At 41.9% G+C, this 487587-nt stretch overlaps 1 protein-coding gene across 1 annotated transcript; it reads right to left on the reverse strand.

Annotated features, from left to right (window-relative positions):
* Nucleotides 1-166542: 166542 nt before the first annotated feature.
* On the reverse strand, nucleotides 166543-483608 carry SPON1 (spondin 1). Its single transcript, XM_074955096.1, has 16 exons — nucleotides 483102-483608; nucleotides 472750-472856; nucleotides 434067-434200; nucleotides 404825-404898; nucleotides 401355-401477; nucleotides 365684-365832; nucleotides 232822-232886; nucleotides 183844-184045; nucleotides 178334-178474; nucleotides 177025-177100; nucleotides 176388-176570; nucleotides 175745-175915; nucleotides 175468-175635; nucleotides 173875-174039; nucleotides 170867-171130; nucleotides 166543-169965 (listed from the first exon to the last, which is right to left on the reverse strand). The coding sequence occupies exons 1-16, from the start codon at nucleotides 483325-483327 to the stop codon at nucleotides 169802-169804; spliced, it is 2412 nt and encodes an 803-aa protein (XP_074811197.1). The 5' UTR covers nucleotides 483328-483608; the 3' UTR covers nucleotides 166543-169801.
* Between the last annotated feature and the right edge of the window lie 3979 nt (nucleotides 483609-487587).

Genomic DNA, 487587 nt, shown 5'->3' on the forward strand with positions numbered 1-487587 from the left:
CTTTTGTGCCTTAAAAAAGAAAAATTATTTAAACTATTTTTTTCTTCAGGGGGCAGGACTTATCCTTCTACCAACTCCTTGAGATTCCAGAACTTTTTTTTTTTAGTAACTTTCACTAAGCCTACATTTCTGGGTGTAAATTTCTTATTGTAAATCTGGTGATAACACTGCTTTTACCATTGTGGCTTGTGTACTACTTTTAATGTAGCTTTCTGCAAGATGAGGCAGCCTATTAAGGCTAATGATACTTTACCCTCCTTTTGTAAAGTGCTTTCAGATTCTCTTATCAAAGGTGCCGTAAGTACAGAATATTATTAGTAATAATAGTATTAATAATATTACTAGTAATTATTATTTACAGTAGTTTTGCCAGCTTGTTGCAATCCCTAATGGCAAACTTCTTTTGTCTCTGTCTCCTGTGGATAATGTCCTGCTTCACCTGATATACTTTCTAATTCTGGAATGTTTTCTTTTCCTCAAATCCTTTGAACATATTTTTAAATGTTGATGCTGCTTTACCAGTTTGTTCTTCCACAGCCCCCACTAGACACTTCATCATTCATTCATTCTTCATTCTGTTTATTGCCATTAGTAGGAATATGTGAGACTTCACCATGGGCATTTAAGCACCAATCCTGAAAAGGTACTAAACCAGCGGTGGGCAATCTGTGGCCCACGAGACAGTTTGTTTGTTTACATTGACCTCCAGCAGCCCCCAGTGTCCGCAGTTCGCCATTCCTGGCCAATGGGAGCTGCTGGCAGCCGTGCCTGCGGACGGTCAATGTAAACAAACTGTCTTGTGGCCCACCAGCAAATTACCCTGATGGGCCGCAGATTGCCCACCACTGGTTTAGAGTATATACTATGTACCTTCAGAACATGGAAAAACCACCCACAATCCAGTTGTGCTGCTGATGCTCTTTATAGTTTGACATACTGGTAATATTTCTAATTCTGTAACATCACTCTGCTTTGAGAAGCTGTTAGCGCCGAGAGCAGCATGTTGCTTGCTTGCCCTGGCAGGAGAGGAGAGTCCTTTGTGAGGACAGCATGACCGCTTTCAGTTCTGCACATAGCAAAACCTTTTATGACTTATCAGACCAAGAGGGGTAGCACCTTCTCCTCAGGTCGTATGACTCATCTTCATAAAATTACTTTTTGCCCTGGGCCTTCCACTGTCTCAGCTGACCCTGCTTCAGTAAGAGCGGTCACTCAGCTGAAGCTGCAGCAGGTACTGACACGTTCTATCTAAACATGTCAGCATCTACCAGTGTAGAAGTTTGCATGATAGTAGTATTGAATACCTACCACCCCGGGTACATTGTAAAATGTCCTGTCACCACAGAGTTTGTCCACCTGCCCTGTTTCCTGTCTTGGTTCTGTGAGGCTGCCACACACCCTTTTTGAGAGGCTATGCTATATAGACATGACTGTGCTTGAGAAAGTAAGAAATAGTTCACTACCTTGGAAAGGAAAGGCCCTGCTTTAAGAAAAGATGTGGTCTCAGCATGTGACTGTGAGTCAGGAGCACTGATCCTTACCTTCCTCCCTGCAGAAATATTGCTGATCACAGGAAGACAAATTACTTAACATCTTAGGTTCAGGTTCCCCATCTGTGGAAGGAGAGTGTTATTTGCTTCTGTGATACTGTGCATAAGAAAGGTGACCATTTATATCACTGGTACACACTTTCCGTAAATCTTATACAGAGTATCATGTAAGGTGTCAATGGAAAAGTTATGATTTGCTAAGAATGATTTTGTGTTTATGTGCATGTATCATCTTTGTATTTGAAGTTATGAATAGTGGCTATGTACTTGTATCTTAAACCTGTGTTGTAGTCCTGGATGACACCCTCTATATCAGGGATCAGCAACCTTTGGCATAAAGAACAGGAGTACTTGTGGCACCTTAGAGACTAACAAATTTATTTGAGCATAAGCTTTCGTGAGCTACAGCTCACTTCATCGGATGTATTCAGTGGAAAATACAGTGGGGAGATTTTATATACACAGAGAACATGAAACAATGGGTGTTACCATACACACTGTAACAAGAGTGATCAAGTAAGGTGAGCTATTACCAGCAGGAGTGGAAAACCAGCTTATGCTCAAATAAATTTGTTCATCTCTAAGGTGCCACAAGTTCTCTTTTTCTTTTTGCAGATACAGACTAACACGGCTGCTACTCTGAAACCTTTGGCATGCGGCCCATCAGGCTAGGAATGCTAAACTGCAGTTTGAGTAGCTCTATAGGTTCTTATGAAAGCCAGTTTCATTCAATAAAAATGGAATCCTTGCCTGTTACTCACCAGCATAACATGCTGGGGTCAGACTGGGAGGGAAATAGGGTGATACTCTTCTAAGTTCCTCCTGCAAAATAAACTATAACAACATGCCTTGCCAAAATGACACACTGCTTTCTGTGAAGATTTCAAAATAGGATGTATTCTTTAAGATTCACTAGGCTCTTGAGCTTGGATCTCTGGAGTTGAATAAGGCCACAGGCTATGCTAGGCTACTTGGGCTTGGCTTCTTGACTGGTGGGGGAAGAGCAATAAGTTGGATCTCCCAAATGCCAAAATGAGATGTCTTCCCAGTTCCTCGCCTTTCTTACATGAAGACTGAAATAGCTCACAATAGTGACATCTAAATAATCACTGGGCACCTGAGAACAACTCAGAAGAGCATCCATATGAGGAGAGATTCAAAAGACTGAGACTGTTCAGCTTGGAAAAGAGATGACTAAGGAGGGGATAGAAGTATATTAAATCATGAATGGTGTGGAGATAGTGAATAGGCAAGTATTATTTATCCCTTTACATAACACAAGAAGTAGAGGTCACCCAATGAAATTAATAGGCAGCATCTTTAAAACAAACAAAAGGAAGTATTTCTTCACACAACACTCAGTCAATGTGTGGAACTCATTGCCAGGGAATGTGGTAAAGACCAAAAATATAACTGGGTTCAAAAAAGAATTAAACAAGTTTGTGGAGGTCCATCAATTGTATTAGCCAAAATAGAGACACAACTCCATGCCCTGAGTGTCCCTAGCCTCTGACTGCCAGAAGCTAGAGCTGGACACTGGGGATGGAGCTCTCATTAGTGGCCCTGTTCTGTTCATTCTCTCTGAAGTATCTGGCATCAGCCACTGCCAAAGACAACATACTGGGCTATATGGACCATTGGTCTGACTGAATATGGCAGTTCTTATGAGATAACACCACACTGGGACAAATGGGGCAGTTCACACTCTCAGAGTTATTGTTGCAGACTCTAGACACCTTTGCATTGGTTAAACTGTGTTCACAATTTCGAGGTTTTCTTTGCACCCATATCAGCTACAGACTTAAAAAAAAAGCTGAGATTTTGGAGAACAAGATCGTATGAACTTCAGAAAATTGCTAATATATCATAAAGGTGCATGCTGGCCATTAAGGAGCCCTAACCATGAGGAGAGAGAGACTCTCTCTCACACACATCACTCCTCTTCCACAACTCACAATCTGGGCCTTTATCTTTACATCAACTCTGTATGTGTGTGTAATTTCCTTTCTTGAAAGTGAAGAGTTACAGAGTAAATAGCTCAAGCTTACTGCAATGAAAGATTTCTTAGAAGAAAGGCAGTGAATTCACTATCAACACTGTAGCTATAAGGATAAAATCCTTGAACTGTATGCTAACTCTCAGGATAAATTTTGTTACAAAGAGTTGACCATCAGTAAATGTACCTAAGTATCTCCACTCACAGTTGGCAGAACGACCTCACTATAACATAGCATGGTGCTGTCTTGTTGTGGTTTTCATAGCTTTACTCAATGTGATTTGACTTTGAAACACTTGTTAGGGGAAGCATATGCAGGGCACAGGTCTCCATGGAAACTAAAAGATAAAAATGACTCTGGCTATATCTGTTGCCTGTATTCTGATATAAACAATTTTATATTTCCCAAGAGACTGCTACCCAGAGACTGACTGAAGCATTAACCATTGGTAACGATTTTCTGTCCTCTGAAGCAAGGAAACTTACAGTAGGAGAGCAACAATGCCCTTCCCAATTGAGCAGCTCGAATGTGCTATCTGACCTAAGCCTTTCACATTCTGATTAGAAATCAAAACTCCCTGCAAGGCGCTTCACTTTGCCTAATAGGGTGATAAGCTAAAGCTCCTAAGAGTCTGGGAGTTCTCTTCTTCTTGCGCAGCTTCTGTGTTCCATGTAGCTCTATTTCTGCACAGGACTTTTAGGCAAAAGCCTTGCAGAATGGCCCCCTCAATTTTTATAGGCTGCATATGATAAAGTAACCAACTTGAAATGTATCATGTAGGAAGCTGCTGGTCCTGTGGTAGGACAGAAGGTGAAGGAGTTACAAAGGTCTCCTTGTAAAAAGAATGAACCAGAAAGGTAAAAGTCTTGATTACTTCATTAGATCTTAGAAATCAGAGACCGTTCTTTCATAGGCTAGATATACCACAAGTCAGTTGACTCTCAGTTGGATGTGTTACTAACTGATGGCAGTGGAGTAGTGTCCATCTGAGGCTTTGTCTACACTGGCACTTTTGTCATTAAAATGTTTGTCCCTCAGGGGTGTGAAAAAACCACACCCCTAAATTACAAACGTTTTAATAATGAAAAGCGCCAGATTGCTTCGTCGGTGGGAGCCGCGCTATTGCCCCTTATTGGAGGTGGTTTTATTTTGTCACCAGGAGAGCCCTCTCCCAGTGATAAAGAGCGGCCACACAGCGTAACTTACAACAGCATGGCTGCAGCAGCATTGCTGCGCCGTTGTAAGGTGTGCAGTGTAGACATAGGCTAAATCAGGGGTTCTCAACCTTTTTCTTTCTGAGCTCCCTTCCCCCGCCCCCCCGCAACATGCTATAAGAACTCCATGGCCCAATTGTGCCCAAGAACTGGTTTTCTGCCTATAAAAGCCAGGGCCAGCGTGAAGGGGTAGCAAGCAGGGCAAATGCCTGGGGCCCTAGTGAAGCTACATTGCTCATGCTTCAGCTGCAATCCCAGGGGTTTCAGTCCCATGCGGTGGGGCTTTGGCTTTCTGCCCTGGGCCCAGCGAGTCTAACACTGGCCCTGCTTGGCAGACCACCTGAAATCTGCTCACGGCCCCCCAGGGGGCCCTGGACCCCTGGTTGACAACCACTGGGCTAAATGACAGCAGAATATACCTGTCTTTGGGAGTTGTTCTACTCTGTTCACTCTGTATCCTTTACAGAATACTTGTCACTTTCAGTATCTAACGCAGAAAAAATAGACACCTCCAATGACCATAACTATCAGTGTCTGAATTATTTGATCCATTGTTATTCCTCTACTTTTTCACACGCTGTAGAAATAGAATACTTGCAGCTCTCCATTTAAATGTAGGACAAAGGCCCCAAATGACAGATATTATAAAAGAACAGAGGAAGGCTGGAATGAAGTGGGATTTGCTGGATTTCAAGGTGGGGAAAAGGAATCATTCCTCTCATCCCTAAGCTGTGGAGTGGCAGCAGACCCGCTATGCAGCTGCTCCTACAGCCTTCAAGTTGAGTCTGTTTGTTCTAAGTCTAGGATGGAGCATCAGTGTTCATTCTAACTTCGTCAGCTTCTCTGTAAATCGTTTTTTTTTAAGCGTTTTGTCTCTTAGTTAGTTAGTTCTTAGTATAGTTATTTAGGAATTAGGGTAATAAGGGGCTGGTTCCTTATCTTGGAACTCCCCTCTGGGGCAGACAACCATTGCCATACACCACCCCAGTCTTCTGACCCTCCTGGGTTGCGGGGATGCCAAGAATCCCTGACGTTTTTAAAGCTTCAATATCTGCCACAAGTTGTTACTGGTCACAGACTGCCATGTCACCTGTCGGTACTGCCAGGGGAGGCATACATCCCTTCCTGGTGCAGTATCTGCAGGTTGTTCCCAAGTAGAACTGAGCAGTCCAGGGAGTTTTGGTTCTAAGTTACTCATGGAGAAAGCCAGGAAGGCGGGAACAAGTTCTGACTGGGGAGACCCCCTGTATGCCAGCCTAAAGGTAGGAGTGGCCCCTTTTCTTCAGTCCGTGGTGGCTACAAGACCTCCATTTTCCCCACTCTGGCTCCAACAGATTCTGGACAACAGACCCAGAACAAACAGAGAGGGAAGGGACACATAAGCATTCCTATAAAAGTAATGGGGTTCCACTGGCAGTCCCTCTAAAAAGATGCATAAATCCCTGTCCCACACAAGGCAATCAGGAGCCCAGTGCACTAAAGCAGGGCCACTGGGTACTGGTAAGGACCAGAATGAGACTTTGAAGGGAAAAACCACAGCATCATCTGGCATTGGGACTGCTTCTTTGGCACCGAAACCATTGTGGAGGTTCAGGGTGCTGGATCCCACCATATCAATGACCAGAGTTGTGAAAATGACGAGTGACTCTGGCTTACTACTTGACTCTAGAAAACCTTCTATTGCTTCCAGAACCAGGGTCATTTCTCTTTTCCAGACCTCAATGCGCAGCACCAGGACTTCATCCAGTACCAATATCATTATGGTAACTGTCTCCATCCCCGCCCATAAGAAGGTGTAAAGCCAGCTTGTCACTGGTACCATCGACACATAAAGGCAGGTTACTGTTACCTTCCTTGGTACTGAGGGATGCCCTCTCTGGATGTGGGATCAGTATCCTCCAAGTCAAAGAGGCCTATGACAGAAACCCAGTCCCAGATTATGCCCTGAGGGGGACAGCCCTCTGAGGGGATGGAGCACAGACAGAGCATCGAGATTTTCCAGGATTTATTATCACTCCTGTATGAAAGACTATAATCCCTGTACTCATTGGTGTCATCTGTGGCTTCTGAGCATAGCCCACTAAGATACTGTGTAAGAGATTTGTGGCCAGTCAACACTATCAATACACAGTTCTTCCCTTTGCACTCTCAACAGCACCAAGAGTGTTTACCAAACTACTGTCAGTGGTAGCAACACACTTTCATTGACAAGGGGTGACAGTTTATCCTTACTTATATGACTGGCTCCTGAAGAGATTATCTTACCAGGAAACATGGGAAGCAACCACTATGCTTCTACATCTGTTTGAAAGTCTGGGCCTCAAGGTGAACCTGGAGAAGTCCACCCTAGAACCATCACAATCTATAGAAATAATTGGGCAAAGTTGGCAGCTGTTACAGTCAGCAGTTACTTACCTCTTCATCACCAGGCTCATCCAGTGAATCTGTTTGAGCCTCAGAATGTCCATATGATCCTGCCTGGCACTGTTGAGCCGTACAGTCATGAGTACATACATAACCCTGTTCATGAGGGTTCACTTCAGATCCTACAAGCTTTGTTATGGGCCATCTACACTCTGTAGCAAAGACAGTTTTGACCTGCTTGTTACAGTTCCCCGAAGAATCTCAGCCTCCCTTACTGGTAGGAAGACAGAAGGAAGTGTGTGTGTGGGGGGGGGAGTGGGAGGGAGCGGGGGGGAGGGTACCATTCAACCCCTCACTTCCAACAAAGACTGTGCTCACAGATGTGCCCCTCTTAGATTGCCCACATAGAGGGACAGGTTGCCCCAGGGATATGGTCCCCTCTCAAGTCTACACTTCACACCAACATGTTGGAGCTGTCAGCAATCAGATTAGCCTGCAAACATTTCCTTCCTCACATCTGCAGCCAGTCAAACCAGGTATTATTGGACAACATGACAGCAGACAAACAAGGAGTAGCACCCTTTGACTCATAGCTCCGCATGGAAGCAATTGCTCTTTGGAAATGGATCATTCCCATACAGATTACCTTAATCACCATTCACCTGCCAGGGATCCACAACACTCTGGCAGATTCTCTGAGCAGACACTTCACTACAGAACACAAATGGGAGTTGTATGACCTGATTCTGTCTGGGAGGTCTCCCATCCTCCTCTCCTATGTGAACAATAACTACACAGAGTTCTTCTTCAGAGTGGGTCACAGCCAGGCTGTCTGGGTGACACGTTTCTCATTTAGTGGCCAGGAGCCCTGTGATATGTATTCTCTGCTCCTCCCCCACCCACCCCAATTCCCCCTTTTAAACCTCATATCATGAAAAAACTGATAGGACAAGGTACAACTCATCCTTATAGCACTGTGTTGGTATCTGATGCTTCTGCAACTATCTGCCTGACTTCCTCTCTGCCTTCCCCTAATACTTCAACCTTTAAGTCAGGGCAGATGGATTTGCCACCCCAACCGAGCCACCTCCTTATAAAGACACTGCTTGTGACTGCACATAGGGGCAATCACTTGTAATTACCTTGTAGGTTACCTGCCAGGAACTAGAGGTGTTAGGGGGCTTATTCCTTCACCCACTTACTTCCCTGGTCCTTCTCGCATGAACAGAGAGCAACAATACCCAAAGTCCAAAGGTGCAAACAATTCAATGTTTATTGGGGTGAACTTCCAGCAAGCATGATTCCAGTTTCCTTCCTTAGTATCCTCCTTCCCAGCTCTGACACCACAGAGCCTTACACCTGTGTCCCTGTTCCCATTCCTGCCCTTAGCAAAACATGATTCCAATTTCCTTACTCCCATTCCCTGTTCCCATTTCCCCCTTTAGCAAAACATGGTTCCAATTTCCTTACCCCCATTCCCTGTTCCCATCTCCCCCACCCATCCCCTCCCACCCACGCCCACAGAGTTTTCATGCACACCCACCAAAGCAACAATCTGATCCCCCAGAGCCACCCCAAGGCTCAGTGCTCCCATCATTCCTCCCCTTTTCCTTTTCTTTTACCTGTCTGCACACACAAAATTCTCTTTTGCCTAACATCCCTTGCACTGTGATTACTCTTTTTTACACAATTGTACCCCAATTACACTTCCATCTTGTACAACTAGACACAACCAGGGGCAGCCAAGTTAAGTTCCAATAGAAACCCCTTACATCCTTTATGGATTTTGATTACATTACCCAAAAGTCAAATAATTTTGATCAGATTCTCTTTCTGCCTGTTGCCTGCAGCAGTCCCCTATAGACCATTTCTGTGGGAAAAGGGCCCATTTCCCCTCAGAATAGCTGTAAAGGGTTCTGGGGACAGAAGCATAGTGGTGGTAGTAGCCACTCTACCTGACCCCCTTGGAAAATTTAATTACCAAGCTTCCATCCAATGTGACTGCACAGAGTTGCACATACAGTTACATTTATATAACTGGGTTTTATCATTAAACAAAAACTTCCTTCGTGACATCTCACATAAGTATCCAAAGTACCCTCCATTAAAACTTCAGAAAAACAAAAGAGTGTGGAAAGGCAGGTTGCACTTTGAAACTTTTTTTTTCCCACTCCCCCAGGACCAAGTCCCAGATCCAGTCTCTAAAGGTGGACTGTTAACTCTGCTTTTGACTATAAACCCTTTTGTGCCAAATCATCTTTCACTACCCCTAACTAATTTACAACCCTTCAGCAGCCCTTGCTGAAGCAGCACCAAACTTGAAAGATTCCTGGCAGCTTCCCATAATGCTGCCCTTACTTCAAACCTCTCACAAGCAGACTGAAGTGCCTCCTTTCCCTGGAAGGCATTCAGTCCCCATGGGCAGGGACCTTCTTCCACTACCCATATACCAAGGAGGGTGGACTCCTCAGCCACCCCCCATACCTCTGGGTCCCCTAAACTTCCTCCATTTCCTTTTTAATCTCATCCCAGGTTGACCCCTGCACCTGGTATGGGCCCTGGTTCTTCCTTATCCATTTATCCAAAAAATCCTTTACCCTGGCTTGCCAGAACCCGCAACTACCATCACGAGAGTTCGCAATACCCCCTCCAAGCAGCTGCGCGGACTGTTGGGGAGGGGGACTTACAGGCTGCCACTCACCTATCCAATGCGATGTATCCGAGTCACGGCATCAAGATGTTAGGGGGCTTATTCCTTCACCCACTTACTTCCCTGGTCCTTCTCGCATGAACAGAGAGCAACAATACCCGAAGTCCAAAGGTGCAAACAATTCAATGTTTATTGGGGTGAACTTCCAGCAAGCATGATTCCAGTTTCCTTCCTTAGTATCCTCCTTCCTAGCTCTGACACCACAGAGCCTTATACCTGTGTCCCTGTTCCCATTCCTGCCCTTAGCAAAACATGATTCCAATTTCCTTACTCCCATTCCCTGTTCCCATTTCCCCCTTTAGCAAAACATGGTTCCAATTTCCTTACCCCCATTCCCTGTTCCCATCTCCCCCACCCATACCCTCCCATCCACGCCCACAGAGTTTTCATGCACACCCACCAAAGCAACAATCTGATCCCCCAGAGCCACCCCAAGGCTCTTAGAGGTAGAGAAGGAACTAAGATGGTGGTGGTCTGGAAGCCCCATTTATTTTCTCAGTGGGGGTCACAAGGAGAGCATGGGTGCATACAAGGATCCCGGTCCTGGGTGCATGGAGTGCATGTACATTCGGAAGTGCACTACACATAGGGACAACACGTCTTTATCTCCTGTTAATACAAGGTGAGCAGTAGCGCTGGAACTGGGGGTGCTAGGAGTGCTGCCGCAACCCCTGGCTTGAAGTAGGAATAACAAACATCAATAGGTGGTTTCTATCAGCATCCACTGAAGGTGAGTTACTGCTCTGTTTGTTTCTTCACCTCTGGAGGAGGCTGCAAGATTTGCCTTCTAGAGGTGGATGTTTGAGAGGGATAGAATGAGCAGATCATGTATTTAATATCTGCCACTGTCCGTGCTCCTGCGTTGGTCTAAACTTCAGCCTATTCTGTTTCCCAATTTAAAGAGTTTTGATTAGGATGCCCCTTTTTTCTGGAAAGCAGAAATGCTGGTGTCACAATTGCAACATAAACCTGTGGAGTTGAGTTGTATAATATCTAAGGGTATGTCTATACTACGAAATTAGGTTGAATTTATAGAAGTCAATTTTTAGGAAGCGATTTTGTACAGTTGATTGTGTGTCCCCCCACTAAACGCATTAAGTCGGCGGAGTGCGCCCACAGTACTGTGGCTAGCGTCGACTTTCGGAGCGTTACACTGTGGGTAGCTATCCCACAGTTCCCGCAGTCTCCGCTGCCCATTGGAATTCTGGGTTGAGCTCCCAATGCCTGATGGGGCAAAAATATTGTCGCGGGTGGTTTTGGGTACATGTCATCAGTCGTCCCTCCCTCCATGAAAGCAATGGCAGACAATCGTTTTGTGCCTTTTTTCCGTGCAGACGCCATACTGCTGTGAGCAGACGGTGCAGTAAGACTACTAACCATTGTCATCCACTGCTTCCGCTGCAACTCTGCTCTCCTAGTGCCATGAATCCACCTCGCAGGTCCTCTAGTTGTTCTGTATAAATATCTATTCTTGTGGCATCCGTCGTCATCCACCGCTTCCTCTGCAGCTCTGCTCTCCTGCTGGAGAGCCCGCTCAGCTCTGGAGCCCGCTCAGCTCACTGCTGCTATTGTGAGCATTGTAAACACTTTGCGCATTATCCTGCAGTATGTGCAGAACTTGCAAAAGCTGGCGAGGAGGCGACGACAGCACGATCACGATAGTGATGAAGACATGGACACAGACTTCTCTCAAAGCATAGGCCCTGGCAGTTTGGACACCATGGTGGTAATGGGGCAGGTTCATGCCGTGGAACGCCGATTCTGGGCCCGGGAAACAAGCACAGACTGGTGGGACCGCATAGTGTTGCAGGTCTGGGATGATTCCCAGTGGCTGCGAAACTTTTGCATGCATAAGGGCACTTTCATGGAACTTTGTGACTTGCTTTCCCCTGCCCTGAAGCGCAAGAATACCAAGATGAGAGCAGCCCTCACAGTTGAGAAGTGAATGGCGATAGCCCTCTGGAAGCTTGCAATGCCAGACAGCTACCGGTCAGTCGGGAATCAATTTGGAGTGGGCAAATCTACTGTGGGGGCTGCTGTGATCCAAGTAGCCAATGCAATCTCTGAGCTGCTGCTATCAAGGGTAGTGACTCTGGGAAATGTGCAGGTCATAGTGGATGGCTTTGCTGCAATGGGGTTTCCTAACTGTGGTGAGACAATAGACGCAACGCATATCCCCATCTTGGGACCGGACCACCTTGGCAGCCAGTACGTAAACCACAAGGGGTACTTTTCAATAGTGCTGCAAGCAGTGGTGGATCACAAGGGACGTTTCACCGACAACAGAGTGGGATGGCTGGGAAAGGTGCATGACATTTGCATCTTCAGGAACTCTGGTCTGTTTGAACAGCTGCAGGAAGGGACTTACCTCCCAGACCAGAAAACTACCGTTGGGGATGTTGAAATGCCAATAGTTATCCTTGGGGACCCAGCCTACCCCTTAATGCCATGGCTAATGAAGCCATACACAGGCACCCTGGACAGTAGTAAGGAGCAGTTCAACTATAGGCTGAGCAAGTGGAGAATGGTGGTAGAATGTGCATTTGGACATTTAAAAGCTCGCTGGTGCAGTTTACTGACTCGGTTAGACCTCAGCAAAACCAATATTCCCATTGTTATTGCTGCTTGGTGTGTGCTCCACAGTATCTGTGAGAGTAAGCGGGAGACGTTTATGGTGGGATGGGAGGTTGAGGCAAATCGCCTGGCGGCCGATTACGCACAACCAGACACCAGGGTGATTAGAAGAGCATGGCTGGGTGCCCTGTGCATCAGAGAAGCTTTGAAAACGAGTTTCATGACTGGCCAGGCTACGGTATGACAGTTCTGTTTGTTTCTACTTGATGAAAACCCACCCCCTTGGTTGACTCTACTTCCCTGTAAGCCAACCGACCTCCCAGTTTCGATCACCACTTTCAGAGGCAATAAAGTCATTATTGTTTCAAAATCATGCATTCTTTATTAATTCATCACACAAATAGGGGGAAAACTCACAAGGTAGCCCGGGATGGGTGGGTGAGGAGGGAAGCACCGGGTGGGATGGTGGATGAGGGAAGGACAAGGCCACACTACAGTTCAAAACTTATTGAATGCCAGCTTTCTGTTGCTTGGGCAATCCTCTGGGGTGGAGTGGCTGGGTGCCTGTAGCCTCCCCCCGCGTTCTCGGGCATCTAGGTGAGGAGGATATGGAACTTGGGGAGGAGGACAGGCAGTTATACAGGAGCTCCAGTGGTGGTCTGTCCTCCTGCTTCCTTTCCTGCAGCTCCACCAGACGCCTGAGCATGTCAGTTTGCTCCCCCATTAACCTCAGCATTGCATGCTGCCTCCTCTCAGCATGCTCCTCCCTCCTCTCATCGCGTTCATTTAATGCTTTCCTGGACTCTGCCATTGTTTGCCTTCATGCATTCTGCTGAGCTCTTTCAGTGTGGGAGGACTGCATGAGCTCTGAGAACATGTCATCGCGAGTGCATTTTTTTCACCTTCTAATCTGTGCTAGCCTCTGGGACGGAGATGTTAGGGGGAGCGTAGAAACATTTGCAGCTGCGGGAGGAAAAACAAGGGAGAGTAGTATTTAAAAAGATACATTTTAGAGAACAAAGGGAAGACTATTTCACACTGAATCAAGTGATTCACATTACATAGCACATGTGCTTTTGGTACAAGGTCGCATTTTGCTTCTTATGTTGCATGCCTGCCAGTTTGGTATGAGACATCACACACGCTCGGCTGGGCAACAGAATTCGGCTTGCAGGCAGCCATGGTAAGGCAAAGGGTTTCAGCTTCTTCAGCCTTCATAACATGTGGGAACGGTTTCAAACAGCAGTGCCCTCCTTTACCATACCAAGCAAAGCCTGTTGGGTTGGCCATTTAAAAGGAGGGGCTGCAGTTTTAGGGTGAATGTGCAGCACAATCCAACCCCTCCCCCCACCCAATTCTCTGGGATGATTGCTTCACACACCTCCACCACTGCGTGGCTAGTATCAGGGAAGATCCCTGTCAGCCAAATGCGAACAGCTCAGCATGAACGGGCCTCCCCCCACCGCGTGGCTAACAGCGGGGATGATTTCTTTTCAGCCAAAGGCAAACAGCCTAGCAGGAACGGCCACCTCTGAATGTCCCCTTAAACAAATTTCCCGTATTTCAACCAGGTGACAATGAATGATATCACTCTCCTGAGGCTAACACAGAGAGATATAGAACCAATGTTGCTTGAATGCCACCAAAGCCCAGGCCCATTCACTGCAATGCTTTGTTCTGCAATGATTGCAGACTACTTGCTACTGGCTTGGCATGGTAAAGTGTCCTACCATGGAGGATGAAATAAGGCAGCCCTCCCCAGAAACCTTCTGCAAAGGCTTTTAGAGTACCTCCAGGAGAGCTTCATGGAAATGTCCCTGGAGGATTTCTGCTCCATCCCCAGACATGTTAACAGACTTTTCCAGTAGCTATACTGGCCGTGAATGCATCCCAAGTCTTCAGGGCAAATTAATCATTAAACACACTTGCTTTTAAACCCTGTATTATATTTACAAAGGTACACTCACCAGAGGTGCCTTCTCTGGCTTCATGGTCTGGGAGCCTGCCTTGGGAGGTTGGGAGGGTATTGGCTCCAGGGTGGTGAACAGTTCCTGGCTGCCAGGGAGAAGGGATTCTCCGCTTGTGTGCTGTGCTCTATCCTCAACCTCCTCCTCCTCCTCCTCATCTTCCTCATCAACAAAATCCTCATCCCTGTTACGTGAGACTCCCCCCTTGCAGGTGTCCACAGACAGTGGTGGGGTAATGGTGGGGGTCCCCCCGCCAGAGTTGCATGCAGCTCATCATAGAAGTGGCTTGTATGGGGCTCTGACCTGGAGTGACTGTTTGCATCCTTTGTTTTTGGTAGGCTTGCCTCAGCTCCTTAACTTTCACGCGGCACCGCTGTGTGTCCCTGTTGTAGCCTCTGTCCATCATGCCCTTTGAGATTTTGGCAAATATATTGGCATTTCGTCTTTTGGAATGGAGTTCTGCCTGCACGGATTCTTCTCAGCGATCAGATCCAGTACCTCCCATTCTGTCCATGCTGGAGCTCTTTTGTGATTCTGGGACTCCATGGTCACCAGCGCTGATCAGCTCGCCACGCTGGCTAAACAGGAAATGAAATTCAAAAGTTCCCGGGGCTTTTCCTGTCTACCTGTCCAGTGCATCTGAGTTGAAGGTGCTGTCCAGAGGGGTCACAATGGAACACTTTGGGATAGCTCCTGGAGGCCAATACCATCAAATTGTGTCCACATTAACCCAAATTCGACCCAGCGAGGTCGATTTTAGCACTAAACTCCTTTCCAGGGAGGAGTACAGAAATCGATTTTAAGAGTCCTTTAAGTAGACAAAACAGGCTTGGTCTTGTGGACGGGTGCAGGGTTAAATCGACCTAACACTGCTAAATTTGACCTAGACTCGTAGTGTAGACCAGGGCTTAGATGCTGCACACTCCTTCTTTGGAACTGATACGCTTATAAGCAGGTGCAGAGGTGTGAATAGGTGACTGAACTATCCCCCACCCTACCTACCACCTTCCAGAGAGAATTTTATTTGGTGGTTTATTTGGAACAACTAAACACACTTTTGGATGAAAAGAGCCAGAGTTTATTTCCCAAGAATGCTCCCTGCTCTGTTAGAATCCTGATTTCCCTATTAACTCTTAATTTTCCTTAGTATAATTTTATGAATAGATCAGCAATGACAGATTTGTACCACAGCAGCATTTAATCAGTGCAGGGAATCTAAACAAAGACTAAGTTATGCATGTTAGTGTAGGTTGGCACCTAGAGTTAAAATGTTACTACTTCTAAGATTGCTGTAAATTTCCTGATTGACAGTCTGCATAAGGTATAAATTTGGGTAGTACTTCATGCCAAAAAATGGTATAAAGCTAATTAACTTTGAAATGTTTGTTTTTTCTCTTTTTTCTAAAAAGTCAGATGAGCTTTGAGTACGTGTGTTTGAATCAAAACCTGCCATTTCATCTCATATAATACCATGGATATTCAAGAGTTTTATAGTGGATACTGATTTTAAAGGCATAGACAACTTGCATTTACTTTAAACTTTATTATTATAAAATGTAATCCATTCCCAGACTCCAGATTACTGTAAAGGACATGCTGTACAAACTGGTATGAGATCTGATAGACACTGAGGTTAAAGTGCAATTTTACTGTGGAAAGTGACTACATAAAAAAAGGGATCATAGGGTTCCAAGCTTGTTTCTTAAAGACTCCATATCAAATATACTCAGTTCACAAGTGTAAAGATGTTCTAAGAGCCAGCCCTGAAAACTCAATCTGGGCTATGATATTCAAGCTGAGTTATTTCCTTTATTAGTGTAACTAATTGGAAAATTGAAATGTAAGTGATTTTTGTTTATCCACAAGCAGGTGCAGAATACAGCTCATTCCTTTCTAACTGAGTTGTCTCTACACGGGTAAAAAGCAGTAACAACTCATTTTTTGTCACTAAATAAACAATTATAACTCCACATACACACAGGGAGTAGATTAGTTGCATGATTAGATCATGTCATTTTTACAAAGTCACGCTTCAGACTAGAACTGCACTTCCATGCAAGATTCTGCTGCTGTTCATGCATCTTGGGATTGATCCTTCTTCAGTCCTTTTGGCCATATTCTGCTTGTCTTACTCATGTGAACAGTCAATTTCTGGCCTAACTTCTGCAAGTAAGATTTGGTCTTCTATCCTTAATCAGGAAAAAATACCACTGAAATCAACTGGAGTTCTATCTGGTTACAGACTGCAGTGTTGGACCGATAGTGAGTTCACATTCCACTTTTAAGGACAGAAATGCAGTTCATTAGGGTAACATTGATTAACCACAGTTTTAGCAAGCTCCAAATTTCACTTTGATCTAGTTCTTCTCCAAGAGGTTCAGTGCATGACTAGGGGCCCTGCATACTCAAATACAACTTTAGTTTCAGTAAACTTCTACTTTATCTTAACTGTTAATATAAAACAAACTGAAATTCACTATTAAATCTCACTATTCTTGGTGGCTAGTTTTCATAGGCCCTGAATTATATTGTTTGCCTTGCACTGATGTATTTTTTGAGACGGCTGAGTGAGTACTGATCCTCTTTAGACCATCCTGAAAAAGTGTCTGCTGCAGTTATCATTCAGTGACATTTTAAATGAGTACAATGAGTCATAAATACAGATGACTTGCATGATGCAGGGTGAAGGAGGATTTACAGAAGCTGCCAGGGGACTGTCAAAAGAGGCACTGTCCTCCTCCCCACCCCCAGCATATGGGGAAAAATAGATTGGTGGCAATGATGTATATGTAGATAGATGTGTCATAGCCCAGAAGGGCAACAGCATGCAACATCAACAGGAGCAGTGAATTGGAAGGTGGGAAGAGCCAATACATCTGTTACTCAGGACTTTCACTGTGCTTTATGCATTCTTCCACCTTATACACCAGTTTCCAACCAAAGGTTTATGCTCACAATATCCCTGTAAAGTAGGGAAGTATCATCCCACTTCTCAGATGGGCAGCTGACACCTCTGGAGACCAGGGGTGGGAAATTCAAAAGTGATTCTTAATTAGGCCAATGACTCCAATGTGAGCAGAGTTAGTCCAACACTGAGTACTTTTGACATCCCACCTGTAACTGATTTGCTCAAGGTCACATAGGCCAGAAATTGAACCCATGTCACAGTCTAATACTCTAAACACAAGTCCAAATTTCCTTGTTTCCATAACTACACATCTCCTGCAATGTCTTAAGCTGGAGGGCATCATATGTCCCACTCCATCTCAGGGCCCTAGCACACAAGCCTAACATACAGAATTTGCAACAGAGAAATTCAAAACCAAAGACAAGGTTGAAGAAGCTGTGCTGAACTGGGACTATGTCTGTACAACTTATGAATTCTGGTTGATATTGTGCAGCTGTATTATGAAACACTGCTGCATCATGAGTGTCTGTGTATGTGGATCCACCATTGCTGACCATTCCTATAGCAGGTACACACCAGCCAAATACAATGTGGGGAGGGGTGCTAAGGACTCAACTACCCTATTGAGGTGCAAACATCTGAACAGTAAAAGAGGTGCATGCTTAGAAAACCAGTTTAGCTGACTCCTCTGAAGGGAGAGGGAATGAAGAATCAATGGAAAGTTACCCAAAAGATAGAACAAAGGAAGCCAGAAGGGTTTTAAAAGCAAGCCAGATGGGAAGAGACAGCATGGGGCAGGAGAGAGCAAGGTCACAATGTGTGTAAGGGGCTCCTGAGGGAGAGACCATCCACTATATAAGAGGCTGGGGACACTCTGCCTGTCTGGCTTCCTGGACACTGATGGAAACCTAGGTACTCCCAAGGGAAGGGCGAGATAGGAAAGGGACTGTGTAATATTTCATTGTTTGTATCATCTGTACAGTCCTGTGCTTTACATGATTAAATATAAAAGAACATAAAGGTGTTGGACTTTTTGCTCTGTGTGTGTATGTAACTGCTTCAAAACTGCTGCATGCCTTTGAGACAGTTAAACTGTAAACCAGAAGTTTAACACCTTTTGGAAAGCATTCTGGGACTGGGTGTGTGTAGGTACTGTGGAGTCTTCAAGGGTCAGTGCTGCACCCTCAGGGGACTAGGCAGCTGGTCAGTGGGTTCCAGCTCTCAGATGGAGGTGCCATATGGAAAGTCTGTGACCTAAGAGTGCTAGGGACCCCAGACTGGGGCAGTGGCTGGACTCTGTTCAGACCCAGGGGATCTAGAGCACAGAGGCTTGGATTCCCTGCACAGTAGTCCTATTGGGTGGCCAGTGGGATTTGTGACAGAACCTATTTCAATATTGAAGAAAACTGATAAATATAAATGTTCCCATCTAAGTAGCATCATACTGTTACTGAGATTTTCCTAAGGTGACATTAAATCAGCAAAATAGGTTTAAGAACTTTTGAAATCATAGAATTGCTCCTTAGCTGTAATAAACCAAATTTAAAACACAAGTTTCAATATCTTTCTTGTCAGGTTTATGGATTTTTAAGTGTCACTAGCCATTGTTCCATCTGTAACATAGGGTCTCTGAACACCATTTAATCAAAGATCAATACTGTTTAAATATCAGGAGTATAATATGAAAAAGACTGTTAATGAAGAAACATTTCACTGCTCTAGTTTGGCTTGCCTTGCAGTAAAAACTGAATTGTTTCTGTCACTAGCAGGAAGACTAAAGATTTCTCATCTGAATCAAACCATATGCTTTTATAACAGTACTGTAGCTGTTTTTGAACAAAATGTGAGTGTGCACTGGGGCTCAACTTTTCCTAGGCAGCAGAAACCAATTTATATCCTTCCCATTAGGAAAAACTCCCAAGCATCATCATCATCATCATCATTATTAATATTTTTAGGTCTTTGAACCAATGCACCATGGAATTTGCAGTGTTCAGGGGGGTTGATGCAATATGACTCACTTCTATGAGCATAATTGATGTAGATACTTTGGAGATCTAAGGAAACAGTCACTTCCCCCATCCTTAAGCAGTGAAACTTTCTGCAAGCATGTCAACTTACATCTATACTCAATCATGCTGGCTTTTAACAGAAATAAATGTATTGATATTCTCTGGAAAAAACAAACATCAAGTAACTTTATTTCTTTCAATGGTTGTTCCTATTTTGTTCTGTTACCACATGGTTTTTATCGTTCTCTATTTTGTATTTGTTTCATATGGCCGCACCCATTTCTCTTATGCTGGACATCCAGTTTTATCCAGAAGAGCTGGCAGTTATATTTAGAAGTGAGAGCATTGACCTGGGGGTTGGCATTCAGGACTTCTGGAGTTTCTATGAATTTGTCATGCACTTGATTCCTATTGGAGATGCAAGTTAATCACCTAGTACCTCATTTCCCCACCTGTAAAATGAGAACAGTAATACCTACCTCTCTGCAAACCCAAATGAACTCCATGGGAGTCTTTCCATGGACTTTAGTGATGTCTGGATCAGGCATTGAGACTTAATTAGTGTTTACAACACCAAGGTCTTTGGGTGAGAAGAGTACTAACTGCAAACTATTTACATGAGAATTTTCCTACATGCACCCCCACACACACATTCCCCCCAAAAAGACAGGGAGGGAACTCTGAAGCATCCTTCTTAGAAATGGTAGAATTAGGATGTTTAGCAGATTAAAAGAAGGTGCAATTATCCTTGTGTACACTTTTTCAATCCCTCTGAGGGTGCTTGGGTGCAAGGATGCAAAATTTGGCCCTCAGGCTTTTGCAAACATCCTATTTGTTATGTATATATTAGGAAGGCACCCAAACAAAAAGCCTGAAGGTGAATACCCTGTATTTGTGCGAGAGAATCTGGATCTAAATTTCAAATATTGCAACTGTCTTTTACACTCCCTTATGGAAAAGTCCTGTTGAATGCAATAGAAAATAATTACCAATCCATATGTCTTGAAACATAACAGAGAATGTGATTGGGAATTATTCCGTGCTATAGAATTCTACAGGGCGATGTAAAAATCCCTCTTGGAAGAATTTCCTTTTCCACTACATTCTATACATTTCAGTCAGTTCTATAAAATCTGTGTTTTCACCTGGGCTTTTCTATAAGGGATGGGCATAGGTTGTTCAAAATCTGCATCCAGGACTGAATTTTTGGCTTAGCCTCTTTTTATTTATACTGAAGAGGTTTGGCTCAGATCCTCATTTAGGCTAGTGTTTGGGTTCAGATTTTGAAGGTGCTGAACTCTTGTGAGTTGTTCGTTCTAAGATCTCTTGTCATATTGCAGCTAAGAATTCATGAGACTGTTTGTTAGTTCTCATGGGACTTCAGTAGCATCCAAACCAGAACTGGAAAATAGCTCCTTTTCAGTTTTAGATCTAACCACAAAACAAAACAAAGTTTATATGTGGAGATCCAAGTGTGACCCCTTCATTATTGTAGAGGTTCAGATTAGATGTTCTGGTTTTGGCTCAAGTGTCACTATACACATACTAATGCTTTGTGCAGTGATGTAAGCCCTTGAGGAATAATTATGCACTTGAGTTTCAGATCCTCTTTTTCCAAGCACACATGGTGCTGCATGATTTAGAATGTGTTTTCTTTGTTTTGCAGTGATAGGAAAGGAATGACAGGTCATACATCACATACTGCAAAGCTATATGTGCTGTATGTTTAGGGTTGTACGAGAGCGTGCGATTTTAGTTGCTTGGGAAGCTGGACAGAAACCTGGGATTTCATTATTAGAACAAGATTACTGCAAATACAACCAGAGGTCAAAACACAATCAGGATGGAGTTATAATAATGCAGTAGTGTTGTTGCAGTTACAGTGTGTTCAGCTCTTTTAAAAAAGACATTAAATTAATAAAAACCTTAAGGGAACTAACAGTAACTTGATACTGGAGCTGTGGAAGTACTTTGACTGATTTCAGTTTAGTTTTAACTCACGAGAGACACTCCCCTCTTATGTCATGGATGACTGCAGTAGGAGTCTACAAACATTACTCATTGTCTCTGATATGCTTATGAATTTAAAGCATTCACTGTCCCATATCACATTGTCTTCTTTAAAATAAACATAAATCTTAGAGAACAGGCTTCATTTTTAGATATTGAGAAAGGGAAGAGCAGTTAATAATCCCTGCCCTGCATTAGGATTGGCACCCATCTGATTATTTTATAATGTTATTTATTGCCAGACTACATTGCAAGATTCCACTAGTAAGATATGAAAGCAAAACATATAACTACACTCTCTTAAAAAGAATCAGTGGTTTTAGTAAACTTATTCTTGATGCAGGCCCTAAGAAGACTACATATACATCGATTATTTTGTCTTGCAACATGTATTTAGGGCCTGATTCAATATTCATTAAAGTATGTGAGTGACAAATATCCCAGCACATTAGACTTGAGCAAAAAAAGAAATAATGGTGAACTTCTAAATCTAAACTCTTCCCGCAGCTCCCATTGGCCGGGAATGGTGAAGCGCGGCCACTGAGAGCTGCAGGCGACCATGCCCGTGGATGGTCAATGTAAACAAACTGTCTTGCGGCCCGCCAGCAGATTACCCTGATGGGCCATAGGTTGCCCACCACTGATTTAAACAGAACTGAAGGCACTAAGGCTGTGTCTATACTGCAGAGTTTTGTCGCTAAAAGTTATGCTATTTTAATTAAAGCACTTTAGTTAAACCACTGTTGCATGTCCACACTATGCTCCTTGAAAGTGGCAAAGAGTCCTGTGGCATCTTATAGACTAACAGACGTATTGGAGCATACGCTTTTGTGGGTGAATACCTACTGCGTCAGATGCATGTAATGGAAATTTCCAGAGGCAGGTATAAATATGCAAGCAAGAATCGGGCTAGGGATAACGAGGTTAGTTCAGTCAGGGACGATGAGGCCCTCTTCTAGCAGTTGAGGTGTGAACACCAAGGGAGGAGAAACTGCTTTTGTAGTTGGCTAGCCAGTCACAGTCTTTGTTTAATCCTGAGCTGATGGTGTCAAATTTGCAAATGAACAGAAGCTCAGCAGTTTCTCTTTGAAGTCTGGTCCTGAAATTTTTTTGCTGCAGGATGGCTACCTTTAAATCTGTTATTGTGTGTCCAGGAAGATTGAAGTGTTCTCCTACAGCTTTTTGTATATTGCCATTCCTAATATCTGATTTGTGTCCATTTATCCTTATAGGGACTGTCCAGTTTGGCCGATGTACATAGCCGAGAGGCATTGCTGGCGCACGATGTCGTATATTATATTGGTGGACATGCAGGTCAATGAACCGGTGATGGTGTGGCTGATCTGGTTAGGTCCTGTGATGGTGTTGCTGGTGTAGACATGTGGGCAGAGTTGGCATCGAGGTTTGTTGCATGGATTGGTTCCTGAGTTACTATGGTGCAGTGTGTCACTGCTGGTGAGAATATGCTTCAGGTAGGCAGGTTGTCTGTGGGTGAGGCCTGGCCTGCCTCCCAAGGCCTGTGAAAGTGAGGGATCGTTGTCCAGGATGGGTTGTAGATCACCGATGATGCATTGGAGAGGTTTTAGCTGAGGACTGTATGTGATGGCCAGTGGAGTTCTGTTGGTTTCTTTCTTGGGCTTGTCTTGCAGCAGGAGGCTTCTGGGTACATGTCTGGCTCTGTTGATCTGTTTCCTTATTTCCTCGTGCAGGTATCGTAGTTTTGAGAATGCTTTGTGAAGATCTTGTCGGTGTTGGTCTCTGTCTGAGGGGTTGGAGCAAATGCGGTTGTACCTCAGCACTTGGCTGTAGACAATGGATTGTGTGGTGTGTCCGGGATGGAAGCTGGAGGCATGAAGGTAGGCATAGCGGTCGGTGGGTTTTCGATATAGGGTGGCGTTGACGTGACCGTCACTTATTTGCACCGGGGTGTCTAGGAAGTGGACCTCCCGTGTAGATTGGTCCAGGCTGAGGTTGATGGTGGGGTGGAAGCTGTTGAAATCATGGTGGAATTCTTCCAGGGTTCCCTTCCCATGGTCCAGATGATGAAGATGTCATCAATGTAGCGTAGGTAGAGAAGGAGCGTGAGTGGACGAGAGCTGAGGAAGCGTTGTTCCAGGTCAGCCATAAAAATGTTGGCATATTGTGGGGCCATGCGGGTGCCCATAGCGGTGCCACTGGTCTGGAGGAATATATTGTCACCAAATTTGAAATTATTGTCCGTGAGGATAAAGTCACAGAGTTCAGCAACCAATTGTGCTGTGGCATCATCAGGGATACTGTTCCTGACAGCTTGTATTCCATCTTGGGATGTTTGTGTAGAGAGCCTCTACATCCATGGTGGCTAGGATGGTGTTTTCTGGAAGATCACCAATGCATTGTAGTTTTCTCAGGAAATCAGTGGTGTCACGGAGATAGCTGGGAGTGATGGTGGCATAGGGTCTGAGTAGAGAGTCCACATATCCGGACAGTCCTTCAGTGAGAACTATGCTCCTTGTGTCAGCAGAGCACATCCACATTAGCAGCTCTTGCATCGACACAGAGAATATTGCACGGTGGGTAGCTATCCCACTCTACAACTGGCTGCAGGGTGCTTTGGGAAGGATTTGCAATGCCTCATGGAGCAGGTACAGTGTCACATGATGCAAGTTTCTCAGTCCCATTGTTCCATGGGCATCCTACTAGATTGCCATCTGCTTTTCAACTGAATTGTGGGGAGGAGGTGAGGGAAGTGTGTGACAGGGAGCCAGAGAGTGTGTGTGGGGAGAGACAGGGTGTGGGTTAGGGGAATGTGTGTGCTGGGGGGAGAGTGAATGTGTCAGCATGGTGTCTCTTTTAAGTTCAGACAAAAGCCACCAGAAGCAATCAGTCCTGTGGCAGGGGGAGAGGGACACCCTCGACATCAGCCCCCGCTTCCCTGCCTGGCTCTGCACAGCACAGCAGTCTCTCTCTCTCTCTCTCACCCCCCTGCCCCTGCCTGCCTCCCTCTGTGTTCCTAGTGCAGAGAGAGCGGAAGCGTTCCATTAATGGTTTGCTCTTTGTTGCCCGGAGCAGAGCAACACACGGCGCTGTCAGAACTTCAGGGAGCTTTGAAAGGAGAGAGACGCATGTCTGCAGGGCAGCCAAGTTCAAAACAGTGAGCAGAACGGTCAGGGCAGGCATAGTGGGATACTGGGAGAGGCCAGTTATGGCGACATAACAAACGGCAGTGTCTACACTGACACTTTGTTGCTTTAAGTTTGCTGCAAAAAGCTTTATGCCTCTCACCGAGGTGCTTTTCTTTTGTCACTGAAACTGAAAAGTTTTGTCACGAAAAGTGGCATTGCAGTGTGTACTCCTCCACTGTCTTGTCTCCAAAAGCTGCCTTTTGGCGACAAACTCTGCAGTGTAGACAAGGCCTTAGGAGAACAGATCCAAGGGAGAAGAATGAGGGGAGTTCCTTCTTTGGGAGGGGTTTGGGGCAGTCAGGCTAGAAGACCCACAGGGAGCAAGCTAAGCTCCTGTGGGGGAACCCTGAGACAGGGATTTCCCTGCTCTTTGCAAGCCCGAAGGGAAGCTGACACAGTCTCTGTGGATGAGAGACCATGGAAGGAAAATTTGCTTGGAGGAAGCAGCATAAGACAAGCTCTGCAGGGCTCAGGGAAATAGAAAGCCATGTGAAATGAAAAGATCAACAGGCTAATGTATGCTAAGCCTCAGAAAGGAGTTTTCACTCATTAAGTATTGGCATTCAGAAATGCAAAAGCTGGACCAGATTCTGCTCAGTCATAACATAGCCCCATTGACTTCAGTGTGCAAAGTCTGCAAGGTCTGGTATGTGCTGTCACTCTTTTCAAGTTGTCCAGAAAAGAGGAGCAAGAGCCTTAAAGTATTTGTGTCTACTTTATGAAACAAGAGAACCTCTCTTCAGCTCATCCATAGTAAATCCACTAGAGCTACTATACCAATTAAATTTTCTCCAGGGATGTTGGTGAGGATGCAAACTGAGATTTTTCAAAGGCACTTGTTCACCTGACTCTGCTTTTGTTATGGTCAAAGATAAAATTCCCATTGACATCAGTGGGAGCAGACCTAAGCCAACAAGTGCCTTTGAAAAATTTCAGTTTGCATTTTCTGTGAAAGTTATCCACCATTGATCTTATCCTTATTCCTTAGAGTAACTAATATGGGAAGAGCTCTGGTAAGGACCATAATTTAATTCTATCGAAGAATAATATCAGGTTTTTAATCTCACTAGGAGTAGCCCTCTCAATGGTCATAGCTCAGCCAATGTAACCACTGATTGAGACTGCGTAATAAAACATCTTTGTCTGTAGGGGAATGAGTGTTTTCTCAACTTCCATATACAACATCTTGTGCATGGTTAATCAGTGTGGATTTTTGTCTACTGTAATTGAACTTCAAAGGGAGTGACAAGAGTATTCATCACTGTTTGTACAGAAACCAGAGGTATTGTATAATGGAATGATAAAATTGTACTATAATGGAATAATTCTGAGAGAATTTATGCTTGGTATGAATTTAGGTATGCGTGGCAAAAAGTTTTGATCATTTTAGTTATACTTTACAGTAGCAATGTCCGCATGAAGATGGATATGTTGGGCATCTTACTGCTCATGTCTATATCCTCAATGTCATGGAGAATCTGCTTTGCAGCTAAATGTAGTTCATGGAATGAATTTATTTTGATCTTTATGTGCATATGGCTGACTATAAAAATAGATTGGTAACTAGATGTAGGCAGGCTGAAAAGATCTTATGCCAGATTATTACTGTGATCAGAGCTAGGCAAATAATTAATAATGAATTTTTTATTCAACTAATTGTGCTTATTTTTCTGTTCATGAATTGTCCAGACTTATTCTCTATCTTGCAGATAACTTCTGCAAATAATTCTCTCTCTCTCTCTTGTTTGCAAGCACTTAGCTGCAGGATTTAGATATCTGAAATATGAAACGTGATCTGCTTTTACTGGGATGCTACTTGTATTTGAAAATATTCTCCAATATTCACTTCAAATTTTGCTTTTTCAGCAAACTTTCTTGCCAGTAAACTCATTTGTCAGAATATTTGAGGAGAATGAAAGCAGTCAAAATAAAACCAAAACTTGAATATTTATGCAAAACTTTATTTACCATATTTATGCTCTAACTAGTCTATGATATCCTTACTCTCTGGGAGTGGTACCTTACTCTGTATATAATTCCACTGCCTTCAGAGGAACTACTTGTGTAATAAAGGACTACTCCAGGTGAGTACGGAGGCTTGAATCTGGCCATAACTGCCTTATACAGAGCTTCTCACATACTGGACATGAGTCACTTCACCTGCCACCTGAACATATCATTTGGTGCTGTAACATCTGCTAACTTGCATATAGTGTTGTCTACTGAAAAGTAGTGGGAGGAGAAGTCTTCTGCTGGCATTTGCAGCAGCTTTGGAACTCATGAACAAACCACAGACTTGCTTCACGATCCCTGCTACTTTTCAATAAAATAAATACAGTGTTAGATCCTCTACATACTGGATGAATTTGTGACAAGATTCTGTAACTTGATGAAAGAGCTGGGAGAATCTATTATTCTAAGATATCACCCATTAAAAAAGGGGAAGTTGTTATTCATTTAAAAGAAATGTAAAGTAATCTCAGTGCCAAGCGGACATGGCTACTATCAGTCCTGCTGGGAAATGGCATCACAGAACTGTGAGTTTGAGTCAGGAAAGCCATTGCAAAAGCTCCACTTACTTTACTGTTCTAGGACTGGTAATGACCTGGTCTGTTGGCAGCAGCTCTGTGGAATGCAAGTGGCAAAACAACCACAAGTTGATAAGTGCTCAGATGTTCAGAATTAGCCAAACTTGTCTGAACTAATTCAACTAATCTATTTTACTCTGACACCATCACCTGCATGCACTAACATGACACATCTGGAGTCACAGAAATAAAGAAAGGAAAAAAGGATATTCTGCTGGTCTGAAATAGTTATTTAAAAATATCATTATTTCAGAATGTTAGTTTATTTTTAGCTCTTTGTGGTTTCTTGTTCACGTGCATTTTTATTCTATATAGAATAATAACAAATAATAGCAGTACCCAACTCTGCAACACTCCATTTTACACTACATGTATTCTTAAGGCTATTTACTGAGGGCTAGGTGGAGCCTTTGGGGTACACCCTGAGTTTGGGACAGTGCAGAGGTGTACCACTCAGAGAGGAGTCCTGGGAAGGAACTTGTGCCTCAATACACCATTCCTCCATAGGCTGACCTCTTATTTTGGAGGTGAGTGGGGTATTGAGGGGAATAAATCACTACACCCCTTCCAAGGTGCAGCATAACTTTTCACCATCCTGTCCCCCTTCTCCCCTCCCCCTGCCTGCCCAGCCATGGTTTCTCCCATGCCTTGCCCCTCCCTCCCTACTTATTTCCCACTGCAGACACTAGGTGTGCAGCCCCTACTCTCCCCCTCTGTGCTCAGAATTAGGCAAGTCCTCCATGATCACAGTGGGAAGCAAGCTGAAGCCTTACTCCCATGCAAAGCTGGATAAAATCAAAGCACAACCTAGCCTTGGGTTAGAAGAAATGCTATATGCATTTTTGGCTTCTTCTTTTTTTTTTTGGCAATCCTCATGATCTCTGATTATTTATTGGGTCTGCTTTTTTTCATGATCAGTAAAGTATGTTGAGCCAACTTAAAATACAGTAAGGTTTAAACCTTCAAGGTTTATAATTTCTCCTGGATGTGACCTAACATGAGTACATAGTAGAGTCAATCCAGAATTTACTAATTTCACGGGTTTCTGAAGTGTGTGATGGAATCAATGGATTGTTTCTTTGATTCATCCTGTCCCAATGAGAAGCAAACTGAGATTAGTCTTGAATGATGAATGCAACCATTTTGTAAAGTGATCTTGGGAAGAGCTCAGCAGTAATGAAATGTAGTTTAAGAAATGATTCCTATACATATTCACCATTTCCCTGGAGAATAATGGGAAAGCATGTTATTCTTGAAAGGGCTATGCTAAACTGAAAACCTTCCTATGATTAAGGAATCCAAAGTGTTTTTTAAGTTTTCTAATGGTTTGTATTACATTTTAATAAACCGGAACGTATAGCAAAATTTAAGTGATATATATGCAATTTAAGTTACAGTGGTCTTAAATCATATTTCCCACTATTGAAATATGAATTAACAATAAAATAGGTTTTCCTCTTCTGATCTGTCATAGAAAGCTTCAAGTTAGCAAGAATTGTTCAACCTAGCACTTAATGAAATAGTCTGAAATCAATGAATGCTAATGGAAACAAAGCATCACTTACAGCTTGTGATGGGCAAACAATTTGTAATACAACTTACTCAAAGCCATGTTCAGAGATCAATGAGATTACTCATGGAGAAAAGTACTAGTCAGCCTGACTAGGGCACAAACCTCAAACCAGTTGTGTTCTAGAATTTGATTGCACCAACCAAGTATCAAGTGTGAACTCCTGAAGCATTTTAATAGCCTTAACATGGAGTTGCAGACAGTCCCCTGGGGCACTCTGGTCTATCTTGCCACCTAGGCAAGCTTGCCTTATGGTCAGGGATTTTTATTCCCTTCTCCCAGAGTTCAAATTGATGGAACAAGTGTCAGTTCCTGTCTCCTCTGAATGGTTGGGAGTAGGAGTGGGGGGCAATCAACAGTCTTTCTCCTTTGTTTCACAAAGGCTTATTTGGTTTCAGTGCGCGTTCCTGTGTTCAGGACCAGCACTTTACATTAATTAATGCTGCTTTTCTGTTTAGTGAGTTATACAATTACAATGCAAACGCTCAATATAACTTTATACCATGGAATACAGATGTTATAAGTGAGCTCAATACATGTAGTATCATACAAACATCTCATCAAGTCTAAACATATTTTTATAAACTTAACATTCATTTTAGCAGTGCTAAAACATAAGTGAGCCAGAGGGCTTCTAACTATACATTTGTGAGTGTTCAGTGAGGCCTAGGGGCCTTGGCATGAGCTGGCACCTGGTCTCCCATGGTCGCACTGGCCATTGGTGACTTTCTCATTTGTGGATTGTCAATGAACAGATTATACCCCTCATACGTGGGGCATTACAACTGTCCATACATCAGCCCTACCACATATCCGAGCTTACATGTCCAGCATTTGGCAAGCAAGTGGCAGAGGATGACTTCCCTCACAGCTTAGCCCAGTGGTTAGGGTACTCATGGGAGACCTAGCTCAAGTCTTCCCTCCAGCTGAGGGGGAGAAATAATTTGAACAGGGATCGGCCACCTGGCAGGAGAGTACACGACCCACAGGTGCTGTAGGATGTTCTGATGTGGGGCTCCCTCACTTTCCCCTGTTGAAGCTGTTCCACTGTGGATAAATAACGAAAGAGGCACTGTATCAGAGAGAGAGAGAGAGTGACACTGTAGCCTGGTGGTTAGAGCACTCACCTTGGAGATGGAAGACCCAGGAGCAAATTCTTGCTCCAATGGATTTTTTTAATCTATCAACAATGTAACAGCTTCATCAGGAGAGATTGAGGGAGCTCCCCCCGATCAGAATATCTGATAGGCCAGTAACTAGGGCACTCACCTGAGAGGTGACAGATCCCTGTTCAGATCCCTTCTGCCAGAGGGGGAACTTGAACCAGGGTATCCAAACCACTGGGCTGAAAGCTATGAGGGAGCTCCTCCTCTGTTTTGTGTAAGCTCATCCGTAAGGGCCTGATCTGGTAGGTGAGGTCTGAGTATGCTAGCCAGATCAGGCCCTGCAGGTGAGCTAGCCGGAGGCACACCCTTCTTCCCCTAGTTTGTGCATTGCTCTAGGTCTTGGGCGTCCAGACAGCTGGCATGGGGCTTCAGTTTGCATGCCCACAGGCAGAAACATAGGCACCTTGGGAACTTTTACTGCAAACATTTAGGTGCTGAGCAAGTTTAGGCACCTGTAGGGTTTGGCAATGGCTCAGCAGGGGCCTTGTGAATCCCAGGGGGGCCTGATTCTGAGGTCTAGGCACCTAAAGTGCCAGCTAAGCACCTCAGTCCTTTTGAGACTCTAGCCTTCAGTTTTTAAATCCAAATAAAACTGGAAATAACCTCATTCCAAATGACAGAGCAATTTATTTATGCCCAGATTTCACTGGCACATGATTTCATCCATTCTCAGTGGACGGTTTCACCAAGTGCAGATGCCGTGAGAGAAAAAGTAGTTGCCTGGGCTTTGAAAAATACTTTCAGACTGTCCAAGTGGCACCATGTGGCCCACGCCCCAGTTCACTCCAGTAGCTCTCTTCGGAATGTGTCCTCCTGTTATTGTGAAATGGGCAAGAATTTGTTTTGCGGAAGCACTGACATAGATCCGAAAACACTTTTTTCAGGATGTATGGCCTTTGTGTGTTTTTTATTTAGCCAGTGCAATAAATATTTTATTTTTATCATATTCTCTACATATTGCTTAACTAAACGCAATTAAAAGTGTTCACTGTCGCAGAACATTAGAGCTAAAATTAACTAACGGCCAGTCTGCTGTCTGAAAAAAGGCAATGCTGCTCCAGCATCTACTCCACGGAAGTGCATCATCAGCTTCTCAGACAGCTGGAGCTAAATCCCACTCTGCTGTACTGGTATGCCGAAGGGGATAGGGAACTTCTACCCTGGGTCAGCACTGACATAGAATCCCTCAGTCTCTCTCCCGAGAGAGCTGGTTAGCTGATGTGCTAGCCAACAGTATCTCTGGAAGAGCATAGTGTGGGGGGTTGGTTAGGGAGAATTCCATCCATACCTCTCCTTGACTACTGAACATGTTGCTGCCAGAAGCAGAGCTGATTGAAAAACAAACTAATTGTCACTAAATCCTTTCCCCTAAAATAAATAATTGCAATCCACTCTAGTGGTCAGCAAGCACTAGCTGGCAGGAGCATGGTGTACTCCCTTCTGTAAAGACTGCAAGATGCCCTCTGAGGCATGTCCTCCTAGCTAGACTGGCTGAATATTATAAAACATGTTCCGGTGATTCAAACCACTTAGAACTCATGCTCTTGGTGAGGACAGTGGATATTGTTGCCCTTTTTCCATCCAAGTGGCTAGCCAAAATTTGGAAACTGGTGATTTGGCAGTGGAAATTGGAGATAGGTATTTCTTTGATTTGATGCCATTTTCTTTATTTACAAAGAATGTCCAAAGTCCTGGGTCTCTGAATTCAGAAGGAATCAAACAGCAGGAAACAGCACCACAATCACTCTTTTTTTCAGCCTATGCCCCAACCCGGAAACCTCTCTCCAGGTTTCTTCCAGGGACGGATACGAGGTTTTCAGCTGCTCCTTCCGTCTGCCTGTCTGTGTTCTCACCCCGCCCCTTCCCTGAACACTCTGGCCCAAAACAATACTCAGCAAAAAGCTGCTCCACCAACCCAGTCTATAATTCCTGGGCAGGTTCACAACCCCTTTAGGTGGGGGGCTCTGACTAACTCTTCCTGACAGTTATATTAACTGAACAGTGTGTTCACACCCAGTTTCAAAGAGGTTTGTGTACCATGCACTTATCAGTACCTCTCAGCATAACAGTATTGTAATTGGCATTAAGTTAGGTGGGGGACCTCTGCAGGGGAGCTGGGAGAACAGTGTCCCTGGTTCTTATCCTTGCAGAGCGCTCAAGGAAGCAGTTCTGTTGGGTACCAGCTAGGGGAATTGATGCTGTGGAAACACCAAATCCCCTTTGCTCAATCCTGATTCTTTCTCGGGCTCCCTTTGCTGCTCTGTTTAGTGCAAAGTTGCCTGGCAGCTGGCAGATCGTTCCAGCTGAGGATTGCCCTTTCTTTGGGAAATCACTGAGTGCCTGCTACATAGCTATAGGAAGCACGCCAAGAGAAGGGCATGGACAGAGTGCACTATTTAGGGTAATCCCCCGATGGCACACCAGCCACCTGGGACCATAGCTAGCCAGGCTGAAGTGTCAGCTGCACCCAGTGAACTAAGACCACTTTCTGGAATTCCTTTTTAGGCAGATTTATCTCAGTGATTGAATTAGTAATAGATAGGAGCCTTGTCCATTACTATGATTCATAGGTTTAATTTACAGTGGTAAGCTGCTGCTTAGAGACAAGTTTATGGATCAGCTATTTCTCTTTTTGAAGTTTGAAGTTTGCTTTTTTAATGCCGGAAAATATTAGCTGAAAAGGGGGCATGCAATGTAGATTTTTGTGTTTATTGTATTTGTAAAACTGACCGACTGAAACCTGGATGGATCTTCCAGTGCAGTCTTGTGTGACTGTGCTGTTATATAAACTATGTGGTTTTTCAAAAAGAAAATTATCTAAATGCACATAATACAGCATTGGGTCTGTCAGAGAAAGGAGTTTCCAAGGACATAGGCAATACTGTTCCTGGGCAGCTATAGAAAAGGTTCTGGAGCTTCAAACTAGGAAGTCTAAATTCAGACCCTTTAAAGGTTATTTAGAATGAGACTGATCTTAGATTGCTGGGAATGCTGCTGGAAGAAAATCTTCAAGATTTTTCAGATCAATTAATCCTGGTACCCTGGATGGGTGTGATTTTTCAAATGTATGTAGCAGTGAGACTATGCTATGCACTTTGCAAACCATACACAAGGATGTCATGGAGATTTTATAATTAATTGCTCCAGTTCTGCAAAACCCTCACTCCCATGAATATCAACTTCATCAGGGCCACTCAAATGAAGAGAAGTTTATAGGCCCTAATAAGTTGGGTTTTCTTCTTCAATTTATCTTCCTATAAATAGTGCATATTTACTACAACAGCATAGTAAGTTTACAAATAAATGTCCGCAGATATTCGGCAGGCCAAGTTATACAGCATATAAACATTATTAATAGCTCAGACCCTTGAATTATGGTCCTGGAGAAATTGGAGGTAATTAGCAGAAGAATCTTGTTTGTGTTTGAGAAGTAGAACTTGGATTGATTTGAGGATGGTGGAGAGGCTCAGCCATAGTATGTGGAGTGACAGTGCTCCTTAAATAGTCACTAAGAAGAGCAACAAGCTACAAGCAAGACAAGATAGCTTCCCCAAGAACATGCCTCTTCTGGTACTCAGTACAGAATGGATAGCTAGCAACCAACCAGCACAACTACAAGTGGTACTTATGGAAAAAGATGTAAAGAGTGTAGCTATTAAAGAGTGCACCTGGCTTTTAGCGTATCTTTCTCATTGTTCCATTCCTGATGAGAATGGAGCTTTGATGTATAACTGACTCAGCTAGTCTTCATACTAGAGAGGAGGCTCTGATTTCTACCTCCTGTAGATGACTGCTTTGGCCACCTAAATGGAACTCTGAATCCCTTTTCAATCACTACCAGATAACGTTAGTGTTGATAGCAAGGGTCTGGTGGTCTTGAAATCTCCAAAGTATACCTTTTTCCAACAGATGGGACAGTCTGCAAAATGCACTTATCAAAATAAGGGTTTTGAGGAAAAGGTTTAAAGTAACAAGCAAATAATTTCAGTTATATAAATATTTATTTCTTTAATAGCTTCCCCCACACCCCAACATATCTTTTCACTGTCTAATAAGTGAACTATGTATGTCATTGTGGGTTCCAGGTAAAGATTAAAGGCTGCAGAAAAAGATACAGTTGACAGAGGCTACTGATACAAAAGATAAGTGAGCATCTAGCCCTAGAAGAGAAGTAATATGGTTTGGAGGTGGCCTGTTCTTGATTGAAAGGTAACCAGACTGGAAGTGCATTTCTATTAAATGGAATCAGTGTAAAGATTTTTAAGTTCCAATTTTCCTTGTGTTATCCAGTATCATGAGACTTACAGTAGGTAAATATCCTTCTCATCCTGATAGCCAACAATGCTACATTAGCCAGAGGACATGACCAGAGCTGAGCAAATGGCCTTTTTTGGTTTGAGGACTAAGCTGGAAAATTTAGTTCAATTCAAACCTAAACAATTTTTTTCATCAACTCAAAACATTTCATTTTCGTTGTCTCAGTCATTTTTTTCCTGAGTTTTTCATTTCATTTCATTTGTGTGTGCTTAGTAAAAAACAACTTCAAAACTTAAAAATTGAAATGCTGTTTTGAATGGAAAAGTCAAAATGTTTTGACTCTTCTGAAGTTTTCTCCCACAACCAGATCTATTCATCATATTCAACCCACATTTGGCAAATGGTTTTGGCCCTTGCAAAACAAATTAAAAAAATTGCCCATCTCTAGTCATGACTGTTGGCATGGTGTGTTACTATTCCATTATGATGTTTTTACAAGATGAAGTATATTTTTAACTGGATATGTTGTTTCTGTCAGGGTGGTTAAGCACTCGAATAAACTGCCTAGGGAGGTTATGGAATCTCCATCATTGGAGATTTTTAAGAGCAGATTAGACAAACATCTGCCAGGAATTGTCTAGATAATACTTAGTCCTGCCATGAGTGCAGGGGACTGGACTAAATGACCTCTCGAGGTCCCTTCCAGTCCTATGATTCTATGATTCGCTACATAGAACAGATTTTGTTTCAAATTCCCATACAATAGGAAGAGCGTTACCTTAAAAACATCAGCATTATCCAAGAGAGTGTACATTTTTCCTGCTACATCCTAGTGGTTTTCATATTTTTACATTATTTATATTCTATGAATATTCTAATGCAAGGAGATCAAACATATTAGCATATACATGAGCAGTATGTCTGAAAGAAAGAAAAGCAAGGAATCTATACACTGCTTCCTGCTGTATATAACTGAGAATGGTATTTTGTGGAGGGATGTCTTAAAATAGTTGTAAAAAACTGCAAAACCATGCAAAAGCAAATGGGTGGGTAGTTTCAGCTGAAAAGTAAAATATACGATTTTAAAATTAATATTCATTATGATTAATGAGGAGTAGGAACTGATTTTACTATTTCTTAGGTTCAAGCTGAACAAGCTAATAGTAGCCATTTGTATGTCTGATGTTGCTTCATTTAGGATCTGGGCAAGACAGACACAGGAGAAGGAACTGAGACAGACTGACAATATCCAGAACAAACTTTATGGAATTAAGTTAAACCTTATTGAATTAGGGTTAATACCTTTTGGAGGCATATTAAAAATGCAATTTTATTCGGGTTGTGGCATTGTGTGTACCTTTTCTAATACAGAGGGGGGAGGCTAATGTACTTCTTCCATTATCTCCAGAGAGTGGCCTCAAAGGGTTGTTAGCTGCATATACTAGTTCAAACTAGATTCTCCAGGGATCAACTGACAAATAAATGCGTTTTGGATAAATAGCCTGGTTTTAAACTGTCTCAGGGCCTTCTTCGTGTTCCAGCAAATGGACAGGACATCTGGTCCATGGAGGGCTCCAATCCTGAGGTCTCAGAAGGCTGTGTACTTGATCTGAGCTGAAGCTGTGATGAACTGGTAACCACAAGAAATCCCCTTGGGTGCGGGGATTGAAGGACGGCTCCTGCCAGCATTCATGTTAGGGTGATGTCTGGTAAGCTTATTAATGTGCATAAGTTCTTTTGTTGTTTTTAATATGCCTTCTCTGTAGTGCTTTTTACCTTAAGGATAAAGTAGGCTTGCAAAGAAGTGCTGCCATGGTACCTTATAAATGTAGCAATTACCCTGTTAACTGTCTCTGAAGAGAAAGCAAGCAGGTGTCTTAGGGCAACCTGAAGGCAGGGAATATGCAGCCTTGAAATACCCTTGTCAAGAGAGGGAGAGATACATGTCTCCACCTTAGAGAGACAATAGTTGGGGAGCTGGAAGCCTGAGAATGCATGGCCCTGCTGGACCACTGAGGGGAAATACCGGGGGAATATATCACTAAACTCAGTTGTGCATCATCTCATAGATGATAACCGAAGAAGTCTCTGTACTTATTGTTAAGCTTGATGTGTTTTTTTAAAAATATTTTTGTGAATAGTTTTTGTTAGAAATATGCACTTTTCAGTAGAGTATAACAATTCAGGTCAAATTCAGCAAAAGCAGTTTTGGTTGAATAAGAACTGGAGAGAAAAAAACCGGAAAAAGCTTTATATCATGGAGTCAAGTGAATACTTGAGGTGCTCAGCTTTCATTTTTCAAAAAAAAAAAAAAAAAAAAAAGAATGAATTTCTAGCCTCCATGACTGAAGAGGAGAGTAAAAACGTGAAGATGAGGGCTGACTGAAAATTTTACATCAAAACTGTTTTTGACCAAAAACTGAGTTTTCAACTAAACAGATTTTTTTGGTGAAAATCATCTGCTTTCTGTGAAACTTCTGATTTCTCAAAAAAACTGAACACCAAAATGTTCTGGTTTTGGCCAAAACCCCAACATTTCATTCTGGATATGCCATCAATATGTCTCATGGGAGCTGTAGTTTGGTTGCATCCTGGCCTCTTCTCCTTTGAGGGTCAGGCTCCCCACCTGAATTTCTTCTCTCATGATGTACGATGGCCACATGACTTCCATGGTACTCGATGTCCCCTCACCAAGAAGAAAGATGGTGGATGGTACATGGGAGATGCAGTCTGACAAGTGAGCCTGGTCTGTGGAGAATAAAGGGAGCATGAGGCACTCAAACTACAACTCCTATGAGGCACTATGTTAGTCTGTATTCGCAAAAAGAAAAGGAGGACTTGTGGCACCTTAGAGACTAACCACTTTATTTGAGCATAAGCTTTCGTGAGCTACAGCTCACTTCATCGGAGCATTTTGGAATGTAGGTAATTCGGTTTACTGAATCTAAATATTTTGCCCCAAAATTTGAAGTTTTCCATGGATCCTTCCCTTATCTTCTGCCCAGTTCTAGTGAACATTAAAGGCTCCAAAGCCAGAAGTAAAATAAAGTGAGTCCCGAATCTATTTTAAAAATCTTATGCCACTTCTGAGGCCTGACTCCTGACTTTTCCAATAATTGGGTTTGCCAACGTTGCCTTCTGGCCCTTAAGCCCTGATCTGAAAAGCTACAGCCTGTCAGTGTACCTCTGTATGGGTGCAGGATTCTGCATGTGCAGAGCAGCTTGCAGCACTGGGGCATAAGTATGCAAAATGCCTTCTTGCTAGGCAGGGAGCACAGAACGGGGAAAAATATACTAGTAAAACTACCTGCTGCAAACTGTCTCACTGAAAATGTCAGCACTGAAGGACATGCCTAGTTCATGATATAACTGGTTACACTGATTTGTGCCACCACATACAGATTTTAAATATTTCATGACTGGTTTTGGATATACATCATTTTGATATCCATACTAGACAGTCAATAATTTCTTCCCCCAAAATCTTTCAAATGTAGACAGCATTTACAACTTCCTTGTTGTCTCTGCCCTGCACTCCTGTTATTGTCTGTTCCCTTCACTCTCACACAGGTAACTCCTCAACACTGTCACATGGCTTTCATGATACTAAGCTTGGCTAGTACAGTTGGTCCTGGGAGTTAACCCCTTTAGCTGCTCTGCAACACAAAGGAACTACTCAAAAGCTCAACTGTAACAAACATCACTGAAACCAGCTTCCCAGTCATGTAGTGAAGGATAACATGGGTAAATGGAGCTTACTCACATCTCCTTTTAGAAATAAGGTATTTACTCACTTCTGCTCTCCTGTGATAAGCAAATCCTGGATGCAGAACTGCCACAAATGACATGCATATCTAGTGGTTGGTTATGCTCTAACACATCAGTTGCAGAACTGGGATGTCACCCTAGCCTAAGCCCAACTCAAAATAAGGGCATCTCTACTCATGCATCTTGCAACTTCCTTTTCACTCCATGCAGATGAGTGCTTACTGCCAAACAATTCCTGAATGGACGTCTGGGTGTGGTTGCTTTAACCAATCCTTATGGAATCCTTTGGACAAGATTCTCTGGCCTTGATTTTCAGATGCTAGGGCTGCTTTGTGACAATGTGGCAGCACAAAGCAGACAGCAATGTTCAGCAAATGCTATGGGCACTTCCATAGTCTAAAAATATCATCACCTCGTGTAAGAGTGAGAAATATGAAAACAGAAGGGGTAAAGAAAAAGGTACCCATCAACTGATCTGTCATTTGGTAACTGAAAGCAACAGTATATTAAAAACAAACAAAATAGCCTAATTAAATCAGTGCTATAAAAAGTGTTTTGGGAGTATGGACAGATGAAGCAAAAGCAAAAATAACTCAATGAATTTTGTAACATCTTGGGATGTCCAGAAGGCAGCAAGAGCCTTTTTTCTCTCAGTTATTACAGCATGGTAGAAAACATGCTTCAATGGCCACTATTTAAGAGGCTTATTGAGCAGATCTCAATGTATCCATCCCACCTAGGGTTTGCTAAAGGAGGGAAGGATACGCAAAGCGATACAGAAGATGAAGAAGGTCCCATCCTCTGTATGTTATGGAATAAGTGAGAAGGACTTCAAGACATATCACGGACCTAGAAGAGAGGCAATGGAGTAAGAAAGGGCAGTGAGCCACATATGCATTAGATTGTGGCTTACCACCCCAGACTACACTGGATGTGAGAATGCAGTGGGGATGTGCTACCCTGGGGCACCCAGGAAGGAGTTCTGGTTGACTGAACCAGTAGTCCTCTGAAGACTCTAGCTTGCTTTGCAGTGACAGCTACACCATCCTGTGAGAAGGTGCAGTTTGTCCTTTGCACTGTGGGTCACCTTCCCTGTGAAGCCAGTCTGTTTGGATTAGTGCTGACACTAACCATGTTATACTCATCTGTGCAGATGGGTAAAGGCCATAACCTGGCCCAAAATGCAGGGGCAGCTGGTCATCAGAAGCTGATTGGCTAAGCCCCAGCTGTCTGCCACACTGTTGACATTAGGCTTCATTTTTCTATTGACCTGCATCTTGTGGAGTCATTTACACCTGTGCCAGCTGAGTGTAAGTCTCTGCCAAATCAGAATGGTAACATTTTACTGTCACTTGGCACAGGTGAACAAGATTCAACAAGGTAAAAGGAAGTAGAGAATAGGGCCCATAATGTGGTATGCTGTACTGTAACAGTATGCAGTACCACCTATTACCGCCAGGGGACTCTCTGGAGGATGCAGTATTGGTTTCAGAATTTGGCTATGATGTTATCTACCTCTCAACACCTGGCTAATGTATGTGTCACTGAAATGAGTGGCAGCTTTGCTCCCTAGATAAAAAATGTTTATTCCCAAAAGTTCTTCACTTTTGTAATTGAATAGAAAAAGTGCTGATACAAAGCAATTTCTACCCCTTCAACATATCAACCTTGAAAGTGGAACTTAAGAGCCTTATCTTCTCCGGATCATTCTCCTTGGACCTTGTACATCTTTAGAGCATTTTATAGTCTTTGTAGTCCGGTATATTGATGAAAACCCATGTAGGAAATATCAGTCAAACTCTGATGGTAACTTGTTTTTTTACTGCTGCTATATAACTTAAAACACTTGACCCAAAATGCTAATGATAGGACACTGACAACTAATGTGTGTGAGATTACCACTCTGATTTCCAGTGCACACAATCGCCAAGCAGCCCACATATTAAAAGGGTGCTGGTGTGCAATACATCTTGTTCTAATTTTGTTTTGGATTCAGTAGTTCAACTTACTTTCATCAATACATTTATCTCTCTTTGAGACTGATATGCACAAATAGGAAAGATAATGCTAGTAAAGTCACTTAAACTTTAAAAACTGGATGAAATGCCAGTGCAGGTTTCACTATTGAGATTATTACATAGGAAGTGGGTTGGGTGCTGTCGGCAAGCAGAAATCAAATCAAATAACTTACATAACTCCATGGCTGGTGATTCCCCATATTAAAACCATTTTTGTCAGGATGCAAAGGCAGTTGGGTAAGCCCCGCAGGCAACAGTCTTGAAGAAGCAATCCCTGTCATTTTCCACAGTCTCCAAAAAGGAATTTATCGTGAATTTTTAACAGTGTTACAAAAGGAAGAACAGTGGGATAAATCTGGCAAAACATTGATCAATTTATGTACCCTTATTACAGGAGATGATTTTTAATTAGGGCAGCGAAGCACAACTGAATTAAAAATTGTGCCATTTCTTGAGCTTCTAAACAGTTAGAAAAGGATACAGTAGATTCAAAAAGAAAAAACGGGGGAGGCATTTGTGAAAGACATTTTGCAGTATATAACATCTCTAGATCCTAAACTACCATTAGATTTATGACCTTCTGTTTGAACTATTGGTCTTTTCCCTTCTGATAAAAATGTTTTGATCATATGCCCATTAAAGTAACTGCATAGAATAACATTTGGCAATGTCCTAAATAACTAATTTAGCTATGGGCCTGGTATCACTTTTATTATTTCATTTTGACAAGGCAATACAACTTCACTGATTTGCTCTAGTTCATAAACTGGGTTTTTAAGGATTATACTGCTGAACTGATATTCTCATTATATTTTTCTAATACTCTGGTTTAACAATATGTTCAATTACTTCATGCTCTTTTAAGTTACTAGAAATTTCATTTAGTTAAGAGGTTAATATGGCAGAATAGGAACAAGGGGAGCACTTAAACATTTTGTCACTTTATTTTACACCTTGAGAAAATCCATGAATAAGTTTTATCAGATGTGCTATGGGTTTCTCTGGTTTAATTAATGTTATAAATAATGTTAATGAAGTTCTGATTCAGTAGGAAGTGAGCTCATAAACTGAACAAGAAATAAATTCAGCAGGAATTAGTAAATTCAGCAGTTAAACTGAATTGGTTAATAATTATATTCTGCACTTCTAACACCCTCTCATGTGAGGATCATAAAACAATTTACTAGCATTAATTAATGTCTATCAAACATATTTATAGGGCACCAGATCTTCACAACTCTCCACAAAGTAGGCAAGTATTGTTAGAGTAAATGCTGAAAACTGCTAATGTTTTAAAACTGCTTCAGCCACACTCGTACTCCTGTTGTGAGATTTTTCTGTGAACATTTGAGCAATCAAATTTGAATGAAACAATGTTAGTAGAAAGTAAAGCTGGTCATTTTTTTTTATTTCCCATGGAAAATTTCAAGGAAAATAAGAAAAAATGATTTTCAACATCTTTTACAGAAAACTTTTATTTTTCAAAATAAAATAAAACCCCAAAACATTTTAAGCTAAAATCCAAAATGTTTTGCTTTGGAAATGTGACTGTGATACCTCATAGGTGGTATAATTTGGGTGCCTTGTACTCCCATTTTCCTCAATAAATGAAACTCGGTCGTTGGACTACATCTCCCATGATGCACCACAGTATCCCTTCTTGGTGGGGGAGGCAGTGTGTCACATAAGTCCCATCGGAGTGTATCAGAGGAGACAAAGTCTGTCTGGAGGACCTGGTCCATAAAGGAGAATCAAACTAAAATTCCCATGCAGTACTATAGCGGCATATCCAAATCAAAATGTTTTGGTTTTGGCAAAATGTTTTCAGTTTGGCCAAAACCAAAGACTTGGGTTTTGGGGCTGTTGGTTTTTGATGAAAAATTGAAATTTTCCACAGAAAGTCATTCTCACTCAATGAATTTTTTGTCAAAAACTCAACTTTGCATCAAAATGAGTTTCAGTGGAAACTTTTCAACCAGCCCTTGTAGAAAGCAAATTTCAAAGTCGCATATGTGAATAGTTCTGAAATCACATTTTAAATTCACATTTCTGAGAAGTCACATCAGAAATTACTTGCTGAGGTCACTGAGAGACTAAGTGCCAGAGCTGGAAACAGAATCCAAGACTCCTAGGCCCCTAGTTCCCTTCTCTAACCACAAAGTAGGCTCTTTAAGAAAGACATGGTAATTATAGAACTACTTAAAAAAAATAAAATAAAGTACCATGGCTATAATCATTTGAAACTATATCAATATGCTCTTCCTATACTTTTGTAAGGTCTGAACACCTCAAATATCAGAAAGAAGTATTACAACATACACTGTATGTAATAGAAATGATTAAGGATGAAAGCAGAATAAAGGCAAAAGTATTCCTGCAAGCTGCAAAGTTCACACTCTAGATTTCAGGTAGTTGGGCACAATCATAAATGTTTTTATATTTGACATGCTGATTTATGGAGAGAAAGAGAAAACCAGATAAATTAAAATCAATAGACTTGGATATGTAGAGTAGCACTAGACAGTTTTAGATGTGCACTGTGACTTGCAATAGAAGAATATTGATTTGGTAACTTAGAAAGCAAAACCTTGTAAAAATCAGTTGAGGCAGAAACTTGAAAATCTGTACATCTTCAGAGAGTGCTACCTCAACCAGTATAAAAACTAGGCCACTACCACGACTTTGATGGATGGAATTTCAGATTATTTTAAATGTCATCCAATTTGTGCTAAGATTGCTAAATAGCATTCTTAGTGCTGGTTATACTGTACTAATGGAGAATGCAGGTATCATGAATTTGTCTCTGGCATATCTTAATTGGCAATATTTTTCTGTTAGCCTTCCTATCTTTTTTCTTAGATATTTTCTTCAGCAAAGAAAACACTTTACTAAAATAATTATACCAAAAAAGTAACAAACGTCAAAATAAAGGCAACTATTAGGCAACAGAAAATACATGTAACTTGTAATTTATAGGTTTTGAAGTGCAGAAGAAACTGGTTTTTGAGAAACTGACAAAATACTGCCAATCTCCAATGAACAAGCCCAATTTTATTATTATAATTTTTAAAAAATGTGGTATTTTCCAAAGAATGTACTTAACTCTAGGCAAACTCTTTGTGTAGGGCCACCTTATTTAACATGCTTTTCAATATGATCCCTTTAAAGACATTAACAGTGACTGGAGCCTCGGGCATACAGAGTGAAAAAGCTCTCGGTGGGAAAGCTACCAATCAGCTAGTTGGTATTCACTGTTCAGAAGATCAACTGGAAGTCACCTGCTGAATGGAATAACCAACCCCTAAATAGCTGAATCTAATCCATTTTGCTGACAAATATATTATTAAACAATCTACAAAAATCTCTACCTAGTATGAACAGATAAACTGCCAGTGGCCATTCATAATTGGTGCGAAATAGCGTCTCAATTTGCCAGTTGTGTATTTGCACTTAAACAGAAAACAAATTAACAGGACATGATTTTTTTTAAATACTGCACTCCAAATATGAGCGTATGTTTCTTGTATCTTATTACCTGCACATAATATTCTAATTGTCCTTAGTTTTACACAGTGGTGCAAGTAGAAATCATTTCTTGCCGGTACGCTGTACTCGTGGGAGGGACACAAATGAGGGGCACATGACCCCCCCATGTGACTTTTCCCCACCCTGCCCCCAGCTCAGGACACCCATGCCCTCCGTGTCCTCTCCCCATGATCTATATCCATCCCACATTACCTGTGGATGGGGGGGGCTCTGTCCTCTTCCCACTGTGCCAGAGACGTCTGCTGTACAGACCCCAGGCAGGAGAACTCAGGAGACGCAGCTGCATGGAAGGGCTGGGTGCTGGGCTGCGTGCAGTCTCCTCCTGTGTCTTTCCAGTATGCTGTACCAGCAACAAATATCTTACCGGAATGGTGTACCGGATTGTACCACCATACTTTCACCACTGGTTTTACATCTGGGCTCTCTACTTAAAGTTGTTGTTTTTTTTTAATCAATGACTCACACATTCAAAACAGTGCAAAGATATTTCACTTTAAATACATTTTTACATGTATTATTTGTTGGACTTTTAGGGCCTCTCCATTTCTGCTCTCTATCTTTTGATTATTACTAACTGCCTTAATGCTGGACAGATTGAAAAGTGGGAGGATTTGTCCTTGGGTGCTATGAGCTGTGGTTTGTCTGTTACATGCTGAGGGTATGTCTACACTGCAATTGAACACCCACAGTCAGCCCGTGCCAGCTGACTCAGACTTGCAGGATTCAGGCTAAAGGGCTGTTTAACTGCAATGTAGACATTTGGGCTTGGGCTGCAGCCTGACCTCTGGGACCCTCCCCCCTCACAGGGTCCTAAAGTCCAGGCTCCAGCCTGAGCCCAACCATCTACACCACAGTTAAACTGCCCTTAGCCTGAGCCCCACAAGCCCAAGTCAGCTGGCATGGGCCAGTCATGGATTTTTAATTTCAGCATGGACATTCCTTTAGCAGGAGTGGCATGTGTCTTCACTGAGGGAAAAGAATGGATGTCAGTGCTTGTTGAAGAACTGACAGCGCTACTGGTAGAGGGAGAAGTTATGTCCCACTCTTCACACTGGCAGAAAGGAGGACGGGGACTTAAGGTGCTCCTTACACCAGTGTGCCATACTGTAATTTCATGTGCACAATGGAGAGCAGGCTCCACATAGCCACTATGCCCAATACCTTATGAAGGTCAGGGGGAGCTTCACCTGGGGGTGAAGCTACATGAGCCTGTTGGGAGCACATGCTGAGCTGGGTATAGACCTTCACAGTTTACTGTCACCCCAGAGTCTGAGTCACAGTCTCCCTCCGTGGCTGCTGCAGGGGCAGTGCACGGGGGGCATGGATCAGTGATCATGTTGCACTCTTTCAGTATCTGGCCTGGGCTGGAGAAGCTAATTATCCAAATTCGGACCAAATTCGGTGATGAATTCTGGTCACATGGCGCCTGAGACACGTTGTGCATACACTAAGAAGTGTAGCAACACACTGTCCCTTGCCTGGGGCTAGACTATAGTGCATGGTCTAGCCATTAGTGATTGGATTACGCTACTCCTAGTCATATCACTGTTACCTTGTGCTTCTCCATCAGTTGTGCTCACCTGTTGTCTCTCATCTTATACTTAGATCGTGAGCTCTTTGGGGCAGAGGTCAACTTTTCCTTATATGTGTGGACAGTGCCTAGCACCAGTGGAGGTGTCTTGATCCCGACTGGGGTCTTTAGTTCCTACTGCAGTGCAGATAACAATGAAGAATGTGTCGAATGAAGGGATGGTAGGGAGGAGGGACTAAAAGGAAAAGAACCAGAAACATGATTCGTGACCTTTAAACAGCCACATTGGAGTGGATTGTTGACAGTGAAATAATTGGATATCCTAGGCCTCCACTGAGCCGAGGCTACCAGTTACTGTTAAACCTGCTGTGCTAGGGGATTGCATTATTTTCACATTAAAATACCAGTCACTTTAGTTGGATACTTAATTTCTTATCCTGCCCTCAAAAAATGTCTGTTGTTGATGGTTGCCATGTAAAACATCTAGGGCTATACATCTTTACTGTTGTCACTTTACTGCACTCCGAGCTATCTGAACCTTACATTGGAGCCTTTCTCCACCTTGACACCTGCACTTTTGGACCCCTCTGTCTGATAATTGGCTACAGTCTTACAAAGGGCATCAACTGAACTTTTCTGTCTGGCTACTTCAAAGGGTATTTATTACATTAAAACATCTCTCTTCCTAATTGACAGCCTGCGTAAATGAACTGTCAGCCACGCAAAGGAGACAACTAGGGATCAGAGTGGATTCTGACAGAGGGGGTGCTCCTGGCTGAAGTAAAACCCTGCCCTAATCCTTGGTAAGAGGTTAACCCCATATTCAATGTTATCCATGTCTAGATTAGCTGTGTGTTAAGATTAATTAGCTCCAAATTTGGGTTTTTGCCTGGAGATTTGTGTTCAAAATGTATTTAAGTTCATTATTCAATGTTTATGACTAAATCCATGGTATTTTCTAACTTGATGGCCATTGTTTTGTATACCTACCTTGCATTCCTTTTTATTTCATTATGATACAATGTTGCAAGATCTGCCTAATCTCTCAGGCTTTGAGAAGAAAGAAGGCTAAAGATGATGTAAATAGGCTAAGAATGATCGTGGCAATTTGTTGTCTTGATAAGTTGATGGGAAAGGAAATGCTTGTTTGTTTAGTACTATATTTTGTGTATTTATTGTGTCCATGCATAGAGAGAGAGAGAGGAAAAGGTATATTCTGTGTGTCTGTTTGAACAGATGAAACCTGTGCTCTCCAATCTGCACTGGCTGCATATTGGTTTCTGGGTTGATTTTAAAATGTTGGGTTTTGACATATAAATGGCCTTGAGAGTTCTAAGACTTCCTCTCTTCCTGTGACTTACTACTACAGCTGGGGTCAGCAGAGGTGCCTGAGCTGAAACCCAGTTGGGATAAGAGAAGGCAACTAGTTGAGTGTTCTCCATTAGGAATCTATATTTTGGAACTTGTCTGTCAGAAACAGCCCTTGTTTGCTAACCTTGAGGGTGCAGTGCGGGACCTGCCTTTTTTCCCTGGCCCATGAGATGGCTGTCTAGTAGTGGTGGAGTGAGGATTCTTTGGAGAGTTGGATTTTCTTTTTTATGTATGTTGTTGCTAGGTTATTTGATGTGATTGGGGGTAACTGATGGGTCTGTTTTAGTGATTGTCAAAGGCTCCCAGAGCATGAGATGGGTGCATTTTGGTTGCAGAGCTTTAAAAAAACAAAATAAATGTTTAAACACTGTACCATGGAATGTCTTCATCCCAGCATTTAAAAGACGGATGCCACATGGGCTGTGCAATGGCCAGATGGAAGAATGCAATGATTTCTGTCTAAATATCAAGTGTCATGAAAGGCAAAAAATACAGGGAATAAAAACTGGTCTGTTTTTTCCTCCTTTTGACAGTGTTTGTCTTGCTGTATGGTTAAGGCTGAGCTGAGTTTTGTCCTTATCACAGGAATTCAACCTTTTTGTTTGCTGGAAAAATACATGGTATCCTCCCCAAATTTCAGCACGTATTTTCTGAGTTAAAATGCACTGAAATCTCATGTACTGGCTATATTTAAAGAAGCTTTTAAGGATTAATATTTTTGTATTTATTCCTTCCTAACTGAAAGTTTATGCTTTAGCAATGGCTGAAGAATAATGATCTAAAGAGAATTCCACAAAGAATGTCCTCTCTCAAAATGGCCACAATTTCCTGTTGCTGTCAATGTGACCAGGGCAATAGCCTACCCTCAACTGAAGGTAATCTGTAGCCTCAGTCACTTAGAAACTTTCAGATTAGAAGACAAGACCAGGAAGTGAGAGGCTTTACATCCTATTGCCAGTTCAAAAAGCCTTCACAAGCAATGGACAGTCAGGCCTTCCTGTCCACATATCTTGATTTTTAAGGACTCCGTTAGGGTCACTCGTTTTATATTTTTGTTTTAGCTTTTCAAGACAGATGTTCATTCTCTTTCCCTCCCATCACCATGATTCTCTTTTGTGTCATGGTGCGTCTGAAAAAAGCCATCCTTCATCATCTAATGCTTCAGAGATAGTGGAGTCACACACATGATTTTTAAATCACCAAGATGTCAAAAGGAAAATTGCAAGGCAGCTACAACAGTTTCCTGTATTAACTTGTCTAAGATTCTTCAGTGCCTGGAGGAAAGAATTATACTGATGGTCTTCAGGGGATCTCCACTTCAGCTCTCTCTAGTTTGTGGTTTCAGGTTAAAGGGGCTGGCAAATCTCCGTAGAGTTGTTATTTAGAGAGAGAAGCAAGAAAGAGAAATGTGCTGGGGTAGCTGATAAAAAGGTTGCATCATACAGGGAAAGCAAAAAAGGAATTAGAGTGTAAAAAAAGAAAATTAATAGCTCTAAGGGTAAATAGCTAAATTCTGAAATAAAGGAGATAATGTAGGTAGCTGGGGAGAGGCTAAAAATAGAAATGTGATAATAGTGTGAATAGGGAAATATAAAACAGGGCAGAAATAAAAAATAAGGAAGTTAAAAATGAAAAGTGAAAATGTGATAAAAGAATCTAGAGGAGGGCAGGTTCAGTATATGCATTTTAAATGACCAGGTGGGAAGCCAGGTACATAACACCTTTGACACTAACAACAAAGCAGAGGAAGCTTAACCCCCCCCCCTCTCTCTCTCGTTCTCTCTCCCCCCCCCCCCAAGTATGACAGTATAACACTGTAGAGGAAAAGATTTAAATAGCCATTTTGGATTTGTCTGTATACTCTTCTGAGCCAACGGCCTCATTGCTTATACTTTCCTGTAAGCTCTTCCCGTTTAATGCAATGTTACTTACAATTCACTGAAAGAAAGAGGCCACATTTTGTTACACATTGTATACGTTCTATAGTTTCCTTGTAATTGCAAGGTTTTTTTCTTTGTGGATTGCTTTTGTATTTACTAAATATAGCTTTGCTTTCCCTAAACTTATTTTGCTAGGCTGACACGCTATCAATAGTAACAAATATATTGGTACAAAGAGAAACCATCAAGACTCATAAAACCACTAATGAGCCTGTTTCCTGGCTTAAATGTAATGCAATGAAGGTACTGAAAGAACAAATGCTTCAGTTTTTAAAAAATATTTTGCTTTTAGTAACCCATTTTGCATTTGTGTTTCTAAAAACATTTAGTGTATGCTTAATTTGGTTTCAAAGGACTTATTTCACTATATAAATTGCTATGATTCATCACTTCAGGTGAAATATTTCCCCTCTGTACAAAACAGGGGATTTCATTTAATGAGTCCAAATTAAAAGTTAGCAACAGAATTAATATATTTTAAATTTACATCTCATTTATATTCTTAGTGTAGAGAAGATCCATACAATTTTTATAAACTAAAGGTTGGCTAGTTATAAAAGTGGCAATGTACATATAATGTCCTGTTACGAATTGCGCTTGGAGTGAAGGGTTCTTGGTTTGATCTGATTTTTATATCAGAGATCAAATTTCATTGAAATCAAACAGTCTTTGGTGGAACATCTTAATTTGGATAACTCCATTTTAAACTCAGTTGAAGAATTTTTGATCAGATCTGAGAAGGAATAAAACACTGTCTCCAATGTGATGTCACCTTGGAAGGGAAGTCCTGGACATGTCTTGAACTGAACTCTTATAAAGGCAACACATGAATATATTCTGATCTCTTGCAATGTGAAATTCCATATCAGCACACACTTCCCTAAAAACCCCTGCTTGTCCTCCATTCTCATGAAACTCATCGTGGATACCTCTAGCTGCCTCATTTCCATTAATCTTGGTGTTTTTTTGGTATCCTGAAGAAGGAGAGGTAAAGTTCACAGAAAAGCCACAAGTATAATTAAAGAATTAGAAAACATGTCTTATAGCATTAGATGCAAGGAGCTCAATCTGTTTAACTGAACAAAGAGAAGGTTAAGGGGTGACTTGATGACAGTCTAAAAAGTACCTAATGGGGAACAAATATTTAATAGCAGGCTCTTCAATCTAGCAGAGGAAGGTATAACACGACCCAGTGGCTGGAAGTGGAAGCTAGACAAATTCAGACTGGAAATAAAGACATATATTTTTAAGACTGAAAGTGGACCAACTTCTCCATCAGTGATAATTTTTGAATCAAGACTAGATGTTTTTCTAAAAGATATACTCTAGGAATTGTTTCTGGTGAAGTTCCATGGACTGCGTTACAGAGGAGGTCAGACTAGATAATCACAATGATCCCTTCTGGTCTTGGAATCTCTGAATCTCTGATATTTATTACTAATGTCAGCAATTTTCTCCACAATTTCTCCATATACATGAAAACTGATGAAAAATATTTCCATCAATAATAATCTAAATTTACGGATAGTCAAAATAAGAAAAATGCTGCTTGAGAATTTATTAGAGTTTAACTTCAGGATGTTTATTCTGTATATTCTGACATGTGAGGTTGACAATTTGTGTTTGAACAGTTATAAAGCTTTAACTTTTAGAATCTGAACATCTGTCATTAAATACTGTCCCAGTATTTGGTTTGCCCTGCCATAATTGCCTGCAACTGTGAAATTTAAATAGATTTGAAAAAAAAGCTTAAATATAAACATCAATAGAATCTGTCAAAATTATACATATAAAAAATTGAATTCTGCCAAGCTTACTCATAGTGATGAATGCAAGAGTGGTGGTGAGATGTGCTGTAAATAAAGAAAAGACGATCATAGCTCATGGTGTGAATCCAGGCCCTTGCTCAAGCCAGCTGGGAATTGCTTTAGCTGTCTCCCTGGCCTGGTTTTACTAGTGTTCAGGCACTGGTGGTCAATTCCCAAATTGGGCTACTGAATGTCTGGCAGCATGTAGCAATATTCAGAGCAGTGGTAGGCTCTCAAATCTGAAGGCTTACATTAAATGGGGCTTCTGAGTCTGAAATGATTCCTTCCCCTCTAGTTTTGGTTTTGTAAAATTAAAATGTGACTGAGATCTTGCAAACCTAAAGCCACCTTCAGTTTTGCCTATAATCCAAACCTACCTTCAGCACCAGGAGATTTTAAGTCTGCTTGTCTACCACTCTTGCCTTCTTGTTGACTTCAGCAGGCTTTGGATCAAGCCCTGAAAGCATTTTCTTTGTTTGAGGACTAAAACCTCTGCCTCTTGCCAAGATTGCTAATTAAAACTCTTAATCAGATACATGTATTTTCTTAGGAAAATATCATCATGAAGCAGGCCAACGACAACAGCATTCTTGCTATTGGCAAGGATGCACTTCAACAGGGTAAATAACTCAGATGCACTTTAAATTTAATTATGAAGTTTTCTTACAAACTTCCTGCTGTAGCTTAATTTTTACTGACAGCTAATAACTGTAATCTAAGAACACTGCCTGCTTTGATTTTTATTAACTTGCAGCAGATAAGAAGAATGGGCATATTATTACAACATCGCAAATATCTGAAAGTAAAGCAGTCTTCATAAAAATACTACAGCACCCTACAAGAATGGTCCAAACCACTGCTACTTATAGTAGTGAGTCCGCGTTATGGCTCAACATGTTTTTAATGAAAATGCACATACTTTGCTCAGCAATCTGAATGTCTGAAAATCGAAAGAGCATATCTGTGCTAACCTGTGAAAAATTTGACATGCAATTTAGATTGAGACCTTAAAGTCTATGCATCTGAGTCAATGAGCTCAAGCTGGAATGATTGGAACTAGATTCAGATCACCCCAAAGTCTGAAGGTGTTCTTATTCGTGGATTTGGTTTGGCTCATTAGAGATGGATTAGCTGTGATATTTGGACCTGGCTCCAAATGTCCTCAAAACATAGGTATTTGGCTCCCTGTATTTGGTTTGAGCCCATTCCTACAGTTAGTGTTTCTGAGCCTTGTCCTAATGTCAGCCATCTTGCTGCACAGAGTGCGGTCATCTATGACCCTGACAGTAAGGAAGGCCAAAGAACAGCAAGAGCCTAATTTTTTGGAAGTGCTAACTACACAAATCCAGTTAACAACATCAGTGGAATCTGAGAATACTCAGCACCTCTGAAAATCTGGCCCCATGAGACTGAAATAAATTTCTCTTCTACTTCATATTGGTTTAGCAAACACTTCTTGTGTACTCTAATCTAGAAACACTTTCTGCTGGAGCAGAAACAAAGAAACAGGGCAGTCACAGTCTGCAGCTATACAGAGAAGAAGAAAGTTTATCTCATTTCTGTACATAGTTCTGTTAATAATAATAGGTTATCTTGACACCAGTCTGCTCAACAGTAAGATACCATGTGGCACCAGAAGTGGAAAGCATAATGTGCTAGAAGACCAAGTAAGGGAGGTAACTTTGATATGGCTGCTACAGAGCTTGTGTAATTGGAAGTAACTCCCCCATCAGCCCTGAAAATAAGGGGAAATGCCTGGAAAAGGTTCAAACAGCAATTTGAGCTGTATATGAAAGCTACAGGGACAAATAAATTGGAGGATGAACAAAAGATTGCTCTGCTGTTAGCAGTGGCAGATGCAGAAGCCCTACATATACACAAAACACTCCATACAGATGGTAGTGGAGAGAGAGAGAAAGAGAGAGAGAGAAAAACTTTGAAGACATAATGAAAATGTTTGAGGATCACTGTGTCCTTGGGAGGGTGCGGGGGAGAGTTACGAGAGAGAGAGAGAGAGAGAGGCTCAGGATGAGAATGCAGAATGAAGAGGAAATAATAGAAGAGTTTGTCACAGACTTAAAACTAAAAAGTCAGTCCTGTGAATATGCAATATTAAAACACATTCCCAGAACAATCTGGTTTTTAGAGGAGTAACAATAAAAAAAGTCAGGGAATGGCTACTAAGGTTATTAAGGAAGATGGATCTGACACGAAAGGGCAATTTGTATATGCCAAGCAGCAGAACAAACACACACAAATAAAAAGTCTAGTGCATGACTGGGCTTATGATAGCTAAACCAACAAGGGAAAAGTTCAAAGAAATTAAACTGGCCAAGGACAGAAACATGGAAACATGGAAAGCAGGAAACAATGCCAACAATGTGGCAACCAACATGAGTATAGGAAATGCCCTGCATTCTGGCAAATCTGTAGAAACTTTAATAAGCCCAGCAATTATGCTAAAATGTGCAGAAAAAGCAGGAAAGTGCTTGTATTAACTAGAGAAGGGGATTCTTCAAGTGAAGAAAAAGAGGTGTTCTTATGCACAATAATGGAGGAGGCTGAAAAGTGAAAAGATTGGCTAATTAAAATATACACAAATAGCACATGAGATATACAATATAGACACTGGGGCACAAGTAAATATAATTAAAACTGACCTAGACTGGTGTAAAGAGCACATAATTAGGGAAGAATAAAAGGTGCCTGTGCAAAACTATAATGGAGGAACAATCCCAGTGTTGGGAGCGTGCACACTGATGCTTAAATACAAAGGGAAAATGATAAACAAGAGTTTGTGCTACTATTCAGAGGCAAGCAATCAGTCATGGGTGTACCTATGTATGAGGTGCTTGGTCTCATTAAGAGGATGTCTATAACAAAGAGACAGAAAGCCAACATAGAACTAGAGATGAAAATATTATTAGTGTCATATGAAGATGTACCACAGGAAATGATGCCTTCCAGTGACATACAAGATATACTTAAGAGAAGATGCCAAACCTGTGGAACATGCTACAGTAAAAGTTCCACAAACCTTAAGAAAGAGGCTAGAAGAAGAGCTGCAAAACCTGACAGCAAATGGTTTCATCTGGAGAACAGAAAAATCACAACCGAGTATACTCCTTAGTAATTGTAGAGAAAAAAGAAAAGAGGGGGAGGGGAAACTACTCTTGCATATGGACCTAAGGAGCTGAACAAACACAAACACTTCCACTTGCCCACACAAAGTGAACTATTGTCTGCGATGGCAGGATCCAAATTCTTCAGCAAATTAGATGCATTGGCAGGATTTTGGCAGGTACCCTTAGACACTGAGAGCCCCAAGATGTGCACTTTCACCACACCATTTGGCAGATACTGTTTCCTAAGACTGCATTTCAGAATGTTCAGCTCCAGAAGTCTTTCTTTGTACAATGAGCCAGATGCTTGAGGGGCTAGCAGGTGTGAAAGTGTGCATTTATGACATAGTAATCTGAGTCACCACTGGTACTGACCGTCAGGAATGACTGGAGAGAGTACTGGAAATCGTGAGAGCTAATAATCTTAAACTGAATAAGCAATGTCAATTTCAAACAATGGAAATAACATACTTGGGAGAGAGACTGACCTCCAAGGGGGATCTTGCCCAGTGAATGAAAGGTTCAAGCAATACTGAACATGTCAAGACTTGAAGACAAAAAGGGAACTCGAAGGCTGCTAGATGTTTGGAATTATGTCTGCAAATTCCATTTTTCCATAAATCTTTCCATAAATTTCCGTTTTTTATGATGAAAAGTGCTTCTTAATGTTTGGTCTTTCCAAATGCTGAGCTGAGTGAAACTGGCATCATTTTGTTAAAAGAAAATAAACTTTAATTTTTCTCTGACTTTTTCATACCATGAGCTTTTATTGGATATCCTATTTTTTAAAAAAATTAAATTGAATTCTGAATAACTTCCTATCAAAACATTGAGCAACAAAATTAAAGGTTTTAGAGTTTGATAATTTTATAAAAGGTTTTGTGAAACCTAGAAATGTTAACTTTTTCCCCCACAGACATGGTAAATACTAACAGCTTTTCTTCCAGTTGTCAAGGTATTGGATCATCCAAAATGGCATTATGATAGAAACATTTATTTCCAGTTTAAACTCCACTGAGGGATCAAAAATTATTAAGGCTTAAAGTGCAGTCCTGCTTTGAAAAGTGACTCTATCAATGGCATTGCATGGGTGCTATGTTTGTGTCTCAATGATTGCCAATACTTTATAACTAAAGTATGACTTTAGTATCTGCCAGCCCTGCAAAACTCAGCCTGAGATCTGAAAGTGAAGCTGGGATCTTTCCAGTGCATCATTGCTATTAATAAATGTCAAATTGGGGTGTTAGTTATGCCTTTGCTAAACCAGTGACCTTTCCTTGATTTGGCCTATGTGTAACAGATTCCATTCCTTCTTGTGCAGCATCAATGGAATTGTTTACTAAGACCATGTCTACACTCTGCGGCTAAATCAGCGCCACTGCAAGCAATGCAGTGGCATCGATTTAGTGGGTCTGGTGAAGACACGCTAGCTAAGTTGATGGGAGAGTGCTCTCCCATCGACGTCTGTAATCCACCTCAATGAAAGGCAGAAGCTATGTCACCGGGAGAATGTCTCCTGTTGACACAGCATAGCGTGGACACTGCTGTAAGTCTGTCTAAGGTACATTGACTTATGTTACTTACATAACTTAACTAATGTAACTTAGATCAAATACAGCAGGGGTTGGCAACCTTCGGCATGTGGCCCATCAGGGTAAGCCCCTGGCGGGCCACGAGACATTTTGTTTTCATTGACCGTCCGCAGGCATGGCCCCCCACAGCTCCCAGTGCAAAATTAATGCAAAAATACTGTATATATTGTCATGTATCTATGCTTTGTTTCTGTGTGTCTTGTTATTGCTAATTAAATAATTACACAGATTTCCTTTCTTGCAACTGGAATTAAATAGAACTTAAAGCAAAATATCAGACAATGTCTGCAAATAGAAATGGGTACTCAAACTGGCATAAGTTTTTCCTCCAATAAAGAATAAAGCTCTTGTCTTCCCTAAGTGCACTGCAAAGCTGTTAAGAACATAATAAAGTATTTAAAATTTCTACAGCATTTTATGAGCTGCATCCATTATTCAGAGTGCTAAAATGAATAAATAATAACTTATGCCAACAGATTGTACTTTTTTGCTGGCAAAGAGACTACGCTAATGGGGATTGCTGTTAGCATATGTTATGAAAACAAGTATGGCAACTTGAGTTGTGAATTAAAACTCAAGCACAAGATGCTCTGAAGTAAAGCAGTCTGAAAATTCTTTGAAATGACTTATTTAGGGCTGAGAGACAAAGTGGGCGAGGTAGTATTTTTTATTGGACCAACTTCTGTTGGTGAGAGAGACGAGCTTTTGAGCTTAAACAGTTCTTCTTCAAGTCTGGTTATTCAGGTCAGCTTGTTCAGGTTATTTAGGCTGCATGCTTTTTTCCCCTTTGAATACTTGTTACTATAGTAGTTCTATTTTAGAAGATCGGTGATTATTGTTTTGATCTAAATCAGTGTTTGACACTCAGTTTCTTTGTTGTTGTTATTATTAATATTATTTATTTCCCACTCCTTTGTGTATTCTACAGTACATTGTGGAACACAGAATTTTCATTCTTGTAACATTTTACAGTTTCTATGGGGCTTTTGAAATAATTCAGAGCAATACTCTGGAGAAGTGTACAGGAATCTGCTCATTTAAAGGTCATATATATGGTTTTACCTTTATAATTTTCTAACTACCAATGAGATATGCCAAAGCAAATTGAAAGAGTGTTAGTTGCTTTAAACCCTTGAGCAATCCTAGACTCCTCAAGCATGAATGTCTTTTACACACAAAGATGCCAGTTGCTGAAAAAGCCTATTATATATAATAATGCAGACAAGATAGGCGCAGACCATGGTGATAAAAGGTTTAGAAAAGCTGATCTATGAGGAAAGGTTAAAAAAACTGGGCATGTTTAGTCTTCAGAATAGAAGACTGAGTGGGGACCTGTTGGCAGTCTTCAAATATGTAAAGGGCTGATATAAAGAGGCTAGTGATCAATTGTTCTCCATGTCCACTGAAGGTAGGACATGAAGTAATTGGCTTAATTTGCAGCAAGGGAGATTTGGGTTCGATATTAGGAAAAACTTTCTAACTATATGGGCAGTTAAGCTCTGGAAGAGCCTTCTGAGGGAGGTTGTGGAATCCCCATCATTGGAGGTTTTTAAGAACAGGGATGGTCAGGGGTGGTCTAGGTTTGCTTGGGTCTGTCTCAGTGCAGTGGGGCTGGACTAGATGACCTCTCAAGGTCCATTGCAGCTGGACATATCTATGATTCTAGTTTGTTTTTCACTGTCCAGTGGGAGTGAAATGCACACAGCAAACTGTTATAAATGCTAGAAAATACAACAGATGTTAAACATTAATTCAATTTTAATATTCTAAGCAGTGGCGGATTACTGTAGAGGTCTGTGGGGTCCATGCCCAGGGCCCCCGACCAATTGGGGGGCCTCCGCAGGCTGGAACTCTGGCCTGCCCCCTGCTCCTCCTCTCCCTCCCCCCGGGACCCTGCCACCCTACTCCTCCTCTTCCTCCTTGAGGCCCTGCCCCCTTGCCAGGCTGGATGCAGGAGCTGTGTAGGGTGAGCACTGAGCATATTTCCCCTGTGTGGAGCTGGCTCCCCGCTCCTCCCTCTCCCTCCCGTGCGGAGCTGCCTCCTTCAGCCCCTCTTCTTCCCCCCATTTTACACATGGGTATAGTGACACACAGAGGTTAAGTGAATTGTCTACAGTCAAGTACAAAGTGAATCAAGGATCACTGCTAGTTAGAGAACTCAAGAGTCCTGACTCCCAGTCTCCAACGCTTACCAATAGATATTGTTATAATAATAAAACCCCCTCATGTCTCAGCTATTACAATGTTTGGCATTTAGGCAGAGTTCTCTGGCACAATGCTGTATTATGTGTACAGACAGCCTGAGCTGTCCACACTCACTCACCTGAAACGACAGGCTCCAAAACTACTGTCGCAAGTATCAGCAGGAAGAAAAGGAGTACTTGTGGCACCTTAGAGACTAACAAATTTATCAGCAGGGTTATTAATTCAAACCCAAAATTCAAAGCCAAATAATTTATTGACAAGATGATACTTTAAGATAACTATTTTTAGTGCATTGAACCATTTATTTTCATTCATATTTATTTCTATGCTGCCTATTATATATTAGTGTTTGATTCTTTGACATGTAAAGAGACAAGGCTCCTGCCCTGAGCAGCTTACACTCTAGTATTTTTCCAATAAATATGTAGCTTATATTTAGTGTTTATAAACTTCAAGCTGCTTTATAAAAGCTAAATAATTAATCCTCACTCCTGCTGGGAGGTTAGTAAGTAAAAATCATTTTATGATGTGGAAACTCAGACAGTGCAAAGTTATGCAATTAGCAAAGATCATCTAGCGAGGAAGAGGACTCATTCTTCTGGCTCCACAGCCTATGCTCAGATGCTCTGACTACATCAGCTTCTCAAACCACTTAAAAAGGAAAATGTACATATCGTATCTAAGGTAAACAGGAATAACTGAAGTATTTTAAATCATAACATGTTTTTTTTTATTAAACCAGTTTCAATAAGATAGGCAGTTCTAACTCATTTAAAACAGTAAAGGCAGTAAAATAAAGTGCAGCAACTGTACACGGTTCCTTTGTTGTCTTCAATAAATAGCTGTTTTTTCCCCATAGCTGTTTTTTTAAAAAGACTTTTTCAGTCAGCCCAGTACATTATACGTAAGCTGTCTAGGCTTTTCTCTGCTCCCCTCTCACCCTCACTCAGATTCATTCCTTCCCTATTTGAATGGGCCTTTTAGACAGCCAAAATTTCCCCTCTCTTTAAACATATACACCAGGGGTGGCCAACCTGAGCCTGAGAAGGAGCCAGAATTTACCAATGTACATTGCCAAAGAGCCACAGAAATATGTCAGCAGCCCCCGCATCAGTTCCCCGCTCCCAGCGCCTCCCGCCCACTTGCAGCCCCACCGATCAGTGCCTCCCCCTCCATCCCTGCACCTCTCAATCAGCTGTTTCGTGGCATGCAGGAGGCTTGGGGGTGGGGGGAGAGGAGTGAGGGCATGGCAGGCTCAGGTGGAGTGGGGGCAGGGCCTGTGGCAGAGCCAGGGGTGGAGCTGTGAGCACCCCCCGGCACATTGGAAAGTTGGCACCTGTAGCTCCAGCCCCGGAGTCGGTGCCTATACAAGGAGCCACATATTAACTTCTGAAGAGTCGTATCTGGCTCCGGAGCCACAGGTTGGCCACCCCTGATATACGCACTGCTCCTTTGGTCCCTGTATTTGTAAACAGACTTTCCCTTCTAGGGCCCCCTCAGAGCTCTCCCCACACATGGAGCTGCAGCCGCCCGAGTCCCTTTTTGGCAAAACTGGGCATTTGTCCCATTTGCTCTTGTCAACTGATGATGGACAAATGTCCAGTTTTGCCAAAAAAGTCACGATGTCTGGAGCAGGGCTTAAAAAGGGGACTGTCCTGACCAAAATAGGATGTATGGTCACTCTAGACTGTAGTAAGAGCCTCCCAGGCAGCTGTGAGGAGCCCCGGACCCACCACCTGTCCTGGGCGAGGAGCCCCTGGCCTGTGTCCCTGGCCCCCCAGAGCATGCTGTCCAGGACAGGTGCAGAGTCCAGAGCTCCCCACAGCAGCCCAGGCTCCCTGGGCAGCTCTTACCATGGCCTAATGTCTGGGAAGGCCAGGAGACAGGGCCATGGGAGGATGGTTGGGGAGAGCAGGGGGCAAGGGCCCATGGTGTGTGTGTGTGTGTTGGGGGGGGGGGAGCAATGTTCTTTGTGCCCAGGGCCCCAGTAAAACTTAATCTATCTCTGATTCTAAGTATTATTGCGAACACAGGGCAAAATCCCTATGTTTAATTTCAATTATTCTGCTCTCAGTGACAATCCTAACAACCAATAGCTTCCCTAAGTGAGGACTGAATAAGAATTTGAGATAATCTGTATGTATTGAATGAATGTAATGCTATATGGAAAGAATGTAACATAGAAAAGAATGAATTTCCTTTTCAACCTTACCCTCACAATAATAATATTACAGTGGTGTGTTCACCCTCATGGATAACACCCAATTCATAAGCCAGCATACCAGGGTTTTAGTTTTAGAAATGCTGTTTTATAGAGACATGAGCTTTCATTTAGGCCCTAATTCCACATCATTAAAGTTAATGGGAGCTAATGAGTGTAGGATAAAGCCTGAAATCATGTTAAGTGTGCTCGTAAAAGATGTCACTAGTTGTAGGGTATAAGTCATTATTTGTTTATTTTTTACTCAAACCTGTGAATATAGATCCTCAGAGTTTTCTCCTGGTATGGTACACTATGAAGCTGATCTAGCTATAAATGGATAATGCATTTTTGTCCAGGGTAACTAAAGTAAAATAAAATGATATTCCACAAACAATATACAATAAATAAGAGAGTGGAATGCAAGACACTACCATGCTCAGCATAATTTAATAGTGCTGTAAATGTCTGAACAGCTAAATATAATGAATAAGTGAGGAACATGTGTTGATTTGACAGCATTAAGACTGTTATTGATGCAATATTGCTGGTAATATTTCTTAAGTTTGGCATTTAAAAGCTCTGGATTTTAAATCACAGCAAGATAAATAAAACATGTGATGCAATTAGGTATCAGTAACAAAGTCTAATACCATCCAGTCAGCCCAGCCACTCGGTGCCTTAATGAAACCTTTGGGGAAGAGAACAACATTTCTTTAATTATTTTCTATCAAGTTTATATATCTATATCTTGTAATGCAGTTTTGCCCTTTCTTGTAAGAGAGAAATAAACTTGTTCTCTTCAGTTAAGTGTTGCGTATTCACAATAGTACTTAGGTACTATAGTGATGAGTGCTGTAGTAAGCCATAAAATACATAGATAGACTGATATTCCAGTTCTAGTCCAACCACTGACTTTGTTCTGAAAAACTCATGTTACTTTGTATTCACTTGATCAAAATAGTTTTTGCTATTCCCTTTTCTGGATTTTAAGAAACAAATGTTTGTATTTTTTGAAAGAAATTGTAACATTTATTTACAGAAAACTGATTTTTTAAAATTTAATGTGAAGAATAGTACCTGCTCAGAACAGCCTTACCAGCTGGAACAGCAAGATGGGTCTGGGGTAGGTTATTATTCAGGATTAGTTGTTCCCAGATACAGTGATGGTGGGCATGTTAGAAATGCATAGATAGAACAGACAGATTAGAGAGGAAGGAGATTGTGCTTCATTTGCTGTTCACTGCAGTAGCATTTAGCCACACAGTTTTCAAGAATAGGGGATATAACAATTATTTGGTTCCATATGAGGTCAGAAGTAGAAAAAAAAGCCAGTTACTGAAACTAGGGAAAAATCACATTTGTATGAGTTCAGAACACACTATGGGACAAATTGTGTCCTTATTTACCATGCATAAGCCCCTCATATTCTCCCATGTGTAGTTAGTATATTGGTAAGTATTGTTTTCGCACAATCATTAGCAATCCTTCTGAACAAATCTTGAGGTGCAGGATGACTGGAAGAGGGAAAATCTGGCTTCAAATAATTTTTAAAAAGAGACAAGAAACTTGGTGCAAATACCCAGAGGATCAATTTGTAAGTATTTAGGAGTCTATTCAATATGAATACGTTTTGATAGCCACTGGTTCAACTTCCCTTGGCTTCGCAGCAACAGACAATATTTTATATTTCAAATTAAAAATGTCCCATTCTGGCTGTCATGGAGTTCTGCATGTTACCTGCTGGAGCTGCCACCTCTCAAGACAGTGTTTGACTCTGCCTACCCATAATCACAATCATGGCAATCATGTTCATGAGAATGATGCCAATAAGTCAATGAGTATATGTGGATGCCCTAACACAAGGATGATTTCTTCCCTTACTGACTATTAAGAACAAGTGAAGCTATATCAATAACGTGCAGTTCAGCCTAACACAATTCTTGTCTCTGTCTAGCAAGATGCTGTGATCTATTTATCAAAAGCCACACTCAGATAAAACAGAATGTCAGACAGTATCAATAAATTAACAACCCTGGCTAAATCTCTGTAAGTGTTGTGAAAATGTCTGATGTCATCCTGACAGTCTTCAGAAACTTATTTCCAGCCATTACTATTAAGCCAAGATAATAGCAACTTTCAGTGCTGCTGCACATCACCTGCTGTCCGACTGTTACAGAGCTGAAATAACACGACTGCGTTTCATCCAAGACTCTCAAAGTGCCTTAAAAATATAAATTAAACCTCACAATTCTCCAAAGGGTACCACAGAAAATGTTATGCCAGTTTTGCTGATGGGTAAACCAAGCACAGAGAAATGACATTAGCAACTTGGCCATGGTCACAGGGCAAGTCAGTAAAAGAGCTAAGACTATCAGTTCTGACTCATGTTCCTCTGTTCTTTCCACAGGATCTGAGTGAAGTATCAGAAAGACACTACTATGTCTGCTAGTAAACTGCAGATAAATTCACACACAGCAGTTCTGCTAGGGAAGATTGCATATCGTCTGTTTGATTGCTATTACTCGTCTGCCTAGGACATTTTCAATCAAAGTTCAATCATCTAAGAGAGCTTATAAAGGCTAAATAATATATTTTAGATTTTGGTAAGACTAATATCAACTTTATTTTCAAAGGAAAGTTGTGCTTCTGAGTAAGTAAGTTTATTACACCTAGAAATCATGCATCCCACTAGACTATACCAAAACATCCTATTATCACTGCTACCTTGTCCCACCCCATCTCCCTGACCATTTGTTTGTTTCACCCACCTGTTACATCTTGTCTTTTAAATTGTAGCTCTTTGAGTCAGGCACTGCGTGACTATATACTATTCAAAGCATGGGAACCTGGTCTGGTTGATGCTACTAGTCCCGGCTGAAACAAAAAGAATAATAAAGTTAGTCTCTATTTCAACTTTGACCTGTGGCATATATGAGTTAAATATACTGCTGTAAAAACAAAATAAAAGTAGTGGTGGGCTGGAACCATAACTTGATTTCAAACATCCCCAATTTGGAGATGTTTGAAATCCATATTCCAGCTAAACTCTGCAGCTCTGCACTGTCTGTAGCAGTTCATTGAAGGCCCAAATTGCTACGTACAAATGCATATTACGAGACAGTTCCTGTCCTGCAGAGATTAAAATCTAAATAGATGTGACTCTTGATGATTAGGAGAAAGGAAGTACTATTAGCCCCATTTTACACATGGGGAGCTGAAGCACAGGGAGTCTATGGCAGAGCTGGGAACTGAATAGAGATCGCCAAAGTCCCAGTCCAGTCCCTTAACTACAAGACCATAATTCTTTTCCACTGCACTTTCTGTATAATTAATCTGAAAATGTTTTTAGTGGAAAAAAATTGATAGTTCATTTTTGTTGAAATTTTCAGCAAAAGAAATAGTCTTCTCTTGGAGAAAAACAAAAACAAAATCATTTGACAACTGAAAACAGGTAATAGAATTTGCTTTTATCTTTTTCCATTAAAAATGGAGGCAATAATATTTTTATGTAGTTTTTTGAAAATGTAATTTAGGTTGCAATGCCAGACTTATGGTTGCCAATGCAACTTTAATTCTGCACCTTTGTATGTACGCTTTATGTATATTACATGATCATTTACATTTTATTACATGATCACATACATTTTTTTCCACCGGGCCTCTGTTCATTCATTGCAAAATTGTGAAGTGAGATCATTGGTCCAGAGATTGAAGCTGAAGTAGGTGAGTAACAGGTGCTGAGAGGGCAGTAATGGCAGATTGATTGTTGATGTAGGGATTCAAGTATCCAAGGATGAAAGTGGGAGACCGTGAGGAGATCCACGTGTCAAAGGTGAATGTGGAGGGAAAAGCAGGGGGCAGACGATGATCACCTTGAAGGAGAAGAAACAAACAACGTATAAAGTACTATTATTGGTTTCCCAGACACCCCTCCTCCTTACAGGCTGTCAGGGAGTAGATTTTGGCTCTCTGATATGCTGTCCTACCCTGGCCCAAGATGCAGGTTTGAGCATAAGCTGTGGGGTGCAATAATATGTATCATTGGGCAACAGTCCCCAAAAGTCCATCTGCCAGCTGAGGATAGCAAGAGGCATGCTTTCTCCCCACCTCCAACATTCCCTTGCACTAGGGCTTGTGGGGAAGGTGGCATGGGACCTGACTCTGCCAGCTCTGTGGCTGCTGGGGTCTCTTCAACACTTTGGGTACAGGTGCTGCCAGTCTCCTCTTCCTTTACAGGGCCCACGTGGCACATAGGTACTTGAAGGAGGGGTGGAGAAATTGCACAAGTTATCTTTAATAAAATGCACCTCATGTTCCTTTGTACAGGGGAAGAGGGGGACGGGAAGAAGATTCAAATGAGGCAAGTGGGTAAAGAAATTTCAAAAACCAGGACTATTAAAGCATTCTCCTCCTCCTCCTGATGAAGTTAATAGCAAAACTTCCATGACTTCAATGGAGCAGAAGCAGGCATAGGAAACAGTATCCTTTTAAAATGTTTTACGTGGTTTGAACAAACTTTTTTTTTTAAATTGCTAGAATTGTTCAAGCCCTGACCTTGCAGATTCAATAGTGGCTTCCCATATTCTGTCTAGACATTTACAATCCTGACATTTAAAAGAAAAAAGACACAGAAAGGAATGACTTTGAAAGTATACCAGAAATATAAAGACATGAGTCCAGACTCTGACTAGGTATCCCACAGAGTACAGAAATTCTGAAGCCATTTCTATGGTATTTCTTTGTTCCAAGATTTGTTTAATTCACAAGTGCAGAGGCAGATTCACACTCTGAAGAATAACTGTTTGATTTCCACACTGTGCTGGTGTAAAACATCAAATTTCAAGGACACTTATGTAGATCCGTATGAGCCCTTGAAATAGAATCCGAAGATACAGTGGGTGTAGAGTGTGGGAACCCGGATTGTTACAGATCTGATTCCTGAGAATTTCATTTTGTTCTTGTTATAGCTTTAATACATTTCATATATGCAAAATACAGTTTTCTCACCAATTAATTTTGCCATATTCAGTTTTCCCATTTGTATCCAAGTAATGCACATTACTGGAGTGCGGCAGTCTGTGGAATCTCTTGATGTCATCCGCTGCTCTTGATTATGGACTGGTGAGAAACTTCCTAATCTGCTTTTGTGCTCTTCTGAGTTAGTTTCTGTTGCTGTTCATTCTGATTTGAATGTTGTGGGTCATAAATGACTCCTGAAAAGAATAAGTTGTCAGAACCTCTCCAGTAGAAGCCATGGATAGCCTCTCTTAACTTCAAACGTGAGGTATAGTCCTGTGGTTCTCAAACTGTGGTCAGTGGACCACTAATGGGTCTATCTGGTCACATAGAGAGCTATATTTCTAGCTGCTAGTTTGCCATAAAAGATCACTAAAACAGAGAAACACTTTTCCATTTAAGCAATTACAGGGGTGTTATTCAATAGCAAATGGAAAATAAGGCGAGGCACGATTGTAAATTGGAGGGATGATGCTTTATATAACAACAATGTGTCTAAGTTGTGGTCCATGCTATAAAAATGTTTATGTACTCCTGATATAGGAGGTACTTGAGAGAGAGCAAGTCAAAAATTACATTTTACCTGCTTGTCACTTTCCTGTTATCAGCCATACTGATAAGATATAAGATCCCGATTTAGGGAAAGGGGTTTTGGCTGAGATTATCAAAGGCCAAACCTTTTGGGTTTTGGTTTGCAAGAGAGATCTGAAGATCTGGATTTTACTAATAACAGTCAAGCTCTTTTAGGAACTATTCCAGGAACAAAATTCAACCTACCATTATTGGTGAAGAAAATCTGTCTTCACTTGGGCCCAGCTACACGGTCATTTCCATGATCATGATCCTTTACAGTTAATTACATGATCACATGCCCTTGTTTCCACAGGACTCCTGTCTCGTTCAGTGCAGGTTATTGTTGTTGTTGGTGGGGCGGTCATTAGTCCAGAGTTCCAGGTGCTCTTGCTGAGCCAGAATTGTCCTTTGTAGTGTGTGACCCAGCAACCTCTTGGTGCCAAGCTGGAGAGGCAGAGCTGTACCTAGGCATTTTAACACCTGGGGTGAGCAAGCATGTTTGTGCCCCCTACTGTTTTTTTCATTATTTTTCTGCCCTTGTGGCTTTGTGCCCTGGGTGGCTGCCCCACTCACCTCACACTGGTTATGGCCCTGGACAGAGGGCACTAGAAGTGCATAGAGTTTTTAAAGGATTTCCTAGGTCAGATATATGCATAATAATTCACTAAAGGATGGCATGTGACTTCTCTACTGAGAGCCAGTAGCCTACTGGTCATCATAATCATTGTGATGTGTGTACGGATAATTTTTAAGGAATTGTGTCTATACTAAAAATACATTTTTAAGGCAGGTAACCTTTAGGAGATGATGGATCTTGGACAAGTTCCCTTCAGGCAGGGAGTAATGGGGATCTCCCTGTGTAGTCATATGTAAAGTGGATATTGTCTGCTTCAAAATGTATGCCTATTTGCATACTTAGCCTGAGGAAAATCAGGAGATTGCAAAATCAACAGGAGAGGAAAGCCACAGGAAAAAACAACCAGAAAGGGAGATCCTGTTTATGAATAAGGACATTGTTTGCACCCCCAGATATATCAGAACAGTCCAGACACTCTGACTCTTCCACAGAAGAGGCAAGCTGACAATATGAATTGTCTCATGCATGGAATATCACCGCCAAGCTTGGCTGTAAAACACTGGAAGGACTTTGGGTGAGCATAGCTTTATGAAACATGCAAATAACTAGTTAAGTAAGTTTAGGTTCTAGAAATGTTATGATTTTATTTTATATGTAACCATTTGATTCCAATACTTCTATTTGCTATCACTTGAATCTCTATACTTTGTTAAATAAACCTTTACTTTAAACATGTCTGTGTGCTATGTGCTAAGTGGCAGTGATCTGAGGTGCAATTGGTAAGCTGAGCTGTACTGCTTCTTTGGGAGCAGCGAATCTGTGAATACTGCATGTGTCCAGTGGAACAGAGTCTGGACACTTCAGGGAGATGCTCGGAGGCCTCTGGGATTGGAGTGTGCCCACTGCTAACCTGTAGAGAGAGAATGGGACCTGTGAGGTCTAGAGGGGAGCGCTTCTGTTGTCCATGGTGGGTGGAGTTGGGGAGCTGACCCCTGGCGGGCACACACAAGGCTTCCTCATGCTAAGGACAGGTGGTAGTGATGTGCCTCATAACCCAGGGTACCTCTGGGAAGCATCACATTATATTTTACACTTATTTATTTGATCTCTATCATTGATAGAGATGTGTAATGACTCAAAAGAAAACTAAGAAAAAGGTCACTTATAAAGGGAAACACATACATGTGTTTCCAACAAGCTCTTGCATAGCTCAGTTCTAATACATACAAAATTGATTTTTCTGTTGTTTTGACTGAAGTAACTCTTCTGCCCATCAGAGTTGGCAGCAACAAGGGCCGGGTTCAGTATCTAGGGGTTTCATTCTCGAGCAAAGCGGCTCGAGCCCCCACCCAGTGACCTGGGAGAAATATGTACCACCCCCGCTGGGTGCCTCCAAGAGGCAATACTTCTCCTCTCGCAAGCACAGAGTCTGAATATAGCAAAAAGCCTTTTAATAACAGAGAGAAACAATGTGGCATTATGTTGGGGAAACACCACCAACAGAATTCATAACACAACCCATGAGCAAATTGGGGCTTGTCCTTTCCCTTTGGTTCTTGAGTCCAGCAACCCAAAATCATCCGAAGTTCCAAAAGTCCAACAACCCAAAAGTCTCTGTCCCTGGTCAGGGCAGCCCCAGAGTTCGAAAGTTTATCTGTAGAGTTTTACCTCCCAACCTGGGTGGAGATTTGAGGGGCGGGGTTTAAGGGGCACCTTACGTGGTCCAAAGCTGGTTGCCCCACCTCTCCATGCGGCTCCGCTCTGCCAGCCATCCCAATGAGCTGCTCCAGGCATCCAACAAACTGCTCTGCTCCAGCAGCCATCCCGCAAACTGCTCCACCATATATCTTCAGGCTCCCCCACTACTTAACACAACACTCAGTGATTTCAGCTCTTAGTAAGTTTAGCTCTTTTGTGATTTCAGCTTGTAGGGGAGCCTTAGTGCTGGTACACCATTAGCCCAAAGTCAGTTCAGCTCAGCAGCCTGTAACTAGACTCCTAATAGAATCAAAATTAGCTCTGATATTCTACAGGGGAGAGAGGAGGAAATGCAGTTAGCATATAAGGCTCTCACCAAGGGGCCCATATCACCAAGTATTAATACCTATCCCCAGGCTCTCTCCCCCCACTAGATTTTGGAACCCATGACCCTTGCCTAGTGAGTGCTGCTTAGTTGATGGTGAGTCCCTCCATCATAACAAAAGGCCAAGTACAGTTCCACTGTCCTTGATTCACATAATCAGGATAATAACAGTTTATTCCTGCCCCAATAACAGAGAAACTGGGGCTCCTACAGCAGCCAAAGTGACCATTTGGCAGGGTGGGTGTGCCTATGCAAATGAGATCAGCCCCTGAAGTTCTTTTCCACAACCCACCATGACTCACCATCAGATGTCAGGGTAGAGCTCATCCTGACTCTGCTTACATCAACAATTGATCTATTTTCTTTGACTATAATGAAGCCAAGATATTTGTGGATCTGAACATTTTAGCCTCCTAGGAACGAGAAGTTGATGAGAAATCTGGGGCCAACTCTTCAGATTTTATCCTAAGAAATGTATGTTTCTGGAGTTCTGGTGTGTAATGCCTGGTATTTTTTTAATATAACTTTCTCTCTTGGTAACCTTTTCACATTCAGGTTCTGATTCATCACTCACCTACTCCAGTTTTATGGCAGTGTAACTTAATTGACTTCATTGGAAACTGAGTTACACCAGTTTTATACCATAGTAAGAGAGTGGGAAATATAAAATATATTGTTAGGACATGTGCTGAATTGTTTTTTACAGTAATTGAGAATGTTTGAAATGTTACTGAAATTATTTGAAAATTCTCCAGTTTTTGTTGTTTTTTTGAAGATTATAATATTTTCCTGCACCTACAGTAGAAAACTGAAGGCCAAAAATTGGTGAGGGATTGAGACTATTAATTTTGTTCAGTGCAGGATATATTTCTGTGCACAGAATTATTACTCTTATAATTTTATTTATTTATTTATTTGCAACCCAAAATAAGAAAACCATCAGCGAGAACAAAAATAAGAGGCAAGATGATGTAATGGGTTTTGGTTCATTTCCCAGGCACTTTCTGCAAGCCTGCAGCTGCCCTCTAGTATATTATTAATGAGCTTCACAAACAGTAGGCAATGGTTACAATCAAATTGCTGAGAGTTGCACTCTGGTTAAGAATTTATGAATAGTCCAGACCAAAATGGTTAAGTGTTTAATCGTTATTCAATCTGTTCTAAAGGCCTGATCCTATAATTTGCTCAGTTATCATAATCATCATTGTCATCATGGCAAATCATAGAATCATAGAATCATAGAATATCAGGGTTGGAAGGGACCCCAGAAGGTCATCTAGTCCAACCCCCTGCTCGAAGCAGGACCAATTCCCAGTTAAATCATCCCAGCCAGGGCTTTGTCAAGCCTGACCTTAAAAACCTCTAAGGAAGGAGATTCTACCACCTCCCTAGGTAACGCATTCCAGTGTTTCACCACCCTCTTAGTGAAAAAGTTTTTCCTAATATCCAATCTAAACCTCCCCCATTGCAACTTGAGACCATTACTCCTCGTTCTGTCATCTGCTACCATTGAGAACAGTCTAGAGCCATCCTCTTTGGAACCCCCTTTCAGGTAGTTGAAAGCAGCTATCAAATCCCCCCTCATTCTTCTCTTCTGCAGACTAAACAATCCCAGCTCCCTCAGCCTCTCCTCATAAGTCATGTGCTCTAGACCCCTAATCATTTTTGTTGCCCTTCGCTGGACTCTCTCCAATTTATCCACATCCTTCTTGTAGTGTGGGGCCCAAAACTGGACACAGTACTCCAGATGAGGCCTCACCAGTGTCGAATAGAGGGGAACGATCACGTCCCTCGATCTGCTCGCTATGCCCCTACTTATACATCCCAAAATGCCATTGGCCTTCTTGGCAACAAGGGCACACTGCTGACTCATATCCAGCTTCTCGTCCACTGTCACCCCTAGGTCCTTTTCCGCAGAACTGCTGCCTAGCCATTCGGTCCCTAGTCTGTAGCGGTGCATTGGATTCTTCCATCCTAAGTGCAGGACCCTGCACTTATCCTTATTGAACCTCATCAGATTTCTTTTGGCCCAATCCTCCAATTTGTCTAGGTCCTTCTGTATCTTATCCCTCCCCTCCAGCGTATCTACCACTCCTCCCAGTTTAGTATCATCCGCAAATTTGCTGAGAGTGCAATCCACACCATCCTCCAGATCATTTATGAAGATATTGAACAAAACCGGCCCCAGGACCGACCCCTGGGGCACTCCACTTGACACCGGCTGCCAACTAGACATGGAGCCATTGATCACTACCCGTTGAGCCCGACAATCTAGCCAGCTTTCTACCCACCTTATAGTGCATTCATCCAGCCCATACTTCCTTAACTTGCTGACAAGAATACTGTGGGAGACCGTGTCAAAAGCTTTGCTAAAGTCAAGAAACAATACATCCACTGCTTTCCCTTCATCCACAGAACCAGTAATCTCATCATAAAAGGCGATTAGATTAGTCAGGCATGACCTTCCCTTGGTGAATCCATGCTGACTGTTCCTGATCACTTTCCTCTCATGTAAGTGCTTCAGGATTGATTCTTTGAGGACCTGCTCCATGATTTTTCCAGGGACTGAGGTGAGGCTGACTGGCCTGTAGTTCCCAGGATCCTCCTTCTTCCCTTTTTTAAAGATTGGCACTACATTAGCCTTTTTCCAGTCATCCGGGACTTCCCCCGTTCGCCACGAGTTTTCAAAGATAATGGCCAAGGGCTCTGCAATCACATCCGCCAATTCCTTCAGCACTCTCGGATGCAACTCGTCCGGCCCCATGGACTTGTGCACGTCCAGCTTTTCTAAATAGTCCCTAACCACCTCTATCTCCACAGAGGGCTGGCCATCTCTTCCCCATTCTGTGATGCCCAGCGCAGCAGTCTGGGAGCTGACCTTGTTAGTGAAAACAGAGGCAAAAAAAGCATTGAGTACATTAGCTTTTTCCACATCCTCTGTCACTAGGTTGCCTCCCTCATTCAGTAAGGGGCCCACACTTTCCTTGGCTTTCTTCTTTTTGCCAACATACCTGAAGAAACCCTTCTTGTTACTCTTGACATCTCTTGCTAGCTGCAGCTCCAGGTGCGATTTGGCCCTCCTGATATCTTTCCTACATGCCCGAGCAATATTCTTATACTCTTCCCTGGTCATATGTCCAACCTTCCACTTCTTGTAAGCTTCTTTTTTATGTTTAAGATCCGCTAGGATTTCACCATTAAGCCAAGCTGGTCGCCTGCCATATTTACTATTCTTTCGACTCATCGGGATGGTTTGTCCCTGTAACCTCAACAGGGATTCCTTGAAATACAGCCAGCTCTCCTGGACTCCTTTCCCCTTCATGTTAGTCCCCCAGGAGATCCCCCAGGGGATCCTGGCCATCTGTTCCCTGAGGGAGTCGAAGTCTGCTTTCCTGAAGTCCAGGGTCCCCCCACCCCACCCCCCACACACAAACTCACTCTCCTGCTGGTAATAGCTCATCCAAAGTGACCACTCTCTCCTTACAATGATGAGCTATTGCCAGCAGGAGAGTGAGTTTGTGTGTGGGGGGTGGGGTGGGGGGGCGAGAAAACCTGTATTTGTGCTGGAAATGGCCCACCTTGATTTTCATGCACGTTGTAAGGAGAGTGGTCACTTTGGATAGGCGATTACCAGCAGGAGCGTGAGTTTGTGTGTGTGGCTTTTGGAGGGGGGTGAGGGGGTGAGAGAACCTGGATTTCTGCAGGAAATGGCCCACCTTGATTATCATACACATTGTGAAGAGAGTGGTCACTTTGGATGGGCTATTACCAGCAAGAGAGTGAGTTTGTTTGTGGGGGGGGCGGAGGGTGAGAAAACCTGGATTTGTGCTGGAAATGGCCCATCTTGATGATCACTTTAGATAAGCTATTACCAGCAGGAGAGTGGGGTGGGAGGAGGTATTGTTTCATGGTGTCTGTGTATATAATAATGTCTTCTGCAATTTCCACAGTATGCATCTGATGAAGTGAGCTGTAGCTCACGAAAGCTCATGCTCAAATAAATTGGTTAGTCTCTAAGGTGCCACAAGTACTCCTTTTCTCCCTGAAACAGAGGCACAATCACCACACCTTGCTTTAAATTGGCAGTCTGCTAACTGACTGCAATTGCATGCTTTATTACAGAGCCACCTAGTCTGCAAGCAGGACCAGGGAACACCCCAGCCTTCTTATAAAGTGATAGCTTGCAATTCCATGCCGTCCTCAATACACCACATAATGTTTGAGCAAAACCTCTCATCTGAGCATTTGATAACACCCCTGTGAGGCACAATTATTCCCATTTTACAGATGGGAACGGAGCCACAGAGAGGATAAAGGACTTGCCAAAGTCTGTGGCAGTGAAGGAAATTGAAACCAGATTTCCAGAAGCCCAGGCTTGTGCTCTATCTAGCAGACCTTCTTCCCTAATATAATATAAACATAAGCCTTCCTTGGCTGAGCCAGAATGAACTATGGTAAGCTTGTTCAGCTGGAAGTTGTTTGTGACATAAATTGTTCACTTGTGTTAAACTTAAACATTAATTATACTTTTCCATATTAATGTTTAATAAATGTCACTACTTTAAAAGCGAGGATGAAAGTTGTAGTTAGGAAAATAACAATCCCGTTGTCTTCAAGCACATTTAGAGAAGTATGGTTGTACATGTTTGCTGTTCAGTGAAATTGTATATTACAGCAGTTCTGTGGCAATATGGATTTACGTCTTTCATTCAGATGAATGAAGCAAGACTTAGCCGTGAAGGAGGAGTCATCCTATGCAAAATAACACACTCAGCCATAATTCCGAAATTCAGTGCTGGGAAGGGAGAAGATGTGGTACTCTGACTGTACCACATGCTACTTCAGTCTGCTGGAATACTAAGAGCAGCAAACAGAAAGTTTACAACTGCAGTGTTCTGAACTCCTGCAGTTTTATGGAGTTTCTTAATTCCCTAGCTTCTGGAGTCATGTGATTAAAGACTCATTTTTCATTTAAAATAAACAGTTAGTTTCTAGAGCTTCTGATTATGGAGAAAAGTTCAAACTCTAAAGGCCCAGAAAGAAGGCAAATAAAACAATTTTTTTTAAAAAAAGAACTTTATGATTTTTTTAATGTTTGGGGATGGCAATACTGTCCTTGGGAGTCCAATTTACTCATCATTTATGAAAGTAACTTTATTTTAACTATATATTCTATGTGATTTAGTACAGTTATTTAAAGTCATTATACTACCCTTTATGTTCTTGAAATCTTTGGCAAAATTTACAGTAAAGATGCAATGCAAAAGCAAATGTTGGTTATGTTATCCAAGAAAATAACCTACAGCGGAGAATGTGGATTCTGAGCCAACACTGTTCCTGGAAAGTCTATATACTAAAAGCAGAAAATTTTTTACCTCATGCTAGGTGAATATAATGGGATATGCAGTCATCAGCAGCAACACCCTCTAAAATTGTTCACCAGTTTCTGATCTAAGTTTGGCTAAAAATGTACTCATTATTAATTATTATTATTACCTGATCACTATTTTTTTTAATTCTGACAATGTGTTTCACACTGCAGAAACATACACACACACACCCCTGCCACAAAATACAGACATTTAGACTGAAGAGCTTACAATCTAAATAAGATAGAATAGACAGGAATGAAAAGTCCAAAGGAGAAAGCAGTTGTTTAAAATATGTGCAGAGAGTTGATCACTAGATTATATAGCTTTTTCCAAAAATGGGCAAGTTTCATCACTATGAAGTGTATATGTGTGTGTGTATATATAATATGTGTGTATGTATATACACTTAATCAAAACCAACCAACCAAAACCCCTGACTCCTACAAGGTTTTACTGAGGGTAGGGGTCCTGTGGGGAAAAATAGTACATAACAGTGTTATTAAAAACTGTATCATAATTAGGGTTGGCAGAATTTCATTTTTATTTTTTACAATTTTGATGGATAATAGCAATGTATATTTTAAGCATTTTATTTTTATCGGTTTTAGTTTTCACAGTTGGGGGAAATTATGGTGGGTGGGTAGCATATCAGCAAATAAGGCTGAGGTTCAAAAAGTTAAAGCTTAACTGTGAAAACACACATCAGCATCACATGTCCAAACATATACAATAAATATCCTTAAATCAAACTCTACTAAGTTGGTGAGAGAGAAAGAAGCTTTTGAGCTACACAGACCTCTTCTTCAGGTCTGGGGCAGGTACTCCAAATGGCACCACTAAATTAGGGCCTGCAGCAGAGCTGGTCCCCAGATAGCCTCAGCAGTACAGCTGGCCTGCAGCAGGGGGCCTGATTGGCCATGCCACCTGAGTAGGGTGACTAGATAGCAAGGGTGAAAAATCAGGATGGGGGTGAGGGGTAATTGGCACCTATATAAGACAAAGCCCCAAATATCGGGACTGTCCCTATAAAATCGGGACGTCTGGTCACCCTACACCTGAGTGGCTGCAGAGGCCAGTAGGCTGGCTCTTAAGCCAGCAGCTGCGGCTTGCTTGCTTCTTAATGCTCATACTCACCACTGTGCCTGCTCCTATGTTACCTTGTTCTTGCCTTGCATCCAGCCTTGCCTCTGTCCTACCCCTGCTTTGAAGACTTCCTTATCTGATATCCTGCTTGCTCCAAGTCCTACCCTCTGGTTTGACCATTGGCTCTGGCTTCTGACTATGGACTCCGGCTCAACCTTAGGCTCTGATATCCAGTGTGACCCTTGGTTTTGGCTCCTGACTATTGACTGTGGTTCTGTCCCTAGCCCTGGGGGGCTTGATGACTGCTCCAACCACTGGACTAGTCTGCTCTCATCTCAGTCAGCTGATGTTTGCTCTCAGTTTTGGTGTCCAGAACCAAAGTGGCCTGCAACTGCAGCATGCTCAGTGCAAATAGAAACTCTGGAGAATTTAGCTGCCAAACTCTAACAAGTCTCTAATGAGCATATGCAAACTGAGATTTTGGAAAGTTTTATAACTTTGCTAAACTTGGGCAGTTTTTCACAAGAGCAGAAAAAGGTACCCATTGACATTAGCATCACCTTCCTGCCAAACTTCAATTCCTGCTCCAAAGCACGGAGGAGCTAGAGCTTCTCAACAAAATGGTTATAAAAATTTTATTAACATGGGTGAAACAATGCATTTCCCCCAACCTCTTTTTCAGAAATAGCTGAACTATTTTTGCTGAAAATTTCCAAAAATATTCTGCCTGAGGCAGGCACTTAGCATGGAAAATTACAGCCAGACAATTAAAATGTAGCAAAGTTGTAAGACCCTGTTTTCAGTGGCTTATTAAACAGGAAGTGTCAGGCAATCTTTACTATTAGCAGTGCTACCAGCTCTGCCTATAATATATGGTGAATTTGTTTACCCTATTGAAGTCAATAGCAAAATTCCTGAAAACATAAATGGGGCCAGAATTTCACTCACCATATTTAAAACAGAACAAGATCTAACTGGTACAAAACCCAATGCTGTATCTTAGGTATTTATAAGGCCCTCCATTATTGTAGTATTTGAGCTCCTCAAAATCTTTATATCCCTATGAAGTAGGGATGTATTGACATCCCTATTTTACGGATAGGAAACTGAGGCACAAAGACTAATTTGATTTGCCCAAGGTGTCACAGGAACTATATATGGCAGAGCAGGAATTCAGGTTCACTGAATCCTGGGCTGGCTCCCTAACTAATGGACCCTTCTTCCTGTCCCGTAGCCTGTGAACATCCCTTCGGAAATGGCATCTGTCACTCCAGTTAGCCAGACCCCAAACATGATAGTTTTGCTCCTGATGATGATTCAGGGTACTTACTGAGTATGCAGTTCTTCTGACCGAAGTTGACAGCAGCGACTGAAGCTCTTATTCTTTTGCTTTTTGTAGCAGGCGGAACTTCCCCTTGAAGCTATCTGACTGCCACAGAGACAGCATTCATGGCCCTCTCTAGTGTGTTCTATGTTATGGTGCCACAGAGCTGTTCTGTTGGATCAGGCCTGTATCAAAAGAACGGCATGACCTGAATTTTATTCCAAGTGTTGTTGGCTTTGTGGAGGAAGGGTTACGCATGTGGCAGATGTTGTGCTGCTTTTGATCAGCGGCAAGGTTTCTCTTCCTGAAAGCATTTCTGGAGGTTCCAAAGGGATCAGACCAGAGACAAAGAATCCAACTGGCAAATGAAAGAGGATGTAAATGACAGAAACACAATTTTTGTTTTCAACCTCTCATTTTCCAAAATAAACCACAAACATATGGGAATAAGGCAAATAAATACAATTATATAAAAGTATCAAGATGTGGCTTACTAATGAGGTTCCAGAGAGATGTCTTGTCTTCCTGAAGTGTATTCTGTAATTTCTAAATCTGTTATACATTTGACTTCTGTGCTCCAGAAGGAATTTGACAGATGGCTGCATTCATGTCAGGGGAATAAGTTGGAATTAAATGTGTCTAAAAATAGTGCAATGGTTTGGGATTCCTCTAAAGTTTAGACCTGAACTGTAATTCATTTAAAATGAAGAATCGCTTAGGACAGTGCTTGGCTAGTACAGATGCATATAAATACTGAAGTTTATGGACTGTCTTAAATTTGAGAAATATCAGCTGCTTGTTATGCAGGGATCACCAGATGACACTGTTACGCATTGTCTTGCAAGTTCTGTTTCTTATTGTGCAAGTGAGTTTTTAGTCTTGGAAGAGATGCTGTGATCCTGATTATACTGTTGCAGTCTCTTTGTGGGAGATGTGCCTAGCCACAAGGGAGTTTGCTGTCTACCTATCTAACTAGAGCCAATTCTTGAGGCAGAGTTGCTGCCTGGGAGTCACACATGAGCGTTTGGCTTAGATCCCTGAAAGAGGGATGGCCTGCATACTGTTTGACCATCTTTATTCCAGGAATGGTGTGTTTGGGTATATTCTTAGTGCAACTTTTTATTGGCAGACTGCTTATCGCTGATGTGTCCTTCAACAAAAACCTGACCTGCGAACTCCCAACATTTGCTATCATTTGACTGAGAAGTGACAGTATGTATCTATGGGAATGTCTACACTGGAATAAAAGTCCCATGGCATTTCTGCGGCTGGCTCAGGTCAGCTGACTCAGACTTGCAGGGCTTGGGCTGCAGGGCTAAAAATTGCTGTGTAGACATTTGGGCTGGAGCCCGGGCTCTGGGACCCTCCCACCTTGTGGGAGCCTTGAGCTCACGCTCCAGCCTAAACCTGAATGTCTACACAGCAATTTTGCAGCACCACAGTGTGAGCCCTGCGAGCCTGAGTCAACTGACTTGGACCAGCTGCAGATGTTTAATTCTGTGTAGGTGTAACCTATAAGGTGTAACCTGGAGTAAGCAGGGCTGATACTCACCAGTACACACTCATTCTTTAGGCCCCCAATTCAGAAAGGTACTACAGCATGCACCAACCTTTTAAGCATGTGAAAAGTCCTACTGACTTACATGGTACAAGTCCTGTGCTTAAAGTCTCATGCTTCAGTACTTTGCTACAGCAGGGTCTAGGATTGCAGAGGCAGGAAAATCACACACATAAGACAGGGTGAGAACAATAGACTGAGTCACATTGAAAAGGTTCAGAAGCATGGGACCCAGTCCTGCAAAGTCTTACACAAAGAAAGATAAGCTCGTGACTAGTCTTGTTGACTTTAGTGAAACTACTTGTATGCATACTGTTTACTGGTCTTTGCAGGATCAGGATCCTTTTTTAATGAAAGCTTAAGTTTGGAAGAATCTGGGAGTACCAGAAGGCTTAGAAGAAACAACCAATTTTACCCTTGCAAAAATGTTAAATTATATTGATTTCCTTTGTTCTTTTTTCCCTTCATGAAGAAAATCATGGATTAGAACAAATACAGGGAACCAATTTTCTAGTGCTAACCTTTATTATTGAGCTACATGGACTATCCATCAGGTGTATTCCAGACCCATTACACTAAGTCTTTCACACTAATTGACAATATTCCATTAATTTCTGCTGCTGAAAGGGATTGCAGTATTCCTTAATGGTGATATTTTCCTTTGCAGCTCATCCACCACTGCATCCCTCTCAGGTTGTTTTTGTTTCATTCTCTTCCAATTTTAGGAAACATACATCACAGGATAGTAATTTATCATTTATTTAGCTACCTGCCTGCATCAGGACATCTAGTTTTACTCTGATCAGAGCAATATCTTGGTTATTTCTTCCATTAGCACTATGCCCCAAAACCAATGTGTCATCTTTTCATATTTCTGAAGATGAAGGTTATGACATTATCAGTTTTATAATATCTGCTTGGTTGATAACACCTGCCAACTTTGTGTGTGTGCAGAACACCCTCCATGCATGAATCTTCACTTCCGGTGTGGAAGGGTGTCAACTACCTCTATTTTCATTACTGTGATCCTGAAATGCTGTTCTGCCTAAGAATGGCTACTCCTGGGAAAACTGTGTTGTAGAAAGTAAAGGCTAAAGGGAAACTGCCTGGATGTTTGGAGTAGAGAGGTGCTAGGCTGGACAGAGGGAGGATGATCTGCCAAAAAGGGATGCGTATTCACAGAAATCATCTTTTTGAGTTTTCCGGTAACACTTCTTTCTTATGTAAAAGCATGGGCAGGAAGCCTCTTTTTCTGAAACACTGCTCTTTGTAAACAAAAATAGAAAAGTGTTAAACAAGGCTGAAGAAAGACATTTGAGTCCTGAGGTTTGGTATGAAAGAGAGATACAAGTGCAGTCTAATAGCTGTCACATGATTTATGAATTCTCAACTATGCCTCCTAAAACTTGAACATTAATTTAGCTTCTTGAACAGTTTGGAAAGCTCCGAGATTTCAATTTGCTGTTGAGCTCTAAGGAAAGTTACAAGAAAAACTATAACAGCTTCATTTGGAGTCTGCCAGGGATTCGACTGATGCCTTAAGAATACAGCATAAACATTTATAAAATGTCTCCCTGCCTTCACACACTTCATAGCCAGCCACCCAAAGGCATAGGGTGTCAGTTAGCAGTATCCACCAACCTAGTAAAACACAATGGCAGCTTGATGTACTGTAAATAGAATATTTGGTTATCAACAGTGAAAATACTTGTAATCTGGGGTTGGGGGAGAAGAAACCTCCACTCATATATGGAAATTGAGCTTTGTTAGACTCCAAAGTAATTTGGCTATCAAAATTAATTTGTAATCAATTGTTAGTGTTATTTAAAACTCATCACTAGAGAAGCCTGCCAGGGGCCATAATCACAGTTGAGCAGATAATTCCTAATTTGTATTTTATGTGGCGTATTTTCTTCCTCCCTGTTTGCAAATGTCTGTGGGCAGATGGCAATTTTATTTAGTCATTAAACTTTATTTTTCTTAGAGTAAATAAAATTCAAGTCTGGCTATTTGATACTTAACATTAGAGCTGTGTATCTTGTCATGGAACCATAGGGTTAGAAGGGATAGCAAGGATCATCTAGTCTAACCCCCCTGCCAAGATACAGGATTTACTGGGTGTAACCAGTGGTTCTCAAACTGTGGGTCGGGACCCCAAAGTGGGTCGGGACCCCATTTTAACCCCCTACCAAGATACAGGATTTGTTGTGTCAAACCATCCAAGACAGGTGGCTAGCCAGCCTCCTTTTAAAAACCTCCAGTGAAGGAGCTTCCACAACCTCCCTAGGCCGTCTGTTCCATTGTCCTACTGTTCTTACAGTTAGGAAGTTTTTCCTGAGATTCAATCTAAATCTGTTATGCCTTGCCTCTTGTCCTGCCTTCTGTGGCAAGAGAACAACTTTTCTCCATCTTTTTTACGGCCGCCTTTCGAGTATTTAAAGACCACTATCATGTCCTTCCTTCATCTCCTCTTTTCCAAACTAAACATACCCAGTTCTTTCAGCCTTTGCTCATATGGCTTGTATTCCATCTCTTTGATCATCTTTGTTGCTTGCCTCTGGATCCTTTCCAGTTTCTCCACATCCTTTCTATACATTGGTGAACAAAATTGGACACAGTACTTCAGCTGAGGCCTAACCAGTGCCAGGTAGAGTGGTACTATCACTTCCCATGACTTGCATGCTATGTCTCTGTTAATGCAGCTTAAAATTGCATTTGTTTGTTTTTGGGTTTTTTTTGCAATAGCATCACATTGCTGACTTATGTTGAGGCTGTGATCCACCACAACTCCTATATCCTTCTCAGCAGTGCTGCTGCCAAGCCACTTATCTCGCATTCTGTATTTGTGCATTTGGTTTTTCTTCCCTAAGTGTAGCACCTTATATTTGTCTTTGTTGAATTTCATTCTGTTGTCTATAGCCCAGTTCTCCAATCTATCAAGATCCCTCTGAATTTTAGCTCTATCTTCACTTAGCTTTGTTTCTGTTCCCTTTATTTGGTTAATGTAACTCTTTAATTATGTTTCTGACGTGAATGGCTATAGAAAGGAAAACTTAAAATTCCCTTTGTGTATTTGAGACCGAAAGCTTAAACTTTTTTTTTTTAGTATTGATTGCAAAAAAAAAAAAAAAAAAAAAAAAAGCCAACACCTAGGGGTGTGAACATGGCAAATGAAAACTTGCATTTAAACTTACACTAATCAGTGGATTATGTGTTGCACTATTTCTCACCTCTGCCAATTCAGACACCAGAGCTGTTTTTAAGAATCAGAAATTAAGTCGGTGATGTATGGTGACAAGGGTAAAATATCACAGTCTCTTAACACTGAGCAAGGAACCTTGTTTCATTGTAGATTCTGCCTAGAACCTTCCCCAGCTGCCTGGCTTCAGACTGCAGATTTTAAGAAACACACACATTCCTCTCATTTCACTAGCCCCCAGTTCATACACCTGTCTTCTATAGAAAAAGCCTTTAACAAGACTTAATATTTAACCACAAACTGTAGATTCAGATGAGTTACTGGCTTTAGTACATTTTAAAGAAAGAGATTGGAAATTTGATCCTTATTTCTGTCTATTTTAATCTCTATTTAGATGCTCCTACTGTGATCACCTCTGAGCACTGGTCTGATATATATTTGGTAAGGTTAATAATGGGAATATGTTACTTATGGGGTTTTAAAAAGATTTTGAGGGGTATATTTCCATTTTAATTCTATCCTTTTTTTCTTTAAAATGTGAATGGAAACAACCCCCCCCAAAAAGCTGCTTTTTAGAAAAGCAAAACCCTTTCCTTCAAAAAATGATTAAACCCCTGCCCCTAAACAAACAACCTTTACCCAAAAAGAAAAGGAGTACTTGTGGCACCTTAGAGACTAACAAATTTATTTGAGCATAAGCTTTCGTGAGCTACAGCTCACTTCATCGGATGCATTCAGTGGTGCATCCGATGAAGTGAGCTGTAGCTCACGAAAGCTTATGCTCAAATAAATTTATTAGTCTCTAAGGTGCCACAAGTACTCCTTTTCTTTTTGCGAATACAGACTAACACGGCTGCTACTCTGAAACCAACCTTTACACAGTTTGTGAAAGAATGAGGCAGAGGGGATCCTATCTCCTAGTGCTGAAACACTAAGCCATTAGTGCCATGTTGCTGTTGTCAATCCTATCCATCTAGTACAGGCAGAAACACACCCCATGATAGCTTGCTCAGCGCTAATATTAGAAGGAAAGAGAAGTATGTCATAATAAAACTGGAAGAATGAATGCTGCCAAAACCACCATAGTGCTATATATGAGGCTAACAGAGTTTCAGCTAGCTGATGGGTTTAATATGAGGCAGCTGCTATGGCTGAACTGTTTTAGTGAGTTGCCGGTGCCCTACAAAACAAAATGAATCTTTTCCCCCCTTAGTGATATAGTGGTAGGTATTTTGTCAAAGGGCATGCTAGGTAGTGTTGTTTTTTAATGAGGGGCCACAGGCAGACACGCTATGTAGTTTGTCCCATATGATCTCTCCTAATTATCATAGTCTGAAAAGCTGTCTCAAAATACTCACAGATTTCCAGGTATGGTGCTACCTCAAATTAACTAAACATGGTGAGAGACATTGAATAAGACTGGATCACTAAGGGACTCTTCAATATAATTGATAGACCTAAATCATAACAGACATGACCCTATTTCAGATGGAAGGGAATTTGGGTTAATAGAGGGTTGGATAACTGGGGTTATAGTTATATTACAGCAGTGCAGCAGACTGCAATTAAGTTGAAGATTTGGGCATATTACAAAACAGTGTTATAATGTTTAATCCTAGAATAGCTTGTTCTCAGTCTATCACCTGTGACGCCCGTATTTGATCTGAAAAACAGCACAAGATAAGCTACAACAGTTCTGATTCTCTTATACTTATCCATCTTGAGTAGTACTACAGTAGTCCCATAGCTGCCAGATGAGACTACTTGCAGAGTAAGGCAATACTCCACATGTGTAAACACAGCAGACTTGGAGCCAGAAGGTATATCTCAAAGCTTTAGTTTATAATGAGTGGAACATGAATTTCTGAAATAATACTGAGTGTTGCAAGATGTATGAGCCAAAGCCTGAACTCCCCCATTGAAGACTGACTAAGGACTCCAGGATTTAACCCTATATATGGCTAATCTTTCTGTCATTTTACTTAAAATTATTTCTACAAAGCACAGTAACTCTGTTTTTGTGTGAGAATTGGCAGGAAAATTTAAACTTTTTAAATTTAGGGCTGCATTCTAACCTTTATGTTGACTAGTTCCTTACTCCACAAGTGGACCCATTGACATCAGAGTAAGGGTATATGAATAAAGATGTTGGAATCTGCTTTTTAAACTATTCAGCATGCAAGTAATCACATCTCTTAGTGTAAATTAGCTTTTAGAGAATGGGATTCTTCAGACTACTGATATCTTTTATGAGAGTGGATTTCAGTCTTTTTTTTTCCGTGTTATAAATAAATCTTCATAATAAGCTTAAACTTTCAAAAATGATTTAGGGATAGATTTAAGGGACTCCAGACAAGTAGATTAACATCTTTGCATTAAAGAGGCGAGGGAGTGAAATGAGGTAACTGATTATCTGAGCATTTGTCTTGTGTTTTTTGTTTTGTTTTCCCCCCAGGAAAACTTAAAAAAAGCTGAGAGACCCAAAGCCAGAGTCGATGGTACAAAACCAAAATTTATTCTTGTTTGTGCTAAGGTACACAGATCCATTCCAGAGGTGCCTCAGCCTGCTTACAGCTTGGAGTCCAGAATTAGACCTGTCAGTAACCAGCAACTGAAGTTCCCTCCAGTTTTTTTCTGCCTCCCCAGCAGCTGGTGGCTCAACCAGCCCTCCCTCCTGCAAAGCTTCTTTGATGAAAATTCCAAACTTTAGTTCCTATTTTTATGTAATCCTTCTGCCCCATGTTGTGGACACCAACAACGGCTGGGTTCATATGTCTAGGGCTTCCTCTTAAAATTAACCAACACCACCAGCTCAAGTCCCCACCCAGAAACCTGAGGAAATGAAATACCTTCCCCGGGTGTCTTTATGTTCCCTGTTCTCAAGCACTGCATCTGCATATAAAACAAAGGAAAGACCTTATTAGGGGACACAGTGCCACCTTGGGAAAACACAACAACTATATATATAATATACAATGAATAATAAGTAAAACGTGGTAGGTTTGGCAACAGTCCTTTAACTGGGATTATCCCACCCTTACAATTGACCCTCTGAAGGAGGTGTCATTATACGTCCTATTCATTAGAGTAGGCTTCCCAATGGCTACTATCTGCAATAGAATGAATGTTATTTGAAGTTAGGAGTTTTCTCTAATGAGACCCAGTATTACACATTTAAGACAGACAGGTTGTCCTCACAACTGCCACAGCATTCATTCCCTAAGTAAATTCAAAAAATGTTCCTCATTTGGTTAATGATCAAAGTTCAATCCTTAGGCGCACTGACAACTTCAGGGCAAAGTAGTCATATGTCCTGTATTGAGATCTGCTAGAAAGTCATTAGTTCTCCAAATTCTGCATATTGGTTATCCAGGCTTAAATCTTTTGGCAGAAGACTTTACCACCCCTTAGAGTATGTCTACACAGCGAAGCAAAACCCAGGGCTGGCCCGTGCTAGCTGACTCGGGCTCGTGGGGCTCAGGTTGTGGGGCTGTTTAATTGCTGAGTAGACTTCTGTGCTTGGGCTGGAGTCTGGGCTCTAGGACCCTCCCACCTTGCAAGCCACCTGTGAGTGTCTAGTTGCTATGTAGACATACCCTTCGTGCCCAAGTGAAGATGGAAGAGATATGTATACATAGTCTACTTCATTTTGGATGTCTGTCCTTAAAAGATGATCCTGCTTCCTACACTGGAGGCACATTATTGTGAAAATCTCATTGTAACAGATCTGTGGCCCTTAGCCTAAAGAAAAGGAAAATTTGCCTGTATTTTATCTGAAAAATTCCTTTCTTTCAGATTGAAGTCCACAGATCAGGCCCACTCTGGAGACAAATGGATCATCCAGAATAGAGATGGAAACTGACTTCAAAGGATTTGGGTTTGTTGTAATTAGGTATAATCTATCATGTTCTGCAGTAGGAAAAATGTGCTTTTTCTCTAAGTATATTTAACATGATCTGTAATTTAAGAAAGCAAATTTGAATTATGCTGGTGATAGATGTTATCTCAACTGGAAGGAATTTTGGGAGGCAGTGCATTCTCATGCTGCCAGTGACATGACAGGTCTGGTTCTGTCTCCAAACTCAAGCAGGCTGATGCATCATTGTGATGGATCTGGGGACCTTATTTCTTAAAGAAAGGAAATTTTCAGATAAGCGTGGATACCTTTTCCTATTCTTTATGAGGGCTTTTGTAAGCAGGGTATTTATGGAAATTTATAGGATTGCAGAAGGAAGAAATCTCCAAGTGAAATAGAGTGCTCTCAGAGAAGGTCATTGATGGCCTGTGAAGGTCCCATTCTTGTCATCGATGCTTTCCTAGTTAGATAACACAGAAAGTTACATTTTTATATTACACACTTTACCTTGGTGTCTTTATTTTCTTGTATGTACATATGGTACTGCTTTGAAACATATCAAATTATCGGGAATTATTGTGTCAGAGTAACTTAATGTGATGTTTCATTGAGTAGCAATCAAAATTGGGGCGTCTGGCATTGGCCATTGTCGGAAGACAGGATACTGGGCTAAATGGACCTTTGGTCAGATCCAGTATGGCTGTTCTTATGTTCTTATGTTCAATATGGCATTGGAATGCTGAAACATTATGAAGTAAAGTTGTCTTTCACAGAAGTATATAGCTGTAATAAAATCTGAGCATTAAAAGAGTGAACGCATTTGGATGGTGGTAAAATCAAGGTGTATATATATTCAGTAGGCCACTTTTTGAGGATCCAAATGCTTTGAGATCCATGGAAAAACTTACATTGACCTCATTGGTTTTTGGATCAGACCTAACATTTCTATATACACTTCTAGAGCTTTAAAATTGCACCTGGCTTGTGGAAAGGGATTTTTTTTTTAAAGGAACTCAGTGGAATTCATGCTGCAGAGCAGAAAATAAGGAATGATAGGAATTTAAGACTCCAGGACAGTACACACATTTCTGCTTTGAGTGCATTACTTTTCCAGTAAAAAGGAGTGTATAATCTGCCACTTGTTTTTACTGTCATCTGCTAAGTTACTCCTACATATGCAGGCATCCCTTTAAAAATGTGGCAGACTCTGGGCTCTGTGATGCAAGTTCCTGCAGCTGTTCCTTGCAGTTGCCATTTAGTGCATGTACCCCAAAGTGTAAGTTCTAAGGCTCATTTCAGTGGTTTATTATAAAACAGAGGTCGGCAACCTGTGGCACGTGTACCAAAGGCGGCACGCGAGCCGATTTTTACTGGCACGCTGCTGCCAGCCGGGATCCTGGCCGCTGGCCCCACTCAGCCTGCTGCCTGCCTGGATAAACGGAACTGAGGGGGCTGAGCAGGGCTGGCGGCCGGGACCCTGGCTGGCAGGAGCCAGTGGACGGAACCCCAGACCGGTGGCGGGCTGAGCTGCTCAGCCCGCTGCCAGCCCCGCTCAGCCTGCTGCCGGCCCCACTCAGCCCGCCACTGGTCTGGGGTTCTGTCCGCCAGCCCTGCTCATCCCGCTGCCAGTCTGGAGTTTTGGCCACTGGCCCCTTGCCAGCTGGGGTCCCAGCCATTGGCCCCGCTCATCCCACTGCCGGCCTGGGTGAACGGAACCCCCGGCCGGCAGTGGGCTGAGTGGGGCCAGCGGCCAGGACCCCGGCTGGCAGGAGCTGGCGGAACCCCAGACCAGCGGTGGGTGAGCCGCTGCCGGTCTGGGGTTCTGTCCGCCAGCCCGCTCAGCCCGCTGATGGTCTGGAGTTCCGGCCACCGGCCCCTGGCCAGCCGGGGTCCCGGCCATCAGCCCCACTCAGTCTGCTGCCGGCCTGGGATACCAGCTGCTGGCCCAGATCACCTCGCTGCTGGTCTGAGGTTCCAGCCGCCCGGCCCCCTGCCAGCCGGGGCCCTGGCCACCAGCCCCGCTTAGCCCACTGCCATTCTGGGGTTCTGTCAGGGGCTCCTGTAAATGTAAAATTTATTACTGACATGCAAAACCTTAAGTTAATGAAGACTTAGCATGCCACTTCTCAAAGGTTGCCAACCCCTGTTATAAAAAGATTTTTAGGGCAGTGTCTATGTGCAGAAAGCATCTGAAAACAACACAGAGCTTTAAAGACTACAACTGCAGATTCCCTCGCAGAAGATGGTCCAAGCTAGCATAATCCCACGGGACACTGTAAAATCCAGCAGTTTGCTTTGCAGATTTTTAAAATGAGCTCACACTGTTTAACACAGACTAAGAAGAAATAAGCTCAGGATCAGGTTGTGCAATGTATGATTATGTGGTACTTTTCATGATATTATATATGGAGAAGGCACACATACCTTTACACATTCCAAACAACTCCTTATTCTAATTCATAGATACATGCTTCAGATGCTGAAGAAAGATTGGAACATGGAAGTATATTAATTCCAAGAGAATGCTATTCTTGGCATCAGGCTTATGTCAATACTCTAATCTTTATATGATGACTATTTTACCTCTCCATTATCTCGTTTCTGTATACTTATGCACAGACACATGGCACCACCACCGTATCAGCTTCAGTGTTCTCCCTTCCTTTGCAACCCTTGTCTATTGATTGGGATTCTTTGTGCCTTGACTACCATGCCATACAACTGTCTGTCCTCCTGATTCTTACCTCATCCTGGACCAGTCCATCCAGAATACAGCCGCTAAAACAATTTCTCTCTCCAATTACCCAGGCTAAATTGCTCTCCTTTTCAAAATCCTTCATTAGCTGTGCAGTGCCTTCTGCCTCAAATTCAGGTTTGTGGTCTGTGATGGGTGTATAAACTCTATCCTGCCTCAGTCGCTGGGGGGTTAAGATACAGATTAGATACCTCCTTAGCTATGGTTAACTGGGCAGACCATGTACAGCCGGGTTAAGAGCCTGCAGAGCAAGCAGATGGGCTGTTCTGACAGGCGACTCTGTATCAGCTACAAACTGGTAGAAAGTGGGTCAAAGGAGCTGGAACCTCCAGGGACAAAGCACTGGAATAGGTTGCTCTGTTAAAGGAGCCTGGAAGCAGATGGAGGTAGGACGTGGCACAGAGAAGCAGCAGCAGCAGCATGTCTGACAAAGCAGGCTGTAGCTGCTGAGTTCCTACTGTGGTAGCTGGGGAAATGGTGGGCCTAGGCTGGAACCGAGCATAGGGGGTGGGCCTGGATTTTCCTACTGGCCTACCAAGAAAAGAGGTGGAAAAGCCCCTATGAAAGCAGGCAAGGACTCTTGAGCCCAGGGAAGGGCTGGAGACTTTAGGTGATTTTTGACTCTTTATTACCCTGGGAGGGGTGGGAACTATAAATGAACCATGAGAAGGGGCAAACCCCGTCAGGGTCTGAGTGGCTGTTGAAAGGGGGTGCTAGAGCTGATGAAGCTGCCACGCATGGCCACAAGGACAGTGCCTGTGGCCAGTGAATGACCCCCACCCCCTTCTTTCCATCCTTACCTCCAAGGCACTGTGCAAACCTGCTTATGCCTAAATCTTTAATCGCTAGTATTCCTTTTTTACATGTAAGGCTGAGTGTCTAACTCGGGGTGGCCAACCTGAGCCTGAGAAGGAGCCAGAATTTACCGATGTACGTTGCCAAAGAGCCACGGTAATACGTCAGCAGCCCCCCATCATCTCCCAGCACCTCCCGCCCACCGGCAGCTCTGCCAATCAGCGCCTCTCCCTCCCTCCCTGCACCTTCCAATCAGCTGTTTCGTGGAGTGCAGGAGGCTCTTGGAGGAAGGGGGGAGGAGTGAGGGCATGGCAGGCTCAGGTGAGGGAGTGGGAAGGGGTGGAATGGGGGCAGGGCCTGTGGCAGAGACAGGGATGAGCAGTGAGCACCCCCTGGTACACTGTAAAGTTGGCACCTGTAGCTCCAGCTCTGGAATCAGTGCCTGTACAAGGAGCTGCATATTAACTTCTGAAGAGCCACATGTGACTCCGGAGCCACAGGTTGGCCACCCCTGGCCTAACTTGTCCTATCCTCCCTTAGTCCCCCGCTTGTTACCTGTATTGCATATAAGAGCATGGAGGGAAGAGTGGGAGGGCACTTGCGCCAAGTGATACTCGGACTACAGTCAGGCTATGTCCGAGCCTTAAATAACAATACAAACAAATATGCGAACAAAGGAGAATTCCAGAAGTAAGTATTTGCAGTCTGTTACCTTATATTAGTGCCTCACTGTTGTATAAAATCGAGAGATTATAACCAAGCTACACATTCCAAAAATAAAGAACAGAGCTGCAGCATAATCAATGTTACTTTTTGTAACATGCTTTGCTTCACATTCTTCTCTCTGTGCAGCTGCATTTCTTTATCTCACTCAAATCCTGTAATCGCAAGGCTCACAAGCGTCAGACCAAGCCATTATTCAGCAAGAGTTAATGTCAAGAGTGAGGTGGGTGTGTTTCACATAAATAATTTCTGTCTATCATCAAATGATCCCAATACATTACCCACTAACACTTTATTATGGACACATATTGTCACATTGCCCAGCTGTTACACGGGTATAATCAAACTTAGTTGCCTTACAGGAGTGTTCTGAAGATGTTTTTCTTGCTTGTTTGTAAATGTTTTGAGAGCTTCACATAAAATGCTATATGTAAGTGAGGAGTATTGTAAATAAAATCATCGTTCTAAAGACTGTCTTATACTGTAGAGGTAGCTTGTTACATGGAACATTATTAACTAGTGCCTTTTTAAGGGTAGTATTTAACAGGATGAAATTAATCCTTCTTCTATTGAAGTCAGTGTCCAAATTCTTTAATTGGGAGCTGGACTGAGCCCTTCCATAAGAAAAATTCTCAAGGAATAGAAATACATTCTGCTCATGGGCATATCTAATAATTGTGTATGCTCTAATCAGATCATGTCTCTGAGGTATTTATCCCCAAGTGAGGGCTAATATTTATATAATTGTAATTTATTGCTTAAAGATTCTCTAAAGGCACAGAAAAATATCAAAGAACTTCATATCCTCAGGTCCCTGAATTATCTCTGGCTTCACATACCAATGCATGGTGGAAGCATTTTTTGTCACCAATTAGAAAGGGGAAAACTGAGCAAACAATATTTAAAATGTTATAAGCAGTGTTAGTGACTTTTAATGAATGCAATTAACATTTTATGCTGAGGACTTATTAATGCTATTGCTGGGCACAATATGCAAGTTTTCTGGAGTTTCTGGTTCAATGAACTTGATCTGATTAAAGTAATTGGTTACATGTTTGAGCAGGTTGTTTCTTCTAGTCTTTTATTCAAAAAGTTACTCTTATGCAGTGGTGTTTTCCTCAATGTTTTACTTCAGTGAATGAGCTACTGTGCCGTAATATCAATAGCCAAACCACAGGAGCAGCTAGATTGTTTGTATCCTTAAGCTATTTAACTTGTAGCAAGACATTTTTCTTCATATTTTAGAATTATTTCTCTTGTGAGTACACATACTGCATCCACTGTAAATTAATCTACTTTTTTCAGTTTGACTCATGCGATGGTTTAATTTGAATACATATGCTTTGTAAGTACAATTATACTTCGCATTTATATAGTGTCTGTTATCTAAGGGTCTCAGAGTAATTTAAGGCTTAAATGAATTAACTTCTCTATAGCACTGTGGTGAGGTAGAGAACTATTATCTTCACTTGAGTTATGGAAAGACTAAGGGAATTGCCTAAGATCATAAAATGAATCAATGGAAGAGCCCGAAAGAGAACCCGGGAGTTCTGATTCTCAGAACTCAGGAGTTACTACTCAGGCAGGCTGCTACATTTCTGCCTCAGAGAATGAAATCAATTAACTAGCAGGCAGGTAGCTACATTTCTGCCTGAGGGACAGAGCCTTTCTCATTCGTAATAAAAAGACTTCCCCCTCTATGAGTCTCTCTCGTTTGTTGACAGGCACACCCAGCCCCTCTCCCACTGCAGTGATTTGCATCTCAGAGACTTCTCTGGGAACGCTGGAACAGACATGCTACCTGGACTGCCAGGGAAGAGGCATGTCCTCCCGCCCCGCAGATTTCTTTTGCATTTTTCTGTACGGAGGACACACAGATATGCAGGCCACATGGATTCTGCACCCCCGCAGGGGCACACAATTCTGTCAGGAGTAAAGTTTGTTTATAGATCTACTAGAATCTATAGTATGCATCTGTATGCAGAATCTATATGCAACTGTTCAAATTCTGCATTAGAAAACAGGAGTTATGTATAACAACTTACAAAGTATCCCAGAACTTACCCAAGTATCCTTTGCAGAAAGGAGCCAACAATTGTCAGGCATCAAAAACCTGAGAACAATATCTAGCTTTTATGGCCAAATCTTGGGGAAAGAGGGCCCAACCAAGGTAAATAGCCTGATCACTCAGAAGTAATGGGACTGAGGGGCAGAGTAGGACGTGAGGTTTGGGTCCAGGGTAGCTAGTGTGTTCCACAGGCAAAGCTGTTGCTATATGGTGCTGAGAGAATAGCAGATGCAGCATGGTATGTTTCCTACTTCCCTCCCCCAGTGCAGAGGTGTGAATCAATGGAGCTGTGCTGTTCATTCACTCACTACTCACACAGGCTAACACTCTCCTGGCCTTCTCACAATCCCCTACCCGGGCTCAGAGTTTGGCTGTGCATTGCATAGGTGGGCTGAAACTCATTCCTTTACAGAGGGCCAGCACAGGGCCTATGTACCACTTAGTTACTGCTAGTTGAAACTTTATCATTTTTCCCCCTGTCAATTTCAAAAGCTTTACCAGGAAACAGAGTTTTTAAAAAATGGAAAAGAAAATTTTAGCCAAGCTTTTGTTCCTACTTTCTGACTAACTCTACGCTTCAGTGCTAGTATGATGATATGAGTGGTGCCTTGATCTTGTACAGGGGGTGAATTTCACCCAGTCAGAGTCCCCATCCATAGCTGTCCTCTAACTGACCACCCCCACACAACATGCAAACATGTCCACTGCATTTTAGCCCTTATGTTTCCCTACATATTGGAGGGCAGATGGGATGTGGGTACCTGTGGGGGCATTTCCCCTTCTATTCGCAAATATCGCAAATGGTTATTTCAGTCTCTCTTTTTTGCTTTAACATCTATTTTTGCTGATTCACTATCTATCTGTCACTTATATCTTTGTCTCCTGACCCTTTCCATTTACCGTAAGCTCTACTGAATATGCTTTTTATTTTCAAATTAGAACTAAGGCAGTGCAATCCTGTTGGTTTTAGAAACCATGTTACTGTTGTGTTTTTCCCACCTGCTGTACTTCCTTGCTTTGTGTCAACACTTCAAGGGTGTTTTTCAGTAAGCCCACTATGTGAGATGTGGCTGCCATGGATACGAGGAACAGAAGCTGGGAAGAAAATTGAATGATTCTGGATTTAAGCAACAGAAATAATAGGTGAATGTCCTATTTAGCTGGAGCATGAACTGTAACGGTGAAGCTTATGTAGACCAGGCAGACATCAGCAATTAATTTTCATGGTCCTCCAGCTGTAGTTTTATGTACATGCCATTGAATAACCTGGTTTGTTATTCATGGGAAGTAGAAATGTTTCAAGTAATGATTCTCTTTGACACTAATTTGCTTAACTACAGAACTGGTAAGTCATTGAGAATAAAGACTTTGAATCAACAGTGGCGCCGGTTAGTTTATATATAATGTAATTAATTGATGAACTGTGGAACATATAATATTCAGTTTCTAGGAAAGGAACAAGTAAACAGGCAAACACATTTTTAAGGGGAATAAAAAACTCAGTATTTTGGGGAACATTTTTAAAAGTACAAGTTGCACAATATACCAGTGCTGTGCTAGGTGATGAAGGAGTCAACACAATTAATTGCTGAGTCCATGGCTGAGAACAGCAACAAGATTACTGAGGCAATATGCCACACGCCCACAGCAGCACGCCTGATTTCCTTGGCAAACATACATCAATAAGAGAGTAACTAGACTATATCCTAAGGTGATGGGAGGGAAAAGGAAAATATCTGTGAACAATATGTCAGGATAGTCCATTCTGTAAGATAAATCAGAGTGCGATAAAAATAATTTGATTTACCTCAATCCATTCTCACAGTAGAAGTAATATTGCAAGATCCAAATTCTGCCAACTTTTCTCACTCGGAGTAGTCTCTTGCTCCAAATTGTCTATTGGTTTCAGTGCAGTTCTAAGGCATTACTCAGAATGCATAAAGTTTCTGGCTCTAAATGCTTCCCATGTTCTTCTATTTTTTTAAATAATAGTAGTTTATGTAGTAAAATAGACTTGACCTTCTCAGGCAATAGGTTCGTTAGCACTTAGGCATTTTGTTTTATATTTGTTCCCTTTAGACATGCTCTCATTACTATTTATTTTTAATGGTTTATGGCTTGCCTGACAAATTTGTACTGAATGGATCTGCAGCACTCTGCCAAGCATATCAGTATGACAGTGTGAAACTACTCATTTTGGCTTTGCAATTATTTGTAATCCAAAAACCCCTGAAGTTTCAGTGGCGAATTCACATGAATTTGAACATTTGATCCAAGGAGAAATTTAATTATTTCTGCCAGCACACAGAGCTCTTGAAAATTGCTAATTTTCCCAAGAGAGAAATTACACTATTTTTTACAAAGAAATTCTGACATTTCACAGCAAAACAGGGTCTTTGCTTGGCAGGCTGAAGCTTTTCTTTTGTCAAAACTGTCTCTTACTTTTTCAGAAACCAAGACAAATTCCAGGCAAGACCATAAGTGTTCTGTGATTTTTGTCAGTGATGAAAGATTATTTTTGGACATAGCTCTTATGTTTGGGATCAACTAAAGTTCCTGCTCCATCTTCAATGAATCTCACAGAAACTGTCATATGAGTGATTTTCAGTAGCAGTGATTTTTTGCTCCATGAACATTTGGTTGTACTAAATCAGAGGGTCTTTAGTTGCACCAATTGTTGCGATACCTCTGAAATGTAAGATTAGATATTGGCATATTGTAAATGGATCCCTCGATTACACAACAATGCAAATATGGCCATTTGTGGAAATTTTAAACTAATTAGCTTACTCCTCATCCCATAGGAAGTCTGTGGCCTTGATTAAAACCTAGTCTTTCCTGGAGATAATTCCAGTGTGTTAGATTCAAGTCCAAGCCTTATTCACTATACACTTTCCAACTTCTGCACTAAGGCCCTGATTCAGGAAACCATCTCTATTCAAGACACTTAAAGTGAAGTATGTGTTTAAGTGTTTTCCTGAATTGCGGTCTCTTTGAGGCAGGGGTCCTATGGAGGAAAAATATGTGATGGTAGAACCAGAAAAAAATACCGAGTTCTATTAGACTGTGGAGTGCCCTGCCCAGGGGAGTGATGGAAGCCTCCTCATTTCTCATTTTATAAACAAATTAGCCAAAGACCTACAGCAATATTTAGTAAACATTGCAGAAGTGACAGTGAGCTGGATAAGATGGATCTAATACTGCCTCTTCCATTCTGGCTTCTGCCAGGGGCTTTGCTAATGTTTGAATAATGTTATCCTGATCTATGAAGAAAATATTTAATGTAAATATCTGAAGGAATTCAAACATTTCAGTATTCAGATAAAATCTGTTACTTGATATAGTTTCTATGAATGGTAATGCCTTTTTTTGGCACTCTTTGGCAATCTAGGTCCACAGAGATTAATGGGCATGTTTTTAATCTTCCTTGCCTTTGCTTATATTTGAATTTGAAATCACTTCTGAAGCACGATTCCCAGCAGCATGAGCAGGGAGAGTTTGGAGGTTCAGATTCTGCGGTCTGGCCAAGAGATTTCGGGGGGGAGAGGTCTGCATTCCCTTGATCCTGGGTTCAGTCCCTCAGGCGACCTGATACAATTTAGCTGCATATGGCGCCATGGGGCCATTTTGTCAGCTGGAGATTGCATGGCATAGAGATGCCCTAATCACCCTCCCTTTCACCCAAGAATGCCCCTTACACTGCAAAGAATGCCCCTATGTGGGGGTGGGAATTCTGAGGATGCTATTTAAGCTACCTTCACAGTCCCTCTGCATTGTTAGTTTTACAGTGCTACATGGCCGTAGCAGAGCCAAGAATCTGACTCCGTAATGACTTTGGGTTGTTATCCTGTAAGAATAATTTCCTTTTTACTTGTGCCAACACTTTGAAAACCTGGGTGCCTTAAATTTGGCATCTAAATCTAAATTCAGATACCTAAATAAGTAGATTTCCCATTAATCACTTATTTAAGTGCCCCAATGTGGATTTAGCTGCCTAACATAAGATGCTCAAGTAGATGATCTTAAAGATCAGGATTTATTTAAATTGTTCCTGGATGCATAAGCTTTGTCCTTATAAAGCCAAAAATGGGTGTAACCCCCCATTGCCTCAAATGTGAAGCCATGGCTTTTGCATAATGTTCCTTATGCAAGACCATTTTTACAGTTCATATAACTCCCCCTGAATTGTGAGGTGGATATTGACCACTCCAGCACTGAACCGGGACTCAGGAAACCTGAGTTCTACTCCTGTCTTTTCCACTGACCTGCTATTATGACCTGGGCAAGTCCATTTCAGTTCTCCGTGCCTCAGTTTCCCCTCTGACCTTTCATCTGTGTTGTCAATTTATACTATAAACTCTCTGGGACAGAGGCTGCCTCTTATGTGTTCATACAATATTTAGCACAACTTGAGCCCAGTCTCAGTGGGGACCTGTAGGCTCAACTGTAATACCAATAATAATATGTTGGAGAAGCACTAGACGTTTCACACGGTTAGGTCCTAAGTGTGTATTGAAGAGACATGCAGCAACATCTGTTGGATTGTAAGTAATGGGTCAGTGGGAAATTTTTAAACCTTATTGAATTGCTGCAAGAATGCTTTCAGAAACCCTAAGTCTCAGTGCATCCTGAAATATCCGAAAAACACACTCATATGCTTTAATTTGACATGAGGCCCAACAGAAATCCAATGACATTTTTTTCCTATACCTTCATGTAAAAGACCTATGACTGGCTGAGCAGACAGAGTCTTTCCCAGATATATTGCTGGTTCCATTCCAGTCTAGGATGTTAGTGACAAAGGCCCATATTTTCACAATTACACATCCACAATAACAACGAGGAGTCCAATGCGTCTGCATAACTTGTACATTAGGTTGCTGTGATTGCACGTGCAATTACATTAATTACACATGCAAGTGACCAGTTTGTCTAATTTGTCATTTGCATGCACAACTGCAATAAGTGGGTGCAGTAAGCGTGATCTCAAAGACCAGGATTAAAATGGCCTGGAAGATGAAGCAGCTTCTCACTTTGTTGTGTCCTTTCAAGTCTGGACTGAGGTGAACTGTGGGAAAGCTTGCTCTGCTGCCTATGCTATTCAGGATATTATGACCACAATCGTTACGTTTTCAGAGTGACCGATGGCGTTTCAGAACGTGCCTCCCCTTAAAGGACTCCACTGTAATGTTACAGTCTGCCCCAAGTAAAGAGCAGCATGTAGCTGTACTGCCCCAGGAGGACACTAGAGACTGTGTTGTGACTCAGAGCCACAGTTCAGTCCCTTGTTTCCCTTTGCTCCAGAGGGCAAGTAATCTGTGCCAGCACTTCTCCAAGGTGTAGATTATTTTCAACCACTGTAACCGCTAATCTGTGCTAGCTAGTGCACTCCTGGGTGAGGGGAATTGGCACAGTAGAATCAAAGCGACCCAATCCCCACCACTCACTTCCCACCCATTTGCACAGAAAGTCACTACTCTGCTACTATGACAAGTGAGCCTGTACAGGAGAGTAAGGGGGCATTTGACAAATGATAATCTTGCCACGTGTGAATCGAAACAGTGTGGCTAACATCCAAACTGCTGCTTTGAGAAATAGTGGAAATGTTTTCCTGGTAGATCAAAGTAAATATATCAAAGCCATAGTCTGTTTTCTTAAGCATTGTACTCAACAGTTTTAATGTTACTGGGTAAAACCCACAGTAGCCTGTATCTTGTGTAACTCTGTCCTTTACATAGCAGCCTCAGCATTTAGAGCAACACAAATAGCAATAAACAAGTTATTTTATTACATGTGTCCTTAGTCTGTATAAAATGTATTGACCGTATTATTTTAATACTATTTCCATACTTCTAAGTTTTATGTAGAATAAAAGATTATCCAAGAATACACATGAAGTTTTAATGGGAAAGAAGCATACAGGGAAGCTGCTGCAGAAATGGATCAGTAATATAGATATGATTTTGACCATAGTAGTTTTCATTTTCTGGCTCACTTTCCTATTTGGAAGAACTGTGCTGTCTAAACATCAGTGCTTTAAAATACAAAGCCAGTACTTTGCTAATATGACACTGATAACAAGTGGTCTTTGTCATTGAAATGAAAGCCTCCTGTCAACTAGGATCTTTGGAACTTTAGTATGCAGAGAATTCATTTCATAAACTTGAAACATACTAGCTCACTGTGCTGTAGCCATGATATTAAACAGTATGTTGTGGACCTTGCTTCATTTCCATACAGTTGAACATACTCCCCAGTTGTTAGTGTTCTCTCTCTCTTCCATTGCTCACAGTTCCTCCAGTAGATCTGAAAGATGAATACAGAGAAGTGGCTCACAATTTACTGATGAAACAAGATGCACAATAATCTGCTAGAGAACTGAATAGGGCCAAAGCCACTAACTGTGAGAAACTCTTGCTGTTCAGAATGGTGGCTGCAAGAAAGCGGCCAAAAAATACTTAGTATCACGAATCAGTCAAGCTCATTATGCATTTCCATGTGTATTGTTAAATGGCCAGGTAGAGATGCTGCAGGTGGGTTTTGTGCAAGAACCTTGGACGTGTGTGTGTGGTAAGTATGACACCATGAAATTGCTGAGAAGATGGAGCAGCAAATAGTGTATTTTAAACAAACAGGGCCTGATCCTCAGCTGTTGTGATGTTCAATGGAGCTATGCCAGTTTACACCAGTTGAGGGCGGAGACTGTTACATAAAACTCTTTGATATGCAGACTAAATCAGCTGATGCACTGGTGGGCAAATTTATCCAGAAGTGTGCTTGCCACAATTAGCACATTTTCTTGGTTTGCATATAAATACTTTGCGTTCTATCAAGTGTGACATTAAAATAACTCTGAATTTTCTTATGCAAAAATCATGTTGCATAAAGCTAAAATTGGAGAAGGAATGTGTGATGGGTTGGACCCGTTGGGAAGCAACCTGGAGTGCTGAGATACCACTGAGTCTACCTGTTCTGCTAGCATGGGCCCCCTTTAACCTGTCTTGCTGAGCCAGGCTCTGAAATCCTCCTCTAACACACATACAGGCAGGGCCACACCCAGCTGCAGATCAGCTCTGGGAAGACTCAGTTTAAGGGATTTGTTCCAGCACTTAGATGTTTACCTCCCTTGGAGTGCAGACCCAAAGATATATTATGAAATTTGCCCTCTCCCTCAATGTGGAGAGAGGTGTGTGTACACTTCTTGCCCCTCCCCCTCATTAGAAATTACAGAAACTGGGTTTAATAATAAATAAAACAAATTTTATTAACTATAAAAGGCAGATTTTAAGTGGTAAAAGGGGTAACAAACAGAACAAAGCAGATTACTAAGCAAATGACATGAAACATGCAAACTAAGCTAGTTTCACTAAAGAAATTGGTTACAAATAGTATTGCTCACCCTAGATATTGTTGCAGGCAGTTTGCAAAGCTTTTGTGATCCAGAGTTCCAGTTATATTCTCTTTCAGACTGGGCCCCTGTCTTAATCTGGACTCCCCCTTTGCCTTCCCTTTTTCAGTCTTTCCTCTTGGGAAGACAGGCCAAGGAGAGGAGGACTCCTGTGTGCCTTCCTCCCCACCCTTAAATAGGATTTACATAAGGCAGGAATCCTTTGTTTCCCAAACTTGACCCCCCTTCCCTTACCGTGGAAAGTTACAAGAAGTCCCAGGTAATGTTTTAGTATCAGGTGACAAGACCACCTGACTGTAGTCCATGAGTCAGTGGCAGTATGGAGCGTCCACAGGAAGGCCAAGCTCTTCACAGTCTCTTGTCCTTGCTGATGGGCCATCTGTCCTGTCTGGCTTTTCCATTGTTGTACCTGAAGTATTAGCAGTGGGTGTCACCCAAAGTAGCATAGTTGAAATACCGATACATAGTCAATCTTCCTAACTTCAGATACAGAAATGATACAGGCACACAAATTGGATAATTGCGTTCAGTAAATCATAGCCTTTCCAATGATATCTCACATAAGCCACTTGCATAAAGTATATCTCAGTTATGTCATATTCATATCATAAGCATATTTTCATAAAGAATATGGAATGTCACAGAACGAAGCATAGGAGGGAAGTCGTGTGTGTCAGTGGGCATTATTGTGCTCAGACCCCATGGCGATGAGCTCAGCACAAGAACCGATATAGCATAAACCAAGTAACTATATAGCAGGCAATTAAAAAAGCGTGGAACAGATCCTTAACTGCTGTAAATCAGCATAACTCCAATGAAGTCAAGCAAGTGATGGTGATTTGTGCTAGTGGAGGATCCAGCCCTGTGAAAATATCTTGTTTTGTTGCTTGTTTTGGCAGGCAAAGGTCAGCAAAGACACAGTGGGGGTCAGCGAGCTTAGAGCTGCAATTTGTTGTAGTGTTTCTCATTACCACCTGTGCGTAGGTCGCAATGACAGATGGCTTATATTTACTTTGCTGAACATGCACTCTGCTTCTTAATGTACAAGAAGGGATCAGATAAACGCATCTGCTCATCTCTGCCCCCTCCCAGCTCAGATTCCCCTGATTCTGATGATCCTTTGTTTTTTGTGCAGTGTCCTAATAATCTCTTGAGCAATCAGTTGTGGTGTTTTGGAGGCAGAAGATTGTAATCTAAAGTGAGCAAAAAACAGTTGGAGGCGAGGGATTCACAGGAATGATATTTAGCACTTGAAGAGCCCCTTTCATAACAGGTTGGTAAGCAGTTGTACCAGTGGGGAAACTGAGGCATAGAGAAATTAGATTTGCACAGTGGTGTAGCAGCAAATAGAATCTGTCTCCTGAAACCCAGTTTGCTGCACTAAATGCTAGACCATACGGTCTCCTAAATGTAACAAGGGGCCTGTCTTCCATTTCATACAAATGCCTTTAATAGTTGGTTAAAGTAAGAAATAAAGTATACATGATACATTAGCAGAATTATGCCAGGTAGAGTTATGAGTTAGGCTAGTTTTTTAAGGCTTTCCTGGGTCTTTTCTGGGATGTCTATACTGCAATTAAACATCTGTGGCTGGCTTGTGTCAACTGACATGGGTTCCAGGGCTGTTTAATTGCCGTGTAGACATTCGCACCTGGGCTCTGGAACCCCAGCAGTGGGGAGGTTCCCAGATCCCGAACATCTGCACTGCACTTACACAGCCTCCTAGCCTGAGCCCCGCGAGCCTGTGCCAGCTGACATGGGCTAGCTGCAGGTTTTTTAATTGCAGTATAGACCTACCCTGTGTTAAATGAATATATTCCAAATAAATATTCCACTGTAATTGCAGTGAGAGAAGACCCTGTCCCACTAAACACCAAAACAGAGAAAATACTTCAGAAGTCTCTTTGCAAAGAAAAGAGAACCCTGGATATAGCTGAGTGGCCACAAGGATAGAGCAGCTTCAGTGACACCTTTTAATACAATACAGTTAATTGCCGGTGTTTATTCTGGTGGGGAAACATTTTCTGTACTGATGACGGGCTAGGTTAGTAACTTTGGGTTCATTACAAGTGCCCTAAACTTCTTTGTCATCATGCAGCAATATTTTCTGTTCTACAGAAAGATTTTGTTTCTAGAAAACCTGAAGCACCTTATGAGTGTGAGGTGCACAAGGGTCGGACAACGAGACAGAAGCAGTTGGGCAGATGGTCCCTAATCCATTTTTACTATGGAGGCCATGATGCCTCAATGCTCATGATGCCCATTACTCGGCCTCGTACGGCTGGTCCAAAAAGAATGTCGTGTGTTTCCCAATATGGCTGCTGCTAAAGCACAAGGGGCTGGGAGCGTGGCCGTTCTCAACCCCACTGACCAATCTAATCAGCAACCACAGGCCAGTCCACAGGGGCATGTTAATTAGTCATGTAACTATCCCTGCCTTCCACTGGAAGGAGTACTAGGTTCATGTCCTGTCCTGCGCTTGGTATGGGGAAGGGGCAGGAAGAGGCTACCTTCATTCTCTCTTCTCCCCCTGTCAACCTGTGTAAGGTAGGCCAAGATTTTACCACCAACATATATATCAAGATTTGAAATGTGAAAATACCTAAAAGAGAAACAGAAAGCTGCTATAGCTGCTTTTAAAACTGTCAGTTGTATTCACTATGAAATCCTAGAGCGAAGTATTGTTCCATCACATTGGGTGATGCCGATAGGAAATTACATTTCAGTGTAACTTCTGCTGCTGTTCTCTGTCCTAAGACCGTGGCTTCAGGAAGTGCTGCATAAACTGAATGCCGCCTCTTGGGGCTGCTCCTTGGTGCTGTGTGAGCCCTGGTGCAAAACTTGTGCTCTTCTGTTCACTCCTACACACTTTTTTATTGGGTTGTCACAAGCAGGTGAGCGCTGTTTCAACCAGGGGGAAGCTTCATTTCCATTCTTTATTTGCTCCCTATTTCCAAAAATAGGAAGCACCTCAAAGGCAAGTAAATATCTGTCTAAATTATGTTTGATTAAGCCTAAAACTGTTCACAATTTAAATGAAACCCTTAAGTTTATTTCCTTCATAACAAAAACAGACAGGTAACATTCAAGGAAGACTGTTATGCATCCTCCTGAAATATATATTTGTGATTTTTTTTTATTAGAACTGACTAATAGGAAAGCGAGTGGTAGTGATTTTTCTTTTTTATGCTTTACAATACTTGTCTAGTTTCGGGGGGAAATATAGTACTGCTCTTACAGTTGCCATTCAGAAATAAATCCAACTAAGACACTGAAACATTTTTTTCCAGTGGGGAAAAGGATGGCTTTTTTGACTAAACAGAAACTTCCATTTCTGTTGACAGTGGTGGGGTTTTCAGTTTTTCAACAACTTCCCCCCCCCCATTTATTTTTATTATTATTATTATTTTGAATTTTCAATTAATAAAAAACTCAGGAAAAAATTTCTGATGAGCTCTACTGTCTTAGAGTTGGCTAGGAAGTATTATATAGTTCTGCAGATAACAAACTGTGGACCCAGACAAAAGGTTTCAATTTTCCATATGAGATTGCTTTGTGAATGTATCAGTCCTCTCACAGCCTAGCTAGGAGCTGAGCCCAAGGCAGGACACATCTTTGTTTGAAGGGATGCCAAAAACGGATTGACAAAAGGCAGGACTAACCAACTCAGGAGTTTAAAACATAAAGATAAACAAAAATAAAAACTCAATTAGATTATTTTCCAACCTAAAATATGTATGACTTATTTCCATTCCAAATGTATGTTCCTGCCTCTACCATAGCTCCAGGATAAGTAGCACTGTGGTCTAAAAAGAGTGAAAACTTGGTGGAAATGCAAAACCCTGTCAAAACTAAACCCATTTGATTCATTGGTGAATAAATTGTTGTGTGAAATGATGGATTCCAAGGCCAGAAGGGACTATTATGATCACCTGTGTAACATAGTCCATAGGCCTTCCCTAAAATAATTCCTAGAGCAGATCTTTTAGACAAACATCCAGTCTTGATTTTAAAACTGTTAGTGATGGAGAATCCACCACAACACTTGGTAAATTGTTCCAATGGCTAATTACTCTCACTATTTAAAATGTATGCCTTATTTCCAATCTGTATTTGTCTAGCTTCAACTTCCAGCCATTGAATTGTGTTATACCTTTCTCTGCTGGATTAAGAGCCCATTAAGTATCTGTTCCCCGGTAGATAATTATAGAATGTAATCAAGTCACCCCTTAACCATCTCTTTGTTAAGCTTAATCAAAATGTCATGTGGTAGCAAGTCAAAGTATATTATGTCAATACTATTACCTTTATCAACCAAACTTGTAATCTTAAAAAAAAAAAAAAAAAAAGATAACAAGTTAGTCTGACAGATCTATTTTCCATAAACCCCTTGTTTATTTGCAGTAGTTACATTGCACTCATTTAATTCTTTATTAATTGAGTCCTGTAACAGCTGCTCCATTATATTGCTTGGGATTGATGTCAGTCTGACAGGCCTATAATGATCCAGGTCATCCCGTTTACCCTTTTAAAAACTGGCACAACCTGAGTGCTTTCTTCCAGTCTTCTGAAACTTTCCCAGTGCTCCAAGATATATTGAAAAACAGCATTAATAGTTCAGTGACTCCTTGGCCAGCTCTTTTAAAGCTCTTGGATGCAAGTTGTCTGAACCTGCTTATTTAAAAATGTCTACCTTTTTAGTAGCTTCTGTTTAACATCTTCCAAAGACTGTAACAAGTTGCTAATCATATCTTCACTATGGAGCCCATGTGCTCCTCTGCTGTGTGGCACAGAGGTGAACAAAAGCATGTTCTTCCCTTGAAAATAGGCCCAGTATACAGAGTGGAAATGAAAGGTTGGTAAACACCATGCTTGCCTCTCCATGTGTACAATCCACACCTGGGTCTCTGTGGGGAAATGCACTGGTCTTGGCTGGTGGGTTGGGCAGTAGCCATGATCCCTAGAACACTGCTACTCAAAGTGGTGGTCCGCGGTCCGGTGCCAGTCTGCAAGCCATCGGCTGCCGGTCTGCGCGCACATTGGAAAAAATATTGCTGGTCCCCCACATCAGATAGCTTGAGAAGCACTGCCCTAAAGTACCATTTAGGGAACAATCTTTACCCTTGAATTGGGCCAGACTCTCACAGGCATGAAAAGGGGCACAAAGGAAAGGAAGGGTGAAGGAGTGACACTTTACACTCGGTCCCAGGGCATGTAAACTCTGGCTGAGGCTTTGATGCTTCTCTAGCAAATCCACATAGGTTTCAGTATATTTCACCTATGATTGACCGTTGTTCTTTACAGCACTAATTTCCAGTCTGCTGCCTTTTGAGAGAAGGCAAAGGGTGAGTGTGTAGCTGTGGACCAGTGATTAATTGTGCAGTATTGGTAGTCAGAAATTTGTAGCTGAATAGCCATAGCCCAACTTTCTTCTGTACTGCCTCTAATCCTTCTCTCAGGAGGGAATAATCTGTCAGTTTCTCCATTAGCTGAAATTTATGCTGCTTTGCTATTAGTTTTTCTCCTTCCTTGCATTTGCTGCTGAAAGGGATGATAGGGCCCTATATTACGGAATCTCTCTATTATTTATGAAATCAACCACATCCTGGCCTTAAGTGATTCTTACTGAGCCAAAGCCTAGCAGAAATATCCTGTGGTCAGGGTGAGGGCTACAAAGACTTTACATCATTGTATTGCAGGAGTTAGAGTGTATGCTAAAATTTACACACACATTGATTCAAACCCATAAGCAGGCTGAACGCTGTGCATTCAATGGCTAGGAATGTTCCTTATTTGAAAATTGTCAGGAACTGTGAGATGTACAACATATGGCCACTGATCAAAGCACATGCCATTTAGATGGCCTTACACTGAACATCCATAGGTCAATGAAGAGGTTTCATAATGTTAAGAGCCTGATGAACCCCTACAAAAGCTATTGTTAAGTCTGGAATTCCAGACAGGCCATTTACATTTTAAATCTCAGTACTTTGGCTTCTTGGTACTCTGGATGGTTGCTAAATAAATATCAAACACTATTAATACACATTATTGACTAATTACCTGGAGTATCTTTCTTTTAAAATTTGCTAGAGGAAAATTTGCTGAACCACAGAACTATAAAAACCATGTTCAGCTAAAAATCTGAGCCAGTTGAACATGGTTTTTATAGTTCTGTGGTTCAGAAATTGCCAAAACATTGACATATTATAACCAAGTTGTGGCCCCAACAGCTAAATTTTAAACCTCTGTATGTGAGCAGATTGTAGTAGAAATGTTGTGCAGAACTTTAACTATAGCAGTGCCAGTGGGTATTGCATATGATTAATTTCTGCTGTCTGATTATACAAAAATTACCTAGACTTTATTGATTGTATTTCTTTTGTGTCGTTTTCATTACGAGCTCAGAGTCATGGCCTTTTCCCATACAGGAACTATGAAAGAGTGACATGAACATCTCCAGTTAGCTTTAAAAAGCTTTATAAAGATTCTCTTTGTGAGAAATATGAAGGCGATCAGAAATGGTAAAGTACTTTAACTACTACAGAGCTATTCTATATAAAGCTCAATATCCATATGCCAAGTCAAGTAAGAAGTACAAATATATCCTTTACTTCAGTCAGAATTATGTCATTCATCCTTGCCAGGAAATGGAAGAAATATCCTGTTTAATATCCTGTTTAATACCCTTAGGCACTTTGACTTTCAGTGAGACTTAGGAACCTGTGTATCTCAGTCAAGGAAAATGTTACCTGGAATGTTTGGATGGTTGGTTTGGTTTATGTGAAACTTTTTGGGGGTCTTAGTCCAAATCCCAGCAGATGTATGTTCTTGTCACAACAACCATCTGAATTGCCCCGATTGGCAAGACTATTGGTAATTGCCAGCTTCCGCAGGGTGGCCAAAGACTGAACAGGCTTTAGAGACTTACCTCTCAGTTATAGAGGTGGACCCCCAGGACAGGATTGAGACAGATTGGTAGAACAGTAAAGGGCAGCTTGAGCTGTCATTGCTTATGTTGTCCGTGTCTTGTAGATAAATGCAGGATTTCAGTCTCCAGGGCTGTTGCTTTGGAATCATTCCGCAAGCACTGGTTTCACACACAATGTTTCAGAAGTTTTCTTAATTTTGTTTTTTAGACACAAACTTTTCCAAGTTCATTTGGGAAATCTATAAAACTCCAAACAATATAATAATACCTCTTATAAAGAGATTTTCATCTGTACGTCTCAAAGCACTTTACAAAGGAGGGTAAGTTTCATTATTGCCTGATCACCCTAGGTATAAACCACACAGCTCTGTGTACAAAGATGTAAATAGAGACCAGTTTGAGACAGATTAGAAACAGACTGGATTTTCAATTTGTTCTTTGGATTGTACCTACATAGAAGAATCAAACTCACTAATCAGAAAAAGCATTCAAGTCTGTGTTCTTTAATTCACTTAGTTAGAGTTGTGTCCATGAAAGGAGTCAGTTCGGGTTTGTGGTTTAATGAAACTCAGTGCAGGTTCCTGAAAGTCTATTGAACCTGCATGGAGTATCAGGGTCAATATAGCTCTAGGTCCACCTTCCCTCCTTCTGTTCCCAAAGCTGCCCACCCTACCTCTGAAATGTTCTTGGTGGTATCCCCAAAGGATACCGCATGACCACTCCCCTATCTGGAATATTCCACCACCATGTATAGCTGCCACCCTCAAAAGATTCATCAGGCAGTATGTGAGAGAAAATTAAACTACGTGAGTAAAGATGCCATTACTCCTTGCTCATTATCTGTGTAGTCTGCAGCTAGACAAACTTTGCAGTGAGTCCTATGATTTTCTGCAGTACACTGTGATAAATTCTACATCACATGCACATTCCTGTGGAAGCTTCCAGTAAAATCCACACCAGAAGTTTTAATTGAATTCAAAATGAATATAATCTAGCCAGCACATTATCCCTCATAGTGTTCCCACCCCCATGTACTTAATACAAATCTCAAACTCTGAATGCCCCTCAGTTTACAAAGTGCTGAAGAATTTTGTATTGACCAAATATCATTGCATTATAGAAGCTTGTTGAGGGAAGGCAAGAGCCCTTGGTATTTGTATAGAGGGGTAGTTGTAGGGGACATGGATTCTTGTTACTTGAAGAGAGGAGGGTTTCTTGCCACCTGAGGAAATGGTTGACTGGGGAGGGGAAAGGCGGAAAACTCCCCTCTTTCCCTTCCCCTCACAATCATGCAGCTAAATATTGTGACATGAGGTCGGTTCTGGAAAAGGAATTTCCTGATTTGAGGCCGGCTTCTGCTCCTATTGCACTCAATGGGAGCTTTCAACAGAACCAGTGGGCCCATAGTCTAAATAAGTTTGGACTTCTCTGTTATGAGGGAGTAGTTACACTTCCATGAGATAAGATGCTCCTAGTTCATCCCTTTCTGATCCTATGGTCTAAGCATTCAGAAAAATAATTAGTATATTGCCTTGAGAGAGGAAACTACTGTACACTGCTCTTGTGCTGATGGCTCATATTTGCTAGTCCATTCCATCAGGGGTAGGAATCAGAAGCCATCTACCCTATGATTACAACTAAGTATAGGGACCCAGTTTACCCTGTTTACAGCTCAGTTACATTTTGTAGTGTAGATGGGACCTTAGCTAGGACCTTTCAAGGCTTTAGCATGGTGTCAGAATACATTAGGGTTCTGTTTTCCCTACAAAATTCAGCTGTGTTGTAGCCAAGACCTGTGATCACATGGGTGTGCCATTTAGTATTCTTGATTTTGTTGCACTAAGTCAATACAGTAGGTGACAATGACAGAATTCACCCAGAACATTCCCAGAAATGTAAGCAATATCCCATAGACCAGGGGTCAGCAACCTTTCAGAAGTGGTGTGCCGAGTCTTCATTTATTCACTTTAAGGTTTCTCGTGCCAGTAATACATTTTAACATTTTTTAGAAGGTCTCGCTCTATAAGTCTATATATTATATAACTAAACTATTGTCATATGTAAAGTAAACAAGGTTTTCAAAATGTTTAAGAAGCTTCATTTAAAATTAAATTAAAATGCTGATCTTACACTGCCGGCCCACTCAGCCTGCTGCCAGCCTGGGTTTCCGTTCACCTAGGCCGGCAGCAGGCTGAGCGGGGCCTGTGGCCGGGACCCTGGCTGGCAAGGGACCGGCAGCCAGAACCCCAGACCGGCAGTGGGCTGAGTGGGGTCGGCAGCTGGGACCCCAGACTGGCAGTGGGCTGAGCGGTTCAGCCTGCCGCCCCTCAACCCGCTGCTGGTCTGGGGTTCAGTCTGCCAGCTCCTGCCAGTCAGGGTCCTGGCTGCCAGCCCCGCTCAGCCTGCTGCCAGTCTGGGGTCCCGGCCCTGCCCACATAGAGTGGGTACCTACCTTCTCCCTGGTTCTAGCCCATTCTCTTTCTCTCTCTCTGCACTGAGATGAGGGTGGGAGTGCACTGAGCACAGGGCTGGGGGTGAAGGAGCAGGCTGGGGGTTGGGGTGCAGGGTCTGGCCAGAAGCTAGAATGAGGAAGGGGGCTCAGGGTTGGGGCAAGAGGTTTAGGTGTGGAGTGCTTACCTGGGCAGCTCCCATTTGGTGCGAGGGGTGCAGGTGGGAATGTGGAGGGGTGTGGGGAGGTGCAGGAGCTCCTGTTTGGTGCTCAGGGTGGGGGTGCGAATGTGGGGGGTGCAGGAGTCAGGGCATGGGGTGTGGGGGGGCTGCGTATGTGTGGGGGAGTACTGGAGTCAGGGCTGAGGTTGTGGGGGAGTGCAGGGGTCAGGGCAGAGGGCTGGGGTGTGTGGGGGGTGCAGGGATCAGGGCAGAGTGCTGGGTGTGTGTGTGGGGGGTGTAAGGGTCAGGGCAGAGGGCTGGAGTGTGTGTGTGGGGGGTGTAAGGGTCAGGGCAGAGGGCTGGGAGTGTGTGTGGGGGGGTGTAGGGGTCAGGGCAGAGGGCTGGGGGTGTGGGCTGGGGTCGTGGGGGTGCTCCCAGCCCCCTGCCCCGAGCGGCTCACGGCAGGGGGCTGGAGGGGATATGCCCTGATTCCACCCCCTTCCCCAAGGCCCCGTCCCCACCTCTTCTCCGCCTCCTCCCCGGAGCAGCGAGCGCGCTGTGGCTCCGCTTCTCCCCCTCCCTCTCAAGGGCCATCAGCTGATTGGCGGCAGGGAGAGGAGGAGGGGCAGGAACGCAGCACACTGGGGGAAGAGGCGGGGGTGGGGGGAGCTTGCCTGCTCTGCAGCAGTAGCCGGCAGGACCAAGCTTCTTCATCCTGCGGGGGGTTGGGGGGGCGGAGAAGAGCGGGCCGGGGCAGGCAGGACTTTTAATGGCACGCTACGGCCTGCTGGGGTCCCGGCCTGGGTTCGGCAGCGGGCTGAGCGGGGCCAGCGGCTGGGACCCGGCAGGCAGCAGCGTGCCATTAAAAATCGGCTCGCGTGTCGTCTTTGGCACGCGTGCCATAGGTTGCCGACCCCCGCCATAGACTGTTTGACAGTGGAACTTGCTATATAAGGTGGATATTTATTAAACAAATGATTTTGTCAAAAGATATTGTTATATGGTTTGGAGCACAAGAAAATCTCGGGACGAAGTGTCTGTATCTCTAACTGGAATTGAGGTCTCATTATCTGTACTTCTGTGTAGGATTATTTTCCTATAAGGAGGACAGTATGTGTTGTTTTTGTTATGGCTCTAAACTGGTAGACAGTAAATTAGGTTGGCTGAGACCAGCCTGCTTCTGATCTCTGCCCTGCCTTCTGATGCTGTATCTTACTCATTAAAATAAAAATCTGTAAATGAATTTATATTTATAGCCTTTAGTTTAAATGGTGCTGAAGGAGGACAATTTCCTGAAAAAACAAGATTTACAATGTAATGTAACGAAAAACTGACTGCTTAAATTTCTAAGCAAAACTCAGACAGGGTCTCATACTCTACTGTCCCTCTCTTTTCTGGAGGAATATTTGTAGCTCTCTTCTGATCTTGGCAAGCCCAGCTTGCAGCCAAGTCAAGATTTAGAACAACCCTGACCACTGAGATGCTCATAAATTAGCCTGATTAGGTAGTTTCTACCAGCACAGACCAGAAATGGACCAAAAAATATTGCTGGACCCTTTACTAAGGGCTTGGCTGTGACCATGAAAGCCACAACTATATGGGAGGGAGGTTTGAAGTTGAACTCGACCAGTGGTTGCAGCTACTAGCCAGGATCATTTAGACAGACATACGTAAAAGCAGCTATTACACTTAAAAAATCATAGTGAATCATAGTCTTCAGCCTCCCTTTGCCAGCTAGTGAACAGAGGACTGGGGGGTTGGGCCCTCTGATCCAGCCATGCCTTGTTGGGGTATGGCCATGCTTGCTGTCTGCCCTTTGCTGGGGATTTTTCCACTAGCCCTCTTTGGTGGTGGTGAATTTTCTTTCCTTCAATCTGCTTGATTTGTTACATGTGGTAACGTACCCCAGTGTTGGAAGTGGTTAGCAAATAAACCAAAATAGCCTCTGCGCATCAGCTGTTTCCTTCCACTCTTCTTACCAGACTGCCTGACAAGGAATTTAAATAAAGCAATCTGGCAGCTTGCATGATTTGTGAAACTTCAAACTCTGTGTAACTTTTACTAATTATTTGAAATAAAAGATAAAAATGAATTTAGTGGAAGAAAGGGTCTGATCTCTGCGCACACTTGTACTGGTTTAACTAACTGTATGATGTTGTACTGTTTTAGTTAAACCAGTGCAGCTTTGTGTGTGGACACTGTTCTGTTGGTTTAACCCTGGTTTACCTTGATCTTGTTCATTTACTAAACTCTGTGTGTAGGTAAGTGCTGAGGCTGTTGCACACCTGGCTCTTTAAGCTAATCAGCTTGACGTTTTAGCACAAGTGCTATGGTGTTGTCTCCAGTTGTTTTAAGAATCCGACTATGAATCTTTGAGTCTTTTGACTATGAGCAGGGACAGTGGAATTAGGCCAATAGGGCCGAGGTTCTGGAAAAAGGGAATAAGCTTCCTCTATTCTCTCTGTCTCCTTGCCTTTGGTGTGAGCAGCATTTCAGGTAAAGGGAGATTGATTGTGACTCTCCCCTATTTCTGAGAATGCCAGGATCTGTTAGAGGAGAGGGAGGCCAGTGGGGACCCATGCAATCTCACCGCCTGGGAATCCACAAATCTATGCCATAGGTGCAACCTGAAGCTGACATATATATGGGCCTGGAGGTAGTGTAGCTCCATTGACCATTATGAATGTGGTTAGAATGAGCTTCATTTTTACCCATTCGTTCAGAGCTTTTGCATACAGAGATGTCTACCCAGACAAACACCTGATTCCCTACTGGCTGAGTGCTAATGTTCCTGACCCTTGGGCTTGTGAGTGTGCCCAAGTTTCCTACAGTGATGTATAATCTCTCCACTTCTTCCTACTCCTATATAATGATCCAGACAAAAAAGCATTATTTTTGATCTAACCATCCAATTGCAGTTCACTTACTCCAATACAGCCAAGCAAATAGATTGTCAGCAGACAGGGCCCTAATCATACATATCATATCTGGTTCAGGAATTAATTATTGTCTGTGTTTTAACTTGTAGATCAGATTTAGTGCCATCTTAATTGGCAGAATGGTATCTTGAATATTAATCGGGGAAAACAAGTTAGGTCCTGATATTTTATTCCTTACATAGGCAAAACTTGTATTTTTCCTGAAGAGTTGTTACAGGATTAAATATATCTCAAAATATAATCGCAGACTTGCATATGGCCTTCTGCTCCTTAAAGTCTAGTGTAATTTTAAGATCCAACATATTCTGGCTTCGTAGTCAGTTTTGTCTGATAAGTAGATGTCTGCTGGACTAACAAAAGTATTATGAATCTCCACACAAAGTTACAAACATCAGAGTGAACTACAATCTCCGTTTTCAACTACACTACTATGAATTTCACCATCTTCACTATAGTTCATGGTGTGATGTGATATGTACAGCAGAACACATATGAGCCAGTATCTCTGTATTCTTATTTCCTTCATATTTCCCCTTTTAAATAAGTAACACTTCTTTTAGGATGGAAAATAGATTTTAATTTTTAAATAGCATCTTTTTTCAGATCAGTTTTAGCCACATGGCTGAGAGCCAACCCCAGTTGTGCTAGTTGCATTATAATTATTTTGTAAAGGAGGTCTTTTTTTGCTGAATGTCTGGAAGCAGGTTTCATCACCATCTTCTCACAATTTGTTTTGCATCAACTCTGGGATGTCTTGTTGGATTGGTAATGGTTTTGTGTCTGAGTACCTTCCATATAAATTAGACTGGCAGTAGCCAAGTCTTTTGTGGACTTCATGGAATCTCTATCTCTCCTCCCGTTTGGGGTTCTAGAAACTCTGCTTGGGAGAGGGTTGTGGTTTTGTTTGTTTTCAGGGTTATTTATTTTACTTATTTTGAGAAAATAGGGCTCTTGTGTAGGAGCCTTTGGTTCTGTGAATGTCATTTGTGTTGCGATGGGAAGACTGCTGAGGGCCTTGAGCTTTTATATCCATAAATGTTTTCTGTACCATGTGCCCAGAGACCTTTAGAGATAAATATACACTGGACAAGGGCAATACTAAAGGTGTCCTTTCCTCCTTGAGGCAATTGCATTGAAAGTACTGTGGTCTAATGAAGGTCCTCATATCTTCGTATACATTACAATATTTTGGCTGTTCTCTTCCCTCTGTGCATTTGTGGTATGCTCATAATGCAGCACTAATTAAACTGCCCCTTGGAGACCTTAAACAATCACCTCCACAATCCTCCTTGTTTTTTGTTTCTGTCTGGAGTTAAATCTTTGCATTGAGTAAATCTCTAAAGCAGAATAACTGCAGGATCCCTTCCAGGCAATCAGCTTTTAAAATAATTGAGTCTTAATGTATATTTTTTAATATAAACATTTAAATTGACTTTTAGCAGTCAGTCTGTCTGCAGTACGATTTTCTCCTTATATTAAGGCTCCTGTTGCTAAACAGTCAGACAAACCTGTGTAGAGCACTAGGACAACATTCTTCTGCCTGCAGAAATAATCTGGCTTTATATCTACCGAAATGGTGCTTGAAGAAGACTGAGGAATCTTACTCAAATCTGGGTCAGACTTGCGTCTCACGAAATTTAACTTCAACCATAAAGCATTGCATAAAGCATGCATGGGCAAGAGTTTTAAGCGTGCAAAAGGGAATGGAACTCTGATTTAAAATTGAAAATCTGAGCTAAGGCTGTGTTCTTAAATCCCCTGGTTCCTTCAGAGTTTGCAATCGACAGGGTAAGATAAGGGGACAATCTCAGCCCAGACTGTCAGTCTGAACTGTGAACTTCCTTGCCGTGGTGAGTTTATCAGATCCTTAATCATATTAAAATATAGCTGCTTATTTTTATTGAATTTATTGTGGTGTTTACAGTAGAATGTAAATTTAAACAATATGCATCACTAGTGCAATTTTTAAATGCCTTTAGTTAAGTTCAGTAAGCTACTTACTTGGCTGGGACCTGCATGTTTACCATGCTTTTTAAATGGCAGTACCGCAGTTGGCTGAGAAGGGTCAAACTTTGTCGATCTTTGTAAGTTAACTTTTCATTTGAAGCAATTGTTGACATTGGCAGGCAAGTTACAAGAGCTGTGCTATTTAATCTTCTCCTCACTCTACTATGAGAAGACCATACTTTTTCTATTTCCATTGGGGGCTAGTTTTCTCTTCACTCTGGCTTCCAGGGAAACTTCCATAACTATCTTTTTTTTTTTCTGAAAAATGCTGGATGTTCCAAGCTAAAGATTTAAAATTTGTAGAGTAATTAATTAAAAATGATGAATTAATAAATATTTTCAGACAAACTGAAACTTTTCTCAAGCTGTGACTGAGAAACACTTCAACAACTCATGTTCACACCTCCCCCTCCTTAAAAAAGCAGCTATTACTTTGAGGAAGACTGTGGTTTGCTTATATTTGCTACTGAGAAACTGGAGGAGACTAAAAATATCTTGGCTGAATTTAGGGTTCCTGCACTATGTTTGCTAAGTAGCAATTAATTTTCCTTTTGCCTTTGCTGGAAAAATTTCCTTTATCTTTTCTTGTGCTACACAGTAGAGATCAGGCTTTGTTTGCATATGTTGCTTTAACAGTCTATCCCTTGGCTTAGTTCTCTCTCCTCACCTCTAGTTTTCATGAATATATTCCTATTGAGCCAGATCCTCTGCTGGTGTGAACTGGCATAGTTCTGCTGAGGCCCATATAAACCTGCCAGCTTGCGTAGCTGAGGATCTGGCCCATTGTTTGAACAGAAGGTGGCCTTGCAGAGTCTTTGTGCTATAGGTCATACTCTTCTGTATAAATGTTTTGAATGAAATTAACACCTTCTGTGGTGTGGTTGGTTGAGAGACATTCATGGAAGCATTGTCCCTGAGAGATCATTGCAGCTGGGGAGTCGAACCCTCAAAACAGTGTAGAAGGACTGCACCTCGAAGCTAATGTTGTATGTATATTTCTCTGAAGGGTTTGTCACAGGAGGATGAAGGACCTCCTTTAGTTCAACTGATTATCATCTGTGTTTTGGGAACCACTGGGCCAGTGTTCTAGACTTGGCTCCACAGCGATCTGTGTAGTTCATCGAGCATGGCTGTCTCTGCTGCACATTCATTTGTGACACAAGGATCCAAAGGGCTGGGAACAGTGTTTTCCCTGAGTGCCCTGTTCCTTTTGTGTCCTCCCCTGACAAATGCTGCTTCATAGGAGACCATTATGAAGTGAATCTAGCAGAAATTACTGGGCCTGGTTTCTCCTTCCCATGCAAGGGAATGATGTAGCTCTGTACTGATGTGAAAGTAAAAGATTTAAGGGTGGCAATTTTGCAACAGAAAAGCTTCAAAAACAGACTCCAAGAAGAAACTGCTGAGCTTGAATTAATATGCAAACTAGATACCATTAACCTGGGTTTGAATAGAGACTGGGAGTGGCTGGGTCATTACACATATTGAATCCATTTCCTTAAGTTAAGTATCCTCACACCTTCTTGTCAACTGTCTAAATGGGCCATCTCGATTATCACTACAAAAGTTTTTTTCTCCTGCTGATAATAGCTCATGTTAACTAATTAGCCTCTCACAGTTTGTATGGTAACTTCCAACTTATCTGTATGTGTATATATATATATGTTCCATTCTATGCATCTGATGAAGTGGGCTGTAGCCCACAAAAGCTTATGCTCTAATAAATTTGTTAGTCTCAAAGGTGCCACAAGTACTCCTGTTCTTTTTGCAGATACAGACTAACACGGCTGCTACTCTGTAGTGATGTGAGTTATCGCTAGTAATCACAGCAATTCCAGAAAGTGAGTTAAATAAGTGCCTCCATTCTTAAAATCAAGTTGACTGCTCCTAATCAAGCTACATGTCGAATCCATTAATTTTCCAATTAATTTATCAGAGAAATTGTCTAATAGACCTTTATTAAAATAATGAAATTCCACCATACATCAAAGATGCAGCCTTAACATCAATGATTCTCTTTAAATATATGCTAAAAGGACCATAATCCCCCTTTTAGTGATGGAATAGATCTCCCAACTTTGCGAAATTCAACTTGCTAACTACTTCCATGAAATTACATTTTTTGTTCATGAGTGAGTAAAATAGCATTCATTTTTTCATTATCTTCAAGAGGGAGAAGGGAGAGTAGATTTTGTTCTCTGGCTGGTAACTCTCATGACAGTATTCCAAGGCTGAGATAAGTCACTCTGAACCACACTAGGGCAGGGGTGGGCAAACTATGGCCTATGGGCCAGATCCAGCCCCTCAGGGCTTTGGATCCAGCTCGCGGGATTGCCCACCGTGGTGTCGCAGGCCCCGCGCTGCTCTCAGAAGCGGCTGGCACCATGTCTCTGGGGCCCCGGCGGGGGTGGGGCAGGTGGGGGCAGAGGGCTCCATGCATTGCCCTTGCCTCCGTGCATTGCCCCCTGCAGCTCCCACTGGCCGGGAATGGTGAACCGTGGCCAATGGGAGCTTTGTGGGAGGTACCTGGAGGTGTGGCAAGGGCAGTGCGCAGAGCCCTGTGCCTCCCCTCCCCCAGGGGCTGTGCAGGGATGTGGTTCCGGCCGCTTCCCTGAGTGGCGCGGCGTGGGGCCAGGGCAGGTATGCAGGGAGCCTGCCCTGGTCCTGGTGCGCGCTGCTGCCACCCCAGAGCCGCTTTAGGTAAGCGGCGCTGGGCCGGAGCCCGAACCCCTCCTGTACCCCACCCCCCAACTCCCTGCCTGCACCTTGCACCCCTCCTGCACCCAACCCCCTTCCCTCAGCCCCCTCATGCACCCCGCACCCCTCCTCTGCCCCAATCCCTTCTCCTGAGCCCGTTCCTGCGCACCGCACCTCCTCCCACACCCCGCACTCCCTCCCGCACCCCAACCCTCTGCCCCAGCCCTGCATACAATTTCCACACCCAGATGTGGCCCTCGGCCCCAAAAGTTTGCCCACCCCTGCACTAGGGAGACTCCTACTTCACTTGGGAACCATTGCAAGATATCTTGAACCAATGTCAGTGGACACTCCTTGATTCCTCCTACATAATGAACAGTCTCTCTCTTTGAAACTGACATCCAAGTGAGTCTCCCACACTCAGACGTCCCTCTTCAGTTCCACACCACTCCCTGTCCTCACCAAAATTCTGCCCCTTGGTTCGCTTTATGCATCTATTCTCCTCTCTCTTTTTCTCTGTTTCCCATCATTCCTCTTCAAAAAGTCCTGAGTCATATCCACTTTTCAGACCATGAAAGAAAGAAAGCAGTACAATGAAGGTTAAGTGTGCATAACTGGTTTTTATTGTAAATGCCATTACTAGTACAATGCAGTAAGTCCACATGTATATAATCCGTTGTCAATATTGCTGACTGTATCTGAAAGCAACAAGTGAGTCCCTCCTCCTTATGCTTGAAAGTCATTGCAATATTTTCCTTTTGGTGGTGATAAAAATGCAACTATTGCGCCATTCTGCGGCTACTTTCATCCAACGATCCTGAAGCACGTTACACATGTTAATGGCTGAAGTCTGCCCTCACCTATGCAGGCAAATCACACTGAAGTCTATGGGAGTTGCATGCGTCCATCAGAGGACAGAATTTGGTCCTCACTGAAACACTTCAGTGAGGTAGTGAAGTATTGTTATCTCCATTTTTGCAGATGGGCTAGCTGAGGAACAGACCTGCACAAGGTTGAGCAGCAAAACCGAGAAGAGAATCCACATCTCCTTCCTTTCCCTGGCATCCACTTTAACCACTAGCCTCTTATCTTTCTCCTTGTTGAAAAAAAGAGAAGTTTTTTTAAAAGGGGAAAAAAATCTCAAGCTATTTTCTCCATATGCCAGTATTTTCCCACTGATGTCTTAGTAGAATTTCTAAATCTCACTCCGGAACTGAAGTCAAATTGACTGGCCTAAAATGTCAATGCTCATTATGTCTGTAGATTTAAATAGTGAAATTATGCAAACATTTCTCAGTATTTAGGGCACTTATTTAAATTAGTAAACATTGTGAAAATGCCAGCTAATAAGTCCAGTTCTTGACGTGTTTACTTTATTGGTATTTAAGAGCTGATATAACCTTTGCCAAAACCTTATGGAGAATTGCAGACGTCTTTTTGCTTCAGTTTCCTCAGTGGTAGTCTAGGGTTTATTCCAATATGAGGAAATTGGACTGTTTACCAGTCTGAAATCTCTGGAGGTCCAAATTTTTAGAGCTCCTTCCTTTTCTGAGTGCAAATGTCAGAGTGCTAATCCATCCAATTGACATGCACTTATGGCTGGTTTTGTGCATGTACAAAAATTAATTCCTTTGAAAAAGAGGCCTTTATTTTACATCAAAGTTGGTAGAAAACTTGCTCAGGAAGACCTCTGCTTTTATACCATATGTGCATAGTTTGATTACAAACAAAGAACTCCTGAGTTCTAATCCTGGTTTCTTTGTGGCTTTGAGCAAGTCACTAGCCATCTCTGCCTCAAATTCTCCATCTGTAAAATGGAGTTAATATTTACATACCTCACAAGAATATTGCAAACATTTTTAAGTCATATTCCAAATTACTTTTGTATGTGAAAAGTGCTATGTGAGGTTTGACATGCGGTATTCTTCAAAATGGAAAATCAAGTGATTTTTTTTTTTAAATAGCAGATCCTATTTAAGTTTACAGCTTTAGTCTAATAATATTCAACCAGAGTGTCTTTTGCTTCTTCACAACCCTAGACTTAGACTCAGACACATGGCATAATCCGTATTGTCCTAGGAGGTATCCCCGGAAAGTGAGCCCTAATTATTAACATAGATGTAACTGGGTTTGTAGCCTTTATCTAACTATAATAATAAACATACTTAATTTTGTTGCACACATTTGTATTCTAAATCTAAGGCTTTAATCATCATCATAATGTAATTCACAGCTAGGTTATTTTTAACAAGGACAATTGTTGTCTGATCTGATGATGTCTCAGCTGGAAAATATTTTTGTATCACTTTAAATTTCCACTAGGAAGCTCCTATTTCTCATTAAGCCCTGTCCTGTTGTTGCCTGGTAATGATGAAGCAGAACAACATGTTGCATTTAACTAATCATTTGCTGGCCTCACTGCCAAAAATGTAATGCTGCGTCCAACTGAGAAAGTTTCTTACAGTTCATGTGGCTACTTCTCTGCCTGAAATGATAATGAGGAGTCAGTCCAAATGGAATGTCCCTGTTAGGGTGAGCGCTCTCTCTCTCTCTCCCTCTTTATGAATCATACATGACCAAGAACAGTATTGTATCTTGCCTGCAGTCTCTGCACATTAAGTTCCCTGATTAATCCCCCTCCAACATCCTTTATCTTGTAAAGGAAAATTTCTTGCCATACGTCTGTTGTTCTGGAGGCACCCATGTCAAAAACCATGTCAAAAAAAAAAAAGCCCTGGGTCAATAAACAAGGGGTTGAAATTAGTAGCACTAGAAGTATATTTTCTACAACTTCAGCACCCCCTCAAAGCTGCAGTTTATGGCAGGAAAAAAGGGGATCTGTAACGAGGGGGAAAAATCACAATTCTCTTTTCAGAGTAGCAGCCGTGTTAGTCTGTAGCCTCAAAAAGAAAAGGAGTACTTGTGGCACCTTAGAGACGAACAAATTTATTTGAGCATGAGCTTTCGTGAGCTAAAGCTCACTTCACTTTGAAACCAACAGTTTACAAGATGTTTTGGGTACTTCCAATGAGTTAGCTATCCTTTCAGATCTTATCCATCTAGGCTTTGCTGTCACATTGATCTCTCTGGTATCTGAGCATCCGCATATCTCTACTGCCTTTAACTTGCACTTCAGACTATTCTGATACCCAGGGATTTAAAACATGCAACTTTTAACTTTCCATAATCAAGATAAGAATACTTCATTAACTTAATTAATTCTCCTATGATGAAAGGGGATGGTTGGAGTGATCCAGTAGAGTTCCCTTCTAGTCCAAATGACTCTGTGATGCTAATTCTGTAAATACTTTCTGCTCCCAATATAGCTTTTTAAAAAAATTATAATTAATTTTGCATAGCTGTGGAAAAGATAACAAAACATTCATCCATATTAAATGCAGGATGTGTACAGACTTTCTAGGCACAGAAGCTCTAGAAGCTACCTCAGCCTATAAAAAGCACTAAAGCTGAGCTGGAACTCCAGGCTTTGTGTTAGGAAGAAGAAACCCACCTTCCAACAGTCATGAAGTAGTCTGTGGAAAGCACCTTTGCTTGGGCTTTATAAAGGGGAGAGGGTTTGTGCCAAAATGTGAATGAGTGCATGCCACTGTGATGGTAGCATTGAGTGTTGTATCGTGGTGGTTTTTGGATTGTGGATCTCCCTCTTTCATTTGCATCAGTGTTGTGGTTTAATATTTATATTCCAGTAGTGTCTAGAGGTTCCCATCAGGGATGTGGCCCCATTACATTAGGCACTGTATGCACACATAATCAAAAGACCGTTTCTACCTGCAAAATGTTTCATTTGAGACTGATCCTCGTAAAACACCTGCACAATCTTCACTGTAACCACTTCGAATAATCTCTCTGAAGCCAATGGGATGACTCCTAGTGCTTAAAGTTAAATGCATGTACATATTTTTTCGGTAGGACTGGAGTCCATGTAGATGAGCATGTATGAGTCCTTTGTATGTGTCTTCTCTTCTGGAAGGATAAGCTTACCAGAGATAACTTTAATGACAAAGATAGTGCAGTTCTAGTTTAACTTGGAAGCATGGTTTCCATGATGATATTTTTTTTCTTTTTAAAGTAATATATATTATTGCTGAGTCATACTCTAATATCCCCCCTTTCTTTTTCTTATAGATGGTAGTAATGACAATGTTAAAACAATAATACAGTGAATGTAGATATAAAGGGGAAAAGGTCATAAGGATTTGGCTCTAGTGACATATTAAGCCTGTAGAAAAGTTTAACATTTACAAAATAATTAAACCAAGAGTACAAAAGTCATACTCTGTCTCTCTAGTGTTGGGTTATCTGCCACCCCTACTCTACTGTAGTTGCATGGTGATGGTGCTTATTACACTACAGTCACATAATCGCTGAATTTTAGTGACATGGCTGTGACTCACCATTAAGCAGTCAGATTGCTAAATTTATAATCTCATTTTATAAAATTATGATAATGAATGTTTGCTGTTTACTTGAAATACAAGAGAACATAATCTGGCCTCAACTTTTGTCCTCTCTCAGTCATGATTAAAAATGTACTCTGACATATTTTTTTCCCATAAGGGGGGGGAGGGAGAATGATCTTGTGGTGAAGGCACAGGACCGGGAGTCAAGAAACCTGGGATAAAATCCTGGCCCCATTGAAGATAGTGGGAGTTTTGGTGTTGACTTAATGGAACCAGGATTTCACCCCTGGTTTTCTTTCCCAGACTTCCTGTGTGACCTTAGGCAAGTCCCTTAGGCCTTGCTCCTCCAAGAACAGACCTACATGCTTACCTTTATGTACTGAATTGTCCCATTTGAAGTCAGTAGGACCACTCACAGTACACATCTAAGGCCATTATTTTTCTGCTCTTCAAATTCCACATCTGTAAAATGTGGCGAATAGAACTACTTATCTACCTCATGTGAGATGTGACGTTTGTTCAGCTAATGTTCATAAAGCACGCTGAGATCCTCAGATGGACATCGCTTTGTGCAAAGTATTTTTGTTCATTATATATCATTTCACTTTGTTATCTTAAGCCTTGATTCAACAATGAGCTTTAATTTTGGCTAACTATGTAAGTAATCTTTGTGAAGCTGAAGGGACTACTCGGGTGCTTGAAGTTAATCAGGTGCCTTTGTGCTTTGCTGAATCAGGGCCATAAAGAAAAAAAATCTGATTAGAATATTATTACATTCTATTTTAAAAATACATTGAATAACTTCGATTAAATCAAAAATTCTCCCCTACTTGGATGTTCTTCCATGAAATATTTTATGCCAGTCTGTTAACGTTCACATTTTTCCTACGGAAAATTTTATATTTTCAAAATTGTACTAAAATTGGCAGTGTATTAATCACAAACCTTTGTATTAAAAGCTTAAAAATCTGAATAAACTACTTTATGCCTTACATTTGCATTAACCAGTACATTTTGCTTTTTTTCTTCTGACAAATACAGGCAAAATATCTTGATACAAATATTTGTTGTTAATATACTTCTGCAGCTTTAAAAAAATCTTCAAAATATTTTGACTTTTCAGTGGAAGAATTTTAAATTTGAATGGACTGACCCAAATAGTTCATGGGGGAACATCTAGACTGGAAAGAACCAACCTTTTAAAAAACGGAATTCAATAAAATTCCAGTAGGATTCTTTTTCCTTTTGTCAGTAAAACTAAATATATAATCTAAACAAAAATAATACAGGACTTGTCACAGTGCATCTGAGGATCTCAAAGCACTTTATGAACATTCAGCTAAGTAAGCTCCAGTGCTAAGGGGATGGAACAGGGGATGAGACTTGGCTCTCTGTTCATAAATCAATGGCTAAACCATGGGGAAACATCTGCATGCTGTCCTGGCAAAGTACATCATAAGCATGAGCTGGAGCAAATGTGAGATGTATCCTCAGCTTCTTACATACAAATACTATGGGTCCTTAGCGGGAAGGAATCCTGTGGTTTTAGCACCAAAAGAATTCGTTTCTGTCATTTAGATATAAAGGAGTGACTTGCTGTCCATAACAGACTCTTCTACTTGCTGGGGACAGACACTAGAGGGAGACATGATTGCGGGTACTAAGGGTTGGATTCAGCAAAGCATTTAAGATCAGGCGTATAACCCGCTGTTTAATTGGACCAATGCACATGTTTAAAGTTAAGCATGTTGTTACGTGCTTTGCCTAAGCCGGTGTTTGACACATGAAGAAAGAAAACGTGCGTAAGAAAATAGGTTATGTATCCACGTGGCCATTGGCGTGTGCAAATGCCTGATTCAAGCAGGTGCATAAATTAGGTGTGCACAAATATTTGCAAGTGCCTTATTTAGGGAATCAAGCACTGACTATACAAATATAAACTACATTTTAAAAGTTCTCTTAAATATGTTGCAAAATAATGATAATCTCAGAAACGATTTTACTCAGTTTTACTTATAGATGGTTTGAAGCTGTGGAATTTAGATCCAGTTCTGAATTTCACTAAAGTTAAAGGAGATTCATGTCTGGGATTCTTGATGGGGCCCTTCTAATGTATTCCACTGTTGTTAATATTTATAAAGGTACCAATTTGAATTGCAGAATCATGCCTACATGACTCTCATGCAATTTTTCTTTACATAAATTAATTTAAAAAAAAATTCCAAGTTTTCATCAGTACTTATAACCAAGGCATTAGAACTTCATAATTTAAATATTAGAAACTCAAAAGCAATTTATAGTAGGAAAAATACCCCAGGCCTGCAGTCCTTGAATATCTTGTATTGCACTCAGTGGGAATTTTGGGTGCTCAAGAAATGTAAGAGCTGATCTATAATTAGCAATTCATAGACCAGTAGAACCATACTATGTTTTTAACAAAATGTTGGTGACCTTATTCTACCTACCTTTCAGTGAGATAATCTGGGAAGTTGCTAAAAAGAAACAGACAGCAATGCTGGCATTTATTCTCATGGTTCTAAAAATAGGGGGGAATATAATTTTAAGAACTTAATTGAATTAACTTTGTTTTGGGGCACAGTACAGACATTATGGCTGGTTATTTTTTTTTATTGCTTTCATGGTACATCTCAATATTTTAGATTAATGAACTCCTTTCATTTTTAATATAAAAATCCTAAACAGTCTTTTAAATTCTTCTCGGATGCTGCTCGATTCACCAAAAATTGACTAAATGTTTCCAATCAGCTATGTATATAGGCCTCAGTTCAGCAAGGTACGAAAGCGTGTGCCTATCTCTGAGCATGTGAATAGTCCAATTAAATTCAGATTTAGGCGCATACTCAAGCACTTGCTGAATCAGGGCCACAGCGTGGGAAAAACAGGCAATCTGAGCTTTTGCAGCCTGGGTATGGCAAAGATCTAGAGACCAGACATTTTTTTAGAATCATCAGACAAGTCAGAAAAACTATGAAATTTGTCAAATAATTCAAAAATATTGTTTGACCAGTTCTAATCATGAAGCTGGGTTCTGGAACTTCCCCGCTACTATTGTATGTTAGAAATACACAAAAGGGGCGGGTGGGGGTGGGAGAGAAAGAATGGATGGTCATATAATTAAGGCACTCGAGTGGTGCTAGGAAGATCTGAGTTCACTTACTGGCTGTGTCATAGACTTCCATTGCAACCTTGAGCATGTAATCTAATCTCTCTGTGCCTCAGTTTCCTCTCCTCACCATCCATTCTTTATCTATCTTCTGATTTAGATGTCAAGCTGTTTTGGGTCAGAGCTGTCTCCTACTGTTTGTGTTTGTAAAGTCCTGCCCCAACAGACCCTACTCTTGCCTGGGGCCTTTAGGCACCAGTGTGATGATAATAATACTACCAATAAAATGAATGGGAACTGGGAAGCATCCTGAGGATTTAACACAGGGGTGGGCAAACTACGGCCCGCAGGCCACATCCGGCCTGCCAGACCATTTAATCTGGCCCTCAGCTCCCACCGAGGAGCGGGGTCTGGGGCATGCCCTGCTTCTGCGCTTCAGCCGGGAGTGGGGTCAGGGGTTTCCCCACTCCGCGCTCCTCCCAGGAAGCAGCTGGCATGACCCCCCTCCGGCTCCTATGTAGTATACGGAGGCATGGCCAGGCGGCTCTGCACGCTGCCCCGTCTGCAGGCGCTGCCCCTGCAGCTCCCATTGGCAGCAGTTCCCAGCCAATGGGAGCTGCAGTGGTGGCACCTGCGGATGGGACAGCGTGCAGCGCCACCTGGCTGCACCTCGCAGCGGGAGGGGGGATATGCTTCCGGGAAGCACCACCCAGAGCCTGCACCCCTGAGCCCCTCCCTGTGCCCCAATTCCCTGCCACAGCCCTGATCCCCCTCCTGCCCTCCAAACCCCTCGGTCTCAGCCTGAAGCCCCCCTCCTGCATTCCAAACCCCTCATCCCCAGCTCCACCCCAGAGCCCTCACCCCCCCTGCACCCCAACCCAGAGCCCCCTCCCGCACCGTGAACTCCTAATTTCTGGCCCCACCCCAGAACCTGCACCCCAGCCGGACCTCTCACCCCCTCCCGCACTCCTACCCCCAATTTTGTGAGCATTCATGGCCTGCCATACAATTTCTATACCCAGATGTGGCCCTCAGGCCAAAAAGTTTGCCCATACCTGTTTTAACACATAGGCACAACTTTGAGTTAGGGATCAGCAGCCTGGAGTGCGCCTCACAGAAGTCTGCAGTTCTCATTTTAAGCAGTTGGAATCTACTGCATTCATTTTTTTTACCCTGAAGGGGTTAATTTGTGAATGGACATCATCTAAAATCAGCAGGGTATTTACTTTGGGATCCTCCTCCTTAGCACTGCACACAAATGGAGCTTCTGATTTTTAAGATGGAATTCACCCGTATAATCTCCAGTAAATTCTTGGAGAAAATTTGCAGTCGGGTGCATAATTATTAGATGCATTTCCCCAAAGCAATCTGCACATTGACTCCAGAAAGCTTTCTACCAGCTTGGAAACCTGCAATTTAGTTTTAGAGTCAAAGGTAAATATTGATATTGGTATTTGAAGAGTGCTCAGAAGGCATAATTAAGTGCAGTGTTTTAATGCCTCTGTGTTTCCTTTATGTGGGTTCAACAATTGCTGTTGAATCCTTATTATGAATGTGAAAGCAGCCTTTTTTCATTGAGAACTAGTTTATAATTTGAAAGTCTGAAATGTCATGATCATATTACGTTATTCTTGATAAAGATTGATATCACAGGTTTCCATTTATATTGACATTCTACAAAAAAAAATTGAATCACAATGAAGCTTTAATTGGGCTAATTTAATCTCTCTCGAATATCTGTCAAGACATGGCAGGTAATATTAGATATGCACTTGGTAATATATCTCCCAAAGCAAATTATCCACAGATAATATAATTTCCCTTCTTCCAGCAAGTAATAGTGTATTAATGTGTTGCATAAAAGGTCTTAGGCCTGTGAAACATGTAATGCAGGAGCAAAGGAGAGGAAAAGAGCATTGGGGGTAGGGTTGCCAACGGGAATTAAAGATTAATCTTTAATCAAAGATTATGTCACGTGATGAAACTTCCAGGAATACATCCAACCAAAATTGGCAAGCCGAGATGGAGGGAACATTAGTATGGGGGGAGAGACTGTTGTTTTTGTTGTTGTTAATTATTGCATACTACTTATGTTCTTATGAGGCATCTTACAAAACAAAAGGAAAGTCACAGGTGACTGCCCCAAAGAGTTTACAGTCTAAGGCTCAATCCATTCTGGCAGGCACTTATGCCTGTGGAAAATCCGGTTAAAGTCAGAACTGCCCAATGGATAATGGAACAAGATGAAGAAGAGACAAATGGGAAGAGCAAATGGACTATAAGGCAAGAGAAGGGGAAGGGACAACAGGGAACTGGGTGGAGAAGGGCAGGGAGGGAATTGAAAAGAGGAACTCTGAAACGGAGGGAACATTTACACTGCAATAAAAAACTTGCATGACTAAGTCTTGAAACCTGGGTCAATTGACTTGGGCTTGCGGGACTTCAGTTTTAGAGGTAAAAAATCTCAGTGTAGATGTTTGGGCTTTGGGCTGGATCCTGGACTCTGAGACTTACCCCACAAGAGCTTAATGATGGGGGGTAGGTCTCAGATCCTGGGCTCTAGCCCAAGCCTGGACATCTACACTGCAATCTCAAACCCCACAGAGTCTGCTGACCCAAGCCAGACACAGCAGTGCCATGGATCTCTTGTTGCAGTGTAGACATACTCTTAGTCATCTGTCACCGTGAGCGGGTCACTTCTCCCATTTTGTGCTTTCTCCATCTGTAGAATGGGGATAATAATACATTACTTAACTGAAGTGGTGTTAGGCTAAGGGCTAGTCTACACTGGCAACGCTAAAGCGCTGCCACGGCAGTGTTTTCACATGGCTTGCATGGTCGCAGCTCCCCAAGGGGAGTAGCTACCAGCCCTGGGAGTGCGGCTGCCAGCGTAGACAAGTGCCAGCGTAGACAAGTGCCAGCATAGACAAATGCCAGCGTAGACAAGCCCTTAAGTGTTTTGTAAAGTGCTTTGAGGGCTAAAGGTGCTTTGGAAGTATTAAGTGTTAGTAGTAGTAGAGGCGTGTGTTGCTTCTTATGGCACCTCTGACACAGGGCCGTTTCCGAGTACAAGAGAACTGAAGATAGTAGCCAGGAGAGCAGAGACTTCCAGGCCTGCTGAGACCATAATATATGCTTGGCAATATATCAGCAAAGGAGGGGGTGTCTAAAGATGAAAAAGCCCATTTAGCTTTGTGATAAGATACTGTCCCAGATGGAGGATCTGGTCCTTCCATCATGTACCTCCATGTCTTAGCTCAACCCCTGTGCTCTCAGGTACTGTCTTTTTTTCCCCCCGTGAGCTCTGTACTAATTTTGTTAATTTTTTTTTGCTTCCCTTTCCTTTATAAACCCCCTATAAACTCCCTTTCCTTTATAAATCCCCCGTTCTACCTGCCTCCGAGAAAATTTCTGCTCACATAGAGTATGTACATGCAAGTCCCACAAAAAGAATGGGATTTATATACAAATAGTTGAGGGCAGAACTTTGTTCTTATACCCATTGTGGTAGGACCTGTACAAACACATAGTGAGAAACAGTCTCTAAAGCTATAATAAATCCAAGACATGTAGCAAATTACACTTAAAAATAGTGTTTAGAAAAATTACACTTAAAAATAGGATTAGAAAAATGCCTGATACATTACTGCTAAATGCTATGTACAAAAAGCAACCATCATTTCCCTTTAAAATGCAGGAGGTGTAGCTCTTGGGGCTGGGGCCTTGAAAGCCAAGGCATCTCAGGTAGTCCTCACCCTAGCTAGTCGGCTTAGTGATCAGCTAGGAGGTATGGTATATGTTGCCCTTTTTGACCCAAGCAGCTAGTCAAAGTTTGGAGCCCTGTGGGTATTCCAGTTGGGAGTAGAATCATAGAATCATAGAATATCAGGGTTGGAAGGGACCTCAGGAGGTCATCTAGTCCAACCCCCTGCTCAAAGCAGGACCAATCCCCAATTAAATCATCCCAGCCAGGGCTTTGTCAAGCCTGACCTTAAAAACTTCTAAGGAAGGAGATTCTACCACCTCCCTAGGTAACGCATTCCAGTGTTTCACCACCCTCCTAGTGAAAAAGTTTTTCGTAATATCCAACCGAAATCTCCCCAACTGCAACTTGAGACCATTACTCCTTGTCCTGTCATCTTCTACGACTGAGAATAGTCTAGAACCATCCTCTTTGGAACCACCTCTCAGGTAGTTGAAAGCAGCTATCAAATCCCCCCTCATTCTTCTCTTCTGCAGACTAAACAATCCCAGTTCCCTCAGCCTCTCCTCATAAGTCATGTGTTCCACACCCCTAATCATTTTTGTTGCCCTTCGCTGGACTCTCTCCAATTTATCCACATCCTTCTTGTAGTGTGGGGCCCAAAACTGGACACAGTACTCCGGATGTGGCCTCACCAATGTCGAATAGAGGGGAACGATCACGTCCCTCGATCTGCTCGCTATGCCCCTACTTATACATCCCAAAATGCCATTGGCCTTCTTGGCAACAAGAGCACACTGCTGACTCATATCCAGCTTCTCGTCCACTGTAACCCCTAGGTCCTTTTCCGCAGAACTGCTGCCTAGCCATTCGGTCCCTAGTCTGTAGCTGTGCATTGGGTTCTTCTGTCCTAAGTGCAGGACCCTGCATTTATCCTTATTGAACCTCACCAGGTTTCTTTTGGCCCAATCCTCCAATTTGTCCAGGTCCCTCTGTATCCTATCTCTGCCCTCCAACGTATCTACCACTCCTCCCAGTTTAGTATCATCCGCAAATTTGCTAAGAGTGCAATCCACACCATCCTCCAGATCATTTATGAAGATATTGAACAAAACCGGCCCCAGGACCGACCCCTGGGGCACTCCACTTGACACCGGCTGCCAACTAGACATGGAGCCATTGATCACTACCCGTTGAGCCCGACAATCTAGCCAACTTTCTACCCACCTTATAGTACATTCATCCAGCCCATACTTCTTTAACTTGCTGACAAGAATACTGTGGGAGACCGTGTCAAAAGCTTTGCTAAAGTCAAGAAACAATACATCCACTGCTTTCCCTTCATCCACAGAATCAGTAATCTCATCATAGAAGGCGATTAGATTAGTCAGGCATGACCTTCCCTTGGTGAATCCATGCTGACTGTTCCTGATCACTTTACTCTCGTCTAAGTGCTTCAGGATTGATTCCTTGAGGACCTGCTCCATGATTTTTCCGGGGACTGAGGTGAGGCTGACCGGCCTGTAGTTCCCAGGATCCTCCTTCTTCCCTTTTTTAAAGATGGGCACTACATTAGCCTTTTTCCAGTCATCTGGGACTTCCCCCGTTCGCCACAAGTTTTCAAAGATAATGGCCAATGGCTCTGCAATCACATCCGCCAATTCCTTTAGCACTCTCGGATGCAACTCGTCCGGCCCCATGGACTTGTGCACGTCCAGCTTTTCTAAATAGTCCCTAACCACCTCTTTCTCCACAGAGGGCTGGCCATCTACTCCCCATGTTGCGATGCCCAGCAGACATTGGCAGTAGGGGTTTCTTAACACTTTTTTTTTTATTCACAAAGAACGTACAAAATCCTGTGTCACTCAACACAGAGGGAATCAGAAAGCAGGAAACAACCTCTTTTGGGCATAGCACCATGAGCAGTCTGTAGCGCTGACTCCCAAACCCCCTCTCTGCAGGATTCTTCCAGGATCAGCCACATGCTTTCAGCAGCTCCTTCAACCTCTCTTTCACTATTCTCACTCGGTCTGTTCTCAGTTTGTGTGTGTTCTCTCCCACACACCTGGTCACAATATCCAGTCAAACCCTCCATCCACGTGGTGCTAGTTTCTGGGCAGGCTCTCTAAGGCTTTGTTTTAGGTGTGGCCCTTAAATGTCTCTTACAATTGACTTAAATGGGGACTCATTCACACATCAGTTTAAAGAGATGCTAACTCAACCCATAACAACATTTCACCCAGCTCACAAGGTGAAGCATAATTTCCAAGCATAATTCTTCTGACTCCAATTAAAGGTTCCATTAAAAACAGGATAGTGTGCAAGTGAATAGCATCTTCTCCTCTGTTCTTGGTGAATTTCTTTCCTCAAATCCAGTGGTTTTAAATCTTCTTCCATCTCTTTCTCTGCAGATGAGTAGCTCTTCTGGAACCTTCTCTTGTCCTATTGTTGCAGGATAAAACAGACTTTTTTGGAGGAGATATAACTCAGTAGTTTGAGCATTGGCCTCCTAAACCCAGGGTTGTGAGTTCAATCCTTGAGGGGGCCATTTAGGGATGTGGGGCAAAAATTGTGGGTTGGTCCTGCTTTGAGCAGGGGTTGGACTAGATGACCTCCTGAGGTCCCTTCCAACCTTGATATTCTATGATTCTATGGCAGCTCCTCTCGCCCACCTTGATATGTCACAAGCCACCATTGCTAAGCTTTGTCAAACACATATCTTCATGTAGTCCTGTCAGAGGCACCTCAGTTGTCATTATTACTCTTCTGTACTTCCAGTGAGTTGACAGTCAAAGTGAATTTTTGTCCTAATGATGTCTAGAAATGGTTTAGCTTGATTGGAGAGCAGATAAGGTCATGCATGCCTTATGTGAGACCAGCTGATCAGTAGTAGAGTATGGCAAATACTGCAAAAAAAGGTATGCATGAGCATTCATTGATATAAAACCACACACTTGCTCTGCTGCTGGTACTCGCAACTCTTCATAAAAATTCACTAAAAATTTGCAAGGTCCCAGAAAAGACATTGTGACTCCTCCTGTGAATATATTTTTATGCTAATACTCACATTAATATAGCTTTGCATAAGTGTTCTCAATGGAAGCGTTCACATCTGAGAGCAGAGAAAATACTATGTGATTTGATTTAGGTGACAAATCACTCTGAAGCAATGATCTCAGGGCTGGATTATCACAGCCCTTCTTCAACTATGTATAAGGGGGAGTACTGTCTTTTTTACTCCTCTGATTGGTCCCACTCAGATTGTAACTCCATCCACACAATAGGGAGAGCAGGAGGCTGCTTGCACGATAATCCTCATTACAAACAAGTGTCAGGAGATGAAAGGAGCCCGGCCTCTTCACTCCCTGCTTTGCCAGCCAGACTAATTTACTGGTGTGCATTGGGGGAATAAGCTGCTCCACCAACAGATGAAGTTATTTACTCCACTCCCAGAGCAAGGGGGCAGCAGAGGAGGAGTTCTAAGGGTCCCTTAGCTATGTTGCTCTGAGCTGTGGGAAAATTTCATGCCTGTGCAATGTAGTTAGGTTGACCTAAGTCCCTCCATAGACACAGCTAAGTTAGCCTGAAGCACTGCAGCTCTGCAATGCAATTATCTAGTCCTTGGTGAACAACCTATAGGCTGGAATATATTTAAATAACCCATTCATCAAAACAGGGTAGGGAGGACTTTTGGCAAATATTTTGTCCAGCCCCAATCAGCACACACTATTTTCTGCTGTTTCATGTGTTAAAAGATGCAATACGTCAACCATGATATGTGTTATTTCTAACAAACAAACCAACCCAGCATAGCATTATTTTAAATGCTGGGAAGCAGAATAATTTATTTTGTTCAGTGCTCCCCAAGTACTGCAGAAACAGCAATATTTAGCACTTTTTCTCTTCAAAACTATCAACTCACAAATTTATTTATTTATTTTTATTTGCATTATCATGGCACCTAGGAGTCCCCATTATGCACCTAGAACTCATTTTGACAGGTGATGCACAGACACATAGTAGTGGACAGTCTCTGCCCCAAAGAGCTTACAATCTAATTTAGCCTTCTATTAATAGAAAGGATGACCTGCCCTTTCTTTGCAGAAAATATAATCATGCTACCTACAAAATTTACCCCAATAAGTCTGCAAAGTCAAGCCCTCAAAAGTTAGGAACTTCCAGAATTAAGATTGTGCCAAAAGCATAGGAAATGTCTGCGCTCCGCATCTTCTCTCTGCCTGAGGGAGCTGCTTGCTTCTCCTTGGCTGAAAGCTCCTTCTGTTTTCAATCTACTTGAGCCACTATGCAGAGCTTTTTCTCAGAGCAAAGCATGTGCTCCAGTATCTGGAACTCAGCTGTGTAAACCATATGGACCTGATTCTTAAACATCACTTTGCAAATGTAACTTTTCTTTTAACCTGGTGGCTCCTTTGTCTTTGGCTGAGGACCAAAATGGCAACCAGCAACCCCAGAGACTGGGAAATGCAATGGTGTCATAAAGTCAGCCATGGTTGTCCCCTGCCTGTGTTGTGCCCTGCTGCCCCATGCACAGCTAGTCTAGACCGTTGGGAGATTTTTCACATGTGGATTATCATGTGTGTTAAACACTGATTTACAGCATCTCAGAATTACTAAAAACAGCCAGGCCCTGGGACTGCCAGCATTAAAGAATCTAGTTTGAAAATGAACCTCATTTTCTTCAGGGACATAGGTCCTAGAGTTTAATGTAACTGGTTAGCACTAGGGATATACCTTTAAATAAAATGAATAACTCTAACTAATGCTGTACTTCCGAAATAGAAGGTGACAAATATATTCAAAGGCAACATATTTAATCCCATCGTTTCTACGTATTAAAGGCTTTCATGATTTAGTAAGGGAATCTGTTTGAACCGGAAATGTATGCAATAACAGATGGGTTTTTAGCCGAGTGTGCTAGTTAGTTCTTAGAGGGCACCATTGCATATGACCCTGACCAGCATGACTGAGGCATGCAAACGAATTAAGCTGCAACTATTAGAACATGAACCGGGTTCACTTACAAAACAAACAATCAAACAAAAATACCTCAGCGGAGGCCGCTGAAATAAATATTATTGTATGCATGAACATATGAAAACTAATCTTCTTATCAGCTTGCTATTCTAGGACATTAAAAAGGCCACAATTTTCTGTTAGGGGAGAAAATGCAATTTTCCTTTTAAGATTGAATGCAGCAATTTTTAAAAATAATTATGATAAATACTTCAAACAGGTGGAAAAACTCATCAGGCCACTCCAGCACTTGTCCAAAGCCAATTAAAGAGGGAAAAATCCATATGGACTAGAAAATACAAAAATCAAAATACTACAATTATTTCTGCATCAGCTCTGACCTGTCACAGTGTCTGCCATGCATTATTCTAGTCAGTACTGTCAGGAGCTGCATTTCCTGTGGCTCAGGAGCAGGAAACGATCCATTCAGAAGAGCCAAGGGGCAGCTGAGATGTCTGTAATGTGATGGATGTGGCACTAGAGTGAGTTACACATAGTGGAAGCCCAAAGTTTGGGTCATTTAATACTGGACTGAACAAAACACAAGGCATTATATGTAAAAATACCTGCTTTGGCAGGGGCTTGGTCTATATAGATGCAATAAGTCTTGTCCATCTCCGATTTGTGAGTACATCAAAGTTGGCTGTGGAGTATGGTGTTGAGGAAACCCGGAGGACAGTCTCAAGTAGGAGAGCTGAAGGGTAGGGCCTGCAAAGGAGGTAAGGAATCTGGGATTCATTTACTTCTTATTACACTGGTCTTTGTTGTGCATTTTAAATTGATATAGCAATAACATTGAAAATTATGAGTTAGTTACTCCTTGCAACAATAGTTTTCTCCTCTGCAGCATCTGCCCTCTTTGCAATGGCACATGCTCTTGAATGAGTGGTAGCTAGAGAGCAGTATGGATGGATGGGTGAAGGCATCTCTCTGCATGAATAGGCTAGGATTCATGCGTCTGCAACCACGTTTCCCCTGGAATGTCAGGGCATCTGTGCAATAATAGGGTGGTACTTCTTACCGTCCTATCCCCCCTATAGCCATTTCCTCCTGCTGGAGGGGAAGGTCTGTCTGGTTTTCCTAAGTATTCAAAATCACTGTATTTTTAGACTACATTGTACCCCCTCCCAGAAACTCTTCTGTAGGAAAGTAAATACAGACCTAGCATCCCTTCTCCATTATGGAAGTATCAGCTGCATTTCCAAAGTTAAGGCTAAGTTGAGTTTTGCACTTCTAAAACAGGGTTACCACCACTTTGTTACATATGAGGAATACAGCGCATCCACTGCAAAATTACAGCACTTTGTCCTGCAGTCACATCACAGAGCAGGGAGGCAGTGGAGGAAAAAGTCTTTTTAGAAATAAGTTTAATTTCATTGGTGACTACAAACATTTATGTACTAATCATAATTGTATGGTGGTGCCAGGCTATAACCATAGGGCAGGGTGCCTCAACTGTGCATTTCCACACCTTAACATGTTTGCATTTCTCTTGAATTTAACTTCAAGTTTGAATGTCTTGGATATGTAATGCTTGTTTTGGGGACAAGTACAGCATACCTGGGATGTTTTATCCTTAATGACATGTACTCAAAGATTATATATAATGGGCAGAAAATAGATTTGACAGAGCCCTGGAAGCTGACAATAGACAGAGCCTGAAAGCAGAGAAAAACAGGAGTGGAAGCCAAGAATGATCAAGCCTGAGAATCAGAGAGTTGGTAAGGTCCTGGAAGCACATAAAAAAACATTTCTCAAAGCAGATAGACCCTGGAAAATGAAGCAAAAGTCTAAATGAAATTCTAGGAATCCAATCCAGGGAGATCTTTTAGTGCCAGCTAATGTAAATGACAGCACCATCTCCTATTATGTAATAGTTCTTTCTGGGGACAAAAAATGGAATATGGCTATGGAAATTTCCTGTGCATTCTTAATGGAGAACATGCAGGTTCCCACTTGCACTTAGCAAGGTAGCTGCTATAGTTCTACTCTGGGTGAAAAAAATGTTTTTATAACCTCAAAGTAATCCCATCGAAAATATGTTCTCTGAAAGCATAGGCAGTAAAGCCTTATAGCTCACATTTAGAATCCATACCCAGGTTCATTAGGCTTAAAATGATTCCTTCTTGTACATTTGTTTCCATGTTTCCTTTCACGAGCAACAACACAGGCTCCCAACCAGGTCAAAAAATTACACTTATAATTTCTTTGGAAAACACAAAGGGGACGATTCATCTCTGGTATGTTTTCTACTCAACCTGGTTATATCAGGCATGAATTCTGTCCAATAAGAGCTTGTTGGGGTATTGAGAGTCTCGGGGCCGTGAAACACAAAGAAAGAAAGATAAAATATAAATTAGGACAGATTATAGCAATGGAAAGAGAAGAGATTTTTAAAACACCAAACAAAAGCAATCTGCAAAGTTTGCAACTCTCATATCCTGAATGATGCCCCATTTTCTCATATTACTATCTTTCCCTTGTGTTATCTGTTAATACAATAGGCGGCCCTTTTCCTCTAATTGGATACATGTTGATGGACCTTCACACCTGCACAGCATCCCATTGAAGTCAATGGAACTCCACATGGATACAGGGCCTCCTTCACACAGAGCTTATTGCAGGTACAGGGCCATATATGGTAAACTCCTTGGAATAAGGATCTTGTTTTAGTTTGTGCCTGTAAATCATCATGCATGTTTATGGTGCCATGTAGTAAATAATAATATTACACTCAGTGCAGATTCCTTATTTAAAGTACTGTTACAATTTGTATTTAATTCTATAACAGAGAATCCTATCAGTCACTTCTGGAAAGGACGTGGGGGACTTGAAAAGGGGATAGTAGAATATGGAGGAGAAATGTTCACAGAATAGTAATGAGAGAGAAGAGAATCACAAAATCCTAAACAAGAGAGAGAGAAAAAAGAGGTAAAAGAAATAAAAAAAGCAGAGATAGCACCTAGTTTTTTGATAAAAGATCACATAAGATTTTCTGACAGATACTGAATTAATTAAATTAATTGAATTATTATCCAAAAGTCACTTGAAAATGAAAACATTTTAATATAAACTTCACTCTGCTTTCCTATTCCCTTTTTGCCTCCTCTTCCTCTCTAGATTCAGAGGAGTTTAATTCCGGAAGATTTTATCTTCCGTACAAAGGAAAGTGAGGGGCTTAATATTAATGACTGAACAACGCTTTCTAGTCTGACAAGATACCACCAATACCATGACTTCAGAGTATATTCTGAGTGTGAACTGAGATGGTCATCTTGAGGTTAAGAAAAGGAATTTTCAGAAATGCCTGCCACAGGAGGATTCCAACTTCCTTGCAGAGTAAATGGTCTATATTGGTGATTGTCATCCTGGATGTATTCATCTGCCAAGATGGACAGCATTGACCTCTGTTCAGCAGTGCTGGCCTTTTCAGACTCTGATAGAAGCCCTGGCTGTCTCTGTGCTCCATCAGATTCTTGGTTCCTGGTTGTAAGGCTGTACTGGAAATTGTGCTGCTTTGTGTTCCATATCCTCCAAAGTTTGTAGTCTTCCTATAGAAACCTCTATGAAGGAGAATACAGGGGATGGAAAAGAACAACATATTGTAACAGAGTTGTAAATTTTCCACTATTTTAGGAAATAGTGAGCTCTCTTCTCTTGAAATATGCATCAGGCAGCGTTGGAAACCTGTTTTTTCACAGCTGAACGTTCTTTGGTACAGAAATATGGAAAAAGCTTACAAGAGAGACAGACAACGCGCCTCTTCCTCCGCATGCATGTACAGTGAAAGCACTAAGCAATGGCAACGTTTAACCCATAGTGGTAACTAGAAGTACGGAAGAGTTTGGGACTAGGAAATCCCACACAGTAAAGGCAATGACATATCAAGGCAAATGCTAATGTGTTGATATTTATAGTGGAAACCACCATGCATATGTGTGGTGTATTGTATATGTATCTAGAAAGAGGGAAATATACAATAGTATGTTTAGCATAAAGATTTTATCAGTGTGTGTTTAGGATGGCTGCATTAGTCATGAGTGAGTTATGTACATGATCTAGAACAAGTATATGTCATCCAAAACAAGGGCAAATAGGATGCAGTTGTGACGGGATGGATCACAGACACTCCCTGGGAGATGCCACCTGATGTGCCAAGACTACTTCTGCTCCTGCTTTCCTGCCCAGCCAGCTTAGGACTTCAGTGCCCTGCCTGGTTTGAGCCAGACCTGCTAGCCTGCTGCAAACCCAGACCCAGGTCTGAACCATGTCCCCTAACAGCTGTACGCTTAACTGAAAGCAGCTTACAGAAGTGTTCCTGTCTTTATCACTCAGATGCCCAACTCCCAATGGGGTCCAAACCCTAAATAAATCCGTTTTACCCTGTATAAAGCTTATACAGGGTAAACTCATAAATTATTCGCCCTCATAGAGAGATATGTACAGCTGTTTGCCCCCTCGCCCCCCGAGATGTTTCAATAAGTTTCTTTCACAGACCAGACACCTTTCTAGTCCTGGAACAATCCTTTCCCCTGGTACAGCCCTTGTTCCAACTCAGGTGGTAACTAGGGGATTTCTCATGATGGCTGCCTCCCTTGTTCTGTTCCACTCCCTTATATGGTTTTGGCGCAAGGCAGGAATCTTTTGTCTCTCTGGGTGTCCTCCCTGCCCCAAATGGCAAAGCACCAGGTTTAAGATGGGTTTCCAGGTGACATGGTCACATTTCCTGTGAGACCCCAAGCCTTCATTCCTCCCAGCCTGACTCACAGGAAGGCCTGCCTGCAAACAGAGCCATCCACAGTCAATTATCCTGGTTGATGGAAGCCTCAAGATTCCAAACCACCATTAATGGCCCACACTTTGCATAACTACAATAGGCCCTCAGGGTTATATTTCATCTTTCTAGTTTCAGATACAAGAGTGATACATTTATACAAATAGGATGACCACACTCAGTAGATTATAAGCTTTGTAACAATACCTTACAAGAAGACCTTTTGCATGAAGCATATTTTGGTTACATTATACATTTAGTTACATCATCAGCATACTTTCATAAAATCATATAGAGTGCAATGTCACAGCAGTGCATTAGAAAAGTTCTGTGTTCTAGGTGTGTGTATGTTATATAAGCAGATGCATACCTGGCTGACCTACATGGAATACAAGAGCCTCCTTCTCCCTTCAACTAAAAAAGCTCAAATGTGGGATGTCTGTGCTTTTAGTGGTGACAGTTCTGTGTTCTCTCCCAGGGAAGAGGGAAGTTCACTCGAGCGAAGTCAGGGATTACACAGACACATTTTTTTTTTCAAATGTGTTTGTATAATGCTTAGCAACGGGGTTCCAGTTATATTTAGGGCATTTGGACTCTACTACAATATAAGTATGAAATAATAATAGTGATTAAACTTCTTCACTGTGTGAAGTGCAGCATGTGTATATTTATTAGACACTGTCCTCCCATGCTGGATGGCACCCGTATCAAAAATGAAAGGAGAAAAAGCCCTCGGCGGTTAGAGCTCTTGGTAAGATGTCTCCTTGGCATGTCAGTTCAAGATGCTGCATGCCATGTTTCCTTGTTTTGAACTGAAAGCTGCATGTGAATAAACTGCCTGTGGTTTAGTCAACATACAGTTGCAAAAATACTATGTTCAGAAATAATGATAAATATGTTACCTTTGTATACCACCTTTCATTCCAAAGGATCCCAAAGCACACTATCAACTACATACATACTAAAGGAATCACTCTATTAACCCTCCGTTAAAATATAGCCTCTTCTGAGGTGGGAGGGCAGATAATCCTGGAACTGCATGGTGTAGATTTTTGGCAAAGGACATGAGTAAATCCTTATTCTTATGTAAAATGCCACTGAGTCTTTAATGTTCATCCAGAGTAGATCGCATATAGGGCTTAATTCTGCAAACACTTACTACAGGGTATAGTGCTTACTACTATGAGTAGGTCCATTAACTTAAATTAGATTACTTACAGTAACGGGGCAGTGCACCTGGTAGTTAGTGTTTGCAGGATAACGTGGTTAGTTTTTGAGATCTCGGCACAGAGTAAACCACATAATATGGGAGGGTTTCAACATTTGAACCTGATAGATAATATCTCCCACAGAAGGAAGATGGTCTGAGTTGACCCTGCTCTAGCATTTGAAGCTGAGATTCTAGGGAATCTAGGCATTTCAGAGCTGAAGCTTACCCCACTTAGCAATTCCTTCAAGAAGTGATGTCTAAGCCCTGGTCTACACTAGGAGATGAGGTCGAATTTAGCAGCGTTAAATTGATTTAACCCTGCACCCATCCGCACAACGAAGCCCTTTTTTCCGACTTAAAGGGCTCTTAAAACTGATTTCCTTACTCGACCCCCGACAAGGGGATTAGCGCTGAAATGGGCCTTGCCAGGTCGAATTTGGGATACTGTGGATGCAATTAGATGGTATTGGCCTCAATGAGCTATCCCAGAGTGCTCCATTGTGACCGCTCTGGACAGCACTCTCAACTCAGATACACTGGCCAGGTAGACAGGAAAAGGCCTGCGAACTTTTAAATTTCAATTTCCTGTTTGGCCAGCATGGCAAACTGCAGGTGAGTACAGAGCTCATCAGCAGAGGTGACCATGCAGAGTTCATCAGCAGAGGTGACCATGATGGAGTCCCAGAATCGCAAAAGAGCTCCAGCATGGACCGAACGGGAGGTACGGGATCTGATCTCGATATGAGGAGAGGAATCCGTGCTATCAGAACTACGTTCCAGTTTTCAAAATGCCAAAACATTTGTCAAAATTTCCCAGGGCATGAAGGACAGAGGCCATAACAGGGACCCGAAGCAGTGCCGCATGAAACTTAAGGAGCTGAGGCAAGCCTACCAGAAAACCAGAGAGGCAAATGGCCACTCCAGGTCAGAGCCTAAAACATGCCACTTCTATAATGAGCTGCATGCCATTTTAGGGGGTTCAGCCACCACTATCCCAGCCGAGTTGTATTACTCCTTCAATGGAGATAGAGGCAACACAGAAGCAGGTTTTGGGGACGAGGAAGATGATGATGATTAGGTTGTAGATAGCTCACAGCAAGCAAGCGGAGAAACTGGTTTTCCCAAGAGCCAGGAACTCTTTCTCACCCTGGACCTGGAGCCAGTACCCCTCAAACCCACCCAAGGCTGCCTCCCAGACCCGCCAGGCGGAGAAGGGACCTCTGGTGAGTGTACCTTTTAAAATAATATACATGGTTTAAAAGCAAACATGTTTAACAATTAATTTGCCCTGGCATTCACAGCTCTCCTGGATGTACTCCCAAATTTATTAAATTAATTTGCCTTATTCCATCCACCATGGTAGGGCACTGTACCACTCCAGGCCAGTAGCATGTAGTCGGGAATCATTGTAGAACAAAGCATTGCAGTATATGTTTGCTGGCATTCAAACAACATCCGTTCTTTATCTCTCTGTGTTATCCTCAGGAGAGTGATAGCATTCATGGTCACCTGGTTGAAATAGGGAGCTTTTCTTAAGGGGACATTCAGAGGTGCCCGTTTCTGCTGTTTGCCTGTGGCTGAACAGAAATTTTCCCTGCTGTTAGCTACGGGGAGGGGGGAGGGGGAAGGGCCAGCCACGTGGTGGGGGGAGGCAAAATGTGACCTTGGAACAAAAGCACATGTGCTATGTATGTAATGTTAACAGCAAGGTTTACCGTGAAAGAGTGTACCCATTGTTCTAGAAAATGTGTCTTTTTAAATACCACTGTCTCTTCTTTTTTTCTCCACCAGCTGCATGTGTTTCAAGGATCACAGGATCTTCTCCTTCCCAGAGGCTAATGAAGTTTAGAAGGCGAAAAAAACGCTCTCGCGATGAAATGTTCCGTAAGCTCAAGCTGTCCTCCCACACTGACAGAGCACAGACGAATGCGTGGAGGCAGACAATGTCAGAGTGCAGAAAAGCACAAAATGGAGGGGGGTTTCATCAAGGAGAAACAAACAGAACTTTCACACCGTAGCCCGTCCAGTCATGAAACTGGTTTTCAAAGCTTCTCTGATGCGCACCGCGCCCTCCTGTGTTCTTCTAACTGCCCTGGTGTCTGGCTGCGCATAACCAGCAGCCAGGCGATTTGCCTCAACCTCCCACCCCACCATAAATGTCTCCCCGTTACTCTCACAGATATTGTGGAGCGCAGTGGGAATATTGGTTTAGCCGAGGTCTAACCGAATCAGTAAACTGCGCCAGCGTGCTTTTAAACATCCAAATGCACATTCCACTACCATTCTGCACTTGCTCAGCCTGTAGTTGAACAGCTCCTGACTACTGTCCAGACTGTCTGTGTATGGCTTCATGAGCTATGGCATTAAGGGGTAGGCTGGGTCTCCAAGGATAACTATAGGCATTTCAACGTCCCCAATGGTTATTTTCTGGTCTGGGAATAAAGCCCCTTCCTGCAGCTTTTGAAACAGACCAGAGTTCCTGAAGATGCGAGCGTCATGTACCTTTCCCAGCCATCCCACGTTGATGTTGGTGAAACGTCCCTTGTGGTCCACCTGTGCTTGCATCACTATTGAAAAGTACCCTTTTCAAAGGGTAAAGTGCGCTTTATGTACTCACCGGCTTGGTGCTCCAGTGCCAAGATAGGGATATGGGTTCCGACTATGGCCCCACCACAGTTAGGGAATCCCATTGCAGCAAAGCCATCCACTATGACCTGCACATTTCCCAGGGTCACTACCCTTGATATCAGCAGATCTTTGGTTGCATTGGCTACTTGCATCACAGCAGCCCCCACAGTAGATTTACCCACTCCAAATTGATTCCCAACTGACCAGTAGCTGTCTGGCATTGCAAGCTTCCAGAGGGCTATTGCCACTCACTTCTCAACTGTGAGGGCTGCTCTCATCTTGCTATTCTTGCGCCTCAGGGCAGGGGAAAGCAAGTCACAAAGTCCATAAAAGTGCCCTTATGCATATGAAATTTCGCAGCCACTGGGAATTGTCCCAGACCCGCAACACTATGCGGTCCCACCAGTCTGTGCTTGTTTCCCGGGCCCAGAATTGGCATTCCACCGCATGAACCTGCCCCATTAGCACCATGATGCCCACATTGCCAGGGCCTGTGCTTTGAGAGAAGTCTGTGTCCATGTCCTCATCACTCTCGTCACCATGCTGACGTTGCCTACTCGCCCAGTTTTGCTTTGCCAGGTTCTGGTGCTGCACATACTGCTGGATAGTGTGCGTGGTGTTTAGTGTGCTCCTAATTGCCAAAGTGATCTGAGCAGGCTCCATGCTTGCCGTGGTATGGCGTCTGCACAGAAAAAAGGCGCGGAACGATTGTCTGCCGTTGCTCTGACAGAGGGAAGGGCAATGGGTTGCTGCTGCTGTGTAGCAATGCAGTACCACATCTGCCAGCACCCAGGAGACATACAGTGACAGTGAGCTGAGCGGGCTCCATGCTTGCCCTGGTATGGTGTCTGCACAGGTAACTCAGGAAAAAAGGCGTGAAACGATTGTCTGCCGTTGCTTTCACGGAGGGAGGGCCTGACGACATGTACCCAGAACCACCCGCGACAATGTTTTTTGCCCCATCTGGCATTGGGATCTCAACCCAGAATTCCAATGGGTGGCGGAAACTGCGGGAACTGTGGGATAGCTACCCACAGTGCAACACTCCAGAAGTCGACTCTAGCCTCGGTACTGTGGAAGCACTCCACCGAGTTAATGCACTTAATGCCCTTAGAGTATTTTGTGTTTGGGATACGCACAATCGACTATATAAAAACGATTTCTAAAAAACCGACTTCTATAAATTTGACCTAATTTTGTAGTGTAGACATACTCTAAGTGCCTTTCATGCTACTTTACAGCATCCAATACCAGGAAGAAGTAACTATTTAACAACTAGATTTTTTTTCTTTAGATCTGTGAATACTGCAGGTCATTTGGTTCAAGGTGGTTATATTTAAATCCCCACCAATCATGAAGACTTAAAGGTACTTTATCATAAACCCAGAGCAGGGTGCTTAAAAGAAAAAAACGATTCAGCCACCTTGACTGGTAGTTTAGTTTATGAATACCTCCCCTTCTCAGTTTGCTACGAGCCAATCCACTACACTGAGCAGCTTGAGGGAAGTTCCTTTGTTTTCTTTGCTGTTTTTCACCCTCCATAGGGCAGCAGGTCGTGGTGACTTTGCTCTTCTCTTTGTGAGTTGTGAATGATCAGAATAAACCATCATTTTGTGTGTCAGCGCACAGTCTTCTAAAAATATCAAGAAACAATGTATCTGTAGAAAAAAGAATCATCTATAATTTATGAATAGTAGCTTTGTCTTTTTTAAAAAAAAGTAAATCTTTTCTTTGTATGTCAAGCCACTGACACATGGGAATACTAGGAACCCCATTTATTACGCATTTGTTTTTATATTCTTCAACTGCTTACATTTTAAAAGATGCTTTTGTCACGTGTTTGTCTTCAGTTTTTTAGTCACAGACATGAATATCTGGCATGTTAAGGTGGAGTAGGCATTCACACACCATGTTGCTGAATGCATATGTGGTAAGGGCCAAGCATCTCATTCAAAGATGATGAGCTATACAGAGATTTCGGCACAAGACAGTTCTGCTTTAGTGTTTTACCTTGTGGCATTTGGACAGAGAAATCATGATCCTTTAATGGAAACTCTTAGAATTCAGACTGGATTTGCTACTTGGAGTTTTCTTTCTTTTGTGAATTATCCACCATAATAGCTGACCTTCCTTCCTCTTGGTATTGTGAAGAGGGATAGGCGTTACCTAGAGACATGGTGGAATCTCCTTCCTTAGAAGTTTTTAAAGTCAGGCTTGACAAAGCCCTGGCTGGGATGCTTTAGTTGGGGATTGGTCCTGCTTTGAGCAGGGGGTTGGACTAGATGACCTCCTGAGGTCCCTTCCAACCCTGATATTCTATGATTCTATGATATGTGGTGTTTTTTTTCCCCACTTCCACTCTTGCTTAATTTCTCACATTTGTAGATGCACTAACTCTATTTACTTCTAAAATATGTTGGCTGCAAAAGCATTTTTTAAAGGCATTTGAAAAATTGTGAATTTCCTTAGAAACTAAAAGTCATTTTTGGTGGATAATGGTAATGTTTGTTCTCTTAAAACTTCCTTTTCCTGATAGGCTACTGAAATGTCCTTTTGACTTCTTTGCAGCCAGGAGTCAGCCCACTCAATTCTACTTCCCTGACCTGGCCCACTCCGCCCTCCATGCCTGGCTGGGCCCCGGGTCAAACTCTCCTCTCCTGGTTTCAGAATAGCAGCCATGTTAGTCTGTATCCACAAAAAGAAAAGGAGGACTTGTGGCACCGTAGAGACTAACAAATTTGTTAGTCTCCAAGGTGCCAGAAGTACTCCTTTTCTTTCTCCTCTCCTGGTAACTGCTGCTGCATCTTCCCGAGGCAACACATGGGCGGGGGAGTGTAGGGGGAGGAATGCAGGGTCACATGCCCACCACCCCCAGATTTCTGCCAGGGTTCATGCCAGAATGTGGCCAGCAACAGCCTTTTGGAACTGTGCAGGAGGGAAGGGATGGGAGCTGTTTCCAGCTGAGGGGGAAGGGATGACCTGGTCTGTGTCTTTGCAGAGCTCATCTCTTCCCTCACCCTCCCCTGTGGCTGGAAGCTGCTTGTCCCTTGCTGCCCACACACTGTCGAAAGGCAGCTAACATCTCCAAACTGCTGCTGGCCATTGACATAACCCAGCTGCCTCCTGTCCCCCGGCTACAGTGTGGTCAGGAAGGGGTTAAGCCCTAAGGATGTATTGTGCACCAGGGCCCAGGGAACCTGACTGCAGGGGCTTCAGCGAACCCAGCCAGAGGTGGCTCAGCAGAGGAGGGTGCCTAGGAGATGGAGCAGCTCTGCATTCCCTGGGGGCAGGACTCAGGGTGGGTGAAGAGGGTGCTAAGCCTCTGCCCGGGGGGCTGCTGTGGAGCCTGCACGGTCAGGGCGTGAACAGGCTGGAAATCGCTTCCCCTGCACCACCCCACTCCAGAGTTTAGCTGAGGGGCAGAGAGGCTTCCCCGTGCCAGCACAGTGTGGGGCTTTGGCACACGCAAGGCTTGGCTTCTCCTGGTCAGTGCCCAGGGCCGGAGGATCTTGGGCTTTCCTGGGGTGCCAGCCCAGCCAGAGGCAGTGGGGGAAGGAAGGAAGGAAACAGCGCGGGGAGCAGGACGCGCCCCGCTAGGGGGGATATGGAGGAGCAGAGGGGCTGGGAGGAGTGAAGGGGCAAAGCAGGGAGAGGACAGCGAGAGCGGGAACATGTAAAGGGCCAATAGGTGGGCAGCAGAGATGACACGTCACTGGCTGCCGTCTGGCGCCTGCTCAGACTCACCAGCCACCACAGCACACAACCAGTGCCAGCAGGACACAGGATGGGGGGTGGGCCCTGCTGGCTGGGAGCCAGCACACACCAGGGGCTGCGCTGATTGACCAGCAGGGGGAACGGCCGGCCCCGCGCACTGCAGCTTTGCCCGGCCACCAGCCTTGCACACCCACCCCCATCGTTGGCCACTGGACTCCCCACCCACAACTCACCACTGGTGGGTGGGCAGCTGGCGAGCTGGGTTCAAGCCAGCAGCAGGATCTGCCAGTACTGATGCAGGAGAAAACAAAAAACATGTCCATTTTTAAGAAAAAGTTGGGACACCTGCAGAAAGGCTTAAATATGGGACTGTCCCTTTAAAAATGGGACGTCTGGTCACCCTAGAGTTGAGGAACCTCCAAAAGTGCAAAGATTTTTTTTTCCTTTTGGGGCAAAACTTTAGCCCTATTGACATCAGTAGAAATGTCGTCCTTGATTTACAAATGAGCCAGCATTTCACCCATCATACCCATAATACAGGACTTGTGTACTGCTGCTTTTGGGTAGGGCAGGGAATTATGAGTGTAAAACCAGGTTTTGTCTAAGAGAACTGCCTGTATCCATTATGAAAAATTGCATCAAAAGCACCAGCTATTTCTTTGTAATACTGGTGGAAACAAACATATTTCTGTCAGTTTCTTAGCAGTACAGTTTTTGGTTTTGGTTTCCCCCACCTAGCTAAGCTAATGGCAGGTTTTTAAAAGCTAATACATAGCACCATTCATTTGTCAGGAAGTGTTTGGAGACATAATCATGAGAGCAATTAGCAACAGCTCGTGTTCTCAGGCAAGATGTAAGGCATAACACATCCTTCCGGTTGTGGCTGTGTATATCCATAGTGGCTCAGGATTTCAAAAAAGCAAATTGAATGCTTCTGGATAGCCACTGTTCAGGACGTTACAGGAAGTTGTTATATAGATTCTAGAGTTAATATGCGCCATGTGGATGCGCCATATCGGTTGTCTGAGATGTATATTCACATAATTTCTCTTCTGTATGTTAAGTGCTCTCCATCCTCCAACCAGAAGGAGATAACCGTATTTCTCTGTGATGAAATTCACCCTGCACAGGGTCACGCTCCATTTAAAATCCTATTTTGAGGGCTCTAATGGGATGGAGCGGTACATGGGGCTTGTGCCAGCCCTTTGCACAGGGGAAAGTTTCACGGATTGATTGGAGCAGGGGTCTGAAAAAAGTTTCATGTGGAACAGTGACCAATTCAGTCAAGGGTCTACAGGAAAAAATACTCGGTGCCAAATCCCGGACTCAGTTTAAACCTATGGGATTGGACCAGTGAGAGTAAACCTGATCCGTTGACCACAAGCTTGACAGAAAATTTATCAAGCAATAGTTCAAGAACACCAACCTGGCTTAATTTGACTCAGGTCTAAGGACCCCTGTGATTCTGGTGGGACGGACTCTTATTCTAAATGGGAAAAATCTACTGGAATGTGAAGTAATACACTTGGAAATACTATCTATGGACAAATCCCATTAAACCTTGAGCACTTCCCCCCTCCGACCCCCCGGCCCCTTTGGTGACATTTAATGCTTGTGCATTTCCACTGCTGAAATCGACAGAAAGGAATAGTCAAATGCAGCTTGGCGGGGGACAAATGGTCCATTAATCACAGAGCTGGAGCCCTGAGTTTGGAGTCTGAGCCCATCATCTGCCAATCAGATTGGCACAAGATGGGCACAGATTGCTTGATAATGATATTAAGACTGATCATACAGTACTGATCTTCTAGCTGACATGACCTGATCTTTTAGAGAGGGTTAATTGGTAATTTAGCAGTGCCATATAGAGATGTTGATTTGCGTCATACAGTCTAATAGTGGGATTCACAACATGCATGTCTTACCTAAGGAGGTGTGTCTTAGAGCTTGTCCACACAGTGCATTAGTCTGCACTAGTAGGGTGTAAATTCTACTGTGCACCAGCAAGATGTGCACTAATTGTTCTGAGTGGATCCTGCTAGCATTCACTAAAAGTTCCTTAGTGCATGTTACTGTCCTCCTGTTTCAAACAGTTCTACCCCATCACAGCCAGTTCATAGCACAGGTACAAAAATGTTCCTAAGTAGTTCCTTCAGACAGAGGGGTTGGACTGCTAGGCATCGGGTGATAACTTAATGGACAACTAGGCCTTGATAAAGGGCAGAGAGCTCAGTCTAGAAGGTGGAACCACAGGGAGCAGAGCAATTCCTGTGAACGGGCCTGAGCTAGAGTCTGTAAAAAACCCAGAGACCTCAGAGAGACTCAATCCGAGGGGCCAGTGCTCAGTGCTGGAGCTGGGGGAGAAGACTCTGGAGTAGCTGAAGACTCATAGACTTTGAGGCCAGAGGGGACCATTATGATCATCTGGTCTGGCCTCCTGCACATTGCAGGTCACAGAACCTTGCCCACCCACTCCTGTAATAGACCCCTAACCTCTGGCTGAGTCACTGAAATCTTCAAATCATGATTTAAAGACTTAAAGCGAGATGGAAGGCAGAGCCCAGGAAAGGGTCGATTTGTTGAGAGATTCTGATTACTAGTTTGAACATTTTGTTGCCCTGAAAGGGGTTGAACTGAGATGCTTCCTCAGATGGAGGGCGGAATTGTACACAGAGAGATGGCTTGTGTGTGGTGCTAGACTTGCAGGTTCCTGCAACATTGCGGCTGGACGCAAGGAGGTGCTTTAATGGTGACAGTGCATCATAGCAACACGACAAGCAAATGGTGGGAGAAAGGAAGTATAATCTCCATTTTACAAATGAGGAACCGAGGCACAGGGAGATTAAGTGACATGCCCAAAATCACACAGGAAGTCTTCGGCAGAGCTGGGATAGGAACATACAACTCCTCACTGCTTTGACCACAAGAAGCTCATTCCTTCTTAACAGAATACTTGAATTGCCTTTGATTCTGCAAATAAGTATGCAAGTAACTTTACAGACAGATGAGTAATCTCAGTGGATGTATGCTTGCAGGACAAGGTTTCTCTGTCACTTAATGCCTTTATAGATACTTGAGTACTCATCTGAGCATCTAACTCAGGTTTTAAATGCTCTGCCATAGTAGCAGTAGTAGTAATGCTCTTTTCATCAGACGAATGGATGTTGGAAAACTGATCTTGCCATCTCGTTATTAAGCTGATTTGCTGAGTATATAGCTGCATACTCTGGATTAATTTGAATGTTTCTGACAGAGCACCGTACTAAGTTTTATTTGAGTGTGCTCGACTTATGTGAAATTTATCTACATTATATGTAAACTCTTTTAAAAAGCCTTGACATTTTTACAAAATTAGTATTTTCGTTATCCTGTTACAAAATAGTCACAATACAGTAGGAGCGCAGTGTTATCAAGTACTTGTATTTAAGAGATGAAATCTGTGGTTTATTTTTAACCTAGCTTGTTCAGGTTTAACTGGATCTATATCTTTTTTGTCCATACTCCTGAGGTTTTACTTATCAACTGTATTTGATGCTTGCTTTTCCGAACATAAAACATGAATTGGATATCTAAACTGGGCAGATGGTATTTGGACCACAATTTCCTTTGAGAGGAAGGATGGTGTGTTGGGTAAGATGCTGGTCTGGGACTCAGGAGTCCTGAGGTCAATTCATGGCTCATCACACATTTCCTGTCTGACCGTGGGCAAGTCACTTCATCTTCCCTTGTCTCTGTTCCCCATCTGTAAAATGGGAATAATTTCCAAATCCAGCTGTAGGCCAAGAGTGGTGGGGCTGGGAGAAGGGACAGGGGTATGGATGCCTACAGTCCCTTCCCTCCCCCACATCCTTCTCCCACAGAAATAGACAAGGAATCTACTCAAGTGGTGATGCAATCTCAAGCCTTTTGCAAGCAGCATGCCTACACTGTGAAATCCCCTGCCACGGGGACTCTGAGTAGGGTGACCAGACGTCCCTGTTTTAAAGGGAAAGTCCCGTATTTAAGCCCTCCTGCAGGTGTCCTGACTTTTTCTTAAAAATGGGCAAATTTTCCCGTATTTTCTGTCTCTCCCTCTGTACTGGAGGGTCCTGCTGCTGGCCGGATCCCTGCTCGCCAGCCACCCTCCCACCAGCGGGGATCCAGTGGCCAGCGTTGGGGGTGGGTTTGCAAAGCTGGTGGCAGGGCAAAGATGCAGCGCATGGGGCCGGCTGCTTCTCTGCTGGTCCGTCAGCACAGCCCCTGCTGAGTGCCGGCCGGTGCTGGCTGTGCGCCGTGCGCTGCAGTGGCTGGTGAGTGCGGGCAGGCATCAGACAGCGGCCGGTTACGTGTCGCCTCTGCTGCCCCCCCCCCATCCGCCCTTTCTCTGTTCCCCTTCTCACTGTCCTCTTCCTGCTTTGCCCCTTTGCCCTCTCAGCCCCCCTGCTCCTCCATATCCCCACCAGCGGGGCACATCCCACTCCCAGCGCTAGGCAGAGAGCCAGCCCCTGGTCAGAGCGCTCAGCTCACCAACAGCCTGGCCGGCAGGCTCCTTCCCTCCCCCACTGCCTCTGGCTGGGCTGGTGCCCCAGGAAAGCCCATGACCCTCTGGCCTGGGACACTGGTCAGAGGAGCCAAGCCCCACATGTTCCAGAGCCCCACACAGTGCTGGCATGGGGCAGCCTCTCTGCCCCTCAGCTAAGCTCTGGAGTGGCGGGGGGGAGGAGCGGCGAAGCGTTTTCCAGCCTGTTCACACCCTGACCCTGCAGGCGCCACGGCAGCCCCATGGGCAGGGGCTTAGTACCCTCTTCACCCCTCCCCCCCCCCGACACTGGGTCCTGTCCCCAGGGAGCGCGGGGCTGCTCCGTCCCCTAGGCACTCTCCCCTGCTGAGCCACCTCTCTGGCCGAGCCCCTGCAGTCAGGTTCCCTGGGCCGTGGTGCACAGTGTCAACTTCATGTTAATTTGAACGTTTGTACTTCATAGTTCTGCTTGCCTTTGAGCTCGCTTGAATATGAGTAATTTTACCAGTTGTCCCGCATTCAGCATAGGGAAATATGGTCACCCGAACTCTCAGGCATTGGTTAGTAGAAGCAGCAAAACTTCCTCACAGACAAATGCAAGTAGTGGGGAGGAACCAGAGGGGGCTCCAGCAGATCCCCTGTGATCCCTGGGTTCTGAGGGCTGAACTCCCTTCCCATGCTGCAAGGAAGCAAACCTGACCTTCCTCCACCCCAGTGGCATGATCTGTTGGCACAGAATTTTGCAGTTTTCCTTGACTCTGGCCCCTTCTTGTGGGCTGTCCAAGGAAGATGACAATGTAATTCTTATATACAGTGTTGTAGCTGTGTCAGTCCCAAGATATCAGAGAGCTGGTGAGTGAGGTAATATCTTTTAATGGATCAATTTCTGTTGGTGAGAGAGAAGTTTTCGACTTGAGCTTGTCTCTCTCCCCAGCAGAAGAAGGTCCAATAAACGATATTACCTCACCCAGCTTCTCTCTCTAATGTAATTCATAGGCTCCCAAGCCCTAGATATGCTCCCAGATAAGCACCATCAGGTGCTCAGTGTAGGATCCCTGTTTGTGGAATCTGGTGTTTGTTTTGAAAAGTTTGTGAAGGAAGGCTGTCAGGAAGACCCTGTGGACATTGAGAGATTGGTTTCTTAAGTCATTAGGAGACTGACTTAACTCTCTTTAATAGCAGAGTTTAATGAAGCTGGATAAAGCAACACCCAAAAAGGAAATCTGAGTTTGTTGGTGTTGAGTTTCACTTTATTTTAAACACATCTTGTTTGCTTTCACACAAATCTTCTTTGCTGTCCTCTTTTCAACAGCGAAGTGGTAGCCTTGATTAGGACAATAGTTATGGAGGGCTTTTGTTTTTCTCCCCTCCTAATTTTCTTGATTTTAGGAAATTTACAAGCGGAGGATCCAATTAGCAATCTGATTGATTTATACAAATACATCAGACAAACTTATTGTACAGGATGCTCTTAGTTCTGCTTTCATATGACTGCTTTGTAACAACAGACACAGGCATGTGACCCAGAAATAAAAACTAGAACTCAGTTGTGAACAACTGCCCCCTAGCGGACCCAGCATATATCTCTACCTTGCAGGCACAGGCCAGTCTGGAGCCCTATTCTCCAACCCTAGATATAAGTAGCTTTTCTTGATGAATTTGTCTTTGTCATTTTCTCTGGAAAATGAACACTGCACCACAACAACATTTAATGACATTAAAAAGCATTAGGGTTGCAAAGTCGAGCTCCTTATGTCCATGCATTATGACAGCTTTGAACTACGTGGCCCCATGCAACGTTTTCCATCCAGTGAATGTACAGCTGTTCAGTACTGCTTTTTCTCCACCTCTGGCCCCAGGCCTTATTGAAAGCACACCATCCGCACCCGGCATTGAATACAAAATTGTTAATTTCCTCTTGGACCGTTCTGTGGTGCTCTCACCACACCACCTGGCATACATTGATTTATTTTCACACTGCCTGTATGAGATGAGATTATTATCCCTATTTTACAACTGGAGAACTGAAACAGAAATTAAGGTCAAAAGTGCCCACTAATTTTGGATGCCCAACTTGAGATGACCAGGACCTGATATTTTTTTTCCAGCGTAAGTTGCAGTAGACTGCACTTTATATGTTCAAAGCACAGCTCCAGTTGACTTCAGCTGCAGCTGTAAGTGCTCAGCACTTATGCAAATCAGGCCCCAAGTGTGTCCTGTTGAGCACCCAGTAAATGAGGAACAGCCAGTTAATAGCCACCTATGAGAAGTTTGATTTAAGTGACTTGCCCAGCGTCACACAGGAAGTCTGTGGCAGAGGCAGGGATATAATCCAGTTCTCCTGAACTATGAGATCATCCTTTCTTTCTGCAAATCCCTGCCTCATTCACCACACACCTTCCAACTGCTGCAACAAACAAAGCAGGCATATTACAGACAACAGCCTCCTTCACAACCATAATTCCTTCCCAGAGCGCCATCCATCCTGTGGGGTGGGGGGGGAGGGGGAGTCTTCAGTAATATGACCTCCTGCTACCATCGTGCAGTCAAGGGAGCCCGATTAAGGTTACAAAGGCAACCTTGACTCTGGCATTTCCTAATGCTGAGTGCTTAACTGTGCAACTTCAATGTTTTTAACATAGTTTTTAAATGTAATGTCTAGAGCCGTGCAAATAACGGACTCTTTTCCGTTCACTGGCTGAATCAAAAAATAAATATTAATAAAAAATCATTTGGGTCAAACAAAACAGTTTGACCTGAAATGAAATGTTTTGTTTCTACTCTTTTATGCTTTTTTAATTTTAACGAAATTGAAGTAAATTTTGAAACAAAAAGGAATTTCAAATAAAAAAGTTGTTTTGTTTAGAAAATGTGAAAATAAAACTTTTCAATTCTTTCAGAATTTTTTCCCCTGATTGAAAGAATTTGGCAAAGTTGATATGAACTAACAAAATGCTTTGGTTGACCTGAATCAGCATTTCTCAGTGAAAAAACCTCCTTGGGGGGCGGGGTGGTGGTGGAGAGTGCCCAGCTCTAGTAATTTCCTAATAATAAAAAATCCTGTATTTTCAGTTTGCTTTTTATCACGTGGACCCTTATTGAGCCCTAATTTAAATAATCTGAAGCATTCAGACCTTTTCATCCACAGCACAGGTCTCTACTACCTGACCTAACAGAGTAACTGGCAGCAACAGCAGGCTGTTATCTGGTATTTGCATGAGCCACTAGAAAGGGAGGAAAGAGACACTTTGCCAGTGGGTTTCACAACTTCTGCCTTTGTCACTCCAACCTCTGTGCCTGTTGACTCCACTTCCCTGACCTCAAGCTGTTTCCTCTTCCCTTCCCCACCAAGCCATCTTCCCCGATCCTCGTTCCTGCCTCAATTGTCCTCTCGACTCTTATACACTCCTCCAGCTCCTCCCCCCATCCCAGCTCCTAATCATTCCATACTCCACAGCACCTATCCCTCTTCCCTTGGCTCTTACCTTTCACCCCTTCCATCCACAGCTCCTGCCTCCCTTCCCTTCTGCTCCTATCTAACCTCTCCTGTCCCTCCCACTGTATTCCCCCATGAGCTCCCCCCTCTGTCCCTATAATCCTGTTGCTCCTCCCTGCCAGTTCTTCACCCATCTGCTTTTAGTCAGGGTGACTTCTCCTCCTTCTCCAGGCTGCCCAGGCCCAGTGTGGGGCAAATCCTGAGCTGGTTAAATGGATGTAGCTCTCTTAAAGACAATAGAGCAATGCTTATTGACATGAGATGAGGATCTGGGTCTCTCTGCTCTTGTCTAATGCGTCTGGCCATCGCTTCCTGGTCAGTGCATCTCTTCCCCCAGCGTACCTCTTTTCGCACTGTGATGCAGCTCTGGCTCCATGATCCTGAACTGGACTTTTACTGTTGAAGAAAAAGCTCCATGGTTAGAAAACCAATAGTTTTAGAACTAATCTTATACTGCCACATGCAGGCAAAAAGGGAGAATTTCAAAATTGGACTAAAACTCTTCTGCTTTCAGGATTCCGATGCTATGGAAGAATTTCTTCAAGGCTTCTTACTAAGCAGGCTCTGCGTCAGTCTCTGTTTCTCTGAGTCTCATTTCCTTATCTATAGAATAGGGATGAAAAATAAGTCTGGACCATGCAGGATTCATTGATCAATGTGTGTAAAACTTTGGGTGAAATTAACCTGTTGGCTGGGGGCCCTCTGCACTGTGGAATTACTGGAGAACTCCAACCTGGGTGTGGGGGCAAGCAGAGGTGGAGTGGCTATTACCCTCTACTGTGTAGGACTCTACTCCCCCTGTATACTTACAGAAGAGCAGCTATACTGAGTCAGACCAATGGGCTATCTAGCTCAGTAAGCTTTCTCTGACAGTGGCCAGTGCCAGATGCTTCAGAGGGCATGAACAGAACAGGGCAACTCTGAGTGGTCCAGTCCTAGCTTCTGGCAGTCAAAAATTAGGGACATCCAGAGTATGGGATTGAGTCTTGGCTAATAGCCATTGCTTGACCTATCCTCCATTAACGTATCTAATTCTTTGTAAAACTCAGTTATACTTTTGGCCTTCACTACATCTCCTGGCAACAAGTTCCGTGTGTGTGTGTGTGTGTGTGTGTGTGTGTGTGTGTGTGTGTGTGTGTGTGTGTGTGTGTGTGTGTGTGTGTGTGTGTGTGTGTGTGTGTGTGAAGTTTTCCTTTTGTTTGTTGTTAAACCTGCTGCCTATTAATTTCATCAGGTGACCCCAAGTTCTTGTGTTATGTGAAGGAGTAAATGACACTTCCCTATTCACTTTATGAAACCATGAATGGTGTGGTAACACCTCGAGCATATCTCCAACCCCCCCTTAGTCATCTCTTTTTGAAATTAAACAGCCCCAGTCTTTTTAATGTCTCCTCCCATGTGAGTTGTACTTTACCCTAATCATTTTTGTTGCCTTTCTCTGTACCTTTTCCAATTCTACTATATATGTACACATACACATGTGAGATGATCAGAACTGAATACAGTATTCAAGGTATGGGCATACTATGGATTTATATAGCGGTATTATGATATTTTCTGTCCTATTACCTATCACTTTCCTAATTGTTTCTAATGCTCTGTTAGCTTTTTTGACTGCCACTGCACATTGAGCAGAAGTTTTCAGGGAACTATCCATGATGGATCCCAGAGCTATTTTTTTGGAGTGGTGACAGCTAATTTAGTCCCCATCATTTTGTATGTGTAGTTGGGATTATGCTTTCCTACGTGCATTACTTTGCACTTACCAGCATTGAGTTTCGTTGGCCAGTTATCCAATTTCATGAGATCCCTTTGGTCCTACTTGTGGGCCTCTTACTTCTCTTTTGGTCAGAATGGAGTGAACATGAGATCCAGAAGCATGGATCCAATCAAAGAAATGTTTTTACCACCAATCTTGCTGAAGCAATCTGGGTCTGAAAAGCACCCAGATTTACCTCTAGAATTACAGATTGTCATCACCAGTAACCACGCTCGATCTCATTGCTGGCATTTGTGGCCTGCAGTGGGAAGGATACAAAGGTCAACCACAATCCCTGTGCGGATTGCCCCAAAGGGGGATAAATGGTAGAAGTGTGGCCATATAAGCTTTTTGGGTCAAGGGCTGTATTTTACTATCTGTTTGTACAATGCCTTGCACAAAGGGGCCCTGTTCTGGCTGGCCTCTAGAAACGTTAAATTTCATACCAAAAAAAGGATGTTGAAAGAACATTGTTGTTGCAAAGTTAGGCACTCAAAAATTAGGAAATGCCAGAATTAAGGTTGCTTGTGGATCTTTAATTTGTTCCTTTTGTGCACGTGTATTATGATAGTCTTCAATTACCTGATCACTTACTGATTTTTTCCCAGGGCCCCTGCCTCATTCAGTGCACAGGGTGGATGGTGCTCACTGACTAGATTGTTGTTCAATATTTCTTTTTATCCTCATCATCTGGTGTGTGGCCCTGTGCATTATCTACCACACGCCATCCAAATACTGCACTTAATGCAGTTTTTTCTAAGGTGCTCTCGCTATAGTAACTCGTACTTTGCAAACATTAATGAACTGAGGTGAAGGGTTACTGGTATTCCCATTTTACTGATGGGAAACTGAAATAGACAGAATTGTCAAAACTGTCAGCTAATTTTGAGCGTCCAAACTGAGATGAGTAAGATCTGGTGTTTTTCTTTGTTTTTTGAGTACTTAGCATTGTAGTGCACTTCCTGTGTTCAAAACACAGTTCTGACTGACTTTAATTGCAGCTATAAGTACTACAATTTTCTGTAAATCAGACTCCATGGGCTAGATTCACAAAAGGACTTAAGTGCCTAAATCCCAGCATCAAGCCCCACTGGATTTGCAAAAACCCCGCTCAGCAAACTGTTGCTGAACACTGTGGGTGCCCAAACTCACTCGGTGCCTACATTTTTGCAGTAAAAGTTTCCTCGGTGCCTATGTTTTTGCCTGTGGGTATGTGAAGTGCAGCTTATTCCCAGGCATCCAGATGCCTAAGCCCCAGTGCAATGCATGAACCAGAAGAAGATAAGCAATTTAAGCAGAACAGCACCTGCAGGGTCTGATCCCGTATGTGTGTTCAGGTCTCTCCTACTGGATTGGGCCCCCATAGGTGAGTTCACACAAAATGGCTGGGAGAGAGGAGGCCAAGCACCTTCCTCAAACATTTAGACCTGTGGTTAGGACATTCGGGTTGTGAGAGACAACTCGTAAAAGTCCCTGTCCTCGTGCTCACGCCCCCAGCCTGAGTGGGAGAAGGGATTTGAACAGGGATCTGTCCCCTCTCAGGTGAGTGCTCTAACCACTCGGCTATAGGACATTCTGACGTGGAGTGCTCTGATCTCTCCTGTTGAAACTCTTCCACTGAGGATATAAGATGGCCAGGTGTCTGATTTTTGACTGGAAAGTCCAGTTGAAAAGGGGACCTGACAGCATCCAGTCAGATCTACTGACCGGACACCCAAAGTCTGGTTACTGCAGGCAGGGAGGCACCAAGTCATCACCCGCGCCAGCCCCTACTCAGTCAGGGCCATCTCCTGTCTGCATCGGGCAGCTGCAGCTCCCAGCCCCTGCTCTGCAGGCAAGTCCCCCCAACCCATGAAGGGATGGGGAGAGAGAGGAAAGAGGAGTGAATGGAGGGCAGGGCCTCGGAGGAAGGGGGCAGAAGCAGGGCCTTGGGGAAGAGGCAGGCCAGGGGTGAGGCCTGGGAGAAGGGGCAGGGAAGGGGAGGTGCCGGCACTCCTGCTGGTGTGTCTGGTTTTTAAATATTACACAGTTGGCAACCCTATAAGGATAACTAAATTAAGTTATTGGAGAAGAAAGAGAGAGAGTACGAGCATGAGTGACTCTTTAGCCTAGTGGTTAGAGCACTCACCTGAGAGACTCAGGATCTAACATTCCCCCTGACAAAAATCAGTTGCTAAAACTATTCACTGAATTTGACCTGAATTCAAGAATTGTTTTGGATTATCTGAAACTTTATTTTTCAGCAAATAAACTATTGGATAAATTTCATCCTTCTCTAAGTAGGACACTGGTTACCCTAGAAGCAGGGAATTCTAAAAGTGCATGTGAAAGCAAACTGAATCGCAAGGATGGTAAACCAAATGTTTACTTACTTTCTTAAGATTTATGAAATGGACAAAAATAAAGCAGCCATTCTAAGCCTCAGGCACCCTTGACTATAATTTATCAGGACACCTAAGACTGAGGATACAACCAACTATTTACTGCAGTTAAACCTTACAGCAAAAGAAAAAATGCAGTCAATACTCCACCTCCACACTATATTAGGCCACCCCCCTGCCCCCCCCCCCGGCACGAGGAAAACATTTCCTTCCCTGTGAAAAGATGTGGTTTTCAGTGTGCCCCAAAAGTCAGCACATCGGAGAGATTGCAGACTCAGTGGATGAGAGAATTTTAAAACCCAAGAAGATCTCATGGAGCTTGCTGTGCCATCTTCTCCTAGAAGGCTCTAGAGGGAAAACTTTCAATGATCTTCAGCTACTCAATGGCAGTATAGTAAAGGGAGAGATGTAACCTCTCAGGTCTTAAGTCACTGAGGCCCTGATTGAAATTAATAGACTTTCACTGCTTGCCATGCAATTTGAATTAGGCCCATAGAGCTCAATACGATAAATCAACCTCTTAACTTCAATGGGAAACCTATAAGCAGCTAGTGCAGATCATGGAGCACTGACGTAAAATGCTCCTGGCTTGATCCTCTATCAACAAGAGGGCTGTCACTGTCCATATCAATGTTGGTTTCCAAATGGGTTTAAGATGTGTTACCCTTCAGGCTCCATTGCAGCAATCTAGTCTGAGCTGACAAAGGCATCAATCATAGTGGAGTGGTCCATAAGCAAGGAAAAGTGGCCACATTCTAGCCAGACAGAAGTGAAAGCAGCTGTCTTGTCTACCCTAACAGATGATCATGCACCAATAATTGGGAATCTAACCAGGCTCCAAGCTACAACATATGTAACATGCAGCCGCAAAGCACCTTAAACCATGGGGAAAATATAATCTTTGCGATGTCATCCAGGTGTTTTCTCCAAACTACCACTATCCGCTGATCAAAACTCCAGAATTTCCATTCCACAGGAAATTCTGACATTTTTAGGGAGGAAAATAGTTTTAAATTGAAATAAAAAGTAAAAATGTTGATACTTCCCACAAAACTTCTGAAAAGAAAGTTTTGGGTCAATCAAACATTTTCTTTCAATATATCTAATTATTTTGTTTTGATTTTTTTAAAATCGCAGGGCTCATTGTTTTTAAAGTATAATATAAAATTGGTGATTGGTATGCTAATAGTAATTACTTTAGTAACTGGTATTCTAAATAGTACTTGGGATTTTTTTTTTAATTCGTAATTGTCCTTGGTAATTGTAGCTGGAAATGAATAGGAAGCTGGTTTGTTTTCTTGAGCATTGGTAGTGTTATCTGAGCCCTAGTCTATACTATGAGGTTAGGTCGAATTTAGCCACGTTAGGTCGATTTTTATAAGCAATGCATCTCCACAACCAATCCCATTCCGTCGACTTAAAGGGCACTTAAAATCAACTGCTGTACTCCTCCCTGGCAAGGGGAGTAGCACTAAAATCGACCTTGCTGGGTTGAATTTGGGGTCGTGCAGATGCAATTCAACGGTATTGGCCTCCAGGAGCGATCCCAGAGTTCTTCAGTGTAACTGCTGTGCACAGCACTTTCAACTCCGATGCACTAGCCAGGTACACAGGAAAAGCCCCGGGAACTTCTGAATTTCATTGCCTGTTTGGTCAGCGTGGCGAGCTCAGCAGCACAGGTGACCATGCAGTCCCCCCAGAATCACAAACGAGCTCCAGCATGGACCGAAAGGGAGACACAGGATCTGATTGCTGTATGGGGAGAAGAATCTGTGCAGGCAGAACTCCAATCAAAAAGAAGAAATGCAAATATATATGCCAAAATCACACAGGGCATGGTGGAGAGAGGCTACAACAGGGACACACAGCAGTGCCACGTGAAAGTTAAGGAGCTCAGGCAAGGCTACCAAAAGACAAAGGAGGCAAATGGTCGCTTTGGGTCAGAGCCCCATAAGTGCTGTTTCTATGATCAGCTTCATGGCATTCTAGGGGGGGACCCTACCACTACCCCACCACTGTCTGTGGACAGCAATGGGGGCAAAAGACCGATCTGGCTTCAAGGTTAAACTCAATAAGTTTATGGAGGAGATGGTATGATGGGATAACATGATTTTGGCAATTAATTGGCCTGTGTTGGAATGTTAGATGGGGTGGGAGCTGAGTTACTACAGAGAATTCTTTCCTGGGTGTCTGGCTGGTGAATCTTGCCCATATGCTCAGGGTTCAGCCAGTCAAACAGTGGAGTGCTGCTACCCCTGGAGGCCCTGGCCACTGTTTATAACTGGACTCAAACTAGGGAGTGGGAGTTTTAGGGGGAAGGAGCTGTGGTGGTCAGGGACGAACTACCTGCTAAAGGTGACCTGGGAAAGTTAGTTATTTTTTCAAGAGCTGAAATTAAGACTCTGGATGGGGGCCCAAGCTTTTTTTTTTTTTTTTTAAAGTTTATTATTCAAGAAGGCCCCATTTTGAACCCTTGTTGCTGCCATCAATACCTGGCAGAAGAGTCACATAAAGCATATTGCAATAATTTGTTCTAGACGTCATAAAGCATGGGTTACTGTGGCAGGGTCTGGAACTAAAAGAAAAGACTCCTTGATGCCATCATGTGTCTGTCCCTCAATTCTGGCCTCCTGTACGGCTGTCCATCTGGCTGATTCTGCTTAAACAACATGGAGTCTTTTCTGTCTAATTTCCTAGTAGTGCTATTAATGCTGTGTTTGTGGACAAGCTGAAATGTACTATGGTACTTCCAGTCCATGCTGCATGCTTCTCATTATTCTGGCATGCATTTCTCCATGTCTCACACAGTGAGAGCAGGCTGATATTGTTAAGGGAGGAGGGCTTCATAACTAATAACAGAAAACACATTAGGAAGCAATCTGTTCAGACTGCGCTATTAAGCACACAAAGATCATGAATCACAAGTTGCCAAAGAGAGATGCCTTCTCAGTGTCCTAACAGGTGGGACTCTGTACAAATAATTTGCATCCTGGACTGCTTTTTAGTGATTTCTGCATCTTATGGCAGCCACATCTAGGGGTCATTTAAATTATCTTAAGAGGGAACATAAGTTGCGATTTGTCAACAACACGTGTCAGAAATGTAGAACACTGCCTGGTGCCAGCTGGAAAGCATCGGTTGAGCTTGCCATTTGGTGTGCAAGCCTGATTCTGTTTGTGATGATAACAGAGAATAGATTGTGATAAGAGAAAAAGACATGCTGTTGCTGATGTGGCTCTTATTAGTCTGAAGCTGGACATTGGCTGTCAAATGGAGAACAGCTAATCTGTTTGGATTCAGGAATTTTGACTTTGATAACTAAAATATTGTATATTAGGCATGAACCACTGATATTAATTCTTTGATTCACCCACTGGATAGATGAGGCATGTTTGTGTTAGTTTGTCTGTTGAGCATTTTTGTTTGCCTCTTAATGATGTACAACAAATCCTATGTCACAATTTATATTTCACAAAAATTTAAGGAAGATAAATTCCTTAAAATTATCCTAGAGATCATCAGCCACATCCCAGCCATAAAAGAAAACTCTAAGCAAGAGTCAGGAATTGGTGAAAAGAAGCAAATTGTATCACCACTACTATAAAATCCAGCAATATCCTTTTATTGCAATGAACTTGTACAGTATCTAGACAATGTATATTTCTGCTGTGGGAATGCTACAGAGCAGAAAGGAACTAGTACAGAGCCCACCTGTTTTTAAAACAAAATTTCAAAAATAAATGTAATAATTGCTCTCATCACTATTGCCCAAACCAGCAGAAAAGATGGTGTAAAATTGGACTCTTCCTATTTTGCTTTAAAAATGTTACATTCCTGAAATGCATCACATTGATATCAGACACAAGGCATTCAAGAGTTGAGTTTCCTCTGTAAGTGCACCAAGCTTCAAAAGGAATGATGGCTGCATTTCAAGTTTTTGTCTATGTGATTTTGTGTTGGGGCAGGGAGCCTGGGTCTTTCAGGGGATTCTGCGTCCCTGTAGGCCAAGCTCTGGGATAGTTCTGTATAGGAGTACAAAGGATAATAGTGTGGGTGGGCTAGGAGAGTGGCATAGGTATAGCTGGCCCCCAGCCCAACTCAGGTGCACTAGAAACCTGGGGCTGCAACATTTATCCACGGGCTATAGTAGCTGCCATGGTCCCAGATTCCCTGGAGTCCTATGATCTCCCTCCAGCCTGGTGAAGGATTCAGTTCCTGAGCTCCTGCATAGGTTAGAATAGGAACTAAGGTTTACTCATGGCGGGAGGATTTTTTCCCATTTGTACTACAACCAGTATTGTATTATCTCTCACTCCACAAAAGTTCCCTCTTGTATTTTCGATGGGTTTGTTATATACCCAGCCCCCAAAAAAGGAACAACTTTGTTAAGCTGGAGGTAATGTTGTGAGCAGGTATCTTAAAGTTCAAGGGAAAGAGCTTCCAAGAACTAGTACTTAACGTGCCCCGCCCCCTCAAAAAAAGTGGAAAAAAAACAACAACCCACCGTTAGCGACCCAGGAGATTCCAAGTTAAGATTAAATTTAAAATAAACCCATGCATGTGAAAGTATGGAAATAGTTAGAGTATGCAAACAACCTTAGAAATGATACACCATACTATACTAATGATACAGACTAATCCTACAGTGATTATCCAGTCATATAATAGGAATCGTTTAAGACTTCGTATCTACAGCACATACATTACTCGGGTTTCTTAGGGATGTTGTGCTTATTATTAATGTGTATTTTTATAGCACTGTGTATGGTAGGTGCTTTGCTGAAACTTCAACGCAAGAGCAAGCTTGGCTGTTTTAATTGGTTGGACACAAAGGGCCAGATTGGTAAAGGTATTTAGACACCTGCTGATGCAGATAGTAGGGCTTTGAAAATCCCACTCTGCAGCTAAGTGCCTAAGTACCCGTCCACAACTGGCCCAAAGCAGCTGAAGTACTTGTAATAGTTATACTATTTCCCTCACTGTCTGAATATTTTCTGTGGAGTTTAATATGGGACTCAGGAAGAACAACACAAACTCTGGCCCCTCTTGTTCCATATCTGTAGCACGGATGGCTCAAATTGACGTGCCATGGGAACACGGGAGCACAAGTGCTACTGTACTCCTTTCAGGGGCTGATCTCTCGTGAAACCCCTCAAGTTTCACCTCACTTAAAAACTACTTGCTTACCAAATCAGACATAAAAATACAGAAGTGTCACAGCACATTATTCCTGGAAAATTACTTACTGTTTCATTTTTACCATATAATTATAAAATAAATCAATTGGAATATAAATACTGTACTGACATTTCAGTGTATAGAATACAGAGCAGTATAAACAAGTCATTGTCTGTATGAAATTTTAATTTGGACTGACTTTGCTCATGCTTCTTAGGTAGCCTGTTTTAAAACTAGGCAAATATCTGGATGAGTTGATGTACCCCCTGGAATACCTCTGCGTACCCCTGGTTGAGACCCACTGCTCTAGGGGGAAGTGGGGAGTCTTGGTGGGGAAGGATAGGCCGGTATGTGTGCAAACTGCGTGGCTCTCTTACCCAATAAAGCAGTGTGTGAGGCAAGCAAGAGTCTGTGGCCACAGCTTCTGCTGCAAGGCAGCCTACAGTTCCAGTTGCATAACTAACTACGGGAGATTGGGACCAGTGAGTTTGGTTCCTGCGAGCTACCAGGCACATGTGAAGCACCTGGCGGTGTGCCTGTTACCATGATTTCAGTGTCGGTCTGCATGCATTTACTTACATATACAGTGAGTGCAAAATTCAGGGCTGCTCTATACCCCATGCAAACCTAGTGATTTCAATGAGATCGCACACTATAAGGCTGCATTGAATTCAGGCCATTGTCTGTAGTTTTTACACAAACAGCCTCATACACTTGCTTTCAGTGCCATCTAGTGGATTAAGCTCATGATTGTGATTCCTTTATTGGACCAACTTATATTTTGATGCACTGGCTTTTAATATCATTGTAGCTTCCTTGTTGCCTCTTTGGGGACAAACCCATCCACAGACAGTTTCTGCTTAATTCTTGAGGGCTAAAATTTGCAGTGCAGATGAAGATTAGAGTCTGCCATGCTCAGAGGGTAAAATACAATTAACCAGATTTACAGCAGTATGCAAAACATTTGGTTCCCCAAACACTTTCTTGGCTCCTAATGCATAAAGGCTTTATCGTCCAATAAATATCAGTTAACATTACTTGTTCATATTTGGAGATAAGTGGTCCCATACCGTCATTAGTTATGTGCCATATGCTAGATTTTGTTCTATCTAGATTTTGCTGTTTAATTTACAGAAAAACAGCTTCCTGCCCATCTTAAAACCTTGCGTATCTTGGATATTTCCTTCAGGGCCGGCTCTAGGTTTTTTGCTGCTCCAAGCTCCGAGAGCGCAACTGCCCAAGGAAAAGAAAAAAGGATGGCTGGAATGTGGCCCCTGGAATGGTGCCATCCCCAAGCATGGGCTTGCTTTGCTGGTTCCTAGAGCCGGTCCTGATTTCCTTTACATGATGCTTCACATTTTTAGACTATAATCTAGACTCTTATGATTAGAATGGTCACCTGCACCAGACCAAGAATACAAACTGGATTATGTTCTCAGTACAAATGCATGCTGATATCAAGTTTAAAGCATGTATAAAGAAATAGTCTGAAGTACTTTCAGGTCTTGTAGCTGCCTCAAAGGCCCACTGCCAGTTTTTTTGGCTGGGTGTTTTCCAACAACACTTTATTTGTTTTTAAAAACATATTTGTTTCTCCCCATTGCAGTGTGAAAGATTCTTAAACAGATCAAACTGACTGTAGAGGTGAAACAGAGGATGCAAGTGTCTATGAAATGCTGTCAAAGGCACAGAGTAAATCAAGTGGAAAAAATAGACTGTGCTCGTCTCGCTTTGGTACAACAGTGTCAGCGAGCTGTAACTCACGAAAAGCTTATGCTGAAATCAATGTGTTAGTCTCTAAGGTGCCACAAGGCCTCCTGTTCGTTTTGCGGATACAGACTAACACGGCTGCTAGTCTGAAACCAGTGTTAGAATAGATAACTCTTTCTCATGGGCCCATGTGTTATATTTAAAATATAACATTTTATAAGATCAATGCACGCTACATAGTGTGCTGCTCTAAAGCGATATACTGGCAAAGCTGCAGTGTGAAAACTGGAGATTTGACTCCTTGGAGCTCTAGTCAAGGCACAAGGTCCACGCAACAGTGTGAACAGGGGACTGCACAAGGGGGCAAACAGGGGCATAGTCCCCTCCCTCCAGTCAGTGGGGGCACAGAAAACTCCTCCAGTCCCAGGGCTGTGGAGGGAGGAAGGGAGAGCCAGCTCCACTGGCACTGGGGCCGTGGCGGAGTGAGGCAGCTCCTCTGGCCTCCAGGGGAAAGCCAGCTCAGCCACCCGTGAGGCTGCTGTGGCAGGGGGTGAGAGCCAGCTTCTCCAGGGCTGCAGCAGGAAGAGCCAGCTCCTCCTGCAGCTATGGGAGGGGGGCACAGAAAGTGCCCCTCCAAAAGCAGCAAAATTTTTATTCCTGAGCATACCACTGAGTGTGAATGAGTGGTGGGAATGGGCTGAGAGGTGAACGCTAGAATCCATGAGAGAGGAGCTTTGAGCAGGACAGAGTACTGCTGTCAGCAATCAGTTTGGGGTGGATCAGAGAGAGGTTCAGAGAGGTGGACCAGGGACAACCAGCAGTGTTGGTATAGTTTGAATCTTTTAATCTGTTCATCTAACCTACAAAAACCAGTGTCCACATACCAGCTGAGGCTGAACTGCCAGCCGGACAGTGGCTATCATAAGGAAGGAGCAAACTTCTTTGCCTTGCAAAGACAATGGGCAATTTTGCCAAATGCACGTGTGTAACTACAGTAGGTTCCATGTGAGTCAACATTAGCATGGCTACAGATGCCACTCTCTCTCTCTGGTGCCTCTGTTTGTGTTGGAGGAGTGAGACGTGCTTCCATGGGGAGCATAAAAATGAAAAATATTGGTATCTGGCAACCAGAGTCCTTGGTTGAAACTTGGTAAATGAATTTTTACAGTCGTCTTTCAAAATGATCTTGTGGTATTTGCTACTGAAACTGCAGGAAACAAATTGAAAGCCAAGAGCATATCCATTTGTCTACTTGTGCAGCTGCTTTAAGTAAGCGTAACAGAAGGCTCTTTCCCTCTTGATGTTTGCTAGTTTGATGCTGATGGTGGAGTAAACAATATTCTTCTGGACTTTTATGAAGCACCTGAGGAGACTGCAAAGCCCATAGTGCTAGCATTTTAGATGCACTGAACCATCTAGGGCTGAGGATGAGAAATGTCATTGCCTGCCAAGCAGTTAATGTGCCCATCAATTAGGGTACAAACTTCTCTGGCTTTTGGAAACTGGAGGAAAGGAAGCGGAATATCATTCAGGTGGACTGTAATTGCATTGTTTTGCACACCGCCACGACACGCTGCATAAAGTTACTGAGTTTTGATGTTAAAAACATAGTAATAAAGGCCTTTAAATGAGTTTGCATGCAGAGCAAAGAATGATAAGTGACTGAAATATTGTACCATAAAGTTCTTAAGCACATTTGATTTTGCTGGTAAAATCTGTTCCTGGTAGTTAAGATGCTGATTCTTAAGTTGAAAACTATAAAAAAGTGGGGTGGGTTTTTTTTGTTTTTTTTCTGTTTTGCAGTTAGAGTTGAAATGTGACAGACTGTGGTATCCTGGTATTCATCAAAGAGCAAAGGAATGGAATCAGCATGAAGCTAACAATTCGTGAATGTTACAGCACTGTGTGTGACGGTAATGGTTCCTCCTGAAATGGCAACGCAACACTGCTGTAATGACAGGCACCAGGGTGCGTTAACCAAGAACAGAGATTAACTTTACTGGTTTCATAGCCAGTCCACCCAAGGAGCCAGTAGGGAAGCTAGGCCGGAGGGAGCCAGGGATCATTACACTTATGCCCTAAGCCAGAGGTGGGCAAACTACGGCCCATGGGACCGTCCTGCCCGGCCCTTGAGCTCCCAGCCGGGTAGGCTAACCTCTGGGCCCTCCCCCCCGCCGCCTCGCCGCACCGCCAGCGCTCTGTCAAGGTGCCTATTCATGCGCATATGCGGGGCAGGGGGCAGGATTAGCCCATAGCCTTTTTACGGTTGGATTATTTAAAACATTAACCAGATGGGCCGGAGGTGGCCATGGATGGCATTGTCTGATCTACTCTCCTTCTCCAGTGCCTGGCCACATCAAAGGTAGCCATGACACTGGTTCTCCACCTCAGTCTGTCACTTCAGGAAGGAAAACCCCTGAGAACAGCATTGTAGGAACATGTCTGAGCTGCAGTCCAAGGGGTCAGCTTCTGGGCTGCGCACGCTGAAGCAGAGCCAAATGTACCTTTAAGGCTCCTTTATGCAATAGTGGACTGCTCCAGGGGCCAAACTGATTTCCTCCCCTCCCTCGGTCCTCGAGATGTTACTCAGCCTTCAAAGTGAATCACATCAGGCTGTGTGAGCCCTGCTACTTACAGGGCTGTTATGGGGGCAGAGCAGCATTTGGGGGGAGGGGAGCATTCAAAACCCCCCTCATGGTGTCTTTCCAAAGGGTCAGCACTAGCAGAGACACCCGACCTCCTTTAGGGATCGGTTAGGCAGTGGCAGCAGCTCCTGCCTCTGCTCAGAATGAGCTAATGCAAGCGGAGTGTTAAATTAGGATGCACTTACAAACTATTATATCTTTAGGCTGCGTCTTTCAGCACTCATGTTAAAATTGAGCCAGAGTTTGCATTCAGTTATGTGTGCCCAACCCGTGACATGGAGCTGTGTGTTATGTCAAATGATCATGTTTGTTGCCATTCCCCATCCCCATTATTCTTTCCACATTCGAGCTGTACACTGCAGTACCTATGGTTTTATACCTTCCTTTCCCCCCCATAAATGAACAATTTGCATTAGGCTGGTGAACAGAGTCTGCTTTGTCATGCTCCTACATCTGTTTACCTCAAGTGGGCTGTGTTGGTGTGTCAGGATATGTTGTCCCCCTGAGCTAATACTGTATACTCCAGTAGTTACTAGGATGACCAGACAGCAAATGTGAAAAATTGGGATGGGGATGAGGTAATAGGAGCCTATATAAGAAAAAGACCCAAAAATCGGGACTGTCCCCATAAAATTGGGACATCTGGTCACCCTAAGTAATTACTTAAAAAGCACTCAAGCTCATGCCATGCCTAAAAGGCCTTTAAAACAACAGCATTGACGTTAAAAATATTGCCAACTTCTTGAAAACTGGCTTTCAAGTATTCTTGCTTGCTTCATAATAATCTCCTTTAAACAGTTAATCTGTATGTAAAACTAGGTAACTCAGCAAGTAACGTAGAGTAAGTTCATCGTGGTACAAAGCTAGCCTTTGCTATCTAAACAGCGACTGAATGAAAACCTTAATTGAGTGGAATGTGGTGACTATCATTAGCCAAATCCCACTCACCTGAGTCCTGCTAGTAGTTCCCCTCATTTCAACAAGCCTACTTGTGTGACTAACGAGGGCCAGATGTGGCATCTTTTGTTGATTAGTCTATGACATTGGTTCTCAATGAGGGTGGGGAGGTACACAGTGGTCTTCCAGGGAATATGTCAACTCATTTGCCGAGTTTTACAACAGGCTACATTAAAACGCACAAGCAAGGTCAGTATAAACTAACATTTCATACAGATGACTTGTTTATACTGCTTTATATATTATACACTGAAATGTAAGTACAGTATTTATGTTCCAATCATTTTATTTTATATTTATATGATAAACATGAGAAAGTAAGCAATTTTTCAGTAATGTGCTGTGACATGTTTATATATTTGTCTGATTTTGTAAGCAAGCAGGTTTTCAGGTGAGGTGAAACTTTGGGGTACACAAGACAAATCAGACTCCTGAAAGGGGTCCAGTAATCTGAAAGCCAATGGTGTATGACATATGGCAATGTACATATAAAAAACTGATCAGTCGAATAGAAGCTCATACAAGCAATGGAATTTTCATAATAAAGATGTCTTTATTCCAAAATAATAATGTGTTAGCCAGACAACTACAAAACATCTACACAAGACTTTGGTAAGAAATAGATTCATGACTGCTTTCTCAGAAATTCCACAGGAAACAACAACTAAAAACAAATGAACAAATTTTTTTTAAAAAAATTGTGTGTTAAAACCTATTGTACATTTAAGCCCCTAACTTTTCTTCCATTACATGTAAAGCTACTATAGCTCATGTTAGAAAATATAACATACACAATCTGATACGTGGGGTGTACAAAACTCTGGCGTGAGACCTGTGCTTTCAGTTGAAAACTGTATAATTCATGAGTTACAAGCAAGAACCATTTAAATGTTTTATTGATTTGATATGCAGTGAATATTATGCTACTGGAAAGTTTACATTAACAATGCAATCATTCTACATACTATATATCAGAACTTTTTGTTTTCCTTAGAAAATCAACCTATTTTTTTGTTTGTGTATATATATAGATTTTTTATTTATTTTTTTTTTTTACAAAAAGTAACAAGCTTAAATATTTTTTTGTATCAAGGTAGAAGAAAGTCAGCAAAGTGAACTGGGAAAAATGGATCAACAGAAAAATAATACGGTAAGCTGGATCTAGACAGAAACCACCACATCTCTAACTGCAAGCTATTTTGTGATTGCTAGTATTAAGAATGTGAAAACTCAAACATCCATAGCCTTGGTGAGCCAAAGAGGAATGACTGGAAATAACAGTGAGCTGTCCTGGGTAAGGGAAAATAAAGGAAGTTGGTTATTGAAATTGAACTAGAAACACAGTGTAAGGATTGCCAGAAGTTTTTCCTTATAGGCATGTTCAAATAATATCACATTTCATACATACTCGAGTATATATTTGGATTCAACTATTATCAGAACATCGCCAAAGGGAATAAACCTAACATTTAAAACCATCTGATGACATGGAACATACAGGAAGAATGCTAGTGACTGGGAACAGAGCATCGACAACTGATGACATTTTGTTACAGAAACTGGAGTGGCCTTTTACGTAGGTTTTGCAGAAGAATGAACAAGCCAGAAGGGCTTGCGAAGTAGCAGCACCCGATCCAGGAGAAAACAAAGAACTCTCACAGCCGACAGGACCACTGTGGGCTTGTCAGGTTAAAGAGGCACAAATCTGAGCTTCTAGTGACTACCATCGACTGCTTGGCACCTGTTGGTGTAGAAGCTGTTACCAAGAGCAAGGGCTTGTAAAGAACATGTGGCATGGTTCTCATTTCCATCTGTGTTTCTACCCAGGGACAGCTCCTGGGAACCTCAGGGTTTAGTCTGGTACCCACCCTTTCTCCTGAAGAGGCTGTCTGGTCACTCCTGCAGTATTTATGATATTCCATGGGGGTCTTTTAGCTCAGATGGCTGCTTTGGATAGAATAGGCCAGGCAGGTAGGGACCATACATTTATTTGTGCAAACTTAGTGATCATGATAAAATGACCTGAGCTCTGTAAAATGCAAAGTGTTTGGTTTTCAGAGGTTAGTGAAAAACCTTTTTCTGGTTTGGCTCCGCAAGGTTTGCACCCACTGCTGCATTGGTCTTAACTTCATTCTGGGGTCAAGAGATGCAGCAAAATGTACTAAGGTATTAGGGAAGGCCCAGCAGGAGTTTTACAGAAAGAGGATGAAGGGGGCAGAGCCTCAGCCAGACACTCCGAGGGGCAGGGAAGGCTTCCTGCTGCTGTTGGAGAGAGAATGACACAAAAGTGGCAACAGTCCACATGAATTATGAAATTCAAAACCAGGTGCTCGATTCTGGGGCTTGTGACCAAGTATAAATGATCTGAATAAATTATCTACAGCTGGTTTAAAAGGAAATATAAAGTTTCATTTTTTCCCTTCATTTCTCTCAAACTTGTTTTTAAAAAGAGTTATCAACCAACAGTCTTTATTCTCAGTGCATCATTATTGATAAATAGGTTTATAATCCCTTTCTTGCACAAAAGTTACAAATGTACCTTTATTTCCCAATTTTAAATGTTGAAACCTTAAGAAATGAAGACTGACCAGTGCATTAGCAGGCCTGGGATCCAGCAGCTGGTCTCTGTCCGGGGATAGTACTGGATGCTTCAGAGGAAAGGTGTGAAAAATCTCAAGGCAGTAACATACATTAGGTATGAGAAGTTACTTTCTGACCTTTGGCAGCTAGTGGGTGGCTTAGGCTGTCAGGCATGATTTTTATCTTAGCTAGTGAAACTTCAGGCCATAGTCCTATAATTCACAAATGTCTACACATCTTAAAAATCCGCATAAACTGTTTGTTGCAAGAATATATCCTATGGCTGTGAATGTCACAGACTGATTATGCATCAAGTAACACACAAAAATCCTTCTATTAGTTTTCAGTTGGCTGCTCCCCCCATCTGTGCATAAGGTATATCTCAGCACCTTTTCAACACCATTCATTGTTTTATATACCTCTTCACTAAACTATTCCTAATTTTTCAGTCTCTCACATGGAAGTCCTTCCATGCCATAATCATTGCCTTTGTCTTTCTTTAGACCTCCTTGTCTTTCTAGACCTCCTTTTAGAGATGGTGGTGGGCAGAACCGAACATGGTGTTCAAGATTAGGGTTCACACTGTCCGTATTTTTCCTGTGTGTGATTTTTTTATCACCACTGCTCATTGAGCAGACACTGTTACTGAGCTATCCAGACTGATGCCTTTGTATCTGAGTTGTTTAAAGAAGTATGGGGATCCTCATGAAGAAAAATATATAGGATAGTAACTATTCAATACTAGTTTAACCCTCATGGTGGGAAGAGATAAATATGTACCTTTAATATTATTGAACCAGCATTATTGAAATTATTCCTTGGCACAGTTGTGTAATCACATAGGCACTGCTTTGGATATTTTGAAATCAAATCAAATGAGACAATTCCTTCCACGCGTGAAACATGTCACTTTAACTTAGTTACGTTAATATGCATGCACCCCATGTCTGTACAGGGAATATTTCTATATGGCTATTGCATATCCACAGAGATGTTTTTATTTCAGAGTTAAATGACTCACAATGACTTACTAGTTTTATGCATTAAGGGCTAGCTGGAGTATCAAGGAACCACTCTCAGCATACATTTGTGAGGAAATATTTATAAAATATATTTCTTGCACCAGCAAGACTAAGAAGCAACCCACACTGCAAAAATGAAGACTAATATACACCATTTGTATATATTTTTTAAAAAAATCAAACCATGGTTGACTTTCCATTTAGCTCAGACTCTATCACTTTGCAGCCTAGGGTTTTGCTAACAAGGGTGAACATTACATGCTCTTATCTCCTTCTTGTCTTTGCAGCTGGTAAACTGAGTGCTTTTGAACCTCTTCTTTACTGTCATGAAGCGTTCCTGAATTCCACCGCCACAAAGTTTGGTACATTCTGACCAAGCAGTCCATGGTCTCATCTTACAACCTAAAAATAAAAACATTTATCAATGCTATTTTAGCTAGCTTTTCATCTCTATCTCCCCGGTGTATGTACGCATACACACTCTCAATATTTTATTATTGTAGCACTAAAAGGCTCCAATCAGGTCCAGTCTAGGCCCCATTGTGGTAGGCGCTGTACAAAAGACAATTCCTTCCCCCAAAAGTTTTCATCTACCTGTTATAACCTAGACTGTAATTACCAGAATGTGCGGAACAAGGTATCATTCAAACAAGCATATAATAATCCGGCAAGCGTTAGCATCGCACATGATATAGCTAATTTTAGGGAGCCATGTTTGAAAATATTGCGCCAGTCGAGAGCAGCCCGAGCATTAGCAATTTGATCCAGATTTGGATTAGAACGTCCCCGTAGACCAGGGATGTTGGTATTGGAGTTTTGCTAAAGCCTAGCATAGAAAAAGATGCTAGCTAAGACATTTATAGCTGGATTTAGGACAAATTTTGCCACAGTTCAACGTAATTGGAGCTGGAGTTTTTAGTCAGTGTTAGCTTTTTTGGTGGTCTAGCAATAAAAGGAACTCTCTGCCAGATGAGTCTAATAGCTGAATGTTCCACAACTCATTGTTTGTACGGAAGGACCTTACTGAGAAAGAACAAGATATTCTTAGAGATGCACAAACATAACCCGTTTTCTTTCGGGAACGGGTTAAAAGCTCTCTAGTTGCAACTTGCTACTGAAGTTCAGATCTGACCTTCAGTGCTGAAAGATGAAAGCCAAGAACACAAGCCCACTGTAACTTGGTTGAAGCTTTTTCTAGAATGTAATGCTATTGCAGTGGCGTGCTGCTACTCACAGACTTGTGCCTGTTATGAACAAAGGTCAAGCTGCCATGAGTAGCCTAAGGAATGTGGATAACACACACCTGGATACAGCTCACCATCTACATCTTCCTTGGCATGTTCACTTCTCCTTTTCTCACGGGCTTCTTTCCACCGCCTTTTCTCTAGACCTGGACCTCTCAAGCATTTTCTTATTCGGCATTTTTTACGTTGGACAGTTTCTGGGCATGGCGCTCCTCCAAACTGTGGTTCCATTTTAATCATTCTTGTCCTGATCATATGACCTTTTCCACAGGATTTATTGCATTCAGACCACTTGGACCACTCGGTTAATTCACAGTCAATGGCTGTAAAGAAAGAAATACTGGCAGTTGTAACAACTCTTTGGGACCTAACCAGATGATGTAGAAGCAACATATGGCTTTGCCTAATGAGCTTTCGTATCCAAAATACGTGAACATGACGATTCACCCAGTCTTCAGAGTAAGTTTTGAGAGAAAACACATTAAAAATCTCTGCGCAATCAGGAGGAAATACTTTGCATTAGCTGCCACTCCCCCAACCATCCCGGGAAAGAATAGTGCTGAGAGGTCACCAACTTTAAAAAAAAGAATAGTCCTGTTCCTCCTTAAATGCTCTGCTCTGGTGGCAGGAAAGAAGGTTTTGACCATCTATTAGTCCATTTTCAATAGTTTCCTCTGGAGTAATACACACCACCCCAAACATCATATGAGTAAAGATGTTAAATAATGAATACGGTGCACCCATATAGGACCTGCTCTCCAAGAATCTCAAAGCATTTTACTAATAGTAATGAATATTAAGAATAGTCACATGATTTAAGCAAGTATTGTTATCCCCATTTTACAGCTGGGGAAACTGAGGCACAGAGCTTTTTAACTTTAGTTTTTTTACAGTCCCAGAACAAATCAGTGAAAGAGACAGGACTTGAACTTAGATTTCCTGAATCATAGTTCCACACTGTAGGCACAGGGCCATTGATACCCCAAAAGTCTGTATTCAGGACTTTCCAGCATTGCTTTAAAAATCAAACTCTCACTGACTGACTAACACTCAAAAAGCAGAAATAATCATATTTATTCCAAAAAAATAATTTGTAAATTATTTAAGAAGCATTCAGTTACAAAATTGCATCATAAGAATTTGTGCCAGGGGTTATAACCAATGCTGTCTCTGGCTAAAAATGCAGGCAGTTTTATGCAGGGCATTATAACACTTGGCTGGCAAAGAGTACAATAAGAATATTTTATCACATCCATCAGTAAGGGCTTCCCCTCTGCCTTGCTTTTCTTAAGAAGTGCAAAGCAGCAATAAGAGGGCAGCTGGGGATTCTGTCATATGTGGGGAAATCCCAGGTGGTGTATGAGGCTCTGCAGCACTTGGTCAGAAGCTGCTCTGATTACACACACAGAGATCAGAGAAACAGGAGCATAGTTTTAAGCCACACTGCCCCTGGGTGCTAAACTTGAACCAAACCCAAGGCCCAGCCTTTTACTTGCTTGCTATTGGAGACTGGAAGAAATTATTCATTTGGAAAAAATCATGGTTTCACTAACTAACTCTTTACTGGCCTGGCATGGAGTTGGGTAGGTTGAACTAATTTCCAAATCCACTATCATCTGAACTATTCGTAGACTAAACTGTGTTTTGCCAAAGTCCCCCCACCCACATCTTGTTATTGTCTCTCATGGCCTATGTCATGGTGTCAGTCAAGTTCCTAGTGCTCAGGAGACACCATCACATCAACAAAAGGCAAGAAGTGACACCCTTAGTGGTAGACTCAGCAGAGGCCAAGAATGCCTGGTCCTTCCACCCCTCTAGGTTTAAGATGGAAGCTGGGGTTGCTGCTTCCCATACTGTCCTTGTTCCAATAAGGAGAAGATTGTGAATGGCTGAATTTTCATTCATACAAAGAGGTCCATGGACATGCTGTTATATTTCATAACTACAACAATAAGCAGAAAGAATCCAGTTATATTTCCTTAAAGGGAACAGTTAGTAAGGAGCTAAGATGTGGCATGAAAGGACGGCAAGGTGCTCATTTTTTAATAAATGTGGTGCTGTGGGAAATATGTATACTTTGAGTGAAAGGCACTGCACATGCTAAGTGCCCTCTCTATCTCACATATTAGGTGAGGGTAACTTTGCCTGGACTGGATTACCTGCAGAGATGAAGCACACTGGATACTTTAATAATGGGTTATTGCTCATTTAAGTAGTATATTCTCAAATATGCACATTGTATGCAGGTCACACAATATGTATTTGAGTACCAGGATAGTCTAATGTAGCTCATGGAGTATGAAACAAGAAATCTATAAAGCACACAGAACAGCCCCTTAAATATTCATAGCGCCATTTGGGGAGGCCCTGGGGTTTTTTCCTCTGCCACAGTGGATTACCCTGTGGGGCAGTTTATCTTCACCATGATGGGCCTGCTGTCTCTCCCAGCTGATAGTACCCTTTATAGGTCCTCTTAATCAGCTGTGCAGACCTCTCAAAGTCCTTCACGCTGCACATATTCAGCATCTTCCAGATTTCATTTCCGAAGGAGTCAAAGTTACAGACTCTCTCCCCATTGACCAGATGGGGTTGGGCAGCCAGCTGTACAAGCACCCCGAGGAGGCAGGCACACCGTCAGGTTCCAAGCAGCACGCAGTGGGTCTGGAGCACAACCACCCCAGCTCTGTCCAGGCTCCACAGCACAGACGAACCATAGCACCACGTGTTGATGCTTAGGCTACGTCTACACTAGGGGCTAGGCATGTGATTCCCAGCTTGTGCAGACATCCTAAAAATAGTAGTGTCATCATGGTAGCCTGGGCAGCCAAGCCATGGACTAGCCAGGCCGAAAGCAAACCTGCCTGAACCGCACGGGTGCGTACTCAATACGGCTAGCCACCGCTTGCTGCTGTCCACACTATTTTTACTGTTCTAGCTCAATGAGTGGGAGCATGAGTATATTTACACAAGCTGGGAATCACACCCTCGGCTTGTAGTGTAGATATAGCCTTAGTTTGCGGAACATGTGAAATTAGCCTTCCTCTTTCAGAGCGGTTCCTACACTTACGGCACTCTGGAAGCATGCACTTCTCCACTTGCTCCAGCTCCTCATTACAGTCTCCAAGCTCAGCTGCAGATTTCAGCATCCTTTGCCGGGTCCTCATTCCCTTCCCACAAGTGACACTGCAGTCACTCCATTCAGACCAAGGGGAGAGCATACAGGGAATGGTATCTAGTGCATGAAAAGAATGATTAGCAAAAATAACGAATCCCCATTATGCTGACAAGTTATTTAAACACAAAGCTTTGAAAGAATTAAATCTGAGCATTTGAAGAAGGGAAGCAACCCCTATTTCTTGTATTTTGCTGTTAGCTTGCTTTTTGTTTTATTCGAGTGAACTTGATGTTCCTACAAAAGCTCAGATGAAACCAAAAAGTTTTTCAGGTTAACTATTAAAAATGTTTCTCTGCAAACTTTTTTCCACTTTGTTTCTGCAGAGACTCAATGCATGAGAATGAAAATACTCAAGAAAGGTACTTGTGGGCCCATTTGAAACTAGGAACTTCCTGTGAGAGAGCCTGATCTTGTGACATTTATAACAGTCTGATTCCAAAACAAAGAACTCATCAGGGGCTGGAAACAGTATTTCATTCTAGACTTTTTTATTCCTTTATAGTAGGGGTGGGCAAACTTTTTGACCTGATGGCCACATCTGGGTATGGAAATTGTATGGCGGGCTATAAATGCTCACAAAATTGGGGGTTGTGGTGGGGGTAGGGTTCCGGCTGGGGGTGCAGGCTCTGGGGTGGGATTGGGGATGAGGGTTTGGGGGTGCAGGAGATTGCTCCAGGCTGGGACAGAAGGGTTTGGAGGGTGGGAGGGGGATCAGGGCTGGGGAAGGGGGTTCGGGTACAGGCTCCAGGCAGCATTTACCTCAAGCAGCTCCCGGAAGCAGCAGCATGTCCCTCCTCTGGCTCCTATGCAGAGGTGCAGCCAGGCGACTCTGCACGCTGCCCTGTCCGCAGGTGCCACCCCTGCAGCTCACATTGGCTGCAGTTCCCGGCCAATGGGAGCTGCGGGGGCAGAGTGCGGAGCCTTCTGGCTGCCCCTACATGTAGGAGACGGAGGGGGGACATCCTGCTGCTTCTGGGAGCTGCGCGGAGCGGGGTCCAACCCCGCTCCCCAGCTGGACCGCCAGAGTGGGGCAAGCCCTGGACCCCGCTGTCCGGTGGGAGCTCGAGGGCTGGATTAAAACATCTGGAGGGCCAGATGCAGCCCCTGAGCCATAGTTTGCCCACCCCTGCTTTACAGCAACAGTAATTACTTAAGGCAGTGGGTATTCCACTATGGAATACTTATGGGTGCCAACAGGTACTTTGCTAATATACATGTGTATAGCACCTGGCAATGATACTGTGATATTCTGAAAGCATTGCTCTGAAAAAGTAATACGGCCATAGCAGTGAATAATTTTTCTGGAACTGATATGTCATCCTTTGGATGGAAGTGGTACCAATGCATGTTCTCTTGAGGCAGGGAATCTGGTGCAGGGAAAAGTTGGGAATGTTTCCTGTTAGACACATTATTTGATGTGCTCAAACAATGTGTCATAAGAGTTGTCATACTTCTGTGTGTGACAGGTGGCTCGTAGACACTTACGGCACTCTGGCATCATGCATTTCTCCACCTCGGTAGTTTCTGTATTGCACATGGATCCATCAGCTGGAGTCATCTTAATCATTCTATGTCGCTTTTTCATTCCTATTCCACAGCTAGCACTGCATTCATTCCACTCTGCCCATTCCGTCACAAGGCAACTACTAGGAGCTATTTATAATGTAAAGAGAAAAAATCACTAATAGTACTCATCTAAGAAATGGTTCGTTTAGTGCTTTTGTTACGGATTGGATTTTGCAAGGCTAAATGAAATACTTACAACACTCCTCATTTACAGTACATTTCTCAGTTTCTTCAGTAGGTACTTTGCACATCGAGCCGTCATCAGGAAATTGTTTCACGTATCTCTCTCTAGATCGCATTCCCATTCCACAGGAAACAGTACAGGGGGACCATGTAATCCATTCAGACATCATGCAAGTGGAACCATCTAAAATACAGAGGAGAATTTCAATTACCTACACTGAGATTGCCACACCTTTGCCTGATAAATCTCAGCTACCCTCCCCCCAACCCTTCTTTTCAGATTTCCATATTTCTGTTTATCCACTGTATCTCATTTCTGTCTCCTGTCTTATTCTGCCATTTCCTCCATTCCTCACTTCACTCCTTTCTTCTTGCTACTCCTCCTTAACCTTCAAACATACACTCAAACAGCCTACTGAATTGCAATAGTGAACACAGAGGACCGCATTTTCTAAGGGCACTCCATAATTTTCCACATGGGTGTTTGCAGTTTTGAACACACAAACACGTATGCATGTACTTTTCGTCAACCATCATCACTTACACCCAGAGATGGGACCATGCAGTTACAATAGACGATTGGACCTCCAAGTTAAAATGCCCTCCCCCGCAAAAATATTACATTTTATCCCCTCCACTCTTTCCTGTTTTGTTACCTTCATCACTACAGCCTGGGCCCATACATGGCTGAAAATCCTGGGTATCTGGACAAGGCACACTGAGGTCCAGCTGGGCTTTAAGCATTCTCTGCCTCATCCTCTTGCCCTTATCACAAGTGGAGGAGCTGCAGGCTGACCATGGGGACCAGTTTGAGTAAATGCAAGTCTCAGGGGTGTCATCTAAAATCAATCAAAAGCAGAACATGTCAACAATGGGTTAGTCTCCATTTATGCGTCTTCACTTGGTTGGTGACTTCACGAGATGTTTAACATGATTCGTTCCTTGCTGGCTAATGAAGCATTTCACTGTTTTAAATTTCACTCAGCTGGCATCTTTGTGTGATGCAGCTTGGAATTCTTCCTTGTGTTAGGATATTAAGAAGTTTGTTTTAATTCCTCCCAGATAGTCACCTGTACTGTACATTTCTAACAGATGGGACATCTGTTGCCAAACTTCTGTGGGCACCACAGTGGTTCTGTGCAGGATGCCAGGCCAAAAAGCCGCAACAGAAAGAATGGAAAACTGCATCACTGTGACTTTCAGTGGAACTTGTGCTCTTAAGTCACTTAAGTGCTTTTGAAAACCCCACCATTGTCAAAAAAATCCACATAGCAGAACGTAATTAAAAAGTACCTTCTTCTTTCTCTTCTGGAACAAGATCTGCTACAATGTCATCTACATTATCAGGGATGATATTGCATTGCTCTCCCTGCAAGGAAAGAGTGGTAAAGATTTAAATTAGGAAAGTAATGGGAATAAACAAGTAGGTGTTGGCAGGATGTAACACCAGTTGCTAGAAGCTACACAGTAACACAAGCAGGGTTCTGTGCTCCAGGACCTTAACAGTTGTAAAACTACAGGAGTTATTTACGCTTGTATGCAGGGGGCTAGCACAAATCCTATAACTCACTCAATTCCAGTAAGGCTTAAATGCTGCATACACATTGTGCTGGCCTGTTTCATAGTGGGGAATTTCATCTCTAGAGAATTTAAAATATATGCAAGAAATAGCAACTGGCTATATAGGTTGGGATTTCCAAAAGCGTATGTATACATCTAAGGAAAACAAGCTGAAAGGCTGATATGCGAAGAGAATGGGAAAGCTGGCTAGAAAAAATGCACAGAGAAACCTAAGTTTGAGAGTAGAGAGCAAACTAAAATGCCTGCAGTTTCATACAGTGGCAGAAACAATGTAGTTTGGGACTGCATATGCAGGGGCCTTACATCACAAAGAAGGATACGAATGGCACCTCTGAGTACACTGGGGGTGGGGTTACATATAGAATGCAGTGTACAGTGAGCTTAATAAATTGGGAGGAATTTGGAGAAGAGCAACACCAGTGATTAAAGGTCTGCATATATTCTTTTGAGGGAAGATAAAAAGAGTCTATGCCCAAACCATAACTAAGGACCTGCAGGTTTGAATCAGTGCTGATGTGGTTCTAAATTACAACGAAGACAAGAATATATTCAAGTGGTCTAAAAAGCAGAAAGAGCAGTGACTTCTTTAGGAGGATCCCCTATGAAATAACAGAGACAAATAGGATGAAACTAAGCCAAAGGAAAAGTATCTTGAGTGTCAGGAAGCATTTCTTAACACAGGGATCCACAAGACCATGGAATAAGCTCCCAAGGGAAGTATTGGAAAGTCCATCACTTGAATCATTTAACAGTTGGATGGGCAAAGAACTGGAGAACATACTGTAAGGTTCCATTCTGCATTGGCAGGGGGACTAGATTATGTGACTAATCACATTAGGTTTTTCATTTCTAATCTCCATGCTTCTATGAAAAAGAAGTACTAAAATATGCAGCGCTGGACGTTTCTATCAGAATAAGGAACAGTAGATTAAAAGGGTTTCAACCGTTTAAAAAAATCCATAAAATATATTTAAATTTTATTTCGTCTTTACTGCTGCCTTTTAGAATTTTATATTGCTACCTTTCGTGCAATTCTCTCAATGACAACTCTGGCCACCACTGCTATAGACCCTCCTTCTGGATCATAAAAGGGACTTTGAGGGTGATCAAGGCTCGTTAGTGGTCTTATCTTCTCTTGAGGAATTGTAGGCTTGTTGGGTGACTGCAATCAGAAAGAAACAGATACAAATATAGATTAAAAAGGAATAAAAACACATGTATTTTGAATAATAGAATTCAACACAATGTAATTCATACACAGAAGTTAGAGCTGCTTCTGAAATGTTCAATAGGAAAATATCCCTTTCCAATGGAATGCATTCTCCCATAGCAACGACCGTCCATTATGCAGTATTTCTGTAAATCTGTGGAACTAGAACTTAACTAATAATTCTGTTCATGATATGTGAGGTACAGTAGCACCCAGGTCACCCTACAGAACTGTGTTGGCTCTGCTGCTGTAACAGGAGAAAAATCAGTAAACACTTATTTTTGTCCTTGAAGTAAGACAGTTATTGCTCTGAATACATACAGGGAGCAGATCTCAAATGAGACCATAATGTTTTTATTTGTAGTCACTTTTCCATATGGAACTTCCCTTTAGTGTCACAAAGAAAGAGAGAGAAAAGAGGAGAGAATGCATCTGTGGATGGAGAGAGACGAAACCAAAGACATCCATAGTGAAACCTCCCTCACGTCAGTGACTTTACAACAGAGATGAATTTGTCACAGCATGTTTAAAATTACAGGTAAGAAACAAACAACTCAATATTATTTCTTCAGCATATTTCAAAGCTTCGACTTGTTTTTAAGTTTTGTGATCCATAAATGACCCTTAGTAATTATTTCTTTAAAATAGTAGTGGCCAGACTGAGAACCAGAATTTGACTGGAAATCCCTGGGGGGAAAAGGGCACATTGTGGGAGAGGATTTTTTTTTAATTTAATTATTTGTTTCCTCTTTGTGTAGAAAGCTGGACAAACACTAGGACCCAAGCTAGACAACACATTGTTTAATTGTTTATCTTAGAGACATATTTAAGCTATTGAACTTAAGACAAGTTCAGGACAAATGGTATGCTATGCTATTCAGTATGCTATTTCTTCTCTTGCAGATTAAGAACAAAATCCTATTCTTACTATTTGGAGCCATAGTGGGGAGGGGAAGCGAAAACAATCTTATGAACCCAATAAATTTAGAACATTTCCCCATCCCCTAAATATTTAGGTTGCAGCTGAGAGAGACCAGGTAGGGTGAGAATATAGATCTTGAAAGCAAATCCATCCTAATTCCTTGCCCCTGACATTTTAAATGCATAATTGTAATCACTGAAGTCCTATTTTATATTACAATACATTGTAACCGACAACAGTTGAGGAGAGCAAAAGCTTTCTGAGCTTAAGTTACATTTTGAACAGCACATTAGGAGACAGATCCTCAGCTGGGTAAACAATAGCTTCACTGATGTCACTAGGGCTTTGACAATTTAAACCCCCGGTTCTGCATTCTAGGTACTTTATCTTTGTCTTCCTAACAAATGTCTTTGTTTTTATTATGTCATATACCAGGAGAGGGGGGAGAGGCTTCGTGAGCCTAAAACTGCACTCAAAAAAGTTATGAGACCAAAAACTAGGCAAAAAGTTTCTCTTTTGGAAAGCATGCTATATAAATGTGTGAGGGGCTGGGCAAAAGTATTCGGTGCCCAAACAGGCCTGCCCCATTAAAACCTATTCTGAGTCTCTGCATGCACATTCTCATTAATTGAGCTCATATATATATTGAACGCAAACTCACAGTTAATATAAAAATCAAACCACCATTGAATTCTTCTGTTGATCCCTAGCTAGTGTCTGATACACTTTGAAGTTTACCTGACCATGCTCAGAATGCTCTTCCAGGTCATAACTATTTCAGAACAGTGGTGGTGTCTGATCTCAGAAAACAAACCAAATGGTTTGCTTTGCACATAATTGCATTGCATATTTGTCCTGCAGTCTGCTTCAAGACATGAAAAACATGGAATGGCTAAAATGGAATGGAGAACACTTTTTTTTCCCTTCTTGGACGTTTGTTTTGTTTTACATCTGAGATCAGTCAAGAGGTCAGCAATAAAAACTTTGTATGTCTGCATATTGCCATAAAAACGTGTCACTGAAATGGGTAGAGAACTAGAGCAATAGCTAGAGAAGTGGTGGAAAATTTAGTATTGACAACTGCCTTTTACATCAACTTTGTTTTCTGACAAAACCAGAAAAAGTTTGTTAAAAATGTCCACTGTACATAAAAAATGTGTTTTGGGACAGTCACAAGTCCAAAATAATTTTTATTAGCAAACACAATTCTGTTTGGAGCTGGAGAGTAAAATAAGGCATTATTTTAACTGTGTGAATTCTCAGGGAACATTCATCAACCTAATCACTTTCGGAGAATTTACAACATAAATATGAGCATCGTTAGTTACTTGTATTATGGTAATGCCTAGAAGTCCCAACTGGGATTAGGGACCCATTGTGCTAGGAACCATACAAACATATAGTGAGAGACATAACTAATAAAAGGCAAGATGAAAAGAACAAGATCTTTAGATCTTCACCTGTATGCACTACTTTAATTACAAATTGCTTTAATTCTTTATATTAAATAGCACTAGCTTTTATAAATTATTAATCTATTTTTTGTCCTGATGCCTTTTTATACCAGAAGCCCAGGGTTTTGGAGTTAGTGGATTTCATGAATGGTGTCATATTTTACTGTTGGAGGATGAGTATAGTTAGCAGCCAGGTGGCAGGAGAGGCACATTTCATGTCAGCAACTGATGAGTGAACGTAATCTCCTGATTGCTTTGCTTTACCACAGAAGACAGGAATCTTCCACTCGATGCATACATTATTTTTGCTTGTTTGTTTTTTTCAGAACAGATTTACTGTATTGCAAACATAACCATGCAGGGGACAGTGTAAGAACAGAAGAGCTGAAGCTGAAAAATAATTCTGGTGATAAGTGGAAAGGCAGGTCTGTGGAGGCACAAACATATAGGAATCAACCAAAAATCTCAACTGCATTTTCTCTCTGTGCAGTTACTCATGATCATTTAGGTAGCTGTAGTGTGATCACTCCACAACAGGATATCTGAGTCAGCCAAAACTTTAATTCTTTTGGTCCCCTGCAATTCTGTTCACATATTTCTCAAGAATCTTATCTCGTCCACGCACTGAGGTGCACAAGTTCTTGTCCCCAATCATAATTTCTTTGCAAACCTTTGGGATGGTTCTCTATTCTGACTATGTGCCTTCCCCCATGCTGTTGTTTTCTTTTTCATTTCCTCCTTTTCCAAGAATTTTATCTGTTTTCGTAGCTACCTGTCTTTGCTACTGGAGCATAAAACTTTCTGGGAGTTGTGGTTGGCTTTTGCTCAGCTTTTGTTGGCTGAGTCTATATGTTTAGCTCCATACACCATCCCAAGGATCACACAGATGCTGCAGACTGTTCTCTTATATATCCATAGCTTGATATAGAGTAATTATTTCCTTGCTGGTACAGATTTTGTAACAGATAAGAAAATAAGAACGGCCATACTAGACCATACAGGCTAGACTAGGCCATACAGACCAATGGTCCATCTAGCCCAATATCCTGTCTTCCAACAGTGGCCCATGCCACATGCTTCAGGGAGAATGAACAGAACAGGACAATTATCATGTGATCCATCCTCTGTTGTCCAGTCCCAGGTTCTGGCAGTCAAAGGTTTAAGAATACCCACAGCATAGGGTCGCATCCCTGACCATCTTGGCTAATAGCCATTGACAAGCCTATTCCCCAGGAACTGATATAATTCTTTTTTGAACCAAAAAATTTATACTTTTGGCCTTCACAACATACCCTGGCAACAAGTTCCACAGATTGGCTATGCGTTATATGAAGAAGTACTTCCTTATATTTGTTTATACTTGCTGCCTAGTTCTTGTGTTATGTAAAGAGGTAAATAAACCTTCCGTAGTCACTTTCTCCACACCATTCATGATTTTATAGTTGTCTATCATATCCTCCCTCAGTCTCTTTTCTAAACTGAACAGTCCCAGTCTTTTAAATCTCTCCTTATATGTAAGCTGTCCCATACCCATAATCATTTTTGTTGCCCTTCTTTGTACTTTTTCCAATTCTCATTGTTTTTTGTTTTGTTTTGTTTTGTTTTTGAGATGGGATGACCAGAACTGCAAGCAGTATTCCAGGTGTGGGCTTACTATGGATTTATATAGTGGTATTGTGATATTTTCTGTCTTATTATCTATCCCTTTCCTAATGGCTCCTAATATTGTGTTAGCTTCTTGACTACCGCTGCACATGGAGCAAATGTTTTCAGAAACCTATCGATGATGACTCCAAGATCTCTTGTTTGAATGGTAGCAGCTAATTCAGACCCCGTCATTTTGTATTTATAGTTGGAATTGTTTTCTAATGTGCATGACTTTGCATTTATCAACGCTGAGTTTCATCTGCCATTTTATTGCCCAGTCACCCAGTTTTGTGAGATCCCTTTGTAACTATTCAGTCAGCTTTAGACTTAAGTATATTGAGTAATTTTGTATTGTCTGTGAACTTTGCCACCTCACTGTTTAACCCCCTTTTCCAGATCGTTCCCAACATATCGTGTTCATCTGTGTGTCTGATAATACTGTAATTTACTATAGTTTCAACCAATTTTCCTGGTACTGAAGTTAGATTTACCAATCTGTAATTGCCAGGATCACCTCTGGAGCCTTTTTTACAGTTAGGCATTACATTAGCTATTCTCCAGTCATCTGGTACAGAGGCTGATTTAAACAGTAAGTTACATAACACAGTTAACAGTTCTGCAGTTTCACATTTGAGTTCCTTCAGAACTTTTGGGTGAATACCACCTGGTCCTGGTGACTTATTACTGCTTATTATTTATCATTTTGTTCCAAAATCTTTTGGTTCAGGTGTGTGGCTCTCCCTCGTGTCCTCTGCAGTGAAGATTGATGCAAATAATTCATTTAGGTTCTCCACAACAACCTTGTCTTCCTTGAGTGCTCCTTTAGTGCCTCAATCATCTCAATCAGCCACATTGATTGTTTGGCGGGCTTCCTCTAGCCAGGTAATTGCTTTGGTCACCCAATGTTATTCTGTGTCCCAATATAATTGAGTTAAACTAGCACCCTGGGATTTTTGATGGCACATGGGTTAGTGTTAACACTTGTTGGGAAACTGAGTACTTATCTGTACTTAATTTTTAGTAATCTAAGTTCATTTTTCTTCAGAGAGCGGGGTCATCAGTGCACAACAATGTCACAAGAAGTATCTAAGAGCTCAGACTGGGGAAATCAGACACAATAAAAGATAACTATGCTACCAATGTCTGTTCCAATTGCCTTTCATTTTCCTATGAAAGGACTGATTTGCTGAATATTAAGAGGTTTTCACGTAGTTGTGGATTATGAGCTTTCACTCTTAACAGCTATGTTAATTAAGGTAGAGTTTATGTTTTAAAGCCATTACAAGTATTACAACTACCTCATAGGTAACCCCACTGTCGGTACCAGCATCCCAGGGTATCAGATCCTGAACGACTTTCTGAACCCAGCCACAATCCTTGGTACAGAGGTCTTCGGCTGACAGGCCTACATTCCAATCAGGACTGGGGCCTAGCATGGTAAGGAAAGACATCAGGTGACGAGTCCTGTCCACAGAAAATTCAGCAGAGGGAGCAGCTCTCCTGCAAATAAGAAACAGGAAGATAAAGTTAACCGCTCAAGTAAAGTTTGCTATTTGAGCAGCAATGAGATTTGTGCTTTAAATGGAGAAAAAATTAGTCAGCTCAGACACAACATGTATCTGAAATCTAGAGATAAACAGAGAGATGTGATAGGGTGAAGGCACAACACAACTCTCATACACTGTATCCTCTTCAGCAGTGAGACAGCCTTTGTGTATTATATAATGAAATGGCTTTTACTTCATTCAAGCATGTTTACGGTTTATTGTGTCTCAATGGCTTGGAATTAAGAGTTGTGGCAAGTGTCCTTACTTCATAGTCATGTAACAAAAAAGCCTTGTCAATATGTTCTCATATACCATAACAAATGAAAAACTTCAAGCAACATAGTAGGAAGTACCATGAAGTAATATTCATTTTTGACTGTCAGGATATTTTTAATCAGCAATGCATTGTGGCTTCAATTTAAAAAGTGCCTAGAAGTGCAACTTAAAAAAACAATCATTAGTTAGATTTTTGTGCTCATGTGAGTGATTAACAGCACTGGCTAGACCAAGAGAATAATGCAGGCAGGCATTGTGCAAGCTTCTGCTAATATACATCAATGATGATGTGCAAGCACCCCTACTTGTCCAATACTTGCCAAAGATTCTCTCAAGGAGAGACTGTTAATCATGTGGTGCTTTGTGCTGTAGACCAATAACTATCAAATTCCTATTCAACTGGAAACTAAAACCAAATCTGAGCCAAAATCTCCATTCACATGTAAAACACTAGAATATTAACTCGTTTTGTCATCTTTCCTATGAACAGCAACTGCTAGGTTACTTTACATATAATTAGGGCTGTCAATTAATCACAGTTAACTCACGCAATTAACTCAAAAAAATTAATCACGATTAATTGCACTGTTAAACAATAGAATACCAGTTGAAATGTATTAAATATTTTTGGATGTTTTTCTACATTTTCAAATATATTGATTTTTATTACAAATATTTGCACTGTAAACATCAGAAAAATAAATAGCATCTGTCAATGCACCTCATACAAGTACTGTAGTGCAATCTCTTTATTGTGAAAGTGTAACTTACAAATGTAGATTTTTTTGTAACATAACTGAAATCAGAAACAAAACAGTGTAAAACTTTAAAGCCTACAAGTCCACTCAGTTCTACTTCTTGTTCAACCAATTGCTAAGCCCTGGTCTACACTAGGAGTTTAGGTCGAATTTAGCAGCATTAAATCGATGTAAACCTGCACCCGTCCACACGATGAAGCCCTTTTTTTTGACTTAAAGGGCTCTTAAAATTGATTTCCTTAATCCACCTCTGACAAGTGGATCAGCGCTCAAATCGGCCTTGCCAGGTCGAATTTGGGGTACTGTGGATGCAATTAGACGGTATTGGCCTCCGGGAGCTATCCCAGAGTGCTCTATTGTGACCGCTCTGGACAGCACTCTCAACTCAGATGCACTGGCCAGGTAGACAGGAAAAGGCTCATGAACTTTTGAATTTGAATTTCCTGTTTGCATGGTCACCTGCAGCTTGCCACGCTGGCCAGAGCTCATCAGCAGAGGTGACCATGATGGAGTCCCAGAATCGCAAAAGAGCTCCAGCATGGACCGAATCGGAGGTATGGGATCTGATCGCTGTATGGGGAGAGGAATCCGTGCTATCAGAACTCCGTTCCAGTTTTCGAAATGCCAAAACATTTGTCAAAATCTCACAGGGCATGAAGGACAGAGGCCATAACAGGGACCCGAAGCAGTGCCGTGTGAAACTTAAGGAGCTGAGGCAAGCCTACCAGAAAACCAGAGAGGTGAACGGCCGCTCCGGGTCAGAGCCCCAAACATGCCGCTTCTATGATGAGCTGCATGCCATTTTAGGGGGTTCAGCCACCACTATCCCAGCCATGTTGTTTCACTCCTTCAATGGAGATGGAGGCAACACAGAGGCAGGTTTTGGGGACGAGGAAGATGATGATGATGAAGTTGTAGATAGCTCACAGCAAGCAAGCGGAGAAACTGGTTTTCCTGACAGCCAGGAACTGTTTCGCACCCTGGACCTGGAGGCAGTCCCCCCCCGGACCCACCCAAGGCTGCCTCCCAGACCCGCCATGGGAAAAAAGGGACCTCTGGTGAGTGTACCTTTTAAAATAGTATACATGGTTTAAAAGCAAGCATGTTTAATGATTAATTTGCCCTGGCATTTGCGGCTCTCCTGGATGTACTCCCAAAGTCTTTGCAAAGGGTTTCTGGGGAGGGCAGCCTTATTCCACCCACCATGGTAGGACACTTTACCACACCAGGCCAGTAGCACGTACTTGGGAATCATTGTAGGACAAAGCATTGCAGAGTATGTTTGCTGGCATTCAAACAACATCCGTTCTTTATCTCTCTGTGTTATCCTCAGGAGAGTGATAGCATTCATGGTCACCTGGTTGAAATAGGGTGCTTTTCTTAAGGGGACATGCAGAGGTGCCTGTTCCTGCTGGGCTGTTTGCCTATGGCTGAACAGAAATGTTCCCCGCTGTTAGCCGGGGGGGGGATGAGGGGCGGCAAAATGCGACCTTGGAACGAAAGCACATGTGCTGTGTATGTAATGTTAACAGCAAGGTTTACCGTGAAAGAGTGTACCCATTGTTCTAGAAAATGTGTCTTTTTAAGTACCACTGCCTCTTTTTTTTTCCTCCACCAGCTGCATTTGTTTCAATGATCACAGGATCTTCTCCTTCCCAGAGGCTAGTGAAGATTAGAAGGTGAAAAAAACGCACTCGTGATGAAATGTTCTCTGAGCTCATGGTGTCCTCCCACACTGACATAGCACAGATGACTGCGTGGAGGCAGACAATGTCAGAGTGCAGGAAAGCACAATATGATCGGGAGGAGAGGTGGCGGGCTGAAGAGAGTAAGTGGCGGGCTGAAGAGGGGGCTGAAGCTCAAATGTGGCGGCAGCGTGATGAGAGGAGGCAGGATTCTATGCTGAGGCTGCTGGAGGATCAAACCAATATGCTCCAGCGTATGGTTGAGCTGCAGGAAAGGCAGCAGGAGCACAGACCGCCGCTACAGCCCCTGTGTAACCAACCGCCCTCCTCCCCAAGTTCCATAGCCTCCTCACCCAGACGCCCAAGAATGCAGTGGGGGGGCCTCCGGCCACCCAGCCACTCCACCCCAGAGGACTCCCCAAGCAACAGAAGGCTGGCATTTAATAAGTTTTAAAGTTTTAAACTTTTAAAGTGCTGTGTGGCCTTGTCCTTCCCTCCTCTACCACCCCTCCTGGTGTTTCTCTCCTCCACCACCCCTCCTGGGCTACCTTGGTAGTTATCCCCCTGTTTGTGTGATGAATGAATAAAGAATGCATGAATATGAAGCAACAATGACTTTATTGCCTCTAACAGCGGTGATCGAAGGGAGGAGGGGAGGGTGGTTAGCTTATGGGGAAGTAGAGTGAACCAAGGGGCGGTGGGTTTCATCATGGAGAAACAAACAGAACTTTCACACCGTAGCCTGTCCAGTCATGAAACTGGTTTTCAAAGCTTCTCTGATGCGCACCGCGCCCTCCTGTGCTCTTCTAACCGCCCTGGTGTCTGGCTGTGCGAAACCAGCAGCCAGGCAATTTGCCTCTACCTCCCACCCCGCCATAAACGTCTCCCCCTTACTCTCACAGATATTGTGGAGTGCACAGCAAGCAGTAATAACAGCGGGAATATTGGTTTTGCTGAGGTCTAACCGAGTCAGTAAACTGCACCAGCGTGCTTTTAAATGTCCAAATGCACATTCTACCACCATTCTGCACTTGCTCAGCCGGTACTTGAACAGCTCCTGACTACTGTCCAGGCTGCCTGGGTATGGCTTCATGAGCCATGGCATTAAGGGATAGGCTTTGTCCCCAAGGATACATATAGGCATGGTTATTTTCTGGTCTGGGAATAAAGTCCCTTCTTGCAGCTTTTGAAACAGACCAGAGTTCCTGAAGATGCGAGTGTCATGTACCTTTCCCGGCCATCCCACATTGATGTTGGTGAAACGTCCCTTGTGATCCACCAGTGCTTGCAGCACTATTGAAAAGTACCCCTTGCGGTTTATGTACTCGCCGGCTTGGTGCTCCAGTGCCAAGATAGGGATATGGGTTCCGTCTATGGCCACACCACAGTTAAGGAATCTCATTGCAGCAAAGCCATCCACTATGACCTGCACATTTCCCAGGGTCACTACCCTTGATATCAGCAGATCTTTGATTGCGTTAGCTACTTGCATCACAGCAGCCCCCACAGTAGATTTGCCCACTCCAAATTGATTCCCAACTGACCGGTAGCTGTCTGACGTTGCAAGTTTCCACAGGGCTATTGCCACTCGCTTCTCAACTGTGAGGGCTGCTCTCATCTTGCTATTCTTGCGCCTCAGGGCAGGGGAAAGCAAGTCACAAAGTTCCATGAAAGTGCCCTTACGCATGCGAAAGTTTTGCAACCACTGGGAATCGTCCCAGACCCGCAATACTATGCGGTCTCACCAGTCTGTGCTTGTTTCCCGAGCCCAGAATCGGCGTTCCACCGCATGAACCTGGCCCATTAGCACCATGATGCCCACATTGCCAGGGCTTCTGCTTTAAGAGAAGTCTGTGTCCATGTCCTCATCACTCACATTACCGCACTGACGTCGCCTACTCGCCCGGTATCGCTTTGCCAGGTTCTGGTGCTGCATATACTGCTGGATAATGCACGTGGTGTTTAATGTGCTCCTAATTGCCAAAGTGATCTGAGCGGGCTCCATGCTTGCCGTGGTATGGCTTCTGCACAGAAAAAAGGCGCAGAACGATTATCTGATGTTGCCCTGACGGAGGGAGGGGCGACTGACGACATGGCTTACAGGGAATTAAAATCAACAAAGGGGGTGGCTCTGCGAGAAACTGAATGGCCCTCTGAAGGATAGAACTCAAAACCTCAAGGATAGAACTCAAAACTGGGTTTGGCAGGCTGCTGATTTCACAGAGGGAAGGAGGGAGGGAGGAGAAAATGAATACAAAACATTGGTCTATTTCTTGTTTTGAGCCACTTCATCTATCTTTATACATCTTGCTGGCAGCAGACCGTGCAGTACGACCGCTAGCCATCATCGTCTCCTGGGTGCTCGGCAGAAGACGGTGCAGTATGACGACTAGCCATCATCTTCTGCTAGCTGCAGGTTAAAGGACAGTGCACTGCCGGTACGACTCAATCGCCACAAGACAAAACAAGGGAAATGACCTGGCTGAGTCACTCCCATGTTTGCCCAGGCGCCTGGTTAAAAGAGCACCCAGGACTACGTCGATGACAGCTACCAGTCATACTGCACTGTCTGCTGCCAAAAGGCAATAAACTGCTGCTGTGTAGCAATGCAGTACCACATGTGCTAGCACCCAGGAGACATACGGTGATGGTTAGCTGAGCAGGCTCCATGCTTGCCATGGTATGGCATCTGCAGAGGTAACTCAAGAAAAAAAGGCACAAAACGATTGTCTGCCCTTGCTTTCACGGAGGGAGGGAACGGGGGCCTGACGATATGTACCCAGAACCACCCGCGACAATGTTTTAGCCCCATCAGGAACTGGGATTTCTACCCAGAATTCAGATGGGCGGCGGAGACTGCGGGAACTGTGAGATAGCCACCCAAAGTGCAATGCTCCAGAAGTCGACGGTTGCCTCAGTACTGTGGACACACTCTGCCGACTACATGCACTTAGAGCACTTGTGTGGGGACACACACAATCAACTGTCTAAAACTGCTTTCTACAAAACTGACTTCTACAAATTTGACCTAATTTCGTAGTGTAGACATACCCTAAGACAAACAAGTTTGTTTACATTTACAGGAGATACTGCTGACTGCTTCTTATTTACAATGTCACCTGAAAGTGAGAAAAGATGTTCGCATGGCACTTTTGTAGCTGGCATTGCAAGGTATTTATGTGCCAGATATGCAAAACATTCATATGTCCCTTCATGCTTCAGCCACCATTCCAGAGGACATGCTTTCATCCTGATGATGCTCGTTAAAAAAATAATGCGTTAATTAAATTTGTGACTGAACTTCTGAGGGGGAGAACTGTATGGCTCCTGTTCTGTTTTACCTGCATTCTGCCATATATTTCATGTTATAGCAGTCTCGGATGATGACCCAGCACATGTTCATTTTAAGAACACTTTCACAGCAGATTTGACAAAACACAAAGGGTAACAATGTGAGATTTATAAGGATAGGTACAGCACTCGACCCATGGTTTAAGAATCTGAAGTGCCTTCCAAAATCTGAGAGGGAGGAGGTATGGAGAATGCTTTCAGATGTCTTAAAAGAGCAACACTCCGATGTGGAAACTACAGAACCCGAACCACCAAAAAAGAAAATCAACCTGCTGCTGCTGGCATCTGACTCAGACGATGAAAAGGAACATGCGTCGGTCTGCTCTGCTTTGGAACGTTATCGAGCAGAACCCATCATGAGCATGAACGCATGTCTTCTGGAATGGTGGTTGAAGCATGAAGAGACATATGAATCTTTGGTGCATCTGGCACGTAAATATGTTGTGATGCCAGCTACAACAGTGCCATGCGAATGCCTGTTCTCACTTTCAGGTAACATTGTAAACAAGACATGGGCAGCATTATCTCCTGAAAATTGTAACCAGACTTGTTTGTCTGAGCGATTGGCTGAAGTAGGACTGAGTGGACTTGTAGGTTCTAAAGTTTTACATTTTTATTTTTGAATGTAGTTATTTTTTATACATATTTCTACATTTGTATTCAACTTTCATTATAAAGTGATTGCACTACAGTACTTGTATTAGTACTTGTAATTGAAATGTACTATTTCTTTTGTTTTTTATAGTGCAAATATTTGTAATAAAAATAAATATAAAGTGAGCACTGTACACTTTGTATTGTGTTGTAATTGAAATTAATATATTTGAAAATGTAGAAAACATCCCAAAATATTTAAATAAATGGTATTATATTATTGTTTAACAGTGCGATTAATAGTGCAATTAATCACGTGATTAATTTTTTTCTTGCTAGTTACTATGACTCAAATCTGGCAATTCTAGTCAGTGAAAACTTTCTGACATCAGCGGAGGGGATTCCTTTTGTTACATGCTTGAGACCAAGGCAGACTCTTCATTTTCTTTCACTCCTATACCAAAGCAATCTCTGTTTGATGGGCATTTGAAGATTACAAGATATTTTTGCTCTAATTCTTGCTACTCTTCTTCAGCCTGCCTTTTCTGGGTCATTGCATTTCTTCCCCAGTCAGTGGAAGTTTACTTTTTCCATTGGTGCTCTTATCACGGAAAAAATGTAGTGACTAATTTGTATATTTCTCCTAAATTTTACCGTGGCTCCTAGAACTCCTAGTACATTAAGAATCGTAACAGACCAAATACATTTTTCTCTATTACTTTTCCTTAAGTTCCTTATGGTTCAGAATTCAAGTTTCAAACTTGATTGCCCACGTTAGGGTGCCCAGTTCCCCATTTGAGAACCCAATAACAGACAGGGGTGGCCTAACATAAGAAGAGGGCTCCAAAGTTTCTTTACCTCAAGAAAATTAACAGTAATGTGTTTGGTTTTGGTTGTTCTTAGCCCTGAGCCCATAGAGCTGTTCCTATGCTGTTCCTATGTTTTATGGTATAAAGTGTTTATTGGATTTTCTTATAGACCCCAAATAGAAAACTTTCCAACTGTTTGGTGAAAATTCTGAGTGCTTTATTAAGGGGTGGATTCATATGACCTGACTCCTGTTAGGTACCACTCCAGGTTGAATAGTACCTTAAAAGACAAGTCAATGTGAGGAAATGTATCACAATCTGGTCTGAATGAAATATTTCTGATAAAACATACCTGTAAGTCGTACAGGAGCGATCACTCTTAAACAACCTGCCAATTGCCATGGATAACTAATGACTGTTACCTGCGTATCAGAAACACCTCAATTTTCCCTATCAGAGTTATGGTGAATACTGAGATAATTGAGGTAACCTTATCTACTGCGTTTATCTAGGGCAAAATTAATCAGTTTTAAAGGCAAGCACTATACAGAATAAATAATGAATATATGGCCATTTTGTGCACAGTCACAATATGAAACTTGTCATCTTGTCTTTGGCTTTCTTTCATTTCAGGTCCTGATGGAGGCATTCACACACATGCCCTTCAGACTCAGACAACAATGAGAAGTAGACTCTGTCCTACTGGTTGAAGACAGATGATTGAAATCCACAACAAAGGATATTTCAGACACATTTTGATGGAAACCTTTTGTAAATTGCTATTCCCTGTTATAAGTTCATGGCAGTAGAGTTGGATCTTTGTTTGAATCCAGTGTTAGAAAAGTAAATATTAATCATGTTCTCAAAATAATATAAAGTCAATCAACTGCACATTTGAGACTAACTAAATCAATATTGAACGTGTTTATAAGTCTTTGTGAACACTTTGCTAGTAAGATATTTGCTCTTTTCGTACAGATTTCTGTTATTTCACACATACTGTATAATATTGTTTAATAATAATATTTGGCACTTCATCTTCAAAGCCCTTTGCAAACATTAATTATGCCTCAGCTCCCTGGGCGATGGTGTATACCTTGGAGGATTAGTATCAAAGAACAGGAATTGTGAAGATGACATAAAATGAAGAATCTAGCTAGCTGCTACTGTGTGTGGAAAACTGCAAGATCTGGAAGGCTAATGACACTGAGATAAAAAGAAAAAAAATCAATTTAGATGAGACAACTGTCATGCCTACACTTCTGAACAGGCTGGAATGCTGGAATATGAGGAAACACAATGAACAAAAGATTTCAACTGCAGACATGAACTGGCTGAGGGGCATACTGATTGTTTCAAGAGTGCAGAAAATAAAAAAAGAAGTGATAATGTAACCCACACACCACTGGTGTGGTGGTCTGTCCCATCTAGTGGCACAGAGACCACTTAGAGATTAATGGCTTTTAGCTCATGCAGTAGAGGCTTATGCACTAAACTCCAGAGGCCCCAGGTTCGATTCTGCCCACTGACGACTGGGGTTTGTGGTGTTACAATAAGAAAATGGCTAGGGCACGAAATAATGCTAATACAGAAGATTCAAGAAAGATGACTATGATGGTTTGGATATGCCAAGAATGGACTTGGGAAGGATGCCATACCTGGCGATACATACTAGACCATAAGGATCTAGTAATAGAGGAAAACTGAAGAGTTGTTGGATAGACACAGTGAAGAATGACACAGAACAAAAAGGTTTCAAGTTTAAAAAGCCAGAAAGCTGGTACAAGACGGAAAGTGGTGGACAGACTTCATTTGTCCCTTTATCACTGTTGAGAGAATGGCCACGAATCAAAGTAGTAGTAGGTAAGTAGCTATTATGCCCATTTTACAGGCAAAGAGGTTGGTGCCTTTTACCACCACACTTTTCAGAAAACAGCTGATAAATTCCATTGTACAATATCATGTAAGGTTGATCATTTATTATTTGCTTTTATACGCAGAGTGTGGTGCTAAATCCTTCCCTGACATTCTTGTCCTTAATTGCACAGGATGTAAGTTCTCCATATTAGAGCTAGGCAAATTTTTTTTTTGGACAAATAGCTTATTCACAAAAAAATGCAATTTTGGGTTGCCTGAAACTGTTAGTGAATTCAGGTCAAATTCAGCAAATTTTGTTTTCCATTTTTTTCTGGCAAAAACAATTTCCAAAAAAGTTAAAAAGTTCTGACTTTTTGTTTTGAAACCAATCCTTTTGAAATGTAGCTAAATTCAACTAAACAAACAAACAAAGGGTAAAAAACACTTCTCAAACCAAAACAAACTTGTCTGGGGTCAAACAAAATGTTTCGTTAAGCCCCAAATAATATTTTCCCCCGTTTGGCTACCAAACTGAAAAATCACTTATTCGTCCAGCTCTACTGCATAGTCCAATGTCAGTTACCACAACGTATCTGCCCAGAACGTAAACCAGAGCAGAATCTGGCCCACACTGTGTACGAGAATATAAGACATGACTAAGCAAGCTACCATGATAGGTCATGTTATAGCTGATAGTTATTTTCTGAACAGTCTGATGGTGAGGGAAGTCCTAGGTTTTAATCCTGGCTGTGCCACTGATTTGTTGCATTGCATCGGGTAAATCACAGTAAATTACTGTTATCCATAGAACAATTTAGCCCTATAACAAAGAAATACTTTCTCTGTCCACTCTTGCTGTCAGATTAGTTTGGCTGTCCTTTTGATTTAATTCTAGGAATTATCATGTAATTAGCACATTGATATATTGCATTAATGTGAATGTTGTACACAAAACCACACCCACAAATTATTGCAGTGACTACTCTGTCCCAAGTGTACAGAACATACCTCCCTGCAGAGACTACGGGACATGTCTGAGCATTTGGCTGGAGGAACTTACTCAAGGAGATTCATACACTTTAAAGCCAGTGTCGCAATGAAAGACAATGCACCTAGTCTGAGATCCCGTAGCATAAGGGTATGCACTGGTAGAAGTACAGAAAATGCCCTTGAATATATATGGCACATGAGAACTAGAAATGATCCCAAACCAAAACACTTGCACTTTTGGAAAGTTTTGATCCAGATACAAATTTCATGACAAGCCCCATTATCAATGGCTCAAGCCAAACCCCTAGATATGAACACTAGACACTGGGACACTACATATCCTGATCTGAACTTTCTGGCTAAAGGCGTCCCTTTGATAACACATTAGCTTGGACATTTTAAAAGTTTATCATCTGAGGTGCAGAATTAAAAGATTATTTTAAGTACATTATCAGACAAATTATTTGTGGAGCTTGTTCCTCTCTACTGCTAATTTTGTTATAACTGGTAGTAGAATATTCATTGCAAATTTGGACCACATTTCAATAATGTTGCCAAAGCATTCAACGTTTGTACACTATTTCTAGGGCACTTGTCATTCAGAAGGGGAGGTGGGTTACTCTAAGACATGGATAATGATCACTGCCTATGTGTAAGTGGGGGTAATGTCTCATGTTTTTAAAGTGGAAAGTTTTAAAACTTTCTAGTGACCACAGAAATAAAGATTTTGTAATACTGACTAGAAACCAAATCCTTCCCCTCCACAGCATTGCCAAAACATCTGAATCCCGGCCTGAAGCATTTTCTTATTATAGTGCTAATTATTTAGTGCATTAAAGCACACAAGTTGGAAAAACCAAATGTTAGCTGGAACAGATCTACAAGGTAACTCAGTTGTTCATATGGGAGCAAGGGTAGGACTGCTGTCTGCTTTCTAGTGGTTTGGTCCTTCTAGTTTTAATTTTTTATGCAATGAGGATTCCATTACTTCTCTTAGATGGTTGTTCCACCTTTCAAAAGATCTCATCATTTAGAAGATTTTCCCGATGGCCACCCTAAATTTACTTTATTTCACTTCACTTATGAATGTAGTCAGATGTGCCTCCATGTCTCCAGAAGTGAAAAGACAATTATTCACTTCACACATTTCTAAACTTTCATCCTTGCACTTGTTGGGTCTGGTAGTGTTATTCTTCAATGGATGATGACATCATTGAAAGAAGATCTTATCACATACAGCAATATAATGTAAATGGATCATTTCACAGTAAGAATCTACCATAGTTTTAACATTAAACAATCTCTGTTAATTATGTGTTCTAAATTTAGACAGTTGACAAGAAGGTGTGAGGATACTTTGTACTTTGTATCCTCACACCTTCTTGTCAACTGTCTAAATGGGCCATCTTGATTATCACTACAAAAGTTTTTTTCTCCTGCTGATAATAGCTCACCTTAACTAATTAGCCTCTCACAGTTTGTATGGCAACTTCCAATTTATCTGTATGTGTATATATATATATATCTTCTTACTATATGTTCCACTGTATGCATTCGATGAAGTGGGCTGTAGCCCACGAAAGCTTACGCTCTAATAAATTTGTTAGTCTCGAAGGTGCCACAAGTACTCTTGTTCCTAAATGAAAATTTACTTGCTAAGCCAGGGGTAGTAATGCAACATCCAAGTGAAAGTCAGAGGGGGCGTGGGGACAGGTGTTCTTACCATGGATGCTGTTGAAAGAGTTCTATATACAATTGGACCCTCCTGTGCTGGTCAGACCCAGTTCAGTGTCCTTGGTTCTGCTCAGTGATTAGAGCTGAAACCACTGATGAACACATGGAGGGGGGAGGAAACACATGGGGACAGTGTCACAATGCAGAGAATGCAGCCAAAGTGAGGTTCCCCATTACTCGATGAAATCACTAAGAGGTGAAAACACTAAGAATTGGGCTAAGTAGTGGAACCTCAGAACATGGCATCACAGTTAGAGGCAGAGGCAGCAGAGAAGTTGATGAACAACAGTGAAGGTGACAGCAGCAAAGGCAGTAGCAAGTTACAAGTGATGGCAGAGAACCCCTGACAGCAGGAGCAGCAGAGTAATTGCTTGAGTTCCCCTTCGGGGTCATCTGTTGCTGTTTCACCATGCAAGGTGGGAAAGTGAGACAAAGGATAACTGTCCAAGATACTGTGGGGCAAGTGTTTACTTATGGTTTGCCGCCTTTTGAATCATTGTTGTGGTGTTTCCCCAAGTTAATGCGAATTCCCACTCCCTTTTATTAAAAGTTTTCTTTTGTTATACACAGACTCAGTGCTTTTGAGTGGGGAAGTATTGCCTCTTACAGGTGCATGGGGTAATGTTTAGTTTTTCTGGATTTCTGGGTTGGGGCTCATGTCTTGGTGGGGGGCTCAGTTCTTTTTTGTAATGATAAGAGGAATCCTTAGAATGGATACCTAATCCAGTCCTTGTTGCTTCCAACACCATCTGGCAGAAGGGTTACAAGGGGAACAGAATTTTCTTTCCACACTGATGTTAACCTTTCTCTCAGTAAAAAGCAAATATTACTCTTCCATTACCCCACCTTAAAAAAAAAAAAAGTAATTTCAAAAAAGTTTCCTCCAGTGAAACTTGGATCCTGTTTTGTAGTGCCCACGAAGTCAAAGGTTCAAAACTGAGTCTCGCTTTCTGTGAGACACACATACAGAGAGAACAAGTTGCAAAGCAAGTCCAACCTCCCCCCTCCCTGATAAAGTGCTAGGTGACAACTTTGATTCTAAAGCTACGTCTGGGATTTCCCCCACCTGTAGTTTTCAGCAGACACAGGATTTTTCCACAGTGGGGTTGAATCTCACTGCTACTGCTGTCAATTCCTGTCACATAATGGTGCATGAAGGAAAGAAACAGATATTGCCCTGCATTCTAATTCTCTTATTCACCCTCTCCAGTCTGTTTTTTCAGCTCTCACTGTGATTTGGCCCACCGCTGGCTATTGGAGTTGTGCAGTAGGTTTCCCATGCAGGGCAAGACCAGTGAACACTGTTTTTCTTCAGTTTCCAAAAACGGTTAAAAGCAACACAAAAGTGTTTTTACGTTATTAGGTTTGCAATAGATGATAAAATTACTGTTACTTACATCACTGAAGTAGGGAAATGGGGCAGGCACTGACACTCCAATGGAAAATCGCACTTACTCCTATGTGTACTAGCATTTACAGGGATACTACTGAGAGCTTGGTGAGGAGAAATGATTTTGAGTGTGGAGGAATCCTGAATACTGGGCAGAAATATTGAAAACAATATTATACAGGACAAAACCTGCTACACCAAAAGTATATTTTTGATGGTGGTTCTTGTTTTATTACTTTATTAGAATCTGAAGGAAACAGGAGGATGACTAGGGAACTGAAGTCTTTGGGACTGAGGGGGTATGAATTTGCTGACCGCAAACACAATAAAAAGGTGAAGCTAATAACGTTAATAGTTTTCGCATACAGTCTTGTTATTTATTGAATGCGGACAGTGCGCTCAAAGATGTACCAAACACAGATGGTGATACACCCCCCGCCTCAGGGACTTGAGAATCTAAAATAATATTACCTTTCATCTAAGCATTATGAGCAAAGTCAAAAGTGTGGCAGGTGCTTTTGCTGCAACAATGGAGAGAAACTTGAGTCTTAAAGAACTTTAGTGATGTTGAGGTGACTATGAGTCCTTGATAATTGTCACAGCCTCCATTTTGGTTGTGGCTAAAGAATGATGCCAATGTGAGTACGTGGGAGAGTAGAATGGGAAGGGGAGAACGAGACGTGTAAGTTTGTTATAATAGTTGTTATTAAATTGGAAAGGACTTCCAGCTCAGGTGGCAGAGTCAAATACTATTGGTTTATCTGGGGAAAACCAATGTAATGGAGTCTATGGAATGTAATCAGCCAAAAGGGGTATTTGGCAGTTTTGTAATAGCTGGCGCTGCTCCCTGTCTAGGGTTATTGACAGGGCTGGATTAAGGCATCAGCATTATAGACCTGTTCCTAGGGCCCAGCTCCTAGAATCACACGATTACATCAGAATCTGAGATTTAATTTAAACAAACGGTAAATTCTGAGCCCTCACGGATATGAAGAAAAACTTAAAAGCATGATTTGGGTGTGACTGATGCAGAGATATCCACCTGAGTGTGCAGACAGCCTGAAATAATAGCTCTGAGATATGAACTACACCATGCATTTCTATGGGTCATTAACTCCAAGACCCACTATTTTGGGATGCTTAATCAACACCACCTCAGCAGCGGCCTGTGGGGGTGTCAGGAGCAGAAGAGTACAGTGAGCCAAGCCTTTTCTCTTCACAGCTTGGATATGCCAGCAGTCAGGCTGTGAGTACTGGGAGCCAGCCCTGCTGCCCCCCCCCCCCACCCCCCGCTGATCCGGAGGCAAAGGGGCCTCTGCTGCCACTCCTGAATGGGCAGTAAGGGGCCCCATACCCCTGCCCCTAACCCTCTGTGTGGGAGTCCCTGTCACTTGCACTCCAAGTGATGAGGTGAAATCCTCATGGTGTGCGTCGTGCCCTGGCTTGCCTTCATTGGCAGAGGGAATTTTTTACTCAGAAAAATTTCCCCACGTCCCCAGGGTGGATATTTGAATGTGTTCCTGTGGGTTTGGTGTGTTTTCTCCCTTCTCTGACACATTTTTGAAAATTTTTTTACAGCGTTTACAATATAACTTTTTAACATGGTAGTTACAGGATGTAATGACAGTATTATCAAACTCATTCTAAGCATGAAGGGCTCATGGACTGTTCTGGTTTTACACAACTAGGAAACTATGTGCATCATGTCAGACAATTCACCAAAAAGAACTACCTCAGCAACACAGATAAGATACTTTAATGTGAGCTCCCAATGGCAACTTACAAGTCCCTATTACAGCACAGACTGAAACACAATACTGAAGTAACTGCTTAGATAGCCTCTAGTAAAAGAACTTGAGTAGAGCTAAATAAATCAAAGTGTCAACTCTAGTAATGCAGGTTTCAGAGTAGCAGCCGTGTTAGTCTGTATTCGCAAAAAGAAAAGGAGTACTTGTGGCACCTTAGAGACTAACCAATTTATTTGAGCATAAGCTTTCGTGAGCCACAGCTCACTTCATTGGATGCATCCACTGAATGCATCTGATGAAGTGAGCTGTAGCTCAAAAAAGCTTATGCTCAAATAAATTTGTTAGTCTCTAAGGTGCCCCACGTACCCCTTTTCTTTCTAGTAATGCAGTTACTAGGAGACTGCACATCTAGAAGTCCTAGGCTGACTGTGCCTCTTCACACAATACCTAACAGCTTCTTGGGAGTCAGTTAGCACTACATTAGCAGTCCTCAGTAAATACCTTCTTCTGTGTCTCTTGGCAGCACACCAGCAAGCTAAAGGTGAAAGGGTTCTCCTTACCCCATGATGTATCCCTGGAGCTATCCAGTACCTGGAATAAACTATTTGTAAGAAGTTTGCCTCCAGTATCCCTTGGAATGGAATTTAGAGTGAGATTAAATCTGATGAATCACGGTATCCAGTATAAAAGCATGGCAGTAGCTACAGAAACATCACTTTGTGCTAATACAACAATATAGACACTCTTCCATTCTTCTGTAGGTGGTATGTGGGGGAATTAGCTGATCACGAGACAAGGAAAACTGCATGTCCACTGGACACTATAAAAGAATTAACCATTATACTAGAGGCATAGTCAACAAAACAGGCATCTTTGTATTCAAATACTCTCGCTTCTTCAAGAGGACAGCTCCCAAGAGACTGGTTGAAAGAGGTGTTTATTCAGAGGGGTGGTTGATTTTTCACTAACACAAATGCCACTGTGTGAATGGAAGCACATCTCACATATTGCTGTTCTTGAACTGCTAGCTCTATAGTTCCCAGCAGCACCTACACTAAATCAATTTTTATTGATTAAAATTTAAAGAACATGACATCCTGGAATTACGTACCAGGAAAAAACCAACCTCTTCATGAGAAGAAAGGAAATGAACAAGGTCTGGAATTGAGTGTAAAACACTGATCCTAAAACCCAGCAGCTGACAGAACAAATAAGACAGCATACTAGGAAAAGCGTTCAGAAAGCCATGTAGAAGAAAAGAAACATCAAAAGGAAAAACACAGAATTTTATCAGCAGACATTGACACCTGAACATCAAGATAGCATTTCATAGTCACAGAAAGAAGGAGAAGCCTGCTTGGAGAATGCATTTAAGCAGAACTTCAGACGTTTCCAAATCAGGTGAGCGTTTAACCTGCTGAATAATTTAAACAGGGATGTGCCCCCAGAAGACTCAGCAAAAGTAAACAATTAGAAAAAGATGAACCTGGAGTCAATAAAATATGACTTGACACTCATATAAAAAGGAAGAAAAGTATTTAATGCTAAACTGTTATCAACATTGTCTCTCACAGGCCCAACTTAAAGGAGGCAACAGTAAGGCTTTGGAAATTTTGTTTCATAGTAAAGGTAATAAAAGAAGGCTGAACAAACTCTTGGTCACTTACCTTTCAGGCTTCCAAAAGAGCTTGATAAAAACACTGACACTCAAAAACATTGGACTTCAACTAGCTGAGAGAATTGGCTATACAATTGAGTGAGTGACCATCTCATTAACACTAGCAAAAAAGGTTCTGAGACAAAAATCTGTTCTGAAATGAAGGCTTTGAATGTTTTTAACAACCTTACAAACTGAGGGACAGATTCTGCTACTACTACACTGAATAACACCTCAGTCTGCAAGTAGCCCCAAAGAAGTCAACTCAGCAAAAGGAAGCACTGAATCGCGCCCAAACTTTTGTTTTCACATCATTGAATGGGTTCTCTCCCTTTTTCTTTCTGAGGCCCCTCCAATATGCTATAAAACTCTATGGCCCAGCTGTGCCACAACTGCTTTTCTGCATATAAAAGCCAGTGCTGGCATTAGGGGGTAGCAAGCCGGGCAATTGTCTTGGGCCCCATGCCACAATGGGCACCACAAAACTAAGTTGCTTAAGCTTCAGCTGCAGGTGGTGGGGCTCAGGACCCCAGGTTGCAGTCCCGCCCAGCGGAGCTGTGACTTTCTGCCCCGGGCCGTAGTGAGCCTAATGCCGGCCAGGCTCGGCGGACTCCCTGAAACCTGCTCATGGCCCCCGGACCCCTGGTTGAGAACCACTGTGCTAGAGTACCTACTATGTCAATATAGCGTAGTATGTAATATGCAATATAATATACATATGTAGATTGGAGACAGAATGTACTGCAGCTTCATTATGTATTAACAAATGAGGAATTTTCCTTTATGTAGAAACTTCTCAAATGCTCCCACATATTTAGTAGTAAAAGGGGCCAGTTTCATAACATGGTGGGTGTTAATTTCATGTCCTCTGCAGTTTGGTCAAAAACCTTGGCAGCATGGTATTCCCTACTGATTTCTGTTGACCTTGGTTCTGTTTAGAGTCAGTGCTTATTGTTAACTACAGCCAAAGCACATTTTAAATGTCTTTTTGTGATATCTGGCATTATAATAGAGTACCCAGGCCAGGAAGAATAGAAAGCCAAAATAATATCCCCGTAAGAATTCTGTAGATTTTGGATAACAGACCCATGATGACCTCACCTCTTCACTCCCCAAACAGAGTTGTAGCAGTAAAGAATCCCATTACAAAAGAAGGGTTTGTTGGCCTGTGTTTGGGGAAGAGGGCATAGATATTCTGTGGTCTGGAGGGAAACCCTGTGGATCTCTGGTCATCCAAGTCTTGCTCCCACCTTAGGAGCTGTGTTTCCATTAACTCCCTGCCTACATCTGCACCGTCTTGCTTCTGAGGAACGAAAAGCTAAGAGAGACACTTCGGGGTACTTCGAAAGGAATTCCTGCAGGATCTCAGAGGAGTGTTATTACTCTCCTCCCCATGGCAACTGACTATGCCCCCAAAATCTGCAAAGCCCTGAGCATGTGGTGTTTGCAAGCAGGAGGTTTGGAGATCTCCCTTTTGTCAGTTTTGAAGGCACCGCAGCGGAATTTCGGATCCTTTCCTCTCTGCACATCCTACAGCAGGGCAAATAGCACAGTAGGCAGAAACCGCACGTTGCCTCTCTCTGTGAAAGTCATTTCTTTGCCGAGGGCCAGAACAAGGTCTACGCATCACTTAAATCCTCATGATGAGGGGTGAATTTCGTCCTCTGTGATGAGCTTCATGACATGCAGCCCTCTAAAGTTTTTTTCAGCTGGCATATTTACACACAAACTACACTGGGCCATATGCTGCCACCCTTCCTCACATGGGGTAGTCCGTTCTCTGCAAGCCGTCACATTGATTTCAGTGGAATTCACAGAGTCAGATTCTGATATCCTTGCTCATACTGCACAGCACTCTGTTCACTTCCTGGGACCATTCATGGAGTAAGGTACTACACGATGTAAGGGGGGGGGGGCAGAATCTGGTCTTGTCTGATTAACAGCACAAACTTTCTCTCTACTCAGAGAACATAATAAATGAGATCATTTACCAGGACTTAATTTGGAGGCAAGCTCCCTATTAATTAGTCTGATCATCAGTGAAAAGAAGATCAATACATGGTTTTTTTTAGAAAAGGTGCCTGAGGAATCTATGGAAATTTGCCTTTTCCATTGCTTCCAAGGGAGGTTTCAGCAATTACAGTATATTAATTTTCTGTATAATCTGTTTGTCACAGCTCATTGGGAGCAAGGGGAGTCGTGCAGTGAGCCCCTTGCTAGTCCTGTAACAGTTAGCTGAAATTCAACCCAAAATTGGCCACCTGGGCTTTTAACTAGAAAACAAAAATAAACAATTTTTCACAAGGCGCAGTCAGCTTGTGAGGCCTGAACCTGGGTGTTCTGAGTTAAGACTAAGGCGCTTCTCTCCTGTCCCAGCTTCATCCAGCACCCCCCCTTAAAAGAAACAGGCGGTCCTTCTTGTCTAGCCTGATTGGTCCTCATTGGCTACTGCCTCCTTCCGGCCCTTCTAACTGCTGGAGGGTCAAGTCTTGTTGATTCTGCCAGTATCAGAGCCTAAGTGCCTCTCTAGGCAGTGCTTGGAGGTCTAAACTCATTGCTCCTCTTTTCCAGGTATCACTTTCCCTTTGGGCAGTTGTGTCAGAATGACAACAGAGGCAGAGAGGGCAGAAAAAACTTGTTACACACTGTCACACGTTTCCTCATAACTGTTATCCATATGGCGAGTGAGATATCATATGAAAAGTAGTTCCTAGATTGTAGCTGCAGGTATAAAACTGATGGGACAGAATAGATCAATTTTAAGCCTAGCCAATTTAATAAATAACCAGAGAACTTCAGAAAGGAAAAAGAACAAAGAGGATTGAATAACGGTTGTTGAACTCAATTCAAAACTATTTTGTCCACAGTCTCTTGTAGATGGCATATTTTCATTTTCTTTCTCACCCATTTCCTGAGGACATAAGGTTTCTGGACATTTTCTTTGCTCCAGCCCCTTTGGAAACTATTCCAATTCCTAAACACACTGTGCCACATTGTGAGCCCCTTGTGATGCTGTCAGAGTAGGTGCCAGCTCATGCCAGAGCCCTACGTCAGTTCACTTGTGTAGTAGTATAGATCAAAGTGATTGTTAAACGTACAAGAGTGTATTTGGTGTTTAAACTTCACAAAAACTAATGGACTGTTACTTGCATTATTTTCACTTATCTGTATCCCATTATAATGTAGTTGCAAACATTTACATTGTGCATACCCTTGTAACTATATAACCCATCAAACGAGAAAGAAGCCTTGTGAAATGCAAATGAAGAACTTTTAACTGCAAAGCACTAATTTCAAAGCAAGTGGTCATTGTGTGTGATGACTGGAAGTCAAAAACTCAAAATGCATTCCTCACTCTGAGTCATCAAAGGAAAAGCCGGTGTGTGTAGTGGCACTGTCAGCTTGTTTTCTGTGAAAAGAAGCTATAAATATGGATTCAAGGAAAGAGCCTGCATCTTTGGACTGTTTCGGCTCTTACTGGGAAGTGTACCAGATGCAAAGCGGAGATCCCCAGAGACAATCTGGGAACTCTGAAAAGACTTTTGGGAAACTGGTAGTTTATTACATCACTGCCACCATTTAGAATTACAAAAGAGAAGGTTACTTACCCTGTGCATTAACTGAGGTTCTTTGAGATGTGTCCCCCTATGGGTGCTCCACTGTAGGTGCAGTCATGCCTCCTGTGCCTGGGATTGGAGATCTTTGGTAGCAGTGTCCCTTGGGCCGCACATGTGCTCCTCTGCATCTCGCGCTGTGAGCAGCATCTATATATAGCACTGCGCAGTCCAACTGCCTAAGTTCCTTCTCTGTTGGAGCTCTGAAGCAGAGGGGAGGAGGGCAGGTAGTGGAGCACCCATAGGGACACACATCTCAAAGAACTTCAGTTACTGCACAGGGTGAGTAACCCTCTCTTCTTCTTCCAGTAGTGTTGCTATTGGTGCTTCACTGTAGGTGATTGTAGAGCAGTGCCCCTAGGTGGAAGGCTGGGGCTTTGGAGTAGCGTTCAATAAGGAAGAGAGGACAATAAGTGTATCCTAGTAGGACATCAGATGCCACGTCATGAATAATAGCATAGTGATGGCTATAAGTGTCCATGGATGCCCAGGAGGCCACTTTGGAAATGTCAGTGACTGGTACATTGTTGAGAAAGGCAATCGAGGTGGATAGAGAGAAAGTGGAATGTGCTCGAATTCCAGGTGGAGGTATTTGGTTGTGCAGTTGATAGCAAAGGGGCATGCATGGTGAGATCCACTGGGAAAGCCATTGTTTGGAAACTGCTGCTTCCTTCGAGGGTTTGGCAGTTGATAGGAATAAGCTTGACGATTGTCTGAAAGGCCTCCATCTATGGTGTGTTGCATAGCTTTCTGCTGGTGGCTGTGTGGCTTCAGGAAGAAGCAGAGAAGGTGGATAGGTTGGTTCAAATGAAAGGAGGAGGGCACCTTAAGTAGGAATTTTGGGTGCGTGTGTAGTGTGACCCTGTCCTTATGAAAAACTGTACGGAGGATATGCCATGCGGGCTCCTATTTCTCCTACTCATCAGGCAGACATGATGGCAATAAGAAATACTCTTTTCATAGATAGGTGAAAATAGGACCATGTTGCCATGGGCTCAGAGGGTGGTCTGGTGAGATGAGGCTGGGATCCCAAGGTGGGTGGGATGTTATTTGTGATGGTAGGGATTCGAAAGACTCTTAAGGAATCTCTTCATGATGAAGTGGGTAAATATGGAATAACCATCTATCTTCGGGTGGAATGCTGTGATGGTGGCCAAATGCACATGAATGGAGCTTGTGGACAGGGCAGATCTTTTAAGATGTAACATATAGTCTAGGATGAGTGATAAGGGAGAGTCCTATCTGAAGTGATCTGTCACCATGATGGATAATTGGGACCAAGATGGTCACAAAACTGGTGGGTTGTTGAAGATGGTTGCAGCGACGAGAATGCGGAGAGGCTTCTCGGGGCCTCGCCCAAACCTTTAAAATTGTTTAGAGGAAGGTAGAGGTAGTGCCCTGAGGTGATGTTTGTCTGCCCTTTGGAGGGGGTCTCTGTCACCGTTGTTGTGTATCATACTGTCGGTATGGAGCGAAAGGTGGCGGTTGGGATCTTGGGGTAGCCTGGTATTTCCCCTGACGTCTCTTTGGAGCTGATGTATATATGCTGAGAGAATGGAGAGTCGCCCTAGAGTCCTTTAGGGAACGTAGTGACTCATCCATGCACTCAGCAAATAGTTTGGAGCCCTCAAAGGGTAGATCCTCGACTGTGGTCTGCACCTCTTTGGGGAATCCAAAAAGGTGGAGCAATGATTCTCGTCTCATTATGATGGCTGTTTCTCTAGAGTGAGCAGCCATGTCCATGGAGTCTAGGGAAGCTTATAATGTTGTGCGGGCCAGAAAGTATCTTTCAGACACGAGGGCTTGGAATTGCTTCTTTTTGCCATTAGTCAGATGTTGGCAGAATTTCTGAATTTTGGAGTAATTGATGTAATTGCATTTAGCCATAAGAACCTCATAATTAGTTGTATGGAACTGGAGTGTTGCAGAAGAATAGGCCTTGTGACTGAATAGGTCTAGTCACTTGTCCCTGTCCCTGTCATAGGGGATTGTTCTGGAGTGGTGTTGATAACCCTTCTCATGTACAGCATTGACAACCAATGCGTTAGGTGTAGAGTGAGAAAAGAGAATTTCTAAGTTCTTAGCAAGGGTATAATACTTCTTGTCCACATGCTTACAGGTTGGCAGGCTGGATGCCGGAGTCTGCCAGACTACTTTGGCAGGGTCCAACAAGGCCTCATATGGAGACATGTACAATATCGAGCAAGTTATGTTGTTGCTCTTTGACTTCATCTAGAGGGATCTGTAGAGTCTCCACAATCCTGTGGAACTGTTCTTGAAAGAGTCTGATGTCATCCTTCGATGTAGGAGGTGGTGGCATGATGGCCTCATCAGGGGACGAGGAGGAAAAGTGGAGTGGTGGTATAATCTCCTCCTCAGTTTCTTTGTGTTGTTCCTCCATTGTCACTGGGTTGGCCTCATGTGGTCAAAAGATGGTTGATGAAGGGGAGTGTCGGTGTGTCTGCTATTGTTTTATGGGCAGTTTGGGAAACTGTGTCCTGTACATAGCCCATGGACCACAGCAGGGCCAATGTGGAGGAACTGGTCCATGAGGTTGCATCCAAGGGGGCCCATACCAGGGTCTTGGTTCGGTTCCGGGTATCAGGTACAAGTGGCAGGTTGTCTCTGTGCATGATCTGGATATGCAGATGGTACAGAGTATATCTCCTCCTCTTCATCTTCTTTATCACTGGGTAAGGATGGTGCAGTCCCTGGGGTGAAGGAGAGTATTTTCGTGACCCTGGGGAAGAGGCATGAGCTATGGGGGGGCTTGTTGCAGACGAAAAGGGACTCCAGCACATCAGAGACGACCAGGTCCCTCGGATATCTGAAGTCCTGTGGAACAGGCAGGAGCATCAGCGGCACTGGTGGGTGTTTGGCAAGTGAAGAAACTGTCCATGCCAGAGGCAGAAAGTATTCTCTTGAGCAGCCAATAGATAGCTTAGAAGGTTTGCTTGGTGCCAAGGGCTTTGTTGGTGCTGGGGCACCCGGTGTTGTTTTAGATGAGGTACTCAGAGCCGGGTTAGCAGGTCTCATACTGTGCTTTTTGGTCCCAAGAGACCTGCCCTTTTATGGTCCTTGGACCTCATTTTAGCTCCTGAATCAGAGGTGCCCGAATGGTCATGGAAGCTAAGTCTCACCCCAGAAGATGATGTGGCTACTGACCTCACAGGGGAGGGCTTTTTCTGAGGTGGTTCCTGGGAAAGCAATGTAACAATCCATTTCTTCCCATCTGAGCAGCAAAGAGAGGATTTTTTCTTAGATGGTCTTGGTGAGTGGGGATGGGCTGATGATTGAGATGATGGTGAAAGCCACGTAGGAAAGGTATCCGGGCGGGATCTGAAGCTGGTCACAAGGAATTCTCCATGGGGAGAAGTGTTAATTTAAGATCACCGTCCTTTCGGGCCTGGGCAGTCAAGTTGATGCTGTGGGAGCACTTCTGTGGGACATGACCCTCACCAAGGCAGCGGATGCATCTTGAGTGGCCATCACTTACTGGAAATCCTGACAGGAAAGGCACCTCTTGAATCGGGGGCATCCTGGCACACTCGAGAGAGGAAGAAGTCCCAGTTGGGGAGGGTGGGAAGATGGGAAGCACAGTTAACGGGGAGGGAAGAGAATGAGAAGTACTTTTTTAGGGAGAAAAACAAATTGAAACAGCTATATACTAAGGCAAACAAGGGAGAGTGCAGCTAAAGGCTGAAGGCTAAGAAAGAAGGGCTCTGCTTACAGATTCCCTTCAAAGGTCAAAGGTGCTTGAGAAGGAACTTAGGGCAGTTGGACTGCACAGTGCTCTATGTATATATAGATGCCACTCACAGCGCGAGATGGGAAGGAGCGCATCTGCAGCCCAATGGGCACTGCTACCGAAGATTTCTGATCCCAGGCATGGGAGGTGCTGCCACACCTACAGTGGAACACCCATACCGGCACTACTCGAAGAAGAACTGTGCTAAGTGACTAGTATCTTGGGACTTGGAGCAACCTGATGTAGTGTGATTTTGATTGAAGTGACCTTTTAGCACAAAATCCAGTTTGTCCGGGTGGCAAGCAGACTGGACAGTCTACGGGGACTTGTCTGTGACTCTCTGGTAAGACTGGTATAGTGATCCAGGAGTTCACATTTGTTATTGGCTTGGAGAAATCTAATTATAGAACACACCACCGGTTTGAGGTGTCTGCCCTGTTTTCTGACAATCTGCCCTGAAGTAGGCACTCGCAGCTGAGCCACTCCAGACAGCGTGACACCTCTTCTTTATATTGGTGAGTGGATACTCACATGAGGATTCCACTGAAACCAATGTTACAATTTGTGAGACTATTTGGTCCGTCCCCCCCAGCCCCCAGCAGTGTAAGAAAGAGGCTCAGAATCTGGCACAATAATTTTGGGGGTTGTCTTTAGTGTTTATAATCACTATTAAATTTAACCTGATGGGTCAGCCTTGATTCTGCCAAAATGAATACTGCATGCTACATATTGAACATAGAACCACACTTTCATTCCTCTTTAGAGAAATGTAAAGGTCCAGATTCTCTAGTCTGCTAAGTTCACTTCGCACCACATAAATGAAGAAGAAGTGGGGCTGAAAGCTTGTTTACCCTTTCTAGTTAGGGCCAGACAAGCCTCCAACAATCATTCTGTTTAAATGCTAATATTCTGAGGAGAACGCTCCTAATAAAGACCTGTATTGTGAGCGCCTTAAATTTGCCTATTTTGCTTTCATTCTTTATCGACTTGTTTTCTGCAACATCAGGTATTTTAGGTTACAATAGCATCCCTCAAAACACAAGGTAAACATATTTATTGCTTAGCCAAAACATTTGTTTATCAATTTGATTTAACCTAAATATTCAGAATTGCTGCAAAGTGTTGCTTTAGCCAGGAATGACGAGGGGACTGATGCAATATCTACAATGCGGGATTTATTTGGAGCTACCACAAAAGTTTTCTCAGAATTTAGAACTCCCTCCCATCTGAGGAACAATTGCTTTTATAAATAGCTAAAACCTTGCAATTATATTTTATGTTCTCCTGTTCCCTGTGTAATCTCTGAGGATGCCAGGCATCTGACGACCTTTATTAAGACTATAAAGACGTCACCTCACTCAGTATCTCATATTTACAAAAGGCTCTCACAGCATCTACCCTATACAAGCTTTTTTAAAAAAACTGTCTGGGAATAAATTCTAGAGAAGAAACGTAATTTAGGTGTTGTTAAATTAAAAACCATTTAGTGAATGGTACAATACCAACATTTTGCACAAATAAACATTTTGTGAAACGTTCCAGTTTGTTATGAAATTTAAAAAAGCAAAATTTGGAAGTGTTTTCTTGCTCCAGTTACCTGCTGATTATTTAGAAAAGTGTCATGAGGTTGAATGATTAAACAAGTATGTAAGCGTATGATAATATATACAATATCATTCAGAGAACTGTAAATGGAAATTATTTTGGCCCAAGGAAAGAAAACAGATTGTCAGAAATTATCATATAATAGTAATTACTAATAGGAGGAACATACAAAGAAAAAGACAGAATTATATGATTAAAATTAGATTTTAACTGGATGGTCATTAATTTCCTCAAAGAATTTGAATAAAGTTCTTTTATAGAGACCGTTCTTGGTTTGGTTAGGACTTTTCTCTGTTTCCCTGCACTTCTGCCCACAATTAAATCTTGTTATTAGTGTTCAAATGTGTCAATGTAAGTTTTGCATAGTGACTTTTGAATTTTAAATAAAAATTGAGTGATGGGATGTGGAACTGCCATATGTGCTTGCTGTGAAAAAGTGATTGATAGGATTGTTTTCTCTCCCAACGAACACACACATACATTTCCCCTCAATCTTCTGAGACTGAATAACGCCTTTGTTGCTGTGGGTATTGGACCATCTGTCAAACAATTACACTTCTGTAACTCTCAATAAATTGCATAACACTTACAAAACAAATTCCCTGTATGACCATGATGAACAGTTTTGTGATTAGGGTCTAATCCAGTGGTTCTCAAACTTTTGGGGCTCATGACCCATTTGTAAATGTTTATGGCCTGTCGCGACCCAGTAAATAGTCTGGTGGTGCAGGCCCGGAGGTAGAGCCGTAACTAGGCATTTTAGTATCCAGGGCGCGCAAGCATATTTGCTCCTCCTACCAGAGGCAATATGAGGGGGGGTACACATGGGGTCATGTGTCCCCACATTTTTTGGTTGTGTTCCCCCCACTCAGACAGGATGAGTGGCCTGCTGAGGTGAGTCAGGGGAAGGAGATGGCACTCCCTCCTCGACCCCTGTCCTACTGGCCTGAGCCGCCTGGCATCGCTGGCCTGAGCCACCCCAGCAGCTGTGCACCCTGGGTGGCTGTCCTGCTTGCCCCGTCCTAGTTAGAGCCCTGCCCTGGGTTGGTTTTGGTCAGATCCTGCCCCCTCCCCACCCCGGGAGTGGGGGTTGGGTCATGTTGGGCACTCACCCCATAGAGGCGGCTCCTTCAGCTCCTGTGCTCGGGGGCTGGCTGGGCTAGGCTCTCCACTCTGAGCTTTGCAATCTCCGGGGTTGCAGCACTGCTCAGGTTTAGCCCTGCTCCCCTGACTAGACCAAATTTGTGTGAGTGGAGTTGTGCCCTGGCTAATGGGGTTGCAGTGCCACTCACTCAAATTTTGCCTATCTGGACTCCTGTCATCATGATGGTGTGACACTATATGAAATATGTGGGACACTTAATGATATTATTGACACTAGTATTATAAAATTGCAATGAATCGTGCCAGATATGCCATGTGAGGTATCTGTGAAAAATATTATAATTTTCCAAGTATGATAATCTTATTTATATGTTTGTATCACCTTTGTATTATGAGTTATAGATATGTATGGTATATCTGTATTTCCAAACTTGTGTTGTGTCTCTGGGTGACACCCCCAAACAAATTGGCATCAGCAATGAACCTGCTTGAGGGCCCACCAAGGGACATCAACTGTACAATGAACACATTGAAAGGGCCAGGGACTACACCTTATGACTTAAATGTGTAGGAATGCAAATATTAAGAATTGGGTAATTATAGTACTTTACAGTGGCATGTGAACAGTGAAACTGCTGGATCTACAAAAACACCCCTGTAGAGAGGTGCAGAGGACTATCTCAGCCTTCTGGTAACAATATGCAACTGAGTATTATTAACTGTACAAAAATTGGGAGCTAGACTCTCCCTTCATATGTACTATTAAAATCAATGGATGGGATGACGTGGGTGTGATGGCAGCATTTGGCCCTCTGTTAAATTAGTATAACACAATATATTTGTTAGGTCTTCCATAAAACCACCATAGAATGGAAATTCATGTAGTTAAATCTCTCACTTTATCTTTATTTCACCCAGAGGTGCTCATGTATCACTAAAGTCTAACTGGTGTTATATAGTGTATCATACACTTTGAATTGAAACCTGATTTGAGTGTAAATTTCCTTGCTTATATCAATTTAAAAGAAATATTGACGATTAGAGCTGGTCAAAAAATGTCAATTATTTTCTGTGGGAAATTAAAAAAAAATTATTTAAGAAAATTTCCTGCAAACATTTATTTATCAAATGGTTTGGTTTACAATAACAAATTTCCATTAAAAAACCCTCCAAATTTGAAACCCTCCAAAAATTTCAAAACTTTTTTCATGGGAGTAAGGCACTTAATACTTTTGGAGCATCTGGGCTTGTGTGCCCTCAAATCCCAATATATTTGTAAGAGCAACCACTGAAGCAATAAGAAAGCATTCCTTTTGGAACGTTTTCTTTAAAGCAGGCTATTCAAGTTTTGGTATCGAGAGCAGCATATCACAGGCTGATTTTTCCAGTTAGGGTTTTTAATTAGGGTTAGAGGTATACTGTATAATAGTCTCAGTAAGGATTATTGTGATCATGCTTTTGTTTTGCATTAGCCAAAAGTAAAGCTGAAACAATCACAATTATTTTACAGTCAAAAAAGGTTTATGTCTTTGCCTTTGTATTATCACAAGTCACAGTGCATAACTCTTCCCCTATCTATTCTTTTGTACATCAGATAGCCCCTCCTTTATGCATCACTATGTCTCAGGAGACTGGGGGTCGGGGAGAACACTTCTATTTTTGGCAACATTAAAGAAACGTTTCTGCACTGGATTCATACCAAGCTATCTCTAAAATGATAAAAGGAGAAAACAGCTGAGCTAGGCACACTACTGTTGCCATAGAAACAAGCAACTCTGTCTGGCCTTGTTTCTCATAGAGCATTCCCACACTGTGAAATTTTTTTCTTTAATACTATAACATACAATTTTGTGAAAGGTTTCTGCACTCATATCTGGATTGACAGATATTGGTTCTTGCAAAATATTAGGTTACACTGCTCAATGTGACAGTAGAAGATAATAAAAGAGCAAAGATTTGGAAATAAGAAAAACCCAAAGATTTGTAGAAATAAAAATAAAAATAGTTAAAAAATGCATGCTGTAGCTCTCCAATAAAAGTGAAATCCAGTCATGCAAGATCCAGAAATATTAGCGGAGAGGTATTTATAAATATTTTTCAGGAAAACAGTTTTGGCAACAACAGCAACAAAAATCTTATCCTATCACCTCTATTTCCAAGGTGTATATCATCAAAATATCTAATGACTTGGCTACACAGGAAATTAGTATACAAGGAACTAGGGCAGCAGTTCTCAAACTGTGGGTCAGGACCTCAAAGTGGGTCATGACCCTGTTTTAATGGGGGTCAGCAGGGCTGACATTAGACTTTCTGGGGATAAAGCCAAAGCCTGAGCCTGAGGGCTTCAGCCCTAGCTGGTGGGGCTCAGGTTATAGGCCCCCCACCTGGAGCTGAAGCCCTTGGGCTTTGGCTTTGGTCCCCCCTCCTGGGGTTGTGTAACAATTTTTGTTAGAACGGGGTTTCGGTGCAATGAAGTTTGAGAACCCCTGAACTAGGGTGTAAATTTAAAGTGCACTAGGTACTCCACATTAATTCCTCATGTAGACACTCCTATTGCGCACTAAGAGTGCCCTGGGGCAGTTTAGCTTCATACACTTCCAAAGAGTATTAAGGTAATGTGTACAAAGGCACTTTTAGTGTGCAGCAAGAGTGGCCCCACGGAGAATTAGTACGGAGTAGCTAGTGCACACCAGCTTATGCAGACTTTTCCCCCATGTTGACAAACCCTAAACTGATGTGAATACACCTGATACACTTGAATAATATAGATATTCCCATCTACATTGGTCAAACATTTCCACTGGAAAGTGGCACAGGACAACTAAGTTCTGGTTGTTTTGAGTTTTATGACCTGGGCTCTTGGCAGAAGTTAGAGCAGAATCTCTGGAACTTTTACCATGAGTCTGGTGTTGTACACAACTCAGCAGAAGCTGGGATAATTTTCTAAATGCAGAAATATTAGTTATTTCAAGTACTCTCCTAAACTGAGCTCTGAGCAATCAGCATGAGATCTGAGTTCTTTAAGGATAAAACGTTTCCTGCATTTCTACCCAGCAGACCACAAGTGAGATATTCTGCTGTCCCTGCAGTACATGAACATAGCTCCCATCAGGGAGATCCTGCCATGAAAATCTGAGGAAAAAGTTTTACCTATATGCAAATCCCCAAGAATTCAGCTTCTTGTTATATTTCTTTAGCATTCTTCCTTTTTCTTCTACTGAAGCTATTACTTTAAGAGGTTGGCACAGTTTAGTTGTGAGACTTCAGGATCATTTTGTGTTACCTGAGATTGATGGGAAAAAAGACTTATCATAGACAAAGTGCTCAGAGTGTGATAGTGAACTACATTCATATATGTGAGATGTGAAATTAAGGTCCTGATTCCTACAGTTTGGTTCATAAGGGGGGACACAGGCACCTGACTGCCACTTTAGGCACCTAAGTCCAACATTTAGGCACTAATGTCATTCAAACCCCCCCCACCACTCAGCTGCTGCCTAAGGCTGTAGGCACCTAAGTCAACTGGAAAAGTACCCTAGATACCTAAATTCCTGCTGCTGAGCACACACACAGCTGGCTGAGTCATGTCACCACATAGCAGCTTGGCACCTAAATCATGCCTAAAATCCCTCAGGATTCACAAACTAGGCATTCCCTTCCAGGGCGCAATCTGGCAGGCAAGCTCTAAAGCCACCCAAGAGTACACCTACTGGTTTGGGCCTTGCACAAAATGAGGAGGAAGAGGAGAAAGATGAAGCACTGGTGCACCCGGCCCCTTTATATGCTATTCTGCAGGGATTAGTACACTCACCCTGGGTGTGGGAGATCTGGGTTCAAACTCCCACTCTGCCTGATTCAGAGCAGGAACTTGAACCCAGGTCTCCCACATCCCATGTGAGAGCCCTAACCATAGGGTTCCATGGTATTCTGGAGTGGGTACCTCAATCATTCCTGTTGAAGCTTTTCTACTTTTTATATAATTCTTTAGTATGCACTGAAGCAGGGACTGGATGTGGGTCCCCCACCCAAGTGTGTTAATCACTGGGCTAAAGGGTATGGGTGAGTGGGAGGGGCAAACCTCCTCCTTGGTTTTTCTTGAGAAAGGGCTGATCTGGCTTAGGCACCTAATTCCAGGAGAGAGTTCATGACTTAGAATACTGAGTAGAGATAGGTGCCTAACTCCAGGTTGGAGAGAGCTTAAGCCTCACACTTCTCCTCGGCATTTCCTACTGGCTAGCTTACGTGGCTCCCCACTCAGCATGCTGGTTCTGTGAATCCTCAAATATCTGTGTAACAGGGTGCATTGCCCTTAATGGCTGGAGCGTTTCGGCCCAGGAAGTCCTAATTACTGAAGGCGCTGCAGCAGCGAGGAATTTGGTGACTCAACTCTAAGGGGCAGCTGAAGGGGGGAAGTTTCGGAAGTTGTGGCAGAGACTGAGGAAAGCCTTTGGCAGGGAAGACCTTGAGACCAGATGAAGTGCCCATGGCAGAGAGGCCTAGCAGAGACCATGTCCAAGCAGGGAAGAAACCACAATGCTCTCCAGGCAGGAAGGGCTGGGAGGAGGACGAGAAACCTTTGTTTTGGATTTTGAGTTTTATTTGACTTTATTTTATGTTAATAAACCCAGTCTTCAAGGAGGGATATTTTTGACCAAGAAAAGACTGGATGAAAAGTTTTCATTAAACAGTCCAAGAGGGGAAACTGAGGCAGGTTGCCTGCAGTGTGATCCTAGGCCACAAAAGGACACATGGGAGGCTGCCAGCTCAGTTACAACCCACGTGCATTATACAGGGAGCCTGGGCACTAACTTGGGGTTGTGAATTCCTCTAGGTGGCAAGGCCCAGCCAACATCCTCATAAACCAGTACCTAGTTCTGAATAAATTCACTGTTCAAAATGTAAAGCACTATGTTAAAAGAATGTTAAGGTTGAAAAGTCAAGGACTCAACAGTTAGAAAATTCCAGGGCAACCATATTCTCAGTGCACAGGGTGGATGGTGCTCTGGGGATGAATCAAGCCAACCCTAGTCTTCCTGCCCCCACCTGGGGCTCCTCATCCTACTTGTAGTCTTCCTCTTCTTCCTCCCCTGCTTCCACTCCATCTCCTTATCTGAGTTAGTAATTGTTCCTCTATGGGCATGTCCACTGCAGAGAGAATCTTCAGAGCATTTATTTACCAAATTCTAACAAGGCTTTACTGACCATGTGCAAACTAAGATTTTTCAAAGGCTTATAACGTGTTCATATTCTCCTTTCACTGAAGGAGAAAAAGGCATATCCCTGACATTAGGCTGACCCTCCTGCAAAATTTCAAGCCCTTGTTCTGAAGTATGGAGGTGCTAGAGCTGCTCAACAAAACTGTTTTAAAAATGTACATGCGGACGTGATTGTATATTCAATATATACATGTACATTCTAGAAGGATGGTACTATTTTAACCATACTAGTATAGTAAAAGCTGTCTGACTCTTGTATGTAGACCAGGCCTAAATCAGTTGGGTGCTTTTGAAAATTCTGCCCTGAGTGCCTATCTGAATGCAAAATATGGTCCACAGAATGCAACATTTAGGAGTACAGGTACTGAGGCCTCACTAGTTAACAGATATTCTATAACTGGATGAATGCAACCAATATGTTCCATAGCATTTACTGTGCAAAACCCATATTATTGTACCTCATCTATTAGACCACACCATTCATCATAGCAGACCTTGCATGGTTGTCAACCCACTTACATTGTTCTTGAGTATACTGCTATACATAAAAATATATATTTAACTGTATATATGTGTATATGGACGTGGCATGGAATGCCATCTACTGGCATGTAAGAATACGTAGCATTGTTCAAAAGCGTATAGGTTCAATAAAGTTGTTATGAAATGAAAATGTCTTCCTGATACAACAACTCTTTACATGGTGAGGACTGTCTCCAGACTGCATCCATGTTGGTGGCAGACACATGCCCAAATATTACTTTAAAGGAGGAACCACTCAGGAGTGGTTTACTTTAAAGATCTTTCAAATTGAAAAGAATTTCAAAGCAACCCTCTTCCCAAAAAAACCAAGCCACCTTGTAACTGTCACACAACAAAAAACCAATCAAAACAAACCCCCCAAAACCAATAACTCTCCTGCCTGGGTAGTGTAGACCAGATGAGATTCCAAATGACATAGCTTTCCACTCACCCCAGTCTGCAATATTGGCAAGTCAGTTAGAGAAAATACATAATTCAAGCAGTTTATCAGCATGAACCTGGTTTCCTCTTTTTCATGCTTTAGCTACTAATGATTTTATGTTTTATATGCTTTTTGCTGCTTTCAGTTGCTTGTTATCAACAGGTTAGTCATGTTCGTACAGCTCTTTAATTAATTCTTTTCCAGATGTTTTATTTTTCTTGGCTGCAGCTATTATTACAGTGAAAATAATGCATCCGATGAAGTGAGCTGTAGCTCACAAAAGCTTATGCTCAAATAAATTTGTTAGTCTTTAAGGTGCCACAAGTACTCCTTTTCTTTTTGCAGATACAGACTAACATGGCTGCTACTCTGAAACCAGTGAAAATAATGTATTGTTGGCTTTGATGCACTTCAGGTGAACAGCTGTTACCGTGTCAGTGAATAGCTTCTTTGTTTATGACAGATTTCCCTATTGTATATTATGCAAGTAACATTCTCAAAACTGTGGTCAAAAGTCTGTTGATGTCTTCATACTGGTAAGGCCCACTTACTCCTGGATGTGATAGATGACAGTTTTCTTCATCAAATCATCACTGAACAAACAAGAAATGATGTAATTTCAGACTTGGTTTTAGTAAGTAGTGAGGACATCCTAGAAGGAAATAACCTTGGATCAAATGATCATGAGTTTATTCCATTTATATTAAATGGAAGGATAATCAGAACCAGGTTGTCAACTATGATTTTTTTTTCCAAAAGTCAGACTTTGGGAAATTATGGGAATTGAAGAAGTCAGCGGACTGAAAAGCTCAAGGACTTAAATGTGGAGGAGGCTAGGAATTTCTTCAAATCAGCTGTGCAAAAAATATCTGAAATTTGCATTCCAAGAAAGGGGAAAAAAAACTTATAGGAAAAGGCTCCAGACCCAGCTGGATGAATGACCACATCAAAAAAAGTTATTAGGCATAAGCAGAGAGCCTATAGAGAATGGAAAAAGGGGCTGATCAGCAAGAAAGCTACAATGTAGAGGTTACAAAAATGTAGGAATAAAATGAGAATCACCAAAAGTCAAGTTGAATTAGCTCTTGTCAAAGAAATTAAAATAAATAAATGTATAGTTATAAAAAGAAAACAAGGAAGGATGAGGTTGGGCTGCTCTGCAGTGTGGATGGGAATGAGATTAAAGACAATCTAGGTACAGGGTGCAGCCCAAAAAGTGAATTAATATTTTGCCTCAGGTTTCAATAGCAATGATAATATGGAACATGTGCACGAAAGGAGTACAGTTGATGGCTATGGGTGTCTAGAAATGGAAATTAACACATCTGAGATGGAAGAAAAACTTAATGGACTCAAATCATGGATACTGGATAATTTTCATCCCAGAATCCTGAAAGAACTGACACATGAAATTGTTAGTCCAGTAGCAAGAATTTTTAATAAGTCTATCTATTCGGGAGTAGTACCATATGACTGACTAACATCATACTTATATTTAAGAAAGGGAAAAAAGTGAACCAGGGAATTACAGATCTGTTAGTTTGACCTCAGTAGTATGCAAGGTTTTAGAACACATTGTGAACGTAAATGATAAAGGGGATGTAATTCAACATGGGTTTACCAAAGGTAGATCATGCCAGACTAACTTGATTCCATTCTTTGAGAAAATAACTGACTTTTTAGATAAGGGAAGTGCAGTAAATCTAATATACTTGGGCTGCAGTAAACCATTTGACATGGAACCCCATGGGAAATTATTAGTTAAATTAGGGAAGATGGGCAAACATTGTACTGTGGATATAGAATTGGCTAAAGGGGAGAAGGTAATGGGATTGTGCTGAAAGGTGACTTGTCAGACTGGATGGCGGCTACTAGTGCAGTTTCTCAAGCATCAGTCATGGGACCAATCTTATTCAATATTTTCATTAATGACCTTGGCACAAAAAGTAGGAATGTGCTAATGAAATTTGCTAATGATACAAAGTTGGGAGGCATCGTCAATACAGAGGAGAATTGGAATTACATACAGGAAGATCAGGATGACTTTGAAAACTGAAGTGACAGAAATGGAATTAAATTCAATAGTACAAAGTACAGGGTCATAATAAGAATTTCTGCTACAAGCTGGGTGATCATCAGTTGGAAGCAGCAGAGGAGGAAAGTGACATGGGTCTATCACAGGATGACTGTAAGCCACCAACATGATGCTGCTGTGAAAAAGGCAAATGAGATCTTAGGCAAGGCATTTCCAGTAGAGATAGTGAAGTATGAACGCCACCGTACAAGGCACTGGTAAGACCTCATTTGGAATACTGTGTACCATTCTGGTCACCCGTGTTCAAGAAAGATTAATTTAAACTGGAACAGGTGCAGAGAAGAACTATTAGGGTGATCAGAGGAATGGAGGGCCTATCCTATGAAAGGAGACTGAAAGAGCTTGGCTTGTTTAGTCTAACACAAGGAAGATTGAGAAGGGATATGGTTGCTCTCTATAAAAACATTAGGGAGGTAAATACCAGGGAAGGCAAAGAGCTACACCTCTACCCCGATATAACGCGACCTGATATAAGACGAATTTGGATATAACGTGGTAAAGCAGTGCTCTGGGGGCGGGGGGGAGAGGGAGCTGTGCGCTCCAGTGGATCAAAGCAAGTTCGATATAACGTGGTTTCACCTATAATGCGGTAAGATTTTTTGGCTCCAGAGGACAGCATTATATCAGGGTAGAGGTATATTTAAATTAAAGGACAATGTTGGCACAAGAACAAGTGTATATAAACTGGCCATGAAATAATTATTCAGGATGGAAATTAGAAGGAGGTTTCTAACCACCAGATTCTGGAACAGCCTCCCAGTGGGAGATGTGGGGGCAAACACCTTAATTAGCTTTGAGAGAGAGCTGGACAAATTTCTGAGTATAATTGTAGCACAGGGTTGTTTGTGATGGTAGGGGGCAGGGCTCAACTGCCCTGGGGCTCACTTCTGGGTTATGTCTTAAACTCACATGTCATGGTTTCAGCTGGCCATTGGCAGGGCTCAGGAACGGATTCCCCCCTCCATGTATTCTCCGAGTTTTTTTAAAATCTCCTTCCTCTGAAGCATCAGGGATAGCTACAGCTGGAGATGGGACACTGGCTGGTGTGGGCCAGGGCTCAGAGGTGGCACCGACCATTCCCTCTTTTAGGTGCTTGGCTGGCAGGTTCTTGTTCACAAGCTCAGGGTTTAACAGATTGCCATATGTGGGGTCAGGAAGGAATTTTCCCCTATTTCAGATTGGCAGTAACCTTTTGGTTTCTTTGCCTTCCTTCCTATTCTCTCTCTGTGGCACGTAATAGTCTAGTCTTCTGTGGACTGTAATACTTTGGTCTAGTGTCAGTTGTTGGCTTCAGCGTGTGGATGCTGGTGGCCTGTGATATACAGGAGGTTAGCGTGATGTACATAGATTTTGCTGTCACTTGTGACAAATATTAATTACATGCATATAACTTTACTCATCTGAGTAAAGTTACACACATGCAGTTGTCTCACGTGAGTTGCAGTTACACACGCTTATTATCATTAACTAAGTATGTTACATACATGAGAGAGAGGTCTGCAGGACTGAATTCTAAATCTGGAGTAGTTCCACTGAAGCCAAGGGAACTGTATTTCAGATGGACACAGAAAGCAGAATATAACCACAGTGTGTCTGTCTAAAATGATCTTTCAGGAGGTAAGCTAAAATGGCAGAGGTGTTAAGGTTTGAAATGTAACTTTCTTTGTTATGAAAAGCCATGTCTCTGTCACCTTACGGAGTGCCTCGTGTATCTCTTGCTGAATGCAAGTAAAATTGTATTAAAGTAGGCATGTCTCAATGAACCAAAAGGTACCATCCTGTCGCCTATTATAATTAATCAATTTAATATATATAGGATGTGTCTTCCAGTATATTTCTCTACTCATGGAGTGGATCCACCACCGTGCTTGACTTTCCAGTATAAATGTGTGGCCATGGGGTCTTCCTGAATAGGCCACTCACAATCCAGCCTCCTCAAACAACAGCACCATTACATAGAATCCTAGAACCATAGAGTTAGAAGGGACCACAAAATCATCTAGTCTAATTTCCTGCCAAGATGCAGGGTTTGTTGTGTCTAAACCATCCAAGACAGAGGGCTATCCAGCTTCCTTTTGAAAACCTCCAGTGAAGAAGCTTCCACAACCTCCCAAGACAGTCTGTTCCATTGTCCTACTCTGCATTTACTCATAGGGTGTACAGAATATAGCACAGCAAGTGAACAGGATACCTACAGTGTGTTCTACCACTGTAATGAAAACAATGACCCCGCCTGAAACACTTTTTTAAAGCCCTTTTGTATTCAACACACAATATGCAATTTGGTAACTGCATAGCCTTCTGACAACCATCTAAGCATTCAAGAAAACTTTAGATGGTGCAATATGCACACTGGGTACGGTGGTCAGTATATTAAATGTGTTTCTAGGAGTACAAAGATCTTAAAGGAAGTAAAAAGCTGGCCCTTACCTTTTTCCCAAAGTTACAGAAATAGCAGAGCATAAATGCAACAATCAGGAAAAATGTCTAATAAAGACTGCAAGAAAAATGGGCATTGTAAAATGTCCTGTAACATGTAACTATAAAATAATAACTTCCCCATTTCTGTGTAACCCCCAGCTGACACTCACTGTAGCTGAAATTATATATGCATGATTTCACTTTCAAATTATTAGGTGGAACAGGGTTTATAAGCAATTTGTATAATCAAATGCTAATGATATACAGTGGATGGGTGATTAAAGGACTATGATATCAGCTTTCCTCTTTACTTTAGAGGAAATAACAAATAAAAATTAAAATGTGCACATTACAGCCAGTTAATTAGAGTTCAGAATAAGTCTGCATTTTACCTTCAGCTGCCAGTTAGTGAAATCTATAACAAACCATTTGAAGTTGTGTGTGTATTAAAAACACATCTTTTCCCTATTCTAATTGTACTTCTCAGCTGGATAGTCCAAGGACTTGATTAATTGAGCAAAACAACCATTCGGAAGCTAATTTGTTCATTTGTGATTTACACTTTTATAAATTAGTTCTCTTGATAAAACATTTTACTCACTGAAAACAAAGTAAGCTTTAATGGGCAGTGCTTTGTGTTACAGTACAGTAGGTTATTTTAGCACTATAATATAACAGGAAGGTAAGAATTATATTACCATAAACTGAGCAAATATCCTCAGTTTATTTACTTGAGTGTTTTGCAAAACAAAACTTACTCGGCTACCTATTGTTTAAACAGACACCATGCTACTACTGGGTAAAAAGTGTAATTTATTATACAAATATTTTATTAGGAAGAACAGAAACTAGACTGACAGCATGGAAAGTAAAATAAAACTCATGAAGTTGTTGAAAGGAAATGTTTGGATACCCCACTGTGTGAATTTTAGTTTGTATGCTATGGGGAACTTGGTGTGTTATAGTGAATAATTTTATTCATTGTTTCAGAGAGTATTCTTAAAAGACTAATTGACACTAGTGACTTAAAGATGTTCCCAGAACTCTAGGGTATAGGCTTTGGGAATTACATTATTTTTTACCTAACTCCTTTCAGTTTTCAAAACTGAATCTTCCCCTCTCAATACTGATTGATATAGATTTATCAGAGAATAAGAGTTGGCAGATATAGTGTAATTTTAAGTTAGATTTCCTGTTAAATGGTTATATAAGAAAATACGATGGAATGGTTTCTGCCAAGATTTGGGGAACAGGTTTATCCAGACTGAACCAGGTGGTGGCAGCAAGCTAATGAAATAATCCGCACACCCTCTTGCTGTGACATCACCAGAACAATGGCTACCTAAACAAGCGATTTAGTATCATTATGCTATTGCCAGCAGGAACACATTTCAGAGACATGGACTTCTTAAATATTTAAACAGAGCACTATCAACTTTGTTTCAATAGTGTATCTTCCTCCTTTAGGGACAATATATTACATACCATCCCTGTAGAATGCCGTATTCAGTTTTGTTCTGTTCTCTCTCTCTCTCTGTCTCTCTCTCTCTCATTCACACATATTAATAAATAATTTCACCTCAGTATTAACAGTAATTAAGGTGTCAAGTATCAGGGGGTACCTGTGTTATTCTGTATCCACAAAAACAACAAGGAGTCCGGTGGCACCTTAAAGACTAACAGATTTATTTGAGCATAAGCTTCGTGGGTAAAAACCCCACTTCTTCAGATGCATGGAGTGAAAATTACAGGTGCAGACATAAATATACTGACACATGAAGAGAAGGGAGTTACCTCACAAGTGGAGAACCAGTGTTGACAATCAGGGTGGATGTAGTCCACTCCCAATAATAGATGAGGAGGAGTCAATTCCAGGAGAGGCAAAGCTGCTTTTGTAATGAGCCAGCCACTCCCAGTCCCTATTCAAGCCCAAATTAATGGTGTTAAATTTGCAAATGAATTTTAGTTCTGCTGTTTCTCTTTGAAGTCTTTCAGAGTAACAGCCGTGTTAGTCTGTATTCGCAAAAAGAAAAGGAGTACTTGTGGCACCTTAGAGACTAACCAATTTATTTGAGCATAAGCTTTCACGAAAGCTTATGCTCAAATAAATTGGTTAGTCTCTAAGGTGCCACAAGTACTCCTTTTCTCTTTGAAGTCTGTTTCTGAAGTTTTTTTGTTCAAATATAGCTACTTTCAAATCTGTTATAGAATGTCCAGGAAGATTGAAGTGTTCTCCCACTGGCTTTTGTATGTTATCAGAACTGGAGATTCCTAGAACCACACCGTCCCTGGACTTAGGGGTGCCAAATGTACTTTTCTGTTACTTCTATTTCCCCCGAACATTGCAAACACAGCTGGCAGGCAGAAACTGCTTTCCCAGACAGGCATACACTTTATAGTGAAACTGAAAACAAGAGGCACTGGTAGTGGAGTGGTTCCCGGCTTGTCTCATTTTAATTTTTGATTTTTAACCCTGTGCTGGTGTCAGATTGTATTGCATGTTTAATGGAATGCCTATTAAGATGAATGGTATTTAAAGAGCTACCTGATGTGGCCAGATTGAAGCACTGAATAAATGCTGGAATGTCTTGCAGCATTAAGGACAATATGGTGCCTTCCTGACATTTTAGTTTGTCAAAAGCTGGCCCAAGTAGGTTTTTCAGGTCATGCAGCAGAAGTCACTGCTACCTCAGTAGGAGCAGTCAGGCTCCATTGCCTGCCCCTCCCACTGCAGAGGGCGAAGCAGCAGCAACAGGGATAACCAGAGGGAGGAAGCAGAAGACCAGCAGTTCAGAGAAAGCTGCCAACTTTCTGCCCTCACTACAGGGAGCTCCTGTTGCTGTAAGGGAGCAGATTAAAGTAGCTGCCAGCTCCTTTGAAGCTCCCTGCCCATCTGGCTCTGTATGCTGCTTCCCCATATCTCTGTAGCTCCTGGAACAGCCAGCTGTGGAAATGACAAGAGGGAAGGCAGCCAACAGCAGCCTCTTTTGCCAGCCACCATGTGGTAAGCAGGAATAGATATTGGGGGCATGTGTAGAGACAGGAACATCTATAAGGGAGCTGAGGAGAGCGGCAATACCAGCAGAGGCTTGGGAAGGTGGAGATGAGGAGTGGAGTAGGTACACCAAGGACTTGTGGAAAAGAAGGTGGTGCAGGTTTGTATGGACATTTTGGGTGAATGGCAAAAGGAGTGCATTCAATATGAGTAGAAGGGCCCCACTTTGTATTTGTGCTTGGGAGTTCATTCAGATATTTTGTATGTCCCTTTGCCCCATCATGTGCATGGTATTGAGTTACTGGGGACCAATGAATGAGAAGTAAAAGGATGTGAAAATTCCAGAACAGCAGTGGAACCAGATTTCAACATTACATCAAAACTCAGGCCAACTTTGCCAAATGGTTCAGCTGGGTTGAGTTTCAAAAGAGCTTGGGCCAATTCTAAGTGAACCTGGACTGATTTATGGTTTCATTTGGGAACTGTTGGGTTTTTGGATGGTTACAACCTGAACCCAAGCAAAACCTGTCAGTTTCCACTGACTTTTGCAACCTAAGTGATTTCCTGCAAAGTGTACCGGGAAAATAGGTCCATGCCTGGGAACGTATTCAAGTGCTCTGTTTCTCACTCAGCTAGCTCTCAGTTTACCAGAGTATCTGCAGTAGAGCAGTGTAAAAATGAGGACATTTGCAAGGAGAGAGACAGGTATTGTGAGCACAGGCAGAAGCAAGGCAAGATGACAAAAAAGAAAATTTGCAAAAGCTAGGGAAAATCACCTCATTATCTGGACTTTTTGATGCTGAATTTAAGCTTCACTGAGTATAGCAAAGTAGCTGTAAAAGTTATTTTTGGTTCAAACTGTGGTAGAGTAGAGTTGGGGGTGGGAGAAAGTGGGGATAAAAAGAAATACCACAAAGACAAAAAGGAAAAGATGCAGAAGAGCATCTGCCTCTCTTTCTCCAGTTAATATGGGCCTGATGCAAAGCCCATTGACTTCAATAGACTTTGGATCAGGCCCTTTGTTAACATCTCTCATGAGGTCCTGGGCCAACTCTTTTACTCTCTCTCTCTCTCTCTACTGGATAGTATCCTACTCTGGATGGTGACACAGAGCTGAGTGACAAGGCCGGCTGTTCCAGAGATCATGCTCAGCCTGAGAGGAAAAGCCTAATTTTCTAGTGGTAGGCAGAAGGAGTAGTATCCGTCTCTCCTCGTTCAGAAGGAGGCTATCCTGGATATGTGGCATCTGAGAGGAAGTAAAGGGGTAAAATATTGAGTGTATTCCCATGTGCACACAAAAGTGCTTTAGCGTAACCCTGCTTATTCCCGTGTTGAGAATGACCTGTTTGAACTAGAAATTTCCGGGAGCCTTTGAAGAACCCCTCGAAAAGGGCAAAGGAAGATTAACCACAATGCTGCTGAAGGGGAATACATTGGTGTTACTTCAGAAAAGAAACTGGCCACACAATCAAGAGATTGTAACATGCCATAGGTAGCCAAGTGTCCAGACAATAGCAAGATCTGGCTATTCACTCAAGCTACACAGAGAACAGTAGGAGCAAACAGGATAGGCAAGAGGAAGGAGATGATGAAGTTTTTGATCCCAAGAAAAGGTAATAAGTCAAAATCATCATTAAACAAATATGACCATGGCCGTGATATAGGGTTAGCTGTAACAGAGTCTCAATAGGTGAGACTCACGGGACAGAGACATTAAATAAAACACAGAGGGCTTTCATGTCAGTCAGAAAAAGAGAGTAACAAATGGAAGAGAATGACAAGCCTGCACCCCCGTCCCTGGCATTCCCAGCTCTCAAACTAAGTGAGGCTCCTTAGGGCGGCAGACTGGAGTTCTCTGGGCTAAGTCACAACACCAGAGGTCCACGGACCAGGCTGTGGAGGACGAAGCTCACCTGTTGCAGGTGCTCCAGATAGTAGTAGCAAAGGCTTTCCTTGTAAACAGCCCAGGGGACAGCAGTGTCAGAGTGAGATGAAGTGGAGGTTATGGAGGGGCACTGTGAGTTGCCTTAGCTGGACATCATCCAGTTCTGGAATATGTCCCTCAGTGTCACCAGATTGTCCATTTTTGGAGGCTTGCTGCTGCTGTGTTAGAGTGGGTCCCTTACGGAATGAGTATAGGTGCACTATACATTTCCAGGATAGTGGAAATAGCTCCCCAGCATGGATTCTTCATCTAGGAGAGCTATTCTCTGTTAAATTAACAGTGGTGAGTAGAGCAGGGAGCGGGGATATTAATTTATTGTACTCTGCTTTTAACTTTCATGTTTTCCTGAGTGGCATACAAAGGGAAGAACAGTGGGTGGAACGCACTGACTCAGATGCCTCACGACAGAGTCACCAGAAACAACATGGAGGGCGGATTTGCATATAGACCTCAGCTTATCATCAAAAGATTTTAAAATATTTCCATCACCATTTTCTAAATATTAAAAGAGAAGCTATTCTTTTGAAATATCTGCACATTCTCAACATTGCTGTGTCGAGATCTGGAAAGTGAAATAGACAACTAATTTTATTGTACGTGCTGAAGACAAATGCGGAGTAAACAGACAACTGAAAGGCTAAATCAGATTTTCTTTCTGTTTTTGTACTCTAAAGCATTGTTACAAATGCAGGAAAAGATGTTTGCTCATTCAGTATCTACAAACTTGATAATGGTTATGCTGCTGGTGTGCTAAAACCACATGCTGACCAATATTGTCTCATTGTACTTTTGTATTCTTCCATCTGTCTATGTCCATCTGTCTCTTTTCTTACACTTACCTTGTAAGCTGTTTGGGACAAGGACTGTCTTTTTTGTTCTGTTTGTATGGTGCCAAGCACAGCTGGGTCCTGGTCCACAACTAGAACTCCTAGGTATTATGATAATATAGATAATAATAATTAAGTTGACCAGTTCCCTTTAGTTTATCGTAAGCAGACTGGCTGCACATGTGACGATATTTGGAAAGATACTGTTTATCTGCTCCATGATTTATAGGTTATAAAATACCCAGCATTAGAGTATCTAGATGCATAGCAGTTTGGCAAATTGCTTCTCTCCCATGTCCCATCTATGCTTTTCCCTCTGATGCAGCCTAAAATCTTTAATTGAGATTCAAGGTGATACACAGTGGTGCAAGCTCCCTCGCTTGCAATAATCAAACAAAATCCCTAGGCACTGAAGTAAGGATTCAAACATCTCCTGTTGGCTCCAGCTAATGATGAGCAAACTGATCCACCTGTACTGGAAACATTCTGGTAACATCTTTCAAGAGGGAAAGTTAATGAGCTATGCCTGTCCAGCTGCATGCTTTCAATGCCCAAGGCTTTTCAGAGAGCTAGGAACTCTGCGGTGAAAGGGTATCCCTTTTTCATACATGGTAGCTTTGCCCATAAGTCCAGATATTTTGGAAAAGCATCAGAGACCTAACTGAAGAAACTACTATCTCCTATTGCATGATTGTTGCCATTTTATGTAAATTGATTTTATGTACGTTGATTTTATGTAAAAGATATTGTGCCTGTACGATAACCTACTTTCCTGGTGAAGGCTCAAAAAGGGTGGAGGATTTAATGACCATGGAAAAGTGCACAGCTGTAACAACAACAAATGAGCTGACAACATTGCTACCTGGCTTGGATTTCATAGCCACATCGAACAAGAAAACTCTGCTCGTGCCAAGTTGTGGAGTTCACATTTTTTCCAGGCCTAGGGGTTTGCTCTCCTCCATGACTCGCCAAAACAGGCTGATTTCTCCAACTGTAATGTACTACATCAGGTTACAGAATTAGAAAATGCTGGCTGATCTGGTCTTGTTTTTGTCTAGTGATATGTTAGATTAACTGTGGGACAAATCCTGAAGTCCTTGCTCAGGCAAAGCTCTCATTGAAGAAATGGGAGTTTGCCTGAGCAAGCACTTTTGGATTTGGATCCACAGATAGAGCAGAAAAAAATGTTTATTTGGGGGATGGAATTCTGCACCCCCAAGTTCTGCTGTAATGGATTGATTATTTCACAATAATACAGCTAGCAACTTCTGAGACTGTCTTTTTTCCCCCATGTCAATTTGTTAGCCAATCAGACCGCTCCCGTTTTTCCAGCCCTGGGAGTCATAGGATCCCCTCACACTGTTGTGATTTTTTAATTAAAGTTGACCAGATAAATAGTCCATCTAGTGTAGCACTCTGAATACAAAAATCTGTTAATATATTTACAGCAGTCAACACTTAATTACAGTGATTGCCCTTAGAATATCAATATTTGTGAGCAGTTAAACGTATTGGAGCCTGAAATACCAGCTTTTCCCCCCTGTACTGATTTAAGTTTGTATTAAAACTAGAATAGGAAGTTGCATCCTGATCCCATCAAGGGATAATCTTGCACTTTGAAGCATGAGAAGACTGATATCCCTTACTTAAATTTGTAACTTTATTTCCAAGGCTCTAGAGTTATGTTTATTAGTGCTACGTATTTCATAATGTTAGTGTTTTATACCTTACACTAGGATCTTTTGCTGGATGTATTATGATATATTGTGACATGGCTTTCTATTAGGTGACATGATGCCTTGACAAATCAGCTTTATGCCATATCAGGAAAAGACATATCATTCAGGATTACTCAAGAGAAAATTATCCATGCCCATTAGTCAGTAGAAAATTAGCAATGCACGCTTGCCATGACTAGTTAGCTATCTTATGCATAATAATTGACTAAGCATTTGTCAAGGTTCCGTCCCCACTCTGAACTCTAGGGTACAGATGTGGGGACCCGCATGAAAGACCCCCTAAGCTTATTCTTACCAGCTGAGGTTAAAAACTTCCCCAAGGTATAACCTTTGCCTTGTCCTTGAACAGTATGCTGCCACCACCAAGCATTTTAAACAAAGAACAGGGAAAGAGACCACTTGGAGACGTCTTCCCCCAAAATATCCCCCCAAGCCCTACACCCCCTTTCCTGGGGAAGGCTTGATAATAATCCTCACCAATTGGTACAGGTGAACACAGACCCAAACCCTTGGAACTTAAGAACAATGAAAAATCAATCAGGTTATCAAAAGAAGAATTTTAATGAAAGAAAAGGTAAAAGAATCACCTCTGTAAAATCAGGATGGTAAATACCTTACAAGGTAATCGGATTCAAAACATAGAGAATCCCTCTAGGCAAAACCTTAAGTTACAAAAAGACACAAAAACAGGAATATACATTCCCTCCAGCAAAGCTTATTTTACCAAGTGATCTGGGTCAGTCTCTGTAAGTGACCTCCCCCCATCACCATTTTCCACTCCATCAATTTTTGTCACTTGATAATTTTACCAGTACTGATTTTATACTTCAAGCCACATCATTAGTAAAAGATATGGACTAGCAATCGCATTGGCCCAAGCACAGATCACGTGTGGGGGAAGTTACAGAAGATTTGAGGTTCAGAAGCCTGGAGCGAATGAAATTCTACCCTGTCTTGAGCTGAGAGCACAGGACCCAAGAGCAAGAATCCTGTGAGGATGGTGGGCCAGATGCTCAGCTGGTGTAAATCAGATTAGCCCTACTGTAGTCAATGTCAGAGTGGCAGTGTACTGTAGCTGAGGATGTGGGCCAGTGTCTTTAATCTTTGTTTTTAGATCTCTTTTCTGAGACACAAAACCTCACGTTTTTGTGTCATCCATTCTTTGGACACAGTTGACAAACTAGACATGCCAGACCAAACACTAAGACAACATAGGAGAACATGTTGTGATGCTTGCACACCAGATGCCAGCTCCTGCCAAGGTCCCTGGGCCTCACTGAACACTGAAAAATGCACAGCTGGGAAAGACTGGCCTGCCTGTGTGTTAATATTGTTAAAATAGATAGTAGAATTATAAGAATGTATTTACTGTTTAGACGTAATGAAATGCTTGTAGGGTGCTGCATGTATTAATCTTACATACAATATCTGTATCCCATGTTTAAGGTAATATTGAAGTGTTTGCTCTGTAACTATGAAAATGTTTATTAAGATTGTAAAACTCCCACAGTCAGGAGAGAAGCATTACCAAGTGTGAAATGCTAGTTTACCACAAGAGGTGTCATCTTCTTCCCAACATAAGGCCTATACACACCAGAGAAACCACTCTGGAATATCAGTGGACAAAGGACTTTGTTGATTGATTCCACCACACCCAAGAAGAGAGATATGCAGGTGGACACATCCCATCACAGTTTGAACTCTGGGGGAAGGGAATAAAATACTTGTTAAGAAGGAACTGTATCACTATGCTGCTTGTAATTTGGACAGGGCAATATGTCTAAGCATAAGCCAGAGATTCCCCAAGTATTTAGGTCGAGGTAGCCCTAAAGGACATATAGAGCTTGAATATTACAGCAGTGCCTATTAGCTTTTGAAACCCAAGACTGTAACTTGTGTGTGTATGTTTACCTGCTTGAACCTTGTAAATCACTCTCTTGTTTCTATTCTTAGTTAATAAATCTGTAGTTAGTTTATTATTAGATTGGGTACAAGTGTCTTTAGTGAGAGATCTAAGGTATAATGGACTTGAGTAAGTCCTTTGGGACTGGGAGTAACTTGAATATTGTTTTGATTTTTGGTGTAAGGGACCATCTCTCACAAAAGCAGTCTTGCCTGGGTGACAAAATAGACTGGAGTGCCCGAGGAAACTTCCCATGACTCCATGTTAAGACTGTTATAGTGGTTGAAGAGTTCACACTGGATACTTGGTTGATGAAATCTAATTATAAAAAACACAACCAATTTGGGGTTTGTGCCGTGAAGCTGGCACCCATGTTGGTGAGCCACTCCAGACCGCCTGACATTGGCATAGTCTTAGCAAGATTCACATGCCACAGGTCAATTGGATAGTTCATAAGTAAGGCTATGAGTCTGTCATGGAAGTCAAGAGACTTCTGCAGCAGCCAGCGCACCTGTTTCGGAGCGTAACAAGCTCCAGGAGGGAGGGAAGAGGAACGGAAGGGGGGCACACTCAGGGGAGGAGGGGGGGAAGAGGTGGGGCTGGGGCGGGGCTTTGGGGAAAGGGTTGGAATGGGGGCGGGGCAGAGGCAGGAGTGGGCGAGGCGAGGGTGGAGTCGGGGCGGGGCTGGGACAGAGGAGGGTCGAGCACCCACTGGCACCAGCAGAAGTTGGCACCTATGCTTCCGCCTAGGAGACAAGGGACATGTCACCGCTTCCAGGGAGCTGCGTGGAGCCAGGCAGGGAGCCTGCCAGCCCTGCCAACCCCCCCACACCTTCCAGCAGCAGCGGGGCTCCTGGGCCGCAGGCCACCAATTGCCTCCCCATAGCAGCTGTGGGGGTCCTAGGCCGTGTGCCACTGCCGCCCCCCTTCCCCCCCGCAACAGAGCACCCAAGATTCAGTCAGGGTTATATAGAACAAGTCACAGACAGGACACAGGCCGTGAATTTTTGTTTACTGCCCATGACCTGTACAAAAATACCCATGACTAAAGCATAGCCTTAATCATAACCCAACACTGTTAAAAGTTTAAATGTGATATTAAGAGTTTTAAAGGTTAAAGATTAGCCCCAATGGGTGAACCACGGTCATATGATGATCTTGACACAAAAGACCTTGAACAGTTAGGCAAGGAGAGGGGAATATCCTCTAAAAGGAAAGCCCCAGGTCAGGAACTGAGAGCTTTGCTCTTAAGTTTTGACCAGGTATCCAGTCACTCCCCTGCCACAGAGACCACGGTGATGGAACTGGCCGACTTCTGCACCTGAGAGCCCTGGTTTGTAACAGTCTGCCCTGAGGGTGGCATCCACGTTTGTGAGCCACTCCAGACAGCCTGACACAAGTATCTAATATATTCATGCAAACACTGAATGAACTCCATTGTTTAATATAGGCAAAAACTCAGTGAAACTATCTGCTTTTTCTCTTTCCCTGATTTAGTTAGTAAGCGCTATACTGCAAATAATAATAATAAAAAGGCACTCATTGGCAGAATACCAAAGCATAAGACAAACTCATCTATCAACAGTACTTTTATATTGTTTCTTTGCGAGAGCAAACCATTGTGTAAGGCAATAAGTTTAGAGCAGTCTGTTAGATGATATTGAACAGGAGTCTACTGGGAGGCTCCATTCTCTACCAACTTACACGTTTAGTGGTTGCCAGGCAGGCCACTGTGCTTTCGCCTTGATGACAGTTAAAACCTCATCGCTCTGTAAAAGAAGATAACAAAATATAAAACAGTGATTGGGACAACTTTATTATGGGAGTAACATTCTGCAATAATTTATAGCAAATCGAGGAGGCACATGGATTCTAAATGCACCTCGGAATTCTGATGAAGACCGAGATACCTCACTTTCCCTGCTGCTTGGGGGATGTGTTGCCCTGCTCAATGTGGTGCAGAGAGGAGCTTACATGAACCCAGAGAAGAAAACCTTCCCTTACCATCAGGCATTGCTGCCTCTCCCTCTTCTGCAGGAGCTGAATTCAACTAAGAGGGTGGGGAGCAGAAAGCAGAATAGTTCAGTTCATCACATTTCCCTTTAAGAGTGGTGGAGTTTATGATGCAAAATGCATCATGAGTTACTGCTGCTCTGGGTTATAGTTACGCTTCCCTCCATAGTTAGAACAAACTGTGGAGGGCAATGGATTTCCAAATGGCATGGACAAGACCAGTAGCAGCATGGCATAGACGAGAGCTGTTCTGCTAAAAGTGTGGGCAACTTAGGAAGAGCACAGAGACCAAAATCCACACAACAGTGCTCGGTAGTTCCCACAGATCTCCTCGCCATTCCAAAATACAGCCACCCCTGCCACCTTGAGGGGAAAAGAGGAGACAGCCAGAATACTGCCCAAACTGCACATCTCTGGTGGATTCTGTTACAGTTTTGTGCAGTCCTATGTGAGTACAGGCACACCTGACCCTTGCTGAGGAACAATAACAGGAACGGTGCTATTTGTAGGGTTTAGCACTGGACACAACAGCACTTGGGGAAGGAGAATAGGAATAGCAACTCCTGAGTTGTGGGGAATGTTTTCAAAGTGGCACTCACTGAGGAGGGCAGAAATGAGACACAGAGCCTTGCATTGGAAATTTGCCCTAGTCAATCAGAAACACCACAAAGATGGTTATTATTAATGGCAGAAACAGCATTAATAAAACTTCCTTATCTGGAACGATTCAGTATTATGTAAACAATCAATGGATGCACCGTGATCGCCTGTAAATATTTAAATACAACTACTGATAGCGATTTTACCCCACTTCTCCCTCACCCACACAAACTCATAAAAAAGTGGTGAAGTATATAACACACCTGTGGAAACCCAGACTGTGATTAAGCACCGTACAAATATTTTTTTTCTAAAGCCTATAAGAATTCCTGCATCAGCAGTTTTTAAATTTATATGTAGTGTAATAAACCCAGAACAAAAACAGGAGACTGTTTTAATGAGGCTCTGGTGCACAGAGAACATCTATCAAATGTTTCTTAGAGCCTTTCCCATCTCCCCCAGGATTCCTGCCAGTAAATTGTTCAAGAAAATATGAAGTTCACAACTCATGCTCATGATTTCTGCAGCCTTTTAAAATTCTTCCCAATTAAACTAAAAAACCCGCCCATACATTACTGGTAATTGGCAGTTCCAACAGAGTGGTCCTTTCATTTTAGTGATAATCTTGCCATTTCCTGCTTGAAAGCAATGGCACTGATACCCCAGGCTATCTCTAATCCATATATGCCCCAGTTTAGGGAAATCAATTTTCACTGGTCATTTCTACCGCTGTCATTACTCTCAGTCTCCCTCTTTTTAGTAAAGCAAAGCAATTACAGCACTGATGCGGCTTATCTGGAACATGGAAGCTGTTCAGCCCCAGGTGCTCATCCTCAACATGACCTCTTCCTCATCCTGAGAGAGCAGCTTGGACTAATCCATTTACTTTATGGAAGGATAATTTGCTGCTTTTGGACAGACATCGGCCAGACTCTGAGCTGGTGTCTGTTGGCATAGCTGCATTACACTCAATGGAGCAATACTCATGTACACCAGCTGAAGATCTAGCGTTATGTGTTTAAATAAATATCAAAAGATAATGACTGTCAGATTATTAGTGGGATTAGTATAAGGAATATTGTGCTGGAAAGGGGAACAATCATGCACAGAACACCGTGCTGAGATCTGCAGAAGACCACATGGCTGCAGCAGTCTGATCCACCAGCCCTAACCTTGCTCATTCCCCACTCCACCTTCCAAAACTACTGTCATATTGGGGTAGAACTGAGCTGTGCTCTGCTTCATGCAGGGCATACAGCCTGATCCCAAATGCACCCAGAATAACCACACTGCTTCCACTGCATCCTGGGTCCCAAGTGCCTTCAGAAATAGGGTAGACAGTATTCCCCTGAAAGTATTTAAGGATAAGAAACGAAGAGCAAAAACTGATCAAACCAAGAGAGTTAAATATCTGGCAGAGACTCACTGCCTCTCTCTGTGTACGTGTGTATATTGAGCACTGAGGATGGAATCTCTCTTAATTCTAAATTTCCTTTGCTTTTGGCCGTTTGGTTCAACATCCTAGCACTTTTTAAATATGTGTGTTTTAATTTATATTCCTTTAGAACACATTTGCATTTAAAATGATTTAGACCAGTGGTTCCCAAACTTGTTCCGCCGCTTGCTCAGGGAAAGCCCCTGGCGGGCTGGGCTGGTTTGTTTACCTGCCGCGTCCGCAGGTTCGGCCGATCGCGGCTCCCAGTGGCCGTGGTTCGCTGCTCCAGGCCAATGGGAGCTGCTGGAAGCGGTGGCCAGTACATCCCTCAGCCCACGCCGCTTCCAGTGGGAACCACTGATTTAGACACATACTACACATACCAAAGGGAGTCTGATTGTTATTAGTTAAATATACATATTTGCACTTTCAAAACGATGCACTGTTTACTCAACAGAAATCATAGCTACTTCAAGTCACTTATATAAGCGAGCGCTTGTGGCACTTGCATTGTAAATGTACATAGTACAGCACACTAAGAATGAATAATGCTTCAAAATGTAATATCAATAGTAGTTCATTATTCACAGAGAGAGAGAGAGAGAGACCTGCCCAGAAGGCTTGGATTCAAACACTGCTTTACTTCTGGGGTAGGCTGGAATCCAATCTGGGATTTGAATTTCATAGCCAAGACCCCTCTTTACAATGAATCAATATCCAGAGCCGAAGACTCCAGAATCCAACACTTTGAAGGGTTTGAAATCCAGATACAAATTAACCCACCTCCAATTAAATGGAACTAGACTATAATATAGACTAAAGGCATCCCTACTGGTTCAGATTGAGACTGTGTAACAATTATTTGCTAGATTTAATTTTTAAATAATGACTGCAAATCATATCAGGGTTAAAGTAGTGCACATCAGAGATACTACTGATTTTTCAGAGGTTGCACAATTTTTAAGTGACTAATTTTTTAATTAAATTTTTCTGGTGATTTTTGTTGTTGTTTTTAAACCTCCCTTTGACAGAGATTCTATACACAAAGAGCTAGCCAGGAGCTAGTTTTTACCAGAGGATAAGATTGAAAAAAAAAAAAAGAAGACTTTTGTAGAATGTTGTTACATTTTCTCTTTCTGTAATCTGAAATCATACACAACCTTAAATGTAACATCTCCAGTATACAAATATAATCAGAGTGACAATCTTTAAAAAAGGGAGGAACTTCCTTAGTCCATGTGATTCAGCCATCTTGGTTAACACACCAGGGATTGAACCATGGCCTTCTAGAGCACCAGTCTCTAAAATATGAGCTGAAGATCTAGGCTCTCTTGTTAGGGGCTGTAACAGACTCACATCCTCTCTGGATTGGGCACAGAGGGCAACTCCAACACACGCGCACCAGTGGGTTGTGTGTACACATGTCCATGGTGTAGTATACATCTTTGCCTGTCTACTTCTCCTTCTGTGTAGGGTGGAAATTTGAGGGATACGTTTCAAATTCTCTTATGAGAATATAAAATGTCTGAGATTAAACCCACAAATGAATAATACAAAGAGTTGTCAGTCCAAAGCAGAATTTTTCCACTCCAGTGTCTAGTATGTGGCTCTGTATTATCCAAGTGCAAAGACTTTCGTAGAGTTGAAAATACTGTCTATATTTGATTTCAATATGTTCCGGCAAACATTTCCCTTGGGTTCATTTTGCATCATTTGCCCACTTTTCTTCCTGCCCTTTCTACCCTCAAAGTTTTGCTTTGATTTTTACAGTCATGCAAGACCCCAAATTCATGTCAAGATGTGGAGAAAACCAGTAAGTTTGATCATCTATGATGCTTGTTGTCTAGCAATAATGCAGAAGTTTGAATAGGAGGTAATGACTAACTATTGAAACTGCTAGATTTTTACACTTACAGAAACCCAGATATTCTGCAAAATTGCAGACACACAAAATGCAACACCATCCGCAAGTGAAAGAAAAGAAATTGGCACCAAACATTTTTTATGGAGCTTCTGAAAATCCTTCAGGCTAAGCCCATAAAAGAAGAGGAAGAAAACCTTATCTCACCCTTCTGAGCATGTGGGAGATACAAGAATGTGAATCTGCATCTCTCTGTCAGTTGTTACAGATACCTTATTAACTTTTCCTCTGTGTGTACTTGCTTTTAAGTGACTTTCTTCCCCTTATATGAATCACACATTTTGTAATTGAATTTTCTTGGGTTCTTTAGACCTCAGTTCAGCAAGGTACTTAAGTATCTGCCTCATCTTAAGCACTGAAGTCAATGGAACTACTCATGTGCTTAAATTTAAGTTTTGTGTTTAAGTACCTTGTTGAATCAGGGCCAAAATAAAGTACTGGAGAACCTCACTTTGGATCAGATCAGTGGGCTTTGGATCAGGTCCTATGGCTCAGATTCAGGAAAGCCATAAGCATGCACTTAAGTCCATCCCTATTCACATGCTTCAGGACTGTTCTGAATAGAGATGCCTTCTGGAATCAGGGCTTATGTCATTTATATTCATAACTAGGGGGCTCACAGAGGATGACCACATTTTACAACTTAGCAATTAAATGAACATAAACTATTACTGCATCACAAAATCTATGCAGTTAATTTAAGTTGACAAGAGTGGTTTAGATATAATCATTTATAATACTTTATACTGTAGCACATTTACAAATTATACTACAGTATGCTGACTAAAGTCATAGTGATGTTTTCAGAATTCATAGTGAACAATGCATCTGCCAGATAAAGCCATTTTTTCTGTTTGTCAGTTCTCTACAATCAGCTACAGTTTTTACATAAATAACTGCTAATTAGCACAGTTGTTAGTCTCAGTAGGAGGAAGTACTGGGGCAGGAAACTGAAATATCCTTTCACCCTAGAGACACAGTAATGGGGAAAGGAAATTTGCACTGGTGATGCTGTGCATGTTCTTTGTCTAAACAGGAGTTCAGTTTCTTGATCTGCCGAAATTATCTCTTCATCATACTCTTAGGGACTGATCCAAAGCCCTCTGCAGTCAATGGGAGTCTTTATACTGACTTCAGTTATTCTGGATTTTTACATGCAACAACTTTTCCCCATCAAAATAGCCTCCTAAAAGAAAGCTTTAAAGCAGAATTTTATAACATTATGCTTCCACTCCGATATAGAATCCATTATATATATATATTTATTTTTTAAGAATTAATAACTTGTATTACATCTGTTTGTTCTTGCAATTCACAAATGATGAAGGATACTGTAGTGGGGTGGTCACCCGCTCCAGCCTTAAAGGGCTTAAAACAGCCCAGGAGAGGGCTGTGGCTGGGAGCAAGCAGTTCCCAGGCTGATTGGGGAAGTAGGCTCACCTGTGGCCACACCCCAATCAGGGTTCAGTTGGCCCTTATAAGAGGGCAGTGGGCCAGGAGCAGATAGAGTCTCCTCTACCTGTTGAGAGAGATGGGCCTGGCCGCTGGGAGTGTACCAGGGTACCCGAGGTGAAGCAGAACACCATACATTAATCCTGCACTATGAATCAACCATTGAACTAAATCAGTTAATCATGTGCATTACAAAAGGATTCAGAAAATTTCCTGGATCATGAAGAATTGGGGCATACCTCCCTAGAGTAGCATTCAGAATATAGTTTGATTTAAAGTATTGCACAACCAATGGGATTTAAAGCAACTTGTTTAAAGAGTAATGTCAGTTAAAAATGTAATGGAAGCTTGTAGCAAAATTTTTAAGTCTTCCATTAGTATCCTACTGAATCAAAGGCGAGATTAGTAGGATCTGGCAAACTCTACAAACTTTCTCATATGCTCCTGCTGCTTTTTAATACTTGCCATGATCTGTATCTGGTTCAGTATTGAAAAGTACTGCTTTTATGAAGCAAAGTTTTAATACTGCTTTTATAATATGTAATATACACTATAACATTTTATTGTACTATGTAGAATTCTTAGTACTTGATGATAAATAATACTATTGGATTTAGTTCAACTAAACAAATGACAAAACACTTTAGCAGAGAGCCAAATAATCCAGTCAGATTGAATAAATATGTTTTGAGCCAAGGTTTCATTTTACTGGTTTCAGACAGCAGTTGGTTGGGATTTGTTTTATTGGTTTACAATACAGGACTTCTATCTATTGCTATAGTACCTATTGCCATAGTATCTGAGCACCTCTCAAACATTAATGAACTTATTCTTGCAACACTCCTATGAGGTAGATAAGCAATATCACCCCATTTTACAATGGGGCACAGAGAAACTGAGTGAGTTACCAAAGGTCACATAAGCGGTAAAGCTGGGTGAAATTTTTCAGCTGAAACTTTTTTGGTGAAAAATGCAGATTCAGCAACACCAACATGTTTCATAGAACCATAGCGTTAGTAGGGACCACAAATGTCATCTAGTCTAACCCCTGCCAAGATGCAGGATTTGTTGTGTCAAACCATCCAAGACAAATGGCTAGCCAGCCTCCTTTTGAAAACCTCCAGTAAAGAAGCTTCCGCAACCTCCCTAGGCAGTCTGTTCAGCTGGGCTACTGTTCTTACAGTTAGGAAGTTTTTCCTGAGATTCCATCTAAATCTCCTATCCTGTAGTTTGAACCCATTGTTTCTTGTCCTGTCCTCTGTGGCAAAGAGAGAACAAATTTTCTCCATCTTTTTGTGGCAGCCTTACAAGTATCTGAAGACTGCTGTCATTTCGCCCCCTTAATCTCCTCTTTTCCAAACGAAACATACACAGTTCCTGCAGCCTTTGCTCATGTGGCTTGCATTCCATCCCTTTAATCATCTTTGTCGCTTGCCTCTGGATCCTTTCCAGTTTCTCTACAACCTTTCTATACATTGGTGACAAAAATCAAACACAGTACTCCAGCTAAGGCCCAACCAGTGCCAGGTACAGCAGTACTATCATCTCCTGTGACTTACATGCTATGTCTCTGTTAATGCAACCTAAAATTGCATTTGCTTTTTTCCCCCAACAGCACTGCATTGCTGACTCATGTTAAGGTTGTGATCCACCACAACTCCCAGATCCTTCTCAGCAGTGCTGCTGCTAAGCTAGCTTCCCCCCCGATTCTGTACTTTTGTATTTGGTTTTTCTTCCCTAAGTGCAGCATCTTACATTGGTCTTTGCTGAATTTCATGTTGTTGTCTATAGCCTAGTTCTCCAATTTATGAAGATCCCTCTGAATTTAGCTCTATCCTCTAAAAGTACTGGCAATCCCCAGCTTTGTGTCATCTACAGACTTGACCAGCATGCTCTCTATACCTACATCCAGGTCACAAATAAAGATGTTAAACAACACTGGACCCAGAACAGATTCCTGGGGAACCCCACTTGAGACCTCCCTCCAATCTGACTTCTTTCCATTAATAGTTACTCATTGTTTGTGGTTCTCTTACAATTCTGTATCCACTTAATGGTAGTTCTGTCGAGCCCACATTTCTCCAGCTTACTTATCAGAATGTCATGTGGGAGTGTGTCAAAAGCCTTGCTGAAGTCCAGGTATATTATGTCCACGGCATTCCCCCTATCCACCAAATCTGTTACCCTGTCAAAGAAGGAAATTAAGCTGGGTTGGTGTAATTTCTTCTTGACAAATCCATGCTGGCTGCTAGTGATTACTCCTTCATCCTCCAGGCATTCGGAAACTGAATGTTTTATACATTACTCTAGTAGCTTCCCAGGTATTAAAGTCAGGCTAACTGATCTAAAGTTTCCCAGCTCCTCCTTCCCCCCACTTTTTAAAGATGGGCATTACATTAGCCCTTCTCCAGTCTTCCAGGACCTCTCCTGTCATCCATGAGTTTGTAAATATTATTTCATGAATGTGTGTTGGTTTCATCGGATGGTTTTGGTCATCCCCACAAGTGGTGTTTTTTTTAAAAACAAAACAAAACAAAACAAAAAACTAACATAGCATTAACTTGTAGATTTTTCATAACAACTCTTCAATTTGACATTTCCTTCAATTTAATTTAAAAAAAAATTAAAGTGCTGAAAAATCAAAATAACCCACGCCCCACAAAAAACATTTGCCAAAGATTTTTTTTTAAAAGAACTGCTTTTGGGTTGACCCAATTCTTATTGATGTATTTATTCATTCATTCAGAATTGCCAGCAAACCAAAAAGTCACCTAGATGCATAGCTCTACTTGTGCCAAAGAGAAGAACTGAACCCAAATGTCTACATCCCAGGGCAGTGCCTTCACCTCAAGACCATTCTTTCTCCCCACAGGCCTCTGAGGAAGGTGGTGGTGGTGAGAGGGAAGGAAGCAAAGAAATCAACACTGTGTTGTTGCACTTGTAGAAGATTCAGATATTATGGTGACAAGGATGTTATCAATATCTGGATGGGCGATAGACGGTAAGGCAGATAGATGATGGTACCCTAATCTAAGAAGAGACCAGGACACAAAGGTTTCACTATAAGGATACACAAAATCACCTGTCCCCACACACAAACACAAATCACTATCCTGATCTGTGAAAAGCCTATGTCAGCTGTCCATGAACAATTTTCTTGAGTTAATGAACATTTTTTGTTTGATGACATTACTTTGAATACAAGTTTAGATGCTCACAATGCATGTACAGAGTATGCAACTGTGACAGAAGCTGTGCCAGGAAGCATTCATGTTTCATAGATTAGAAAAGAAAATGTGCATGTGCAAAGAGGCAGGAGGATAAAGTGGTATGATTTTAGTAAGTATCTAGAAAAAACAGACCTTTCTCTGAACCATGAACTAATGCAAAATTAACTAACTACTGATTGTTCCACAAGGGTTTCTATTGATCTTAATGGAAGTTGAACAAGGCGCTTTGGTTGAGAAAATCTATGTGTAGTGTGCTGGAAATAAAAACATGTTTTCCCCAGTTCGGTTAGATGTCATTTTTTGAACAAAATGAGAACATCCACATACACGACTCTCCTGAAATTTGCCCAGATTTCTGAATAGAAGGAAGTTGTTAATTCAGATTTTTGAGACTGTATACGGCAGTGGGTTGTAGCTACTAATTACTTTTTATTCCTCCAAACTTCCCAATCTTTGTTTTTGCTTACAAGTTTATCTTGACATACACATTACCTTATAACAACTGTGCATGTGAGATCTAGTAATGCACTCTGTATTTTGGAGAGAAGGCAGGTTTCATTAATTGCGTAAGTAGTCAGCTTTGCCTGAGTCTGCTGAGGTTTCTGAGAATTTCTGGGTCACATTAGGCACATCAGAAGATCATCACAGCCATTAACATAAATATTATGTTAGCCCTGCACGACAGTAACATATTACCTCTTATAGTGCGTAGCGCATATGTTTCCCTGTGGGTGTTGCTAAAGGTGCTGCTCCAATCACTTCAAGCCTCAATTCTAGGATGCAGTTTATTTTTGTATGCAGACATTTTTCTTCATAAGAGCTTGGACTCTAAGTTACAGGAAGCGGCTTTTATACATTATACAGAGGAGAGCATTTATACCCTAGGGTTAAGTTCTTTCATGTCACAAAAGATTTTTCTTTAAAAATGACAAAAATAGGAGACCATTGCTAATGGTTTACTATACATCATTGCTGAGATCGTTTCTCTTCATACATATTATTTTAAAATCCACTAGGACAAATTCAGAGCTATTGTAAGCCGTTGTGAATCCATTTAAATTGGTGGATTTACATCAGGACTGAATTTTACTTTGCTCTTATCTCAATTTATATGACAGTGATTTTTCAGGATGGAGCTGCTCTTATACCCTGACATTTTAAAAACTGGCATGTAATAAAACTACACCATGAATGAGGTGTCATATATACTTGAACTGAATTCAATATTTACAACTGTAATATATACAAAGAGATTGAATTACTCCCTGCACAACTCAATTTTTAATGTATACGTTTTGCATTTCTTTTCTTCCAGAAAAAAAAAATCAGACTGATCTTAGAAACTATATGAACTACTTTTTCAACTCAAAACACGGAGGTATTTGTTTTGTGGACTTTGGAATTCCATGGAATTGCAGAAGCAGAATGGCATGATGGATGGATATATACATATATATGGGGGTGGAACTGAAAACCCTGAAGAAAGGGATCAGAATCGAACCCAGCTCTGAATGTTTAGCATGCTAATAGGCCTTGATGCAAGAAAGTAGGTAGTAAGCATGTGCTTTTGTCTGTCTCTATTCAGGACAGCACTTAGACAGGTGCTTAAAGGTATACAACTGTTTAAATTCTATGCTGAATAAAGAAGCTTTCCTGAATTGGGTCCATAATGCTTAGCATTTATTATATATTTAGAGAGAGAGAGAACATGTGTGCGCACACACACACACACCTTCAAATGAAGTAGGTATGATCCACGTTTTAAAGATAGATCGATTAAGGTCAAAACTTTTTAAACCCATCAGCATGATGTCAGGCATCTAAGTTAGAAAAATGTTGATCCAAGTGACTAGCCCCAGGCTGTGCAGTGAGCCAGGGGCAGAACCGAAGCTCAGATATACCTGGATCCCAATCCCAGGCCATTGTTTAGAAATGGAAATAGTGCTATAAAACTGCTAAAGCACTGGTTGAATGGATCTCTGTTCACAGTACATTTTAAAAATCCATAAAAAAATCAGTTTTGGATAATTTCTGGAGTGATCATGGTTTTGTGTTGTATATTATCTAGGATGACATCAAAGGAAAAGCATTTTCGTAATTACTGCTGTTACATATCCCCAAATTATACATTCACTTCCAGGTATATCTTTCTCCATGACTATCCCTTGAGGTTTTCTTTCCATGAAGCGGATGTTTTGGGAAAACAATGTGGGCTGAAATTAATAACAGAATTGTTGCTAATGGTGACAGTGAAAATCTTGTGCCCTATTTTATTTTCTGTAAGCTGTTATACAATATATGGGGACCCTGCATCTTCTGATAGTGATATTTCGTTCTTACACACTAACTACCCTTCTCCCCCCGTATCTTGTGTTAATGATTCCTAGGTACATTGTAAATATTTCTGTTCTCATTTTCAGTTAGTGAACCAATCAGCATAATAGGAAAGTATTTATCTCCTGAGAGCTCTCCTTCATGTTTTGCTGATTGCAGGTTGCTATTCTGTTGCGTATCTTGCTTCATACTTTGTAGACTGTCTTGCTGGGGGTAGGCTGGCTTTTCTTTCCCATCTCTTTAAGAATACAGAACACAGGTGGTGTCTTAAAGTTCCATGTGGCTAAAATAAAGGCTGGGTATTACAATGGGCACCATTATAAAGGATAATGTAAATTACATGTCAATAAACTGATGTAAGTGGGTGTAATTTGCACCCTCCTGCTAGTAGTTCTATCTGCCACACTTCCCCGTTTTCTACCTCCACCTGTAAATTTAATCCCTTTATACAAGTTTACCAATGTGTGCACCACCCTTGAATTATTTGGCCCAGATTGCTCTGGGGCAGGGTGGCAGTGCAATAGGCGTATTTGTAACACATGAATGAACTATCAGTGGAAACGGCAGCGCAGTGAGCTGTTCCTCAGAGATTAGAAATACTGGCAAAACTGTCCTCATGCGATTAGATGAAAAAACTGACCTCATCCACTCCCAATCACCTATTAGGTTCACATCCAGCTAGCTATGCCCGCTTTACCTGACTGCTTCAGTCAGATGCAGAACAGTTGTAGATTACATCATCAAAGACGTCCCTGGCTATGCTATGAACCAGTTAGTTAAAACTAGATTGAAGGATCAGCAGTCATCTTAAGGAAAAGCCACAGGGGGAGGCTAGATTGTTCTGGGACATTATTTCCATGAACTGGGACTGAGGACATGGCTATTCTAGGATAGGGTGACCATGTGCAGAAGGCCCTTTAAGTTCGGCATGTATGTTTGCTACTGCTGTTTCTGGTGTTTCTATTAGGCATTAGTGTGTGTGCCAACCACAGCAGCTTGGATGTAGGAGAGGACATATTTTTCCATTAAGAGCAAGTGACTTTAATTAAGGATGCCTTGCACTTGTAAGTTCAGTGAGCAGGAGGGTTTTTCCTAGCCTTAAAAGCTTTTGTGACAAATCAGCTTAATAGTGTTGTTTTCAGTCAGCGTGCACAACATAAATATTCCAAATGTGCGTCAGCTGCTGCACAAAGGCAATCACAACTCTTTCATTCCCCTGAACTGTAAAAACGGTGCAAAAAAAAAAAATCCACAACAGAATAATTTTGGTTAAAGATTGAAGAACTAAACAGGGGTCCATTTATGAAATACGCTTTATTCAATCAGAAGAATGGGAATTAAAAAAACCCAACCTCCTCCAGCTCCCCCATAACGTTCAGTTATTGCAATGAATTTCAAGGCAAGTTGGTTGTGTTTTCAGGCACACAATAGTGATATTTCTCCAGGGCTATGTAGCATCATGGTCCTAGCTTTCTGTGCTAGGTCAGTGCTTAGTTGGCTCTTAGAATTTTGTGGGCGAGAGCATCCCAACCCACATTAAACCTTATGGGAGGGGGGATTTTGGGGAGGAAGCTTCCTGAGGATCCTCTCTCTGCCCCCATTACAGGGCCTGGGTTTATCACCTTTGCCCTAAACCTTCTGTGGATCCCAGCAAGCTAGGGCCAGCCACATGGACATATCACACTGCAACTGCCCCACCGGGGACTCGTTCTGACAGCACCAGCTCCTAGGATGCATGTCGAGGAGGCGCAGCAGACAGTGTAATATGGTACAGGGCTTTATTACTTTTTCTGAGGATTCTTCAGGATCTCACTAGGGAGTGGATGATTTTTGGTCTTGGCCTATCCAGTTTCCTTCATTCCCCACCACAGATACATTGAAAGGCCTCTACTAGGTCCAAGAATGGGAGGATTAGTGCCGCAGAGATCCTTGCCTGGAGGGAAGCATGATCCAGCCTATGTTAAGTGCCTAAGTGACTAATCTAGAAAAGTTTGCTTCATTATCCGTTCCTTCATGAAAAGTTCCTTGAGGGCATTGACTTATGCACATGATGGCAGCTCACAGCTCTGAGGGCAAACCCCAGTTCTCTAGTAGCCACAGAGATGGAAATTGTTATTTTATTTCTTGGCACTCCAATCTTTCCCCTACATAGGCTGGCCTGTTGTGGTTGGTTGGATAAGGTCATTTCTAATACTGCTGTTGGTATGGTTGGCATCCATATCTCCCATTGCTTGGAAGGCAGATACCTTGTGCTAGGCCCTGTGGCAGTTCAGTTAAATCCATGATTCATACTTGCCATTCAGTAGAATTAATGTTAAGAACGAATTAAACAATTATAAAAACTCTGCATCTTTAATAGCAGAAAGAGCTGGTAGTACACCCTTAACAAAGATAATTAATGTGGCAAGGCAGGGCTATCAAGGTCACCATAATGGGTAGACAGCTTTGGGTAGGGGTATGCTTAGATGGAGGGGTGAGATGCAATGACAAAATAAGGAAAAAATTAACTGAAACCCTTTAGCCACAGCACTGAATCCTGAGTTAATCTGGGGACAGACTCCAGGAAACACTCTTTTGGGAATAAGGGCTGGTATGTAATAAACCTAGAACATTGAAGAAACCTGAAAGGTGTAACAGGGCTGAGAGAGGTCAAGGAAAGGAAATCTAAGATCAAAAGGAGGTATCTGGCTGGCTTAGAGGCCAAAAGAGACAGAGGGGAGAAAGGACTCCTTAGTATTGTTTTTATTCACCGTAAATATATTGGCCCTAGGTGGGATTTTCAAAGAGGCCTGGGGCAGTTTTGAGGGAAGTTAGGGCTTTACACTCCTTTGAAAATCTACATGGGCTTTCCAGGGTTTCAGACTAGATCTGGTATGCTCACTGTTTTGTTTTAATCCAGTTTTCCTCTCTCCATTCTTAATAATCAATGGTTTAATTAGACCACTGGAGTCTTCTGAGGTAAAGTCACCGTGGTGGTGCATCCTTAAAGGGAAGAAAACTTTCAGTTCTGCAAGGAGAGGAAGCCAGGAACAAAACAATACCTTATCTTGGTGCACTCAATCAAAGCAAACCCATTAAGATGTGCCAACTTGATACTGGCTGCAGTCAGTAGGAGCGGGGGAAAGTTGATGGCAGTAATAGGGGTCCAATAGTAGTCTTACCTGTGATACAAACATTTTTCATCTCATGATTACTTTCAAGAAAATAAAAAACATGACATTTCAAGCTGTTTGAGTAGCAGATACAGATATATAGTATCAAATTCTGTCCTCTATGGAGTACCAGAGGACATTATTTTATCCACAGAATACAGAGATGGGAAAAAACCCTACCATCTTGTTCATCACCCAATAGTATTTTCAGGCAAACTTTAATTTAAAAAGTCTTTCTTGCTCTTAGTGTCATTAAAGTTCCCTAAAAACTCCTTGTGAGGTGAAGCTGCTGAGTGTTGCATTCATATAATCACTTTATGACCAGAACAGCTCTAAAATTAGAGACTCATACAGTCGTTACATTTTCAAAGGAAGCATTTACCTTATTGTACTGATATCAAATCACCACAATATTCCATTGTTAGGGTAGGAAAATATTGTAAATTTTTTCAGTGACGTCAGGATGAAAGTAAGAGAAATGCTTTCTTTTTAACTGTACAATTCTGTAGAACTGACTACTAATGATACATTTGAAAATTTTGTGTGCCTAAATCTAGGGCGAAAGACATGCTCAGAATGGGTACAGCGACAGTGAACATCTTGCTAATTCCTAGTGATTAGTTTGCATTGGCATGTACAATTGCATATATAGCTCCATGGTTTACAGTTATATTCTCAAATTAGGTGCACATTTTGTTGAAATTTTAGCTCCATAATCATGGTACAATAAAATGCATTGCCATGCCATGAAGCAGTGAAGGTTAGTATGGGCCCTCCAAACATTCCATGATGCCAGAGCCGGCAGGGGCAAACTAACAGTTTTGTCTGTGACTCACCATGCAAAGGGTGTCAGTGTGGCTGCTATTGATTTGCTTGTCTCTTTTGTGCTCCTATATGCTTCTAGAAGACAATCCTATTATTTTGATATTGTCTGATGATTCTGGAGCTCGAGGGCAGCACTGAAGGTTTGTATGTAGGTTTTTAAACCAGGAAGACTGCATGCAGTATTCTCTCCTTTGGTTACAAATATATTTTGCATCTTTTTTCCCCCAGCAAGAGGGTGAAATCTGTTTCTACACAAGAACTGTGTTAAAACAAACAAAAAAACCCCACTCCAAATATTTTACCATACATTCAATGTTATCTTCTATATAAAAATCATGTCTGTGTGACTAGCCATTGCTGCATATACACAGACGTCCTGGGGATTGAAACCAGGACATCCAGCACTTTAAACACGTGTCTCCACCATTCTTTAGCTGTGAGGAAGTAGCAGGCTGATACATTCTGCACTAGGGGGAGTCCTGATGCCACACTCTAAACCAGTTTATTAAAAATGTGATAATGTTTTTCAAAATAAAGCTTAGAGTTGTTTTCCAGTTTACTATGCAAAGCTACAGATAATTTGCCCTACACTTGGTGGGACAGCTTCAGAGTACTGAGTAATTAGAGCTGCAAAACCTCCCTAGTTTCATTAACTAATAAACTTAGACACAGTTCACTGAAAGAATCATTAAGCTACTTTATCCTTTTAGCAAACTCGAGGTGATTTATGCATTGATACCATGTGAAATTCATGATTTTACATGGCTATGATGTAAAATCATATGAAACTTGCAGCTTGACACCCTTCCCCCGCCAGGTTGCGACAATTTATTGAGTGAAAACAAGGAAAATATTTGCACAAAGTGGAACTGCTGAGTGATGTCCTGCTGTAGGACATCATTTTGCAAAAGGCTAGTAAATATGCAATTAAATGTGGAGCTGCCTGAAGTCTTCTGAACTAGTTAATAGCACTTTGCATTTTTACAGTGAGTAACTTCCTCTTCTTCTTTGAGTGATGGTCCCTATATGGATTCCAGACATGGGAGAGTGGTGAGCAGCGCTCAGCGTGGAGGTGGGCGCTTGAACTCGTGTGAAGTCACAGGTTGCAGGATGGCTTGGCTGACAGTCGCATCTGCCCCTGCAGCTGGGGCAATGGTGTAGTGAGTGATAAAGGTGTGGACAGAGTTCTAGGTGGCTGCCTTGCAAATGCCCTGTCAAGGCATGTTCGTGTGGTAGGTTGACGTGTCAGCCTCGGCCTGCACTGAGTGAGACGTGACTTTGGGGGTCGGGGAGGGAACGTGAGAAAGGGTGTGGCATTCCGCAATGCAACGGGAGATCCATTTAGACGTGTTGCGAGAAGAGGGCCTGGACCCTTCAGCATTCCACAATGGCGAGGAAGAGCCAGGGTGAAGCACAGAAGGCATGGGTGCATTGAAGGTAAAATACCAGTACCTGGCAGACATTGAGAGAATACAATGTTTTTTGCCCTGAGGGAAAGGGGCAGAAGACTGGAAAACAGAATCTTTAGTTGAAGTGAAACGGGGAGACCACCTTGGGGAGAAACTTGGGGTGCAGGCACAGGGAGACTGTCTTTATGGAAGAAGTGTAGGGGGGGTTTCAGCCATCACAGTTGACAGCTCACTAATGTGCCGCACTGAGGTGATGGCCACCAAGATGATCGTGTTTATGGAGAGGTGGGTGAGGGAGCAGGTCACAAGGAATTGAAAGGGTGGTTTAGTGAGGACAGAGAGGATGATGTTCAGGTCCCAAGAGGGGGTAGGTTTCTGTACCAGCAGAAAAGTGTTGAGCATGCCTTTAAGGAAGTGAACAATGGTTGGGTGAGTGAAGATGGAGGAACTATCCACAAGGGGGAGGAAGGCACTGAACGCTACCAGATGGACCTGGATGGATGAGAGGCTGAGGCACTATCACCTGATAGCAGGCCCCGGTAGATGGCCACTGCTGTGTGTCAGGACATTGCATAACACGGTGAAGCACACTCTGTCTACATGCAAGCCCTATCCAAATACCAAGCTGTGAGGTGGAGTGGGCCCAGGTTGGGGTGCCACAGATATCCCTGCACCAGAGTGAAGAGGTCTGGGTGGGTGGGAAGGCGGACTGGAGGATGAGTGGAGGGGTGGAGGAGGTCAGTGAACCAATATTGGTGAGGCCAAAAGGGGGTGATCAGGATGATTGTTGCTCAATCCTGTCATACCTTGCACAGGACTTGTGGGAGCAGGTGGATGGGTGGAAAGGCATAGTGGACTTTGGAGATCCAAGGCAAGAGGAGGGCATCACCCTGCGAGCTGACCTTCAGGGCCCCGCTGGAACAGGAGAGGGGGAGTTTGTGGTTCTCTGAGATCATAAAGAGGTCCCAATGTGGGGTGTGTCACTGGTGGAAAATGGAATGAAGCGTGGGATTGTGGAGCTCCCACTCATTATTTCCATAAAAGGGCCTGCTGAGTGCATCCCCTGAAGAAGGACATAGGGGGAATAGAACCCTTGGCCCTGATAATGGGGCGGGGGGGGGGGAAACACACTCTATAGCACCCTTTCGGATGAGAGCATCCACTTCCTCTTGTAGATCACAATGGGAGGGTCTCCTCGGGCACCCTGGGGTGGGCAATGAGGGGGGAACGAGAGGAACTCTATCGAGTATTCCTGGTGAATGATACCCAGTACCCAGCGATCAGTGATGATCTCACCCCAAGTGTGGGAAAATAGGGCCAGACGGCCCCTGAAGACCATTAGGAGTGGTGTGGGAGGTGGTTCGCAGGTCTTGATCAGAGAGTCAAGATTGCTGTTTGGATTGACATTGTGGGAGAGTCGAGGGAGCGGAAGAGGCAGTGGCGGGATAACGGACCTGCTGAGTGCGTGGATGGCAGCGAGATGGCTCTTCCAGCTGTTGAAAGTAGGGTTGGTAGGAGACATGAGGACGGGGACAAAAAGACAATCTCTGCTGCCTGTGGGTCAGGGCCAGGGCATAGACACCGAGCGACCGAAGTGTGGCATGGGAGTCCTTGAGGAAGTGGAGGGATTCATCCATCTTATCGCCAAAGAGTTTCTGATTGTCAAAGGGTAGGACCTTGAGGGTGGTCTGGACCTCCTTAGGCAATCTGGAGGATTGGAGCCAGGAGCTACGGCAAAGTGCCATACTGTTCGCTAGGGAACAGGATGCGATATTGGTGGCATTGACCAGTGCCTGGAGGGTCACCTTGGTAATCAGCTTGACTTCATCCAGCAGCTCCTGTGAATCCTATTGTTTGTCCGCCAAGAGAAAGGTCTGAAAGTTTGCAAGATAGGAATATATTAGGAAGTCATATTTTGCCAAGAGGGCCTGGTAGTTGGCAATATGGAATTGAAGTCCTGCAGAGGAATAAACCTTTCACCCCAAAAGGTCCAACTTCTTTGCTGCCCTGTCTGGCAGTGTGGCCTTCAGGTGTTGCTGTCAAGTGTGTTCATTCATTGTGTGCACTGCAAGGGAGTGGGGTGGGTAAAGAGGAAGCCCATATCCTGAGATGGGACAAAATACTGGTGGCTCCACATGCTTTGGAATGGGGGCACAGGAAGAGGGTTTGTGCCAGATCGACTGTGCCAGTTTTAGGATGGCTGCATGGATAGGGTGGGCCGTGCAGGAGGGCCTAGGCAGCTGCAGGATGACCAAGAGTTGGATTTGTGTCTCCTAGACTTCTTCCACTGTAAGGTCAAGAGCCTCCGCCACGCGCCAAACTAGGTCATGGTACTGGTGATGGTCGTCCGGAGGGAAGAGTGAAGTCTGAATTAGTGCCTCATCCAGGGACAACAAGGCTCCTGTGGAAACTGGTGGTTCCGGTTGTGCAATGACCTCTTCCTCTGGTTCATCATATGTGGAGGGGGGCACAGTGTGGGCAGGGGACAGCTGGTAAGATGGCAGAGGTCCAGGTAGGGGTCCCATGGAGGACAGTAGGGCCAAGCATAGGGGTTACCATGCATTGGCAGGCCCCGGGGATAACAGAATCAAGGCTCAGCAGAAGGGTCATACACACGTGGATAGGGTGGGTGGTGGCAGGGATCTGGGCTGCAAGAGCACGCAGGTGAGAAGGAGACTTCCAGCTCGGAGAAACACACTGACTCCAAGGACGGATCCAGGAAGGGTGGAGGTGTCAGTGCTGTTGGTGTGCAGGTGGAAGAGGAGCAGCATTTTGGGAGGAGAAGAGGAGGTTCCTCCACTATAGAGAGAAGCAGCAGGAGGTCTGCAGAGGGCAGCATAAAACCAGTGTACGTGAGCATGAGCTCTGCCATGGACATCAACAGTTCCAGGTGGCATGGCATGCGGGGAGCTAGGCGTGCCAGTCTGGAAGGGCCCAGTGTTGTCGAAGAGGACAGGTGGGAGCTGGGGCAGGAGGCAAAGGCTGCAGCTCGTGTTGGTGTTTTAACTTATGCTCTGTCCAAGGCTTCTTGGGAACCAGAGCAGCCAGGTCAGCATGTGACTTCTCACCCGACTGGGCCCGGCTCAGGGAAACAACACTTTGTTTAGGAGCAGACCCTATCAGGGAGCCACCCTTATGCCCATGTCCATGTTTCTTAAGCTCACAGTGGGCCTTTGGCAGATGCGTTGGTACCAAAGGCTCCAGTGCATGGAAGGAAGCCGGAGAAGTGCTCACTGATGGTGATGGGTGCTGTATCAGCAGATCCACTGGTCCCGGAACTGACTGTGCACATGGGCGCAGAGCTGAAGTGAAGTTCCCTACTCTCCCAAATCCAAGACGGGAATGAGCGGCAGATGGAGCAGCAGGAAATGACCTGGGCTTAGCCAAGGCAGTAGAGACACCTCAGGTGCTTGTCACTCATGGAGAAGGAGCCCGGGCATGAGGTACAGTTCTTGAAGTCTACTTGTCAGGGCCTAATCCCCAGAGGGAGGTTGGGGGGATGTCTCCCTACTGGGAAAAGTCCAACAGGGGAGTCTAACCAAACTACAAGCACTATATACAACGCTAACAAGTATATACAGACAGATGAGAGACAACGGACAAGAGTTCTCTTTGTAGAGCTAAGAGCACCAAGGAACAAGGATTCCAACTCTGGCCATGCGGTAGTAAGAAGGAACTGGAGCAGCACTCATCCGCATGGCCTCTTATAGCTTCAGATGCAGACATGCGGAAGACACTCGATGCACATGTGGGTCAACAGACACTATTTCTGAATAGTTCTGGCTTCCGGCTCATGGCGCACATGTGCGCCTATGTCTAGAATCCATATAGGGACCATCACTCGAAGAAGACTCTCAAAATGCTTTACAAATATTAATTAACACAACTCCTCATCTTATAGATGAAGAAACTAAGGCACAAAGAAGGTGATTAGCCCTATGGTCACACCACATATTTGTGGCAACCTTGAGAACAGTTGAATACAAAATATTCAGAAGTGTTGAAATGGCTTGTTTTGGCATTTCATTCTTTTTTTTTTAAAAAAAGGTTAAGCCTTCTGTTCCTCCCCCGCCGCCCCCAAAAACAAAACATGTAATTTTGGGGGCAAACTAAATTTTTGGTTTGACCTGAAAATAAATAAAGAGAGAGAGAGAGAGAGAGAGAGAGAGTGTGTGTGTGCGTGTGCGTGTCTGTCTGTCTCAGGGGTTCCCAAACTTGGTTCGCAGCTTGTTCAGGGGAAGCCCCTGGCAGGCCACAAGATGATTTGTTTACCTGAGCGTCTGCAGGTACAGCCACTCGCAGCTCCCAATGGCTGTGGTTCACTGTTCCTGGCCAATGGGAGCTGCGAGAAGCAGCCTGGAAACAAAGCGTCTCGCGGCCCGCCAGGGGCTTATCCTCAACAAGCCACGAACCAAGTTTGGGAACCCCTGGTGTGTGTGTGTGTGTGTGTGTGTGTGTGTGTGTGTGTGTGTGTGTGTGTGTGAGAGAGAGAGAGAGAGAGAGAGAGCGAGAGTGAGTGTGTGTGTGTGTGTGTGTGTGTGTGTGTGTGTGAGAGAGAGAGAGAGAGAGAGAGAGAGAGAGAGCGAGAGTGAGAGAGAAATAAATAAAGTGGGGGGATAGCTCCCTTTGATGGACAGCCGGCCAGCCAGTTAGTTGTAAAATCCCTCTTGGTAAAGGGTTAAAAAGTCCCCCAGGTAAAAAAATTAAAAAAAAAGAAAAAAGAAAAAAGAAAAAAAAAAAAAAGGTGGGCACCTGCCAAAAGAGCCAATGGAAAGGCTAGAACTTTTTAAAATGAGAAAAGAAACTTTCCCTTTGTCTGTGGTTCTCTGGGCTGCAGGGACAGAGCAGCAATACTATAAGCAGGAGTGCTGTGTAAGGCTTGAACCAGGTATGAAAATTCATCAGATCATACCAAGAATTTCTCATTTGGAACCCCCCAAATACGTAAGTAAATTAGGGATGTTTAGCTAGATGCGATCAGGTTTATTTTCTTTATCTTGGCTTGTGGCTCTCCTCTGTGCTAATCCCAGATGCTTTTGTTTGCTTGTAACCTTTAAGCTGAACCCCCAAGAAAGCTATTTTGGGTGCTTAATTTTTCTAATTGTTTCTTTTAAGATCTAGCAAAAAGCCTAAGTTCCAGACGTATTTTTTTCCTTTTAGTTTTTAATAACATTTAGCTTTAAAAACAGGTGTGGATTTTTGGTGTCCTAAGAGGTTTGTGTATGTTGTTTGATTAGCTGGTAGCACAGCTAATTTCCTTTGTTTCTTTCTCAGCTCTTCCCCAGAGGGGTGTTTGTGTGTGAAAGGGATTGAGGGTACCCCACAGGGAGGAATTCCCAAGTGCTCCTTCCTGGGCTAAAAGGGTTTTTTTTTGCATTTGGGTGCTGGCAGCGTTTACCAAGCCTAGATCAGAGAGAAGCTGTTACCTTGGGAGTGGTTTCAGAGTGGTAGCTGAGTTAGTCTGTATCAGCAAAAACAACGAGGAGTCCTGGTGGCACCTTAGAGACTAACAAATTTATTAGGGCATAAGCTTTCATGGGCTAGAACCCACTTCATCAGATGCATGGAGTGGAAAATACAGAAACAGGAATAAATACATGAAAAAATGTGAGTTGCCTTACCAAGTGTGAGGTCAGCCTAATGAGACAATTCAATTAACAGCAGGCTACCAAGGGAGGAAAAATAACTTTTGAAGTGGTAATGAGAGTGGCCCATTTCAGACAGTTGATAAGAAGGTGTGAGTAACAGTAGGGGGAAATTAGTACTGGGGAAATTAGGTTTAGGGAGTGTAATACAAGCTTGAAGTGGCAAATATTAATTTTTAAAATCCTTGCAGGCTTTTTTTTTTAAATCCCCTGTTGGGTTGACCTGAACTATATTTTTGCCATAGAACCAAAAAAATCAGCCATATTTTTATATTTTATATTCAGCCATAGAACCAAAAAATCAGTTGTTTGCCCAGCTCTAATCGTGGTAGCATTCAACATTACTATTTGCCCAACTTCTACTTTCTGAACTCACACTCTTATATAGTATTAACCAGATCCCACCACTCTGACTCACAAACTAATCAACGTAAGTAAGGATATCTGAAACTAAGTGGAGAAAGAGAAGTCTAATCTTACCTCTTCCAAACTGACCAATGCCTACTAGACCATTATGCCTACCAGATAGATTTTTATAGTTCAGTTTGGTGCTGATCTTTGGACCATTGAATTAGTACTAAAAACTCCCAATGACTTAAATGAGCTTTGGGTCAGGCCCTCTGTGCTTTTCTGAGACATGAGGAATCCTGTAATGTTGTGTGCCCCTATCCCTGATCAAACAGAATCAGCATTTCTCAAATAAGAGCTTTCCTAATCACTGGTTCTTGTGGATCAGCAGGAACTACAGGAAGCCTCAATAATTTTTACAAATTCTTCTTACCCATTCAGCTCTTCTATGAGCCAAATTTCTGCTGGTTTGTTCTGCACATTTTTTCTACAATATATCACCCAGCTTTATTGGTCCCACGTGGCTGCATGCCTTTCATTTCATACACTAAAATCCAACTTTCATATTGACTACAGCTGCTTTTAAATACACTTTATCGTCAGCAATGATTTTCTTTTTAATTATATTACATTTTAGATTAGAGGTTCTATTGTTTTGTTAATGAGCAATTTAATGGCAGTTTTCAAATAAATGAAATCTCAGCATTTGAACAGAGAGAACAGTCCATTTTCATTAATTGACAATTGTAAATCTCCTGCAAAACCCTTCTTAGAATCATAGAATATCAGGGTTGGAAGGGACCTCAGGAGGTCATCTAGTCCAACCCCCTGCTCAAAGCAGGACCAATCCCCAACTAAATCATCCCAGCCAGGGCTTTGTCAAGCCTGACCTTAAAAACCTCAAAGGAAGGAGATTCCACCACCTCCCTAGGTAACACATTCCAGTACTTCACCACCCTCCTAGTGAAAACGTTTTTCCTAATATCCAAATAGTTTCATCCATATCTAGATGAAACTATCTCCATACTTCCCAAGTCTTTTATATTCTAGAGTGAATAATCAGGACACATTTCTACTTGAAATAAATTATGCCACAGGAGTGCCTTATCTCATAGATGTCAGCAGGGTCAGTGTAAGACAGAGATTATTTACCCTATTCCTGGCTCCCTCCCAAAAGCCACAGAGAGACTGTTTCACAGGTCTTCCATTTCAGCAATTGCAGAGATGTGTTCTGAACTCAATAGGAGTTTGGTACAATTAAGGATCACAGAATTTGGCCTTAGTAGAGGTTCCAATTCTGCCCTCCCACATGGATGCACAATGCCTGCTGTCTTTGGAGGAATATTTCCTGGTGCAGCTGAGGGACGAATTAATCTTATAATCAGGTGGGTTAGTATTTTCCCCAGGGGAAATCTATACCCAGTAATTATATAGCATCACAATTCATTTGCTGGAATTTGCTCTCTATATTGGAAATGTGCAGCTAGAAAATAGCTGTGAATCTACTCCTACCCAATATTTGCTCTGCTAAAATCTTTTGGGAATGCACTGTATATTGCTTTTCTGACGTTATCACGTCATGTATGCAGTATCAGATATTGTTGCATTATACTGCCCCTTGTGATCTCAGCATATGTCTTGAAGCGTTATCATGGCACTAAGAGACATGATAAATACAAATGATAAAAATTATCTCCTGGTTTTAAATCAGGTAACTTTCTTTCTGTTTCCATATGACTTTCCAAGATTAATCTGGCAGACTAAAGCACTGTAAACTATAGGCAGTGGAGGTTATTTTGCACAGCAGGGCACTATTTTTATACGATATGAAGTACTGAAAAACAACAAATATATTGTAAGCAAGTATGTCGAAGAAGGAGGGATGCCACTCAACATCCAAAGAACAATCAGTGCCCATAGTTCCCTGTGATACTCTGTTCACAAAATGCAGTTCACAAAAACACTAATCTGCTGTGTGATGTTCTTCTGCTTCTCACCCATCCCCTGATGAAAAAGTATTTTCTGTTTCTTACTTTGAACATCTTTCCAAGGGAAGGGAGGAGGAAAAGGAAGGAAGGAAGGAAGCAGATGATATGGAGAATGACTTATGTATTAAGTGCTGGAACTGTATTTGGCACAGCACAGCACACAAAATGATTCAAGTTCCTGACCCAGAAAGTTTGCAAGTGCAAAATTATATTTCAAAGGAATCTACCTCCTAGATCTACCTGCTTTCAATGACCTGAAAGGGGGTTCCAAAGAGGATGGATCTAGACAGTTCTCAGTGGTAGCAGATGACAGGACAAGGAGTAATGGTCTCAAGTTGCAGTGGGGGAGGTTTAGGTTGGATATTAGGAAAAACTTTTTCACTAGGAGGGTGGTGAAACATTGGAATGCATTACCTAGGGAGGAGGTGGAATCTCCTTCCTTTGAGGTTTTTAAGGTCAGGCTTGACAAAGCCCTGGCTGGGATGATTTAGTTGGGGATTGGTCCTGCTTTGAGCAGGGGGTTGGACTAGATGACCTCCTGAGGTCCCTTCCAACCCTGATATTCTATGATTCTATGATTGACACATCTCAGAATTCTCTGGGATCTGGTCAGGATTTATGAACTAATTATTTGAAGCATTTTCAAAAAGTTTAAGAAAACAATTCTAAACGTCATCATTTCACACCCCTTTTATCACCATTTTAAAAAAAAAATCTACAAATTCAGCCAAGTTTCCATGTCAAAGTGCCACATGCTCTTATGAAAACATAGCCAGTTATGGTGAAAACTGTTACGTTACGTGCACGTTAGATGTTACATGCATCTCTGTGAAAACAGAGGTTCTGCAAAGCACTGAGTGGTATGACAAGGAGATAACTCTGATTCTGGAGAGGAAAAGAATGACTTTTCTAACCACATCTCCTCTTGCTTTTAGATGTTTCAGGATGGCAGTGGGATGAGAGTTGATATTTCTCTCTCACTGGTGCTGAATTTTGGAGAACAGAAATGTACTGTAGATATTTTTAGACCTTTAAGAAATGTAAGTTCCAGGTAATACACAGAGAGAGACAATTTAAACACTCAGTAAACTGTGCATTGCCAGCAGAAATTATGGGGAATTTACTGTCCACTATCACATTCTCCCTGTTTCTTATACTACATTACACACTGAACTAGATTTATAAAGACCCAGTTAAGAAGTGTATCTTTTTTGTGTGTTCTCATGAAAGCCTGAAGAATTTTCTATTGGTTTGCTTTGGACTTTGACTGTCAGACCTCTCAGGGAGATTGGGACTCTAAAATCTTCAGCAGGGACACCTGGTAGGAATAATAGCCCTTTCCAATGGACTCTATTTGTTTTGAAATTTATTGCAAGATTTTCAAATTTGCTTGTTCTGATTTTACTGTAAGCCTTCTCAGGAGAGTCTGGGTTATCTGGGGAAGGGAGGGGCTTTGTTTTTAGAAGAACGCAAAAAGCATATTTCAGAGTAGCAGCCGTGTTAGTCTGTATCCGCAAAAAGAAAAGGAGTACTTGTGGCATGATATATGCCATCATGTGCCAGCAATGCCCCTCTGCCATGTACATTGGCCAAACTGGACAGTCTCTATGTAAAAGAATAAATGGACACAAATCAGACGTCAAGAATTATAACATTCAAAAACCAGTTGGAGAACACTTCAATCTCTTTGGTCACTCGATTACAGACCTAAAAGTGGCAATTCTTCAACAAAAAAACTTCAAAATCAGACTCCAACGAGAGACTGCTGAATTGGAATTAATTTGCAAACTGGATACAATTAATTTAGGCTTGAATAAAGATTGGGAGTGGATGGGTCATTACACAAAGTAAAACTATTTCCCCATGTTTATTCCCCCCTGCTACTGTTGCTCACATGTTTTTGTCAACTGCTGGAAATGGCCCACCTTGATTATCACTACAAAAGGTTCCCTTCCCCCCCGCCCCCCACTCTCCTCCTGGTAATAGCTCACCTTACCTGATCACTCTTGTTACAGTGTGTATGGTAACACCCATTGTTTCATGTTCTCTGTGTATATAAATCTCCCTACTGCATTTTCCACAGCATGCATCCGATGAAGTGAGCTGTAGCTCACGAAAGCTTATGCTCAAATAAATTTGTTCGTCTCTAAGGTGCCACAAGTACTCCTTTTCTTTTTTCAAAAGGTATAGTCTTTGGCAAATATCAATTTGTATTCCTGTATAGCTGGAGCTTTCATACCACTCTGTGGAAAGTGAAATGCTATAGAAAAAGACCCGGCCTTGCACAAACTTATTCTTAAATTGCTATATCAAAAATATAGGCCCTTGTGTTTTGTTATGAATTACTGAAGAAAGCCTAAGTATGTTGTAAACTTGCAACCCTAAAAGATCGCATTTTCCATTACAGGAGTGAGAGGTAAATTTTCCAAACTATTTGAGAGAACAAAAAATCAACTGCACACGGGTGTGGGAAGTGTAGAGTCTTTAGGAACACGCAATAACTTAAGTTCTTCATTTTAAATCAAATATCTAGTAATTGGCTAATTTCCCCACCGAGCTCACTATAATGATTTTCATTTATAAAATATCTCTATAGGGATGCACTAAGATTATCTGAATTTCCATAGACCATTCTCTTCTCCATGCTGTATATTGATCTATCAGCCTGAACTGAGTGGGACTTTCCCCAATATTATCTTCATCTACAGATTTCTCCCATAGTGCCTGACTGACTGATGAGCCACACCATCTCACAGCAGCAAAAGGCCTCATCTCATAAATGTATGCAGAAATTCACAAAGACGACTCAACTTTAACACCCCATCAGGGGAAATTATACCCCCTAAAATTGATCTTTCCAGTCAGTTTTATATAACTAAGGTGTGCCTATTAATGTAAAAACTTGTCAAAGGGCAACAACCCTGTCACGAGGTTCTTACAGTCCAACAGTTGAAATATAAACAGGGAACCGAAACTTGAATCACAGTTAGTCTTGGGCAAGCTAATCTAAAAAGCAGCATTCTGACTTGTAAAGAGTGTAACGAGAACAATAGCCTGACAAATGATTTTACAAGAAACAACCCTCTCTTTAATGAAATAACAGTGTTAGCTGGAATTAGTGGTTTTTAATAGGTTGAAATTATTGTTAAGTACATCTACTCATTCTTTATATAAAATATAAAGCAGGCTTTTCAATAAAATTGGTTGCAATAGTTGAAATGCTATAATTTTGTCATGTATTTAATCTATACAATATATTGATTTGCATATGTCAGTTCTTGGCCAGTTGTGTTTGGATAAAAAGGATTCTAAAAAAAATCCTTTGAGTGTAGATAAATGATGCTATTTTAACCAATGAAAGGAAAATTATTGGCCTCTAGTCTATTGTACCTCACACAACTACTGTATAAATGACTTCATTCAAGTGTTTATTATTCTTATTTAAAATGGTAGGTTGCTGTGACAAACTTAAAGCGTATCCAAAGGGGGCTGCTATTTTCTCACAGGGGAAATGGAAAGAATGAAGGTTTGGGTACAGTACTTGTGAAAACAGGTACACTTAGTCAGTGACACATAGGTACATAGGGAAGGTGTGAATAGCCACATCACTACATGCCTCTGATTATGATATACAGCTTATGGACAGTCCAGTCTTTGGAAGCAGCTAATTTTATTTCAGGAATGTTGTCTCAGATCTAACTATATGGTGCCATTTCAGAATTACTGCATGTTCACACCTAGAAGCTACTATCAAGAAGAGGAGGTTGTGATGGCTTGATCACGTTAGGAGAATGGTAGGAGACAGTATCCCCAAGAATATTTTGTATGGCAAGATTTGGGATGGCTCTGGAAAGCAGGGTTGCCCTTCATGGCAGTACCATGATGTGTGCAAAAATTATATGAAGCTGTTCAATATCAGTGTGGAAGGCTTGGAAGAGCACACAGAATCCTGTCCCATCTGGAGGGAATATCTGACACCGCGTGTAGCTCAATACAAAGCGGCTTTGATCCAAAGGATGGAAGCAAAGTGAGAAAGAAGAAAGCAGTGTGCTGCAATCTTGGACTCCATCTCCGACAGCACATGGATCTGTGAAATTTGTAACTAGCTGTGTCACTCCTGAGTTGGGCTTATCAGCCCTAAGTGGATTTATCAGGCACCCGACTAGATCTTTTATGTGTCCACCATGATCCAGTGGATTGACAGTTGCCTGTGTAATATGACATATCTGGGAACTGAAATGCACAAGTGGAGTTGGTTCCCAGTGAACAGGTGACACAAACTAGCATAACTGGAACTAACTTACAGTCTTGGAACAGAGGCCAAGAAATTAAGAATGGAGACTAAACAAGTCTTTTTCCTCTAAAGGCTAAGGTTGAAGCATGCTGGCAGAGCCACTAGGTAAGTTGGCATTACTAAGCTTTCTGGAGCTGCTCTGTGGAAAAATGAAGTGTTTCAGTCTCCAGAGCTGTTAATCCCACACCTTTCAAGATCTCTAAGGGAAATGTACCAAGCAGGGTACAGAATATAATTCTCTATATTTTGCTTTCAGGAAAATGAACAAAATTAAAAATTATTTTCACAAAATTGACTGCAAACTTGAGCTTGTATCAATTTCCTTCCTAGTCCTCAAGATATTTTTGCTAATAATCAGTTATGGAAGTCTCCAACCTCTCTCTTTTAGATTTAGGAAATGGACAAGATTACTGAAGATTTTTTTCTGTTTCCTCAATAATGGAGGATTGTTACAGCTGCTGTCTAACCTAGTCTAGTTTTAAATAACTGAATTTCTGGGAATTTTTTAATTTCCCTTCCTGGTGGGAGACTTCATAATCTAATAGATCTCACAGTTAGGACATTTCTCCAGACATTCAGAACATTTTCCTTACTATCTTGGCTGTCAGGTAGGTACCTGATGGGCTAGTGTGAAATTCTTGGAGTCTTTCCAGACCATAATCTGCTCTGTGTGTCTGTGATGAAGTTACATTACAGTACTTCGAAGACTCGTTAGCCTTCATTGCTGCAGCTTCCGTGATTATATTCTCCTGTCAGTCACTTTTAAACACGCAGGTCAATAATTTTCTACACTGAACCACAACTCAAGTCAATATTTATTGAATACATTAATGTTTCACTAAATGCCATCTCTAATTTGATAGGATATATATCTAATGGAATAGGTGGCCTGTTTGTTTCTATGGGTGATTTACCCATTTCACTCTACATAGTATCAAATTTTCCATGCAGTGGGCCTGACTACACTGGCATAACACTGGTGCAGCAGAGTGGAGAATCAGGCCCAATCTATTTAATTAAGTGAAGTTCACATTTTACCTTTACTATTCTCTACAGGTCTATAGTAGGTGTATCCATTTCAGTGTGAGATACCCAGGTTTCCTGGATCAGCTCTATGCATCAAGGTGAAACAGGACTCGATAAGTCGAGATGAAACCACTCGGCAGTGCAGCACAAGCAAACATAACACGGGCTTTTCAGCAAGTCTAGGCTGCAATGCTCCTTCCATTCTCCCTAGGAGCTGGGGGCACTCTGAGGATACAAGCTTGGAGGTGCTATCTGAAGCGGCTCTCAGGCTTTTTGTTTCTGATCAAAAAGAAAACTAGGAACAGGTCTCTATTTAACTCAAGAGTAAAGTGTATTTCTCTCACACATACACTGTTGATCAATTGTGGGAAGGAGAGGTAGGAGGGGACAGGAAAAATTGGTTGTCAGAGTTATGTTGTAGTTTTAGTTTATGTAACGATCTGTCTCAAGGTTATGTTTGGCAGAGTCTAAGCTTTGTCACAGATGATTGCTTGACTTCTCATTCCCATTTCCCACTGCTGTTGATTACTGTGTCATCCTTTGTCAGTTTTACACCACAGCTGGCCACACTGTTCTCAGGTGCTAGTAACTATGCAGTAGCATATTGACCTGTAGTGGTGTGAAAATGATAAGAAGCCACAGTACACAACTGATAACACTACTGCCTCCAACTGGGAGGTGGACAGCAAGCTTCTTTTGCCATTGTGAACTGATCCAGGGAGGTCTGTAACAGCCAACTTCTTTATCCAGTCATCTGCTAAGACTAAATGTCACCTTCAGAAATACAAACTGATGCTATCACCAGGGCTGGCAAGATACAGCTATGAGGTTTGCTGTGGTCTGAGTGCTCTGCGCTAGCTGTACCTAACTTAGGCAAAGAGTTCTGCCTAAGACCGGGCAGAGCGAGAAAAAGAATAGAGATTAGTTTATCCTTGGCAGACACACTCTGGGTAAAACCAGCAGTTCTTGGCTTTGAGTTCCATGGAATGGGGATTAGAAATGAGTGGAGGAAGGGGATGAGAAAAAAGAACGAGGAAGTGTGCATTCAGGAGATTCTGAGAGAAGTTGAGGTGTCGGAGTCTATTGAAGGATAACCTCAGTGAGGCTCCCAAAATCCTAAAATGAACCTTGGCTATACTGGAGTCTGGAAGATCATTCTCTACACTATGAGATAGGTGCAGTTTGCTGAGGATTCAGCCTTTTGTATGTTGGATTTTAGTACTATAATTCTTCAAAACACTTATTTGTATTTTTATACCTAACATATGCAATTGTAGATTCTCTTTATTTTAATCCTTTAAACTCAGTTAAGAGCATCTGCAATACCTTAGATTGGACATCATCAGAGTTCCATTACAGTAATAACCTTCAACATATAAAAGCTGTTTTAATCTTAAAAGCCAAATTTAAACATTAACATCCTATCAGACTCAAAGCAAAAATGGTCAATAAGTGATATAAATGTAACTTTTTGCTGAAAGTGAGACATATAAGATCTAGACGTACTTTGATAAAGCTAGGGGGGTGTTAAAAAGAGCTGTGGAGCCGGCGTGGGCTAGCCACTCAAGTACAATCCCACCTGAGACCCTAGATAAGTACTCAGGAGGCTAGCCCACCACCACATGGCCACCCTGCTTCTTGTAGCACACTAGCTTGATCAGAAATAATGCTTGCACATTTTCCCAAACCAAAAATTACATCTCCAACTGCAGTGTAGACACACCTTAAGAACGGAAGATAGAGAATGTCCTGTTTCACTGGAACTAGTTATCACCAAAGTTTCAGCTACTCAAATGCCTAAACCCCTATACGTATGTTACTGACCACATTTATCATAGTGCACAGGCTAGAACATCTCTTTTCACTACCTTCCAGTTAAGTAATATGTTATATTGCTGGAGGCAGGGAATAGAAATATCACAAAAAGAGAAAAAAATAAGATGATATTCACATTTAACAAGACTTAGCCAATGAATGAGAATAGAAGGCAGATATCAATATCCTAGTGCTCCAGGGCAGAGTAAGAACAGCAGTTTACTGTGTGGGGAATTCTTTTCCTTGCTGATCAAAGACAACTGAAACTCTGAATTCCAGTACAATTGGATATTACCTGGAAGGCTTGTATAACCAAGAGACCTGTAGTGGTTATCAAAACAGTAATTGTTTTTGAACTTCTGTGGTTGAAAAGTTACTCTAAATTACAGTACACTGATTCCCAGAGCCTCCTTTCTAGCAGTGATAGTAGCTTTGAACACATGCTGTGATCCCGAATAAAATCGGATTTCTTGCTTTCTGTTGTAGAGAGCCTTCCTAATTCAATCATAAGCATGCCTGTGACATTGCCTTGCTTATTGCTATAGATGAAAACATGCCAATGTTGGCATGCTAACAAAACAGCATTTGGTGGTCCTGTGTCTCTGTTCCCTTGTGGTCCCTCCATCTGTTGTATCCACATCTTGTCTCTTAGCTTGTAAGCTCTTTGGGGCAGGGACCATCTATTTGTTACATGCCTAGAACAATGGGGCCCTGTTTCTTGATTGAGCCTTCTTGGCACTACTGCAGTATAAACACCACCACCACTTGGTCAGTATCCCTCCCTAGAAACCCACCTTTTCAAACAATCCTACATCTCCTCTGACCCCTACTGTTAATAGCTTTCGCTTTCCTCTTCTGTACAGGTGTCCTGTGGCTTTGTAATGAGATGTCGCTGCAGGCACACATACAAACCACAGTTATCAGAGGAGATCAAACCTGCACTAAACATGCAAGTTTCTACAACTTGATATAAAGGCATAACTCCATTCATCAGTAAGTAGCAAATTCTTATCCTAGCTGGAGCCAGACACAAGAGAGAGTTTTGGTCATATGTATTGAGCCAGTGTGCTACATCTTGCTTTGTGTCTTTCTTATTTTAATTCTTCTCAGCAGACAACATGTCTTCACCTATATATGTAAAGTAGTGTGTAAACACAGGGCCACTTCCAAGTTCCGTAGCCCATTACAGGGGGGAGGGAGATAGGAAAGGAAGAAAGGGCTCTAAAAAGAACCTTCATGAAAAAAATGAAAGTTCAATCAGAAGTTTTAAGTAGCTCTTAATGTGTGATGAGCTGTCAAATGGGTTTCTTTCCAGATGTACTTGAACTTCCCTCAGTAGCGTCTACGTTGACCAGGCTGGAGTTTATTGGCCTGATTTTGAGTGTCCTTCACTTTCATTGCACTCAGAGGGAGGTGAGGTTGCTTGGCCCTTGCAGGATCAACTCCTAAGAATGGTGGGTCCACCAAGTATTCTCACTGTCCCTCTGCAAATCATGAAAAGTCCTTCTGTCTCACACAGTCCTACAAGTTCCTGGCAGCACAAGACTACTGCCAAGCAACAAGTACTTGCCTGATCGCATATTACTCCAAGAAAGAGGTACTTACAGTTACAGTAAGGAATGCAGTGGGTGCTTTGCACATGTATGTGGGGAGGGGAAGGGGGAAATATTTTAAGATGATGATGATAAAGGCAGAGGATGTTTGTGGGTCACCTTGATAATTCTATTGTGCCATTGACACGCCAGACACATTTACCGAACCCTCAGCCTTCCATACAATCCTGGGCAAAATTCTGTTCCTCCCCGCTCACAAGCAGTAAGAGAATCAATGCTTGAGAAATAAACAGCTTACTGTATTCAGAGAAGAGCGACAACACTTATTAATGAGAGGTTTCAGAGTAGCAGCCGTGTTAATCTGTATCCGCAAAAAGAAAAGGAGGACCTGTGGCACCTTAGAGACTAATACATTTATTTGAGCATAAGCTTTCATGAGCTACAGCTAGCTCACGAAAGCTTATGCTCAAATAAATTTGTTAGTCTCTAAGGTGCCACAAGTCCTCCTTTTCTTTTTGTGAACACTTATTAAGGGGCTTGAGGTATTGGCTTAAGAAAAAAAGATTAAAGGAACTAAATATGTATACCGTAGCTGGGCCAAACAACAAGCAAGGTGTGTCGGAGGGAGATAGGGGGACTCTCCACATATGAGTAGTTCAAGAGTGTAAGCTCTGAGTGGCAAAATCTATTCCTTTCACACAGCCTGTGTATCTCGGCTGTACACTGCAGAGATTCACTGTATAAAAGGCAGGAACAAGGAACCCATATGCAGTAGTTGCAGAGAAGTAATGGAGACACCCTGTAGCCATTAGGAAAGCTTTACAGCTGCTGTACATCACTTAAATGTAGGGACTGTCACTGGCAGGTGGAACTGTGTAGTCATGCTAGGGATCCCGCACAGTGCTGTGTTCTGCAAAATGCATATGTATCTATTCCTGCTTAGCTCACCTGCAACCTGCCAGCACACAGCCCTGCAGCAAAGCAGCACTGGTTCAGGTGCATTCAAGGCTTACTATGCTATTAAAAGGGGGAAGTGGGATAGGGTTGGTTTGGGAGGCAGGAAGAAGATAAAGCCCCAGATCCTCAGCTGGTATAAACTGGAATAGCACTTGTGATGTTTTCTGATTAAAATATGACCATATAGATCATTGTTGCAACCACTGTTATATATTTGCAACAAATCTTGTACAAAATGTGGCATGTAAGAGGTCTATGAAAAGGTTATGACTTGCTGGTTATGATTATGCTATCTTTATGCATGTATCATTTTTGTATTTGAAATTATAAATATTGGCTCTATACCTGGATTTCAAATGTTTTCTCCTGGGGTAACACCCACAAGGTAGTTAGCCAGCACATGTTGAAGGGACTATTCAAATTGAGTGGCCCATCAAAAGGACACTTAACAGACAACAGACCTTGGGAGATGCCCATCTAAACTGAATGGACTTTCCTGCAGATGTTCCATCTGAAGTACAGGTAATGGCTTACTGCACTAAGTGAAAGCAGGCATGCACAGGGACTTGCCCATGTGACTCCAAACTCCCATCTTGTCATCTGTAATTTTCCAGGAGCTGTGCTGGAGGCTTTGTTTGAAACAATGCGTTTCCCTCCACATGGCAGAAGCTATAAAAGGCCTTGGAAAGCCCTCCGTTTTGCCTCTTTTCTGCTCCAGCGTCTGGACTATGTATTTACACTAATGGGAGCATTCTAACCAATGAACTGAAGTCCTTCCAATGATTTGGAAGCAGCCAAAGACTTATCTTAAGCCAGCAGTTTATTCCATCACTGCTACAAGCCCGAACCAAGAACTTTTCAATTACTGTATGTACTTGATTCCTTTAACCAATTTTAACTCTCGGCTTTCTTTCTTTCTTTCTATGAATAAGCCTTTAGATTTTAGATACTAAAGGATTGGCATCAGCGTAATTTTGGGTAAGATCTAAGTTATATATTGACCTGGTGTGTGGCTGGTCCATTGGGATCAGAAGAACCTTTTATTTGAAGAGATTGGTTTTAAAGAACTACTTATCTCTAAGTCTAGTGTTTTCAGTGGTCAGACAAGGACTGGAAAGCCTAAGGAAACTGCTTTTATAACATGTTAGCTAGTGTGGTGAAGCAGAAGTTTACTTTTGTTGTTGGTTTGGTATATCCTATGGGGGATTAGCCACCAGTCTTGCAGTGTATCTGCCCTATTTCTCAGCAGTTTGTCCTGAATTTGGCACTCTCAGTTGTGGCCCACTGAGGCACTGTTACAGCACTATTTAAATTAATTGAGCCACACTGACTTACATCGACTGAGCAGCTGGCCCACAGTTTTTAGGGACCCAAAGGGACCATAGTTTGGGATAAAATTGAAGAAAAAAATATTTAAGCTAAACATCAGAGAAATTTTCATAACAGTGAAATGTATTTACCTATAGGATGGTCTTCAATGAAAGGACTGGAGAATATACCATAGAGGACAGTCCTGCATTGGCAAATGATTTACTAAGTGACCTAGCACTTGACTTTTCCATCTACTGTCTTAGGTCCAACCACGCTTTTCTTCAGTTTTTGATTAAGTTTCTGCATGAACACTAAGGCCTAATTTCCGAAGGGGATTCAACCTACTCTCCACGTGCACTCAAGAAACATTGTAGTATACGCACCCCTAAAAACCATTTGTACTTAATTTGCTCGTGCAGATGGGGATGTGTGTATAAATGCTGGGACTTGTGTACACAAGTTACACGGCCATATGGAAGATTGAAAATGTGGCTCTGTATGTACTGTATTTATAATAATATATACCACCCCCCACCCCCACCGGGTATAGTGCTCAGAGCTATGTGAACCTATACAGCTTAGTTTGCCAACTTTTCATTTAAAATTACATTACAATTTACACTGAAAAACAGGTTTCAAAATGGAATTTCTCTGTGGAACAATAGGAAGTTCTTACACTTTTCTTACACTTTTGCCCCAGATATCAAAAACTGTGTAGCTGGGAGCCGTGTTGATCTCAGGATATAGCCAAAAATTAAACTTTAATAACATGTGGTTTAAGAGCTGCACACACATGCATCTGAATTTGCCCAAGCATTTGCGAGTGGGAACATGCATCTTTTGCCGATGTACATGTTACACGCTGACCTTCATTACTTGTCAGTACTTCAATTTTACTTCCTAACACAATAGCACATTACTCCAGAAAGAAAGAAAGAAAGAAAGAAATCATAGCTTACACCTGTCTCTCATTCTGAATAAAAACACCAACTCTCCAGCTAGAGGTTCCCAAAGTCCAACATTTTCTGAATCCATCACAGAACTGAAATTCAATTTCTCTCACTTTTAAAATGGTATAAACAGGATACAGAATGGAATAACACTATTTTCACTTCTTTCAACTGACCTAAAGCAACTCACTCATGGCTCCTTTTTGCTCTGCAACTATGAATTATCTGATTGTAGCCAACTCATGAAAATAAATAGCATTATTTATTCTGCACTCTATTATTATTATTCTCTCACTCCCTACATTTGGTATGGTGCATGTATGGGTATTAATGTGCATGTATATATAGACAGCTAATGTTGCAAACATAGACAGTAAGGGCATATACATATGTATACACATCTCATACACCCTAAGTCTACGTAGTGATGTTAACAAATGAGATGCATCTACTTGAACCAAACTGTCAGTTTGAACAACTTCGACAAAAATGTTTCTCTTGGCAAGAAACTGCACTCACTCGCATATTTATAAACAGATTAATGCTGTTTTTAATGCTCTGGTTTTTTCCCCAGATGACAGGATAAACATTGAAATCTATCACCGAAGAGCCAAAATAAACCTTGAAGGAAAAAAAATAGCCCCCAAATGGAAAAACAAACAGTTAAGAAACAGTGGAGCGGGGAAAAGAGAAACTATGGGCCAGATGCTGATATCTGTTATACCAGCATAAATGGGAGTAATTCCATTAAACTCAGTGGCCGCATTCATGGCCAGAATGCTGCTGCTTTACTTCAGTCCACTGCCATGAATCCAGTGGGATCCGAGCAGGGAAGGATCCTTCTGGCTGCTCTAATTTAGGCCAGGGGATCAGGCTTGCCTCCAGTAGCCCTGGGATTGGAAGGATGCAGACATAGCTTCAAGCTGCTTTTAGCCCCATTCACTCTGATACTGCACAGAGTCCAGTTTGGCTAGACTGGAGGATCTAGCCCAGAGGTGGGCAAACTACGGTTCGTGGGCCACATCCGGCCCTCTGGCCTGGCCCCTGAGCTCCTGGCCCGGGAGGCTTGCCCCCGGCCCCTCCCCCGCTGTTCCCCCTCTCATGCAGCCTCAGCTCACTGCGCCGCCGGCACAATGCTCTGGGCGGGGTGGCTGCAAGCTCCTGGGGCAGCGCAGCTGCAGAGCCCTGGCCTGACCCGGTGCTCTGTGTTGTAGCACGGCCAGCCACCGGTGCTCCAGGCAGCACGATAAGAGGGTGGAGGTGGGGGTGGATAGAGGGCAGCGGAGTTCGAGGAGGTGGTCAGGGGCCAGGGGTGTGGATAGGGGTCGGGGTGGTCAGAGGGTGGGAAACAGGGGGGCTGAATGGGGGCACGGGTCTCGGGAGGGCAGTCAGGAAGGAGAGGAGGGGTTGGATGGGGGCGGTGGGGGGCAGTTAGGGGAGGGGAGTCTGGGGGCAGTCAGGGGACAGGGAGCAGGGGCAGGAGTCCTGGAGGGTCCGTCAGGGGGTAAGAAGCGGGGGAGGGGGGTCAGATAGGCGTCAGGGGCTGGGCCACGCCTGGCTGTTTGGGGAGGCACAGCCTGTGCTAGAGGAGCGCAAATTGTAGTGTGCACTAGCATATCACACACTAACTGGCTTGTGTGGACCAAAAGTTCCCTAGTGCATATTAATGTAGTTCCATTTCAAATAGTACTACATTAATGTACACAAGGGAACTTTTAGTGCATGCCAGCAGGGTCCACATGGACCAGTTACTGCGCAAGATGCTAGTGTGCATTAGTGTACACATCCTAGGGCATATTAATTAACACACCATGTAAACAAGCCCTTTTATTCCAGAATAAACGTATCCTCACGCTGAGTTATTCAGGAATACTTATTCCTCAGTAGCTATTCCTGAGTAACTCCATTTGTAGACAAATTCTCAGTGTAAATGAGAATCAGACCCTGAATGTTGAAACTACTCATAGTTTCAAACTAGCTGTGCTCATTAAAGCCCACATTTTCAAATGTGCTCACAGCTCCCTTCTGTATGTGAGCTGTCCACACACTACTGAAAGTTTGGATCCAGAAGACATGGGGTGAAATCCTGATCCCACTGAAGTTTTCCTTTGACAACAAAGGGACAGGCATTTCACCTCTGCTGTTTGCAGGGACACTGCTTTTACCTAAACCCACTTCACAGTGATTTATTTTTAAACTTCTATTTATTGTCTCCCACTTCAGACACGGTGCTGTATTCTCACATCAAAAGAACATGAAAAAAAGAAAAAACATTCTGTAGTACCCAGGAAGAGCTAGATGTCATATTATTCAGACATCTGTTTTCCAGCCACCAAGTAACTTGAAGCAGTTGACTCACCCGTGTGTCTCCCACTTCTGATACTACTTTGACATTCATTGTGCTAAATGGCTTATTTATTCATTCCTCCCTTCTGACTTTGATTAGCTCCAACTTTGTCTCCTTTGTGTAAAATTGCTCAGATCCAAAATGCAAATCATTCGGAACCCTGCAGTGCACCTTCTCACCCACAAGTACAAAAGTGGGTGCATCATCGCCACCCAGAAAAAAAAATCCACTGCCTCCCCAGCTGCTTCTGTATGCATTACTCAAATCACTCTTCTCATCCAGATGATCGTTCATGATTATGTTCCATTTACCTCTGTAATTGTGTGTATTCTACTGCAGCTCCTCCTGCTGCATGACTACTGTCCTCCTCTGACTTCCTGACTCGCCCCTCTCACCGAGGCTAAGGGGAATATTTAAAGTTTTCCACTGACACGAACACCAGTAACCAATGTTGGAAGCCTAACGTAAAGGCTGTTGACAATGGCCTTTGACTTCAGCAGGGCCTGAATTTCACCCACCACTTTCTGCAATGTGTCAAGGAGATCTAGGTCAGTGGATTAACCTCAAATTGACACAGGTTCATTTTAGATCAGAAACTCGGCTATTGATTAAGATTAAACTGTTGGGCATTACATACAACAAAGCACATTAGTCTCAGTCATTAAAATGTAGAGGGTTTTTTTTCCTATTATTTGTATCCTTTTGCTTCACAGAATCTCACTCTCTTTCTATCTTTTTACAGTTGGTGCCCCTAATATAATTCTGCTGATTATGCTGGCCACATATGTCACTGCTGGAAGTTAAAAAGGGAACTGATTGATTTCATGTCACAGGCTGTTTGATTTTCTGATAACCTAGATTGCACCTGCAGCGGTTAGAATACGGTTCAGGTATAAAATATCTAATCAGATGTCACGTATCCCCAATATTTGTGCTGTTATTGTAGTAGTCACTGTAGCGAACTCTAGCTTCCTTGTTCAATGACAAATATGAGATGGCTGTCTCAGAGTGAGTAGTGCAATGTGCACTGACTCACACGTGCTGAATTGTAGTTAAAGAAAACCTTTATACATCTCATACAGTGTTTTTTGTCAAATATCTCCCTTACATGAATCTGACTGAATTGCAAGGCAGGGAACATCACTTTTTGGTAATGAGGAGTGTTCAGGATGATAAAAAATAAACAGAAAAGAAAAATTATAGTGGACTTTTATCCCATATCCTTTTAGAATGACACAGGTGACATTATCCAGCTTCCTACCTTGTGCATTCTGAGGCGACCACAACCCAAGGCAGCACTGTGACAGAAAGTAGGTCCAGGGCTAGAGTACCAAGGTTTAGAGAGCAAAGATGGTCCAATGTTTAGGGCGCTACACTGGGAATCAGGATACCAGGGTTCCCTGCTCAGACAGAGACTCTGTGTGACCTTGCATGAGTCACTTAGGGTACATTTACACTGCAACTGGGCATGTAATTTCCGGCTCAGGCAGATGTACATATGCTAGCAGTGTGGCCACGGCAGCATGGGCTAGCCAGCCAAGTACTTTGTTAAGGTCGTGGAAGGGATTATACTCAGGTGGCTAGCCCTCACTGTTGCAGCTACATTACTATTTGTAGGTGCTAGCTTGAAGCTAGCACTGTATATATATATATATATATATTGTGACAAAGTTCCTCCTCTACCTTGGTGGGTCTTGCGCTTATTGGCGGATTTGCTCACCTTGGAGCTTCATGGCAGCCCTCAGTTTGGCCATTTTCGTGAACCCACAGTCCAGGTCAACTCCTCCTGTGTCTGACCAGGAGTTGGGAGGTTTGGGGGGAACCCAGGCCCACCCTCTGGTCTGGGTTCCAGCCCAAGGCCCTGTGGAATGCAGCTGTCTAGAATGCCTCCTGGAACAGCTGCGTGACAGCTACAACTCCCTGGGCTACTTCCCCATGGCCTCCTCCCAACACCTTCTTTATCCTCACCATAGGACCTTCCTCCTGGTGTCTGATAATGCTTGTACTCCTCAGTCCTCCAACAGTATGCGTTCTCACTCTCAGCACCTAGCGCCTCTTTCTCCCAGCTCCTTACACGAGCACCACAAACTGAAGTGAGCTCCTTTTTAAGCCCAGGTGCCCTGATTAGCCTGCCTTAATTGACTCTAGCAGCTTCTTGATTGGCTGCAGGTGTTCTAATCAGCCTGTCTTAATTGTCTCCAGAAGGTTCCTGATTGTTCTGGAACCTTCCCTGTTACCTTACCCAGGGAAAAGGGACCTACTTAACCTGGGGCTAATATAGCTGCCTTCTATTACTCTCCTGTAGCCATCCGGCCTGACCCTGTCACTATATATATATATACACACACACACACACCGAGTTGAGCTGCAGAGGAGATGTACCTTTAGTCTTTCTGTGCACTATTTCCCATTTGTAAAATGAGAATAATCAATCCTTCCCTTCTTCACATGGGTGTTGTGACAATAAATACAATAAAGATTGCGAGGAAAAAGTCAGATACTATAGTGATGAAGGCCATTGTAAGTACCTAAGAGAGATGCTACTCCTGAATAAGTTCTGTGTGCTTATCTTGAACATATGCATATTTCCTCTGTATACATTTCTGTGTATTTCAGATTCACGAAGAAAGAGCTGAAGGGCAGAAGTCTAGCTAGCCTCAACCAACTGCTTTCCAGAGTGAATTAATTTTCTTTCTATTTGTCAATAAACTTGCCCTGATGAGGGGGAGAAAAATAGAGGACAGCTCAAAGGCTTTAAATTCACATGTCAGCAGCACAATTAATCTTCTTGTCAAAGATGTAAAAAGTGATCACAGTCCTGTTGAAAACAGGTTACAACTAGAGTTGCCATTCATGTTCATAAATAAATATTTCATGTACCCTAATTACAGAACCTTAAACAGAATGGTTGATATTTTTCTGCCAGCCTTCTGCCACTCTATAGTATTCCATATAACAAATTATACACTCTGTGCCTGGACCAGCGAAAATCTGGGGTAGCTCCACTGAAGACAATGGTATTATTCCAGATTTACACCCCAATATAACAAATAGAATTTAGCTCAGTATTTTTGAACTTTGATGGTTTGTTTTTTTCTTCCGTGTCACCTGGAGGTATAGAGTAGGCTTAATATATGAAGGGCCTGATTCTTATTTACACTAAGGTCTTTTTATATCTATATGACAGTGTAAAAAGGTCTTAAAGTAGGTGTAAATTAGCCTTATTGGTTTAGAGGCCTTAGTGTAAATGAGAATCAGGTCTGAAGGACCAAATTCACTGATGACATAAACACCTACTTATGCCAGCAGTGAACTTGGCCCCAATGGGTTCACACAGTGAGACGGCCTGAGAACAGCTTAAAAAGCAAATGCACTCATGGAATTCAACTCAGATCCACATTTATTTTTAATATAGATGTATGCCCTGTAAGCTACAGGAAACAGCACACAGTGATCTATCTTGAGCCATATGAAAGTGGAAGGTAGTAGCACTCTGCTCTAATCTACATGAATAAAGTTTGCCCCCACAATGACAGCTGACTGATCAGACTCTGGACAACCCAGCTACTATTCTTTTTCTTTGACCGGGATTCACAATGCTTATAGTTCATAATACAAATTCATACATAAAGTTTAGGGTTGATTAAAAGGAAAAGGAAAAAAAAATTGTTACTGGAGTCACTTCCAGTAGAGCCAGGAATGACTAATATGAGCTGGCCAGCATCCGATTTTACTCATATTGAGAGAATTAAAAGGTCACTTTGCATATTTTTCCAGCTAACTATCAGGAACGCAGTTTATAGCGGTTTATAATTTTGTGACTCTTTGGATGAAAGATTTATGAACTATAAATACCTCAGGAAATAATGAAAAACAAACATTTCCAATTCTTGAAATAATAAAAGATGAAAATATCATGCATAGTGAGGTTTATTATTATTTGTCTTACCATAGTGCTTAGGCGCCATACTCATGGACCAGGACCCCACTGTGTTAGATGCTATAAAGTGCTCTGTATACATTTTTATTTACCTACTGAATTTATTTAATGATTTATATTGTACCCCACAAGGCATTATGGGCATGTTTACAAAAATTAAAAACAAAAAGTGTACTAGTGATTCCCACTTGTCTTAAAAGTAAGTCTAATGGTATGGGAGAACTGATCTGAATAAAATCAGAATCAATCTACCACCAACCCAAACTTGGATGAACCCCACGAGATCAAGGCAATGTTTGGTGTTTTTCTTCTTGCATCACTTAATTTCCTGGTTTTGCCATAAGTAATATCCCACATAAAAGGCTATGCATGTGCTGGCCATCTTGAAATGAAAAGAGACCATAAATCACACAGAAAAATAAGATCCTGGATTTCTGACCCAAAGAGCTTTGGACAAAATCAATAAAGCAAAATTCTCTGAGGCTGTAAATCAAACAGTGTACTATTGGTGCACCAGCAAAACCACACATGTATGTGAAAGTGTCCATTTGTGCATTCAAGGTGGGAAACTGTGTTTAACTGCCTGACCTGGCAGTTACCATGCCACTGTGCATTCAGCTATGGGTCTTCTACATGGAGTTGTGAGTCCAGTACAAGTGGACAAGGTAGTGGATAAGAACTCAGGAGACCTGGGTTCAACTCTTTGGTGAGCCATAGGAAGTCAGTGAGACTTTTGGGGATTAACTTAATCTATCTTTCGCCTGAGCTCCTCATCTTTAAAATGGGGATAATACTTCCCTACCTCAGAGTTGTGTTGTGAGCATAAAATCCTCTAGTGATTGTGAAGCACTCAGAAGGTCTCATAAGTAGATAGACAAAAATGCACGTGTATGATATTGATACTGGCTGAGAAAAAAAACTAGACAGAGGTAAATTTCGGTGAGTGCATCAGCTGACTGCATTTGAACAGTTGACCCAGAAAGTGCATGTAGTATACCCACTAGATATGACAGAGCTCCTCTGAGAAAAAATAAATCTTAGAAGTCTTCCTATTAGTCTCTGTTAATGCTATTTCTCATTGCTGCTAGTATATGGATAATTTAAAAATCAGAAAATGAAAAGCTACTTTCAGCCATTCCACCACAGTGACATTAATAATTTTGTAAGCATAGCTGTATCATTTATATTAATTATTCTTAATGACATATGGGAGATTTTAGGTTATTGCACAGCATAATTATTGCAGAGCTCCATTTATTAATAACAATTCTCAAACTGATTTTTTCCCCAGGTCAATATTCAGTTGTCTCCTTTAAAAACTTTGTTGACTAGATAGTTAAAGTTCCCACAGCATCTTCAATATTCTACGTACTTCCCTTACAGAGGGGAACAGTACATATATTTTTTAATTATCTAAGGTAATTGTCAAGTTAATGGAGCTCACTAAAATTCTGATTAGCTATTGTGTACACAGTCCATACAATTTAAAATGATGCATATTTAAATCTATAAATTCGCCTCTGATATAAGTGACATAAATGGAGGTGTGTCAGCTGGGAATTTAGCTCAGTATATGTATTTTGTTCAGGCTCCCTTGCTTTTGTTGTTATTTGACTTCAAATTTATACACATTCCTTAAAAATGGACTATTAATGCACATTACAATGTCTCTGGTTTTTTTACATGTTCATTCACCTGCATACAAAGGATACTTTTCAGAAATAATTATCTGAATGGTGATTACAGGGCAAAAGTAAAGAGACACCATGCTTGTACTCATTTCATCATTAAAACAAGTCACACAGTCACAGTTTGTTTTTACAGTGAATCCAGCGCTCATGGTGTACTGACGGTGGTGGGAGCTGAGGTTTAGTCATTCACCAAATAGCAACAGCACAAGCAGCAGCAGTGCAATCTTCCCCATACTTCACCAACCTGCAGCTGGCACTAGCACCCAGGGCGAGAGTGGAATTCATTTCCCATGCCAGCTCAGCCTCTCGGGTCACCTCAGAAGATAGACCAGAAAAAAGTGGTATTTTTGTACAGAGCACACCTGCCCATTAGGAACTGGACAGACACTAACAACTCATTTCATGTCTTTGAACAGTGATAATTTTCAGTGATAGTCAGTTCGAACTGGTGACTTGGAGATGAAAGGCTCCAGAGCCCATTACCAATTCCCATAAGCCTGTACCCCAATACAGTAACTAATCATCATGAATATTTACAGCAAGAGTCGGACTCAGAGTAGGTAAGGAACAGTCTGGACAGTTGAGGAGTGAACTAGCGGAAACCTCCATCTTATCTCTAGTCATTCCCTATTCCAGGGGCGGGCAAACTTTTTGGCCTGAGGGCCACATTGGGTTTCCAAAATTGTATGGAGGGCTGGTTAGGGGAGGCTGTGCCCCCCAAAACAGCCAGGCGTGGTCAGCCCCCGACCCCTATCTGACCCCCCCCGGAATCCTACCCCATCCACCACCCCCTGCTCCCTGTCCTCTGACTGCTCCCAGACCCCCTGCCCCTGACTGCCCCCCACTGCCCCATCCAACCCCTCTTCTCCTTCCTGACTGCCCACCAGGGACCCCTGCCCCCATTCAACCCCCCTGTTCCCCGCCCTCTGACCGCCCTGACCCCTATCCACACCCCCGGCCCCTGACCACCCCCTTGAACTCGCCTGCCCTCTATCCAACCACCCCTGCCACCTTACCATGCTGCCTGGAGCACCGGTGGCTGGCCGCGCAGCTGGATCAGGACAGATAGCCGCGCAGCACAGAGCACCAGGTCAGGCCAGGGCTCTGCAGCTGCGCTGCCCCAGGAGCTTGCAGCCGCCTCACCCAGAAAATTGCGCCGGCGGCACAGTGAGCTGAGGCTGCGCGGGAGGGGGAACAGTGGGGGAGGGGCTGAGGGCTAGCCTCCAGGGCCAGGAACTCAGGGGCCAGGCCGGAGGGTCCTGCAGGCTGGATGTGGCTCGCGGGCTGTAGTTTGCCCACCTCTGCCCTATTCTCTTCTCCTTCTGAAAGTTTATTTCTTTGAACAAATATATGCAGTTCTGCCTGTTCTACACTGATGCCGTTTCATTCATCAGGCATAAAAGGGCAAGGTTTAGAAACTTACAACGCAGACTGCTCACTAATAGGTTTCAACTATTCTACATTTGTGAGACAGGTCACTTCCTCTTGGTTAGGGGAAAAGGTAATTAATGGGGCCTTTTGGCTGAGAGGTACTGTACTGAACAGCTGCAACTCTCACCGAAGTCAAGAAGGGGGATTTTCTTTCGAAAATTAACAAGGCAAGAAAGCAGGGATGCATTATGAATGCCTCGCTCTTGCTTTCTGAGAAGGTGTTTGTGTCTCAGATGACATAGTGACCTAGAAGGCAGATGAGGGCAAGGAGTGATGGAGTGAAGAACTCTAGAGAAATCAGAGGAGGAGAGGAGGGAGAGAAACAGTACTTAGGAGGGGGAAAAAGAGAGAGAGTATCCAGGAAGCCAATGGGGCAAAAGGAATATATGTCTCATGCCAACCAAGTTGGCAGAAAGTCAAGACCTGTCAAAGCAATAACTGCTGTAAAACTGAAACTGTCAGGCATAGTTATTTGCTCTGTGCATTCACTAGCACCAGTGGAAACATTTAAAGCAAATCCCTAGGATTGCTGTGTCAATTTTTAAACACTGGCTACCAAAACTCTCCCTCCAACAACATTTTTTTAAAAAATCATGCTGAACCATTTGTATTTTTATCATGTGGATGTCATTCAAGGCTAGAAGGGAAACCACTCAGGCACTCTGGTGTGAAAGTGACATTGATGGAATAAAACTCCCCTTGGAATTAAAAAAAAATAGGAAATAATAAAGAGCAGTGAGATGATTTAGAGGCTGCAAAGAAATATCTGCATGATTTTGTAAAACAATACATGAAACATTCTTCACATTGCCTTATGTTCTGGCCCTTCTGATATAGGGTAACTTGTTTCTAGAGCCACACTATTCTTCCCAAACACTGTATGTCAGAACTGATGGGAAATTTTTGGAACATGTGAAGAAAAAACAAGAGTTTTTGACAGTAAAATCATGACAATCATGAGACGATGTCTGTAGCTATTACTGACTGAGGAACCGACCTGGCAAGCTCCTCCTTGAGGGCCAGTAAGACTTATCATGTGAGCAAGTCATGCAATGTCTCTGTGCCTCTGTCTCCCCATCTGTAAAATGGGGATATTAATACTTCCTACTTTAAGAGGGCACAAGGATTAATTCATTAGGTATGTGAGGTGCTCAAATCCTGCAGCAATGAGTATTGTAGAAAATCCTATACACAATAGACAATGCCTCTAATTTCCTATTGCTCCAACCAAACCCAGTTTATTCACTCATTCTCAAACTAAGCAGCACAGTGTGCCAGAAGATGGTTCAGCCTGTTCACCTTCCTCCCTATCTTACCCCAAGTACAAGAACTGAGAGATTTCAAAAGGTAATTGTAATTGGGGAATCATCATGGACTGGGCTATTTCTAATGAGATCTGTCTTTGGCCCAGTGCTAGTGAATATCTTAGCAAAGAACTGGTAGAAAATATACAACTATTGCTGAACAAGTTTGCAGCGGACTCAAAGACGGATGGAGTGGTATATCACATATATGGAGTGATATGTACAGAACACTCTGGATCGCTTGGTAAGCTGGTCTCTTTTGAGCAACATGCTTTTTTAATACAGTCATATTGAAGGCACTAAATCTCAGAACAAAGACGGTAGTACTGTGATGGGGTGTGCTCCTCATACTCACCCTCAAGGGGTAACGTAAGCCAGATGGGCCAATTAACCTATTAGGCTGAAAACCAGGGGACATTCAGGCTGACAGGAAAGCGCTAATCAAGGGAAGCTCATCTGTGCAGGAGCAGGCAGGGCTTCTATCAAGCCAGGGAGCTGGCGGCAGAAATGGGACTGCAGTCAAACTCCCTGGGACAAGGGAGAGAAATGGATTTGGACCCAAGCGGAAGGATTTATCTAGCAGACCCAGGACATAGGGTTTTAGCTAGAAGGGTGGAGAATATGAACCTGGATAGGCAAGCTAGGAAGTAGTCTAGGAAGGTTTGTGCTTAGTTGATGGAGATCGGGCCTCTGAGCTGGAACTCAGAGTAGGGGACAGGCCTGGGTTCCCCTACCAGCCACTGAATGAGTGTCACAATCTGGGCAGTGAACCTGAAGACTGGGACCATTTGTTCTAGTCACTGAGGGAGTAGCTCAGCCACTTAAAGACTTCTTGGGATGGCATAGGAGATTTTGATAGTATCCCAGAAGTGGAGGACTATTGTGACTTAACTGGAGGGCTAAGCCATGAAGACGAGGCGTGGCAGCTCCTGAGGAGCAAGAGAGGGGCCTTCAGAGTGAGAGAACGAGATGACAGGCTGAGGAACTGAGAGAAGAGGGAGTCAGGCTGGCAGAGCTAATCCCCAGACACAACCAGAAGGAAGTACTCCACTGGTGAGTGAAGGTCCCCATGACAAGTACACACTTACAATAAGAGGGACTGTATCCTGGATAGCACTGACTCTGAAAAGGACTTAGGAAAGGGGTCATTGTGGATAGATACCCAAACATGGACTCCCACTGTGATGCTGTGGCTAAGAGTCTAATGGTTATGCAGGGGAACACCCAAAGAGGCAGTTACATACCTCATACATGTATGCATGGTATTAGTGAGTCCATTACTGCAATACTGTGCCCTGTTGTGGTGTCCACACTTCAAAAAAGGATGCTGAAAAATTGGACAGGTTCAGAAAAGAGCTACAAGAATGATCTGAGATGTGGAAAATCTGACTTACAATGAGAGATTTAAGAAAGTCAGTCTGTTTAGCTTATCCAAGAAAAGATTATGAGCTGACTTGATCAGGGTCAAGTTATCTGGACAGCAAGAAGATTTCTGAAAGTAGATGCTTCTTTGATCTAGCAGACAAAATCATAACAAGATCCAATGGTCAGAAACTGAAACTAGACAAATTCAGGGCTGGAGATAAAATGTACATTTTTAGCCCTGGGGACATCTTAAGCTAGGGGTATGGTGGATTCTCCATCACTTGAAGTTTTTAAATCAGTATTGGATATCTTTCTAAAAAAAATGCTCTCGCTCAACCATAATCCACGGGGCTTTATGCAGGAATTAGTTGGTGAAAGTTTTTGGCCTGTCGTATACAGGAGATCAGATTAGATAATTACAATGATCTCTTCTGGCCTTAAAATCCATTAATATATGAACTTGGACAGGCTCTTGTGTAGGATATGTCTTGCACAGCCTCTCCAAAAGCACCTGTCAATCTAGCTTAATAGGTGAAGGGTTTTGTGTTTCATTTCAGTGAGGCATTGTGTTTTATTTAGGCAATGTCGCAGCTGTGAACCCTTATGAGCTGTTGCATGGCTGTTAGATTACTCAAAAGGCCCATCCAGCCAATGAGAATGAGGCTTCGGATAATCAGTGTCCAGAGTCATACTTTAATTGTTAATGTACAACATCCATATAGTAGATAATGGCAGGAAATCAGAACTGAATTAGCTATATAGGGATTGATCCTGCTCCCATTCAAGTCAATGGAAAATCTCCCATTGACATGAGTGGTGCAGGATCAAACCCATAGTTATTGCCCTGGAAGGGTGTGCTCAAGTGGTATATAATGGTTAAGAACTCTACAAAATGATTCCCTGAGTTAGATAGCTCTACAATATCCAAAACTCACTGTGCAACGGTTGCACTATAATTAAGGCAGCAAAAAATAACATGTAATTTTTAAGATAATTATTTAGTACATACAATCATAGAAATATAGGCTGGAAGAGACCTCAAGTCCATCTAGTCCATCCCCTCTAGCAAAAGCAGGACGAAGTCAAGTTAGACCATCCCTGACAGGTGTTTCTCTAACCAGTTCTTTACAAACTTCCATTGATGGGGATTCCACAACCTCCCTTGAGAGCCTATTTCAGTGTTTAACTATCCTTACAGTTAGAAAGTTCTTCTAGTATCTAACCTAAATCTCCCTTGCTGAAAATTAAGCCAGTTACTTCTTGTCCTATGTCCAGTGGATATAGAGAACAACTCATCACCGTCCTCTTTATAATAGCCCTTAACCTATTTGAAGGCTGTTATCAGATCCCAGTCAGTCTTCTTTTCTCAAGACTAAACATACCCAGTTTTTTTTAAAACCTTTCCTCATAGGTCAGGTTGTCTAAAACTTTTATTGTTTTTGTTGATCTCCTGCGGTCTCAGTTTGTCCAGATCTTTCTTAAATGGTTTACCCCATGTTTGATATACTTGGGGTTTTTTATGTTGCAGAAGTTGCTATGCAATTAATATAGTAATAGTTTTAACCTCAGTATTAATCTGTGTACCATTAAACAACTCTATCCATCTCCATCTTTCATAGAATAAATTATAATAGCAACTTTTTCATTTGCATGCTCTTTAAAATTATTAATAGATTTCAGAACCTAAACTAAAGGGTCTTCTTGGTTGAGTAATTGACATAAATTAAGAGGATAATTTCATGATATACCAAAAATATTGACGAACGTAGGTAATCAATATTTTAATTAAGCTGTAAGACACAATAGGGTATGTATAAACACAGCACAAATCTACACTGGAGTATTGTAACTGCAAATATAAAGCATTAGAACATATATTTGGAATCTGTTTAAATTATGGAGGACAAATATATCAGCACATTGTTCACTTGCAACAGTAGGCATTAGGTGGAGGATGTGAAGTAGAATGGAGGTCCTAAACCACTTCGATGCTTTTCAGTAGATTTACTTTCTAAAGCCTGTACCCTCTATAAAAAATACCAATTGCTGATCTTTGCAGAACTAAGTCTGGCTACAAGCACAGCCAGGGACAAAGTGTGTTCCGTGTTGTTCAGAAATGGCTTAATGATGATCTAGGAAGCAGAGATCCAGAACCTGGCTTTAGTTTCAAACAACAGATTGAGTTTGTAGAGCAAGTAGAAAAAAGTTTCTCGGGACTTGTAAACTCAGCAAATTTCCTTTGGGGTCAGGGAGAGACAATGTACTTTTCACAGAGTCACTTTTCCCGAGTATGACTGCATATTAAATACGTAAAACAACAGTTAACACTTTAGAAATTCTCCTCTCACTGACACCAGATGAGGATCCCTGCCTCTCTAACTCTGCTGACTTCAGTAGAGTCACTCCTGATTTACACAGGTCTGAGAAAAGAGACAGGCTATCTGACTGTTATAACTTCTGAGCCCAATGGATTGTGCTGGTGTTATTGTCACTGCATTCAGAATTCTTATTAGCCAATCATATCACTCAATTCCCCCTGCCTATTTTGTAAACTAATGAGACTCGTGAATGCTGAGTTTCTATGACTTGTCCTTCATTGCCCTTACTAATTTCAGAATTTTCACTTAGAATTAAGTGATGAGACTCATACATTTTGATCAGAAAATTGGACTGCATTGCAGGCACAGCTCTGATAACCGCACCAAAGCACCTGCTGTCTCATTTCCAGTGACAAACCCCACCCTGTTCTAATGTGGCCTTAAAAAAACCGAAGTGTAGACCTCAACTAAGCTTGTGATTTTTGAAGGCAGCATTATGAAACCCTTAAATCACAAGGATCTTTGTAACACAGAGGCTTATAATGAAGATACAGTGCCTTCTTTACGAATCTCTGTAAAATATTTTATAAGGTGGGTTCTGAGAAAAAGATTTATACCTGGCACTATTGGCAGAAGGGCCACAGAAAGGACTTACAGGGTCAGGGACAAGTAGGACTCTCTCTGTCCCGCCTCATGATGCTTTTTCCCCCTCTGTGGCCTTGCAATTTCAGGAGTGAAGTTAGGCTACTGTGCAGTACTTTTGAAAAGTCTGCCATGCCCTTACTGCTCTGTTCATTTTCGCTGATGATCTGCAGGTGAAATTATTGAGGCAGGAGCAGCATTTGAATCAACTAAGGAATTCACAGCAGGTATGTGAGGTTAGCAGAAGTGCTCCCTCTGGGGTACAAGGGTGCACAGTACCTCTCTGTCCTTAATCTCTCTCCTTTCCCACATCCACGCATCCTCCTTCATCCTCCTAGGCATAAGTTTAACCTACATTTAAAAGGCCAGGCTTGGGCTTCAGTTACATGCATGCCATGATGCAAAGGTAGTGAAGTGCAGAGGTATAAGAAAGGGCAAGATTTGGTCCCAAACACCTTGTGGACTGTGCAAGATTGGGCAGAATAGCACACAGAGAGGTAGGCAGGCTACACATAACTGTTGGGTTTTTTTTATTGGAAATCTTACACCCACTTTTCTATGTTTCATAATGAAAGAGTGCATTATCCCTTGGAAAGACTGGAGTAAGCTCTGCTGTCAGTTACAGAATATCATTCCCTCAAAGTCAGCGGGCCACGCTAGTATGTTAAATGATGGCTATTGCCTATTATGTTTGCATGCATGCACTGAGATCAGAGCCTGGGCCCACTTTGTTTAGTTCAGAAACCCTGTTGCTGCCGAGCATTACAATCTGAGTCTTACATGCAAACATGACACTGGGTAATTGTGTTGTAAGACATGTTTTAAAAGAAATGTGTTCTGAGTTGAACATCTGCCATGAACTATGTACAGGCATTTTTGACGGATAATTTACCAGATTGTGTGTCTTGTACAATACACTTTCTGAACACAAACATCTAGTCGAATGCTAGTCATCTTTGTGGTGTCTGTACTGTACCCTGCTCTTTCAGTGAATGAAACATGAAGACTATCCTTTCCAACAAAACAGGTGTCTTCTTTGATCTAAGAATACTCTACAATACAATGCCTATTCAAAAAAAAAAAAAAAGTGACCAGGAAAGATGCAATTAAGTGAAAGCAGCTGGCTATGTTTCTAAGCTCCATGTTTCTTGGCCAACTGCTAACTGAAAATTAATTACCTTGCAGAGTGTTAATTAGGTAATATTAGTATGTAAATACCCCAATTAATTATCCTAAGTTAATATACAGACAACTGCCTTCAAATATATGTTTTACACTACTGTATGTGTCAAATGTAAATGCTCCCATTTGCTCTTCCAAATCTTAGTTTAATTCAAACATTTTAAATATAAAATAAATCATTCTTAAAAATGAATTACAGTGTCACAAGCTAATCACTCAAGGAAAAAAAAATCAAAGCTAATAATCCGATGCATAATTATACTGCCAATTAGAGACAGTGACTGAAATAAATAGCTCATCGATTTCAGAATTTAAAAATAAAATGTTCATCAGCTGAAAGAATAAACTTGAAATCTAATTACATGAAAATGAACCAAAAAAGGTACATTTCTGCATCAGGTCCGTAATTTCCCAGCCAAGCAAGTCCTTTACTCTTTCACCAGTGTCCATTTTTATATAACACAGGGCTAACTATTAAGACGACAAATTTTGATTGCTATCATTTCTCCTTGGCTCCTCCAGTGTTGTTCATTGTATTTGTTTTATTGTTTTCAAAGTGGAGACTCAGTTTTATTTGTATTAAGTTTCAGTACTTAATATCAGTGTGATTTATGGGGGAAAAACAGCAAATATAGTTTAATGCTTATGAAAAAAAATAACTGGAGTCAGTATTCAAAGGGTACTTCAACTAAAAGCTTATAAAATGGGTAAAAGCTGATAACAAAATCTTGATAAAAGCTCATAAAATGGTTATTCAGACCTTGGCTTTTACCCATATCTGTTAAAAGCAGAAGAGATGTGTTCTGACAGTCATAAATTCTTAGCCCAGCTAAGAAGGCTATTTTCTTTTATGAAATCCCCCCCCCAAAAATAGCAATATAATTTTTGTTTTATGAAGGCCACATGGGGACGGATTCGTTAACCTCCTATGCGGCAGGTATGCTACATCTGTGTATTTATTTATATTTATAGAATTCATACAAGAAACAGATGCAGGAGGATTAATAATAAATACAACATAAGATTGGGAAAAGAGAGGCACATCACAGAATATACTCAAAACACCATTTTGCAGCTGCATACTATTTCTGTTAACACCATTCAGTTTTAAATTGAGATCAACAAACATTTTTTTGAAACAATTTCAGTGGGATTTTTTCCTTTTAATTCCATTGTTGTTTTTACCCTAGCGTTTTGAGAGAACATGATCTATCACTTTCCTTATTTTGCATTTTGCATACCTGCCTAGAACACACTCTCCCGATCTTAGACATGCTTTCATCCTTGCCTCCTTACAACACTTTACATATGTGAAACAAGAAACTACCTAGAGTCCACTCAACATCACCTGAACCCTTCTTACATTTCCTGGTGCCACTGACTTCAATAGAACCAGGATTTCATCACCTATGTTCTGCAACTATAGTTCTCCTTATGGCCCAATCTTGCATTTCTTGCACATTCAAAACTTTGTATGGCTTTGAGTGTGCAAGAAATGCAAAACGAGGCCTTTAGAATGCAAAGCCCTAACTTGTGGGCTCCTAGTCTCCTCTTTATTTTGCTCAGCACCTCACCCTCATTTGCTGATACACAAACAATGAAGTAAGGTTACCTGCTTCAGCGTCTGCCCTGGTCAAAAACATGTTAGTTCTTGCACAGCTCTGAAATTAGGACAAATGGGGCAATGTAACTAACAATATTTATTCTAGGGACACGTTAAAATGTTTTTCTCAAGGCATCTTCCAGCTCATTTCCTAACTGATTAAGTAAAAGCATCCCTAAAACATCCACAAATACTTTTTGGTTGCATTTTGTAGAAAAATTATTCAGAAAACTTACACCAGATCTATTTTTATTATAAAACAAAATTACTAAAGTAATGAGTCATCTCCAGAAGAAGTGGGCCATTTCTTCTATCTATGCGTTTATTTATTTGGAGTTGATGCTGCTAAACAGACTGATACTATGCAAACCAAAATTGATCTTCAACTATTAGCGGTAGATATGCCCAATGGCTTGTGATGGGATGTTAGATGGGGTGGGCCCCTGTTTTCTCCTTAGCTCGGCCCCACTCTGTCTGACCCAGGTAATTCCAGCTCACACGGATGAGGACGGGACCTCCCTGGCCTCTTGACTCCCTGATTAGCCTGCCTGCCCTGTCATTCAGGCTGACCTGGAGCATTGGCCTCTCCCCACTGTTCCTGGGGACTGTCAGTCTCAGGTTCCTGATTTCCCATCGACCCTTCCCCCCTTTTAAATACTGGGAGCTAGCAACTAAAACACCCCCACTGAGTGTTAGTAAGGGGGCAACAGTCCCCTTACATTAACTTGGTATTATACTTGAAGCCCATTTGTGACAGTTTAAATATTACCAGTATTTACCAAATAGCCCACACACAACACTCACTTTGAATTGAAGAAGTGTAATTAGAAAGGACTGTAGAGTCTGCATTTAGTTTTGATTCTCAGCCTGATGCAAACAACTTACATATACTGAAAATTAGAACAAGATTTAGCTTATTATGCCTGCTCAGCAATATTAAGTAGAAAAATATATTTTCCAATTAGCATTTCTGCTTTCTCTGAGTGACTTTTACAGGATTTGGCCCCTTTCTTCTGGAACAAAGACAGAAATGTTTCTACTAATCACTTATTTTTTGAAGAAAGTGAAAATATCTCCAAAGATGTTTTCCTAATTTTGGAACATAAGCTGAGGCAGGATGAATTGATGGATAAGGTAATTGGCTGTCAGCCCCCGCTGGGTTCTATGCCTGCTTCACCCACTATCCTGCTACGTGACCTTGAGCAAGTCACTTCATCCCTCTGAGTCTCTGTTTTCCCCTCCTATCCTTTTTCTCTCTTGTCTAGTTAGGTTCCAAGCAATATGGGGCAGGGATTGTCTTACTATGTGTCTATACAGTGCCTAGCACAATTCCATTTGGGGATTTAACTGGCTGACTCCCTTTAATGGCAGTCATGCACCTACAGACCATTGCCTCACATTAGAATGGTGAATTATCTCTATGTCTTCAACGATCAGGTACTGTCCTCACCAAAATAAACTGGGCAAATGTAATGAGGTGTTAGTTAAGCAGTTTAGCACAGTGGACAGGAGCTGCACTGAACTCTTCATGGCTGTTAGATAATAAAATTATATTTAATCCATGTATTCAGAACTCACTAGCATCCAACCTTCTGTTGCCATCTCTGTGCCAAAAAGCTTGAAGCTTTTTAGCTCCACGAAGCATTGATTGAAGAACAGAATTTTTATACCTGAAAACTGCCTATATGGGTTCAACAAACTAGAATCTGTAGAACTACTTTGAGAACATACCAAAAGTTCCACAGTATATATTTAAGTGTGTGAGTTCAGTGCACATAAAAAGACACTGACTTGACATCCTTCCTCAGAACAAGTACAGCACAGACAGGAATTGCAAGTTTCTCCCACACAACCCCGCTTCTCTGTGCCTGAACCTTGAACTGCAGAGATCACCTTTAGAACAGTTTTTTGAACTGAGAAAGCAGTTCCTTAACAGTGTCCATTCAGCCATAGGCCTCTCTACTGAGACTGGCATCACAAATGCCAAATTAGCCCCAGCTGTGGAAATTTGTCTGAGACAATGAAACTTATCACCAATGACCAGCCATCAGATGGTATGCAACTTTCCATCACTGCCATCCTGGCTGGATTCAAACTGGGCCTGAAAACCTTTTGAAAGGACAAAAAGGGTTGATATGTTCTTAGATTTTAAGGCCAGAAGGGATGGTTATAGTGATCTAGATTATAAGTAAGATGATTTTAACTGTGCCTAGCAGCTCCACAAATAGAGTTTTTAAACATCTCCTATAAGGTGAACAAAGAGTAGTGCTAAGTTTGAACTCTCCTTGCAAAAAAGACCGTTACCAACCCACCATAGATGGACACCAAATGATCTGTATTGGTAAGGAGTATGTTACCGGCCTTCACTCAGAATACATTCATTCCAAACTGCAACTGGTATCTCTTTCACAGACAGACACACACAAATGTATACACACAGAATGCTGCATAATTTTTCTATTAGTGCATGTTTTATGTAGTGAAGGAATGAATAGTTAAAAAGAATTAACTAGCATGCTCTGCTACAAACATATGATCCATTATATGATTGCTGTTCCATATATTAGTATTGAGATGATGCTACCCTTCTGCTCAAAAGGCACTTAAAATTGTGGTTCTATTCTGACAAGTGATTATGTAAAAAAGGCACTGTCTCATCCAACAGACCTGCTCCCTGTGTATATGCAGAGTCTTATCCACTGACTAAAGCATCAAAAATAAGTTTTTAATGTTGTTCACTCATCTTGGCTCTCCAGAGCCAACACCGAGCTGTGGATGCTATCCCATCCTATGCCTCATCAACCAAACTATTTACTAAATTCCCATCAGTTACAATTGTGCAAGCCCACCTAAGGCAATAGGTTGGCACAAGTGAAATTGAGGGAATAGTTTGAAGACAATGGGGTTGCACAGGTGACACTGAGGTCCTAATTTCCCCGGAGGAATCTTTACTATTGTTGATGACGCATGAGATAGAAAGAACCCAACTTGACTCAGAGCTCAGATTGAGTTTGCAGCCATGACAGCTAGAAAGAAACACAAAACCTCATTCTTTTACTTGTAAACTAAGCACATTCTATACAGAAATCGCTGAGGGAGAATGAACATGGATGTCCATCGTACTATATCTCTGAGCAGAACTACAGTGTTCTGGAATGGAAAAGTCTTTCATAACATCTATCATTGTGGAGCTATGATGTAGTCTCTTTTAATATTGGAAGTTGACACTACCATTGGCCTGCCAGAGCTATTAAATTGCAAAATACATACAGTTATGTGAACATAGTAAGAGCCTTATGCCAACTCTGAGCTATCAAGTGAGCTGTATTTATTAAACTTTTATGAACCAGCTATCTTTTTAGAGGAACTTTTCTGTATAGATGTTTTTTCCCTATTTTCAGGACTCTCACAGAATCCTTAGCCTGTGAGTATTGTGCACTTCACCAAATTCTCACATCCCATCTTTTGGAGTGATTCATAAACCATTCATAGATCTATTGAAACTCTCACATAACATACTCTACCAGCACAACTGCGATCACTGCTGGGATTTTATGAAGGGTTCTTTTAGAAAGAATGCAGAGAGGATTTAGTACGAAGGATCAATATAGAGCAAGAGATATGATTAAGAGAAGACTTTCTTGGTGCAAAAGAAAAAAAACTCTTCAGTCAGCCTCCAACGATGGCTGAACCAGCCCCTCTAAGTGATAGATTAGCATTCATTAAAGGAGAGGATATATATATCTCAAATGTAGGGAAAATACTGCATATACTATAATAGTCTGAAAAAACATATGTCAGGCACAATCCCTCCCTAATTCCCCCAAGGCAATGTTGGCTCTGCATCTCCAGAAACACTGGACCGTATTGAAATCACACAGTTTAGGACTAAATAGGGCTCTGATCTGCCAAAAATTGGGGCCTTCTCCCCATTACCCTCAAAATGAACCCAAAAAAAGCCATTGGGCCAATTCAGCAGACTACTCTTTCTAGACAGAAGACGGACAGAGTGCTTCCTTTCTGTCTTTGAGAAAGTGTGATCTGAGCAATGGTCATTCAGCACTGTGGAAGACAAACAGACCGACAAACAGTATTTCTATTCTCACCATAGGTGGCAAAGTCTTGCGGCCTTGTGTTCTCAAAATCAGGACCAGGATTCTGAAGTTTCTTTCCTTAATCCACACAGCCTGGAAGGCCAAATCCTGAGGTCTTTATTCAGTTTTCACTTAGCCTTAATCAAACAAAACGCCCATTGAAGGTGATAGAAGCTTGCTTGAGTAAGGATCTCAGGAACTGGCCCAGACATTACAGAGGTACAAGAACCTGCTTTTCCCCACAACTATGCTAATTTTCAGAAATGGAGTTGAACAGACCCTTTTTTGCCTTTGAGTCATAATTTGTCCAATTTATAAGAGATACTACCTGTCTTAAGATACTCCTATCACCCCCATTACTGTAGTATCTGAGTTCCACATACTCCTTTTAATGACTCTATCCTCACAACACCTCTGTGAATCACTACTATCCCCACTTCACAGATGGGGAACTGAGGCAGAGAGAGACTAATTTCAAGGTCACACATGAAGTCTGTGGCCAAACAGAGACTTGAAGCAAGTCCTGTGCTAATGCCCGAATCCCTGGACCACCCTTCTTCATTGCCCTCACAGGAAACAATGTAGATCTGATTTCTGACTAAGGAGATTTGTTAGAATAGCAGGAGATGCAATCACTGCCCAAGCTGGCTAGAGCACAGGAGGAGTCTGTGGGCACACTGTTCTACATGGCTTCACCTTCTTCCCACCCACTTTGGGGATGCTCTGCAACCCTAGTGATGCAAACAGGAAGCAGTCACCACCTTCCCTCAAGTGCATGGTGTGGAGGGCTATAAACTCCTTGTACACACCCCCACACACCAATCTGGCCTATATTCTCTAATCCACTTGTGGATGATAACGTGACATAGTAAAGAAGAATTGAGAGGATATAATCTATCAGAACAAGAGCTTGCTTACAAATCAATTGCACTGAGCACTTACAGCATGCAATAAACAATGACTCTATTTGTAGTGACAAGGAACAAGGAACACTTGGCTCCGTGAGTCTCACGTATGGGCTGTCAACAGATAAAATGACAGCAGGTATGCTCATGCCTCAAATTAAAAAGCCCCAGAAGTTTTCATGGGAAAATATTGTCAGGAGGCCCTAGCAGGACATTTGCAAATGAACAATTTGTTGTTTTATCTGGATACCCACAAGTATTTAATCAGGGTTCTACATTTCATGATGGATGATGCCATGCTCTGTAGTCACCCCTTTCTAATTCCCAGTACCTATATTTCTTTTGTTCCTCTGTTCTCCCAATGTTTTCACACACCCTGTCCCCCCTCCCAATTTTCAGTATCCTCTGTGTATCCACCCAACCACCTCACATTCTCTCACTCTCTTCCTCTGGGGACAGTCTCCCTAACAGCAGTGTCTGTCCTGCTCCCAGTAGAACCTTCTTGTCTTGCTAAGAAAAGATTAGGACCACTATTAAAAGAACTAGGTTGCTTCAGGTCATGAATCAGAAGATTCTTTGTGACCTTTTGTGGGAAACAGAGCCGATGGCGACAACAGAAGTTGGCCTCCCACAGAAGTCTTAGCCCCTATATTATTCAAGATCTACACAAATGACTAGCCAAGCTACCCTGGTGCAAGGTGCTTTATTGACAGATGATCTGTGCATCACCACACAGCACAAGGAATTTGGCATTTTAGAGAGTATTCTGCTGAATACACTTGTCCTAGTCAATGAACGGCATGCAAACCCAGCAAAGATGCAAGTCAATGCATTCCATCGCAAAAACTGAGAGGCCAAACACAAACTCAACATCAGCTGGCTTGGGACAAAGCTTGCTCATTCCATAAATCCGGTATATCTTGGCATTACTCTCGATCACATGTTCTTGTTTAGAGCCCACATTTAGAAAACTAAAGCCAAGGGTAGCATACAAAACAACATCCTCAGCAAGCTGATTGTGGGGTGCAGTCCTGTCCACACTGCAATCAACAGCACTGGTGGTTGCTACTCCTTTGCTGAATACATCTGTGCAGTGTGGGCATGATCCCTTCATGCAAAGAAGCTAGACCCTACTCTTAACACCGCCCGCTGCTATATTATAAGAGGTCTTAAGCCTACCCATGTCAACAACCTCTATATCCTTTCAGGTATTGCTCCTCTTGACATACACCAGGAAGTTGCTCATCGAATAGCGCACACAAGGCAATGCACAGATCCAAGACATCTGCTACATGATATAACACCAATACTGAGTCGACTGAAGTCATGACAAATTTTTATTGCCACTGTTAAACACCTAACATTGTCACTCAAACAGACAAGGGTTCAGTTATAGCACACAAGAGTAGATAAAATAAGAATGGCCATACTAGGTCAGACCAGTCGTCCATCAAGCGCAGCATCCTGTGTTCTGACAGTGGCCAATGCCAGTGCTTCAGAGAGAATGAACAAAGCGGGCAATCATTGAGTGATCCATTCCCTGTCATCCACTCCCAGCTTCTGGCAGTCAGAGACTAGGGACACCCAGAGCATAGGGTTGCATCTCTGACCCTGTAGCTTGCATGCTATAGCTCCCACGAGTCAAGTACCTACCATCTGGTGCAGATCAGCCTGGGACTATGTTGTTTTAATCAACTCTGCACTGGAGTTGGCCAGTCTAGAGATGTGATAATCAAGTGGGACTACATCACTGGCCCCAATACCTGTGACTGCAGCAGAGAGCCTCAAAAATTAAGCATCTCCTGCAGTGCCAGCTGCTTGAGGGTGAATGCTCTTCCAGAGATCTGGGGGAGTGCATTGATCAGGTAATCACATATGCGTGGATGTGGCAGGAAGCAGTATGAAGACACAACAAGCAGAATCTAGTAGGTTGCCTCTCACAGCACTACTTCCGGGGCAGGGAAAAGCCTCCCATATCTTCCCTACCTCATCTCCTAATAAGCTCAAAGTTCTAAGGGGAGGAAGAAAATGTTCTGCTGTCCCCCATTCCACTGAAAGTTAAGAAGGAAATGTCCCTAGGACCCCCCGTCCCATAATTACATCCATGCATGCATATACTTTTCTAATCTTATTTTTCCATGTAAACAATTGCTGCAGTTGCCACAAGAAGTTACACAGTCATGAAGGGGAGAGGAAGTGGTCCATGAATTCACAAAGAAGGGAGGAGTCAATTCACAAAACTATCCTTCCCCGTTATGCACAAGGTTATTACCCCTGTTGAGAGTACTGTGGTTGTTACCCTGCCAAGAGGTAGGAAGAAATAGGAGATTAAAAAGGATGAGATCTCCCCTTGTAAAATACCAATATAGTACCCTGAGGTAAAACCAGAACACAGATACTTAAAAACAGTCACCTGGATCAATGGTTTATCACTGGGACTATTTTGTGGCAAGGCAATTTCACGTTTGGCATGTGACTTCAGACCAAATAACTTTTAGCACAAGGGTATCTTGTGAGGTTTTTTACTATAAGGCCATTCACAATGCAGGCGTACTGAACTCTGGCTCTATATCTGAAACAGTGCATTACAAATCTCCTTCTTTACAACACGCACCTTACTGGAAAGCATTTAAAAATTATTTAAAAGCTGAACAATCACTTCAGAATGAGCAAAAGTCCACCACAAAAATGAACTAGTTACAGTCTATTACTGTATAACCATTAGAATACATTGACAAATGAGCATATGATGCTGTTTTACACTAATTTTTTCATAGGCCAATACTTGCTGCTTTGAAAATTAACATACGGTACAAGACTACTAATAGCAGCAACAAGATTTGGATAAATGGATCCTATGAGCTTTTCTCCCAAAGGAAGAGAAGGGTTTTTAGCTCTTGGTCTTTTTCTTTCTTTCTTTTTTTTTTTTTTGGCTATTGCAGAAGAATTGTCTATGGATATATACAAGTCACTAAAGACACATCAAAGAATGTTATGCTCAAATTTTTTAAGCTACATACTCAGTTATAATCAAAAAGCACACAGCAAAAGTTGGTGGAAGTGGGGGACTAGGCTATAAAACTCAGCTTTTTATTCCTTCAGTTCTAGGACTGCTGCGTACAGAACCAGCAGCCAAGGATTGGCGCAGACCAGAGGCCTCTTTGCCACACTTTCTTTCTTCCAGCAGCAATGCAATGATGCTCTCTAGGCAGATATACTGGCTGTATGACCAGAATCTTCTATCAGTATCATGCTAAATGCACTAGGGGATCAGGGGCCCTTAGAGTTGTGGCTGTTCTTGCAAAATAACAGTTAAGACACTCTTCATTACCCCATCTCCAGCCTTTGGCTTTGTAACTCAAGAGCAAGTATTTTACTATCAATTTAGAGAGGGGAAGGGAAAGCAGGAGATATTTGGGAAGGGTTGCAAAATATTCAGAACTTTGTGAGATGTTCCAATTGCCCTGAGAATATTTTTGAATGTTTATGGTTATTGAGTAATACTGATTGCTTAGAAAAATAAACAATTACTCCATTGAGGGTATTTCTTAATGTTCTGTGACACAAAAAAATTAATCATAGAATTCCAGTCAGTTCGCCAGCAAATGAGCTCCCCACCCCCGCCCCTTCTCATGTCCTGTTCACTCTCTTCCAGACACAGACCAAGGGGATTACTCCAGCTCTGGGGTAACACCTATGGTTACAGAAGTTGGGGAGCAGGGCAAGAGTCAGGTTGCTGAACTGATGTTCCCCTCTCCAAATGCTCCTATATCCCGTTGTGGGAAGAATGGCTGAGGAAGCTGGGGGATGGTTTTGACTCCATCCTCCTTCATGACTGTCCTTGATATGAGTTCTTCACAGTGATCATCTCAGCCCCTCTTCTGTGTGTTGCTTTCATGTGTCAGCTAGGACACACGGCTGTTGTTAAAGGCTTCTCCGCAATTGTCAATCAGTATTGTCAATCAGTTGTGGGCTCCCACCTCCGACTCTCTGTGGAGTCAGTGAGGTTACAGCCCATACCCAGGACAGCTCAAAAAAACCTCAGGAAGGGTAATGAGTACTCCATGACTTTGGCCATTTCACAGCTAAGTAGGCACTGTTGTGTAGTGCTCCATGCCCCACAGGCAGCAATGCTAGGATTTGGTCTCATGGCTGTAGTCATAACTGTGTTAATTAAGAGCAACCAACAATCTGGTGTAATAATGTGGAAAATGCCCTGGTGCTGGCAGAATAGGGTCAGGCCCAGGAATTACACACACTCAGGGCAAAAGCTACACTACCACGCTACATCGGAGCAGTTGTGCCGCTATAGCACGTCTGGTGAAGACACACTATGCTGACAGGAGACATAACATAGTGTGGACATCGCTTTAAGTCGATGTGACTTATGTCGCACAGGGGGTTGCTGTTTTCACTCCCCTGGGCGACATAAGTTACATAGGCTTAAGCAGTAGTGTAGACCAGCCTTCAGTTTCCTGCTATTTATTTGACTAATGTATCTAATTATTGTATGGCAATTTAACTGCTATCATTTCTCTAATTAAAACTAAATGTAGACAAGGCTTTACCTCTACCAGTCCCCTTACCACTACGAGTTCCAACTTCTCCATAGCTATTCAATAATTACCCCCCTGAGGTGACCTTTAAACCAGATTGTTCTCTCTCCCTAATATCAACACCACCACAAAGGATTCTAGGTGGTGTTACAATTAAATACAAAGACTGCAGTAAAAGAGAGAGACAGAGAAGAGGATTCCTAATTATACTATAGAATTTCCTTCTCATCTCTTTTCCTTTGCTTTATCAGGTCCTTTCCATTGCTCTCTTAATAAGGGGATCTTCCCTCCCTGTTTTTCTCTCCCTGCTTTGTATCTGTGTTTCTTCCATCCCCTCTAATTTTAGTGCCCATCTGTTCCGCATTGACCTCAATTCTCTCTCTAGTCTATAGCTTCATTTTTCTGTGTCTCCCGACTGCCAGGTCTTCTCTCAGCTGTCAGAACCTTTCTCTCTAACAGCTTCATGATCTCCCCTCTTTACATTAAATGCTTGGACCTCCTCTGTCCATGCTTTGCCCTCCAAGAATGTAGAAATCGAAAGCCTCTTGGAACTCATTGCTGAGTTGTACAGCCTCTCTTGCTCAAATCTTTACCTTATAATACTCTGAACACCACTGTTTTATGGACAAGTGACTTATACCGGACCCTGAACCAATAATCTACAGTCACCTGCCCTCTCTTGTCATCCTATTATTCTGAACAGGAATCTCAGCTGCCAGCATGCCAACATATTGCAGACGTATGCATAATATACATTTATTCCGTTTAGGCCAGTGGTTCCTAAATTTGCTTTGTTGCATCTCATCTCATCCCTCTTGTGCCATGTCCAAGCACAGCAAAACCATTCATCCTTTTCACTGTCCAGTCTCTCCCTCTTTTGTTGCCTATGTTCTCCTTCTCATGCATGTGTATGTGTGTGATTTCTTTCTTTTTCTTTTCCCTGTTAGCTTGCTATCATCATCCCTATTGCCTAGGGCTCAGCTTTTCCCCTTCCATCTTCTAAGGAGACAAGTAACTCCCACTGAAGTAAATGAGTGTTGTACTCTTGGTGGGGATGGGGAACACTGGAGCCTAGAAGGCTACTTGCTGCTGAGATTGGCCATTCATTTGTGGCTCTGTGAGGTTGGGCTGTATGCATCTTTTGGATGAGCTGAGAACCGTAAGGGAACAGAAGTTTTGGCAGGTGCCTGCTGCCTGAGCCTGCAACAATGAAAATGCAAACTCCTTCTAGGCACCACAACAAGGACATGGAAGGAAAGCAGGAGGCCTTTACCTTCTTTTTTCTCATAGCCACAGAAACATGTTTGCAGGGCAGAGCGGCTTAGGTCATGAGCTTTCCCTTCACCTCACTGTTCTTCTCTTGTATCTTCTCTCATCACTGGACTAGTCCATGGACCACTAAGGTGCACCTACCAAAAACTGCTGCTTTAGAAATCATAAGCTTCTCCAGGTGGACATCAGTACATGTTGACCAAGAACAGCTGCCCCAAGTGTCTGCAAATACCAAAATGATGCGACTCTACAAACAAAGACTTACTAGCATAAATCTTTCCCATAAATAGCAGAAAATAAGCACACTCAGTTTTTGTTCTGCTCAAGGGCCTGCTCAGTTCCAGAGTTACAAAAGAAAATGTTGTTGTGGCAGAATATATTAACATTTAAATTAGAATCTCAGAATAATTAAAATAATCTAGATTTTTAAAAATATTTCTACACTGGCTGTATATTAACCAAAGGTCACACTCACCTTGAGCAAATTCAGACTGGACAGTGATCGTTTTACTGCTATAACTGCACTTAGCATTGTATAGAAGAGATATGTGCACCGCAAACACAGCAGCGCTGAAATGTTAAAAAAATATCCGTTCTGCTTTTCCTTCCTCTTAGACTACAAAGAGCACAAAGAGAATCTAATTAACATGCCTAGTGTCTCTCCAAAATTGAATTCAAACGCAAAGTATACTACCAAAAGCTTGAACATCAGACAGGAAACTAATTTGGAATGACTGAGCTATCTCCACAAATACCTTAATTTTACTCTAATGGGTCCATAAGAAAAATGACACCAAATGCAGTTAAAAGGAGTTTAACTTTAATTGCTTCTAAGTGAGACTAATAAAGTTATTAGGAATTTTCTTTAACCTTAAAGCTGTTTTACAATTGTTGAGAATGTGATTCTATAATTTGATAAATGCACTAGATTTGTCTCTGACATTTTTTTCTCCAGAGAAACCATCAGCTCTTCTGTGGATCTTATAGGAATAATTGTAACCTTTCTGAGAGTTCCCAAAACCTCACACAATACTGTTGTACCTAGGGTTTGTATCCTTTAAAAAAAAATTGTTACAGAATTCTTCACATTGGATTCCAAACTACACTGGTAGCATTTCCTGTCAAATGGTTACTTAACCATAAAAGACAGCTCCAATATTCTGTATTTATACATTGTTAGACTCTAAAACAGGCATTGACAGTGTTTGTCATGTGCCTAAAGCTGGTATGTCATTTCAGTAAATACTACACGGTAAACTGCTAATCACAAAGATGAAAGAAATGAACAAGTAAATTCTGTTCCTTTCAGTCTCCTTCTTACATGAACAGAAGGAATCAAACCACCCAGAACCAGCAGAGTAAATGAACACTTATCATCCATCAAGTTTTCGGTGTTATAAAGATGCACTGTTCTGAGGACATTATAGCAATACTGATAAGAAGGAAATATTTTTTTTAGTCTAGATTTCAAAGAAATGTTTCCAAAAAGGAAGGTAAGTCTAAGGAACAGTGCCTTATCACCCAGCTTTTCTATTAGCATTTCTTCAAAGACACCTTCTATTTGGTCCCAGCTACAAAGACAAAATCTGCATTTGAATACAGATATTCAAAATGAAGTTGGAAATTGTCAGAGCCTCATGAAGGAGGAAAGAAAAGAAGGACATAAGCCAGAAAACTGAAATGGAGCAAAAGGAAACAATAACAAATGTGCACAGAGAAGTGGGCGCAGTGCATTAACCACTGAAGCAGCAAGAGAGAAGAAAGGGGTATGAGTATGTGTCTCAGTCCTCATGCTTCAGCTTTACAATGATACTGTAAAATAGTTGCAAATTAAAATAATTTCAGATGATGGGTGGCCCAAACTCCCACTGACACTAAGGTCAGAACGGTCCCTCTACTTGCAAAAGTCCCAATTCTTCCTATGGAACCTCTATCAGGAACGTTGGAATATAGGAACTGCCATATCAAATCAGACTAATGGTCCATCTACTTTCAGATTGTATTCTAACAGTAGCCAATATCACATCCCTCAGAGCAAGATGCAAGGCACCCAGAAAAGACAACTATGCAGTAACATGTACTTAGGTGAAGTTTCTTCCTAGCCCCAGACAGTACATGGCTGGTTTATGTCTTTCTAATACTAGGTAAAAGCATGAGGGTATATGACCATTCTTATTCAATCTTGTGTAACTAAATAGTCTTATTAATATGAATGTCTAATCCTTTTTTTAAAAACAATCTTATAAATTATTTGCCACAATAATAGCTTGTGTCAGTGAATGCCACAGGCTAATTTGAACTGTGTACGCAGTTATTTATTTTTATCCAATTTAAATTAGCTGCCTTGTAATTTAATCCCTTGCTCTTCTACTACAAGAAAAGCTCCTGAATGATCTTTTATATGCCATTCATTATTCCATATTCACTGACAAAACACTATGTTCAGATGGAGTTAAGGATGAGAGTACCTATCAGCAACTTAAGGGCAAAAAACATTACAGGAATATACTAAAATTATCCCCCCAAAAAGCACTGCAAAACAAGGACATTTAGAGTCAAGGATTTAAAAGAAATCCAAACACATTAAGATATGGAACTACTCAGGTAAGGCACTCAGATACTCTTCTATTTCTCCTCAAACTGAAACTTTGTTTTTCTTAAAAATATTATACTGCACATATATTCTATGACTTTTGATCTGGTCATAATGACTGAGATTTTGCATGTTAATTTTCTCAGCTAGAGGTTTTACCAGGAAGCTAGCTCAATCTGTTTTAAAGACACAGGATTTATATAATTCCTATAATTCATTCCTAAAATTCACTTTATGTTACATCACATGACTGATCAGATTAATCCGTCACACTAAACAAAATAATAAAGAGTTGTCAGGTTGGTGTTTCCCCATTGTCTTCTCTGGTGAAAATGGACGTAAATAAATTAAGCTTCTTTGCACAGTCCTCATCCTCCAATTAATTGCTCCACTTTCATAGGGTTCCTGATGTTGATATTCTTGAAGAATTTTTTGGTTTATGCACTTAGCTACTTGCTCTTAAAATTTCCTTTTAGCCCTTCTAATTTTAATTGTACATTTAACTTGCCTCAGTTTATGTTCCTTTGGGCTGGATTTCCATTTTTTGAAGGATGTGGTTTTGGTTTGAATAAACTCTTGTACAACAGCACCTTACTATTTAGCCATATTATGCTTTCTTGCCTTTCTACTCCCTTAGGGGAAAAGATACCTACTGCTGACAGAAGTTAGTTGACTTTCACACAAATTCCAACATAAAACATATTTTTCTAGATGACTTCTAAAGAAAACCTTTCAATTTATAGTATGAAAAGAGAAATATCTTTCTAACCTATGTTTTCTATAGAAGCTATCAAGCAGCTTAGGCCCCAGACCTAATCTACCTTAACACTGTTACAAATTCGGTGAGGAACGTACTCTGGATTCGAAATAGTCTTCAATAAAATCTACCATTGAGAAATTAAATTAACATTTATATGTGACCCCTACAGTATTTTGCTCTGTTGCTGCAGAGATCTCTATCTAGCCTACAGCATCAGCATGAGTAAACTAAACTAGTTCTAGAAATGGGACTATGCCAGTATCACTGATTGTCACATTCTGCCCAGGCTCTGCTCTTTCAGAAGATCTGCATGTAGGCACAATAATTAACATTGAGGGTGATTAACCACTGGACCAAACTACATAGGTAAGGGGTGGATTCTCTGTCACTGTATGTCTTCAAATCAAGAAAGGGTATCTTTAGCCAAGAAACATATGCTTTAGCCAAACACAAGTTATGGGACCCAAAACAGGGGTAACTAGGTGAAATTTAATGGCCTGTGATATGCAGGAAGTCAGACTAGATAATCTAAAGGTCCCTTCTGGCCTTAAACTCTCTGAATTTATTAAAAGGAATATACATGGGGATTTTTTCTTCTCCGTTGGTCAGCTCCTGAATGAATGAATAAGGAAATGGTCACTACACCCATCTGGATACAGACATACCAGTGACTGACAATATTATGTTGTGATTCATAACATTGTTTATAAAGATATGTTGTTAACAAAAGTGCCAGGAATGATCTTTTGTGACACATGATACAACCCAAGCAGTCTCTCTCTCTCTCTTTTTTTTTTTTTTTTTTTAAAAAACAGATTGGATTTGATTTGGGTTGAGTTAATTCAAAACCTGCAAGCTTGAATATGCTCTTGGGCAAAAGAACATTCACAGTAAATAAAAGGAAATGACTTTTATAGCGGGGAAGAGAATGAGGGGATTATGGGCAGGCATAAAGGAAGCAATATTGTTGATCAATGATGTTCCCAGACTCTGTGAATGCAGTAAGTAAACAGTGGCCATCATAAAAACCTTTGCAGTTGTTGATTGCAAGTAATTAACACTGTGTCAGTATTTGTGCACCAGAGGTTCTCAAACTGTGGTCTGCGGACCACTGCTCCATTCAGGTGGTCCGCAGATAGTTCCCTCTAAGGTGTGTACCTGGGTGGCTGCACACAAAAGACTGAAGGGCCACCCACCTAATTAGTGGAGTGGCACAGGCGTGGCTCCACAAATTAGGGGCCTGGACCCTGGAGAAGATGCACATTTAAGGTGAAGTGGTGGCCTTGGGGGGAATAGGGGATAGTTGGAAGGGGGCAGTGGACTGAGAAGGGGGTTGGGGGGAATTTGGGATGTGCAGGGCTTCAGCGGCCAGAGAAAGAGGCGACTTTTCCCAACTCAAGGGCTGCAGCTGCTGGGGAGAGATGGCCCTCCTTCCCAGCCTCAGCTCAATGGCTGCTGTGGTGGGGGAGAGAACCCCCCTCCTTTCCAGCCCCAGCTCGGGGGGCTGCCGCAGCAGGGGGAGAGGGAGAGACACCCCCTCCCTTCCCAGCCCCAGCTCCGTGGCTGCCGCGGCAGGGGAGAGAGGGCACATCCATCGCATTAGAAAGGTAAGATTACTGATATTAAAATATGAGTTGTGTGCTTTTACTTCTAGAACAAAAAACTGTTGATTATTATTATCCAAACAGCTTTACAATAGTTAGCTAATGGTCCAAACAACATTTGGAAAGATCATTAAGTGGTCCACTGAGATCCTTGGAAAGATCATTAAGTGGTCCACTGAGACCCTCAGCAATTTTCAAGTGGTCTGCGAAAAAAAAGGTTGAGAACCGCTGCTCTACACTAACTATATGGAATATGGCAAAAACAGTGGTAAAGTCAGTGACGCAAAAAAGAAGGTTTGTACAGTGACCACCATTTTAGGAGCATATAAATTGGGAATAATTAACTCCATCATCCAGCATTGTACAATACCTACATGTGCCTCAGAAAACTGGAACAAAACCAATACGGAAATGTTATAATTCATTTCTTCAATTTTCTTTCTGTTGCTTAATATAAAACTGTTACCGTGCTACCTTGTCAAGCTGGAGATAAATGGAACCTAAAGCCTTTAACAGCTTCAACTCTAGCTGCGTTGATGCATTAAGTAAACGATAGGAAGCTGCTGCAGCTCAAGGAGAGTCAGGGTTTTTGAGGAAGACCATTATTCCAGAAAAACACCACGTTCTCCAGTTCTTTTTTCTTTTTGAAAAGCTATCATCAGTTGGCACCCTTCCTGTTCCCCATCTATGAACACATCAATGAAACGCTGCCTGAAGAGGATAAAAAGATCAGGTTGAAATGGAAAGTTACTTAAAAGTTGCTACAGGATTTTGTCTCCTACAGGATTTTTAGCCAATTGTGTGAGTCTCTTCAGTTAAAATGTAATAAAGGGAGGGAAATAGTGAAGACAAAAATTCCTAAATATTAAGGGCCAGATTTTGCTATCATTATTCATACTGAGTAGTACCTACTCCACTGATTTTAATGGGACTATATGGAGTACGTACTATTCAACACAAGAATACCACAATTGGGAAGAATCTGGTCATGCATACATAAGGGCATGTTTTATATGGGCACTCATCTGTGCATAGGTTAGATATTAAAAAATTTGGATTAACAGCTAAGATTTTAATTTAATAAAAATAAGAATATCATTTTATATACCAGAGTGTGCAGGCATTAAAATGTATATAAAAAAGAGTGGCTCCTGTGATCATGCTACATCATTCAGCTCTGGTGATCAACCTCATAATTAGAGATGTGCAAAACAATTTAATATGGCCCCAGTCCATGGAACTAGCAGGCTCACATTGGATATCTCTGTAGAGGGCCAGTGAATTTTCCCCATAGTTTATGGAACAGCTCTGCAGAGTCTATTTCAATTCAGCAGAGAAGATACTTCACCCCACTACCAAACCCCAAATCCAAGACCTATGTGGGCTGTGTGCCCTGCAGAGAACTCATGCCTTCAAAGTCCAGCCCCCTCTTTGCTGAGTGTAACCACTCTGCATTACTGTCAGGGGGACCTCCACAGCCTCAGAAGTGGAGGCTGGATTTGTCCCACGAGACTCAAGATTTGAGTGTTTTCATATTGTTGCAAATCCACAATTTGTCCCATTTTCATGATATTTATGGGAATGTACTACAAGGCTTCAGTGAAAGTGGACCACTCCTTGAGGAAAATGTTCTCTTATCAAACCAAGCAATATTTTTGCGATTGCACATGTTCCTGCATGCACATATCGCAAAAACCAAAACAAAAATAACCCCACAATATTTCAGCAGAAGGGAAGGGTGAGACTATTTGTAATTTTAGCTTGCAACTCAGTTGAGGGATGTGCAGATATTACAATATAGCCTATATTTTGCTATACCTTATACATCGATTCTCACATTTATGAAGCTTCTCATTGCTCTCCCATTCATTCCCTATTCCTCATTAGGGCATAGCTATGATATATTGCACTGCATTGGCTGTACATCTGAGAAGATGATTATGGTTTGTTTTTCATGACTACCAAAATGAATTGGAGCAAGTTCTGCACATAAAACATGAACTGCTAGTTTAAATTATCAACAGATGACAAATGGAAGGAATACATATTGTATAGAAACTAGCTGTTTATCAGCTGACAAGTAATCTCTAGGAAGTCAAAATTATTCAAAAATATTTGTGTTACAGTAGCAGATGTCAGATTTTTCTTGTACTTTCCAAGATTTTTTTTTTTAATTTTCTGGATATACATAAAACTTACTAAAAGAACAGGAGTACTTGTGGCACCTTAGAGACTAACCAATTTATTTGAGCATAAGCTTTCGTGAGCTTATGCATGCATCCGATGAAGTGAGCTGTAGCTCAAGAAAGCTTATGCTCAAATAAATTGGTTAGTCTCTAAGGTGCCACAAGTTCTCCTTTTCTTTTTGCGGATACAGACTAACACGGCTGCTACTCTGAAATAAAACTTACTGTGACATGTTTCAGAATAGGGGAATACAAAATTGGTTTACATCAAGCAAAAGCTAAATCGATGGTTTTCTGGCATCCATGACATTAAGTAATAAACTTAATTGAAATAGCAGAGCTAGAACTTGTATAAACATGCCTTGTTCATAAGGAATATCATGTTCCAAAAAATATCCAAAAAGAGTCACAAAATCACATGCAAATACCCAGCAAAGGAGTTAATGGCATATAATTTTTCTTACCAGTTGAGACCACCTAGTTTGGCATCCTGAATCCACCACTGTCCACCACTTCATTCTTCAGAAGAGAGCAAAATCCCCTATAATTCCAGTCCACTGTGTAGTTCTTTAGAAATAGAAAAAAAAAATCCTTCCCTTTCCCCTCTTTCTCTCCCCCAACATCGCAGAAAGATAAAAAGTAATTCCTCTTATTAATAAAAAAATAATAATGATCACAGGTCTTTGGACAAATTTTATCAAGTGGGTACCTAAAGTTAGACACCCTATTTTGAAAAGTTTGGCCTTTGTTTTCATACTATTCAACAGGGCAAAAAGACTTCAGTTTTCACTACATCCTTCATAATTTTGAAACCCTCAGTCAAGTCCCCCTTCTCACTCTTCTCCTTTCTAAAGAAATGGATGAAAAATAATAATTACAAAGATAGATTATCCAGCTGCAGTGAACGCATTTCAAAATAATTTTTAAAGTAAAGTAAAGTAAAGGTCTGCTGTTCAGGTTTTTTCTCCCCATCTCTCTCTGCAATACTTTTGAGTGAACGTAATGCTCCTGAAACTGGGGGCTAATAATAAAACAGATCTGATGTAGGCAGCTTCTAGGCAATGTACCCATAACCTCTGCTGATGCACTTCAGCTATGGCTTGCAGCAACTGAGTCTCCCTTGAGCAGAGTCCATGAACTGAACCAAAAAGGCAGCCCTTTTGACAAGTGCACAAAGATCAGACCCATCAAGTTAATCTTTACTTATGACCTGAGGCACAATTTGAATTCAGACCTCAAGAGGTGAAAGGCCCATAAATTAGCCTACTACACAATTAGCTGTCTAGGTTAGATCTATTTTCATGTCCTCCTAGTAGCACATCAGTTTTGCCTTGAAAGGTATAAAAATGTATTGTATCTATGCAGGAACTCTGGGCCTCAGTTTGATCTAGCTTATACCACTTTTACACTGAGTTCACTGAGGTTATTTCTGGTTTGCACTAATATAACCAGAATGAGCATGAGGCTCAAAAATATTTATTATAAAAACAAATGTTGCATTCACCCCACTTTACAGTGAAATAACGTTTAAACTTTTCTCAGTTATGCTTGCACAAACAAAGACACAATTACTTGCTTGAGTGTGTATACAGTCAAAGGACTGGAGCCAAGAACATATTCCTAGTTCTCACACATATTAAATTAATAGAGTAAAAAGAAACAAATGGGAATTTTTCAGACAAAGTTTGTATGAATTACGGCAGCCCTTGGGTACCCCTCACCACCAGTCACCAAGTTGCATGGATTTTATGTAGCTATTTATTCTGCTGTTCAGTGAAAACATATTTACCATGGCAATTCTTGCATCAAATTACCACATATGCCACCTCTGAGACAAAAAGAACTACATTTTAAAGAAGTACAAGCACATACATACAAGCCAATGTCTCTTGGAAACCTTTATAAATTTTTCGTATTGTTGACAAGGGGAAATATGTTTCACATTATGCATATTTTTCCTCATACTTTTACGAGCCCTTTGTTTTGATATTTTATTCCTCATTCTCTTAGTCTTACAAAGATTTTTTTAAAGGCACAAAGGCAGATAATTCTATATAGACAGAATGGAAGCTGTGGGAAAGATGAAATACCACTTTGATGCTGCTGGCAAGGGTAGGTAAGAAAGGGTGGGGAAATATAGTAAAACAGTGGTTTCTGGCATTCCATTGTCATTCATAGTGGCAATTCACAGCCATTCTGAATGATAATGACTAGTCATTGGGCCAGAGAAAGAGAGTGAGAATGGCTCTTGCCTGGTTCTTAGGGCTCTCACTTGAGCTATGGGAGAGTCAAGTCCTTGTTCCAATAATTATTCATAAAAAGTGGAACAGATTCAACAGGAGACAGAGGGACCTACACCAAAATAACCCATCATTCAGGGGATAGGGTGATTGCCACAGTGTGGAAGACCCAAGTTCAAATATCCCTTCTTCACATCAGACAGAGGGGGAAAACTGGACCTGCATCTAACACATCCTAGGTGACTGCATAGACATTGGGCTAAAAGTTATAAGGAGGCTACAACCTCCTCCTGCTGTTTTGTGAATGTCTTCTCAGTCCCTGAGAGAAAAACAATAGCAAAAACTATTTGGCAAATTTGCATCAAATTCAGTGAAAAAATTATTCATGCAATTTTTTTGCCTAGCTCTAATTATTAGTATTAGACATGGCCTAGCAATAGCCCGGAATAGAACACCATCAAATGTTAGTAGTTTTCATATGGATCCAATCTTCACAGCTGATGCCTAGTGTAATTGTAATAGGCTGATTAAAACCCCAGATCTGGGAAAGGTCAGATCTGGATCCAGACCCAATCTTTTTGAGTTGAATACATCTCTAATTGTTTCTGTGCATCATCAAACCAACAGAACTTTGGATTTGGATTTTGTGTATCTGGGTGTGAGTGTGGTTTGCAGACTCATCTTTATCTGCAGATGGTCAATAGCTAACTCCATATTTGGAGTAATGATGTGTTTGTTCTTGGTTCAAGGGCTATCATCAGTGGCTAACACACACCAGATTTTTATTTACTTATTATGTACTTGCTATACTCTTTTCATGAATAGACATGTTGATAAAAGGGAACTTGATATGTTATGTGCGTGAATGGAAGACAGATATGGTTACTTATTAAATTAGGTGAAAGTGCAACATTACTTATATACAACATAGCTACCAAGGAAATATTACCTCCTTTCCTTTCTACTGCTATCATTCAACCAAATTATGTCAGTACTACAAAGCCAATTGTAATCTTGTGTTTTACCTCCCTCACATCAAGTCCAACGGCAAAACATTGAACACCAAATGTGAAGTCCAGTAGTACGCCATTGGACAACTCAACTATCATTTCACTGGAGAGAATATCATGAAGACAATTCTTCTCCACATCTTCCAAAAGATCACAATACATATGGTAAAGTGGTTGAGAACACTCCACAATCCCAACTGATCCAATGTGAAAGAAAAAAGAAAAGGAGTACTTGTGGCACCTTAGAGACTAACCAGTTTATTTGAGCATGAGCTTTCGTGAGCTACAGCTCACTTCATCGGATGCATAGCATATCGTGGAAACTGCAGAAGACATTATATACACACAGAGACCATGAAACAAAACTTCCTCCCACCCCACTCTCCTGCTGGTAACAGCTTATCTAAAGTGATCATCAAGGAGGGCCATTTCCAGCACAAATCCAGGTTTTCTCACCCTTCCCCCCCCCCCCCCCCCAGACACACATACAAACTCACTCTCCTACTGTCCAGTTTGACCAATGTACATGGCAGAGGGGCACTGCTGGCACATGATGGCATATATCACATTGGTGGATGTGCAGGTGAACGAGCCTCTGATAGTGTGGCTGATGTTGTTAGGCCCTGTGATGGTGTCCCCTGAATAGATATGTGGGCACAGTTGGCAACGGGCTTTGTTGCAAGGATAGGTTCCTGGGTTAGTGGTTCTGTTGTGTGGTATGTGGTTGTTGGTGAGTATTCGCTTCAGGTTGGGGGGCTGTCTGTAGGCAAGGACTGGCCTTTCTCCCAAGATTTGTGAGAGTGTTGGGTCATCCTTCAGGATAGGTTGTAGATCCTTAATAATGCGTTGGAGGGGTTTTAGTTGGGGGCTGAAGGTGACGGCTAGTGGCGTTCTGTTATTTTCTTTGTTAGGCCTGTCCTGTAGTAGGTGACTTCTGGGAACTCTTCTGGCTCTATCAATCTGTTTCTTCACTTCCGCAGGTGGGTATTGTAGTTGTAAGAATGCTTGATAGAGATCTTGTAGGTGTTTGTCTCTGTCTGAGGGGTTGGAGCAAATGCGGTTGTATCGCAGAGCTTGGCTGTAGACGATGGATCGTGTGGTGTGGTCAGGGTGAAAGCTGGAGGCATGTAGGTAGGAATAGCGGTCAGTAGGTTTCCGGTATAGGGTGGTGTTGATGTGACCATCGTTTATTAGCACTGTAGTGTCCAGGAAGTGGATCTCTTGTGTGGACTGGACCAGGCTGAGGTTGATGGTGGGATGGAAATTGTTGAAATCATGGTGGAATTCCTCAAGGGCTTCTTTTCCATGAGTCCACATGATGAAGATGTCATCAATATAGCGCAAGTAAAGTAGGGGCGTTAGGGGACGAGAGCTGAGGAAGCGTTGTTCTAAATCAGCCATAAAAATGTTGGCATACTGTGGGGCCATGCGGGTACCCATAGCAGTGCCGCTGATCTGAAGGTATACATTGTCCCCAAATGTAAAATAGTTATGGGTAAGGACAAAGTCACAAAGTTCAGCCACCAGGTTAGCCGTGACATTATCGGGGATAGTGTTCTTGATGGCTTGTAGTCCATCTTTGTGTGGAATGTTGGTGTAGAGGGCTTCTACATCCATAGTGGCCAGGATGGTGTTATCAGGAAGATCACCAATGGATTGTAGTTTCCTCAGGAAGCTCGTCCACCTGCACATCCACCAATGTGATATATGCCATCATGTGCCAGCAATGCCCCTCTGCCATGTACATTGGTCAAACTGGACAGTCTCTACGTAAAAGAATAAATGGACACAAATCAGATGTTAAGAATTATAACATTCATAAACCAGTCGGAGAACACTTCAATCTCTCTGGTCACGCAATCACAGACATAAGGGTCGCTATCTTAAAGCAAAAAAACTTCAAATCCAGACTCCAGCGAGAAACTGCTGAATTGGAATTCATTTGCAAATTGGATACTATTAATTTGGGCTTGAATAGAGACTGGGAGTGGCTAAGTCATTATGCAAGGTAGCCTATCTCCCCTTGTTTTTTTCCTACAAACCCCCCCCCCAAGACGTTCTGGTTAAACTTGGATTATTGCTGTGCACATTGTAAGATGAGCTATTGCCAGCAGGAGAGTGAGTTTGTGTGTGTGGTTTTTGGAGGGGGGTGTGTGTGGGGGGGGGTGAGAAAACCTGGATTAGTGCTGGAAATGACCCACCTTGATTATCATGCGCATTATAAAGAGAGGTTTCAAAGAGGGATGGGCTATTACCAGCAGGAGAGTGAGTTTGTATGTGTGTCTGTGGGGGGGGGGGGAAGGGTGAGAAAACCTGGATTTGTGCTGGAAATGGCCCTCCTTGATGATCACTTTAGATAAGCTGTTACCAGCAGGAGAGTGGGGTGGGAGGAAGTTTTGTTTCATGGTCTCTGTGTGTATATAATGTCTTCTGCAGTTTCCACGATATGCTATGCATCCGATGAAGTGAGCTGTAACTCACGAAAGTTCATGCTCAAATAAACTGGTTAGTCTCTAAGGTGCCACAAGTACTCCTTTTCTTTTTTCTTTTTACGAATACAGACTAACACGGCTGTTACTCTGAAACCTGTCAATGTGAAAGAGTTATCCAAAATCAGAAAATTCAATGAATGCCTGATTTTAAAAGGCAGTTCACAAGTGCAGTCTTGCTTCATTAACACATACTGTTGGCTTATGATTCCAATATCTTATGGGTTCTTGAAGTACAAAACGGCAACACAACAAACTACTCGAACGGTCTGAAGCCAAACAATTAGTGTTAATGGCAGATTTGGAAAAGGAATGTGTTATAGGTGGCTGCCTCACACATGGTGTTCAATACTGGTTGATGGACCACTTCCTCTAGTTAGCATGTACTTTACTTCTGTGTTTCTGGGTGCCTTCATGCTGAGTGGTGCACAGATCTTTTGCCATTTCTGTGCATAGATTTGAGTACCATGGACAGCTTTTCCTGTAATTATGCAAGAGACATATGGCAGTTAGACTGTACATGTCACAAAGTTGCCAAGCTGATTTTGTGAGGCTGTAGAGAGATGTATCCTTAGGGAATATTCACTTGATATTTCTGATTGCTAATGTTTACTTTGTGATCATTACACTATTGAATGTGTGTGCACCAATATGTCACATTAAATTAGCAGACACAATGTCCATCCATTTCCCTTGTGACTCTGGGCCAGATCCTCAACTGGTGAAAATTGGCAGAGGTCCACTGACATCCATGGAGCTACACCAGTTTGCACCAGCTGAGGCTTTGGCCACCTGCCTTTGTGGCAGCTGTTGCACAGACATTATTCCACCTCCAAAGTGAAATATCTCTGACATCTTATCTGCCACTTCATCTTTTGCATCAGACAAGACTTTAAATTCAACCCATTACAGAATAGTAAGATTCAGGACAGAGGTGCTTTAGTGTTTTAGGGCATGTCTATACTTTTAACATGGGGCATGTTTTGTGTATCTGTGTTATGTGATCCACAACAACTGTCACATGATGAATTTGAACACCACTCATTGTTATCCCACCATCAATTAATGTGAACTTGTATCTTTAGGGCCACACATCACAGTGTTGTTTTGCAACATTCTGCAATCTGGTCAGACAACATCCCATGGTGAATTGCTCAGCCACTGTTCTGTATGCTCTCTGGGGTTTTTCATGCTGTGCATGTGGAATGCCTAATTGGAACACAATGGAATTGTGGGACTTGGGGTCCAACTGAATAATTCACAATAACACCGCTTGTTTCATTCTTGTTTTGTGAGCCATTGCCATTTTCAAAGCAAGTGCTGTCAGGCAGCAATGGGGAAACTTTGGCTAACGCTGTGATCCTCATGGTGAGGAATAGAAGTGGCTGCTGCAAGCATATCTACAACCATGCAATAAGTACTGAATCAGGGCAATGAAGTCAAGGATCTCAGCACAACACCAAGACGATGCATGAGGCATGAATGCCAAAGGAGTGAATGGATGCACTTAACACAGTGGCTAGCTACTATGTAAAGGATTAAGTGTTGTGCCCCAATGTAATCTTGGCCCATTAGATTCCTATATTCATTTCTCATCCACCATCTCATGCTGCTCCATTGAGGAATCAGGTCAATTGCTGAACCCCACACAGTCTGATCAGGACTAGGAAAGGCTGTGGTCTAACTGATGGCCTCAGGGAAGAGATGAAAGAGGCCTCTCATCTCAGGACAAGAGTCACATTCCTTGGGGTTTTGGCAGGCTTGGGAAGAGGGATGGCTTCAGGAGTGAAAGATGTAAATGATGCCTGGGAAAAGCTCAGAGAAGAGATTTACTCAGTGAGTTAGCCCAAACAGTGTGAATTGGATCAGTTCAAGTCTTTCAGACTTAGAGTTGCCTTGGCTGATGGTTGAGCCTGCAAAAGAACACCAAATTCAACTTGATTTGGGGTTCTATTAAAAATGTCAAGTAGCTGTAGTTAGCACTTACACAGTGATTTTCGTATTGAAAACACCATATATACATTAATTAACCCTTCCTGTATTTAACAGTAGGTATCATTTTTGCAGATGGGGAAACTGAGGCAGAGAAATTAAAGAGACTTTCTCAAAGCTATAGAGGGAATCAGTGTCACAGCCAGGTGTTTCTGGTTTCTACTCCAATATTCAGCCCACCATACCTCACCTCTCTCAAAGGATTGGGGTTCATGGACCACACCCTTGTGAAGACCTGTCCAGTTTAGGTAGCACAAAGTAGCTAACAGGGACAATAAGGATTCACCTGACATCATGGACTTCCCATTGACTTCAGAGTGAAACTGAAATAAGCCCACAGTTTTTCACCCTTTTATGAATTATGTAAAGACTGCACAAAACTATGATTGTAAATACATCACATTTACAATACATTGTAAACATGGCACGATAATAAAAACAATACAGTGTCTGTAATTATTCAGAAAAAAGTGATCCATCAAAGACCAAGACCGTCTTAACTAAAACCCAGAGAGGATTTTAAAATCCATTTAAGTATGTTTCCTTAATGAACTCAAATAAAGTAATAAATGCAAGTCCTCCAGAGGTAAGAGAACTATGACAGATCTACGCTTATAGGCTACAGCCTCGGGCATGAAATTTGGAATCTGAAAGAATTTAAAACCCTTGGGAAAATCATGGGTCATGTGACCTGAGAGTGAAGATAAAATATCAGTCTGTAACTGCCAGTTGCTTCTCTTCCACAAGAAAGTGAGGAGTTTGTTGGACAGAAGTGATTTGGGAAGGAGTGTGGGCGAGGGAGGGAAATTTTTCTCAGGGAATGGATTGGTAACTTATAGCCTATTTTCTTGTATGGTTGGTGTACTGATTTTCTTTCTGTAAGAACGTGGTTAGCTGAGAATTTTTATTTCACCCAAGTAAACGGGAAATTGTATCCAGAAAAAGGAGAAAAGCTTCAACAGCATGGAAATTCCAATTTGATCAGTCAGTGGTTGGAAACATTGATTATTATTATTAATTAACATTTCTATATAATGACATAGGTTTACATGGTGCTATACAGAGAGAAAGACAGGGGCCAGATATCTGGTCCACCCATTCTATGTCACCTAGCCTTTGCTCAGTGCAGAATCAGAGGAGGTGGGGAAAAGGTGTTTGAAACCCACTTTTGTGTTCCTTCAATCCTGAGAGCAGCCAGAAGCCTTTCTGAAGCACAATAGTTGATAATAGATCTCTTCCAGTAGGTAGCTCTTGTAGAATTATGTCTTGAAGTACAAGGTTGGTTTATCTATAGTGTTAGCTTGCATAACTACAAATGTTATAATGAGCAGCTAGCAAATGATGGTTCACAAAACATAACATGGGGCCTTATCCAAACAGTGGAGTCTTTTGAATGACTTCAGTGGATTTTGGATCAGGTCCTTGGTCCCTACACAATGCATCATATGTCTATATTTGATATTATTTGTAGGTCTATATAATTAATTTGTATAGCCTAAGTGATATTTCTAGGCTATACAATGGTTCTGCCATAAAATTAGCCTAATGTATGCAGCCAGTCTCTTCGATACATGTAATAAAATATATATTATAATGTATTTTGCTGCTTTACCTAAAGATACCACTCTTGAAAAGCTGTATTTCTCAATCTGCATCTTCTGGAGAACTCTGCCTATAGCGGTATGACAGTATATGTAAAACAGCTTATCAAATGAGTCCTGAGAGAACAAAGAATCTCACACTGTACTCCTGTCTTTCTTATCATTCCTCATACTGTATTCTGGGCAAGATACAGTACTATATACAGAGCCGTCCCTAGCGGGGTGCAGGGCCTAGGACATAGGCACTGAGTTTCTAATCTGCTGGGAGGTGCTCCCCCCGTGCCCCACCCAGGCCCTGCCCCCACTCCACCCCTTCCCCCAAGGCCCCAACCCCACCCTGCTTCTTCCCACCCTGCTCTGCTCTCTCCCCGCCTCTTCCACGCCCAGTTCTGCCCTCTGCCCTCCCCTGAGCACGCTGCGCCCTCAGTCCTCTTTCCCCCCCCCCCAGTGCCTCCTGAGGCTGCGAGACGTGTGATCCACAGCAGGCGGTAGGTGCTGAGAGGGAGGTGCTGATCAGCGGGACCCACTGGCTAGTAGGACGCGCTGTGGGGGAGAGGGAGGTTCTGGTAGGGGGGCTCCTCCTCACCTTGCTCACCCGCCCGCCTCCTGCCCACCTCCTCCCCATTCACCTCCTCACCCCGCTCACCCGCCTGCCTCATGAGTTTATAGAAGCACGGGGCCACCCAAAGCGCGGGGCCCAGGGTGGCCGCCCAGATTCGCTGTACCCAACGGACAGCTCTGACTACATATCAGGGTGGCCAAATTTACTGACCCTTTGAGCTGCATACAAAAATCTTCAGAAATGTGAGAGCTGGGGAGCACCTACCGGGGTGTGGGGCTTCAGCCCTCCAAGTGCTGCCTGCTGGGTCTTGGGGCTTCAAAGGTTCCAGAAACATTGTAACCATTGAAGCTAAGAGAGAGATGTCTGAAAGGTGCCAATCTTCTTCACCCCCAAATAAATCCTCCAGTTAGCATTGACTGTTTAGATGAAACAACATGTCAGGAAGTATCATGGCCTTTGATTCTTCCAAGTTTTTGTTTGTTAATGTCTTTGCAAATATTATTTCAAAAACTAGTCTGGTGATGGTGCAGCTTTGAGAAAACGTATAAAGACCAGAACAAGCATTGTCAGTGTACCAAATCCAAGTTAGTGAATCAGACAGAACAGGTGAAGAATAGCAGTCAGCTGTGAATAGCAGTGAGCCAGATCTAACAACAGGTTCTGGGTGCAGAAAAGCAGAGCGAAAACACACTCATATGGCCATTTTCCAAAAACTTTATACTTTTTAGAGTCTCTGCAGAACTAGCTATGAAACATTTTTACTGTCAATTTAACAGCTTGTCTCTGGCTGAGAGGTTGTATGCTAAATTGCTAATACTCTAACAGGCCTCTTCCCCCAACCCCAACTCCCCTGGGGCCTTATTTACTGAAACAGCTTTCCAGTCAAGTTAGTGTAAAACTGTTCTAACGTTAACTTGCAGGCAGCAGCAAATCCATTTTCAGAAACTGGCTGAATACTGGGCAATAGACTTTAAAACAAAACAAAATACACAGCTTGAAAAAAAATGTTCATGTCCAGAACTGGAGACAGTATTCCAGCAGCAGTCGCATCTGTGCCAAATACAGAGGTAAAATAACCTCTGTAATCTTATTCAAGATTTCTCTGTTTATGAATTGAAGATTGCACTAACCCTTTTGGCCACAGTGTCACACTGGGAGCTCATGTTCAGCTGAGTACACACCTGAGTACACCTCCAAATCTTTTTCAGAGTCACTGTTTCCCAGGATAGAGTTCCCCATCATGTAAGTATGGCCTAATCTTTGTTCCTAGATTTACATTTAGCCATATTAAAACTCATTGTTTTCTCATGTGCAGTTTACTAAGCAATCCATTCTGTATCAGTGATCTGTCTTCTTCATTATTTACCCACAACTGTGTCTCTGCAAACCTTATCAGTGATGATTTCTGTTTTCTTCCAGGTTATTCATAAAAATATTAAATAGTGTAAATCCAAGAATTGATCCTTGGGGACCACTCTAGAAACACCCCCATTTGATGATGATTCCCCATTTGCAATTACATTTTCAGACCTATCAGTTAGCCAGCTGTTAATCCATTTAATGTATGCCATCTTAATGATACCTTTTCTAATTTTTTAATCCAAATGTCATGCAGTACCAAGTCAAATGCCTTCCAGAAGTCTGTGGGTCTTAGATCAGCACTATTACCTTTATCAACCACACTTGCAATTTCACCAAAAAAAGATGTCAGGAGTTTGACAGGATCTACTTTTCATAAGCCCATGTTGATTGGCATTAATAAAGAATCAAAGGAGGGTAATATAATTAAGTCCTGAATCAGCCACACCATTATCTTGCCCAGGATTGATGTCAGATTGACATGCCTGGGATATCCTGTTTTTCCTTGTTAAATATTGGCACGACATTAGCTTTATTCCAGTCTTCTGGAACTTCCCCAGTGTTCCAAGACTTACTACAAATCAGCATTAATGGTCCAGTGTGCTCCTTAGACAGGTCTTTTAAAACTCCTGGATGCAAGTTATCCAGACCTGATGATTTTAAAATGTTTAACTTTAGTAGCTCATAAATGTCAGCTTTGTGAAATTGGCCCTTTTAAAGCACCACGTATTTATATTACTGGTTGGACTTTATTCAGTGTCTATGTTATAAATGTGATCAAGTCACGATCACTTGTACCTAGGCTACTATTAATTTTTAGTTCTGTGATCAGTTCCTCTTTATCTATCCAGATGAAGTCTAATACTGGATGCAACACTTTTTGGGTTAGGACATTTTGGAACAGGACCAGTAGGCAATTTGTTAGCATATAAACTCCTCTGTAGAGGACCTGGAGGACTCCCTGTAGCATCAGCTTTGCCAGCATGGTCTGAACCAGCCCTCTGCATGGAGGCATTTCCTCCTAAAAGGGACTGAGTAGAGCAGACTCCAGTACATTGTATTATCCTGCTATTTATCCAAGGAGCAAGCTGCTGGAAAGGTCCTTGATGTCCAGTACTACCTTTGGTAACATTCTGATGCCTCTACATTCCAGTAAATTATTGAGATTGAAAAGTGAATTGAGAAGAGGCTCCTCTGACAGATATAAAGATTTTCATGAATGCTCTCTCTCCCCATCCCACCCCACCCCACCCCAGGAGGTATCACCCTATAAGTGCCAGCTCTTCCCCAGTCAACTGGCACTTGCACTATTATACAGCTGGCTGTCACCGTGTGCTCAGGTTTCATATATTTATAATGAAGATGTGCTACCTTCTTTAGACTGGCACAAGGAGATAGGACAAATCATGAGAGGTCGGCACAAAAAACTTCATTAATCTCTCTGATAGTAAAACATCCTGCTGCTATACTTACAAGTAAAACCCACAGGGTGGTGCATTGAAATGAATCCAGATAGAACTACAGTAGCACATGCTGCTTTCAAAGGGTAATAAATCTGAGGAAGCAAGGGTTCATTCTTAGTACTTATATACCTAATGAATCAAGATGTCTTTGTCAGACTTTGTTCCCAAAGTGGGGGGTTCTCCTGCTGGAGCTATACTACTGTGTTTTAACATTTTGTACCTCTGCTGCTTACTTTTAAAGAAAGTTATAGGTGGGCTGTTCAGTTTAGCTTTGTACTGTTTAAACAGAGCAAGCAAACGGATGCTTTTCAAAACTCACTTAACTGGAACTGGAAACATCATGTCAGAGTCTGCAGCATGTCTGCCATATTGTCATCTCTATTGCTGCTCAAAAGTGACACCTGCATTAGTGGGAGCAAGGAATGTACACAGAGTACTGACCTTCAACAGGGTGTGGCATGCGCTCTCCATGTACCAGCCATGCACGGTTGTATGTTGTAAAGGGATATGGCTTTGAGTGCTAGACTTCACACTCCACTTAACACCCACAGACTGGAAGAGGCAGAATTGTGGTTGCCCCTGTGAAAATGTCGAGACTCACTGCTCCTGTCACACTCATACAGGAGTTAACATGATCTGGTCCTATGTACAGAGGGGAGATGTGCAAATCACAGGGGGTGTCTCACAAGGAGGTTTTTGATCCTCTTTGTTTCGTTTAGGTTTGTGCCAATTTGCACCTTTCAGTTTTGGATTCAACCCACAACTCAAAGTGGCTCTGAGCTGAAACCATTGCATGTTTTCTGCCTGAGAAGATAAGACAGGACTCCTTTCCTCCAACAGGGTCAGTTTTGCATATCTCCATTCTTGGCATGCCAGGGTTACAGGTGGAGCAAGTGCAATCAGCAATATCATCTAGACCGCTCTGAGCAGGGTTACATGACACTGTGATTAAAATGTTGGCGATAGACATGTCTGCCAACCCTACACTTTTCCCCCATAGATATAGAAAAGCTGTAATTTAGGTCTGGGTGAACTCCTCCCGCTTCCCTCCAATTGGTTGCCTTTGTCCATTCCTCTGCCTCCTACAGAAGAGCAACCAATCAGAACTGCTGCATGTTGCAAGCAGAACAGTCCCCCTCCCCTCAGGAACAAACATAATATACTGTGCGTAAGGAGAGGGAGAGAGGAAGTAGCCAATACCACTCTCACGAGAGCATATGGAGAGAGAAGGCAGCAGAGAAATTAGCAACTCAGTGTGACTCCACTCCTCCCACCCTCCTTTTGTGAATATCATGTTGACTTCTCTTTGCTCCTTCTCCATCCTTCTGCTCACTTTCCCCCTACCCTGCAGGCCCAGGCCTGGAATGGGGAGGAGGGTCAAGATGCAGCTGATACAGCTACCACCTCCTAGCCCTGATCTAGAGGTTGTGGGGGAGAAAAGAAGAGATCCCTGCTAGATCTGCCCCATCCTGCAAGACTTGGAGGTAAAGAACCAACCCCTGATTTGCAAGGGGAGCCAACCTCTGTGTTGCAGATGTGCTGGGGAACAAGAAGCAGATATGTGGCTTGAGTGGAATGCAAAATTAATTGATATGGGTCTAGGATCTTTGGGGTGCAGAACTGACAGACTGTAGAAATGGGCAGATGAGGTCAGGCAGGTGGTCACAGAACTAATTGGCATTTGTGGGTTTTCAGAGGAGGTAGAAGCCCCCCAATAATCATCAGGACTTTATGCAAATTTGTGGGATTTTATGCAAATGTTACCATTTTAACGCAAATTTTAACCTTCCTTTTTTGTCGTAAGATGTTGGCAGGTACGTGCTGTTCTACGAATGCTACCAACATTGCTAAAATGGAGAGGAGCTGCACTCATGCTAACACAACAGTAGGGTATTTTAAGGAAAAAATCCAAACTGTCCTTTTCATCACCTATAAATGTACATATTCAATAATTATTAGCAGAACTGTTCATTTCTTAGCTGGCCTTGAATGTCAAGAAACAGGAATGTCATGAATTCATTAAAATTCAAGGAACAGGAGACATCTAACTTGTCATCCTTTTGCTCAACACGTCCTTTCAATACATACAACAGGTGTGCAAGTTCACTATCAACTTTTTTTTGGACTCATGTCATTTTCCAACTATTATTAGCCATCATAGTAAGATGAAGTGGATCAGAACACCAGACCTCCCAATGCAAGTATCTCCTCTCCATTACCCATACATCAAACTTTCATTTCACTATCCCTTTTCATTAAGCTCATTATACTTAACACTATTACATTCAATATGAAGAGAAATTAAATAGATTCTTCAGTAATTTCTGTTGTTGTCCTAACATAATACCAGTGACATTAAATTACTTTAACATAATAAAATACCAACTTTATAACATATTACAGATACAGTTCTGAGCAGCTTTCCTATTGGGATTTATCTGTTCATTATATTAAACACAAGGTTCATTTTACATGAGTAAAGTGTTATGAATATTTTGTTTATTATATATACAAAAATCAATTTCTAAGTTTCCTAACATATCTTATGACATATCCTATAAACTTTCATTGATTCCTTCTTTATTACTTGATAATAACATCAGAGTTAGGTCATTGCATAGTAAAGAATGTAATTAATTTTATTTAATGTATCAAATTGGTTTTAAATTCTTGTGGCACTACTGGGTTTATATAAATCACGGACATGTTGGAATTTAGCCATCAACATATAACAACCCCTTCTATTATAAATCCTGGCATGCAAATAGTGACCAACAATATTATTGTATTATTTTCTCAGAATTTTCATTCTGTTAAGTATATTTAAATGTTTAATTGTTTGATACAATCACCAGTTCCTAGGTGAACATTCCAAACAAACCAACATTAGGGACCTCCTCATCTAGACGGGTTGCAATTAAAGTTTTAAAATGGTATTTAGTTGGTGATGCTTTCTGAAATGTAATTTGCTTCAGCATTAATAGACTTTTGATTTTCTTTAGAAAATTATTGATTAACCAGAGTGATAAATACCAGAAGACATATTAAGAATGGCTGAAGTTAGGTTTGATAGGTTTGCAGAGTAGAAATGAGAATTCTAAGGCTACCTGTGTGGCAAAGAAGAAATTCTACACCTCTATGACTCAGTACTTTGAAATATTTCTTGCTTTCTACTTAGGTACTTATATGACCCTGGCGGAGATTATGTCTAAAGGTCGACCCTTGTGGAGAAGGGAAGCACATCACATACTTTATGTGTCATTCCCTGGGTGACACAGTCCTGGGGTCTGGTCTTAGGGCCAGGGGGGTATAGCTCCAGTAGCACCTGTCAGTGAGTCTGCCCCCTTCTGGGTTCAGCATATAAAACACCCCAAATGAAAAAAAGGAAAATCATTCCAAGGGCCGCAGGCCCCTTCCCCCACATAAAGGAGGGGAAGCAGTCTATCAGACTCCACAGAAGTCTCAGCTCCTGCCCCTGCTACATGGCTGAAGGCTAAGGCCTAATCATGGGATTTCAACAAAAGAAACAAACTGTCCCAATTTTCTTTCCTCAGAGGGCTCAGACTGGCAGTGCTCTGAAGCTGTTCTGCAGCAAGTAACCTAGAGCCCTGCTCTGGGTAACTCCAGCTCTGCTTGTTTCAGAGCACTGCCTCAAGTGTACTGAATTCCTCGTTTTTAAGACCTGCCCCCACCTGACAAGCAATATAAATGTAATGGGATAGGGCTACTGTGACCGCAGGAGTTCTTAACGCTCTCTTGAATGGTGGGGAAGTTATCTGCCCTACTGCTGCAGTAGCCAAGCACCTCAAAATCCTTAATGTGTTACTTCTTAGAGCACCCCTGTGAGATAGAGAGGTACTAGTATCTCAGTTTTAGAGGGGAACTGAAGCACAGAGAGACACTAATTTACTTGCCCAAGGCCACATAGGGTGTTTGTAGTAGAGCAGGAAATTGAACCCAGGTCTCCCAAATCAATGGCTAGTACCCTAGCCACTGGGCAATCCTTCCTCCCTTTCCTTGCACTTACATAATGTGCCCTAATAACTTTCTCTATTGAACTATGTTAAGAATAAGATCTACTGCTGACATCTGCTTAAAAAAAGAAAGATAACATTCAATCTAGCTACAGATACATATTCCAGAAGCTATTTTTGCAGGCCACCTGAATAAAATTGTGTGTGATGGACAGTATGTTTGATGTGCTGAAAACAGGCCTTGCATCCTACAAGGATGATGGGCAGTAACTGAAGAAATAGGCAAGAAATGTTCTTCCAGAAATATTTTAAAATCCTGGTAAGATTAATCTGACAATGTTAGAGTGGGGTCATGAACATAAAGAGCATGAAGCTCAGAAGAACAGGCTGGAAAGATATGAGCAGTCACATAAGCAGCAAGACAAAGAAGAAGTTTGCACTGGCATTTGAAATGAATTGTGTTATTTGAAGAAACATTATCTCCCCTCAGTTGTAATGAGGTAATATGACTCCTGTTGCTGAGTTTTTCTGGAGTTAATGTAAATTAACCATAGGCTTGGATCATGAATGTGAAAGTAAGCATCCCAACACTCTGGCTGCTAAGAAAATGTATGAGATTACACTACAGTATCAAATTAAGCCTGCAGTTCTTTGTATGACTATGGTAGAAAATATGTCAAAAACAGAGTTATGAAGCACAGCTACTGTATGTTGATTTGCAAGTTACTTTGTCGAGTAAGAGTCAGACTAAGTCAGAGCAGTTAGACATTATCCAAATGTGGATAATTAAACTGGAATGGGATAATTAACATTGGGATATTGACTGTTAGGAAGGAACGTGAGAGGAAACGAATATTTTTCAGAAGAAGGAATCTGAAAAGAAATAGGAAAGATAAGTCATTGTAGATGGAGGTATAAAATGTTTCATTGAGCAATCTGGTGATTGAGAATGTTATGGTCTTTCTGAAAAATTACTAACCTATGAAATGACTACCCAAAATGCTAAAAGCCTGTAAAATGGTAACAATGGTAGTATGGAGTATTGTATTACCCAGTCACAGACGGTATTCCATTAAAGTGAAGGAAATAAAGCTAGAGAGATGAGGATCTGATGCAAGATTTTTTTTTCATTTTTATTGTGTTTGTTTGTAAACCAAAGAAGAAAGAAACAACATTACACATATTATTGTTCTAGTACACAGAATACAAAAGAAAACATGAAGGAGAGAACATGAGAAAACAGGAATCACAGGATCCTCAAGTTTAACAAAGTTATGAAGGAAAATTAAAGCAATATCAAGGGGAAAAAAAGGATGATAATGAATACAGGTAAAGAGAAAAAGATGAATGCACACACATTAGTAAGATGTCGCTGTAGCCCTAAATTAAATAAAACCAAATAATAAAAATAATCAGGAAGAAATCTGACGGAAGATCCTTGACTGGTGTAATTCCACATAGAGCCAATGAAGTTACATTAATTTATATTAGCAGAAGATCTGGTCTTAAATGCAAAAGAATCAACCCCATGTATCAGGTAAGTAGGCCATCCTTCCTCTTGTAGTCCTGCTTTCGGGTGATGTTCAACGAGTACAGAGGGCAAGAGTTTGGAGCAGACCCTGCCCTTATATAAAATTTCTGTCCCCTCTTTCAAGTGACTCACCAACCAGCTTCAAAGACTCAGTCAAGTAATTAAAGTCCCAGCCCCTGGAGTCAAACTGGGAGAGCCAGTTTCCTGTAGCCTGGTCATTCTTTTTAGCAAATCCATTGTTTGATTGAATGAGACACACACCTAGGCACAAAGCACCCTAACACAAGAATGGTATTGCAATTCAACATGGCAGTAACAGTATAGAAGGAAGGTCAGACTCATGGTTACACTCAAAATGGAGGTCACAGTCTTCAAAATGGTGGTTACAATGTCAAGTGAAGGACACAATTTGGTACAAATTTGTGCAGATGTAACACTGACAGACCCTGATCATTGGCAGGTGGGATCAAACCTGGGGCCTCTGGAGCTTAGTGCATCAGCCTCTACTGCATGAGCTAAAAGTCAACTGGCTGTTAGCTAAGGCTATAGAGCAGACTCATTTTATCTCTTTCTTTAAGTGGTCTCAGTGCCTCTAGATGGGACAGAACACCACACCCAGGAGGTGCGTGGGTTGCCCAGACACATATCAACTCATCACAGCCTTACACAGAGGTTTGGTTTATAACTTGCCAAGGAGGACTGGAGTAATGTAGTTCCCATATTTCAGCATCAAAGGAAGATCCAAGAAAGTAAAGCTATGTCAACTTGACTTCATTTGTACAAGACATTGAAAACTGCCCAGATTATTCATGCTCTATTTAGAAATATGAAGATGGAATAATTTATCTGGATTTCAGGAAAGCTTTCGACACTGTTCTAATTCAAAAGATTGATGCAAGAAGTTAATAAGTGTCTATGCATATGGGTAGTAAGAGTTTTGAATTTACAGCTCCACTTTCTGTCTCTCTCTCAGGGAAGGGCAGTCCCTCGCAGGTCCCTCTCCTCTTTGTCTGATGCTGCAAGAGCCCCCACTCCTTTTTCAATCTCTGGGTGACGATAGAGGAAGTAGTCATGTGTTAGTTCACTGTACTCTGAGACTGGAAAGAGGCAATCAGGAAAAGGTAACAGTACAAGGGAAAGAAAAACAAGTGTCATCAGATGATGATGCAAAATGTTTCCTTCCCCACTGCTCACAGACCTAGAACTTCATTCTGCATCTATTGAAGTCAATGATAAAGCACTCAGGGTTGGGACTCTGCATCAGCTGAACTCAGTGGAGATACTCTCATTGATTTCAGGGGGCTTTGGATCAAACCTGAAAGACTATTACTGCCTCCAGAATCCACTGAAGGCCTTCAGAGCCTAGAAGTGAGATATCGAACCTTAGTTCTGAACCCAGAGTTCCCACAGACCAGCATGTGGTGCAGTTCCTAGACTGGTGTATTGAAAAATGAATATAATATTAGTGAGAGTAATTTAATTCTATTGTTATATTTAGTGCTCAATGTTGGACAAGCTTAAGTATATATGCTTAAAGGGTAAGCACATGCTTAAATGCTTTGCTGAACAGGGGCCTGAGCCCCTCACAGGTGTTTCCAACCTCTACTTTTTATAATTTAAGTATTCAAAATGGTGGTATTGGAATGAGCAGAAGAGAAATAGAATTAAAGAGGAGCTACTCAGAGACATATTTTTGTTGGCTACATAGCCATGAATACAAGGATTAGTCTGGGATTGAACAGCTCAGAAAGGTGGCAGATGGGATAGATTGCTAAAGATTTTGGCGAAGTGTTCTTAATATCATTTGTTTTGAATTATGAAAGATAAAAAACAGGAATCTGAGTGACAGAATGCAGAAGGCATTGGGGAAAGAGATGCAATGGATGGAAGCAAATAAAGTTATTTTAATTTAATTTAATTTGAATTATGGAAACCCAAATCAAGTGATTGGTTTAAGCAACTAAGAGGGAGCAGTGGTAAGGTGTTTGTGAATAGAAATAAACAGTCAGTGACTTGGTAGTAGATAGTTCCAAGAAAATGTTTGAACTTCAAAATGGTAAGCAGGGTAGAGCATGACTCTCCAATAGTTGGGTATAGATATGACTGCAGGGAGAGACTGAGCAGTATATAGTGTTGACAACTTTTGTAATTTTAATTGCAAGCCTCACAATATCTGAAGTTTCTGTAAAGCCCCACCTCTTAGTCCTGTGATTACATGAGAATCTCAGCTTTCATTTTTTTAAAAGGATGTTTCCAGTTCTCATGGTTGCAGAGAAAAACTTGAAAACATGACCCAAGTGAACCCTTAAAAAGCTCAGAAACCAGAAGGAAAATAAGTCCAACTTGATTTTTTTTAAATCTCATTATTTTACGCCAATCATATGTATATGTGGGGCCTAACTCATAAATTATGAACATTTAGGGTTGGTAATAGTGGGCATACTTGGCGGGAAGTTGTATGGTGTTGAAAATTTGGTCTTTATTCTACACCCCTAAAGTTGGGATGAAGGTCAGACCTGACCTAATGGGACAATCACCAAGATAAAGATGATAAAACACTATTCAAGTGGGATGCAAAATGATTTACAGACTGTAGCACTGGGCTCCCATGTCACTAATGTCACTTTTCAGCAAGATAATGGCCATTAACAGTAGACTCAAATGTGAAACGTTTAGACATAATGAAAGCCTTCAATATCACGTCTTAACAAGAAGTGCTTCTCACTGTGTAAACTTTCAGATACCAATGCTAAAGAAAATGTGGGCTTATAAAAGGTTCAGCAAGATTGTGTGTGTAAAACTATGAGAGCAGTTTCCACCTACACAGTACAAGTATAGCTTTAAAAAAGGAGACATTCCGCAGAAAACAACTAAGAGGTCCAGGGCCAGCTTCACCAATGCACTCCAGCTGCTTTGTGTCTCTCTACAGAGATTCAAACCATCTGTAAACCTGCTTTAACTGGCCAGTTAATCTGGGTTGTGGCTGCTTTCAGTCTCTGGACCCACACAAAGTTTAGCAGTGAATCTAGCCCTCAGCATATCTGATACTACCTGGAAAAGAACCAACCAATGCCAAATAGCTGTTAGAGAGGTAGATCCTTGTTCAAAACTGAGAAGTCACAGATCAAAAAGAGTCAGATGACACAAACACAGCAGCACTTTGTAATACTAAGAACAAGACGACATGGGTAACATTTTTGCCATTGAATGCAGTGGTGTTCAGCCCCTCCACAATATCTGACTTGACCAATCAAACTGATTAACCAATTTGACACAAGCCACATTGATTGAATAAGATCACCAATAGGTCTGGGAGATTCTAAAAAGTTTATTTGTTCCTTGAATGGCATAGAAAGAAAAATGGTCATATTATTCATTCACTGAGTTCATCATTATTACTTCAACTTTGTCAGAAATGAAAAACACGCATATTATTTTCAACTCATTCAAAAAAAATGTATAGCTTTATTAGACCTGCATACTTAAGAGATAATGTTCATTGTTTTGGTGTATACAAAGCAATAAACACCTTTTGAAGTTGGTTAAATGCTGAAGCGGAGTTTAGGCATTTGACAACCGTAACAAAGAAGCTGTTTATTGCAAGTACTTATATTCTGAACCATGAACATTATTCCTGTTATGACCAAATTAAAAAAAGGAAACAATGAACCATAAAGAAAATTTGTACTTTTTCTTTAAATATAAAGTGAGAGAGAGAGAGTATATAAATTCTATGCATCTGGTTTCTCAGACTTTCCACTGTGCCACTTTGGATGCATAATTGCTTTGAAGAAGTGTCTGAAGCAAAGTTTAAAATGTAAAAAAGGGAGCACTGTTTTATGGCAAACAAGTGATGTGATTACATATGCTGTACATACAAAGATGGATAAAATTTTCAAATAGGCTGCAAATTGCAACAGAAACAGGCATCTGTATTTGCAGACTGGATAACAGTACATCCATCATGCAGGCCTAGCTACCTTACTTGTACTCCAACATTTCCATTTGCATGTAGAAATTGTAGGCTCAATGTCTTCAGGTGCAGTTTTATAGGCCCATTAGAAAATCAGGCCTCAAGCAGAAATAAAACATCAATGACATTTGCAAGGGGAAAATGTGTGGTCCCTCTAGGCTACAATTGGCTGAAATCCTTCCCCTGCCATATACAAGAAACCTTTGACAGTCAAAAATATTTTAAATATATTATTGGTGGAATGTGAATTGTCTGCTTGCACATTAAATTTAATGCCTGATTCACACTTTCTGTTTCTATAAAATGATGATGTACACTAGGTCGTTTTTCTTTTTTTTATGGATGGGAATATGTTACGTTGTATGTTCCTTCCACGGCTACAGGAGTGTGGTGCTAATAAAAATAAGTCTTTTTTAAGTACGTGTTGAAAAGTGGATTTGTATGCATGCTAACTTTCCTGCCGCATAGAAATGCTTCTGTGCATAGAACTCCATACTGCATTTTCAAGCCATCTGATACCGGGAAAAATGCATACAGGTACTGTATGCACAGCAGAACAGAAAGAATGTGACTGATGATGTTCTGTGGCAGTTAATTAAATAAATGTTATGACACAAACCAACAAAAAGTAAAGAAATTTTAAAGCTGAAACGTGAACCTTAAATTATTCCAAAATAGTAACATGGTGAAACATATTTGATATTCTGTACAAGAGATTGTTTCTAGAATACAGTAATCTAATACACAAACAACAGGATGGCTTAAAAATGACAGGTTTCAGAGGAGCAGCCGTCTTAGTCTGTATCCGCAAAAAGAACAGGAGTACTTGTGGCACTTTAGAGACTAACAAATTTATTTGAGTATAAGCTTTCGTGAGCTACAGCTAAAGCTTATGCTCAAATAAATTTGTTAGTCTCTAAGGTGCCACAAGTCCTCCTTTTCTTCTTAAAAATGATGCCAGTTTTCTTATTATGAATTGTATCACCACTTTAATGCTACATAAATATAGTTTTTGTGAGGTCATTTCCTTGTTTACTTCCTTTCTATAACTTTTTTTTTTAAGTGCTTCATAAAAAGCATTTCAGAAGTGGAAACAATAGACAGTAACAACTCTGCAGAAGTATTGTGTAAATATGTATTTTATGACTTATTAAAATGTGGATTATGTGAATGTGAACCCAGAGACTTTTTAAAAGGGTGGATTATAGTCTGAAAAGACTCCAGTTGGCTTTTTTGCATTCCGTATGGCTCAGCAGACAAATACATGTAAAGACTGCTTTTAAAACATATTCCTGTGCATAATAAATAAATAATCATGGAAGATACTGTGATTGCATAGTGGCCACTAATTTGCTATTTTCCATTTTTACCACTGAACTTGTTTGTGAGTTAAACAAGTGGAAATTAGGAAACCTTATAGCAGTAAACATACACTTTATACTTTTACAATATAAAAACAGACTAAGTGGTATTTTATTGTAAAATGATATGCTCCAGGGTTGAGACTTTATACGCCAGGTTTCAACCCACAGTAAATGTTGATGACCATGTTTATAAGCTCTAGAAAAGTGGGGTTAATGATGGAAAAACTGACATAAACTTCATTCTAGCTTAACCAGGAAGGACTGTGATAATGATGTGAACAGTTGGAGAAATGTTTCTGAAATACAGCGTGCAGTTTCCAATGCAGTCGCTGTGCTAAATGTTAGGCAATGGGCTTTTCCTAGAACTGTGTTCTGATAATGGCTTCGCTCAAGCTATGGTACAAGCATCTCATATAGCATTAACAACTGTCTTGTGGGAGATAAGTTGTTATCTAAGTGCCATATTTCTTTCTGCCCCTTGTGAATGGATTTAAATTGATTCTGGTAAACTACAGAAGAGCCTTTTCTGTTTTCCACAAATTGTGGCTGCATTTTAGCTTGTAACAGCTACATTTTATTTTAACATTTCATTCCATGAATGTTCAAAACAGCTTTATTATATAAAAAATATTTGTACAGCTTAAAGTCATACTAGCTAAAGCAAACATTACCTGGATACACACTACTAATAGAATAGGATTTTTTGGTAGGATAAGAATGCCATTCCTAGTACCTGGCTAATTTTTACAGCTGTCTATGGCTGGCAAAGAATGGAAAGCATTCCTTTGGGCATAGATAAGTCCATGCATGAAATCAGCAGAAAGGATGAAATTCACCCCTATGAAACGGGCCTGTTTCATACCAGCCTCTGCACATGGGTGAATTTCACCAACATTGAGTGTTCCCTCATACTGATATGCATTTTGCACATTAAGCCATGCATTGTCTTTTACATGCCACATTTAGTCCTTCAGCTGTTTTGGCCATGCCACGTACCAATGAAAATGGTGTTAGATGTTAACTGTACAATTCAGAAATTTCCAAGCAAGCTTCATGGTTATCATAAAGTAACATGCTGTGATGCAACGTGGTAAACAACTCACAAGTTATGGGTGGCCAAGTTTCGCTCAATATTTTTACATTCAAAAAGATGATTTCTGTCAAAAAGTAGGAGGGAAAAAAGCTTAGGGAAGAAGACTAGAGACACAGGAGTTGGTTTTTAAGCACCAAGTCCTTTTATTTTTAATTTTGATTTCCCAGTTAACTCATGAAAAATACTTGAAAAGTACTCATTAGCATTTGGGTTTATGCATAGCAATTAATATAGTTAGGAAACATCTCTGTGATGGCAGAACATAGCTTTATATATACAAACTATAAAGCAGTACTTATAGTCCGGTAGAGTGGAAATGAAAAGTGGTATGTTAATTTGTTGAAGCCTTTAAAAATAAATATTTCCTGGCCCAATACTACTAAATTCATAATGTTGTTAGTATGCATTCACAGCAAACACCTTAATGACTCAGAAGGTTGCAACAAACTAATTTAACTCCAAAGGAGCTATTAAGCGTATTAAATGTTTCCCCTCTATTGACAAGATACTGGATTTGAAGGCAACTCCATTTAATAGTACTAAATCCAACAGAATTAAACCACTTAAATGACATTAAAATACTATCAAAGGTCTCATTTCACGCAAAAGCAAAGATATTCAGGGCCAATTTCAAGCCCTGGTAGAAGCAGGTATAACTATCAACTTACATCAGCCTGAAAGCTGAAACACCCTTTTAATTGTAACATCAGATTACACAGATCAACAAACACGCAGAGACATGTGCTTAAGAACTTTACTTAAGGGAGTCCACACACACTCCAGGCATGCAGTAAGTCCTAGGTACATCCATGTGACCAACAGAGGTTTACCTTTTGACACTAAGAGTAAGGTGGTTTTACCCCAGCTAGTCTCTTTATCATAAACCTCTATCCAATTGTCAATAAAGGACTACAATAAATGGCATGACTATGAGACACATATGGAAACAGGGAAACCGGAGCATTGAAGAAAAGATGTACAGAAGATCTTGTGTGCCAACGTAGGTAGGTACAGTAATGCTATATCAGCATGGGAAATTAAAAATCTTTTGAATTTTATAAACCTTAGGAAAAGGAATTATTGTTTTATTGGCTCAAAATTGGTGTGGGCAATTGGGCTGCAAAACTCCATCACTGGAGACTCAAGCAGAAGGAGATACTGATGTTTTCAGGGGCTTTAATTTAAAATCAGGAATGGCACTGGGAAAGTTATCTGGCTTTATCTGAAATAGAAGAGAAACATTTGGGTAACCCTGCTTCTCTGGTGTTTATGAGATTTGTTTCACTGTTTTCTACTGGGTTGGAGATTGTGATTTGGAATGAACATGTGGCGTGGAAAAAGGAGTGCTGCCAAGGAGAAAGAAGAATGATCTTCCCTAAGCTTTGATTGGGGAGAGTCAAAGCCCAGACAGAGTATGATCTTCTGTAATTCATGAGCCTAGCTTGGGGGAATGCTGAATATCAAGCCTCATAATGAGTTCTCACTGCAAAGAGGAAAAATACATTGCTGGCCAATCCAATTGCTTTTCTTGAAAGTATCGGGATTCAGAGAGGGGGTTTCTGCAGCAGGAGCAGACTTCTTTACATCTCCTTCCTCAAGCATTAGAGGGGGTAACCTATATAGAAAGCTTTTGTAATGCATTTCAGTGCTTTGTTTATCAATTTCAATCTTTGCAGTCAGTTGTTTGGCTCATCAACACTGATAGCATATTTAGCCCTTCTACTTTGCAGAAACTAACTGGTGTTACATTTTCCTTTACTGTTTCTCTGTTGCTGGTTGCTCCCATATTGGCAGTATCTTTATCCAGTCCCATCCCCATAGGAAGTATGTCTGTTTGGTCAGTGTCAGCTTATTCTGGTTCTTCTGACATCACATTTGTTTCATCATATGAATGGCCGAATGACTGTTAGCTTTAGTGCCAGTAGATTCAGTACTGGCAAAAAAAACAGAGATCTGAAACTGAAACGGAGTACACACACAGACACCCCAGGCCTTTCCCCTATGTATTTACACAACCCAAATGTCACTTTGTCTTTTCATGAAAATAACCTCATTTTCTCCAGCCACCATTCTTCAGTCACCTCTGCATGTTTGAATAGTACTCTGCTGCCCCTTCAGCTCTATACTGGTCTCTTGGTGATAATTGTGCACGCTACTCTGTCTCCTTACCGCCTTCAGACTTATAGGCTATTTTATGCCTGCAAACAAAAGCTTTGAGCTTCAGAAGACACACAAGTAGAACTGGTCAAAGAAATTACAACAAAAACCCCCATATTCCACTGGTATATGCAGTTCAAATTGAAATACTTCTGTTATAATACAAAATTTTTTAAAAAGTTTAAATCAAAATAAAACATTTCAATTTTGTCAAAACTAAAGGTTTTGATCAACCCAATTCCCCCCCCGCCCCCCATTTTCCTTTGGAGAATTATACATTTTTCAGATTTTGCTCTAATTCAGAATGACAGGATTGGTGGAGAGAGAGAGAGGGATGGGGCAGCAGAGAAAGCAAGGGGGACATCAGAAAAGAGTGGAAGGGACATGGAAGACAGTGAGTGAAAGACAAGGTTACAGACAGAAGAGGGGAGCGTGAGAGAGCTGTGAAAAGAGAAAAAATAAGATGAGGTGAGAACTAAGGGAGAGAAGGGGAAGGGGAGAAGACAAAGATACCGAAGGGCAGAATGGCAGGGGAGGAATAGGAATAGAAATGAGACTGAAAAATGGAAACCCAGACGGGTTAACACACAGGAAAGAAAACATAATTCAACAACAATAAAGATAGGAGAGAAGGAAAAAAAGAATGGACAAGCAAGCCAGGAGAGATGTAGCAATTGTACCAGGGCAGGTGTCAGGGGTCATGGAGGCCCGTGCATTATTACAAAAGGTGGGTTCCAACCAAGAAGACTGCTGTTTATGCTGTATTCTATGAGACTCTCACAGTATATCTAGCTAGGGAGGAAGGCTGGTTCAGCGGTTAGGGTGCTAGCCTGCAATATATTCACTACCCTGCTCTGCCATAGGGTTGCCAACTTTGTAATTTAAAAACCAGACACTCCAGCAGGAGTGCCAGAACCTCCCCCACCCTGCTCTTCCCCCCTGGAGGCTCAGCCTCTTCCCCCCAAGACCCCGCCGCCCTGTTCACTCCTCTTCCCCTCCCCACCCCAGTCGGAAGGGACTCGCCTGCAGAGCCAGAATCTGCAGCCACCTGACAGATAGGAGGCAGCCCCAGCTGAATAGGGGCTGGTGCAGGTGATGACCTGGCGCCTCCGCACCTGCAGTAACTGGACTTCTGGTATCTTGTCAGTAGATCTGACCATACACTATCAGGTCCCCTTTTCGACCACCCTACACAGGCTTCCTACACAGACTTCCTGTGCGACAAGCCACGGTCTTGCTGTGCTTCAGATCCTTATCTGTAAAATGAGGATAACAGCATTCCCTCCCTCACAGGGGCACTGTGAGGATAAATAGAATTGTGAGGTGCTCAGATATATGGCCCCATTACCACTGTAAGCACCATAGACAGTATATTAGTTATATTAAAAGCAATTGAACAATTAGGGCAGGCAGGTTTGATTTCTTCTCTCCTAGAGCCAACCTCCAGTGGACTTCAAAGACTGCAGGATCAGGCCCATATCATAAAGAGCTTATTATGCTATGATGCAGGCAAAGCAGTCAGGCATCAAAGAATTAATAAAGATTTCATTTGTGTCAGATCTGAAGTATCTAACCAATATAACTGGCTATGATTTGCCAATTTTTTCCTAAAGCATATGACAGAAATTTAATTAAATCAATCCATCTCTTCTCAAAGTTAGCTCTTACATTTTTGTCACCTCTGTACTTGCTTCTTGACCATTATTAAACTCAGTAACTCAAATAAATGTCAAAACTTAAAGGAAGTGCCTATAATAAATGAGGTGGTTACGTTCAAGGGTTGCAATTTGTTTAGGTTTTGATTTTTGTTTGGGCTTTAAACAAAAGGTTTTGACTCTAATTGGACATTTTATGGAGACAGAATGCAGCCACAGTTGACTTTTTCATAACAAATACTAAGGAGTAAGCACCTAGTGCACAAACTTTAAAAATGGGTGATACTAATTTAATAATACATAATCTAAATTTTCTTTGTAAATGTGCACACATCTGACTTGTTTCAGTAAATGGTAAATTTCATTTGCTGCAGAATTTTCATTTTTGTGAATGCTGGATTCCTCTGCCCCCACCCTGCATTTGGTCTCCAACACAGAGAAGACTGCTTTGCAGTAGGGCAGCACCGATAGAAATTGACTAATGTAGTATAATTCCTGTGATTATTATTTCAGCAAAAAATGATACATTTTTATAAGTGTTCATCATGCCATCACACTGAAGCTGAATGCAGCTCAAATCAAATACTCCAAACTAGGCTCAGCACAGTCTTAACAGGTAGGAATAGTCTAATATCCTCTGGGGTCTGTCCCTAAAGTATCACCCTAATCATTGCTTTGCCCTTTGAGAATGCAGGCATTCTGTTCTGAAACGCTAAATTGACGGTGAGCATGTTATGTTTTTATATGCTAGAAATTCCATCTCTGTCTTCTGGAGGAGCAATTTTATACTTATACTTCCGAAAGATTGTCTAAGTGTTTTCTTTATGAATAAATTTCCCTTATTTCAGCTTCATTTCCAACAAACATCGGAAGCTGGAGAATTTGGGTACAGGACCCATCCTCTTTAACTTTACTGGGAGCAGCATCAGACCCATTAGCTCTTGTGTGCTGATTTTCTTTTCCACAGACCACATAGTAGTCAGAAAGGACATACACGCACAAGCAAATGAAGAAGTCTGATTTTATCTGTCTTTTGTAAGTGTCACAGTGTTACTGTGATCCTCAATTGCAATTCTGCATGGGCTAAGCCCTGAGGTCCTCAATTGTTACTCGGTCCTTACCTAGGCAGGATGCTCACTGGGCTAAAATTTGAAGTCATGATTTCAAGATCTGGTTCCTTGTTTTATTAATATTCTATAATTGATATTGTAGAGGTGAAGGACAGTAGCAGAATGGGGAGATTTTGGCAAGGTGCCTGCTGCACACAGTCCGTCACTATGCTTTCACATAAAAACAGGGCTCTGTAACACTGGTTAATTTCTGTCTGTAACCAAGCAAAAAGAGAGGAGCACTGATCAGCGTACCCACCATCTCTCCTCCATGCAGTGGGGAGCCCTCATTTGGTCAGTGGTCTCCTCACTATATTAGGCACTGCAATTAAGAAGTCCACAGGAGCAGGAAGCACTGAACAAAATAGAACTAATGGTGAGAGCTGCCATGTTTCCTCCTCTCCTGAGAGAGAGGACTGGAGCCACCTTCCTCAGCAGGAGGGCAGGGCAAGAAAGGAAACATGGCACAGGAAGGAGAGAAAAAGAATTGGTGTTCCTTCCTCCAGTACTCGTGAGAAAATGTATGGCCCATTTCAAGGAGAAGCAAAGGAAGGAGTATTTTTTGTGCATATTCATCCTGAAAAGCACCTGAATTGCACATAGACAGCAAGGAGTCTCTCCCTTCTAGTGGTGGGAAGGGAGAACATGCTCAACAACGAGGGCCAAAAGAAGAACTGCAATAAAACTTATAATTGTTATATGAATCACATAGGAGGTGCTGGGGTTGGGTGTCTTCTAAGATTTTCAAACTCAGGATTGGCAATATTGCAGTTCTACAGCCATTTCATCTGTAACTTGCTTTAGAGCCAGTCAGAATCTGATTCCACTGGGATTTGTATTAGGTGTGATCCTAAAATTTAATTAAAAAAGGCTCACTGTACTAAAAGAATTACTTAGCCCAACTGTTTCCACTGGGCTAAAGAAGGAGCTCTACACCCAGCAGCAAAGCTGGCAGCAATTATTTATACCATTCCTGATGTGACTATATTGTTAACCCTATTATAATTTGCAATATGACATTTCTTCTTCTCTCTCTTTCTTTATGGCCAATATTGCATCTCCCAAACACAACATGGGGAGGAATATTTATGATGCAGATTAGCATCCCAATCTCTCAGATATTTTTAAAATATTGACAGAGACAAGATTCAATGGTGAAAGCAGAAAAAGTCAGACAAGTGTTAGATACTCCCCAGAAAACATCATCAGTTATTCTGTTCATCCCTTTAAATGTCAATAGAACCAAATGCCCCTCAATGAGACAACAGAATTAAGAAAATACACAGGCTCAATTATGCTTTTAACTTTAAAAGTGATCATTTCGTTTACCTCCAGAGTGCACTCAGAGATAAATGACTGCTATTAAAGTGCTGTTCTCATCAACACATGGCAGCCTTTATCTTCTCATATACTGCATGGGAAAATAGAATTATCTCATTGCTTGGAACCCATCTTATTTTCTCACGCCTCACAAACTCCGAGAAACAAAAGGCAGTATCATTGGGTCTCGAACATTTTACAAAGAGCAGACCAAAGTTCCTCCAGCCAGAGCCTGAGAAGGACAAATGACTGAAAAGAATTCTTATTAACTCCGGATTCTCCTACTTGCCCAAAGAATACTGATAGCAGGCCACACTCTCCTTTTGCCCCACCCTCTGAACAAAACCCTCCAGATGATTCTTAGTCCTCCTGCCTCTTCCTCTGTTTGCTCTACAGGTGGCATGTGGCATAACAACAGAGTAATTAAAGGTAACAATAAAGAGCACTTACATATAGCAACATTTACTTGGGAACTCAAAGTACTTTATAAACATTAACCCTCACCGCCCATAGGCATGTGGTGGGTGACTATTATATTTATTTTACAGATGGGAAAATCAAAGCATCAAGAGGTAAAGTGACTTGCCCGAGATCACACTGTCAACTGGGGGGCCGAGGCAAGATTAGAACCTAGGAATCTTGACTCCTAATCTTGTGCCTTAACCACTAGACAAGCCACCTTTCCAAGAGCTTTCCAAGCACCTTCCAAGATCTTTCCACCTAATCTTTCTACTTCTTATGCATCGAGTTTCTCTACAAATCAAGACTGGGCCCTTGCCCTCCTTTTTGATATGAGAATGTTTGTACCCCTCTCTCTCTCAGCTTCTGCAGGGAGCTAAAGGTAGTTTAGCTTGGGAGACATTTTGAGGGTAGTGTCTGCTGTATTAAAGTTCCATTAAAATTCTGTAGCCAAGCAAAAGACCCTTTGATGTCAGACTTTCTATAACACCTAGAACACAGAACTTTCACAATTCAGCTGAGAGGTGAGGAAAGGAGCACTTCTTATGCATACTTATTGTGGGAACTTTGAAGAATTTCTATAACCTTACTATTATACCTTAGGAAAGATGATAAAAAATTAAGATATTAGTCTTTAAAAGGGTATGATACCAGGAGCCAGAATTCCCAAGTTCTTTCCTGGCTTTGCCACTGACTTATTCTGTGACATTAGGCAAGTCACATCACCATTCTGCACCAATGAAGACAGTACCACCAGCGGACAGGATGTTGTGAGGTTTATTTCATCAATGTTTGAAAAGCAGATTGCTAGCCTCAGCTAGCATGAATGGCACTCTATGAATGCAAAGTACCTCGTGGGGGCAACAGAGTGTATGAAGAAATGGTGCCACCAGCTAAGTAGAGTGTGTGGGGGGGGAGGTGGTTTTTTTGTCTTATTTCTATCTATTTTAAGTACTTAACCTCCCCACAATTTTTAATATATTTATCCTCATGACACCTGTGATGTAGGGCAGCATTATTCTTCCCATTTTACAGCTAGGAAACTGAGACAGAAAGAGGCTACGTGACTTGTCCAAGATCATATGAGCGGAGCAGTGACTTGAACTCTCAAGTCCTGGGATAGTGCCCTGACTAATAGACAAACCTTCTCTCTCCCTTTATTTCCTATTTGTTTTTGTTTTTCTGTTTAAGTGGCAGATTGTCCTTCTCAACCTTTAAAAGTTACTTCTGGCCAGCCTGAATTTAAAGGACAATGAAAGGGCATGTTTGAGCAGAGGGACACTGGATGTCAGTGAGGTCTACAGTCTAACATTTATCAAGTGGAATTTTGCTCTTTTCTTACCAACAACAAAAGGATTTTAAAAAAACAACCAAAAAATGCCTTGGGCCATAAATAATCAAACAAGAAGATTGTTGCTATTCTGAGCCACCCTCCTTGCAGACAGCTTTTTCTTCTAGATGAAAGGCTGGCTTGCCTCAAACATAAAAGCAGCACTCCATTAAGCCTACAAGGCCTACTCTCTTCTACTTTAAAATAAAGTTTTACAGCATCACAAAGCTCTAATTTTTTTTTTAACGAAAAGCATGGCTTTTTCTTCCTCCCCACCCCACCCCCTTTTTTTTTTTTATTATTGAAGCAACAGGTACAGACCTTAGGGCACATAAATAAGAAAACCACTTCATTTAACTGATTGGTATTTACATTCATCATTTAAAAACATCAGATGCTTGGGGCAGGAGAGACAATATGTAATTTAGTCAAAGTCTTCACAGCCAGAATGAATTAAGAGGCATTTACATAAATATACTTGTACATCTAATAATGCTCTACAGTACTATTTCCTTCTTGTAACAAACTTTGGAATCCTGGCCAAAAGTTATTGGAATTGAGACAAAAGGGTACTCTGCTCGTAAATCAAATATTCAGAAAATGAAGATGGAAATAAAAATACTTAAGATTTTCAGTCCATTTTATTACAGTTCCTATGAAAAGATCAGAAAGTCCCTACTGGCTCCAATAGGTGCTCTTTTTCTACATAGATTTATGGATGAATGAAGGGTCTCCAATTGAGTTCTTCCTCTGAATGTTCCAAGTGATTTCTAGAAAGGACTATAAAACCTATAAACTCTTGAGTCTCCTAAAACTAACTAGAGAGGGAGTTGACCAAACAGGTGCCATGCAGAGTAGTGAATAACCTGAAAAATAAATGCGACTTAACAGAAACTTGGGGAAAAAACTGCATAAAATGCTAACATTTGATTAACAAGTATTTCAGCATAATTCAGTGAAGATTAGAAGGAAAATTAATGTGCAAGAGATAGAATGTGTAAGGGGCTTCCCCCCCTCACTATGCCCCTGTGCTGAGGACAACCACAGTATATGTGGGAAATGTCACAGTTACTGAGCTACTCTGGCACCATATGTGAAATTGGCTATAGGAAGGGGGCATAGAGGAGCAGAGTGAGGGTAGATCTATTGCTCTGTCCTCATCTACTCCAACCAGAGAGTTTAATTGTCACATATTCGGTGCTGACACCTGTACTCCCCGAGAACCTCTGTGGTGAAAGAATTTTGATTCATTCAGCTACAACACATCTGAAGCCTCCTGTTGGTGGCCTAGTTCCCTAAATGAGACCGATGGCTGAAAGCCACAGTCTTGAGTACAGTTTTTAATTTCTTGTATAAATGATGTATATTTTTATTAAAGAGGAATTGATTGTAGGTAAATATAGAAATAAGCACAAAGTACAACACTCAGCTCAGGATCCTAACTGCCCCAGTGCTCAGAGAGCTTACGGGCCCAAGATTTTAAATTCAACAGGTAAAGTTATCTGGAACCATCACTCTTTCAGACAATGATGAAAACACTGCAGAATTATTATTTTTTTAAATGAGCACCTTTCACGTGCATATTCCTCATTGTGCAAGAGAGAGGAAGAACCTCTCCCCACCCAAAAGATCTTGCTCTTGAGAGACCAAATACTACCATTCTTCATCGAACCATAGGGTTAGAAGGCACTGCAAAGTTCATCTAGTCTAACTCCCCCTACCAAGATGCAGGATTTGTTGTGTCTAAACCATCCAAAACAGATGGCTCCTTTTGAAAACCTCCAGTGAAGAAGTTTCCACAACCTCCCGAGGCAGTCTGTTCCACTGTCCTACTCTCAACTATAGTTCACTGATATCAATGGAACTTGTCATTTGATTAAGGCTAATTAGATTTGTCTCTAAGTTATACAATAACTTTTAAAAATACAATGCCATTGTGATGCTGGCAGATCAGGTGCCAACTCATGTCAAAGCCCCAGGCCACCCTCAACATTTACAAAAGCATAGCCAACCAAACAAAGAGACCACATGGGTAGTGATCCTGTCAGCTTGTTTTCTGTGAAAAGAAGCTGTAAGTATGGACACAAGGGGAAAATTCTTCATCTCTGGCGTGTCTGGATTCTAATAGGGCAGAATAACTGGATAAGAAGATGGAGATCCCCAGAGGTATTCTGGGTAGCCCTGAGAGCCTTCTAGGAAACTGGCAGATTACTAACATCTCTGCTATCATTTGAAACTACTGACTAACTCATTCGTACATATATTGTACCTGCTTTAATCTCTCAATAACTAATTTATTTTTCTTAATAAACTAATTAAAGGTTTATTAGCTATTGAACTGGCTATCAGCATTGTCTTTTGTGTGAGATTGAGGATGCAACTTTACCTGGGTGAGTGACTGGTCTCTTGTGACTAGGAGTAACCTAGAATATTTGTGGTACTTGATGTAAGTGACAATTTATCACATAGTCCCCTGAGACACTCCAGTCTTTCTGTGATTCTATTATAAGACTATTGTAGTACTTCGGAAGTTCACATTTTGTACTGAGTTGGTGAAATCTAATTATAGTACATACTACTAGTTTGTGGTGTCTGCCCTGAGGAAAAAACAACGAGGAGTCCTTGTGGCACCTTAGAGACGAACAAATTTATTTGGGCATAAGCTTTCGTGGGCTAAAACCCACTTCATCAGATGCATGGAGTGAAAAATACAGTAAGCAGTATATAACAGCACATGAAAAGATGGGCGTTGCCTTACCAAGTGGGGGGTCAGTGCTAACGACGCCAATTCAATTAGGTGGAAGTAGCCTATTCTCTACATTCACAGTAGTGAGCCACTCCAGACAGCATAATAGCCAAGCATTTGGTTTTTGGTGGAACAACATTATTAGGCTTTGCAGGAGAATGGACAGAGGGAGGAAAGATAAGAAGGAATGGAGCATAAGTGGAGGAGAGGGCATGGAAAAAGAGAAGAGCTGAGGAGGACACAAAAGGGGGTCATTAGAAAAATGACTTGGGAGAAGGCGTGCCGGCTGGATAAGGAGTGGGAAGAAATGAGGATTTAGATGCAGATCAGGATAGCACTGTACACAGCTGCGAATGTGATAAGGAGAAAAATGAATATGGTGCAAGACGCAAAGGAAAGCCAGTGCATAGGTTGGAAGAGAGGTGTGATGTGTTCAAAGAGGAAGAGGATTTTAACAGCAGCATTTTGAATGTGATGGAGTGGGTAGGTATGAGAAGCAATGGAGGCCAGAGAGGAGGCAGCAACAGCAATGAAGGAAAAAGATGGCCAAGGCCTGGACTAGGTTTTAGCAGAAAGGATGGAGACGGGAGATTTTATAGGAGGTAGGAAATGACTGATAAGAAGTGTACCAGTCTGACTGAAGTGAAAGGAAGTGAGAAAAGGGAGGTGAGGTTTCAATCTTGGATGATGGGGGAGTCTACTGGAATTTTCTAGGATGAAGGGAGGAAAAAGTTGATCTTCTCACTGTGATTTCAGCCCCTGGAATTAACTTAATCCCTCCCCAGATTTTTAGATGTCTAACTAAAGGTTATATCTCTTATAAATACTAAAATATCCATGTTGCTGAACACTGAGGAGAAACTTTATCTATCAGTTCATTGCACCAGGTTCCTTGGAATGGGAATATTTCCCATTTGAAGACCTGAAATGTTACAGTTACCAGTACCAGATTTAGGAAAATAAAATGGATAATGCGGTCCAAAGCCAGGCAAGAAATAGTTAAATTCTAAGTGGTGGTGTTATAATTCTGAAGTAAGGAAAGCAAATGTACAAAAAACAGGTCCCAAATCTTGTACACTTGTAGCAATAGCTGAACACCAAGAAAGACAGCTAGAACCAGGCAATTATGGGGAGCCCCAATTAAAAAAAAAACCTATTGTATACCTGCTCCTCCATACGTTTATAGTTCCTGATCGGCATTCTGTGACTGTTGCCTTCAGAGTCACTACAGTCAAAAAAATTCCATCAGAAGTAATTGTAGTTAAATTGTGTCAGTCATTTTTAGTGACAACTACTGTTGTCCACACTCATCTTTTCAAGGCAAAACTGAGGATGCAGATAGCTTACCTTCTTCTTGGAAATTCCTCTGTGCTGATTTATATTACAATACCTTGCATGCAAGTATGGTCCGAGTTCTTGTGCTGCTTAGTGACCTTGATACTCCACACCCACAATTCAGTTTCCAGTGAATGGTTGAAAACTAGCTTTCGAGCATGGGTGTAACGGAACATTCAGTTTTCTCTGTAAAGGAGTATCCAACACCTCTGGTGTAGAACAAGCAACATGTCCCAATCAAGCTATAGGGGCCCAAATGTCAAAAACGCCTTCAAAACCACAACAGTTTTACCTTCCAAAATTTCAGAACATCCAGTTTTATTATGGTTGAATACTTCATGAACAAAAATTCATATCTGCGAATGGACACTGCATACCTGCGTGTAAAGTCTTCGACTCCCCATCTGCATGTGCAAATGCAGTTTATACTCACAAACTGCCTAATCTCACATTATTTCAGATCTCTTCATACTCAAGCTGTTCACTGTTATTTGAATTGGGACTATGTAAGGAATACAATCTTTAACATTTTAATTAAAACCTATTAAAAAGTCTATAGTAAGTAATGAAGTACAGATTGCTTTCCCTAATTTTAACTTCCAGTGTAACTGTTGTCATGAATGCACATAAGCAAAGAGAAAAATCTTTCATGGCTAAGAGTACGATTTGAACAAAAAATCTTGGAGCTGACATCTAATTAAAATATACTTTCTCCTAATGAAGAAAGTTCTTCATCTGTTACTGTATGTTACAGTGGTTCAGTGCTATATTTAAAGGGCCATTAAAATCTACCTGAAGGCAAAGTTAATCTGTACATTTGACAGATAATAGCTGCATTTTTGCCGTAAGTAGAGAAGTGAATATTTTATTTCTTTATGATATAATGACCATTCTGTTTAATCTTAATGGAGAAAAGATGAATGTGTTTAACAAGAAAATATGCTGTGGGGAAATGGTAATACATCAATTACTGAGAGTGAGAAAAGTATTTAAAAAGATCTGTAATACAGTGTAAATGAAGAGCTCAATAAGCACCCTTCCCCAGCGGGAAAGTTGAAGAGATGCATATATCTGAAAAAAACTCTGTTCAGATTCAGCTCATTATAGATATTTTCTTTGCAGCTTTAAAGGAATGTAGCAATCACATAATTAACTTCTCAAAGGGAAACATTTGAAAGAGCTGCATGTCAATGAAACATAATAGGGTTTTCTTGTTATTTTGCTCTGGGATACAGAGTTTTCCCATCTACCTATTTTTTACTTACAAGAGTGCTGAGGTAGAGCACTATCGGCTCTACAGGTGTTGCAAATGTAAATAGGATTCTGCAAACAAAATATCACTCATTTTTATCAAAGGCAAAAGAACAAGACAAGTGAAAAAAAAAACAATACGTATACATAAATTCTGTCTCTGCTTAACCATAGCAATCAAATGTAATTTCTCTCATAGATATAGACACCGTTGCTCTTTAGTTTCAAGTGGAATTCAGTTCTGCAGCGCATGAAGGAAAGCAAGGAGATGTGAACTTCAGATCTGTAAAATTTCCGAATGCTTCCAGGAGATTAAAACAATTCCATCTGTTTTGATTTGGAGCTCAATCCAGCAAGATGCTAAATGCGTTTTGAAGGGTCCTAATTGCCCCCAAACTCCCAGATGGCTAAATCCTGGGAGGATCTGAACATCTGCAATGACTTGCCACTAAAACTACATGAAAAATTGATTTTTTAGTTTGGTAGTAAATGGAAAAATAGAATTTTAAAAAATCATTTTGGATTAACCTAAATCTTTTTTTTTTCAGGTTCTCTCATCGAAACAAAAAACCAAAAATTTTCATTTCATGTCAAAACAAAACATCTTGTTTCGTTTTGGAGTGGTTGTTTTCTTGCTTTTGGTTAAAAGCAACTAAAGCTTGAAATGAAATGTCATTTTGTAACAAGTCAAAACGTTTTGTTTCAAAAAGGTCAATCTGAAACACTTAAGGTTCCGGAATTTTTCTTCCCAGTTTTTTTTCCTGCCAAAACTATTTGCTGACTTCAACCCAAATTTGGGAAAAAAGCTTCAGCTGACCCAAAACTGTGATTTTTGTTGAATAAACCATTCAGTAGCTCTCTTGCCATTCCTAGGGAAACCAGTTCAACTTGCAAGTGCTCAGTACCTCTTTACATTTGGGGTTGGATCCAATTCTTATTAAAGTCAGTGGGAGCCTTTCGACTGAGCTGAATTAGTTCATGATCCATTAATATATGGAAGTTGGGGGCACACGGCACCTCTGAGGATTGGGTCCTTTCTATTTACATCTTCACACAGGTAATGTTCCTGTGACTGATGTATGCCAAAAAAAAAAAAAGTTGCTCTCACATATGTTGGCTACTGATTGAATTAAAGAAGAATGAATTTCACCAAAATCATTTGAATAATCAGTGACCCATGTACAGTCCAATACAAGACATGACTTCACCTACCTTGTATGTCTCATATCCTGGGACCAACAAGGCTATAAAAACAGTAAAACTATACAGATGTTGTTTGCAATGCATCAGCTGATGAAAAGGGATTTAGTACATTGACTAAGCTTGCTTTCAACCCACCTATATCTGACCGCATAAAAATAGCTCTGTAAAAACTGCAGGTATTGGATTTTACTATAGCACTTTACATGCCTTCAGTGATTTTACTGTGCTGCTTATCTTCCATCATAATCATTTTGAATCTGATATACTGTGTTGGTACAATACTGTTGATGTTGGTGGCAACAGTATTAGTATTTCACTTATTATGACTGACATGTCTAGTACCATTTAATAAACATGAGTAAGATATTATGTTATTACAATATGATGGAAAATGCAAATAATATTCTGCTGTAGTGTACTGCCTAACTGCATAACAATTTTGTATTAAAGGCTACTCATCAGATATTGAAGGAAGTATTCACAATCTAATGCTTCCTTGATAAAAATTATGTAAGATGTTTATTCTTTCCCGAAAGGCAACTCGGAGGATACTCTCTTTTTTTTTTATATAGCATTCCACCGCTCTTTTTGTACAACATAAATGAAATGATCAAGATATACCCAGACTAGCAGCTGGCAGATAATTTGCCAGCAGCATATGTGTTTTGCTGCTTACATAACACTAGTAAAACATTTTTATCAGGATAATAATGATCTAAACTAAAAAAATATAATTTTCAGAGACCATATATTAAAGGAAATCTATGTCAGATATGGAAAAAGCATCTCTTGTTCTACTCCCATAAGGAAGGCTACATATGGGATTCAAACACCTTTCCACTAAAATGAATTCATGGATTTCAATTTAACCTCCAACAAAAACAGTTTGATGGAGGATAGTAAAGCACCAAGTCTTTTATTATCTCTGTATGGCTGGAATAATTAATAGTTTTCATTTGTCTATAGTACAGTGTTTTTTCACTGATGTAGCAGGCGACAGAAGCCTCCGATCTCTGTTGTGAGAAACTTGAGTAGCACCTTGTGGACGAGTGGAATGGATGGAAATGTGTAAAGGAGGTGGTCTTGCCTTATGAAAGGAGCCTCAAGGAGCTTGGCTTGTTTAGCCTAACTAAAAAAAGGTTGAGGGGAGATATGATTGCTCTCTATAAATGTATCAGAGGGATAAATACCGGAGAGGGAGAGGAATTATTTAAGCTCAGTATCAATGTGGACACAAAGGCAAATGGATATAAACTGGTCATTGGGAAGTTTAGACTTGAAATTAGACAAAGGTTTCTAACCATCAGAGTAGTGAAGTTTTGGAATAGCCTTCCAAGGGAAGCAGTGGGGGCAAAAGATCTATCTGGCTTTAAGATTAAACTTGATAAGTTTATGGAGGAGATGGTATGATGGGATAACATGATTTTGGTAATTAATTGATCTTTAAATATTCATGGTAAATAGGCTTAATGGCCTGTGATGGGATGTTAGATGGGGTGGGATCTGAGTTACTACAGAGAATTCTTTACTGGGTATCTGGCTGGTGAATCTTGCCCATATGCCCAGGGTTTAGCTGATCGCCATATTTGGGGTCAGGAAGGAATTTTCCTCCAGGGCAGATTGGAAGAGGCCCTGGAGGTTTTTCACCTTCCTCTGTAGCATGGGGCACGGGTCACTTGCTGGAGGATTCTCTGCTCCTTGAAGTCTTTAAACCATGATTTGAGGACTTCAATAGCTCAGACATAGGTGAGAGGTTTTTCGCAGGAGTGGGTAGGTGAGTGAGATTCTGTGGCCTGCGTTGTGCAGGAGGTCGGACTAGATGAACATAATGGTCCCTTCTGACCTTAGTATCTATGAATCTATGACTACCTTGTCTAGACTGTCCCGGTTTTGTTGATATACTGAGGCTAGCTATGCCTGAAGGGGTCAGAGCCTCAGTCTGGCATGCTGCACTACATCAGTACAGACAACCATGTGGCCGAGTTTTAGGCAATTCCTTGTTGTGGTGGTAGGGAATTGTCTGAGATCCTGTATGATGTTGTAAAGGGTCTGAAAAAGTAACTCTGGTAGAAATGTTCTTGCCTGTTTTGAGTCCAATACTTCCCCTAAGAACTCTATCCTCTGAACGGGGGACAGAGTTGACTTCTGCATGTTCAGTAGAAGGCCAAGGTCATGGAAAGTTGCTCTTATCAGGCTCATATGTGCGTCCACTTGTGCTTTGGGGCAGCCCTTGATCAGCTAGTCATTGAGATATGGAAACAGCTGCAGTTAGCGCTTCTGCAAAAAAGCAGCCATGACTTCCATGCACTTGGTGAACACTTGAGGTGCCACCGACAGGCCAAAGGGGAGGACCATGAAATGATAGTGGTTATGGTTCACCACACACCTGAGGTACCTTCTGTGAGATGGTGTTATTAAAAGATGAAAATAAGCACCCTTCAAGTTGAGAGTGGCATACCAGTCCCGTGCCCTGGATCCAGGGAAGGGATAACGGAGGCCAAAGAGACCATGCAGAACTTCAGCTTCTTCATGAACTTGTTGAGGTCTCGCAGGTCTAGGATGGGCAGGAGGCGGGCTTTGGCTTTTGGCTTTGAAGCCCTTGCCCTTTAGCTCCTGAGGAACCTCTTACACAGTCCCCACACTTAGAAGCTTGCATACCTCTTGCATTAGAAGCTACTTGTGATAAGGATCCCTGAAGAAGAACAGGGAAGCGGGGTGGAAAGGAGAGCAGGAGCTGAACTGGAGAGAATATCCCAGTTCTACCATGCAGACCACTTAGCTGTCTGGTGTAATTCGGGCCCTCATAGGGTGGAAATGGGATAGTCAGCACAAAAAAGAAGGGATGGTTGGATCCAGTGTTTGAACTGGTGCATTGCCCATGGGCGCACCTTCAATAGGTCTGCTTTTGACTGGACGACTGGCTTGCCTGCCCTGAGCCAACGAGGGAGGAGGCTGCCTCCTGTTGTTTATCTTATGCCTCCTAGAGTAGTCCTACCTGTTCTGTGGCTGGTAGAATCAAGGCAGAGACTGGGGCTTAAAATGCCTCCACTACGATAGATGGAATATGGAGACCCAGGGACTTGAGAGTGGCTCTTGGGTCCTTAAGGCTATGAAGCTGAGAGTCCATTTTCTCAGAGAAATGGGTCGAGCCCTCAAACGGGAGGTTCCGGATGGTTTGTTGAACCTCACACAGAAGCCCTGATGCCTGCAGCCAGGAGCTCCTCCTCATGGTCATGGTGCGAGAAGCCAAATCGGCCACATCCAGGGCTGCCTGGAGCGACGCCCTTGCCACAAGTTGCCCTCCTCAACCAAGGCGGAAAACTCTGCCCTCAAGTCTTCTGGCAGAAGCTCGGTGAATTTAGACATAGCCCCACAGGAATTGAAGCTATATCTACTAAGGACCGGCTGGTGGTTTGAAATCCAGCCTCCCAGAATAGGACCCCTGGCTTTGATGGAATGCCCTGAGGGTCCAAAATGGCCATTGGGCTGCAGTCTGCCATTGTGCAGGCCACGGCATCGGGGGAAATTGCTGTCTCTCCCTGTCTGACCTTGAATGTCTGCATTCTGATCTGTGCTGGCTCTGCCTGGACATAAAGGACTCTGCCTCAGTCTCTGATTGGGAGGATTCACTGTAGGACCAGCATGGTGGAGCAGTGCCGATGGGAGATTCGGTAAGAAGGAACTGAAGTGGCAGCAGGTCAGCAGAGCCCTATATACGGTACCATGGAGGCATGACTCCAGGGGGCGCCTGAGCCAACCCAATGGGTACTGCTAGGGGAAAAAAACCTTCCAGCTACTGTGCAATGCGGCGCACACACACACACACCTCTCTTCTGCCCAGTGAAGCTTTAACCTGCCAATAAATATCTCAGCTGTAGAAGAAACTGTTATAAATGTGGACACCTGTCCACAGGATACAGGCCTGAAATCTGCAACCAAATTAAGGCTGACTTATCTGGAGAAATCTGTTTATTGACTGTTGAACTGGAATTCAGAATAAAAAGACAGAGGTATCAGTTTGTGGTGTCTGGGGTATTTGATACATTACTGACTTTTTTAGAAAAATCAAAAAACAGTTTTTTTTTCCCAGAACAGTATGACTCTTCTGATCCAAGGACTTACAAGAAAAGGGTGAGCTACTGAGGGACATCATTGTTTAAAGTGTTTGATTTGTACGATCTGTACTTTCCTGTGCTTTGAATGATGAAGTATAAAAAAATCATTAATGTGTTAAGACTCTGAAGTGTGTGTGTATTTGTCTGACTGGTGCATGTCCCTAAGAGTGAAACTATAAACCGGAAGCTTCACGCCTTTGGGGTGGAGTTCTGGGAGAAAGTGTGGTTAAGTAACTGGGATACCCTGGGGGCCAGTGCTTGTCCTGGAGCCCTAAGGCAGGAGGAGCTGCCATTTACATGAAAGGATGAGAAAGTCTGTGCCCAAGAAACGTGCCAGAGAGGCTAAGGGATGAGCCAATGCTATAGTCTGCTGAGGCTGCAGAAGCTTGAAATACCCAGGGATCCAAAGCAGCAGATGCTTGAGTTCTCCTCAAAGCTACCCTGGTGGGTGGCAGGCCAGGGATGCTCACTAAGATCTGTGACTGAATGTACAGGCATTCATGACAGAGCAGTTTTTCATAATATGACTTCACAATATCAACCAGAATTCTTAAGTCATACCCCAACTCTAATGTAGTGCTTTTCTAGTTCTAAGCCAGTTCCAAAATGTCTGGAGGGAATTTGTAAAATGCATGTAGTTGAACTACAGAACATGCATTCCAAAAAATAGAGGATTCAGGGGAGTAGCAACATTATATCTGTAACCAGAGCTTCCCAGTAGCATTGCCGAATTGCTGCTGTGACACAAGAACTTGTGCCTCAATATTAGCAGCATTGAAGAGCCACAACCTCAAGAAAGTTCAAATTTTGTAAGAACTATCATAGTAGATTAAAATCAAGCAACTGAAAAGTCAGAAGCTTAAATCTTTCCTGCTGTATTATTCTGCTACACAATAGTAATAATTACAACAACAGAATTCCAGGATAGATTCTAACAGCAGGAAAGGATGAAGCAAGATATTTTAAGAGACTTTCAAATTAGCAAATAGTGTCTAGCACTCCAATTGTATTGTCTTGATCAAAAGACTTTTCCTGGGTACTTTTATTTCCATGGCCTAGAGCAGAGATTCTCAATTTTTTCCTTTCTGAAAAAGACCACCACAACATACTATAAAGAGTCCAGGCCCAGCGGGGGAGGAAAGGAGTCAAGGCTCTGGGCTGGGGGAGGCTCGGGCACAGGTGTAGTTTGACTTCTATTTTGGGTGGGCAGGGGCCAACATGGCTCAAGCCAACTTTGTATGGTAGGGTCCAGGGAGGAAGCACTCCCTACACCCTCTGACTCACCTCAGCAGGCCACCCGCCTGTCTGGGCTGTGGGGGCGGGGCACTACCAAAAATTATGACTCAAGAGTAGGGGCAGGGGCTCAATTCAAAAAGTTTGAGCACTGCTCAGGGTGCAAGGAGGTGGTAGCTAGGAGTTGTGTGTGGACAGAGGGGTAGCTCAGGGTGCTGGGAGGGGGGTAGCTAGGAGCTGTGTGAGGGCAGGGACATAGCACAGGGTGCAGGGAGGGAGTCACTCAGGGAGGGCTCCCCTGCAATCCCTGGTCCCCAAGGGCTCTGCTAGCCACAGAGCCCATTCACCCTGCCCAGGTGGCTCTTACCAGCTGCCGCTGCATGAACAAAGGGGTCTGGGAGCTAAGGAGTAGCTTCGATCCCCTGAACCAGCAGGAGACGAGGGAAGGCCGCAGCTGCCTGTTCCATGGCACCAGCCAGACCAGGAGCTCTCCCACGCTGCTGGGCTCTGGTTTCCTGCCTCCCACCTGGACAGGGGGAGGGGAAAGAAGGAGGTGGAGGGGGTGTGGAGCTACCCCAGGACTGCCCTGCTCTTGCACTGTAGTTTTGGGAGGTCAATACCCTGTGTCCCCCCCAAATCTGCCCATGGGCTCCCGGCTTCAGCCCCGCAGGGATCAGGGCTTCAAACCCCACGGTTCTTGGCTTCAGATCCATGGGAGGTGCTGGGGCCCCGCTGTTGAGAACAGCTGGCCTAGAGTACTAATTTTATAGCATGCTGCCCAAATGAGTGCATTTGCAAAATAGATACAAAGAACAGTTGTGTAACATTTCTTTATTGTAATACATTCAATTACAAGGACAGATTCGATCATTTTTGGTATTGCTGGCCCTTTCTTTTGTTAGGACTACGTGCTGTTAGACAAGAAGTACACGCAGGTGGTCCCCCCCACTTGGAGATCTGGTGTCCAGCACTGACTGGAAGTTTTCCAGGGAAATAATTGACAGAAAATACAATTAGCAAAGAGCCTACTTTCTGCAGACTTTGCGTTCTCTTTCAAAAACTGAAGACCAAAAAATTTGTTTTATTGATAAAAAAACAAAAAAAATCAACATTTTCTGGAGTCAAAGTCAAAATGTTTTCAACTAGTTCTACTAATATCACAAGATTGAGGGGGATGCTTTATTGTTTTAACAATATTTTATTTTCTCTTAAAAAAATTAGGAAAACACCTGTCTTGCATGGAAGACTATGATGGCTGGAGAACCAGAACTAAAAGAATGAAAATTTAGATATTTAATCACACCACTTAAAACTTTGGGGTAGAGGGGAGGGTATTGTTGGTTTTTGTTAATAAATCCCATTCAACTTCAGTGACTAAGGAAGCCTACACTGCATTAACAGTTTGAAGCCTCCAACACACTTCTGACAAGGGAAAAAACAGGTGACAATCTTCATAAGATTAAAAAGCTGAAAATCTTAAAAACAACTTTAAGGCAATATTTATACATCAAAAAAGTAAACTTGGGTACAAGCTAGTGAACAATAACCTTTAAGTGATGCCAGCCAAAGTGATTATCATAGGGTGACCAAACAGCAAGTGTGAAAAATAGAGACAGGGGGTGGGAGTAATAGGTGCCTATACAAGACAAAACCCCAAATATCAGGACTGTCCCTATAAAATCGGGACATCTGGTCACCCTAGATTATCACCAATTCCCTGGGTGAACAGGGATGGAAAAATGAAGTTGTCACTAACTCATGATGAAAAGGATAAAGAGGAATCTCTGATTCCATGTCCTCCTGTAGCTGCTTCCAGCAGGAAGTGAAGAGGAGCCAGGTGAAGCTTGCTACAGCTGTTCCTTGCTGGGGGTGATGATATGGATAACAGAGCTGCCAGTGCCTCCAAGGAAAGCCTCTAAAATAACAGCTTGACTTATAGAAAAGCTGTTAGATGATTTTTAAAGTCTCACTCTCTTGACGGGCTAGGACTACAAAAATACTTCACATGGACAGAGAAAGGAGATTTTCAGCCTTCCTGAGTAATAAAGGGGTGTTTCACTCCTAACATTGACAAAATATTATTCCTTAAAAACTGCCCTAGGACAAAACATTGCTAGTTCTGGAGCTCAGGTTAGTGGAATTTTTTGGAAAATTCCACATTTAGGGAAGCTGTTTTGTCTGAGAAGGATGTAGTCCTGATGGGGATGGCTGAGTGGGCAGAGGGCATGCAAGAAGATTAAATGCAATTTATCACATAGCTTCAGGAAAAAAATTCCAATCTGTGCAGCACAGCTATATATACACAAATACTACATTCTTTAGCGTGAAAACTCCAATGACAAGGTTCTGTTCATTGCTTACTATTCCTAAGCAGCTGGTTTTCAGTTTGCAAGTAACTGAAAGTGCATGACTGCAAGCTATGCATCCAATGTACCGAGACAAAACTTTCAAAAGGAGAATAGCACACGCCTTTCTTTTTCTGTCCAAAATAGGGCTCTGTACTGATTCTATTGTATCATAAATCTGATTTTGGAATGAAAATACCTAACCAGTGGGAGACTAGAGAGAGTGTTGTGTATATAATACCTAGCACATTGTACATCAACATTTATTATCTCTTCAGTTAGGGTAATGTGCCCATGAGCTCTTTGGTGCAAGGAACTGTATTCTTACATGTCAGTACCATACCTCACATGCTTTTGGGCCCAGTAATAATAAATAAGAACATACTTAACACAAAATAGAAAGGGATTGCCTATTTTTTGACAAATGCAGAAGGATTAGGTGTGCTGACTGCTTCATTATGATTTACAAATTCTTGTGACAAGCGTGGGCTATGTATCTAGTGGGTTTAGGCTACTCTATGTTTATGGTACTAATGCTCAGTGGTCTTGCCAAAGTTGAGACAAAATAAGACTGCAAATTGGAATTTTTTGCTTCTAGTTCCAGGTTTAAAACAAGCCTAACCACAATTTTAAAAAGAAAGTTTTGCACTAAACCCATCCAAAAACTGCCATGTTTCATCATGGATAATCCCAAAAGGAAGTAGCCTCCATGTTGATCTGGGTGACGCTCAATCTATCTTTGGTTAGGTCTTTAGGGTTTTCTGGCTGGATATTATTGTGTGTCCATCACTGGCAATCTTATGCCACCAAAGCTTTTAGTGCCCCTGTGAGCATTGGCCGTGTACCTACTTGGTAAACATGCTTCAGAATGTACTGGTCTTCCATTCTAATAATATGACCATACCAAGAAAGCTGCTGACCCCAAACCAGTTCTGATTGAGATGGTTGTTGGGTTCAACTTAGAAGGGCCTCGTTTTTTATCTTGTCCTGCTACTTAATATGGAGCAGCTGAGGAAGTCGACAAAACTACTGCCACACTTCACAAGGCTTCAAATAAATGGTAGAACACGCTCTTATAACAACTCAGAGTTCGAGAACTTTGGGAAAGTGTAGATCTTGGAGTATTCTGAATAGCAGAACAGGTGGTACGAATAACTGACCATGAACCAATTCGTCCAGTAAAAGATATTACGTCACCCACCTTGTCTCTCCAGTACCTTGGGGCCAACAAGGCTACAGCAACACTGCCAACATGCACCAATGATATCTTTAGTACTCACACACTTATCTTGCTACTTTCTTTGCAGTGACCGACTACATACAATACTGCTATTTGCCCAGGGCAAAATGCCATATTCATTTTTATTGTATAAAGGTTCAGTCTTGTTACATGCCCAGTGCCCTCAATGGTCAGTGATCTTCATGTGACCTGAGTGTGTTCAGCAGCATATAGGAGTGCTCAGTAACCTGTAGGCTTGAGTCCTTCAAGTCAGTCATGTGCATTTCGCAATTTTTCCATGAAGGAATTTTTTTTTTTTAACCGGAGCTATTTTTGTAAGCAAAACCATCGTTTGTGCAAGCAGAAAAGAAGGTAGGTTTTGCCTTCATCAGCTGCTATTTGTTGTAGCACAAAATGTGGAAAGTTTAAAGTGAATATGCCAAATGCTTAGTTATTTTTCCAGCCAAAACATGACCTGTAGCTAGTTACACAGTGAGAATTTATTCATACGCCTCTAATTAGAAACTAAACTAACTACTGAACCAATTGCTAGTTTATTGATTGGAACATACAGCAGCAGTTGTTTATATAAGCCTGCAGCAATAAAACCAAGATAGAAAGATTGAACTTCTTTTTCTACTCTTTCCTTTAGAGGAGTAGGGCTTTGTAAAGACACTAGTTGGTTCTTCCAATTACCGACATCAGACTGTCAGATAAAAGAGTGCACATTCTCTTTCCCTCCCCCCAGCCCCCTTAAAGAGAATGTGCCTTCCAGACATCTGGATAAATCATGTACAACAGGACATTAGGAAAAAACTCTGCTGTTGCTGCAAGAAATTATGTTTACAATGCTTTATTTAAAATAGCTCTCAAACATGTTGCTTTTTGGAGAGATGTCTCCTTTCAAAATAAATGCTGTAGTTTGATCTACCTTGGCAGGATACCCCTCAGCAATTACTCATATCCCAGGAAGATAAAAAAAGCATGGTGCTCAAACCAGCTGCGTATCCTTGTAAATAAGAGAAACAAAACCTTTATATTAATATCACATATTTAAAAAGGTGCATACACCAGGATAGAGAGGAACTGTTTCAACTGGACCAAAGGGGTATGACTGGCAGGAATTCCAATTACAGCCTCCTACTGGAGAAGTTGATTAATGAGTGGAATAGTCACCCTCAAGGATATGGTGACGAGTCCATTACATGGATAATTTACAGCTAGAAAAGACAAATAATTTGACAATAAAGTGAAGCCAGCAATCTTGTACTGGCAGAAAGAAATGAAATATACAATTATATGGACAATTGGATAATTATTAATTATGAAAATCCTAAAATGTATAAGATTGTGGAATATTCTCCCAAGGGAAGGGAAAGGAAAACCTATTGCTTGAGACTTTTTAAAGTTTGTCCAACTAAGAACTACAATAGAAAATAGGGTATAAATGAATGCTCACACCAGTATTCTAATACATCTTGTCAACCTCCAATTTTTACGACATCACAAACCAAAACCTATGCGAAATATAAAACCAGCAGCTTGATTTATATACAATTAGATGCTAACCATCTCACAGTCCTGGACTTCCACTCCATCCAGGGATAGCCCTGGAAAACACTGCTAAAAAGTCTATCCCAAACCCCTGGAAGTATTATGGGCTTTGGGTCAAGCCTTAAGGAGTAGTGTCTGTTCCCAGACTGCTTGTGCTGACTGCAGCTTGCACACGAGTCACTGAGGGACTGAACATGCCTGCCTTAGTTTGAACTTTGGGTCTTACACCTTTCCTAAGGCTTTCTTGAATATCGGGAAGAGATTCTTCACCTATCCTACCATTCACACAAGCACAACACAGGTTAGGTCATAGCTTATGCATTTAATTCATATAGGTACACAATAAGGAACAGATGTCTGTTACACAGCCATCGTGGTGCAATCCTGACTTCCAACAGCACCTGCAATGTTTGCAGCTCAAGGATTGGACTCCTCAGTCACCAAAGGATACATAAAAAAAAATGCAAACCTGTGAAAGATCATCCTCAACCTTGAGGGATCGCTGATGACTACGAATGAACAAAATAATTGAAAACTGAATTTTGAGCCAGGTTTGTCAGCATCTCCTAATAATTCACCAGATTAATATATGTGAATGGCAACACCCACCTTAGTAACCATGTGTGTTATTGCTACTGTTGGTCAGAAATACTTTGATGGAACCTTTTTCCCTTGGAGAAAGTAGTTCTGTTGAAAATTGAAATGCTTCATGAAATTGTGTCATTTTGCCAAAATTTTGTTCAGAGAAAAGCTGGGGGGGGGGGTGAGGGTGGGAGGAGAGAGGGGGAAGTTCCATAAATGATGGTTTAGAATTTTTTTATTTATATTTATATAAATAAATAAATACACACACACAAAATGTTCAAAGTGTCAAAAGAAGAACATTTTGATCAATCTGGAAAAAACAAAAACTCAAAAACAGAATTTTCTTTCCAAGGATTTCAAAATTTGGGGGTTTCATTCCTAATCAAAAACAAATTGAGATCTCAACGTTCTCTGCAGCATGGAATTTTCAAGTTAATACATACATGCCCACAAATAGGCATCTGAATTTAGGATACAGAATACAGTAACTCCTCACTTAAAGTTGTCCTGGTTAACATTGTTTCTGTTATGTTGCTGATCAATTAGGGAACACGCTCATTTAAAGTTGCGCAGTGCTCCCTTCTAACATTGTTTGGCAGCCACCTGCTTTGCCCACTGCTTGCAGGAAGAGCAGCCCATTGCAGCTAGCTGGCGGGGGCTTGGAACCAGGGTGGACTGGCATCCCCCTATCAGCTCCCCGTTCTCTTAAATTCCCTGCGCAGCCGCCGCCCAGCAGGCTATCAATTGCCAGCAGTTCAGCTGTCCCTCCCCCCACTGTTCCTGCCCTCTGCCTTGGAGCTGCTCCTGGGAGCCTCCTGTTTGCTGTGCAGGGGAGGCGGAAGAAGAGGAGGACTAATGTGAAGGTGTCCCCCTCCCCCCACTCCTTCCCACCCCCCCACCCCCCGTTCTCCAGATAAAGCAGGGTGGGGACAGGACAGGGTGAGCTTGCTGGCCACAGCTGCTGTTTCAACTTCCTGATTTTTTTTTTTTTTAAAAAAAGGCAACATACTTAGAATGGGGTCAGCATACTTAAGGGGCAATGCACATCTTCCCCCCCCCACGGGGGGGGTGTCTCTGTCTCCCCTCCCTCCATTTGTGCTGCCTTGTAGAGTGTGAGGCGATATTAACAATGTGTTAACCCTTGAGGGCTCAGCTGAATGCTAGTTCATCATTTAGCAGCAGGGCATTCCCTGGGAAATATCGCACCCTCTAACTTCACCACCTCAACCAAGGTTCACTATCATTGCTGTGTACAGTATTAAATTGTTTGTTTAAAAACTTGTGTGTACACATACACAGTTTTTTGTCTGGTGAGAAAAATTTCCCTGGAACCTAACCCCCCCTCCCCCCACATATACATTAATTCTTATGGGGAAACTGGATTCGCTTAACATCATTTCGCTTAAAGTTGCATTTTTCAGGAACATAACTACAATGTTAAGCGAGGAGTTACTGTACAGGTATCTGACAGACAGTACCTGACCTAGGATCCACTGAAGTCAGTGGAAAGAATGCTCAGACACAATGACATTTCAAAGAGCATTGGACTATGTCCATAATAAACAAACATTTAAACTTCTATAAAGCTAAAGGAAAGAAGGCAAGTTGCATTTGCTGGCAATAGTGGGGAAGAGTTACAGAAAAAAATTGCTGTTAAATTAGTATCTAATCATCTATCCTAAATTAATTAGGCAGCATAAACCAGGTCACTAAAGATCTGAGAAGTGTAAGCCAACTGGGAATATAGATATGTTCTTGTCTTCAGAACCTGTTTTAACTGCCTATGTTGTGAAAGTTAGCAATTTAAAAAAAATCCCCATTTTTCTTACAATCTTCCTTTTATTAAAGTGATCATTACACACACTCACCCCATCTCAAATTCCACAGTTGTTTTCTGTCAGGTCTATTTTATTTCTAATTAGGGTTGTCGATTAATAGCAGTTAACTCAGGTGATTAACTCAAAAAAATTAATTGCGATTAATCACAGTTTTATTGCACTGTTAAACAGAATACCAATTGAAATTAAATATTTTGGATGTTTTTCTACATTCATATATATTGTATTTGGTGTTGTACTTGAAATCAAAGTGTATATTATTTTTGATTACAAAAGAAATAGTATTTTTAAATTCACCTCTTCCAAGTCTGTAGTGCAATCTTTGTTATTTAAGAAAAATCATAAATTGCACTTTCACAACTGCACTCAAAAACAAAACACAATGTAAAATATTAGAGACTGCAAGGTATTTACGTGCCAGCTATGCTAAACATTCGTATGCCCCTTTGTGCTTCGGCCACCACTCCAGAGGACATGCTTCCATGCTGATGATGGTCGTTAAAAAAGTGTTAAACTTATGACTGAACTCCTTGGGGAGAATTGTATGTCCCCTGCTCTGTTTCTGCCATATATTTCGTGTTATAGCATTCTCGGATGATGACCCCAGCCTATGTTGTTCATTTTAAGAACACTTTCACTGCAGATTTGACAAAACACAAAGAAGGTACCAATGTGGGATTTCTAAAGATAGCTACAGCACTCAACCCAAGATTTAAGAATCTGAAGTTCCTTCCAAAAATCTGAGAGGGATGAGGTGTGGAGCATGCTTTCAGAAGCCTTAAAAGAGCAACACTCCGATGCAGAAACTACAGAACCCAAACCACCAAAAAGAAAATCAGCCTTCTGCTGGTGGCATCTGACTCATAATGAAAGTGAACATGCGTCGGTCCATGCTGCTTTGGATTGTTAATGAGCAGAACCCATCATCTGCATGGACACATGTCCATGGTATGGTGGTTGAAGCATGAAGGGACATATGAATCTTTAGCACATCTGGCACATAAATATCTTGCAACACCACCTACAACAGTGCCATGTGAATGCCTGTTCTCACTTTCTGGTGACATTGTGAACAAGAAATGGACAGCATTATCTCTCGCAAATGTAAACAAACTTGTTTGAGTGGTTGACTGAACAAGGACTGAGTGCACTTGCAGTCTAAAATTTAGATTGTTTTATTTTTGAATGCAGTTTTTTGGTACATAATTCTAGATTTGTAAGTTCAACTTTCGTGATAAAGAGATTCACTTAATACAAGTATTGTAGTGCAATTGAAAAATACTTTACAGTGCTAATACTTGCAATCAAAAATATAAAGTGAGCACTGTTATTAAAAGCAATATATTTGAAAATTTAGAAAACATCCAAAAATATTCTAATATTGTTTAATCGTGCAATTTTTTTAATCACTTGACAGCCGTACTTCTAATTAATTTTAAGATAAATCAGACTCTGAAAATGAAATACGGTAAGGTTTAAGGTGAGCGGAATGATGATATTTTAGAGATGAGATGTCAGCAAATGTTTTCACTCCTTTTCCATTCCTTCTTTGTTCATTTATAATCCCAGAGATTTAACACATGAATCATCATACTGTACACATGAAACTTGTATGTACTGTGGCATCCCTTCCAGACTGCCAGAAAAAGTTTAATAAAAAGAGTGGATCAGTTCCCCACAGCTCTCCCAGATTACAGTACAAAGCAAGTTTATTTTACACAGGGCCATCTGTGCAAAAAACACACAGTTTTCACAATAAAAACACAAAGTGTAAGGCATGATCAGTCAATAAGAAAAGTTGACAATTCAGCATTTTGCCCTCTGGCTTTTCAAATGCTGAACAAATAAAAGTGTATGGTTCACAAGCATCCAGCTAATATTGTAGATCTATATAGCACTTTTGCTATAACATATTTCATTTATAGAGCAAACCAGAACTCTGGCACTTTTATATACTTTTTAAAATCTTTCAATAAAAAAAGAAATTAAGTTGACTGTCTTGATGTCTGCTTAAAAGCTACACTCACAAACTTCCCATTTATGAGATAAATATTTATCTGTGTGTGTAAGAAATAATAATCTGCTGTTGATCCTAGATACTAGTACACCTACATTCAATCTCATGCCTTAAACCACAAGGTAGAGGGGAAAAGAGGAGAAGATCCCCTTTCATCCTTCAAGAAAGGTTCAGATTTTAGACAGTGATGATCTGATTTATAAATTGATGGACAGATTCAAGGGCTGTGTCCAAATACTCAGAAGTAACCATGCCCCCTTGGATGTTTTATAGCATTTATTTTTTAAATGTCTACTGTAAATATGAAAAAAGACATGTTATAAAAATTTTAGAAAGTTATTAAATTTTAGACTAGCCATATATATTAATTATAGGCTGCCTGACACTTCCGGGGCGGGAGGAGCAGACAGGGGGAAGGGGTTGGAATTTTCAGCCCAAACCATTCAACTATTTGAGATTACGTGGGCTAAACAGTGTATCTTTCCCTAGTTAAGGTATTCTTGATACCTTTTCACTGAGCCTCTTTAGAGTTGCCATGCTTTGAAGCAGGGATTCGAAATTTGGCAAAGGGTGGCCTCTATCAGGGATGCATATTGAAAATCTGCCCAAATTTGGCTGAGTTATAGGCCTTTGAAAATTGCTGTTTAATGCTCAGTTCTGCCTAATAGATTTTACCAGCTAAGTTCTCCAAAGACTTTGTCTGCCCTGAACATGCTCCAGACTAGGCCCGAACAGGATTTTCCCTGCAAGTATGGCTCTCTGGTACCATGGACAATCTAGGTCAGGATCCAGGCACCTGAATTAACAACAGGGAGACAGTCTCTCCTGTGCTCTTAATACCGCCTGGAGCAGGAAACTGCCTGATTCAAATGCAAAGGGGACAAGTGCCACAGTGTATGTGGGGTGAGGTTGTTGGGGGGGGGGGGGGGCGGGGGAGGGGAAGAGGGGGTATCAGAAAATGGGATGGCAGTGGGGGAACATACTGGAAGAAGAAGTTTAGTGATGATGATTGGGAACCACACACAAACGTTGTGCATGCTTGTACACACCTGCTATAGGCAGGGCTTGTACTGCCTACATTTGCCACTCAAAATATGGCAGAAGTGCAATATGCTTTAAAAACAAGTAGACTTAACTTCTCCAATTCCTAGGCATTTCATTTAGTGCCTTATTCCTGTAGCTTTGTAGGAGACCAGTGTCAAATTCTTTGGACTAAATAGCCCAAATTGTCAACACAGTGCAAGGTAATGCACACTGCAGCAACTCAGACTACCCAGGCACACCATGATAATTGGTATTATTTTAAAGCACTTACTCTTGTGGTCGTGACACACATTTCTAAGGGAACAGAAGCAGCAGCCACAGGGAACTTAGAACTTTCATAAATTATCCTTGTCGTTACTGACTGCACTATTTTTACAAAATTACTCTCAGCATCGTGTCAAGCCATAAAAGTATGATTCATCCACTGAACCAAGTACAAATTCCTTTTGTTTAGTACTTAGCTTTCCATTCACAAAATACTTTTACATCTTCAGATTTTGAAGAAGTGTGGACTTTGCCAGAAGTGGACATAGCGTAGTTGAAAAAGTAACACGCTACAAGCCTCTTGCTGTTTTAAAGGTCTGATTCCTAATAGGCTCAGCCAATTAAAGAACGCTTGCAATGTACATCATAGTAAAAACACAAATTTATAATCTAGACTAGTCTAGATAATCTAGACTGATAGGAGACGCTGGGGATTGTTCCCTTGTTAAAAACAAATTTTGCAAGTCGTTCAAGTTTCCTATTAAAATCATGCTGTTCTTTTTCAAATCAAACAAATACAACAGCAACTGATGAAACATGTGAAACTGTTTGAACTGATGAAACATATGGTTTAAGCCACTAAAAAAAAAAAGTTTCTCACTTTTAGTACTGAGCAAGTGAAACTAGGATTTGGTTCCCTCCACCCCCAACTTTTTAGCAAAGCTTACAGGAGAGACCTTGATACAGAATATCATTTGACATATCACAGGTGTAGTTTTTTTGCTTGATGTACTACCTTATGTTCATAATAAAAAAAACTCTTAAGCAAGCTCTTTGTTTCTATTTCAATCCTCTGTTCTTGTTTGTATGAAGTACTAAATGAAGAGTTTTGGCACATCTAGACAGCTGGATCAATTTGGACACCTAAAGAGTTCCTTCTGCTCTGCAAGGGATGATATTCAGAAAAGGCTGCCATTTCTAAATATCACTGAACTCTAATGAGAAGTAGACATTCTAGTGATGCTTGTGAATAGTGCAACATTTAGGGTTTAGTGCCAGATGACTAATAAGGTTGAATTCTGCCATCCTTCCTTGCAGGGCTGGCTCTACAGTTTTTGCTGCCCCAAGCAGTAAAAAAAAAAAGAAAAACAAAACAAAAACACACTGCCGCTGCGGATGGCAAAAGGGAGAAGCTACCGCCGATTTGCCACTGAGGCCAAATTGCTGCCACCACCAGGACAGAGGAGCTGCCGCCAAAACACTGCCGCCCCTTTCTAACTGCCGCCCACTGGTGCCTGGAGCCAGCCCTGCTTCCTTGGGCAACTGGACTCTATTAGGAGCTTGACACAGAACAACTATGTGATCCAACTCATTGTAATCAATGGAACGATAGCCACTGGATTTCATCTGAAGCTGGATTGGGCCCTATGTTTTCATCCTTAGATCAACCAACTTTTAGAAATAAAGGTAAGATGTATTAAACATAATTACACCATTATTTGTCATTCCAGATTTAAGGCAAAAATTATACTGCATTGGTTACTTCATTGTTGTTTAACAAGGTTTTGGGTACACCAAACAATTTAGTCACAGTAATTAACCAGCAGAAAATATGAACTGATCCACAGCAGTAATCCAAATCATTGTATTCACTTGAATAAGAGGGAGCAAAGCTAGCAGTCCCTTGCAAAAAGCCATTGTAATCAAAGGCTGCATATAATGAAGTAGTCAAGAGTAATTTAATTTTAAAAGGGCATTAACCTGTAACAGCATGTGATTTTAATCATCCCAGAAAGGTAAAGTTTAGCAAATACAACTTCTCATTTACAGACAATGAGGTAACTATATTCATAGTTTTAATTCCGAGTACCCAAAAATGACTTTTCAGTGCAGTTCTACAGATACCTGGATGTAGCAGTAGAGCATTTTCTAATTACTGTATTTGACATGTGCACTGCACATGGACTTGGCACCGTAAACCATAACGGCAATTTGTTGTTTTCAAGTACTGAAAACATTGCTATAAAAAATTTACAAGGTCTCATGCAAGTACACTATGCATCAGATCTGTGCATACTTAATATTTTTCAAGCCTAACAACCTATTTTCATGCTATTTCCCGACTCTAACAATAAATTAGAGCTGGTCCAAAAATGTCCATCATTCCTCTGTGCCATCTACCCACGCACAGAAAAAGCACCATTGTCTCCACTCCTGCTGAACTGCCATGGTACATCATGAGAGACATAGGGCTTGTCTACACTACCCGCCAGATTTTGGCGGGCAGCGATTGATCCACCAAGGATCGATTTATCGCATCTAGTCTAGACACAATAAATCAACCCCCGAGCACTCCCGTCGACTCCTGTATTCCAGCGCTGTGAGAGGTGCAGGCAGAGTCAACGGGGGAGTGGCAACAGTCGACTTACTGTGGTGTCTTCACCACAGTAAGCCAATCTAAGTATGTTGACCTCAGCTATGTTATTCACGTAGCTGAAGTTGCTTAATTTAGATCTACCCCCGCCCAGTGTAGACTTGGGCTAAGACTCCTATAAAGCACAGCAGTGGCATTTCCAAACCTTTGGTTTTCAGTCCAAAGTTTTGGTTTACGGGAGTTTTATCAACAAGTTGAAATTTTTTGCCAAAAAGCAGGCACTTCTCAGAAGATTTTCTTGAGAAAAAAAAAAAAAAAAAACACACAAAACACACAACCAGTTTCATTGGAGAATTTTTAGCCTGCCTTATCCCTAATCTCTTTATGTACTATATTTTGGAGTTTAGAGTGGTTACCAACTCTAAGTAAATCCCATCTACTCTCCTTTCTTGACCCTTGAAAACTTCCCCCATAATGGCCTTTAACTGCTCATCCTACTCATATTTCAACCCGATATTAAAAAAGTCACTATGTATTATCATTACCCTTCTTTAAAATACAGCCACATATTTAAGCATTCATGTCACACACACACAGTGTATAGTGGACTCTCAAACTCAAATCCAGTTTTGTCAAGTGTCTATTCCCACAAACCTGTCACTTTCAGATGGTACTGGATGGCTGCAGCCCTCTCCACACCAACATAATCAGAGGGCCAATGCATACTAAAAAGTGTTTAGCGCTGTCCAGAGAGTGTTTGTGGCCAGAGTGTAGCCTGTATGGATTTTATATCGCCCTAGACTAGCTGGGGTGAATCTTGCCCTATGGTTGTAAGTGGCACTATTCTCACACTAGTTCTGAGCTAATCAGCATTAGAGAAAGTCTATTTTGTTTGCACTCTGAAAGCTGCTGTTTCTAAAAAAATTCTGACCAATAGTTTCCCACCGCAGTTTTCATCTGTACAGATTAGACTAGCTGACTGTACTGTACCAATCAGCTTCTGCTGAAGATACAGGTTTGTGGGCTACCTTAGATTGTGAACTTTTCAGGGCAGGGACCATCTCTGCACTATATATTTGGATAGTGCCTTGCGCAGGGAGGCTGGGGCCTCTAGTCACTACTACAATTCAAATAAATAGTAATAGTGAGGCCTTACTTACTTGGCATTTAAATCTCATTGATAAGGCATCTGAGTCTTCAGGAAACGCATTAGAAATACTGTATCTCATCCTAATGATGAAATTGTGCCTGTGTACATAATTATTTCTAGGTTAAGTAAAGTGCTGCATGAGACCAAGGGGTTCAGTTACTCACTAGTCACCCATTTGATACCGGACGATGTACCCGCATTTAAATACATAGCAGAAGGGATTCACTCAGGACACATTTTATACAAAATATAAATCCAACCATAGGAGTTACTCTTGGGGACAAAATTCTGCTGCTGAAATCATAAATCTTTCAGTGAAGATAATGACAACCCTATGTCTATATCAAATGATAGAATTCAGTCCTTAGGGTCTGATATTGCCCTCAGTCTCCACACACGCCTCACTGTCCTAGATAAACCACCAGTCCACGTGTAGAAGCCTTGTTTCTCTCTCCCTGCCACATAGCAGTCTTTCCCCAAGGCTAAGAGGAACCAGCTAGAAACTACAGCCAGTAGGAGCGGCTGCCAAAGCAGGTACTTCAGACACTGAGGACTTTCTACAGTTTTGACAGGATTTTCCCTTCCATGTGCTGATTGGCTGTTTGCTCCAACACTCTCCCCTCTCTGTCTTTACCTCAGCTTCACACTGCCCCGTCCTCCTCACTCCCCGAGTTTTTTCTTTTCTGTTTAGCTGATGCTCTCATAACTATACCCACTCCCAGAAAATCATAACACTTGCTGTCATCATATTGTTCTCTGATTGTGTGTTCTATCCCTTCCCCCACACTATATCGGTCTTGTCTAGACAGACTGTAAACTCATCAAGGCAGGGACCGTCTGCTACTCTGTGTTTGGACAGTTTCTAGCACAGCGGGGCCCTGATCTAGGTTTGTCCTTAGGCAATTCCATAACATACACAATTAATAGTCCAAGGGAATGTTTTACTTGGATGCTTATTCTATCCCATGTAATAAAATATAAATTGTTTTAAAAGCCATTTCAAAAAGTAGACTCCATTACTGATGAAGAAAAATATTGATATACAGTTAAAGCTCTTCTACTTTTAATGATGCTAATGGATTGCGTGATCTATCAAGTTTTACTAATGCAAACATGCTACTATTTACAAGTGCTCTTCTGATTTGCTGAAACAGCATTTTTAACGTGAACACCTTTGAAAAGGTACAAATACTGCATAGGCTTTGCCCACCAGAATAAGTTACCGTCTGATTTTCACTTTTGTATTTGTAAAACAGGCACATGGCATACTTATCGCTTTTCTAGTTAGACAGTCTTCAACATGTTCCTTTTAACAGATTTTAAAAGTGCCTTGACTAACCCAGTGAAGATTCATTTTACAAATCACATTTCCACTTTATAGGAGCCTTGCCTATGTCAATAACTTTATAAACAAATGTAACTTGTCCTTACTCATACAGGCCTTCCGATTAGCTTCATTAATATTTGCCTGAGTAAGAACTGAGGCTTGTTGTTTTTTTTTTTTTTTTAAAGTACCAGTAGAAGGCCTTTCTAGTTTGTCCTCTTCAAAACTACTCAGTGCAATGACATTGCTGTACATGTCAAATGCCAAGTGAAAGCTAATTATTTTTATTACACTCACCTGTTGTCGAATTTCTTCTTCCATTTTTACTGGGGACCCCAACTCGGCAACTTGTTTAACACCTTCACTAGCATATCCTCCATATTCCCAAAGAACATAGTTCTTGGAGTGAGAACCACCAATGATTGCCGACCAATGATTAGCTCGTCCTTTAAATAATAAAAAGAAAATTGGTTAAAAGGGGACAGGAACACTGGCTTTAGACTGCCAACAGCCACAATATTGCAGAAGACAGGCCCTGCTACCATTCCCTGGGCCAGAGCATATTATGCCCTCTCCTATTATAGTGAAATTCTGCTTAAAGCATCCAATCCTGCCAAGTGCCGAGCATCTCTCATGAGGCTAACTGAATGTTTTCAATCCCCATGAAACCCACAGTCCAGGTCTCCTTAATGAGGAAAAAAAAAAACAACTATTTCACTATAACAGGATACTTGAGAACTCCCAAATATTTAATTTATTTAACAATAAAATATAGAAGTGGAGAAGCAGTCAATGTTCCAGTTGGATAGGCACATATCCCCATGCTGGCCAATTGGTACGAGGCTTTACTTACAAAGTTGCTTACAGGTGCATCTATATTTAACAAGTGAAAATGTTAAAGAAAGTAAAACAAAAACAAATTTATTCAAAATATATTATCCTTGACTTGAGCTTCTTTATGTAGCATAACAGGAGCCATCTCAAGCAGCCCTCTTGTGGCCCAACATGGCCTTGAGGTGTGCTGCCCTCCACTCCCCGTCCTGGCTCTTGTAAGAACTCTCTCCCAAGCCAGAATACTTTAAGATTCCCCACTTTGTGGGGTTATGTGTATTAAGTGTCTTATGAGAAAAGAAACTTTCCCTTCACTCCTCAACTCCTGTGCTTGTTCCCCTTGACTCGGAGGTCCTGTGTTTGTTCCCCTTGACTCGGAGGTCCCTCAGCCCTCGTTCTGGGACCATGCGATACTTTGAACAGATTTCCTCTCCTTGGGTCAGGAGCTCCATGGCCTTATGTCTAACTCATATAGGCTCTCTCTCCTTGAGTCAGGAGTCTCACATGCATCATTCTGGGGTCTACACTACTAATTAAGGCCAGCTGCAGCACTCACTCAGCTTTCAACCCTGCTCCCCCTCCACCAGGGCTGAAAGTGACTAGCAAGCAGGCTAACAGTATCAGCCCTCTTCCCCTTTGCCTCTCAGGAAGCTTCTCTTGTCTCCAGTGGCTACGATTCATTTTCCCCACCTGTGTAGGAAGGCCAAATGAATCACAGGTGGAGCTTGACCTCTTGCCCCTTAAAGGGCCAGTCACCTTGTGACAGAGCTTAAGCTCCCTCTTAATTTTAACTTTGGAACTTCCATGTAAAATATTTATTAGAATGTTACATGGAGAACTCTTGTTAAATCCTTTGTGTAGTCACTTAAGACAAGAATTGTTTGTCTAACAGAGATAGTTTTCTAATAAAGATAGATCAGATTTGCATTTGGGTTAGTGTTTTATGATAGGAGGTTGCTTAATAAGGGTAGATTCTTGTGTACGTTTCATTTGATTATTGCTACTTGCACAGCCCCTATTTTGATCTCTCATGTGAAAACTGCTTAAGGAGCTCCAATTCCCCCAGATATACACTGTCAACCATCCTGCCCAGGCACAAAATCTGTTATCTCTTCCTCAAACCACCTCTGAAGTCTTCCTACAGAAAATACTTGCCTTTCTCAGCAGGGGGTGGTTGGTTGGGGCAGAGGTTCTGAGGGGCAATCAGGAGATGGGGGGGTTGGATGGGGCAAGGGTTCTGAGGAGGGCAGTCAGGGGGCAGGGGCCAGGCTGTTTGGGGAGGCACAGCCTTCCCTACATGGCCCTCCATACCATTTTGCAACCCTGATGTGTCCCTCAGGCCAAAAAGTTTGTCCACCCCTGCTCTACTGCATGAGCTAAAAGCCTACTGGTGGGCTAAAAGCCTAGTGGTTTTGGTGCCACTAGATGGGACATAACATCACACCCAGGAGGTGTGTGGGTTACACTTGCATCTGCACTGTCTGCATACATAAACACACTCATATGGTTATAAAGCATCTATGTGTATAACAAGACTGCTGCTTACTGAGTCCCCCTGGTGAAGTGGTACCTCTGCTGGCTCCCCACCTATTTTCCCCTCTCTTCAGGCCCTTTCTCTGGTTAACAGTATCCCTGCCTAGGGCTAGTTTAATATCAGAACTGGTTTACTACAGCCCAGAGTCCCAAACTAGAATGCATTAAACAACAACACAAAGAAAAAGTCCATACTTACCTCTGACATTTTCTCTCACCTCCAAGGCTCTTCTTCTATCACTTATTTGGGACATACATCCAATCCAAAACACAGTCAGGGTTTCTTCTTCACAGAGCTCACTGGGCTTTACCCTCCAAGCTTCCCAGTGCCATAGTCCTGCAAGGGCTTTTTTTATTTTTCTTTTGTTCCTACAATATCTCCCTCTCCCATTTACTACAACTCCCTATGCCTCCTCCATTTGTTGCAGCCACCATCTGTTCTTTGTAGGGAATTGCCTGATTCCCCTCAGGTGGGGCTCATTCTATAATCAGGGTTGGCTGAGTCCCAGGCTCTCCAGCCTCAGGGCAAGCCACTTTGTTACAGAGAGATACAAATATAATACAATTAAATCTAGAGACTGCACCCTCCAAGTGTAGACTCTTGGTCACGTTTCTTCTGAAATCACAGTGAAAATGTGGATAAATATATAAGAGAATGGCAAAATTAAAGTGGGAGTTAGACACTCAAGTGCAGGGTAAATAGATAATAGAATTTGCCTCTGAAAACTGAAGCTAAAGAAGAATATCTTGTTAAAGATATCCAGTTGAGGGAAGCAGAGAGAAAAAGGAAGTGTCCTTTGAATGTTTCATACGAAGTAATTACACTAGATAACTTGGAAGCATTTACTTCTGATCACTAGGGTCATCTTATAAGCGGGATGCAAATTTTTTCATGTGAAATCATGATCAAGAGGAGCACTTTTATGGCACTCTCACACTTGTTCTCTCTGTGCATTGTTCAGATCGAACCAGTGTTTCAAACCAGTTTCATCAAAGGGTTCTCCATGTTTACAGAGCCATAAGAATGGGGCAAAGAAGCAAATTTAAATGCACCTGCATTTATCCAGCTTGTTTGTTTTAATTTCTTATAGCTCTAGAGGACCATGGAAGTCCTCTAGAGTCAGGAGTGAAGGACAAGGTGATTTCAGGGGTTCTGTCCCAATTTTTTATCTTTATGAGGGGAGAAAGAGGGAAAATGTAAGACATGGGACAAAAATGATAGTGAAGAATCATAGAATATCAGGGTTGGAAGGGACCTCAGGAGGTCATCTAGTCCAACCCCCTGCTCAAAGCAGGACCGATCCCCAATTAAATCATCCCACCCAGGGCTTTGTCAAGCCTGACCTTAAAAACTTCTAAGGAAGGAGATTCTGCCACCTCCCTAGGTAACGCATTCCAGTGTTTCACCACCCTCCTAGTGAAAAAGTTTTTCCTAATATCCAACCTAAATCTCCCCCACTGCAACTTGAGACCATTACTCCTCGTTCTGTCATCTGCTACCACTGAGAACAGTCTAGAGCCATCCTCTTTGGAACCCCCTTTCAGGTAGTTGAAAGCAGCTATCAAATCCCCCCTCATTCTTCTCTTCCACAGACTAAACATCCCCAGTTCCCTCAGCCTCTCCTCATAACTCATGTGTTCCAGTCCCCTAAACATTTTTGTTGCCCTCCGCTGGACTCTTTCCAAATTTTTCCACATCCTTCTTGTAGTGTGGGGCCCAAAACTGGACACAGTACTCCAGATGAGGCCTCACCAGTGTCGAATAGAGGGGAACGATCACATCCCTCGATCTGCTGGCAATGCCCCTACTTATACATCCCAAAATGCCATTGGCCTTCTTGGCAACAAGGGCACACTGTTGACTCATATCCAGCTTCTCGTCCACTGTAACCCCTAGGTCCTTTTCTGTAGAACTGCTGCCGAGCCATTCGGTCCCTAGTCTGTAGCGGTGCTTTGGATTCTTCCGTCCTAAGTGCAGGACTCTGCACTTGTCCTTGTTGAACCTCATCAGATTTCTTTTGGCCCAATCCTCCAATTTGTCTAGGTGCCTCTGTATCCTATCCCTACCCTTCAGCGTATCTACCTCTCCTCCCAGTTTAGTGTCATCTGCAAACTTGCTGAGGGTGCAATCCACACCATCCTCCAGATCATTTATGAAGATATTGAACAAAACCGGCCCGAGGACCGACCCTTGGGGCACTCCACTTGATACCGGCTGCCAACTAGACATGGAGCCATTGATCACTACCCGTTGAGCCCGACAATCTAGCCAGCTTTCTATCCACCTTATAGTCCATTCATCCAGCCCATACTTCTTTAACTTGCTGGCAAGAATACTGTGTCAAAACCTTTGCTAAAGTCAAGGAACAACACGTCCACTGCTTTCCCCTCATCCATAGAGCCAGTTATCTCATCATAGAAGGCAATTAGATTAGTCAAGCATGACTTGCCCTTGGTGAATCCATGCTGACTGTTCCTGATCACTTTCCTCTCCTCTAAGTGCTTCAGAATTGATTCCTTGAGGACCTGCTCCATGATTTTTCCAGGGACTGAGGTGAGGCTGACTGACCTGTAGTTCCCAGGATCCTCCTTCTTCCCTTTTTTAAAGGTGGGCACTACATTAGCCTTTTTCCAGTCGTCCGGGACTTCCCCTGATCGCCATGAGTTTTCAAAGATAATGGCCAATGGCTCTGCAATCACATCTGCCAACTCCTTTAGCACTCTCGGATGCAACGCATCTGGCCCCATGGACTTGTGCACGTCCAGCTTTTCTAAATAGTCCCAACCACTTCTTTCTCCACAGAGGGCTGGTCACCTCCTCCCCATGCTGTGCTGCCCAGTGCAGCAGTCTGGGAGCTGACCTTGTTCGTGAAGACAGAGGCAAAGAAAGCATTGAGTACATTAGCTTTTTCCACATCCTCTGTCACTAGGTTGCCTCCCTCATTCAGTAAGGGCCCACACTTTCCTTGACTTTCTTCTTGTTGCTAACATACCTGAAGAAACCCTTCTTGTTACTCTTAACATCTCTTGCTAGCTGCAACTCCAGGTGTGATTTGGCCTTCCTGATTTCACTCCTGCATGCCCGAGCAATATTTTTATACTCATCCCTGGTCATTTGTCCAATCTTCCACTTCTTGTAAGCTTCTTTTTTGTATTTAAGATCAGCAAGGATTTCACTGTTAAGCCAAGCTGGTCGCCTGCCATATTTACTATTCTTTCTACACATCGGAATGGTTTGTCCCTGTAACCTCAATAAGGATTCTTTAAAATACAGCCAGCTCTCCTGGATTCCTTTCCCCCTCATGTTATTCTCCCAGGGGATCTTGCCCATCAGTTCCCTGAGGGAGTCAAAGAGGGGGCAAAGGGACTAGATTAATGGGTTAGAGAGTTCCAAGACACTAGAAATTATAATGAAATCACTAGTCAAGGGTGTGAAGATAGGGGATATAAACCCTCTGAATTGGCGGAGTAAATTTTAAAAAGTTCTGGAGACGTAGAAAGAGGTAGAAAGCTATGAGGAGATCTATTAATTGAATGCAAACACAAAGATCAAGTGGAGAAACTATTAGAAGTTAAAATGCTAGGAAAACTGAAAGTAAGCTGCCAACTGCTTAAGTATCTGATGGAGACAAGAGGAGTTTATAAATGGGGTGCCAATCGAAATGACAGAAGATGAAGTAAAGCATAGGGGATGATAAGCTGCTCATTAGCAAGAGAGAGCAGGGGAAAGAAAGCCATCAAACAGCTGTGCTTGTTGCATTTGAAAGAGAAATTCTTCCAGATAGGGTAACAATAGGATACCACATTTTTTAAACCAAACCATATATTCCAGCCTTGGTGAGGTGCTACAGATGTCAAATGTTTGGACATGTGGCAAATATATGTAAAGGGGAAATTAGATGCAGTAAATCTGGAGGGGAGCACTCCTATGACAATTTTGTGGAAGGGACAGAATAAAGCATAGCAACTGTGGTTCAAGAAAGCATAGTGCAGCATACGGTGGTTCTATGGCAGCAAAGCAATCAAGAGAGATACAAAAATTACAAATAGCATAGCATGTGTGCAAGCTAATAAGATGCATCTAAGACCAAACGGGGAAGAGGAAAGGAAACTCAGTAAGGAGAAAGAGATAAACACAATAGAATAAATCAAAGGATATGAGTGATACAGGGGAAAATAGGAGAAGACATATTATGTGTAGACAAAGAGAGGTTTATAGCTTTTATGACTGAGGTAATAAACTGCACATCACAGACAGGGAAAAAGAGAAAATGAAAATTATAGTTAAAGCAGCAGAAAAGTACCTACGTGTTAGTAATTTATCAGTAGAGTAATTTATCAGTACTCCTTGCTTTTTTAAGAGAAGGAAATAGTAAAAGATAAATAAAATGGTACTATTTATTGTTGTAATGCACATAGCCTAATAGCACATGGACAGGAACTAAATAAAAATATCCTCGATAAGGCTAATAAACCTGATAATATTTGCATACAAGAAACAGGTTTAATAGAAAAACTAGATTTCAGAATCCCAGGATATAGCATCTATAGGCAAGATGGAGAAGTATGAACTGGGAGTGAGGAAAAACCTTTCTTTATAGTTAAGAAAAACGTAAATGTATCTTGAAATTGAGGTGAAGAAACTAAATGTAAAGTAAAACGCTATTGAGATTCCAACTCAAAATAAATTTTCATCTTTGAGAACATGGACTGAAAGGAAGACACTGGATCCGATTGCTGTATGGGGAGAAGAATCTGTGCAGGCCGAACTCCAATCAAAAAGAAGAAATGCTAATATGTATGCCAAAATCACATAGGGCATGGTGGAGAGAGGCTACAACAGGGACACACAGCAGTGCCGTGTGAAAGTTAAGGAGCTCAGGCAAGCCTACCAAAAGACAAAGGAGGCAAACGGTCACTCCGGGTCAGAGCCCCATACATGTCACTTCTATGATCAGTTGCATAGCATTCTAGGGGGGGGACCCTACCACTACTACACCACTGTCCATGGACACCTGCAAAGGGGGAGTCTCACGCAACAGGGAGGAGCATTTTGTGGATGAGGAAGAGGAGGAGGAGGAGGAGAATGTGCAGCAGGCAAGCGGTGAATCCGTTCTCCCCAGCAGCCAGGACCTTTTCATCCCCAACCCTGAAGCCGGAGAAGGCACCTCTGGTGAGCGCACGTTTGTAACTACAGTACAGGGTTTAAAAGCAATAGTGTTTAATGTTTGATTTGCCCTGAAGAATTGGGATGCATTCACGGCCAGTACAGCTACTGGAAAAGTCTGTTAACTTGTCTGGGGATGGAGCGGGAATCCTCCAGGGACATGTCCATGAAACTCTCCTGGAGGTACTCTGAAAGCCTTTGCAGAAGGTTTCTGGGGAGGGCTGCCTTATTTCATCCTCCATGGTAGGACCCTTTACCACGCCAAGCCAGTAGCAAGTAGTCTGGAATCACTGCAGCACAAAGCATGGCAGCAAATGGTCCTGGGTTTTGATCACATTCAAGCAACATTCGGTCTTTATCTTTCTGTGTTAGCCTCAGAAGAGTGATGTCATTCATGGTCACCTGGTTGAGATAGGGGAATTTTTGTAAGGGAACAGTAAAAGGACCACATTCATGCTGGGTTGTTTGTGCTTGGCTAAAAGGGATCATCCCGGAGAATAGCCATGCGGTGGGGCAGGAGGAGGTGTGTGCTGCACATCCACCCCAAAACCGCAGCCCCTCCTTTTAAATGTGAAACCCAACCAGCATTGTTTGCTATGGGAAAGGAGGGCACTGCAGTTTGAAACCATTCCCACATGTTATGAAGGCGGAAGAAGCCAACCCTGCATACCAAAAGGCTTACCATGGCTGCCTGGAAACCGAATTCTGTTGCCCAGCCATGTGTGATGTGTCACCATACCGGCAGGCGCGCAATATAAAAGGCAAAATGTGACCTTGTACCTAAAGCACATGTGCTGTCTCCTGTGAATTGCTTGATTCACTGTGAAAGAGCCTCCCTTTTGTTCTCAGAAATGTATCTTAAATTTTATTCTCCCTTTTTATCTCCCCCAAGATGCAAATGTTTCTATGCTCCCCCTATCATCTCCATCCCTGAGGTTATCGTGGGTTAGAAGGCGAAAAACACCACACTCGCGAGGACATGTTTTCTGAGCTCATGCCGTCCTCCTGCACTGATAGGGCACAGCTGAATGCATGGAGGCATTCAGTGGCAGAGGCCAGGAAAGCATTAAGTAAGCGCGAAGAGCAGAGGCTGGAGGCAATGCTGAGGCTAATGGGGGAGCAAATGGACATGATGAAGCATCTGTTGGAGCTGCAGGAAAGCCATCAAGAGCACAGACCCCCGCTGCATCCACTGTATAACCGCCTGCCCTCCTCCCCAAGTTCCCCTCACCCAGAAGCCAAAGAATGCGGGGGGGGGGGGGCAGGGGAGGCTCCAGGCACCCAGCCACTCCATTCCAGAGGATGGCCCAAGCAACAGAAGGCTGTCATTCAAACAGTTTTGATTTGTAGTGTGGCTACAATATGTAATGTGGCCTTGTCCTTCCCTCCTCCCGCACCCCACCCCACCCAGGCTACCTTGTCAGTGATCTCACTTTTTTTTTTAATGAATAAAGAAAGAACGCACGGTGTCAAAACTATACTTTATTTACTTTGCCAGCTATGATCGAAGGGGGGAGGGTGGTTAGCTTACAGGGAATTAAAATCAACCAGGGGGCGGGTTTGCAGCAAGAAGAAACACACACAGCTGTCACACTGTGTCAAGGTTCCTCCCCCACTCTGAACTCTAGGGTACAGATGTGGGGACCTGCATGAAAGCTTCCTAAGCTTACTTTTACCAGCTTAGGTTAAAATTTCCCCAAGGTAAAAATTAATTTTACCCTTTGCCCTTGGAATTTCCACTGCCACCACCAAACTTTAACTGGGTTTACTGGGAAACGTAGTTTGGACACGTCTTTCCCCCCAAAATCCTCCCAACCCTTGCATCCCACTTCCTGGGGAAGGTTTGGTAAAAATCCTCACCAATTTGCATAGGTGACCACAGACCCAAACCCTTGGATCTTAGAACAATGAAAAAGCATTCAGTTTTCTTACAAGAAGACTTTTAATAAAAGTAAAGGAATCACCTCTGTAAAATCAGGATGGTAGATACCTTACAGGGTAATTAGATTCAAAACATAGAGAATCCCTTTAGGCAAAACCTTAAGTTACAAAAAAGACACACAGACAGGGATAGTCATTCTATTCAGCACAGTTCTTTTCTCAGCCATTTAAAGAAATCATAATCTAACACATACCTAGCTAGATTACTTACTAAAAGTTCTAAGACTCCATTCCTGTTCTGTCCCTGGCAAAAGCAGCATACAGACAGACACAGACCCTTTGTTTCTCTCCCTCCTCCCAGCTTTTGAAAGTATCTTGTCTCCTCATTGGTCATTTTGGTCAGGTGCCAGCGAGGTTACCTTTAGCTTCTTAACCCTTTACAGGTGAGAGGATTTTTCCTCTGGCCAGGAGGGATTTTAAAGAGGTTTACCCTTCCCTTTATATTTATGACACACCGTCACCTGGCCAGTCATGAAACTGGTTTTCAAAGCCTCTCTGATGAGCAGCACGCCTAGCTGTGCTCTTCTAATCGCCCAGGTGTCTGGCTGCTCAAAATTGGCTGCCAGGCAATTTTCCTCAACCTCCCACCCTGCCATAAACATCTCCCCCTTACTCTCACAGATATTATGGAGCACACAGCAAGCAGCAATTACAATGGGAATGTTGGTTGCACTGAGGTCTAACCTAGTCAGCAAACAGCACCAGCGAGCTTTTAAACATCCAAAGGCACATTCTACCACCATTCTGCACTTGCTCAGCCTCCTCCTTGAACTGCTCCTTACTACCGTCCAGGCTGCCTGTGTACAGCTTCATGAGCCATGGGATCAAGGGGTAGGCTGTGTCCCCAAGGATAACTTTTGGCATTTCAACATCACCAACGGTAATTTTCTGGTCTGGGAAGTAAGTCCCTTCTTGCAACTGCTTGAACAGCCCGGAGTTCCTGAAGATGCGAGTGTCATGCACCTTTCCCGACCATCCCACATTGATGTCGGTGAAACGTCCCTTGTGATCCACCACTGCTTGCAGCACCATTGAGAAGTACCCCTTGCAGTTTACGTACTGGTTGGCAAGGTGGTCTGGTGCCAAGATAGGGATATGTGTTCCGTCCATCGCCCCACCACAGTTAGGGAACCCCACTGCAGCAAAGCCATCCAGTATGACCTGCACATTTCCCAGAGTCACTACCCTTGATAGCAGAATGTCAGTGATTGCATTGGCTACTTGAATCATAGCAGTCCCCACAGTAGACTTGCCCACTCCAAATTGATTCCCGACTGACTGGTAACAGTCAGGTATTGCAAGCTTCCACAGGGCTATCACCACTCGCTTCTCAACTGTCAGGGCTTGGTATTCCTGCGCTTCAGGGTGGGGGAAAGCAACTCACAAAGTTCAAGGAAAGTGGCCTTACGCATGCAAAAGTTTTGCAGCCACTGTGAATCATCCCATACCTGCAACACTATGCGGTCCCACTAGTCTGTGCTTGTTTGCCGGGCCCAGAATCAGCGTTCCACTGTATCAATCAGCCCCACTGCCGCCATGATGTCCCAATTGCCAGAGCCCGTGTTTCAGGAATGTCTGCATCCATGTCCTCATCACAATCGGCCTCGTGCTGGCATCTCTTAGGCCAGTTCTGCACATACTCTAGGATAATGTGTGACGTGTTTACAATGCTCACAACAGCAGCGGTGAGCTGAGCAGGCTCCATGCTTGCCATGGTATGGCGTCTGCATGGGTAACCTGGGAAAAAAGGTGCGAAACAATTGTCTGCCATTGCTTTCACAGAGGGAGGGGAAGGGGGAGGGGTGACTGACGATATGTACCCCAAACCACCCTTGACAAAGTTTTTGTCCCATTAGGCATTGGGAGCTTAACTCAGAACTCCAATGAGCAGCGGAGACTGAGGGAACTGTGGGATAGCTACCCACAGTGCACCGCTCCGTAAGTCGATGCTAGCCATGGTACTGAGGACACACTCTGCCAACTTAATGCGCTTAGTGGGGACATACACAATCGACTGTATAAAATCGATTTCTAAAAATCGACTTTGATAAAATCAACCTAATTTCATAGTGTAGACATACCCTTAGTAGTAATATAACTAAGGGAATCATGATGGCAGCAAAGTTATTTTAGGTATAACTATCTGGTCACCCTAAAGGTAGAACACAAGTACCATGGTGGAATGAGGAGTGTAACAAAAGCAATTAAGGAAAGGAACAAAACATATAAGAAAGTAAACAATACAATGAATAGTGAGGACTTAATGAAATATAAAATAAACAAGGCAATTGCACACAGGACTATTAAAAAAGTAAAAAAAGGAAGTTGGAGAAAGTATTATGGGAAAATAAATAAAGATCCTAAAACATCACAGGTATATAAACAGATTAGGACAATGAATGGAATACAAGGTAAGAGTAATTGTACACCAGGGCTCATTGTAACAGGGTGAGGAATATAAAGCTCTTATGAAGAAAAACACAGAACCCCTAGCAGAAATATTCCACAACGTTAATAATGGTGAAAATCAGAGAATAGAAATCCACATGAGGAAAATTTTTTTTGAAGAATCATGAGAACTGGAAGAGGTGGGATGAAGACAAGGATATGATATTAGTTATTAAATGAACACTTCTATGTGGGGGAACTTCAAAAAGCTATAGCTAAGGGAAAAAACTCTGCACCAGGTAAGCATGGCATATGTAACAAAATGCTAAAACACCTGGGTGAAGGGAATCTGAAAAGACTGCTAATGCTGATGGGGGAAAAGTGAGCTACCAATGCAGTGGAAACATGTGGTTGTAGTCCCAGTGTAGAAACCAGGTTAGCTGCAAGCAAGACATGATGCATACAGGCCAATTGCTCTTTCTTCATGTATGAGTAAAGCCATGCAAAGAATGATGACTGAAAGATTAACAACATAACTAGAGAGAAATAGACTTAAAGACAATGTGCAGAGTGGGCTCAGGAGGGGGAGGAGTATAGCTGATCATATAGTAAGAGTGAAGATGGAAGCACAAAAATGTAGGAGAAATAAAGAATATATAGGTTTCCTAGATATTGAAAAATCATAAGGTATGTTGTAGAGAGAAGGCTTATTGCATAAAATAGCATCCATGGGCATGAAAGGAAGAATATAGAGGTGGATAAAGGATTTCTTAAATAAAATAACTCTGCAGGTCAGAATAGGGAAAGCCTACCCTAGCATATATACAATTGTAAATGGCACTCCACAGGAGAGTGTCACCAGTCCTATCTTATTAAGCATAATGGTAAATGATCTCCTAAAAAGGATGAGTGCAGGAACAGGCATATCCAAGTTCGCAGATGATTGTGGCATATGGGCTCAAAACAGAAACCAGGGAACAGCTGAGAAGCAAATCAATGAAGCATTTAGGAAAAGCATGGACTGGGAAAACCTGGGGCTTTACATTTTCAATTCTCATAACTAAAGGAATGATATTCACTAATAGGAAAATTAAAAAATATTGTAAACTATATATGGACAGCAATTAGGTATAGTTAAAAGCTACACATTCCTCAGTATGACATCTGATAGCAAGCTAACATGGAAGAATCACATGGAAAATATTGTACATAAATGTAAAGGTAAATTCAATATACTTAAAAGGATTTCCAGAGTCACCTAGGGCACTGATATGAAAGCAGGGGTAATGCTTTATAGAGCATTAATAACACCAGTCACTGAGTACTGATGCCAAATGTTTACTTGAGCATCAAAAACAAACCTAAGGATGCTAGACTCAGCCAAGCCCAGGCATTACGCGTTGCACATGGTGCCTCCCTTACAACCTCTTTCTGAATAATGCGGAGAGGTGCTGATGACATGCCTGTAGCATTAAGAACAAAATTATTAGCTTTAAATTTTGGGCAAAAATCAACAGGGAAGATAGAAACATTAAACAAATATATGAAGAATACTGCGAATTCAGTGGAAAATCTGGGGGAAAAACCCCAAATACCTATGTTAATAGGATTAAAGTATGGAGAAAGGCATGAAGACAAAAGAAATACCTATAAGAAATTAGCATATATAACCATGGGAACACACATCATAGGTGGAAAATCATGCCCCGCCACCACGATATAAATGTGGAACTGTATAATGAAATTAAAAGGGGGAAAGGAGAGTGAAATGTGTTAAATACAGCAAATCAATATCTATGTGATAAAATGGGGAAATATTACCAAATATTTATGGATGAGTCTAAAGATAAGAAAACCAGAAGAGTGGGGACAACATTCTGTGTCCCAACACATGGAATAAAGAAATCCATTCGATTACCAAATTTTGAAACTGTTTGATGGCCGAGCTAGCAGTGCTAATGTTGACATTATACTGGATGTGCAACCTACCTCCATTGTCATCTTGTCAGATTCCATATTGGCAATCAAAAATGGGAATTCAGATAGCAGAAATGATATAATTAATTAAATATTGTTACTAACAAAATTGGCGCAGATGGGAGTAAACATTGAAGTAGCATGGATCCCAGCACATGGTGGGATAGCAGGAAATGAGGTGGCAGACAAAGTAGCTAAAAACATTGTAAAAGTGAAAAAAATTGACAGAGATCCTCCTAAGTAAACAGGGATTTAAAAATCTTTTTAAAATGAACTGAGAAAGAAGTAGCAGGATGTATGAATAAAAGAAACCAGAAGGAAAAGATTTCATGAAGTCTGCCTTAGAATCAAAAATGCTGATGTACTACTGCAAGAACCCGAGAGAAAGAGTGAGGTAGCTCTACTTCAAATACTTTCCTGACACTGTGGTTTAAACAGTAATTTGGCCTTAATTAATAAACTCAAAGATGGGCTGTGTGAGACATGCAAGGTCAAAAATATGGTTAATCATATCCTCTGGCAGTGTAAAGAGTATAATGTTAATAGGGGGATTCTGTATGACAAACTCAGGCACCTAAAAGTGGCAAAGTTTACACTAAAATACCTAGTTAGAGCATCCAGGAAATGGGGCACCGTTAAGAAAGCAATATTACATTTAAAAAAAAATACTGGAGAAAAAGAGAGACTAACTATGTATCATAAAATCCAGAACCTGGAAGTTATAGACTCAGAATGTGAGTCTGCTATGCCATAAAATACAAGAAGAAGAAGAAAAAGAGCAAGAGAGCATTTGTGTGGAGGTGGGGGGGGGAGAGAAACAATGGTAATGGAGAGATGGCATGCTGTAGGGGAAATGGGTCACAAATGGGGTACTCAGGTAGATGGATAGAGAATGTGGTGAGGAGGCAGAGAGATAAATGGAAGGAAAGATTATAGCATATACTGGAAGGGGGTGTGGGAAAGAGATTGAGGGAATAAGAAATAGAATCCCCCAGCATATTTATTTTGGTATGCAGGAAGGATGAGAGTTACAAACAGAGTGAAAGCAGAGAGAAGAGTAGAAAGTTAAAGTATGTAATGAAGTAAACAAAAGAAATGCAAATTAGAAGAGTTAAAGGTGAAACACTGAAATCAAAAAAGCAAGTGGGGGAGGAAAAGGAGTAGAAATAAACGAACACAAGGGAAAATAATCAAAAGAGAATAGAAAAGAGATTAGAAATAATAGAAAAATAAATAGCAGTTGAAAATAAGGAGTTAGAAAAAATACTGAGAAAAATACAGCAAACAGAGGAAGTAATTACAACAAAGAACCAACTGAGATCTCAGAAAGAAAGCTATGGAGCCTCTCAAGATGGACTTTGCTAGAAACTGTAAATGAGGTGATCTAACAATACTACCAGCATAGTTTCCTTACTTTGGCCAAGGCTAAATGCAAACTTACTGGAATTAGGGAGGTCTAAGAACTTCAGAGGCTGCTAAAGCTCTTTCGACCACAACCGTCTCAATGATCTACCCCACAATGGAAAATTCATGACAGGATGATAGCTGGAGAGACTTCAGGGTCTAGAGACGGTTTGTTGACCCAGGCGCTAATAATCGCTTCTTTAACAGAGACTGGCACTTTTTTCACGCCAAAGGGAGATGTGGTCAATCCACTCCAATTACGGTCTCAGAATCCCACATTTTCCATTACAAGGGATACCGATCTAACTCACAGGTCATAGCCTACAGTTCTCCCTGCATCTCCAGTACCTTAGTGAGTGACACATGCTGAAATTCAAGTAGAGAAGATTCCATATCTATTCCCATCAGGCACAAATTTGCTACCATCGAGAAGAATCTCTCAACTCAAACCAGGCCTCTATTGAGTAAACCATGCAATCTGGACAGCAATTAATCCCCACTCTTTGATTCATATACGAGGGCAACATATCAGATCCAGATTTAGGGTGGGAGACTTCCTGCATTTAAAATCAGATTATACAAAACAGCCACATCACCTTTGTGACATTTATTTGGTTTATGTTGAACTGAATGCCCAACAGGGCCATTACTGAACCTATAGTGTTATCTAACTGTGTGTCTGTCATGTATGAGAACTCAGAGCCCTCATCCTTAATCACACGTGAATGGTGATGACATTATAGTCATTGACTTTGTATTCAACACTTTTAATATGAGCAAGGTCATTGACACCCTGCATTCCTGAGAAAATTATCTGGCATGGCCAGTAACGTGGATATAATAAATTTCATATTAGTGGCCCATGTCTTACAAGGGGTCTCTTCCTTAAATGCCATGACCAGGTCCAAAAGACATTAAGCCCCTACAACTCAAGGCCACACTAAGTCTACTGAGCCATAATATCACTCTAGCTTCTTACCTACTGAAAGGTAGCTATTGAAGGGAAGCAGCTGCCCCAGCTACATACCCAAATGAAGACCTTCAGAGCAGGACTGAAAAACACTACCTGCCCTAAGCTTCTTGAAAACCCACAAAATTTTTCCGCACTCTCCAACTCACCCTCATGGATCTCTCACACCCATGCGAATGGATACTTTATTTCACTCCCCCAAACTGCTCTTATCCTGCTAGTGATTCTCTTAAAAAAACAAGGAAACTCACCTTCTCTGGAATGAATCCCACATTCACAGAGGCAAATCGATAAATTCCCTATTTCTCACTAGAGTGGCCTCAAAACTCTCAAGAAGGCCAGTGAAATACAGGCAATCATCCATTGATGTACCTCACTTCTCATTTGTGTGTTCAGTTCCCCCATTTACAAGCTTAAATGCTGATTTTTGCACAGACTAATGTATCTTAGAAATGCACTGACAATTTGGTGTCCACCATGTACTTGCTAGGGAGAGCAGGTGAAATTATTATTCATGAATGTTCTCCATTTTCCATGATATCTGGGTACTAGCCAAAAAAACACAAATGGTGCTAAATGTCTATAAGCCACTGGACAGCTCTATGCACTAATTATTTCAGCCAGCAAAATGTAAGAGGAAAGGAGGATTTGAGGCACCTTAGAGACTAACAAATTTATTTGAGCACAAGCTTTCGTGAGCTACAGCTCACTTCATTGGATGTAAGAGGAAATCTAATGGTTCCATTTCAATGAGCCAAATGTAATAGCTACAGCATTTGAGTTCCAGAAGTATTTTTATCAAGAGTTGTGATAGCTCATGAAAATGTGTCTGGTAAGTGTACTTGCTATTTCTCTTGTCTTACGTCTATCCAAGTTCACAAGTCGAACAAGACCTTAATTAAAATCTCTCAGTTTCTCTGATACTCAAGAAAGCAAAAGCACTTAAAAGTAATCATTTGGGATACTGTGTTCACTCTTCTAAAAAAAAACCCAAAACCCCTTTTTCTACATTTGTTCATAAAAAGGGGAGATTTTTTTCCCTGACCAATATTGAAACCATACAGAGAAAGATAATATTATCATTCTTTAGCTCTGCTCTTCTTCTGATTTAGAGTCAGCTGGTGCCATCAGAAAAAACAGTTACTTTCTCATAACTGTTGTTCTTCGAGATGTGTTGTTCACATCCATTCCACATTAGGTGTGCGCGCGCCATGTGCACAAGCATCAGAAACTTTTTCCCTTGAGTGACTCCCGGTGGGGCCCCCAGAGTGGCACCACTGCGCCGTACATATACATCCCTGCCGGACCGACCCCCTCCAGCTCCTTCTGGCCAGCGTCTTGGACAGAGGGGTAGGAGGGTGGGTGGTGGAATGGACGTGAACAATATATCTCGAAGAACAGTTACAAGAAAGTAAGTAACCATTTTTTCTTCTTCAAGTGCTTGTTCACGTCCATTCCATATTAGGTGAATCACAAGCTTACCTCGGCAGGAGGGTAGGAGTCACGGAACAACTGCTCGGAGGACCGCTCTGCCAACTGCCACGTCCTCTCTGGCCTGCTGGTTGACCATGTAGTGCGTTGTGACGGTGTGCACCGAGGACCAGGTGGCTGCTCTGCATTGTGACCTGTGCCAGGAATGCCTTGGAAGTCGCTTACGCCCTGGTCGAGTGGGCCGTGACCACCGGGGCCAGAACACCTGTGAGCTCATAGCACGCCGGATGCAGCTTGTAATCCTAGATGAAATCCGCTGCACAGACACTAGGAGGCCTTTCATCCTCTCGGCTACAGCCACAAACAGCTGTGCGGATTTAAAAACAGCTGCGCAGATTTACGAAAGGGCTTGGTGCGCTCCAGATAGAATGCCAAAGTTTAATGCACATCCAAGGTGTGCAAGCTGCGGTGACCTGGGTCCGTATGGGGTTTCTGGAAGAACATCATCAGACAAATGTCCTGGTCCAAATGGAATTGGGAGACCACCTTAGGGAGGAACTTGGGGTGTGGCCAGAGCTGCACCTTGTCCTTGTGAAATACTGTATAGGTGGCTCAGAGGTGAGGGCCCTCAGTTTGGACACCCTTCTGGCTGAGTGTCATAGAGCCGGCACCACCCCCCCCATGGCACCTCCTGCTGGTTGTCCTTGGGAATTAGCTCGTCAGCCTCTGGAGCACCCTCTGCCATCTGGTGATCCGCCTTACCGCCGGCCCCAGTCCCTCCCAGGACCCGGTGCCTCCTCCCACTGGGGTGCTGCCCCCTGGCAGTAAACCCCAACAAGCCCTGAGGGTCTCCCCTCCCTGGGGAACCCCCACCCACTATCCCCACCTTGCCTCAGTCTTGGCTACTGCCAGTCATCGCTTAGCCCCGCTCCCTGGGCAGACTGCAGTGTATCAGCCACTCATCACAGGCGAAGGGTTTGGACCTGCTGCCTCTGTCTACCTGTGGGCTACCCCCTTGCAACACCAGTACCTAATAGGCCCTAATCTAGGCCTCGCAGCCTGCGTGTTTCCAGGCCGGAGCTCCCCTGCTCCCCTTGCCTTTCCCCCTCAGCCCTGCCCCAATCTAGGTACTCCCTCAGGTCCCTGCGGCCAGGCCCTTCCCTCTCTGAACGCAGAGAGAGACTGGCTAAGCTTCAGCCAAGCAGCCCCTTTATAGGCCCAGCTGCAGCCATTTCCCCAATCAGCCTAGCTTTTCTTGCCCTCAGCCCTGGCTCTCTCCCAGGGCTGGCTTTTAAGCCCCACAGGGCAGGAGCGGGTAACCACCCCACAACACTGAGGTAATGGCAACCAGAAATACCACCTTCCAGGAAAGGTGGAGGAGAGAACAGGAAGCGAGGGGCTCAAAAGGGGTCCCATGAGTTTAGAGAGGACTAGGTTAAGGTTCCAAGCAGGGACTGGGGGGCGGGAGTACAGGAACACCCTTTCCAACCCTTTAAGGAACCACCCCACCATTGGGTGGGAAAACACTGAGCCCCCCGAGAACTCCGATGGAAGGCGAAGATGGCTGCCAGGTGCACTCTGAGTGAGGACGGGGCTAGCCTTTGCTGCTCGAGTTGCAGGAGGTACTCCAGGATGGCCTGCAACGGGGCCTGGCACGGCCGCACCTGCCGGGGTTCACACCAACACGAGTACCTTTTCCACTTGGCCATATAGGCCGCCCTGGTAGAGGGCTTTCTACTGCCAAGCAGAATCTGCTGCATAGGAAGGGAGCACTGGCTCTCCAGGGCATTTAGCCACAGAGCCTCCATGCCATCAGGTGCAGTGACTGTAGGTCAGGGTGGAGAAGCCGCCCGCCATCCTGTTTAATGAGGTTCTGGTGTAGGGACAGGACTACTGGGGTACCAGTGCTGGTGGGCCCAGCCTGGGGCGATGAGGATCACCGCCACACCTGTTCCTGTGCACCAAGGGGAGCGGGGGGAAGGCATACATCAAGCCCCCTCTCCACGGGATCACAAATGTGTCCACGAGTGAGCCCGGGCTGCGGCCCTGGAACGAGCAGAACCGTGGGCACTGCGCATTGGCCCTGGTGGCAAATAGATCTACCCGGGGAAACCCCCACCTGTGGAAGAGCAAAAACACGATGTCCACCCTGAGCGTCCACTCGTGCTTGTGGTACGACCTGCTGAGGGAGTCCGCCAGCTCGTTTCATACCCCCAAGAGATAGGACACCTCGAGGTGAATTGCATGGGCAATGCAAAGATCCCAGAGGAGGAGAGCCTCGCGAAAGAGTGGCGAGGAATGAGCCCCGCCCTGTTTGTTTATATAAAACATGGCAGTAGTGTTGTCTGTCAGACCTGTCATGCTGTGACCACTCAGAGTTGCATGAAAGGTCTGGCAGGCAAGACGAACCGCCCTGAGCTCCTTCACATTGATATGGAGCGACCGCTCTGCTCTGGACCACAACCCCTGCGTCATGAGGTCCCCCAGGTGAGCCCCCCATCCATGGTCTGATGCGTCCGTCACCGGCGTCGGGTCCGGTTGTGGGGTGCCAAAGAGGATGCCTTCGCAAACCACAGACTGGGACTGCCACTACAGCAGGGAGTCCAGCACGTCCCTTGGGGCTGTCACTACCAAGTCCAGGGGCTCCCTGCCTGGGCGGTACACCCGAGCGAGCCACGCCTGCAGAGTCCTGAGTCTCAGTCTGGCATGCCTGACCACGTGCGTGCATGCCACCATGTGACCCAGCAGCCACAGGCAGCACCTGGCCATTGTCGTTGGAAACTGGGGCAGGGAGGCCACCCCTTGCTGGATAGCCCGGAATCAGGATACTGGAAGGCTTGCCCTGGCCTGCACTGCATCCAGGACTGCCCCTATGAATTCCACTCTCTGCATGGGTATGAACGTGGACTTGGGGACGTTGATCAGGAGCCCCAGCTCACGGAACAATCTCAGGGCCACCTCCACATGGCCCCGCACTTCCACCTCGGATCGGCCTGTCAGGAGCCAGTCGTCGAGGTACAGGTACATCCGGATTCTCTGCCTCCATAAGAAGGCCGCCACCACTGCCATGCACTTCGTGAAGACCCTTGGGGCTGTAGCTGGACTGAACGGGAGAACCGCAAACAGGTAATGTTCTTGGCCCACGGTGAAGCGTAGGAACCGCCGATGTGCTGGGTGGATGGCAATACGAAAGTACGCATCCTTCATGTCGAGGGCAGTGTACCAGTCCCCCGGATCCAGGGAAGGGATGATGGTGCCCAGAGAGACCATGCAGAACCGGGCCTTGACCAGGAACTTGTTGAGCCCACGCAGGTCTAGGATGGGGCGAAGCCCCCTTTGGCCTTGGGGATGAGGAAGTACCGGGAGTAGAACCCCTTCCCCCTTAGGCTGTGCAGCACCGCCTCTACTGCCCCCGCCTCTAACAGCAAGTGGACGTCCTTCTCTAGGAGATGCTCATGAGAGGGGTCCCTGAAGAGGGACAGGGAAGGGAATGGGGGCGGGGGGGAAGGGAGGCAAACTGCTGCGAGTACCCGTTCCACACCGTGCGTAAGACCCAACGGTCTGACGTAATGGTGGACCACTCACGGGAGAAATGGGACAGGAGGTTCAGGAAACAAAGGGACGGATCCGGTGACTGGTCTGGTACGCTGTCCTCGAGTGCACCTTCAAAAGCCTGGCTTAGTGCCTGGCTGGGGTTTGTGCTGGCCTTGGTTCTGGCCCAGCACATTATTGTTACTATTGTTGTTGCGCCATCACCTGTTATCCCTGCCTCACCTATGGTAAGGCTCATGCCTATGGCGAGGCTGGTACTGGCGTTGAGGGGGAGGCTGCGGCTTAAAGGGCTTCCTCTGTGTTGCCAGGGTGTGCATACCCAGCGACGTAAGCATAGCTTGTGAGTCCTTGAGGCTGTGCAGCCTTGTGTCCGTCTGGTCCAAGAAGAGCCCAGAACCTTCGAAGGGGAGGTCCTGGAGTTTATTCTGGACCTCAGGTGGCAGTGACTCCTGGAGCCACGCTGAGTGCCTCAGGACCACCCCTGACGCGATTGTTCTAGCGCCGCATCTGCTGAATCCAGTGAGGCCTGGAGAGAGGTCTTGGCTACTGCCTTGCCCTCGTCCACCACGGCCTTGAACTCCTGTTGGGAACCTCACGGGAGGTTGTCCTTAAACTTCCCCACCGCTGCCCAGGAGTTGAAACTGTGCCTGTTGAGGATGGCCTGCTGGTTCGCAATCCTCAACTGAAGGCCCCCAGATGAGTACACCTTTCTGCCAAAAAGGTCCAGGCGTTTCGCCTCCTTTGCCTTAGGGGCCGGGCCCTGCTGTCCATGGCACTCCCTTTCGTTTACTGCTGAGACCAGTAGGGAGCATGGACTCGGGTGGAACAGGAACTCAGAGCCCTTAGATGGGGCAAAGTATTTACGCTCCACTCCTTTGGCCGTTGGAGTGCTGGATGCCGGGGTCTGCCATATAGTCTTATAGTTGGACTGAATGGTCTTAATGAGTGGGAGCGCTATTCTGGATGGACCTTCGGAGCTCAAAATGTCCACCATGGGGTCCTCCTGCTCAACCGTCTCCTCGGCCTGCAATCCCAAGTTCTGGGCGACCTTGCACAGCAATTCCTGGTGGGCTCTATGGTCTATCGGTGGAGGGCCGGACACCTCTGTACCCGCTATAGCCTCATCCGGGGAAGACGAGGAGGTTAGCTGCTGCTCGACCCCCTTTGGTTGGTCCTCCTGCTCCCCTTCTTCCGTGGGAGGGGCCTCCGGCTCAGGCCGGGGTGGGAGTCCATGGGACAGCACCGGACTCGGTGCCAGTCTCTCCGGTCTATGCTGTGGGGACGCTGGAGGCCTGGATACTGTAGCCTCCAGCACCATCTGGTATTGGTGTGGGAACTGGGACCGCTGCACCGAGTAACTTGCCCTGGATGGGGCTCCTGATAGGCCCAGGGGGTCCAGAAGGGCCAACAGCCTGGAGGTTGGTAAAGGAGGTTGTGGTTGCCAGCCCACCTGAGGGTCCCTGCTGTCCGGGGCCTGGTGTGGGTAGCTATAGTGGCCGGAGTCGGCGCCGGAGTGCGGCGACGCTGATTGCAAAGGCCATGGCAGTGCCAAGAATCTGCGCCAGTGGGAGAACGAGCGGCTCCTGGCTGAGCAGGAGCGGTACCGGTGCTGGCGTTCCCTGGACCGGGACCGTCTGCAGGAGTCCTCTGGTGAGGGCCGTCTCAACTCCTCCCGGTGCCAGTCTCTGGGTGGTGCCAGAGAGCAGTGTGCCCTTTCCGGTGCTTCCTCACGCTGACCCACTGCCAGTGCCGCAACCTCCTTCTGGGCCACTGGCAACTGTGAGTCCGCGGAGTCGGAGCTTGATCAGGACCAACTCTGGAAGCGATGCCGGGACAGTGTCCTCGAGCAGCACACCTGCTTACCCCTCAATGGCACCCGAGGCATGGGTGCTGGAGGGCTCTCCTCGTACAGGAGGGGGCTCGCCACCGACAGCTTGATGAGGTCCTTTGCAGCCTCAAAGGTGCCAGGTGTAGAGGGCTGATCCGTTATGCCCTCGAGCCCATCGTCCACACTGAGCTCACTTAGGTCTGTGCTTGGTGGGGCTTGTGCTGCCGGGACTGCCGGTGTCAGCGCCGGTACCACGGCCTTCCTGCTCTTATCGGCGCTCGGGGCCTTGGGAGGCACCGGCCTCCTGTGCGGGAAATGACTATGCCTGTCTTTTGGCTGCGCCGGGGGCCATACCGGGGAGGACGAGTGGTGCCAGGGCCTAGCCTGGCACTCTGGGGCCGACAGTTTATGGTGCTTAGCCGGTGCCAGGTCTCTCGATAGCTCCGGGGCACTATGCACAGAGGAAGCCTGAGCCAGCATCGGGCGCTCCGGGCCCAGCGGCTGCAATGCAGCCTCCATCAACAGCTGCTTTAGACGAAAGTCTCTTTCTTTCCTTGTTCTTGGCTTAAACGCCTTGCAAATCCTACACCGTTCAGTTTGATGTCCATCCCCCAGGCAACATAGACACGATTTGGCATAGGTTTGCGGCACATGGTGCAAGCCTTGAAGCCATAGGCCTGCAGCATGCCCCGTGGCCCAGGGCGGGTGCTGGAAGCCTCCAAGCACCTAATGACTTAAGTGTCCACAACAGGTATGTTAATGAACTGATAACAGCTACTCTGAAGGCTAAGGGACCGCTCTTCTACAAGAGAGAGGGAGGTTGTTCCACACCGCGGACGGTAAGAAGGAACTGGAGGGGGTCGGGCCGGCAGGGGTATATGCGCGGCACAGTGGCACCACTCGGGGGGCCCCGCTGGGAGCCGCTAAGGGAAAAAGTTTCCAACACTCATGCACGCAGCACGCGCACACCGAATGTGGAATGGACGTGAACAAGCACTCGAAGAACAACACACTCAGAACAAGCATATAATGCAGTGATTTCATCCTGAGCATTGTTGTGTGGATTCTTCAGCTCTGTTGGTTCCTACACATAACAAGACAATTTTAATTTTAATCGAACACAAGTTCTTCAGCTTCATGGTGTAACTTCAGTTAAATCATCCCTTATTGTGTGCCTAACATAGTGAAGTGTTTTTGGACTTGGAAAGTGACATTTGCTTGAGTTCAAGGCTTTGTCAAATAGCTTGCTGAAGCTCTTTTTTATCATAAAAACAATGCCTCTTTGGCATAAACAGTTCTTTGGAGTAAATTAAAGTACATAAAATGGAGCATTGTATGGAAATTCCTGTGTATTGAGGAAAGAATATACTACATGTTATAGTAGTGTTTAGGACTTGGCTAGGTTTTATTTATTTATTTTTAAAGTCACAATTGTATAATGCTTCTCTGCAGTTCTTGTTTGCTAGTCATAGAGAATACAAATGTAAAGAAAGGTCAATGTTATAGTCTTGGAATCTGTTAAGATAAAGAGTTAGCAAATAAATTAGCGGGAAACATGAATGAGAAATATAAGTGTTTGTATCTTGTTTATATATTAGCTATATTGCTGTTGTCAGAGCAAGGGAAATTTTAGCTTTTTCAGTTGTCAGAGACAACCAAAAAGAAACCCCCAAAAACTCAATTTTCTAAATTTGGTCTTGATAAGAGAGATTTTTTCCTACCAACACTGGAACCATATAGCGTGAGAAACAGAATATTCTCCTTCTCTAGCTCCTACTGTAAATGAATAAATGGGAGGTAGTATGAATTTTAAAATAATATTCCCCTTGGGAGATCAATATGAGAAATCTTCTCCAATTAAAATGGAAGGTGATATATAATATGATGGACAGCCATATTATATTTATAGAAACCACTGGACTGAAAATATATTTGTGAACATTTCTGCAGTGGTAAGACAAATAGTCAGTGATTCAACACAGTCAATAGTGAACAGGATTTTATTTTAATTTAATAGTTGCATGGCCTAAACATTTTAAACAGCAATTTTGACAACTACTTTTCATTTTTAATACCTCTAAGGCCTGGTCTACACTACGAGTTTATGTCGGATCTAGCAGCATTAAATCCGAATTAACCCTGCACCCGTCCACACAACTAAGCCATTTTTTCGAATAAAGGGCTCTTAAAACCGATTTCTGTACTCCTCCCCAACGAGAGGATTAGTGCTGAAATCGACATCACCTTTTCGAATTAGGGTTAGTGTGGACGCAATTCAAAGGTATTGGCCTCCGGGAGCTATCCCACAGTGCACCATTGTGACCACTCTAGACAGCGCTCTGAACTCGGATGCACTGGCCAGGTGTACAGGAAAAGCCCCGGGAACATTTGAATCTCATTTCCTGTTTGGCCAGGCGAGCTCATCAGCACAGGTGACCATGCAGTCCCAGAATCGAAAAAGAGCTCCCGCACGGACCGAACGGGAGGTACTGGATCTGATCGCTGTATGGGGAGAGGAATCCGTGCTATCAGAACTACGTTCCAAAAGACGAAATGCCAAAACATTTCAAAAATTCTCAGAGGCCATGAGGGACAGAGTCTATATCAGGGACAACACAGTGCCGCATGAAACTTAAGGAGCTCAGACAAGTGTACCAGAAAACCAAAGAATCAAACGGATGCTCCGGGACAGAGCCCCAGACATGCCGCTTCTATGCTGAGCTGTATGCAATTCTAGGGGGGGCCGCCACCACTACCCCACCCCTGTCCGTGGACTCCGATAATGGGGTACTCTCCGCCATGGCTTAGGATTTTGCAGATGGGGAAGATGAGGAGGACGACGAGCTTGGGCAGAGCACACAGCACACCGTTCTCCCCGACAGCCAGGATCTTTTTATCACCCTGACTGAAATACCCTCCCAACTCAACAAAGCCAGAGAAGGGACCTCTGGTGAGTTTACCTTTTAAAATATAATACATGTTATAAAAGCAAGCATTTTTTAATGATTAAGTAGCTCTGAGGACTTGGGATGCATTCGTGGCCAGTACAGCTACTGGAAAGGTCTGTTAACATGTCTGGGGATGGAGCGGAAATCCTCCAGGGACATCTCCATGAAGCTCTCCTGGAAGTACTCTAAAAGCCTTTGCAGAAGGTTTCTGGGGAGAGCAGCCTTATTCCGTCCTCCGTGGTAGGACACTTTACCACGCCATGCTAGTAGCAAGTAATCTGGTATCATTGTATGACAAAGCCTGGCAGCATATGGTCCCGGTGTTTGCTGTCACTCAAGCATCATCCGTTCTTTATCTCTCTGTGTTATCCTCAGGAGAGTGATATCGTTCATGGTAACCTGGTTGAAATAGGGGAATTTGATTAAGGGGACATTCAGAGGTGCCCGTTCCTACTGGGCTGTTTGCCTGTGGCTGAAAAGAAATCCTCCCCACAGTTAGACACGCGGTGGGAGGGGGGGGGTCACTGGCGCTGAGCTGTTCACGTTTGGCTAGCAGGGATCTTCCCTGATACCAGCCAGGCGGTGGGGGGAGGGGAAAAGTGATCATCCCAGAAAATTGGATGGGGGGGAGGGGGTTAGTTTGGTTTCTGCTGCTGCACATTTACAGGAAAACTGCAGCAGTAAATGGCCCACTCAACGGGCTTTGCTTGGTATGGGAAAGGAGGGGGCTGCTGTTATGAAGGTTGCAGAAGCCGAAAGACTATGGCTTACCATGGCCGCCTGCAAGCCGAATTCTGTTGCCCGGCCCTGCGTGTGTGATCTCTAACACCAAAGCCGCAGGCACTCAATATAAGATGCAAAATGCGACCTTGTACCAAAATCAAATGTGCTATGTAATGTGAATAGTGTTGTTCACCGTGAAAGAGTATAGCCATTGTTCTGTAAAATGTATCTTTTAAAATACTTCACTTTCTCTTTTTCCTCCAGCAGCTGCAAATGTTTCAAGCCTCCCTCCTCCGTCCCAGAGGCTCTCTCAGATAAGGCGGTGAAAAAAACGCACGCGCGATGAAATGTTCTCTGAGCTCATGCAGTCGACCGGCACTGACAGAGCTGTGTGGAGAGACACAATAGCAGAGTACAGGACGGTGGCCGATGAACATGAGGAGAGGTGGTGGCAGGAAGATCAGAGGAGGCATGAGGAAACGCTGGGGCTACTGTGGGATCAAATGGACATGCTCCGGCGTCTGGTGGAGGTTCATGAACGGCAGCAGGATCACAGACTGCCGCTGCAGCCCCTGCCCTCCCACCTCCCCAAGTTCCATAGCCGCCTCACCCAGACGCCCAAGAACGCGGGGGGGGGTGGGGGGAGGCTCCGGGCACCCAACCACTCCACCCCAGTGGACAGCCCAAGCAACAGAAGGCTGGCATTCAACAAGTTTTGAAGTGGCCTTTTCCTTCCCTCCTACCCTCCTCCCACACCCCACCCGGGCTACCTTGTGAGTTATCTCCCTATTTTTATAATCAATTAATAAAGAATACATGTTTTTTAAATGATAGCGACTTTATTTCCTTTGCAAGCAAGCGGTGATCGAAGGCGGGAGGGTGGGTGGCTTACAGGGAATTAGAGTCAACCAAGGGGGCGGGTTTTCATCAAGGAGAAACAAACAGAAGTGTCACACTGTACCCTGGCCAGTCATGAAACTGGTTTTCAAAGCTTCCCTGATGCACACGGCTTCCTGCTGTGCTCTTCTAACTGCCTTGGTGTCTGGCTGCGTTTATTCAGCGGCCAGGCGATTTGCATCCACCTCTCACCCCGCCATAAAGTCTCCCCCTAACTCTCACAGAGATTGTGGTGCACACAGCAAGCAGCAATAACAATGGGAATATTGGTTTTGCTGTGGTCTGAGTGAGTCAGTAAACTGCGCCAGTGATCCTTTAAACGTCCAAATGCACACTCTACCACCATTCTGCACTTGCTCAGCCTATAGTTGAACAGCTCCTGACTACTGTCCAGGGTGCCTGTGTACGGCTTCATGAGCCAGGGCATTAAGGGGTAGGCTGGGTCCCCAAGGATAACTATAGGCATTTCAACACCCCAACAGTTATTTTCTGGACTGGGAAGTAAATCCCTTCCTGCAGCCGTTTAAACAGACCAGAGTTCCTGAAGACGTGAGTGTCATGAACCTTTCCCGGCCATGCCACGTTGATGTTGGTGAAACGTCCCTTGTGATCCACCAGTGCTTGCAGCACCATTGAAAAGTACCCCTTGCGGTTTATGTACTGGCTGCCCTCGTGATCCGGTCCCAAGATAGGGATATGTGTTCCGTCTATAGCCCCACCACAGTTAGGGAATCCCATTGCAGCAAAGCCATCTAGTATGACCTGCACATTTCCCAGAGTCACTACCTTTGATAGCAGCAGCTCAATGATTGCGTTGGCTACTTGCATCACAGCAACCCCCACAGTAGATTTGCTCACTCCAAATTGATTCCCGACTGACTGGTAGCTGTCTGGCGTTGCAAGCTTTCACAGGGCTATTGCCACTCGCTTGTGAACTGTGAGGGCTGCTCTCAGCTTGGTATTCTTGTGCTTCAGGGCAGAGGAAAGCAAGTCACAAAGTTCCATGAAAGTGCCCTTACGCATGCAAAAGTTTCGGAGCCACTGGGAATCATCCCAGACCAGCAACACTATGCGATCCCACCAGTCTGTGCTTGTTTCCCGGGCCCAGAATCAGCATTCCATGGCATGAGCCTGCCCCATTAACACCACGATCTCCAAATTGCGGGGGAACGCGGTTTTAGAGAAAAGTGTGTTCATGTCCTTATCTCCACGCTGCCGTCGCCTCCTCGCCCGGTTTTTCAGGTGCTGGTTCTGCATACACTGCATGATAATGTGCGAGGTGTTTACAATAGTCATAACTGCTGTGGTGAGCTGAACGGGCTCCATGCTTGCTGTGCGATGGCGTCTGCTCCTGCTCGGGCAATCTAGGGAAAAGGGCGCGAAATGATTGTTTGCCGTTGCTCTGGCGGAGGGAGGGGCGACTGACAACATGGCTTACAGGGTTGGCTTACAGGGAATTAAAATCAACAAAGGGGGTGGCTTTGCAAGAAACAGAATGGCCCCCTCAAGGACAGAACTCAAAACTGGGTTTAGCAGGCCGTTGATTTCACAGAGGGAGGAGAAAATGAATACAGAACAAATCTGGTCTATTTCTTGTTTTGATCTACTTCATCTATCTTTATACATCTTGCTGGAAGCAGACTGTGCTGTACGACCTCTAGCCATTGTCATCTCCTGGGTGCTCGGCGGAAGACGGTGCAGTATGACTGCTGATCGTCTTCTGCTGGCTGTAGATTAAAAGACCGTGCACTGCCGGTAGGACTGAATCGCCATGAGACGAAACTTAAAAGGGAAATGACCTGGCTGAGTCACTCCCATGTTTGCCCAGGCACCCCTGACCTCATCGAGGTCAGTTAAAAGAGCACCCTGGACTACGTCGACGACGGCTACCAGTCATACTGCACTGTCTGCTGCCAAAAGGCAATAAACTGCTGCTGTGTAGCAATGCAGTACCACGTCTGCCAGCACCCAGGAGACATACGGTGACGGTTAGCTGAGCAGGCTCCATGCTTGCCATGGTATAGCGTCTGCACAGGTAACTCAAGAAAAAAGGCGCAAAATGATTGTCTGCTGTTGCTTTCACGGAGGGAGGGAGGGAAGGGGGGCCTAACGATATGTACCCAGAACCACCCACAACAATGTTTTAGCCCCATCAGGCACTGGAATTTCTACCCAGAATTCAAATGGGTGGCGGAGACTGCGGGAACTGTGGGATAGCTACCCACAGTGCAACGCTCCGGAAGTCGACGGTTGCCTTGGTACTGTGGACACACTCCGCCGACTTAGAGCATTTGTGTGGGGACACACACTATTGACTGTATAAAGACGCTTCCTACAAAACCGACTTCTATAAATTCGACCTAATTTTGTAGTGTAGACAAGGCCTAAGTGTGGACACATGAAAAATTTCTCTGGCCTTCCAGAAATTTTAGCTAGAAATTTGTTAGTGACTCTTCTGCCTCAGTCCAATCCTGCTGCCACTGAGGTCCAGTGTCAAAAGTCCCACTGATTCTAATGTGAACAAGACTTGGTGTAAAGAGAATAGATTTGTTGTGCTTTCATAATGAGACTTTTCTAATTATATGTTAATGATGGGAGAGTCTACAGATGTAGAAACAAATAACGACTGTAGCTTTATTTATTTTGTTTTCTAATCATTAAGGGTAACAACATTTAATCCTCTTATTACATGATTCCTTCCCAATAATTAGTTTGATCCTCGTGATTGCGTACACTCTTGACTGACATGGGGTCAAATCCTGAACTTCTAAAATAGTAAATAACCGTGTGTCTACATGGATCCACTGTTGTAATTAAAAGAAGAAAAAAGGGACAATAGGAGTAATTATATGAAAGCGACCCTCCTTTACCAAAGGTTGTGGTTTACCAAATCATTATAAACACTGATTTTTTTTATATTACTGTGTCGGGTGGAGACTTCCGGCAAGTTCTTTCATTTTAACTTGAAGTCCTGCCCTGCTGTGTCAAAAACCACTCTGCCATATCCATTGTAACAAAAAATAACCCTTCTTTTCTTATCATATAATGCCCCTGAGCAGGTAGCTCATATTTATTTGTTATTCAAACTATTAAACCAATATTATTTTTTATGTGAGTATTCAGCTTCTGAGCTACCCAGTTACTTGTAGTGTAATAAGTCACATGACTGAAAGAGATTCCATTTCAGCTCAAAATTGGGTTTCTGTTCATTTTCATCTATGCATCATTGAAATTTGCTTTCCATGGACACGCGTGCCAGAACAAGTAGATTGCACAAATATATGAGTAAAATGATGCATGAACATAGACAAAATTAATACATTTTACAATTCTAACATATGTTTATAGATTTTATTTATTTATTTACTAGCATTCATCTAGACCTACCCATAGCATATGCTTAATGATTCATGAAGGACAGACTGAAGCATAGTCAGAATATTTTTAAGTGGTTAATGGAAATTTTTCTGTCTGAGAATCATGGAGGAAGAATAATACACTAAAATCTCTCTAAAGAAAGGAAGAAGAGAAGAAATAAGCAAAGATGTAGAGAAGTAAGTAAAAATTGAATGAGGATATTGATATACTAGGGTATCACAGCAATGTCATGGAATTATGATAATCAGTGGGACATGGTAATACCAGGGTACAAAATATATAGAAATGACAGAGTAGGTCACACAGGTTGGGGAGTGGCTCTATATGTGAAAGAAAGCACAGAGTGAAATATAGTAAAAATCTTAAATGGATCAAACAGTACCTTAGAATCTCTACAGCTAGAAATTCCATGTTAAATAAGAGTACAGCAGGAGAAATATACCACCAAACACCTTATCGGGATGTTGAAGGTGATTCATAGAATCATAGACTTTAAGATGATTATACTCAGGTGATTAGAGAGCTTGAAAAACAGAAAACCCAATAATAATGGGGGATTTCAACTATCCCCATATTGACTGGGAACATGTCACCTCAGGAGGGGATGCAGAGATAACATTGTCTAGACACCATTAATGACTGCTTCTTGGAGAAGCTAGTTCTCGAACCCACAAGGGAAGAAGCAATTCTTTTATTTAGACCGAAGTGCTGCACAGGATCTGGTCCAAGAAGTGAATAGAGCTGAACCTCTCAGGGTAACAGCGACTATAATGTAATTAAATTTAACATCCTTTTGGGGGTGTGGGGGTACCAAAGAAACCCACCACAGTACGATTTATCTTCAAAAAGGGGGAAAACACAAAAATGACGGGACCAATTAAGCAGAAATTAAAAGTAAGTCACAAGGGTGAAATGCCTGCAAACAACACAGAAACTTTCAAACTAAACATATATCTCAAATAAAAAAAACAAACAGTAAGAGTACCAAAAAACATCACCATGGCTAAATAACAGAGTAAAAGAGGTAGTTAGAGATAAAAAGACATCCTTTAAAAATTGAAAGTCAAATCCTATTGAGGAAAATAAAAAGGAACAAACTCTGTCAAGTCAAGCATAAAAGTATAATTAGGCAGGCCAAAAAAGAATCTGAAGACAACTAAGACACAAAAATGAACAGCAATTTTTTAAAAGTACATCAGAATGAAGACTGCCAAACAACTGGTGGGACCACTGGATGATTAAGGTGCTAAAGGAGCATTCAAGGAACACAAGGCCATTGAGGAGAAGCTAAGTTAATTCTTTGCATCAGTCTTCACTGCAGAGGATGTGAGGAAGATCCCCACACCGGAGCCATTCTTTTTAGATGACCAATATGAAGAACTGTCCCAGATTGAGGTGTCAATACAGGATTGAGGTGTCAAATTGTCCCACATTGAGGTGTGAATACAGGCACCCTGGTCGGGGCGCTGGGTCGGGGCCACACCACGCAGCTTGGCCCTTCCTCGGCTGGGGCGTTGGGTTGGGGCTGCACCACACAGCTCGGCCCCTCTCTGGCCGGGGGGCTGGGTCTGGGCTGCACCACAAAGGTCCCGGAAGCCGTGGGATAAGCCCGCTCTGCCTCCTATGAGCTCCAATGGGAGCTGCAGGAGCGGTGCCTGCGGATGGGGCAGCGTGCAGAGATGCCTAGCCGTGCCTCTGTGTAGGAGCCAGAGAAGGGACATGCCACTGCTTCCGGGAGTCGCTTGAGGTAAGCGCCGCTCAAAGCCTGCATCTCCTGAGCCTCTCCCCATACCCCAACCCTCTGCCCTAGCCCTGATCCCCCTCCCGCTCTCCAAACCCCTCGATCCCAGCCTGGAGCACCCTCCTACACTCCAAACTCCTCATCCCCAGCCCCACCCCAGAGCCCGCACCCCAGCCCCAATTTTGTGAGCATTCATGGCCCATCATGCAATTTCTATTCCCCAATGTGGCCCTCGGGCGAAAAAGTTTGCCCTGGGATATAGTATACTTGGTCCCACATCAAAGGCTCAGAAGCAAAGTAAGCAGTCATGGGATCAGAGGGAAGGTCCTCTTATGGATAAGTAACTGATTAAAAGATAGGAAAACAGGGTAGGAATAAATAGTTAATTTTAAATGTGAAGAGAGGTAAATGCGGGGAGGAGGAGTTCCTCAAGGATCTGTATTAGGAGCAGTGCTGTTCAACATAGCCATAAATTATCTGGAAAAAGAGGTAAATAGTGAGGTGGTAAAGTTTGCAGACAATACAAAATTACTAAAGATAGTTAAGTCCAAAGCAGACCACAAAGAGTTGCAAATGGATCTCAAAAAACTGGGTGACTGGGCAACAGAATGGCAGATGAAATTTAATGTTGATGAATGCAAAATAATGCACACTGGAAAACATAATCCCAACTATACATACAAAATGATCGAATCTAAATTAGCTGTTACCACTCAACAAAGATTTTGGAATCATTGTGGATAATTCTCTGAAAATGTGGACTCAGTGTGCAGCAGCAGTCAAAAAAGCAACAGAATGCTCAGAACCATTAGGAAAGGGATAGATAATAAGACAGAAAACATCTCAGCCACTATATAAATCTCTGCTACACCCACACTTGAATACTATGTGCAATTCTGGTCACCTCATCTCCAAAAAACATATTAGAATTGGAAAAAGTACAGAGAACAAAAATGATTAGAGGTACAGCTTCCGTACAAGGAGAGATTAAAAAGACAGACTGTTCGGCTTGGAAAAGAGACGACGCGGGGGTGGGGGGGGGAGAAATACAATAGAGGTCTATAAACTAATGACTGGGATGGAAAAAGTGAATAAGGAGGTGTTATTTATCCACTTCACGTAACACAAGGAAAAGGGGTCACCCAATGAAATTAATAGTCAGCAGGTTTAAAAGAAACATAAGGAAGCATTTCTTCACACAAAGCACAGTCAATGTGTGGAACTTGTTGCCAGGGGATGTTGTGCAGACCAAAACTAGAATGGGGTTTAAAAAAGAATTAGGTAAGTTCATGGAGGACAGGTCCATCAGTGGCTATCAGTCAAGATGGTCAGGGATGCAACCCCATGCATTGGGTCTCCCTACACTTCCGACTGCCAGAAGCTGGGACTGGACAACAGGAGATGGATCACTCGCTAATTGCCCTTCTCTGTTTTTTCCCTCTGAAGCATCTGGAATCGGCCACTGCCAGAAAACAGGATACCAGGCTCGATGGACCATTGGTCTGACTCTCTATGGCCATTCTAATGTTCTAATAAGCAGGAAAGCATGATCAATTATAAGATACATTCCATGGAAGTGAAAAGAAATAATTTGATTCATCTATTCAGAATGTTTCCGTAATACCAGCCAAATCTATGCACACAATGAATTTGAATGGGTACCATTTAGCAGGTACACAAATCATCTAATATCTCAAAAGAGTACCACTGTGAATACTGGCACTATGGCTTGTTTTATCCTCAATGTGTTTGTTCTGTTGCCCAACCAGCAAGTCAAACAAGTTTTAGTATATCATCGCAAACTTGTACTAACCCACATGATGCTGTATCTGAACTATTCTATGTTCAACTTAATAAAGCAAAACTTGAGACAGAAACAGTGTAATCAGTATCAAGGAACAATTCATATGCAGACAAATCTTTGATGATGAAAATTCACCACATTGGGTGACAGTGATATTAAAAAGAAAAGCTACACACAAAAGCTTTAATAAAGATCATGCAGTAGACAACATATTATCAAAGCTTAAAGACCAAATAAATATATGACTTTCATCCCTAAGCCTACCCGCCTTTGTCAATCTACCTATCATTGTCAATGATAATGAAGATCATATTTAAAGAACAAATGTAAGATGGAAAAGACAAAGAGGGGAACTAAAAAGAATAAAAAACAAACGAAGATCCCCATTTTCTATGCATGTTTTTGTAGATTTAATTTTAAAAATAAAAGCTATTTGCATTTTATTGCCATAAAACCACTGATTCTGTAGATTAGAAACTTTGCAATACTTGATTTAAATTAGGAAAAAAGTTTGTATTTTAAGATTTGAACATTTATCCAGCTAGCATTGTGAAAGAAAGAGGAACACATAAATGATGCTGTACACATTCAGCCAACCTCATTAACAGACTGATTCGGTGCCCACTGAAATCAATGGGAGTCTTTCCATATGGTCATTGGATTGGGCATATGCACTGCTGCAAACTCAAATTTTTATATTGAATCTTGTGATATTTCCTGTGTTTCTAAAAAACTCAGCACCAAGACTTATGTAATTAAGTAAGACTCCCTAAAAAAAAAAAAAGAGAGAGAGAGAATAAGTTTCTAACCCTCATGGTTGCAAAGAGAGCTTGAAAATGTGACCCTAAAACAGCACATTTCAAATCTCAAATGCCAGAAGGCGAATCAACCCCAATTTAAAATTTTAAAATCTCATGATTTTTAAACCAACCTCTTGATTTTTGGGGGACTGACTTGAGATTTTCGAACACTTGGGGTTGGCAATATTACATGTATTCATCATAATGTAGACCAGGGATCGGCAACCTTTGGCATGCGGCCCGCTAGGGTAAGCCTCCTGGAGGCCCAGGCCAGTTTGTTTACTTGCCACGTCCACAGGTTCGGCCGATCGCAGCTCCCACTGGCTGCGGTTCGCATTCCCAGGCCAAATGGAGGCTGCAGGAAGCGGCGGCCAGCACATCCCTCCACCCGCGCCGCTTTCCGCAGCCCCCAGTGGCCTGAGACGGTGAACTGCAGCCAGTGGGAGCCGCGATCGGCCGAACCTGCAGACGCAGCAAGTAAACAAACCAGCCCGGCCAGCCAGGGGGCTTACCCTGGTGGGCCGCATGCCAAGTTGCCGATCCCTGATGTAGACTGTCTTTCTGTAGGTTAGTTTTATCACCTCTCACCAAGAATCCCCACACTCCTTATTTTAGCCTCTAGATTCTACAGTAATAATAAAATAATAATACTCACGTGGATAATCTTTTGGATGTGTCTTCTCTGACCAGTTTCCATAAAAAGTTAGCCTATATTTAGCAGTTCCACAGGCACAACAGTCTAAGATTGGTTTATCAGTCACCCCCTCAAAGGTCGAGTCTAAAAAGCAGCAGTAGAAGCAGTTATTGAAAATGTTCGGTTGCAATTCAATAGACGACAGCAAAACTCCAATTATAAATAGGAGTAACTCAGCATAACTCCTAGTATTTTATTCTTCTGAGTTACAATTAGCTATGGGCCAAAACTGGAACCTTGATATTTCAAAGTGGGGTTAATGATTTGGCTTCATATCCCTGGATCTGAACCTGCCACTATGGTTTTGGTTCCACTTCAGGTCCAAAAACTGGGCAGTTTTTCTGGTTTTTATTTCTATTTGGATCAAAATTTCCTAAGAACAGCTGCTCTCTGATTTAGCCTTAAAATCTAAATCTAATCTAAAATCCAAATCTAAATATAATCCAGACCTGAAGCCAAACACGATGTCATCAGCCTAACTCTAGTTAAAATACAGCTCTGTTTTCTTTCGTGAATTAATAAGAAGCCAACAGTAACAAATTGTCCTATCTGTCAGCCCTTAAAAGAGATTAAGGAGGATCAGACTGTATTTGGCTCTTGTGTGAGTGAACACGGGAAGGGAGAGTACTGGACGCCTTGTACAGGAAGCGGAGTATAAAAGCAGACCTTTCAATCTCCTGAGCACAAAGACTTCTCCAAGATAGTGCTGCTAGTCTCTCCAAAGGAGTGGAAGAAGTAGGAAGGAGCTAGAGCCAAGAAACTGCACCTTCTGAAAGCAGCATATGCTGGTCTCTCTGAAAGCATGGCCAGTGACCACATACCCTCCCCTTTCCCCAGGAGTCCTAGGAGGCATTGTGTCTGCTTTTGGTCTCATGCCTTCTCTGCTGGGCTGTGCAGCTCCACACTTTTCCCTAGCACTCAATGCAGCTCTGTGCCTTCAGGTCACAACTGAATATGATCAAAGCACAAAACTCACTTACAGGCCTAATATGCCTTTTCCTATCTAAAGCTCCATCTAGATTTGGAAGATGGGTTGTGTTTAAAAATGTGTTAGCTGAAATGTTTTAACTAACATATTTTGAACACGTGTGTAGACAAGGTTTAACACCTTTAAAAATATGTTAGCTGGTCATGATCAACCTGAGATTCCCATTTACATGGTTGACCATGACCAGCTCACATGTTTTAAATATGACTTGCCCTGTCTACACTAGTGTTTAAAAACATGTTAGTTAAAATGTTTAGCTAATACATTTTAAACACAACCTATTTTCCTACTATACACATGATACAAATTTACTTCCTATTCCCAACTTCATGTCCTTGCTTTTCTACTGTTCTCTCTCTTCTCAGGACCATGAACAGCTGTCTCAGTTTCATTTATTTTGCTTGCTTGCAGTGGTCTTATTCAACATACTCACCACTCGTAATGTGAAAGGTTATTTTTAATGACTATAATGTGCATTCTTGAATGTATGAAAGAGAACAACATAATGGCACATGAGAATCTTGGGTAGCATCAAGGATGTCACATTTATTAAATCCAGTTAAGCATCTTATTAGCACACATTCGGTTTCTTAAAAATGAAGCACATTATAGTCAGGGGCAGATTAAACTAATCCAGGGTCTTAACTTCAAGCCCAAAAATCAAATGGTCATCTCCTTAGCTTCTCCTAAACTAGACACAGCCGAAGTGATTTCCAAACTGGTGGGGAGAAGGGGATAGAGGCGGTATCATCTTACAACAATTATCTCTGCATTTCTGCACAAAGAAATTATCATTCCTTTCCAGGAAATCCGACTAACGAGCCCCCTCTTCGAGTTTGAATCTCCTCAAATTAAACCTCTGTTTAAAGGCAGCTTGACATAAAGTCTCAAAACGTTTAGAAATGAATCCTATATAGCAGGAGAAAGAGAGGAAGGCAATACTACTTGCCAAGCAAACTGAGTTTAGGGGCCTGATTTCTTTCGCCTAGTTCTATGTACTTGTTAAGCACTGATCTTGGGATTTTCAAAAGCACCTGATGGATTTAGGCGCACAAATGCCCTTGACTTTCAAGTCCCTTAGCTGCTTTTGAAAATCTTCCCGCAAGAGAGTCTGCATTGTCATGAAGACTGTCCTTGCCCTGAGGAATTAACATGAAGACAAACATAAAACAAGACAATAGGATAACTAAAGGAATGGAATTACCTAAGGCATTGTCTCTTTATAAATTCCACTGCTCTAGAGAGGAATAATCACTTCACGTTGAAACATAGAGATAATCATTGACAATTCCACCTCTATCTCCACCTCCCTATCATCTTGGAAACACCTGCACTATGCAGCATTCAGGGAATGATAAGGAGGGCTTGGCCCTTATTTATAAACACAGAGATTAACACCTAACTAAAAGAAGGTTGAGGGGAGATATGATTGCTCTCTATAAATATATCAGAGGGATAAATACCGGAGAGGGAGAGGAATTATTTAAACTCAATACCAACGTGGACACAAGAACAAATGGATAATAAACTGGCCACCAGGAAGTTTAGACTTGAAATTAGACAAAGGTTTCTAACCATCAGAGGAGTGAAGTTTTGGAAAAGCCTTCCAAGGGAAGCAGTGGGGGCAAAAGATCTATCTGGCTTTAAGATTAAACTCGATAAGTTTATGGAGGAGATGGTATGATGGGACAACATGGTTTTGGTAATTAAATATTCATGGTAAATAGGCCCAATGACCTGTGATGGGATATTAGATGGGGTGGGATCTGAGTTACCCAGGAAAGAATTTTCTGTAGTATCTGGCTGGTGAATCTTGCCGATATGCTCAGGGTTTAGCTGATCGCTATATTTGGGGTCGGGAAGGAATTTTCCTCCAGGGCAGATTGGAAGAGGCGCTGGAGGTTTTTCGCCTTCCTCTGTAGCATGGGGCACGGGTCACTTGCTGGAGGATTCTCTGCTCCTTGAAGTCTTTAAACCACGATTTGAGGACTTCAATAGCTCAGACATAGGTGAGAGGTTTTTCGCAGGAGTGGGTGGGTGAAATTCTGTGGCCTGCGTTGTGCAGGCAGTCAGACTAGATGATCATAATGGTCCCTTCTGACCTTAGTATCTATGAATCTATTTGCATAAGTGAATGCAATTTAATGTGAAGTGTGGAAGTCATTGCCTGGTGATTGGGAGGGTGTGCCCTACCTAAGCCCTACCTATAGGTCCACATGGAAGAAGTACAAGGGTGGAAGTGGGGAAAGGATATTAAAATAGTAAGAAGGATCACGTAGATGGTGAGAAAACATCATCAGACAGCAGATACCAAATCTATACCAGGACAGAGTTGTGCAGAACATCAAAGTTGAGGTGTAGCAGCTTAAACTAGATACAGAGGACAAGAAGCAGCCGATGGAATATTTCAAAGAGGGCCAAGGGAGGACCTAGCTCATCTTACCTTGCTCACATAGTTTCTTGGTAAGAGACCCCTCGTCTTGAAAATAAATAATTCGCTTCTGCACGATACTGGCTCTGTTGAAGAGAGAAATACAGGTACAATGAAACATATCTGTTCCTTAAAAGGAAGAAGAGAATGAACTTTGAAGAACTGAATGGACAGTCTAGGACATTCTTAGAATGTTTTGTAAAAACTGCTACATTACAAAGTATCTGTCTCTAGAAGTCTGTCTACAGTCAGGTATACCTCAAAGTCTGTATACAGTCAGGTAGCCAACTCTTTTTTCCCCCCATGAGAACCATGTTTTAAGAACTGTGTTATATCCAAACTATTTCCTCTGTGGTGAGTAATATTTGCTATCTAAACTAGTCCTCTCCCCCCCATATATACACACCTACAGCGCTATAGAAAGAGATACAGATGGAGAGATGCATATTTTTATTTCAAGTTGCATTTGATTATCATTACATATGGCAGAAACTTGAAATAATTTTGATGCCTGAAGAAAAGGTGATCAGTCATATTGTACGGAGTCAGCCTTTTTGAAGTGTATGATATTCAACTGTCAGAAATTCAGAAAAATAACACCACTAAAAACAAGCAGCTGTTTATAAGAAATCACTTGGCGTTCTGAGAAGATAAATGTTTCTGATACATGGCAGCAACTTAATGCAGATATAATATGCTATTATCACACAGAACTATCATACTAAATTCCTCTAAAGGGCAACACCAGCTCTTTGTCTCTTGTGAGTTTGCTGCATTAGCAGGGGACATGTGGTCAGAGGGCAAAGCTTGCCTTGACCCTCAGAGCTCAGGCCACTGGGGAGCTATGTATGTTTTTAGATGACAGCATACAAGTTTAGAGGGTTTTCTCTCATTTATTTTTTTTTTTTCCATGTGGTTTCATCTTGACTTCCTCCTCTGTTACATAAATCTTCAAATAAATACAGGCAGAAGGTGCAAATATTATAAGCATTACTAGTAATAATTTTTATTTCCAGATAATTTTAAATCCTATCATTGAGCAGTTCTGAACAAGTATATTGAAATATGGGCAACTCCCTTTCTTTAAAAACAGGATGCTAAACAGTTGCCATCTGACTGTGACATGTTGCTAAAGTACTCTGTACAAGTTATAATTGGATTTCTTTTCTTTTTAGCCCACATAATTATGTGAATTTAAATTCACAAAAGCCCTGTGTCCTTTCCAAAGTAAAAACTTACAGGCTTCAGTCAAAATAAAGGAAATTTGAGAAACCATTCCTCAGTTTGGGATTACTTTGTATTTCCTTTGTTTACCCATAAGAAAACATCACCCACTTCCAGACCTATTATTACCAGCATGTTGGCATAATTTATTAACACTTCTGCTCTTACCAAAGTATAAAGCAAAGAAAAATGGTTAACAAGAATTAATTGTCACGTCAGATGAAGGCCATATTAGTTAAAAGTGCATGGGCCTGAGTCTACTATCACCTCCGTTTTACATTTACTTCACTGACTTCCACGGATTTATTCTTGATTTACCAAATGAGACGTGAATCTGGCTGCATATGGTTAAAGCTGCTGTTAATGTAAGAGATGTGAACTTGTGCTGACAAACGTCCTACCCCAGACACATCACCAGAAAAGAATGCAATTGATTGTGCTTCCTTCGCCAGAATGCAAGAGTGCTGGAGAGTGGCAATATACAAAGGAAACACTTCATTTCACACTAAAAATGCCCACGAGAACAGCTGATGTTCATAGACCGGGAGAGGCTTCAGAAAGCTAGAGCTCGCCCTAAATGTTAACGGGGTTGGCAACATGTACAAGCACTGGTGGGAAGGGCCAATCTAGGAAAACCAACCAAGAAAGGTAAAAAAAAGCAGTGTGAAGCAAGGACCGGCACAAGATCCCCCCATGCATAGAATCAGAGGCTGCATTTCCAGCGTTTAGGAGAGCAGCTTGTGAACATCACCTATAGGAAGGGAGACTATCGTAGATATAAGCAGAGAGTAAATCATAAGAAATGGTTTCACGTTAGATAAACCTAGGACATATTAATGGCAGGATGGTCTTGGGCTGAATCAGACAGAGTTAGCAGGCACTAACCAAATACGTCCGTGGCAGAGAACAAAAATTTGCTGCGACATCACACTATGGTGACAGTAGTTCCACTGATCAAGAAAAAAAAGGAAAGAAAAAAAATCTTTCTAGTAATAGCAAATGCCCAGCAGACAATGGCATGTTTAAGAAAAGGGCAGATTATCATACTTGCTTGAATTTCTCCTAAATTACCAAAAGGACTGTTGGAGCAAGACGCTACAATGCAGAAGAGGCTCTCTTCTCTCCTAGAGAGATTCAGTGAAACATTAAATGTCCTTAAAGAACTATCCATCAACAGAATAAAACTAGCTAATAGCCACTTAGGATGATTAGTAAAATTCAGCATAACCATCCTCTAAACTGCAATGCATGGGCATAATTAGGGCCTCGTGTTTAAAAGAGATCTTTATTCCTTGTACACAATGGAGTGGCAAAGAACATCTTAATGGACAGGTTTCTCTTTTCAAAGTTTGTGTGTGTGTGCGTGTATACTTTCATTCTCTCATATATATATATGTGAGAGAATGAAAGTTTCTTCTAGCATTTTTTTAAAAAATACAACACAACAACAACTAAGAGTGGGGGAAGGATTCACCAAACCTGCAGCAGAGGCAAATACTTTAGAATATTACATTTTGGAAAACTATCAGACTGTTTTTTTTCCTTTTTGAACACTCTTAAAGTTTAAAGTTTTTGTTTCACCTCAGAGTTGGCTGATGAGCATGACATACCAGAGAAACAGTTCACTTCCTTTTCCTCACAGCTTTGTGAGTCATTATGTCTTCAGCTGTGTTCAAAAATTATATATGGAGCTGATCATTTTCTCATTGAAGTCAATCGGAGTTTTGCCATTGGCATCAACTGGAACAGGATCTGCAGATTAGACAGAGTGGTGCATGCATACCGTAGATATGCATACATTGATATGAATCTGCACAGACAGGAGAGGCTTTTTTATTCAGTGAATTTAATAATGGTTTTATTTGCTGTCTGGTTTAATAATCAGCATTCTAGGTCACAAACTGATTTGCTAACCAAACAGGAGCTGGTCTTTGTGTTAGTCTGCTTTAAAGTGTTTGACATTATGCTGACTCAGCTGTAAGACATCTGCCTCTGACTAAAGAAAGATTTTTGCTCAGGGTTTTGATGCTGCTGTAGCAGGGGAGCTGTAAGCCCAAAATTCAGAGGCTAGGTTTTTCAGAGAAGTAAGAATGAGACACACAGGCCCTTAAGCACCCATGTGGGATATTTGCATCCTGAGCACAAGCACATAAGAATAAGAGGGCATTGTACACCTTATTCACCCCTTTTCTGCCCCAGAGTAGGTGGGTGGGGAGAGCTGAATACCGAGCAGAGCCTTCACTCTGCCCCTGCAATGTGCCAGCTAGCAAAGCTGACCCAGCTATGGGGGTTATTGTAATTTGGGACACAAGCAGATTACTATGCCCCTGAACTGAGGAGGAAGCAGCAATGGAATTTGCTGCAGAAAGTTGTCCGAGTTGCATTCGCTCCCAGGACTACCCTGGATTGATGTAAAAGCTTTTGCACTAAAGGAATTTGCGTATTTGCTTAAAAACAACTATGTCATATTCAGTGTTCTGTCCAGCTGTATGCCACACTTGCAGCATGTAGGGGCTGGAACCTGCCCCAAAAGAATACCCATGGCATAAGAAATTTCCTAACCAGCACAGCGTTGCTGCAATGCCTGTATGCTGTCCTTCCTCCCAGCACCCAGTGCAGGGGCATGCTGGGGAGAACAGACAGTGAGTGGCTTGAATGGTCTTGTTATTATCAGCTAATGCAAAAAGCCCTCACAAGCAGTTACAAGCTAATACAACTTAGAGCAACCCTGAAGATGCTCTAAATTGCACAAGAAGCGTTAATTTGGCAGGTGCAACTGTTTCCACTAGAAATTTTTTAAGAGAAAACTCTAAAAGATCATCTTGTTCTTTTTCTCAAACCACACCCCAACTTATTTATGGTTTTGTTCCTAAATCACTAGTCACTTCTGAAAACTTAGGCCAAAGCCCTCAACTCAATAAACAGCTTGACATTTTAATAAAACATATGGAATACATTTTTGAAGCATTACTCAGTGTCATGGCCAAAAATGACATTTAACCAAAATAAAACTATTTTGCATAATTCCCTATTCATTACCTTAACCTCATTCAAGTGCAATATATTTCCTTCTCTGAGTAACAAATCTATTTGCCTCCTGATTCCTGGTAGGTGGAAATGAGGACAATAAACATTTCACATTCAAATGGAATATGTGGAAAGTAAACTTCCACACTTTTTCTTTATGTGAAATGGCTTGGGTTGGCAGTCTAAGAGTTATAATTGAAACAATTTCCAGTTTGGGACAACCTTTTTGATTCAAGTATGTGGCAGCAGAACTATTAGTGCCACTCAGTAGTATTGTAAAAGCTTGGGAAACCTGCCTAATAAGCAAAATCAGCATTTGAAAGCTTGTGAGATTTGAAAGAACTTAGATAGCTTATATGAAAATGTAAAAGTCGTTAAATAAAGAGAGACCAAACCCCAACCAGGTATCAAGAAATCATGATACATTACTGGATTATGGACGAGAGGCTTTTTTTGCTTTTTATTATTTGTGAGTTAAACTTTTTTTTGCTACATCACAATTTGTTCCTTCAACTACTTCCTTCTCATATTTTTATTTTATTTTATTGCATTGTTGGAATTCCTTTGCCAGCTTTCAATATACTCACAGAAAATATATTTAACAGGACTGTTGATGAGAAGGTAGGAGTTCCCCACCCTTCCCCTTTTATATATACAGAGTTTCTGAATGTTCAATTTTTAGTGCAAAAGTTCAATTTATACCAGTCTAGAAACTGAACTGGAGAACCATATATTTGTCAACTGTTCTATTTTTGCTGGGAAAACTCTGATTTTTGTTGGTAGTGATGGGAGGTTTTTTTAAAATGTAGTGTGTAATTTAGGGTAACTACAGTGCTGGCTATGCTGTGCTATATATAAATATTTACATTGAAATTATGTTAAAAGAAGGTTATGGTAGCAAAGCCAAGCACTTAGAAGTTAGGAAATGACATAATATCCTGGAGGTTTCCCAAAAATCTATTTATATCTTGAGGCCCCGAATTAGAGATTTTTATTTCAAATAAGCTAAAATTCACCAGAATGCACACACAGCCACCTGGCAGCTGAGGGCCCAGCAACAACTCCCAAGCTCCTAGATTATTTGGTGAATTTAGTCTGGGGAAAATGTTTTAGATGCTGGCACCTGTGGAATTGTGTTCTAACTCATTATAAACACAATTCCATCTTCATCAGAGTTTACCAGAGTTTGATCAACCAGCATTGACAGAGACTCACTGCTATTAGAATCATGCTTAAAACCATTTTTCTTCTGATGTCTAGCCTAGGCTAAGACATAGATTTTAAACTTGGTGCTTACACAGGTTGGGCCAACCAAGCATACTTTTACTTGCTTTAGATAGAATCTTGTTTAAATTGAGTTTCACTGTTTCCCTAACTCAGTTTTTAGGCTACTGCAGACAAGGCACTGTCTTCTCTTTAGTAGCATACTGTCAGACACAAAATAACAAAAGTCTCAACAACAAAATCAATAAAGGGTTTTTTTTCTTTTGTTTCATTCTTATAAAACTGTTAAGCACTTCAGACCAATGTCAGGAGATACAGCCAAGCAAAATTCTGCATCAAGATCAAAGAACTGTAAGTAACTTTCATGGATTTTGCTGAACTTTCACCAGTCTTTTGTTGTCCCTGATTCTGTACTTAGCCATGCCATCATATGCACAAGCATGATTCCCACTGACTTCAAGATAGGATCTGGCCTATTATATATAATACAACAAGAAACATCTCAGGGAAATGTTATTAAATATGCTGCAATGTTATATTTGTCGTGTGCTCAGAAAATCTCTCTGTTCTTTGCCTGAATTGTCACAGATATAAATATTAAATCTAAAACCTCCAGGATAAAAACCCATGATGAAGAGATTTTTTCTGACACTCAATGCTTTTCTTCTCAAGAAAAAAAAAGATAAAAGTAAGAGAGATTGGCTAGACCTCTTGAGTAAGCTTTAAGCCCCTTCACACCTGACGCTTCTGAGCACTGCATTCAGCTGAATTATTTTCCCTGTCCAATGTTCCACACAGTAGGCACTAAGCTGTAACCCATACTCTGGAGAAGAGACAAAGTGTTGGATGGTGCTGGCTGGAGGACAGTGTAGCGTCATTGCTTAACATACTGTCTCCCTACATGAGACAGGAACAGCCTGACTTACAGGCAACTGGGCAGTACGGACTTTGCCATATTAAAGATGCCAGAGCTGCAAAGGTTTTTCTCATGATACTACCATGGGACTAAACTGTGACAAGCCCTTAACCAGGTTCACGGAAAGGAAAACACTAGGGCCTGGAGCCACAAAGTGATTTAGATGGTACGACTGCTAGCACCACAATGCCTACCTTTTAGCCACCTTGAAAATAACTGGAATCCACAAAGCCTGGGTTAGATGCCTCGGTTCTCCATACAATCCATCGGGAGAGACAGATGCCTCACAATGAGATCCACATGGTGGCAAGCCATGTAAGCTAGCCAAGGGACGAGACCAATGAGGGGGTGCATCCTAAGCCCCACCCCTCTCACTGAGATTGGCGCCTATTTCTACTTGTGGTCCACAGCTGGGAACCCCTCTCCTGGAGTCAGATGCCTTAGGCACCTAAACTTTTCTTGCCAGAACAACTTAGGCATCTGTGTACCAGATTGGGCCCAACGGCAAATCAGGTGGGAGTATACCAAATCAAGGATTGTGCTGGGGTTTGGTGTGAGAGATAGGCCTCAGGGCACCTACCTAGGCAGCAGTGCACATGCCCATAGTTAGAAACATAGGCATCTAGGGGACTTTTACTGCAAAATAGAGGTGCCAAGTGAGTTTAGGCACATACAGGGTTAGGCAGTAGCTGAGTGGCGGTTTTGTGGAGCACAATAGGGGTGTAGGTGCCTACATCTGGGGTTTAGGTGCCTAAGTCCCTTTGTGGGTTTGGGCCTTGGAGCTTTGTTGCCAATTACATGATTCATACATGGCCAATTACATGATTCATATATGACCTGGCACAGTTGCAATCCCTGTGTATGGGGCCACAAGAGTTGTTTCCCTCAGTGTGGTTCCAGGGAATGGCGATGATGCAGAGTCAGGGCCAGGGCCCTATCCTCATCCTCAGATGAGGAACACCAGGCTGCTCAGGGAGAGGAAATACCTTAAAGAGCCCAACCTCTTCCAACGCCTCATACCTGCTGCTCCTCACTGCCCTTATTCAGGTCAATTACTAACTGCCACAGTTGGGCCCCTGGTGGTTAGCCCACCACCCTGCAGCACTGCTAATTATCCATCTCTCCAGCAATGTACTCAGTTCTCTTTACTGCATTCCCATGGCTCAGCAGTGGCACCATTTTCTCCCTTCATAAGATTCTTGTAGACTAGTGGAAATAGAACCCTTCATACATTCCCTCACTTCCCATGCCAGGCTATGAAAAGGAAATTAATTTCATTTGCTATGGCAGTTATGTTGTACCAACAAGGAAAAGGGTGTAAAATTGAGCTCACCAGAGCCAGTGTCCAGTTAATGGAACACATAAACAAAAATCTAAGCAAACATTCTAATCTTTCGTGTATTTATTGGACTTTGGAAAGAATGGAATGAGCAGAAATAATTATAAAATACTAGAACTGCTGTGTTATTTTCCAGCTCTCTTTTGTGGAGGAGAGCATTCTGTAGAAATACAGTGGAACTTTGTTTCACAGTAGGGATTGCTGGCTCCACAGATAAAAAAAATTACACAAGAGCCATGTGTTACTGATGTTCATGCCCCTCACTGATACTGATTAGTGAGAATGTAGTTGCAAAGGTTTGATTGCAAGTAATTTATCTGATGTTTTCAAAGCTCAGAAAGATTTTCAAACCTTTTTAGTACCACTTGCCTTCAGGTAAACCATATTACACTGTGTGATAAAGCCAAATTAGGGTCCACTGATTTGAGTTGGCATTAAAATGCTTCATAGTACTTACTGTTCCTGCATGACGGAGATTTTGCTTTTAAGGAAGTGTTTGACTACACTCCCCTTATGTATATTGATGTAGTTATCTCGATAGATCCCTTGTTACGCTTGAGATGAGGGAAAGCCCTGAATCCACTGCAACGGAATGTGGAGCCACCGCCACCAAGAGGAATGCTATTTCCAAAGTGTAGCTGAGCAACACCGCAGCAGCTTTGAAGAGCTACCACCACAGGGAGATGAACCTCCTGCACGTTGGCTATTTCAAGAGCTGCCACCAGCAGTGGAGACTACAGGCTGCTGCACATTTGAAGAGCTGCTTCCAGCCTGGGAGAAGAGAGAACTGATACTGAGGGGCAATGTGAGGCAAGAATTGGTGTTGGGAAAGGGATCAAGATCTGTAATACGCTTTCTCTCCTCCTCAAAATTGTCTTTTTCTGGATGGTCATTATGTGGAAAGGAGGTTTATTCAAACTGTGCGTGGCAGCTAATCAACGGATCACTATGACCATAGGTCAAGTATACAGTAATGATCAAACATTGTTGCCTAAATTAATCCACATAACAAGAGTCCACTTCATTAGAGAGAGTTCCTTTTCTACTGAGCCATTAGTACTATATCATATAGCAGGTCCTTAGAAAAAACTTTAGTGCAAAGTATAAAATAAATAAATAGCTGGTATATTTTCACAAACCCCTCCTCTTACAGTTTACTCTATATTTCTCATAAAAGGCTTGTAGCAGAGGACAGAACAGTGGAAGGCATTTTTAGTTCACATGGTATTTTGGCTGGAGTTGAGAGTTCAGTTGGTGAAGATGCACATGAATATTTTCCATAAAGATTTTCTTGACTTCTAAATCCGTATTTATACAGCTATGAAGTTTTAAAAAAACAGAAAAGTGGGCTTTCCCTACATGATTCTGCTACATCATATCTCAATGAAATGTTATCGTAGCGCATGTAACAAAGGCTATACAATACATTTATATTACTTTAAAACTGTGACTGAAACATCCTCTTTTATATGGCCAGGAACTAGATTTTAGGGGACATAAGGCTGGTGATTCTACAGAAAATGGAAAAGTAGGAATGAATAGAACCATATTTCTCAAACACAGTATTTTTATGGATTGTATGTTTACGAGAGGTGGGAATAAAGGCCTGGGAACTGAGACCATCTTCCACTACACAATCACCCACGACAGTTATGCTCCATTGGAACAATATAACTATCAGCCATAAGGGCCAGACACGATAGCAGGGGGCACAGCACTTTCTCAGTAGCTGGCTCACATTGTGCAACTCACTCTTAGAGCACATCACAATGACTATGAATCTCACTGTTTTCAGCACAAACTGCAGAACTCATCTATTGGACAGTTAGCACTTTCCCCTCCCAAAACAACTATACGGAAGAAAGGGAGAGAGGAAAAAAACACACTTTTAAAAATGAAAGTGGAGAAACAAACATGCCAGGCTCTCAGTTATCATGGTGATGAGAATGGTATGAAAATTTAGGTCTATCTGGCTTTTCATACTGCCTAAGCTACTGACTTAGAACATAAGAATGGCCATACTAGGTCAAACCAATGGTCCATCTAGACCAGTATCCTGTCTTCTGACAGTGGCAGGTAAAATATGCTTCAGAGGGAGTGAACAGACAATTCACGAGCAATCCACCCCTGTTGTCCAGTCCCAACTTCTGGCATCCCTCACCATCTCAGCTAATAGCCATTGATGGACCTATCCTCCATGAACTTACCTTATTCTTTTTTGAACCCAGTTATACTTATGGCCTTCACAACTTCCCGTTAGTGAGTTCTACACACTGACTTTGCGTTGTGTGAAGAAGTACTTCCTTACATTTCTTTAAAGCCTGCTGTCTATTAATTTCATTGGGTGACCCCTGGTTCTTGTGTTTTATGAAGAGGTAAATAACACTTCCTTACTCAATTTCTCCACACCATTCATTATTTTATAGACCTCTGTCATATGCCCCCTTAGTTGTCTCTTTTCTAAGCTGAACAATTGGAGTCTTTTTAAACTCTCCTCATATAGAAGCTGTTCCATATCCCTAACAATTTTTGTTGCCCTTCTTTACACTTTTTCCAATTCTAATATATGTTTTGAGATGGGGCGAACAGAACTGCATGCAGTATTCCAGGTGTGGGCATACCATGGATTTATATAGTGGCATTATAATATTTTCTGTCTTATTATCTATCCCTTTCCTAAAGGTTTTTATCATTATGTTTTGACTGCTGCTGCACATTGAGTGGGTGTTTTCAGAGAACTATCCATAATGACTCCAAGATCTCTTTCTTGAGTGGTAACAGCTAATTTAGACTCCATCATATTATATGTATTATTGGGATTATGTTTTCCAATGTGTATTATTTTGCATTTATCAACACTGAATTTCATCTGCCATTTTGTTGTCCAGTCACCCAGTTTTGTGAGATCCCTTTGTAACTCTTCTCAGTCAGATCTGGACGTAACTATCTTGAATAACTTTGTATCCTCTGCAAACTTTGCCACCTCACTATTAACAGATAGTCAGTAGATTTTGACAGCTCATTTATGAATATGTTGAATAGTACTGGTCCTAGTGCCAATCCTTGGGGGACCCCACTATTTATCTCTCTCCACTGTGAAAACTGACCATTTATTCCTACCCTTTATTTCCTATCTTTTAACCAGTTGCTGATCTGTGACAGGACCTTCCATCTTATACCATGACTGCTTACTTTACTTCAGAGCCTTTGGTGTGGGACCTTGTCAAAGGCTTTCTAAAAATTCAACTACATTATATCCACTGGATCACCCATGTCCATATGTTTGTTGACACCCTCAAAGAATTCTAAAAAACTGGTGAGGCATGATTTCCCTTTGCAAATGCTGTGTTCACTCTTCCCCAACATATCTTATTCATCTATGTGTCTGATAATTCTCTTCTTTAATAGAGTTTTAGTCAATGTGCCTGGTACTGAAATTAGGCTTACCAACCTATAACTGTCATGATCGCCCCTTGAGCCTTTAAAAAAAATTCAGCGTTACATTAGGTATTCTCCAATCATCTAGTACAGAAGCTGATTTAAGTGATAGGTTACATACTACAGTTAGTAGTTCTGCAATTTCATATTTGCATTTCTTGAGAACTCTTGGGTGAATACCATTTGGTCCTGGTCATTTATTACTGTTTAATTTATCATTTTGTTCCAAAACCTCTTCTATTGATCATCTCAAACTGTTCCTCAGATTCATCACCAATAAAGGATGGCTCAGGTGTGAGAATCTCCCTCACATCCCCTGCAAAGAATTAATTTAGCTTCTCCTCAATGGCCTTGTCTTCCCTGAGTGCTCCTTTAGCACCTCTCTCGTCCACTGGCCCCACTGATTGCTTGGCAGGCTTCCTGCTTCTGATGTCCTTTAAAAAAATTGCTGTTAGTTTTTCTGTCTTTTGCTCGTTGCTCTTCAAATTCTTTTTTGGCCTGCCTAATTATATTACACTTGACTTGCCAGAGTTTATGTTTCTTCTGTAGGATTTGACTTCCAATTTTTAAAGGATGTCTTTTTGTCTCTAACCATCTCTTTTACTCTGTTGGTTAGCCCTGGTGGCATTTTTTGGTTCTCTTACTTTTTTTTTTTTTTAATTTGGGGGTATACATTTAGTTTGAGCCTCTACTAGGGCATTTTAAAATAATTTCCATGCAGCTTGCAGGCATTTCACTCTTGTAAATGTTCATTTTAATTTCCATTTAATTAGCTTCCTCATTTTTGTGAAGTTCCCCTTTCCAAAGTTAAATGCTACTCTGGTGGGTATCTTTAGTATTTCCCCACCCACAAGGATATTAAATTTAATTACACTAAGGTGTACACTATTACAGAGCAGTTCAGCTATATTCACCTCGTGGACTAGATCCTGAGCACCACTTAGGACTAAATCAAGAACTGCCTCTCCCCTTGTGGGTTCCAGGACTAGCCGCTCCAAGAAGTGGTCATTAATGGTATCTAGAAATTTTGTATTATTGTTTGACAATGGGCAAGCCTCTTGAGGCCTGACCCTATTTCTATTGAAATCAATGACCGAGCTAAAGTTGACTGAACAGGGAAAAGGAGCAGAGGCCTTCATATCTTTTTTAAGTTAGGAAAGGAGAAGGGCCTCATTAAAAACTACAAGATGCTGCTGAGCCAACCTTTTCTGTGTACAAACATTGCATAAAACACATCTTCAAATGCATTCAACTTTGTCTGCTAAAGTACCAGATGAACTTCTTTATTTCATTTACTAGACTTGTCCTACATTGTACTGTGTGTAGTGAACTGTCGGTGACAGAACTGAATGCTTCAGAGGCTGACTGGTATGAGGAGACTAGCAGGAATGAACTATTGTCTGATCCTTCATTACATTAAAGACAACTGTGAGTCTTCCTATGCTTTGTTCAGACAGACCAATTCAATGCCCACTTTTTAACAGCTTCTGCTAAGGTTACTCTGGTGTACTAGAGGATTACATTAAAGCGCTGTGGGAGCCATGTCACAATGGCACATCTGTTATGAGTGGCAGTTACTCTGGAGTGCAGAGCCTTTTGTTATTTGCAATACATATCCTACTTCTCTCTCATCATATGAATTTACTTTTCAGACAACACCTGTAAGCCTGCAGCAACATGAGAAGAGGTTCTCTTTGCAATGCATGCCTTCATTTCAACTTCACCGAGTTCATACAGTCTTTAGAGAAGGGCATGAAGAGAGACATCCTGATAAGCAAGCTGTAGGACTTAAAAAAGAATTGTTAATACATGTTGCGCATACTAACAGGCTTACTACCTCCCTGTTTGTATAGCATGTCAGTGAAGATTCCATTATCCTCATTCCAAATAGAGCCGATTCCTCTCATGTCAACCCATCCCAGTGTCTGCAAGCCATTGTTTTTTGTGGCATATGAAAACTTGAAGTTTATTTTAATGTAATCGTGTGTGAGAAACTATTCATAAAAGCAAGTGCGCTTTCTGATGCATCGTAAGACTTTAAACTATGTTCAGCTGCAGCAGTGATTTGACTGAGCAAGCAAATCCATTTCTCCAAGATAGCAGGGCAGAAAGCATTTGGAATGACATTGTTGAGATAGAATATCTCTCTGATGAAGCAGAAAATGTGCTACCTGAAGAGATGGGTACCTGTACATCTCAGAAAGGCAGTTGCCCACCCAAGCCCAATTGAATTTATCTCTGTTATTAGAACTGTGCAAAAGTGATCTTTTCAAAAAATGATAGGTTTCATTTAAAAGTTTCTTCTTTTTTGTTTCAGGCTCCTGTGATCTAGGCAAGAGAATCTTGTGTAGGCTGGAATTTTTAAAGGAGCACACAGGAGTGAAGCACCTAGCTCTGATTGAATTTCACTGTAATTTTGAGTGTTTAAACTCTGAGACCTTGTTATGTCGGGGGTGTTGGCGGAAACCTTACTGAAGAAGATGGGATTAACTGCCACCCTTTGTTCAGGATAAATGTAAGAAATAATCCACAAATAATCCTATACGGAACAAGATAGCTAAAGAATAGATGCCACAAAGCAAAACACAGATGCAAGTCAAGGCCTGAGTAGAAGATAAACCACATGGTCAAAGGAGTTTCCCTGGAGACTTATATAGCAAACGCAGGGGCCAGAGCATTGACTGGTGGAGCTGTGATGTCTGTGTGTGAGGCCTTGTCTACACTACAGGGGGAGATTGATCCAAGTTAAGCAACTTCAGCTACGTCAATAACGTAGCTGAAGTTGATGTACTTAGATCTACTTACCGCGGGGTCCACACTACGCGATGTCGACAGGAGATGCTCTCCCGTTGACTCCCCTTGCGCTTCTTGTTCAGGTGGAGCACAGGAGTCGATGGGAGAGCAATCAATGGTCAATTTAGTGGGTCTAAACCCATCGATCGCGGCACATCAAACCCCTGGTAAGTGTAGACAAGGCCTGAGAGAGAAGCAGCAGCACCACATAGAGGGACTCAGAGGAGTAAAGATGCTCCAGACTCAGCCAGAGAAGCACAGATGGCATGACCCTGAGAAAAAAAAGCTAAGAGAGAGCTTTTGTGAAAGTGCTGGCTGCAAGAGGTTGGGAACTGTTAAAACCTGTCTCCTGTTGTTTGATTCCTATTGCATTCAGGGAAACAAGACTTTCTACATTTTCTGTAAACAAACATGTTTGAACAAAGGAAATTTGTGACTACATTATCAGTTTCTCCTCCTAAAAGAAACAACCTGCTAGCTATTGAAAACGGCCTAACCAATAGGGTCAAAAAGGGGTAACAACTCCTTTGAAAATCACAGCTGTATATGGTTCATACCAAGAAAAACAACTAAAAGCCAAACTCAATAGAGTTACACCTAGGATAATTTGCCCCCACTTTTTAATCACATCCAAAAAACGCAGCTACTTCCTTTTAAGAACACTAGTCAAAATGGATTTTGTTGGGCTCCTAAGCACATAGAATTAGGAATAAATACTATGGGTCAGATTCTGATATCCTTACTTATGTTCAGTAATATCTCACTCCTTGAATAGCCCCAGTGATTACATTTAAACTCCACTTAAGGAGTAAGGTACTATTCAAGACAAGCAAGGATGGCACAATCTGGCACTAGGTAATGCCAGCGATTTGATTTCCATCATGAAATCAATCCCTGTTTGAAACTCTAACTATGAAATGCACTATGAAAAGCTGCTCAGAATAGTCATGGACAGCCAAACTTCCATGGGCACAGCAAAGCTGAAAATTTTGCCAATGCAGAAAATTTCATCTGAAATTGTGCACATCTTTAGAAGCTCCAGAAATTCAAAAATAGAAAATTGTGGGTGTGTTTACATTTTGCATCAAATGTTTCACCCACCTACACTTGCAATGGCAGCAGTCAGAAATGCAATGCTAATTTCTCTATACAGTATTTTCTAATGACATTGACCACTACAAACATTAGGATCATATTTCATTCATAACTGTAGATATGACACTAAAACAATACATTGCCACTGTCCTAATTCCAAGTGTGAATTAACTGTAGAACCATGCAAACCTCCCTCACAAGCAGTTATTTCTCTCCACAACAATTAATCTGTTGAGATGGATTAATTTACATTTTTAACTGAAATGCCATTGGATTATCCCCCAATCTGGTTAAGCACTTACAGAGGAAGTGGATTGTCCAAGTCTCATGCAAATGCTGAGCCTTTATTCCAGTCAATTTCTATTTGGACTGAGTTGGTTAGGCTCCTTGGTTACAATAGTGGGGTTTTGTTTGTTGGTTTGCTTGTTTATTTGAACTCTGCTGTTGAAAAGTGATATTCACCAACACAAACACACAACATCTTTTACATGCTCCTCCATTCTTTGGGAAATAGGGTAAGGAACATTCCCCTGACCCTGCAGAAAAGGGAATGGAGTCAGTGACAGATCTTCTCCCTAACCCCAGGGGCCTGAAGCACCCCCTTCACATGATAGCAGCAGGTCTGGAAATATGCAAGCCAGAGACAGTGCAGGGCACAACAGGGGAAAAGCTATGAAATCTGCTTCCCTAAACACTGCAGGATTTTTATGGAGATATCAGCATGACAGTTAATTCTGTAGTTTCTAACACCAATTAAAATGCTGCCTTGGGGTGGGAAAGGGAATCCCCCACTGGGAAGTAGTAGGCAAGCTTTCTCATGGCTGACCTGAAATCTGTGGAAATGAAGCTTGGTTTCACCATAGGTTTACCCCCTATGTGTCCATGTATCCCTCCTCATGGAAGGGAAAGTGTTTCAGATAGGTTTCAGAGTAGCAGCCGTGTTAGTCTGTATTTGCAAAAAGAAAAGGAGTACTTGTGGAACCTTAGAGACTAACAATTTGTTAGTCTCTAAGGTGCCAGTTTCTAAGGTGACACAAGTACTCCTTTTCTTTTCATTTCAGATAGGTTCTTCCTGGTGTAAAAGCCAGAGTTCACAGATAACTTTTCTCTTCCAGAGACTTTTACTGCAGGAAGCGAGCATAGTGGCCAATATTATTTTAGAGTTGCTGTCATCACTCTATTACTACTCATGAGGGGGCATATTCTGTCACCTTACTAATGTTGAAGCTATAAGTGCTAAGACAAAATCTGACCCTAAATTAGAAAATTAACTTTTTCCATAATTTTTTCACTCATCTGCAGATGTTGAAATATAAAATACAAAGCCATGTTTTATATTAAGGTTCAGTTTATAAGAGATTCATAAATGAGTAACAGATGTTTTAATAAATGGTGAATCAATTGTTATAGATTGTTGTAGAGATCAATTTGCCAATAGGGCAATAAACATATAACCGTGGCTTATAATCTACAAAATGTCTTACTGCTGTATTCATAACCATGCTACTCATTTTTATAACATATTTACAATAGTATGAATCATTTATTAGTCCTTTATAAATGTCACTTTAATACAAATTGTGACCAATTATGTTTTTCCCCCTATTAATTTATTAATCTGTTTAGTACATATCACTGGCTGCAGGATAACTTATGATCATAACTTTATGGTATGGGTTGATTATATACATTATATAGCTAAATCTCTCTCTGTGTATCTATCTATATGTCTCTCTCTTGCACACACACACACAAACAAAATAAATAAATACATAAATAAATTAATAGAATAGAATATATCAAGAAAAGTCACAAGTTACAGATAGGATCTGCAGCCTTGCCCATTAAGTTCAGTGAAATTTCTGCAACTATAAGGACTGTAGGACTGAGCCCATAAGCTGTCTCTTTGAACTGGCAGCATTGTAGTCTATGAAGCTATGCTTATTTAAACTAGCTGAGGATCTGGTCCAGATTTTTCATTTAACACTTCATTAAATCCTATTAAAGTCACTGGGCATCTTGCACAAGAAATAAAGGACAAAATCCTTAGTGAAAAGCAAGATATGAACTTGTATAGATATAGTATTATTACCACTGCTGTACAAGAGTTTTTCAATATCATTTTTCTAGTCAATGAAACTATTCTCCTCTCGTTTCTCCTGGTGTATACTGGGCATTTGATTCCACTGAAGTCAATAATCAGTGAGATCAGAATCAGGCTTACTGGCTGTAATATATAAATAGAGAATACTTTTCTGTAATTTGGAGAGTAAGAAAATTTTATCCATCAAAGAATGAATTAATTTTTTAAATCAATGTTATGTTTTCCAAAGCAAAATATTGCCTTCAAGCACTGGCATAATAACAGACAAAACATGTTCTAAATATGCATTTTTGTGCAATGAGAGAGGTTTATTTCAATCCATGTGGTTAACAAAAATAAATATTGAGTTAAACCATTCCAGAGCTAAAGATATATCAAAACACTTCTGATGTCTTCATTTATCACCCTGATTTATGTTTCAAAAAGAAACAAAATGATGAATATCATGATTATTTCTATTTCTGTTTCCTCTCTTTGTTTCCTCTCAAAAGCTGACAATGGCATTGAAGTCAAATTAAACATCTGTTTATAAAATAAACCAGAGTGCTGCTGACAGCTGCTGTGGAATGGCAAATGCTTTACAGCTGTCAGGGTCCTAAATTAACAATGATTTTCATTTACAAACAGAAAATGATAGCATCTCTCCCTCTTTGTCTTGTTACTGGTTACAATACAGAAAAATGAAGAATTAATAAAAGACACTGTCAGAAAGGGGCGGTTAAGGGAAGTGGGGGTGGAAGGGACTAACAATTTGAGCCTGTTTCCACAGCAGTAAATGTAGAACTACCTTTGATGGGAGCAGAATACAGCCTAAACCAAATTTCAGCACCTGATAATTTGGGGAACTTTCCACTCTCCTTATAGATGATATTGTCTTTTCCCATTGCTTTCCTCATGGGTATTTAAAAGTACAATCAAATATGTATTTTGAGGTATTGTTCATTTGTTAATTAAAAATTATTTAAGTCAAGTCATAAAAGTACCAAACATGGAATAAAGAAAACAGGTCCTTAACTTTCTTTATACTATTTAGTCTTTTAAGAACTGTAAACAACTTGAACAATGGTGTATCCTAGTCACAACTGCCAATTCTTCAAAAGGTGGGTTCAAAACAGGCCAACAAATTGTTTACTTCAGAACTATTCTACAGAAATTTTCAGGTACTAAAATTAAAATATAAAATAAAATAATAAACCTGGAACAAACCTGGTTTTCGTATGATTGGAATTCACTGTGAAATCCATAGATGAGTTTTTAAGTTCAGTGACCTCATGAATGTTCACATAGGTTTTCTGGAAGTGGAACTACTGGCCATAATGGAAAAAAACCCATGCGTCTTATGCTTCATGTAACTTTTCCCAGTGAACATATTTTGAACTTGAATGCAGCACCAAAGAGTAGCCTCAAAATGTTACTGGATATCCACAGGCAGCAAAAAAGTTTGTATCCATATTAGACAAAAAGTTAATGACCAAGACCAAATTTCATTCAGCTCGTCGACAAACACAGGTCTAATAGACTCATGATTGATTTCAGTTGCATTTGGGTTTCCAATCAAATGTTAGGCACACCTTTAATCTTGTTTTTGCAAGACACTAGAAACTGCAAAGACATTCAAAAGAAGAAATAATAGCAACATGTCTTCTCATGAAGACAATAAAAATAAATGATAATTATCATCTTATATTTGCCTAATGCCTTCAGTCCCTATGCACTTTACAAATCATTTATCAAATTTTAAGGCATGGCTCCTTATTTTGCAATGATGCAAGTATTTGCGTTAACTAATCAGCACAAGAATCTATGCAAATAAATATTTGTATGTATTGTGACAAAGTTCTTCCTCTACCTTGGTGGGTCCTGCACTTATTGGCAGATTTTGCTCACCTCAGAGATTCACAGTAGTCCTCAGTTTGGCCACTTTCATGGCTCAAATCTGCCGTTCACTCAGATAACCTCATCACTGGCCAGCATGGGGAAAAGGAAGGAGAACAATCCCCACAGTCTCTGCTAGTTCACCTAGTGGGTCAGGGGACAGGCCAGAGACCTTCCCCTCTGGTGGGACCCACAGTCCAAGTCAACTCCTCCTGTATCCAATAGGGAGGTGGGGGGATGGGGAGCACCCAGGCCCATCCTCTACTCCGGGTTCCAATCCAGGGCCCTTTGGATCACAGCTGTCTAACACCTGTGTGACAGCTACAACTCTCTGGGCTACTTCCCCATGGCCTCCTCCCAACACCTTCTGTATCCTCACCACAGGACCTTCCTCCTTATGCCAGATAGCGTTTGTACTCCTCAGTCCTCCAGCAGCACGCCCTCTCTCACTCTCAGCTCCTTGCACACACCTCACTAACTGGAGTGAAAACCTTTTTAAACCAAGTGTCCTGATTAGCCTTAATTAATTCCAGCAGCTTCCCAATTGGCTACAGGTGTCCTAATTAGCCTGCCTGCCTTAATTAGTTCTAGAAAGTTCCTGAGTGTTCTGGAATAGTCCCTGTTATTTTAGCCAGGGAAAAGGGACCTGCTTAACCTGGAACTAATGTATTTACCTTCGACCACTCTTTATTAGCCATCTGGCCTGACCCTGTCACAGTACGTATGTATGCATGCATGTATCAGGTAGTAGGAATCCCAACTACCTGTAGTACTCAGTTTTGCAGTGAAATACCTCCACGTTCATATTTCCAGGTGCAAAATGAGAGGTCAATTTGAGGCCAGCTGAAAATTTAATCCTATATATTACACATGCTGTCACTATCAAATCCTGTACCACTAGAGTGGAATACAACTTGTTCACTAGTGTACTACATGACAGTTTAACAGTCATGAAGTACACTAGAACATTCCCCTAATTTGTTTGAAAATTCTCCAATGGAACATTTTTCCATAAGAAAATGAGGATGCATCAAAATCAAAATGTTCCCTGAGGAAGTCAATTTTGAAAAAACATGTTTAATATAAATTAGGGCTGTCTCAGTTAACTCACATGATTCACTCAAAAAAATTAATCGTGATTTAAAAACTTAATAGAGGTTAATCACAGTTTTAATTGCACTGTTAAACAATAGAATACCAATTGCAATATATTAAACATTTTTGGATTTTTTTCTACATTTTTTAATATATTGATTTCAATTACAACACAGTATACAAAGTTCCAGTGCTCACTGTATATTATTACTTTTATTACAAATATTTGCACTGTAAAAATGGCAAACAAAAGAAACTGTATTTTTCAATTCACCTCATACAAGTACGGTAGTGCAGTCTCTTTATCATGTAAGTGCAACTTACAAATGTAGATTTTTTTGTTACACAGCTGCACTAAAACTTTAGAGCCTACTAGTCCACTCAGTCCTACTTCTTGTTCAGCCAATTTCTAAGACAAACAAGTTTGTTTACATTTATGGGAGATAATGCTGCCTGCTTCTTATTTACAATGCCACCTGAAAGTGAGAACAGGCATTCGCATGGCATTTTTGTAGCCAGCATTGCAAGGTATTTACATGCCAGTTATGCTAAACATTCATATGCACCTTCATGCTTCAGCCACCATTCCAGAGGACATGCTTCCATGCTGATGATGCTCACTAAAGAAAATGCATTAATTAAATTTGAGACTGAACTCCATGGTGGAGAATTGTATGTCCGCTGCTCTGTTTTACCCACATTCTGCCATATATTTCATGATATAGCATTTTCGGATGATGACTCAACACATGTTGTTCATTTAAAGAACACTTTCACTGCAGATCTGACAAAACACAAAGAAGATACCAATGTGAGATTTCTAAAGATAGCTACAGCACTCGACCCAAGATTTAAGAATGTGAAGTTCCTTCCAAAATCTGAGAGGGACGAGGTGTGGAGCATGCTTTTCAGAAGTCTTAAAAGAGCAATACTCCAGTGTGGAAACTACAGAACCCAAACAGCCAAAAACAGAAAATCAACCTTCTGCTGGTGGCATCTGACTCAGATGATGAAAATGAACATGTGTCAGTCTGCTCTGCTTTGGAATGTTATCGAGCAGAACCCGTTATCCGCATGGATGCATGTCCTCTGGAACGGTGGTTGACGCATGAAGGGACATATGAATCTTTAGTGCATCTGGCACATAAATATCTTGCAATGCCAGCTACAACGCCCTGCAAAAGCCTGTTCTCACTTTCAGGATATATTGTAAACAAGAAGCGGGCAGCATTATCTTCTGCAAATGTAACTGAAATCAATATATTTGAAAATGTTGAAAATATGTTCAACTATTTAAATAAGTGGTATTCTATTATTGTTTAACAGTGCGATTAATTGCCAGCTCTAATATAAATTGAAACAAAGCATTTCAGTTCCATTTCAACCTCATCAGAATGGAATGTTTCAATTGTTCAAGTTACTTTTTGTTTTGAAATTCACATGTAATGTTATAAACAAATATACAAATTAAATTCATATAAAATAAAAATACATAAAGTAAAATTTAAAAAGTCAAAGTGGAAATTAAACTTTTAAATTTTATCTAAATGAAACATTTCAATTGACTCAAAATTATTTTCTTCAATTTCATTTTCCAGGATGTTTTAAAATACAAGATTTTGTTCTAATTCGGAACAGAAACAAATTTGGAAATTGTGGAATTTCCCTTGAAAGATAAGTTCCAGTTCCCAACTAGCTCTAGTCATTCCTACTCTCTTTCCAGGAGGGCAAGTTTAGGGGCCCAGTGTGAATGAACATAGCTAGATTTGGTTTTGTTTTGTTTTTTGATTAAACACCTACGTTCAGATTCACTAGTATGCTACAGCTGCTCTGCACCTCTGCAAGTATGAACCTAGTTTACAGTAGCTAGCCAGTTAAGCCAGATTTGCAGCTGTTTAGTTTCACTATAGCAGCACAAAGCAACCAGAGCATACAAGCCCTTAATATCTGATGATTAAAATATTCATCCTAAAACATCAGATTAGTGTGTGTCACCATAAGAAAGTATATTTATTAGACATGTACTCCAACTGTCCTGGGCTCCATTAAGTTTAAGAAATTATACTAAAAGCTTGTCTACACATGGTGCTTTAGTCCACACCACAGGGGTGTAAATTTCTTTGTCCACATGAGCTGGCCCTGTGGGGACCTGATGGAGCACACGAAAGGTCCCCTAGTGTGCAATAACGTAGCACTGTTTGAAATGGGACTACATTAAGGTTCTCTAGTAAGCATTAATGTTATACTGTTTGAAACAGAACTACATTAATGCGTAGTAGGGAACTTTTAGTGCATGCCAGCAGGGTCCAGATGGGCCAGTTAGTGCACAACATGCTAATGCAGACTCAAATTTATACCCGTCTGGTGTGAACTAAAGCATCATGTAGATAAGCCTTAAGTTTAGTAAGAAAGTGGAACTTTTCAGATTTTGTTTTAAATGTAAGTGGTCTACAAGGCATGGGGAAAGAGACTGGACTTATTTCCATGGAAATAAACATTTTATATAATGTAATGTTAAACATGTTATTAATACAGCAACTATATAAGTAAAAATATATGGTCTCAATCGCTCATTGCTTATTCAGGTAAAATCCTTTTTGGCAGTTTTGTGTCAGGAATAAGGAATAGGGCCATAGGTTGCAATCACAAAACAAATTCTATATTTGATGATCCCCTTGTTTGTCATAAAATAAGAAATAAAAAATACGAAAAAGAACATGTTAAAGTATTTTAGTCTTTAGGCTAATCAAATAATATAATTTAATATACCCCTTTCTTCTGTAGACTCACAGCACTATACAAAGAAAGATAAGCGTCACAATCTCTATTTTACTGCTGGGGAGACTGAGGCACTGAGAGGTGAAATGACTTGCCCAAGGTTACACAGCATGTCAATGGCAGATATGGGAATAGGTCCAAAGTATCCTGACTTCCAGTCAAGATCCCTAGCCAGCGGACCACACTGACTCCTTAAAAGCCCTATTTAAGGGAAAGAAAGGTGATGATTTGTTGCCCAGTGGTCAGGGTTTAGGTCCTTTGAATGCAGAGTGGGGGAGGTTGATAGGGAAGACCGGGCCCTCCCACTCCACCAGGCTCCGGCCCATGGCCTGTGAGGGCTATCAAAGGTCTGACATTCAACAGTGCCTTAAGGCTGCCCTCCCTGGGCCACTTCCTATCACCCCATTATTGTCCAAAGTTCGCAGCCTGTGGCAAGGAGGTGCGAAGTGGGGTCAGCTCACTGCTGGGTGCCTTTTCATGGCTGTGCTTGGTGTGGCAGGTCCCTCGTTCTCTCTCTCAGGGCCGTGGCTGCCTCCTCCTGTTACTTGGATCTTTGGCCCGATCAGTTCCAAGTCTCTCCCCTGCTGGGGCAGTCCATAACACACAAGGGGAATTAACACAAACAAACAGAGTTCATGGGGGGGAGGGGGAATGCCTCCCTCTCAGGGTGTATCTGAAGCAGGTTCTCCCTTCCCTCAGGGAGGGAGCTTCAGGTAATTATTGTTGGAAGAGATCCTGCTTTCCTTCAGGGGCTGTGAATTGCTGGCGTGCCCTCTTTTCTGGACTGCCACCAAGGGAGCTATTCTGCTCCCTTTTAATTTCTCCCCCAGCCTGTGCATCTCTTGCAGGTGTGGCAACGGGAGACTGGCTGAGCTCAGAGCAACCCCTTAATCCCTTGGTGGCCAGTGTGGGGTTTGCATACCTCATCACAACTACATCATGAGTTCTGGATGCTGGGAAAAGATTTGATTGGACAGATATCAAGAGAATTTCATTGTGTGCCCATGGATATGACCCCAACCTGTTGGAAATGGATCGTTTCATTGAGATTTTCAGGTTCCTTTTCAACTCTATCTTAGATTTTCCAACAGCATGGGAATAGCAGAATGGGATGCAAACCCAAACAAAATAAAAATGTGTATGAAACTCATGGTAATCAAACCCCCTGGGGTTCACACACTTTTAGTTTAATATCATTCACTTTCAGAGATATGGGGGCTGGGAGAAAGAGGGATGGCACACAGGAAAGGAAGCCACATCTTCCACGGAGACTGAATATTGTATCGCAAGTGCAGATACATGTTTTGAATCCTGAAGTTGTTCCTGAAATCTGCAGTATATTTTGCTACCAGCTCAGCCAGCGCACCAGACACGACATTTCCCAATGAAGAAATTTTTTTAAAATGTGTACAGTGATGTGCTAAATCTGCCAGAGTTCTTATTTGGGAGAGTCCTTTCAAGTTGCTCAGCCCTCTGGTGGCCACTTACATCCAGAAAAAGGGGAGTTAATAAATCATGAGGAAGATTATTTATGCAGAAAAACAATAAATTCCACACACCGTCTCAAAAAGATTAAAATATTCCCCTAGACATGGTTCAAAAAATTTCCCCATGAACAATCCGTGAAGAGGCCTTGATGAAGATATTTGATATGTTACAGGAAATAAGAGAAGGAATAGCTATCTTGGATTTCCATTTGTTGGTTGGTTAACTATCGTTTGGATGGCAGAAGGTGAGCACCTAGTAAATAAAATCTTGTAAATGTTTAGTTTATCATACGAAGCACATATCATAATTGCCTGACATCCCAGTTATGGGATCCCATCAGAGCACTGCTTAAGGTTTCCTTTCTAAATGGTAAATTAAATATACAATATATCTGTCCCTGGCCAATATTTATTAAATAATCTGTTGCATTCAGACTCAGTCAAACTCAAATGCAAAAAGAGGAAAATGTAATTAGCATCTTGCAACATTCCAAAGCATCTCTTGCATTTGCCTCTTCATCAGATTTACATGACTTGATAAACTTGAGTGACTTAGATAGTAACAAGATTTTGTATAATTCCTGCACTATTTGCAAACACATATTTATACAACAGTTTCCCCACTATTAAATTTTAATGCATACTGAGGCTTTTACTCCATTATTTTATATTATATCCTTCTATTGTATACACTTTCACTTAATATTTTCCTTTTTTCAGATTTAAATCTTAAGCTGCCCACATTTCAAATCACACTTAAATGAGACACTTTATCCCCCACAATATACTTTATCATTCAACTTCAAAAACCTAAGGCTAAAAGTGGTTTAAGACAGTCTGTCCTCCAGCATAGCTAATAAATGCACCTATAGTCGGCTGTGTCTACACTACAAAGTTTCTACATGATGTAATTTACATCGGTTTACACCGACTTTTCTATATTGCTCGGGCACACGTACACTTGGCTGCTTGTGTCAATGCTGTGCATACACACCACAAGTGCTTGCATCAATGGAAAATGCAGTGCATCACAGGTAGGCATCCCAGTGCACCCTGCGCAGCCAACCAGCACAATGCCTTGTGGGGCATTTTCTCAGTGCTTTGTGGGATACCAGAAATTTTCCCAGGGATTTCTGAGAACTAGGGGTCAAGTTCCCATAATGCCACTTTCTCTATCCCATAATGATCATTCCATCCCATAATTTAAAAATGCCCACAGTCCCTTTTGTGTCACTTGTTGGTTTCCACCATCTCTCCGGCAGAACCCAGAGTTCAGCACAATTCTAATGACCAATGCTAATATAGGATGCACAGTTTGTCCGTATCTGCAGAACTTCAGCGACTACCACTGCAGCTAGTGGTTCAATGAGGAAGAAGAGATGTTTGACAACAATGAATAGAAATAGAGGCTGATGGACACAGTGAATAAAAACGTCAGGTTGCTGTTGGCATTCACAGAGCAATTCTACACAGTAGATCAGTGCTTCGGGGCCCAGGAAACAAGCACTCATTGGTGGGATTACATCATAAAGCAGGTTTGGGAGGATTAACTGTGGCTGCAGAAATTTTAGATGCGAGAGGCCATATTTCTGGATCTGTGTGCTGAATTCACCCCAGCCCTCTTGCACTGGGACACCACGATGAGAGCTACATTGATAGTGGAGATTTTTTTTTCTTATCGTATGGCAAGAGAGGTGATTAGCAACATTTAAATAACAAAGTCCAAGTCTGAAAGCTTCTCCACTTCTGTGTAATGATACATATTTCCCCAAGACTCTCTTATCCATTTTTAAGATGTTCCACCTGCTGTAGGGACAGATCATTGCTGCTCACATGCTCTTGCTCACCCACAGATCCCAGAAAAGGTTTCAGTGAGTCCACCGTGTGAACAGACATGTCTGTGAGAGCATAGGCCATGAACCAGCAAAGCACTTAAGTACATTTTTAAACTTTAAGCATGCACTTAAATCTGATTTCAGTGGGACCTAAGCATGTGCTTAAGTACTTTGCTGCATTAGTTAGTATTGTATATGTACCCAGGCAGTGTAGCCATGCTCAATAGACTGATGGGTATGTATTTCAATGTGGAGTCTGGGAGAATTCAAGAGACTTATTGTAAACTGAGGCAAATAGAGACCAAACCTTCAGGCTCCTGTGCTGCAACAACTCTGTGGGAGTGAGGAATCTGCCTGAAGTGTTTTGTACCAATTATGGTTATGAGATATCAGATGTAAAATAACCTGGTAATGTTAGCCTTTTATGCAAAAAAATTGATTAATAGTTGTGTGACAAAGCAAGGTAGTATGGGGTGTGGGTGGGGAGGCGAATGTAAACTAATGCTACCTACACACTGCCCTTGAAGTTATGCATCAAGCTAACTAGTACTCATGCCAAAACATTTCTACTTCCCATGCTGCACTTGGAACCTTCACTTTTCCATTTTTCCCGTACCACTTTTGGCTTTTCAGCCAAACAGGTAATAGGTACAGTGCCTGAAAAGGTTTAAGGGGACTGCTGGTCAATTATGGGCCTCAGGAAAATAAAACTCAGTGTTAAGAACAACATCAGACCAAATTCTATTCCCAGTTATACTGGTGCAATTCCAAAGCAACTTCATTAAGTCTGTAATGTTACTCTGGATTTAGGCTGGCATAATGATAGCAGAAGTTGGCCCATAATAAGGAAAAAAATATTTGTAGATTAGCTTCATTTAACAAACTGGTAACTACCTTTTCTCCTTAAGGCATGATTCTCTTTACATTTATACCAGTGTAAGTTGAAGCCAACGGATCATTATATGATGTAAGAGAATCAGGCCCTCTCTGTTCAAAACTGGCTCAAAACCACCAGCCCCAGTTGAAACACATCTTACCAGCAAATTATCAGGATAGCGTCCTCCCCCCAGATATACGTTAGTAGTACAACTGAGTTGCACTCCTGCACATACAGAAAGAAGAGGGGAGGAAGAGGGATGAAATGAAGAACACTAACACTGTTTGGCCATCCCTAATTATAATATCTATTTTTAAACTATGTAATTTTTATGGTCTCATTGAAGGTCTCATGATTGCCAAAATAGTGGAGAAAATGTTGCCCAGCATTTGTATGGATTTCTATGGGAGCATGGGGAGGTGATTGTAAAAGAGGCTTACTGTAAACGCTATAATTTAGATGAGCTCCAAATGGAAAAATGTAAATGGTGTTAAGTTTATGCCAAAAAGCACAACAGTAATTGCTATGTATAGTACTACTGAGCACTGAATTTCAGTGCAAATGAAAGCCACATTATAATGTTAATCACTGGCTCTAACAAATCACAATAAAAGGTAGCTGTTTTTTTCTGAGGTGTTTCATTCTTCTTTTGAACTGAACTCAGAAGTACAACAGTCCATTTATCTTTTGCATCTATTAGCAACCAGTTCAGGGAAGACTGTATTTTCTACAGAAGTTTTATTGAAAGACAGCTAATAATCAAATAGTGTTTTATTTACATTCACCAAAACGTGTATCTAACAATGTCCCCTCCACCTGACCTTCAGTTATTCCACCAGGGCTTTGATCTTGTCAGACACTGCAAGCTTAGCAGTTTAGAAATGGTTCGGTATTTGGATGAGTAGTCTACATGCTGTAGAAATTAGAGACCTACCTACTAAATCACCCACACTTTCTCCCTAGTCATTACTGAATTAATATCTCAGAATTCTAATCAGAGACACTCTGTTTGTTGTTGGTGAGCTGACTTTTAGAAGCTATGTAAAACCAAGTTCCTCCTTACAACCTGTGGTCGTGAAAGATCCCACCATAATTATTGTAAGAGCAGGGTCTTAAATTATGAGGTTCTGGATACATTCCAACTGAATTAATACTAATAATTATTATTTGTATTATGGTAGTACCTAATTGCCCTATTGTGGTAGGCACTATGCATACATATGTTGGAATGATCCTTGCTTACAACCAAATAGTAAGACAGACAAACCTCAGGTGGATACAGCAAAGATGCAGGTAACACAGAGACAGTTACGATTAGTATAATAAGCAGCAGTCACAGCACTCCAGCTGCCCAACCCTTGTTAAAAGTTTTGTAGGAATCGTGACATTTATGGGTGTAAGAATTAAATTTGGCCTAGCTAAATGTTTCCTGTAGCTTTTACTGCATTAAACATTTTTCACTTCCTGTTTCAGCCACCAAGAGTCAATGGGTGATGCTTCAGCATCAAATGCCTACAATGTGCTGATAATACACAGCAATATAACTCATTCTCATCAGAACAAAACACCACCATCAACTAGTTACCCCAATGTCTGGAAGAAATACACACCTTGAGGAATAAGAAGGGCTCAAATACAATCAAAGTAAGATGAAGGTGATGCTGGTGGGCAAGGGGAATCATCTCTCTTTAAACAGTACATTGACACTGAACGAATCTTCTTGGAAATGCTGATGGGACCCTTATAACACCATTACATTCTACACCAGAGGTGGGCAAACTATGGCCCGCAGGCCATATCCGGCCTGCGGGACCATCCAGCCCAGCCCCTGAGTTCCTGGATGGGGAGGCTAGCCCCCTGCCTCTACCCTGCTGTTCCCCCTCCCCCGCAGCCACGCCGCCGCATGGGCAGCACTCTGGGTGGCGGGGCTGCGCGCTCCTGCAGAGCAGTGCATCTGGCTCCGGCTGGGCGGCGTGGCTGCCAGACATGCTGCTCTGAGTGGCATGGTAAGGGGGTTGGGGGGTTGGATAAACTACTGCTGATTCATGTGTATAAAAACAGGCATCAATGTATTGTAAATCATATTAGACTTATTGTAAACGGAACCTGGTTTTACTTGTAACTTGGATCCATGTAAAAGTACTTACTTCAGAATTACACAGCCTGTACCAACAGGAGGCGCTGTCCAGAAAACGTGAATGCGTGTCCGTCTTCTTGGAGTACTCTCAGTAACAGCAACAGGACAATTACTCATGAATTGTGTTTCTTCTTCATCTATAATCTAAAGAAATATAAAGATGCTTTCTATAATAAATGTGCTTAGGAAGTGCTTTATGTCAGTTTGTGTTTCCTTTAACTGGAATTACCTGTAACTATATTTTTCTAGATCACCAGTCTTTCACAGATAGGGTTGTAACAGTCAATTAATCTATTAAAATAAACAAAATGAAACCAGAACTAACAAAGAAATGTTCTCAAGTTATGGGAAGTTGCTCGTTTCTGACTATGGCTGCAAATCAACCATATCAGGACGGAGTTCCCAAACTTTTTGCCAGCTTGACCCTATTTTAATGAATTATTTCCTCTCAGAACACCAGACAGCAAGGAAAATAACATTTTGAAGAGCAAAATAGCATCCTCCTCACAGCATGACCTCACACACACCATACACGTGAGTACACGCTGTGTGGAGGACACTGTTTTGTTCTACAAAATGGCGTCCTTTATGGATTATGACACACACACACACACACACACACACACACACACAGAGTCCATGAGAAGTCATGTGGTGTGGAGCAAAATGGCCTCCTCTGAACACTAGGGGTCACCACAACCCCATCTGCTGGTGGCACAATCCCATTTGGGGTTCTGACCCACAGTTTGGGAACTGCTGATGTAAGATTAAGTTGGCCTTGATAATTGCAACTTCACATAAATGTTTACAGACAGAACGATAACAAGATTTACGTCATTTCCACTATTAGTGTTGTAGCAACTGGAGTTAGTAGAGAAAACATGTTACAGTGGGCAGTTTCTCATCAAACATCTGTGTAAATCCTACTATACTCAAGGTGTTATGCCCAACACGACCACTAAGTTGTGAATCATACTTTCATCTGTACCATAGCTTCATTCCAGATTCCAGTATGTGAGATAATATGCATAAATTAATGCTGTATAGGGTTGGTTACTGGTAAACATAAGAGAAGTGAAGTGAAGAAATAATATAATGTGACCATATTTATGAGCCAGTTGTGATAGTAAGCTGATCCTCTGCAGGAACAGGGGCTGTGAAACAGAGTTTGAATTAGAATTTGCAAGACTCTGGTTTTGGTACCTGTGCAAATATTTTTTCACAATTTCCTCTAGTATTTGTATTCCATGGGTTTCAGTTGGAGTCTGGTTTTTGAACAAGCACAAACTCTCAAAGACAATTCAGTTAAAACTGCCAAGTTTTGTTTGGAACCACACAATGCTGTGATTTTGAGAGGCTGAGCTTCAAAATCAGAAAATGGCTTGCCTTGACTTGGCCTGGCCAAGGGTGACTCCAAAGTGGGTCCAGTTTACATCAGTGAGTTGCAAATCTTAGCCAACCATTCAACAAATCTTTTCTGAATTTCAGGATTGTAACTGCGCACATTTTTTGTGGCTGCAGGTTTTAATTGCTAACTTTTTGCTCAACTCTATTCACCATTGTATACACTCTGCAATTACTGTTGCTTTAACTGATGTTCTGGTACAACGGAGAGCATTTCACATACTGTAGAAAAGGGAATATCTGTAGTTTGACCAGATTTTCATTCAGAGGACAGGTGGGGTCTATACTAAAACGACTGGCACCCTTGTTGGCAATCTCAAAAGAGAGGGCAAACATTGGGCATAGAGCGAGAACTCCTTTCATTTTAGGTCAGGGTGGAGGTGCATTGGTACAAGCCAGTGCGGACAACCCTCTGTTCTTCTTAGTCTATAGATAAACAGATGATTTTGGATTCTAGGGCCATTACTCTTGCGTCTTTTATGAAATCTAAGAAAATAACCAAAAATAAAAAAACAATGAATATATAAATTCAAGGAATGTATGTGGATACAATTGTTTTTTATTAAAGATATCTAATACCCATATATTTTGTCCATCACATTTATTGATTTGTATCACACCCGTTATGAAACACATATCGCTGCCAAACTATCCCAATAGATGTGAATTTTGTAATTGTTAACATGAAATGTTGAGAATATGAACTGCTGTGAACAAACATAGGTCAGGCGCTGTACTGGTTTTTTTCCCCACTTCTATTTGACATGATCTAATGGTCTAAGCACCAAATGGCACCCAAAGTCCTAAACTGGAATCTTGGTTTGACACAGAATTGTACTTATCCTATCTGCCTAAAATTCCCCATCTGCAAAATGGGGGAAATAATATTTATCAGCCTTCCTCTCAGATGTTCTGAGGGTTAACTGCTCAGCGACTGATTGGGATTCCCTTACTTATGTTGCATAGTACAGACATGGCCACTCATAATCCTCTTCTGCCTCACTTTCCTCCTTCAAGAGGAGTCCCCTCAGCCTTCCCCACATGGGTCAGTGTTGGTAATGTGGCTTGGCCCCTTGGCCAACTAACTAAGCAAATTTAACCCCTTCCAGAGTAACAAAAGTCCAAACAAACCCAACTTGCAACAAACAAAAGATTCTTCCTCTTGGGCTACTCTTCAGACCTCCTTCACGGCTACCTTTAAGTCTTTTTCTCCTCTGAGATAAAGGGCTGACTCCTAAACTGCTTTCCCTGGAGTCTTTCCTACTGTCTACCACTCACTGGAGTTCCCGGCTTCCTGCAGATCCTACCTCAGAGCTTCCCGCAGGAGCTTAACCTGTTTCCTGTTGTTCTTCCCTTTGAGTTCTCTTACCCCTTTTTATGAGGCTCAGGTGTTCACCATCAGGCTGGGAAGAAGCTAATTATGGCATAGGCAAGGCTTGCTCCATTTTCCATTAAAGGGGTCAGTCACTCTGTGATAGTACTTTGCTCTGTAAACAGTCCCATGTATTTCAATGGGAATTTTGATTGAGTGAAGAATGTGAAATTTAGCCCAGGCTGCATAACTGGGGACAGATCAGGACCAGAATTATTAAGCTTTTCATAGTACAGGGATTTTCTTCACACCACTGTAAGATATTAATATCATTATTTTCTCTCATGTTAGCCCACAGTGGTATTTCTTAGCAAATGGACTTCATTTTCAACTTATTTCATTACATTTTACATTTTAGCTTGTCTCCCATTACATTGTGTTTTAAAACCCAGAGAGTGTGGGAGAATAAAGACAGGGAAAGAAGAGGAATTGGATTAGTTTTGCCGAAAGGTTATGTCTCAAGTTATGGCTCTGAGAAAATGAAGTAATACAGTGCCTGCTTGGCTAAATAGGTCTGATCATCTAGAACATGTCATTCTACACTCCATGGTGATTTATACACCTATCAACATTATTATGTTTCAGAGGGAAAGAATATCAATCACAGATACTTGAAGCAACAACACTTGTTTAAATTTACTTCCTTACAGTCATACTGTGAAATATACTCTATTTTTGTTTTGTTTTGTTTCTGGTGTCTGCTTTTCATTTTATATACCGATAAAATTATGAAAAATTAACACTCATTTCCAGCATTTTAGCACAAACCCAGACTATGTTAAATTATTAATGTTAACTAATAACTAGTAGGTAAATATTATTGTATGATTTAAATAACATATCTACTCAGTTGAAATAACATTTACACAGCAAAAGTGTTATCATAAAGTTGTTATGGATGAATGACTGAAAATCCCATAAACCTACATGGGAGACAAGGTGGGGGAAGGAATATCTTTTATTGGACCAATTTATGTTGGTGAGAGAGACAAGCTTTCAAGCTTACACAGAGCTCTTCACCTGAGGAAGAGCTCTTTGTAAGCTCAAAAGCTTGTCTCGCTCACCAACATAAGTTGGTCCAATAAAAGATATTACTTTGCCTATTACCCAGGGTTATCTGAACCCAAAGCTATGGTAACTAATCTCTGTTTTTCAGGCAGTGTCAGGAAATAAATCAGTGAGGGGACACAGCATCTCCGTCTGATAAATTATTGATACACACAGGAGTGCTTTTACTCAAAAAATCCGTATTCTTATTGAGTACAAAGCACATATTAAAACTAACAATAATCTAGAAGCACCCCAAATATAATTACCCAAAATATGTGTTTGCAAATAGTGCAGGAATTATGCAAAATCTGAGGTGATAGCGAGTGGCCAGCCTTTCTCCTAGCTGCTAGGGAGATTAGGTGCTAGGGGAAGGTGGGAGAGAGGGAAAGGAGAATATTTGAGGGAGATATATGTGGGAGAGATGAGTGGCAATTGGGGTCTCTTGGAAGGAGCAGAGATTTGGGTGTTTGGAAATAAGGTATCTGTGGCCAAAGGAAGGAGAAACTTAAGACATTTGGAAGGAGGATACAAGAAAGGAGCCACAGGGAAGAGGTGTGTGTAAGGGTATGTTTTCACTGCACAGTCAACCTGAGCTCTTACCTGGGTTTTAACACCCTACCATCCATGCAGAGAAATCTGTGACCTGGGTTTGGAGGTGCTTTAAGCCCCAGCTAGCTTACCCAGGTGGAGGTATAGGTTGGAGCCCGAGCTTTGGTTTAATTCTGGCTGGAACCTGCCCACTTTGCAGTGAGGATGCAGGCAAAATCACCTGAGTACTGATATTCCTTCAATGCCTTCCCACAATTCCCCTGGAAAGACAGACACTTTATCTCACAATTGACAAGGAAAAACCGTAGAGTGCAAAGAACCCACCACAGACCCACATGGGCAGGTGCAGACACAGTGAGGACAGTAACGCAGATAGGGCTTTGCAGTGGAGATGCTTGCACCTGGGTGCTCAGAGACAGGTGCCATTCAAGCACATTATGGTTTATCTTCACTGCACAGGTAAAGGGCTTGAGATGAGTTTCAGGGGGGTGGATTTGGTGAGAGGTAGGTGTGACTAGGGTACTTCGGGATGCGCAAGAAAGAAGCAGGTTTGGGAAAGAGGAGAATGAAGAGAGACTGGGGGAAGGAGGGAAATAGAGCTCTCTGCAGGCTGAAAGTTGGGAGGAAGTATCCCCCATCCTTTCCTGAGAACTCCTCTAAGGTCTGGATAATTCCAATATGGATTTGTGAACGCTTAGCCAATGGAGGCCTTAGAAACTTCTGAGATTTCCCCATCACATACAAACACGTCAAAGAAAGCAGAATATGCCCTTTATCTCTGCCACCTTATGCCCCATTGATCTGCCCCTACTTTGCTTTCACACCCCTCACAACATGTGCTGACAAAACTGATTTTTGGCTTGTGGGAGAATCAAGCAAGCATAAGAAGAAAGCAAGTTTTCTCCACTTTTCAGCAATACTGCTAAGGCAAAATGAGCAAGGTTCATCATTCAGCTGTCATGCTTTCTGCTGAGATCATTCTCCTCCACTTAAGAATCTGGAAGTGGAAGCTGTATTATTTTTCACAATGGAACAGCAATCAATGCTGGAAAGTATACCTCTAATGGAAGCTACAGCTTTGAACCTAGTTAAATTAATTAAACAGTTGTTCGATCTGTTCTCCAAAAATACAGAGCTATTCAAGAACTGAATTAAAATGCAAAACAGCCTGTCATTGTTAAAAGAGATGGTTTCCTGGGAAAGTTGTAAATACTGTCTAAATTACTGCATTAGTTACAGCAACACTAGCCCCATATTCTATGGGCATGATGCAGGTAATCATCCTCTCAGAATAGTTATTGTAGCATGAGGATTATGCATGCTTGGAAAAATCTTTAAAGACCATGCTCAACTCAGACTGAGCAAGGTGAAATAACTATAGGTAAGCGAAAACATATTAAGGCAAGCTAGATAGCGGCAAGTAAAGGATGAACCTTTCATCTTTATGTTCCTGGGTCCAAATCCAGTTTAGTTTGTGTTTAAAAGTCCTTTTTATCAGTTAGTGTTTTTGAAATGAACAGGTGTTCAATCCAGTTCTGACTGGACAAACGGAATGCACAGAAACCAACACTACTACAGATGTCACTTCCAGATGCCTAAGATAGGCACTTAGCTACTTTCATAACCCTAGAAATTGTTTTTCCAGATCAAAGGTCAGGCATGCTGGTAGGGGAGTCTGTGCTGTACCTGTGTTACAGACAAATTTTAGTCCTCAGTGCAGTCAATCCAGCACCTTTCACCAGCAATGAATTTCAAAATAATTTTTTTTAAACAAAGTATGGACAGCTAATGCCAAAGGAAGGAGATAAGGTTATAACCATGAGCCAGTATGACTAACTTGGTGATTATCACTAGATTGGGGGATACTGCAAAAACAGTGCTCACAAACATTTCTTCAATTTCCAAATGGTTGTTTGGTTAGAGCGTGTTCATGCCTCTTTCCATTAGCTACCAATGAACATTCACACACACACACATACTAATCCTATATAACCTACAAAAAACTGATAATTAGTGAGCTGTGAAGAATAGAAAATTTCATAATTAAATATAGAAGCAGTTATATTCTGGAATGTAGATACTGGGACAACAGAAAGTAGCTTGAACCCAATTTCCTTCTCCAATCTCCATCAAAGCAAAAGGGAGCATTACACAAATGTTTGTCTGGGGAAAAAAACCTGCAAAATAACCTGCAAAGCCTGAGGGCCTCCATAAAATAATGGCTTTGAGGGAAAGTAAAATAGAAACTTTGTCAACAAAGATTACTAATGTATATGGATCTCAATGAGAAACACCTTGACTAGCTGCAAACACTGCGCAGAACCAGCAGAAAATGCCAATGGATCTGAAAGCATCCCAAATCCTGCTTATTTTACAATGCCATTATAAAACTCAGAACCTTGACCAACAAGCTGAGGTGCTGGAGAATCAAATGAGCAGAAGAAATATCCAGATTCTAGGAGTTCCTTCAAGTAAATATAAACCTGATTCAAATACATTTGTTGAAAAGATGGTTCCCCGGAGGTTAAACATCAATCAATGTAGAAAATAGCTCTAGGACCCCTATCAGACAGGATGTATCACTACGGCAAGGGGCATTTGTATTAGTGATCCCCTTTCTTACACAGGAGAAAACGATAGATTCCTAGTCAAATTCAGGAAAAAGAGAAACAATCTCTGAGAATAATAAAATTCCAATTTTTTTCTGGAATTGACCCAGATGACGCATGCATGAGAGAAAGAGTTGGCAGGAATAAGACACATGAAATAAAATGTAGAATTTGCAAAATAAATTATAGTTTGTTAAATTCCAGGTTGTCTCTAATGGGAAACCTTACATTTTCTGGAATGGGCCAGCAGTTAGCTATTTGCTGGATAAGATCCTAAGAGAAAGCAGAACCCTTGACCAAGAATCAGGGGCCTCTAAGGGAGAATCTGCATGTGGTAAATGCTGTCTAACACATTAAAGCCAAAGAAATAATTAGTCTTAGTATTCTATTTGTGTCTTACTTTTTTTCCTATTAAGATTTCAATATAATTGGATACAATTGTGCCCTTAGGGAGACTGGTATAAATCTAGAACAACATCCTTGAAGTTACTGTGGATTTAAACCATAATGTGAATTTAAACTGTAATGGAAAGTAAAATTTGGCTCAACGTGTGTATAAGGAAAATATTAAAAGGCAGTAACTACTGGTTTCAGGCTTGATCTTGCATTCTTTTTATACCCCACTGGCTTCAGGGGGAATGTAGGGTGTTCAAGGACACTCCTTAGCTGTAATGTGAATGATTAAATATCTTCTTCCACAACCAAGGCAAATCAGAGCAAAGCTTTGAGTGATGGACTATCGTATCTGTATGCAATTCTATGTAGATGGTTAGTTCAAGAAGTTAAACTAGCAATTAGTTTTCCATACAGTGAAATTTGTTCTACAGTGGTTTGATATAGTATCTGAAGCTGTACAGGAAAATGCCATGATGCTGACAAAATAGTTTAAAAGCACCAAGTTGAAAGAGGGGTTAGTATAAAAAGAAAATCTGTACTGAGGATGAAGGAAGAAAAAGCTCTGTAAAGAATAATGTTCCCATCCCTCCACTGTCACAGTATCTACTTCCATTGCAAGGTCATGGGTCTGGTCCTGATCTTCAGAGTGAGTGATCACATCGGTCAGTGATCACATCTCCAAAACACCAAAACAGCTGCGCTCCTTTGGAACAATTTAGTAGTTCATAAAACCCAAACAAAGTACATGAGAGCAAGAGATCAGCATTTTTGCTGAGAGTCTTTGGCTTTGAAACTAGGTCCCACAGGAGGTCAGATTAATTGAGTCTGAGCAAGGGTATGTTGCAAGACCAGTGCTTAATTTGTGCCAGGGCTGAGCCGCACCTGTAGGCTTGGCAGTTCATAGCCCTGGCACCTCTGGGCTTGCTGCGTCAGTTATGAAAGTAAAAACATTGCTTGAGCCCCAGCACCTCTTTCACTACAAATTAAGCCTTATGCAAGACCCTTCTCTTACAGGAAGCTTTCCCACCATAAGAAGAAAGGTTGGTATACCCAGGAAAGCAGAGGGACAGAATATGCACTTCCATTATAATAGAATATCCATTTGGGACCTTGCCATGCAGATCTAATTTACCTATGATGCACTTAGATACTATGGTGATGGATGCTATAAAATCCCTGAGCTGTAGCTCACGAAAGCTTATGCTCAAATAAATTTGTTAGTCTCTACAGTGCCACAAGTCCTCCTTTTCTTTTTGCGAATACAGACTAACACGGCTGCTACTCTGAAACCTATAAAAAAGATAGAAATTGTATTTTATTCCCCCACTGCACCCTAAAGACATGTCTTCTAAGTCAGTCCAAGAGATGAGCAGATGATGAAGCTAAGGCTTGGAAAGTTAAGAACTCCTCTTCAAAAATTTAACAGAACTATGATCCAAGGAAGACCAATGGGTATGATATGCATTAGCACAAGGGCAGGAAAACAAAGTACATGCTCTTTACTCCAGGACACAAGAAATGAATTAAGAATCTGTCTGTGAGAGACTCTCTAAAGAAGGGTTTGAATTCTGTCCAACTGTCCTTTTCTTCCCTAGAATAAGCACTTTCAGTTGTGTGCCTGGCAGAAAAGGCAGTGCTACATGATCAAAAAGAGAGAGAAACAACTGTAGTCTGAGAATCAAATGCATTCAAGTGTCCCTAATTTACCCAGCTATTATAAACCTTATATATGCTATACTATAGTTTATGTTGTTCTTCAGTGCATCAGATTAAATGAGCACCACCACATTATGCCTACAATGGCCCTTTTCAATGTGCATTTCCAACAACAAGAGAGGAAGAAAGATGTTTAATGTGCCAAAAATATTAACTATAACAAAGATAAGGCACTCAGCTGCCAGCTTTTCACTCTGAGCACCTTTTCCCTCTCTGAGAAATGATTCAGGAAAAGCCCTATAAAACAGCATATCACTTATTACTTAAGTCAATATATTAAGAAGATAGTGCAAGTATATTGATACGGATAGACAAAAATAACTTGAAAACACTTAGTTGATGTAAAATAGCCATTATGACAGTGTATAATATTTGTGTTATGAGCCAGTCTCAGTAAATTTAATCAATATTTGTAATATGCTGAATTAATCATTATAAGGTTGATGCTGAAGGAATTAGCACCAAGCGAACTGTGTGTGGCCAATTCTTGTGAACGCTATGCAGAAAACTCAAATGACATGACTCTAAAGCAGGTGTCAACCAACACAGATTAATCTCACACACACAATTCCAAAAGAGAATTAAGCTTAAGAAAGGAGCCTGTTTTCTATTAAACTTTCAATAACTATAAAAATGAGAATAATGTGGGAACAACTGGGCAATCTGATTAAAGCTACTTTACTTTCTAATATGTCCCATATTGTGACATGGGCTTGCAGGACTTTGGCTAATGGGCTGTTTAATTGTGCTGTCGGCTTAAGCTGCAGCCCGAGCTTTGGGACCCTGCTACCTTGCAGGGTCCTAGAGCCAGGGCTCTAGCCTGAGCCCAAATGTCTACACCACAATTAAACAGCCCCTTAGCATTTGAACAGGACATTGTTCAGAATGATTTTGCCCTTCTCTACCATCACCTTATTGTGTAATAAGGGCTTTTAGGAACTCAAACATGAAACAAGAAGAGGAGGATTTTCTTTACAGTTGGTCACAATGGGTATGTCTACACGGCTGGCCTCTGCTGGCTGACTCTGGCTCACTGAGTTCGGGCCAAGGGGCTGTTTAACTGTGGTGTAGACGTTCGGGTTCAGGCTGGCAGCCAGGCTCCTGAGAGGTGGGAGGGTCACGGAACTCTGGCTGCAGCCCAAGTGGGAACATCCACACAGCAATTAAACAGCCCCTTAGCCCAAGCCCCGTGAGCCCTGAGTCAGCCAGCACAGGCCATCCGCAGGTCACTTACTGCAGTGTAGACATACCCATTGTAACCAACCATAAAGAAAATCCTCCTCTTCTTGTTTCGTGTTTGAGTTCCTAAAAGTCATTATTACACAATAAAGTAATGGTGGAGAAGGGCAAAATCATTCTGAACAATGTCCTGTTCAAATGGTATCTGCTGAGCCTCAGAATACATGGTAAATTCTTTTGAGGACTGAACTTGATTTTCTTGTCTTGGCATGTGAAGAATCAGAGTGTGCCAGCTGCCTGTGGCCCAAGAGAATGCCCTGGCATCAGCAACAGAGCATAAAAATTAGTAGTAGCATAAAGGACATCAGCATGAATAAATTGTGAGAGAAGTTTTCCTGCTGTATTCTGCATAACCAACCAGGCCCTGTGTGCTCTGCACGATATGTGGGAAGGCTCTATCCTGAATGCTCCACATCCAGTTCAGGCTCCATGTTCAGGCTCTTGTTAGAGCAGAGTTGCACTTTGAACAAGAAGTTAGAATCCTGTGTAAAACTGGCAATTACAGATTTGGATAAACATTCATAAATTCTCCAAAATATTTTCTCATCTAGCTGCATAATATGGATTATTTTTGCTACTGTTAATCTGGAGTAAATCCATTGAAGCAAGATCACAATCTGGTCCATAGAGTCCAAATGCATTCAATATTATGATTATTCATTCATTGTGTTCTAGTGGTGCCCTAAAGTTCCCAACTGAGATGAGGGCCCAGTTGTGCTAGTGATATGTTTATATTCAGATATAATTTACATTTGAGCAAGTCACATTTGGATAAGCACGAAACAAACAGAGGGGAAAAATTGTACATTTTAAGAAATTGTATCCAAACTGAAATTCTCTTCCTTTCTTGTCTCTAATTTGCTTCTCAAAACAATAGCAACCATTCCAGCAGGGCAAAGTAGCTGAAAACTGACTAGCTCTCCGTAGTCTGTGGAGAGTCTCCGCATACTGGAATCCCTAGCAGGTATAGAGCCATCAGGGTCATTTGGTACATCATCCCCCATCATCTTCCTGCATCATAGTAGGAGTGTTCAGGATGGCAAGGAGACAGGGCTGGGGCACTCTGCACTCTGATAATCCCTGGCTGTCAGATGGCCATGGCCCCTCAGGACCATAGTCAGCATAGATTAGAGTAGTCCCATGGCTGCTGTAATCTCACCTAGGCCAGGGCCTATGTGGGACCACCCCCCAACTACTGCACCCAACCAAAACTAGAGGCAGGAGAAAATCTAATCCAAGATCAAAAGTCAAAGCTGGAGTATGAGTTATCACTTAGACTTCCTTGGCTCTTATAGGTTTCTGTCTTAAACCTAAAGGAATTTCAATATAATTTTTTAGCATGTGAATTTTGAATTTTTCCCCTCCCGCATCCTCCCTCACATAGCAGGTAGGAAAATCGTAAAAGGAACCCTGCATGGCAATGTTATAAATGAGTATGGCCATCTCAGAAAAATACTTACCCACAAACTACAACTTTCACACAAAAGTATGTAGGATTGGTCATTTAGTATTTTCAGAATTAAAGTTTTTAACCTGTTTAAATATTAGGAATAAAAAACCTATTTTGGTATAAGGAATATTTATCTGATTGACAATAATGACTTGTCTCTCAAGCTAGTAAGTACTTTGGTATGCATGCAGAATTTACTGTAGGGACAGAGCCATTATAGTGTCTCTAGTCATTTTGATATGTAAATTTTAAGATACATTTATTTATCGAATAATGTGTAATGGAAAAATCATCATCATGAATTTGCAAGGATTTTTAGGAAAAGTCACTATGGGAAAAGTATAAGTTTGAGGATTTTAAATGCTTTCTTCACAATCAGAAGAGACAAACTCATATTTTAAAAAAATCATGAAAGCTTATTGTGACATTACGCCCCATATTCTTCAAAGAAATATTGTCATGATATGAATATGGCATAACCAAGATATGTCTTATGCAGGATGGGTCATGTGAGGTATCATTGGAAAAATTATGATTTACTGAATGTGATTATCCAATTTTTATGCATGTACCATTGCTGCATATGTAACAATTACAACTGTGTGTGTACTTGGGGAACGCCCACCAGACAGCATGCAATCAGCCTGGATGGGCCATTAGGAAGGACAATAGGACTTTGAAGTTACTAATCTCCCTCCTTCCTGAGAAGTTTCCTGGATGCTGCTTTGACACTGCAGGGTCATGTACTCATGTCAGCTGGTACAGGATACCATCTTAATATGCTGGTATTTTTCCATGGGATGGGAAACAAAGGATTCCTGCCATATGCAAATCCTATTTAAGGCTGGAGAGTGAGTTAATCTGGGCTCTTTTCCACTGCCTCCCTGCCCAAGAAGGAAGACTGCTGAAAACACCTGAAGAAACAAAGAAATTAAGCTGGGGGGAGTCAGGGGCTGAACTGTAAAAGGAATTCCTGGAGATTTAAACTGCAAGCAGTGCAATTTACCTTCAAGAAACTCTGCAACCTTCTCGAAAAATCATTTAGGGTGAGAAATTATTATTTGTAGCCAGTATTCCTGAGTGTATTAAGTTTAGTTTGCATGTTTTGTTTTATTTGCTCAGTAATCTGTTTTGTTCTATTTGCTCTCCCTTATAATCCCTTAAAATTACCTTTTGTAGTTAATAAACTTGTTTTTTGTTTATTCCACATTCCAGTTTGTGCAATTCATGACTCTGGGGGGTGGGGACAAAAAGCTGTGCATATCTTCCTCCACACTGACGGAGGGAGTGAATTTCATGAGCTTACACTATAAAGATCTCTACACAGTGCAAGACAATATAATTTTGGGTTTACACTCCAGAGGGTGTGCACACCAGAGTGCTGGACAATTCCCTGAGCTGAGTCTTCCCACACAGAGTTGATTGCTCTGTGTGGGTGGGTGGGTGGGTGTGGACAGGGTGAGGGAGCCCAGGCTGGTGGAACGGGCGAGCTCGGTGGGACCCCAGCACATCAGGACCCTGGATGGGGGGTCCAACCCATCACACTTATAACATCCACAAACCTTTTTACAGAGGTAATGGTGCTCCAACTTGGTAATAACTGTCTTAGTCACTCTTTCAAGTTTACCATTTTCACAACAAGCCATTTTGTAGCAGTGATTTTCCGAATGAATAAAAATAGCATTACAACAATGCCCATAAAGTCCTCATCTAGTTGAGCATACTTCTGTTTCTGTCAGTGAAGTACTTATAATTATTTTGCTGATCTACTGGAGCTGACACAGCTTTTACAGATGTTGCAGAATATGGTCTTTAGCCACAGGTGATAGGCATTTCATTTGAGTCCAGTTAATACTAAATTTAGGATTCAGTGGTCCAGAACTTTCATAAGCAAAAAACAATTCAGCTACCCCCCCAACCAAAAAAAGAGAGAGAGAAGTAAATAACTAAGAAACTGACATTCACTCATCTGGTTTAACTGTAAAGTAATGAAACTATATTCTAGTGAGTAATGTCAATTCCATTTCTAAATTCTTCTTTTTATTCCTTTGACTCTGGCACATTCAACTAACAAAAGGCTATGGCCAAGAAAAATCTGACTGTTGCATGAAGTATATGATGAACATGCCATGGGTGACAGTTGTCACATCCTAATGACCAATTTTGGTAATGGTGGCCTTAAATGCTACAGCTGAGAGTTTAATCCTCATCGCTAAAATGGTTTGTAGGATCATTCTTTATACTCTGTGGACACATTTGTACATAATCACTATCCTTAGAGCAGTAGCAAGCTGTCCACAGGAATGTGAACTCTGGTGAATTAGCCTCACAAAAAAGACTGGGGTTTACTCCCTCATTCACACAGTAGGCTTCCCATATGGTTTGCCTTATTCACTTAGATAGAGTTTATTTGATTACTTCCACAGTGTGCACATAAGATGGTCAAGATCTCACAGCTCTCAATATATTATTTTGATTCATTTTCTTACTAATTTCTAGTCCCAAAAAGTACAAATCTCAAAGAAGTGCTGTCAAGTTTACTTACTTTGACAACATGAGGGGTGGCAGGGTTAGCAGGACGAGTCAGAATTTCTGGGCACTATTTCTGAAGTGGTCACTGACTTGCTATTGGACCATGGGTAAGTCACTTTTCACATCTGTCCATTTTCCCACTTTGTAAAATGTCTGTGATTCTTCTCATTTTGCAGTTGTGTTGTGCAGTTCAAGTAAGGCTTATAAAGTACTTAGATTTCCTCAAAAGAGAAACACTATTTTAATGCAAAAAAAATTTATATTGCATCATAAAAAGCGACATTAAAGGCTCAATCCTGTATGGCTCTGAGCAATTGCATTTTCAACCTCTATTGAAGTCAATAGTAGTTAAAGAAGCTCAGTTCCTCCAGGAGTTGATCTGCACCCCATAAGAGGAAGTGCTAAGAGCACAATACAATTGCAGGACTAAACAACCACATGTCATTAAATGCCAAATTTAAGGTGACACAGGTAACTTTCAGGTAAGGGGGAAATTCTACCCTAGTGGCCTAATCACCCCCTACACAAAGCAATGTCTCTTTCCCTGAAGTCACTCTGGGAATACATGGACACAATCTGAAAACAAGAAGTTTATTCAAAATAATATTCAAACGTCATATCAAAAAATCAGATTTACACTGCGTAGTCCTCTTGCCATATAAATACATCTTCTTGTGATACTCCCATTCATCTCGTGAAATACCAGGAAACAACTGAGATGGACAAACCTCCAAAAAAGATTGTGCCCACGACTGTATACAATCCATTCTCACTTTCTCTGCAGACAAAAGGCATCTCTCTGATCTTTATACCTCTGATACTTTAAGACCTTAAAGGGACACCAAAAGCTTCCAGTTGTAGGTTCCCTAAATCACTAGTGGTTTGTCCCCTCTATCACTAGCATGGTTAATCACTTCCCAAATAGAGAGCCCCTGCCTGATTTTCCAACACCGAAACTGTACACTTGGGTTAGCTGGGGGTTAGGGAAGAAACCTTTCTGACTCCTCCACAAACTCAGAATTATCCATTGGCTTCTAGCCTCTGAGTAGGTTTGATCAAATCTGCCCTTCTGAAGCCTTGCCCGAATACACTCCAGGCTGCATCATGTAAGTGAATCACCAGCTGGACCTCCCAGTGCTCTTAAGAGGTATGCTTAGAGTCTTAGCAGGCCCCAGCAATCTCTCTCAGCTGACCTCACTCCAGCACTGCCAGCCTAAAAAGTTCAAAAATCCTAAATCAGGACCCCAAATTCATTATCAAGGAGCAATCAGTTGCACATACAGAAATTGGGAAATGACTGCCTAGGAAGGAGTACTGCAAGAAAGGGATCTGGGGGTCATAGTGGATCACAAGCTAAATACGGCTCAACAGTGTATCACTGTTGCAAAAAAGGCAAACTTCATTTTGGGATGTATTAGCAGGAGCGTTATAAGCAAGACTGAAGTAATTCTTCCACTCTACTCTGTACTGATTAGGCCTCAACTGGAGTATTGTGTCCAGTTCTGGGTTCAGGAAAGATGTGGACAAATTGGAGAAAGTCCAGAGAAGAGCAACAAAAATGACTAAAGATCTAGAAAATATTACCTATGAGGGAAGACTGAAAAAATTGGGTTTGTTTAGTCTGGAGAAGAGAAGACTGAGGGGGACATGATAATTGTTTTCAAGTACATAAAAGGTTGTTAGAAGGAAGAGAGAAAAATTGTTCTTCTTAAGCTCTGAGGTTGGACAAGAAGCAATGGGCTTAAATTGCAGCAAATGCAGTTTAGGTTGCACATTAGGAAAAAATTCTTAACTGTCAGGGTAGTTAAGCACTGGAATAAATTACCTAGGAAGGTTGTAGAATCCATCATTGGAGATTTTTTTCAAGCAGGTTAGACAAGCACCTGCCAGGGATGGTCTGCCTTGAGTGCAGAGAACTGGACTAGAAAACCTCTTGAACTCCCTTCCAGTCCTACGATTCTATGATACTGGCTTAGAAATTATGAGATTTACAAATCAATAAATGTAGATTTATTTCATTTGCTTTTTGAGATTAGAGAGTTTAGGGTTGACATTTTCATGGTCCATAGTCATGAGAGCTAGAAACTCTTTCTTTTAAAATGAAAGCTGAGATTAAAGAACCTGATTCTAGCAGCTAGAGCTTTAAGAAAGATACCAAATATCACAAGCGACACAATTATGAAAGATAGCAACATTGTCACTTTCTCAGCCCTCTCATTAGCTGCTATCGCAACAGGGATCCCACCACGCCTCTAGTCCCTGATTTGACCCTGGGCTGTCTGTAGGAGCACCGGTTCCTTTTTGCGGGAAGCAGATGGTTCACTTGCTAGTTCTTGCAGCACTGCAGCTCCTCTCCCAGCCCAGCAAGAAAACTGGCGATCCAATTCTGCTCCAGCTCTTTGTGTCTCTGCACTGAGATGAAGTTCAGAATCTATCAAGCCTGTGTACTGCTACACTGGGCATAAACTTGGACCTTCTTACAGACAGACTTGGAGTGGCTAGAGGCATTCTACTTGTGCTGTCAGTGCCAAATCCTGACCATAAAGTACAGTAACTCCTCACTTAAAGTTGTCCCGGTTAACGTTGTTACGTTGCTGATCAGTTAGGGAACACGCTCATTTAAAGTTGTGCAATGCTCCCTTGTTGTTTGGCAGCCACCTGCTTTGTCCACTGCTTTCAGGAAGAGTGGCCCGCTGCAGCTAGCTGGCGGGGACTTAGAACCAGGGTGGACCAGCAGCCCCCCTATCAGCTCCCCGTTCCTCTAAGTTCCCTGTGCAGCAGCTGCCCAGCAGGCTACCAATTGCCCCGCTGTTCAGCTGTCCCTCCCCCCACTGCCATGTGCTGCTCCTGCCCTCTGCCTTGGAGCTGCTCCTGGGAGCCTCCTGCTTGCTGTGCAGGAGTGGGGGGAAAAGAGGGAGGCTAATGTCAGGGTGTCCCCCTCCCCCCTACTCCTGCCCCTGGCTTACCCCTTCTCCAGATAAAGCAGGGTGGGGATAGGACAGGGCTCAGGACAGAGAGGCTTGCTGGCTGCAGCTGCTGTTTCAACTTCCTGATTTTTTTTAAAGGCAATGTACTTAGAATGGGGTCAGCATACTTAAAGGGGCAATGCGCATCTCTCTCTCTCTCCCACACACAGGGTGTGTGTCTCTGTCTGCCATGCTGTCTCCCCTCCCTCCATTCGTGCTGCCTTGTAGAGTGTGAGGCTACATTAACAACAATGGGTTAACCCTTGAGGGCTCAGCCGAATGCTAGTTCATCATTTAGTAGTAAGGCATTCCCTGGGAAATATCCCACCCTCTTCCACCCTCTGACTCCACCACCTCAACCAAGCTTCACAATCATCATTGCTGTGTACAGTATTAAATTGTTTGTTTAAAACTTATACTGTGTGTGTATAGTTTTTTATCCGGTGAAAAAAATTTCCCTGGACCCTATCTCCCCTATTTACATTCATTCTTATGGGGAAATTGGATTCGCTTAACATCGTTTTGCTTAAAGTCACATTTTTTAGGAACATAACTACAACATTAAGCGAGGAGTTACTGTAGTTCAACTTTTTGCAAAATGCCCTAATCTCACAGAGATCTGGCCTTCCTTAAATTGCTCACTACATTCAAAAGCGGCAGTGCAAGCTCTTTGTCCATGTCATTAGGATGGACAAAAACATCCCAGCATACCATGCTCTCAAATTCTCCATCAACATGTAAAGGGATGCACATCTTTACTCTACCCAGAGTCCTAGATTTGTATGATTCAGTCAGATCTGGGAACTTGACTCTACAATGTCTGGTATGATGCCATCAACTGTGATCACTCTGCCTGGCGCAACAGTCCTCAGTAGACTACGCACATTTGATGATGATGAGTAAGGGGCCTCTCACTTTGCCTCCACCATATATACATGATAACATTTACTTATTGATTAAAGAGAACAGTCTTGTGATTGAGACTTTTTACAAGGACTCAGGAGATCTCTTTATGCCTCAGTTTCCTATCTGCAAAATGATAATAATCCTTTTCTCTCTAATTTTTTCTGCCTTGTCTATTTTAGATTGTAAGCTCTTAGAGGCAGGGACTGTCACTTACTATAAGTTTGTACAGTATAGGCTCAATCTTTGGGGCTTCTAGGCACTACCATCTTACAAATAATAATGATAATTATATGGATGACATTTTCCTACTGTCATAAATATAAAGGGAAGGGTAAACCCCTTTAAAATCCCTCCTGGCCAGAGGAAAACTCCTCTCACCTGTAAAGGGTTAAGAAGCTAAAGGTAACCTCGCTGGCACCTGACCAAAATGACCAATGAGGAGACAAGATACTTTCAAAAGCTGGGAGGAGGGAGAGAAACAAAGGGTCTGTGTGTCTGTCTATATGCTGCCTTTGCCGGGGATAGACCAGGAATGAAGCCTTAGAACTTTTAGTAAGTAATCTAGCTAGGTATGTGTTAGATTATGATTTCTTTAAATGGCTGAGAAAAGAATTGTGCTGAATAGAATAACTATTTCTGTCTGTGTATCTTTTTTGTAACTTAAGTTTTTGCCTAGAGGGATTCTCTATGTTTTGAATCTAATTACCCTGTAAGGTATCTACCATCCTGATTTTACAGAGGGGATTTCTTTACTTCTATTTACTCCTATTTCTATTAAAAGTCTTCTTGTAAGAAAACTGAATGCTTTTTCATTGTTCTCATATCCAAGGGTTTGGGTCTGTGGTCACCTATGCAAATTGGTGAGGCTTTTTATCCACCATTTCCCAGGAAAGGGAGGGGTGCAAGTGTTGGGAGGATTGTTCATTGTTCTTAAGATCCAAGGGTCTGGGTCTGTAGTCACCTAGGCAAATTGGTGAGGCTTTTTACCAAACCTTGTCCTGGAAGTGGGGTGCAAGGTTTTGGGAAGTATTTGGGGGGAAAGACGTTTCCAAACAGCTCTTCCCCAGTAACCAGTATTTGTTTGGTGGTGGTAGCGGCCAATCCAAGGACAAAGGGTGGAATATTTTGTACCTTGGGGAACTTTTTGACCTAAGCTGGTAAAGATAAGCTTAGGAGGTTTTCATGCAGGTCCCCACATCTGTACCCGAGCGTTCAGAGTGGGGGAGGAACCTTGACACCTACAATATAATACAAAATCATACCAAATTTTCCTATAAACTAAGTATACATAAGTAGCCACTTTTGCAGTCATGTACGTCAGGGAGAGGCTATGAAAATCACTTGAAATAGAAAGCAGAAGGGGAGTTTTTACCTGATCAGCATTTCTCAATTGTTTATCTTCCTTCACACTTTTTCTCCTCCTTCCTTTTAGAAACAAATTTAGTATAAAGAGAACTGTGCCAAGTGAACACGTCATACTTGGAATTCCTCTAAATTAAGGAGAAAGGGATTTGGGGGTTATAGCAAGTACACATTTTTAATGACATTAGCATCGTGCTCGGTGGCAAAGCTTTGAAGCAGTAGCAGCATTGGCACATGTGCCACTTGTGTTCTTCATCAAATCCTCAATGCCAAAAAGTACACCAACTGGTGCAAATAGACCCCAAACTAATTCCCCTCATTTTCAGATGACTGATTACAGAAATATAATCTACTTCAGAAAGAATTAATCTACTGGTAAAAATCACACTTAAAAACAAAAATACTGTTCATCTTGAATTACAGACTTCATTTAGTTTAATTTAAGGCTTTAATCTCCTTAAAGGGCTTCACCACTCTTTTGCATAACAGCTTGCATCAGCTGCCAAATCTGCAATGCAGTTTGTGAAGCAGAACCATGGCAGATAAATAATTACAAGGGTTTGTGGCAGCAGAGCATGATAAGATTTGTAAGTAATGGTAATGTGAACCCAGTCCTTACATTTGTCCTCAGCTAGATGGAATCCTAGGCCTGATGACATCCAGATTAAAGTTGAACAAATAATTTGCAATGAATAGTTTCCCCAATGAATTTAGCTCTCCCTTTATTTATTTATTTATGCTCATGCAATAACCAGGCATCAGATTGTGATTTCCTCAAATTCATTCCTAATTTTGAAAATATTCAGAAATGTTGCAACTCTGAACACTGATCATGTATAAGTTCCCTACCTGACTCTCTCAGGGTTTTCTACAGTGCCTAACACCATAGGATCTACATGCTTCTCACATAAATTAAATCTGCATACTGAGGTCCCTACTGGACTTCAAGAGATCTTTGCTCTTATACCCCTCCTAAATAAGGAGGGCTTTGCTTGGGCGATACATATATGTGTAGTAATAAACCTGCTAATGGAGATGTGGAAACACTTTGTCAAAGAGGGAGGTCTTGCAGCCACCCTTAAGAGTTGCCTCAGAGTCTTTGATAGTCCCTCCTATTTAACCTGTGTTGGTTAAATTGTGATTGGATGACATACCTAGACAAATGCTATGACTAGACGGAAACTCCCATATTAAAATTTAAAACTGAGATTCCATGAATATTTGAATATGTGGCTTTGACACTCTGTTTTTGAAACTCTTTTGCCAGAGTTCTGCACAAAGGGAACACAACAGAGCCATGAGCATTGCCAAATGCATTTAAACGTCAGGTTGATATCTGCAGAAAATATATTATTTCAGCTTGTAGTGGTGTGGCTGCCCCACTCCTATACTAGAGGGGGCTCCAGCAGGCCAGAGAGGGTGGGCGGCCAATCAGAGAAGGCCTGCTAGGGAGCCAATCAGAGGCTGAGTAAGAGAGAGCCAATCAGGGCCAGGCTCAGCCCTCTATAAAGGCTGTCCAGGAAGGAAGCAGGGAGTCTCTCCCAGGCCTTCAGAGGGTGAAGGTCTGTTGCGCGGCACCGGCACCAAGGCAAGCAGAAGGAACTCCAGCCTGGTATCTGCCGGGCTACAGGCCCCGAGAGAAGGGCTGGGCCGTTGCAAAGGGGAAGCGACCCAGGGAGAGAGGCGGACAAGGGGAGAGAAGGAGGGCAGGAAGGTTTGCCGCCAAAGGGTCCCTGGGTCAGGACCCAGAGTAGAGGGTGGTCTGGGTCCCCCCTGCTTCCTCCTTGCACATACACCCAGCTGTTGGACCTGGCAATAGTGGACTGCACCAGACCCCTAGCAAAAGGGGTTAGACTTTGGGGTGTGGTTGGCTGCTGTGGCTGGGCAAAGTGAAAGACTGCTGATAAACCCCCACCCCCCTGGAAGGGGGTGAATGAGGACTAGGGGGCACTGCTGGAGGGCAGTGTCTTGAAGAGGACGCCACAAGAAGGGAGCAACACAGGTCCAGGTGCCAAGAGAGGGTGAGAGATGGATAGGACACCACCAGTGGAGGGTGCTGCACACTGGACTGAGCTAATTCCCTGATGAGTCAGCCGGAGGCGCTGTGGTGGTGAGTCCCAATCCTGTCACACAGCTCCATCTAAGATTGCTGATATTTCAGCACAATTTAGGGTCTTGGTTGGAGGTATACACCATTCTTTTAAAAAAACAGGAGAAAGAGAGTCTGGAAAAAAGCCATAATAAATGGAGTTTTAGGAAGGCATTACAGTGAAGTCTTTGATATCTTTCGAAGCAAGCCTGTTACATTCTGTACAGCAAATTCATTTGTATCAAATTAGAAAATTACCTTTCTTCAAGTAGCTCCCTAAACTGCCATATACAGAAGGTTCTTGCTTCTATGGTTACTTGTAATAAATTAAGACAACAGTATTTTAACCATATTGGAAAGATACATTCTTCCAGATTCTATGGGAAAAACTATATATGTGTGTGTAATTTCCTCATTCATAAAGTTATCAAATAAACATATGTAATTCCCAAAAGCTTTTTAGAAACTGCAGTCCTATTTATTTCCTCCTGTCCATTTACACTGAATGACTTCTAGTAATAATTTGAACTTGTTCTATACGCTTTGAGTTATGGCAAACGTAAGGCAGGCAAAGAGTGACTTTCACTTGAGACAGGTTCAACATAGCTCTTACTGGGTCAGCTAGAAGGCTCATTTGATCGTGCTGCTGCTGTCTGTGGAAGATCACAGCTTCCATTCTGATTCTACTAATGCACAAAACAAGTTCTCCTGCTGCATAGGAGACTCAGTTAAATTGTTTCTATCTTCTCTAGTGTCTGTGGCCACCAACTGGCATGCACTACAATGAATCCTCTAGTAAAGTGGATGCTTTCAGAAGTAACATACATTTCCAATTCAGTGGAGCACAAAACTATGCTAAATGGTAGTGAATGAACACCCTCTTATAGTTCAGTCACTTGTTGGCGGCATAAGTTGTTTTAACGCACATATAGCTTTAAACTAAGCTTTGACCATCTGTTGTGTCCTCTTACTGTAAAATTCAAAGAACCTAATCCATAATGGTATCATAAAATACATATAAATGAATTTAACAGGTTTTTTATTCAGCACTGCAGGGATCTTTTGGGAGAGGGGTTTCCCCTATGCTTTTAGTTACACATAAGGCTGGGGAAAACTACATTTCATGAATACTGTGAATTTTCTAACCAGGTGGCTTTTTTCCAGGAATTCACTGAAGGAGGTTGAATTTTGTTAATAAAATCAGTATCATAAGGAAGGAAATATCCTCAGTAACATTTATAGGAGATAAGTGAGTGAATAAATAGTATTTTCATATCATTGTTATAATAACCTTCAGATTTAACTTATGATAATGTAAATCTAGTGTTGGTTTTAACAACCTAATTTATTAGCTACTAAATGTATTTGGTAGCAATTTGCTGCAGTGCCCAAAACACAATCAAATATTCCTAGCAGCATTTTCTAACATTAAATGGATTGGGCTGTATTTGTGAACAATATATTCTCATTAGTATGAGATTTGCTGTGAAATTTTATAAATTACAAATATTTATGTAAAATATATAAAGTCTCTTGAATTTACCAACATGAATTTGATTGTTCCATGGAGGAAAGCTAAGTGCAACACCTGTAATCATGAAATTTTATCGCCTTCCTTGTGCCCACACTGGCCCAGGATAGCTTCCTCACAGCAGTTTTGAAGATGGGCCTTGGAGCATTTGCAGGAGTGGGGCATAAGATATAAACTTTTCAGGATAAATATCTTAAAACTGTTTTTGTATAGCACCTAGCCCTGTGGGGCCCTAATCCAGATCAGGGCCTTAAGGCAAATAAAAAATATAAATGATCTCAGCCCAGTCCCTAGGGGTACATCTGAACTGCAGTGAAAGAGCTGGGGCTGGCCTGGGTCAGCTGACTCTCCCCTCACAGGGTTTCAGAGCCCAGACTCCAGCCAGAACCCAAACATCTACACTTCAATTGTATAGCCCCTCAGCCCAAGCCCCAGGAGCCAGAGTCAGCTGACTCAGGTTCTGAGACTCAGGGCTGTGGGGTTTTTAATCAGAGTGTAGATATACACCCAGTATCCACATCACAAAGACAACCACTAATTGACCCGGGTCTGAATAGGCACGGAGACCTTACAGGAGGTCTTCCAGGTCCGAATACAGGTATGTTGGTGAGGGAGCTTACACTGCTAATTCTCGTGGTGTCACTATTTTTATATTAATAGATGGCTTCAGTCCCCAGGGCTGTAGATCCAACAGATTTCATGAGCACTCAGGGTACGTCTACACTGCAAAGAAAAGCTTGTGGCACCAAGTGTCAGAGCTGGGTCAACTGACTCAGGCTTGTGGAGCTCAGGCTGCAGTGCTAAAAATAGCAGCATAGACTTTGGAGCCTGGGTTCTGAAGGTACAGCTCCACTGCAATTAGAAACCGTGGTTGGCCCATTCCAGCTGACTCAGCCTGAGCCCCGCAAGCCTAAGGGCACTGTTTAATTGTGGTGTAAACATTCAGGTTTGGGCTGCAGCCTGAGCTCTGGGCCCCTCCCACCTTGCAGGGTCCTACAGCCTGAAATCTAGCCCAAGTCTTCACCACAATTAAACAGCCCCTTAGCCCAAACCCCATGGGTCAGTTGTGGGTTTTTAATTGCAGTATAGACATACCCTCAGACCCTCCTCCTTCACAGGATTGCAGAGCCTGGGCTCCAGCCCAAGGTTGAAAAACTACACCACTATTTTTAGCCCCTTTCCTGAGTCCTGGAAGCCCAAGTCATTTGACCTGGGCTCTGAGACTCAGTGGCACTGGTCTTTTACTGCAGCGTAGACTAAGGGGCCATTTTTAAAGGTATTTACGCAGTTAACTCCTAATGAAATCAATTGGTGTTAGGTACCTAAAAACCTTTAAGACTCTGGCCCTAATTCTTATTATCTATTTCCAAACATAATTACAGAATTTCTGTGTTTAACTTTAAAATGGTCATAGCAGAATCAGATATGTTTAAAGTGGTGGTTTACCCTAAATACAGAAATTTGATAATTATCTCTGTAGTCATTAAAATTCATAAAAAATTAATGACCATGAACACTATTTATTCATTAAAAATCAACTTTAAAAATATCTTTCTATCTGTTATTAACTTAATGACTCCAACTCACTTCTGCTTCTTATTGATTCAGTGGCAACAAGTTTGAATCAAAACCTTTGACTAATGCTATTGGAAATAACAATCTTTGGCAGATTTAACTAGAGCGGTAATAGTCTCAGGTAATGGTGTCTGAATAGAAACACAGTTCATTTTGCTCACATGATTAGTCCTACTGCACAAGAATATAGCTATTAGAATTTGATGTCAACTTCGGTAGGCTAAATGTGGCAAGAATCTTGCACTGCCTTTCAGCATGACCACCACGAACATTAATGAAGAAGTTGTTCCCAAGGTAGCAGGCTGACGTTATTATGATTAGGTAGATAATACAAACTATATCTTTCCATGCAGATTTCAATTGCATTTTGTTTTATTTTTAGTTAAACTATAATAGACTGTCATTTTGCTGCATGAGGTGTCAATAACTGGACTAAAAATAATCTTTTTAAAATTTCAGGTTCTTAAGTTCCCCTGTACAATACCTATGCTATGGCTAAACTGATTCAATTTTGCTTCAAGTAAAAGGTTAATCAAGTGTTTTGCTTATTCAGTTTTGTACTTTTATATTATATGCATGGGTCATGAGCAGTGTCAAATACTTTGTGTAAGCTTGAGCACAATTTCTGACTTGAACTTTTAAAGGCAAAGAGAGAGCAGATGACTGCCGTGAATTTGTTCTTACAATACAGCTATTCATTTGAAATAGAGTTCCAACAAAAGTGGATACAAACAACTGAAATCCTTAGATAATACTTAACAATAAAAGCTGAAGATCAACTATATTTAGTCAGATGAGAGCTAATGCACCAGACAGGACTTAGATTGAGCTAGTACATGTTTTAGACTGTGTTTGCAGTCTCTCTATATTTCAATTTAGTATTTAAACTTTTACTCAGAAATATCAGCCTTTATGGTTGCATAGAAAACTTTCTAAATGTGAACCTGTAGTGCTGTCTCTGTCTGCCCACAGAACAACACCATACAGTACAATATGAAAAGATAATAGCCTTTAGGATGCTTCATAAGATTGAAACTGTTCTGAGGATCAGGTAACAAACACTATTAGCAAGTGTTCACCTTTTTTGCCAAATGATCAATTAAATCTGGAATGAAATAGAAGATGGACACCAACACATCACTAAGTACCACAGAGCTACAGTACTGAGGGCCTGGGTGTGTAAATTGTATGCTGACTTTACCCATAAGTGCTGTCACTCAGTCTCTCCAAAGAGATAATGACTCAGATAATTTCATGGAAAAGTGGAAATAAGCTGAATAAATTTTTGCAGATGAAGTTTTAATGACAGCAAACAGAAATTAGAAATGGATAAGTAGAAAAATACTACAAATCACAGTGCTTGGGTGAACATCTGGTACTTGTTATCCCCGGCTGCATTATGTAAACAATCTGATCATATTAAAGGGCTCTGTTCGCATGGCAATTCCGGTCATAACTAAGGTTGTGAATTAGCATATGGGCTTGTAACTACTGTATTATTAACTGTTTTAAATTGTGCTTCAGTAATAATTATCCATGCAGATGGCTTTCAATTAGATGGAGACAGTGAACTCGGGTCCCTTCTACCCATCTCTGGAGACTGCCATAAAGGCTCACATTGTTTTCTTTTTACCACCAAAACCCAACAAGCAGTTGAAAAGAGAATATGTGGCGAGGACTTTGGAAGTTCCTGACATTTTTTATAAATGCATAATAAGGCATGCAAAATTCTTATCTTTATATGACTCATGACCCATTTTTCAGTGACACAAAGAATTAAATCCAAGAGTCCCATCATCTGGAACATATAAATATATGACAAATGTATAATCCAACTAGCCAGTGAATAGGTTGGCTTCAACTCATTTTTTAGTATTTACTAGGTCAGAACAATTAATTTGCTCTCATTTGTTCTTGTTTATATATTTCTATCTGCTAAAGATATTCCAAGCCTAAGTGAAACCTGTTTTCAGATGTCACTAAACAAAGACTTTGATTTTGTTCTTTTCATCTGGAATTAAAACAAATTGCATGAGAACATATATAAATAAGGGAAAAATAGTGCAATAAAAATATTGTGAGCACAGGAAATATTGTCTGTTGCTATACTAATGACGCATTGGTGTGGAGCAATAAAACCAGCTGTTTCCTTATTGTAATCTAGATTCCCATGTGAGAATCCAAGGCACATAACTGTGAAAGTTACATCTGAGAACAAAATGTACCCAGAATCAATTAATTTCATCATATATATACCACAAGTGTTCTAGTCATTTCTAGAGAACAAAACACGATGGTATCTTAGCACTAATCAGGGCATAAACCACCACTAGCAAAAACTAGCCATGGGTCCAGCAGGTGGTGCCCAGATGAGGATAAGTTTGATGCCTAGGTCAGTTTTGAGGCTGAACACAGCTATCTGCTACATCAGTCTTAAGTATTAATAGAGCAGCAGTCCCTGTAGTATTGACACTAGGGTTTGGAGTTGATGGTACCGAAAATCCTGTGAGTTGTACTCATGAGATTTCAGCTCAAAATTGTAGAAATCTTGCAATCAACAAGTTGAGGCTTTTTTTAAGATTTTGCCATCATAGGTAGAACAATCTTGCAGAATCAACAAAATACAATTTTTGTTAGAGTAACTGTAAAATGTACACAGATAAAACAAGTTTTACAAAACAAAAAAGGGCTGAAAGTGGTTAGTTCAATAAATAAATTAAAAACATCTTTGATATTTTTTTTTTCGGTCATCAGTTCCAACTATCAGCAGGGGACAAATTTTGCAGCAGATGTGGACAGCAATTTAATCCTGAATATGAACAGTTTAATTAGGGATGTGTGTTCAAAGCTAAAGGAGCAGAATCGTGCTAAATGGATTAAGGGAGTATTTTTGGCAGGTTTTAAAAAAATCCATAATCCCGCATTTTATGCATGGCTTAGTAGGCAATGTGCCATCTTCTTTGTTAATCAAGAGTACACCTAAATCCTGATGTTTGCTGATACAGAATGAGAAAGATATAGGCAGAATGAAATACATAGAATTTATCCAAATCCATGGTTTTTTTTTGGGTGGGCCAGGATTTAGTGTGCTTAGTAACAGCAGTATTTGGTAGTTTTATGCTATTTTAATCTTTTAATGGAGGGCATGCCTGTCTTTCTGATATAGACTGCTGCAATTGCTAGTGGTGATGGAATTAATTTTTTGTATGCAGCCCTCAAGAAATGGGCAATACTGGTTATATGATGTGCTTGCATTTTAGAATTGGTGTTAGATTTTGTTCTCTTGAAATGAATTTTTATACATTTTACAAATGTTGGGTGTTTAAGGCATAGCCACACTGTACATGCAAAGAAAGATTCATGTTCAAACATGCTTGATTTAGGAGATACTGTGTTGACAGCGGAACCCTGGGAAACAAGAGCTCCTGAGTTCTGTTCACAGCTACACCCAAAATATGATCTGTGACCTTGAATAAATTGCTTCACTAACTTACTTTTCTATAAAATGGGTTTATAATGCTCATCCAACTTAATTCAGGCAAGCCCATTGAAATCCTCTGATGGAAGGTTCTACATAAGTAAAAAGAAATGCCTGTTTGAGGCAATTCAAAAGCTATTTTATTATCCATAAAGGAGTAGCCACAAGTCGGTTACATTTGATGAAAATAAGTTTAGGGACAGATTCAAACAACTTGACCCCTGATTAATATAACCTTATTATATGTTTGATCCCACTGACTTCAGTGGAACCACACATGGAGTGTGACACTATTTGATGTTGGAAAGAAAATCACAATCTGGCCCTTAGAGTTCCTTCCCAGAGTCCTCCACTAATATTACACTGGTTTTTTACAAACAAATCTGAAAAATAAATTTATTCCTGTTGTGGCCCCATTTCTGACCTGTGATAGGAGGACAACGCAATAGTATTCTAATAGTTGATGCTTTCTTCTATGCTAGCCAGATTCATTGGCTGTTGCAGCAGAATTTCAGTGTTTTATCCTGAAATTCCCAATTTGCCACCTTCATTTCTCCCTTGCATATACCCACCCATGGCAATGTTGTTTCTGGCCCAGTTGCATAGGTTCTATAATCAAACTCCTTTAGACATGGAAAGTACAGAATGGAAAACACACACACACACACACACACACACACGAATAGAAAGTGGTTGTATGTGTGTTATAGCCAAGTCTGTTATCCCAGATCTCTTTCATACTCTATAATAAAGGTGAACTCTTAGACCAATTTGGTTTATTTTGCAATAGTCACTGAAATCTTTACAGCTAATCTGGAACATAATGTTTCAAAACCAACTTAATATCCAGCCAACTTTGTGCAGACAGTTTACAGATTTTTCATATTATCAGTCAGGTTCAGAAAACAATCCCCAGAGATCAACTTTTGGGATACTAGATATTTGGGGGGAAAAGGGCACTTTATAATTCCACTGTCTTCACATTACATATCCCAGTACTAAGTCAGATAGTCAAATCATTGTAAGTAAGTGTGGATAACCTTTTAAGGATAATAAAACTAGGTTATTTAAAAAACCAGAATACACCCCCACGCACACACCTCTCAGGAAAGCCAAGAAACTTCACACAGCCAAATGGCTCACTGCTCTTTTACAGAGAGTTAATGATCACCTTAATGATGATACTGGGACTTATCAAAACGTGTGGTCAGGTTTTCTTCATATGTAGGATTGACAGTTGGGGTAATTTATTGACTGCAATTTCCTGCTATATACGTACACCTGGGGTTCCCACAATACTGAATCCACTGCCCTAGCAACTACTCTAAAATATCTCCATGAAGCTCCCAGTAAAATGTTCTTCAATCTTTAGATAATGACAACATACAATAGGTAACTAATTTTTGTAGGAACCTTGGACTGTTGCTTAAGATGGGTCATGGTATATAACTTTTCTCCATTTTCAGGCTTTGTTTGCTCTTTATCTACCTCCTTGTCCCCTTTTCCCTAGCCTTCTCCTCTCTGAAAAGCAAAAAATTAACTTTAAATAAAATAGATCTGAGATAAACAATCTAAACCAAGTACAATCAAGTGTAATTAAATCTTCTAGCACAAGCAGAATATCAGAAAAGATCAAATGGGTTATAAGAACAAAATCTGACATGTGCCTTACAAGTCATTGGAAATCATGAATAAATATCGCCCATTCCCTAAGGATTATATACCATTATATATTAGAGCTGTACAACAGTTTCAATAGTAACCCTATTTTTACATATTCATCAATTTCTTTTAAGTGCATCCTCCAAAGTCCTTGGGTCCAGATGAGCTGTGCGGAACACACAAGCAGAGGGTGGGAATGAAGGTGGCTTTAATTCTCCTTCATGCTTCCCAGTTACTGAGGTGGCTGGAGGTCAGTCCTCTCCCTGATGTAAATTAGAGCAGCCTCAAGGCTGTTCTAATTTATATCTATTGCCCGCAGCACTGACTGGCATTCTGACACCTGGGGAATGTCCTGGCACAGACACCCCAAGATTGCCCTATTTCCTTCACCCATGCAGGGATGACATAGGCACTGCTTTTGTGACTCTATGCCAGCATGGGAGTCCTTTTATGGTCCTTTTGTGCCACCAAGCAAGGCCCAGGATCTGACTCTCAATCTCTAGACAAAGGCAATTTTTTAAAAGTTTGAATAAAATCCTCTTTGTACTGTAATCTTCACTGCATGGAAGAAAAAATAGACTATTTCAGTTTTTAAAAATTGCCATGCACCTTTTCCACACTGGTAATTAAAAACAGTTGCTATACTTAAAAACATGAAATATTGTATCAAAATAGGTCTCAGTATTATGGCAAGGAACACATCTGAAAGAAAAACAACTGATTGGATATTGAGAGTTATAAACTAATTGCAAATTTGACTACTACTCATATTCAGTAGAAAACTTTGGTATACCTCACACTAGAGGGGCATTGTGAGTGTATGCAACCTCTCAATGCTGCACTTATCATTGTACGTTATTAGGAAAGTAAGTACTGATACCATTTTAAAAACTTACTTTTTGAGGCTTATATGTAAGTGTCTGGGCCAAGTTTAACTACTAAAGCCACTTTTCAGCCTTTTCTTTACAGGGCTAAAAAAAAGTAGGGAAATTGAATACAGACAATTGTTCTTAATGCAATGTTCAATTTGCAGAGTTAAAATAAGCAAAAGTCAGGAAATTCAAAATCAAGATTCACTCAGTAACATTAACTGGGCCATGCTGCATATATGTAGTATTTTACATTCCTATTTCTCTGGTAAATTTCTACCATTTAATACTTCAAATATGAACTATAGTCAAGTTAAATATTGACATAGTGGCCTTAAGATTCATGTTTTCTAACATTTTCTTATTTTAGCTGTGCAATCTTACTATTTCATTAATGAATTTAAGAAAAAAGAACATATAATAGATATTGAGCTAGTTCCTTGGCATACCAGCATATCACTCAGCCCATGCAGGGAATGAAAGAGAGGTGATTTTATGCCATCTTTATACTCCACCCACAAGCCAAGCCAAATTGCTCCCAGCACATGTTCGAGAAGCTTCAAGGTTGCTTAATTTTCACTGACTGATTAAAAGCTCCCATGGAACTGCTTCACTGCCAAGGATCACTGGACCTTGTAATGCTCTAGCCCCACACCTCCCCTAGATGCCCCAAATGGACTTTCATTCAGCAACACCTCCCTTTCCCATCAGTCCCTCATCTCCTTCCTTTTCATTCAGTTATTACTATCTTACCTCCTCTGGTTCCCCACTATCTGTCCCAAACAAGAGTCAATTTCCTATTGAGCCTTTGTCAACCAGTGCTTGCTGGTAAGAAGAGCAGGTCAACATTTTTCCAAACATTATGTAAAACTTAGGAAAAATGTTCATGAAAACTGTTCATCATATTCCAACCTGCCCTATCAGAGAATAGGTTTTAATTTTTAACCGCTGAATAGTGTAAAACAGAAGTCAAGGGGCTTTGATTCAGCTGGGTTGAACTGGGTTTGGCACATTCTGCCAAGGATACATCCTCCACACTAAACATAACCCAGTCTTCATGAAGGGTAGCCAATTCCACCGCTAATCAAAGATTAACACAGAACCATGGTATTGTCATTAAGCTGCTTTCTTCTTCCTAGAACGACACTTCTAATAGCATAAAATGCAGTGTAAGGAGGGACTGCAAGTCAGCAGAAACATCAGGATGTGGCATACCATTGGACATTAAGAAAGTCTTTGAAGATTAAAAATGCAGTTTTATAATTTATGGGCTTACTTAGAGGTTTCCCCACCTCCAAAACCCCTCAAAATATATACCTGACATTTTCCATCCCTTTTATCTTTAACACACTTCCTTAATTGGTATGTTGGATCATGGATTTAATGACTGAAAAGTCATTTCAGACTGATTTCTCTACTGCTTCTGAATTTACCTTTGATTGGATCAACTTGCATATGTATCTTAGTTTAATTCACTAGTGTGGGGTGAGGGTGTCATTAAAAAACCCACAACCTCATGGCACTTCTCTGGCTTTATAATAAACTGGAAATTAAGTCCATGCTTATTGAAAGATTCACTAAAGTGCACAAACCTTTTGCAAGAATATGGCATGATTTAACATTTTGCATTAAAACCAAGTGATAATGCATTGTTTCATATGCTTATGTGAAACCAGATGACTGAGTTTCAGTCTGAGATTCTAGAAAGAAAAATGTATGGGATACAAACCCCTGTGAAGTGAATCCCATCATTTCACATACCTCTGGGCAAAATATTTTTTCCTAGTGTCCTCATATTGGGATACAAAATAACATCTCAATGCAACTATGTGATGACATGACACAGCTTCATTACAGTGCTTTCTTTATAACAGGAATTCACCTCCATTCACACAATCAACTGCCCGCCACTCTTGTGTGCTACATTTTGGTCCTGTAAACACACACACAGTGGAATTCCTAACTCCAAGACTTCATAAATCATGAGCCATATACAGAAAAATTATGAGACTCACTACCTCTGAAATTAAATGTGTCAACTGTTTGACCACACAAACAACCCAACACAGCACTGTAGCTCTGCTAATGAAAAATAACCGTGTCTGTAAGGTCCTGTACAATGTGATGTAGTTTTCCAGTTTGGACCAGTTGCCATGGGAACTTTAATGACCACAAATGGTCAGCACCTCATTTTTATGCTCCGTCAGATGACAGGAGCTTCAGCAGCACCGAAGCCCTCAGCACCATTCTGGAGTACTGGTTCAGTACAAATTCAGAGGAAAAAGTCTACCTACTGAATCACCAATGCCCCGTCCTACAGTACCCAGCGTTTACCTCTGTGGTTATCTATACAAATACTGACCTAGTCCAACCCTACTTAGCTTGTGAGATGTGAGAGGCTTACAGCAAAAGTTAACTGCACATTTTAAAAACCATCTCCTATGTTATAAATTTAACTTTTATACATGGAGCACTTTTAATGGCACATTTAATTCACTGAAATGTAGAGCCTGATTCTATTCTCACACTGGCTTTACACTCCATTGACTTCTGCTGAGTTCCTCCCAATTTACACTAGTGCAAAGGAGAAGACAAGCAAACCCATACAGTTGCAGAGGGAGGACCACTCCTGGAATACTACTGTGGTGGTTGCATTTAGAAGCAGTTTACCAAAAGGGGTTGGATACAAGTTAAGAATGAAATATGAAGCTGACGGATAGATGGTTTGTTGTGCCAAAGACACCCCAAAGAGATGTCTGCTCACAGTTGTAGACTTGGTGGCCTGATTTTGGTGGCTCCATGTTAGAAAGACATATTGGGGTGTATGAGTTTACAGCACACACCACTTTAAATTACTGCTGTTTAACTGAACCCTTAGTTTAAAACAAGTATGTATTAATTCACCAAACCAAATCTATTAGGTTGTGTACATGTGTTTTGCTTTAAGCAGGCTGTAGTTTTGGTCTGTAGAGATAATGTTCTAATCTTAATTGTGGTTAATCACTGCCCGATTGTTGTGTTCAGGTGTAATTTGCTTTCAAATTGCTCAGCTTTTTGTGCTGAACAATACACCGTGTTGCTATGTTATGAAATGGAAAGTTCGGCTGTTTGCATGACAACTGCAGGGAATGGCCAAGGTAAAGAGGCCACTGGAACATGGTGTCCTAAGCTTTCAGCATGTTGCATGGGGATAGAGCTGCATGACTGCTATCGGTGTAAATAGGAGCCCTGCCACTAAATCCCCAAAGTCGTATGAAGGATGTTGATGTCTTTTCTTGCTAACATTATGTGTCATATAGCTATTGGACTTCTGTTTTGTTTTAACAAACCTCTGTGTGCGCTATGGGATATGGAAGTGGAAGTTGTGGCTACCACAAAGGAAGAAGTGAGAGCAGATGCTTGTTTAAAGTGCCTCATCTTGCTCACTCATTATAAAGTAGATTTAGAGTAGTGTGGCCTAAACTACAAACTTGTATCACTTTCAGCAACGGATCTTTATTCATGTGATTAACATCAGAGCGGGAATTAGGGTCAGGCAACTGCCTAGGATGTTGGTGTAGGAGCTTGCCGGGCTCAGGGTGCTGTATCTGTTGTTAGCGACAAAAGGAAAAATAGAAAGTTTGAAATAAAATGTTTTAGGTATTCTCTATGTGGATTCATTTTTCACTAACCTCCTAGAATGTTCTGGACCTTTGTAGAATCTCATGGAACCTTCCAGACTTTCTGAGAACTACATTTTCCTTGAACCTCCTAGAATGTTGTCAGCCATGCCCTCGTGGGTATATATGGGACGGGGCATTGCCAGTCAATCAGTGAGATATAAGAATGAAGTGAAGTGAAAGCCCAGCTGCGATATTGTGAACCTTGTTTTATTGTGTACTTGTGAAAGTGTCCTTGTGTTTTAAGACTTGAAAAGTTCAAGCAATGACTAATAAAGGACATATTTAATGAGACACGAAAGGTATCTATCGGACCCCTATCTACGCAACAATATAAAAAAAAATACTGTTATTTGCTTTGCCAAGTCGCAAGTGGTGAATGCAGCTTTTCGAAGCTCAGGCTCATTAAAACATATCTTCAGTTGATGATTGCCAATGAGAGACTGCCATCGCTTGCTATTTTATCACTTTCAAATGCCGTTGGCTGGACCTCTCTAGCGCTGTCCCTCAGTTTGCATGAGCAAAGACGAGAAATACAGAGCTTTTACACTAAAGGGCTAGGGTTAACATTCTAAAGCTGTCACCTACTGTAACACTACTTAATACTGGTCCACCCAGTGTTGGTGCACAATTTAATTTCTTGATGTTAGTACATTTCAGTTATTCTTAAAAGTTTCTATAAGCTTAGAGGAAACACATTTTTTTTAATTGCTTATACATGGCATGAATAAATACAGATTTACAGATCCTAGCATGCAAATTTATCGTCTTGTATGACAGGGATAAATGATGCATGCAAATTGTGCATCAAAGTTGTGAAATGGGCTACAAATGCAATAAAAATAAGATATTCAAAAGCTTAACAAATGGAGGGGGGCACCAAAGATGCTTCTCGCATAGGCCCCATTTCTAGGGCCAGCTGTGACTAACGTAAAGATAATAAAAAAAAAAAAAGAAAAGTACCCATCCTGCATTGTCCAAGTAACAGCTGTACCATTTATGAGATCAAGACCCTGTTGATTAATGATTAATGAAGTTTGACCATATCTGCTGAGTTACTTAGCCTACAAAAGTAAATGAGCCAGAAGAGGAGTTCAAAAGGGGACCCCTGCAGACTTGACCCAAGGTAGCCATTTACTTACAGAGGAAATGCTTGTGATTTGCAGAGTGCTGGAACATCAACCAGATTGGAGCATGATTGCAACCACTGAAAACAGTGGCAGTGCCTTTATGCTCTAGTGAAAGATTTATTAATAATCATAATAATTCTGACATTCACTCACTGAAAAATAAAATTAATTGGAATGCCTGACTTTATAAAAAGTTATATAGCACTGTAGTTTGTATCCCAAATGGAATATTATTGACATCCTAATTTAACTTGTTGTGTGCTCTGTGACAGTTTTCAGGATCTGGTCTCCACCGCCCTGCTAACAAAGGACATTGCAGATAAACAACACAGAATCCTTATGCAGATTTGTTTATTTTAAGCAGCTTACAAAGGATAGTCTTTTGCTGCCATTTTAACCTTTTTCAAAATGCGGGTCTTAAAAATAAAAACTATGGCAACTCAATTTTTTGAGGATTAATATATTATCTTTTTTTTTTTTAAAAGATTCATTTATTTTAGCTGGCATTTTGTTCTTTTCTTTCATTCTTTGTTTATTTTATGACTGCAATAAAATATTCCCTGTCTAGTTCTCCCCTCAGTTTTGCATCATTCATTGAGATGATTCACCATCTTGTTCCTCCAGTTTTATGCCAGCATAACTCCACTGAAACCATGCAACATTGCAATGGTGAAGCAGGCTTCATTTAATTCTTAACTCTCCACGGATATGTATTTTCATACAATAATCCATGGCTGCAGTGGAATCTTCACCGGATTATACAATGTAGATACAATTTTTCCTCATGTACAGTATGCATTTAAATGCAGTCCTTCAGGTACTGTATGGCAATGGCTTTCACAAGATTAACAATGAGGTGTACATATTTGTGAGGGAAAAAAAGGAAGATTCTTCCCACTATGGATATACTACAGGCTCACATTTACGTGAATGAATATCTTGTTTCACGACTTCATTATATTTTGCACAATGTATACAAATGCATCATATTTAAATTTGGTTATGATCCTGTACTAGAATCTACTAGCATGAGCTCCGTGAAGTAAGTGGGACTCTTCATTGATGCAGGGGGCCACACTCATGGCCCAGAAGTGGAATCAAGTCTTTTTTTTTTTTTTTTTTTTTTTGAGAAATATCCCATTTTTTTCCCATTTGAAAACATTTGGTGTACCTATCCTTCACACAAACTGTCTTGCGCATAGTTTATTTCCTTTACAAAACCTTTGCCCACCTCAAGTGACTTTACACCAAAGGGCAAGACATGGTGCAAACCTGATACAGCATTTAAAAAGCCTCTCTCTCTCTGATTGGTAGTATCTAGCCAAGCCAAAGAAATATATGTCAGTCTCATCTATACTTAAATCTTTTATGAATGCAGATATCATAGTTAGGTGCTAACAGCAGTTAATAGTATCTACACAGGGGGAAGGAGACAATGAGTACTGTTTGTGCCACAGAAATACGAATTTAGTATGCACCACTTTTGAAATATTCATCTGCCAATTAAAATGCTGATTTCAACTTGCCAGCAGTATAATAAAACTAATTAAACATCTTAATAATCATCCTTCCACTGAGATCCATTAGGTGTTTTTGAGCTATTTAGACATTTCTATTTGCTACTCACTCTTTACTGGCTTCAAAATTGCTCTCCATTTCTGCAAAACTAAGTGAGTTTCTGACTATTATGCTGCAGAAATGCACTTTGCATGAAGTCTTTGCTCAGGCATAATTTCCCACACTGGCCAGCGATGGAGAAATTTAATCAGATTTTAGCTTCAATGTGATATTAAAAGTGGGAATACAACTAACTGTAGAAAGAGGAAAGGAACTTTTTTTTTAAATGGTAATTATTAAATGAACCACAGTAATTTGTACTTCCTAAATTGTGGATTATGCTTTATTCTAATCCCCTTCCACTGTCCAAATTGAGCTAAATATCCCTTTCTGTTAAATGTTTTCATAATTGACATCTATTCCACGTCAGCAGCATGCCTAGGAAGAGGCTTAACTCTAGGGGCCCGTTCCAGGATCAAATCAACATCACATATTTCTAGGTTTTTCTTGTGAACTGAACATACAGAAGCCTGAAATCCACTGCCAAATATTCCAGATTTGAGAAAATAGGACAAATATTCAATATATTGAATTTGCTGGTGACATTTACTGTATGACAGCATCAAAATAAATTGTAAGAGGGAAAAGTGGGATGATGTTGACGTCTCTTTCCGTGTTACTTACCAAAAGTATAGTCTTTTGCATTTCTCTTTTTAAAATATTTAAATGTTTGTTCTTGAGTGCTAGTTGCCAGGATAAAGCTTTTATTAATGTATTATTATGATACCTAGCTATCATTGTCCATTCCATTAATTGTGCACAATATCATCCATAATAATATTTCTATGCTGAAAATGCAGTACGAACAGCTCAACAAGACTTGCATTTAAAAATGTGATACTTATTCGTACTTTTGTGCAGAATTATCTGTCATGTAATGTGGTTTTGAAATAACTGAAAGGATGCCAAGTTTCAAAAGCACCCTAACTATTCTCTGATAACACCCAAAGGGCAGATTGTGATATTTTTAATCATGTTAAGTAGCACTTTCCCCCATTGACTTAATTGGGACTATTCACAGAGCAAGTTACTATTCAATATATCTTTATCACACTCTAACATGTAGCTAGTAAGATGGTTACAACCAAAGAAATGACCAGGACACATTAGCTGTATTTGAAAGAGACATATTGTAGGACAAAAACATGTAGGAAAAGAAATATAAAAGGTGAAATGTATGGATTAAACCACCACCGTATTTGAATAGCAGGATATCCAGCCCAAACTCTGATCTATTATGCCCTGATTCAGCAAAGCACTTAACCACAAGCTTAACTTTAAGCATGTGTTGAAGTTCCATTGAAGTCAAGGTTTAAGTGCCTTGCAGATCTCTTGAAGAGCATGGGCAGAATACAAAGTAAATTATGCTGCCCTTGCACCATGCCGACCTTGCATCATGCCAACAGCCACAGAAATGTTCATGCTTATACAACATCTCGCATTCTTTAATGTTAATAATGGCTCCTCTTTGAACCAACCACACAGTGGGGTGGAACACAGAAGCCATAGGTCGGCAAGGAAGTGTCTCTCACCTGAAAGGTTCCTGCATGATCTTCTTCTTTGTCTCCCTCTTTGCCCTCCTTCAGAGCAATCAGTGTGAATCCACGGAAGTAGGCTGGAGTGGCAGCAGAAAGTGTTACTGAAGCAAAAAAGAAAAAAAAATGATTGTGAAAACAACAACCTATGTATCAGTTTATTCTACAGCTTGGTCTAAAGATCTGTGTTAATTTGGTGCTAATGAAAGCTAAAGATTAATAGAGTATATCCAGGCAGAGTGCAGGAAGGTTCAGTCCAAGTTTCCATATGCAATTCTGCCAATGCATCTCAGTCTTAATATGAAACATTGCTGTTATTTACAACCCAGGGATTTCCTTAAAAATAGACGGTCAATATGCTAAATTCTTGAGGGAATTTTTCTGCAAAGACATCTCTACTGGGGCCTTTCCTCCCTATCTCAGGCTCTTTGCTCAGCAGAGGTGTGACCCCGACATATACCATGTTTCCTTAATTTTAAATGCAAAATAAGAAATATTTTAGCAAAATCTCTGAGTCCAACTGAGCTACAAATGCCTTATCCACCAGTTGAGGTGAACTGTTTTCCATTGCCCTCATCCGGGGGCTGGACAGGCCACAAGCATCATTTACCACTAGAATTGACCCTTGGAGACAGTTCTGCCGGCTATGGATTAACAGAGCACAGTGGCCTTTAGTAAAAAACAAACCTCAAAAGCACCCTTACCAATGCCCTAGCCTGCCCAGGAATGCCCCAAGCCTCAGGTGTCTGTGGAAGGTGATTATGCGCTTCCGAGCTGGCGTCTCTTATTTCACAGTCCCTGGAGACTTCCCCTATATTGGGGGATTCCCCAACTCTCCTGTTAGTCCAGCTTTCTATTGTATTATCTCCCATTTTACCTAGGTTCTTATGCTGTCCTCTTCACCCTTGTATCAGACAACCTTCCAGAGTGCCTTATACAAAGTGACCAACATTTCCATGTCCTTTATGCCCCCAGACCGGTGCAAAGGGAACAGATTTGTGGCTCAATAACTCTCTAAAATTCCTTTCTAACTTTCTCCAAACTTCCCAGAAAAATTCTACCCTGAGATGAGACATGGACATGTGAAATTTCAGGGAGATTGGTTTCTTTTAGGGGAAAAAATTCGTGTTTGAAAATTGGGCTTACACTGTGAGAGTACCTTCAACTTCAACTATGAAGCAGATACTGTCATTTCATAATCTACCTTCACACCCTCAAACTCTGGCTGGCACCATAAAGACTGAGAAAAATCCCTGATTCCTTGTGAACAATTCCCATCATCAATGCCACTACACAGGAGAAAATCCATGGTAGAGTCTCCTTGACGCAGATAGGCCACTGGTTGTTGAAACGAACGTCTGAGAGTGATAGGTAAAATTTAAAGGGTTTGTATATTAGAATTTGTTCAATGTCCAAAAGTGTAGCTGCTTATCTGGAACATAGGTGGTTCTCCTTGATCTGGAAATTAATCTAGAACAGTTGTTTTCAACCTATTTACCATTGTGGGCCACATATGGAACTCTCTATGCATTAAGTGGGCTGCATCCATGTAATATATACTACCTGTATTGCCCTGAGGATGTCACATGAACTGAGAACCACTAGTCTAGAAATATCACAAGGACAGAATTTATCAGCTGATTTCCAGCACTATCTAGTATAGTTAGATCGGAAAAAAGAAAAGAATAGGCTTTCTGGCAGGATTTCTACCTACCACCTTCTGGTAAGTCATGAGGAGAGGAGGATTAGACAGAAGAAAAAAAAAACACCAAAAAATTAAGTTAAATGAGCTAGTCTGATTTCTGGAAAGAGCTGGTCAATTAGAGCAGTGGATCTCAACTTGGGTGTATGTCAGCTCATTCAGATATTTGCCTAGTTTTACAACAGGCTACATGAAAAGCACTAGCTAACAAACTAAGTCAGTACAAACTAAATTTTATACAGACAATGATTTGTTTGTAGTGTTCTATATACTGTATCAGTGTTTCTCAACCTGGAGATCGCAATTTATTTTATAGTTATATAGTAAAAATGAGAAATTAAGGAGTTTTTCACACTTTTGTATTTTTATGTCTGAGTCTGTAAGCTAGTAGTTTTTAAGTGAGGTGAATCTTGAAGTATGCAAGACAAATCAAAGATCTGAAAGGGGTACAGTAGTCTGAAAAGATTGAGAACCGCTGAAACAGAGGAACTAATTTGAAAATACCTTTGTGAATATAAGTGAAGCATTTGGTTCACTATGATCTAGGAGCTTTTTTTTCCAGAGAAGAGCAGAATATTGATCAACAAGTTAGATATTCCTGAAAATCTCATGACTTTTAGCATAGTTTTGTAGTCATTCAATGGAACTTAATTATCAGACTGCAAGCTCTTTGGGGCAGGGACTGTATTTTCATTACATGCATGTAAAGTGCCTAGCACAATGTGGTCTCAATATGTGACTGGGCCTTCAGGCACTATAGCAATAATAATAAATAATAATCATAATTGTTATTCTCTTGTCAGTGCAGAAGGCCAATGTGGGTGGGGAGTTGACAGACTTTTGCAGCTCTAAATGATAAATTTAAATGAAACTCTAGGACCAGATTCTCAGCTGGAGTAAACAGATGCAGCACCACTGAATTCACTCTTGCTGAGGAACTGATAGAGTCTAATTCCCAGAAAAATCATTGATATATAGCAAACTTTCCCATGGATTAGTCACAATTCAAGAGAAAAACATGAATATATCTTAAATACATAGTTTTTCAGCAACATCTAGGTGACCGTGAATTTGAGTAGAAAAATCCAACTGTGGGCTGACCTTGGGCATAGGTAATATATACAAAATCCATTTATATCCTTGAAAAAGAACGTTTGCCACATTTAAAGCCCTATTCTGCAATTTTTTTACTTACGTATAGCTATTGTCTATTATCCCGGGGATCTCACACACAACTTTTATTTCTCTTCAGATATTGGAAATGAGAATTTGAGTATGGGGTGAGATTTGAGTGACAAGGGTTATGACATAAAGTGTGAGTGTAAATTACTACTTGTGGAATGATTGTGTCTATCTTTTCAAGGTGATTCGCTACAGATGCTGGCTTTACACTGTAACACTTATGCCAACCAACCTATTCCATATAAAGACCATTCATAACATAAGCTCATAACTTGTTACATTAGAGAGAAAGACATTTCTCACAAAACAGAGAAGATGGAATCAAGACCAAGCTGATTGGTGATTCTTTGTTTCTGATTGGTGATACTTTTTAGTTACATTAATCCTCCTAATAAAGCCCATTTGCTATTTCTGTCTCAGATTTTTCAGGCACCAAAAAGGAAGGAACAGCGAAGGTTGTTGTGGAAACGGTTTTGCCTCCCAAGGAGTAAGAGAAATATACTAGAATGCACATAATGGCTATGGCCTCGATTCAAGCAAGGTGTCAAATCTATCCCCATTCAAGACAGCACTTAAATACGTATTGAAGTGTTGTTCTGAATAGGGATGCTTTCCTGAATCATTACCTATATGTTTTACAGTTGCATTTATTGCATAAACAAGCATGATATAGTTAACATTCAGAGCAACAATAAGCATCTATTACATTTTAGATTCTATATAAATAAGAAGAATCAATTAGCATTTCTTTTTGATTTTTCCCCCTTCTGTGAAATTAGGACTTGTCACAGTTTTCAGGCTGCAGATGGGAGCCTCCTACTGTATGGACACTGAACAATCCTTCAGGTGCCCCCATTTGCCTGCATAAGAGATCCTGTGATACAAACTGAGTTACAAAGTCCACTTGTGTTTGGATGGGATGGGGCTCTTGACTCCCTTTTTGTATGTCCTCAGATTCCATAACCCAAGGGGCAGATGGTAACGGTATCAACCACCTAATCAGCCTGCCTTGGGACCTACCTGGGCTGGTATACCAGTGTTGTTTCCTTGTCAACATGGGTTGGGGGAGGGCGCTTATAAATGACCTTTGTGAGAGCAATTCTCCTGAAGGCTTCCCAGGAATTTCCTTTGGGAGCTGTAGAGCTACCATCTGCTCTCTCCCAGAGCTGCTCAGCAACTGCTGGAAAATTCCTGCTTTTAGGTCCTTATTCTACCTTTGATATGATTGACTGGGCCCAAGGGGTGGGGCCAGCATTGCCCATGGCAGCTGTTTAACCCCTTCATCATCGGTGTGAGGTTTATACCAGGAGTTCTCAACCTTTTTCTTTCTGAGGCCCCCCGTGACATGCTAGAAAACCTCCAGGGTTCAGCGGGGGGAGGGGAGGACTCAGGGCTCCGGGCCAGGGGAACCCTTGGGCAGAGGTGTAGTTTGACTTCCGGGGGCGGGGGGAAGGGGCAAGGACTGGTGGGGCTCTTGCCAGCTCTGCACAGCGGGGTCCAGAGAGGCAGTGCCACCTCCACCCCTGACTCACCTCAGCAGGCCACTGACCGGTCTGGGGCTGTGCGCCAGTGACTACTCCCTGAGGACTACGCTGGGCATAGAGCCGCCTGGGCAGGTCTGACCTGCTGCATGAGCAGTCAAAGGGGGCTGGGAGCTGAGGAGCAGCCACAACCCCAGGCAACAGCAGGAGATGGGGGAATGCCATGACTGCCCACTCCATGGCACCACCGGCCACAGGAGCAGCTGCCCCACGTTGCCTGGCTCCAGCTTCCTGCCTAGGACCTGGCCAGAGGGCAGGATCTGAGAGGGGTTGGGGAAGAGAAGGAGGAGGAGTTAGGGGAGCTGTCCCCAGGACTCCCCCACTGTGGTTAAGGCAGTGCAGTTGGGGGGGGGGCAAAACCCTTGTTCCCCCTTAACACTGCCCATGGGCTCAAGGTTTCTGCCCGTGTTGGACTTTCAGGCCCCTCCCCTGGCTTCAGCGGGGGTGGGGGAGGGAGTTCGGGGTTTCAGCCCCACACCATTCCCAGCTGCAAACAGGGGGAGCTTGGGGCTTCAGCCCCACACTGCTCCCCACTTCAGGCCCACTCGGGGCACCGGGTAACAGTGGCAGGGCTCCAAAACCCCCGGTTGAGAACTACTGGTTTAAACAACCTGTCATAGGGCTACTAAAGCCTACTAAAAGCTTACAAAGCCGACTAATGTCAATATAAAGGCTTTGCATCAGTCCCTAAAGATGTGTTTTGCCATTGACATGAATGAGGCCAGGATGTCACCCTTAGTGTTCCTGAAAGATGCTGGGTAGCTGTGATGATTGAATATATGTGTCTGCATTGTAGATACAGTGCAAACTTCCACCTACTTATCAGTGTCACCAAATTCTAACCCAGGGGTCCAGATGGAAAGTCGTTCAGCCTTTATGGACCTCTCATCCTTGGTTGGTCTCCCTCCCTCAGTCGGTTGAGATTGGCAATGTGTGCCATTTCTGGTGGCTCACTGCTGAGGACACCAAGGCACTGAAAAAATGAACTAAGATCTCTACATTAATTTCATACAGGACACTGTGTTGCCAAAAATTACAGTATTTGGTGCTTTTCTTAAAGCCCTAACTCCTGGAGGCATGGATTACTTGAGAAAGTACATAAAATGAGTCCAAAATTTATTACTGTTTAAAAATGTCATGATTTTTAAGCTACTCATGATATATTGAGGCCTGAGTCATGATTTTTGAATGCTTGAAGTTGGTAATACTGCTTCGTAGCTTTTTGGAAACTACTGAGTTGGGCTACATTGAACACAGATGTATGAGCGGAAGTATTTCTAGCCTATTATTAATTCCCTGATCCTATCCACTCTGCTAAGATAACACTGCTTTACAAGATTTGATTTGAAGAATTGTTAAATAAAAAGGCTTGTTATGGTAACTTGCATGCACATTGCATCATTATTGGTCCTACAATATTTGTTTCTTTATATAACTGTATGACTACGATTCTGTGTCAGAGCTCAGTCTCATTTCATACAAGAGGTGTGTGTGTGGGGGGGTGTCATTACCTGATAGGGACTCAAGAGATAAAGGTCCTTTCTTGAGCTAAATTATAACACAGGTTCTATGTATATTATTTTGTAGGTCACTTGGGGTGATGGTTGATTTACATGTAGATCAAATTGTTTATTGAAAATAACAGACCAAAGTAAAGACTATGTAACTCTAAGGGTGATATTAAACCTAAGCAAAAAGATTTTGTATATTTTACTTTCCTGGGGGAGATTAAATGGCAGAGACTCATTTTACTCATTTCCATACCTCTTGGACAAATCCTAACCCCTTTACACTCTCTCTCTCTCTCTCTCTCTCTCTCTCTACACTCCTCCACCCCATGCTAAAAGTGATGCAATCAGAATTGCATGGTAGGATTCTAAATGCACTTGGCTTTAGACAAAGAAGCCACATTGTGTAACTTCTCATTTAAATTAAGCAAAAACCTCTGTTGTATTTTGCATAAGTGAAGACAGAATAAGCCCCTTTAGTTTCAAGAGGTGCTTTCCACCCTAATTACAATGCCTATTAAACTCCTGAGGTAGATATGTCAGAAGCACCCAGATCGGTGCAGAACGGAAGTTGTTAATAAATTCCAAAAAAGTGCGTCTTCGTGTGGGGGGCGGGGGAGGGGGAGAGAGAGATTCAAGACTACTCAAGAGGGAAGCGCTTGGAAAACCAATGCAAATGGAGCACACAATGTTTATCTGAGTGGGTCCTTGAACACTGTTTATTCTTCAGGGAAGGTGAGCAGACCTGCAAATGAAAATTCCATTAGCAACAGAAACAGCATCCAAATGGAAGGAGCATTTAAAGGGATTATAATAGTCTCTTCCTTGTTTCCTTCAATAGCATAACAATTTCAGGAAGGAAAAATTTGCATTTTGTACGCTCATGTGAAACATCCATCTTACAGACTTTTTTTTAGAATTTTTTTTTAAGTACATATTTATGGGAACAGAACCTACTCTATCTTGTCATGTAAAATAACGTTATGAAGTTTTCCAACTGAGCTAAAGTCTCTCCAGGATTAATAAAGCAACCGGGCTGGGACTGATTACTGTCAGTTACTGCTTCTGTGACTTTATTACCCAGAATAATTTTTAAGGTTTGCGTCCCTGTTTGATTGCTTACAAGGCCCAATCATACTCTCTTTGAGAGCAATGGAAATTGTGCCCTTGACTTCAGTAGGAGCTACAGCAGACCTATTATGGCCTGGATTTTCTATCAGACGCAATAGGTCTATGCATATGGGCCTAAACCAAGGGTAGTCAATTATTCTTTGTCAAGCTCCAAATTTCTTGTTCAAGGTATATAGTGAAGGTCCAGAGCCCAGAGAAACATTTTTCACACCACAATGACCAAAAAAAAAAAAAAAATTACAGTCTGTTCAAAAGTGTGTGGCGGTCTGGATTTGGCCTGTAGTGCACCTGTTGACTACCCAGCCTAAACTCCAGGGCCATGCAGTAATGTGAACAATGTTGTCACATGATCCTGGGAGTCAGAGGAGCAGATTGTGTACCACTGGGAGAGGCAAAGGGAATGCCCTGCCATCTGACTGCTACAGCACTAGAGCCTCCAAATAAGTATATTGGGAGACCCGGTCAGCCAAACAAACTCAGCTGGGGGAAAGTCAATGAGCCCTTGGCCATGGCTGCTTTCTTGGCAGCCAGGGAAAGGAAGAGAGGAGGAAAAGAGAGACTCTCCAGCCACCATTGCTGCCTCTCCTCTGGGCAGCTGGGGGAGAAGGGCCACATTTACTGCTGCTGATGCCTCTTCTTTGGGAGGCAGAGCCATCCAGATGTTGACCTCAGGTTTTTTATGTGGCCCTCGGAGGAGGGAGTAACCCCATGACCACAGCCCTCAGCTGCTCCAGTCACGATAAGCATGATTCCTAAGGCCACCCTTGGATCACAGGACCCTATGATGAGGTGCTCCCCTCTGGCTCCAGACCTATGAGCTACCACCATCCCAACATCTCCCTGAGGAGTAGAACCCTGTGAGGGGACCCCAGCTGTCCAGCAGAGGGCCCACTGGCCCCTACCACTGTCACTTAGAACACTCTACAGGGGGGGCAAGTAAGACTTCTCCACCTAGAGAACCCTCTTGGTGCCTCCTTCTAGACAAATGGATCCTATTCCCCCCTCTCCCCCCAAAGACAAGCAGCAGCAGTAGGCTAGAGAACAGGAAGGCTCTAGGCCTTCTGAAAGGTGAATGACAGCTGTGATCTGGGGTCCTCTGCTCCCTGCTACACTGGAACAGCAGCAGTGGTTCCCACTACTACAGCTTCAGACTCGTGTGAGTGGCCCCCTCCATCAAAAACCCAGAGGCATGGATCTGAAAGGATCAGGGTTATTGGAGCCCCTAGGGGGCATGCCTAGTACCCCAGGCCACCTTAAATCAGCCCCGGGCCCATGGTAACAGCCTTTGATTAAGTTTGGCTCTGCCTCAGCTCTGGTTCCCAGAGTCTTCTACAACATTGTTTCTTGTTCTCTGGTAATTTACAAAACCAGCTTGTCCTTAATGTCCCGGCTTTTCTCATCACACACAGTTTCTTCACTTTGTATAACACAGAAGGATATTTCTAATTTCCCAGTGGAGTCTCCTTTGAAAATGAACTCAGTAGCCCTGTGTTAAAATGTTGCATGATGTCACCACATTGTATATGAAACAAGTTACATTAACTCTTGCTGGAGCTGATAAGTATACTTACAGAAACATTTAGCTATCTTCCACCCACACGCTAGTAAAGCATTCTTGAAAGACCGTTTGCTACGGTTTAGGTGTCATCTGAATAATTTAATCTTAAATGTCATAAGCATGTATGCTTAGTTGAACCTTTAATGTCACAGTATAACTTGCTAGGGACAAGAACCTGAGAGCTAATAATGAAAACATAATGTAAAAACATTAAACTGATTATTTTGTTAATTAAGCTCTGTGTAATAAGAGTTAATATACCCATCAAATGTGTTTCAGAAATCTATTTCCCCCATCTTAAAATAAAATAAAATCTTCTCAGCAGATGAAACAAACACCTAATAACATTTTCACTGGAAATAATTTACAAAACTTTATAAGAATATTTATGTGTAATTCACTGCCAAAGAATCCGAGGTTTCTCTGTAGTGCAACCAGAACAGATACTAAGCTGACATGCAATATAAAGTCTTGCAAACTCAAGCTAGTAAGTCAAATGTCTGTTAACCTGTTTGTGGGAAATGTGTGTTTCTTCAAACCGTGTTACAAATTGCTTACCATGCTTTAATTTCTCTATCTGAAGAAAGATCACACAAAGTAATATGCTCACAAGTAGTGATGCTCACAAACAGGTTAATCACTGTTGTAGATGTTCCCCTCTAAGAATTTAAGTCTAATGATTATATTTATGAGACCGTGCACACAATTTTTCTTCAACTTGAACTCAGATTGCTGTGTTCATCCAGTGGGAGAGCCTCGCTCTTAATACCGAATCTAACTAACGGGGGAAGGATGGAGAGTCACCACTTGGAAGCAGCTCTGAACAAATTATTTGCTCTCCCCAAACGAGGGTTTCACTGATGCACTACTTATCAGTCTGTCATGAGAGATCAGATGTCTAACTGCACAGTCAGTTTTCTTTTCAAAGTGGTATTTTCAATACAACATCAGCAATGTATATTACGGCTGTTTATTTCCAAATAAATATTATCAGGCAGAAAAAGTGACTTGAAACTGCCTTCACCTGTTAATTATATAAAAATGCTGAGATGTGTTTCAGAAGTTCATTTCCAGCACTATCTGTTCAGTGTTCAGCACAGAATGCATCCCTAGGACTCTTATCTCCAGTGGTCATTAGCACCATTTCTCTCTCACTCTCTCTTTCCTGCTTGAACCATCTGTTCACATCCCCAGCAAAAACGCGTGGGGGCAGAGGGAGATAAACGGTAAGGGGGAAAATTGGGAAGTTAGCAGCCTCCTGCATCAGTTTGCCCTTATGCTAACTCATTAAATTAATACTCATATTTGAGGGCAAGAACAATTAGCTCCGAGTTTATGAGCCTTTCCACTGCGTGCTAAATCTTGTACTATTTGCTGTGCTCCATTGCTGGGGGTGGGGGGAATCAGAGGAACAGAGAGGGAGTCTGTATTGCACCAGAGAACAAGCGGACTCTAGACTCTTGCTGCCACTCAAAGCTGCTAGAACACACCAAAGAAGCAGGAAATCCCCCTTAGTGCCGAATGAAATATTTGGGGTGAAGTGTTACTCTGAAATACAACTCACACTCACTTGCTGCGAAAGCATCCCCTCTGCAAGCGGTGTGCGGAAGTACCCCACACTGTCTCGATTACACACACACACACGTCTTTTAGTTTCAGTGACGCTTGTTCATCATCATCATCAAATTATTATTATATTGGGTAATTACAGAACTGCAAAGACTTACCCCTGTAATTGTTTCCAGGCTTGTAAAATTCAGGATCGCCTTCCACTCTCAGGCTAAATTCATTATATCCCTCTCTTCTGGTGCCTTGGGCTCGCAGAATCCGGCTGCAATATCCCTCTGATTTCGTGGCTTTCTCTAAGGTTTCATCAGAGAAACCCGGCGCCACTAAGGGAAAAGTCAAAGCCAGAAAGTGCAAAGCGAAGGGTTGTAAATGAAGTCCCATCATTGGTGCTCCCAACAACTTTTGGTGGTGCTGCTGCGGATCACAACATGAACAGGTTGGAAAGGATGGCTAGGAAATACCCCCCTTGTCTCTCTGGAGAAAACCAGCAAGCAAGCAAGACTCTGACAAAACCGCAGCCTCTGTCAGTTTTACCCTGCGAGTTCTCCCCAGCATGGGGAGAAAGAGAGAGAGGCTGAGAGCTGCGAGATCCGAGGGAGAGAGAGGGAGGGAAGGAGGGAGGGAGAGGGAGCGAGCAACGAGCTCTGATCTTGCCCAGATCCCGAAGTGAAGTGCTGTTTTGTTTCAGAGCTTGTGATTAGCAGCTCGGCAATGTTTACTTAGCAGAGCTGCATTCACAGGGTTTGGTGAAATAGCAGAGCACGGGGGACACTGCTGTCTCCAAGACATCCAAAGGGGGGTGGGGGAGCTTCAACTGGATGCACTGAGCTAACAGACTCAAAATTAATCACCCACATTCCTGCCAAAGTCTATAGTTACTGTAGGGATAAAAAGGCTCAAAGAATTTCCTGATTCCCCCCAACACCACCTTTCTTCAAACCACCAGACATTGCAAACATTTATCGAGTTCAGCGCAGATGGCTCCAATAGCCACACTCTCCCTGAAGACTTGAAAAGCAAAGGGGGGCTGGGCTGCAGTGTCTTAAGTGCAAACTTTATCAGGATCGTGTATGTGAGCGATATGGGGAGACGGATATGCCAGAAGCAGCTGATGCATTTCCACACCAAATCCTCATCCTGCAACACATGCACTCACTTGCAAATTCTGACTTTAGTTTCCATTCTGTGCATAGAGGGGCTCTTAAATAGATGGACACACAAGAGCCCCCACACAGGGATGTTTCAGGATTTACTGAAGGCTCAAATTAGCTTTATAGTAGTGGTGTGGTAGGTCAAAGAGGGTCATACCAAGATCTGGGCCCACTGTGCCAAGTACTGCACACACCCACAGGAAGGGACAGTCCATGCCCAAGAATAGTATACAGTCTGAATAAAGGTTTTGCACATGCGGAACTGAGGCACAGAGAGGTATAGTGTACACAGGCACATTTTACACATGAGGAAGTAAGGTACAGGTGACTTACCCAAGGTCACACTACAAGTCTGTGGCAGAGGTGGGAAGTGAACTCCTTCTCCTGAGTCATGGGCCAGTGCCTCAACTACATGACTGTCCCGCCTCAGGAAAAGGAAAAACAAAACACCAGAGTCATGTTATGTGTCTGAATCCTTCTCATGCCACCATACGTTGCATAAGGCACAAACAAGGCTCTGCCATCCCTCTCTCTCCTGGGCCATTTTCTTTGGCATGCACTAAACGAGCAAGGTTATAGCAGGCTCAGCCTTGTCTAAAGACAACTTCCAATGGGGCCAAGGATCCATAATATTGACTTTCCAATATATCAAGGTTGATGTGGTTGGCACCAGATCTCAGATAGTTCCCAGTGAATGAAACAACAAAGGGATGTCCTGTAAAGAGCATTTCTTGATTGCTGTCTCTTACTTCTTCTCTCCCCACTGCAAACACATACTCTCCTTGCAGGATCCTTTGTTTACCTCAAAATGTGGGGAAGCTCTTCATCCAATTTCAGTTCACAATAGTGTTTAAAAGGGGATTCCTTTTTGGGGGTTGACCCCAGATAACTAGTCTGCATAGAATACAGGACAGCTACTTCAGTAACCCTGTTGGGACATCAGCCTAGCAGATTCAAGCTGGAAGTAGGAACCCAGGAAAAGTAAAGCCTCAGCTGGAGAGTGTGTGTCCAGTTCTGGGCACCACACTTGGGGAAAGATGTGGACAAATTGGAGAAAGTCCAGAGGAGAACAACAAAAATGATTAAAGGTCTAGAAATCATGACCTTCAAGGAAAGATTGAAATAAGTGGGATTAGTCTGGAAAAGAGAAGACTGAGGGGGGACATAACAGTTGTCAAATATGTAAATGGTTGTTATAAAGAGGAGGGTGATAAACTGTTCTCCTTAAATTGTCCATTGATAGGACAGAACAAGAAGTAATGGATTTTAACTGCAGCAAGAGAGATTTAGGTTTGATATTAGGCAATACTTCCTAACCGTAAGGATAGTTAAGTACTGGAACAAATTACCTACGAAGGTTGTGGAATCTCTGTTGTTGGAGGTGTTTAAGAACAAGTTCGATGAACACCTGTCAGGGATGGCCTCTAGATAATACTTAGTCCTGCCTCAGTAGAGGGGACAGGACTAGGTGACCTATCGAGGGCCCTTCCAGTCCTACATGCCTATGATTAGATGCCCAAATCCCACTGCATTCCAGAAATTAGGGAAAGGGCTCATAAAGAGCTACAAGAATCATTTAAAATCTGGAAATGCTGCCCTGCAGTGAGAGACTATTTGATTTATTCAAGAAGGTTAAGAGTTGACTTGATCATGCTCTACATGGGGATCTAATAGAAAAAGGCATAAGAGGATCCAGCAGTTGCAAGCTCCCTAATAGTCAAATACAGACTAGAAATAAGAAGCAAATATTTTAAAGTGAGAATGATTACAACTTACATAGGAGTGTAGTAGTCTCCATCTCTTGCAGATTTTAAATAAATAAAAGCCTGATATCTTTCTAAAAGATATGCTATAGCTCAAACAGAAGTTATTGTCTTGATGCACAGCTTACTGGGTGAGGTTCTTTGGCCTGTGTTATGCAGGGGGTCAGACTAGATGATCATAATGGTCCCTTTTGGCCTTAATATCTGTGAAACCCCAGCCTCAGTGCATAGGCCATTGGATATTGTAAGTTATAAATACACAATCTACCTCTCTTGATTTAAATGCATTAATAGAAATTTAGTGTTTAGAGTTACATTTTTCCTGTGTTTTTTTTTTTAATGTCCTCCTTACAGGACCAAGTGTCTAAGCCTCACAAATGTACATGAGGCCCCAGCAGCGCTCATTAGCTACACAAGCAGGCAACCAGCAGCTGAGGTGGTTCACCTTGCAGCTCTAGAGGGGAAGCCACATGGATGCTCTGGTTTGGACAACACCACATGCTGTGAAAACAGTTAATGCCTCTCTGACATCCATTCTTAACTCATTTTTATCCACCTCACGTTTTAATAGCTCACTTCTGTGAAAAGTGATCTCTGTCCAGAACGGCTGTTAGTTAGGTGATCAGGATAAAAAGGGACCTGGCCCACAGCTTTATACGAGTTTGGTCCAAGATGTGCCAGAAGCAAATCTAGTGGGAAGTCCTACCAGGACCAACTGGGCCAAAAATGCAGCTGTCTACATATTCACAGCCTAAGCACTTCCAAGATTGAGAGAGTTCAGTGATCAGTCACTCTAATATTAACCATTCCTCCCTTAACTTATTCAGGGATGATGGAGTGCACCTGGTGAGGTAGCAAATTTATGTTTTCCAAACTTAATGGACTGTTGGGTCAGTTTCTTAATAACTGGCAGAAGGAAGGGGTGTGTGAGAGTCAGAGAGATTAATCACAGGTGGGTCCCCCCCTGTGGTAAGTGTCCTTTGAGGACCTGTTTAGTAACAGATGCCAGTTTCTGGATCCCCAACCCAAGTTCAGAGTTGGGAGTCCTTTGGCTGGGACTTGCTGTTGAGGGCCGGCTGAGAGTGTAGGCTCATCAGGGTCTGCATATGGACCCTCATCCTTTGCATCCAGAAAGATTTGTTAGATTCTAAGTACATTTGTGCAGCGTGTTTTATGATATTGTTTACAGTGACTAGCACAGTGGGACCATGGCGTATGACGAGGGACCGGCTGTGATACAGCAAATATAAATAATAATAAATAGACCTCTGAGAATAATGGATTTTTGGTTTGCTGGCTGAAACAAAAAATTGAAAAACAAACTGCTTGGGGTAGAAAAAAATGTGTCATTTGACCCGAATAAAAATGTTTCATCTAGAAAATGTCCAAACAAAATGTTTCAATATTTTTGGAATGTTGGATTTTCTTTCCTCTCCAACCAAGAAAATTTGGTGAATTCGCATGAATTCACACAATGTTTTGGACAACCCATATCTCTGTTTTTTAGTGACAAAAGTTTTGTCTGAAAAATTTGATTTAGCTCTCACAGGTGGCTAGGTGGATTCTGGCAGTTTGGCAAATGCCTTAAGTTGGGTTGGGTTGGATTGGAAGTAGCAGGCGCTGGGTAGTCTCCATTCATAAATTTCTGGGGCATTGGCAGCCAAAGCTTTTGGAATTGCATTGAACCACTTACCACAAGTTCAGTTGCGGGGGAGTTTCCTACCCCCAAT

The sequence above is a fragment of the Natator depressus genome, chromosome 6, assembly GCF_965152275.1.
Source record: "Natator depressus isolate rNatDep1 chromosome 6, rNatDep2.hap1, whole genome shotgun sequence".
NCBI lineage: Eukaryota > Metazoa > Chordata > Testudines > Cheloniidae > Natator > Natator depressus.

Coding starts and splice junctions, on each gene's coding strand:
- SPON1 (XM_074955096.1), bottom strand. CDS start 483,327: ATGATGGGACTTCATTTACAACCCTTCGCTTTGCACTTTCTGGCTTTG. Junction 365,833..401,354: donor ACATCCAAAAGATTATCCAC/GTGAGTATTATT, acceptor TATTATTTAAAG/GACGAGCTAATCATTGGTCG. Junction 178,475..183,843: donor ACAGTGGGGTTACCTATGAG/GTAGTTGTAATA, acceptor TTCTGATTGCAG/TCACCCAACAAGCCTACAAT.